Here is a 514,862-nt window from a genome sequence, read left to right as displayed (position 1 = left end):
TCCCTCAACAACTTCTTTGAAGAGGTAGAAGGTCCCCAGGAATGAAATATTGCATATATTTTCTAATTGTTTTCTGTGAATTGATCCATTTTTCTGATTTTCCCCTCTATTTTCTTTTCTTTTAAAATACATTCTTTTTTATATGGGATGGCTCTCCAGGAGTAGGGAAGGGAAGGGGTATAGGAAGAAAATTAGATGATTGAAAACAAAAGATATCAAAATTTTAAAAAGAAGATACAAGCTTCTTCATAAAACTGAAGAAGAGGGGCAGCTAGGTGGTGCAGTGGATAGAGCACCGGCCCTGGAGTCAGGAGTACCTGAGTTCAAATCTGGCCTCAGATACTTGACACTTACTAGCTGTGTGACCCTGGGCAAGTCACTTAACCCCAATTGCCTCACTAAAAAAAAAAAAAAACTGAAGAAGAAAAGAAATGGGTAGATTTCTGTATATGGGATTTAACCAAAGGTGTATTGGTAAATGTTTAACAACTGGTTTCCCCAGTTGTTAGGAAGCAGTCTTTTAAGTTTATTGTTTTTGTTTTTTTTCAGGGGCAATAAGGGTTATAAGTGACTTGTCCAGAGTCACACAGCCAGTAAGTGTCAAGTGTCTAGTGTCTGAGTCTGGATTTGAACTCAGGTCCTCCTGAATCCAGGGCCAGTGCTTTATTCACTGCACCACCTAGCTGCCCCAGTCTTTTACGTTTAATCAGCATTGGTAACATCTAAGAGATATACCCCCAAGGAAAATAGTGACCCCATAATAAGTCTAAGTTAAACCTCAGAGAAAAGAAAATGTCTTGACCTTTGGGACCACAAGAGTATCTGAGAGAAATAGTATAGAAATACAAAGTTGAAAATCTAGGGAGGAAAGAAAGACAAGAAAATTTATGCCTGGGGCAGCTAGGTGGTGCGGTGGATAAAGCACTGGCCCTGGATTCAGGAGGACCTGAGTTCAAATCCGACCTCAGACACTTGACCCTGACTAGCTGTGTGACCTTGTTGAGTCACTTAACCCTCATTGCCCCACCCCCCAAAAAATATGCCTTTTAATAGATGGTTAAAAACTTCATCTAAGCAAGGAATATCTTGTGTGTTAGAATGGGCCAAACAGAAATCAGTGTAAGACAACAGGTAGCTCAAAAGATTGAAAGAAAATTGAAAGAAAATTTGTATTTTTTAAAAAAAACATAGAAAACAAGTCAAGGAGAGATAAGAATTTTCTAAAAACCATGATTTTAAAAAATCTACTGTATACCATATTTCAAGAAATTATAAATGGAAATTGTCCGTAATTGTTAGAACCAGAGCGTAAAGTGAAAACAGAATCTACTGACCACCTCTGGAAAGAAACCCCCAAACTAAAACTCCCAGGAACATCCTAGTCAAAATCCTGAGTGACCAAGTTGAGGAAGAAATCCCACAAGCAGTCATTCCAAAAGAAAGTTCAAGTCCCAGGAATCACAGTAAGGATAAATAACATGAGATTTAGCAGTTGCCACCTTAAAGGAGAGGAGACTTCAGAACTGCAACACCATAAAAGCTTAAGACAAAAAATAACCTATACTGGAAAACTAAGTATAATGCTACAGGGGGAAAGATAGATCTTTAATGGAATAGAGAAAGGGTAAGTAAATGATGGCCCAAGGGCCAAATCCAGCCCACCATCTGTTTTTGTACAGCCTGTGCGCTGAGAAAGGTTTTTACATTTTTACATTTTACCTTTTTAAACATAATAAAGACATACTTTAAAATGTAAAAAAATAAAAAAACACTTGGCTTGGAGGCTATACAAAATTGCAGGCAGTGAGCCAGATTTGGCCCATTGGATTACTGTTTGCCAATCCCTGGAACAGAGAATTTCCAAGTATTTCTGATGAAAAGGTCAGAACTCAGTAGATTTCTGATATGGAAATGCAGGCACCAAGAGAACCATAGAAAGGCTCACTTATTTGTTTAAGTGAAAGGGAATATGTAGGGATGCATTGTTTTATGTTAACAGAGGGATAAAAAACAAATATCCTCTCAGAACCCTAATACTTTTTGAGAATCATAAAGGTAAAAAAAAAAAAACAATAGAGCATCTGCAGGTGGTTTTGTTCTAACAGTCTTAGAAGAAAATAAAAACATGAAATATAGGGGAAGTATATTGGGGAAAATAGGAGGAAGAAGGCAAGGGAAATCACTATTGCATAATAGAGGTACATAAAGTGAAGAATATATTGATAGGGGTTGGGAAACGGGCTTACCATCAAAGTCACTTTCATCCAAACCAAATAAAGGAAGAATGAACACAATTACAGAGGGGGGGGACCTCAATATACAAATATATTCACTGAAAAAGAAAAAAAAAGACAGGGACAAGAGAGGGATAGGGAAGGCACAATCAGTAAAGAAATTGTCCTAAGCAAAACAAACTCAAATGTTGGAAAGAGGATCATGAAGGGGGAATGAAAAGAAAAGGAAGAAAGCCTATGTACCTGGGATCAAGGGAACAGGATAAGACATAAAAAAGAAAAGCTGTGACAGAGAGGAAACCAGTTGTTTCACTTATAACATCACAGTTGTCAGGCAAATTTCCTCTCTTTTGCCACCTTCTTATTTGTAAAGGAGACATGGAAACAAGGAGAGAAAAAAGGGCCAGGGGACAAGATGAAGGGAAATGCACAGTTAGTAATCATAACTGTGAATGTGAATAGGATGAACTCACCTAAAAAATGGCAGAAGATAACAGAAAGGATTAGAAAATGGAATGACATTCTCAAGTGGGGGCAGCTAGGTGGCACAGTGGATAAAGCACCGGCCCTGGATTCAGGAGGACCTGAGTTCAAATGTGGACTCAGACACTTGACACTTACTAGCTGTGTGACCCTGGGTAAGTCACTTAACCCTCCTTGCCCCACCCCCCAAAAAATATATTTATAGCAGTTCTTTTCATGGTAATCAAAAACTGAAAACTAAGGATGTGGCTAAACAAATTGGGAAATGCCTTCTGGAGTAGATGGGATTTGAGAAATGTTGAAGGAAGCTAGGGAAGGTGAGGGGACAGAAGCATTCCTGCAGTGAGGCACAACTAATACAAAAGACACAGATGGAAGATGGGGGGTCATGTGTGTGGGACGGAAAGTAGGCCGGTGTTACTGAAAAACACTGTCCCTCAAGGAAAGGGCTAAGAAAACGGGAAAGGTAGGAAGGGCCAGAGTAGATGGAGAACTAGACCTGCAGCCAAGAAAGCCTGGGTTTACGATATGCTAGGCATGGTGCTAACAGCTTTATAAGTATTATCTTATTTGATCCTTAGAACCCTGGCAGGTAAGTGCTATTAACTCCTGGCTCTGTGATCACTTGATCTCTCGTTGTCCCAGGCAACTCTCTAACAGATGTCGGAGAAGGCTCAGACCTGCATTAGTGGAGTAATTTAATTATCTTTGAGTTCCCTCTGCCAACGAAATCACGGGTCTAGGCCCTATCCCTAATCATAATAATTGACATTTATATAGTTATAGCAGTGGTGACTGGGGGAACTCCCCATTTGATGGACTAGGGAAACTTTTTAGTTGCTAGGGTTGCTCTGTCATTGCAGGAAGGGGTGGCAGCTAGGTGGCTCAGTAGATAGAGCTCTGGGCCTGGAGTCAGAAAGACCTGAGTTCAAATTTGATCTCAGATACTTATTATTGGAATGACCCTGAACAAGTCACTTAACCTTTGTTTGCCTCATTTCCTCATCTGCAAAACTGAGTTAATAGCACTTACCTGCCAGGGTTGTAAGGATCAAATAAGATAATATTTATAAAGCTGTTAGCACCATGCCTAGCATATCGTAAGCCCTTACTAAATTCTTGTTGACTGACAACCAATTGCTGTTCCCGGAGGCACTGAATATTGAATGAATAAATCACACCAACAAGAGTATACAACACAAGTTGCTGCATACACGACATTTCAAGAAGACAGAATGAAGACTATGGCACAGATAAGAACAATTCTGACTAATACCAAAAAAGGACTTGCTGAGTTGTAACTAGGATGGAACGCCTAGGGCTCTGTCCTCAGGCACTAAAATTTAAGGGCACAGTATTTCTAAATGATGATTCATAAAGAGGATGAGGGTGTATTTTTTTATTTGTCACACTTACATCTACATTTTGATTTGTCATTCTTTCAGCAGCATAGAAACAACCGAGCTTAGCATCTAGTTATCGAGAGTAGTTAAAGCAGCAAGCGGCTAGCTGACAGTGCTGCCGTTTCCCCAGTGGCCCGTTCTCTGACAGAACTCCCACCTGATTCGATCCCATCCTGATAGGAAGCAGACTCCCCTAGCAGCAACCAAGTGTAGGCTTGCTTCCCTGAGCCTGTCTCTCCTCTACTCAAGGGACAGGGTCCTGCATGGTCTTGGCCACTCAGCTGAATTTGTCTTATCTATTTCCTTTATTCTTTTCAGATCATGAATTGTAAAGTTGATTTAAGAGGTGTGTGATGTGGACTCTCAGAGCCGGTTTCATTTGCCCTTTGGAGCATTTTTTCCCCATTTTAATGAATTTCCATCATACCTCACCTTACTTCCCAGAACTATATTAAAAGATCATAGTTAGTTGGGAAAGTCTGTCTGAGTACTAGCTTCTCCTGGTAGATAAGGGAGAAAATGTGGCACAGGGAAAAGAACCCGGACTATGGACTCAGAAGACCTTTGCCCCCAACACTTGTACAATGTACCTTTCCCCAGCCCCAACACCTCCCATGGGGTCCGTAGACTCAGCTGATGCCCTAAACTCCAAACTTTCAGGTGTCCCCCGGATATTCAGAATAATGGGCATAGGGTAGTGGTTGGGGCTGGAGGAACCAAGAACTCTCATGGTGTTTCCATAGAGGATAAAGTTTTACTATCCCTCCTAATTATCACTGCTACATCACAGAAACAAGTGGACCTATTTGCCTATCGAAGGTTATAAGGTTGGAGGGGTAGGTCAGTCATTTATTCATTCAACAAACAAAATAATCACACTTTATTAAGTACCTACTCAATATCAGTCACTGTGATGGACAGAAATTAAATCATCTCTACAGGCAAGGAGTTTATATTCTGGTGGGCAGGGTACACCATGTAGTTAGACAGTTAAATACAAAGTAAGCACAAATTAATTGGGAGCAAAACAAGAGGAAGCACTAAGAACTGAGACGATTAGGAATCACCTCCTGTAGGTGGTGTAGAAACTTGGAATTCTAAGATCCAGAGGTGAGGGGGGAGAACATTTTCTGCATGAAAGACCTTAGAGACAGGAAATTGAATTTCATTTAGGAGGAACAGCAAATAGACCAATTTGGTTAGAGCATGTAAAGGGGAATGACTGGGGCGGGATTGTTGATGGCTTTAAATGCTAAACAAAGGCACTTATATTTGTTCCTAGATTCAGTAGGGAATCAGTGAATTCTCTTGGCCAGGAGAGGGATGTGATCAAACCTGTGATTTAGGAAGATAATCTTATAAACTGTGTGAAGGATGGATGAGGGATCAGTTAGAAGGTTTCTTAGAACAGCCTAAGTGAGATGCAGTAGCCTTGTGAGCGAGTAGAGACAGTGGTGAAGGATGTCAAAGATATGATCAGAGAGCAGGAGAGAGAGCATCATAATCATGTTAGCCCTACCTTACTAGCCATCTCTAAGAGAACTTTGGACCTTTTCCTTCAGAAAAGACATAACCAATTCATGTCCTCTGTGAAAGGAAGTGAGGAAATGTGATACAATAAAGGATCCAAAGCTTACAAGAATGATACTCTGCTGGTGTTCAGCTTCAAACGAACCCTGCAACTCTCGGTATTGTAAGGTGTGTGTTGTCCCTGTACGTGTCCATACAGGCTGTCTAAATGTATAGACAGAAGACTCCAAGGAAGGCACTGAGGAATATTGTTGGAACTTTGCCCACTCATCTTTTTTTTTTTTTTTTTTGGTGAGGCAATTGGGGTTAAGTGACTTGCCCAGGGTCACACAGCTAGTAAGTGTTAAGTGTCTGAGGTCAAATTTGAACTCAGGTACTCCTGAATCCAGGGCTGGTGCTCTATCCACTGCACCACCTACCTGCCCCTTTGCCCACTCATCTTGAAGGGAAACTAAGTTGCCAAAAAGGCTGACCTCTCTATTCTCCTCTGAGAGAATAATACTGGACTAGAATTACAAATCTCTGCCTTGCTAAAATATTACTGGTTCAGCATCACAATTGGTTCAGAACTAAAAGCCATAAGCTTTTCTAATTGCTATCCCTTAAATGGGGGTGAGGGAGGAGGTAGCCTTTAGCTTACATTTGCCAGTTTGACTCCTTCACTCAAATGTAAGTTACACAAGAGATCATCATAAATAGTGGATAGCAAATGAACTCACTTATGCAAGCAAAGAGCAAACAGAAATGGAGAAGTCATACAGATTAGAATATAACAGAAAATATAGCAAAGTGAATGAGCTCTTTAGATGAGAGAAAATCCCCAATCTCACCCAAGGGGAAAGTCCCTCGAATCTCTAGGGAGACAATCTAGATATCAAGGACATGTTGAGGACCCAGCTTTTCCTGCATGTCGGCAAGGGAGTCTTTTTTTTTTCCTTTCCATCCTGCAGATAATCTGAAACCACAAGTGTCTCTCTCAAAGAAAGCATGAGGAATATCTTTCCTCTCCAAAGCCTTCACACTAACTCTGTCCCATTGCAGGCATGCGATATCACATCAGCATTCTTTCCACCAATTAGGAGAATCTCATGGAAAGTACTACAGTCTTGGCTGGAAACCTGAGTTACATTCCAAGTAGGAAAGACAGACCACTCCCTGCTCCCTCCCAACATGTCCCAGGAGGGAGTAGAGAAGACCATTTCCAAAAAAAGAGTGGCTTTTTCACCACTCCGGAGTAAGGGTCAGGATGGTGAAACAGAAATGTGTAACTAGAGCAAGAAGCTGGGCTGTGAAGGATGAGGCCCTAATGGCTAAACATTGGCTCAGGGAAGAAATTGAGCTTATAGGGGCAGGGTACAATTCTTGGAACTTGCTCTAGATGAAGGGAAATCCATCTCATAACAATTTTCCTCACAGACATATCCTTCAAAACTATATTTATTGAGACAGTTTATAATATCAGGGTGATTTGAAAGCTTGGTTATATCAGAGCTGTGATGGACTTGGAAGCGAGATTGTAGCAGCTGGGTTCAAACAAAATCAGAATCCAGATTTGATACAGAACTGCTTACACAATGAATTTTTTCTGAATGACAGCGTTTATTTGCAAGTGCCACCCAGGAGCCCCCAGGAATGTTGCCCAGCAAAGGACATTCCAGGTGGTTAGCTTAGAAATGAGGCGGTGTGCTAGAGTGGTAAGTGTACTTACCATTGAGTCTAGGCTAAAATCTTGCTTCTGACACTTTGGGTCCATGTTGTCTCAGGAAAGACCCCTCTCAGAATCTGGCTTCTTCAAGTGTAAAATGAGAGGAGTGTACAATATGGCCTCTGAGGTATCTTTCAACTCCAAATTTATGAACCTGTAAAGCTTCATAAAATGAACTGGATACAAGGGGCAATGGTTGGCTACATGGTTGCCAATACTTGGCGTCATAGGAGGTGAGTTTGAATCTCGCCTCTGTGACTTCCTTCCTGTGTAACCTTGAGCAAATCTCTTAGCCTCTTTGAGCCTCAGTTTCCCCACCTATAAAATGTGGGGACTGGACTAGACAATCTCTAAAACCCCTTCCAACTCTAGATCTCAGATTCTATGATCCTAATCATTGTACCAGGAGGCACCTATGAGCCAGAGCAGGTACTAGAATATATTGACCTCCATTGCCAACTCAATAAGGACCCTAGAATCCCAGACGTGGAGAGCTGGAAGTGACCACTGTGCCGTTCAGTCCATCCTGGCTCTGCTCAAAGACTTCTAGGGAAGGGGAGCCAGTGGCCTCCCAAGGAAGCCCATTGTCTCTTGCGATCGCTCCAATTGTTAGGAATTTCTTCCTAACATCTGTCTCTTTGCAACTTTGACCCAGGGTTCCTAACTCAGTCCTCTGGTGCTCGGCAGGACAGGTTGAATCCCTCTTCTGTGTGATCAGGCTCTTCAAATCCTTGAAGGCAACTCTCATGTCCCCCTCTGAGCCTTCTCTTTTTCAGGATTAATTTTCCCATTTCCTTCAGCGGATCTTCACGTGGAACGCTCTCAAGACCTTTTGCTATGCAGATCACCCACATCCCTCCTAAACAGTGGTGTCCAGAACAGAACACGGGACTCCAGGTGTGGTGGTCAGACCAGGGTGGGAGATGGTAGACTGCCCGCTCCATCTCTTCGCACAGGCCAAGATCACATTTGCCTTTCAGGCTGCCGCAGCATATTATAACCTCAAAACCACCTATTTGAACAGAAATGAATCATAGCTTGGATGGAGACAGACCAGCCGACACAAAGTGGCCTCAAGCATGCTCAGCATTAGCACAATGCCAATTAATGGTGAGTTGGCCTTAAAGATGAGGGTGGGGGCAGCTAGGTGGCGCAGTGGATAGAGCACCGGCCCTAGAGTCAGGAGTACCGGAGTTCAAATCCGGCCTCAGACACTTAACACTTACTAGCTGTGTGACCCTGGGCAAGTCACTTAACCCAATTGCCTCACTAAAAAAAAAAAAGAAAAAAAGAAAAAGATGAGGGTGAACATTTCCTTTGAGGGCACCTGACAAATGAAGGGCTCTGCAGGTCTGGACAATCAGAACTCCTTGGGCTATGCAAAGAGGGTGCTCACCCAGCAAGTCCTATGGAAAAGAGATAGACTCAATGTCTTACGGATGGAGTCCCACAAGGCCACGAGGCCACTCAGTAGAATAAGACAGCAGTTAATTTGTCATAGGTGAGGTCATACCTCACACAAGAGCATCTATAAGCCAAACCCAGGTTCAAGGGGCCCATGTTCCCTCTAGCTCACAAGCCCCCACCAATGTGCTTCTTTTACCAGGAGGACACATTATTTCAAAGCAAAATATATTTAGCTAAACAGAAGTTTAATCTATGATTTCATTGGTAGAGGGAACTCTTGAGCTTCAAAACATCATCTACCAATGCAGATTAACAACTTCCATTCAGAGAATTACCGAGAATATTAAGAGCTGCAGTGCTTTGCTCTGGTTCTCAGAGCTAGTTTGTGTCAGAGGTGGGGCTCAAACCCGAGTCTTTGTGGCTTCATTGCCAGCTCTCCATCCACTGCAGGGTGGTGGCTAAGGGACTACACCATGACGCTCCTTGTTTAATTAAAGAACATAGCAAAAGAGATGACACGGAAACATGGCTCCCCCCTCCCACACATTCTCACAGTAAAGCATCTCTCCACTCTTCGATAATGTGAGGTCAAGACCCCTCTCTTGTTATCTTCTCAGCAGGGGAAGGGCTCCCAGTCAGTTTGCCCCACCAGGGGGTGTTTCTGACAGGCATCAGCATTGATATGTTGCAGAGGCATCTCCTGTCCCATCTCATTATGCGAATGGCACGTAGTCACACAGTCAGGAGAACCAGTTCCCAAATACTGTTTCTTCTTCCTCAGAACAGAGAAAAGAGGTATAACTCAATCATTTAGAGGAAGTAGCTGAAAGGAGTGCTGGACTTGGAATCACGAAGGCCTAAATTCAAATCCTGCCTCAGACACTTAATAGCTGTGTGACCATGGGCTTTTAGATCATTTAATTCTCTTGGTCTCAGTTTCCTCATCTGTGAAATGACGATAATAATAGCACTTCACAGAGTTTTTGTGATGATCAAATAATCTAACTTAAGTTGTGCAACTCTTAAAGCAATATATGAATGCTAGCTATGATTATCATTATTATTGTCATTAATCACTTTTGAGGGCTGATAGGAAACTGCTGTAGTTCTTGGAGTGCGCAGGAAACTTTAGCACCAGAATTGCAAAAGACTGAGGCTATCAGTATAGCTTCTTTTTATTTATTTATTTATTTATTTTGTGAGGCAATTGGGTTAAGTGACTTGCCCAGGGTCACACAGTTAGTAAATGCCAAGTGTCTGAGTTCAAATTTGAACTCAGGTCCTCCTGAACACAGGGCCAGTGCTTTATTCACTGCACCACCTAGCTGCCCCCAACGTAGCTTCTTAGGATAAGAGCCCAGTTGAAGATAGCCTCCCAGAGGGGGAATCTAACACTTCTCGCTGCCCTGATTCTTAGACTGGCTTGCTATCTATTGTGTTCTACTGCCTCTCCAAATTACACAAAATAAATCACTGAGTGAAAATTAGATCTCATTTTTTTAAAAAATTCAGAAAATGTACTGAAATCTGGATGATATTTTGTCTGACATTTTCTAGGGAGAGCTATTTATAGCCCTTTAATCAAACAGGTAATGAATGAGCTACTAAATTGCAAAGAAAAACAAAAAAGCTCAAGGGATCTTCTTGTCAGTGGAATATGAGTTAGGAAGTTAAGACATTTCTCCATCTTCCACATGAGAGATAAGATCTGCTAAAGGAAAAGTGCCCTTTTCCTACAAACTCATAGCAATGTTTGTTTTCTAATGGGCTTTGAGAGAGAGGAAAGGGGTTCGATTGGTCCATGTTACCTCAGACTTTCATCGCAACCACCAGTGAGGGAGGCAAAGTCCATATGAGTGTGAATATGAGTTTTCTACTAAAAGCAATGGAAAAAGATTAAAGCTTGGAAAACACTGGGAGTTTGTTTTGTCCATTTGCCTGAGACTCTTATCTGTAAAACTTGTGGCCTGGTTCAGGATGGTTGGATGGGACAGAAGAAAACTGAGAAGGGGTTCTCTTGGTAAAAAAGATGCAGATAAATGTCATAGTTCATAGTCCATGACAGCTCAGCGGGTTCTTTTCAGGGGCAGAAGAGGTGGTACCACTCTAGGTGAGTTTGTTCATTTGGGGTGGGGAAAAGGGAACAAACATTTATTAAGCACCCACTATGTATCATGCACTATGCTAAGTACTTTACAAGTATTCCTCATCTGATCCTCACCACAATTTGGGGGGGGTGGGTGCTATTATTATCCCCATTTTACAGATGAGGAAACTGAAGCTCACAGAAATTAAGTGACTTGAGCTAAGAAGTTTGTGAGGCTAGATTTGAACTCAGGTCTTCTTGACTCCCTGCTTAGCCCTTTATCCACTGAGCCACCTACTTAACACATCTGCTAATCAGGCCTTTTTCTTTGGAGAAAGAAGCACTGGCTTTAGCAACAGAGGACATCCTCACTCTATCACTTACTAATTGTGTGACCTTGGGCTAGTCACCTAAACTTTCCGGACTTTAGTTTCCTTCTCTGTGAAATGATTGTTAGGTGAAATGACCTCTGAGATCCCTTCCAGCTATGATGCTACCAAAATTATTTGGTATATTAGAAAACTTTAAAAATAGAAAAGTAGATCGGTAGAAGAAACTAGACAAGTATGACCCAAGAGCAAACGTACATAGCAGCCTAGTGTTTGATAGACTCAGCACAAAGTAATGGGGAAATATTCTGGATTTAATAAGAACTACTATGGAATCCAGAAAGCAGTTTAGGAGACATACTCAGCTCCAAATGGATAAGTGGCCTAACTGTAAATGGTTACAATCACAAAAAAGTTAAGAGAACATGGAAAAAGGTATTTTTATTGCTGAAGAGGAAGTTAGGCACACCCATACATTGTTGGTGGACCTGTGAATTGGTTGTAACTATTCTAGAAAACTATTTAGAATTATGCTGGAAAAGTTACTATACTACTCATATTCTCTAACACTAGTAGAGTCACTACCATTGAGCACATACTCCAAAGTGTCAAAGACAGAAGGATCCCATTTACACCAAAATGTGCATTCTTATAAATGTACAAAAAAATGGAAATAAATCAGGTGTCATTGATTGAGAAATGACTGGACAAATTGTGACATATGAATGTAACACAATATCAATTAAGCCTTAAGAAAACAAAGGATTCAGAGAAATATGGAAGACATATAAACTGATGCAGAGAGAAGAAAGCAGAAACAAGGTAACAATATACACAGTAAATATATTATAAACGAAAACAACCCTAGAAGGCTATCTATCATATATTTAGTGAAATGACCAATCTTATGCTTCTGGAAGCTGGTGGTATAGGAGACAGAGTGTTGGGCCTGGATTCAGGAAAACCACAGTTTAAATACAGCCTCGGATAATTACTAGCTGTGTGATCCTGGACATGTCACTTACCCTCGTCTGCTTCAGTTTCTTCCTCCATAACATAGGGGCAATGACATCTATTTCATAGGGTTGGTGTGAGGGTCAAGTGAGATAATATTTGTAAAGTACTTAGCAGAGAGCCTGGCACATAGTAGATGCTATGTAAATGCTAATTATTATTATTGGAAGGAGGGGTAATTCTAGAGAACATAAGAAGCATAAATATACCTTCTCTGATTAAAGTGATGGGGACTAGGGATAGAAAATGTTGCATATACTGTCAGATGAGGTTTTGGGATTGGATAATTTTGCTTAGCTGTTTTTCTTTATTATAAAGGAGATATCTATGGGGTATCTATTGGTATATTGGGAAATTCTCTGTAGTATAAAAATCAAAGACAACAATAAAAAAAAATTCTATGGTTTGATTGAGAATAGAAAACCAAAACTTTAAAATAAGCTGGGTAGGGAGGAAGGACAAGCAAATTTAGATGAGATATCAGGAAACTGATAACATGATGATGAATGTTTTTAAAGGAAAGTTATTCTGCAGGTCTTTATAGGGTCTTTCCACTGATTATAGATTCTTGTTATATTTACTCAATGAGATTTTAATACATTTTGGTGCCCTTTTTCACCAGATTAATGAAGGGAAAAGAAATCATCTTAATTTGCTCACCATTTTTTCTTCCAAAGCTTCATTGGATTTATCTCCAAAACCACAAATTCTAAGTCATTCATACCATCTTCTCATCCTGTCCATGCCCTCCCATAAATCCTCCAAAAAGGAAGGTTGAGACCTTCTTCTGTGTCTCTTAACATTTTCTGGCTATGAGGGCTGTGCTCAGAGTGTCCAACTGTTATCTCTTCTCAGCAATACAATGATCCAAGATAATTCCAAAGGACTCATGATGGAAAATGCTCTCCACATCCCCAAAAAAGAACTATTTATTGAGTCTTAATGAAGATCAAAGCATACTATTTTCACTTTTTTATTGTTTATTTGTTTGTTTCTTATGTCTTGTGACTTTTCCCTTTTGTTCCAATTCTTCTTTTAAAGCATGACTAATGTGGAAATATGTTTAACATGATTGTACTGTATAACCTAGATCAGATTGTATGCTATTTGCAGGAGCAGGGAGGGAAGGGAGAGGAGAAAAAATTGCAACTCAAAATCTTACAAAAATGAATGTTGAAAACTATCTTTACATAGAATTGGAAAAAATAAAATACTATTTTAAATTTTTTTTAATTGAGACCTGTCTTTAAAAATAGTTTCCTTTATAATCTATGTATTTTATTTAATGCATTTAAAAATACTCTTCTGAAAAACCTGGAAAGACTTACATGAATTGATGCTGAGTGAAATGAGCAGAACCAGGAGAACATTGTGTGATGATCAACTGTGATAGGCTTGGCTCTTCTCAGCAATACAATGATCCAAGATAATTCCAAAGGACTCATGATGGAAAATACTCTCCACATCCGTAAAAAAAGAACTGTGGAGTCAGGATGCAGATTGAACCACACTGTTTCTACTTTTTTTTACTTTTTTTCCCTTTTGTTTTGATTCTTTCACAACAGGACTAATGCAGAAATATGTTTGATGTGATTGTACATATATAACCTATATCAGATTGCCTTCTGTCTTGGGGAGGGGAGAGGGAAGAGAGAAAGGGAGAAAAAATGGAACTAGAAATCTTATAAAAAATAAATGTTGAGGGGCAGCTAGGTGGCGCAGTGGATAGAGCACTGGCCCTGGAGTCAGGAGTACCTGAGTTCAAAACCGGCCTCAGACACTTAACACTTAACTAGCTGTGTGAACCTGGGCAGGTCACTTAGCCCCAATTGCCTCACTAAAAAAATAATAATAAATAAATAAATAAATAAATAGATAAATAAATAAATGAATGAATGAATGAATGAACGAATGAACGAATGAACGAATGAACAAACAAACAAACAAATAAATAAATAAATGAATGAATGAATGAATAAATGAATGTTATGGGGCAGCTAGGTGGCGCAGTAGATAAAGCACCTGCCCTCGATTCAGGAGTACCTGAGTTCAAATCCGACCTCAGACACTTGACACTTACTAGCTATGTGACCCTGGGCAAGTCACTTAATCCTCATTGCCCTGCAAAAAAAAAAAAAAAATTTTAATGTTGAAAGCTATCTTTACATGTAACTTTTTTATCATAAAAAATACTCTTCTTAAAAGGGGTCATCAGAATGCCAATGGAGTCTATGACACATAAAAAAAGAGAATCCCCACTGTAACATATTCAAGTAAGTCATCTAGCCTCTGCTCATAGACCTCCATGGAGGGGGTATGCACCATGCCGCCTTTCCATAACCTAAAAGTTCTATCATTTGTACTGAACAGTAACCCATCTTCACGTAGTTTATTTTATAATGAGAGAGTCAATAAACATTTATTAAGCACCTACAAATGAAGGGAGATCCACTAAATTCATCATGGCTAATAGAACTGTCCTCTTCCAAAGCCTTGTGGTGGCCCGGAGTTGAGTCAATTTGATTTTCCAAAGATGTTGCCAGTAGAGCATGAGATCCTACTCAGCTGGAAAGTCTTCAGGAGCAGGTCCAGAGATAAACTGAGGTCACCTACCTTAGTGCTCAGGAAGAAGAAAACGGGTTTGAACCAAAGTGTGGGCTTTTGTGAGGGTTCTGACTCAGTTTCCACAATAGTTTGTTGAGCCTATTTTAAACATTGATGAAGTGTCAGGCACCGCATCAGGTGTTTGAGGTTCAAAGATGAAAAATTGATGTGGTCTCTATTTTCCAGAGGTTTACATTCTACCTGCTGAATTTTTAATAAAAACCCACCCCATCCCGTCCCTTGGAATTATGGAGATTTGGGTTTTATATAATGTATGTCTAAAAAAAAAATTAAAGAATAACTGCATAGCACAGTTCTCTCTTTCTCTCTCTCTGTTTCTATCTCTATCTCTCTCTGTCTCTCTGTCTCTCTGTCTCTCTGTCTCTCTCTCTCTGAAGTTTTCAGGTTGTGCCTCCCCAACCTTCCACATCGCTGTCCCCTCAAGTAGAGGTTAATGGATCCTCACCTTGTCAGGAAACTCAATCCCCTTTACATATACAGATGCCAGTGTTTCAAGAGGAGCAATAGATAGGAGGGGATATAGTGACCATATATGGCTACTAGTAGGGAAAGCAAACCAGGCACAAGGATGCTTGATAACATCAAAAAGAATGAGAGAAGGGGCAGCTAGGTGGCACAGTGGATAAAGCACTGGCCATGGATTCAGGAGTACCTGAGTTCAAATCCGGCCTCAGACGCTTGACACTTACTAGCTGTGTGTTCCTGGGCAAGTCACTTAACCCCCATTGCCCCGCAAGAAAGAAAGGAAGGAAGGAAGGAAGGAAGGAAGGAAGGAAGGAAGGAAGGAAGGAAGGAAGGAAGGAAGGAAGGAAGGGAGGGAGGGAGGGAGGGAGGGAGGGAGGGAGGGAGGGAGAGAGAGAGAGAGAGAGAGAGAGAGAGAGAGAGAGAGAGAGAGAGAGAGAGAAAGAAAGAAAGAAAGAAAGAAAGAAAGAAAGAAAGAAAGAAAGGAAGGAAGGAAGGAAGGAAGGAAGGAAGGAAGGAAGGAAGGAAGGAAGGAAGGAAGGAAGGAAGGAAGGAAGGAAGAAAGAAAGAAAGAAAGAAAGAAGAAGAAAGAAAGAAAGAAAGAAGAAAGAAAGAAAGAAAGAAAGAAAGAAAGAAAGAAAGAAAGAAAGAAAGAAAGAAAGAAAGAAAAAGAATGAGAGAACTTTGTAGGAAGAGAGAAGGGGCAGGGGAGTTGGTTGCTGAGGCAGGTGAAGGGTCATCCAATGAAGTTCTTCTTCATGCTCAGGATGGTATCCTGAGGCTGAGTGTGGCAGTACAAGCATTTTTTGTTGTTGTTTGTCCTTTATTTTCTAATAGGACCAGTGACATCAGAGGGATTTAAGTGAGGCAGAATTGCACGAGATTGTCAGCCTCACTCTTTTCCAGAATCATCAAAGTTGAGTGGCAAGACAAAAGTCAGGATGACTGGCAATGACACGGAATGCGGTGGGGAATCCTGACATCTTCAATGCCTGACCGAGTTCTAAGCACTCCACAACACCTGCTTCAGCCACTTTCATGGCTGTTGGAACAAATCGTTCTAATCTGTCCATTCTGCTGGAAGAAGTCTTTGCATGGTTGGAGTAGACATCCCCCTCACTCACTGATGGGTTTGAGGCCTGTCAGTTACCCTCAACCTGGTTTGGTCCATTTGTTGAGATGGTTTTATGGGGGTGTGACCACTGGGCATCCCCAGCTTCTTGGAGCCACAGGTGAGAGTTGGGTGAAAAATGGACACCAGCACAGACAGGCTGTAATCCCAGCTATCAAGGAGGCTGAGGCTGGTAGATTACTTGAGCTCAGGAATTCTAAGACACAGTAGGATTAATAGGACAATACATCCTTCAATATAGCAAGCCTCTGAGAGCCAGGGACCATCCTGCCTAAAAAGGCATAAACCAAGCCAGGCTGCAAACAGAGCAGGTCAAAGCTTCTGAGGAGCTGATGGACTTCCATCCTCGATGAGAGCAGGAGACCAGGTCTTTATTAATAAAGAACTCGGCAGCTAAGTGGAGGACATAAATACTAACTGCTATTATTAAAATCAGCTTTGGGGGGCAGCTAGATGGCACAGTGGATAGAGCACCGGCCTTGGATTCAGGAGGACCTGAGTTCAAATCCAGCCTCAGACACTTAACACTTACTAGCTGTGTGACCCTGGGCAAGTCACTTAACCCCCATTGTCTTACTAAAAAAAAAAAAATCAACTTTGGGTGCATCAGGAATCAAGGCAGGACTTCAGTGACTGCCTCAATGGACCACAAGGAAGATGAATTCCTCTTCCTTATCTGGAGGCCACTGCAACAACCATTTGGTCCTTACACCTGTTGGTCAACACAGTCCAACAGCTAGGCACTAGCCATCTACGAAGATAAAGGGGGAGGGGTTTCCCCTGTTTAATGAACTGAATACAGGAAGGTATGCAATCCTAGGAGCAACAGAATGAATGTGACAGGCCTTGAGTATCACAAACCCATTTCATTTATCTGCCCAGTATGCCAGGAGAGTGGAAAGGATTGGGGATTTACAGGGGCTAAGGCTAGGTTTTCTCAGAGGATTAAGTTGTTAGGACTGGCTCTTGGAGGAGGCATGTCTCTTGGAGGTGTTAAAAGACTGGCTTGTCCCAAAATAGCTCTGCCATTAGCCTGTCACTGTACTAGTAACTCCCAAGGTTATAATCAATCCTTTGGATTAACAGACAGACCTGGACCCTGTCAAAGTATAAACTTGCCACTAGAAGAGTGGCTTATGATGGCTTCTTTGATCAGCTTAGTTACCAGGAAGGGAGGGAATGTTACAAGAAAAAACAGGGATGTTTTGGTGTAGGGAACACATGTGGCAAAGGGGAGACTCACAATTCCTTGATGCTAGAAACCCTTTTCTCCTATTTTGGGGGGTGCTCAAAAAGCTCCCCTTAGGCATGGTTTAATTTCTTTGCAGGGCTCCTTCTTGAAGTTGTCGATCTAAAACTATCTGTAGCAGCCAAGGCTGGTATCAACTGATCCAAGGATGCCACCAGGACATCAGTGGGAGGGTGGGAAGTCCATTCTGGACCCCACTCAATCAAAGGTCCTCCTCTGACCAAAGGAGAGGTGTTGGTGGAGAATAGGAAGGAGACCTAGGCCAAGGCTGACATTAATACTTTTCCTTCTGGGGGCAGCTAGGTGGCACAGTGGATAGAGCACCAGTCCTGGATTCAGGAGGACCTGAGTTCAAATCCAGCCTCAGAAATTTGACACTTACTAGCTTTGTGACCCTGGTCAATTCATTTAACCCCAACTGCCACACTAGAAAAAAATACTTCTCCTCCCTCCCTCTCCCTTACTCTCCCCTACCCATTTCTTCTCGGGGGCTTATTGGACCTTTCTTTCTTCTGGCTTGACACTCACCTTATTTCCCAGATTCCAGTTAACTTGATGCTTTTACACAGGATACAGAGGAAAAGACAAAATCTCTCAAACAATTGGAACAGACTTTCTGTCTGGCATAATTTCATTTCTTCCAATAGCTTTTAAAAACTTTTGACATTTTACCCAAAGCCTGAGATTGGGATTAAATGATTGAATAAGCAGAGTATAGCTTATTTTAAATGGGGTGGGGTGACTAAAACGGTTTACTCAAACATCCCACCCTTACATATATAGATAATAAATAATATATTCTATTAAATATTATATATTACACATCATATACTAATATATTATATAATATAAATTTATAATATACACATGTGTTTATAACATACATATATAATATGGTATCCATATATTTGTATAGCATGCATACATGTGTTCGTACATGCATGCACACATATGTGCACACGTGTGTTATCTCCTTTAATAGATATAAGCTCTATTAGGACACTAACTGATCCTTTTTCATCAGCATCCCCAGTACTGAATTCAGTCACTGGCACACAGTCAGTACTTAATAAATATTTGTTGTTTGTTTACTTGATTGGGTTATTTCTATAAATGTGGAGCTATGAAAAGGAACAAATGAATTTCACAAAACAAACAGAAATGAATGACTTCAGATATTTCTCATAATAATCTTTCAAGGATAGGAGAGTTTGTCAGTGTGTGGATTCTCTCTCCAATAACACAGAACATAACCCCTCCATAACTTGGAAAACAGCAGTTAAAAAAGTAATCAGGGGCAGTTAGGTGGCACAGTGGATAGAGCACCAGCCCTGGAGTCAGTAGTACCTGAGTTCAAATCCAGCCTCAGACACTTAACACTTACTAGCTGTGTGACCCTGGGCAAGTCACTTACCCCAATTGCCTCACTAAAAAAATAAAGAAAGAAAAAAAAAAGAAAAAGAAAAAGTAATCACCCTGCAGCCAAGCCTATGATGAGCTTGTCTAGACTTAGCAAAGTCCACTCCCAAAGAGCTGCAGGATTTCTAATCCATTGAGAAGCAATCAATGAAGAGGCAATGTGTCATAGTGGATAAAGAACTGGACCTGGAGTCAGGAAGACCTGGTTTCAACATTTATCTCACACACATACTGTGCGACCTTGAACAAGTCACTTGCTCTTGGTGCCTCGGTTTACTCATCTGTACAATGAGGAGGTTGGGTCCACTGGCCTCTGAGAACCCTTCTATCTCTAAATCTATGATTCTATGAATCAGCACACATTTGTTAAATACCTTTTGTGGGTCAGGTACTGAACACGTAAGGACAAAAATTAAGTAGACCCTGACCTCAAGTTGTTCTATGAGATGTGGGGGTGTATTTGTTCCCTTGTTTGGCTCAGGAGGGGAATGAAAGGCTGAGAGGACTAAGAATGGGGTGATGGTATTGTCAAAAGAAGGACAGGAATGAGTTGTTAAAAATGAGGCTCACTGCTGCTCCAGCCCCCTGAGCTAACTTGTAAGGATTCCTCATTTCCATGAGAAACCCAGGATGGTACATTTCATGACTCCTTGAGCTTTCTGGTGTAGGTCATTGCTTAACATCTCTGCTCCACATCTCTGCTCTGTCCCACCCTAAAAAGAGATTATAGCCCTCCCTTTCTTCTCCTAGGTGGCATACTGGATAGAGCACTGGGGCAGCTAGGTGGCACAGTGAATAAAGCACTGGCCCTGAAGTTGGGAGGACCTGAATTCAAATCTCACCTCAGACACTTACTAGCTGTGTGACCTTGGGCAAGTCACTTAACCCCAATTGCCTTAAACATCTGGCGCCATCTCCAGCCGTTCTGATATCTATCTTGCCACTGAATCCAGATGGCTCTGGAGGAGAGAGTGAGGTTGGAGACCTTGTACAGCCCTCTCACTTAAATCCAATTCACTGCAAGTCATGACATCACCCTGATGTCACAGTCCTCTTCAAGAATGGAAGGACAAAAAATAACAACAGTGGATAGAACACTGAGCCTGGAGTCAGGAAGACCAGAGTCCAAATCCTGCCTCAGACACTTAATAGCTTCGTGACCCTGCCTGCCTCAGTTTCCTCAACTGTAGTAAAATAGGGATAATAATAGTACTCACCTTGCAGGGTTATTGTCAGGATCAAATGAAATAATAATTGTAAAGTGTTTGGCACAGTTCCTGGTCCGTATCAGGCATTTCATAACTGCTTATTTTCTTCCCTTACCCTCTTTAAGATGTTTTAAGGGCCATTAAACAAAATATACTGATCTATGAATACTCTCAATGACAAATCCAAACTTGTGTTATTGTGGGATCTGCATTGAAGATATCCCCATAAATTTTAATTTGGAGAGTGAAATTTCAAAGATGGGGGAGTTAATTATTAGAGGGAGATCTTATTAGAGGAAGATCTTTGTGAAATCCTGGGGACAACGGGGGAAAAAGTGCTAGATTTGGAAATCGAGTCCTTGTCCCATGTGACAAGTCACTTCATCTCTCCTTATCTGCAAAATGAGCAGATGAACCCTCCAGCTCAGAAAGGGTAAATAATTTGCTAAAAGACACAACTAGTAAATAGTAGAGTCAGAATCTAAATCCAGCTCTTCTGCCTCCATGTTGAGAGTTCTCTCCATGCTATCCATCTACTCTGGGCCAAAGGAACATGAGTTTTTCTTAAATCCAGATTATTTCTGTCTAGACAAAGATATGGGGCATTAGAATTAGAGAATACTCCTGGACAGCACCATCGGATACACTAATGACTAAATAAGTTGTGGTACATTAATGTAATACAGAATATATACTCTGCTGTAAGAAATGATGAATATGATGAATGCAGAGAAGAATGGAAAGAGTGATATAAATAAACAGAACCAGAAAAACAATAAACACAAAAACTACTACTATAGAAATGGAAAGAGCAGCCACAAAATGCTTTAAACTGATTTCTGTGAAATTATTTTCAAGCTCGACCCAAAAAACTGTGTATGAGAAGATACTTCCTTATATCCCTATACTGAAGGGGTGTGGACCAGGAGTGCGGGATATTGCGTATAATGTCAGACTTTTAAAAAATGTTTGGTATGATATGTTATGATTTTTTAGTTCTGCAGAATTTCAGGTTTTTTTCTTGCTTTGTTCAAATGTTATTATGTGGGATGGTTCTTTGGGAGAAGTTGGGGAGAGGGATATGATGGGGAATGTAGGTGATGTATTGTTTTGGGTTTTTTTTTTTCTTTTGGGGGTGGGCAATGAGGGTTAAGTGACTTGCCCAGTGTCACACAGCTAGTAAGTGTCAAGTGTCTGAGGCCAGATTTGAACTCAGATCCTCCTGAATCCAGGGCTGCTGCTTTATCCACTGCACCACCTAGCTGCCCCGATGTATTATGTTTTAAAAATAAATTTTATCAGTACATTTTATTTTTATGCTGAAATATGTTAACAATTTACTTTTAAAAACATGAGACTGGCTTACATTTATATAACACATTATCGTTTACAAAGGACCTGATGTCCAATAAACTGGGATCACTGGATCAAAGATTTTTGAGCCAGAGAGGAATTTAATAGTTCACAGAGTCCAATCCTATCATTATACAGATGATGAATGAAGGCCCAGAGATCTTAAGCAATTTGATGGAGGTTGTTGTGTCATGTCCAACTCTTCATGACACCATTTGGGTTTTTCTTGGCAAAGATACTGGAGTGGTTTGACATTTCCTTCTTCAGCTCATTTTACAGATGAGGAAACTGTGGCAACCAGGGTTAAGTGATTTGCTCAGGGTCACACAGCCAGTGTCTGAGGCTGGATTTGAACTCATGTCTTCCTGACTCCAGGCCCAACATTCCATCCACTGTGCCACTGTAAGTGGCTAAAATTCTAGCTAATCTGTCTAAAATATCTAATGAGAGGTCGCCAATAAATTATAAGCTTTAGCAAGAGTTTAGACTTTTAAGCATTTATTAAGGAGAGTAAGAATCTGGTGAAGAGAGAAAGAGGCCTAGATTCAGCTATCTATCTCAGGGAGCTACAGTTCTGCTCCGCTCTCCATGAGAGTCCTGGCAAAAGAGCATGAGAGTACCAGCCTCATCCCCTCTTCCTCCCACAAGCAAAACCACTTCCTGACACCAAAGAAAAGCCACATGTCTTGCCCTCAGGTACCTTATCCTCATGGCAGAGCTTTCCTACAGTAAGTCTCCAGCAGGTGGCGTCATTCCAATCGTTACACCACCTAGCTGCCAAGGTTACATAAGTATTAAGAATCAGGGCCAGGGGGCAGCTAGATGGCGCAGTGGATAGAGCACCGGCCCTGGAGTCAGGAGTACCTGAGTTCAAATCCAGCCTCAGACACTTAATACTTACTGGCTGTGTGACCCTGGGCAAGTCACTTAACCCCAATTGCCTCACAAAAAAAAAAAAAAGAATCAGGGCCAGAGGGCAGCTAGGTGGTGCAGTGGATAAAGCACCAGTCCTGGATTCAAGAGAACCTGAGTTCAAATCCGGCCTCAGACACTTGACATTTATTAGTTGTGTGACCCTGGGCAAGTCACTTAACCCTCATAGCCCCGCAAAAATAAATAAATAAATAAATAAGAATCAGGGCCAGGTACTGGATTTCCTCTTTATAGAAGTCTTCCAACAGGCCAGACAACTTGTTGGATAGGAATTGTAGGGTCATAGATTAGACCTGGGAGTACCTAACAGACCTTCCAGTCCAACCCTCTCATTTTATTTTTTAATTAAATGTTTTATTAAAAATCAAATTGAGCACCAATAGATTGAACTAAACTTGCTTAGTAACCATTCACATTTAAATGATTTCTTTTAGCACATTAAGTATCCTAGCAACTTCTCAGTCCCTCTAAGCCCCCATCAATGGGGACTTAGTTATCAAGTAACTAATATATCAGCTAAGGTTGGAGGAAACAGGTGATCAAATTTCATTTGTTTTTTTCTGCCAGGGCAAACAATCTTTGGACTGGAGAGGGCAGGGGGAAAAGTGGTTAATAGGGAACTAATGCCCAACTCAATGTCCGGAGAATTGTGAAATATTCTCTCTCTTTGCTTGAAGAGAATGAGAGATCACAATCGCCTTTCAGAAAAGCCATACTTTGACTTGAACAACAGTATGTGCTAAGCTCCTCACCTTTCACCTGCCTTCCTTTCTAACAAAAATTACAAGTTGGTTGCCATTTTCTTTTTTCTGTTTGTGCAAACACACACAACTCAGAATCTCAGATTCAGAACCAGAAGAGAAAGGTGGAAGGTGCTGATCCTCATTTTCCATCAACAGCTTCTAAAGTATTTTATTACCAACATCCCTCAATAACCTTTTCTCCTTTAAAGTCCATTTAACCGGGGGCAGCTAGGTGATGCAGTGGATAAAGCATCAGCCCAGGACCAGCAGAACCTGAGTTCAAATCCGGCCTCAGACACTTGACACTTACTAGCTATGTGACCCTGGGCAAGTCACTTAACCCTGATTGCCCCACAAAAAATAAAGTCCATTTAAGCCAATGCTCTGACCCTTTCCCCATCTGCAGAGGGAAGACCTAGAAGAGACCTCAGAAGTCTAGTGAATCTGGACAAATCATGTAACTTCCCTGGGCCTACATGTCCTCCTTTGTAAAATAAGGGAATTGGCTCTCTGAGGTGCCTGGTTCTACTGCTCCCCCCCCCCCCATTTCATAGATGAGAAAACAGGCCTAGAGAAGAAAAGGTCACAGGTAACAGGAGGCAGAACCCTATCATCAGAAGTACTGGTTTATTGCACACCTGATCTAGTAGGACAAATGGCCAGGTATCAACCTAGACCCCCAGATTTTTGATTACTGGATACATGGCCCTGTTAACTAAACAGCCAAGGACATGTGGAGCGCTGTCAGAGATCATTGCCCCAAGTGCTGAGTGACATGGGTCCCCACTAAGGGTGGGGTTTTGTACCCCTTAGGGGGTAGAAAGAAAAGCACTGACATAGCTAGTCACATCTTTTCTACAGGTTGGAAGAATTCCACCAAGTCTATGACCTTCAACTTAGGGTTTTCTCCCTGTTTCAAAATTAAAACCCTCACGGGGGACCTTTGCAGAGGGCACCTGCGTAAAAGGAAAGGGGGAGAGGGGAAGAAAACTGTCCACACTTTTCTTGTCTCTGGTGGGAAATAGAAAAGGCAAGACAAACTCATTTCTGCAAACCCAAGCCATGAATACCTATCATAAGGCAGTGAAGAGAGTTAGTATAGGATCTGGGCCTTTCAAACTGATCCACAGACCAATCATATATCTTTTCTCCACTGTGCCTGGAACCTTGCAAAACAAATCCATGGGATTTAAACTGAAAAGGAAACAGGAAAGAAGAAAACTGCCACTTTTGATCCAGCCATCACAATAGCATGGAGAATAGCTTAGAAGAACTACAGCAATAAAGACACCAGAAGTAAAACGGAGACAAGATGTATGAAAAGGACAAGAAAGCCCTGGGTTTCATATGTCTGCATAAGCACGCACAAAGTATGGGTATTGACCAAGATAGACCAGGGAGATTAATGGCAAGTGGCAATTTCAACCTTTTAGGCATCAGCAAGACTTGATAAAATGAGACCAATGGCTGGAATATGGCTCTAGGAAGCCATGCTTGTTCAAAAGAAAGAGGATAGATAGGTAAGCGGGGAGGCAAGAGTAGTATCGTATATGAATAAGAAAGGCTCGTGTGAGGAAATCTGTGAACCAGAGTGGAGAACCAGGGTAGGGAGAATTGGGGGTAAGATCAATGGGAGAAGAAGAAAAAGCAATATTGTAATAGATTATACTAGAGTCCACCTGGACATGAAGAAGAAAGTGATGAATTCAAGAAACATCATAAACTTGGTGCAGTCACAAAGCAGTAGTGATAGGGGCAGGAGGAGACTTCTATTATCTAGACATTAGGTAGGGCTCCCTCCCTACTGTGTAATTTAAAATTCTAAATGTGGGTTCTAATCTGTTCCCCCAGTTTTGGGGGAAACTGACTAAAATCACTGATAAAATGAGTTTAGATTTTTAAGGGTTTATTGAAAGATTGAGAACAGAGTTCCTACAGCCATTTTACATCCCATCATTGCTCCATATATATATATGTTCTTTGGTCATAAATTCTTCTTTTTCCATAGATCAGACAGATAAAATAGTCCATAATCCCCTAATTTGCTTATGATATGACCTTTTATATCTAAAGATTATACCCCTTGTGGCCTTATCTTGGTACATGGTATGAGATTTTGGTCTATACCTAGTTTCTGCCAAATTGCTTTCTAAGTTTTCCTAGCAAATTTTGTCAAATAGTGGTTTCTTGTCCCAAAATCTGGAGTCTTTGGGTTTGCCAAACATTAAATTATTGCTGTCATTTATACTGTGTATTGTGTCTCTGATCCATTCCACGGTTTCACCACTCTATTTTTCTTTCCTCCTTTCTTTCTTTCTTTCTTTCTTTCTTTCTTTCTTTCTTTCTTTCTTTCTTTCTTTCTTTCTTTCTTTCTTTCTTTCTTTCTTCCTTTCTTTCTTTCTTTCTTTCTTTCTTTCTTTCTTTCTTTCTTTCTTTCTTTCTTTCTTTCTTTCTTTTTTTTTTTGGTGATGCAATTGGAGTTAAGTGACTTGCCCAGGGCCACACAGCTAGTGTTAAGTGTCTGAGGTCAGATTTGAACTCAGGTCCTCCTGAATCCTGGGCCAGTGTTCTATACACTGCGCCACCTAGTTGCCCCCACTACTCTATTTCTTAGCCACTACTAAATTGTTTTGATGAGTACCACTTTGTAATACATTTTGCTAGGCCACCATCCTTTACTTTTTTTCTTTTATCAATTCCCTTGACATTCTTGACCTTTTGTTCTTCCAGATGAAGTTTTACTTTTTCTAGCTCTATAAAAATTTTTTTTCTGGCAATTTGATTGACATGACACTGAATAAGTTAATTTAGGTAGAATTGGTATTTTTATTATATTGCCCATGAGCGATTAACATTTTTCCAACTGGTTAGATCTGATTCTAATTGTGTAAAAAGTGTTTTGTAATTGTGTTCATATAGTTCCTAGGTTTGTATTAGCAGATAAGACTCCCAAGTACTTTATATTGCCTGCAGCTATTTTAAATGGAATTTCTCTATCTCTTCCTGCTGGGCTTTGTTGGTAACATATAGAAACGCTAATGATTTCTGTGTATTTACTTTACATCTTGCAACTTTGCTAAAGTTGTTAATTATTTCAACTAAATATTTAGTTGATTCTCTAGAATCAATCCTTCAAAATTCAGCTTAAGTCCCACCTCCTACAAGATTACGTCCATTTATACTGTGTTTATCTTGGATGTACATAGTTTTCTGCAGGTTATCTCCTCCAGCAGAATTTGAGATCTTTGAGGCCAGGGACAATTGTTTTTCTTTGTATCTCCAGTGCTGGGGGGAGGGAGGGGGTGATAAGCACACCTGCATACCTTAGAGATATTAGATATTGTTCTTCCCTTCTAGACCATTGTAATAAAGCAAATCACCTGAATTTTTTAGTTCCCCTGTGTGTGTATGTTACATTTACACTATGCTGTAGTCTATTGAGCGTGCAATAGTATTGTCTATTAAATGTATATACTTTAAGAATACTTTATTGCTAAAACATGCTGTCATCTAGGTAAGTCTTCAGCAAGTTTTAATTTTTTGCTAGTGGCGAGTTTTGCCTCAATGTTACTGGCTGATGAATGAGTGGGGTGGTGGAGATTGCTGAAGGCTGGGGTGGCTGTGGCAATTTTTTTTTTTTTTTGCAATTTCTTAAAATATGACAACAATGAAGTTTGCCCCTATCAATTGACTCTTCCTTTCACTTGAACACTTAGAGGCCATTATAGTGTTATCAATTGGACTGATTTAAATCTTGTTGTATCTCAGGGAATAGGGAGACTTGAGGAGAGGGAAAGAGCTGGAAACAGCTGGTGGCAGAGCAGTCAGAACACACCCCACATTTATTAAGTTCGCCATCTTATATGGGCAATATGACATGTTACAATAGTAACATCAAAGATCACTGATCACAGATCACCATAACAGACATAATGATAATGAAAAAGTTTAAAATATTTTGAGAATTACCAAAATGTGACACAGAGACATGATATGAGCATATGCTGTTGGAAAAATGGCACTGAAAGATTTGCTCAAGGCAGGGTTGCCACAAACCTACATTTTATAAAAAATAGTATCTACAAAGCTCAATAAAGCAAAGTGCAATAAACAAGGTACAGTTGTATAGAGTGTCTACCACAAGCCAGGCACTGTACTAAGGGCTTTGCAAATATTTTCTCATTTAATCCACATAACCTGGTGAAGTAGATGCTATTACTGTTGAGGAAACTGAGCTTAGCACAGTACCAGGCACATTATCAGCATTTCATAAATCCTTATTGATTCACTGACCCACCTTAATGATACTGTCATCCTTCAAAGGTAAGAGAAATGAATTAGCAAGATGAGATTCCATTTTTACCAATAAAGAGGAACAGGCTGCTGAGATGGAAATGATGAAAACCTTGAGGAAGAATTGATCACTCCCTCTTTGAATTTGTGACGAGACATAAACTGGACATAGATCTGTCCTATGTCCTAGATTATGGGAGGGCAGATTTCGTGGAATTCAGAGAAATAAATAGGTCATTATGGCAAAAACTACATCGAAGAAGGCAGGCAGGAAGGATAGGAACTTCCCCAAGGATGAAAATGTATAGGAAGACATAAAGAGAAAACAGTTGTGATGAGGAAGAGGAAATTTTCTTAAGCGACCCATGTGGATGGGCAGAGAGCTCCCTAACCAACAAGACACGTACAACCACAAGGTGTTGCAGTGGCTAGAGCACTGAGCTTGGAATCAAGAAGACCAAAGTTCAAATCCAGCCTCAGAAACTTCCTAGCTGTGTGACCTTGGGTAGTCACTTAAGCTCTGCTTGCCACTGGAGCAGGAAATGGCAAACCACCCCAGTACCTTTGCCGAGAAAGTGCCATGGACGGAGATCCACGGGGTCACAAACAGTTGGACACAACTGCATTTTCCCTTCATGTATGCTGTGCATGCATGCTTCCCATTTACTTGTGTTCTCTGCATTGTACCACATATAGCATTGTGTTTTATGTGGGAGAGTCTTTGGTTGTCACTCTCAGTTGCTATGCTATTTGAATAAATACCTTTTGTTGGGGGAGAAAAAAAAGACATGTACAGAAAATGGAAACAGGGGCAGATGATGGAGAACAAATGATACAAGTATGGCATAGTCATATACGGTCATAGGTCCTAAAGCTCTCTAAGACCTAAAAATGGAGAAAAAAGACAAGGCCATTGTGAGCACAACAAAGATAGAAACAAAAGCCCAAAGTAGACCAAAATGTTCACAGAAGCATTCTTTGTGGTAGTGGAGAAGGGGAAACAGAAGGCACTTAACCATTGGGGAAAGGCAAAAGAAATTATGATAATGAATGCCATAAATATAATTATACAATAATAAATTATGGAGAATCATGGAAAAATCTGTATAAACTGATGGAAGGAAATAAACAAGGAAGTTGAACTTGGTGTAATTGGAAAAACCAGCACTGACTCCAGAGATCAGATCATGAAAAATACCTTCCTCCTCTTGGCAGAGGGGTAGGTAGGGAACTACTCGGGCAGAATGCCACCTAGGTATATGCATTGTCAGATAGAATTACTGTTAATTTGATTCTGCAGAAAAGGTAATGGGGCTGGTCTATCCAGAAATGATTGTGATAACTACAAAAATTATGTGTTTTGCCATACTGATAGAAGACCAGTGTGATTGTCAAATGGCAATATATTAGCAATGTATAATAAACTTAACAGATAATCAATTAGTTTTTATTACACACTCACTATATGTCAGGCATTGTGCTAAGCCCTGGAGATACGAAGCCAAAGGTGAAATATTCCCTGCCCTCCAATGTGGTAGACATCATGTATGTATATTGTAAATAGAGATTATATTTAAAGTAACTCCTTTATCAATTAATGAGAGAGGAAGCCAATGAAACTTTGTTTTCTCTGCCTAGGAGGATGATCTTTGGACTGGAAAGAATAAAAATGGATAAGGGGGAGCCCCTGCCCAAGTTCACGCCCCACAACAGGCAGGAGATGTCCCTTCCAACTCACAACCTGTATTTCTGGCACTCTATCCCCAGACAGGCCTGTGCATTCCTGGGCTATCCCATTGTTTGAAATTCCTTTCTTATACTGAAGAAAAATCAGCTGACAATCTTGATTGCTGCTTTGGGTAACGTTTCAAACAGCTCACATTTTTAAATAATTAAATGTTAGCCTTGAAAAGTTAAGAGAAAGACAAAACATTTCCAAAGCCACTTGCTTTGGGCTTATAATAACAATAACAACGTATCAACATAATTTTTTTTCCTAATACACACATTGTAGGAAACAGAAGTTTGAAAACACCATTCTACAATGGATCGCATCTTTACCACTGCACAATTAACTGAAAGATGTGGGGAATACAAGACTCCGCTGTTTGATATTTGTTGATCATGAAAAAGCCTTTGATTCTATAAAATCCTGCCTTAGAAGTTCTCTTTCAACAAGGTGTCTCCCAATCCATACATAAAAATAATAGCATTTACATGCCACTTTACATACACTATCATGACCTTGAGAGGTAGGTGCTATTATTATCCTTTTTACAGATGAGGAAACTGAGGCAGACAGCAAGGTTAAGTGATTTGCCCAAGGTCACATCGCTGGTAAATCTGATGCTGCTTTTGAACTCGGGTCTTCCTGACTCCAGATCTAGCACTCGATCCACTGTGCCACCTAGTGGCCATCCAAGGGGACATGAAAGCCGTAACATAACTGTTCGCTAACATCAGTTGAGACATAAAATCAATCCACAAGCATTTATGATGCAGACTATGTGCCAGGGACTGTGCTAACAAAGCAATAATAAGCCCTTCCCTCGAGGAGCTTACATTCTGAGAGGAAAGACAACGTGTACAGACATGAGTACACAGAGTAGATGAAAAGTAACCCCAGAGAAGGCACTAGCTGGGGTGGACTGACACATGTATGGAGTTCCCACAGAGCCAAGGTCAAGGAGAGGCCCCCAGATGTTTGTGGATGGCGCTGTGCTGGTTGTACGAAGCCCCGGGGCATTGCAGAACCTCCTAGAAGAGATCTGTGACCACTTGAGTTTGGCCTGACCGTTCAGGGCGTGGGTCAGGATGTCTACTGCAGGGATTATGACGTCCAGTTGGAGGAACAAGTTTGTCCATAAGTATGTAGGCCTGGGGCCAATAGTACAAATGAACCATGAGCCAGGCCCAGAGATACAAGTGGAATGGACTGCCTTTGGAAAACTGCCAAGTCCCTTTACTGACCCCCACACCTCTTGGAAAAGAGGCCCATCTTTTTAATACTAACATCCAATTAGGGTCGGAAGAACTGAAAATGAGCATCGCAGAAGCAAGGAAGAGATGCATGGTGGGAGAAGGCAGGCCTTCACACAAACGCAGGACCTCTGAAGAGCGGGAGTCAAAGCCGTCTTTAGGGAAACGTTTCAGAGGAAAAGATGGGCTGACCGAGTGTCAGTGCTGACCGATGATGACAGGGGAGCAGTTGGAGTATTCCACTTGTACTCTCTAAAGGTCAGGAGGAATCAAGAACTTCCAGCATGGTGAGAGCCAAAGACACATGCCACCAAATGGACGAGAGGTCCCAGACAAGAGAGGCACAGGACAGGCAGGGCTGTAAGCTATACGCACTGCCAGAGAAAATCCAAATCGATGAGATCACAAGACCCATTTCAATTTCAGGGAAAGCACATGCATGCTGGGGCAGTCGTCAAAGGGTCAACGGTGCAGGAGGAACTTCCTTGAGGGCAGAGACTCCATTTTGCCTCCATTTTGCCTGTAGAATCCCAGCACCTAGCAAAATGCCTAGCACACGACGGCTTTAAAAAATCTTGTTGAATGACTGAAATTAACAAGGCTGTTTTTATTTTGGATAATTGGCAAACATTACTCCCCCACACACACACTCCTGCCATATTACCTTAGTGTTAACTAGAACATATATGTAATATACACATGATTCATACATAGGCATGTATATGTATGTGTATATATGATTCCATGCATAGTACATGTAACTCCCCTCCCTACACTTTCAGTTTTGTTAATAAAAAGGAAAGATGTGCTATACTTTGGTAATTTGGAACCAACACTGTCTGTGTCATCTTTTGTGTTTGTTCAATGTATCTGAGTTATATTGTTCTTTTATTTTTATTTACATTAGTTACTGTCCATGCTGTACTGCAACAGTTCCCATGAGTCTTCTTGTGCTACAGACTACTTTTGATTTTTATGTTTATAAGGAAAACAAGGTGATTAAATTTGGTTTTTCTCTTCATACAATATGGCACTTAGACTAACTGAGTCAGAGTCTAACAAATGAGTAAGATATTTTATGGCCTTGGTCAATACAAAAATTACTTCTTTTAAGAAATGTTTAGTGAAAACATTCAAATCTTGACTTTTTAAAAATAATTTTGTCCTCTACAAAGAGTGTAACAAATTATATTTAAATTATTTTTAAGAGAATTTTTGAGATGTTCAAAAATTTTTTTAAATGTTATGTCTGTGCTTGGCATTTCAATTTAACAAGTATTTCCTTGTGTTTTATATTTTATAGTTTGTGTAATTTTAATTTTTTTACCTTAAGGCACTCTTAACACCAATTTTTCCAATATTTACCAGTAAGGATTTGTATTAGATGTCAACACTTAAGATCCTTGAAAAACTCACACTCTTTAAAGAGATGCAAAAGGTTTCTTGGCTATAAAAAGTAAGAAAACACAAAAACTTTGTCAACTTCCAGAAGACTTGCTTACTGAAGTTTTTCATTTTTCTGACTTTTTTAAGGTGTTAATCTTTTACATAATTCAGGCTAAGAACTGCAACACCAATTGAAATAGATGAGCTATTGATGATGAACCAAGAAGCCTGCATTCTACATGCTTAGGTACACAAATCATTTTTGATAATTATACTTCCTGTCCACAACTTTCATTTATTGGGCATATTGTAGAATTTACTTCCAAACTTTCACAAACTTTGATCTCATCTGATTTTAACTGCCATATTCATGACCTTCTTAAAAAAGAAAACCATCCCTTAACAAGAAAAGCAATTCTCTCAAACTACATTGAAACTATAAGACCAAAAGGGAAATGGCTATTTTATTCAGAGAACAACAATACAGTATGCGTTTCTTCATTTAACCCCCACTAAAGAGAGTATACATTAGATGTAGAGAATGAGTATCTTAATAGTCAGGTACTGCTTTAGGATCTTGATCAACAAGTTCCTTATCAACAGTTGGGTAATGAAACCAGGGTCCATCCCCTCTTCCTCGCATAAGTCTTTCTGTTTCCCGAAACTTTAACCTGTAAGAAAGAGAATGCTTAAATTAAACTTCAAGCACCAAGAGACCTCCCAATTATAAATGTCAACAATCCCTTTCATCACAAAGTACAATCACTAGGCAACATCCTAGCATAGGTTTCCCCCGCCTCATGTCATCCGCCTATTAATCCCCATGCAGCTGCCAGAAATATTTTTAAAGCATGGGTCTGACGAGGTCATTACTGACCTTTGCTCAATAAACTTCAGTGGCTTAAAACGCCTTTCACAAATTGGTACTAATTTACTTACTCAACTATCCATTACTCCCCTTCACACTCTTGATGGTCCAACCATGCCTACCGACCTTCTTACTGTTATTCCCTCTCCAGCCTTGGCACTGGGTGTCCCTCATACTTGGAAAGCTCTCCCTCCTTACCACTGCCTCTTTTTTAAAAGTTCTAGGGACAGCTAGGTGGTGCAGTGGATAAAGCACCGGCCCTGGATTCAGGAGGACCTGAGTTCAAATCCAGCCTCAGACACTTGACACTTACTAGCTGTGTGACCTTGGGCAAGTCACTTAACCCCAATTACCTCACCAAAAAACAACAACCCTACTTATTTTATTCTCAAGAAATAAAACAAGCATTTCCATAACATAATAGAATAGGGAAAAAAAGGTGATTGCACATGAAACTACAAATCTATTATATACAACTTGCTATTCCTTTTAAATACATAATAAAATGCCTTTTCCTTTTTTTCTCCTCTCCCCGCTCTCAAGATGGCTACCATTAGACACAAATATGTACATATGCATATACACATATGTAAAATCATTGTATATACACTTCTATTTATTAGTTCTTCATCTGGATGGAGAAAGCCTCTTCCTTCATAGATCTTTTGTAGTTAATTTGGGTATTTAGAATGGTCAAAATGACTTAGTCACTCACAGTTGTTCTTAAAACAACCCTGTAGTTATTATACACAACATTCTCTTGGTTCTGCTTATTTTGCTCTTCACTGTTTCATGCAACTCTATCCATGTTTTTCTAAGATCATCAAGCTCATCATTTCCTATAGTATTCCATCATGATTATATACAACTTAGCCATTTCCCCATTGATGGACAGCGCTGCAATGCCCAATTCTTTGCTACCACAGAGCTGCTATACATGTTTTAGAACCCATAGATTCTTTTCCTTTTCCCCCAATCATCTTTGGAAACAGAGCCAGAGGTGGTCTTGTGGAGCCGAAGTGTCGCTGTGCATGTACTCCAAGTGCAGAGGTCTTTCCACTCCCCTGACTGTGCACAGAATCCCAGAGCTGGAGGCCACCAGGACTAAACTGACATCAAGTACAAATATAAATCCCAGTCCAAAACTTCCAGCAGCGCTCACCCAGTCTCTGCGCTGGGACGGTGCCTCACAAGGAGCCTGTGCTGTTTTCAGAGAGTTGCACTTGCAATCAGGACGACCTGGGTCACCCCCTCAGATACGTGCGTGTAGCCCTTAGCCATCCTGAGTCTCAGTTTCCTCACTGGTTAAAGGGAGATCGATGGCCTCTCTGATGAGCCGTGAGGATTGGGGGCAATAACACCACACGTTGTGCGAGCCTTAAAGACTGAGAAATCTTAGGTGTGATTAGCCTTAGGGAGTTCTTTGTATCCCCTCCTCCTACATGCACTTGTTCTGCCCTCTGAACCTGCTTCTCTCCTGGCTAATGGCTTTTCAAATATATATATATATATATATATATATATATATTTTAAGTGAGGCAATTGGGGTTAAGTGACTTGCCCAGGGTCACACCAAATATTTTAAAAACAAGCAGCATGGCAGCAGCTAGGTGGTACAGTGGATAAAGCACCGGTCCTGGATTCAGGAGGACCTGAGTTCAAATCCAATCTCAGACACTTGACACTTACTAGCTGTGTGACCCTGGCAAGTCACTTAACTCCCATTGCCCCGAAAACAAACAAACAAACCAAGCAGCATGTTCCTCCCAAGTCTTTCTTCCAGTCTATGGACTATGAACACTCAGCAGACCACCACAGCCTCCTGGCTACGTGGTTTCACCCTCCCATGTCACACACGCAGCCCCACAGAAGTGCTCCAGACCGGCATCTCGGAAAGCATGTTCCATACCGTACCAGCATTCTAGACTGGCTTGCACTGGCACAGGACAACAGGGTTATTCTTTTCCTTGTTCCAGACACTATTCAAATTCAAGAATCATTCACTGGGGAGACAAATGATCCCTTCCCTCAAGGAGCTTACACGCTGTTACCGAGGCTCAAAATGGTACGGACCTTCTCCGCAATCACACCACCCTCCTGACTAATACTGAACTTACAGTGTGCCCAAATGCACATCAGCCGGCGTCCAGCCAGGTTTTCTGCCTTCTCTACTTGCACAGCTGATTTCACCTTCTACTATCCCCTACAAAAACTTCTCCTCTAGCCAGAGTAGGCTTTGGCGTCCCTGTGCAGGCTCTCAGACACCTCTCCAAGAGCCAATCTTTGGGAGAACAATAAACGTTACAGCCTATCCATCATAAAATGAACTGGTCCTATTCAGCAGCGCAGCTCACCCATGCCCACTCATCCTGTGATTCTCAAGCACCCTTGCCCACATCTAGATAGGAACCTGTCTTGGGTGTGTCTGCCACTTGTTTTTCCTCCCTTCCTGTTCCCCTACCCACCATCTGGGGTTGGAGAACCTCCGCTTCTCTTGGCCTTGCTCAGGCCTAAGTCTGGAAAACTCAAGAGTCCCCCCATCACCCCTTTTCCCTGAAGTCACATGCAGAGATAAGCAGTAGGAATTTCAAAGGGCTATGTTTTGGCCCTATGGGAGTGTCACACACTCACTTCCTTGATGATGGTGATAGATGGAATTGCAGCTAAAGTTCTTCATTATTTTCAGTGATTAACACTGATCAGTTGTATATAAACCAACAATGTCAGAATATAATGAAGACTAGCCTTTGAAACAAGAGTCCCCCCCCAACCCCACTGCATGAAGGCATGATGGTCCAGTCACCAAACAGCCTCCACCCAGCCCTTTATCAGCATGTCTGTTCCTTTTGTAAGTGAGCAGCATGCTGGGGCAAACACAGGGCTGGCGTCCCCTTCAACCCCCAGCCCAAGGGCCTCGACTGTTTACCTCAGATCAGCCTTTTCAGCTTCCATCTGAAGAATCGCCATGGTTCTTTCATAATTCTTTTCAGGAGGTTCATAAACATTACGAGCAATCCATCTGGTTATAGGGTGCTATGAGAGACAATGGTTCACATTAACTTTACTTCATATTCAGAATAACCAATTATTCCTGATAAGTAAAGAATTAAAGACAAGAAACCTTAGCTAGGATTAACATGAAATTTTACTTCTTTTCTCCAATATAATTCATTTCGACTAAAAAGAATCATTTTATTCTTTTAGGTATAAGGTCCTTTAGCAAGCAAAAACAATTAAAACTAGAATCTTTCATTTTTGTAAATCAAATGCCAAGGCTCTTCTCCATTTCTCCTCTATCTTTTTTTTCCTAGCTGTTATTTCCTACAGCACAGTAAGTAGTATTCTATTCCCTTCAAGCACCACAGTCCGTTTAGCCACCTCCACCCCTCAACCCCCATCAACGGACATCAGCTTTGTTCCCAGTTCTTTGCTACCAGAAGTGCCGAATATTCTGATGTAAACACAAAAGTACCTTGATTTTCTACCTTAAGATCTCGTCATTTAAAGATAATGAGGTTCTTATATCATATTTAATTCCTGTGGTTTCTGAGATGGGAGCCATACATTCTGAATTTCATAGCAATTTTTTCTTTGGAGTTTTTTTTTGGGTGGTGCGGTGGGGGTTAAGTGACTTGCCCAGGGTCACACAGCTAGTAAGTGTGAAGTTGTCTAAGGCCGGATTTGAACTTGGGTCCTCCTGAATCCAGGACCGGTGCTTTATCCACTGCGCCACCTAGCTGCCCCCAAAAGCAATTTTTAAGTGACATTTCAAATAACAAAAAAATACATATGTGAATAAATACCAGTAGATTAACTATCAAAAGTGGAAACATACTCACTTAAATATCTCAAAGTCTAAAAACAAGAATAAAACCCTAACCGTGCTACTTACATCTTATTCATTTCATCAATATCTAAATAAAAATTCAGTTCAAAAAACATTTATGAAGTATCTTAGCAAAGTTTCTGGCACATAATAAAAACTTAATAAATGTGCCTACCATCAACTTACCTACCTAGCATGTTCAAGTCATGATGCTAGATGCTAGAGATGAATGTGTGTGTACATGTATGTTGTGTGTGGGTGGTTTTTTTTAATTTTTGTTTTGTTTTCTTAATGACAAGATGCCTATCCTGAGGCAAGGGTTCTTAACCTGGGGTCAATGAACTTGGATAACCAAGAAAAAAAATCTGTTCTCACCAATGCCTAGCTGAAATTTGGCCCTTCCTTCAATTATGAATATAGGCATCAAAACAGTATTCCAAGAAGGGTTCCACACATTTTCACCAGGTGCCAAACGGTCCTGCTCTAGAGGCCCTCCACCTTTATAGTCTACTCAAATAAGACATAGTATATGCATTAATAAGTGTAATATAGGCCATTTGAAGAGGAAGGGAACCCTTGGAGGGTAAAGATGGGGGAAGAGGAAGGGAAGGTTTCATGGAGGAAGTGCTACCTAACCTTTGGAAGAAGAAAAGGATCCTGAAAGGTAGAAAAAAATAACAGCAATCAGCATGTCTATACTGCTTTAAGGTTTGCAAAGCACTCTACAAATACCATCTCCTTTGATCCCCACAAGAACCCTGGGAGGTATTATTACTGAAATGAGGATTCTCCCCATAAGGGACGACTAGAACACTAAGGACATGAAGGGATCTGAATTAAAGCCAGGAGGGCGGGTTTGGCTGGAGCCTGCTTCTGCTGGTTCCTGAAAGGCCTCAAAGCCAGGCTAAGGAGCTGCTATTTTACTGGACAACCCAGAGGAAGTTACTGAAGGTTTCCGAGGACTATGCCAACAGACAGACAGACTGGGAAGCCTCTTTTGGCAGCTAGAATGTGGGATGGATGCAATGTCCCTCTAACACCCCAGTTCACAGAATAAAGAGCAGCTGAATTAACTGCACCTGACGATGTTTGGTGTTCTATACCAACCTTGAAGTACTCCCAGTGTTCTGGAACGTAGCCTTCTGGGATTTCTGCTAGCTCAGCTTCACCTGATAGGAGACAGTGGAGACTTTTAACACGACCACCAGAAAAGCCAGAATTATTCCCTCAGCATTATAAGTAAGAATCAGCTCGCTGTAGCTTCAAGAGCCAGACTTTCCCTTTGCTGGCAACTAATGAATAGGTCTGAAATCTGACTCATTTCAATCTGAAAAGAAATCACTAATAGGAGACCTTTTTATTATTTCCTTCTGAGCTTTCATGAGATGAGACCCTTTGGGGTTCAAAGGTGACAAAGCACCTTGAGCAAAGTTTCCCACAAATGTTTAGTGTTTACTGACATATCAGCTGGGGGCTGGGGACCAGCAGGGTACAACAAATCATATTGTTCCTTTCCACAGGTGACAACCATACGACCTCAACATTGTGAGGTCTCCCTTTGCAAGCTGTGCCACGTTGTTCTATTTCCTTCCCCAAACCTTCCAGAGAGGCTCTCCCCTGGGTGCAGCAGGCCACCCCCTGCAAACACCAGGGGCAGCATCTGCTCTGACCGCAGCACTAGCCCACTTCTACTTGTAGACGTGCCCTTGTGGCTGCCTTCTACAACATTTCTGCTTCACAAATCATGGGTGGGAACACTGTAAGAGCACAGATCATCAGATCCTGGATTCTGAGCTAGAAGGGACCTTAGAGATCAGTCCAGACCTCCATCTCCTGCCCTCCCTCCCATTTTAGAGATGAGAAAACTGAGGCTCAGCAAGATGAAATGACTTGTCAATGGTCACCTGGCAAGTAATCGTCTCCAGCAGGATTCAAACCGAGGCCTTCCTGATTCCAAGGTCAGCTTTCTCCCCACACCACCATGCTTCCTCAACCCAGGGACATTTTCCTACCTCATAGCCTACATGCAACCACTCACCGTGTGTCCTTTCACAACCCTAGGGATGCCCTGTAGTCTTGCTCTTCTTAGACCTTCTCCGACATCAATGGGAAGAGGTCTTCAATTCTGATGTATAGCTCAGCACACCTCTTCTCTCCTGCTCCCTTCCATCTCTCAGGTTTGAAATGCTAAAGTTTTCTCCTCTTACCTTCCACACTACTAGAGCACTGACAAGTCAGTGGGTTCCACCTTAGAAATTCTTTTGTGCCCATCTCATCCCCTTCTGTTCCCCCTGGACTAACAGAAGGTAGGGTTTCATTCCCATCCACTTGTACTTTGACAATGTAGCCTTCGGACAGGTTTTCCTGCCTGCACACTCCCCCATCAACCAATCCATGCCAACGAAAGTACATTTCTCCTGGTGCAGAGAGCTGTTCGCATGACTGCTCTGTTCAAAACTTTTCGATCGCGCCTCCTGGCTGACTGCACAAAGCCTTGTGTTTCTGATGTCTGGGGCTACAGTACCATTCCAAGCACAGCTCTTCGACACAAACACTGAGCTTCAGCCACACCGAACGAAAGACTTCACGCACATCTTAAGACTTTCACCTCCCTTTCCTGCTCTTTCACTGTTCCAAATGCCTGCAATGTGCGGGGCTCTTCCCCACCTGTGGAATTACAACACATTTCAAATGCCACCTGCTCCTTAATGCCTTCCCTGCTAACTCCCTTTGGCAAATAATGTACTTGAAGTATTCTGTATTATTAGTGGAGCGTGTGTGTCCTCTCCCCTTATAGAATGGGAATTAAGTAAGGTCAAGAAATGTTGCCTTATTAAACTTCATCCCCCCCAGGATTTAGAACTGGTCTGCACATATCAGGCATGGAATAAATGCCTGCAATTCCACTGTGGGTGTGTGGGGTTTGTTTTCCAAGCCTACAAAAGCTCCATCCATGAATCGGTCCATAATTGCGGGATCACCTGTCCCAAAGCAGCAGACAGCTGTGCTGGCACTGAAGAGTTAACAGCACTTAACCTCTATGGGCATGTTCTTGAAATGTAAAATTAGAATCTTTTCAGTGCAACAAGGCATAGAGTCAAAATCAAGAAGACCTAGGCTCAAGTCCCAACTCAGACACGTACAGGGTGTGGGATCTCGCACACATGCCTTGGGGGTTCCAGGGAACTAAGTATATATTTGCAGAAAAATTGCAGATCTACATTGGCAGAAGCAGCACATTCCCTCTACCAAAGACATCACAGACAAAAGAGGTGGGAAAGGCTCCTATTTTAAAAGAATGCTGCAAGGAGAGACTCTCAGAGTCTACATGTAAAGGAGACCGCTACCCTGGAGGAGTTTTCTATTTTCTATTGACCAACACTTGCATCCCCAAAGTGCTTTTAATTTCCTAAAGAATTTTCTTCAGAACATGCTTGTGAGGCAGGAAATACAAAAGGGAAACTAAGGCTCATAAAAGTGAAATGACCGGCAGGGTCACCAGCTAGTAAGCACCAGAGGCAGGATTTGAACCCTGGTCTCTTAACCCTAATTCTGACACTTACACCACAAATCTTCCACAAATGTTGGGAACGGTATTATATGATAAGGTCTTAGGATAATCAATAAAAATAATAATCATTTTCAACATTGATATGAGTGTTTTAAGGTTTGCAAAGTGTTTGACAAACATTATCTCATTTTATCCTCAACAACCCTGGGGGCCAAATGCCATTATTATCCTCATTTTACATATTAGGAACCTGAGGTAAACAGAGCTGAAGTAACTGCCTGGCCCAGGTTGCACTGCTAGTAAATCTGAAACAAGATTCAAACTTAGGTCTTCCTGACTCTAGGCCCAGCAGTCTGTCTCCTGCTCCACCGGCTGCCTGAGAAGCCAGAAGTGGAAGGGCCTTCGAGGTCCCTGGTCCATCTTAGCTGTTCCAGCCCCGTGTGGTTGTCAGCTGGTCCAGCTCACAGATTTCAGAAACCCCAACAAGTGAAGTACCACACCAAAGGCCTGCATGACTGTGGCCAGTACCTACAGCAGGTCATAGTCTAGATACTAGCTCAGGAGAATTAGGAGTTAGGCCAGAAATATAGACCAAGAACACACTTAATAACATCTCTGTTCTTTGTTTTGCCATGAAGCTACTTACAAGCTCACAGCTGTCTGGGAGCAGTAGTGAGCTCCTGGGCCCCAGAAAAGAACCAATCAATTTCCAGCATGAGCACTGGAGACAATGCTTCTGTCCCACCTCCCACTCTCCACAGTGCCCCCTCCCCCTTTTCTTCCTCCTACCTCCCCTCACCAATTACAATGCTCAAAGATCCCAAAGCAAACATCTGTGAGCACCTTACAGACACTACCGTATCCCTACACACCAAGCATGGCCCCTGCAAAATGAGGAAAACTGACCAAACAACATTGACACCTTCCAGAATCAGGAACTTGCATCTTGGATATTTCAACCCCACAATGCCCCTGGGAGGACCGCCTCGCCAGGGAGCAGGAGGACACTGGACTAAAGATGGAGACCTGAAGACCCACTGCAGCCTCCCTATCTCCATGCCCTCAGCGGGCCAGAAGCAATATCCTTCAATAGGTCTCATCAAGTTTGCTAGAGAAATCTTGTGATTAAGTTGTCTTTTTCTCTCTAGTATGGCTGCTAAATGAGCCCAAAACTTAAGAAAACTTTGCTGCTAAACAATAGGGGAAAATGGACAGTAGATAGGATTAATCTCCTTTTCATTTACCCCCACTCCCGGCAACAAATTTCACAGTCCAACTTGCCTAATTTTACAAATGAGGAAAGGAGACCGAAAGAGGGGGTTTTTTGGTTTTTTGGTAAGGCAATCGGGGTTAAGTGACTTGCCCAGGGTCACACAGCTGGTAAGTGTCAAGTGTCTGAGGCCGGATTTGAACTCAGGTCCTCCTGACTCCAGGGCCGGTGCTCTATCCACTGCGCCATCTAGCTGCCCCCCAAAGAGATTTAATCATTTACTTGCCCAAGGTCACAGATAATGAATGACAGAGCTGGGATTTGAACCCAGGTCCTGACTCCAAATTCAGATTTCTTCCATTACACCACAGCTGCCTTTACATTAATAGAGGTAGCTGTGAGCTGGTTGTTTACATTTAGTTCTCAAGTGTAAACACAAACTATTATACTGAAGACCTTTTTTACTGTAACAATTACGTAAATATTTTTAAAGCTTACCAATGAATATATTCACCAATGTTATGCCAATGGCTACTGGAATCCCAGTCAACAATAAATAAAATCTCTGTAAGATAAAGAAAAGAAAATGAATCACATGATGGACTTCTGGACCACAAGTACAAGTATATTTATTATCTGATATCTTTCCATAGAGCTTCAACAGCCCCTCTTCTACCCCGACACCCTCCTTCTCCTCCCGCCCCCACCCCCCGGGGAAAATCCAACTAATTACTGAGCTTTCCATTCACCGCTTTAAGGTGAATGGCACCCACAGCAGAAAAAGGGAAGGATCAAGGGAAGCAGGGACAAGGCAAGGTATGCTGTGAGGCTCAGCAAACCTAAAACCTGGATAAATAATTATTGTCTCCTTTCCTCCTCTGTTTTCAAAGCATTTATGTTTGACCACTGAAAATGCTACTATTCTTGGGATGTAAATTATTTTTACTCCTATTAAATCTTTTGTATAAGCACATTTAAGCATGTTAAGCCTTATATTTGGCACAAAACCTGTGTGAGAGGAATATGCAATCTTTTTGTTTGATCCCAAACCCCCAATGCTTCAGAAGACGGTTTCAGAGGCTGCCGGGCTCAAAGTATTCAGACTGTGGCAGTCTCAGTGGAGGGACCTTTATCTACTGAGCAAAGCTGGTCCTCAGACACCCAGTCAATAATTGGGCCTGGACTCAAAGTCTGTCCAGAAACTTTACTATGACTATGGTTATATTTGTTAATAAGATAATCACAACAAGAACTGGATCCTGATAAAAGAGATGATGAGGGCAATCAGGCCTCTGGGGGGGTCCAAAGACTGGAGAAGGAGATAAGGGAGAAGAGAGTCAATTATTAGGTTCCTAACAATGGCAGACCCACAATGTCTCCTGAAAATGGCCCTGTCCTGGGGGCAGCAAGGTGGTGCAGTGGATAAAGTACCAGCCCTGGATTCAGGAGGACCTGAGTTCAAATCCAGCCTCAGACACCTGACACTTACTAGCTGTGTGACCCTGGACAAGTCACTTAACCCTCATTGCCCTGAAGAGAAAAAAAAAGTAATGCGGTTATAATACAAATAATCACTGCTTGATTTATCAGCTTTCAAATTCACTTCTTGGTACAGAGTTTTTCTTAAAGCAGGAAGCATACATGCTATATTTAAAAACTCCAGTGTTGGAAAGCAAAAGAGCATTTGAAAGCTGAACTGAAACTGAAATGTGAGCTTTCATTTCGATTAGCCAAAGCTCACAATTAGATAATGTTCTATAGTATACAAAACTTTCCTCACAATCATATTGTGCTTATCCTACAGATGAGAATACTGAAGCCATCACAGATTGGTTCAGCAATCTGCTCAAGATTACCCTGTGAGTTAGTGGAGAAGCTGCGGCTCAAATCTAGTTCTCTTACTTCCAATCCATTCTTCTTTACACTACACCATGCTCAAATGGAATGCCTGTTCTACTTGTTATTATTGTTGTTGGCACAGTTTCACTTCTTGTAATAGATGAGTTTTTGAAAAGTGAATAAAATCTTTGTAATCAGCATCCTGCCTTAGATGCAACAGAGGAGCTGAATAAGAAAAGGAATCATACATTGAGTTATTCTGGTAGGTATCAACATGAAAGTTCATTTTATATTATTTCATACTGAGGGGTCCACAAGAGTCCTTTTTAAAGGGGGGGGGGTGTTAACAATTTTTCAATCATCAGGGTCTCTATACAGTGCTTCTGGATCTTCTAAGAGAAGAAAAAATAAAAAACACTTCACATTCAAAGAGAAACAAAGCACATATCTTTTTAAACCAGGCACTGAGTTTTAAAATTTATGTGTAAAAAAACCAAAGTTACTGAAATAAACTTACCAACAACTTCAAAAATCTCTTGTCATAAAATTCAGAAGGTTTGATGACAAACATTTTCTTCCCATGATCTCCACTATATCGGACTGGGGCTGGAAACAAGAAAGTATGCAATCAGCACAAATTAAGCGTGTCAGATTGGAGAGACGGCCTGCTAGAAGGCAGCAAGATCAAGTCCAGTCTTATATGCCCAGGCTGTGACCTGGGTCTTCAGGGATTAAGCTAGTAAACCAATCCCTTAATAGATAATGAACATATGGGGCAGCTAGGTGTCACAGTGGATACAGCACCGGCCCTGGAGTCAGGAGTACCTGAGTTCAAATCTGGCTGTGTGGCCCTGGGCAAGTCACTTAACCCCAATTGCCTCACTAAAAACTTAAATAAATAAAAAAATAATAATAATAAAATAAATACATAAATAATTTAAATAAATTTAAATAAATAGATAATGAATGTATTACTACACCCATTAGGCACTTCAGGTCTTTCTTCTCAGGAATGGTCTCAAAGGGATATTTTCTCTTTTGGGGGGAAGGGGTCCCCTACTCTGTTCCCCTTTGGAGCTAAGCCTGCTGTATTGAGCCTACTGCCAGAAGCAGCAAGCCCCTGCCCTGTTTTAATAAGTCTGCCAGATAAAGCACTGGCCCTGGATTCAGGAGGACCTGAGTTCAAACCTGGCCTCAGACACTTGACACTTACTAGCTGTGTGACCCTGGGCAAGTCACTTAACCCCCCCCCCCCAAAAAATAGAAAAGAAGTCTGCCAGATTCCTGCTCCTCTATCTAAACCCCCTCCACTTGCCTGGTAGCACTCTTCTCTCCTCCCTCTGCTCTAAAACATATAGAAACAAAGACTATTTTCACTGGATCTACCCCACTGCCAAGTTCTACTGTCCAAGTGTTAGCAATCTGGTTCTCCTTCCCAAACCCCAAATAGGATGATGATATGAACACTATCTGGGCCAGCACTATTAGCCAACAATGCTCAGGATGGGGAAAAGGGACAAAAAGGGAATTGTGGGAAGCACTCTGTGCATCTGTGGTGTGAGACATTATGAATGCTGGCTTTCCCTGCCATGGTGCAGATCACAGCTCATCTATACCCTTTCATTCTGTGTCCCTCCTTCATCTCACCTAAAACCTTTGAGGATCGGTGCACCCAACAAGGTGAGAACCCTTCTCTAGATTTCTGCGTGGGCATCTTTGGACCAACTAGGCTGTACCCTGATAATCTCTCCCATGTTCTTACTACATGACCAGCCCACATGCCCCCCATTTCTGGTCATACACCCCTCTCCTCAATAACATCTTTTGTATCAGAAGAACTCATGTGCACGTGTGCATGCATGTAAGCCCTGGGACCGTGGGTAGTCCTGTGACAATGCAAGCAAAGGAACTGGGGTGGAGGGCAGATGCAAAGGGTTTGAAAAAGGGCCAGTCCTGGGGGAAGAAGGCCATGTGTAAACAAAATGGCAGCAGTCACCAGGAGCCAAGGTGATCATACAGATATTTCAGGCCAGAGCAAGACACATTTGTGCAAAGTCTAGAATGGGAAGACCAATAACCAAGTGTCAAATAAATGCAGCAGAAGAAAAATGTGGGTGGTCGGGTGGGCAGGCATAAGCCAAAAAATCCTAAAGAAACCAAAGAAGGCAGAACAGATGAAGAACCCCAACACCAATGTGATTCTGAGGTGGCCAGGACCTTGTTATATACTTCTCACGCTGGCAAGGACCCATCCCCATAAGTGGATAACTCAGTGCTTGCTGAGAAGTGAATGTGCCTGGCTGTAAGGTGTCTAAGCAGACTCCAACAGTGTATGGGAGGAAGACTTAAACATAAATGCACACACCTCAAGCTTAACCCGCCTTCATCTTGATCAAAACCCTGCTCATCATACTTTTGGCCTTGTCTACTCGGTTCTCAGCTCACCACTCTTAAAATGGTCCTTACATATACTTAGTGACTCTGCCAATTCCATGCTGAGTAAAGGACACATCATATGAACTCAAGAAAAAATCTGGGTGAAACATTTCAAGTTGCAAACTGTAGCTAATGATGTAGCAAGCATGAAAACTGGAAATGGAAGTGAAGGATCTGGGTTCAAATCCAAACGCCTTGGGAAGGCCCCTTATCCTCTACTGGTTCATGTGAAGCAGTGGACAGAGTGCCCAACCTGGGGTCAGGAGGACCTGACTCCAAAGACGGCCTCAGCCACTTAGTATCTATGTGACCCCGGGCCGGTCACTTAACTGTTTCCTGCCTCCGTTTCCTCCCTGGTAAAACAAGCATTAACAATGGCATCCGCCTCCCAGGACAGATGTGAAGAATAAAGCGCTTTGCAAAGCTTATGGAGCTATAAAATGCTAGCTATTGGGGGTTATTATTGGTTACCGCCCGGGGTCCACTGAGACCCGGACAGGCTGACCCTCGGAGCCTCCTCGGACTCTTCTCGCTCCTCCCTCCCTCCCGAGTTCGCCCCGGCCCGACCAAGGTCACCGCGGGGCCGCGCGGCCCTCCCTGCGCCGCCCGGCACCTACCCACAGCACCCGTGCCCGGGACGCTCCGGGTCAGCAAGCCGCCAAGGCGCAGCTGCGGCCCGAGCCCACGGCGGGCCAAGGCCGGGCCGGCTCTCGTAGCCGCCGAGGCCGAAGCCCGCAGCAACAGGCTCATCGCCGCCATGGCTGATCCCGGCTTTCGGTCAGGACGCTGAGGCCAGGAGAGCTACGGAGGCCGAGATGGGTCATCCAACCAATGACACGCCCACACACCCCGTCCGACCAATGAGAGGCTCCGACTGGAGGCGGCCATAGCGGGGCCGGGCAAATGGCCTCAGCCGGGTGAGGGCGCCCGTTACGGAAGCCGAGAGAGAGTTCCCGACCAATAAGAGACCGTCTCAACAATCCCAGCCCCCCGACGCGTCTTTGGAGGGGGCGGGGCGCCCGGAAGAGATCCGTGCGATCGGCGGAAGCGCAGTGTGAGGGCAGCGGGCTACGATGGCCGCGGGACGGCTGGTTGCTGTCTGTCGGGGCTTTGCGGCAGCCCTGAGGGCCCCAGGAACGCTGAAGGCCTCGCTGACCCCCGCCGCCAGCCCGGGGTAGGTGGTCTGGTTGGGGAGGCCGGAGGAGCCGGGCATTCTCATCTGTAGAATGGGAATCTTGGCCGGAGCGCGGGACGCAGTCCCCGCGTGTGAGCAGCCTCGGCCGCCCCTGAGGAAGACGGGGCCCGGCTCCTTCCCCAGCCCGACTCCGAGGAGAGGCTCTGGAAGCAGCCAGCCAGCATTTACTTAGCGCCTCTTGTGTGCCAGGCCTCGTGCCAAGGGGAAGGACGGGCCCTGCCTTAAGGGGCTTCTCACCCGTGCCCCCCGGGGCGAGGCATGGGGGGGGAGCGCGCTTGTGACTCAGTTTCCCCATCTGTGAAATGAGGGGGTTGGACTTGAGCAATTCCCAGGTGCCCTCCAGTGACCCTCCTGAAACTCACCTCCAGGAAGGTCACCCTCCTCCGTCCCTTCCTCCCTCCCCCGTTTAAAGATAGAGGATCTCACAAGTCACCCCGAGGATCCCAATCTGCCCCCCCCCAAGCAGGGGGAAATAGCCAAAAAGCCTTGGCTTTTGTGGGGAGGGGGAGTGGAGGGGAAGAAGAAATTGCCCCCTTCCCCTCAGGCCCTCGGTGGAGTCGGGGAGCTGAGGGGAAAAACTGACCGTTAGTATAGTGCTCTGTGATCATAAAACGTATCCCATTCGGTGTTTGCTGGTCCTTCTGGAATTTGGAGGACCTGAGTTCAGATCCAGCCTCAGACACGAGGACAGGTCACGTTACTTCTGCCTGCCTCGGTTTGCTCCCCTGTAAAATGAGGACAATAACACAGCACCTGCCTCCCAGGGCTTTTGTGAGGTTAAAACGGGAGGACATTTGTAAAGTTCATTTGTACACCTTAAAGTGCTGTATGGGTACTTGGCATTGTCCATAATGAAAATGTATTTGTTCTCCCAACAACCCAGTGAAATAGGTGTGGAAGTTACTACCCAGAAAGATAGAGTCACTCCTATTAATCCCCGCTAATAAATGTTAAAATCAAGGCAGATGGGGGGAAGATAGACTGGCCTCTCTGTCATTATTAGTTTCTCATTGATCTTCAATTACTCCATTTCCTGGTTTCTTCCCTGCTATATATACACCTGCCCATGTCACCCTCATCCTCAGAAAATCCTCCCTTAATCCCTCCATCCCCCCCATGCCATTGCTGTATCCTCTTTTGTGGCTTAATTCATTGAGAAAATTGTCTGCAATAGGTGCCTCTGTCTTCCCTCTCTGTTTTCTCTTTGTAATGTGGCTGCTCTCTCCAGAATTACTCATGATCTCTTAATTGCCAAGTCTGATGGCTTTTCCTTGGGCCTTACAGCCTTCTTGATTTGTCCTCCGTCCTTAACAGTTAGTTACCTTCTCCTTGATCCTCTCCTCCCTAGTTTTTCATGACACTGTTCTCTCCTTGTTCTCTCCCTGCCCATATGACCACACCTCCGTATCTTTACATTCTACCACTAGCAGTGGGGGTCCCCTGGTGCTCTTATACCCTGTTTTCTGTATATACTATTTCACTTGGTGATCTCATCAGCTTCCATGGTTTCAATTCTTACCTTGTCCAACTCACACCTTCTGTGGCAGCTAGGTGGCGCAGTGGATAAAGCACTGGCCCTGGAGTCAGGAGGAACTGAGTTCAAATGATCCTAACCTCTAGTCTTGCATCTCCCACTACCCACTAGACATCTCAGAATGGATGTCCTATAGACATCTAACTCAACATGTCCAGAAGTTACCTCCTCTCCTCCCTCCCGTCCCTTCCCCTCTCCCTAACTTCTCTATTACTGTCAAGGGTGTCACCATGTTCCCAGTCACCAGGGCTTACCTAAAACCTAGAAGTCATCCTTGACTCCTTTCCCTCTTAACCCTCTCCTTCATAGCCAATTAGTTGCCAAGCCCTGTTGTTTCTGTCTTTGTAACATCTCTCCTATATGGCCCCTTCTCTGACACTGCCACCACGTTGGTGAAGGCTATGTTTAATCATGCCTGGACTGTTGCGATAATCTGCCCATTGATATCCCTACCCCAATTCTCTCCCTATTCCATTCCATCCTTCACTCAGCTATCAAACTGATCTAAAGTGCAGGGCGGACCATGCCATCTCCTTACTCAATAAATTCGAATGTCCAATAAAATCCAGCACCAGGATCAAATAGAAAATTCTGTTTAGCTTTTAAAGCCCTGGGTCCTTCCTACCTTCCCTGTTTTCTTACACTTTAGTACTGTTTTTGACCTTCCATGTACTCTGCAATTTAATCTACTACTCTGGCCTCCCTGCTGTTCCTCACAAACAAAACTCACATCTCCTGACAATGCTGTCTTCCATACCTAGAAATTTCCTCCTCTCTTCTGCCTCCTGGATTTCCTGGCTTTCTTCAAATTTTAGCTTAAAATCACACCTTCTGTGGCAGCTAGGTGGCGCAGTGGATAAAGCACTGGCCCTGGAGTCAGGAGGAACTGAGTTCAAATGTGACATCAGACACTTAACACTTACTAGCTGTGTGACCCTGGGCAAGTCACTTAACCCCAATTGCCTCACCCCCCCCCCAAAAAAAAGAAAAAAAAATTACACCTTCTACAAGAAAACTCTTCCTTAATTCTAATCCTAGTGCATTCCCTCTTTGGTTATCTATAATTTACCCCATATGTAGGTATCTCTTTGTTTATGTATATGTGTTTGTTTATACATATATACATGTATGTATACACACATGTATGTATGTGAGTATCTTGTTTATATATAGGTTTTTGCATGTTGTCACGCCCTTGAGAGCACAGTCTTTTGCCTCTTTGTACTTGCAGGTTTACTTTCAGTTTGTTAAACAAGACTATGGCCAACACCACGCCCCTCCACCAATACAGATTAATTCACACTACTTTGTCAAGGAAAGGACTAGAAGAATTTTTTGATGACCCAAAAAACTGGGGAGAAGAGACAGTCAAATCAGGTAAGATATTTGCATTTTAAGTTCTTACCTTTTCCTCAGATGACATTGCACTTGTACGTGTTGTGTTCCCCTAGCAGCGTATAAACTGCTCGATAACAGGGAAGATTTTGTTTTTGTCTTTGTATCCCTAGGACAGAGCCTTGCTCATCGTAGGTGTTAAATAAACATGTAGAAGCTGAGGGTTTTGATACTTGGATATAGACTTTACATGCTGATGATTACATCAAGCCCTGGTCCCTCCTAGATGAGTTGCATGGTCATTTAAAAGGATGGGGCTAGTAATCCACACAGAAAAACAAGTGACTATGTCTAGTTTGTGGCATGCAATTGAATAGTCTGTTGAGTTACTCCCTCAGTACCTGTTTCCAGCTATACAGTAAGTGGGGCTTGGAATTGAATTAGAGCAGGAAAATGGGCTGAATATCACTGCAGAAAATTGCTCTGTGCTTTTTGATAATCCCAAAGTGCTGCCTGTCACCAGAGCCCATCTTTTAAACGCTAATATTGCCCCTTGGTTGCTAAGAGATTGCAAATCATAGGGCACTATGTCTTCAAAGAAGCAGAAGGGCAGGTGACCTAGATCTTACCATAAAGGCATTGGCGGGTATAAGGGAACTGTAGCATGTTGCCAGAGATGACTGTCATGGGAGAAGCAGATGTGTAGATGACCAGAAAAGTAGACAGATTGCCCAAGGAAATCAAGAGTATAACAGATGGACAGCCTGAAAGAGGCCCTGGGATTCATGAAATACTGAGTCAGACAAAAGCCGGAGACAACAGAGAGTACTTCTGGGAGGACAGAGACAAGAATCCTACGGGGTGAAAAGGCTGATATAGATTGTGATCTGTGCCAGTGGAGGGAGCACAAACACCAGGGACATTATAGAGCCATCAGAGAGTAAAGGTTTCAGTACTTCTTAGTCAAAAATAAATACAAACGGTTGACTTTTCATTGTTCAAGGGCTCTTGACCCAGATTGTGTCTGGTTTTGCTTCCCTTTCCTGTTCTAGTGCCACTTGAAGCTTTTACCAGAATAAGCTAAGAGACATGTCCCTGTCGGTTTTGCTATTTGTTAGTAGCTCTGGCAGAAGGTTAAGATCTGCGGTGTCAAACCCAAAGAGGAAGGGGGAGCAGCAGCTAAATGGCACATAAAGATAAAGAGCCTTGCAAGCTGCATATTAACCTAGTTTTAAAATGCAGCGTTACCTCTGTTTTCTTGTATGTTTTATTTATTTTGTTAGATACGTCCCAATTAACCTTTTAATTTGCTTTAGGTTGCACTTAAGACACAGTATGTTCGATACCTGATTTATGAGACTCCTCACTCCCCCTCACCCCACATTTCCAAGCAGTTGCCAAATCTTGCTATTTCATCCTTCACAACATCTCCCGTGTCTGGTTCCTTTTCTCTGCTCAGCCACCAGCTTAGGCCATGCCTTCATCACCTCTCACCTACATCGCTGAAGTAAGCCTCCGAATTGGTCCCTTACCTCAAGTCTCTCTCTTCTCCAGTCTCTCTTAATATTCAGCTGTAGAAATTATTTTCCTTAACTGAGAGTTTGCCCATCCCTCCCCTACCCAGTAAACCCCAGTGGCAGTCTCCTGCCTCTAGGATCACAGGCAAACTTTGAATTGAAAGCCCTGACCTATCCTTCTAGCCATACTTGGTCTATGATCCTCACTCAAGGTACTTCATTTCCTGTCTCCATTCCTTTGCCCTGGCCGTCCCCCATGTTAAGAACGCATTTCTCACCCCCACCTCAGAGATTCCCTTGTTTCCTTCAAGACACAAGTCAAGAACCACCTTCTTCTACACTGTGCCTTTCCTGATCCCTTCCCCTCCCCCTCTCCCCTAGCCTATAATGTCCTCCCTCCCTATTTAATTTAACTGCCTTCTATTTCTTTTGTGTATCCTTACAAATGTACATGTCTGCTGACAGGATAAGCTCCCTGAGGGCATGGACTGTTTCACTTTTTTTCTTTATATCCCCAGCACCCAGCAGAGGTAGGCAAATGGCAATAAAATCATAAATGAAGATTGGTCAATAAGCTCATTGTTGCAAAGATAACGAAAAGCTGAAAACAAGATAAAGGCTTTAAATATTTTGGCTTCTAAAAATATACACTTCACCTCTAATTTTAACAGGTGCTGCGTGGACATGTGAACAGTTAAGGTACAAGAGTAACGAAGATTTACATAAACTTTGGTAGGTATATTTAGTCTACTGAAGTATTCAAAAGCACTGTGATTGCATCCTTGTGAGTCACTCCTTCCACTAAGGTGGGTCACAGCCTTGCCACCTCATTCCTTAGTAGATTGAGTTGTTCCTGAGAGAATTCATCCTGCAGTGACCAAGCTTCTAATGATGAGCCTCTCTGGAAGACACGTGGTCTCTTGTTCAGAATTCAAACCTTCCTGGCTCAGTAGAACCAGCCATATAATCAAAATCCATATGTCCAAGTAAATGTGATTTGCTCGTCTAGATCCTTCCAGTAATACAGTGGGTCCTATACTGGAAGCATGCCTTGATTTCATGCGAATACGAATGGAGAACACAGGTCATCCAGGGGTTAGGCCGAGCTCTTGTCACATGACCATTCCCTGGATTTCATTCATGAATGTCTTTGGTAACATCTTGTTGTTTGGTGGTTCTGTTGCATAGATACACCTGATTACTTGGAGCAAATGGGACCTTAGAGACCATCTCATCCAGTACAAGATTATATGTGTCATTTAATAAAAGGGGGTCTTTTTTTCCAGCTGGAGTCTGATAAAGGCAATCTGGTCAATTTCCCTGTTATTACATACTTGGGGTGGAAGTTCCTGGATTTATAAGACTTTCCCCATTCACTGGGGATGGGGAAAGAACCGTGGTATTTTACTGTGGATTAGAGGGTGGAACAGCAAACTTTGGAGCATCCTAAGTTTTAGTACAATTTTGTTATGGTGATTAATAAGTGGAAAGAAGTGGGAATAGAATTGGTTTCATGAACACAGCTTCTTTCCCACCCTTTTACTATGTCAGGTTTTAAGTCCTTTTAGATACTCTATTTTTCTAAGTGATTTGAGAATTCAAGTAGAGTTTAATTCATAATATTCTCCAAAAATTTTAATTTGAAGTAGAGAAAAGTAAAAGGTGTTAGACGATAACTAGTTTAATTGGTAGATTAAATAACTAAGAAGAGCCCAGAAAAACCATTCTTAATGTTGACTTATTCTTTGTAAAAAGTCATCATATCAATAAAGCAATGTCACTGTTTCCTTTTTCTGTCAATTTGGGCTCAAAACCCAACAGACCTAGAACTAAAGTCATTTGCTTTCCCTCCCCACTATAGCCTGGTATTTGAGGCCTTCTACAATTCAACCCCCATTAGACTTTCTAGCCCTTTCTCCAGACACTGTTTCCTTATATGAACTCTCTCCAAGCAGATTGGTCTGCTCAGATTTCCCTGAAAAAAAGTCTGCATCTTTGCTCCTGCTGTTGTTTCCTCTACTTGGCTTGCTCTGCCTTCCCTACCCAGAGAAATCCCTCCCCATCCTTCAGATCCAAAATTAAATCCTCTCTTCTCCAAGAAATCTGTAGTATTTACTTCAGTCAGAAATGAGCTCTTCAGTCTCTTATATCATTTAGTATCTGTACTGCCACTGGGTCGTTTATTGACCCAGCATGTGCCTTGTGTTACACAAATGTTATTGCAGCTCTCTCCCCAGCCAGGTAGATGTGTTGTCCTCCATCTCTATGGTCCCCACCGCTTTCCACATAGTAGAAGCTAAATAAATGCTTGTTAAATGAACAGACAAATGGAAACATAATTTTGTTGTACAGAGCACAATACTCTGCACATGATAATAAATGCTTTTTTAATTCCATTGGATTTACTTCCCTGTAGTGGTAGCTCGCAGAAGAGGGCGCCTGTGGTTTTCAAAGAAATATTTGCGGGCAGAACAGTAATTCTCCTGTTAAAAATCACTGGTTTTCTACAAACACCTTCTGCTGAGTGACAAGCTTTATTATGTGCTTTGCTTTAGGTATGTCCTGCTAAAAGAAAGAAATATGCTTCTCACGTTAGAGCAGGAGGCCAAAAGACAGAGATTGCCGATGCCCAGTCCAGAGCGTTTAGACAAGGTAGGACTTGGGGGAAATAAAAGAACATGGCCTTTGGCGTGTAAACTGAAGAAGTAGGTGGTGATTCTCTTGTTTGGCTCATTGGGTTACTGACTTACTGATAACCATGGCAGTGGGCACAGGCCATATTTAGTCTTCCTACATGAGGTCGGATACTGCTGCTTTCTTCTGGCAACTTTTTTTTCTCTCCTCATTTCTCTTTATGAGAAGACCTGGTGTCTGTAGAAGGAATTGAAAAAAGGTAGAATAAAATCCAGATTATTGAAGAGAAGGTAGAGTAAAATCCAGATGATTGGCCTTACTTTTAGGGAGGGCCAAGTTCAGTTGGTGAAACTTCGGAGTTACAGAGAACTTTTTCAAGAAATGTAATTTTATAATTTTCAGTACAGGGTGTTTCAAAAGTCTGAGTGCAGTTTTAAACTGTTGAAACTTTAAAATTCTAAGCTTAAAAAGCCTAAAACTGCACTGAGACTTTTGGGACATCCTGTAAATGTATAACCCTGCTGACAGGGAGAAATATAGGTCCCCAAAACCCTTTCAGAAAGTCTACCAGGTAAAAGCTTTTCCTGCTAATTACTGATACATTTTAATGTCTAATGTGCTAAGTATCAATAGATATAACCCACATAAAAAGAACTCTTTGTAAATACCACCTTATTTAAATTGTTTAAATGGAAAACTTCCGCTAAAGTGGGCGCTTCGAAGGAGATTGTTGGTCTTCATGCATTTCCTTCCTTCCTATAATTCTTATCCCCTTCTAGTCTACCTTCTTATCTTGAAGTGTTGTTGGTCCTTCATTCTCAAAGAGGACCATGACAGAAGTAATGACTTGCTGTGAATTGGATTTAAGTGAGAGAGGGTTGTGCAAGGTCTCCAACCTCACTCTCTCTTCCAAAGCTCTCTGGGTCCAGTGGCAAGATAGATATCAGGATGACTAGAGATGGCCCCAGATGTTTAAGGCAATTGGAGTTAAGTGACTTGCCCAGGGACACACAGCTAGTAAGTGTCTGAGGTGAGATTTTAATTCAGTTCTTCTTGATTCCAGGGCCAGTGTTTTATCCACTGGGCCACCTTTGTATCTTAGCATTTAACTGAAGCTGCTTTCCCCAGAGTTCCTAGTAATCTATTAAATACCTGAATGGATGATCTATTCTTTTGTGCCCAGAAACCCTTTTCCCTATGGGAGTGCTTTTTCCTGGGTCTCCTCCAGCCTGTCTAGTAGTTCCTTATCAATTTTCTTTACAGAATCATTATCCTAGGGACGGCTAGGTGGCGCAGTGGATAGAGCACCAGCCCTGGATTCAGGAGGATCTGAGTTCAAATCTGACCTCAAACACTTAACACTTACTAGCTGTGTGACCCTGGGCAAGTCACTTATCCTCAATTGCCTCACAAGAACAAACCAAAAAAAAAAGAACCAGAATCATTATTCTTAACCCATATCCCTAGCCGTACAGACAGGTGTGTCCCCATTCCATATTTTTGGTCCTTTTCCTTTCACTATCTATTGTCTGTCCTAGTGACCTCATGAGCTTCCATGATTTTAAATATCACCTTTATGCAGATGATCCCAGATCTGTATTCAGCATCTACAGATGCTCATAGGGGCAAGCTGGTTTAATTTGGTCTCTGGCTAAACTTTCCACAGCTGCTTTTCACTTTTTTGTGAAGTGACACTGCTTGTAATCTTTGATCATCCTTCTCTAAAATGGTTTATAAAAGTGGGTTTTTCGGGGCAGCTAGGTGGAGCAGTGAATAAAGCACCGGCCCTGGATTCAGGAGTACCTGAGTTCAAATCCGGCCTCAGACACTTGATATTTACTAGCTGGGTGACCTTGGGCAAGTCACTTAACCCCCATTGCCCCACCAAAACAAAACAAAAAGTGGGTTTTTTGATAGGTTTTGTTTTTCCTGGATGATTACCTAAATGAAGCTTATATATGCATTTCACTGAGGGAGGGTCCATCATGTCCTGGGGCTTTAATAGAATAAGTACAGCCCCACCTGTCAATCAGAGCATTGGGAAAACTTGGCCCTCATCAGCAAATCTTTTGTTTGGAAACCATCAGAAATAGAGCTCTGCTTTGTGTCAGACAACTCAATGGGATCATTGAAGAAATAGGCATTGGTCTGGATATATAGTGTGCCTTTTTTCCTCCCAAATCTAGCTTGTATAAAACCTGAATGGTGCCTACCATCTCTTTATTTTTCGATATATTTCTTTATAGTTTTCCTTTGAAAGACTGAGTGAGGGCTGGGAAGTGAACTGTATTTGGACACACAGTCATTTCTGTGGGCTCTTTCATGGGTGGTCTTTGATGATGTTAATGAGTTTACAAGAGCTAGCTTGTCTGAGAAGAGCATTCAAAAATGCCTTTTTCTTCACCAAGTTAAAAAAAATTTTTAAACTGTGAATACATTAAGCCTCTCGTGTTCACTATACCTCTCAGGGTAGTTGTGTAAGTGTAAAGATACAGTGACTTTCTTGGAGGAAATTTCCTGTTAAAAAATCTTTCTAATCCTTTCTCAGGTTTTCCTCTATGTGCATAAAGACTAATCATGTAAAAAAATTTTAGAAATTAGAAAGCAGGGGCAGCTAGGTGGTGCAGTGGATAGAGCACCGGCCCTGGAGTCGGGAGGACCTGAGTTCAAATTCAGCCTCAGACACTTAACACTTACTAGCTGTGTGACCCTGGGCAAGTCACTTAACCCCAATTGCCTCAGTTAAAAAAAAAATTAAAAAATAAAAGAAATTAGAAAGCAGGCAGAGTTAGTAATTGTTCTTACCATTTTAGTCACTTTATTTTGTGCAAGGAGGGTAAAAGCAATGCTTATGATCTTTCCCCTTCTTTTGGTTGTTTTTCCTTTTTGAGATTTCTGGAGAATTGATCCATTGATCTGTTGACTTGTCCATTGAAACTCCTAATAAATTGATTCATTGATCCATTGATCCATGACTGTTTTTTGGTTTGTTTTTTTTTTTTTAATTCATTGCTTCCACTCCAGATTTCTTATTCCATACTTGTCTAACTTGGTTATCCAATATTCGTGTTTTTGTTTGGTTTTCTGGCACATTACATACTAGTTTATTTATAGGAGCCATTTGAGTGTTTATTTGGAGGAGTTTCTGTAATCCTGGCATTATGAGTAGGGTTAAGAGTGTGAATTGGCTTCTTGTGTGTAATTGCTCCTTTAGGAAATAGAGACTTATCTGGAGTGTCTTCCTTTCTCCAAATTGCTCATCTCCCTGTTGTAGCAACAAAATAGTATTTATTGACACTTCCAGGTTATATGATTTTAGATTTGGGTGCAGAAAGCACAGATGCTACTTAACAATATTTCAAGTTTATAGCCTCATTTCTTCCTGTTTTCAAGTTGCCATGGTCCTAGTATGTAACCTGAGTTCCTGATTATCAATAGAAATGTATTGTTGCCTAGAGATTAGACATGTGCATAGTTTCAAGAGCTGGAAAGGACCTAAAGGGTCATCTAGTCGAGCTTCTTCTGATAATAGGTAAATAGGCTGAGGCTGAGAGGTGGGTGACTTACCCGATATCCCAGAGTAAGCAGCAGAGCCAGCAACTGTATTCTTTCTACCAGTATCTTTATTCCTAAGAAAGTAAACAGACTAGAAAGGAAGGTGTTTTTTTTTCCCTTGTAAATTGTGTTCTTTCTGTAGGTCCCCACTTGACTCCTCTCCTGTTAATATGGATAACTGAGTGTTAGTTTCATGGATATGGGACCAGAGAACAGTAGGATTGAGCTAGAAGTCTTGAATCAAGATCTTATTCCTCCAGAGCGTCAGGTTGCATTGTGATGGTCAAAGTTGGTCTGCAAGCATGCATTAAGTGCCCACTAGATGCACAAGTCTGCATATGCACTTGCTGGCCACTTTACTAGCTTAAGTTTATCTCTACTAAATAGAGGGGCTGTCATACTTTTTCTATTTTTTGCTTCCCCAAAACATTGTAGGAACAAATAACTTATATTTATAAAAAGCAGAATATATCATTGGAGCTGAAAGCTTATCCAACCCTTTAATTTTGCAAATAAAATAACTAAGGTTCAGAGATTAAAAATATATTAAATGCTACTAAATTTATTAGGAGTTTCAATGGACAAGGTTAATGCCAAATCTGGATTGATAATGTTGGTAGAGTAGGCTTAGTTATAATACATAATGCTACCTCATGATGGTGAGTTAAATGAAGTTTCCCCCAAATGTAAACACATGAAATTATAATATTGCTTTAAATGAACCCAATAATGAAGATCTAGATATATTTAACAGATTAATTAAGAGTATTTATTCATACAAAGTATCACCATAGGATTAGCTTGACATTCTCTGGAATTCTGTAGCAGAAGATTTCATGTAAGTTACCTGTTACTCTTCTCTTCTTAGGTGGTAGAGTCCATGGATGCTTTAGATAAAGTTATTCAGGAAAGAGATGATGCTTTGAGACTTCTTCAGACAGGTCAAGAAAGACCAAGACCAGGTGCTTGGAGAAAAGACATTTTTGGACGTGTCATATGGTATGTACATATGTTATATTCTCATGTCCTCCTAAAGTGAGGGTAAGTGTATGCCTCATCTTCCTGTATGCACTGGGCACTACCATGTCACTATTGTCCTCACCCAGAGCCCCCTAAACACCACGCACAGAATCAGGATGAGAAATCTCATGTCCATCATACTTCTAGGAAATACGCAAATAAGGAGAAGTACCCCAATCCTAAAACCTTTTGGTACTCCAGGGGCTAAAAGAATCAAATAATTTTGATTTAACTCTGACAAAAGTAATAGAATGTATAACTTACATTGAATTGTTTGAGTTCTTAAGCGGGGGAGGGAGAAAGAGAATTTGGGACACAAAGTTTTTTAAATCTATGTTAAAAATTTGTTTTTACATGTAACTTGGGGAAAATTCTAAATAAACAATCTGTTCAAAAGTAATAGAAACCGGGGCAGCTAGGTAATGCAGTGGATAGACCACCAGCCCTGGAGTCAGGAGGACCTGAGTTCAAATCCAGCCACGGACACTTAACACTTAATAGCTGTGTGACCCTAGGCAAGTCACTTAACCCCAACTGCCTCACCAAAAAAAAAAGTAATAGAAACCCTTCTTCAGTTTGTAATCTAATTCTCTGCTGTGTCTCTGCAGTTGTTCTCTAGAGGAAACGAGCATATATAATTATCTCACCTTAGAGCTCACATGTCCAGTTCCAAGTGACTCCTAATGACTTGAGATTACAGGCAACTGTTTGATGGTGCTTCTGTACCCAAGGCCATGTACTCTTTTGTGCTCTTTCGCCAGCATCTGTCTATAATTTGCTACCATTGCTCTCAAAAGCTTGTGCCAAGTTAGAAAATCAATCAAATTTATATTCATGGGCTCATCTTCCCTTTCTGAACCATAATCCCCTCCATTATACTGTTCATCAGATGATTAATAGAAGAAAAATTGGAATGGAATCATTCTTTTAATGTTGTGTTTTCTTCCCCTAAAGCTCTGATCTTTCAGGTCAGTGCTGTTGAGGTGACCCTAGATTCTCAAAGGTCATACCTTTTGGATACAAACTCTGGGAAGTCTTCCTAAGCTAAAAGGGCTTTGAGGTTGTCTGAAAATCAACCTGAATTCAGAATGGTCTCACACTTGAGGCCACAACAGCTTATCAGATGCCAGAGAGGTAGTGACCCACTTTAGTGGAAGGAGGGCTCACACAGAAGAAATCGCAGATGATGTGAAATCTTCAGTCCCTCTGGATTTTAGAGCAACACCTTGTAACCAGTTACCCCTCACCCATATCTAAAAGCTAAGAGTGTCCTAACATTTTCAGTCAAGAATCAAATATATTTAAGTGAAATTTAACATTTAGCACAAAGAAGGGTAAACAAATGGAAATGCTCTATCTAAAAAGTGATGTCATTTATGTTTTATCCATAGGCACAAGTACAAGCAGTGGCCAATACCGTGGTACCTAAATAAGAGATACAACAGGAAGAAGTATTATGTGATGCCTTTCGTGGAACAGTTTGTCAGGTAGGCACAATGATTTTGGGAATGAAACATCTTCTGTAAACCACCAGAAAAAATTGTAAAGACCTAATAAGTATATGAATCATGCTGTGAGGGAGGAGACAGCACTCACACCAAGGGGGTTTGGATGGGAGCTGAGCCTACAGTGAACCGGGAGAGTCTAATTCAATTCAGAGGACTTCCTATGTGCCAGGCATTATGCTTAAGTGAAAACAATTCCTGCTGACACAGAGAGTTTACATTCTGTTGGAGAGAAATAACATGTACACAGATGAGTAATTATAGAATGCATTTGTTAATGGGGTAGTACTAATACATGAGAAAGACATCATATAAGAAGTACTTGAGTTGAACCTCAGTGGAGCTACAGATTCTAAGAGGGAGAGAAAAGGAAGAAGCACATTTCAGGCAAGGGGCACAGCTTGGGCAAAGGCCTGGAGGCAGAAGATGGAATGTCAAGTGAAGGACTCTTGAATGGAAATAGTGTAAAATAAACTGGAAGACTTGCAAAGGGTGGTTTTAGTTTTTAAATAAATTGTTGAAAGAAGCTCAGACTGGAGTCACTCAGGTCATCCTGAATTCTTCCCTCTTCTATATCCAGTCCATCAACCATTGAAGATTGTCAGTTCTACATTCATATCTTCTCTTGAATCTTTACCTTCACTTGACCACTACCCAGCCTCCTCATTGGTCATCCTTCCTCATCTACTTCCTCTCCTCCTTTCTCCAGTCAAGCTGACATTCTCATTCTCTGGCTATGGCATACTCCCCCTTCTCGCTTCATGTGTGAGATACAAACCATCTGGATCCAGCCTACTTTTCTAAGATGATTATACTTTACTCTTTTTCGTGGACTCCAAGTTCAAACCAAGCTGATCAGCTTACAGTTGCCTGGACAGCAGCTTTGCCTTTCTATGCAGGCTGCCCCTCCCTGACATGTAATACTTTGGCTTCCTAGAAGGTGGGACCTTCTGAGCTTCCTTCAGAAAAGCACAAGTTCTATGCCTGTATGAGGCCTAAACTAAAGCTTCTTCCACTGTGGGTTGTGACCGCATATGGGGTAACTGAATGTGGGAGTTGTGAAAAATGTGGCAACAGTCAAAGTTTAGGTGTGCCTGTTTTATATCCCTCTTTACCTGGGATGGTGTAAAAATTTCTCAGGTTGGGGGCAGCTAGGTGGTGCAGTGGATAAAGCACTGGCCCTGGATTCAGGAGGACCTGAGTTCAAATTTGGCCTCAGACACTTGACACTTAACTAGCTGAGTGACCCTGGGCAAGTCACTTAACCCTCATTGCCCCGCCCCCCCAAAAATTCTCAGGTGAAAAGGGGTTGAGAGTGAAAAAAGTTTAAAAAGCCCTGGTCTAAACTGATCATTCCAGTTACTAGTAATTCTAGTTGAGTTCATCTCTTCTCTGAATCACACCCTATTGACTTGTATATTGTTCTCCCTGTACAGTATAAACTTTGTTGGCTTTGTATGCCCAGCACCTAGGACAGTTGCTGGCACAGCCACTTACTCAATGCCATTGAATGGGTGAATAAGTTAAGCAGCTGCTTAGCATCAGCAGCAGATGTTGCTGTTCAGTTGTTTGTCCTGTCCAACTCTGTGACCCCATTTGGGGTTTTCTTGGCAGAGATTCTGGTGTGGTTTGCCATTTTCTTCTCCAGCACATTTTACAGATGAAGAAACTGAGGCAAACAGGGTGAAGTGAGTTGCCCAGAGCCACACAGCTAATAAGTGTCTGAGGCCAGATTTGAACTCAGGAAGATGAGTCTTCCTGACTCTATCTACTGAACCACCGCGCTGCCGTCATGTCAGCAGATACTTTGGGGAATGAGATGTAGCTGAAAGTCAGGGTGCTTGACCTGGCCTGTCAAGAGTCTGAGTCAGCATTTATGAAAAACATCAGACAATCTCCTGTCCCAGGAGCAGCTTTTTCATTCTGCAGCTCTCGTGGGAAATAGGATTTAATGACCCATTTCTAGCTTTCTTCCCACAATTACCACCAGCCTCTGCTTTTCAGAATATTTCCCATCTAGATCTTAGAAGTGACCCCATTATCTCTATCATTCAACCCCTATTTTCTTAAACTTGAGCTGCAGTCTCACATTGAATCTTCACCTCAGAAAACCCCAAATGTTACTTTGAAACATTACTTCTTGGGGGCAGCTAGATGGCGCAGTGGATAGAGCACCGGCCCTGGAGTCAGGACGACCTGAGTTCAAATCCGGCATCAGACACTTAACACTTACTAGCTATGGGTCCCTGGGCAAGTCACTTAACCCCAATTGCCTCACTAAAAAAAAAGAAAAAAGAAACATCTTTACGCTTTTGTAAACATGGATTGCTTGGCTCTTATGAGGTGTCCTCCTCACCCCCAAATGTTAAAATAGGCCCTTATTTGCTTGCTTATTAACTCCTGCTTTGAAAATATCGACCTTCAAATTTTACTTTTAGGAAATTAGAAACTTATAAACTCCTTTCAGAATTTGATCTCCCAATTTACTAGAGATCTCACCTATACATGCTCACACGATCTATTTGCGTGAATGGAATATAAATTACTATGTATGTAGCCTGCCTATTGCATTTGTTTTAATGTCCCCTTCCAGCTTTTGCTTTTACTGGTGTTTATCTCAGGCAAAAAAAAAAAAGTGTCTTTTCACTCATTTAAGACTCTACTTGCTAAAAGGGCTTGGTTTAATTTTGTATTTTCCATAACCAACTAGAAAGGTTCCCTGTTCACTCACCAAAGACAAGAAGATTAAAATCACAAAGGATGTTTCTGTCCTTCAAAATGGAACTTTTTTTCCCTAACCAAAAGTGCAGTTTTCTTCAAGTCACAATGAGATATTGGCCAGACCAGGTCCAGATTGGGTTTGTGGTTTAGAGTCAGTACTTAACACATTTCTACTTTTTATGAATTCTCCAAGGAAAGAGGCGCCTGGCACAGTAGTAGGTACTAAAATATTTGTGGAATTGAGCCTATATGAAAAAAATCAGTTGCATCTCAGTTTACCAACCCACATTGTATGTGAAACTTGTCCATTTACACTAAACATTCCTGATGTTGGGCAACAGAAAATCAATACACATGGGCCATATGAGGAGAGAGAAGAGAGTGAATCCCTAAGCAGATCTAGATCTAATGATATGAGGAAAGAAGTATTAATTTTAATTATCCAATTGCTGCTTTCCTTTTTATTTTAGACTGAGGCTTGAGAAGTACTTACGTGGCGAAGCCAAGAAGAGAAGTTTGCAGAGAAAGAAAGAGAAGATGCTTCAAAGAAAATTTCCACACATGTCTGCTGAAGCCCAAAATTGAAATCTAACCACAGATACAATGAACTTTTTCTTTTCCTAGAACTATGTCACCTCAGTAAAACTGAACTTAAGTTGTAATTTAAGACTGGCTGTTAAATATGGTAAACTCATGGTAAGTGGTTTATTATTAAAAAAAAAATCAATCTTATGAAGTTTGACTATTCCTTTCTAATTCTACCAAATGCTTTTCATGTTCATAATTAAATCTTACATTTTATCCTAATTTATAAGCAGGTTTTAATTTCGTCCTGCTAGCAATATAATGTTGATATAATGGAGCCAGGAATTGTAGGATTAAAGGAGTTTTGATGGTCCAAAGCAGCAAGTTTTGTTTTGTTGATTATAACAACCAAAAATTTCTTTATGGTGGATAGAAATCTTTATTATTTTGTTCTTGCAAGTATGAGGTAAAGGTATAGGCAGTAAGTTTTACTAGTCAGTAAAAATCAATTCTACCAATCATTTGAAAATCAGTATGCTTATCAGACGGTTGAAGGGTACTAAAAGGAAATTATTTAGAGAAAATAGATATTTATACAAAAATTATAAAATGCTTATAGGAGTTATTGCTTTACAAGGAAGGCAAAAACTCATTTTAAGTTATATGGCCAGTTAAAGGCTTTAAAATTTGTTAAATGGAAATTGAAATATGCAAAAATGTATATAAACATTCTACAAAAGACGTTCATTTTTGTTCCTGAGTATACTAAAGCTATGAAACATAAGGGATCATAGGGAAGGCCACAGTTTTTTTCAGAACTAGCTTCAAGGGCATTTCCTTTCTACACATTGTTTTCCTCCTTCTTCATACTCTTGTTTGGAAATCCACATCTGTTGAAAGGTGCCCTATGAAATGGAGAGAAAGAAACATGTTACTAACCAATCTCTTAGCTACTAAGTTATTTTGACCAGATCTCATTTTTAACTTTTAAAACTTCATCTAGTATACACTGTCTTTAAAACTAACTTGGAAATAACCAATCACTAGCAAAGAAAATATGCGACAAAGCAAAAGTATGTCTGCATCTACCTTCTCCCATACTTTTACTGTGCGCTTGTCAGGCAGGGGTAATCACCAACATAGCCTAGCCCTGCTTAAGGTTAGAGAGGACTGTTAACCCTTTCCATAGGCCCACGGTTCTGTCATACTAATCAGGGATAAATACACTTAATTGAGGATGACCAGTGGCTTGATTTCAACCTAGAAAAACAATAAATTTGTAGGATTCTGGGACTAAATGTTTATGTTCCTATTTTATTAGTAACCTAGATCCTAACTTCTTAAACTATGGGTGTGGGGGTTGCATAAAATTTGGCAACAATACAAGGTCACATATACAATACACCTGGGGGTAGCAGAAAACTTTCTCTGGTGAAGCAATGAGTGGCAGAGACCTGGAGAATAGTGGTAATGCAAAAACTTGAAAATAGGGTACCAGGGGTGTGTTATCAGGAATATGACGTGCAAAGATTAACCAGATGGATACAAGGGAGTTGATAAACACAGGAAAAGAACTGTTTACCTGATATAACTAATATGAACAAGAAGAGCTTAAAGAATAATTCATATCTCTTCCAGAAGATAATGAGAAGAGTTGGGTTTTTTGGTTTTTTTAAAGATAAGGTTTCAACCTTGAAGGAAGTAGAACTTCAGTAAGCAAAACATTTAAGGGTAAGGAAGATTTAAGTGTTTGTATATAATTCTTCTAACAGAATCAGCATGAATTGTGAGAACTCTATCTTTTAAAGAGTTGTCGATAAAATCACCCTCTTACTAATTTTATGCATTTTGTGTATTAAGAGGACACCTTAAAATTCCCTATGCCAACTTTGAATCTAAAAATGGTCTACTTATAAAATCCTTTCTGGCTATTTCTTTTACTTGGCCAGAATTAATGCTAAACCAAAAGAAAAGAAAGCTACAACAAGCCACTGGCCTGAGGTCTACAGGTAACATGGTCAGCATTATACGTTCACAGGTTTCCTAGGGGAAATCACTCAAATCTGACACCTATCAGGCTCCACATGTTACCAAACCTGGAGTTATCAAAGACATCTGACTTATTGCAGAAAGGGAGCCAATCTAAGGAATCACCAGCAATATGGTGGTTATATCTTTCTCCATGAGACTAGAGTTCTTACTCTGGGGCCTCAGACTATAAGCGGCTTTGGCATTCAATGAATTATAAACTCTAGTTTTAAAAATAATTTTAATCATTAAGAATTAATTCTTTTGGGGCAGCTAGGTGGCACAGTGGATAAAGCACTGGTTCTGGATTCAGGAGTACCTGAATTCAAATCTGGCCTCAGACACTTGACACTAGCTGTGTGACCCTGGGCAAGTCACTTAACCCACATTGCCCCACCAAAAATAAAAGAATTAATTCTTTGACACTTACTGGCTGTGTGACCCTGGGCAAGTCACTTAACCCCAATTGCTCCCCCCCCCCACCAAATAATTAATTCTGCTTTTAAATATACAAAGTGTCATATACCAACCAGAGAGGCTAGAATTGAACCACCAATCCATGAACTAAATCGTCGTTCCACTGTTGTGTTATTTGCAATCAACTTCAATCTCATACTCTAAAAAGAAAGAAAAAAAAAGTTATTTGGGGGGGGAGGGAGAAGGTTGGAGAGAAGCATCAATAAGCTTAGACCAAACAGATGGCACAACTCAGGAAACTTAAACCCCTAATAAGAAAAGAGCTCTAGATAGCTCTGTCAAGACATTTTCAACAATGTATTCAAACATTGCCTACATGCTAACTTTTCAAAAGCAAAGGTTTAGGGAATTAATAGGATTAATCACCAGTCAACATTGGCTTCTAAATAGCACATAAGTGCAATGAGTGATGCACATGTAGCAAAATTTTTTTCTTCCATTTAATATGTAGATTTTGGCAGAATCAACAAAGCAAAACAGAGAAGTGAGGCAAAATACTTGTAATACTTCATTATAAGAATTAATCATGGGGCAGCTAGGTGGCTCAGTGGATAGAGCACCGGCCCTGGAGTCAGGAGGAACTGAGTTCAAATCCTGCCTCAGAAACCTAACACTTACTAGCTGTGTGACCCTGGGCAAGTCACTTAACCCCAATTGCCTCACCCCCCCCCCCCAAAAAAGAATTATCAGAGGCAGCTAGGTGGCACAGTGGATAAAGCACCAGTCCTGGATTCAGGAAGACCTGAGTTCAAATGCTGCCTCAGACACTTGACACTTACTAGCTGAGTGACTCTGGGCAAGTCACTTAACCCTCACTGCCCCACCCAAAAAAAAAGAATTATCACCCCAACACGTTCCCTACATCCCCAAAAATAGAAGTTTAATTATTCAAGAACCTGAAATTACAACTTCTTTCAACTATTCTAGTTTGGGCTCTACTACTTAACTAAAGCTAACCCAAGCAAGTCCCTGGGCTTGATAGTTTTCTTCATCTTTTGATGCAATGGGGTTTAGCTGCTGTTTTTCAATAAAGGGGGTTTTTATCTTTGAGGATTCTTTTTATTTCAGTTGAATCTAATGATTCAAGTATGCTGCAGATCAATCCGTCCTTCCTTCCCCTGGTGCCATTTGAATAAAACTGACAAAATATGACTAGCCTCCGTGGCAGATAGCAGGCCTGTCTCCTCCCTCCACTGTACTCTGTACTCATTTTAATTATGCTTGCAATGTGACTATATGAAGGATCTGTACTGTGTATGCAGTGTGAGTCCCAGCCCATACAGGACTTAGCAGATAGTGCCTACCGAAGGAGATGTTTGAGGCACATAAGGAAGGGTATTTGGGGTCACATAGCTAGTATGTGTCAGGGGCGGTCATGCCCAGCCCTTAATTATACATGCTGCCTCTTTTATTTTTAAAAAAAGATTGCTTCACACTTTTTCTCAAAAAACAGATTCCTTTTGAGTTCTTGCATATCCTACCTTGGGGGCCCACAGGTAAAAGTGAGACATGACAGATAAAAGAATGACAACAGCTGTACACAATGGTTACTACTACATGTGGTGCATCTAAACAAAATTCCTACAGAAAGCCAAGAGTCCATCAAACACCAAGTGCTTTTCAAAGGCTACAGAATCATTTATTCACATTCAGTACTCCCCTGTTACTCCTGTTTCCATTTATTTAATCCTGGTGTAACAAATGAAGGACTCAAATAGTTTGAGAGCTAACGATGGAAAAATTTGAGAACATACTTTGCAACAACATTAAGCAACCAAGAAACAACTTTTGTCTCAGAGTCCACCAAGGATGAGTATACTTGGAGGTGTGGTTCAGAGCAGAGAGCACTTACTGGAGGTGTCTTCTGAGAGAGCTCCCGATTCAGTCTATCAGTAAAACTCTGTATAAGAGTGTTTCCTCCTGCCACTATGACACTGCCATAAAGTCCCTGGAAAAAAGGCAAGCAAAATCCATTGTTCCAAGTGTTTCCAAATATTTAGTACATAAACAAAGAATACAAGAGTTATCTCCACTATTTGTTTTTTACTTTAATTTTTTGCTATTGCTTTCTTATGGGCTAGAGTTTAAGTACAAATAATCATTAGCAAAATTGGTAACAAAAATCTATCCTCAATGCCTGAAGCACCTGAACCTTGGGAAAGGAGAGGAAACAATAAAGTAGAAATGCAGTCTACCATTAGCATATTATATTATAAAGCCATAACTAACAGGTCTGTTATTATTTTTTTTAAATCCAACAACAGATTAGTGAAATCAACTGAATAAAGCAAGACCCTGAAGTAACTGAATACATAGCACAAGTAAACCAAGAACACAAAACCAGGAGAGGAAATGTTTCCAATTCAACTAGAACTGTTAAGAAAACTAGAAAATTAGGCATAATTAGGTTAAAATCAATTATTTTACAGTAGAGCTCTCAAACTCAAGACCTGCAAAATTCTATAGTGCTCTAAGTATAGCTTGAACCAGATTAAACTGTAATTGGGAAATGTTTAATAAAATAAAGATATAACACAGATAATGTTAATTTATGTCAAGTCAGTATGGGGCCTGCAGGGACCTGTTTCTATTTGTTTAAAACCACTTGTCTTACACCAGACATCAATCCCTAATGTAGCTATAGGAACTACCTTTCAAATCTATAAGGCTATAAAATTCATAACCAAACAAGGGACAGATGTTTGTAATGATTCAAAAGGGCACACAAAAAACAATATACATGTTTTTGACATAACATTTTTATATAAATATAAAATTAAAGGAGGGCATTAAAAACAAGTGAGGAAAAATCTTTGAATCAAATAACCCCAAGAAGTGTAGAACAAATTGATAAAAATATCTAAAAACAAGGTCCATTCTCCAATAGTTAAGTGGTCAATAGATATAAACTAGCAGTTTACAGAAGAACTGCAAATGATCAAAATCCATAAGAAAGAGTTCCATGTCACTAGTATGAGACATGAAAATTAAAACAATTTTTCATTTCACACCCAACAACCTGGAAGAGAGAATACGAGATGGGGATGGCCAATGCTGGAGGGACAGTAGGAAGATAACATTAAAGTCCTGAGGGCAGAGCTGTGGGGACTGGTCCAAAATTCTGGAAACCATTTTGGAACTGTCTGGAAAAGGAACTAAAAATTGCATACACTCTGACACAGACATCGTTATTTGAGACAAAGGGAAAGTTTGCTGCAGTACAAAAAGTGGAAACTAAGTTGGGGCTCATCGACTGAGAAATGGTTAAATGAACTGGAATAAATATGTAATAGAACAGCTATCAAGAATTCAAAGATGGGGGCAGCTAGGTGGTGCAGTGGATAAAGCACCAGCCCTGGATTAAGGAGGACCTGAGTTCAAATCCGGCCTCAGACACTTGACACTTACTAGCTGTGTGACCCTGGGCAAGTCACTTAACCCTCATTGTCCTGCCAAAAAAAAAAAAAAATTCAAAGACGCTTGGTTAGACTTATCTGAACTGATGAAGAGTAAATTAAGTGGAGCCAAAAAAAAAACCATATGCACATTGACAATAAGGTGAAGAGACCAGAATTCAGGAGACAAAAAGCAATCTGGATTCCAGAGATCAGATTATCAAATAAACTTCCCTCCTCTCAGCAGAGATGTGGGAGAAGGCAGGACTGGGGTACAAGGGAAAGTCGTCCAGGAGGACTGTCATTTCCTTTTGCCTCCAGCTTTCACTTCTATCTCCATGATCTCATCAGCTCCCATGGCTTCAGTGCAGGTGACTCTCTGGAAGCTTTTGTTACTCTCCTAAGTTGCAGAAATGCATCACCCATTTGCCATGTTAGCGATATCCACTTGGATGGCTCAAAGGGATCTCAAACTCATTATGTCCAACATAACATATGTACAGTGAGAAATAATTATTAATAACCAATATATTGGGGGACCCAGAGATCTTTCTTAGTTCTCCCTCCCCCTCCATGGAAAGATTCTATCATCTTCTCTAAGCCAAACCCACCCAATCCTAAACTCACAGAAGGGGCCTTAGGTGGAGACAGAGTCTTTTGTCTAGATAACCTAAGGACTTTACCGATGAGATTAAACCACACTTAGATGAATGGATTTTGCCTAGACCAGCTTGAAGGGGAGGTGGGGGATGGGCTCTTGCACTCCTTTCTCTGATATCATCCTTGGACTTCATTTTAATATAGCCCACCTTTCAAGTCATATCAAAAATTAGATGTGAATAATGTTAACCAATTAGATGTTTGATGTATAATGACCCAATTAGATCTGATTGATGTATAAAGACCTGCCTCTTGTCAAAAAGAGATTAAAAAACCTGGACAGGTAGCCATGGGGGGGTTCTGTCTCTCTGGGGACCACATGCTGGCTCTGGGGGACCATGTGCACTGTCTGGGGACCACAAGAAGTTGAGACACTTAGTCAATTCCTTACTGGTAGAAACTGATAAATTGATAATATGCCTACCCAAAACTTGTGTCTATCGTAATTATTTTCCCCATCACAATATATAGGAGTGGGGCTTTTGCATCATGTAATACAAGCCTCTGGCCTAATTGATTTCTTTTTTTAGTGAGGCAATTGGGGTTAAGTGACTTGCCCAGGATCACACAGCTAGTAAGTGTTAAGTGTCTGAGGCTGGATTTGAACTCAGGTACTCCTGACTCCAGGGCCGGTGCTCTATCTACTGCACCACCTAGCTGCCCCTGCCTAATTGATTTCTAACATACTTTCCCATCTCTCCACTCACAAGGCTCTGATTCAGCTTCTCATCAGGTCTTACTTGCATTATTACAGCAGTCTCCTAACTGGTCTTTGCTTTTCATCTCTCTCCTCTCAAATTCATCTTCCACACAACTACCAAAAATGATCTGTCTGCAGTTTAGGTTGGACCACAAGAGATCAAAAAACGCCAACAACTCCTCTCTCCTCTAGGAAAAAATACAAATTTCTCCTTGGCATTTAAATCCCTTCCCAGGATGGCTCCAGCTGCCCTTTCTAGGACTATTATAGTTACATTACTCACTTTTGTACAATCCTACTCCCGTCAAGTCCTGTTTGCTCTCCTAATACACAACATTCCATCTTTTGTCTCCTTAATCTCCATGCAGGCTGCCTCCTACACTGGCAATGCCCTCCCTCCTCACTTCCACCATTTAGAATCCCTGCTTCTTTCCTGACTCAGATCCAGGGCCACCTCCTGTCTTTCCTAATCCCACATCTAACAGTGGACACCCTCCCTCCACTGAAATTATTTTGTATATATTGTACTTATTTAGTTGTATTGATGTTGTTTTCCCCAGCAGAACATAAGCTCATTGTGGACAAGTAACTTAGTTTTCCCTTTGTGTCCTCAATGCTGACCACAAAGAAGGTACTTAATAAATGCTCACTGATTCACTAATCACAAGAATGGTCACATTTCTGTGGTTCCCTTCTTCCAAAAGGATGTCAGTTTATTGATCACTGAATAGATGCCTCACATTTAGCAGGCCAACAGTTAAGTAAATACCTCAAGTCACTTCACTCTGCTTGCTTCAGTTCCTCAACTGTCCAATGAGCTGGAGAAGGAAATGGCAAACCGCTCCAGTTATCTTACAACGAAAACCCCAAATGGGGTCACAGAGTCAGACACAACTGGAACAACTGAACAACCAGCACACAGATGGTCTAAAGGCAGTAATGTTCTTAGCATTCTCTGTGCCACTGTCACTTTAACACTGTCACTTGAAAAAAGGAAGGATGCCTCCTAGGACTGATACACACTTTTTATTTCTTATTCAAAGATTACCATGGTCAAGAAATCATCTCTTAGTAGCCATTCTACTGTCACTGTCTCTCCACACTCAGCTGGGTTGGGCAACAAGCAACAGACCTCATCTGTTGCCAGGACCATAATCAAAGCTTTTCTAGCATGGTAAAACCCACCAGTGCTCCCAACTATAGTGGGCCAGCCTTTGGGAACCCAGGATCACACCTGCATAATATGAGTAAGACTTTGTAGAGACTAAGAAAGGACATAAGCTTACACAGTGCCTGACACATTGCAGGAATTTAATAAATGTTGGTTAAACTGAATTGATTTGAACATAGTACTATAGTACTATACTGATGTGAGAGGAACAACATAAAAGCTAAGACATGAAAATCAAAATCTAAACCGAATCTGCAGAACTTTTACTTGTCTTATAGTAGGCAGTACTGTCAAAGACAGAAATCATCAAGTAAAGTGTGAACATGTCAGTTTTATACTTTAAAGTACCTCGTGAAGAGGCAGATGATAACACTTACTGGTCTGATGTCAATGTCACACATCCCAACACTTGTGGTAACAACATGACTCACACCCAACATTGTGTTGCCTGATAAACCCTGCAATGAAATGAGAAGTCATTGGTCAACATCTCATACTCTGATAAAGTACATCAAAAGCCATTCTAAAAATCAGCCTCATTTCAGGCTTGACCACTCTGTAAAGGAAAACTAAACTGCCATCACTATCCCAAAGTTGCCATGCTACTTCCCTCGTTACCTTCACATTAGACGGGTCAAATAACCCTTCAGGAATCTTAAGTCGCTCAGCACCAAAATCACAGTTGTAGCCATTGGGAAATTCATAGTGAACTGTTGGCATCTGTGCAGCCACTCTGAGGAAAGAAATTCAGGAAAATTTTAAGAGAGAAGAGCAGTAGATAAAGTACTGAAAATGCTTAAGGACAAGAAGAAAACTAGTAGTGCAATAAATTCATTGGTGCTTAAAGAAAATAAAATAATCAGCAGTATTAAATAACAATGTGTTCACTGGTCTTAAACTGGTACATTTTAATTCATACTTATACTCAAATATAAATTACAATTTACTTTAAAAACAAAATCAATCCTTCCCTATAGACTTCTAAAATCACAAAATATCTTTATAGCTAAGAGAGGAAAAAAAATAGTCAAGTGAACCACCAGACAAATATGGCCCAAAAACTGAGTGTGAAAGTTCAAGTTAATTGACAAGATTTATAGACAGAGTAAGGGAACATACTGTTCATCATAAGTTGAATCTGACACTTGGAGCACAGAAGCTTGAAAATCTTGGATCACACACTAGGGGAAAAAAATTTTTTTTAAAGTTAGGATTTTTTAAAAACAAATTTTTGCTTTTATTTAATCTTATGTTATTTGATGGACATTGTCATTGTGTGACACAAGACCTAATGCATACATACAATGGGTAGATTTCAAGACATAAAATTACCTTTAAGCACTCGAAATGCCATAAATATAAAATCTTTAACACACAGCACATAGAGTAGGTGTTAGATAAATACTACATTTCAACAAACATGAAGTGCCTATCATGCACAAGACACCATGCTGGGTACTGAAAAATGTTTCTAAACTTAAAAGGTATTTAGCTATGACTTGAATACAACTTTTATGGAACACTGGGACTCTAAGATAATCTCAGTGTTGATATAACCTCAGAGGTCAGCTTGTCCAACTCTACCTACCCAGTAATCTCTTCTGCTCATTTCGGATAGGCAGGCAGTCATCCAACTTCCCACCCCCCAGAAACGAAACCCACCAATCGAATCACCCTATATAGGTTTGACAACTCCCATTAGGACGTGTTTCTTAATGAAGAGTTACAATCAGTTTCACTGGCACGCCCACCACTAAAAGGCTCATGGGTCTGCATTCTAGGACAAAGCAAAACAACACATCTAGTCCCCTTCTCCGTGGTGGAAGACAGCCATCCCACCTCCTTTAAGTCTCCTTTTCTCCAGGCTAACATCCTCAATTCCTTCAACAGACCCTCTTATAGCACAGTCTCCAGGCCCCTGGCTGCCACCCTCTGATCTCTCTAATATATCAAGGTCCTTCCTAACAAATCCATCCCAGAATTGAAGGCAATAACTTGGACACGATGTGAGTAGGGCAGGGTACAGACAACTATGCCCCCCATCATTCTGGCTGCGATGCCTCTCAAAGCAGCATTATCTTTTTTAGTTGCTAAGCCACACTGCTGGTGTGCACTGAGCATGCCATCCACTAAAACCCTCTAGCCTTGTGGGGAAGTAGCAGAAAGCAGAGAAACAGCAAAGCCCCCAGAAGAACAATGAAAAGAGAAGACCTGCTACAATATTTATTTTTGGTTCTTCTTCCCGCCCCCCCCCCCGCCCCCGGTTTACTATTTAAAACAAGTTGTCTCTTCTGGGTTGGACTATTGGGGCATTCAAATATACCAACATAGGATCTTCCTTCCTAGGAAGCCCTTCATATGTGCCAGTCCATTACCCACACATCAGGGGAATAAAGAGCTGAACTGAGTGGGTGGGGCTGCCAGCACTAGAATAGATCAAATCACTGCTATGAATGAGAGTGGTACAAAATCAAAATAAGAAGCCTACTTTTTTTTCTCCCTTGGAAGTAAACATTTATAATAAAAAAGGGTAGGGCAGCTAGGTGGTCCAGTGGATAGAGCACCGGCTCTGGATTCAGAAGGACCTGAGTTCAAATCAGACTTCAGACACTTAACACTTACTAGCTGTGTGACCCTGGGCAAGTCACTTAACCCTCACTGCCCTGCAAAAACAAACAAGCCAACAATAAAAAAGGGTAACCCTAGAATTGGACTTAGTTATTTGAATACCCACATCACATGCACATTTCACAAATATGTGTAATATGACATTTTATTACATTTTTCACATCAGCACGAAAAGTAAAACCCTTTATGGTTGTCAAACAAATATGTCTCCTTTGAGCTGCCAAAGCAGAAGCCTTGGTGATGTCATTATCTCTCATGTCTTGCTCTGAGTTAATCCCCCAGGAAATCTTTATAATGTCTTTATCTCTAATTTGAAGACTTGAAAAATCAAAGAGGGCATAACCTCTGGTATGACCAATTCTAGTCCTCAAAACTTTTAGTGGTTACATACTTATAATTCATACTAGCTTATTCAAGTCCTTTGTATATGACCCAGTCAGTCAGACACATGTGAGGAGAAGGAACCTGCCTAAGAGCTTCTGTTCTTTCTGGATTTCCTCATCTGTGAAATACTGGGGTTGTGTTAGATATCTCTGAGAGCAGTGAGGATCTGCTCCTGTGTCACACTCCCTTGATACCTGCTCACCTGGCCTCCCAGGTTACACTGACAAGACAAGAAGGCAGGGTTGGAGATGCTGCCAGTAACCACTGAACAGAACAGAGCTAACCAGTCCACAGGGGACTATGACTCTGCTCCTTAAATATGCTAGAAATACAATCATTTTCAGCATTTGCTCTTGTCTTCCAAAAGAAAAATGTTGTTCTAACTCATGAGATCCAGAACATTTTTGTAAGCTAACTACTTGGCAAGAGTCAAATCCACCCAAATAAGCTATTACACTTTATTTATAAAAAGATACTAAACAATGGTAAGGTCCCTAAGGAAGGTAAGATGATAGGAAAACATTCATCTCACAATCAATCAACAAACATTTTATGCAGCATCTACTATATGCCAGGCACCCTAGATACAAAGACAATTGCTGCTTTCTAGAATCTTACAGTCTAGTATGACAGAAGTACCTATACGGTATATGTGAAACATACTAAAAATAACAAGGACCTTTTTTTGAGGGGGTGGGAAGTTAGGAGTACCCACCCAATCTCAGAGAAGTTATAGTTATAACAAGAAGCATTTGAACGTTTCCCACATCCCACTAAAGAAACCACTACAGACATTGATCATATGAGGAGAAGAGCAGCTACTTACATTACACATGTAATTGTGCCAAGACCTAGTGACCTGTGGCAACTTTTCTTTTCTCTTCCAATTGGCTGGGGATCCTTCACGAACAGCCTCCTGAGGTAACAAAAGGAGTGGAATCAATTCAAAGACTTAAGCTGGGATGACTGGTAATGGACAGCGGCAGGAGAAAAGACAAAAAACAGTTCCTGGCCAATCCGACTGCCACTTACCTTTGATGCGATCATGTATGGAGGGATCAATTCTACATTCATTTCTTGGAACAGTTCTCTGCACTGCATGGTAATAAAGTCACCAGCAAGAGGTGACTTCACAATGCCTGTAGGAAAAGAGGTGCACCCACCGGCCATTAATTCCTAATCAAGTTCCCTGGGACAGAGGAGGGAGATGATACCTGCACCACAGGTCACCCAAGCCCAAAGTAAAACCATCAAGCTCTCAATCTCTGAGTACATCAACCTTAACTATACCACATTCCAAAGAGCAGCCTTTTATAAAACCATCAAACCAAAAGGCATTTTTTTCCTTGAAAAAGCCTAAGACAAAACTATCTCTACATGTAACTGGAAAATAATAAAATACTTTTATGGGGCAAAAAGAAAAAAAAAGAAAATGCCTAAGACAGGGAGCAGCCAGGTGGCAAAGTGGATAAAGCACCAGTCCTGGATTCAGGAGGACCTGAGTTCAAATCCAGCCTCAGACATTTGACACTTACTAGCTGTGTGACCCTGGGCAAGTCACTTAACCCTCACTGCCCCGCAAAAAAAAAAAGAAAATGCCTAAGACAGTTCCTAACAATTTTTGTTTCTGAATAAATCACGTGTGTGCAGGTGCATGTGTGTGTTATTGCAGGACATTTACCTTGTTGAAGAACATATCCATCATGGACTGGAATGGCAGTAGTATGAGTGGCTCCACTATCCAAAATCAGGCCTGTGGAACGACCATTTGCAAATCTAATTTAAAGAGTTAAGGAGATGACTTCAAGATACCCGAAATCCTGTGACAATAGCTGCTTAAATAACAAAGTTTATGAAGTTTTTTTAAAAAATGAAACTGAGGCGAGTTTCCTGTTGACAAAAGATGTGCATTAATTTTAAAAGTATACCTTCTATCTACTCCCTTGCCATCTGGTATTTACATGTGCTTACCATAAGAATGTGACCTCCTTGAAAGCAGTGGACAGCGCTTAGCCCAATGCTGTCCCAAGAGACCACTGTAAAGCAATGAAGATAATATACATAAAATCTTTTCTAAACCATGAAGTGCTGCTATATGAGTGTAAGCTGTTCTCCTCTGCCATCATCTGCACTACTTTCACTCATGATAGTCCAAGGTCAGGAATGCCCACCCCTCTGCCTGGCCAAGTCCAACCTAGCCATCCTTCAAGATACAGCTAAAATACCACCTTCTCCTCTATAAAGCCTGAAGTTATCTCTTACTGATCTTAACTCTAAAGCAGAGTCCATGCAATTCAAAATTAATCATAAACTTCTATTACTGGCTTGTACTGTTGCTGAAATTCTTTATTACCTAACTTTTCATTTGTCTGTCTTCCTACTTAGAGCAGTGAGAATATGGATACATTTCATTTATCTCTTTATTCTCCACAAAGCTAAGCAGAATGCTTTGAACGCAATTAGTATTCATTAAGTGTTTCACTGAATTCCTTAAATGCATTTATAACCATCTCCCAATTTTCTGTGGTAAAACAAAGAAAGTATGGCTAGCAAAATATAGATAATTTAAGAAAAATTGTACTTCATTATTACAGTCCCCCATCAATAAGCATTTTGGCAGCAGGGCTGCTAAGAAGCAGTCAAAATAACTGATTTCAATGTAAGGTTTCTTTTTCTCTTCTCACCTTCTAGGATAACAATGCTAAGGAAAAGTAAAATACCAAAAAGGAAGAAAAAAAAAGAGAGCATTACAATTTACAAATTGTATGATTAAACTGCGAATAAGAGCTAATTAATGCCTCTATTCTAGTAATGCTACTTTTATGAGCACACTTATAAAGCTTCAGAAAATAACACAAGTTTCAATACTTTAAGGATACGCTGTAAGAACTGCAGTTTTACAAAGGAAGAATGCAGGGATGTTGTAGTGTTCAAACATCAACTCCGTCAGTTTCTCTCTTTTTGCTCTGGTATTCCACTTGGAGTTAGGTGAAAAAAAGGTGGAGGGAGGGAGAAAAACAATATTTAAGTATGAGTCTTTCGTTCACAATTTAAACATCATAATCTCATACCTCACTACCATAAAAGCAAAGTAAGCAAGAGCCAAGATTTATATAATCAAAGATTACTGCTGGTTTGGCTACAAAAGCTCATCATAAAACTAGGATTCATTTTCACCTATCTCTTGTTATGAGTTCTTAAAAATAAATCTTTTGGGCAGCTAGGTGGTGCAGTGAATAGAGCACCAGCCCTGAAATCAGGAGGACCTGAGACACTTGACATTTACTAGCTGTGTGACCCTGGGCAAGTCACTTAACCCCAATTGCCTCCCAAAAAAAGAGAGAGAGAGAGACAGAGAGAGAGAGAAAGAGAGAGAAATCAGAAATATAAGATCTGCTTCAGCTCACCGGTGCTTCTGACATTAGAACAGGATGCAAGCTGGCTTCTGATTTGACATGCATCTTGTAGGTGTGATCCAAAATAGCTTGGAAGCTGTCCCAATCTTCAACTATAATAATAAAGTTCACAGTTTAAAAACAAATATGCCACATATTTTAAAATGCACTCCAATGACTAATCTCCCAAACCACAAACCCAGAAGACCTCAATAGCAATTCACAGATACTCTCACTTCATAGTAACACACTTAAAAAGAAGACTTCATTTCCAGACAGTCTTTCCTTTGGTCCCTCCAACCCTTATAATAACACATCCCCAGGATGGAAAAGTGCAACAGAGCTCACTAAATGCCTGGCAGGGTCTGTGGGTAGTTTCTCACAATTAAGGATCTTTAATCTTTGGATACCCTGTACCAAGCAGCTCTGAAGACAAGTCTAGCTTAGAGGCACCCACAGTGAAGTGGGGAGAGTACCAGACTTGGAATCAGCAGAACCCCAGGTTTACACTGTCCCTTCAATGATCATTCTGGGTGAAAGTAGGAAAAAATACACCAAGAGTCCTAACTTCACAGGGTAACTGTGATCATGAATCCCATGTTAGCAAAGTGCTTTTATTATGATCTAAAGCAAAGGTGTCAAATCCCAAGTGCCACCTGAAGCAAATTAAAACATCATAGGAAATGTTTAACAAAATAAACAAAAATAAGGGGCGGCTAGGTGGTGCAGTGGTAAAGCACCGGCCCTGGATTCAGGAGTACCTGAGTTCAAATCCGGCCTCAGACACTTGACACTTACTAGCTGTGTGACCCTGGGCAAGTCACTTAACCCCCATTGCCCCGCAAAAAAAAAAATATATATAACCCAATATAGATAATGGTCATTTGTGGCTTTCTAAGTCAATATGTGGCCCTTGGTATCCCTTTTTGAGTTTTACACCACTAAGCTAAAGCATTAAATTAATTGTTACTAACTAGAGCCAATTGCCAAATATGTATCAAGTACCTAATCTGTAGCAAATACTATTCAAATATAGAAAAGAATAAGGCATAATCCCTCAAGAACCTTACAAATCAAGCCATGAAGACAAAATGAACCAACAGGAAAGAAGAAGTTTACAGCTAGAAGGGATGATAGAGCAAAGCTTCTTAAACTGTGGGTCACAAATTCATATGGGATCTTGTAACTGAATGGGGGGAGGGAGGGAAGGCATTAAAAATTTGGCAACAGTAAAATTTTATATATACCTTTTTATATACCTATATACTCGGGGTTGTATAGAAATCTATCTGCCAAAAAGGGGTCCAGAGTGAAAAAGCTTGAAGAAGCCTAGTCCCTTATTTTGCAAACAAGGAAGCTGAACCCAAGGGGGCAAAGTGACTCATTCTCAGGCACAAGGTGAAGAGGTGGCAGTTGCCCTGATCCCCATCAAGCCTTCACCACTGTACAATGCTGGTATGGTCATGAGAATCTTTTGGAAAGATGAAGAACAAAAAAAATCCCAGGAGAATACCACCTCAAAGGTTACAATACACCGGCAAAAGCCTGATTGATTGAAAGGATCAATGTCCTGGAGAACATATACAACCCTGCTCTCAGCAGAATGCTGCATGTGATCTAAGATGGGGCTGCTCTGTCCACCCCTTTTGCTGAATGATTCCTCTTGGTCCGATAGGAGGAAAAAAGAAGAGTGTATGTATACAGGGAAATTATTATAGTGGGGAAAAGCTATAAAGCAAACTTTTTAAAAAAGGAAACCTGTAGGAAAGCTGAAAGTGCTGTGCAGACAAGATTTCTGGAGTCCTGTTGCCTATTACTAGCAGAGAAATGGCAAGAGAACTTTCAAAGGGGGTATGAAGTAAGAGAATAGCTGGAGCTTGGAAATTACATGTACAGGCAAGAATAAGCTCACTAGGTAAAATCAGGCAGTTGGTTTTGCCCTAGGGGAGATGACAACTATTGCAGACAGCATTTCTGACATTTAACTTCATCTGTCAAGGGACCAAGAGATATGACATTCTCAGCATCTCAGTGGGGAATGAGAGTTCAGGGCCTAGTTTTAGTTTCTTTACACCCATTATAATTTTATCTCCACTCCTCAGTTTCCCCATCAATAAAATGTAAGCAGAAATATTAAGCCAAACCCCTAACAAAATTTGGAGAGACATCCTGGATATTCTGTGTGAACTCCATTATAATTCCTTCTCCTCACATATTTAACAACACATTATGTTTCGTTTTGAATATAGGGAAGTGAGTGTGATTTGAAGATTTTTAAGCATAAGTAAAAAAGAAACCAGACCTACTAGGAAAAATTTGCCAGCTTTTTTCTTCACAAATCTAAGGCAACCAATAAACTACTACATAATAAACATATTTTTTTAACTAAGAAGAAAAACTTTTACATGCAAGAGATATGCCATATAGTATATTGGTTATTATTTCCAAGAAAAAAGTAGCATACTCATTCCATTCTTTAAAGGTGATATTGCCTCCATATTCTCCCTTGGAACACGCAATGCATTAGTATCTATGTAGTATGTGGGACCTCCTTGTTTGCCTTTATCCCCATCTATCTCCATCAATGTGCTACCATCATCCCTTTCAAGTACCACACCAATAGCAGTGGGAAAATCAACCTGCAATAGAGAAACAGGAAAAGGAGACGGAGACAAGTTATAACAATATCTTTCTCTCATACCCCATACCATAACCATGGGTGTCCCTCCCTCCATCCCACCTCCCCCGCCCCCCCCCCCAAGTTCTGTCCTGCTTCTTTCTCTATGATACTCACTTTTAGATCCCACGGTTTCAAGTACCAACTCTAAGCAGATGACTCCCAACGCTACACAACCAGCCCCAGTGGCTCCCTGAGCTCTAGTCCCTCCTTCCCCCCATCACCAACTGCATGGTACCAAAGGCATCTCGAAATCCCACAAGTTCAAAACTCTACCCTCTTACTAACATCCCTATTTCTGTTAAGGGCATCACTATTCTCCATAGGTTCACAAACTTGAAGGCATCATCGACTCTTTCCCTCATTTCTCCATATGCAATCAGGCAAAAAAGTCAAGTGAATTCCATCTCCTCATCTTCATCCCCCCTCGCCCCCACCTTTCACACAACCACCACCTTAGTTCAGAAATTCATCACCCTTCTCCCGTCCTATTGCAGGTCTCCCTGACTCAAAGCCCTCTTTTCTCTAATCCGTACTTCACACAGCTGCCAAACGGATGTATTCTAACCTTGTCACTGCACGGCTCAAGAAGCTCTAACAATTCTCTCTATTGCCTCTAGGACCAAATACAAACTCCTCTACTTGGCATATGAAGCCAATCACAGTGACTCCAGCCTTTTCATCCAGGCTTATTTATAGTACCTTCCTTCACAGGAAGACCACTAGACAGGAATGGGTTAGGGGAGGGAGGGAGGAAAGGAAGGATAAAATTTGGAATTCAAAACTTTAAATAAAAATGTTAATTATTAAAAAAAAAAAGACTATGTGAAACAGAGGTGTCAAACTCCAAATGCTACCAGAAACAAATTAAAATGTCAATGGGAAATATTTAATTTTTAAAAACTGTGGTTTTCTAAGTTGATATGCAGCCCTGGAGCCCCTCTCTATTTGAATTTTACATGACTGAGCTAAAGCAACTGCTATCATTAAATTGTAGCCAATTGCCAAGTGCCTAATATGAAGCAAAACACAGTTAATGTATAAGGCTTCATCAATCTCTCATGAGCTCTGGTTGGGCCAAACTGACCTACTTGAGGTTTCTTGTACATAATCTTCCTCATCCTATCTCCACACCTTTCTAGAGTCTATCCTCCATGCTTGGAATGTCCCCTCACTTGTCCCTTGGTTTCCTGGAATCCCAATTCAAGGGTCAATCCAATTGCTGCCTCCTACACAAGGCCTGTTCTGATCCCCACTGATTCAACTGCTCTCCCCAAAAAGTTCCTTTTACAATATTTATTTGTGTACATGCTATTTTTTCCCCAGTAGAATGTAAGCTTCTTAAGGACAAGGACTGTTTCATCTTTGTCTTTTGATCCTATGTCTATATTGCTCCACGTAAAAACTTCCTGAATTTATTGAAAGCTACGTAGTGCTATTTTTATGCACATTCTACCAATAGTTGTACTTACCTTTGGACAGTCCTCACCAGCATAGCCAGCTCTCACTGTATAGGAGCCAATGTCAAAAACGAGAGCCCCAACTTCATCTAAAAGGATGAAAAAAGATCATAAGCAGGTGGTCAATGAACATTATAATTTAAAGAATTGAAATGCATCCTGTGTTTAAAAGGAAATTATATATTTTAAGTAAAAGCTGGAATTAAATACAAAGCATTATATCATGAGTAGCATGAATATGGTACTGTAAACAACAACAAAAAAATGAATGTAATTTAGCACTTGAAATCAAATAAAGAATTAAGCTCTCCTGGGTCCTACTTTGTCAAGTCAAGGGAAAAAATGGCAGTCCTGCAAAGACATTGACAAAAAGGGTAAAAAGTATCCAGAGTAAAAGTATTCCATATAAAGCAGAATAAAGTATTCCATACAGAATTATATATAGGGCACTGTGAAAAATAATGAAAATGAAATTATTTTAAAGTGAATCTATTATATGGACTAATACAGATGACTTTTGTTTTGGAAATGTTATATATAAACCCACGAGCTTCCAATTATATTTTAAAAACATATCCTAATTATAACTAATATAGTAACTGATAACTAGTTATCCAATAAATGCTAATAATAACAACTAACATTTATATAGCACTTAATGTGCCAGATAGGGTGTTAAATGTTTTACAAATATTATCCCACTTGATCCTCACAACAACCCTTCTGGGTAGGTACTAGTATTATCACCATTTTACAGATAAGGAAACTGAAGCAAGATTAAGTGACTTGCCCATGGTCTCACAGCTAGTAAGTCTGAGACTGGTTATGAACTCAGATCTTCCTGACTCCAGGCCAGGCTCTATAACTACTGTGCCACCTAACTGCCCAAAACAATCAGTCTTGATACTGGCTATCTTCTCAAGAGAGAATTCATTCCACAGGTTAAGAAACACAATTTCTCGACTGGTACCCTGGGCTTAATTTACTTATTTTACAATCCTGACAAATTCCTTGAAATGTGTCCTTTGGGTTCCTTGTTTTAGTTTTCCTCTTGCCTCTTTTCTATCTCCTTCACTATCTAATGTTTCAATTCTCTAACTCTGGAAGTCCCCAGGACTCAGTCTTTTGCATTCTATTTCCAGTTAACCTTCAGTTAGTCTGGGGTTTACCAGAAAACTCAGTGAGTCAAAATTCCTCATTTCCATTGAAAGCAATATGGTTCTTCCCACCAGAGACCTTAGGAGATTCACATTCATTAGCACAATTTATTTGGTAGAAGAGACTTCACAGTCAAATGAAAAAAGCATGAGATTAGGAATTAGAAAAGCTGAGGTAAAATGTCTCATTTCTAACATTGAGCTGTGTGGGTCTCAAACAAGTCAATTAATTTCTGTGCCTAATTCCTCATTTTAAAAAATGAGAACAATCTTACTCACAATAGACATACTATAACACTGAGGTCACTTCTGGCTCTAAACGTACAAAACCATTAAACCTAAAGTGTCTGATTTCCTCAGGAGAGTCTTCTTCCATTACTGAAGACCACAATCTCTTACCACTTAGATGCTCTTCAGGAGGGTCTATGACTGAAATATTCATCATCATCAACTGATCTTTGTGAGGAAAAAAGGCCATTAGTCCATTACTGGACCCACAGACAACGCCTGGCCACCTAGCCAACACTACCATTAGAAGATATCAACACAGGAACAAGAGTGGAAGATTGAGGTGTCTTGTGCCATAAATAGAAGCTATCACATACAATCCAAATGTCGAGGCCTGACCTCAGCCAATTCAATTTCACATTTCCAGCATTTGGTACCTTCCTTAATATTACCAACCTTAGTCCAATTCATCTCCTAACATTAGCACAGCCTCAGAGTGACCGCAAGCTCTGGTGCTCTCCCTACCCTCCCCGTCCATAAATCCTGCACATTGCTACCAGATCAACTTTCTTACAAAGCATCTTCATCATTTTCCTCCTTGATTTGGAAACCAGCAATGAAACCAGCCCATGTAGTGAAGTTCACCTTCCTGAGCCTCTTCATTCTGGCCCATTTTAGCTCTTTAGCCTTCTCTCCTATCACTCCTTCACAAGTCACATCTACTCTACCAAGGCTAGTTTTTAACCTATCCCCTCTCACATGATTTTCATTCCGGCCCCATGTGCTAATGTTCTACACACGTTGTACACAGAATACCACACTGGTCCCAGCCTGGATCCACCTCCCTCTTTTTGATACTTCCTTAGGTCCAACGAGGATATTCATCTGGCTTCTCAGACACACTTGACTCTTACACACAGATACCACTTTAGTTCACGCCCTCATCACCTCTCTCTCCTCCTAATTGGTCTCCCTGCTTCAAATCTCTCGCTAATCTGGTCTATTCTACAAGAGATTTTCCTTACATACAGATCTGACCCTAACATTCTTCTATTCCATTAACTCCAGTGACACTCATTGCTTCTAAGATAAACTCGTCTGTTTAGTGTTTATATGACACTTACCCTGCCCACCTCAGCAGGTTGTTAGGAGAATCAATGCAATAACATAGTTATTATTAGTAGCACAGTAAAGAGTGGTGCAACTGGAGTCAGGAAGACCTAATTTCAAGGTCAGTCTAAGATACTAGATGTATGGCCCCAGGCAACTCATTTAACCTTTGTCTGCCTCTGTTCATCTCTAAAATGGAGATAGCACCTACTTCACAGCATTGTTGCGAGGATAAAATGAGATCATATTTGTAAAGGTAAGTGCTACATAAATGGTTATTATAATTATGATTATATATGTTCAAGTGTTTTGTGACCATAGAATGATATACAAATACCAGCTAATACCAATAATACTTGTCATTAGGATCTTATAATTACTCTAAGTCATCTTAAATAGCTATCATAATTTTTCAGGCTCTAGATTGAAATCAGAGCTTCTTAAACTTTTTCTACTCTCGACCCCTTTTCACCAGAGAAATTTTTATGCGACCCTAGGTATATAGGTATATATAATAGGTATACATAACCTTTTACTGTTGCCAAATTTTTTGTGAACCCGACATTCAGTTACTAGACCCCATATGGGGTCACAGACCATAGTTTAAGAAGCTAGGATCTAGATGGTAAAGAGGATTAACCTGAATGTGTACTAATTCTTGCTAAGCCATTTAAATCCTGGATACCAGCTACTTTCTTTGCAATTCATCTGTCTCTTGAAAATCAATGAAAGTTATGACTTTGGTTTCATTAGGGTCTATAGTTATACCCAATTTTTGCAGGTTCAGCAATAAAATTAATATTGTGAAAATGAATACAATTTAACACAGGTTAATACAAATTAACTCTCCAATTTGGTGATCAAGAACAGGCCATGGACATTAATCTACACTTCTAAAAGTGATATAGGAATTCTGATTGGTGATACATAAACTGAAACTACTATGTACAAATTTATTTGTGAATAAAATTTTAGAATAGAAAAAATATTATCTAGAATACATCAGAAAAGTCAATTTGCTTTAAAGGTCCAAATCTTGTACAAAAATATTTACAGAAGCTTTTTGTGGTGGCTAAGAAGTAAAAATCAAAGAATGCCCATCAATTGGGGAATGGGTAAACAAGCTGTGGTATAGGATGGTGATGGAATATTATTGTGTTATGAGAAATGACAAGCAGGATGATTTCAGAAAGGCCTGGAAAGACTTCTATGAACTGATGTATAGTGAGGTGAGCAGAACCAAGAGAACATTGTGCACAGAGACAGCAATATTGTTTGATGAAGAACTGTGAATGACTTAACTATTCTCAGCAAGACAATCCCAAAGGACTAATAATGAAGCATACTATCCGCCTCCAAAGAAAGAACTGATATCGATTGAACACAGACTATTTTTCACTTTCATTTTTTCCTTTTATTCAAGTTTTCTTATACAAAATGACTAATATGGTTACGTTTTACATGACTGCACAAGTATAACCTATATCTGATAGCATACTGCCTCAGGGAGGGGAGGGAGGGAAGAAGGGAATAAAAACTGGAACCCAAAACTGTAAATAAAAATGTTTATTACTTTAAAAAAATAAAGGTCCAAACATTAAGGCTGATCCAAAATAGAGGGCTACATCCCTAAAATGAAATCTTGTTGTAAAAAAAAAAATAAGCATACATTTAATGCTGACTGTAAGTCAAATTCAGATTTTATGCAAGCCAGTTTTGTATAAAATAGCCTAACAATGAAATTGACCAATTTTTTAAAGCACCAAATGAGAGGCAGTGTGGCACAGGGGCTAGGTCAATCTTGGCATAAGGAAGCCACAAGCCTGACCTCTGATATGTGCCAGTGTATGACTGTAAAAGGGACTTAGTTAACCTCTCAGAACCTCAAGCAACTCACTAAGAGGAGCTATTAGGCAGAAGCTGCTGATCTACCTAGGTAGAAGGGATATCCTCATAAGGAGTTTACTACACTAAAATAAAATTGTAAAACATTGCCCTTGTTCTGGGGTTAAAAAGACAAACAAAACAGTCTCTACTCTGAAGGATCTTATATTATATTGGAGGAGACGATGTGTATCTACCTAAGTTTATACAGAAAAAAAAGTAATTTGGAGGGGAGGAAGGGCAACTACTAGCAGTTGCAAGTGAATCACGACTCTTTATGCAGAAGGTGATACAAAAGGGCCTACATTCCAGGCATAGAGATGGGAGATGAAGTATTGTGTGTTAGGAACAAGAATTACTACTCAGGCTGAAATGTATATGTATGCAGGAAGGGGAAGGATGCATAAGGCTTAAAAGGTAAGTTGGGGCCAGTTTGTGAAGGACTTTAAAGCCAAAAAGAGTATCATATTTGATCCTGAAAGCTTTAGGGAACCACCAAGGTTTGCCAGAGTGGTGTTCAGGTGAGCAAAAAGGAGAGGCATGCAAAAGATGTTAGAGAAACAGAAATGATGAAGTGGAACCTGACTGGCTATTTGGGGTATTAACTATCAGACTATATTCAGAATATAGTTTGTTGTTCTCAGTCATACCCAAGTCTTCATGACCCCTTTTAGGGTTTTCTTGGCAAAGATACTGGAGAGATTTGCCATTTTCTTCTCCAGTTCATTTTACTGATGAAGAAACTGAGGCAAACAAGGTTAACTTACTTGCCCTGATTCACACAAAGTGTCTGAGGCTGGATTCAGGTCTTCCTGATTGCAGGTCTGGTATTCTATCCATTACTTTCAAATTTTTTTTAATAGATCATCTAGAAATACACAAAAGGGTTGTGTATGTTTTTTGTTTTGTTTTTTTGCTGTTGACACAGTGGCTACAGGTACTTTAGGAAAATGTTTTCTACTGAGTCTACTAGACCTATACAAACTGCTCAAAGACTTGAAAAATGGCTAGATGCATGTAATTATGTTTCCTTAATTAAAATAATGACTTGCATACTCATCTCATAAAACTTTATGTAGAAAATGATCCTGAAGAACAAAGTCCTCTAACCTGCCTCTATCATCATGGGGCTGCTTCGATTATCCAGATTTTTAAAAATAAATAAGCTAGAGATGAAGCCTTATTACTTAAACATTAAAGTTTCATTCATATTTTTGTTATTGCTATTGAAAAAGTGAAAGCCAGGTACTTCATGAAAATGTGTTCTCCACTGGATAGTTTTCTCTACTTCAAAGTAGTAGTGATTTTGAAATAATCATATAGAAAAATTTACCTTTTAATCCTAAAAAGTTTTCATTAGCAAATACCTTACACATTATTTTAAAAGAAAGGCTTCCTTTGCCATTCCTTCTAGGAAGGGATACCTCATTTCCTTAAAGAAACATGTTAAATACCACTTTCTATACGCTCCTCGATGATGCGCCCAACCACTATCGTTCTATTTCCCTAAATGCCTTCATATTCAGTATATGCTCATAAATGGACGTGTTGTCTTCCCCAACGCACTCTAAGCAACTAGAGAGCAGAGATTACTTCATTTTTCTTGTCTTTGTATGCTCCTGAGTCTGGCTCCTGGCAGGCCCTTAGCAAGTTCCTGCTGGATAGTGGAGGACACTGAAGCACTCCTAGTGGAGCTGTGAATGGTCTGTCTGGTCGTTTTAGAAAGCAATTTGGAATGATGGCCCCAAAATTATTACACTGGGCATATCCTTTGACTCTGCAATACAACACCACTCACAGGTCTACCCTATAGCCCAAAGAGATCAAAAGAAGAGGAGAGACTATCTTGTGTACAAAAGTATTTCTAAGAGCTCTTTTTTCTAGTAGCAAAGAAAGGGAAACTAAAGGGGCATTCAACAATCAATCAATCCAAAATGGATGAACAAATTATATTATATGAATAACATACTGAGCTGAAAGACAAAGAGATTCAAAGAAACCTGTGAAGACTCATGAACTGAAGCAAGAGAACTAGAACAATTTATACTGAAACAACAAATGCTTGCTGTCAACTGATTGCTTTGACATTAAATCAATGTGTGATCTTCAGGCTGATCATTTCACCTCACTGGGCCTGTTTTTTCATAAGTAAAAAGAAGGAGGGGGGCTCATTTCCTAAAATTTTGGTATGCAGTACTTTCATAGAGGAAAAAAATTGAGACCAGGAGAGATTCTAAGTAACTTGCCTATGATCATATGATAAATGGTGAAAGTGGACCTTTGGTTCAGTATTATTCCGATCTTTTCCAGAATTAGTGACATTAAAACACTTAATACATGCATCTTAACAATATGGTCAATTAGAGGCAAAGTTATAAACTGGAAATGTACTGATTTTCAAAACTATTTACATGCCCACAACACTTGAGCTGTTTTCCATTGGAACTGGGTAGGACAAAGACTATGGGGAAGTAAAGTACTCTTTCAAAGCTTCAGTGTTTCATCAAGTCGAAGACAAAGCACAACCATGGGAGTTAGAAGAGTCTGATGTGTCTGTTATTCAATACTAAATAAATCTAATGTATTATTACTGTCTAGGTCCCTTAGCTATCTTGGAGGAATGCTAGGAGGAAGAGTTAATAAAGATAAAGCCGAGAAGAATGCAATTGGTGTGAACTTCTTATGAACACAGGATTTTAGAAGCCTTAGAAATCATCAAGCTGACCCTCTCATCAGAGATGAGAAAAAGGAGGTTCAAAAAAAGGTTGAAGTAACATCCTCCAAGCACATAAAATAAAATGGGCCTTACAGCTTGAATGGCATCTTCTCAGTCCCCGGCCCACTGTTTCATGATGACTTCATTTCACAAGATGCACAGCAAAGTTTAGCAAAGACTTCTAAGGGTAGAATACAACCTTGAGATCCCATTTTACATCTCCTGAACTGAATCTCCCAAGAGCTCATCTAACAGTATCCCAAGCACAAAACAACTTCTGACAGTCAACTGTCCACAACTCTCTACCAAGAGTCTATTACTGACCAGTCGTGGAAGAACCATGAATCCTCAGGAGCTGTGCAGAAGTGATGGTCGAGGGTCCCTGCCCATCTCTGAAAGAACCAGGGAGCCCCCATGGCCCTTAAAAGAATCTACACCCAGGATTCTGGACCTTTTTGTGTCATGAACCCCTTTGGCAATCTGGTCAAACCTATGGACCTATTTTCAGAATGTCTGTGAAATGCTACATTGCAGGGAGAGGTTAGTTAAAATAAAGACGTTGTTGTGTTCAGGAGCAGCTAGGTAGTGCACTGGCCCTGGATTCAGGAGGACCTGAGTTCAAATCCAGCCTCAGACATCAGATACTTATTAGCTGTGTGACTCTGGACAAGTCACTTAACCCTCATTGCCTCACAAAGAATAAATAAATAAAGATGTTGTGTTGTGTTGTTTTTGTTTATCCTGTTCAAGGTCATAGACCCTCCTGAACTCTATCCAGGTTAAGAACCCCAGGTGGCCTAGATGATGTCTAAGTTCCCAGACACTTTCTAAATACCATGATTCTTTAAATGCTACTCAGACAAGCTGAGAGACGATAAAGAGCTGAGAGAGTATCCCCATTGTAGTCTGCATAAGCCCCTACACTCATTCTGTCTGGAAAAACAGACCATTACCATCCGTTCAGATTCAGTCTTGTAGTTATGGACCAAGGGCAAGCCCAACAAGGTATAAACTCCATTCTCACAGTAGCCCCAGGTATCTCCCACCAAGACAGATATAACTCTTGAGTAATGAATTAAGATCACCCTAAAGAAGTCCCTCCATTCCTTCATCTCTAGGAGTAGGGATGACCCTTGGGCCCGGTGCTAGATGACCACCAGGCAGGGTATTAGATAACCCTTGAACAGGGTGCTAGATGACCCTTGGGCAGGTGCTAGATGACCACCAGGAAGGGCCTTAGATAACCCTTGGGCAGGGTGCTGGATGAACCTTAAAGGTGCTAGATGATCACTGAGCAGGGTACTAGATGGCCTTTAGGCAGGGTGCTAAATGACCACCAGGAAGGGCATTAGATGACCCTTGGGCAGGGTTCTAGATGGCTCTAGGGCAGGATGCTAGATAAGCCATAGGCAGTTGCTAGAGGATCAGAGCAGGGTTCTAGATGACCCTTGGGCAGGGTTCTAGATGACTCTTTGGGCAAGGCGCTAGATGACCCTTGACAGGGTCCTACTCTTGGCTCTGCCACCACTACCAGCTCGGCCTTAGACGGGCCCTGGGCCGAGGAGCCCCCAGCACTGAAAGCAGGGGGTGGATCCAAAGTTCTTTCCGGCTTAGGAGGAGGCGGCTGTGGGTGGCCGAGGGTGAATGGGCCCCTCAGAGCCCCTTCTGCCCCGGTTCCTCGGCCCCGGGGTCCCCTCTCTATGCACTACCCCCCCGGGGGGGGGGGGTTCTGCGCCCGGCCCTAGGCCGCGGAGCGCCCAGCGCGGCGGGGAGCCCGGGGCTGCGCAGACTCCTGCCCCGCACGGGGGACTCTGCCGGGGTGGTCGCCGCTCCCCGCCCCCCCCCAGGACATTGTTAAGTAACCCGGGGCCGCCGCCTGGGGCCGCCCGGCTCTCCCCTCCCAAGCCCGGCACCCCGGGGGCCGGTGCTGGGCGCCGGGGCACAGATGGCCGCCCTCTCTGGGCCGCGGACTCCCAGGAGCTTTCGCGCCCACGGGCCTGCGCTCTCCCCACTGCTGTGTGACGGTGCGCAGCCGCTACCCTCTCTGGGCCTCGGCGCCCCCTCTCCCCAAGGGAGGCCTTCCGGCCGGGGCTTCAGGGCTTCCCTCTCCCCGCCTCCCAGTGCGGCGCGGAGCGCGGGGAAGCCCGCTCTGGGCTCCCGCCAGCGGCCCCCACGCGGAGCTCTCGGGCCCGGCTCTGTCCCGGGCCCGCGCGGCCCGCGCCCGCGCTCACCTCCTCCATAGACGCCGCCGCTCATGGCTGCTGCTGCTGCTGTAGCCGCCGCCGCTGTGAAGCGGCCCCCGGCCCCGGCCCGCCCGGCCCCGGCGCCTCCTGGGCTCCAGCAACCGCCGCCTGCCCCTCGGCTCCCCCCTGAGGCAACAAAGCGCCGTCCGGCCTGGAGCACATCCACACGTGCTGCCGCCGCGCCCCGGACCAATGACGAGCGGCCGGGCCTCCGCACCAGCCAATCCGAGAGAGACGCTGCCCCCGCCTGCAGCCACCCGGCCAATAGAGCGTCCCCGGGGGCGGGGAGGCGGGGAGAAAGCCAAGCGGCGGAAGGGGGCGGAGGAGACACCGAGTTGGGTTGCAGCGTGGATGGGGCGAGGTTTATGGGGCTGGGGCGGGGCCTGCGAGGGGGCGGGGCGAGGCTTATCGGAGCCAGAGCTTCAGAGACTTCACAAAGTACATGGTCCCACCCCTTCTTTCCCCCAAAGCCCAGAGAAGGGACTCTCCTGATGTCACACAGCCGGTTGGAGCAGAGTCCCAGTGGGGAGGCCATGTAGGTTACAGCTGCCGGCCCCATCCTCCCCTTGGGGATCCTGCACCCGTGTGGGGGACGCAGGCGGCCAGGCTCATGGACTGGGCGCCACCAGTTTAGGAAGACCTGAGTTCAGATCCCACCCATTTCGAATATGTGCTACCCGGGTGACCCTTCGCCGCCCAGGGCCTCAGTTTCCTCTTCTGTAAAATGAGAGATTTGCACTCGATGACCCACTAAGGTCCCTCCCAGCTCTAGATCCATGATCTTAGAGGACACGCTTGCTTGATCCTGGTGCTCCTGTCCGGTGCATCTTCAGCAGCTCCCTCTATATTGGCTCCCATCCTCATCTACAAATAGGCTCAGGTGGACGAACGAATACCTGCCGCCCACGAAGAGTAGAGGGAAGGTAGCCTCGGGCTACTAAACAGTCTTTCACCATTTCATGGTCGTACCCTATATATATATCACGCTGCATGGCACTTATTAGGCACTTACTGAATACTCCTAGAATTGAATTGAAGCTACGCCGCCAGCGCATTCCATTGTGTGCCTCTGGGGAAGGCAGTTTGGCTTTTGGAACTGACACGTAGAAGGTGACAGGGCTGGGACTAGAAAATTGCTGAAGTCCCTTTGATTTGGACAAGTGGCCAAATATAAGAATATACACGACTCAGGGCAGCTAGGTGGCGCAGTGGGTAGAGCGCCGGCCCTGGATTCAGGAGGACCTGAGTTCAAATACGACCTCAGACACTTAACACTTACTATCTGTGTGACCCTGAGCAAGTCATTTAACCCCAATTGCCTCACCAAAAAAAAAAAATATATATATATATATATATATACGACTTTGAGAAACACGGCAAAAGCAGGCCTATAATACAAAGCTGAGAGACATAATAAATAAAGGATTCTTATTCTAACAACAAATATTTATCAAGCACCTAATGCATGTCGGGCACTGTTCTCTGAGCCAGAGAGCCCAAAGACAAGAAGGAAACAGCCCCTGACATCATTATGGAGAGTTAATACTAATGGAACAGAAAAGACATGTGTGTTATATGTGACATATGAGACGTTAGAAGGGCTGTATCTATGGACAAATATATGAGACAAGTGTGGGAAAACGCAGGACACAAGATACCGGCCTTGAGCAGTTTTCCAGAGATGGTCAAGTGTCTCTCCCAGGCACCAGTGTTGGCACCTGGAGAACCAAACCAGCCTTTTATATTACACACACACACACACACACACACACACACACACTATAACAACAATATATAAAGATATATACAATATATCATAATATATAATATTTATATTATACATATATTATATTATACCCTAGAAAGCCTGGAAACAGTTTCTATCAGGAGAGCAATGGAATTCTGAAACTCAGTGCATTGCCAATAGAGGGCTTACTAGTAATGAGACTTGTTCTCTGTAATAATTGGAGTTCTTGGCTTTGAAACAGGCTGCCCCGACAAGTTTTTGTGACTGAGTATGGATCTCATATTCAAATACGGGCAGTTAACAACCTATTGACGTAATCCAACTGGCCCTAAATTATATGCTGCCTGCAGAGATGGCAATCACAAGTATACACTACCACCCCAGGAAGACTCAGTTCAGTCAACAAGCATTTAATTAAGCACCTACTATAAACCAAGCACTGTGTTAAGCTCTGGGGATACAAAGAAAGGCAAGAGACATCCCTACTCTCAGGGAGCTCACAGTCTAATGGGAGAGAGAACGTACAAACCACTATGAATAAACAAGCTATAGACAGCATACTTTGAAAACGGTCAACAGAGGGGAAGATTAAAGAGGCCTCTTGCAGAAGGTGAGACTTTAGCTGAGACTTGATGGAAGCCAGTGGAAGAGATAAGGAGGGAAAGAGCTCCAGGTATGAAATACAGCCCACAAAAATGCTCAGAGTTGGGAGAGGAGTGCTATGAACAAAGAACTGTAAGGAGGCCAGTATCTCTGGATGGTAGATTATGTGTAAGGTCTAAGAGGACTTCAAAAGGTAGGAAGGGACAAGGTTCATGGAAGGCTTTGAAAGCCAATGACAGGATTCTATATTTGATTCTGAAGATGATAGGGAGCCATAGGAGTTTGTTAAGGGGAGAAGAGTGTGATATAGTTAGACCTTGCTGTAGGAAAATTACTGACAACTGAACTGAGGATGGATTATAGCAGGGAGAGATTTGAGGCAGAGACACCCACCAGCAGACTATTTTTTTTTTTGGTGTGGCAATGAGGGTTAAGTGACTTGCCCAGGGTCACACAGCTAGTAAGTATCAAGTGTCTGAAGCCAAATTTGAACTCAGGTCCTCCTGAATCCAGGGCCAGTGCTTTATCCACTGCACCACCTAGCTGCCCCCTCACCAGCAGACTATTGCAATAACCTAGACTACATCGGTCAGCAGTCATGGTAATACCCCACAGGAAGGGTAAAGCCACTAACATGGACTTGTAGCTAAAAGTTTAGGACTTCCACTAGTCACTGGGCCCTCAGTGGACAAGAATTTTGTTATGCTGAATCAATTTCTCTTTCCTTGATTGTCCTGAGATGATTTGGTAAGAGCAAATGCATGATAAAATAATGATTTAGCCAAAGACATGAGGTTGTGGCCCTCAAGGACACAAGTTACATTCCCCAGAGAGCAATTTGTAGAAGTTAGATCTAAAAAATGAAGTACTGTGTTAGACCACTATTGATCCAACCCCAGGTCCAAGAAAGCTGATTGCACTACCCAAGGCATACTAATCTATGGCTATGGAATCTCTACCTGATGATTTTGTATATGTGGGTCAATGGACATCTCTGCAGCTAGTACAAAACAGACTCTGTTGGCCAAGATGGCAGTAGACATTTCTAAGTATGAGACCTTCACTTTGTGAATCACCATCCACTCAAAACCATAGCTTATGAGCCCCTACTGATATGTTTACTTTTACTAGACCAACAAGAGGACCAACCAGTCCAAAGTGAGACATATAATCAAACAACATAACAAAATAAGTGACAATGGTGGAAAACAGACACAAGACACTCATCACCTCTCCTACCTCTGAGAACTACCACTTTAGACCCAGAATATATGTACAAAAATTCCATCACCTGACAAAACCTACCTTGTGATTTTAATTATTCAATTTAACAAACATTTGTTAAGGACTTATTCTTGTTCTCTGCACTGCGCTAAGTGCTGGTGATACAAAGAAAAAAATGAAATGGTCCTTGACCTCAACTTATATTTCATGTGGATAAAACAACATGTACATAGATATATGAATATAAAATATATAAATAGAAGTGGAGGATGGAGAGACTAGAAACTAAGAGAATTAGCAAAGGTCCCTCTAGGAAGTAGCATTTAAGTTGAGGCTTGAAGGGAGGGATCCTAAGAGAGCAAATGTTAAAGAGGAAGAGCATTCCAGTCATGGGTGATGTTATAATATTCATTATAATAATGGCAAAGGAGGGCAGCTAGGTGACACAGTGGATAAAGCACCGGCCCTGGAGTCAGGAGGACCTGAGTTACACTTCAGCCTCAGACACTTGACACCTACTAAACTGTGTGACCCTCATTGCCCCGAAAATAGATAGATAGATAAATATATGAATCAATAAATGAATGCATAAATAAATACATAAATGAATGAATGAATAAACACATAAATAAATGGATTAATTAATAAGTAAATGAATGAATGAATAAATAAATAAGTGAATAGATAGATAATGGCAGAGGACAGAGATTGTATGACTGTTGATATCTATCATATTTCCTGATCTTTTGTCCCACTTCTGCATTTTTTGGTCAAAATATACAGGAAAGAATATAACTCAGGAACAAACCACATAATGAATGAATGAATGGATGGATGAATGAATGAATGAATGAATGAATGATGCTAACTAGCATTTGTATAGTTTCCTTGTAAGTGCCAAGCACTACGCTAAACCCTTTGTGAATATTCTCTCATTTTATCCTTACAAGACTCTGGAAGGTGAGTGCTATCTTTATCCCCATTTTACAGTTGAGGAAACTGAGGCAAAAAGCTATTACGATGAGAACATCTGTCTTGTAGGACTCTGAAGAGGAAAAGATTGTCCTAAACATTCAACTCATTTCAGGTTCCACTGGCAGCTTTTTATCTGGAAGGAAAAGTTGGTTTAGAGGGCGTGTTTCGGACTTCATCTTCCAGCCAGCTGCACCACTGCAGACAAGCAAGTGTAAGGAAAAGCTTCAGCTGAGCCTTCTCCCTTCACAGCAAGGCTGATACGCCCAGAGAAAACTCCAATCTGACAAACCCTCCCCCCAAAAAAAGGACAGCTGTAAATTGCAACTATAGGAGATCCATCTTGGGAGAGATTTGTTCTTAAGGTAAGTGTTTTCTCCCATTTGATTGTATATATGTATATGTATATAGTCTTCTGACTGACATGCTACTCTTATTTGGAAAATTCCTCTATAATTTCTGGTCAGCTTGCTTTTTGACGCATAATGGAGCTCAAAAGCTCTGACTGAGTGGGGGGTGGGTTATGCCATTAAAAGAGAAAGCAAAAGAAATTAAGTTACAACCAAGACATTCAGCCTGCTGTGATTTGTGACGTGTCAGCCTGTATAAAAGTGCACTCTTAGGGCTTTCCTACATTTTACCATATAAAATGCATGACTCTAATGAGATTATTTGCTGGGGAGTAGTGAATTGCTAGAGAGGGTTTGGTAAGAAGGAATTGATTCAGTAGTAATGGGGAATAATAACTAAAGACCCTGCAGATCTTCATTAATGGTGACCTATGAAATACTCATTTATTTTAACTTCTTATTGATCTGATATTTCATTTTCTTTCACTTCCATGTAAAGTAACATGATAAATTCAATTCAACTAAACAAACACTTGTTAAGCATCTGCTATACAGTAGGCACTGTGCTGGGTATTGGGGGCACAAAGAAAAAAAACCCAAGACATTCCCTGCCCTCAAGGAACTTATATATACTATTGGAGGGGGGTGAGGTGGGGAGGAGAGATACAGTATGTCCAAAAATTAGTAAATGCAAAGTATATACATAGTAAATTCACAAAGGAGATAGCACTAACAACTGGGGGACAAAGGGGAACCATGGATGTTCTTTTGTAGGAGGGAATACCTGAAATTGAAAGGAAGTAAGGCATTCTAAGAGTTTTAGGTAAAGAGGAAGGGCATTCCAGGCTTGTGTTAAGGCAGGAGCTGGAAGATTGTGCATGGGGAGGACTGAGTAAAGTAAAGTAATACAAATACAACAAAGTATTTTACCAAAAGAAAATAGCTGGTATTCATGGTGATTTCCTAAGCATCTCATTCTCAAATATCTTAATATGTCAAAGGCTCATAAATTTAGAACTGGAGGGAACCTTCAACATCATGAAACCCAGCCCCTAGATTTGACAGATGTGGGAATTGAAGCACCTAGGGGTTGACTTGCCCAGAATCACACATCTAAGTGTCTGAGGTGGGATTTGCACCCTGACCTTCCTGATTAGTCCAGTATCCCATCAGCCATACCACACAGCCTCCCTGTCACAAATAAGAACTCCAAGAAAACTCAGGGACTTGGATTTTATTTCAGTTTATAGCCACAAATTGTGTTCTGATCACTAACTTTCAGGTTGTTGGGGGGAGGGAGAGGTTCTGGGTTGCTATCAAATATTTCAATCTAAATATAAAAGTCAGAAATACCTAAATTTATAAAAATGAATAATTATAATAATATTTTTCCTTTCCAAAAATCCCCTGCAAACCCAAGCAATGAAAGTTGCTCTCTTCCTTCCTCTCTCCTCTCTCTCTCTCTCTCTCTTAGACACACACACACATCTTGATACAGCAAGTCTTTTTTTTTAAATTGCCCCATTGGGTTGCTGGCCTCCAGCTCTTGGGATCTGCCTGGATACCAGTACCATCCCTATGCTTCTTAGCAAACTATGTCAGCATTTCAGCTATGAGACCAGATCAGTCCCAATAATGGGCTACTGACTTCACTGTCTGGCTGCCTCTGCCAGTTCCACCAAGTTCATAGTTGAAATAAGGAAAGCTTTTCTGTGATTCAATTTGGAAACTGCCATTAATGTAAACAAGGTTCAGATGCCAAGGGTAATCAATCATCACATTGAGCTGGCAGCCAGCTGGAGCCAAGAGAAAAGACACAGAGCTCATCCGGGTACACTTAGAGAGATTGGATTTCTTGCTGGGAAGCATATAGCAGTAACCATTATCGAGCAAGATCATGTAAATGGCCTTGAGCACTATCAAACAAATCCATTTGAATAGAACCATGGGGTGGGGGGGGGGGGTGCTCAACTCAAACTTCAGAAAACCTTTACTTAGGGCTTATTGTGTGCTAGGCACTATCCTTGGTGCTGGAGTTACAAAGGCATAAACAAAGCAGTCCCTGTACTCAGGCAGCATTTATTCTACTGGGAGAAAACGGCATGTACCTAGGTAGGTAAATACAAAATTATACAAAGTAAATTCAAAGTAATTTGAGGTCAGAAGGCCGCTAACAACATAAAGGAGCAAGAAAGGCTCCTTGTAGGGGGTGGTACTTGAGCTGAGCCTTGAAAGGAGGTGGGAAGGGAGAGCACACCAGGTGTGGGGAACAGCCTATGCAAAAGGATAGAGGTGGGCAGCTAGGTGGCGTAGTGGATAAAGCACTGACCCTGGATTCAGGAGTACCTGAGTTCAAATCCGGCCTCAGACACTTGACACTAGCTGTGTGACCCTGAGCAAGTCACTTAACCCCCATTGCCCCGCCAAAAAAAAAATAAAGTATAGAGGTAGGAGATGGGTGGAATTTCATATATGGGGAATAGCAAGTAGATTGGTTTGATTGGAACATGGAATAAATGAGGGAGGGAGAGGAAAGAAAGGAAAGAGAGAGCAAACAGGGGAGAGAGGGGGAGGGAGGTAGAAAAAGAGAGGGAGAAGAAAGGGAGGGAAAGAGGTAAAAGGAAAGAGAGAGGAGGGAGGGAGAGAGGAAGGGAGGAAGAAAGGGACATAGAGGGAGGAAGAGAGAAGGAGGGATGGAAAGGAGAGAGAGAGAGAGAGAGAGAGAGAAAGCGAGCGCTAGATTGCTAAGTGCCAGGCACTGTATAAGCAATGGGGATAGAAACATGAGGAAACAAAATGGTCCCTACTATTAAGGTTGCATTCTATTAGGGGAAGACCAAAGATAAAGGAAAGCTAGAAAGTGATTGGGGGGAGGGGAGGTGTTGAAAGGGCACAGATACCAGGCTGCCAGTGAGAGGAAGGAAGGTGGAGCAGTTAGTAGAATGAGTCAAACTGGGAGTAAAGTGAGCATGACCTTAGCTCCTCATAAAATGGCAACCAGGAATTCAGCAATCAGGAGCACAGACCTCAGAGAGGAGATGTGTCAAGGTAGGCAAAGCTGCTGGTGAGAAAGTGGCAAGTGAGTTGAGCCAGGAGTGGTAATGCAATCTAATCAGTTCACGAAGATTAGTTAGGGTGAAATAGTGGAGGGCTTTGATTGTCTGAAGGAGGAATCTGGACCTTAACGAAGAGCCCATAGGGAGTCACAGAAGCAGCTGCCTGAGCAGAGAGGAGTGATGTGGTGAATCCTAGGCTTTAGGTAAATCACTTTGGCTGTGTGGAGACAGGATTGGAGTGTGGAGAGACTTGAGATTGGGAGACCAATTAGGAGGCAGTTGAAGCAGTCCAGATGATGAGGGCCTGAAAGAGGGTGGAGGTGCAGTGAGTGCAGAGAAGGGGAAGGATGTAAGAGCCACACTCTGAGAGGTCAGGGGTTAATATGCATGGGCCTCACTTTCCCGAGGGATTGAACCCTTTAAAAGTACCACAGAGGGGGGCAGCTAGGTTATGCAGTGGATAAAGCACTGACCCTGGATTCAGGAGTACCTGAGTTCAAATCCAACCTCAGCTTACTAGCTGTGTGACCCTGGGCAAGTCACTTAACCCTCATTGCCCTGCAAAAAACCAAAAAAACCCACAGAGCTATCATCAAAAACAAGCAAAATAATCCGAGAGACACAAGACAAGCACTAAATTTTTTATTCCTATATGAAATCTAAGGTTTCCCATTGATTTTTCTGCCAGTTATAATTTGAGGTAGAGTCCCACATAATATTTCATTATAATGGGACAGAGGTGAAGCATTCATATATCAGGCAAATTTTTTTCTGTCCCAGTCATGTGACTGAGATGTGCCAAGGAGTAAAATAAAGTAAAAAAAAAATGTATCTTCTCTGGTGTGGAGAACTCCAGGTATGGAAATTCTTACCACTGATACAGAACAGCAACTCCTGTAACTTCATAGTCTTTGTGAATTGCTTGGAGCATAGTTGTTGTTCTCCGTCCTTCATTCTTTTATTTTTTAGGGGGGTTTTTTGTTTGTTTTTGCTGGGGCAATGAGGGTTAAGTGACTTGCTCAGGGTCACACAGCTAGTAAGTGTCAAGTGTCTGAGGCCAGATTTGAACTCAGGTCCTCCTGAATCCAGGGCTGGTGTTTTATCCACTGGGCCACCTAGCTGCCCCTAAAATACATGAGATTTTTTTTTTGGTGAGGCAATTGGGGTTAAGTGACTTGCCTAGGGTCACACAGCTAGCAAGTGTTAAGTGTCTGAGGCCGTACTTGAACTCAGGTCCTCCTGACTTCAGGGTCGGTGCTCTATCCACTGTGCCACCTAGCTGCCCCATTCTGTCCTTCATTCTTAAAGAGGACCAATGACATCAGGTAGGTGATGTCTTGACTTGCAGTGAATTGGATTTAAGTGAGGCAGGGCTGTGCAAAGTCACCAGCCTCATTCTCTCCTCCAGAGCCATCTGGGTCCAGTGGGAAGACATAGATCAGGACCACTGGAGATGGTCCCAGATGCATTGGGAGACCTTGGCCTTTTTAAGCTAAGGTCTTTCCCAGGTCTGTTTGTCTGGTGCAACAGCCATTCAGTGATTAAGGCTAGGTAAGAAATAAAGCCCCAAAATGGCCTCTTTTACCTACTCAAATAAAAGTAAGCCTGAGAGGGGAAGACCTTCTGGATTTCTCTTGGAGCATGGAGCGATTAAGTGATATGCCCATCATCACAGAGCTAGTATGTGTCAGAAACAGGCCTTGAATTTGGGTCCTCATGACTCCAAGGCCAGCTAGCCTTCTCATCATTATTATTTTAAGTTATTTTTACTATACATTATTTCAATTATGTAAATTCCTGTTTCAAAAAAATTTTTAATAAAATTATTATTTGTTCGACCTTGAAAATATGTCCCCATCCCAAAGAGATCAAGGAAAAAGGAAAATGAACTATATTTACAAAAATATTTATAGCAGCTCTTATTGGGATGGCAAAGAATTGGACATTGGGATGACCATCAATTGGAGAATGGCTGAACAAGTTATGATTTATGAAAGTGATAGAATACTATGAAATTATCAGCAGAATGGTTTCAGGAAAAACCTGGGAAGACTTTTATGAACTGATGCAAATTGAGGTGAACAGAACTCGGAGAACATTGTACACAGTAACAACAATATTATAGCAAGGATCAACTGTGAAAGACCTAGCTACTCTCATTACACAATGGTCCAAGAAAATTTTAAAAGACCCATGATGAAAAATGCTATCTACCTCCAGAGAAAGAACTGGTGAACTCTGAGTGCAGACTGAAGCATATCTTTTTTACTTTCTGTTTCTTGCTTTGTATTGATTTTTCCCTTTTAATAACATGACTAATATGCAAACACATGTTTGTATGATTTCACATGTAGAATTTATATGATATTTATGGCTTTCTCAAGGGATAGGAGAGGGGCTAGAGGGATGGAAAGGATTTTTAAGTCAAAGCTTTTTTAGAAAAAAGAATGTTAAAAATAAATAAATAATTTTTAAAAAATAATTCAGCCTCCTAAGATGGGATGTAGTGAGCTGCATGCATTTGGCCAGTCTGCAGTGTGACCTTAGCTACACTAAAATAATGTGCCTTTTAAGGGAACATTGCTTTAATATTTTCTAGTCTATGTGATGCCACACCTATGAGGTAATAAAGAATCTCCAATATGCAAGCAAGCATCTGTGTCAAGTGGCATTGTACCAAATACAGGGACAATGACTGGGCAAGTCATAGGCCCAGGTTCAGGTAAGGTCTCATTAGTAGATGAACTGTTGGCATTTGTCCCGGCAATTACAGCCACAGCTTGAAACATAAACAGCAATCTAGATCACTGCAGCAACTCAAGAAAGGAACACTTACATGGTGGTACAGGGAGCCAGAAGTCAGACGCGCTTCTATGCTGGCTACACAGAACATTTGTAATAATTCTGAAATAACATCAATTTCATTTTCCAATACATAGTCACGATTTTTATGCATTGTGAACTAGCGTGCTCTTTCAAAAGGTCAAGATGTTTCTCTCACATCAGTCCTTAAGCTATGATCATTCCGACGCAATGTGGGAATGGCTACCTAGGGGTTCTGGTTGTTCCTTGGAGTATAGCCAGGGTTGAACTGGAGCCAGCCAAGAGCCAATTATTCAGTTTTCAATGTGAGCATTTATTGATACCTCTGAAATCAGCAAACACTACAAACTAGGGATTGATTTATTATTTGATTGATTGTCTAGAATTAAGAGAGTGATGCAGAAAAGTGAATGATACATCTTAAACTTAAAAGTGTGTGGTGCCTATGCCTCCCCCCCCTGCCCCAGCTCCCAAAACCAGTTGTTAAATATTTACCAGTATACTATACTCTTGGTACAACCCAAAATTTCCACTAATTCAGCTGCTAAAAAAAAAAAGGCTTCAAAGAGGTGGGTCATGGTAATCACCCAGTATCCATAATATCTACAATTGTGCTTTTCTTCCTTCTTTCTTTCTCTCAGTCTCTTTCATTGTCCATTGCCTTATAAGGTAGTACTTCAAATGTAAAGCCTCTATTCCATGCTTAAAAACTCAAAGCCCCCAGACATGTAACGGTTGCCTTCGCTCATTAGGAAGGGCACTATAGAATTAGAGTATTCACTCTTTGCTCTTCCTCTCATGTGATACTCCATCTGTAGATTTCAAGCATTTTTTCAGGCTATCTCCCATTCTTGGAACTCTTTCTCTTTTCATCTCTGCTTCCTGGTATCTCTGCTTCCTTCAGAACTCAGCTAAAGTCCACCTTCTGCAAAAAGCCTTTCCCAGTCATCCTTAATCTTCTTGCCTGCCTTCCAACATCATCTCCAATCTATCTTATCCATATCTTGATTGTAGGTAGTCATTTGCATGCTGTCTCCCCCATTAGACTGTGAGGAACTTGAGAGCAGAGACTGTTTTTTGGCCTTTCTTGGTATTCCCAGACTTTGGCACAGTGCCCAACACATAGTAAATGCCTAATAAATGCTTGTTGACTTGAGAATGGGAACCTCATGTTACATTTTACCATGTTAAATTTGAAAAGTATTTTTAAAACCCAAGTTATACATGGAGTGGAGGCTTATGGTTTCATATGTGGTTCCCTTTTTTGTTCTTTGTATAGGGTAATGTTCATGTTTGTTGGTGTTGTCAAGTTCAAAATAACAAAAAGGAAAATATTTTTAAGGGCCTCATGTAGATTTATTATTTTTTTTTGGTGGGGCAATTGGGGTTAAGTGACTTGCCCAGGGTCACACAGCTAGTAAGTGTTAAGTGTCTGAGGCTGGATTTGAACTCAGGTCCTCCTGAATCCAGGGCCGGTGTTCTATCCACTGTGCCACCTAGCTGCCCTCGTGAATTCATTTTTAAAAATCCACATGAGGGGGGCAGCTAGATGGCGCAGTGGTTAAAGCACCGGCCCTGGATTCAGGAGTACCTGAGTTCAAATCCAGCCTCAGACACTTGACACTTACTAGCTGTGTGACCATGGGCAAGTCACTTAACCCCTATTGCCTAAAAAAAAAAAAAAAAAAAAAAAAAAAATCCACATGAGGGGCAGCTAGATGACGCAGTGGATAGAGCACCGGCCCTGGAGTCAGGAGGACCTGAGTTCAAATCCAGCCTCAGACATTTAACACTTACTAGCTGTGTGATCCTGGGCAAGTCACTTAACCCCAATTGCCTCACTAAAAAACAAAACAAAACAAAACAAAAATGAATTCACAGGGGCAGCTAGGTGGTGCAGTGGATAGAGCACTGGCCCTGGATTCAGGAGGACCTGACTTCAAATCTGACCTCAGACACTTGACACTTACTAGCTGAGTGACTCTGGGTAAGTCACTTAATTCTCATTGCCCCACCAAAAGAAAGAAGAAAGAAAGAAAGAAAGAAAGAAAGAAAGAAGGAAGGAAGGAAGGAAGGAAGGAAGGAAGGAAGGAAGGAAGGAAGGAAGGAAGGAAGGAAGGAAGGAAGGAAGGAAGGAAGGAAGGAAGGAAGGAAGGAAGGAAGGAAAAAAGAAAAAATGAATTCACTCATCATGTAGCAAGGTATATTATATTACCTATATCAGTATCTTATCTTTCTACTATACAATAAGCTCCAAGAAGGCAGGAAACCTAAGTTATCTAAGCTTTGCATCCCTACCAAAACCCAACACAACCCCTTGTGCAATATAGCTACTTAAAAAGAGTTTGCTGAATAAATGAATGAGTGACCCAGATTCATTATAAGCATGGCAGTCATATTCTAATCACAACATGTAGAATATCTCTGCATATTTTTCTTTAAAAACAGAGATATGTTTAAAATCTCCATGTATATTTAATGGGGAGTATTTATTGGGGAGAAGAGAGCAAAGGGTCAGGAAAGAATATATTTGTTTGAGGGCACCAGAGCTTTAAAAGAAAGAATCACTCATCAGTATGAGTGGTCAGCCAGAATGAAAAACTAGCCTGGTCATTATCTTGTGCCCACTGACCTTCACAACCCTTGTTGGAGTCAAACTTGTCTATAAGCTATTCCCTATATACAATCCTGCTTCTGACACTACCTGGCCAAGTCACTTAACTTCCCTGTGCCTCAGTTTCTTCATCTATAAAATAAGGGAGTCAGACGTGTTGGCTTATAAGGTCCCTTCTAGCTCTAAATCCAGAATCCTGTGGATACCCCATCTCCCCCTCCACCACCCTCCATAAGGCCTTTCTTCAATAAGTCTAAGGACTAGTTTTCTACTAGTAGTCTCTTCCTCTGTACACCAAGGAGAACAAGAGTTTAATTACCAGCCTAGATTTTTTTTTTTTTTTGCAGGGCAATGAGGGTTAAGTGACTTGCCCAGGGTCACACAGCTAGTAAGTGTTAAGTGTCTGGGGCTGGATTTGAACTCAGGTCCTCCTGAATCCAAGGCCAGTGCTTTATCCACTGCGCCACCTAGCTGCCCCAGACTAGATCTTTTATTAGGTCAATGACCTACAGACATAGGTCATTCATTGGCATTATAAAAGAACTTTCTATCCTCAGAACCTAGTACAAGAACAGTAATAATAACTAGTATTTATATAGTGCTTTAAGGTTTATGATGGATTTTTTAAAAATATCTCATTTTATGGGAAATAGGTCTGTTATTTTCTCTATTTTGCAGTTGAGGAAACTGAGGCAGACAAAAGTTTAGTGAATTGCCCAGAGTCACACAGCTAATAGATATCTGAGGTTGGATTTGACTCCAGGTCTTCTTGACTCCAAGTTTGGGGCTCTATCCACTGGACCGCCCAGCTGCCTTGTATACCTAGTAGGTGCTTAATAAATGTTTGTTAAATCTAATTGAGATTCTTGCCAGCTTCAGCTTCCAGCTAAATGAAGCATAAAGAAGCTCATATCTGTGGCCACCACTCTGTCTGGTGATTTCTCATTAAAGCATTTCTAATAAGGTCCATTATTCCACATTACCTAAGTGGAGAAAATCAGAGGCATCTGTGGATCTGAAGAATGTGAGTCATCATTAGCTGCAATTCCTAGGCTTTGGAGCCAGGAGAGGATCAAGAGGTCATCTCTTCCAAACATCTCATTTTACCGAGGTGAAGTGACTTGCTCAAACTCACACAGCTGAGATTTGAATTCAGATCTTCTGACTCCCCCTCAAGAGTTCTTTCTACTCTAACTTATATTGTTATGTCCCTGCTCAACCCCCTCCAATACAGGTCTATGCCATCAGTTATAGCAATGATTATTTTATTCTGTTCCAAAATAAATCATGTTTTCTGGTACTGTTCTTTGCTTTCAGGATTGAGGGCTGCTCTTTATACCTATAGTGACACACCAAATCCAAATAAGTGTATTTCACAGCTATGAGAGTGGTATTGGGGAAAAAAAACCCAGCAAGGTCATTTATACATCTCTCCTTTGATACATCCCTTCATCTTCCTTCACAAATCAAAATGAGCCCTACACTGCTAAGTGCACTGCAGAAGGACTCTGGGTTAGGCATCAATGCTGATTTCCCTTAGGTGGTTGTGGATTTGAATTAAATGTAGTAGCCTTGCCCAAGAAAGGACTACATTCCCTAGAATGCCTGGGTCACAGTATGATCACTCCCAGGCCATGTTCCCAGGACTTCAGTTCCTATGAGACTGTAACACATCATGAGGATGATGTCTGAGGATGAGGAAGAATGGTAGCCACTCCCAAATTTCAAGACCACAAAGGGCAGAGACATAAGCAAGAGATCACTAAGATAAACTCAGCAAGGCTGACAATTAGGGTAAAGAACAAAAACAAGTGGGGAGATAGCAACAGGTGTCAGTTTTTAAGAAACAATGACACTGAGTGGGATGAAGGCTCACACTGTGCCCCCCATTCAGCCAGGAATCTTAGAGAATATTGTTTTCCCATTTCTCTGGGGGGGAAAGAGAAATAAGGGTATGCTCCCTCAGGAATGTGCATGAAATGAGCTCTCTATTCATTCTGTCCCAATTAAATGCTTTAGTCAGTCAATCAGTTAACAGCTAATAATTTAGAATGTTCCAGGCATCGCACCTTGCTAACCATTGGGAGTAAAAAGAAAAAGAAAAACAGTCCCTACCCTCAAGGAACTTACATTCTAATGGAAGAGACAACCTATAAATAACTAGGTACAGACAAGATATATACAGATTAGATAGAAGGTAATTCGAGAAGGGAAGCCACTACTAACTGCAGAAACAAAGAAAGGTCTCCTCCAGAAGGCCAACTTTAAGCTGAGTCTTGAGGGAAACTAGAAAAAAAAAAAACAGAAGTAGAGGTGAGGAAGCCAGACATTCCAGGCAGAGGGGATGGTCAATGCAAAGGCACAGAGTCTGGAGATGGAAAACCACATGTGAGGAATAGTCAAAAGTCCATTTGAGGGGGGCGGGGGGGGGCAGCTAGTAGCACAGTGGATAGAGCACCAGCCCTGGACTCAGGAGGCCCTGAGTTCAAATCCGGCCTCAGACACTCAACACTTGCTAGCTGTGTGACCCTAGGCAAGTCACTTAACCCCAATTACCTCACCCAAAAAAAAAAAAGTCCATTTGGCTAGACCACAGCGTTTAAAACTCCTAGCAGTGCAGCTGGTCCTAAAGACTTGAGCATCTACAAGTTGCTGGATTACTGAGGAATGAAATGACTTGTTAAGAGTCATAAAACCACTAAGGGTTAGAGGTAGAATTTTAACTGAGATCTACTTGACTGCTAGGCTAGCTCTGCCCACTGCACCATGACTCTATTTTAAAATATGATGAATAACAAATGGGATCCATTCATTATTCCCTGAGTAAGAAAAATACCGATTGCCATCAGTGTTGGCCTTATGAATAGGTGGTGGTATACAATATACAACACAAGGGTCTCCAAGAAGACTCCCTATTTCCTGGCCCAGCTTCCTGTCCATTCCTGGAATTCTATTAGTGCTTCTGGGCATTGGATTAAAGCATTGTTAAAGTACAAATATGCACATGAAGGGATACACATGTTAAACTACTATCAGTCATTTGCATGACCATGTGAATTGGTTTTTTTAGATATTTCCAAATCAATCAATAATCAATAAGTGCCTATTATGTGCCAGGCACTGTGCTAAGGTTAGGGAAAACAGATTGTTCTATATGAAAGGGAAGAGAACTGAAAGTAATCATTAGAGCTGGCATGCCTCAACACTTAAAAGTTTTCAAAGGGCTTTACATATCTTTTATCTCCCTTGAATGTGAACAGAGGAAGAGATTAAGGCTTAGAGAGTTTTAGTTACCTGCCCATGGTCTTGGAGGTGGGATCCAAAGGTCAATATTTCTGACTGTAAGTCCAGCACCGTGTTCATTATGCCAGACCACCCTTGAGAGTTCTGGGTTTGAGCAGAATGACTTTCTGTAACGGTTTTCTGTCCTATATCCTTCTAGTCTCCCCAGCTGGGGTCCCTTAATTCTCATACATAATCCTAGCCCAGCCTAAGGTTGTCATAGAGAGACCCCTTGGATATATATCTGGGATTGCCAAGTACTACAAGGGTACTGTCTTCTTTCTCAAGTGTTGGTCCTTGGAAGTAGACTCAGAGGGGGCTTGAGAACCACATTCTCAACCCAGAGCCTAATCAGCCCATCTTTGGGCCAGATTTCATTAGGAGTTGTCATTCCTGGCAGTCTGACCAGTTCAGGCTAGTTCCCTGATTATTTCCTAATATTCAGAGGAAGACACAAATGAATGAGTCTCTATCTGGGAACCCTTACTCTACCAGGAACATAGATAGACCGTTCTCACCTACCCCTTCTTTTTTAACCACTCCTGAATGTCTGATCTAGAGGGAGTTATAAAGATTCATGTAAAAGGGTCAGTTCAGTTAGGAATTCCAGACACTGTAGAAATTCCTTAGAACATACACTCTAATATGCCCATTCCAGGCGTGAAAGTGAATAGAGCCCCTTAGGTAGTCTGGACCTCCATTAGCTAAAATGAGAAAACCAGCCAGACCAGAGGATCAACATTAGAGAAGTTACGGACATTGGGTACTAGCTAACTGTCTCCAACGGGAACATCATTCTGCTCCAACATGGATGAGGTTGCTCTTCTGCAATGTACCTGGGATATCTGTTGTCAACCCAAGAATCAATGTTGCCAACAAACATCAAGATAGCCTTGCTTTTATAGATCATTGATTATTTTACTTCATTATTATTATTATTATTTTATAGATTATTGGTTTAAGAGACCTTAGAGTCCGGTCTCCTCCTGGCTATTCCACATGCAAGGCACTCCATTTCGTGCCTGGGGCTGTCCTCCATACCTGGAATGTTCTCCCTTCCTCTGCTCTGACTACTGATTTCCCCAGCTCCCTTGAAGTCCCAACTAAAATCCCACCTTCTACAGGAAGCCTCCCCCAAACCCTCTTAATTCAGTGCCTTCCCTCCGTTAATTATTTCATATTTATACTGTATCTAGTTTCCTTTGTACATATTTGTGTGTTGTCTCCCCCATTAGATTGTAAGCCCCTTGAGGCCAAGAACTGCCTTTTGCCTCTTTTTATATCCCCAGCATTTAGCACAGTGCCTGGCACTTAGTAGGTGCTTAATAAATGTTTATTGATTGATTTTACAGGTGAGAAAAATAAGCCCAAAAGAACTTAAATGACTTATTCAAAGTCACATAGTAAGTATCTTAGGTAGGATTCAAACTCAGGTCCAGTACTCCATCCACTGCACCACTTAACTGTCTCTCTGTATTGACTTTATAAAAGAATTGTACTGGTTGCTCATGTCCTTTTCTTTGGTATACAGAAGAAAAGGCTAATAGTGGCAAGGCAAGGCTTTATTTTAAATACCTACCTCCTCTTGTGAAAGAAGTATGTCTCAAGTACACCAGAGAAACAGAGGCTGAAACTTGATGGTGCTATTAGAGGCAGCCAGTGTCTTCCTAACCCATTTATTACCCCACCTCCATCAGTTCCCAGAAATAGACCAAGCTCCTCATCCATCAGGGCATCCTTTGTGACCCGCCCCTCTTAATAGAAACATACCTCAGGTTTACCAGAGGAGAGGCTGGTGGTGACAAGGCTTGGTCCTGTTGGATGGACTAAGAGTGAAGATTGAAGCAAAGTTTTCTGTTATTTTTCTTCCTTTTGGGGGGGAGGAACATATAAAAATTTGCTTTGCATGACTACACACACACACACACACACATTTGTAATTGGGGGAAAAAAGAAAATCTCTACTGGTCCTCAAGATAAATACATTACAGGTATGCTGATGATCTAAACAACTGATGGCTCACACCCAAGAGAATTGCAGCTTCTCCATTAGAATGAATCTCTTTCAGGGCAGGGAGCGGTTTGGGTTTTGTGGAATGGCTAGATTACAGTAAGCACTTAACTAATGCTTCTTGAGTTGTCCACCCATTGCCTAGTGTTCTTATTTCCATAACCAGATCCCTGCCTGATTCTCCTGTGCCTGAGTCCATGCCTTAGTCATAGCATTAGAGATATGAAACTGGAAGCCATATAGTCCAACTCCATTAGCATACAGGAGAGGAAGCTAAGACGCACAGAAAGTAAGTGACTTGTCCAAAATTATATAACAGAGCCAGGATTTAATCTCAGGTCCTGTGACTCAATTCAGTTCTTTTTACTCCACATTGTTCTGACATCCTGGCTCCTCTAGGAATGGGTCCTTACCCTTACTAATCTTTCCGAAGACCAGATCCCAGTCCTTGATCTGCACTGCTAGCACAGGCAGAGGGGTTGTCAACAGAATTATAGGAGCAGAAAGGTATTAGCAGATGTCAAATATTCCTATTGGGGTGATTGAGTTCTCTTACGTTGTATAAGTGGCACATAAAAGTGGGGAGATGGTAAGCCTCTGGGTTGGCACTCCTAAACTTGCCCTTATGCTGTTACTGTAGCACTAATTGCTTTGGGAAAAAGGGAAGGTAAAAGATCCAAATCAGATCTGGTTATCTGAAGTGTCTCTTCTGCCTCCAGTGCCTTTGTTTCCCCCCATATTGTTAGTTGGGGGGGAGGGGATCTTGTGCACTGGGCTATGTTGTAATAAACTGCCTGAGGTCTCAAGTGCTGGATATACCAAACATCTGGATAACTATAATTGGGAGTAACAAGGTCAGCGATGGCTGCATCTTTGAGGAGAAATTCTGAAGTTGAATATATCTTACAGGATGGCAAAGCAGGGCCTGGAGAAGGGATGAGAAAGGTACCCTCCTTCCTCCTTTGCAGAGGTGAGGGGGGGTCTGTGGATGTGGAACACGGAATATTTCTGGCAGACTTGGTTTGCGTATTGATTTTTTTTTCCTTGAACTCCTTTCTTATCTGTTTCTTTTTTAGTCTCTGTGGGATGGCTCTCTGGGTAGGGGAGAGGATAGAGAAATATTTGAAAATAAATTTAATGTTTAAACACATATTGGAGCAGCTAGGTGGCGCAGTGGATAAAGCACCGACACTGGATTCAGGAGGACCTGAGTTCAAATCCGACCTCAGACACTTACTAGCTGTGTGACTCTGGGCAAGTCACTTAAACCCCATTGCCCTGCAAAAAAACAAAACAAAACAAAAAACCCCCACACATATCAATATTAATTTAAAAACTTATAATAAAATGATGAAATTGTGGGGAAAAAACCCTTCTAAATTTTTCCTTTCAGGGGCAGCATGTTGTAGTGGAAAAAACTACATATGGTCTTAGGGCTTGGGTTCGAATCCTGGATCTGCCACTTATTATTACCTGAGTGACTTTGATCTTCAATTACCTGGGCCTCTGAGCCTACCTCTAGGGCCTGCTAAGGAGAATTTAGCATGGGGGGAGGGGGGGAAGGGAAGGGAAGTTGGAAGCAGTGTTAGAACAGTAGCAACCTGGCCTCTGAGGGGGGCACCCACAGGAAGGGAAATAGTCATCAAAAAAACCCAAAACTTTTGACAGCTTCACAATCCTACTTTGAGCCAGTCCTATCTCCTGCATCTCAGCTTGAAGCAGGCCTGCTTCCTGAAGAAAATTCCTCAGCTGTTAGCCAACAGCCTTTGAAGCCACTGCTTAATGGAGTTTCCTAAGTTCCTCCTAAGAATGCTTAGGAGACTGTCACCATAGGAGGTGCTTCAGTAGCATCCGCTGCCTGCCTGGAGAAACTGGGATGGGCTTCCTGCTGACTTCCCCCTCACCCAAGCCAAAAGCCAAAAGCTAAAACAGAGCCCAGAGCTAAAGTGTGTGTTGTTCCCTGCCTGAGCCCTGCCCCAAAGCTAACACAGGAGCATTGGCTAGGAAGTGGAGTGTGTTCCTACCTTGAAACCTGCACAGATGAAATCTCCAAACTTAGACCAGTGCCAGGCATTGTGCCATGTAGTGGGAATCCAAAGGAAGATAGTCCCTACCCTCAAGAAGCTTATGTTCTAGTGGGGAAAACAGCATGTAAATAATTTGGTACATACATGATCAAAGTGGACATATTGCAGAAGGTTGGCTTTCAGCTTAGTCTTGAGGGAAGCTGGTAAAGGCTAGAGATGAAGGTGAGGAGGGAGAATTTAGCAGTGAGTAGGAAAATGAAAAATGGAGACCATGAGTGTAGACAATCTTTTCAAGGAATTTGGCTATAAAAAGAAGAAATATATGATGATGATTTAAAGGAATAGAAAGGGAAGAGTTTTTTTAATCTTTATTGATGCTTTTCTCTGGTTCAGAGCAGCCCAAGGAGGCTACAGTGGTGTCCTATGACCAATCCAAAAGTTTGAATGCACTTAGAAATCTAGAACCCGGGATCTATTCTAGGCTAATTCAGGGAGTGATAAGAACACAGGGTCTCTCTATTATGCCAACCAGATATGGAAGGATGTCAAAGATACTTGGACTTAGTAGCCTATTTTTCTCTGTAGAAGTATGGATTTTATGCTGAAAGTGGTACTCAGTCATATCAGAGGTCATTGGCATTATGCCTAAAGATTTGGGATGATGCTATTAGATAGCTCTTACACATGATGAGTAGTTTTCATCTTATGTTAATTTTATAGAAACAACAAAGCTTAGATAGTGCATCTCTCTTCCCATTTGTTAGGCATCAACCTCTTTTAGATACAAAGAAGTATATTCATTCTCAAAAAGACAGAGAACTGAATGATGAGCAAGAACTTCTCATATTTTAAAAGTTTTATTGATGGTTTTTGTTTTTACATTGAAGTAATTTCTGGCTTTATCCTTACACCCACCAAGTGAACTTTAACTTCAATGTATCTGTCAATATTGATTTTGCATGGGAACACTCCCCACAATGTACAGATATCACCCGTCTACACCTCATCTTTTGAGAATCTGGTCTGTTTCTTCTCCTATATCTTCTGTTAAGAATATACCTAGTGAGCTGAAGGCCACCCTCTAAGTCATTTTTTCTTTTAATTTTTACAGTCTTTTAACATTCAATGGATATCAGGACAACAGATTGAAATGTCCATCTGTTACTTCTCACTCTGGTTACAGAACCATAGCACCTCCCCACCCCCACTTTCCATTTCCTGGATGATATCTTTTACTCCACTTTTTGTACTTGTCATTATTGCAATGTGCTGTAATTTGTTTATACCCACTATAGGTCTCTCTGTTGTTGTTGGAGTCATCCATAGTTTTGATGCATTGGAGATTTGGATGTTACATTATATCACCAGAAAAAATATAGGTGTTAAAAAGATGCATTTTGTATATTATTTAAGTGAAAAATGTAGAATAAACTGCATAAAGTATGTTTGTTTCCCTGATCCTGGAGGAGGGGGATGGAGACATCAGTTAATCACACTAGAACCCTGCTCATATAACAGAGATCAGCCTCTGCAGAAACCTGCCAACAAACAGATCATGCTTTCAGGGAATGGCACCAAGACATTAGTGAAGGGCAGTTCTTCATTTTCAAACAAAGGAGATTGTTATTGGAAATACAGGACTAACATCCAATGGCACCAAAGCCCGAATGACCCAAGTCTATGCATTTGCTTCAATAGAGTAAATGTCATCATCACTTCTCAAAACAATTCTGTTTTTTTTTCTTCAAAGATGGAGTATTGAATGTTGCGCATTAGGCAGGGCACAAAAAGTGTCATTTGGGATTATTGATAATGAAGCAGTTCAGGAAATCAAAAGACAAGTCTCCCCAAACTACTTTTACGTAGATAAATCATGGGATTATTATACTCAAAACAGACAAATCTAAAGCAGCATCCCAGGTTCTACTCCTTCTCCTACCATATTTGGTTTGATTTCCAACATTGCCATGAAAAGGATGAAAGGCACTTAGTTTTGCCTTGCTCTGTGAGCAGTGAAGAAGCAGATTATGCAGTCCCTAGGAATGTTAGATCAGCCTTCAGTAGCCAGTTAACAGGCAATCTTTCTCTCCTAAGGGAGGGATCACCAAACCTCTGACATTTCATGACATAAACAAGGCCTTTGTTCCCTGGAAAACCCCTGAGGTATCATAGACAAAAACTATTGAACTCTTTCTTGCTATAAGGCATTCCCATGAAGATAAAGAAAGCCAGGAAAATGTTTAAATTACTAGCAGATATGTGTAACTGTGATAAGCAGTCAGGACCATGGACAAGAGTGAATGTCAATCAATTCTGGACCTCACCCCTAGGACTTTCTGATGTGGATTACTCAGTAGTAACCTCATCCAAATAACCATTACCCTTTCATTCCTTCCAGCATGCTAAGTCAATCAAAATCCCTTTTCAAGGCTCATAACTATATTAATTGGTTTAAATGGATTCAATTAGTACATAATAAAGGTCAATAAGAAATCTTAGAAGCAACAACCATATCAATTTCCTCCCATTCACAGGGTTGGATTCCCCTATAGGGTGAAAGAAAGTTCAGGTTCTTAAAGCAAGCCTCCTGATTCACACTTAGTGCACTAGGGGTTGTGTCAATTGGTCATGAAAATCAGCATTAGATAATGAATAGACTTTTCCTCTTAGATGGAATGGTGCTAGAAACCTCAATGACCACACTCACAGGTTCTCAATGATTCTCATTCATCAATTCCACAGAAGAGGTACTAGATCATTCCACTGTGACCACTGTTGCTTGCGCCAGGGTCTAATTCATGCCTTCTTGGCACTGAGGGTATGGAAGGAGCTGGCTGCTTTCCTTCCTCTGACCAGGGAAAAGATCCTATTGACCATCTCTCTCTGACTTTCACCTTTAAAGTCCTTATACCCATTCCCCCATCTCCATGACATGAACCCCTTGAACTTCCCTTTCAGAATTTAGTACTCTCTGCTCTAGAGTATCCTGGGACATTTAGCCAAGGAGGAAGTAAGCAAGTTGCCAAACATGTCTGCTACAAAGGAAAATCAGAAATTCACTTCTGCCCAACTCAGAATGTTAGAGATGAAAGGAACCTAAGGGATCATCTAGCCCAACCCTGTCTTATGTTACAGAAAAGGGAAACATCCTGAGATGGAGTGACTGGCCCCAGATGATATAACTAACAAATAACAAAGAAATTTGAACCTAGCTCTCCTAAGTCTCAACACTCTTCCCACTAAATGACACTGCCTCTAACTTCTTTTGCCTCCTGGGGATAAAATGCCTACTCAAGAAGAAATGACAGAGTTTGAGAATTGAAAGGGATCTCAGCATCCATTTAGTCCAACTCATCCACGAATGGAATCTGCGCTGTAACATTCTTGGCAAGCCTCAGCTCGAAGGCTCCCCAAGAGGAGGAACCTATCATCTCCAGAGGACACCCATGCCACTTTCGGACAGCTCAGACTGTTGATACTTGTTTGGTTTGGTTTGGTTTTTCTTTCCTGATGTCAAGACTAAATTTCCCTCTTTGCAACTTCCATCCAATGCTCTTCATTGTGCCCTCTGGGACCAGATAGAAGAAGTCTAATTTCTCCCTGTGACAACCCTTCAAATAAAGACAGCTCTCCTATTCCCTCAGAGACTTCTCTTCTTCAGGCTGAACATCCCCAGTTCCTGTAACTGATGAAGAGGAAACAGTATGAAAGACTGCAGAGAAAACCAAGAAGGGAAAAACCCTCTAAAGGGAAGATAGGGGTAAGATGAGAAGATGCAGCCGTCTCCATTCTAGTATTAACAGGAATCTTATTATAGGTGCAACCATGAGGGAAGACTGGGACCCTAGGCAAAAAGATGATAATCAAACTAACACAAAATGGGATTTCTTTTTGAAAAATCGGCTGCATATTCTAAAGGGGAGAAAAACTAGCTTGAAAGTAAAATACTTGATAAGTTCATTGTTTCATTTAAACTAATATAATCACCCCAACCACTGAACTGATTGACTGTTCTGGCATCTTATAGATGCGCCTTCAAATGACTGGTTTTGTCCTTTACTGGCTATGTGACAACAGACAAGTTCTCTGTGACTGTTTCCTAACCTGTAAAATGGAGATGGACCATACTTAGGGTTCTAAAGAAATTGGAGGAGGCAGATATCTTCCACAAACCAAGAAGGAAAATGGATTTTTTGGCAATCAGGGTTAAGTGACTTGCCCAGGGTCACACAGCTTTATTAAGCATCTGGGGTCATATTTGAGCTCAGGCCCTCTTGACTCCAGGGCTGGTGCTCTACCCACTGTACCAACTAACTGCCCCCGAGAAGAAAAATATGACAGAGTAGAAATCCCAACATGTACCAAAAAAGGAGTATTTCCTCTAATTTTTTCCCAAAGAAAAGATTTTGCTAGCTAAAAATACAAATGTAAATTTGTTAGCTGTAAATACAAATGCCAGCTTTTATATTAATACCTCTTGCCAATGCCTTCAAGTGACTGATGGGATAATTGCTTGTAGTGTCCTGCTGCTTCATTCCCATTAAAAATATTCCATTTCTTGGGGCAGCTAGGTGGCACAATGGATGGAGCACTGGCCCTAGATTCAGGGGGACCTGAGTTCAAATCCGGCCTCAGACACTTAACACTTACTAGCTGTGTGACCCTGGGCAAGTCACTTAACCCCGATTGCCTCACTAAAAAAAAATATTCCATCTCCCACCTCTGGGTCTTTACATTAGTGGCCCCCCACATTTGGAATGTCCTTTCTTTTCACCTCTGCCTCTTAAAGTTCCTAGCTTCCTTCAAAGCACAGCTCAGATATCACCTCCTCCATGAGGCCAGTTGTTAGTGCAAGAAGGGACCCTTGCAGTCATTGAACCCAATTCCTTTCATTTTATGGGTAAGAAAACCATAGCCCAAAAAGAGTTAAGTAACTCAGACAAAATTATCTTGGTAGAAGTGGCTAGACCAAGACTTGAACCCAGGGGGCAGCTAGGTGGCACAGTGGATAAAGCACCAGCCCTGGATTCAGGAAGACCTGAGTTCAAAACTAGCCTCGGACACTTGACACTTACTAGCTGTGTGGCCCTGGGCAAGTCACTTAACCCTGATTGCCCCACCAAAAATAAAAGATTTGAACCCAGATCTTATGGCTTCCAAGTCAGCACTTCTTCCACTGTACCAAGCAGAGAAGACAATTTCTGCCCTTTGGGAATGTAAAATTTAGTCTGGATAAGGGAGGGTTAAAAATGAATTCCATTAAATACTGAGCAAAATGGTAAGTGACCTACCTGCTAAATTGGAGAGCAGACCAACATCTCCTTTATTTAGTCAAAAAAGGCATCTTAGAAACAAGAAGCCTTGAGCTAGGTCTTAAAGATATTTTTTTAAAGCAAATGCAGCTTTCCCCTGCCAGCAGAGATTTACCAGTGTCGACTGTTTTAATGAGTTTAGCTGTGGCAGTGAGAAGAGACCATGTAAGATGTAAGCTGAATTATTCATCAAGATTGCAAGAGCCCCCATTTCTATTTCAATTAAAAACTCAAGCTCTTTTCCTTCCCATGCAAAAAGTTTCTCACTCATATTTCCCAGCATTTTTGTGAAATACAAGGTCCCTATTGCTCATTTTCAGCCGGTTAGTGCACAAAGGAGCTGAAATTCCCAGAATTATCTCTAATGCACAGCAACTTCTGCTCTCAGTGGTATTTCCCCCTCTTTCTTGACGTCATTTGCAATTTGTAAGGGTTGCCAAGGTAATGGCTACTTGCGCCTAGCAATAAGCTTGTAAGAAAAGACAGCATAGATTTCCCCCTCCTCATTTTTTGGTTCCTTTTAGCATCACATATGTTTAAATTCATCACACCATCAGAATTAAAACATTCCAGTTAATAGGAAATCTACTGCTATGAAAAATACTCCAAGTGTGGTACAGATATTTCTATTATCTTTCTTGGTTTGTGGAAGATAGCCCCCAAATTAGCCAAATATATATCAAAAATTCATTATAGTAGGTTAGTTTATGCTAAGACCATGGACAAATCATTTAACCTTCATGAACCTCAGTTTCCTCACCTATAAAAATGAACCATATAAGCCTCTGAGATCTATCCAAGTTCAAGTTGTAGAATCCTATGGACTCAAAGACCACAAGGTCTTTGTTCAGAATAGAATGAAATATTGCACATTTTAGTTTAAGAGGAAGCTGTAAAGCCCAGATTAGAAATAAAATCTGGTGACTGTGTTGTAACCAGTTTCTTTCTTGGGTCTTTTTTTTTGTTGTTTGGAACAGTCTATCTCTGCCCTAGACACATCCTCCTCCTACCTAGCACCCCCTCCCCTTTACTGGATCCCTTATTCTGTGTACCTGCCCTGATAGACGCTTCCTTGCCTCATGTAAGTTTGCTCATTGGAAACTCCCACCCATGACATCAGAGGTAGAAAACCAATCAGATGTGCCTGATTAAGATGCTGCCTCTTCCTATGAAATCTCTAAGGCTTGGTCAGTTTCAGTGCTTCTCCAAGTAGACTTCTCCAGGTGTAGCAAGGTGGATTGGTTTTCTACCCTGGTGAAGAATACATGACCCTTGATCACACATTGACTAAGAGTGAAGTAAGAATGGCCAGAGAGCTAAGGCTAGAAGTATGGAGGCTGAGGAGGGATTTCTCCATAGGACCATCCCCACCATGGTCATTCCAAACCTTTTCTTCTCTCCTCAAGCCTCCCACACAACCTTCTTCCCTGTCCTTCTTAGCACATGATTTCACTGAGGCCATTCTTTGAGAATTCCCTCAACTGTTATTCTATATCTCAGAACCCTTTGATATCTTGCCTCCCCTCCTTTGCTTCAGTCTCTGATGAGCACTTCACCAAGGCCAACTCCTTTTCTTATGTCTTTTATTTCATCCCCTTCTATCTGCTCTGGCAGTTTGCCCCCACAATTATCCAATCTCTCTCTCTCTCTCTCTCTCTCTCTCTCTCTCTCTCTCTCTCTCTCTCTCTCTCTCTTTCTCTTTCTCTCATTTTCCTTTTTTTAAAAAATGATGTCTTTGCTTTTTTTTTTTTTAAGTCTTTTGAATTTCAGTATTCCTTTCCCTCCCAGAGAGTCATCTAATATAACAAACAGTATTGGGGCAGCTAGGTGGCGCAGTGGATTGAGCACCAGCCCTGGATTTAGGAGGACCTGAGTTCAAATCCAGCCTCAGACATTTAACACTTACTAGCTGTGTGACCCTGGGCAAGTCACTTAACCCCAATTGCCTCACCAAAAAACCAAAAACAACAACAACAACAACAACAACAAAAATGAACAGTATTTTTAAAAGCCAAAAAAGAAAAAGAAAAGTACCATAAGTGATCAATACATCAACAAAACAAAACAAAATTTAAGATACGCAAAATGTACAACACTGTTGGATATTCCACCTCCGAAATGGGGCAGGGTGGAGATGTCTTCTCATATCTTTTCTTTTTTTTTATTTTTTTCATATCTTTTCTTTAGAGCCCTGCTTGTTCTTTATCATTTTTCAACATTAACTTCTGTTTTTTTCATGGTTGTCTTTTCTGTTCACATTGTCGTAGTCATCATGTATATTGTTTACTTTTCTCTCCTTAATTCATTCTACAACAGTTCATATATATCTTTCCATGATTCTCTGTGTTCAACATATTCATAATTTCTTATGACACAGCAATATTCCATTATATTCATTTACCACAATTTATTTAGCCATTCACAGTTGATGGACATCTACTTTGCTTACAATTCTTTGCTATCACAAGGCTCCTACAAATATTTTGCTGTATATAAGGACTTTTTTCTTATCATTGGCCTCCTTGGATTATAAGCCAAGTAATGGAATCTCTGGCTCAAAGGATATGGACATTTTAGTCATTTTATTTGCAAAATTCTAAATTGTTTTTCAAAATACCTGTACTGACTCACAGCTCCACCAATACTGGAGTAGTGTACCTATTTTCCCACAGCCCCTCAGTATTGACTAGTCCCATATTTTGTCATTTTTGCCAATTTATGAGGTATGAGGCAAAATCTCAGGATTGTTTTGATGTGAATTTCTCTCATTATTAGTGGTTTGGAGCATTCATTTATATGATTGTCTCTCTCTAATTTTCAATCTGATTGCATCTACTGACTGTTTTCTTGCAGCCTGAAATATGCCCTTGTCTTTCCTAAACATTAAAAAAATAACCTTTCACTTGACTCTATAATCCCTCAAGTCATCACCTTATAACTCTTCTCCCTTTACTGGATATCTACATTTCCAGTCCTCTCCTCTCTCTTGAGTTCCATTCTGCCTGTTAGATATTTTAAACTGGGTGTCCCATAATCATCTTAAATTCAGTATGTCCAAAACAGAACACATTATCTTTCACATTAAGCTTCTCCTTTCTCTAACTTCCCCATTTAAAAAAAAATCCATTTTTATTCTAAACTAAACACCAAATAAAAATTTCCTATTTCAATTGAGGGCACTGCCAAACTCCCAGTCACTAAAGTTCATAGTCTCAAAGTTCATCTTCATTTCTTCTCTCCTTCCCCCACCCCAGAGCTGATCACTTGCCAAGGCTTGTCAATTCTACTTCCATAGCATCTCTCATATCCATCATTTCTCTAGATTCACATGGGCACCACCATTAGGTCAACTTGCCTACTTCCTGACTGATAATGTTGTTGGGTGGTATAGCTTGTATTTGCCACTAAGTACGAATATTCTTTTAGGTCCCCATGCTTTTCAAACACTAAAACTAGTTTCTTCTCTCTTTCTACATCAAAGATGAGAAATAATGTCTTAGGGAAAATCTGCCCTGAAAGAGCATATTGAAAACTCATTTTACATGAGAAATGCATCAAGGGACATCTTGTGCTGGGGCACAGTTACCCTTGATGACATCAGGAACCAAAGGCCAGGGATATGATCCTAAAACATCCCTAGGTTCCTTTTATAACCCATCATAGGTCAGTCATGCCTGGATTTTGCTAACCCTTTGGGGAAACTATTTCTATTTTCAGATGTGCCATCTCTTGGGTGAAAGGAAAAGTTTCCATGAGCTTGCTACCAATTATGTGCTATAGTCTTATTTGTCCTAAGACTGTCCCCCATTCAGTCTTCAAGTTCATGGAGATAAGGTAGTGACCCTTGTTCCACTGGTTTGGAATTGGATTAAAAAGCCCATGCTCACCTTATCTATGCCTTTCATGATTTCACCAGCTTTGATTATAGACCTTCCCAGTGTCCTTTCTACTCTTAAGAATTAAAATCTTTTTAGTCCAGTGAATGGTGACTCCAATGAAAATAGGAAGAAATTACTGTGGTTATAATTCCCCACAATCCCTGGGCTTCGCTTCTTCCTCTTCCTGGGCACTTTACTCATGCATAAAATAATAGTGTTGGACAAATGATCTTTATTCCAGTGTAGGATCATATGATTCTATCTGCTTCTCTTTGTATTCCCAGCATTTAACACAATGCCTGTCACATAGTAAGCACTGAATAAATGTTTATTGATTGATGGATGTGATTGTAGACCTATAGCTAGAAGGGACCTTAGAGATTATTTTGTCCAACACCATTATTTTATGCATGAGGAAAGAACCAAAGAGGCCCAGACCCCTTGCACACCGTCCCTTACTGTTCCTCCTAAGCCTCTGCCTAAACAGGATGCCTGGGAAGTGGAAGAAGCTTGGTCCAGGGATTGTGGGGTATTGTAGCCCGGGGTACACATTAGAGATGAGGAAGACAGGGAAAGGGTAGAGGAGAGATTTGGACAGAAACAGGTTAAGGGAAGTCCTTTAAACCCCAAGTCTGAATGGCCACAGTAAATTTCTTCCTATTTTCTTTGGAGCCTTGCTGTACATGTGCTATGCATATGCAGTAGTATGCTTTTACATGTTTAACAACTGGCTCTGGGTGGGGATTAAACTTTTAAGTTTATCTCTATTATTAACATTTTCTTAAGACAAGACAATCAACAAAACAGTAAATCAAGGACCAATTTGTAGCTTTCTGAGGTGTATATAAATGGTCACACTGAAAATTTAACAATCAACTCATGAGCTAAGTCCAAACTGGCTCTAGCATACACTGCTATGTCATAGGTAGTTAACTGACATAGTGGATGGAGTACTGGACTTGGGGTTAGGAAGATCTGAGTTCATATTCTGCCTCAGACACCAGCTCTGTCACCCTGGGCAAGTCACATAATCCTTCAGCCTAAATTCTTTCATCTGTAAAAGAAGAGGATAGGACTTAAAAACTTCTGAGATCATAACCAGCTGTAGACCTATGATTTCTTTCATATATAGCAATTATGGTTAAATATTAATTCAATGTGTAGCCACATCTGGTTGACAACGAGCCTGTTTAACTGCTCTCAATGAGCAGTGAGAATAAAATATAAATGACTAGTCCTCAAAGGCAGTCAGTGAGTTGTTCAATAGCCATTTAAAAAGAGACTACTATGAGCCAGGCATAAGACATTGTCTACATGGTACAGCTCTGGGACCTAACCCTGCCAAGGATCAAAACCTCTTCCAAGGTATCAGCCTAAGCAAAATGAGACAAGGTGAGTAAGTGCTTCACAGGCCTTGATCTGGCAGAGGGACTGCAGGAGTCAGCCTCACCCCTCGCCTTGCAGGTTTCCAGAGACTATTGAGAGTCTCTGCAATTTATCAAATAGTCAGTTGCGAGAGAATCGTGAATAAGGAACTTTATAACTGATTAGAGAAATGGGAATATTTGCAAGGCCAGACAGCTGGGCAAGAGCAGAAAAATGCTAAAACAAAGAACAATTAGCATCCCTGCCATGGGTAAGTGTAGACAACAGTGCTATCCATGTGCTATGTGGCAGAGAAGGAAGCACTGAGCAGAGGTGGGGCAGGGAGGCTTGGGAAAAGCTAGGGTAGGGGTGGGGGCCATTTGATTTCCTTCCCACAAGACTGGATTGAGATTGGCCTCTAAGGAAGTTTCTTCTCTATGGTGGATGGCTTGGGGAACCCTCAGTCTCTCCTGTCTCTGTCTTGTCTATCCCTCTCCTTCCCCTCTTCTCTCTCTCTCTCTCTCTCTCTCTCTCTCTCTCTCTCTCTCTCTCTCTCTCTCTCTCTCTCTCTCTCTCCCCCCCCTCCCACACACCCCCCCCCTCTCTCTCTCTCCCCCTCTCTCTCTCTCTCCCTCTCTCTCTCTCTCTCTCCCCCCCCTCTCTCTCTCCCCCTCTCTCTCTCTCCCCCCTCTGTCTCATCCATCTCAAACTGTTTTTTAATTATCTTTGTTTTTTACATCACCTGCATTTCCAATATATCCCTCTTCCCTCTGCATACCACTTAGCCATCCCTTATTGAAAAAGAAAAAGAAGAAAAGAAAAAATATTCATCAAAAATAACTGACACAGCAACCAGGTTTGACGTTATAGGTATTACTGTCCTCCACATCTACAAAGAAGAAAGGGTGGTATGTTTTCATAGCTCTTCCTTGGAGTCTGGTTTGGTTATTCTAATTTCATCATCTTCAGTTTTGATTCTTTTCCAGCCCTTGAGTTTTATGAAAACCTCTAGTTTTACACTTGAAGCAAATGAAAATTGGAGATTACTGAATTGTTTAATGTCATATAGATAACATAGCAGCGCTGGAATTTGAACTCAGGGCCTTTGACTCTTGTAGTCAGTGTACTTCCCACTACCTCCCACTCAGTATTGTCAAACAATTAACATTTATTAATTGACTAGTATGTGCCAGAGATTATGCTATGGGTACAAAGATGAAAAACAATAGTCCTTATCTTCAAGGAGATAATATTCTATCAGGGGAGATAACATGGACATAAATGTGTGTATAAATACACACACACACACACACATATATATGGATACACACATTTTTGCATCACTTGTATTTCTCAATATGTCCTTTTTCTTTCTGCCTACCACTCAGACATCCCTTATAACAAAAAAGAAAATATATGTATGCACATGTATGCATATATGTACATATAGGTGTATGTATATATATTAATGGGCAGCTAGGTGGCTGAGTAGATAGAGCAGTGGGCCTGGAGTCAAAAAGACTTCAGTTCAAATCCAGTATTAGACACTTACTAGTTGTGTGACCCTGGACAAGTTACTTAACCCTGTTTGCCTCAGTTTCCTCATCTGTCAAATGAGCTGGAGAAGGAAATGGCCAACCACTCCAGTATCTTTACCAAGAAAACCCCAAATGGGGTCACAAAGAGTTGGGCATGACTGAAACGACTCAACAACAACAAAACATATATACAAATGCATGTTCGTGTACATATGTGAATATTTGTGTATGTGTATACATGTGTTTAACATATTCCCAAGTAGACCTACAATGTCTGGTGATGCTATTCACCTGTCTTTCCTTGTTCTGAGGGAGGATTCATAGGCCCGGGGCCCACTATATCCAGAAATGACTGTGATTTAAAACAAGAGACATCAATAAAACATGTTTTTACAAGAAGGAAAAGCCATGGAAATTCCCCTTGGGCCAAGAAAAAATGCATAGATATTAAAGCTAAAAGCATGGTTGGATTTCTTTCATTCTGCCTTGACCCTATGGGAGGAGAAACGAGCTCAGAGGAAAAGTCCAGGGAGTTCTCCCCTAGCTCAATCCTGCTGCAATATAGCAAATACTACACTATCTGTCTGGGGAGAAACAGGCCATTGAAATTCAGGCTGCATAGCTTCTCAAGATGAGAAAGCTATTTTTAGCTCAAGCTGTAGCTTAATTTAGAAATGGAGCAGTTCAGGTCCTGTTTTCTCTTGGATTGGAATTTTTTTAATGACAGTGACACACATACATGAGAAAAGGGAGGATTAGAACAGCAGCCTTCTCCATTTTCAGATGGGTAGGGATCTACAATTGGAATCTAGTTGGACAGAGAATAAGATGGGGGGGGAGCAGTAGGGGGAAATATCAGTATAGCTCCCGATCTCAGAGCGTAATTATTTTTGTTTATTGTTTATGGCTCCTTGCAAAGAAAGATGACATTTGTGACAACATTTCTCCCTGGAGTGCAGACTAATAAAACCATCATTGACCACCACACGCTTCAAGACTGATGGTCAAGTTCACAATGCCTAGGGATCAGGGCTGGGGCTGGGGCTCTACATGGGTGTGTGGGTGGGAGTAGGTATGAGGTGGGGGAGGATTATACACCAGGAGATGTTTCACTATTTATTTGAAGCTTTTTGTCCTCAAAAAGAAGCATATTGACTCTCAGACACACACACACACACATACACACACACACACACACACACACACACACACACACACTCCATCCCTCCAGGAGTAGAATGCATCATTCCTCTCTCCATTATGATTACTCTGTTTTGGCCATACTTTAGCAAAGCTATGGATTGAGCTTCAAGCTAATCTATACATTTATTTATACACATATGCTTGCTCCCCACCCCCACCGCCAAGGGGGGGTGGCATATATTTGTCTACACTCTAATCAAAACATTGAAAATAAGAAAGAAATGAGAAATCAGCGGACTGCTTTGAAAATTTTGAAATCGTTTATTCCCCACTGTCTTAGCAGCCAAGTAAGACAATAGAGAAATGCTATTTTACATCTCAGATGGTTGCCCCGGGCAACTTTCTGAGACTATAAATTACAGATGAGTGGCTGATCTATCTTGGCAGTGATAGTTTTGACACTGGGATTTCCCCACGCGATAAAATGATAGGTTTGGACTCCTTCCCCACCCCCAGCAATACATCAATCCATCAACAAGCATTTATGAAGTGCTTTACTATATTTCAAATTCTGTGCTAGGTGCTGGGGATATAGAGAAAAAGCAAAAACAGTCATTGCCCTCACGGAGCTTACATTCCTATGGGGGTGGGGGGGAGAGAACAATAACAACAAGTACATAAATAGGTATGAACAAGATATAGGATATCCTGAAAGGGAGAGGCCCTACCAGCTGGAAGGACTGAGAAAGGCCTCCTGCAGAAAGATGGTGGCGTTTGAGGGGAACCTTGAAGAAAGCCAGAGATTCTGGGAGTTAGAGGTAAAGAACGGGAGCATTCTTGGCGTAGGGATGACTGGCGCAAGGGTCTGGAGGTTGGCGATGGGGGCGTGTGAGGAGACAAAAGAGGGCCGGTATGGCTGGACCATGGGGTAGATGGGAGAGAGAAACGTGCGAGGATGAGGGCTACCCTGATCAGAGATGTGAATCAGAGATGTGAATATTAAAGGCATTAGACTAGATGTGAACAGTCGGGTTAAGCAATTTGGAAGGAATGAGAGTTTTTAGATGAAATAGGGTAAGGTTGGTCCAGGGGCGGCGAGGCTGGGCGGAGGTGGGCGAGCTCCTCGCGCCTATCTGTCCGGCCCCAGACATCTTTGTGTCGGCAGGTGAGGCGCCATGCGCCCCTTGCTCCCGATGCATCGGGAGCCGTATAGGATCGACGTCCCCGAGACGCCGGCCTGCCACCCGCGGAGCCTCCTCGTCGTCTTCGGCTGGGTGCTCTTCGCCTTCGTCTTGGAGCTTGGTAAGCACCTCGGTATCCATGCCTTGCTGGTTGGTGGAAGACTTTGTGGTGACGGAGGAATGTGCCCCTTGTACCACCTTCCAGGCTAAAACCACCCCTGAGTGTGGTACCACTGGCTTTGTGGAGAAAATCAGTTGTTCGGGGTCTAAGAGAGATGAGTTCAAAAGCTGCCGCTCAGCAATGATGGAGCGACACCTGTTTTGGAAGTTTGAGGGGGCTGTGGTGGGAGTGGCTGCAGTCTTTGCCTGCCTTGTGATCCTTCGTCAGAGATCACTGGACCGAAAGGCCCTGGAAAAGGTCCGAAAACAGATTGAGTCCATATAAGCCCCTCATCCTGCTATCCCGGCATTGGAGCCTTTTACCCCAAGGGGGCCTGGTGGAGAAGAGTAACAGCTGGCCTGACAGGGGAGAAGGTTGTATGGGGTGACCCTGGCCCTTGGAACCCTATTCCTTCATCTTCTTCCCTTTGCCCTTCACCTTTTGTCTCCTTGATAATCAAAGAATAAAATAAAAACAACCCTATTTAAAAAAAAAAGAAAGAAAAAGAAATAGGGTAAGATTGCACAGTAGAGTTATTGGCTTGGCTGGGGAAATTGGGACACACCTTATAGGTTTTGCACAAAATAGCAAGCCAGTTCAGCATCTGAGCATCTGGAAGCTGAGAAGAGAGTAGTTCCAGTCCCTCTTCAGAGGGATTTGGTTGAGGACTTGGGCAAAGAAAAGCCTCTGTCCCCCAGTCTTGACCGTTTGATGATGATCTTGTGAAATTAGGGGATGTAAGGATATGGACTCCTCAACCGTGTCCTAACAGTGTAGCAGAAAAGCTATAATGGGCAGCATGAGCTGAGAACCAAGTAGATCCACTGAGGAAAAGCAGATTTAGGAGCCCGGCAGAAAGCTATTCCCTATTTAAGTAGAAAACCTTGAGCATTCTAGCAAAAGGACTTCCTAGAGCTACACATGTGCTTGCTTGCTTTCCTTCTTTTCTTTCTTTCTTTCTTTCTTTCTTTCTTTCTTTCTTTCTTTCTTTCTTTCTTTCTTTCTTTCTTTCTTTCTTTCTTTCTTTCTTTCTCTCTCTCTCTCTCTCTCTCTCTCTCTCTCTCTCTCTCTCTCTCTCTCTCTCTCTCTCTCTCTTTCTTTCTTTCCTTCCCTCCTCCCTTCTTTCCTGTCTGTTTTTCTGTCTTTTTGTCTTCCTTCCTTCCTTTCCTGAGGCAACTGGGGCTAAGTGACTTGTTCAGGGTCACACAGCTAACAAGTGTCTAAGTGTCTAAAGTCCTCCTGACTCCAGAGCCAGGTGTCCTATCCACTGCGCCATCTACTTGCCCCACATGTGCTTTCTTTATTTTTTTTTTAAAGTGAGGCATTTGGGGGGCAGCTAGGTGGCGCAGTGGATAGAGCACCGGCCCTGGAGTCAGGAGTACCTGAGTTCAAATCCGGCCTCAGACACTTAACACTTACTAGCTGTGTGACCCTGGGCAAGTCACTTAACCCCAAATGCCTCACTAAAAAACAAACAAAAAAAATAAAAAATAAAGTGAGGCATTTGGGGTTAAGTGACTTGCCCAGGGTCACACAGCTAGTAAGTGTTAAGTGTCTGAGGCCGGATTTGAACTCAGGTACTCCTGACTCCAGGGCCGGTGCTCTATCCACTGCGCCACCTAGCTGCCCCCCACATGTGCTTTCTAAGCCTGAGCCCATGTTCTCCTGAACTCTATATGCACTTGAGAGAAAATGCATTGCAGACTTTGGGGGGAAGTTTTATACCAACTGTTCTTACTATGCCCACTTAAAAATACCCATTTCCAAAAACTAATTAAATCTTACTGAGTACTTTGCATCAACTGATAATGGGTGGAGGAGGTACAATGGTGGAGGCTAATGAGCTTTAGAAATTAGAAGGAAAAAAAAGGTTCCTAACCCCTCAAGGCTACCCCTAGAACCTTGAAGGAAAAAGTTGTTTATGCCCTCTGGGGACCCTGATTCAAGTGTGAGTGGAAGTTAGAGAATGGGCCCAGAACAGGCATTACAATAGAAAGGGGCCAGGTTGTAAAGAGCTGTAAATATCAGACAGCGCTTTCTATTTGATCTTTCAAGGACATAAGGAGCCACTAGAGTTTACTGAGTAGTCAAGTGCTTGGAGGTTAGAACTCTGCTTTAGGAAAAATCACTTAGGCAGCAGTGTGGAGGATGGATTGGAGGGAGGCAGAGAGGCAGATCGACCCAGGAGGAAGGAGGCTCTTGTAACAGTCAAGGTGAGAGGTAAGGTGGTGGCTGTTTCAATAGATTAGGAGCTACATATGAGAAGCACTGTAGAAATGGAAATGACAAGATTTGGACTGATTGAAGATATTGGGTGAGACTGCAGAGTCAAGGATGAAATGAATTTTTGCTTCAAGGGACCAGGTTTATAATCATAAAGTGAGGATGAAAAATGATGGATTTGGGTGTTCTTTCCTATTAAAAATCCTTTGCTCAATAAATTCAATTTATTTTTAGACAATGTTTTATTTTTTGTTATTCTATTCTTAACAAACACCAATTAATATGAGCATTTTCACATACAAAGAACAAGGGAAGAAAGGAATTGCATGTGAAGCCAAAAAGCTCTACTACAAACAGCTTCTCTTTTTATTTTTAAAGCATATAATAAATACAGCATGTTGGTTTCAACACTGCTCTGCTTGTGTTCCCCTTTGAGCCTTCCTCTGTTCTCTTCTGTGTATGTTTTTAATGATTCATCACTATTACGCCGCTCCCTGCTTTTCCACCAAATTTCTTCCCAGGATTTAAAAAACAAAGGGTAGGGATTGAGATTGGACCTGTGGCTTCTAGCATAGGTAATTCCCAAGTGAGGAGAATCCCTTCACCAGTACTGGTTGGCACCTCCTTTGTAATTAATAATCAACTGCCCTGAGAGCTGGAGGCAGCTATGTGGTTTGGTAAATAGAACACTGGACTTGGAGTCAGAAAAATCTGAGTTCGAATCCCATCTCAGACACTTACTACTGTGTGATCTTGGGAAAGTCACTTAACCTCTGCCTGCCTCAGTTTCCTCAACTGTAAAATAAGGATAATAATAGCATCCACTTTCCAGGGTTGTTGTGAAGATCAAATGAGTTAACATATATAAAGCATTTAGCACAGTGCCTGGCACATAGTAAGTGCTATACTGTAAAAATGCTAACTGCTGCTGCGGCTACTACTAATACATCTCTACCTGCCTCAGTTTCCTCATCCATAAAATGGGGATAATAATAGCCCTACCTCACACGGTGGTTGTAAAGATCATATGTAAAGTGCCTTGCAAACCTTAAAGTTTTATATAAATGCTAGTTATTTATTATAGTATTGAGAGGATGTGTCTCTTGCCAAGAGTCATATAGCCAGTTTGAATCAAAGGAAGGACTTGAATCCAGGGCTTCCTGGCTTTAAGGACAATTCTCAATCCATGCCGTCTTGCTTAAAAGCAAAGCAAAACAAACAAAAAGTGCTCCTATCTGTCAAATATGTCATGAAAAAACAAATTCACACATTAGCCATGTCATCTTGCATCTCGTATTCATCTCCTCTCCTGCCAAGAGGTGGGTAGCCTATTTCATTGTAGGTCTTCTGGGATCATGTTTTGATATTGCATCCATAAATTCAATTTTAAACAATTTTTATTGAGAAAAGCAGCTAGGTGGGGCAGTCGGTAGAGTGCCGGGCCTGGAGTAAGGAAGACCTGAGTTCAAATCCAGCCTTAGATATTTACTAACTGTGACCCTGGGCAAGTCACTTAACCCTGTTTGCCTCAGTTTCTTCATCTATGAAATGAGCTGGAGAAGGAAATGGCAAACCCCTCCAGTATCTCTGCCAAGAAAACTCCAAATGAAGTCACAACTGAAACAACTGAACAAAAGCCTACTATGTGTCAGGTTCTTATAGGCACAGGAGAAGCAAAAATTAAAATATTATTCAGTCCCTGCCCTCAGGGGCAGAGGCAGAAGGATGGGGGAATATACCATATGCTCAGCTGTATACTGTGGCTAAATGTACACAGCCAAAATTTTCTCCTATTTGGCTCCCACTCTGAGGATCATAAGTTCTCTTCAGAAACTTAGCCTTCTGGCTGGTGACAAGGCAGCACCTGTCTACTATTCCTTACCCAATCACAGCCAAGCAGGATGTTTAGGACCAGGACAGCCAGGCAGGTGACCTATATAAGCCCAGAATCCATGACTAAACTCCACTTGTACTTTTTTGTTTGTTTTTGTTTTTTGCGGGGTAATGGGGGTTAAGTGACTTGCCCAGGGTCACACAGCTAGTAAGTGTCAAGTGTCTGAGGCTGAATTTGAACTCAGGTACTCCTGAATCCAGGGCTGGTGCTTTATCCACTGCGCCACCTAGCTGCCCCCTCCACTTGTACTTTTGTATGTACTCAACGGCCAGTCTTGAGCCCTGATACTCTAGTGATCATTTCCCTGTCCAGATTCCATTCTCCTAGCCCACCAGGGCCAGTTTGAACTCTGCACCTTAACTCTTGCTCAGACTAAGTTTCTGCATGTTCTCTTTTGCCCAGTGCAGATTTTTGGATGCTGATTTCTGTCTACATGTATGTACTTATTATTATTATTATTATTATTATTATTATTATTATTATTATTTTGGTGAGGCAATTGGGGGTTAGTGAGTTGCCCAGGGTCACACAGCTAGTAAGTGTTAAGTGTCTGAGGCCGGATTTGAACTCAGGTCTTCCTGACTCCAGGTCTGGTGCTCTATCCAGAGCCACCTAGCTGCCCCTGTATCATGTACTTATGACTTTTTACTTGTACAACACATTAACTTCTATACTTCCTACAGTAGCATTGTCCAGCTAGGGTTCTTATACTGGGCTTGGTGAATTTGTTTTCTTCATATATTTTTTAAAATAATACTTATCTCAGACAAAGCAAAAGTAAAAATAAATCTAATTAAAGGAGATAAGAAAGGAAACTACATCTTGCTAAAAGGTACCATAGAAAATGAAGTAATATCAATAATATATATATATGCACCAAGTGGCATAGCATCCATATTCTTAGAGAAGAAATTAAGTAGCTACAGGAAGAAACAGCTAGTAAAACTATACTGAGGATGGGAGAACCTCAACCTCCCTCTCTCAGAGCTAGATAAATCTAACTACAAAATAAATATGAAAGAAATTAAAGAGGTAAAAAGATTTTTTACAAAAGTAAATATGGGGCAGCTAGGTGGCTGGATAGAGCACCGGCCCTGGAGTCAGGAGAACCTGAGTTCAAATCCGGCCTCAGACACTTGACACTAACTGTGTGACTCTGGGCAAGTCACTTAACCCTAATTGCCTCACCGAAAGAAAGAAAGAAAGAAAGAAAGAAAGAAAGAAAGAAAGAAAGAAAGAAAGAAAGAAAGAAAGAAAGAAAGAAAGAAAGAAAGAAAGGAAGAAAGGAAGGAAGGAAGGAAGGAAGGAAGGAAGGAAGGAAGAAAGAAAGAAAGAAAGAAAGAAAGAAAGAAAGAAAGAAAGAAAGAAAGAAAGAAAGAAAGAAAGAAAGAAAGAAAGAAATGAAGGAAGGAAGGAAGAAAACTAAATATGATAGAACTTTGGAGAAAACTGAATGGGGATAGAAAGGGATACATTTTTTTTCTTAGCAGTACATGGTACCTACACAAAATCTGACCATGTATTAGGGCATAAAAACCTCACAGTCAAATGCAGAAAGGCAGAAATAGTAAATGCATCCTTTTCAGATCATGATGCAATAAAAATTATTATGTGGGAAAGATAGAACAAAAATTAATTGAAAACTAAATAATCTCATCCTAAAAATGAAGTGCAAAGGAAGGTTTTTTCATTTTGTAATTCTTTTGCAAAGTATAAAGAAATCCTTTGATAAAAAATTGGCTGACCAAGGACCTGCTATACCCTGGTAACCTTTAAGAAGCTAACTTGCCAGCTCTGGAAGTGAGGAAATACAGCTCTGAGAAATGTAACCCCTGGAGGCAGAAAGTAAAGTCACAAAAAGAGGAAGAACCTAGTTTGTGAGAGAAGATTCTCTCTTTGCTTTTGCCCTTTCTACCAGAGGGAAATTGCAAGCTGTGAGGAGAGATTTGTCTTCTCACCCACCCTAAACCACTATGGCATTACTCTTGCAGTAGGAGAAGCATCTAGGATGTCAGAGAGACAGTCAGTGGAGGCAGTTCTGGGGAGAATGTCTCCTGGAAGCTGAGAAGAGATGCAACCACCAATTAAAGAATTAGTCTTAGCTATTGGGAGTTCAGCTGCAAAAAGGACCAGGATCAGGGAGTTCAGCTAAGAGCCCTGCATGGTAGAGATAGTGGACTCAAAGGGAAGTTACATGAATCTACCAAGAGAAGAGAAAATATTGAAGGGCATACAGATTGGGAGGTGTGTTGCCTTGAGTGCATGTGTACCTTTTATGTGTGCCTCATACTAATGTGTGCTGTGCATGTGCCTTCTTTTCCTACCAACACTGAGTGTATTTATGGAAGACCCAATCCTCAGATTTGGGAGTGGAGAGGGAGGAATGTTTTATAGCTTTTGTTCTTACTCTTCCACATAAATGTCTTTGCTTTGAGATAATTTATGTCTACTGTCTGTCTATTAAAGGTAAGCAAACTGGTGGGGGCTCATGACACCCCATGTGAGTTTTAGGACTCACAAAATTCCCTGAACCTAAAGTAGTCACACCCAAGGATGCAACCTGCAACCTATAATGTTGAGTTAGGGACATTGCCTAAAAGAGTGGCTACATTTTTTTCTGATGTGTCTGGTTCAAAAAGCATATATTGAGTACATACTACATGCCAGACAATGTGCTAGATGTTGGGTCTTTTTCCCAGAAATAATTGTGATGTAAAAATAAAGGACATCAATTTTATTTTTGAACACCACACTCTTTGTTGTTAGCTTATCTTTAGGGAGTAATTGTTATTTTATTTGATATAACTTTTCCTAAAATAGCTTCTCAAATAGCTTTTTAAAAATAGGGTTTAAAAGAAATCCCCCCAAAAAGATGGGGTGGAGAAGCCCAGACCCAACCAGAATTTATGATAATCATATTTATAGTTGAATGAAGTCTTTTTATCTGAAAATTGACTGGGATAGCAGGCCCACTTCCAGCCCTGAAATACCAAGATAATTCTCAACACTTTTGTGCTCTGGTCCAGGAGGATGCACTTTATGAATAAAGGGGGTGGGCAAAAAGAGACAAATTGTCTACAAATTTCATATAATCTATGTTTTCCCCTATGTAATATGAGCTCCATGAGAACAGACACTGTTTAGTTTGCTTTTTTAATTGAACTGAATTGAATCTAAATTGTCATCCAGTATGGGAACAATTCAATTACATATTTTACTGTCAGCTACAATAATCATTTATATACCTACACTTAGTGATAGTACTGTCCATAAATCAGAGCTTTCCTGTCATTCAAAGTCATTAAATTAAAATCCACTATTCCCCATGGTGCCTGGCACATTCATACCTACATCCTCCTTGATGAAAAGGTGAGGGGCTAATAATAGCATGTGATAGCAAATGATAGTATTTAAAAGTTAAGAAGATGCCAGCAGGAGTGGGAATTCCAAAGCTACATCTACAATAGGCAATGCTTGAGTCAGAATCTTTGGTCCACAACTAATCTCCCTATCCTGCTTGAGGTATTATAGGGACAAGACTATCATATCCTTTTCCCAGATAGATAGATAGATAGATAGATAGATAGATAGATAGATAGATAGATAGATAGATAGATAGATAGACTCTCCAGGCTTCAGTTTCCCCACTATAAAGCAGAAATCATAATCTAGGTGAGTGAAATATTGGTAGAAGTTGATTGATGATCTTTTGTTTTTATTACCTATATTTTTCAGTATATCCATCCCCCCAAATTCCCAGAAACCTATTTTTCATATCAAAGAATAAAAAACAATTCAGCAAAACTACCCAACATAGAAAAAGACTATCAGTATATGCAGTGTTCTACACCCACTTGTTGTTATTATTAAGCTCCTACTATGTGCCAGTGGATAAGACATTTGAGTCATCATTAGAGTCCTGTGGGAATGCCATTCACAAAATGAATTAATGAGTAAGAAGTATTTATTAGGCTCTCTTTATGTGCCAAGCACTGTGCTAAGTGCCAAGGATACAAATGTAAAAACAAGGCAGCTCATGACCCCACGGAGCTTATATTCATACAAGGCAATATACACATAGGGGAATAGTGTCCAGGAAAGGGTGTTTTGGTCTGGAAAGTCACAGGGATTATTGAGCAGAGCCACAAAGATGTCAGTTGAAATGCCCTAAAATAAAAAATTTAAACAAAATTTGTGCCCATCAATTGGTAATGACTGTACAAAATGTGATATGCTAATATAACAGACTATTATTATTATTATATAAGAAAAGAAGAATATGGAGAATTCTTAGAAATTTGGGGAAACTTGTACAAACTGTTACAGAGTGAAGTAAGCAGAACCAAGAAAACAATTTACAAAATGATCCTAGTAACATAAAGGAAAACAACATTGAAAAACTTAAAAATTCTGTTCAGTGTAATGACCAATCTTGACTCAGGGACTAACAATGAATGATATTGTTTCCACTTGGCAGATAGTGTCCTGTAGGTGTGGAAGGTGACACATATTACCAAATATGGCTAATGTATTTGATTGATTTGCTTCTTGTTTTTGTTTTGTTCTGTTTTGTTTTTTTCAAGAAACATTCCAGTAGTATGGAAGGACTGGGTTGCGGGAAGAGAGAATTTGATGGGAAGTGACTACAATTTAAAGAAAAAAATCACTAAAACATTTTGAAAGAAAGGTGATAGGAACTTAGAACTTAGTGCCATTTTTCATTTTGGCTATACTTCATTTGTACAGCAGTAAAGAGAAATTCAGAGACTCAACAATAATCTTTTAGATCTTGGCTGCCATGAATAACAGATTGAACAAGTTTGGTTTGTGACCGACTTAGTCATTTAAAGCCACTACCCTTTAATTTAATCTTTTGAACTCAACCATAGTAGAAAAGTACCCTCACATTTCTGATAATGAGCCACCCCATGATGAAGACAGCTGCCCATGTCTAATTCAGTATGCCAGAGCTACATAATACGAGGTACAATGGCGTCATGCTCCCTTCAGTGTTAATTATGAGTGACTAAAAATAGTAATAGCAAACCCAGAAAAGTAAAGCAAATGTCTTCATAATGCTCTACCAGCCTGCAAAAGGGCTGGCCAAGGACTGAGTTCAATGGAATGTCTCTGTTTAATGGGAAAGCCAACAGTTTTAGCATATTGGCTCAGTTACTGAAGACAGAGCTATTTTAAGGGGTTGTCCAGTTGGTAACAAGACAATGAGTTTTCATGTGGGTTTTTTTTTTAATCTGTGTTTGTCTGGGTTTATACAACTCTACCTCAACAGAATAGTATCTAGTGGTTTAGTGGTCCACAGATATCTACAGCATAGATCACTATAAGGGGTAAGATATCACCTACTCTAAGTACTAAGTTGTAACCTGAATGAAAGTTCTGTGTTTATGTGAGTGGGCTTCAATCTTATGGGCTTCATATATGAATCTCTCTTTGGCTCATTTTCCCAGCCCAAGTTTCCACAAGAGCATCAGAATTTGACTTTTGTCTAAGTCTCTACAAAAAAAGGGAATGGACCCTGAATTTTTATGCAAGCATTTAGGCTAACAATACACTGAATATGAGTGAAACTTTATCAGTCTAACAACTTGCCTTCCCCATCTGATGGGCTTCCATTTCCCCAAAGGACCTGTACAATCCTCAAGATTTATAGTACTAATATTGATATAGCCTCCTTGAGGAGAGAAAAATACTCCAAAATAAAAGAGTCAAGCAATCCCCTTCTTCTAGTATAGATATTCTTTTTTTTTTTTTTTTTTTTGGTGAGGCAATTGGGGTTAAGTGACTTGCCCAGGGTCACACAGCTAGTAAGTGTTAAGTGTCTGAGGCCGGATTTGAACTCAGGTATTCCTGACTCCAGGGCCGGTGCTCTATCCACTGTGCCACCTAGCTGCCCCTTAGTATAGATATTCTTAACATTGAGTCCATAGACCCTGCTCAGGGGTCATGGATAGATTTCAGAGGGTCTGTGAATGGAGAAAGAAATTAAAGCTTAATTTTCACTCACCCACCACTAATTTCCTTTCTTTTAGCATTTCCTTGAATTCCGAATGTATGCCAGAAACATTATGTTGAGAAAAGGTCTATGGGCATCACCAGACTTTAAAAAGAGGTCCATCACACACATACACACACACACACACACACACACACACACACACACACACACACGCACACACACGCACACACACGCACACGTGCATGTGCACACATAGCACTACCAGTTAGAAGCACTCAGAGACAAATAAAGTCCGGTAGATTTATAACATATCTTGGGGCTGAGAAGTAGTATTCAGATGAGGCAATGTACATACATAAAGCACCTTGCAGAAATAACTGCATTCATATCATCATTTTCACCATTATTTGATCCTTTTGATAAGAGACCAATGGAGTAATGACTGATTTTTATTATATGCCTAAGGAAAAGATTTTGTTTCTGGCATGAACCAAATAAAGAACAGTTTTAAATATGTGTAAGTAATATTATAAATATTGATGCCATGAAACACCATTCTGGGACCAGCTGGAGGACAACCACAGACCAACAGTGGTCTTAGATAATGATTTGAGAACTGTTGCTCTAGTTAAATCTTAAAGGGAAGAATAATTTTAGTAGCAATTAAATCCACTATTCTTTACCAAACAAATAATGATAGTTTCTATATGATTACAAAACATTGGTACATATATTGTCTGAACCCTCACAACAATCCTATGAGGTAGGTAGGATATTAATCTAACCATATCTTTAATAATACATTCTAGACTTTTCTAAGGAATTGAAATCAAGCCCACTGAACTATCATTTGCAGGCTCTATTCTCATCCTTTTTTTTTTTTCAAAACTGGTACAACAGTTCTTCTTCAGTACCAATGCATCCTTCTCATTCTCTGATCTTTCAAAGAAAATTGACAGTGGCTCAATAATCATAGCTACCTACAGTTTTGCAGTACCCAAAGATGTAGTTCATCTGGATTTTATGACTTGAACTCATGACAAGCATCTAGGTGCTCTCTCACTATTGTCACAATTATCTTGGGTACTAACAATACCATATTAATCATTTTGATTGTGTCCTTTCCAGTACAAAGATTATTTTTCTTGGCAAAAAAAAAAAGGTAGAAGAAAATTAAGAATGGTGTAGTTCTTCCTGTTCTCTGTTATCCATCATCACTGTTCCATATACCTTGAAGAAGAATAAAAGTCACTTTTAATGACCATCAGAAAGTCACTCTTTTTTTAAAAAAAATTTTTTTAAGTGAGGCAATTGGGGTTAAGTGACTTGCCCAGGGTCACACAGCTACTAAGTGTTAAGTGTCTGAGGTCAGATTTGAACTCAGGTACTCCTGACTCCAGGGCCAGTGCTTTATCCACTGTGCCACCTAGCCACCCCAGAAAGTCACTCTTGCATTGAGATGAGTTCAGAAATCAAATAACCTTTGGGCAGACAGGTACATGATGACACCTAGATTTCTCTGGACCCACATTCTAAATTGTTCCAGGCCAAGATTTTCAATTATAATCAATGGAAATGCCTTGATTAGATTTATTCTATAGACTATGAATGAGAAATAGACACTTTTTGATTATGAGATTCTTAACTTATAAACGCAGCCTTAGAAGAAGCCCTGCCAACATCTGAAACTATGAAAGTTGAGAAATTGCAAAATAACTTTGAAATTCAAAAAGAATCCAAATTTACTCTTTCCCCACACATAAGATATATATTTCTGTCTTGGCATAAAGATGTTCTCAGAGAGAGATCAAGAAGATGTTGAGAAGGCTATATTTGAGTTCAGCCATTCTTTTTCATCTTAGCAGAGTAGGCGAGACTGTCAGAATCCAAGAGATAGCCTGGAGTCCCCCAAAAGCTTTTCCCTTTAAATGTTCTGAACTTTAAGGAATCTAGTTCTTTACTCCAAAAAACTATAGCTCAGTACTTAGGGCAAACTTATGCTTGTGGTCTTGGGAACAAGCAAGAAATATGATCTAAAAATCACTTCTAGTAGTGTGATAAAATAATAATAGCTAGCACTTATATGGTGCTTTGAAGTTTGCAAAGCACCTGACAAATATTATCTCATTTCATCTTTATAACAACCCTGGGAGGAAGAGGCTATTATTAGTCCCATTTTAGAGATGAAGAAACTGAGGCAGGCAGTGGTTAAATGATTTGGTGGGGTAATTCAGTTAGTATCTGAGACAATATTTGAGCTTCAGTCCAATGTTCTATCCACTGTGCCACCTAGCTGCCTTAAAAAAGAAAAGTACTGGGGGCAGCTAGGTGGTGTAGTGGATAAAGCACCAGCCCTGGATTCAGGAGAACCTGAGTTCAAATCTGGCCTCAGACATTTGACACTTACTAGCTATGTGACCCTGCGCAAGTCACTTAACCCTCATTGCTCTGCGAAAAACCAAAAAACAACAACAACAACAACAAAGTACCTCCACCACCGCGATCAAAACTACCACCACCAATAACAAAATCAGTATAGTATAATGGATAGACTGAAGTCTGAACTTGGAGTCAGAAATGACTGTCTTCAAATATCACCTCAGACATTTACTAGCTGTATGACCCCCAGGAAGGTTACTTAACCTTTCCGTGCCTCAGTTTCCTCATCTACAAAATGGAGGAGTGGTATCTGCTGCCTCTAAGGTCCCTTCAAGATCTATTCAAGATCGAAAACTATGAATCTATACAAAGGAAAAACTGTATGACTTGAATGTGGGGAGAGAGTACAGTCTGTATACATAGATATAGCTAAAATAGGGTGATTGTAGACTTTGTCCCAGGCCTCAGAAACTTAGGAAATGCAAAAGTTTAAATGAACTCTTGCAGCAAAAACAACTGAATCTAGGAGCTGGTTGGCAAGAAATATTAGTGAAAGTAAGAAGCTATCAACAAGCACCTGTTGTTGATTGCACTCATCTATGAGCTGCCCATCCTTTTCTTTCCTCCATTTTTATTGATGTCTTTTTTACATCACTGTCATTTCCTGATATGCTCCCCAACCCAAATGAACACTAACTTGTAATGAAAGTGAAAGCTAAGTCAGTAACACCAACAAATCTAAAATACCACTCAGCTCATGCTACAATCTGAGCCCATTCATGAACCCCCAACCTCTCTACCAAGGAGAAGGATGTGTCTTACATCTTTTTTTCTCCTGAATTGAGTACTAGCTTGATTTTTCTATCGTGGATTACAAAGTTTAGTTGAGAGTCCCTTTCATTCTACTTGCTGCAGGTGAGAATCTTCACAATAATTGGGTGTTGCTCTATTCATGTCCCATTTGGTCAGTTGGCTGTCCATCCCTCTCTCTATTTGTCATCCTCCTTGCCTTGGGGGACTATTTGTAATATGCTGATTGGTCCACAAAAATGCTTGAGGAGTTTGTGCACTAAAGGACAAAATACTAACCTGGGTCCATGGGCTTATTTGGTTTTTTTTTTGGTTTTTTGGGGGGGTTGTTTTTTTTAGTGAGGCAATTGGGGTTAAGTGACTTGCCCAGGGTCACACAGCTAGTAAGTGTCAAGTGTCTGAGGCCAGATTTGAACTCAGGTACTCCTGACTCCAGGGCCGGTGCTCTATCCACTACGCCACCTAGCCTCCCCAGTCCATTTGCAATCATTGAAAATTGCCATAGATTTTCCCCCTAGAGCTTGAAAAGCAACTGGATTGTTGGGGCTTGCAGCTGTGTCAACATCTGGATGAATTCAGAATTTTATTCTTGACTCTCCTTTCTTTGCACTACTATAGAGAGCTCATTCATTCTTCTGGTTTCAGCTCTTGCTTCTACATCTGTGCCTTATATTAGAGCTGAAGTTCTTAACCTTTTTTCCATTGTGGACTCCTTTGGCAATCTGGTGAAAGCTATGGACCCCTGCTTAGAATATTTTTACACATATAAAATAAAATGCACGGGACTACAAAGGATACTAATTATATGTAATACAACTATTAAAATATTTTTTAAAAACATGTTTATGGACCCCAGGTTAAGAACTCTTATAGAGTGGGGCAGCTAGGTGGAGCAGTGGATAAAGCACCGGCCCTGGATTCAGGAGTACCTGAGTTCAAATCTGGCCTTAGACACTTGACACTTACTAGCTGTGTGACCTTGGGCAAGTCACTTAACCCCCATTGCCCCACCAAAAAAAACCCCAAAACCCTCCTATAGAGCAACCTCTATTATTTGTTTCTTAAGGGATAAGGGCTAGATTTCATCACCATAAGGAAATCCCAGATGAGAAAACTCTCTGTGCCAAAGCAGGTCAGTAACTCTCTGAACTAAATTTTAAATTTGCCTTAGAGAGTTGTCAAGATCACCGAGAAGCAATGAGACAGCCAGCATGTGTCAGGGCAGGGACTTGAACTGAGGTCTTCCTCACTTTGAAGTCAGCTCTCAATCTACAATAACATATTGCCTCTCTGCATTTCCATCTTGATATCTCATCAAGCTTGTCTAAAACCACACCTATCACTTCCCTCGCTCTACTGAAAACAAAATCTCCTTGGCTTGTGTGTCGATGGAAGTAGGGAAGCAGTGTTACCTTTTACCAAAGCTTAAAAGCCTTGGAATCATCTTTCATTCATTCCTCTTCATCATCCCTTATTTTCACCAGATTATGGCTTTCCATAAAAACGTATCTGCTTGGTCCCCTTCTTATTCATCCTGACTGCCACTATTCTGTTCTTTTTTTTTTTTTTAGTGAGGCAATTGGGGTTAAGTGACTTGCCCAGGGTCACACAGCTAGTAAGTGTTAAGTGTCTGAGGCTGGATTTGAACTCAGGTACTCCTGGCTCCAGGGCCAGTGCTCTATCCACTGCACCACCTAGCTGCCCCAACTATTCTATTCTAAGGTCTACTCACCTCCCACCTGGGAGATGCACTAGTCTTCTAACTGGTTTGCTAAGCTCCCATAATCACCTTCAGATTATTGTGAATCAGACCATCTGTGTGCCATGTTTTCTCCCTGTGAAGCCACGTGGATGTAAAAGCAATAGAAGTGGGCTAGTAAGGGGACATAGATTCAAGTTCGGGCTCCACCACTTTGAAGCTTCTTAAGTGACCTTCAGCCTTGCCCCAAGCCTCAATTTCCTCTTCTGTAAAATAGAAATATTACTCACTTTTTAGGTAATATTATCTACCTCTCAGGATTGTTGGGAAGGAAGTGCTTTGAAACTGCAAAGCAGTATATTACGAGGATCTACAATTGCCACATAAAGGGTGGCTTTTACCTTTTAAATGAGAACAAAAGATAAACAGAAACTGAATGATTAAATGCAGAAATGAATAAACTAATAAAGTTGGAGTATGTGTGTGGTGGGGGTATACTAATTAACTATTATTTTTCTACCATTACTGCATAGAATCAAGGATCCAGAGGACAGATGGTGAAACATACTTAAAAATGAAGAGAGAGAGAGAGAGAGAGAGAGAGAAAGATGGGTGTATGATAATATAGAGATGGATAGGGATAGAGAGACAGAGGGAGGGAGAGAGAGAGGGAGGCAGACAGGTAGGTAGGATTGATAATTGTTCAGTCATTTCAGTCATGTCTGATTCTTTGTGACCCCATTTGGAGTTTTCTTGGCAAATATGCTGGAGTGGTTTGCCTTTTCTTCTCCAGCTCATTTTAAATATGAGGAAACAAGGCAAATGGGTTTACTTGACTTGCCCAGGGTCACAAAGTGAGTAAGTGTCCGAGGCCAGATTTGAACTCAGGCTTTCCTGATTCCAAGCCTAGCACTCTATCCACTGCACCACCTTAGGATAGCTAGATGATCAGAGAGAGAGAGAGAGAGAGAGAGAGAGAGAGAGAGAGAGAGAGAGAGAGAGAGAGAGAGAGCCCGAATTTTCTAAGTGCTTCCTATGTGCTAACCACTTGTGATGCAAATATAAGCAAACAAGACAATCTCTGCCCTCAAGGTGCTTACATTCTAATAAAAACAAAAGGCAATAAGAAAAACTCAAACAAAACTTAGTGATTAGAAAAATGAATGATCCTGTGTTCAGGGATATATCAGAATATGTACATGGAAGCAGCAAGAATATCCTCTGTATGCCCAGCAGTTAGAATCCTAATCAGGGCCCAGGCAGGAAAAGAGGTTTTCTATTGTTAACTGAGGGATATTTGCCTTCCTTCCTCTCTGCTTCCTTTCTCTAAAGATGCAATGTAGGAACCAAGTCCTCTTTTTGCCTACAATAACTAAAGCACTAGTTACAAAAATTTACATTCAAAGTGATGGCAAAAGGTGTCAGGCCTTTGCATCTTTCTTGAAATTTTATTTCTGGTTGCTGGCTTAGTATTCCAAAGACATGTCAGGAGGTATGAGCCACTGGTGATAGATAACTCCCATTCAGAGGAAAACAAAAGAGGTGAATTACACCATCCTCCAGCCCATCAGGGCGATGAAGGGTGGGGGCTGGGGGAAACTAGGCAGGCATGCCTTATTGCCTGCTGTATATGCCTTCTGATGTGGTTACTGTGTACAAGTTGGTCCAGTGCACCATTTATTTCACCCTCTTTTCACTGTCCATCCAACTTGGATTTGCTTTGTTCTTGGTTTTGATTACTTACTGCTCTGACCCTTAACTCTAATTCTGTCTCCACTCTCAGATGCTGTTGCTGCCTTGTCCATATAACCAATGAACTCCCTATACATGCATGTCCTTTTTCTCTGGCCCTGTCAGGAGATATTGGCTGACTTATTGCCTCTTTGGTTTAAAAAGCCAATAATTTGTCTGTACAAAGAAAGACAATTCAGAAATTATTCAGCTAGGTGGTACAGTGGATAGGGTACTAGGTCTTGAATCAAGAAGAACCTGAGTTCAAGTCCAGCTTCAGACACTTGCTAGCTGTGTGACCCTGGGTAAGTCTACTTGCCTCACTTTCCTCATCTGTAAAATGGGGATAATAAGGGCACCTACCTCCCAAGAGTGTTGTGAAATAATAATTGTAAAACATTTAGCACAGTGACTAGAACACAGTAGGCATTATATAAATATTAGGTATTATTATGAATGACTCACACATTAGTAACCAATAGTTTTCTGATCGATAAAATGTTATCAGTTTGATTCTTTGTGATGTCATTTGTTGATTTTTCATATCCAATATCAACTCTTTTAAAGCAGTGGCTAAGAATTGGAAATCAAAGGAATGCCCATCAATTGGGGAATGGCTAAACAAACTGTGGTATATGATGGTGATAGAATATTATTGTGCTATAAGAAATGACAAGTAGGATGATTTCAGAAAGGCCTGGAAGAACTTATAGAAACTAATGTATAGTGAAGTGAGCAGAACCAAGAGAATGTTGTGCGGAGACAGCAATATTGTTAGTTGAAGAACTGTGAATGACTTAACTCTTCTCAACAATACAATGATTCAAGACAATCTCAAAGAACAATTGCTGAAACATACTATCCACCTCCAAAGAAAGAACTGATATTGATAGAACACAGACTGAAGCATGCTACTTTTCACTTTCTTTCATTTTTTCTTTTATTCAAGTTTTCTTGTATAAAATGACTAATATGGTAATATTTTACATAATTGCACATGTATAACCCATACCTGATTGCTTACCACCTCAGGGGAGGGAAGGAAAGAGGGATAACAATTGGAACTCAAAACTATAAATACAAATGTTTATTACTTTAAAAAAAAAAGAAATTTTGTGATTTTTGTGACTCTGAGTCAGGTGGAACTGGATGTCAGATCCCATCACTGATGCTTCCTAATTGTGTGACCTTAAGCATGTCACCCTGAGTAGCTCTGTGGGCTTCAGTTTTCTCATTGGTAAACAGGCAATAATAACAATACCTGTAGCAACTGACTCTTAAGGTAGATGTGAGGCTGAAATGAGATCATTTATACATATCAGATATTATTATTATTAGAAGAGGTCATTCAGGTATGGAATTGCACCATATACTTATTAGCAGTGTGACCCTGGGCACGTCACTTAACCCCAATTGCCTTAAATATCTAGGGCCGTCTCAAGTCATCCTGATGTATATCTTGCCACTGGACCCAGATGACTCTGGAGGAGAGAGTGAAGCTGGTGAATTTGCACAGCCCTGACTCACTTAAATTCAATTCAGTGCAAGTCATGACATCATCCCGATGTAATGGTCCTCTTCAACAATGAAGGACAAACAACAACAGCAGTAGTAGCAGCACCTGATAATTACTAAGGTCCCTTCTGACTCTAAGATTTTGTGCTCCTGTAACTAGGAGTATTGGGCAGAAGTTGCAGAGAATGTTTTTGGCTCAACATAAGGAAAAACTCTCAAACAATCAGGGCTGTCCCGAGGAAGAATGGGCTGTGTCAGAAAACAGCCACTATTTTCTGAGTGCTCAAAGACCTTCCTTCACCGAGCAGAATCTAGGTGACAGCTGTTGTAGTGAGGATTTGGGTGGGGAGTTGGTTTTGAGTAGATCAGGGGTCTTTAACCTCTGTTATGACATAGACCAGCCTTGTGATAGGCAGGAGAGGCTAATGGACCTTTTCTCAAAATAATACTTTTAAATTAATTGAAGAAAATGCTAAATTTCAGCTAGAGATCTTAAAAAGTAAAGATGTTATTTTTTTCTATCCAAGTATACAGTGCCCCTAAAATCTATCCATAGATCCCTTAGGGGCCCATGGGCTGGGGTTAAGAACCCCTACACTACTTGGACTTTAAGGTCCCTTCCAGCTCTGAGATTTGCCAGTTCTATGAAGAAGCCTTTCTTTGTCTCAGTTTCTTCATCTGTGAAATGAGGTTGATGGCAAAGTAGGTGGTATATATGTTTCTCTAAAGGATATCTTCGCAGCCTATGTTCAGGTTGAGGCAGTGGTCCAGTGTCCAGGGACAGCCAATGCTATTTGAGAAGAGTCAGCTGCAGTGCTGTACATCAGATTCTGCCAATGATGCATGTGATTAGTCTGCATCTGAGAAACTGCCCAACATCAGAACTTGGTGGGTAGGGACCTGGAATGTGACTCTGCCCTTAATTGGACACAACCATGAAATCAACTTTCTTTTTTCATTTAGATTGTCATTTTTTGGCAAGCACCACAATGGATATGTCCGTGACTGAGCTAGCCAGCCTGGCACGGGTACAATTTAGTCATCAAGATGCCAACCTCCCACATACTGATCCACTATATTTCATTCTGACATGTTTTGTTATCTACATACATCCTGTAGCATTAGGATAAATGGTCATTCTAAGTGTTTTCCAGCCCTTGTTGGAGGGTTGGTAATCACTTCCTGGCACAGAATGCAATTTCAAGAAGGACAGTGCTTTCAGGAACTCTGAAGCCTTAGTTTCTTAACAGTATCAAGGCTACAAAGTTCTTACAGTTAGGGCCAGTATTTTCCATTCTTAAACTGAAGTTACCATAGCATATCCTCTTTAAAAGCTGTTCTTTTTTTTAATTGTTCCTTTTAGTTATATCTGTTACCTTTTCTATTACATTTGTTTCCAGATGTGTCCCCTTCCCAGCAAGCCATCCCTTTAACAAAGATTGAAACTGAAAAGGAAGGGGGGAAGTTCAGCAAAACTAGCCCACATATCAACCAAGTTTGACCACATGGAATATTCCACATCCATAGTCCCCTACCTATACAAAAAGAGGAGAGACCCCAATTGCCTTAAATATCTAGGGCCGTCTCAAGTCATCCTGATGTATATCTTGCCACTGGACCCAGATGACTCTGGAGCAGAGAGTGAAGCTGGTGAATTTGCACAGCCCTGACTCACTTAAATTCAATTCAGTAGCTTATCTCTTCTCTGGAGCCAAGCTGGGTCATGGTAATTACTATTATAATTACCCTCAAAATTTTCTTCTTCTTCTTCTTCTTCTTCTTCTTCTTCTTCTTCTTCTTCTTCTTCTTTCCATGAACACTATTGTGAACATAATGATAATAAAAACATTTATGGAACATTTTTAAGTTTGCAAAGAGCTTTATCTATATAATCTCATTTGACCTTCACACAAACTCTGTATAATAGGTGTGCTATTGTTATCCTGATTTTGCACATGAGGAAACTGAGACATCAAGGGATCTGTGCAAAGTCACATAGCTAGTAAACATCAGAGGCAGGATTAGAACTCAAGATTTCCTAACTCCACATCCACACTCTAGCCATTATGGCACCAAGATGCCTCAAATGTTGTAATCATTGTGTCTATTGTTCTCCTGATTCTGCTTACTTCCTTCTGCATCAGTTCATAGAAGTCTTGCCATACTTCTCTGATTTTTTTATATTCATTTCTAATGGTGCAGTAATATTCCCTTGTATTCACATACTTCAATTTATTTGGCCATTCCCTAATCAATGGTGTGCTCTCCTTTAAAAGAAATTCCATTTAATACAAGGTAATTATCATGCAACACCCAAGGGGTTGTAACAATAGAAATGATGCCACCTACTGGAGAGTTACTGTAGGAGAGCTCCGCCTTGAGGAGAAGGCATTTGAGGGCAAGCCATGCAGCTTTCCTTGGTGTCAGGAAGTGACGTTTGCTTGAGGGTACTGTCTATCAAAGCTACCAGCCAATTAGCTTGGAGCTGTGGAGTGGGGGGTGGGGTGGGGGTATGTTCCCAGTTTCACAGAAGGCTTCTGGGAGGAAGGGGGAAGCACTGGGTCCTTTTTGTTCCTGACCTCGCCATGGCAGGGCGGATGATGGGGTCTCTTAGAAATAGTTAGATTTTTACCTTTCTCTCTGATCCTAATGCTCTTTAATAAATACTTAAACACTTAAATCTCTTGCTAAAGCTTATAATTTATTGGCGACCACTCATTAGATTTTTAGATAGTATACCTAGAATTTTAGCCCCTTACAGGGTACAGCTATAGAAATGGGATACTCCGCTAGAGTTGTCCTTCAGAGTTGACTTAGAACTGTTAACCTGGAAATTAAGGAAACAATCAATATAGAAGAAATAAGGTCTTTAATCGGGGCAGAGGAACTATAGCTCGAGGAATACCCAAAGATGGGAACAGAGGACAGGGTTTTTAATGGGGTAACAGAACAAAAAGGGAACCAAAAGATCGCTGCAGAGTGACATATAGCTAATTAATGTAAATGAACCTTTGACAAAAGAAATAATAGAACAGCTCCTAATTTCAGTATAGGTGTTACTGACTCTGAATTGAAACTACTTAATGTAGGTGGACCCTTTTTACATAATAACATAAAGTCCAGGGAGTAATGGGAGGGGATAAGTTGCTTGGGGGAAGGTCCATAAATCCATCAAGAGTCTGGAAATGACAAAGACAGTCAGCCCCAGGTAATTCACCTGCCTGGGAAAGAGGGGACTGGGGAGGGGGGGGTGGGAATCAGTTCTCAGTAAATTTTGCAGTTCTCAGAACTATTAATCATCATGTAGTAGGTCCTACTATTCAAGCAGAATCCAACTAATTATACTATTGCTTAGGCCATATCTCTGCATCTTGTCTACAAGAATAACATGAAAAATGTTATCATATGCTTTACTAAAAATTTGAATAAAGCACAGCTATAACATTTCTCTGATGTCCAAGAGCCCTATTTTTAAAAAAATCTCATATGATCTATTCTTGATGAAGCCATATAAGATTTTTTTAAATCAGAACTTCTTTTTCTTGTTGTTAACAAATATTCTTTCCCAAATCATCCTTTTGATCATATATTATAAAATCTTCCCAGGAATTAAATTCAGGCTTACAGAATATGCCCTTGTCTCTTTTTTGAAAACTAAGTCAACATTTGCCCTTCTTTAGTCCTGAGAGAACTCTCCCATCTTCTATGAACTTCAAAGACAATTATAGACCAGTAGCCCTACCCGCCATTTCTTTCAGGCATCTGGATCAGTCACTTGAATTCACTCAGGACAGCTGTGTGTTCTCTTATTAATTACTTGATTTTCTTGAGTGTCAACTCTTTATTTCTATTCTGTCCTTCCTGATACAAAGATCACTTTTCTTGGCAGAAGAAGTGGCAATACTGAAATTTGAACCCAAGATATCTGGCTCCAAAGTCTAGTACTCTTTTCACTGTATTGGGCTTTTTGCTTCAAGTTGCCCGCCTGTGGTATAGGGTTTCTCCATCCTGTTGTCCCTACTGGTATAGATGTACCAGGGAGCGCAGTGAGTCAAGGGCTTGTATGGTATGTTTGTGTTACCCTGAGAGGCTTGTGTGGTCCATGAGGTCAGAGTCACTACTTATTTTGAGCCAAGGCAGAAACTCCATCCAAAAGAGCATCTGAGAGTGGTATGGTGATAGAGCATTGGACTTATTCAAGAAGATTTGGGTTCAAATCCTGTTTCTGATCATTTATACCTGTTTGATCATAGGAAAGTCATTGGGTGCAGAGCACCCCATAAGTTCTCCGGGGCACATCAAGGAACCTTCTCCTAGAGAAACTAAACCAGAGGACAGATAATGCCTAGAGAGATAAGCAGAACCAAATCGGACTGAGCTAACTTCGGATTCCCACCCTTCATTCTGGTCTCCCTTACCCAGGGGAGATAAAATTGGGTGTGGCTGCGGCCTTTGTGTTCTGAAGAAGGATCCGTATCCACCCCTCACCCAATTCCTCTAGTCACTACCAGTGGGGTATGGTCCTCCACTCCTCACCCAATTCCCCCAGCTACGGCCAGTGGGGGATGGTCCTCCCTCACTAAAGGAACTTTCCACAGGCAGATGGTCCACCCCATCAGTCCTCTATAAAAGTACCTTACAGTCTCCTGCTCTAGGAGATTGGTGCCTCTGAGCAATGTGCTTTGTGCCTATCTCCCCATGAGAAGTCCAAGGATTTCTTTCATGGTTTTCCTTCCCTCCCCCCTTCCCTTCCTTTGCCCCTAAATAAACTACCCCCTTATTCTAAGTGCTTTTGTGTGCAAGAGGGTGTAATTCGTTTTTGTTTTTTTTTGGGGGGGGGGGTTGTGAGGCAATTGGGGTTAAGTGATTTGCCTAGAGTCACACAGCTAGTTAAGTGTTAAATGTCTGAGGTCGGATTTGAATTCAGGTCCTCCTGACTTCAGGGCCGGTGCTCTATCCACTACGCCACCTAGCTGCCCCAAGGGTGTAATTCTTTAAAGAGGAATTCCTAAGAGCCTCTACCCCTACCCCAACCCCTAACAAACCTGTACTCCATTTCCCCCATTACAGTAAGTCACTTCATCATATGTAAAATGAGGAGGTTAGTCTAGAAGACATCTCAGATCCTTTTGAGCTCAAGATCTATGATCCCACCTATCATCTGTAATCCTTTCCTATGTCCTACAGATTCAATCTTAGTAATACAGATCTGATCCTTGCACCTAAAGTGCTTAGTAAATACTCTCTCTGTCTCTCTGTCTGCCTGCCTGTCCGTCCGTCCATCTATCTATCTATCTATCTATCTATCTATCTATCTATCTATCTATCTATCTATCTATCTATCCATCTATCCATCTATCTATCTATCTGTGTCTATCTGTTTGTAGGGAAGAGAAAATGCTCTAGGAGTTAGTAGAATCAGGATAGACTTCATGCAGAGGATAGCCCTTGAGATGACAATAGAAGGAAACTAGGGATTCTAAGGAGGCAGGTAGAGAAGAGAAGTGCACCCCAAGCTCTAGATATAGCCACTGCAACTCTTTCCATTTTATAGACAAGGAAAGTGTGCCTTAAATAAGTTAGGCAATTTGTTCATGATCAAAATGCTATTGGATGTTAGAGCTGGCCCTGGAACTCAAGTCTCCTATTTCTGGGTACAGTATTCTTTCCCATCTATGATGTTGGCTTGTAACCTCCAAATAGTATGATTTTATGACCAAAGGATGTGCAAAAATCCCAGATAAATTCCGATATTGTAGAAAAGTTCAAGGGTTCTAGAAACTGAGGTTTGTCACTCAAGGAAAGATTAGCATCATCCACCCATGTTCTTTCTCTGATGCAAGGACCTGAATATTTTTACACTTCTGCTGGGTGTGATAGTGCATACCAAAAATCCTTGCTACTGAAGAGGACGAGGTGGGTGGATCTCTTGAGCTCAGGAGTTCTGAGCTGCAATGTACTAAGCCATAATGTTCTTATTAAGTCTGGCACTAATACAGTGAGGTCCCTAGAGTGTGGGGTCACTGCACTGCCTAAGGAGGTATGAACCAACCCAGGTTGGAAATGGAGTAGGGTCAAAGCTCCCATGCAGATCAGCAGTGGGGTCAGACAGGTGAGTGGCTGTTCTACTTTTGAACTGGACAAGATGGGTAGATCCTGTTTTGAAGATAGATAAATACATGTATGTTTGTGTGTTTACATGTATATGTATGTATTACACTTCCTTAGTCTTTTCTTCACCATTTCTTTTCACTATTACTGCATTGTTTCTCAGTTTGATTTTGTTTTTTACACAATGCAATCACACAATCCTTGCAGAGCCTTTTTCCCCAAGTGTAAGAGATAAGAAAGTTGATGAGTTGGTTTCCTAGGGAGAAGAATTGAGAGGAGAACCAAGCATTTGGAACCAAATAACTCCCAAGAATTCTATAGATTCACTCTTCATATTGTCAGCCAGCAAGCATCTGTATATGTCAAGTACTGTGCTAGATGAAATAGTTATGAAGTCAAAGTGGTTGTTATCTTGAGAATAACCTTAGCATATAATTGGTTTTGCGGATGTCTCTGACTAGTACAAATCTTGTTTTGATGCTAACAGAGAAAGATGGGAAAAAATGTTTTCTTTTGAAGCATTGTTTTACATTGGAACCAACATAAGAAAAAAAGTAGCCAGGTGATTTTGTTTGTTTTAACCCAGCCATCAAGCTAATTTAAGAGTGCCTTTATCCTTAATCTTTTCAATAGATGTAGATCCATAACCTACATCAGATTGGTTGATGTCTTGTGGAGAGGGCAGGAAAGGGAGGGAGGGAGAAAAATTTGGAACTCTAAATCCTATGAAAATGAATGTTGAAAACTGCCCTTACATGTAACTGGAAAAAATAAAATAAATGTTTGTTGTCGATAGGTGCAGATCCAATACTCAAAGGAAAATGTTCTAAGATTTATCTTAGTACTGCTCTGGCTCCTCACTCCATATGTCACCTGAGCCCAAGGCAGTAATTGCCTGTACTTGATTGTTTATCACTGTAATATGATGCATATCCCAAGCTAGACATTTTCCCCCCAAACCAAAACACCAATCATATCCTAAGCCAGTACCAACAAGTTACATCTTAGGCAAGTTCAGGAAAGAAAAAAGTTATTTCCTTGTTTTTGAAATGGGGAAACAGTGCGAGTACCCTTGACTCGCATTAAGGCCCAGGAAGGAATCAGATCAAAACTGAAACTGACTCCTGAGCCTGACCTCAGACTGTATGAACAAAGACATTCACAGAACTTAGAACCAGAAAGGACATTAGAAACAATCTACTCTAACCTCTTCATTTTACAGCTGAAGAAACCGACGCTGATAGTAAAGCAGCAGAAGAAGCATTTGAACCCGATTCCTCTGATTCATAGGATCATAGCCAAAGCTGAAAGTGTCCTTAAAGGTCATTTAGTCTAATCCCCTCATTTGACAGATGAGGAAACTGAGACCTGGAGAGGAAGAGTGATTTATCTAGACTGTGCCTTGCCTAAAATGTATTTTCTCTTCTACTTGGCCTCTTAGAATCTCATGTTTCCTTCACGGCTTAGTTTGTATCATCTTTTACATGAAGCTTTTCCTTATTCCCCCAGCTCGTAGCTCTTAGTACCCTCTGCCAATTATCTTGCTTCATGTATTTTTCTTAATATATACTTACACACATATACATTATGTGTCCTTCTCCCCCAACCCCCACCCCCACTAGAATGTAAGGGCATGATCTGGATTGGATTTCCCCCCCTATATTTCTATCCCCAGCTCTTAGCACAATGCTGGGTACACAGTAGGCATTTAATAAATGCCTATTGATCAAGTGTGTCAGACATGTATAATCTATACAAATTGCTTGCCTTTTCCATGAGCAGGGTGGGGAGGGGTGAAGGAAGAGAATTTGGAACTCAGTTTTTCTGGTAGCCTCATTTTACAAAAGAGAGCTGAAGCTCAGAGTAGCTAAGCATCTTTTTTTTTTTTTTTTAATGTATGAGGTATTTTATTTTTTCCGTTCCATGTAAAGATAGTTCTCAACTTTTGTTTATACATGCTTTACAATTTCAGATTTTTCTCCCTCCCTCCCCTCCCTCCCCCCCTCCCCTAGACAGCAGGTAATCTGATATAGGTTATATCTATATATCTCTATACATATACATATAGATATATATATACACACATATATATACACATAATAACATTAATCCTATTTCTGCATTAATCCTGTTACAAGAGAAAGAATCAGAGCAGTGATGCAAAACCTCAAAATAGAAAAAAAAAAAACAGCACCCAAAACAAAAGAAATAATATGGTTCAATCAGCATCTATACTCCACAGTTCTTTCTTTCTTTTTTTTTCTTGGATTTGGAGATCCTCTTCTATCATGAGTTCCCTGGAACTCTTCTGTACCATTGCATTGGTGAGAAGAATATAGTCCATCACAGTAGGTCAACACTCAATGTTGATGATACTGTGTACAATGTTCTTCTGGTTCTGCTCATCTCACTCATCATCAGCTCACGCAAGACCCTCCAGGTTTCTCTGAACTCTTCCTGCTCATCATTTCTTACAGCACAATAGTATTCCATTGTATTCATATACCACAACTTGTCCAGCCATTCCCCAATTGATGGGCACCCCCTCAACTTCCAATTCCTTGCTACCACGTAAAGAGCAGCTATAAATATTTTTGTACATGTGGGTCCCTTTCCCCCTTCCATGATTTCTTTGGGCAAAAGACCTAAAAGTGGGATTGCTGGGTCAAAGGGTATGCACAGCTTTATCGCCCTTTGGGCATAATTCCAAATTGCTCTCCAGAATGGTTGGATCAGCTCATAGTTCCACCAACAATGCATTAGTGTTCCAATTTTCCCACAGCCTCTCCAACATTTATTATCTTCCTTTTTTGTCATTTTAGCCAATCTGATAGGTGTCAGGTGGTACCTCAGAGTTGTTTTAATTTGCATCTCTCTAATCATTAGAGATTTAGAGCATTTTTTCATATGGGAATAGATAGCTTTGGTTTCTGGAACTCAGTTTTTAAAAAATGTTTTAAAATGTTGGGAATATAATTGGGAAAATAATATATTAATATAAAAAACTGATTGATTATTCAATAGCTCAAGGTCAAACAGATGGCAGAGCTGGAAATCGAACCCATCTTCTGACTCTACATCCAGTACTTTTTCCATTATCCTATTTCTGTGCTGTTTTTTTCCCATCATGCCACACTAGACTGAAATATCATGAGCTTCTGGTGACATTTCTTCCCCTATTTGAAAGCCAGTCCCCCAGATCGCAGTCTGTGAAAAGCATACATTCTGTTGCTGTTAGGTTTTTCTTGGAGCATCAGCCTTTTCCCAAGTGAACACCCTTCTTTGGAAGTAACAACTCAAATGTCATGAAGGCACTACAGCATACTTTTGGTAAAATGGTGTTTTCAAAGAATGGGAGATGGGCTGTGCTCTGATCTCAGCTTTAGAAAGAGTCAGGACCTGTGTTTCAGCATTTTCTTAAATAAATAGAGCAGCAAAAAAAAAAACTTTCCCCTGTTCAAGAAGCCTCTTTAGCAACCGCAAAGTGCCACTTACCTCCAATTCTGGAAATAAGAGTAAATGGCAGTTAACTGAGAACCTCACCATCAAGGTACCACCTTCACCCCACCATAGTCAGATATACCTCAAGAATGAAAAAAAGTTTGTTTGTTTGTTTGGTTTTTTGTTTGTTTGTTTGTTTGTCTGTTTGTTTGGTTTATAAAGCATTGATTACTTCCTTTTGCCTCCTTAATGTGTCTCCTTGGCTCCATTTGCTTATAGCACTATATATGAGGCTCCAAATAAATAAGGACCATGACCATTTCCAACAGGGAAGAAGAGGAAGAGTGTAGAGAGAAAAGAGAGCACTTCAGCATTGCATGCTCCTCCTAATGCTTATAAATTGACTGCACTTTGATTCAGAATTTCTAAGCACTCTTCCAATCCAATCTATTATTTCTGAGGACTAATAGAATCTTTCCAATCTGATTCCCAAATGACTGGAGCTAGGGAGAGGAAAAAAATGGGACTACCCCCGGGGCAGAAAACTTAGAAATAGCATTTTTGAGCTGGGATGGACCTGAAAGATCAGCTATTTCAATCACCTCATTTTATAGATGGGAACACCAAGGGTCTAAGAAGTAGATCCCAAGGTCGCACTACCAACAAGATGGAAATTTTATGACTTCTGAAAATATTAGGTTTGTTATTGCACAGAGGTCGGGAAAACTGTTATGACAGCACAACTTTTTTTTTTTTAAGTGAGGCAGTTGGGGTTAAGTGACTTTCCCAGGGTCACACAGCTAGTAAGTGTTAAGTACCTGAGGTCGGATTTGAACTCAGGTCCTCCTGAATCCAGTTGTGCTCTATCCATGACAGCACAACTTTTTGGTAGGGACTACAGCAGCTGTGGGAAGTTGCAAGGATGAAAGGCACTAAAAGGGGATTTTTCAGAAGACAGAATTAAAGTGGAGGAAGGTGGCTTTGGTGGAAAACAGAGATTGTACCTAGTGTCTATGTCATCTAGGGGAAATTGTTTAACCTTTATGAGCTCCTCATCTGTAAAATGGGAATGATGATAGCACCTACCTCACAAGCTTGTTGTAAGGATCAGATGAGATCACATGGGCAAAGTGCTTTGCAAACATCAACACACTATGTAAATGCTAGTCTATCATAATTACTAGCCAGGCACTGCTAGGCTGAGGCCACAGGAGCTAGTGACCTTTGCCAGTTGCTGTCCCTAATTGCCCTGGTGGTTTGCTCTAGGTTCATTGATCTGAGGTACCTGTTTTCTCAGGGAATTAGGCTCCCTAGAGCTTCAATTCCAATCCCACCTCAGATTTTCCAGAGAGGAACAATTCTACTTTTGTCTCTGTTGTATAGGTTCTCCCTAGAAAAGGCAAGAAAAAAAAGGAATCCTGAATATAAACAGGTAGCTTGATTCCCCTACTAAAAAATGGGAGTGCTAAGCCATGAAGAATCATAGAATGATTAGACGAGAATGCAGTAATTTATCACTACTAGTACAGTCAGCTGAAAGTCTAATGGTCAAGTTTGGGGGGGGATATATGCAGTTTCTTTCTAAGGGCTGCTAATTAGCTGGTTCACATTTCACCTCCAATGAATGTGGCCTCATCAATACTAGGTGGGCTCTTTCTGGTCATCTTTCAAACTATGAACAGCTCTCCCTTTTGATGTATCTTCCTCTACATTTGTTGCCACCTCATCTACTCCAATAGGTTCCACCCTCCTCCTGTCATATCTGGAAAGGGGAAGATAGCTGCTGGTGAGATTTTACCAGGCCCTATCCTAAAGGAAAGAAGACACAAACAAGAGTTAGCCCAATCACAGGCATAGGCTTGACTAAGAAGCTGTGAATTCATAGCTTGTGACTGGTTGGGGTTAGCCCAATCCCCACTCCAGAAAGTCTTTCTTGTACTTTCAAGCTGGGTGTGGATTGCTCCATTAACATCCATAGAGTGTTGGCTGAGGAGCCCATTCATGAAAAGACTTTTCATCACCTAGTATGAATCCAAGTCCTCCCCATGCATAGAAAGCAGTCAGGGCACTTTTGTTCCTATTCTAAAGCAGGACTTCTTAAACATTTTCTACTCACGACTCTTTTAGGTTCAAGAATTTTTTACGTGACCCTGGGTATATAAAACAGGCATACATAATCTTTTATTGTTGCCAAATTTTTCACAACCTTACATTCAGTTACATGTCCCTATATGGTGTTGCAACCCACAGTTTAAGAAGCTTTGCTCTAAAGGGCTGTGGAAGAGGGGAAGGAGGTAGGAATGGCCTTTCCATCATCTTTGCCCCAAAGCAGGCCCATCCCAAGCTTCTATGTACTTGACTGAAATATCAATCAATCATATCAATCAATAAACATTTATTAAGTGCCTACCATGTGCAAAGTACCGAACTATTGACTAGGGAGTGAGAGGTGGGCATGGAAGCATTAAAACAGCTATTATTATTAGGGAGGAATAGGGATAGGGATGGGGCCTATGATTTCATTGGTATAGAAAACTCCCAGATGAGGAAATTCTCTCTACCAACGCTGGCCAGCACCTTACAGACAATATAGCATCACAGAGAGTTTTCTAGAACACTGAGGTTAAGTGATCCTGGAAATAACACAGCCAGCACCTGTCCAAGGTAGGCCTTAAACTCAGATCTTTCTAGCCTCAAGGCTGGCTCTTTAGCCATTACAATACATTAACCTCTATATCATCATAATCATCTTTCATTTGTCCAGTGGCATAGCAGATCATGGGTTGGATGGAAGAAGGAAATTGAGTTTCATAGACTTCAGCATATTGCTAAGCTCTTTTAATGGCTCCAGACATCTCCAAGAAATGAAGGCCTATCTTTTTAACGAAAGCTCTCTACCAGGGTTATATGCCTTTTGAGACAAAGTACATGACAGTCTTTGAAGAACTGAAAATGAAATTACCCAGAGAGCAATGCAGAGGCCACAATGGGTATGAACAGGCTGAAACATTTGACAAATGAGGAACTTTGAAGAATTGATGTCTTCAGCAAAATGTATGATAGTAAGTAGCAGACTCCTTGAAAATTAAAATGGACCAAACAAAAGTTAATGGCTCCACAAAGTAACAACAAATATTAACATAAAATCAAAAGATCGAAAGAAAATAGTTGAAAAAGTATGGCATTTCATAACAAAAACAACTAATCTAGAGAACAGATCAAGGACATATAATTTAAGAATCACTGGACAACCTAAAACCTGTGGCCAGCCACTGTAATACCTGAAAGAACTAAGACATCATATTTTTAAAAATCATAAAGGATAACTGCTCAGTTTTTTTTTAACTAGTCATTTACTGAAAGAAAACTCAAACTGAAGATTCCTAGGAATGACAGAGCCAAAGTCCAGAACTTTCCAGGTCAAAGAAAAAACACTTCATGGAAATGTATGATAGAAAAAGGATATGAGCTGGTCACATGACAATATAGCTAACAAGTGGTATCCTCAGTTCTCCAGTGGCATTCTCAAAATGTAAGGGGAAGGGGGGGCAGCTAGGTGGTGCAGTGGATAAAGCATCGGCCATGGATTCAGGAGGACCTGAGTTCAAATCAGACCTCAGACACTTGACACTTACTAGCTGTGTGACCTTGGGCAAGTCACTTAACCCTCATTGCCCCGCAAAAAAAAAAGAAAAGAAAAGAAAAGAAAAGAAAAAAGATATGAAATGTAAGGGGAAAGTGAGGAAACCATTGGGTGGAACCCTTGTGGTACATCAATAGGACGATGTGAACAAGAGTCACACAGGATGGGTAGGTATGGATGGATACATTTTGCATCACTAGAAAGAACATTAAAATTGATGAGATCACAGATCTATTGGCTAATTTGAGTAAGTGATGATATATTGATTTTGTCATTGTCCTTGATAAGAATCCATTCTTCCATATAGTAATCTTGTTCTCATTCATTTGTATGTTCCTTGAGGGCAAGAATTATCTTTATTTTTGTTCATAGTATTGCTGGCACTTCACACATTATCTTTTTTTTTTAATTTTTTTTTTTTTGCGGGGCAATGGGGGTTAAGTGACTTGCCCAGGGTCACACAGCTAGTAAGTGTCAAGTGTCTGAGGCCGAATTTGAACTCAGGTACTCCTGAATCCAGGGCCGGTGCTTTATCCACTGCACCACCTAGCCGCCCCTACACATTATCTTTTAAAAAAAACACATGGCAAGTACTTAATAAATACTTATTTATTTGATTTGACTCCAGGGTATATAACAAAGACAATTTAATTTCTTTGAACATCCCAGATTAATGTGTTAATGGATTATTTTCAATTCAGCCCCAAACTATATACAATTGATCTCTTTTCACTGCTCACTAGTTGAGCAGTCAATGAATTAATGAATATCGTTCGTCACATGCATACCCTAAAACAACTACCAAATTTTAAAAAAATTATCACAGGGCATAGGATCTAGAACAGCAAGAACCTTAGGTATCATCTAACTCAACTCCTTTGCTCTCTCTATAAGCAAAACAAGACCCACTATATGAATTGGCTTGCCCACACATAACCAGTAAGCGGCAGAGCTAAGATTTGGCCTGTTTTGTCTTCTGAATCCATATCCAGTGCTTTCATTCCCATGGCACCATTATACCACACTGGAGCCATGCAAAGGTATAGGGAATATAAATGCTTGGCAAGAGCACATGTGGAGAATTATATATTGTAAGGGGAGGAAATTAAACATAGGTCATGTAACAATCTCCACAAGGAAGATGCTGCTTGAGATTTGGACTGGCCGCTGCAATTATGTTGAAACTGAACATGGGATGTTTCAGCATGCAAATCCTAATTTCCCTAACTCTTTATGAGAAAAAGAAGCACAATAATGGAATGAACCAAAGAAACAGGTTTGATTTTGCAATTTAGAATGAAAAAACCCTCCTAGGTAATTTTATTTTTAGAGCTGCTGTATCTACCAAACAAGGAGGAAAGAAAAGCACTCCCTGGATGTCAAGGGTCCCCCCACCCCCGCCCATCTCAGTTCTGAGTCAATATAAATTTGACTCACTTTCGCCAAAGAAGAGGAAGAGCCCTCCTTGCAAAGATTGGAGCAATTGTTTTAGTGATCCATCTCTAAAGAAAATATACTTCTCTTGGTTTCAGTGAGCACAAATATAATCTATTCTATCTTTGATTGTAAAGAAAGCAACATTTCAGACAAAAAGAATCAGAAACTATCGTATACATTTTTGGTTTTTGGTGAGGCCATCGGGGTTAAGTGACTTGCCCAGGGTCACACAGCTAGTAAGTGTTAAGTGTCTGAGGTCAAATTTGAACTCAGGTCCTCCTGACTCCAGGGCCAGTGCTCTATCCACTGTACCACCTCGCTGCCCCTATCATATACATTTTTAAAGCAAAATTTGTTTTGTTTTTTTTTTTAACAAAGCACTAAAAAAAATCACTACAGTCTTGCCACTGGGAGAATGATTAATATGAAATGGTGGAAGTTGTAAAGAGGCAGATGTAGGCTTAATTTCAAGGAAAAACTTCTTAACAATAAGAGCAGAATGAGATGCATTCAGGAATGGGGACTTCTTCCTCACTGGAGGATTTCACACAAAGGCTGGATAGCCCTTTGTTGGGGATATTAAAGAGGAAAGTCTTTTTCATGAATGGGGTGAGACATGTCCACTGAGGTCTCTTACAACTCTGAAATTCTCTGGTTTTGTGAAAATCTAGAGTAGTGGCACCATTTCAATAATTAACTCACTGAAACTCTCAAAAAATCAGCAGTGGTGTGACACCCAGAAAATGTGAAATTAGTGTGATTTTAATTTAAAACCCTTAAATTAGGAAACCATAAAAAGTTCATCAGATTAATAGTGACAACAGCAGATACTAATTGATACTAAAGCAAAACTGGGAAAAGACAGCATCTAGCTATTTTAGACTTAGAGGGAAGGGTGTGAAAAATATTTATATGTAAAAAGAATAGCAAGTTGTACATAATAGATTTGCAGTTTCATGTGCAACTTTTTTTTATTATACTATGTTATAGGGGGCAGCTTGGTGGCACAGTGGATAGAGCACCGGCCCTGGATTCAGGAAGACCTGAGTTCAAATTCAGCCTCAAACACTTGACACTTACTAGCTGTATGACCCTGGGCAGGCCACTTAACCATCATTGCCCCACCAAAAAAAACAAAACAAGCAAACAAAAAACTATGTTGTAGAAGTGCTTGTTTTATTCCATAAATTAAAAACAAAATGAAATTTTAAAATAAAGGAAGAGAAAGAAAGCTAGAAAGGAAAAGAGGAAGCAGGGAAGGAAGGAAGGAAAGAAGGAAGGAGGGAGAGAGAAAGAAAAAGAGAAAGAGAGGAAGGGAGAACAAAAGAAACAAAGAAAGGGTATTCCCAAAATGAAAATCATGAGAGGCAAAAGGAATCTGATAGGATTCCTAAAGAGGTCTTAGTGTTTATGGATTAGAACCAGTAATTCACCGATGCCAAAGAAGACTGTCTTGAGTGATTAACTGAGGTTAGGGTTCTGATCTGTGAGAATCTCCCTCTACCAACTTTACTTTGACTTAGTAAAAACATGCTAAGGAGTTGCCAAAGGAGTGGGGCTGAATACATAGCAAGTGTAAATATCACAGTTGCTCTTACTCTGAGCGAAGATGTAGATATTCCAAGTGCTTATTACTAAGTGTTTCAGGTTGATACATTCTTGTGGCTCCTGGGGGAGCTGAAAAGTAGTTACTGTTTAAACAGCTATTGTACTAATCCATTGGTTTCCCTTGAGACGGAGTTCAAAAGCTTAGGCTGAATTGGAGAGCACTTAAACACAGGTGAAGAGGGAGCAGAGGTGAGTGCTGCCAGTGATGGTTTTGAGAACAAAAGGCAGTTCGTGATGTTAACCAACTCTCACTTCTACTCCATAAGCAGTGTGATTTTTTTTTTAAAGTTTTATTGGTGTGTGTTTGTTTGTTTTGCATCACTGTTCTGTTCCATTAAATACAGTTAAGCAGAATAAACAGGCATATTGACCATGTTAGATATCACATGCCTATTTTTTTTTTGAGGGACAATGAGGGTTAAGTGGCTTGCCCAGGGCCACACAGCTAGTGTCAAGTGTCTGAGGCCGGATTTGAACTCAGGTCCTTGTGGATCCAGGGCCAGTGCTTTACCCACTGTGCCACCTAGCTGTCCCACATGCCTACTTTTGCTTCTGTAGTTCACCAATCTCCTACTGAAAGAAGGAAAGGAGATCGGTTTCATCATCTGTACCAACCATTGTGTGGATGTGATTTCTGATATTTCGGGGGTGATTTTCCTTTGCATTTTTGCAGTTATGTGTATCACTTCTCTTTGTTCTATTAAAGTGAGAATTTCTCAAGATAGCTAGTTAATTGCAATCACTGAGATCCATCAATCAAAAGTATTTATTAAGCAGCTGTTATGGGCTAGCCACTGTACTAGACACTGAGGATAAAAATACAAAAATGAAACATGTACCTGTTCTCAGGTAGCTTGCATTCTAACAGGAGATAATTCATGTAAACAATCACATGTAGTTATACAGGTAGAGCTACAGATATGTAACTATCTAGGCAGGTAGGTGGCACAATGGATAGAGTGTTGGAGTCAGGAAGTCCTGAGTTCAAATTTAGTCTCAGACTTACTGAGCTTATATTTGCTTATTGGCTTATTTATTTATGTACTTCTCTACTGATATGTTTTTACTTACTGGCTTTCTGTGCCTCAGTTTCCTCATCTATAAAATGAATATAATAATAGCACCTTCCCTCCTAGGGTTGTTGTGAGAAAAAAGTGAAATAATATTTGTAAAATGAGAGAGAGAGAGACATATAAATATATAGATATATACAATAAATACAAAGTTGTTAAATTGGAAGGATTGGGAATAATTTCATATAGAAGGTATGCCAGAGGTGAATCTTGAAGGAAGAGAAAGATTCTCAAGGTAGTGGTAAGAAGGGAATGTATTGCCTTGTATTGCCAATGCAAAGGCACTGCAGTGGGTGATAGAGTATTGCATGTGAGGAACACTGGTAAGACCAGTTTGATTAGATTACAGAGTGTGCAGAAGGGAGAGTAGCCAATAGGGAGGCTGGAAAGGTAGATCTTGGCCACATTGTACAGGGTTTCAAAAGCTAAATAGATGAATTTGTATTTGCTCTTAGAGTCAATAGGGAGCCATTGGAGCTTATAGCGTAAAGAGAGTGACACAGTCAGATCTATACTTTAAATCACTGGCAGTAGCATAGAGGATAAACTGGAGTGGGGAAGAGACTTGAGGAGGAGAGGCTAAATTTGGAGTCCACTGCAATGATATAGACAAGAGGTTATGAGGGCCTGAATTAAGGTGGTCTCTGTGTAAGTCAATATGACAAAGTTTGGGTGCTTATATCATATCCAATTTCTCTCATTTTTTTCCAATTTAAAGACTAAAGTGATTTTATCAGACACTGTCAAACCTGTAAAATCAGCTCTGGCTTGACGTCTGGAGGACCTCGATTTGAATCCTGCCTCTGATTGTGAGCTCCATGTCTTCATCTGTACAGTAAGGATAACATACCCGAAAGGCCACATTGGGGCAGTGAAGAGAGTGCAGGTTTGGGAGTCAAGAAGACCTCAGTCAAGATCCAGCCTCAGATACATTCAATGCAAGACCCTGGAAGAGTCACTTAACTTTGATCTGCCTCAGTTTACTCATCTGTAAAATTGAGATAACAATAGCATCTACCTCTCAGGGTTATGAGATGATATTCATAAAGTGATCTGAAAACTTTAAAATGCTGTATAAATGCTAGTTATTATTATTACTAACAATCAGCCTTGAGGTCAGAAAGAAAGGAATTCAAGTATGATCTCTCATGCATAATGGCTGTGTGACCCTGGTTTTGTCACTTAACATATTAGTGTCCCAAGACAACTTTCTAATGCTCTAAGTGGCAGAGTAGGTTTGTATCTGCATTCATAATAGGAATTTGTTCACCTGGAGTTCCCCATATCAAGAAATGACAGATCTGGCTAAGAAAAAAAGGTCCCATAAATAGAAAAAAATGAGTCCACAAAATCAAAAGTGAATTACAAAGAATAAGCATCTCATCTCAAAAGATGAGATTTGAGAAGACCCTTCCCTACTTAACGGCAGAGACAGGAGGTCCATGAATGTGAAACATTGCAAATATTTCAGACTTTTTCCATATATTAATCTGTTCTGTTGATTTTTTTCTGTTCTTTATCTTTTTTGTCCTAAAAAAAAATTACTTGTTTTATGGAATGGCTCTTTGGGAAAGGGCAAAGGAGAGACTCTAGAGGGGGATTTTGGTGATGGAAAAAATACATTAAGAAACATTTATTTTTAAAAATAGTGCTTGCCAAACCCCCCCCCAAAAAATTAAAAATAATAAAAAAAAATTTTTTTTAAAAAGTAAAAAATAGCGCTTGCTCCTAAAAGCCATTTTGAGGGTCAAATGAGATAATGTCACTAAAGTCCTTTGAAAACCTAAAAACACTAGATCAACATAAGCTATTATTACTTCCTAAAATATCAAAGGTTCTAGTCAGAAAAGGCAAATGAATCTTATGGCCTTTAAAACTTGTTCTTCCCCTACCACTTCCCATCTTTTCCCAACAATGGTGCAGAATAGATGCACAAATGGGAATTAGACATATGCACCTGGATGTATTATGGGTATCTCAAATTCAAAAGCTCCCTAATGTAGTTCATTATCTTCCACACTAAGTCCGTATGTCTCAAAACTTCCTTATTTCTTTAGTGAGGCATTTGGGTTTAAGTGACTTGCCCAGGGTCACACAGCTAGTAAGTGTTAAGTGTCGGAGGCCAGATTTGAACTCAGGTACTTCTGAATCCAGGGCCTGTGCTCTATCCACTGTGCCACCTCGCTGCCCCAAAACTTCTTTATTTCTATTAAGGATCCTACCAACCTTCCAGTCACCCACATACCCAACTTTGGTTATTTTTGACTCCACTCCCTCTGACCTCTAAATCTCATCAGCTGACAGGTGTTGTCAATTCTATCTCCAAAACATTATTGAATCCATCCCCTCCTCTAATCACCCTAGTCCATACCCTAATCCCATTTCAATTTACCAAGACCATTGCAATAGCCTCCTAATTGGTCTCCGTGCTCCCGGTTTTTCTCCTCACCAATCGATCCTTTACAGGGCTGCCTAAACTAAATGTAATTAATTTAATAAGATGGGAACTAAAAATTAGGGAGTTTGACTCAGTAGCCTCCAAGATCCCCTCTAGCTGAAAGTTTATATTCCTAGGACCCTGAAACACACTCCCTCCTTGCCTCTACCTCTCACAATCCTTAACTTTCTTTAAGGTTGCACTCAGGTGCCATTTCCTAGAAGAAGGAGGCCCTTCCTCATCTCCACATGTGGCATAATACTTTCTCCTTCCAGCAGTAACATCCAGTTATCTGTGTAAATGTTTTGTGTAGAATGGTTAAAAAAAAAAAGTAAGTTGTTTGTCTGTTTTTTTTTTTTAACCTGAAGGGCTGTTTTTCATTTTGTCTTTGTATCCTCAATGCCTGGCTGAGTGCCTTACCTCTAGTAGGTACTTAATGAAGGTTTGTAGAATTGAATCACATCTACTCTGGCAAAGATGTTTTGCATACATTCATGTTCCAAACTCAACTGCTTGAAGCAGATTCTATTCCTAGGAGAAACATGTAGAACAAGCATTTTGCTATCCCCATATCTGCTCCTAAATGGAGTAATTATGCTAATATCTTTGTGGACCAGGGAACCTTTATCCTGTGCTATGATTCAGCACATATGTGTTCGTTCTTGCCTTGAGCTCTTGTTACAGCATCTTCTTAAATAGATGAAGGAACGAGCTATCAAAGCTCCAGCATGAAACCTGTCACTGGAACAAGGGAGCTGAGTCTTTATTAGCATCCCAATTCATCCAAGTGCTGAGAAGGAAGAAATGATGCTCTGAAAGACCAAAATCTGTGTTACTGTCACTGCTGCTGCTCTCATACTTAAGAGGACTGGTGAACTTGCCACTGTGGGTACTCCCTTACCCAGGCTGCACCTCTTTTTTTTTTTTTAGTGAGGCAATTGGAGTTAAGTGACTTGCCCAGGGTCACACAGCTAGTAAGTGTTAAGTGTCTGAGGCCAGATTTGAACTCAGGTACTCCTGACTCCAGGGCCAGTGCTCTATCCACTGCACCACCTAGCTGCCCCCAGGCTGCACCTCTTCAACTGACTAAGGTTCAAATTCTGCCTCTGATGCTGACCACCTTGTGACCTTGGGCAAAGCAATTCATCTCTCTAGGTCTTGATTTTTCTCATCTGTAAAATAAAGGGTTCAGACAAGACACTCTCTGAGCTCCCTTTCCTGCTCCAGCCCCAGGATCCTTCAGCTAGATGGCTTCTCGGGTCCCTTCTAGCTCTAGATCCAATGAATGATGATGTTGGTGGGTAACCTTCGATAGTTGCGACAGTTGAAACAGCCATCCCCTTGCTGCCAACCTGAAGCGGAGGTTCTCCAAAACCAGTTGGTCTGGTTCGGAAAGTCACTGGACCTGAACTTGAGGTCTTTCCACCTTGGTAAAAATTGTTAGAGCTTGGTCTTTATTGGCCTCATCTTTGAGCAACCAGGAAGAAGGAGGAGGACAAGGTGGAGGGGGAGGAGGAGGAGGGGGAGGAGAAGGAGGAGAAGGAGGAGAAGGAGGAGAAGAAGGAGAAGAAGGAGAAGAAGAAAGAGGAGGAGGAGAATTCACATTTATATAGTCAGTGATTTAAGGTTCATTGGACTGCAGAATTGTAGAACTGGAAGGGACCAGAGAGGTCATCAAGTCTAATCCCCTGGTTTTATAAATGACAGCACTGAGGCCCAATGTGGTAGGAGCAACATCTACCAAAGTCCCTGCCTTGTGGGTGGGACTAATTTTTCCTTACAAAGTAATGAAACCGTCCTTGGGACCTAAATAGTTCAGAAGCTTGAGGCTTGACCCTTTGATGGAACTTCCTAGTTCCTCTCTCTCTCTCTCTCTCTCTCTCTCTCTCTCTCACACACACACACACACACACACACACACACACAACTGAATCAATGTTGTATCCTTGCTGGAGATCCTTTTAACACCACTGACAAGTAAATGTTCTTTTATTAAATATTAGATGCTCTATGAGTATCTCATTTTTGTCTCCATACTGAACCTAAACCAACAGACCAGTTTGAGTTAGGCCTGGCCCAGAACACCTATTAAGGCAAAGTGGCTTGCTTAAGGGCATATGGCTAGTAAGTATGAGAAGCAGAATTTGAACCCAGGTCCTCTGACACCAAAGGCATCTAGGTGGCTCAGTGGATAGAATGTCAGGACTGAAGTCAAGAAGACTTATCACCCTGAGTTCAAATCTGGTCTCAGACATGCACTAACTACATGATCCTGGGCAAGCTACTTAACCCTGTTTGCCTTAGTTTCCTCATCTGTAAAATGACCTGGAGAAGGAGATGGCAAATGATTATAACATCTCTGCCAAGAAACCCCGAGTGGCATCACAAAGAGTGGGACAAGACTGAAAACAACCCAACAACATCAACCTTTGACCCTAAAGCCAATGCTCTTTCCACTGTATAGTGCTACCTTCTTAACAAAGTGGTTCCTCACAATAACTCAGTGATGCAGATAGCACTTCAAATTCAAATTCAATTAAATTAAACAAGCATTTATTAAGCACTTACTAGATGCAAGACTTTGGGATAAAAAGATGAAAACCAGAATGGAGTTTGTCCCCAATGGGCTTTCACATTCTTTGTTGGCTCAACCAAGTAGGCAAACATCTATAAATTGCTAATATGTGCCAAGTACTGTGTTAGGTTCTAAAAAGACAAAAGCAAAACTGCCTTCAAAGAGCTTATATTCTAATAGTAGAGAAAATGCATATATATAGGTAGGTACAAAACATATATAAAGCAAATAATAAAGTGGAAAGGAATCTTGAAGGGGAAGGCACTAGCAATGAGGAAGAAGATACCATATACTAGTTGCTGTACTGAATCCTGGGACTATAAAGACAAAAGCAGACCCTGCCCTCAAGAAGCTTACATTCGAAATAAGGGAAACAATACATATGTGTATACATAAGTTATAGTTCTCTCTGTGTAGAAATACACAAAACACATATAAAGCAGATGTAAGGCAACCTTGGAGAGGAAGGCATTAGCAGTTATTAAGCACCTACTATATGCTTGATCTGCATTTTGAAAGAAGAGAGGAATTCAGTGAAGTATAGGTGAGAAAGGATGCATTCTAATCATGGGGTGCAGAGAAAGGAGATTGAGTGATGTGTGTGAAAAATAGAAAGAAGGCTATTTTGGCTAGATTACGGAATGGGGAAAGGGTGGTGAGTTTAAGGAGGCTAGAAAGATGGGAAAGCTTAGAGGTGAAGGCACTAGTGTTATTAAACACCTACTATGTGGCAGGCATTGTACTAAGCACAGAGGATAGAAAGAAAAAAAATGAAAACAGTTGCTGCCTTCAGGAAGCTTACATTCTTACAGATAAGAGAACATTCTAAGGAAGATCTGAAAAGTATATGAGGTGGCAACTCAGTTGTGCTTTGAAGGAAGAGGGAAGAATTCCTCTAAATATATAGCCTCCTAAACTTTAACATTTCTTGCTGAGTCTCTCACATCTATAGGACAACTTCTTAGTTTTTACCTGAACCCTGCCATGTGATAGAAAATACAAGATTTCTCAACATAATAAGCAATGAAGTTGAGAATAGAATATGTGTATTCCACTGCCTATAAAGATTTAAAACTTTGGGGTGATGTCATGACTTGCGCTTTATTTGTTTAAGTGAGGGAAGGCTGTGCAAGGTCACCAACTTCCCAAAGGACAATGGAGGTGCAAATAGATGAAAACATATTGTCATTTTATTTATTTGTTTATTTATTTATTTATTTTTAGTGAGGCAATTGGGGTTAAGTGACTTGCCCAGGGTCACACAGCTAGTAAGTGTTAAGTGTCTGAGGCCAGATTTGAACTCAGGTACTCCTGACTCCAGGGCCGGTGCTCTATCCACTGTGCCACCTAGCTGCCCCCATATTGTCATTTTAGAATTGGACAAAAGTGGCATAAAGGATGTCATTGTAGAGATGTGCAACTGGGAAAATAGGTGGGTTAGTTATGTAGTGAGATCAGAAAACCTTCATGTGCCACTACAATCCATGAAAGACAATAGTCCTAGAGTCTGGCTACCATCATATTCAGTAGGCTGTCTCTGGAGAACTGACAACAATCAGCTGAACAGGATGAAAATGTGTGTGTTATTATCTGTTCCAGTTAAGGTGATACCCACTTCAAAGTATAGAGTTTTAAGAAGATGAAGAGGGAGTTTAATTTTGTTGATCGTATCCCTTTTTGAAGGAAATAATGATAATAAGTTCAGTTTTTGACATGTTGAATTTAAAGTTTCTTTAGGACATCTGATTTGAAATGTCCAATAGGCAATTATTAATGTAGGACTGAAGCATGGGGGAGGTAAGCTAGATCTTTTATCTGTTCCTTAAACATTACATTCCCTCTCCTAACCCATACCTCCTCATTGGCTGTCCTTGGACCTTGAATGTTCTTCTTCCTCACCTGAGTCCCCTGTCTTCCTTCAGCTTAAGCTTACCTTCTCTAGGAGGCTTTTCTGGTCTGCAGCTTCTAGAACCTTAACTCTGATTACACCTCCCATTTATCCTATCTATATCTTGTTTGTACATAATTTTTTGTATTTGTCTACCTCCTTGAGGGTGAGTACTATCTTTTGCCTTTCTTTGTATCCCTAGTGGTTAACCCAGTAGGCACTTAATAAATGCTTATTCACATTTATGATCTGGGAATCAAATGCCTAGAGATGACAGTTAAACTCTTAGGAGCTGATGATATGGTCAAAGCAGTGTGCAGAGTATGAAGACATGAGAGCCTAGCACAGAATTTTGGGGAACATTCCCAATTAGAGGGCTGAGAAGTAGATGATGAGTCACCAAAGGAGCCTGTGAAATAGGGGTCAGACAGACTGGAGAACCAGGAGAGTGGTAGAATCATTAAAGTGCAAAGAGAGGGGCAGCTAGGTGGTGCAGTGGATAGAGCACCGGCCCTGGATTCAGGAGGACCTGAGTTCAAATCTGGCCTCAGACACTTGACACTTACTAGCTGTGTGACCCTGGGCAAGTCACTTAACCCCATTGCCCCCCCCAAAAAAATATAGTGGTACTTAAAGATACTAGCCTATCTAAACAATACTTTAAAATGAGGTCATTCAATACACATATAAGATACATAGAATGTAAATGGAAGGAAATCACATATTAATATCTATCTAATGATATCTAATATCTAATGATATTTAATGCTTCAAGGTTTTCAAAGCACTTTATAAAGTTTTTTTTTTTCATTTTATCCTCACAACCACTCTGAGAGGTAGGTGTTATTATTATCTCCATTTTGTTTTTGGTTTTGTGTGTGTGTGTGTGTGTGTGTGTGTATGTGTGTGTGTGTATATGTGTGAGGCAATTGGGGTTAAGTGACTTGCCCAGGGTCACACAGCTAGTAAGTGTCAAGTGTCTGAGGCCAGATTTGAACTCAGGTCCTCCTGAATCCAGGGCCCATGCTCTATCCACTGTGCCACCTAGCTGCCCCTCCATTTTGCAGATGAGGAAATTGAGGCAGGCAGAAGCTAAATGACTAGCCCAGGGTCACATAGCTCAATTTGAATTCAGTTCCTCTTGATTCCAGGTCCAACACTCTGCCTAGCTATGATTAATCTCAAAGGGCAAGCATCAGCAATACAAAAGACCCAGAAAGGCCTCTTTGCCAATGTGGGATTTGAGATGAGTCTTGAAGGACTCCAATAAGTCTAGGAGGTAGAGGACTGCAGGTCTGGGGGGACAGCCAATGAAAAGGTAACATTCCATTATTTACCTAAGGAGATACAACTGGTCAAGGGTTGAACCCAGACTTAGTAAAGTCTTCAATAATAAAATAAATAAATAATATTAAGGTCGTTTCATGAGAAGATAGAAAAAAGTACTCCTTAACAAAGCTCCTTTTGAAAAGATGTTTACCGGCCATGGCTCACACACACAATCCCATCTCCCCTCTCCATGCTTTTGTAAAGTCAATCTCCCATCCTCCCCTCATCACCTTTGCCCCCCAAGAATCCCTAGTTTCCTTCAGGACTCGAGTGCTGCCTGACATACCAGGCCTTTCCTCATTCTGCCTCCCTACACCTACATCTACACTCAACCCTTTGTACCTATTTTCTGTTTGTTTCTGTTGTTCTTTTCCCCCTTTCCTCCCCTGCTGAAGAGTGTGAGCGCTGAAGGAATCGTTTTTGTTTTTGTTTCCAGCACGACTCTAGTGGATGCTGAATTCATTCTTTTTCAATGAATACACTTTTTTTTTTTTTAAGTAGTGAGCTCATTGACAAGGAAATATACCTCACAGTCAACAGACGATGGGATCAGAGATCTGGAGCCAGAAGGAACCTCAAAGGTCATCCAGCCCAACTCTTTCATTTCACAGACAGGAAACTCAAGCCCAGGGAAGTGAAGGGTGTGGTGCAGAGGTACTAAGTATCTGTGATGGTATCTGGGCCCCAGACTCCAGAGCTGTCTCTGTCCACAGTAATAACAGTGTGTAAAGCAATTGGCTCTAGGCAAGTGTCCCGAAAGAAAGAAAGAAAGAAAGAAAGAAAGAAAGAAAGAAAGAAAGAAAGAAAGAAAGAAAGAAAGAAAGAAGGAAAGAAAGAAAGAAGGAAAGAAAGAAAGAAAGAAAGAAAGAAAGAAAGAAAGAAAGAAAGAAAGAAAGAAAGAAAGAAAGAAAGAAAGAAAGAAAGAAAGATAATTACCAGCAGAAATTAATTTTCTATCAAAATATTTAGGCCTGGGGGCAGCTAGGTGGCGCAGTGGATAGAGCACTGGCCCTGGAGTCAGGAGTACCTGAGTTCAAATCCGGCCTCAGACACTTACTAGCTGTGTGACCCTGGGCAAGTCACTTAACCCCCATTGCCCTGCAAAAATAAAAAAAATTAAAAATAAAAATATTTAGGCCTCTTCTCTGCTGGTCACTACCACCCCTACATTCTCTTAGTCAGGCTAATATCTCTGCCACTGTTTCTGACTGATCTTACATCTTCAGATGTCAGGATAAGTGGAGCTGAAAGTCAAGTTAATGAGCACTAGTTAAGCACTTATTATGTGCCAGTTGGGGCAGTTAGGTGGCAAAGTGCATAGAGTACCCAGCCTGGAGTCAGGAAGACTCCTCTTCCTAAGTTAAAACTGGGCCTCAGATGCTTACTGGCTGTGTACCCCTGGGCAAGTCACTTCACCCTGTTTGCCTCATTTTCCTCATCTGTAAAATGAGCTGGAATAGGAAATGGCAAACCACTCCAGTATCTTTGCCCAAAAAACCCAAACACCATTCCCAAACCAAAAAGGGTCCTGAAGATTTGGAGAGGATGGAAAAAAAGACTCAAATGTGTGGGGAATACAGAGAAAGGCAAAAGCATTCCTACACTCAAAGAGCTCACAATGTAATAGAAGAGATAATATGCAAATAACTATGTACAAACAGCTATTGGAGTGACTTCAGAGGGAGGGCACTGGCCTTAAGGGGAACTGGAAAAGGCTTCTTGCAGCAAGTAGAATTTTAGTTGAGACTTGAAGGAAGCCAAGGAGTAAGAGCACTCCAGGCATGGGAGACAGCCAATGAAAGCACCCAGCTATGAGCTGGGATGCTTTGACAAGTGTCTGTTCATTTGACTTGGCTTGTTGACTAGGTACATGAGACCAAAGGCCAGAAGCTATGCTCCCCTGGAATAGCCTTTGAGGAACTTTGGGTCACCTCTATGGCAGGAGCATGGACGCAAGTAGGACTTTGGTATGGCTGAGATCATTTGAAACCTACCTACATGCACAAGATAGAACACCACCAGAGAGTCCATGGGAAAATGTTTAGACTATTATTTTACTAAATAAATACTTGCAATTTTATCATTTGAACCATCTGATGGTGAAAATATAAAGCTGATACATATGATGGACCCTAGGCCAAACTGTGAATTTATAGGACTTCCCCGTTATCCTGACATGCATTCAGACCAAAGCTATATGAGAAAGGGAGTACAAGGGAAAGAGCAGGCCAGTCTGCAACATAACATTAACAATACTGTGGCTTATGAAAGCCATGACTAGGATCATAGGGTTTTAGATCTGGAGAAGAAATAGAAGGAAATTTCCTGAACTTCAGCAGTAGAAAGATATGGCAAAAATAGTTCATTGTGTACACGGGGGGCAAGGGGATGGCTTCCACGTCACTGTTGTGTGCTGAGGATGTCTGTCTTCTGAGAATTAAACAAAGACCAATACACACTTCTTAAGGGGCAGATTAAGTGGCTGCTTCCTCTGGATTCCTAAAAATACCTGAGCCCGGTAGCTATAAAACCACGACACTTTCATTTTTAATTTTTATAGTTGGTTGGTAATGAAGATGATGATATGCATAGGGGGCACACCTTGGGGAAGAAAAAAGGGGCTAGTTTTAGTGATTTTATCTCAAAAGGTCTGTTCCTGATGCTCTAAGGCTCAGAAAGGGAGTGGAGGTTTTGTTGATCATGGTTCCTGCCATCTCCAGCATCAGTCATACAGTCGTATTACACATTGATTTATTTGTGGGTTGTGCAGAATTGTTGAATATTAGTATTAGCACATTATATTTAGAAAGAAAAATATTTAGTGTGCAGGAAAGAAGCAGTCAGACGAAAAGCATTTATTAAGTGCCTACTATGTGCCAGACCCTACCCTAAGTGCTGGAAATACAAAGAAAATATAAACAGTGTAATAAAAATACCTTACTACAATTACCAGCTCCAAAATATAGCAGGTTTACATTTTTGAAATTATGCTTTGTGTTTTTACTCTCTTTTATAATTTCTATTGTCTTTTAGCACATTCCATAATTGCTAGATTGCTTAGTGGCAACCTTGGGTGCTTAGCAAATGGTTTCTGGTAATGAAATTCTGTTCATCAATTCCACTTTCAGATTTGCAGTATTGCTTTCTGCTTTAACCAGCACTGGCTGGAGAATGATATGGCAGCAGATGTAGCAAAACACCAGTATAATGAATGATGTTCTTGGAAGGGGAATCGTGGTGATAATTAAAATTCACCCCTTTGGTACTTGGACTTTATCCATTCAGCAGTTTCTCTGCCCAGATCATTTATTAGTCTAAGAGATATAGAAGCGTTTGCTTTGCATTATTTATTCTCAAGGTTTGAAGCAGTAGCAGCAAAATACTTTTTATGCTTTTAGGTTGGTGATGCCTTTAAATGCAATCTGTTTTAAGGGGATAGGATCTAATGAGAAAAGCTAGGTGATAATCTTTAGCAAACTCTACCCCACTTCCCCAGTTCCATCTCAATGCCAGGAATTGCTCATCTCTGATGAAAGTGGAATATCTTAGTTTGAATTCCCTGAAAGATCTCTCAAACACATGATATCCCTATCCTAACCAAACCTATAGCATTTTCTGAGGATTGCTTTCATGTAAATGAGACTGAGGGGAAATTTGTGTGTACATACACACACACACACACACACACACACATATATATACATACACACATAAAGGTATATGTGTATATATGCATATACATGTGTGGATACACACACACACACACACACACACACACATATATATATATTTGCTGTGTGTCCAGGCACATTGGGACACAAAGACAAATATTAAACATTCCTGGTGCTCAAGGAGCTTACATTCTATCCAAGGATCTCATGGTCAACAAGCATTTATTAAGAGCTTACTTTCTATATGTCAGTGGTGGGAAGCATAGAGGATAAAAAGAAAGGACAAAAAAATAAAACCAAACCCCACTTTCTGCCTTCCAGGAGCTTGTAATCTAATTGGGGGGGGGGTCCAATTTGTACAGGACCATTAAATTTCCCTAACCTAGCCTCCCTAGCCTGATCCCCTACCTGTCTCTCGTCTTCTACTCTCTTCCTCTTCTTCCTCTTTTCCTTTTTCCCTTTCCTTCTCTTTTTTTACATCCTAGGAAAGTATAAGAACTAACATCTTTTTCAAAGTCTTTCTTAATTTCTTGCAGGTGAAAGTGTCTATCTAAGAATGACAGCCTGGAAAGCTGTGGGAGTATTCCAGCCTTGAAATGATATTATTCAAATCTCTCTTTTTTTTCCCCCAACAAAGAGGCTTCAGTGCACTAACTCCTCAGTAGCTTTCACAATTCAGTGTTGTTTCTTTAAAACTGTTTAACGTCAGAGATCTAATGCTATAGCAACCGTCCATCATATCAGATTAGCCCCCAAGAAAGGGAGGCAGAAGGGGGAAAGGGGGGGGACTGCTCTTTTCTGGGGTATAGATTTCAAAGTGAACGAATGCAATGGGTATATTTATTTGAGGTTTTAGTTGGATACACAAATCTAAAATACTGGCTTCAGCTAGCAGAGGTGGTGGCAAGTTTTTGCAGCCCTCCTTGAGCAATATGCATATTTTTTTTCTATGACGTCCATGGAGCAATGCTTTCTAGACTGTAGGGCACAATTAACTGGTAGGCATTGGGGAAGCTTGAGGAAACAACATATTGGATCAGAAATTGAGAAGTGGAAGCAAACTGGGTTCTAGCTTACTCTGTGTCTGGGTTGAAGAATCTAGAAGTGGTCTCTGCTACCCAGCCCCATTTTATAGGTGGTGAAATCAAAGCCTAGAAAGTGAAACAATATTTGACATTTATTAAGTACCTACTATTTGCCACTAAGCATAGTGCTAAATAGTGGCATGGCAGTTTGGGGAGCTGTACCTTACACATAGTAGACAGTTATTATGCATTTGCTATGAATATATATATATATATATATATATACATACATATGCACACAAACACACACACACATATTTTACCGGACCTGTGATTTCAACAGTGTGTAAGCTCCATGAGGAGCTGCCCTAACAAATGGAGATCCAGCCTTCTCTGCAGTTTATAGTCTAGAAAGATTTTTGTATATATTTATCTGCATACAAGAAAGACAGGGTAACAATGAAAAGAGAGCCACAGGGTGCTGGGTTCAAGTTCTGCATATTAATCTCTCCCTATTCTAGGCATCTCTCCTTAATATAAAGTATAGAGAAGAAGCCAACTTGAATTATATAGGAAGTTCCTTACCAAGAAGTTCCTTATACCAGTGCAACTGCAAGTCTGATCCCTGATCCTACAGGTATACAGCAGTCTCCCTCAATAGCTTGTAAGCTCTGGGGCACAGTGAATAGAGCACCCGTCCTGGAGTCAGAGGACCTAAGTTCAAATTCGACCTGAGAGACTTGCTAGCTATGTGGCCCTGGACAAAAGTTACCTACCCCCCCTCCTTTTCCTCTTTTTAAAAAGGTTGTAAGCCCCTTGGGGGCTGCGATTTTCATTTTTTTGGTCTTTGTATCACCTCCTTAATGCTGAAGCCTTCTCTAGACTATCTCCAATTTATCCAGAATATATTTTGTCTTTACAGATATTGTACATAAAGTGTTTTTTTGCCTTTTCTTTCCCTGAGCTTAACAGTGCCTGGCACATAGTAGGTGCTTAATAAATGCCTGTTAACAGACTTACTGATCAGAGGTTAGTACAGGGTCTGGCCCAAGGGATCTCAGAAGTCATCTAGTCCCTCATTTATTGATCAATCAAAAAACATTAAGCACCTACTGTGTACGAGACACAGCGCGGAACGCTTGGGATACAAAAAGAGACAAAAGACAGTTCCTGCCCTGAAGGAGCTTACAATCTAACACAGGACACTCTAACACGTAAACAAATATATGCAAGGCAAGCTAAAGAAATAGGAAATAAGGGACAGAGGGAAAGCATTGGGATTAAGAGGATTTAGGGAGGGGGCGGCTAGGTGGCGCAGTGGATAAAGCACCAGCCCTGGATTCAGGAGTTCCTGAGTTCAAAATCCAGCCTCAGACACTTGACACTTACTGGCTGTGTGACCCTGGGCAAGTCACTTAACCCCCATTGCCCCGCAAAAAAAAAAAAAAAAAAAAAGAGGATTTAGGGAAGGCTTCCTGTATCAGGTGAGATTTCGGTCGGGACTTCAATCCAGGGAAGTCAGTGGTCAGAGGGGAGAAGGGAGAGAGCATTCTAGGGATGGGGGACGGCCAGAATGAATGGCTGGGGAGTCTCATTTGTGGAGCAGCCACGAGGCGGGTGTCACCGGATCGGATCTTTCGTGTTGGGGAGTCAGCTGTAAGAAGACTGGACAAGCAGGAAGGAGTCAAACAGAGCATTTTGCAATTGCTCCTGGAGGAAAACCACTTGAGTGCCTACATGGAGGATGAAGTGGGGAGAGACTAGAGGCAGGCAGACCCCCTGCGGATAGGATTGACTAGGGCCCGCCCCGGGTGGGGCCGGTGTCGGTGGAGAGACGGGTCAGGGTCTTGGAGAGCCTGCACAGTGGGAGGCATAGAAGATTCAGTCAAAAGTGAAACAGAGCATGCCCGCAAGGAGCTTGCCCTCTCCCTTTCATCAGTGGCCTCGGAATAGAGCTGAACCCCACGTATCCCGAGGCTTTAGAGCTCTCTGCACCAGGTTCCCGGAGTCCGGCTCTGCCGCAGCTGCAGAGAAAACCAAAGGGGCCGGGAACGACCCTCCCCCTCCCCGCCCTTCTGGTCCCCAGTGGGAAAATAGGAAGCCGGTCGGGCCGCAGCCATGTCCGACGCATGCGCCGTGCTCCCTCCCCGTCCTCCCCTTTTTGTGGTCGGAGTGGGTCGGTCCGCCGGGGGCCCAGCTGGCGGGACCGTACCATAGCGGCGCGGGAACGGGGGGAGAGGGCGGTGCCTGCGCGGCCCCCAGCGGCGGCATCGGGGCACTCCCTCCTCAGCTCGCTGCTGGCTGGTGGCTCGGCTGCGGGAGCCGGACGGGAGCGGTTTGGGGCTCGGCGGCGGCAGCAGCTGAGAAAGAGGCGGCGCACAGGGAAGAGGACGCAGCTCCGGGGCGGCGGCGAAGCCACAGCAGCCTCGGCCCAGGCGGGACGCGGGCTCCCGGCAGCCGAGGCGGCGGAGGCGGCTGCGCCGCTCTGGGTGTGGCCGGGCTGTCCGGGCCTCCGGCCCCGGGGCTATGAGCCGCGAGCGCGCGAGCCCGAGCCCGCGCCGCAGCTAGAGGCCGCCGGGCGGGCGGGCAGGCAGGCGGGCGGCCGAGGAGGGAGCCGCGCGCGGCCCAGGCAGGTGAGCCCGCGGCCGGCGGGAGCGGCCCGGCCCCCTGCCCGGCCCGGCCCGGCTTCCCTTCCCCTCCCTCCTCGTCCTCCTCCCTGTTCCCTCGCCTCCCCATCCTCCTCCTCCGTGCGTCCTCTTCTCTTCTTCCTCCTCCTTTCCCCTTCCTCTTCTTCCCTCTCTTCCCTTCTTCTCTTCCTCCTCGCCTCCTCTCTTCTCCCCCCTCCCTTTCCCCCTTCCTCTCCTTCCTCCTCTTCTTCCCCTCCACTTCCCTTCTCCTTCTCCCCTTCCTCCTCCCCTCTCTTCTCTTTTCCTCTTCCTCCCCTTCCTCCTCCCTTTTCTTCTTCCTTCTCTTCTTCCTTCACCCTGTTTCTCTTTCTTTTTCCCACCCTCTCTTCTCCTCCTTTTCCTCCTCCCCTTTCTTTTCTCCTTTTTTTACTTCTTTTACCCTTCTCTCCTTTTTCCTCCTCCACTTTCTTCCCTCTTCCTCTCTTCCCTCCCCTTCCTTTTTCTCTCCTTCCCTTTCCTCCCCCTTTTCCCCCTCCTCCTCCTCTTCCACCTGCAGTTTTCTCAATTCTGTGATTCTGAGGAAGAAGAAGGGCCCTCAGAGGCCTTGGAACCAAGCCAACCCTTAGAACCCTGGGATAGATCGTTGCTTTAGAACTAGGAGGAACCTCGGGCAGCCGGGGCTGCGGGAGTGGGGAGAGGGCCGGGCCTGGGGTCAGCCCCGAGTTCAGATCCAGCCTCAGAGGCTTATTAGCTGTGTGACCAAGTCCCCTAACCTCCACCTGCCTCTATTTCTTCCACTATAAAATGGGAATAATAATAGCACCTGCTTCCCAGGGCTGTTGTGAAGATCAAATGAGGGGTAGCAAGGTGGCGCAGTGGATAAAGCACCAGCTCTGGATTCAAGAGGACCTGAGTTCAAATTTGACCTCACACATTTGACACTTAATATCTGTGTGACCCTGGGCAAGTCACTTAACCCTCATTGCCCCGCCCCCCCCCCCAAAAGATCAAATGAGATCATATTTGTAAAGTACTTAGCATAGTGCCTGAGCATGATAGGAGCTTAAGAAATGGGTGCTTACTAAATATTTATTCCCTTCCCTTTGGGGGCCATCAGGGGAATCGTGGTAAGGGTGCTGGTCCTGGAAATAGAGGTCCTTGGTTCTGATCCCACCTTCACACTTGACAAATCACTAGGCTTCAGTTTTCCCATCTGTAAAACGAGGGGATGGGGGGGGGGGAGAGGGTGGACTTCTGGTCCTTCCACTGTGGATCTGTGATCCTGTGAACCTCAGAGGTCCTTTAGACCAACTAGGTCAACTAGGTCCTAGGAGGTTAAAAGTCCTTTCTTGAGGCCTTGCCACACTGCTAAGATGCCTTGGCTTTAATGAGATTCCTCTCCTCTTCCCTCCCTCTTCCTCCCCTCCCCCTTCGGTTTTTGCTTGATGACCTCTGGGGAGGGTTAGTCACTTAACTGCAACCCAGTCCACTTGGGGATCTGTTGAGGAACCGAGTTTCTTTTTCCTTCTAGCAAGTCTAAACCTCCTTCTGTGTCTGTTGTCTCAGCCACTGAAATGTAAGGGCCCTGAAAGAGGGGATACACACACATACAATTTTTTTGCTTTTCTTTTTAACCCCATCACTTAGTGCTCGGCACATAAGATAATAGACCATAGGTGGCTTCTTGATTTGCTTCCCTGCTGTTTCTACCTATTATACCTAATCATAACCCCCATCATCACTCTTTCCCATTGTAACCTTACTTAAGAGTCTTTAAGTACCATGCCCCTTCCAGAGTTCTCTCCTCTAAGCTAAACATCTTCAGTTCATACAGCAGATCCAGAGCTGACCCGATCTCCAGGCCATAGTTGTCTGCCCCTGGACATTTTACACTTTATCAAAATGAGGTGCCCAGAACAGACTGTGGGGTCTGTTTCACCTTCAGTAGGAGTATCCTCGCCTCTCTAATCATAGATACTATTCTCTCAAGAAAACCTAAAATTGCATGAGGATTTGAGTTTGCTTTATACTAAAACCTCCTTTTCTGTCGCCCTTCCTTCCCCCTGAGTGCTGGGCTTCCTCCTCTTCCAGGGGATACCCTCATCCTGTTTCTTCCTAACCTCTGATGGAGCTGGAGGGAAGAAAGCCATTCCTGTCCTCCTGCAAGGAGGCTTGCACCTCTCTACTCTTCATCTTCTTCATGTATAAAGTGACAGTTGGAGAAGATAATGATTCTATGAGTGCATTTGAACCTGTTGGTCCATGGATCCAACTCATCTCCATTGTGTCATAGAAAGAACAATAGACTGAATTCTCTTCCTGGCTTTGTCTCCAATTAGTTGTGAGACCTTGGACGAGTTATTTTTGCTCACTGAGTCTCAGTTACCTCATCTGTAAAGTAGAAGGTTGGATTACATATGGTCTCTAGCTTCCTTTCTACCTCTAAATACTGTGGTTCTCTGACTTTGCTTCTTTTCCATGTTGACCTTCTTTTTGTATGTGTTTAAGGGGTGTTGTATTCAACTTGTACCTTGAGATTAAGACTTGGGTTTCTGCTTTATTTCTTGTCTTCAGCTATCCTAATATGAGAAAAGTAGCATCGCAGATTCAGTTTAGAAATAATCTAGCCCATGTCAATTCTCTTACAGATAAGGAAACAGGATCAGAGAGGTCCAAGTCACATAGTAGCAGAGCTAGTATTTAAACCCAGATTTTCTGACAGGAAAGTGGTGTTTTTTCCATTATGCCTTGCTATCCAGTCATATCTTTGGTGTGTTGCTTTGGGGATATTATCTGGAGGTTTGGGCTTTGGTTTTACAAATAGTCCTATTCTCCAGGAGAATTAGAAAGAGAGCTTTTTGTGTGTGTGTGTGTGTGTCTGTCTGTCTGTCTGTCTGTCTGTCTGTCTGTCTGTCTGCCTTGTCTGTCTGTCTTGGTATATGTAGTAAAGCAATCCTGAGATTTGAGTCTTTACTTTACTTTACTTTGTGTCCTGCCAAGACCACTCATCTTTCCTTAGAGACCAATCTAGCACCAATATCCTTTAAGTACCATTAGATTGTATTTGAATCTTTTAAAGTAATGATTATTTGTTTTTGTTTAAAGGGCAGCTAGGTAGTATGGTGGCTAGAACACTGGGCTTGGAATCAAAAACACTGATCTTCATGAGTTCAAATCCAGCCTCTGACACTAACTAGCTGTGTGACCCTGGGCAAGTCACTTAACCCCAGTTGCCTCACCAAAAAAAAAAAGAGCTGGAGAAGGAAATTGCAAACCACTCTGGTATCTTTCCCAAGAAAACCCCAAAATGGAATCATGAAATGACTGAACAACAAAAATTTGTTTTAAAAAACCCAACAAAACAAAACTTAGAAGGAGGTGAGAGAAGGGAAGTAACTTTAGTAAGCCACATAAAAGACCCCATGTACAATTCAACAAGCATTAAATTCTAGAAGGATAATTAATAATGATGTCAGTGATATCAAATAAAAATATTTCTTAGATGGTAATTCCTATATATTACATTATGTCCATAGCTTGGATTCTTAGCCTGGCTTCCATGGACTTAAGGGTTTTTTTTTTTTTTTTAGTAGGCAATTGGGCTTAAGTGACTTGCCCAGGGTTGAACAGCTAGTAAGTGTTAAGTGTCTGAGGCCAGATTTGAACTCAGGTACTCCTGAATCCAGGGTCGGTGTTCTATCCACTGCGCCATCTAGCTGCCCCTGGACTTAGTTTTTAAAAAAAATATTTTGATGACCATTTCAGCATAATCAGTTTCCTTTGTAATTTTGTGCACTTTATTTTATGCATTTAAACAATTATTCTGAGAAGGGGTCCCTAGTCTTCACCAGACAGCCAAAGGAGTCACAAATTTAAGAACCCCTGGTCTAGAACAACAGAAATGCAGTTCTGTGGAAATGTTAGTGGACTTTAAAAGGTTGTTTGTAACTTACTAGCTGTGTGACCCTGGGCAAGTCACTTAACCCCAATTGCCTCACCAAAAAAAAAAGGTTGTTTGTAAATGGAGAAACTGTTTATAAGGGAGAGGAGTTATTTTCCTTCCTTTTTTTCTTTTTGTGATTGAACATTCTTCCACCTCCCTAACAAATACATCACTGCCTTAAACTTTGCCATTCACTGATTCAGAGACATGGATTTATGATGAAAAGCAAACAGGTTTTACTTGTGCTAATGCTTTTGCCAACATGGATCATTTATTTTATTTAATTTTTTTAGTACATGAAGAAAGGGTTATGTTTTCCCCTCCCTGTTAAATATGCATTCTGCTGAGATGATTTTGGATTTGGAAATACTTTAGCCTCCAATTGATAATCAGTACGATTCCCTTTATTAATTAGGTTCCCAATCCTATCTTCCCAGTCTTGTGAACTAAGATTGAGACAGGTATGTAACTCTTTTCTGATATGTTGGAAGTTCTATTAGTAGAGAAACATACTTTGGGGGCTGTTTTCCTGCTACTTAAAATTATGTACAACTCTAAAATGTAATCCCTGTACTTTTAGGCCCTTTGACAAGACATATTTTCAAATTTTGTTTTAAAAATAACTCTTCTGTGTAGGAGTTCAGCTTTCTTCATTCCAACTAGAGTGGAGAAATTCTGCCTTGCATAATTGAGTTGTGGTTTTTAGGTGACACTTTTCCTTCTCACTACTCCTAGATTCTTGAAATTACATTTTTCATCAATTAACTGAGCCCTTTTTGCAGATATAGGCCAAAAATCATGGTTTTCCATAAATATTTGTTTTCTCCTAGTGCAGTTCATTTGGAGATCAGTTTTAAAAAAGAATAAGAAACTTCCACTGGTACCTAATGTTCAGAATAATCATAAGCTTATCCATCATGATAAAGTAGTATTGATGCTTTAATGTCTTACATTGGTTACCTTTTTTTTTCTTTCCGGGGCAGTGAGGGCTAAGTGACTTGCCCAGGGTCACACAGCTAGTAAGTGTCAAGTGTCTGAGGCCGAATTTGAACTTAGGTCCTCCTGAATTCAGAGCCAGTGCTCTATCTGCTGCACCACCTAACTGCCCCACATTGGTTACCTTTTTTTAAAATTATGTAAACAATTGTAAAGTTTGCTACGATGACCATAGGTTCTTAGACACAAAAATAGATAATGCTTATTCGTGGGACCACTAATAGACACATTGGATAACTCTTTTTCCTTTTAAATCTGTGGAATTGATTTTCTTTCCATGACTGGGCTATTGTGTAAGTTTAAGGTACGTCTGAGTTTTCTTTTTTTTTAAGTAGACATTTGAATCATTTGAAAAATTAGAATTAGGAATGAACTAAGTGGCTGCATTGTTTTTGCATGGTTGCAAATTGCGTTTAGATAATGAAGTGATTTTGTAAGAATCTTTTGCTGTTGAGCCTAGAATGAATTTACTTATTGTATTACTTCAGCATAGCTGTGTTCATCAGATATGTGATACTGGAGAGTTGTAGTAAATCAGTGTTATTTCTTTGTGTGTGCATTGTGACACTGTATAGAATGGAAGTTCCTTGAGGGCATCCCCAGTAGCTAGCACAGTGCACACTCCTCCGACACCCCGCCTTTGGGTGGGACTTGTGATTTCATCAGTGTAAGAAATACCTTGGTCCGGGAACTTATCTGCAGATAGGGTGGGCACCTGATGTGCAATTAATGGTCTTGGCTACTGGAGGCATTAAGAGCTTAAGTGACCTGTCATACAGCCAGCGTGTATCAGAGGCCAGAGTTAGACCCGTACCGTCCTGCCTCAGTCCTGACTGTTAGGAGGGCTACTGTACCACTCGGCCTCACCATACTTATTGATTGATTGATTACTAGGCTCCCTCCCCTTTCCTTAATGTGTCCCGTCATATTCATCCTCTGGTCAAGTGGGCAAAAGAGACTGAGGAAACACAGCACAGTAAAGCTATTTTTGTGGTATTCTGGTTTGGGGAACACTGTATGACAGTGGAGAGTCTTTTATGCTTAAACTGTGGCTAACCTTTAGGGAAGACTCATTCTGGAATTTTCTGTGGGCTGTGGAGATTAATTTTCTCCTAAAAGTTATTCAGCATTATGAAACAATGGTTAATATTTTACCTGTTCCACAAATGTGTAGTGCTATTATATAGTTAAATGTTTAGAGCCAAAATACCTGTCTCTTATGGTGGTTGTATATTGAATTTTGATTCGTGGATATGTTAACTTTGAAGATTTTATTTGCACTGGGTGGAAGGTGAAAAACTCTTCCCAGAATTTTTTTCCCCTGCCAATGTGAATACTCGATGAAATCTTTTAAGGGGAGATCAGAATGCTTTTGTGTGCCTACTCTCATATTGGGAGAGAACAATTTACTGAAATTGGTTCGATGATATTGGCCTTGAATTTTTATGGAAAATATCCACAGAACAGTGCCTGCCCTTTTTTTGGTAGTGTTTAAGCTGAAAATCGTTCCAAAGTCACGTTTCCCAACCTGTATTCTATAGAGCCCTGGTATTCCAAAAGATGTGAATAGGAGTTCCCTGAGACTTTCGATACTAGTAATATTTTTCCTCTAAAAATTAAATATTCATCAACATATTATAAAAAAATACTTACGGCAATTTTTGTTGTTGTTAGGCAACTAAGCTTAGTTTACCCTTTTTTGCCCCAGAATTTCCCAATTCTCATCCATTATCCTGGAGAATATTACATATTCCTAAACCCTGTTCCCTCCTCCCCTCGGTCAGTTTATATAGACTTCGTTCAAGCCCCAAAGTGTTCCATGGCCAAATTCGTTTGAAAGAATATACTACAGTAACATTATTGTACTGTACATAGCAAACAGTCTTGGCTCATAGAGCCTACTGATGAACTTATCAGTTAGAATTGCCTAATTCAAAGGAAGGCTATTGCTTGGACCAAAAGGCAGAATTGTATGTAGAATTTAGCTCTCTGGTCAGGAGCAGTACATGGTAACTAAGCTAACAACAGCCATCGTATACAAACGTTCGTTCAGGTTCATGAACTGCCTGATTTCTTGGTTTTTTTTTTGTTTTTTTTTTTTGCAGGGCAATGAGGGTTAAGTGACTTGCCCAGGGTCACACAGCTAGTAAGTGTCAAGTGTCTGAGGCCGGATTTGAACTCAGGTCCTCCTGAATCCAGGTCCGGTGCTTTACCACTGTGCCATCTAGCTGCCCCCTGCCTGATTTCTTAATGGTATCAAACAGTCATCAGAGTCTAGAGCCAAAAGGAAACTTAGAGGATATCTCATCTAGTCCTTTTGTTTGTAGATGAAATGAGGTCCAGTGAAGTTAAGGGACTTGTCTAAGATTAACACAGCTAGTTAATGGCAGAGTTGGCACCAGAACCCAGTCGTTGGACCTGGAGCTTCCCACTTTGTATGTAAAACCATATTTATTGCTTTTACTTTTTTGAAAGGAAAAGAAAGCATGTGTCTCTGCTAGAAATAGCACGGATAATGCAAAACTCTCACTCCGCCATTAGACGTCCAGAAATTGTCATCAGTGATACTGCTTCTGGCTTAATATTCTCTGGGCTAGTTACTGAAAAGGCCAACAGTCTTTCCTGTAGCGTTTGTGTAATGAAGACTCTCCTTAGTTGGTGGCTACGTTCCTTGTGGTTTGATGCTTCACTACTTTGTCTTGCTGCTTGACAAATTTAAACACTTAATCTCATTTTTATCACCTTCTTGTTGTCTGCTGATGCTTACTAGTATTCATAGAATTCTCTGAAGTTGTTTCTCTTTTTTCTGACCCTGTTTTACTATTCATACAGTAGCTATTTGTCTACTTCTGAGCATCTCTATTCAGAATTAAGCCTAAGCAAAATGCTGAAATTTATTTTTAACAAGAGTTCCATTTCTCTGTATAGTATATTTTGCAAAGACACAAATAGTCACTTGTTAAATCTTCATATCTCAGAGCTCCTATCAAGATGTGTATTCTGACATTTCTTTTTTTCTCCCAATCATCAAAATATACCTCTCCTGTGTTTCTGTCTGTCACTTTAAGACCTTGCTTGGTGATAGCCTAGATAATGAGAGAAACTTTTCGTTAAAAGATACTAATATTTTAAATATATATATTAATAGGGCAGAATGCATTAATAGTCCTCCATTAACAATAGGGCTTTAAAGTGTCTTAGTGACAAAATACCCTAAAGCATGGGTTATTCATTGTGGAAGTCTGGCATGATGAAAGGCACATGAGAAAATATGTTGGGAGAATATTTTGGTCCCCTCCATTTATGCTGCCTAGGTAGTTGGCTTTCTGTTCTGCCCACTCATAAAACTGGTGTGGCTGTATTTGCTTCAATTCTAGCAGATTGGTTCAAGAGTGTCCTGTCTGGCCCACCATTTAATACTGAATATGGGGAGTGGGGATGGGGGGGGTGTTAAAACTTCTCAGGAAGTTAAAAAGTAACATTGTTGAGTTTCCTCATCCTCTTATTTCATTTGTCTGCCCTCTGGTGGAGGTAACAATAATAAACAACAAAGTTAGGGAAAGGAGAAAAATGGAATAAAAACGAGAAGCAAGATAGGTGACTGAACACAATGATAATCAAGAATTGACTAATTCACTTTGTTTTAGACAACACTTCCTAATTAATCATAGTGTGTATGAAAGAAGAAAAAGGGAAGTCAGATTTGGAATATAGGTCTCTTTTTTTTTTTTAAGTCAATTTAGCCTCATAAAATATTCAAACAACATGAGTAATGCAGAAATGTGTTTAATGTGATTGTACACGTATAACCTATATCAGATTGCTTGCTGTCTTGGGGAGGGGGGAAGAGTGGGAGGGACGGAGAAATATTTGAAACTAGAAATCTTATAAAAACCAATGTTGAAAGCTATCTCTACATGTAACTGGAAAATAATAAAATACTTTTCTGGTAAAAAAAAATCTAACTATATGCAGTAGTTGCTGCTTAAATCTAACTTTAATATGGAGTACTTTATCATTCATCCAAATTCCCCTTCTAGAACAAATAATATTCCTAATAATACTATAGAATACAGTAGAACCCTATTATTAACATGGTTAGTTTTTTACATGACAGAACCTGACCTTTGGAACACAGTTACATATAATAAGAGTGTAACATCACATAGATTAACCAGTAAAATAGATTTTCCCCACTACAAGTACTTCCTGTTTACTTCTGTAAGGATTATTTTCTCTGAAGATAGCTAAAATAGATGGTTACATCTCTTTTTAAGTAGGAAACATAGGTCATTTTAAAATAGAATTTGTATTCTTGTATCTCTCCCTTCCTCCCCTTTATATTTTATTTGGACATACTCATTACAAATCTTAGAAACTTATTTCTCATTTACTCTTTGGGTTCTCTCTGGCTCTATAATTCTGTGGTTTGAGCCATAGCATGTTAAAATAGTCTGTTGTCAGAACTCTTCAAAGTACTTGTTCTCAATCCTGGTTTTCTTTGACCTCTCTGCAGCCTTTAATACTGTTTGTTACCCTTTCCTCCTCTCTAGGTTTTTGGGATATCACTTTCTTGGTTCTTCTACGTCTACGTCTCCTTTGCTGGATCCTCATCCAGATCATGTCCTGTGATCATAGGTGTCCCTCAGGGGTTCCGTCCTGAGCCATCTTCCCATCACCCTCTGCACTACTTCACTCGGTGATCTCATCAGCTTCCATGGATTTAATTACCATCTCTTGCTGTATGATGATTCTCAAATCTCCCTGTCTTGTTCCATCCTCTCTGCTCACCTCCAGTCTTGCTTCTTCATCTGCCTTTCAGTTATCTCGAGCTGGATGCCCAATAGACACCTTAAACTAAGCATGTCCCAAACAACTCTCTTTCTTCCCTCTAAAGTTCCTGCCCACCCCCTTCTCTATTACCAAAGAGAACAACACTATCCTACCAGTCTCTGGTACACCATGAGTCACCCTGGATTTCTCACTGTCTCTCACCTCACATAGCCAGTCTTTGGCCATGGCCAGCTGATCTCACCTTTGCAATGTCTCTAATAAGCTCCCTCCCCTTCTCTGACCACTCTGGGGCAGACCCTTATATGCCTGGACTGTTGCCGTAGTCTGCTAGTGAATCAGCCTGCCTCAAGTCTCCCCATGCCAATTCATCCTTCATTCAGACATTAAAGCGATTTTCTTAGTGTAGGTCCAACCCCTACTTGATAAACTCCAGTGACTCCCTGTTGCTTCCGGGATCAAATACAAAGTCCCGTGTTTGGCATCCAAAGCCCTTTCTAACCTAGCCTTCTCCTCCCTTTCCATTCTTCCTTTTTTATACTTTTCAATTCAAAGACACCGACCTCCTGGCTGTTCGTGTACAAGACACTCCATCTCTCGGTTTGGGGCCTTTTCTCTGGCTGTCCCTCATGCCTAGGATGCTCTTCCTCCTTAATTCCACAGTGATTTTTCTGGCTTCCTTTAAACCCCAACTAAAATTCCATCTTCTCCTGGAATCCTTTCCCAGCCTCTCTTAATTCTAGTGCCTTCCTTCTCTTAATTATTTCCTACTTATCCTGTATGTAGTTTGTACATATAGGTTTGCATGTTGGCTCTCCCTCATTAGATTGCGAGCTCCTTGAGGGACCAGACTGTCTTTTGCCTCCTTTTGTATCCCCAGTGCTTAGCACATTAAGCACATGGCCCGGCACAAGAGCAGATATTTAGAAATGTTTATTGATTGATTTGATTTATTAATAGAAAGCCTAGTACAGACTTCTCCAGGTGCTTCAGACAATTTGCTTCGCTCTGGGATAGTAGCAGAGCAAGCAATATTTTGACCATTTTAGTGATTGGTTTTCAAAACCTGCAACTTTTAATAAATCTATCAGAGTCAAGTGCTTTGACCGTTTGGTTTCAAAGAGTGTGCTTCCCTACTACTATTCTCTTTAGTGGTTTTTTCTGATTTTTAGCTGCAGCTACCCATGTGGCTAGTATATCACCACTGAGCTTTCCTTTGCTAATTTAACTCAAGATTTTAGTGAGGATATTTTTGTTTGAGAAAGTATCAAGTAGATTGAGAGAGTCAAGCATAAGGGCTTTGTGAAGGACTTAATTTACAATGAGAAAGCTGAACTGAGATCTGTGTGGGTGAGGGGACTTGCCCAAGACCACATAACTAACCAGTGGCAGGACAAGCCTCCTCGATACAAGTTCAGTACTCAAAATTCTTCCAACTCTCTAATTCTTTGATTCCTTGAAAATTCATATGTGTTCATGTGTTTGTGGTATGTTGGCTTGTGGTAGATGAAAAGACATTTTAGAGAATCTTGTTAGATGTTCTAGAATTCTTACAGGAACACGGGTTTCTGGGTAGCAGGATACTAATCAATTCAGTAAGTGTTGAGTAAAAGCCTGCTCTGTGCCAGGCACTGTGCTGAGCCCAGAGGATATCAGAAAAAGGAACCTGAAATCACATGGGGGAAGACAAGACCCAAAAGGAAGCTACCCAGTGGGAGTGGGATCAAGGGGCACCTTGTTTGGTGGGATTCAAGCCAAGCCAAGCTGTCGGTAGAAAATGGAGACCCTCCACCATCACAGATCTGGAGACTCTTTGTGCTTGCCCATCCTGTGTGAATAACCATAGGTAACATTTATGTGCCTCTTTACATAAAGTATCTCATTTTTTCCTCACAACAACCTTGAGGTGGCAGGTGCTGTTTTTTATCCCCATTTTAGAGATGAAGGAACTGAGGCACAGCTACTAATGGTCTAAACAAGATTGGAGCGTAGGCTCTCCTGACTCCCAGTCTAACACTCCACCCACCACACATCTTGCTGAATCTCCTTGTCTGCCTGTAAGCTGGCCAGAGTGGCCTTACTCATTTTCTGTTGATGTCACATCAAAACCAGTGGAAGACAGACCGTCATTGGTTATTATCCCTTGCTCACCAATTAAATAGCCAGCCTTTTCATTCATATATTTCTTTGATGACTTACTTTTTTCAGCTTCTTCTTAATTCCTTGTTTGTAATATGTTGTTATCCTGCTTATGCTCATGTGCACCTCACCACTGCCCCTTAGGTAACTCTCCATCTTAGAATGCTGGGCCTGACCTCAGATATTTACTGACTGTGACTCTGGCAAGTCACTTCACTTCTGTTTGCCTCAGTTTGCTTATCTGTAAAATAGAGATAATAATAGTGCCTTCCTTCCAGGTTGTTGTGAGAATCACATGAGATCATCTTAGCACAGTGCCTGACACATAGTAGGTACTCTATAAATAAATGATAACTAAGATGATGATGATAGATTAGCTTTCTGTGTTGTCCATCCAAATGTCTAGGTAGGTTCCTGGCACATAGTAGGTACTTAATAAATACTTGTTGATGAATCCACATCCACTTGATTCCCCCTCCCCTCCCCATGCATTTGGTTAGGCTTTTTGAGCAGCTGTTGCTAATAGTTATGAGGATGTATAATGTTCCTGAGCTTGATATATGCTCGGCTCAGTGTCGTGCATAAACAGAACAGCATGTGGAAGATTTCACCATCACACATTCCTGGTGACCAGAGGATTATCAAACAAAGTCATCTCTGTTCTGTTTTTCAAAGAATCTTGTATCATTTTGACATTAGCATGAGATACACCTTGTTGTTGGAGATTGTTTAAGACAGTGTTTTGCATGACTGGATTAAATACTTTTTTACATTTAGCAAAGAATAAGCACAGTGGAAACTTAAATTCTCTGCATCTTTGAGGGAGTTGCATGATGATAAAGATGTCACCTGCTGTAGAATATTACTTGGAAAAAACCTTGCCTGTTCCCTTCAAACACTCTCATCAAGGATGCCTTGTGTGCATACATTATTCTGTGAAAACACTTTTATAGCTGGGAAAATAGGCATATGGGCTTCTGGTTCTTGACAGTCTCTCAGTTGCCTTTTGAGTAATAATGATATCTGGCTTTTCCCCCTGAATTTAGTCCCTTCCCTTTCACATACTTTGAGAAATGATCACTTAATATCCTTGCCACCCCCACATGGACGGCTCTCCTGTGTGTGCAGTTGATCTAATTGATCTGCTTATTGGTGTGATCCTCGACTTTATGCTCTTTTCAGTGCCATTTCCACTTCAGTTTAATTCAGCAAACATTTACTATATGGCAGGCACAGTACTAGGTACCAAGGACACAAAGGCACAGCTGCAGTCCCAGAGCTTGAGGAGCCTGTACTCTCTTCTGTAAGCACGCCCCGTGCAATGCCTCCATGGGCCTTAAAGCTGTTTCTCTTCTCTTTGCATATTTTCTGTCTTTGGTCTGTTGGCTTCCTTATGGCTCCATCTTTAATAACCCTTTGAGTGATGTTGTTTAGTTCAGTTTCTCCCCTATTTTTTCTTTAAACTTTCTTTTTTCTTTATACATTTTTACTGTTTTAGGAGGCTATACGGCTTAGACTTTTCTGGTATTTTACTGTGAAGGATTGTACAAATGAAGATATCCCAGACTTGTGTGGCCCTTGACTTCCATGTCTCTTCTCTTGGCAAGGAGATCCAAGTGTTGGCCAACAGTTGTTGTTGTTTTGTTCTTTTTGTTTCATTTCATTGTATTTCATTGGCTAAAGTTCTATATGAAATTGCTATAATTGATATCTTTGTCTTACCACCATTTATTCCCCCTCCCTCTTTTTTTTTTTTTTTAAGTGAGACAGTTGGGGTTAAGTGACTTGCCCAGGGTCACACAACTAGTAAGTGTCTGAGGCCAGATTTGAACTCAGGTCCTCCTGACTCCAGGGCTGGTGCTCTATCCACTGCACCACCTAGCTGCCCCCCCCTTTCATCAATAACTGTTTAAATATGTCAAGTTGGAGTGTGCCCCCCCCCACATTTTGTTCTTTAACTTTGTACAAATTTTTATCTTTATTTAACAAGTTGATGATCTGTACACAGGCTTATCAGTAATGTGTGATTTCCTAGCTGGTAAAATATCAGTTTCATTTTTGTGCTTGTTGCCTCCCATGTCCAATGCAAACCAATCCTTTTCTTGAAGAATGTATCCATGACTTGGTGTCATGATGCTTCAGGAGCCTTGACCTTTCTCGTTGTTTACTATAACCACATCATATTTTTCAATATCTTTTGGCTCTCTTTACCTAACTCTGCCTTTTCATTGAAGTCTCCAAGTATCAAAGTATATGTTGATTTAATTTGGAGAAAATTAATTGAATTTTTCATAGAATGTATTTACCTCTTCATTCTTTACAACAGAGGAATTAGATGTTAGGTCGTATAGTGGATAGCATACTGGACTTGGTCAGGAAGAATTCTGGCTCTGACACTAATTCTATGATCCTGTACCTCAGTTTCCTCATCTTTAAAATCAAGGGATTTGGACTTAGCAACCTCCAAGATCCCTTCCATCTCCAAATATGATTCCTCCTAACTGTTTAACAAAGGGGAAATTATTAGTAGTTTACAGAAGAGTTTAAAGAGAATAGAGATAAATAAATGGATGGACAAATTTTAGCCGTAGAGTTCCTGACTGTTCTTAGTGAAATAACATAATGGGGAAAGAGAGAGAGAGTGAAACTAGATTTACAGTTGTTTTTAAATTTTCCCAGGCTATAAAATGCCACACTGACTCTTATTCCATATTAGTACCATCAAAATGACAGGCAAGTGTCAAGTTAGGAAAATAATCGAAGCTGTATTCAAGTACTAATTATAGGGTACTGAAAAGCAGCCTACGAATCTCTTTTATTTCTTTTTTTTTTTTTTTTTAGTGAGGCAATTGGGGTTAAGCGACTTGCCCAGGGTCACACAGCTAATAAGTGTTAAGTGTCTGAGGCCGGATTTGAACTCAGGTACTCCTGACTCCAGGGCCGGTGCTCTATCCACTGTGCCACCTAGCTGCCCCCAGCCTACAAATCTCATAGATTTCTCTGAAAGTATGGCCTCATTGTGTTTGAGCCAGAGACCAAAATGATGTTCTGCGTCATCAAGAAGGGTGCTTTGGTGGAACAAAACTATCCCAACACTATCAAACTGGGTGTCCTTTGTAGTTTTCCATTAAACTTTCATAGATTATTTATCTGATCCAGAGATGTTATGTTCTTGTAATTTTAATATCTTGGCAGTACCACTGTAGTACTTAGACAGGTTATCAGTTAGTTCACATCATAACATCATCAACCAAACTCCTTTTGAAATTTTTTTGCTTTTTTGGGGTTGTTTTTACATTATCTACATTTCCAAGTATACCCATCCTCTCCCCATTCTTTTACCAAGGAAGCCATCCATTCTAATAAAGAATTAAAAAAGAGAAAAACAATTCAGCAAAACTAACCGACGTGTGGGGCAGCTAGGTGGCGCAGTGGATAGAGCACCAGCCCTGGAGTCAGGAGTACCTGAGTTCAAATCTGACCTCAGACACTTAACACTTACTAGCTGTGTGATCCTGGGCAAGTCACTTAACCCCAATTGCCTCACCAAAAAAAAAAAAGTCTTATAAAAAAAACTAACTAATGTGTTTCTGAGTCTGACAGTCTAGGCAGTGTTCTACACTCATACTCTCTCTGTCCTCCCCTCTGCAAAGAAAGGAAGATGTGTTTTATCATTTCTTTTCCAGGGCCAAGATTCTTCATCACTGTAATTTACACAGTTCAGTTTCTTTCTTTTTCTTTTGCTTTATATTGTGGTTGTCACTGAATATATAGTTTTCCTGGTTCTCTTTATTTCATTCTGCCTTAGTACATATGTTTCTCATACTTCCTAATTCTTTATATTCATCATTTCTTACATATAGTAACATTCCACTATGTTCATGAACAAACCATGATTTGTTTAGCTATTCCTTAATAATAGATGTATTTTTTTCCAGTTCTTTCTTACTACCATATATGCTACTATGATATTTTGGTATATGTGAGGGCTTTCTTTTTGTCTTTGACCTGACTTCACCAATCACCTGTTGGATATTTTATGTCTAGCAGATATCCTGGAGACATTTAAAAACTCAACATATCTAAAACTGAATTTGTTATCTTTTCCCCTAAATTCTCTCCTCTTCCAAACTTTACTTTTTCTGTCATGTGCACCACCATTTGTCCAGTGTCTTGGGTTTGTAATTTAATCACTATCCTGGACTTGTTATTCTCTCTCCCTCATTTCAATATCAAGGTAATAAACCTTAGCATATTTAGCTCCTCAACATCTCACAATAGACCCCTTTTCTCCAGTGACATAGCTGCCACCGTAGATCAGGCCTTAAATTACTTCAATTATTGTAGCCACCTTCCAGTTGTTCTTCCTGCCTCGGTTCTCTCCACTTCAAGTGTCCTCCTTATTCTTACCAAATCATTTAAATACAAATCATGTGACTCCCCAACTCAACCAAATCCAGGGACTTCCTATTGCCTTTAGGATAGGAAGGCCTGAGTACAAGTGCCAGCTCTGACTCATACTGCCTATGTGACCCCAGGCAACCACTAACCCTTCAGGACTCGAGGCAACTCTGAGTATTCAAAGTTACAAAGAAGGTGTCTGTCTGCCTTGGTAGAGGGAGTTTTCTCACCAGCAGTTCTCCGTATCAGTGCAAGCATTGGTCTGTACTAAAATAAAAATCGAATGGACTAGTAGTATATATGTGAGCTTTACATTTTTCTAGTAATCAAAAATTTGAAATAATTCTCCTTTCAGTAAACCTTTTACTACTGTCTTGTAGATTTCAACTCTTCAGAAGCAAAAAGAGACGTATATGTTTCGGATGTTGAAAACAACTTAAAATTGGGATTTGGGGAATTTCTCTCTTTAGCTTTGGTAACGATTAGCATGAAAATGAGAAGTAAGAAGAGCTTGTTTGATTATGGATTGAGAGAGCTGTGTGCTGACATAGTTGCATAATTGTACATGCCATAAAATGTTTCCTTTTAGTACTAATTCTGTGAGAATTTTAAGAGGGAAAGAGCAAAGGAAAACCATCTGAATTACACATCTGTGTGTGTGTGTGTGTGTGTGTGTGTGTGTGTGTGTGTTTTTAAAATTCATTTAACAAATTGGCTTGGATACAATGGTTCATTGGTATCATTCAAATTATCGTAACTGGTACAGCTCAGCTGTTTTTATAAAATGTCTGGATTTACTGCTTTCTTCTGAACTTCATAATGGTCTAATAACTACATGATGTTATTTAAATATATGAAATACAATATTTGTTGGAAATTTTTTCCATGCACAAGATAAACTTTATTAGACAAAAGGAAATTAATATCTTAAGATGTCTTTAAGAATTTGTATTTAAATTTTTGAATTTTAACAGTTGATCAGTCCACTGAACTCCTTTTATTTGCTCTTGTGTAGAAAACATATACCATAATTTTCACATCTCTTTATCTTCATCTCTCTTTTAGGAACCATGTTATTTTGATGCTCTCTCAATTTTTTTTTTTGATGGCTGTGAACTTCCTCTTCCAACTTTAAAATCCCATATATTTGCTTCTTAGTGTATTAAAGCCACAGAGAATTATTTGTTAGTGGATTCTATAATTTTAATGTAATTAAATAATATTCTAATTTATATCAGTTATTAATAGTATCTTATTTAAAGTCTGTATTTTTAGGAACTAATTCGCTGGGATATGGAAATTTTTTTCTATATTTTTTTGTGCTAATAACAAAAAGGAGAGACCATCTCTGCAACAGTACTCCTTTATCTGCTCAGTTTAAGAATGATATGGACAAGCTAGAGAGGTTCCCAGGGAGGGCACCTAGAATAAAGAGCCCTAAGCCCATGTCTTTAGAGGGATGATTGAAGAAAATGGAGAAGAGAAGACTTGATGGGAATATGATAGCTGTTTTTCAGGTATATAAAGGGCTGTCAAATGGAAGAGGGATTAGGTTATGTGGAAGTGACAGAACAGTAAATTTAGGCTTAATATCAAGAAAACTTCCTGACTGTTAAAATTATCCAAAAGTAGAACAGAAAGGCGCCCATTACCTCTTTTTGTGGTTTGGGTTTTTTTTGGTGAGGCAGTTGGGGTTCAGTGAGTTACCCAAGGTTACACAGCTAGTAAGTGTCAAGTGTCTGAGGCTGGATTTGAACTCAGGTCCTCCTGAATCCAGGGTCGGTGCTTTATCCACTGTACCACCTAGCTGCCCCACCCATCACCTCTTGAGGCAACTCCGTGATTCTCTGTGGCAGTGGCTGGCTGAACACTTGTTTGGTGTGCTATAGACTCTCAGATTCTGTACTTCTCCACTCAAAGCTATCATGTCACCTTTCATGTGGTCTGTTGTGTAATAGCCTCCCAATGGGTCTCTCTGCTTGAATAATCCCCTTTTCCGATTCATCTTCCACATAACTACCAAAGGCTTATTATCAATCATAGATCTAACCATGTCACTCTTCCTTGGTAAACTCCAGTGGCTTCCTAGCGCTTTTAGAGTTAAGTACACGTTTCTCTGACATTTAAAATCTTTACTCTCCTGCTTTATTCTCTCCCACTCTGGCCCCAGGCCCCCCCGAAATGTCGTCCCAGTGGATTTTGGAAGCTTCTCTTCTCTCCCTCCCTCCCCCTTACTCCCATCTACTACACAGACTGCCCAGACTTCATCCAGGCCCTGCAAATGTGGAGAGTTACCCTTCCTTTCGAACTTTTCTGCTGGCGTCCCTCCCTTTCACCCATTTTAGCAGGTTCTTTTGGACCATAGGCCCTCTCTGCTTCCAAGTAGACAAGGTTGCTCAAACTGCTTGGATGAGCATGGAGTCATGGTGAGATGGAGCACCCCCCAGACCGCATTATCTTCCTCCAGACGTGCTCACGTTTAGAGAATCCACTCCAAATGTTCACATGGCCTATTTGTGCCTGACCTGTGCTAGAGCATTCGAAGCTTGGATTGTTCTGCCACAGTCACACACAGTGTAACTCGACTCTAACAGTGATGTCCTTTTGGTCCTCTTAGAGAACAAGGACAACAGCCCACCCACACACCTTCCAGACCTCTGCACATCGCCCTCTGATGTACTGATGTAGCCCAGGCCTTGCCAGAGTCCCCACTGTTGCACCAATAGGATTTTTAGGTCCTTTCCATCCATTCTACAGCTGAACCTTCCTAATTGTGTTGTCTCCTCCTGTTAGAATGGTGAGCTTCAGGAAGGTTCGCATTTCTAAATAATAATAGAAATAATAATAATAATAATAATAATAGCTAGCATTTATAAAGTACCTTAAAGATGCAAAGTGTTTTATATTTATTATCTTATTTGTTCCTCACAATAACCCTGTGAAATATTATCCCCATTTTACATATGGGGAAATTGAGGAAGAGGTTAAGTGACTTGCCCAAGGTCACATAGCTAGTTAAGTGTCTGAAGTGGGATTTGAACTTGGGTCTTCTTGATGACAAGTTCAATACTGTTCTTTGCCACCCAGCTGCCTCTTTCTATTCCTAATACTTAACATGGTGCATGTCACATTGTAAGCATAAATAAATGCTTTTTCATCCATTCATTTGCACAATCCGCAATTTAGCTAAACTGGCCTGTTTCTCACATGAGACAGCTTGTCCCCCTGTGCCCCGAATGCCCTCCTATCACTCCCTACTTTTAAAAATTCCTAATTTCTTTAGAAGCTGAGCTCACACACCAACTCCTCCATGGGACCTTCCCTGACCCTACCCCTAACTGCTAGGTTATGTCTCCCTGTCCCAAACTTCCCCCCCCCCCAACTCCTCAGCCATTACCTTTTGTGTGTGTGTGTGTGTGTGTGTGTGTGTGTGTGTGGTCTCTTTGTGAGCCCCTTCAGGTCAGAGACTTCTGTTTTGTTTTTATGTCCCCAGCACCTGGCCCAGGGCCTAGCACATAGTGTGTGCTTTGAAAATGCTCCTTGATCAATATTAAGTACATTTCTTCTTATTTCTTTCATCTCTGGAGTGAATACAAGGTTTGGATGAGAAAATACTGGTTGAACTGGACAGGCTTGACTGGTGTGAACCTAGGAGAAATTGAGGTTCATAACCTTTGCCAATGGGTTTTGAAGTCCTCGCTCGGCTCTCAGGGGCCCCCCAGCTGCTCTGACAGGAATGTGTCTTTGTTACTCTACAGCTTGCTGCCTTTTCTCTCTCCCTCATACATACAGAGTCTGGGGGGAAAAAAGAGGCAGTAAGGGCAGCTAGGTGGTGCAGTAGATCAAGCACTGGCCCTGGATTCAGGAGGACCTGAATTCAAATGTGGCCTCAGACACTTGACACTTACTAGCTGTGTGACCCTGAGCAAGTCACTTAACCCTCATGGCCTGCCAAAACAAAACAAAAAAAAGAACAGTCTGCCTGTATAGGAAGTTTTTCAGCTTCCCCACCCCAACTTTTGAAAGATTTTTAACTGCAAAATTTCCCTTTTCTCCTCTCACAATCAGCTTGGTTTCAAAAAAGTGTTTTTTGGTTGGGGGGGGGGCAATGAGTGTTAAGTGACTTGCCCAGGGTCACACAGTTAGTAAGGGTCAAGTGTCTGAGGCTGGATTTGAACTTAGGTCCTCCAGAATCCAAGGCCTGTGCTTTATCCCCTGTACCACCTAACTGCCCCCCAAAGAGATTTCTTCATTAGGCTGCTGTACTAGTGTTGAAGATACAAAGATAAAAAAACTCACTGCCTACCCTTGAGCTTTTGTGGTATTGATGACTCTTATTAATCAAAACGAATTCACATAAAGATATGAATTAGGCTTAACTCTCCCAGGATTCACTAATATTTTGAGGAGGAACTTAATTAACCCAAATGAATCCACAAGTGGCAGGATGTGTAGGGAGAATTATTTCTAAAAATGGGTTGGCACTATTCTACCTCTAATCCTGTTCCCCTTTAATTTAGTCTGTCAAAAAGATGTGCATGATTCACTCCCCACCCCCCAAAGGATTCAGTTTAAAAAAAAAAAAGCATTGCTTTGAGATGTGTGAATAGAACAAATAAAGAAAGGCAATCTTGGAACTCTAGAATCTGACTTGAAAGGGACTTCTGGAGCCATTTATTCCAACCTGTGCCTTAACAGGAATTCTTCCTGCCAGAGCAGTAATTGGAAAGAATCAACTTTATCGTGACACGCTCTGTGAGAAGTCATCTCACCTCTCTTTTGGAGATGAGTTAGGAGAAACACATGACTTTGCTAGATAGCCTAGGCTAGTTTGGAACACTTCTAATTGTTTCCTTACTGTCAGACCTAAATCTACCTCCACGACCTATTTCTTTGCCTTCTGGGGCCAACCCTCTTACATGAACCCCTCATATCATTAAGACAGTTATATTACACCTGAATCTTTTTCCTTATTTTCCTTATATTCCTCCCTTTCCCAACAACAACAAAACACACATAAACAACCGACTGACAACGGCAGCCACCTGGGACAACTTACGTACACGTTGTCATCATCTCTCTACTTAGAAGAGGGGGTGCGTTTCAAAGACTATCGAGTTAGGACCAAGATTGGTCATTACAATAAGTCAATCGGGCTTATTTTTACTGTTGTTTTTGTTGTGGCTGATATTATCTGGAGATTTGATAAGCATGCTTTCTATTCCTTTATCCTGATCGTTCATTAAAAAGATCAGTAGCACAGGGGCAATATCTATTCCTGGGTACTTCACTAGAGGCCTCCTTCCAAGTTGATACTGAATGATTTCATGACTACCCATTGGGCCTGAGTATTCAGCCATTTCTGAATCCACCAGTGTCTGCTGTCATGAAGCCCAGATTTCTGACTGATCCCCAAGAGGAGCATGAGGGACTTCATCAGATTCTTGCTAAAAATTGATGTAAACTGTTTCTGCAGCACCTTCACTGATCTACAATCCAGTAACGGTATTATAAAGAAAGGGAAATACGGTTTGTTTTTGATGATTTGTCCTGGGATGCTCCTAATGAAGCTATACTGGGTCTTTGTGAGCATTACTTTCTTTTTAGATGTTCACCAAATTATTCCTTTAGTAATGTATTCTAGAATTTTGCCAAGAAGTAAATTAATTTGGACTCACTTTGTAGACTGCCTTCTTCCCTTCCTTGCTTTTTTTTTTGGGGGGGGGTGGATTTGGAATAACATTTACTTTTCTCCAGTACCTTCTCTTTTCCTTACTACAACAGAGCAAGGAATGACTTCAGAAAAGGCCCATCTGGGAAATGAACTTTGTTTTTCTTACCAGTAACTCTTGTGGCCAATTCTGCTGATTTTCAGAGGTTCTTTATACAAGAGAAGTGTTGAGTAGTTTGCTTTGTTAGGGTGGAAAAAGAAATCTCAGGCTTTTGACTCTCAGTTCTGTTCATGTATTTAGTATTTACTGTATGCTTAACACTTCATGATATTAATAAAGGAATTTTAATGTGTTGGTCACATCTTTGAAATTGAGCTGCTTTCTTTTTAAAAAGACCAGTTGGTTGTACGTTCAGATTTTAGGACATATACTTTCGGACACTACTTTTTCTTTTAAGAATAAAACTAACAGTGTAGGCTCTCTTCCCTCCCCTTTGATCTTCAAAGGGTATGAGTATGTGATCAGATGTTTAAAAAGCAATATACTAAATTCACATGTTATGCTGTAAGTTAATGATTACCTTTTTGGACCTAGGAAAAGAGCATGTTGTTTCTCTTGAAGTAAACAACAACAAAGTATTATGATTCCAGAGACAAGTAAAAAGGATTAATAGTATATTTTATGGGATTAATGTTATTATGTGTATATATATATGTGTGTGTGTGTATATATCTATATATATCTATATGTATATGTATAGAGATATATAGATATAACCTATATCAGATTACCTGCTGTCTAGGGGAGGGGGGAGGGAGGGGTGGGAGGGAGAAAAATCTGAAATTGTAAAGCATGTACAAACAAAAGTTGAGAACTATCTTTACATGTAATGGAAAAAATAAAATACCTCATACATTAAAAAAAATAGTATATTTTAATATTAAAGTGATAAAAGGATAGCGACACTGAAGAAAATAGGTAAGAAAAAGAATACTCGATACAAATTAGATGGCTGTAAAATGAATATGCACACCACAAGGAGCTGTTCTATGCCAAATAAAATTAACCCTTCCTGCATTTAAATGTCTGCCCCAAATAATTTTTCTCCCTCTCCCTGTATCCCCTAAACCCCCAACCAACCCATTATATTCACATTCCTTCAGGAGGCAAGAATTATTGATATAGTAATTATGTGTAATAAATGCTAGAGCCAATGCTGTCCTTTTTCATAGAAAAATAACCTGAATTCAGTTCCAAGAATGGCTTGTTTTTTAAAAAATGTTTTGGTTTTCTGTTTGAATAAATAGTATTCAATAAATAGTAATGTATTATTATATATAGTTAATTTGATAATTAGTAATATAAAATTTAGATATCCATGTTGCTATGATGCTCTAAATCCTCAAGTACTGTTTTTTTCATATGCTGAAAATTTTTCTGAGCAAGGAATAATTATATCTGTTGTTCTCTTCCCATGACAAATATGTATGCTTATAATTACTGTTATTATCAGCAATGAACAATAGTGGTAATAGTGTTGTTACCTAACATTTACATGGTACTTTTTGTGTTAAATCCCATAAGCAGAAAATGACTTGTTTTGAAAATTAATCAACCCTTTGGGCAGCTAGGTGGTGAAGTGGATAAAACACCTGCCCTGGATTCAGGAGGACCTGAGTTCAAATTGGCCTCAGACACTTGACACTTACTAGCTGTGTGACCCTGGGCAAGTCACTTAACCCTTATTGCCCTGCCAAAAAAAAAAAAAAAAAAGGAAAGAAAATTAATCAACCCCTCTACATATTGTCAACTGTACATAGAAAATTGGTTTTATTGTGATTTTATTTTTAAAAGAAAGAAATTCTTTTTAAGAAGCACTTTTATTGGATTAGAAAAAGATTATTTATTTATTTATTTATTTATTTTTTTAGGCAGTGGGGGTTAAGTGACTTGCCCACTGTCACACAGCTAGTAAGTGTCAAGTGTCTGAGGCCGGATTTGAACTCAGGTACTCCTGAATCCAGGGCCGGTGCTTTAACCACTGCGCCATCTAGCTGCCCCTAGAAAAAGATAATTTTTTAAAAACTTTTCCATTTTCCATTTGATCCCATTAAATGTTTTAATAATTATGTTTCTAATTAATGGTAGAGCTGTCTGTCAGAAATATTGTTTGACAAGTGGCAAAGCCTATCATTTCAAAGCAAAGCAAATAATTTCAGAAATTTTATAATCAACTCTGAGACATTTATTATGATGTCACTGCCATGGTCATCCTGACAGGTTAAAGCCCAAGAACTTGTCAAGAGGATAAGTTACATTAAATGTATATTAATTCTAGAGGTAAATTCTTCACTCAGAAAAATTAAAAATTTTTAGAAAGGCAAAGAGTTAGAAAATGACCTAGTTCTTGAAAGTTGTGATAGTTTGATTTGCATTTATGTTACTTATGTGCCTCACATATAGTAGAAACTTAATAAACTTTAATGATTAATGAGAGTGATTATGATCTCTATCAAGCAACAAGCATTTATTGAGTATTGACTATGTATAGTAAAGACAAAAGTGAAACTATCCCTGCCCTCATGGAGCTTGTGTTCTAACAGATGGGACGCGTGTCCCATTTTTGTGTTTATGTGCAAAACTCATACAAAGACCTCGTTATTGACTCCCTCTCATCTTAAGAGTCAGTCAAAAACTCCTCCTTAGCATTTAAAACTCTTCAATCTAATTTCAGCCTACCTTTCCAGGCTTCTTGTACATTACTTGCTTCCATACACTCTGACCTGCCAAACTAGTCTTTTAAAAATATGCGTGGGGCAGCTAGGTGGCGCAGTGGATAGAGCACTGGCCCTGGAGTCAGGAGGACCTGAGTTCAAATCTGGCCTCAGACTTACTAGCTGTGTGACCCTGGGCAAGTCACTTAACCCCAATTGCCTCACTTAAATATATATATATATATATATATATATATGCGTGAAATAGATTTAGATAGATTTGTGTGTTTATGTATTGTCTTCCTTGATGAAATCTAAGTTTCTTAAGGACAGGAGTGTTTCAAATGTTTTACTTTGAGCATGATATTACCATTACAAAGTGAAACTTTCAATTATGGATCTATGCTACCATTTATCAGGAACAAGAATAATTTCTCTTTCTTCCCCCTTCCTGTTACTTTTTTGCTTTTAAATGTGTTTTTACCGAATCTTAGTTCTGCAAGGGATGGTAGCATAGTAGATAGGAGTCAGGGAGACCTGACTTTGAATTTAGAGTCATTAGACCCTGATTTCATCTTGTTTCTAGAAGCTGTTTGCGTGTTGGGAGTTTCTTGAAAGCAGGGAATTTTTTTTGCCTTTCTCTAGACCCCCAGTGCTTACTTAGCACAGTACCTGACACATTGTCAAGTCATTCAGTTGTTTCCTATTCTTTGTGATCCCATGGACGTAACACATCGATACTGAAGTGGTTTACCAATTCCTTCTCTAATGGATTTAGGCAAACGGGAGTTAAGTGACTTGGCCAGGGTCACACAGCTAGTAAGTGTCAGGCCGGATTCGAACATACGTCTTCCTGACTCCAAGCCCAGCACTGTATCCACTGATCCATCTAGTTGCCCCACCTGACACATATAGTAGGCACTTAATAAATGCTTGTTGATTGAGTGACTGTGTGACTATAAATCATTTAACCTATCAGACCTCAAAAAACAAAATTAAAACAAAATTAAAAACCAAACCTATCAGGCCTAGTTTGCTCATCACTAAAATGAGAACAATAGTATTTGTACTACCTGCCATATAGATTTGTTGTAAAGGAAGTGTTTGTGAACTAATTTCAAGCGTTATACAGATTTAAATTATGCAACACACAAATACCCTATTCCAGAGCAGCTCAATCTGAGAGGTGGTTAGTGGTGAGTGGAATGTATAGGGGGCGAATGGAGAGAGACAGGGATTAATGCAGATACTGCTTTCCTACCTTTATTTCCATAGCAGTATTGGTGGTTACTGTTCCTCCAGAATGTTAGTTATTAACCTGGAAAAATTATATATAATTGGATTTATGAAAAATTATGATTATATGAAAAATGATAAATTTAGAAAAATTATAATTGGGCCGTAAGTCCCTTCGTGGTCGCCATTCAAATGTTAGAATATTTTTTAATTGACTAGCCTAATTTGGGGGGCTAATCTGACTGGAGGACTAAACTGGGGACTGTTGACTATTTGGCTATCTGACTTCATTAATTTAATGTGGGCCGTTTGTAAAGTTCCACCACACTGCTTCACTCTCAAATTGATAAACTAAAGATTAAGAAGCCTCTTAACCAAATAGTCAAAGCAGAGTTTATTTATGAGATACTATTTCAAATTAGGAATACAGGGAAATAAAGTACAACCTGACTGCTTTCCTGCGGTCTCTTTCCCACCTGTTGCGCCTGGAAGAACTTCTTGAATACAATAAGGGCCTTACTCTGCTCTCCAAGTGCTGTTCTCAGTATACATATGATACTCCCTCAAACATCTTCACCTCCTAGTTTCTCAATTTACTTACTTCCAGCGACCTGCTTGTCTGCCCCACTAAGATGGCCATGCCCTTTTTCTTGTAATCACCTACAAGGGTTCCATCTCCATGAACTTTGAAATTCTTTTAGCTCTTCATGATCTGTTATTCTACTTCTCCCTCTGCCTTGAGCTCCCCAACCTGTTCTTTATCTTCACTGCTGCCTCTGATCCTTAACCCCTCAGTTGTTTCCCAGACCATCAACCCTGTCCTGTCTACACTTGCCAGTCTTGACCCCTTGATGAACCAGTTCAATTCCACAGTGTCTTCTTGTGATTTCCCTGCCCCTTTATCTGATAAATTTTCCCCTTCCAAACCTCAGCCTTAAATTATTCCCACCACTTCCTGCCTTTAAGTACTGCTGAATGATGGAGAAAATTGAAATTGCTGTTGGATCCACTATTCAGTTTGTCCCAGAATTTCAACTTGGCCCTCACTGCAGCAAGACAGTCTTTTCTGCTTCCCTAATTTACTCAGTATCTCAGTAACTACATCAGCTTTTCTAAACCTTTTCATCCCTCCTCAAACTTCTCATGCGACCCCACCCCTACCCCCTTAGCTGATGAGTTTAAGGCTTCTTCTATTCCCCTCTTCATTTCATGTCACTCCAGAGGCTTTTCACCACTTTTACTTTCATCCCTATCTCTATAATGAAGTGTCCCTTCTCCTTGCCAAGGCAAACTCCTCTACATGTACAAGTCATCCCATCCCATCCCATCTTCACCAGGAGATTGCCCCCGTCACTGATGTTTAAATCTCTCCATCTTTTCCTAACTACCCTATTACTGTAGAGGGTGCCACTGTCCTCTCAGTTACCTTGGCTCCCAGCCTGGGCTTCATCCTCAACTCCTCCTCTCTCAATGCCCATATCCAATCAATTGTCAAGGCCTGTAGTTTGCACAACTCTTGTATCCACTCATTTCTCTCTTCTCACACTGCAACCATCCTGGCGCATACTATCATTGCCTCAGACCTAGACTATTGCAATTTCGTTTGTTGGTTGGTCTTCGAGCTTCACCTCCTCTACTTGAGTCCATATTTCATTCAGCTGTCAAATTGATCTTCCCAAAGCACAAAACTGACTGTCATCCTCTGTTTAGTTTTTAAAGCCCTCCATAATAGGGGCAGCTAGGTGGCACAGTGGATAAAGCACCAGCCCTGGATTCAGGAGGTCCTGAGTTCAAATTTTACCCCAGACACTTGACACTTACTAGCTGTGTGACCTTGGGCAAGTCACTTAACCCTCATTGTCCAGCAAAAACAAAACAAAAAAAACTTTCTTCAGTCATTCATTCTTTGAGGCAGCTAGGTGACGCAGTGGATAAAGCACCAGCCCTGGATTCAGGAGGACCTGAATTCAAATCTGGCATCAGACACTTAACACTTACTAGCTGTGTGACCCTAGGCAAGTCACTTGACCCTCATTGACCCACCAAAAAAAAAAAAAGCCCTCCATAACCTAGCCCCTTCCTTACTTAAATCTTCTTGGACCTTACATCAGCCCCCATGAACTCTGGGATCGAGTGACTCTGGCTATTCTCGAGCCTGGAGCTCTCCCTCCTCATCTTGGCCTCCTGGTTTACTACAAGTCTACAGTCCCACCTTCTACAATAAGTTTATTCTTATCCCTCTTAGTGGGAATGACTTCTCTCTTTTGATTATTTCCAGTTTGTCCTATATAGAATTGCTTGTTCATAGTTCATCTGTATGTTGACTCCCCACTGGACCATAAGTTCTTTGAGAGGAGATACTATCTTTTGCCTTTCTTTTTATTCCCAGCAGAGTGTCTAGCATGTAAGAGGCATTTAATAAAAGCTTCATGGACTGTGATGTATTCTGTGGGGCCAGGGGACATTTTTTTTTTTTTGCGGGGCAACGGGGGTTAAGTGACTTGCCCAGGGTCACACAGCTAGTAAGTGTCAAGTGTCTGAGGCCAGATTTGAACTCAGGTCCTCCTGAATCCAGGGCTGGTGCTTTATCCACTGTGCCACCTAGCTACCCCTGGGACATTTCTTTAATAGAAGCATCCAAATGGCCATGACTTTGCCAATTCTTGGTTCCCGGTGCTTTGCATCTAGGAGAACACATAATAATTGCTTGTTGATGGGCTTGTCACTTATAGCTCATTACTATTTAAGATGTATCAGTCAGGTAAACTTTAGAAAGTAGTCTGGCTTTTCCATGATGATTTTCCTATATACTTTGCTGTTAAAGATTGCTGTTTCTTTATCTGTCTGTCTATCTGTCTATCCATCTACCTATCTATTTTATTATTTTCCAGTTACATGTAGATATAGTTTCCAACATTTGTTTTCATGAGATTTCTAGTTTCAAAATTTTCTCCCTCCTTCCTCTCCCTTCCCCCTACCCAAGACAGCAAGCAATTTAATATAGGTTATATATGTATAATCACATTAAACATATTTCTTCATTAGTTATGTTGTGAAAGGAGAATCAGAGCAAAAAGGAAAAACCTCAAAAAAGAAAAAAAAACAACAACAATAGAACTAGTATGGTTCGATCTGCATCTAGATTCCACAGTTCTTTTTTTTTTCTGGATTTGGGGAGCATTTTCCATCATGAATCCCTTGGAACTATCTTGGACCATTGTATGGCTGAGAAGAATCAAGTCTATCACAGTTGATCAACACATAATGTTGTTGATACTGTGTACAATGTTCTCCTGGTTCTGCTCATCTCACTCATCATCAATTCATGCAAGTCCTTCCAGGTTTCTCTGAAATCTGCCTGCTTATCGTTTCTTGCAGCACAATAGAATTCCATTACATTCATATACCACAACTTGTTCAGCCATTCCCCAGTTGATGGGCATCCCCTCAATTTCCAATTCCTTGCCACCACAAAAAGAGCAGCTATAAATATTTTTGTACATGTGGATCCTTTTCCCTTGTTTCTTTTAAAATTATTCATACTAACCCCTTTTTGCTACTAAAACCAAATCACTAATCCCCTTCTTGCCCGCAAGATGGTTTAAATTTATTTTACTAGCTCCTTTCTAGCAGTTCTGTGCCCTGTCATCAGTGCTGAATGCTTTAGCTAAGTTTTTTCCCCCCACTTACCACTTTGATGACATTCCTTTTTTTAAAAATGAGGGTATTAAATGGGTTTGTGTGCAGCATATAACTGTGTTCCAATAATAGCTTAGTTAAATGTCATAATGAATGCAAAGAGTTGCCTATGCATATTGAAAGAGATTACTGCTTACATGGGAAAATAAATGTCTTTTTTGACAGTCGTCTTCAGCAGTATTGTCTGTCACTAAGCTAGAAGCAAACACAGGCGTGGAGGATGAGTGAGCTGGAGCAGTTACGGCAGGAAGCGGAACAGCTGCGGGGTCAGATCAAGGTAAGACCTGACGCTTCCCTTGTCTTGATCCTTTAGTTCTGCTTGATACTTTTTCAATCAAAAAGAGCGTAGTGCAAATAATTGTACAGCAGTGTAACCAGCTGAGTGCCCTGAGAACATGTCCCGGCACAGAATGTGCATCTTATTAGGCAGCTAGCTGGGTCATGCCGCAGGATGGAGGTTAGAGCAGGTACAGTTGCACCAGGCCCGGTGTCACGGCTCACCTCTGACACCTGGCTGTGTGACCCCTAGCAGGTTACCTGATCTCTTTCTCCCTTGGCTTCCTCGTTTATAAAGTAGGTCTAGTAGCAGTACCTACTCACCTACCTTCCATTTACTCTCTACAGGAATCGTGTATTTGCCTTATTTCCATCTTGTCTCCCTCAGTGGGGTGTTAGCTGCTTGAAGGCAGGAATTTTTTTTGCCTCTATTTGAATCCCTGACATGTAGTACAGTTCTTGGCACACATTAGAAGCTTAAATGTTTATTGACTGACTTGACTCTTCTAAATTTGAGGCCCAAAAAAACCCTTAAACAAACCTCTTAATGTATAATTTAGATTCTGTTAGAAACTTTTTCACATTCATTAACTTAACATAATCCTCATCAAATGTCTGAGATGTCCAGAAATTGCTTTCTGTCAGTGGACATGTTCAGGTAGAGTATGCAAGTGATTGTTAAGAGTTGAGGAATGAGAGGGCAGCTAGGTGCCACAGTGGATAAAGCACCGACCCTGGATTCAGGAGGAACTGAGTTCAATTCCAGCCTCAGACATTGACACTTACTGGCTGTGTGACCCTGGGCAAGTCATTTAACCCTCATTACCTGGCCTCCCCCCCCCCAAAAAAAAGAGTTGAGGAATGATCTTGGAGAAATCTGGTTGTGAGCTGAAGTCATGAATCAGCTTTCACCGGAGAAAGAAATACACTAGCTTTAACTGAGATTACTGTGGCTCCTTTGGGAGCCTTCAATGTGTATTCACGATGCTGAATGCCATTCTTCTATCCAGTAGAATGCTACACACCTTCCCATTTCGGAAGAATAGAGAGCCTTCTTCTCCCCTCCGCTGGCAGCTTGGCCTGCGATTCCCTCACTGTGTTAGGAGGAGAGGTCCATTACATTAACTCAGAATCAACACAGGGAAACCCTGGCCAGGGAGCTCACCAGCAGCTGGCAGAATGCCCTTGGCTGTCAGCAACACTTCTGACATACTGTTCTGTTCCTCTTTGAAATGGTGTGCCTGATATTGTTCATTTATTGGTGGGGAAGGAGGTGCCAGGAGGACAGTCATTTACAGTGCCTTCTATAAAAAGTTTGGAGAGCGCTTCTTAGTACAAAGCAGGTACCCTCACCAGAGTTCCAAAAGCTCTTGACCAGCTTCTTTGCTTCTTCAGCACTGACTAGAGTAGTGAAAGAGACTTTGGGGTTTTCTAATAGACTCTAAATTCTCATTGGGCAGCCTTTTGCTTTGACTTCCAGAAAGCTCCGTGTCATCTCCCACTTCCTAACATAAGCGGGATGTTGTGAATACTGAGCAGACTACATTCGGAATGTTGTCTTCAGTTCTGAGCCTTGGGTGTGACTTGGAGTGCCCATCACCGCTTGGCTGCAGCCTGTCTTTCCCACTTTATTAGACCTTATTTTCCTTCATTCTCTCTGTTCCAGGCAGTCTGGCCTTCCTGTGCTCCACGCAGGGCTTTCCGTCGCCTGTTTCCAGGTCTTTAGCCATTGGCCAGCCCCCCCCCCCCCCCCCCGTGCCCTCTTCATCTGTCTCTTAGAATCCCTAACTTCCTTCCACGTTTAGTGACAAAAGGCCCTTCTGAATTCCCTCAGCTATTAGGATTTCACCCTCAAAATAGCTTTGTATTTATTTTGTAAATACTTGTGTTATTTCCCTGATTGCATTTAGCTCCATGAGGACAGGAACTGTTGTCATTTCTCTTTGTATCACCAGTGCCTAACATTTTAATAGGGATTTCATTGACTTCGGGAACTCCGGCTGAGGAAGCTCCCTCTGCCAGTTCAGCCGCTCTGTCCCTCTTAGTCTTGGAGAGCCACCGGGAAACATTAAGTGACTACCAGGGTCACAAGGGCAGAGAGTGGGTTTGAACTTGGGTCCTCCTGGCTCTGAGGCCACATTTCCGTCCACTGGGCCATGCTGCTCTTCACCTCGACATAGTAGATGGTTCATAATTATTTGATACCCTGTGTCCTGCATTTGAAAAGGAATATCAGCAAACTCGTGTGTCCACTGATAGGGAGCTAAGATGATAAAAGGACCCAAAATGGCATCATAAAGATCATATGCTATCTTTTTTTTGGGGGGGGGGCAGTGAGGGTTAAGTGAGTTGCCCAGGGTCACACAGCTAGTAAATGTCAAGTGTCTGAGGTCAGATTTGAACTCAGGCCCTCCTGACTCCAGGGCCAGTACTCTATCCACTGTGCCACCTAGCTGCCCCTTAACATATGCTATCTTGTCAGCTAGTATATTCTTCTTTCTACCTTTCCTTTTTAAAGCCCTCAAGAACAGTACCAGTTCACCCCCAGGAACTCTCTCTTTCTTATTTAACACCCCCAATACTCTTTGAAGACCTTATGATTATGAAGACACGTATTTCATTTCCCTCCATTAAAATGTTAGTGCTACATCATTATACAGTTCCTTCTAGGCGCCCAAATAAATTTGCCTGTCTAGATTTCTGTGGACTTCTCTGTATTTCAGAGATCCTCCTATTCAGCTGTGGTCTTTTTATGAGAAATACTTGAAAGTCCTCTGTTCTATTAAAGATCCGTTCTTTCCCCTTGTGGGATTAGATTCATCTTTACAAATAAGTTATTCTTCATTGGAATCTTATCTCTTTTGCCTTTTGTAATATTCTGTTCTAAGAACTCCTCTCATTTATAGTAGAAGCTGTTAGGTCTTGTGTTTTCCTGACTATTTATGCTTCCTTGGCCATTGAACTGCGTCTTTATGAATGTTTGCAGTATTTTTTTCTTTGATGTGAGAGTTCTGGATTTGAAATTCCTGAACTTTTCCTTTTGGAGTACCGTTAAGGGAGCGATAGGTGAATTTAATCTCTTTTGGCATTTTCTTTGATTGATTCATCTCTTCAGCTTTCAGGGCTGAATTGAGGATCTGTGCTAGGACAAGCTTTGTACCCTGCTTCACTTCAGGGTAGAGTTGTTGGTTCTCCGTGGTCCCGCCCAGCATTCCTGTGTGGATTTCTGTTTAACAGGCTTATTCTCCCCTGGATCTTTGAGGTTTAGAGAACAAGATCTTTAGGGCTCTCTCTGGATCCAGGAGTCTGTGTGTAAGTGCTGTGGTCTCTGCCTCTGGTGCTTCCAAGACCCCCATACTGGAGGTTTCTGACTACCTTGAGGCTTTGTCACATAACTGTAAAGAACCAAGTGGCTTTACAAAGTGTGAAAACATAAAATTATTTTCTTGACTTTTAAACTTATCTTGATATTTATAAAGGATATTTATGAGAACTTTTTTCTTTGATGTTTGAATTGCTCAACAACCTTTACATCTTCTAGAAAGAAGCAAATAGAAGAGACTTCAAGACAGTAAATTTACAATAAGAATAACCCTGAATACCATGTATTTATTTGGTTCCATTACCTTAAGTTTCAGGAAAAACAAATTAAGAACAATCTCTTAAAGTTCATTGTCAACCAAAAGTGTTACAGTAAGTGTTGTAAATCTTAATGCTTTTCAGTAAAATTGACCTTTTTCAAAATGGTCAAAAACATTGTCTAAATTCATTTTAAGTATGTTTTCCTCTTTTCCTTAGGATGCTAGGAAAGCATGTGGTGACACAACACTCAGTCAGGTAAATTATTATTTCTTAATATTCCATCAGTTATGTGTGACAACTTGGCATTGAAAGAAAAAGAGTCTTCCTCACTTTAAGCAGTACACAAAAGTCAAATTGCATGTTTGCTAAAGGACTAACTTTTTATAAGTCATAGAAAATGTAAGTGCGATAGAGGTATGCTCTGTCTGACTAGCATACTTAATTGTTTCTGAGGAATAGGATGTTAAATGCAATGATATAAGGGGCTCAGAGAGCTGTTGCTGTGGGGCATGAAATAGTGGCTCTGAAGGGATTTCCACAAGACAGTGTGGAAAGAGCCATAGACATGAAGTCAGAAGGCCTAGGCGTACATCTTGACTCTTCTAACATAGCAACTAATGAGTAATTTCATCTCTCTAGGCCTTGTTTTATTTATATGGTAGACCAGGGAGGATTGCCCTGTTAATCAGACACCTAAGGGACCTGTGGGTAGATGTCAAGAAGTTCATGAATTGGGGGGGCAGGTAGAATTCCATCTTTTCACTAACCTCCAACTGAAATGAATGAAGATAACAAAAGATGATTTCATGGAGGGGTACAAAAGGAGTTGAATCAATCACAGTTTTTCATGTTTTTTAGTTAGAAACAGTATAGTGTAATGTACTGAGCATTGTATTGATCGTTATTAACTCTGCCACTAGTTAGCTCTGTGACCTTGGTGAAGTGACTTAACTCCTTCTGTGCTTTATTTGTAAAATGAATGGTCTGAAAAAAAAATTCTGTGATCTTTCTTCAGATATTGTCTCTGTCATCTTTCTTTGAGGAAGAATTTCAAGTGTAGTCTATACAGTGGTAGAATTATTTAAGTATTCCTTATTAAGCTTAAGCCATCCTTTTAAAATCTTTGTTATAAAAAACAGTTTGCTAGGTAGTAGGGGAAAAAGAGGGGTATATTTGGAAAAGTTTGTTGTTAGCACTTAGAATTACCTTTAAGAAATAATAATTTTCTTTTCTTTATTTCTAAAGATGACAACAAGTCTGGATTCTGTAGGAAGAATCCAGATGCGAACAAGACGTACCCTGCGAGGTCACTTAGCTAAGATTTATGCCATGCACTGGGGATATGATTCAAGGTTTGTACATCTGCAATTACCGGAAGAATGAAGTTGAGAATCACTGTTCTGATTTCTTTTTTTTTTTTTTTTAACTTTTTTTTTTTTAGGTCAGGCAATTGGGGTTAAGTGACTTGCCCAGGGTCACAGAGCCAGTAAGTGTCAAGTGTCTGAGGCCGAATTTGAACTCAGGTCCTCCTGACTCCAGGGCTGGTGCTTTATCCTCTGTGCCACCTAGCTGCCCCCTGATTTCTTTTTAATGATAAAAATTTGAATATACTAAAGTGGTGTTTAGAACAATTGGAAGATAACACATGTACTGTGCAAATTAATTTCCCATTCCCTGAAAATATTTCTTCATTGATATTTTGAAAAGCTTTAGCTAATCTAGTAAACTTCATTCTCAACAAATTATATTATTTTAATTATATCTGTGCACTGGCTGGGTTTTATTTTTTTTTAGTTTTCAGACATTCATAACTTCCATTACCATGAAGTTAAATAAGAATAAAACAAGTACTAGCTGTGTGACCCTGGGCAAGTCACTTAACCCCAGTTGCCTCACTAAAAAAAAAAAAAAGAATAAAACAAGGAATTAATTAGATGTTATTCTTATTTTGTGGTGGGTACATAAGATTTTCTGATTTGCCATTTCACCTATTTAGAGTACCATTTATTTGTCACTAGAAAAAAGAATAGCCTATTTTCTGAGTAGCTCTTTATATTAATGTATGCTATGTGACTAATGTGAAGCTTTTCCCTAAATATTTGAATTCTATGTATTGATTTCCTTTAGGCTCCTAGTCAGTGCTTCCCAAGATGGAAAACTAATCATTTGGGATAGCTATACAACAAATAAGGTAAGGTTGCTTATCCAGGTCCTTTTGTTTTGTTCTTGGGTTTGATTTGCTATCTGCTAATTGTTTCTTCCATTTTATTTTGCTGTTTTAAACATGGTTTTAATTTGCTATTTACTTCTAAAAGTAATTTGGAATATTAATTAATATACTCCTTAAACTTGGCTTAAATTTGTGAATGTTTTGCCTCTTCTTCTGCAATCACCGAAATCTATTTCAATATGAGTACTTTCGCAAATGTTGCTCAAATTTCAAATTTAAACTTAGGAATAGACCATTTCATACAAAATCTGGCTTTTTAAATGCTCTTCCAATAGTCTGACAACCCTGGTTTTCTTGATTTTGCTTTATCTGGATTTTTTTTTACAAATAAATTTATATGTATATTTTGACATCTCTATCTAAATTTGAGGTATTAAGCATCAATATGGAAAACACTGAGTTCTTAAATTTCAAGTCCAGCTATATAAACTTGTGTTCCTTCTTTGAGGATGGCTTTCAAGATAACCATGTTATTGCAGAACTTTTTTGTAGGAGTTGAGATTGCCTTTGGAACATGCCCAGGTCTGAAATCCTAGAAAATGAACTTAATTCTGGACATCCCCTGGAGAGGCCAATGACCCCTTCATGGTTTCACTCTGGCCTCACAAAAGAGTGACTTGCAAACTAATGCAGTCTTCACAGGATCAAGATAGAGATATTATGGTGATTACATATAGTAAATAGTTGTGGTTGGTATAAGAGCCTATTACTAATGACACCAAGATTCATGGATTTGAACCCCTTGTGGCTCAGGTTCACGTTGTTTCAACACCAGTCAACTGTCTTGCAAGTTACTTCATGTTTGGGCACAAGGAGACCAGGTGGTCGTGTGGATGGACTAACAGAAATCTAGTGAGGAGTAGAATCATTTTTTTAATATAAAGATTATTATTAAAATTATCTAAAACTAATCTCTATAAAATATTTCCTTTTCCTGTTGCATAATGTTTTGGCTGAGGGAATAGAAATGATCTAGTTTTGTTTTGATTTTTAGTTCTTAAAGAACAAATCAAATTTTAACACTTGCTATTTCTAAAATACTAGCACTAGAGTAGTGCAAAAAACCCAACAAACCCCATGATTTTCCATGGGAAAGAGCTTTATTTATTTCATTTTTAAGTGTTTATGTTAGCACTCAGTGTTCTAGCAGACTTTGCAGGCTTTAAAAGGGTGTAGAGAGTAATTTGAATAGAGTAAAAAATAATTTGGGGGAGTCTCGTTTGAGAAAAGTTTTGATCATGAGAAAATAACACTTATAGTGGCTGCTTTTCTCCCCTTTTTGTTCATTTTTACCCAAAATATTTTTACTTTAGCCATTTGTTTTAGTCTTATGAGTTATATTTAATCTTTGATGTTACTAATATTTGCTTCAGACTCAAGCAAATATGGAAACAATAATTTTTCTTAATGTTTTATCAATGCTTTGATATATTTGTTCTCAAGATGCATGCCATTCCTTTGAGATCCTCCTGGGTGATGACCTGTGCTTATGCTCCTTCTGGTAATTATGTTGCTTGTGGTGGTTTGGACAACATCTGTTCCATTTACAACCTGAAAACTAGGGAAGGCAATGTGAGAGTGAGCCGGGAGTTACCAGGCCATACAGGTGAGCTCCATTCATTATATCAATGCTTATCTAATCTGACCCTTTTCTCTGCCCTGGGCCTGCCTATTCTCTAATTGTTTATGGTGAACTAACCTAGAGTCAGCAGTTAATTGTCACAGAGTCAAGCCTGAAATTAGGAAGACTCATCTTCTTGAGTTTAAATCTGGCCTCAGACACTTACTAGCTGTGTGATCCTAGACAAGTCACTTAACCCTATTTGCCACAGTTCCTCATTTTAAAACAGCCAGAGAAGGAAATGGAAAACCATTCTATCTTTGCCAAGAAAACCTCAAATGAGGTCACAAAGAGTGGGACACAACTGAAAATGATCAAACAGCAATAAGGACCTTTAGTGAGTTGTGCTATAGTGAGTACAGGTAGAAGCAAAATTTGGGCTAATGGCTGCAGCATTAGTACTAACTGGATGAGAGAGCAAAAACTATTTTAAATTATGGGAACCTTTAGCTTTCTGATAAGTGCAAAAATAGGACCTTTTGTGTTGAAATTTGATTTCTGAATGTTCTGCTGTCATATAACACTTTCAGGACATTAGCAACTATATACAGTTATTAAATCAGAAATTCATAGTGGTTATCCAAATGAGAGATTCTTTGTAATGACATAGATCCTTGTTAACTTGGTTCTTTATTTTCAATGAGTACTGTAATATAATAGTTATAAGGTTAACTATATATTTACTAGGTATAGTTATCCATGTTTATTCATTTACAAACAGTATAGATTTGCCAGATACTTAGATATTAAAAGAATTAGTGGGGGCAGGTAGGTGGCACAGTGCGGGACAGCTAGGTGGCACAGTGGATAAAGCACTGGCCCTGGATTCAGGAAGACCTGAGTTCAAATTTGAACTCAGACACTTGACATTTACTAGCTGTGTGACCCTGGGCAAGTCACTTAACCCCCATTGTCAGGGATAAAAAAGAAAAGAAAAAGAATTAGTTTACCATTGAGCACCACTGTAACAGGCTATAACTCTTTTTGTATTTGTTACCATTGTATATGCACTCAACTTCCTGAATGAATGATAACATTTTATACTTTTTATGTTGCAGGCTACTTGTCCTGCTGCCGTTTCTTAGATGACAACCAAATTGTTACAAGTTCAGGAGATACAACCTGGTAGGTCTGTGTAAAAAGAAAACTGATTGAAGAAGAAAAATTATATATTTAAAATGTAAAAATGTGACGAGGTATTTCCATTTGTTTTTCTACAGTGCTTTATGGGACATTGAAACTGGCCAGCAGACCACCACATTTACTGGACATACTGGAGATGTGATGAGTCTCTCTCTAAGTCCTGACATGAAAACTTTGGTTTCTGGTGCTTGTGATGCCTCTTCTAAACTCTGGGATATCCGAGATGGAATGTGTAGGCAGTCTTTCATTGGGCATGTGTCAGATATTAATGCTGTCTGTGTAAGTGAATGGTATCACTACAGAGAATTTACCATACTGTGTATAAATCGTCTTGCATTCTAATTTTCAAAGTCATCTGCTTCAAATTATACTTATGAAATGTTATAGTACTGTGTTCTTAAGACCAAAGTCTTCATGGTTGAACTATGGTTCATTACCACAGACATTGTTCTAGCTGCATTTTCCCCTTCTATCATTGTAACCAATCTGATGAGTGTGAGATGATTTCTCAAACTTGCATTTCTCTAATCAATAATGATTTAGAGCATTTTTTAATATAATTATAGGTGACTTTGATTTCTTTATCTGAAAACTGCCTGTTCATATCTTTTGGTCATTTATCAATTGGGGAATGACTCATATTCTTATAAATTTGACAAAGTTCTCTATATATTTGAGATATAAGACCTTTATCCAAGAAACTGTCTATAACCCCCCCTTTTTAAATTTAATGTAATCAGAATGATCTCTTTTACTTCTCACGATGTTTTCTATCTCTTGTTTATTCATAAATTCTTCTATTCATAAGTCTGATAGGGTAATGTGTTAGTTTTCTGATGATATCTCCTTTTGACTCAGCAGGATGTAGTTTTAGAGATTCTAACAGCAATAAAACAGAAATTAAAAGACATGAACATGAGCAAAGAGGAGATAGAATTATCCGTTTTTATTAGAGGACATGATGCTTCACTTTGAAAACTTCAGAGTAACTAAAGAAAACTCATAGAGGTGATTGGTGGTTTTAGTAAAGTAGCAGGATACAAAATAAATTCACAGAAATTGAGAGCATTTCTGTAGAATCATAACAATAGAAAGAAACAGAGAAATCTCATTTATACTTACAAAATGTATAAAGTATCTGAGAGTTAATCTGCCGAGACCCTCAATATATATAAATACAGTTCTAAAACTTTTATTACAGATATAAAAGATCTGAATAATTGGAGAGATATCATTGCTCATGATTAGACCACTTCAGTATAATAAAAATTATAACTAAATTAATTAACAGATTTGATTCTGTGCCAGTCAGACCACCAAGGGGTAATTTTATAAAACAGGATAAAAGAGTAACACAATTCTATAGAGGAATGAAAGGTCTAGAATCTCAAGGGAAATAATGGTTAGATGTGGGAATGAAGGAAGGCCTGGCACTTTCAGACCTCATACTATATTATAAAACAGTAATCATCAAAACACTTTGGTTTTAGATCAGTTGAACATCCTAGAAAAACAGAACTAAAAAATGTATGGAGTAAGCATTGTGTCAGTAAGCTTGATAGTGTGAACTGTAGAGAGAAGGATTCTCTGTTCAACAAGCACTCCTGGGAAAACTGTCCTTAGCTTCTCTCCCAGCACTAGCTCATTATAAGCTTAGCTCTGCTGCTATTCCACGTTCTTGCTTCCATCCTCTTTATATTTCACATCTAAGTTGATGGGTGAGGTTAATATGCATCCACAGTCAATTTCTTCAGATAACTCATGTTTTTTCTCATCAGTTATTTCTCTTATATCTTCAGGATTTACTTCATGTTGAGATTTCCCCATTCCTCATGAGTAGACTTCCCCTATAGTATTTATTGGAAGCCTGTTTTTCTAACCTCTGAATCATTTGAAATATGTTTTCATCATCAAATTTAGGATTTATGTCAGTCTGTGTCTAGCTTTCCTTCTCTTCTCTATCACAAACTCTAGTCAGTACAATTTGTGGTATGTGATTGTGATGGAATGCCACTGTGCTATAAGAAATGACGAGCAGAATGGTTTTAGAAAAACCTGGACTATCACACGTAACTGGAAAATAATAAAATACTTTTATTTAAAAAATTTTTTTAAAAAGAAAAACCTGGGGGGTGGCTAGGTGGCACAGTGGATAAAGCACTGGCCCTGGATTCAGGAGTACCTGAGTTCAAATCTGGCTACAGACACTTGACATTTACTAGCTGTGTGACCCTGAGCAAGTCACTTAACCCCCATTGCCCCACAAAAACAAAAAAGAAAAACCTGGAGGGGCAGCTAGGTGGCAGTGAATAAAACACTAGCTCTGGATTCAGGAAGACCTGAGTTCAAGTCTAGCCTCAGACGCTTGACACTTACTAGCTATGTGACTCTGGGCAAGTCACTTAACCCTCATTGCCCCACAAAAAAAAAAAAAACAACAACAAAAACCAACAAACAAAAAAACAAAAATAATCTGGGTTCTAGAGAAACATCCTATAGAAGAAAAACCTGAGAAGACATATGAATCGATGCAGAGTGAAGTGATCAAAACCAGGAGAACATTGTCCACAGTAACAGCAATATTGTTCTCGTGATCAGCTGTGGAAGACTTAGCTGCTCTGATCGAGACACTCTGATCCAGTACAGTTTCCAAGGATCCATGATGAAAAGGGCTGTTCCACAACAGAGAATTGATGAACTCTGATTGCAGATTGAAGCCTATTTTTTTTAACTTTATGTTTCTTGCTTCTTATGGCTGTTGGGTCGGGTTTTATTGGTTTTCGGTTTTTGGTAACATGGTTAATAAGAGATATGTTTGCCGGGAAAACAAATTACAAGAAGGCAGCAAACATTTATTAGGCATTTGTTGTTTGCTAGGCACTGTGCTAAGCATCAGGGATACAAAAAAACCTTAGCAAAAACAGTCTCTGCTTTGAAGGAGTTCACGTTTCTATGGGTGAGATGAGATGCAAATAACTATGTCCATTCAGACTCTAGGAGGGAGTGCCTTTTAGGTTCCCATCAGTTCTAGGATAGACTTTACACTTACTAGAAAAAAATTTATCATTGATGAAAATCAGGAAGTTAGTTTTCTGCTCTGCTTTTGGCAAAGAGAGAATCCCAACAGATGTCTGAATAATTGGAGCCCCCGTCAACACTAGATGATTCTTCAGTGCAAGAATTATCATATCTTTCCTAAATAGCTCATCTCTTTGCTCTTTGTCTTGACTTGTAGCTTACTACAATAGAAGTCATCACTTCTCTTTCAGTCTCCATTGATAAAACCAACCAGATGTTTTCTACCTTGTTTCTCTCTTCTAGTTCTTGGATTTTCTAACATGACTGTATTTTCTTAATAAACATTGCTACCCCAGTATTACCTTATCTCTTTACCTGATTGGTTTTTTTTTCAATAACATGTACCTATCCAGAATCATATTCCAGGAATGTATCTCATTCATCCAAGTCTCAGTGATGCCTAGGAGGTTAACTTTGCCTCCTTGCTTTAGAATTTCTGGTTCATCTTTTTTTAAACTGAGCATTCGTGCAGATCTTAGTTTCCTCATCCTTAAATTGATCTCAAAATTGTAGGGCCATGAATTTTATTATTAATGATTTCTTTCTTGGATTTTTGTCTCTTGTAAACTCCCAAGAATCTCCACTGCTATTCTCCACTGTCATCCATTTTTGTTGTACTTTACTGTTTATGATATCTAGCCTGGTGATACATGGGCAGTGCCCCCTCCCCCTTCCTTTTCCTTTCCCTTTAGGCATAAAGCCCTTTTGATTAGATTTTTAAAAGAGTATCTTACCCTTTACTCATTGCGTTTCTTAATGACATTCTTGTGAAGCAGGGAGGGCAGGTATCATCATTCCTATTTTACAAAGTGGAAACTGAGCCAGAGAGGGGTACAGTGACTAGGCAAATACATTCTTTTTTTTTTTTTGGTGAGACAATGAGGGGTTAAGTGAATTGTCCAGGGTCACACAGCTAATAAGAGTCAAGTGTCTGAAGTCAGATTTGAACTCAGGTCCTCCTGAATCCAGGGACAGTGCTCTATCCACATTCTTTTTTTTTTTTTAAACCCCATCACATTTATTTTGTTTGTTTGGTTTGGTTTTTTGCGGGGCAATGGGGGTTAAGTGACTTGCCCAGGGTCACACAGCTAGTGTGTCAAGGGTCTAAGGCCAGATTTGAACTCAGGTCCTCCTGAATCCAGACTGGTGCTCTATCCACTGTGCCACCTAGCCTCCCCCTGCAAATGCATTCTTAACCAGACTTTGTTAGATATACTTCATCTCTGGCCAAGTGCCTGTCATTCCTGTATTTTTAGCCTGTAGTGCAGAAATCCAGATCTTATTCTCATATACTATCTTCTTATATACTACTTTATATACTCATATGCTATCTTACTATCTTATATGTTCACAAATTGTTTTTTCTTTTCTGAATTCTTTAGTGGCAGCACTGATTAAAATTAACACTTGTGCTTCTGAGAGTTCCACTTTCTTGCTCAAGCTTTTGTAATCTTTTGTCAGTGCTTTCTAGGGGCCTTATCTGTGTCATAGAAAATATAGGAGGGGGCAGCTAGATGGTGCAGTGGATAGAGCACCGGTCCTGAATTCAGGAGGACCTGAGTTCAAATCTGGTTGCAGAAACTTGATACTCACTAGCTGTGTGACCCTGGGCAAGTCATTTAACCCCCATTGCCTCTCAAAAAAAGAAAGAAAGAAAGAAAATATAGAGGCTCTTTGGTTTGAACTTCACTTTATCTCAAAACCCCTTGACATTATCCCCCACTCTTTCCTCCTCTATCTAAGGTGAGGTGGCCCCTTTTCTCCAATCTTCCTATGTGTGCACTGCATCCTTTCCTCGGTCCCATTTCCTCCACCAGATTTCCTCAGTCACAACCACTTTCTCTCATCTTCAGGCTCTTCTGTCTTTATGTTCTCTCTCATTCTCCATGGACATAGCAGTTTCCTCATCCTTAAAAAACCTTCACTAGACCCTACCATCTCCTTAAGCTGCTATCCTATATTTCCTTTCTCATCCAAATTCCAAGAAAATGCTTTCTTTTTCTTCACCCCCATTTCCTTTGCTCTCCCCAAAGTTACTGATGAGCTCTAAATTGCTAAATCCAATGGTCTGTCCTTAGTTCTCATTCTTCTTGAGCTCTTGATGTCTCTGCAGCCTTCAGCACTATTGACCTCGAATTGCTTCTGATTGCTTCTTTGATGCTGTGTTACAGTGTTCTCCTGGTTCTGCTCATCTCACTCAGCATCAGTTCATGCAAGTCCTTCCAGGTTTCTCTGAAATCTGCCTGCTCATCGTTTCTTACAGCACAGTAGTATTCCATTACATTCATATACCACAACTTGTTCAGCCATTCCCCAATGGATGGGCATCCCCTCAGTTTCCAATTCCTTGCCACCACAAAAAGAGCAGCTATAAATATTTTTGTACATGTGGGTCCTTTTCCTTTTTTTATGATCTCTTTGGGAAAAAGACCTGAGAGTGGTATTGCTGGGCCAAAGGGTATCTGCCTATTATTTTTCAAGGGTTACCCCCTTTTACTTTTCCCCCTACAAGAGTAGGGGATGGAAAGAGAGAGAATATGTTCTTATTAATTGAAAAAAATTTTTCAATTAAAAAAAGATTATCTAGAAATGCTAGTTTGCCTGCCTTCTTGGTACTTAAAAAGCAGATAAAGTATTGTGCTTTAAATCAGACTAAACATTTCATTTCTGTTTCATAAGATTAAATCTTGACCTTGCTTTTAGTGCTATCCCTAGCAAGTAGATAATTTTCATTAGACTATGTAGTATTTTTAATATGAAACAGCAAATTCTCAAAGATGTTCTCCAACTAGAGGTCTTCTCCCATGTCCAAACCCACCTGTAGCACTCAAGCAGCCTAGTGCACTGACCAATATGGGCTCATAAAAATGGGCTCCTGAGGAAAGAGTGCAAGGTGCCTTCCTTTCCAGTTCAGTTAGAAAGCCCTACCCTTTATTTTATGCCTTCTCTTTGCTGTGACCTCATTCATATGTGAATAAATTAGGTCTGCTGCTTATAAATATCTATTCCTCTTAATCTCTTTATGGTATGTTAAGGGCTAAAATTCTAGCTGGTCTGTCTAAAATATCCAACTAAGTATAAAACACAATCTCAAAAGCATGAAAATCTCTATGAAAATAAACCATTAATTTCAAAATGTAGATGTAATAGCATAGAAATCCTATGTAACCTCTGAACTGACATTAATACTCTGAGTGAATTCAGAACACTTCTGATTTCGGTATCTAAAATCCCCAATACTCATATCAATACCTTGCTGCTTACTTCTACATTTCTGTACAATATATACCCTTCCATGGCAAAAGAAGCAGAGTCTTGAACTATGGTGATGATTGTCATTCTTATTCAGCTTAAGTTTTTCTTCTTTAACCCCTCTATATTGTCTGTCAGTCTTTTCACCATACAAATGCTTTATAAGATTACTAATTAAAGACAAAAGCAGGTTAGCAAAATTATGAACAAAACAGGCATATGTGGAATTTAAAGGGCTTTCTAAGGTTGTCTCAGAAGCACATCCAGGCTGGGGAAGGGCTGAGCCTGAAGCTGCAAATGTAGTTACAGAAAGTTGAGCATGCGCATCAGATCTCTGGACTTCCCAGGCAGGGGAAGTAATGGGCTTGGCCATGGGAGGAGTAGAGGGTGGGGTTTGGAGAGGAGGGGAGGGACCAGGGCAATTTGAATCAGACTTGATTTTGAACTCAGGTCTGGATTCCTCTTCCCCCACTTTGCCTCCAGGCGCTAGGGGATTAAAAGCTTCTAGAGGGTGGGTCGTTGCCTCCAGGCATGCAAAATTAAAACAACAATTAGTGTTAGAACTGGGAAAAGCTGCGGGAATCTCTTCAGGTTTCTCTGAAAAAGCATGGTTGGGAGAGGGAGAGATATTTCCTTGTGTGAGTAAGTTGCTGGCTCTTTTAACAAAAATAAAAAGAAAAATAGAAAATCCACAAAAACAAAGCATTAACATGATCTTATCTCCCATTTGTCTGGTTAAACAGACTAAAATCAAAAATAGGGTAATTAGGGAGTTTAAAAGGTCCATTCGAAAAATTTTAAAGGGAAAACACAGCCAGTACTTAGCAGTTAAAGGGAGAGGGAGGGGAAATTTCTTACCCAACCAGAAGATCAGAAGACTGAGGGTTAGCTTTCCTCTTCGTGGTCAGCCATCTGTTAAGGGCTAAAATTCTAACTAAACTGTCTAAAATATCTAATGAGTGGTCGCCAATAAATTATAAGCTTTAGCAAGAGTTAGACTTTTAAGCATTTATGAAGGAGAATAAGAATTTGGTAAAGAGAGAGAGAAAGGCCTAGATTCCTATCTATTAAAGGGAGAGCACATTTCTAGCTCCGCTCTCCACCAGAGTCCAAAGGAAAGAGCCTGAGACCAAGCGCCAGTCTCTTCCTTCCTCCTCCCACTAGTCCGCATCACTTCCTGACGCCAAAGAAAAGACTCCTGGTCTTGCCCTCAAAGACCTTCGCTTCATGGGCGGAACTCTTCTACAGTAAGTCTCCAGCAGGTGGCGTCATTCCAATCGTTACAGGTAGATAGGCAGGAACCAATTGAGAAGAAGAGATTTGTTTTGTTAATGTCTAAGTTCTTATCTAAATCTTAAATCTGACAAACTTCGTTATTAATAATGAGAACCTATATAGTACACATGAGGTATAGATACTGGCCACTTTCACCTGGAAGCAAAAGAAATACTGTTGAATTATTCTTGAATCCAGGACCAATAGTCTCCTTTAGTTTTCATCTCTGTACATCATTAATTAACTTTCAATAAATCCAAGCATTTGGCTTACCTTTCTAAAAAGCAGAGTTACATTGAAGCAGTGTGACAGCTGTTAATACCTGGGAATTAATAGTGAAGCCTAATCACATACACAAATGGATTTGCCTTCTTTGTCATCTGTCCTCAGGGAAGTGCTTTGCATTTGTTTTTGTTAGATCTTTATGATTTATATGATAACTCTTTGAAGCTTTTCTTTTAAATGTTGATCTTGAATTTCTTGGACTGAAGTGTTTAATAAAAACTGCAAGATTTTCTCCCTATCTCTAATAGTTATTTCTGGACTCTCTTTTCAGTTCTTTCCTAACGGGCACGCCTTTGCCACTGGCTCTGATGATGCCACTTGCCGGCTCTTTGACCTTCGTGCAGACCAAGAGTTGATGATGTATTCTCATGATAATATCATCTGTGGAATCACTTCTGTCGCCTTCTCTAAAAGTGGCCGCCTCTTGCTAGCTGGTTATGATGACTTTAACTGTAATGTATGGGACACACTGAAAGGAGAACGTGCAGGTCAGTAAATATTTTTTCAGAGTAAGATTTTCCTTCTCTGTAAACAAGTGGGTTGGACAAGGTACATTGACCTCTAAAATTCTTTCCAACTCTAAATGTACATTCTGTGATTTTTTTTTTTCGGGGCAATGAAGGTTAAGTAACTTACCCAGGGTCACACAGCTAGTAAGTGTCAAGTGTCTGAATTCAGATTTTAACTCAGGTCCTCCTAAATCCAGGGTCGGTGCTTTATCCACTGCACCCCCTAGCTGCCCCCATTCTTTTTATCCCCAGCACTTTGTACAGTACTGATGACAGGCACATGGTAGGTATCTAATATGTTTTGAATTGAATGATGAGGTCCTAAGCATGACCCTGAAGAGGTGGTCTTTCTTGCCAAAACAGGTCCCTTTACAGGCTCTCTTGGTCTGAACTCTTCCTGTCTCCTCCACTGTATTGTCCCTGCTTTCATCCCCACCCTCTCCTGTCTTCAGTCTTTCCCTGTCTACTCACTCCTTCCATGCATCCTGTAAGATACCTCTCTTCCATCCTTGAAAAACCCTCACTTCATCTGACCATCCCTGTTCTTTTTTTGTTTATTTGTTTGTTTGGTTTTTTAGTGAGGCAATTGGGGTTAAGTGACTTGCCCAGGGTCACACAGTTAGTAAGTGGTAAGTGTCTGAGGCCGGATTTGAACTCAGGTACTCCTGACTCCAGGGCCGGTGCTCTATCCACTGCACCACCTAGCTGCCCCTTGACCATCCCTGTTACCCATAGTCTAATTAATCTTTCCATCTTATCCATTGTGCCTGCACTTCCTTTCCTCACATTAACTTCGAAATCCTTTACACTGTAAAAATATTTTTACCGACTAGCCTAATTTTGGGGCTAATCTGACTGGAGGACTAATCTGGGGACCTTTGACTATTTGGCTGACTGCATTTAATTTAATATGGGCCATTTATAAAGTTCCACCACACTGCTCCACTCCCAAATTGATAAGCAAAATATTAAGAAGCCTCTTAACTAAATAATCAAAGCAGAGTTTATTTATGAGATACTATCTAAAATTAAGAATACAGGGAAATAAAATGTACAACCTGACTGCATTGCAGTAAGTCTCTTTCCACTGCGGCTCTTTCCCACCTGCTGTGCCTCGTACTTTTTTAATACAATAAGGGCCTTAGCCGCCTCATCTCAGGGCACTCAGGTACTTTATTCTAACTCTAAACCCCTTTCACTTTGTAAATCCCCCTGCTTCTAACTTTCCTATCCTTACTGCCACCGCTGAACCCCTGTGTTTCTCTCTCACCGACCTTCTGTCTGTCTGCTCTGTCAGTCTGCCCTTCAGCCTCTCTTTTCCCTGTTCCTAGTCCTTCTTGTCTTCTCCTGCGTCCTTGTAGCCCCGTCTCCAGTCTGCCACGTTCCAACCTTTCTAATCTCGTCAGCCGCCGCTTGACCTCTTCTCCGCCTCATCTCGTCCGTCCTAACCCCTCGCCTGTCTGCAGGCCTCCAGTCCTCCTGTCAGCCCTCATACCTTGTCTGCCTTCCTCTTCTCAGCCTCTCTCATCTGCCCCCTCTTGCTGTCTCACTCCCAGGTCTATATATCCCTTTTCTTCTCTCCACTCAAATCTCGGGGCTTCCTGCGCCCACACACCAAGCTAATCTGCCAGTCAGGGCTGCGGCTGGGGCTGAGGGGGTGCGCTTGAGCCTCACATCCCTCCGCACAGGCTATGCCAGAGCCCAGCATCTCACAGATAGCTCTGCTCAGGGCGGAGGGAGCTGGGGGCTTTTTCCCCCCAGCTGTCTGACCTGGCATCTTGTACAGCTTCCCGGGCTTTTTGGCTCAGCTGAAGCTGAGGAGGAGGGGAAGAGACCCTGAGGGCCTAAGGCTTTCTAATCTCAGCCTAAAGGAAATAAATTTCCACCACACTCTGGTTCCTGACTTGATCATTCAGCTGACACTGCTTTCTCCTAATTTTTCAGTGACCTATTAACTACCAGACCTAAGTTTGAATGTGGCCTCAGACACTCACTGTGTGACCCTGGGCAGGTCTCTACTTCTGTAAAATGAAGTTAATAAGGGGCAGCTAGGTGGCGCAGTGGATAGAGCACTGGCCCTGGAGTCAGGAAGACCTGAGTTCAAATGCGGCCTCAGACACTTAACACTTACTAGCTGTGTGACCCTGAGCAAGTCACTTCTTCTTCTGTAAAATGAAGTTAATAGCCCCTACTTCACAGGGTTGTTCTGAGGAATAGGCTGGTTGAGTAGGTGCTTAATAAATCCTTTTTCCAGTCCATTCTGTATCTTTCTGATCTCTCCTCAGCCTCCTTTGCTGGATTGTTATCTAGCTTATGCCCATGGGCTCCATCCCCAGACTCTGTCTTGGGCCTTCTTTACCATGTGCCTTAGTGATGTCATCAGTTCTCATGGGGGTCAGTTATCTCTGTGCAGGTGATCCCACGATCTGTATACCCAGCCCTAATCACTCCTGAACTCTCTAATCCCACGTCACCCGTTTCCTGTCAGTCGTCTTCAACCCCTTGTCCTGTAGGTATCTCAAGTCCAGCGTGTCCAGAACAGAATGCGTTCCTTTACCCCCAAACCTCCCCCTCAGCAGGCTGCAGACTTCAGTGCCGTCCTCCTGTTAGCCATGGTCATGAGCTCCACACATCCGCTGTTCTCTCTGACGCTGTTCTGATGCAGGCTCTCAGCCCCTCTCGCCTGAGCCAGTGCAATCACCTAACCAGGCTCCCTGCCTCAGGTCCCCCCTCCACCCCATCTCGTCATCTGCCAGGCATCCCCTAAAGCACAGGCCTTCTCTTTGGCCCCCAGAGAACTCCCCTGCCTGGCTCCCTCCACACTTGCCTTCCCTTCCCACAGACCACAGTCCAGCTCTATGATTGGCTGCATGTTTCAGCCAGTGATGCTCCATCTCCTGACTCCGCGGCAGAAATGCTTTCCTCCCTCCCCTTCGCTTCCTGCCTTCTGCAGGGCTTCCCTGTTCCCAGGGGTCTAGATGGGTGACAGGACATTGGCATGGATTGCTGAGGGGAGGGGGCTGCAGGAAGCCCAGAGCTGCCTCACAGGACCCCTCCTTCAGGCCACAGGTGTAGAAAGAAAAGACTGTCAGAGGACACAGGACAAGGTGGGAGAGCCCCCAGGGGAGGGGTGACAAAATGGGCAAAAGTAGCAGGGGACAGGAGCTTGTTCAGGGGGATGTTCTCGATTTAGGAATTAGAGAAACGGTATAGGAATCCGTTTGGGGGTGGGAGAGGGACGGAGTTTACTTGAGTGTTTACTGTGGATTAGGTGCTGTGCTAATTACTGGGAACAGACCCTTCCATTCTAATGGGGGAAGACAACCCATAAAACGGGAGCTGAAACAGAACGAGCCGGGAGCTCTAATGAGTATCCTGGTATGAAGGTTTTATGGTGTTTGCCAGGATTCAGGAGGAGAGTCAATGGGAGCAGCATCCAAGAAATACATGAGGGAGTGAAGGAAGCACTGAGCGTCTCTTGTTTCTGTAGGTTGATCATTCATACCAAAAGTGAAGGATGTTTTCTACTTAGTTTTGTTTTTACTCACGAGGTGGTAAAATACTACAGTGAATTCATAGGGCTCTTACATTAGTTGTATGGAAATGACATGTAATTCCATGTAATGATGATGGAGATGTTGAAATTCCCCATATTTTGAAGCTTGTTTCATTGTTAAGCTTTATTAGATACAACTTCTCATTCTTTTTCCCTTCTTTGTTCTTTTAGGTGTTCTTGCTGGCCATGACAACCGTGTCAGCTGTTTAGGTGTTACTGATGATGGCATGGCTGTAGCAACAGGATCTTGGGACAGTTTTCTTAGAATCTGGAATTAACTGGGTTGTAATAGGTTTTACATTCTCCTTTGAGATCTGGAGAGATCAATGCTGCAGCCTGTAGCTGTGAAATAACATTTCTACCTTGTATTTGCAGGTGAAGTTTGTTTTTTTTTCCTATTCGCTATTACACACACACACACACACACACACACACACACACACACACACACACACACACACACACAAAGGCTTTCTGTAAACTAGAAAATAAATGAAGAAAGTGGAGGGGACCAGTGTATAAAATCATGGTGACATCAAAGTAAATACAGACCCAGTTTTTTTTTGGGAAATTTGGTTAGCTTGATCTGAGGAGTTTCTGCTTGTGCTCAAAGTCTGCTAATTCTATATTTTCCTGGTATGGAACAGAATGCACACACTATTGCCGCCTCTCCTGTAACATTTGTCTGTCTGTAAAATGTTTGCGTTTTTTTAAAAGAACTACATATATATATATATATATATATATATATAGCTTTGCATCTTTCTGAAATGTCATATTTCTGAGTCTTTTGGAGGATGAATCAAACGATAGCTTTGAAGAAGCTCAGCTCTTTTGTGAAATTGCTCTGTGTGGGAAGTGAGGCCATGTCTTTTGATGTATGGGCACCATGGAAGGCTGACCTTTTATCTTGTCAGATGGGCCCCCGTGATTCCATTCTAGTACCTAGAGCCTTACTTCTTTATCCCCTTCCTCTTCAACATCGAGGATACCATTTTTCCCCTTGTGGTTTCTGGTGCATCCTTTAACACCAGTGGACATTCTTCCCCAGAATTAAGTGCCCACATTCATTTGGGACAGATGAATTCTGTAGAATCCTAGAAGTGTTCTCTACGCTTGCCAGATAGCCATTTTCTTTTCTAGGACTATACAGAAAATTTTAGAATTGACTCTGTTCAAAACAGTAGGTAGTAGACAAATGGCCAACATTCTTTGTACATTCTTCAAAGCTAATTATAATACAATGACACTATGAGTGACATGTCCCACTGTGAAGTTAGCCAATTGAATTTTATTATACTGTGTTTTGAGGATATTTAGATAATTTCAGGTTGGATTTTTTTCTTATTGGTTCTTTGCCTCAGAAATTAAGAATGGTTTTTCCTGCAAATCTGAGGATATTTCCCAGTATTTCACCTGAGTATATATGCCTGTTTTATGTATAGTTAGTGTACTAAGATGGGTAGCACTGTTTTGAATGAAGAATATTATCCCTATGGGTCAGTAACCTTATTTAAATCCTTAAGTAAACCATGTTTCTACAAATTTTATGACCTCTTAATTTAAAATTTAGCTTTGTGAAAATGGCCTGTGCCTTCACATTTTAGTAGATACCCGTGGTCTGTTAAATTGAATCAATCACTTATTTTGTTTGAATATTCCCTCTAGTGCCAAGTGTACATTTCTTAAACTATTTTGCTAATAAAAGACTGCATCTAAGCCAAGAGATCTAACCAATCTCAGCAGTCTTAAGTATACTCATGCTAAATTTCCTTACCAGAGTGATTTTATATTAGTAGCATTGGATGTGCCACAAAAACTGGGCTGTAAGGACCAGTAGTCTTTGACAAAAATGTGCTATCTTGTATTCCCCTGAAAGTCATTTAATTGGTCACGTTGCATTATATGTAGGGAAATACCCTGTTGTTTTTGAGAACATAAGGGCCTGAGATTCTATAAATATGCTTAGACCACAGATTATTGCTGAGACCAACATGAAATTGTGATCACTTGTCACTCCTAATGTCAGCACTTCCAAATTGTGCCTGTGAGTCTGTCTTGTTTACAAATAATAAAGTGTGCCAACCACGATGAATTCAGTATCAGTTCTATATCATGTGCTAGAAAGAGAATACACTTAAGGCCAATTAAAGAGATATAGGACCAAAATTAGTATATACTGTATAGATTACAGGAACTCCTACATTTTTATTTTTCTGTGATGACTTTTATGAATGGTGTGCTGTACTAATTATGTAATGTCTGTGTATCTTCATAAAGAGCAGCTCTTTGAGATCAGGCAGAATATGTATTTTAAAGGTACATACGGTAAATACTCTGGAAAAAAGTAATTTGGCTCCAGATCATTATGAAATAAATGAGAGAAGTGCTCACCAACAATTCTGCATGCCAATAGCCAGTCTTTGGCACTTGGACAAGCCACAAGTGTTATAAAGTCACCAACAGATTTTTTTTCTTAAAATGCTTACTTTAGGGGCAGCTAGGTGGCGCAGTGGATAGAGCACCGGCCCTGGAGTCAGGAGTTCCTGAGTTCAAATCCGGCCTCAGACACTTAACACTTAACTAGCTGTGTGACCCTGGGCAAGTCACTTAACCCTAATTGCCTCACTAAAAAAAAAAAATAAATAAAAATAAAATGCTTACTTTAATATTTAAGTAGAATAAACCTGATGATTTGTGTGATTAACAAATATTTGAAAAGTTTATGCATATAATTGATGTAAAAAAATCATCTTTGTGCTGTGTTGAGTGACTACCAGTTAGTTGTGTCTGAGGCTGTTTCAGACAGTTGCCCACCACTTATTTCTGTTGTTAGTATTCCTAAAAGCAGGAAGGTACACACATGGGTTTTGAACTCTACTTGTTGTAGATTTAAATGTCAAAATCAAAAACCAATGCCAAATTCCACAAATCAAAAATATTGATGCCTCTTAGAAATAAAATTTTCCCCTAATCCTAAAATGTATTCAGCCGCTTTTTACTGTACCTTATCAATGATTGACATTTGAGCATAGTGCACTTTATAATACTTTTGGCATAATAAGATTCCTAAAACTCTTTTTAAAGAAGTTGCCTTTGTTTCTCTTCATCTCCAAGAGATTTCAGTGGAGCTGTTTAGCAAAGGGCTCAGGTGCCCTGGCCTGGTAGTTTGTGTCATATGAAGATAAATTTGTCTACAGAAATTCTCAGAACTGTTGGGTTATGATGAGCAGCCTGCAACATCTGCTGCCTCCACAAGAGGTCTGCTCCATCCATGGTGACAGGAGGAACTAAAGATGATGTCATTTACATTATTGGTAGTCATGGAATATTGTGCCACAAAATAAACTTGATATCTTTGTGATGTTTGAAGGGAACCCTTTCTGCTTTTTGATGAGTGGTTTCAAACATTCTGTATCCCCAAAATTCATTTTACATGAATTGGAAGGAAATGGATTGAGTCATCCCCCAAGTGGGATAATGAACTTGTAAGCCTGATTCTTTTAACTATGAAGGGCTTCTTTCTAGAATTTTCCTGACATGTTTTAGAAGACTGAGTGGTATGAATGGTACAAGAGTAACATCTGAAGCGTATTTCTAACATCCTGTTAAGATAAATAAAATCATGGATTTAGCAAAGCCTTCTGTCAGTTTGGATTAGCAATGCTGTATGAACTTAGCGGATCCTACAATACATTATAACCTTTAGAATCAATGTACCACTTGTCCCATTGTGACATCATGTTTTATGTTTATGAGGAGCATGAAAAACATTCCATAATTATTTTTCTCCCTTTGTTCAAAGGACAGTCGATGCCACTAGATTTTAGTGCTATACTTTAAAATAGAATAGGTATGAATTAGTGAAAACAAATGCATTACCTGCTGTGTTCCATAGCAGAATGACTGATTTTAAGATCGCATTTCATGTATAAATTAAGCAAGCATGGGCTGGTGGTGCACCTTGTATTCCGTAATCTGGCATGCATGCTGGTAAAATTTCTTCCTACATTTTGGAGGCACCACAGGCCTTTTTATCCAGTTGCTGGTTATGTAAAATACATGCAGAATGTTAATGCAGTGTTGTAATGGTAAAAATGTGTAAAGTGTTACTAATCGATATAACTGATAACAGATTAAATGTGCCTGACAAAATCTTGTACCACACACAGTATGTTAGGTTTTTGACTAATATGGACTTCAGTGGAATAGTCTTTAGATATTTCAAGCCTTTGTTTTACTTACACAATGGTGCTCTATTCCGTGTTTTTCTCCTTTCAAAGAGGCATTTGAACACTTGTACTACATATTACATCCAAAGGAGTCCAAATGTAATTGGTTTTTAAAAACTTTTGTTTTGAAGTCACTGTATAATAGTCAAATTTCCAATATATTTCTTCTCATCTTACTTAGAATATGTTTTACACACTCTGTGCTGACTTGGACTAGTCAGTAATTATTACAAAAGTTGAATTGATTCCACACTGCCTTTGGAGTGTGTCTGTATCCAGAAAAAGTCTTAACAGCTTTAACTTAAGCTAATAAAAACCAGAGACTTGTGCCGTGCATTCTCCAATAGTGCTTTTGCATCAATGACTTCCCTGTGAAAATGGTCACTTGCTATGAACTTCAGTTTATAGCTTTTTCCAATGGATTTGATCTTTGTATTTGTACAGTGGCTCAGTGAAACATGTTGCCATGAGTTGATATCGTAACCAATAAACAAGTGCTTTTAACCAGAGTTTGTAGCAGGGTTTTTTTTTTTTTCCTTCCACAGCTTCCTAAATAGTCAGCCACTTCTGAAGTGTACATTTCAGCATCTGAAGCAGAAAGGTTGGGCAGTCTTAGGAGCTAATGGTGAATTAAGCTGAATTTGTCTTGGAGCTTATTTTACACCACCAGAATTCTGGGCTAGTTATTTGTAATTATTCTTTTTTCTTTCTTTCTTTCTTTTTTTTTGGCAAGGCAATTGGGGTTAAGTGACTTGTCCAGGGTGACACAGCTAGTAAGTGTCAAGTGTCTGAGGCTAGATTTGAACTCAGGTACTCCTGAATCCAGGGCCAGTGCTCTATCCACTGTGCCACCTAGCTGCCCCATTTGTAATTTTTTAGAAAATATGTGAGGATTAGTGAATACCAGAGTCATCTAACTTCCCAAAAGATGGGACACCTGTATTCCTTCCAAGTAAAGAAAGGCAGTGAAACATAATTAGTCCAATTATTTAGACTTGTTTTAAGCATGCCCCAACCGCACCCCCCCCCCCGCCCAGTTTAGTAATTACTACAATCAAAATACGGGGCAGCTCTATTTCTCTGAAGACTCAAATGTCAATTACTACTCTGAGTAGTTAGCCCTGCCATATGCCAGAGTCCTTCTATCCAAGAGTACTCTTCAAAACTAAGCAGCACTAAGTGGCAGGAAGCCAGAGACCTTTTCAAGATCTTTCAAGCCTGCACATCTAGTCATTCACCATGGATTCAAAACTTCACAAGGGAATAAGGTGAATGCAGTCTTTTTAAGATGTAGGGGCAGCTAGGTGGCGAAGTGGATAGAGCCAGGAGTACCTGAGTTCAAATCTGGCCTCAGACACTTAACACTTACTAGCTGTGTCACCCTGGGCAAGTCACTTAACCCCAATTGCCTCACTTAAAAAAAAAATTAAGATGTAAAGTCTTCCCAAGAAGTCTCTTGTACTACTCCTAAATTTGGCACCAATATAAATGTTCACTTTTTCCACTCACAGCCTCTTTTCACCAGAGAAATTTTTACATGACCCCAGGTATATAAGTATATGAAATAGGTAATTTTTTGTTGCCAAATTTTTCATGACCCCCAACACTGCATTATGTGGCCCAATATAGGGTTGTGACTCATAATTTAAGAAGCTTTGCTCTATATCACCAGGCAAACAATGGGTATAGCTTTATTTTTCCCTTGGAAGTTTGAACAGCTATAAAATAACTATGTTTGTAAAAAGTTTAGGATTATACAAAGTTTATAAATGATCTTGCAAACATACATAGAAAATAAACATCAAGTATCTTGCAAAAGTCCGAACCACATTAGTACTAAAATCACATAATTTCTGTGCAAGTCATTGGAGGGGGGAGGTGGGGGGAGGTGGGGGGGACTGTTTTGGTTTCTTAAGCCATCTTTGCTATATCCAACATGCGTACAACAAATGTCCAAACAATCAGGTGGCAATGCTTTATTTCAAAATACTGAAGGAAACTGATGACTGCTATACTAATCAGATTGATGCAACCAAGCCACTGCACCGTCCACATGCATACAGAGAGCTGGCTCATACTGGGGGCCAACTTGTGGCTTAAGAGGAGTATTAATTTTAATCCAAGACCACCCAATGTTCCCACTTTTCCCATTCTTCAGTTGGGCCTTGTCAGAGTTATTACCAGTCTGTATAACAGTTTAACTTTTCATTCGGTTCTGGACCTGAATATTTTATCCTGTTAAACACTTAAATTGCATAAAAATATATAAATAATTTGAAAGGCTTTCAATGGCCCAAAACAATGCTATTTATTCTTTAAAAATAGAGGCACACCTGCCTGGAGAAGGTTGAATAATAAATAGCATTCAGAAGCCTTAAAGGCACAAAAAGGGAAGCAGTGAATGAATAACCCCCCCAAAATCTGTATTTACAGTAAATCTGTGCATACAGTAAAATGTTCAACAAAAAACTGCTCAGGCAGCCCAGGGAAAGAGCTCAGCTCTGGTACCTAAAATAAGGGAGTCTGAAATTCTGTTCTTTCCCCAGTAAAAAGTCATACCTGGCCAATACATTCCCCACCCCCACACACACCATGAGAGCAACAGAATTTTTCTTCATTCCTATATTAACCATCAACCCCATTTTGGATTTAAAGGAAACCAGATGATTGACCATATACTCAAATACATGAAAACCTTGGTAAGAAGAAACACAAACCACTCCAGTTTCTGTCCAAGCTGGAAAACTTAACATGAAAAGGACATTAGTGGGGGCAAACCTTACTTAGGCAACGGTCCACATGAAACCCAAGTACACAAAGGCAACCACTCCCTTCTTGGTTTTGTACATGAAAGTATCCCTGTATATACCCCTGACATGCTAAGCTCTTACTGCTCTCTATAGCTAAGCTCTTTTTATCAATCTGACGCTTCACTTCAGTTTTGTAGATGTTATTCCTTCCCCAAGCAGAGGCAGGTGAGATCCCTATTACCCACAAATCCTGTTTGAAGTGAATGACAATTCAATGAAAGGCCTGTGATGTGACTAGGTAGTTGTAATGGGCAATAGTGAAAAGCGCATTAATGTTATATGCTTACCTGCCCAGTGACAAAAATAATTTCTATTTGCATAAATAAAGAGTATTTTTTTTAAAGATAAAAGATTGGTTATTCTCACTCGATAAAAGAAAAAAATTATTCTGGAAAAAATGGGGCTGAAATGGCCTTTCTAATTCCTGGATGCCAGGAAGCAGGGTTTTCAGAAACCCTATTTAGGAGCTCAAGAGCCCATTCCTCAGACATTTCTCACAATCAGTTGTACTTCCCTTCACAATTTCATTATTTTAAATCAGCAAAAGATCTGGTGCTTTACCCCTCCTCCCCCCATTACAACTAAGAACACAAACATACCATGTAACCATTGTTAAGAAACGCAAACACCTTGAGATAGTTCAGTGCCAGAATCTAAACCCAGATTTGCAATTTTCAACAAGGAAAAGTCAATATAATTCATATTTAGAATCACTTTTCACGGAAATCAACAAAGTCCTGCCTTTCCTCTGGTACAACCAGAGCCATCTGCTGAGATTCTTCTACTTGCTTGGATGGAGAAACTGCTTCGTAAAATTCTCCAGGTCGTTTTCTAGTCGAATTGCTTTATTTCTGTTTTCAAAAGTACACAAAGTTATCAAAAATTAGCACATGGATTCGTGAAAGTGCATTCCATTCAATAATTTAGAAAAACAATTCTGCTATTGCTTGAGTTCCTGCCACTTCGATTCACCAGTTAGCAAATACTTTCAGAGTATTTCATTATATGTAGCTGCTCTGCGGGTAGTTAAAACAAGGTCTTAAATTGGAAAACAATTTGGCAAAATACATCCCTAACTCCTTAACACTGCCATCAGAATGAAATGTGGCGAGTTTTCAAGGTCTTCCATACAAGGCTGTTCATGACAGCCTAATTCAATGTGCAACCAATAACAATTCTAATTGTGCGATTTCTCCATTGGTTTCAAAGAGATAATTTATCTGACATGCAATTAATGGAATCACAGCTTTATACTTCACTATCATACAAAATCCAATCTGGAAAATAATTTGTGTAAATATACACATCAAAGTGTCAGTGTCCATACAACCCTAATCAGAAAACAATGTGCACAACCATAACATAATTGATTCCTTATTAAAAATGTCATCAAGTGTACTCAAAATGTACATGCGGGTGTATCAGGCACACATAGAGAACAGCTGGGCTATAAAGCGGAGTGAAGGCTTCCCTTAGAATTAGACTACATGGTGACAATTCAATCCTGATGCAACCCTAAAAAACAGCTCACTTTTAATAGTGTTTAAAATGCTTCCTACTTCTGCTAGTTTTATCATCCCGGTCAAAGGCCTAGAAGCTAAAGGAGGCCACAGAAGTGAAAAAAACCATTTAAACTGCTTTTAAGTGCCTGGCCAAAATACTGAGTTAAGCAATCAGCATAAACATCTTTGCAGCATTTTGTTATAAAACACTTCTACAACTCATACCTTAAAAGTTTGGAATTGTTTTGTATTTTCTCCAAATGGTCTATTTCTTTGGACAGCCTAGAAATTTCTTCTTCCAGCTGTTTCTGGGTAACATCGACTTGCTGACACAGACGAGCAAAAGTTGTAGCCATTTCCCTTTTTCAAGAAAGATTAGGGAGAAAACTACTTTAGGTCAGCCTGCTTTACTTAGGGGATAGTGCTGACATGAGATTTCAAGGTATTTATATTGAAGACAGCCAGTCATGGGAAAATTAGGAGATAAACCAGCCTTGCTTCAGAAAAGCTGAGTCAAGGCTCAAGCCCACCAGCCAAAGATAACCCCCCTCAGCTTATATTTATGTTGCCTGCAGGTACCAAGGCCATCTATAGTTATGATTGTAGCAACATTGTATTAAAAATCAGTATTGTTAAATGCCGCAAGATGGAGCAGCACTCTTCTATCAAAGGAGACAAAGTTTAAAACTAAGTGCAGGAAAACACACACACACACACACACACACAACGGGGGCAGCTAGAAGCACTGGCCTTGGATTCAGGAAGACCTGAGTTCAAATCCAGCCTCAGACACTTGACCCTTACTAGCTGTGTGACCCTGGGCAAGTCACTTAACCCTCATTGCCCTGCAAAACAAAACAAAAAACCCCCCACAAAACTAAGTGCAGGGCAGCTAGGTGGTACAATGGATAGAGCACTGGCCTTGGATTCAGGAGGACCTGAGTTCAAATCCAGCCTCAAATGCTTGACACTTACTAGCTATGTGACCCTGGGCAAGTCACTTATTCCCAATTGCCTCACTAAAACAAAAACAACAACAACAACAAAAACTAAGTGTAACTTTGCAGTCAAAACAACTTGGATTGTTTGCCACAAACATGAAGAACAGAATCCTAAACCCATCCAGGTTAACAGAAAAGACAGGTATGTGGTCCACAGGAAAGAGCACTTCATTGACCCTGGGTTTGATGAAACACATACATGACTTCTCTCTCAAAGGGCTTTGGGGACCGTAAGGTATTGCCATCATGAGTTACTTCTCTCCCAATCCCACTCAGAAGCCATTATTGTTGTCAGATCTTTGACTTGGCAGGCTTTGGCCTATAGGCAACATGGTGCCCACTAGCCCTGGTCATATGTACTGCATGGTCTGATCCCCAGATGTTAAGCAGCCCACTCTTGGCTTGTAGGTCTGAAACTGACTCCTGCTCCCCCCTCCCCCTGCCTAGCCCAAAACTGTCTGCTGATGATTTTCCTACCTTCTATAAAGAAAAGAGCCACTCTAAACCCTCTAGTTTAGCTTAATGGAATTTATTCATTGATTTGTCAAGTCAGAAGTGACTCTGGTGCACCGACCCAAAAAGCTGTGACCCACCTTTCTTTTCAATGCAACTATCAAGTATGACCAGTCAGTGCTCTGCCTCAGTAGTTCTGGCCACCTGAAAACAAGTGCCTAATGATCCTCCACACCCCCACATCACAACCCCACACCTAGGGGCCCTGTGGTAGGAGAGGTGGTTCCTGAATGCACGCCTACATGCCTCCCACCAACCAACATTAGGATGTGCCTACTATGTGCCAGGTACTATGCCCACTATGGGAATATGAAGAGAGATAAAAGATGGTCCCTGTCCTCAAGGATCTTACAATCTAATGCAGAGACTGTTTGCCTAAACCCAATTTTAAGATACTATGGATGAGGGGCAGTGAGGTGGCGCAGTGGATAAAGCACCGGCCCTGGAGTCAGGAGTACCTGAGTTCAAATCCAGTCTCAGACACTTGACACTTACTAGCTGTGTGACCCTGGGCAAGTCACTTAACCCCCATTGCCCCGCCAAAAAAAAGATACTATGGATAACAAGTAATACTCATCCATCGACAATAAAATGTGAAGGCAGGAGATGTGACCCAAGGTTAACATATTTCTTCTCTACCAATAAACAATGCACACCAGAAAACTGGGGACACGTTCAACCTTCATTGGTTTCAATTGATCAGATGCTTTCTAAATCTCTTGCTCATAGATGCTACAAAAGAGACAAAGATGAGATCGAGGTGACACGGTTTTAAGAAAATCTGAAAAGAGAAAAGACTATTTTCACCTAGGAGTTGTTAAGAATCAGCATCAGACCTGAGCCGTGCTAAGAACAGAAAGCACTTGTTTCCAAGTTCTGGCCCAGTATTCAAATTCTGGTCTGCTCTCAGTGATCTTGGATGTGTCATCCCAAGACTTTTACTAACACAAACACATTTCATGACTTACTGCTGTACTTGATGGCTGCAATTAGCACTCGTGAAGCTAACAATCATCTGGAGTTTTTCACTTGCATAGTTGACAAACTGCTGCTTGAAGGCTTTCTCTTTTGCTCGAGTGGTCCAACTCAGTCGTTCATAAAGATACAAAGCTCCATACATACTGAGGGAAATCGTTATCAGTTTCCAGCCCACTGTTCTCCAAATCTGCAAGGGAAACGATTACCCATTACTGTCCACCATTTGTAGCAAACAGCCCAAAGGGAGGCACTACATGGGCCATTTTAATTGCAGGGCGGCTGTTAAAAATTCCACCACACTTTTGTTTTGTTTTGTTTTTTCAATCAATTTTTAAAAAACAACTAGGATCTATAGGTGAAATCCAGATCCCTTTCCCTCTGTGCATAAAGGACTACACTAGGGGGAAGAGGCACAGCTGTAAATTCAGAGGACTACCCTTTCTCTTCCCTCCTTAGGTCACCTATACCCAGTTCCAGAATCAGTGGGCACATGTGTATCAGCAGAGAGAAATAGGTTTTTTCCTTGAATTTGACAACATATGATTTCAAAATTAAAGAACTATACATGATGTCATTTCTAGAGGTCAGTGTTCCAACAAAGCTCCCCGGCCTTCCTGGAAGGTTAAGTCACCTACTGCTGTTTTTTGAGCCTGGGTTTGTTAGTAAAATGTACTAGATGAGTCCTTTCCAGTACCAAATCCAACTTTGTTATTTAGTTGTTTCCTCAGAGGACTCAGAGTTAGAAGTAATAGATCACAGGGATGGGTGTTCCAGGGCATGGAGCCCCAGGAGGCACAAGAGATACCAAAGAATGAAATTTTAGGGGCAGCTAGGTGGCACAGTGGATAAAGCACTGGTCTTGGATTCAGGAGGACCTGAGTTCAAATCCAGCCTCAGATGCTTGACAGTTACTAGCTGTGTGACCCTGGGCAAGTCACTTAACCCTCATTGCCCCTCCAAAAAAAAAAAAAAAGAAATTTTGAAGACATGAAGAAAAGCAATTCCAACAAATAGGAAAAATGTGGATGCACAGGGAACTCACCAAACAATATGTAAAGAAGATGGGAGGGAGGCCAGGCATCAGAGTTAAGAATACTAAATCATGGAATGAGCTGAGGCTAGAGAGGGAAGCTAATGAAGAGAGCCTTAACTTGGGTGAGATAATGATAAACATCAACAGAGAAAAGGTTGTATGGTGCCACTCTGGTTTTGTTTTTGCTATTAAGCAAAAGTGACCTTTGTTAATAGCTAACATTTATATAGTGCTTACTATGGGAAGTAGGTGCCATTATGATTCTTTTGCTTTCAAGAAAATAGGAACATTAAGGCACTATTGGTGGAGTTGTGAATTGAACAATTTGGAACCATGTTTCCAAACTGATGCATCTCCTTTGGCCCAGCAATACCACTAGGAGGTCTATACACCAAAGAGGTGAAGAGAGAGAACTCATGGATACAAAATGTTTATAGCAGCTCTTTTTGTAGTAGCAAAGAACTGGAAACAAAGGAGGCGCCCATCAATTGGGGAATGGTTGAGCAGATGGTGGTATATGTACATAATGAAATACTACTGACATAGGAAATGATGAATGGGACAGATTCAGAGAAGCATGAGGAGACATGTATGAAGTGATGATGTACAAAATACAAAAACAACACATTAAAGAACAAACACCTTAAGAGCTGTAAGAACTCTCAACAGAGCAATGACCAATTAGGATGAAAGTTAGCTATCCCCTCACTAACAGAGAGGGGATGGACCCAGGGTGATTGAGAGTAAGACTTTTTTATATGGTTAATGTGCAAATTTGTTTTGCATGACTGCATTTTACAAGGAGAGGTGGTGACACGGAGAGAAAACTGATTTTAACTGCAAAAAAACACAACTTTAAGTCACCTGGCCCATATGAACCACATCCTTGGTTTCTGGAAGAATTTACAGATGTGACTGCTAAGCATTATCAGTGCTACCCTTAAGACCGTTTTAGAGAAGTGACCCAACACTGGAGAACGCTTCAATTTAAAAAGGGTTACAGCTTCAGAGGCTACTGAATACAGTCTCCTCCATTTACAGAGGAGGAAACAGATTAAGTGACTTGGCCACGGGCAGCTTCTAGGAGTCGGAGCCAAGTCTTCCCAACCTCCAAGCTTCCTGATGAGTAACAATGGCTTCGATTTCTGGGAATCGTTCATGAGATGATGAGCAAAACCGGTCATGCCGGACTGACCTCATTCCCTTTTTGGACAAGAATATTACTGAATAGATGAAAATGTGATGGATATGATATGGCTTACAGAATGTTATCGCAATCGCATATTTTCGACCTACAAACTTCCAAATGCTGGGCCTGGAATTCATGATACCCTTTTCCTGGTCCTACAATGCACTGCTGTCAAAATGCTATCGGTAGTTAAAAATCAGAATATTGTTACTTGCCACTCCTCCAACAACAATGATGCCCATTGAAGTCCTTGAAGTTAAAGATGCTAAGCCTGCTACTATGTTAACCATCAGTTCTTCCTGAGACACAAGATCTGGTGTTGCAGGATTAGGAGGAGCAGAGGGAGTAGAAGCGATAGATCGAGGCACCTGGCAATGTGGAAAAACAGAACAAAATAGTTATTGCAAGGGGCAGCTAGGTGGCGCAGTGGATGGAGCACCAGCCCTGGATTCAGGAGGACCTGAGTTCAAATCCGGCCTCGGACACTTAGTTCTTACTAGCTGTGTGACCCTGGGCAAGTCACTTAACCCCAATTGCCTCACCAAAAAAAAAAAAAAAAGTTACTGCATTTACAAAATTCTAAATCACACTCCTAGTCCTCTCAAGGCAGCTTGGTTGGGTAGATAACCCATCCTTAGTCTTGCAGTTGTCTAGAAATTGTTTAATTTTAGAGGAGAAAAAATTGTCCCCTTCATGAGTAGATCATGAAGTTCTTCAGAGGAAAATGACAAAGGAAGCACTAACAATAGTACAGAAAGAAAGGGCTACCCATCCCCCCCTGGCCCACCCAACTTTCAAATAACCAACTGTGAAGAACTTGAGAAATGAGTCCTACTTCACATGCTAACAGTCAGCAGACTATAGTCTGAACTTTCAAGTGTCAGCAAGTACAATTTGGAAAAGAGAACAAAAAGAGAAGCAAAGACAACAGAAGTCTTGGGAATAGGAACCACCCTATAAATGAGCTGATTAGTTACATCTTCCCTTGCAGATATGGAAAGACTGCCTTGTTGCATGAAAAGACAGACAGCACAGGAGCCACTGTTGTCATGGTGGGCCAAGATGTCAATGGGCTGCTTTTTATACTGTGGCCTTGCTAAGTCCTATCTCTACAAGAGAAAGTGTCCAGCTAGGAGCATGCTTTCTGCATCTTTCCTCAGCATCGTATAAGCCTGTGGCCACAAAGACACATGGTCTTCGAGAATTCAGAGGAACACCAAGGGCCAATCCAATGATGACATCACTGCCCACTCACAACTGATCCGATTCTGCAAATCAAGGACCACTCCCCCCCCCAATCTCCCCCTTAATGTGCACCAGAGATTAAAATCTTTGGAGAAACAGAGTACCATGAAAGTTTAAGCAGAACTGAGTTCACAGATTTATAACCATTCTAGGGCCTATTTTCTCTTAAAGACAGTTGATGACCAGACTTTTGGTAATCAAAGTGAAGAGTAGCCAGATTGAAAATAACTAATCCATGTGCTAAAGGTATGACAAATAAATCAGTGTGGTAGCTAATATTTTAAACTCATGTGCAGTAAAACAGAATAGTTTCTAGCACAATTTTTATCTTACCTGTAAGATGGGCTCTGATAATCCTAAGAGCACCCTCTGGGCATTTGTAGGGCCCAAGAACCGGCTAACCAGGGATGACCACCCCAAGGAAAAACGAAATACAATATCTTCTTGAAAGTCAGAACACAACTTATGACAATTCAGGTCATAGCTGAGATCAAATTTCTTACAAGGGATTAATACATGGAGCTTATTCTGTATACCGGCAGGAAGCAATGGCTTCAAATTTTCTAGAAAGCAGAAAAAAAAAATCCTTTCAAGGATGAGCAGGTTTTGTGTGTATTTGTTTAACTCTACAATAAGTAGACAGGTAAGATGATGTTTATTTTAGCAGATGACAAAATAAATCCTGAAAGTTAAAAACAAAACCAAAAACAACCCTCCATCTCAGGACAACAAAAGTATTACCGATCATTTCCTGCTGTGATTGGTGCATTGATGCATTGACTTCACTGGAACAGCGATCGGCCAAATTTCTTCCCATACCATCTTCTATGTGCTTGTTTAGTTCCTGTTTTTAAATTCATACGTTATTATTTTTCATAACCAATTAAATCCTAGGTCTGATATAAAACATTTTAATAGCATAAATCTCAAGACTGTAAAATAAAAACTAACAAAATTTCTGCTTAAGAATTGTTCCATGTTTTGCCAGTTTTGTAAGCCAATCTTTGAGAGCGCGCGCGCGCGCACACACACACACACACACTCTCTCTCTCTCTCTCCTTCTAAAATGCTTTCTCCTGCTTTTTATCACCTGCCAACATGCTGCCAAGATGTAAGACCACTACCATCTTCAGGGGGGAAAAGCCTCTCTCCTTGCTTTAACTTCAATGAAATTAAGAAATATTTATTATGCACCAATGTGTAGGACATTGTGTAGGACAATGTGTAAGTTCTGCTGAATGTGCTGTCAGCCCTAACACTGCAAATGTTAAAAGGAACAAAAGCCCTGATAATACAGGCCATTAGATATCATATGGAAAAAAGGAATAGGTGTAATGAACTCCATTAATTTGTCAGGGCAATAACAATTATGGTTGTAAGCCTAGTGGATGGACTCTTATCTCCTAACTACTCACTTGGCAAGTAGCTTATACACTTGACACATAGAAATAAAGACTAAAAGCAAATAAAGGGTAGGTAGAGGCTAAGAAAGGTGCCTGTCTGAAAAGAGAAGATGTCTAACTGGCCTTTCCTACAACCCTAAGAGGTGCCACGCCATATAGCAAAGATTATATCCCAATCACAAGAAAATTGTGTGGCCTATTAAACTTACAGTTTTATACACTTTGAGCACACTTGGAGAAGGATGGAAGTCGGAACAAAACTCATCAACCAAAACGGACAGGCGACAAATTTCATCTGTCATAGCACATGAAACCTGAAAGCATTAGAATGAGCCATTCAACTCAGAAACTCTTCTAACCATCACAGAAAACCCCCATTCCAAAGACAAGACCCTCAAGACTCTTCTCCAACATACCTTGTTCTCTACCTCTGCAGTAACCTCTTTGATTTTTTTCTTGACATCTTGTGTTAAAAGGTTCATCTGGTTTCTAATAAAGTCCAATCTGTCAGTCTGGTCCTCCCTCTCTTCCAAGGAATAAATCCTAAGGTAGCAGCAAGGGACAACAATACACATTTAAGGAGTATACATTTATGGAGTATACAAAGGAACAAAAGCAGCTAAAGTGACTCACAAAAATGTACCCAAAGGTTTAGGGCATTAAAAGCCCTAACAGCTGCCAATTGGTGTTAGGTATGTTAAATACTTAACTCTGTCATTGCTACTACTTAAGTGCTAATTGCCACAAATACTAGGGCTACTCTCCTTGATCTTCTCCAGTGCCAGGAACCAAGGGGGCACCCACTGTTGGATGAAATCAGCCGATTTCTGGCACAAACCATATTCTGTTATCAAAGAAGCATGTGGGAAATTAATCCACAGTGGGTAAAAAGCAACCTCATTTATTGATGGAAGCCAAATAATTCTCATTCTTCCCAAGTTGTCAAAATAGAGCAGAAATTTCCTTGGTTTAATAATTCTATGGCACTATGAAACTGGCAGAGAAAAAACAGTTTATAAGCTATGAAGAATGATCCCTCTCCCTGAAATGGGCCTCCAATCCTAAGAAATGCTGACCCTCACATTAGCAGGCCTGATTCCCTTCTTACTGTCTTTCTCTTAATAGCTAAACTGGTTTGTATTCTGGCTAGTGAAAATGTTGATTTTATGTACCCAAAACTTATGGTTGAGTCATGAATCCTTTGTAATATACATAAACATTATCACCCATAAAATGGCACAAGGAGATATTTAGTAAATCAAAGATAGTTTTGGAATATGATATACTGGAACATAATGTTAGATTCCCATGGTCAAAAAATCTAAGTAGTTATCAAAAACTAAGATTCATTCATTGAAATGAAGTGAATTCATACCTTTTTTCTGCGGCTGCCACGTTTATTGCATCCATTATGTTTTTCACAGTATCTATTATCTGTTTAGCTCTGATAGTGTGCTGTTCAAACTTTGTTTTCACTGCTGACTGCGAGATACACTCCTGCGAGGGGCCCAAGCCACAACACATTACTGTAATTCCATCCAAACATGTTCAGGAATTTAAAACACAAAAACTTGCTGTTATCAAATTAAAACCTCCTCCCTGCCCAAAAGAAAAAAAAAAGAAAGAAAAAAAAGAAAACCAAACAAATAAAAGTACCAAGCATCTGTAAAATCAAAACTTAAAAAGATGTTAAACAGCAAGCCTGTATCTTTGTGTATCTTTTCACAGTAATGTGCACTGTCAACTGCATAATATAAAGATCATAAAAACAAAATGGGTAAATATGGACACATAACAGGCTAAAAATTCCAACATAAAGAAGCATAATTTCTGCCACTTCAATTTGTTACTATGAATCTATTTAATCTCTAACCTGCTTAAAAACCTTCCTAACGAGGGAAAGAGGTTTCATTTTTATTTTGTTCACAATGCTATACTTTTAAAATTTGTGAAAGCTGAAATATGCTGTGTATCTGTGTGAAAATGGCTAGAATCAGAGATTCAAACCAAACTCAAATTGTGAAGAATTTCACAAAATCCCTGTCATTTTCACAACTATGAATATAGATTATCTAGTTTTAGACAGCTAGAGGGGCATCCTATGTCTCCAATATCATTTACTCTGCAAAATCCACGGCCAAAATCAGTTGGTTTCATTTTTGCCTTTAACTCAATGTAGGGATTAAATGTAATAATGTGTAACGATTGGAATGACGCCACCTGCTGGAGACTTACTGTAGAAGAGTTCCACCCATGAAGTGAAGGTCTTTGAGGGCAAGACCAGGAGTCTTTTCTTTGGCATCAGGAAGTGATGCGGGCTAGTGGGAGGAGGAAGGAAGAGACTGGTGCTCGGTCTCACTCTCTTTACTTTGGACTCTGGTGGAGAGCGGAGCTAGAAATGTGCTCTCCCTTTAATAGATAGGAATCTAGGCCTTTCTCTTTACCAAATTCTTATTCTCCTTAATAAATGCTTAAGAGTCTAACTCTTGCTGAAGCTTATAATTTATTGGCGACCACTCATTAGATATTTTAGACAGACTAGCTAGAATTTTCGCCTTAACAAATGTCAGTACTCAAACAGCTAAAATTGTATTAAGTTTTCAATACAATGCAAGAAACACTACATTGGGCCAAACAGTCTGACATTTGGGTATGTTTTGTAGAAGAACAGTGTTGCCCTCCTTGACACTGGGGAGATACCAAAGAGCCTTAGTTCTCATTAACATAAATTCTACGTTCAGCTCTCTGAGCTGACTTCTGGGGAGATGAGGACTGAAAAGGACGGGGGCTTAAAGACACTACCTACCAGTGAAGGTTGATACCTTTGTCCAACTTTAAAAAGCCAAGTCTTCACTCTCATCTCAGAGGCCGGCCTAAGACAGAGAGCTTATAACTTGCCCAAGGTCACTCACACACAAAGCTGGGATGTCAGAGGCAGGTTCTGAAATGAGGCCTTTCTGGGTTTTGAGGCCAAGTCTTGAACTGCCAAGAGACACTGTGTCTCAGATGGGGTAAAAATGGTGCTCTTTTCCCTTTTTGCCTTAAAGCCCTCTCAGCAGTGCTTGCTGAATTGGTTTCACACTTCAAGAGGTACCCACTAGATCTGGTGTCACAACTTGGTAACTCCAGGGCTGCCCTAGTTACTCTTCATTATTTTGAATATTACTTTGACCATATTCCCATAACTTTTATCTTTTCTTAGACTGAATACTCATTTTTTTTTTCTTTTTGTTTGTTTTTGTTTTTTGGGGGTGGGGCAATGAGGGTTAAGTGACTTGCCCAGGGGTCACACAGCTAGAACTTGTCAAGTGTCTGAGGCCAGATTTGAACTCAGGTCCTCCTAAATCCAGGGTCAGTGCTTTCTCCACTGCACCACCTAGCTGCCCCTCTGAATACTCTTAAATCTCTTTAGTTTGCTCTCTCTCCTTCATTTGTCTTGTTTGAGATGGACAGCAATTGGATGGCATGAAGGCTTGGTATGAAGGGTCCTTAGAATTAAAAGCTTCAAATGAGGATGACCACTCGATAGATCAGATCCTCTCCCTGCATCTTGGCTGATTAGCTGATGAGCTTGAATAGTTATTTCCCCCACAATCCCACTCTAAACCAAGTGGAAACCGTTCCTACTTTGCAAATCAATGACTCAGCTCGCACAGCATTCTGGGAAGTTTGATGTGGGAGAGAGTCTCATTCTTATTTTTAACATAAGCAGGTCTCCTGCATCAGGGGTGTTACCAAACTTAAAAATAGGGCCACTAAACATAGCTAAGGATCCCTGAGGGCCACAGAGTGACTTAGAAAACCATTATGTTAACATTATCTACATTTTATTAAATACTTTTCAATAAATTTGAATCCGGACCAACCTTTAATGGGAAGTTTTGTGGGCCACTACGTCTGTGTGTTTGACACCTGTCCTAAATAACTGCATGTTTTGACTTCTTTAAAACTGACAGCAGCTGGTGTTTTAGTTTATGTAAATATTAAAAATGAGAACAACTATTTTTAATGGGTTGTAAACTATTCTCCTAGGGACAATTATGGAAGCACCTCTCAAGTTAAATTACCTTAAAATTATATAATGAAAGCAGAAAAGACAAATTTTAGAAAGGGAAAAAAAAACAAAACAAAGCAAACAATATGATTAAAAGGCAGGCAGTGCTCCTCGATGAAGTAGATCTAGGTTTCAGCCATGAAGATTCAGTTTTATAAAGAACAGCACAATCTAAGAGCTAGACTGGGTAGGAAAGAAGAGCTCCAAAAGTTAGTGATACAAATAGACATAAACATTAGTAAAAACAAAAGAACAAGACAGATAACAGGAAAAAACAAATTTCTCTAATAAAGCTGTCGGGGTTTTTTTAAGTAACCTAAAAACAAATGAAGTCATCCTGTCCTACACTTCAAACATGAAACCCTTAACTAAACTTGTCAGAAAAAAGGATTTGAGATCCATTCAGTAGTGACTTTGCAGTCTGATTCATGTGCTTTTCTATACAGTCCTGCAAAAGAGAACTTTCCACTCACCCCTTATATCTTCATTAAAACACAACAACACAACACAACACACTTCTGTTGAGGCTGATGTCCAGCAAATTAGCAAATGATCCACGGAATCTGATACATTTGTGTTCTTGGCCTAAAAAACTACAGTATTTAGGAACTCTTAGCCTCTCAAAGAGTCTCAGAAAGAACAAGTAGACCTCTTGCCATTGGAGTTAAAGCTCCCTACTTAGTTACCTGAAGCCACCCAGATGACTCAACGTAGGCAGCAGTCACTGAGCAGGCCATAGAAATTGGCCCCATACAGTGACATGTCAATATTTGAACCATCCAAAGCTACCTGTTTTTTTCTAATTGTAGGAATTCCATATTTCACAGGGCATATTGGCAAAGGTCAAATAGTACATTATTTCTATGTGAGACAGAGATATAAGAAGAAAAGCCTAAATTTAAGTCCCACCTGACTACAAAGAAGCCAACACCTTTTTGTTTTGGGGGGAGTTTTTTTACGGGGCAATGAGGGTTAAGTGACTTGCCCAAGGTCACACAGCTAGTAAGTTTCAAGTGTCTGAGGCTGGATTTGAATTCAGTTCTCCTGAATTCAGTGGCCGGTGCTTTATCCACTGCGCCACCTTAGCTGCCCCAAGGCCAACACCTTTTAAAGCAGGTGATCACTAAAAGCAACCTGGATGGTAAACCCAGAGTCACTACAAAAGTGTCAATGAAGTTGGTTTTAAGCAACAGAAGGTGTATTGTTTGCTTTTAATTAAATGGCCTTACTTGATTCTTTTTAATGTATTTAAATCTGTCTCCCCTCTATTTGAGGTAGAAGCAGTCTGGTTCCAATTTGTTATGCAATTGGCAGGCACAGCTTAATAAAGTGATCTGCTGGGAAGACTGAACCTTTGTTTCCTCAGTCATTTCATTTCTCACCTGCCACAGTATAACCATGTACACCTGAAGAAATGTTCTGCCTTTTCTCCTTTTCAGATACCTAGTTGATGCAGTTTGTGTACCCAGTGCTAACAGAGTAGACATTTCCTTTGATTTTATTGGTTTTCTGTGTAAAGGGAAGTCTTATAATAAAATTTAATTGAGCTGATTAAACTATACAGATGCACTCTTGTCCATCTCCCTTGCTTTAAGGGGTCTGAATGCAGATTGAAGACTACTATTTTCCCTTTTTTTGTTGTTTCTTTCCTGTGGTTTTCCCCTTTTGTTCTGATTCTTCTGTCAAATCATGGTTACTGTGAATATATGTTTACCATGTCATGTATAACCCATATCAGAATGCTTGCTGTCTTGGGGAGGAGGGAGGGAGAGAGAAAAATTTACAACTCAAAATCTTACTCTTTCCTTTTGATTTCCACAACCCAGCGTGTTACCCTCTTCTCTGCACCCCATAAACCTGGGAGAGCGGCCTTCAAGAAGCCAGGAGAGCTTAAATGTCTTGCCAAGGCCTCAAACACTATCAGAAACAATACTGGAACACCGACTTTTTCTGACTCTGAGGCCAGCTCTCTTTCCACTATACCAAACTACCTATCTCTAACTGTAGTGATATATGGGGAGAAAAGTCCTTACATTCACCAACAGCTCAGGGTTTGGCAAAAGAACACAAACAGCTCACAACCCTACCTATGCATGGTCAGCATAAGATGGAGGTCAAATTCCACAGCTTTTGATGGCTGGAAGGAGAAATGAAGCAATGACTAACTCTCTAACCAAGAGGTCAGAGGAAAAGTTTGCTCAACCATCTCAGGTATGCCTTGAGAGAGAAGCTAACTCTTAACTTATCTGGGATCCATCTGAGTCCCCTCAGAGCACATATTTTAACACTATGCTGGGCAACAGGCCCTGGATGGGACCCGTGTTATCACCCCAACATGGCTGGAGAGGGCCTTTAATTCTGGAGTTTTCAAATCTCATGTCCATAGCACTTGCAGGAAGCATATGCAAAACATCATTTTCAGCTTCTCCACAAATGGCAATAAATATTTCTTTTATCTAAAAGACCCTTCCAGACTTTTCAAAGTGTGTAAAAAAAAAAAAGAAAGAAAAGGTGCCCTTCTTACATTCTTGCAAGTTAACTGGGTCCCAGCTTCTTCCTCTCTTCTATCTGGCCTATCTGGCCTATGAAAGACAAGTACTGACTGACTGGGTTGTTGGAAAGAATTAATGGAAACAACAGAAAGGGTTTTATATTATTTTACCACCTACCTAGGAAGATGGAAATCCAAACAAATCCTACCTCAAAAATTTGTTCAAAGTTCTGAAACTCCTGGAACCTTGTCTGAAATCCTTCAGCAAGTGCTCCACCTGTAATAGTTAGATAAAGATGAGATTTTTTTAAAAAAAATCAAGATCTGCAATATGCTCATGCTAATAGCCAACAGCCATGGGGGACTACATCAAACTCTTTTTGATCAGTGCCACCTACCTCCCTCAGGCATCCCTTGTGCCTTTTGCTTCCGGGCGCTGAGAACTTCCTTTGCTGAAACAAAAAAGATGCGATTCTGTGCTTCAGAGGGATCCACAACTTTGAGCTCTTCCACCAAGAAATTCAGGCAACGCTCCATGTGCTGCCGACGCACCTGTAGCGAGTTTTTAAAAACCCATGAACTTGAAGAGCAATGGTAAATCAAGTTTGGCCCTATGCAAAACAAGGGTGTTGGCATCGGATTTGTCATCTTTAACATTCCCCTGAGGTTCTGTGATCATTCCTCTAAAGAGGTTAATAATGTGTACTTAAAACATCCAACATCCATTGTGGTCTTTCTCCGGAGCTACCAAATCAGGTGAATTCACATTTTGGAAGTTCCGTCACATTAGAGTCCCACGTGGAACAATCTTATACTAAGTTCGGTGGGACAATGGGTAGTGGTTTCCTTCAACATAACTCATCAAGGCCAAGAAACACTTCCCTTCCATGGCAGCTGAGGTTTGCAAATAGGAAATATGTTCAAACTACAATTAAAATACAAAAGATCTTTAAGATATTGATGATGCATGAGGTGAAATTAAAACTACTTATAAAATAAATGCAACATAATCCATTATTTTAATCATCTTCTTTAAAACCCCCAGAAGCAAAACTACTTAGAAATAAAAGTAAAGTATCTCCCAATCTTCTCATTCTGTATTTTTCTTTAAAGGGCTCGTATTCAGATCGATCATATACACTTCATTTTACTCTAAACCAGTGTTCATGGGCCAAAAAGCTTTTCTAACATTCGGCCCGACAATGCAGGTAGATTTCCTGAGCTGACAATCACTTCAGAAATTAAACATAACTCACGTCTTCCATATATTCTGGTTCTGAGGCAGAGGCATCCCAACGGTTATTCAAGATAAAGATATTAGGCTTGGAAAGTCGCTCATTCACCTTGTGAAAAAAGTGTTTTTCCTAAAAGAGGCCAAAAAAACAGAGAACCTTCACTTTTTCAAATAGAGAGAGCGAGAGATGAAGAGATAGATAGAAAGATAGTCAATATACATTTAAAAGCTAAACTCTGTTGGAAATATTTTGGATGACTCAGAAAAATCTAAACACCTACTATAAAAAGATCTACAATGATTTCACATGCATGTTCTAATAAAATCAACTCATAAATGGGGAAATTAAGATAAAGAACTTCCACAAGTGTTACACCTGTCTGAGTGACAGTCCTGAGCAATACCCTAAAGGTCCCTAAGACTATTATTATGGCTGTCTGTACCTATTCAGAAGGAGTTGAAGAGCAAGCTAGGTCAAGTGGGGAAGCCTGACACTGACTTTTGTCCAGGAATGGTTTACTAACCTCTAATTAGACTTGTGTGATAAATTCCCCTCAAAAACCAAAATGATTTTCCAAGGCTACCTACACTCCTCTTTCCACTTAACCCAACACTACATCTGTGTCTCAATGGAGGGGGATGAGTGTTTGCCTCAAACACTGCAGAACATCTTGGCAAAGGAATGGAAATCTTATGGCAAAGCAGCTGTGCTCCAAAACATACAAAACCGCCAGTGTGGTCAGAGAGCCTTCTCTGAAGACAAAGGCAATGCTTTTGTTCTGGTGCCTTCACCTTCTCTGACTTCCAGAGACCAAACTCTGACCCCTCTGTCAATCTCGGGTCACCATGGTCTATGAGGTCAAGATGAACAAAACTCCTGAAGCCTTGGAAATTTTCCCAGAGACAAGTAAGTCCTCTTGGTACAAGAGGTGCTAACCTCCCTAAAGTAAGTTGTTTGTGTTTCTCCCCCTAATTCTACCACTTTTCAAAATAAGTACTGGCAGAACAGGTCCCCACATTAAAAGACAGTAATCTGCTTAAGTCCTACCGTGTTCATTAATGTTGATTCTGAATTTGCTACCAAAACGAAGACATCAGCATCTAAACAAAATTTATCAATCCAGCTATCCAGCTCTGTGGTGACATCTGTGCCTGGGCTATTGGGGTAAAATAAGAACATGGTCATACAACAAAATACACTTCTGAGTGAAAATTCAAAGAATTATTAAAAACAACAACACCACCACCACCACACTAATCTGAGTGCATAAATACTAACAGTTCATCTGTAGTCTTAATACAGTAAGCCATCCAAAATTATTTTCCATAAAGACCTGGTTTCTAAGCAATCAGTTTAAACCCTAGGATTTAAATTACTTTCCTACCTATAAAAGTGACATTTTCTAGGTTACAATAAGCTGTAAACTTGCAATTTGCACAATGTTTGTTCTGCTTACAATCAGGCTCCACTGCTGAAAACTCAATATGGTTTCCAATGTATTACAATCATTTGAAATTGAAGGAACAGTTTAATAGGAGTTTAAAAGCATTTCGATTACTATGGACATGAAAAAAGCTGTGACTGATCTGGGCCTCTTAGGTGCAATGATCTAACCAAGTTAGTTCTGTAAACTACTTCTTGAAAAACTCTATCACAGGGCAGCTAGGTGGAGCAGTAGATAGAGCACTGGCCCTGGATTCAGGAGGACCTGAGTTCAAATCCGGCCTCAGACACTTACTAGCTGTGTGACCCGGGGCAAGTTACTTAACCCCAATTGCCTCACCAAAAAAAAAAAAAAAAAAAAAAAGATTGGACCAAGGTTGAGAGCTCATTCCTAAAATAAATGGAAAACAAAAAACCCCAATACTTTATCCTATCCACTTTCTAGTCATGTCAACTTTTTCTAGGTACTCAATTAAATGATACTCTGATAAAGTCAAGAAAACAAGTTTTAACCCACATTCTTACCTGTCTACTAAAACCAAGTCATCCCTCAATAGTGCACACTTTGCCTTCGGCCAAAATACATGTACAAGACAGCCAGCTTGCAGGTCTTTGTCCATATGAAGAGCATGGGCCAGTTGATTCACAGTCTGAAAAGAAAAGAAGCTGGATTCTAGATCTTTATGGACAACAGAAATCAAGGTAAGCTATTCCTTCTTATACATCTCAAAAAGTAAATGGCAATGCTACTGAGTGGGATACACATTTTCTACTAAGGTAAAGAAGTTTGAGTTTTTTGTTTGTTTTTCATAAGAAGTTTGAATTTTTAAAAAATGTTCCTTGTCTTCCTATTTCTCTTTTTTTGCAGGGCAATGGGGGTTAAGTGATTTGCCCAGGGTCACACAGCTAGTGCATGTCAAATGTCTGAATCCAGATTTGAACTCAGGTCCTCCTGAATCCAGGGCCAGTGCTTTATCCACTGCACCACCTAGCTGCCCCTTCCTATTTATTTCTTAGCTGTTTTCCAGGGTAATTTCTTTGTCTAGAATGCAAAGTGTGTGTGTACTTGAACTTTATGATTCTGAGAAGTGAGAAATACTGAGATCTGGCTAAAGAACAATATAGATAACATGGGTAAAAACCACCTTCACTGACTCCGTGTAAGCTATTTCAGGGTCCAGTTAACTGAAGCTTTCCTGACTCCAGCATTTATCCTGAGAATTAAGCAGAATTTTCAGTAACTTAGAAAAACATTCTATGAGTAGGACTGGCTGTGAGTTTCCTCTTTGTGACTAAGTGTTAAGTATTTTAACTTTAGGCTGTATATGCAAGTATAGCTTAGAGGGCCAGCCTAGGCATCAGGAAGAGAGGGGTTCAATTCCACCCTCCCATACCTGATAGCTGTGAAAGCCTGTCTCAGGGCCCCGTGCCCTTAGACTAAGTACCAGAGGAGCTGCTAGTCTGCTGTGTGGGAGAAGTGTGTACCCTGTCATTATGAAAAGTCAGGACCAAAAGAAAAGAGTCAACAAAAAGGAGATTATTATATATTTATTATATAAATAGGTGCTTATCCAAAATTGTGCTGTTGCATTTATGCATAGGTTTCCAAGCACAGAATTGAAAACCCTTATTTTATGCCCATCAATTGGGGAATGGTTGAACAAGTTGTGGTATATGAATGTAATGGAATACTACTGTGCTGTTAGAAATGATGAGCAGACAGATTTCAAAAAAACCTGGAAAGACCTTAGTGGATTGATGCTGAATGAAGTGAGCAGAACCAGGAGAACACTGTACATAGTAACAGCAACATTGTGTGATGATCAACTGTGATAGACTTGGCTCTTCTCAACAATACCTTGATCCAAGACAATTCCAAAGGACTCATGATGGAAAATACTCTCCACATTCAAAAAAACAAAAAAGAACTGTGGAATCTGAATTCAAATTGAACCATGCTGTTTCTATTTTTTTTTTGAAGTTTTTCCCTTTTGCTCTGATTCTTTCACAACATGACTAATGCAGAAATATGCTTAATGTGATTGCACACATATAACCTCTATCGGATTGCTTTTTGTCTTGGGGAGGGGGAAGGAAAGGAGAAAAATTTGGAACTAAAAATCTCATGAAAACAAATGTTATGTGCTGTTAAGGAATGATGAGCAGGATTTCAGAGAAACCTGGAAGGACTTACATGAACTGATGCAGACTGAGAGGAACAGAACAAAAATATTTATAGCAGCTCTTTGTGGTGGTAAAAAATTGGAAATCAAGGGAATGCCCATCGATTGTGGAATGGCTGAACAAGTTGTGGTATAAGAATGTAATGGAATACTACTGTGCTGTAAGAAACGAGGAGCAGGCAGATTTCAGAAAAACCTGGAAAGACTTCAGTGGACTGATGCTGAGTGAAGTGAGCAGAACCAGGAGAACATTGTGTGATGAACAACTGCCATGATCCAAAACATTTTCAAAGAACTCACCATAGAAAATGTCCTGAACATCCAGAAAAAAGCACTATGGATTATGAATGCAGATTGACCCATACTGTTTCTACTTTTTGATGGTTTTTTTTTTCTGAGGTTTTTCCTTTTTGCTCTGATTCTTCTTTCACAATATGACTAATGCAGAAATATGTTTCATGTGATTGTACATATAACCTATATCAGATTGCTTTCTGTCTTGGGGAGGAGGGAGGGAAGGTAGGGTAGAAGAAAAATTTCAAACTAAAAATCCTACAAAAACAAATGTTGAAAACTATCTTTACATGTTACTGGAAAATAATAAAATACTTTAATTTAAAAAAATAATAAATTAAGATTTACGATTTTAAGAAGAAAACAAATGTTGTAACTAGAAAATAATCAAATACTATTATGATTAAAAAAAAGAAAGAAAAACCCTTAATTTGTGAAAAATTCAAAGAATCTGCCACTATAGAAAAAGTTTTAGTTCTTGTCAACAATGCAGAAAAGTAGAGAGAACAGAGTTGAAAAGGCTAATACTTCCCAAAGATACCCACCTTGACACTTTTCTTCTCATCTGATCCTTCGGTCATCAGATAGGCTTTATCCCCGTCTGTCCCTTCTACACTCAGGAAGCAGTTTGTCGTGTGGCCAATGCCACTGGGAAGAACTTTGTCCCATAACATCGCATTGATGACAGAACTCTTGCCACTGCTCGTCCTGAAACGAGAGCACAAGAAAATGAGAAGCAGAAAAATACTTTGAGATTAAAAGCTATTTCTCTTCCAAGGTGTTTGGTGCCTGTGACACATTAGGACTCAAAATGTCAAACTGTACGAAGGGTTTTAGAGGCAAGATTTCCCTCCCCCTTTTTTCACTCTTGTCCCTCTATCATTCATAACATAGATATTATAAACATCGTTTTTGAAGGTTCTGTCTATCTGGCTTACACACCTATATACCCTGGGAGTAAAAAGGGGTCACTAGTAGAAAGTTTAAGAAGCCCAAGTCTAGACAAAAGGATCTGTCTCCACCCAAGCTGGAGTAGAAAGAACACAAGGAGCTTCCCGCCCTAGATCCTCAATGAAATTCCTTGCTTGGTTGGGTGGGTCTGACCTAGTCTGATTGACTAGGCCTTCACCTGATACTCTCTTCTCTCCTGATACTGGTGCCACCTCACACCTGGACCTTTCTGGATCTCCCTGCCTTACAGCTCTCCCCACCTCAGTCCATCTTCCCTTCTGCTGTCAAGGCTCTGCTCCAACCATGTCACCGCCTGCTCAATACACCCAGATACAAAGCCTCCTATTTGACTTTTAAAGCTCTTCCTAACCTATCCTCCCTCCCTGTGCCTTCTGACGTCCCTCCGGTCTCGGCTCAAAGTCCACCTCAGATGGATCCTGATTATGGCCTATCTGCCCGTAACCGTGTGCGTGTTGTCTGTCCCGTTAGACCGTGAGCTCCTAGAAAGCAGGGCTGCCTTTAGCCCTTAGCCCAGTGCCCGGGACTGAAGTGCTTGCTGCCTAAACTAGACTGCTCCTCACCCTAACGGCAGCAGCAACCTTGGCTCTCAGGTGCCTCACACCTGATCTGTGGACAAGCCTCATCAATTCAATCCCCACAACAGATCTCACCTGGGCTCCTTCTCCTCACTCACAAGGCCGCCGCCTTTGGTCAAGCCCTCCTCCCCTCTCACCTGGAACACCAGCGCGGCTGCCCACCTTTCCTGGATTATAACCCGCCTTCCTTGCCCACCACAGAACACAAAAATAAAGGACCATTTTGTCTTTGTACTGAAAGCATGCGGCACAAGGGCCAGCACTTAGCTGGATGTCTTTAGTCCCACAGCCTCCTGGCTAGGTAAGAACATTCCTAAGTGTAGCCCAAACCAGATTAAAACATAATTGGGAAACATTTAACAAAATAAAAATACAGTAACATGTAGTCACTATGCAGCCTGAAGAGATTCTTATACACAGTTCAGTGGCCCCCATTCATAGGAGTTGGACACCCCTGATGCCAGACAGCCCAAGCAGCTTTTCAATCCCCAAAGACCCACGTGTACATGAGCTCTAACACAGCTGTGTGACCTTGCCCCCCCAACCCCCACTTCAGTCTCCTGTCTGAAAAGTGACAAAGTGGAAGCTGGTGATTGCTAAGGCAGCTTCACCTCTGGACAGCTGGATCCTATTCATATCTGGGACAAAGGGGAGGGGCCCTCACAAGCACTCCTGTGAGCTGCACTCTTGGTCTCCTGCCTCAGGCAGCATGGAGGAGCTAGACTGAAGAGACAGGATGAGTGAAGGGCACTCCATCCCCTCCTTGTGTTGGCCAAAGGGCACCATGCCCCCAGAGACCACCTTCCTCTCTAGTACATCCAAAGTATGTGAGGAGAGACAGGAGGAGGAGATTAAACAATAAGAATCAATGTTTGCTGAACTGTACTGAATAGCTAGAATGGCATTGTCAGAGAGAGACCAGGCTGAGGGCAAAGGTCAGGTGAGTTTTAAACACACACAAGAACTGGTGGGACACCCAAAGATGGAGGTGTCAGTCTAGGGTTTGGGAAGAGCATAAGACTAATTTGCCTATGAAGAGCATAAGCCTAAATTTGGGAATGAAGTACTTGGAGCTTCTAACTGAAGCTATTAAGAGAAGAAGAGATTATCAAAGAGAAGTGTGCACAGAGAAAACGAGAGAAGCATCAGGACATCTCAGCAGCCCCAGGAAGAGCCGCTAGAAGGAAAGGTACAGGCAGTACCAAGATATCAGGAAGGAATAAAAAAAACGGACTTCTAAAAGGGCAATTACATTTGGTGATTAGTGACCCCGGAGAAAGCTGCTTCACTGGAGCTGTGGGGAGAGAAACCATGAGACAATGGACTGAGGGGAGTGGGTAGTGACTGGCTGCAAACAAGTTTTCTAGGGAGTGTGGGGGTGAAGGGTAAGAGAAAGAGGATGGAAGTTGGGATAAGGTTGGGATAGAGTCATGGGAAGGATCTTTCAGGACTGAGGAAGACCTGAGGACATATGTAAGCAGGAGCTGATAAGGAGATCCTGGAGGAGTTAAGAGATGACAGGATCAAGAGCACTGGGATTAGCTCCAGCAAGGAATAGTATTACCACTTCCTCATTAAAAAAAAAAAAAAAGAGGGAGCAGCTAAGTGGCACAGTGGATAAAGCACTGGCCCTGGATTCAGGAGGACCTGAGTTCAAATCTGACCTCAGACACCTGACACTAGCTGTGTGACCTTGGGCAAGTCACTTAACCTTCATTGCCCCGAAAAAAAAAAAAGAGAGAGAGAAAGGGCAGTAATAATAAGCTCTGAAAAGTAGGGGGAAGGAGATTAAAGCCTGAAGTAACTTGGAGAGGATGTGACTGAAGGCTTGAGAAGGGAAAAGATCTGGTTGAGTACAATCCACTAAGTCTCCACCATAACAGATGGGGGTACTCAGCATCACATTATGAAGTACAGTGTGGTACAGTGGAATGACCAATGACTTGAAGTAAAAATATGCAGGCTCTGGGGCAGCTAGGTGGCACAGTGGATAGAGCACTGGCCCTGGATTCAGGAGGACCTGAGTTCAAATCCAGCCTCAGACACTTGACACTTACTAGTTGTGTGACCCTGGGCAAGTCACTTAACCCCAACTGCCTCACCCAAAAAAAAAAAAAAAGCAGGCTCTGATTTCCACTCTATCATTTCCTAGCTACATGACTCAAAGTAAGCCACCATCTCCCTGAGCCACACTGTTCTCATCAGTAAAACAGGTCTAACCTGCTCTGCCTAACTTGGTTTTAAGAGTCAAATGACAAAACAGATATAGGATATCCCTTTATGAATGAGAAATATTAACATTCTGTACATGGCAGTCTACTAGGTGTAGCTCAGTGAATAATGTCCTCCTTGCTAGGGCATACCTTTGAATAAATTAACATCCTTCTCTGGGTAATGATGCCTTTGGGGGGAGGGGGGGGGCCATGAGGGTTAAGTGACTTTCCCAGGGTCACACAGCTAATAAGTGTCAAGTGTCTGAGGCCATATTTGAACTCAGGTGCTCCTGAATCCAAGGCCTGTGCTCTACCCACTGTGCTACCTAGCTGCCCCACCCTATGATGCCTTTTGAGTATCCTCACACCCATACTTTCCATCCCAAAAATATAATACCTTAAAATACTAGCATCATACTGTGCGAGATATTTCTAATAAACACTGAAGAAAAAATAATTAAACTCATACATTAGATTCTTTCTAATTAAATTAGATTCATTTCAAAGATAAGCATAATTTCTGCCTTAATATCTTTAATAGATTAAAAAAAATAGGGGGCAGCTAGATGGCGCAGTGGATAGAGCACTGGCCCTGGAGTCAGGAGTACCTGAGTTCAAATCCAGCCTCAGACACTTAACACTTACTAGCTGTGTGACCCTGGGCAAGTCACTTAACCCCAATTGCCTCACTAAAAAACAAAACAAAACAAAAAAATAATCTTACTTCACATGTATTTATTTGTGAGTTACCTGTTTTATATTTCATGCAGAGGAATTAAGTCCAGATATACTTACTGGCTCTAACCAAGCAAATTTTACTTATACAAAATTTGGCTATGAAACATAAATTATTTATATTTTTATAGAAAGACATCCCAATATTGTAATATAAATTACCTACTATATGCTTAAGTCCTCTGAAAAGAATTTATTTTTTTCTTGGAGAAAAATGAACAGAGTTTGACTTACCAAAGTTGGAAATTTCATATAATAAGGAAAATGGATTCTTGTTTACTTTAACTATGACACTTAATAGGAAAAATATAATTACCTGCCAAAAAATGCCACTTTCATGTGTCTTCGGGACAGCACCTCACCAATGACTGATAACTTATTTTTATAGGCCTGTATTTCCGCCAGATCATCCTCAGTGGCTATGTGTTCAAGTTCTGGATTCTTATATGTGTCTATAAAATTAAAGGATTAGTATGAAGAATAAAACATACTACTAGATTAATGATACAATAAATATGGTCTTACATAGAATTACAGCCCTGATATCTCATCACACACCCTGTAAATTGGCAAAGATGACAAAAGATGGAAATAGTCAGTGGTGGAGGGATTGTGTGAAGACAGGCACACTAGTGTATTTTTGGTGGAGTCATGAATCAATATGACCATTATGAAAAGTAATTTGGAATCAGGCAAATAAAATGATTAAAATATCCATTCTTTGATACGGAGATTCCATTGCAAGGTTTTATACCCCAAGGAGGTCTTTGATAAAAACAACGGCTCCATATACATCAAATGTTTATAGCTGAGCTTTTTGTAACAGGAAAGAATTAGAAACAGAGGCGATGCCTATCAGTTGGCAAATGGCTAAAAAAAAATCATGATACATGAATGTAATGAAATATTACTGTGCTGTACAAAATAGCGAATGTAATGAATACTGAGAAGCTTGGAAAGATCAACATAAATGGTGCAGAATGAAATAAACCAAGCCTAGAAAAGGATATACACGATGACTAGAATTTGGGAAGAACAATGTAAACAGAAACACACACATACAATCTAAAAATGAATGTGGCAGCAACATTGTGTGATGATCAACTGTGATAGGCTTAACTCTTCTCAGCAATACAATGACCCAAGATAATTCCAAAGGACTCATGATGGAAAATGCTCTCCACATCCCAAAAAAAGAAGTGTGGCATCTAGATGCAGACTGAACCATACTGTTTCTACTTTTTTTGTTTTTGTTTTTTTGAGGTTTTTCCCTTTTGTTCTGATTCTTCTTTCATAACATAAGCAATGCAGAAATATGTTTAATGTCATTGTACATTGTACATATATAACCTAAATGAGATTGCTTGCTGTCTTGGGGAGTTGGGGGAGGGAAGGAAAAGAGGAAGAAAAATTTGTAACTAGAAATCTTATAAAAACAAATGTTGGGGGGCAGCTAGGTGGCGCAGTGGATAGAGCACCGGCCCTGGAGTCAGGAGTACCTGAGTTCAAATCCGGCCTCAGACACTTAACACTTTACTAGCTGTGTGACCCTGGGCAAGTCACTTAACCCCAATTGCCTCACTAAAAAAAAACAAAACAAAACAAAACAACAACAACAAAAAAAACAAATGTTGGAGGCAGCTAGGTGGTGCAGTGGATAAAGCACCAGCCCTGGATTCAGGAAGACCTGAGTTAAAATCCAGCCTCAGACACTTGACACTAGCTGTCTGACACTGGGCAAGTCATTTAACTCTCATTGCCCCGCAAAAAAAAACCAAAACAAAACAAAAAACCACATACAAACACAAATGATGAAAACTATCTCTACATGTAACTAGAAAATAATAATACTTTTATGATATAAAAAATGAATGTGGCAAATTTATAAAGAAAGGAGACCCAGCCCCATCCCTCCCTTCTGCAGAGGGAGACGGCACACAAGAGTTGTACCCTGCACATCTTGTCACACTATTGATCAGATATGCTGACATTTCCTCTTGTTCTTTTACTGTCTAAAAAATACTATTTCTTATATGGGATAGCTCTCTGGGAAGGGGAGGGATATTAGAAGAAACTATAATGTAAATAATTACATCAATAAAAATTTGTTTTAAAAAAATATGCTTCGGGGCAGCTAGGTGGTACAGTGGATAGAGCACCGGCCCTGGATTCAGGAGGATCTGAGTTTAAATCCAGCCTCAGACCCTTAACACTTACTAGCTGTGTGGCCCTGGGCAAGTCACTTAACCCCAATTGCCTCACACCAAAAACAAAAAAACAAAAAAATTAAAAAAATGCTTCTATAAATGTGATTGTACTGACATTTGTTGTTTAGTTTTTAGTCATGTGACTCTTCATGAGCCCATCTGGTATTTTCTTAGCAATACTTTCGTGGTTTTCCAGTTCATTTTACAGATGAGGAAACTAAGGCAAAGAGGGGTTAAGTGACTTGCCATGGCTAGCAAGTGTCTGAGACCACATTTGAAGTCACAGATGAGTCTTCCTGACTCTGTGCCCAGCATGCTATCCACTGCACCACCTAGCTGCCCTGCACTTACATTTGCTTTAACTTATATAATTAATAAGATCAAATAATGAGACTTCAGATTTATATAGAGTATGCTATACTCATATATGGAAATCTGACCATCCAGGGAATGGGATATATTTGTCAATGGCCAGATGGTTCATGTTCAAATGTATTTCAAAGTCTTCCAAGCAAATTTCTTTTTTTGTAGGGCAGTGAGGGTTAAGTGATTTGCCCAGGGTCACAGAGCTAGTGTCAAGTGTCTGAGGCCAGATTTGAATTCAGGTCCTCCTGAATCTAGGGCCAGTGCATTATCCACTGTGACACCTGGCTGCCACCCTCCCCTCCCCCCCCAACAAATTTCTGAAGGCCCCACAAGAACCTTTAGAGTTTAGTTTGTAATTTGCTACCTAGCATAATGGATGCATTACTATGAGCCCTTTCATACAAATGGGTTGAATGACCTAAGACAGGGTGTCACTGTTCTGTGCTTTTCTCCATATACATGGAGATTTGGCATTTAGCTGGGGGTATTCAGGCAAGTTTCAATTGTGGGAGACTTGATCATGTCCCATTTAGTTCCATAAATAATGAATACAATGGTAGAAACTGGCTGGGTTTTGATTTAGGGTGGATGATTGTTTCTACCTATGTTCTTGTTTTGTTTTTTCCTGCCTTCCTTTTTCTGGTTTCACTGTCTCATTATCTTCACAAGACCTCTTTAAAAAGATGTCATTAGATAACTAGCAGCCAAAGTTCTTTCCAAACTGGAAATAATCGATTTTTAAAGCCAACACCATGAGGATTCTTCTATCACAGCAGAGGTTCCTGATATCATGGAATTAAGGAGTCCCTCTCTATCCAAAAAATCTATCTGACGTCCTTGAGGAATCCCAGCACTGTCAAAGACTAAGAGATAGCTGGAATGGGAAGGTTCTCCATTCTCTCTTTTTTTTTTTTTTTAAGTGAGGCGATTGGGGTTAAGTGACTTGCCCAGGGTCACACAGCTAGTAAGTGTTAAGTGTCTGAGGCCTGATTTGAACTCAGGTACTCCTGACTCCAGGGCCGGTGCTCTATCCACTACGCCACCTAGCTGCCCCGGTTCTCCATTCTTTAGAGATCACAGATGCACAACTGGATGTTATGTCATGTTATGCACCATTTTGTGTCATACCCATGACTTCCTTAATTTCTAACAGAACAATTAAAACTAAAAACAAAATCAAAAAACCCAATTTTGACCCCTGCTGCATCCCCCAAGTTTCATTTGCAAAGTAACAAGTGACCTACCTGGGAAATATCCAAATAGGAACCAAAATTATTTTGCCTTTTTTACCCAAAATTCAGGACATTAAGCAAAATATACAAAGTAATTCATTGGAGAAAAGTGTTGCTTCTGATTTCTTTTCATTATATTATCTAAAATGGCATAATAAAATAAGAACATAATACTAATCTTGAGGTGAACGAGAAGACCATCTATAATGAACTGGTTAAACATTTCACCTTCTTGTCAATTTCATAATCAAACCTTGACAGAATGGGGACCTATTGCAGTTTCCTCTGCTATCATCTGAGGATTCAGAAACTTATAAAAACAAAAAAAAGTTGTGTGACCCTGGAAGTTATTGGCTTTTTAGAGCCTCAATTTAGTCATCTGCAAAACAGGATTATAAAGAGTCACCACCTTTGTAAGCTCTAAATGAAAAGATTAAAGTGAGAAGGGCCCTTTAACGGCCACATTATCCTCCATTTCACAGATAAGGAAATTGAAGTCCAGATCGGTTCAATGACATGTCTCTATAAATCCAAGTTTCTTCTGCTTCAAAATGTCATCCTCAAACTCCTTCAGCAAAACAATTGGCTCCTCTGAATATAGCTGGAAACAATACAAACTTAGAAAACAAGAGTATGTTTAATATATGGAAGCTTGGAAATAGAATTCACATAAAGAAGTATCATCAAAATGCTTCTGATGATGCTACATAACTGACCTTCAACAAAATTTGTGGCTTCGGTGACGTACTCCAGTAGCTGGTCAAAGATGGCTGTAATTGTCTTTTTAGCCAACACAAAGTGCTTCAGTGGAGAACTGGTTGTTTCTGCCATTTTTTAACTGTGACAAAGAGAGATACTTCCAAGTTGGCTAAGTAATGGAAAGGCAGGCACAAAGACATCATATCACTTAATGAAGCAAAACACCTACTGGTGTAGAAATCAGCACTGATTATATACCAACCACACTGTGAGGCACAGGGGATACAAAGTCGAAAACGGGTCCTTGCCCTCAAGAAACTTCCGCTCAAATGGAAGAGATATCTAGAGTTACATGCCTGTTATGGGCCCAGCATACCTCAGAAGTTTTCTGGGGTAAATCAAAGAACCTTCTCCTTAAGAAACTAAACCAAAGGACAGACACATGTAAGGAGATAAGTAGCACCAGATTGGGACTGAGTTAGCTCCAGGACCACCACACTTCATTCCAGTCTCCCCCACCCCTTGGGGAGATAAGATTAGGTGTAGCTGCTGTCTTTGTGGCATGAGGGGGAAAGAGAAGACTTGAGAGATCTGGAGCCGCCCCTCACCCAACTTCCCCCAGCCACCACCAGTGGGGATGGTCTTCCCCCAATAAGGGAACTTTCCACAATGAGATGATCACCTCATCGGACCACCATTGGTCCTCTGTAAAACTATTTGCCTGTCTCCTGCTCTAGGAGATGGGTATCTCAGAGAGCTAGGCCTGTGCCATGCCTTCTACCCACAAGAAGAAGTCCAAAGACTTCTCTCTTGGTTTCCTTTCCATAGCACCTAAATAAAATATTTTATTCTAATTGGATTTGTGAGCAAGCGGGTGAAATTCTTTAAAGAGGAATTCTTAAGGACCACTACCCCAAACCCCCATCAATTTTCCCTGTAACAATGCCAAACAGATACAAAGATAATCTTGAGGCATCAATGGGGGCAGGGCAAGGCTGGCTTCTTCTACCAGAGGGTACCTGAATTTCTGATTCCAAAGCAAGGCCAGCCAACCAAAGTGTCAGACCCTATGCTAAGTGCTGAGGATACAAAGAAAGGCAATAATCTCTGCTCTCAAGGAACTCACATCCCAGTGGGGAAAACCAACATGCTAACAACTGTGTGCAAACAAGTTAGAGACAGAGCAAACTGGATGTAATCTCAGAAGGTGGTACTAACATTAAGGGGAAATCAGAAAAGACTTCTTAGAGATTTTAGCTTTGAACTTGTAAGAAAATAATGGGCTTTTCTGTCTCCTCTAAAAGTGAATTTTCTTTTGCAGCTAGCATAGTTTTCTTCTGCGGTTGGCATAGAGGAAATAGAGGGAGAGGGGATAGAAATTGGGTCATTCAGCGTTTTAGCCTGAGAAACAGGTTCACATTCGAACTCGGGCTCAGATCCCCCTTCTCTTTTATCCCCTTGGGTCAGCTCCTTGCTCACTTTACTCCAGAGTTCCCAATAAAGTAAATGTGGATATTTTGGGGGTGCATAGCACAGGACTATTCGCAAACTCAATGTTTGGGGATCAAATGACCCATATTTTGGCCATTCTTCCTCTAATAGGCCATGCCACATAAAACACAGTCTGGTAAGCTTTCCCTTCCCTTATCCCAATCCATGAGTAGTTTTCCTAGTGGAGAGTCCTGGGGAATACTGCAGGGTATGCTATTTCTAATCCCTTTCTTGGAATTGAAAATTTTCCTTACTATAACCCAAAGAAAAGTAAAAATAAAAATAGGAATAAAATATTCAAATTCAAAGGTTTTGGTTTTTTTGCGGGGCAATGAGGGTTAACACGATTTTATACTAAAGTTAGAAAAAGGGCACTTAGGATGTTGAAGAAATCCATTTGAAAATTTAAAGGGACAGGCACATGAAAATAGGATAGTTTCTTACCCAACGTCTGGGTTCAGCGTCCCTTCGTGGTCGCCAACTGTGACATTTTAAAATTAAATGTGTGGTCACCTTATTCCTGTCCCAAGTGTAGGGAAAGCTAGGTAGGGTTTACTTAGAAATTAGAAGCTTTAGCACCAGTTTTTGAGCATTAAGCATTTATTAGAAAAAGGAGAACACCTAGGTCAGAAAGTGAAGAAAAGGCCTCTCTAGCCTGGGGTTCCAGCCTCGCCTGATTCTTCCTCAATTTCTCCAGCACCAACCTGTTTGAGAGACGAACTGCATCCCAAGGAGAGGCGGTCCTTCCACACTACTTCAAGCTAATTGGCCAGCATCAGCCAAATCCATTGGTTCCCTATGCTGAGGTCAGAGCCCATTCTCTGAGAACCCCCCCCCCCCCCTGCCAGGGCCAGGCAGGTGTGGCTGCAATTGAATTCACTTTAAGTGAGTCAATCCACTAAGTCCAGATCAATCCCCTGGAGCTGGGGCCTTTGGGCATTGGCAAAGCCCATTGTTTTCTTACAACCTGAAGAAAGTCAGGGAAACTGGGAGGCAGAAATAAGGGGGAGAGAAAACAGAAATGGAGCGAGAGCAGTGAGAAGGAATAGAGAACCTTTCTCCCTGGACCATCTCCCTTGATGGTGATCTCACCAACTTCCATGGATTCAATTATCTCTATACAGATGATTCTCAGGTCCATCTGTCCACCCCTCAACTCTCCTGACCTCCAGTCTCCCATCTCCAACTGCCTACTAAACACTTAACTAGATATCTCACAGACATCTTAAACTCAACACGTCCAAAAACTCTTCCATCCTTCCCTCTAAACTTCCAAACTTCCCTATTACTGTTAAAGTCAGATATAAAGGCTCAGAATTGATGTATCATCCTCAATCCCTCCTCTCTCCTCCTTCCTCCTATCCAATCTGTTGACAAGGCCCATCAATTTACCTTCTCCCTCTGACACTGCTACTGCCCTGTTGTAAGCCCTCATCATGCCAAGCCTACAACAGCTGCCACAAGTCTCTCCCCACTGCAGTCCATCCTGCACTCAGCTGTCAGATAATTTCTCACCCCCATCCCCAAGTCAATAAACTCCACTGACTCCCTGTCACCTCCAGGATCAAATATGAAGTGGTTTGACATTCAAAGCTCTTCACAATCTGGCCTTTTAGTACTTTTACAATCCTCTTACACCTTACACTCCAGATACTGTAAAACCCACTGTCTCCTCCTTGCTGTTTCCTTTTCCAGATCATTTTACAAAAGAAACTGAGGCAAATAGGGTTAAGTGACTTGCCCAGGGATCACACACCATCTCCAGACTGGGGGTAGGAGGTGGGAAAGGGCATTGTCTTTCTGTCTTTCATTGGCTGTCCTTGCTTGGAATTCCCTCCTTCCCTATCTCTATCTCCTCTATTCCCTGGCCACCTAAGTCCTAGTTAAAATTCCACCTACAAAAAGCCTTTACCAACCTCTTTTACCTGTAGTGCTTTCCCCCTGTTGATTATTTCCAATATATCCTGAATACGGCTTGTTTGTACATAATTATTTGCATGTTGTCTCCCCATTAGAGTGTAAGTTGAGAGGAGGTTCTGTTTCTTACCTTTCTGTATATCCCCAGGGGGCCCATAGCAGATGCTAAATAAATGATTGTTTGTTTTGTCCTTTGTTCTTAAAGTCCAGGACCATGACATCCGGAGGTGATATCATGACTTACAAGTGAATTGGATTTAGGTGAGGCAAGGCTGTGCAAAGTCACCAACCTCACTTTCTCCTCTGGAGTCATCTGGGTCCAGCAGCAAGCTATATCAATGTTTACTGACCGAGTGGATGAGGTCAAAAGCCAGAGTGCAGCGAGTTAAGGAAATGGTGAGAAAAAAGGAAGAGGTGGCTTTCTACAGGAAGGAAAGCATTCCAGGCATGGGGTACAGGCAGGACAAAGGTCTAAGATGGGAGCTAGAGTGTCTTGGGTAAGGAACAGAGAAAAGGCCAGTTTGGCAAAATCATAAGAATACTGTGTTTAAAAAAAAAAGCTTAGAAAAGTAAGATGGAGGAGTCATGCTATGAAAAGCTTTAAAACCAATGGGAGGGGGGCAGCTAGATGGCGCAGTGGATAGAGCACTGGCCCTGGATTCAGGAGGACCTGAGTTCAAATCCAGCCTCAGACACTTGACATGTACTAGCTGTGTGACCCTGGGCAAGTCACTTAACCCCAATTGCCTCACCCAAAAAAACCCAAACAAAAACAAAACAAAACAAAACAAAACCAATGGGAGGAATGATCTTTGATTTCCTCTTCTTTGGGGCTTCTAACTCCAGTCTTTACCACCACAACCAAGCAGCCTTCTTACCCTGGAAGATCCCTTCCCTAGACCAGCCCCCTTCTCCCACTGGCAAGCTCCTTCTCTCACCTCCATTTAGGGGCTGAAGCCAGGCCAGACATGCTTCCATTCCCTCCAGGCTGTGCTTACAATTCTCTGCATCTAGAAACCAAGCTCCAGACACTATACATTCTTCCTTTCCAGCTCCCTTTTAGGTGTTGGTTTCCCCATTAGACTGCAATATCCTTGAGGGTAGGGTTGGTCCTTCTTTTTGCTTGGATTTGCATCCCAAGGACTAAACAGTTTCTGGCACATAGTAAGTGCTTAATAAACTTTCTGATAGCTTGCCTGATCCTGGGGAATAGGGAACCACTGGAGTTTACTGAGGTTGCAATAGGAAATTTTAGTGCAAAAGTGAATTGCAAAACAAGAGCCTATGAGGCTCAAGGTTTTATTTCAGGGATGCAACTTACAACAAACACAAAGGAACATATCTATACACCCCATCTTGAGCTGGTCACCAAACAAGATCTTGTGCCCTCTGCTTCTCCACAGTGCTTTGTTGCTCTTGGACTTCAATGCAACCCAAGGCCTGGGTTTCATCAAGGCGAGTGGGTGGCCCCTCCCTCCACCCTCCCTTTGAGGACTAGGTTACAAGGCCTTCCAGTGACAAGCTTCTGCCAATTTGCCTTAACTTGCTCTAGGACCCACCCACAATCCATCTGTAACCTTTCTACCTTTGACAGTAGGAACAGTAGAAGCCTCCAATCTGCTGGGCTAGCCTGCCTCTCAGCACTCAGGATCACTGCCACACCATGATTAGGTAGGACCCAATATCCATAGCTAGATTAAAACCTTGGAGGCTGACCACTAGTCCAATCCTCTCATTTTAAAAACGAAAAAATGGAGTCCCAGGGAAGTTCAATGACTTGTTTATGGTCACACAGATGGGAATTGTTAAGAGACTGGATTTGAACCCAAGTCTTCTGGCTACCAAGTGCCAGTGCGCTTTGCAAGGTCCTGGAGTACAACTGGAATGAATATGCAGTTTGATTTCAATTAAGACACCATAGTATAGTGTGTAGGAGGAAGCAGAGCAGGTCTCCCATCCTGGCTCTGCTCATGCAAGTCACCACATCCTCCCTAGATCTCATTCTCTTCAGCTCCAACAGGAGTCGAGCCCTGACCTGATCACTAGGAACTAGTAAAGCAAAAAAAAAAAATTTCACACTCAAGATTCTCAAGCAACTGGAGGATGAGAAGAGAAAGACAAGATGGAAGCTAGCCAAAAGACAAGGAAAAAGGAGTGCTTTTTAGTTTGTAGGTTTAACAAGTCCTTCTGGTCATAGAAATTTCAGTTAAGTGACAACTATACTGGATAATACTTAAGGTCCCTTTCTGGCTCTATGATTCTATTCTCTCCTTAAGCAACATAGACTTCGAGAGAACATTTTCCTAATTTTTTTCAGAGTGCAGGAAATGTGTGTCAAAATTTACAAGAATTTAAATTAAATTAGGCGTAAACAAAGGTTTTTGTTTGTTTATTTTTTTAGTGAGGCAATCGGGGTTAAGTGACTTGCCCAGGGTCACACAGCTAGTAAAGTGTTAAGTGTCCGAGGTTGGATTTGAACTCAGGTACTCCTGAATCCAGGGCCGGTGCTCTATCCACTGAACCACCTAGCTCCAAGTCCTCTATTTTTTATAAAGGATTTTGCTTTCCAATGCTACTGATTTCTCTCCTAATGGAACTGAGAGAGGGAAAGTTGTTAAAACCTTTTCTTTTTAAAGACATTTGTTTTTAAATCAGAAGTTTTGGAGAAATCTGAGGAGTTATTTCTTTCAAGTGGCACTAATTCTCACATAAATTTTCTACTATACCCCTTTAATAGTGATAAGAATCTATTTTAATTATGTTGTCACTATATGGGGAAAACAAGTTGGTAAACAATAACTTATTCACAAAGTTTTTGAAAGGGGACAGGGCCTGCCTAGAGAGAAGTCTTACAAAATGATTCCTGAGCCCTAGAAGTAACACAGGAAGACAAATGGCATTCATTTTTGTTACAAAAAACCAAGGACGGGTAGGGCAAAAAGAAGTACTGAGGTTTAGAGCCAGGCCATTAACTGCTTCAAGGAATGTAAAAAGACTCTCTTGGCTTCTTTCCATTGAAAAGTCACCAAGGGCAAATCACTGCCACTCAGTCTAATTCTGGGCAGCAGAGCATGAGCAGAGAGGAATTAAAAAAAACAAAACAAAACCACAGAGACAGATAAAGTTAGAAAAGACAGTCCTTCACCATCCCTTCAACAAAGAGATGAAGTTCTGAAGGAGAGAGAACTGCTCTAAGTGGTTATAGACTCAATTGGTATTAGAGAAATCTTCCCAACACGCATTCTTATTAGGATGCATAGATAAGCAAAGAATTGGTCATTCAAAGAGAAAGGTAGTCCCTGTCCTCAAGAAACTTACATTTTTCTGGGGGAAGGGAGAAAGAGGAGAATACGTAAACACTTTCTCCTTAAATAAATACGGATTCACTTACTAACCCCAGGGGATAAGGAAAAGGCTTTCCATAGAAGGTAACAACACAAGAGCAGAACCAAGTCGGGGCAGCAGAGTTATAAGAGCTGGAGAAAACCGTGTGAACATAGGAAAGAGATGGAGCAAATCCTCAGAGTTGGAAAAGCATCCCAGATTTAGATCCGGAACCTAAGAGATCAAGTAGTCCAAACCCCTTTACGGATAAGAAACAACCAAAGAGGTTAAGGGTCTTGCCTAGAGTCTTTCAGGTGGTTAAGCGTTAGAGCTAAGGAACTTTTTAAATCAAATCAAAAACATTTGTTAAGTGCATAGCTAAGTCAGGAAGATCTAAATTAAATTCCTGCCTCCCACACGTACTAGCAGTGGGACCCCGGGTGGGTTAACTTAATCAGTCTCTGATTCCTCATCTCTAAAAGGAGGAGGATAACAGCACCAGCCGCCCTAGGGTTTTTCGAGGGTAGAATGAGACAACAAGTAAAGCGATTTACAAAAGAGCATTGTAAATGCTGGCTGTACTGGTCATTATTGAGTGCCTGCTAACCCTCCCGGCAGGAGACAGCTAGGTGGCCCAGAGGATAGCGTAGGAAGCCCTGGCCCTCAGGCGCGGCCCGGCTGTGTGACCCTGGACCAGTCACTTCACTAGGTCTAACCCACCAGAGGAGGGCCTGACCGGCCCCGCGTACGTCTTTTCGGATAACACAGCAGGCAGGGTCCGGAACAAGCCCGCAGCGCTTAACCCCCCACCCCCGGGGACCGGAGCTCCAGATACTCGCCGCGACTTTAGGCTGGAATGAGCATTTATAGAGCGCCTACTGTGTGCCCGTGGGAGCTGGATTCAAGTCCCAGCTCTGCCTCCCGGGCCTCCCCGGACCCGGGCCTCCCCGGACCCGGGCCGCCGTCCCAGGACCTCGAAGCCTCTCGCAGCTCCCGGCCCAGGATCCCACGACTCTTCCGCGACGCCGCCGGCGGGGGAGCTCATCGAGCAAGCCAAGCCCCGGCCACGGCGGGGCGGCCCGGCCCGGGAGGGGATCCGGGCCGGCTCAGGCCCCAACGGCCGACCCGAAGCGCACCCCCGCCCGGGTGACCCGGCCCTTTTCCTACCCCATTCCCACCCGGGACGGCGGCGGGAGCCGCCGGCAGAGGGGCAGCCAGGGGCCTGTCACGGGGCAGCTGCGGCCGCTACGGGGAATCGGGGACGGGGCACGGCGACGGTGCCTCACCTGCGGAGGCTCGCACGGTCCTACTCGCAACCCGGTAACCGCAGCGGCGCTGCCTCAGGGGTCCCGTTTAGCCTCATCGTCCCGCGCGGGGAGAAGGCGAGGCCGGACCAGGGGGCGGGGCAGGGGAGGAGACCTCGGGCGGGGCGACGGCCGGAAGGGGCGGGGCGGCTTCCGGGGCCCACCACCCCGGCCTGGGCTCTAGGTGGCCATACCGCCGGAAGTGCGTGTGTCTCTGGTCGCCATGTTTGTTGAGGGCGGAAAAAAGGGCAGCGTCTCCTCGAGCAGGTGACCCGGGTGGGACTCTGCCAGGTGACCCTGACCGAGGACGACCCTGACGTCATGCGAGCGAACGCCGAGACCAAATCACAGGGCGATTCCGGGGCGGAGTTAGAGGGAACCTCGGCGATCGCCCGAAAGAGACTCCTTTTTACCCAAACCCCCCTCGCCTTGGATCCTTCCAGAGTCCGCGAACTCACCACCTACGGAAGCACTCGCTCTTCTAATTATTAGAAAGTTTCTCGTGCCTTCCGTACCCCCGGGACTTCCCCTAGAACGAGCCTGATGCCTCGGGCACGTGACGGCCCCTACCTTGAAGCCGGGGCCCAGGAGGGGGGCCGACCTTGGAGCCCCCGGGCCGGGAGGCTGACCTTGAGCCGCTCGCCTGACCTCTGAGTTTCCTCGTCGGCTACAGGAAGGGGTTGGCCCGCTTGGGTCCCTGCCAGCCTTCAGTCTGTGATCCTGGGAACCATCCCGGCCTTCAGAAGGGGGAGGGAGGGGAGGAGACACAGAGCAGCCCGGTCTCTGCTGGACTTATGGCCGGGAGTGAGGGGGTGGGGTGAGGGGGAGACCCGAAGACTCTTGGAGGAGGGGGTGCTAAACTGAGCCTCGAAGGCAGGTCAGCTTGGCCCCAGCCTCTGTAAGCTCCAGACACTCGGACATCTTCCCCACAGATGTTAAGCTGATCGATTGCCGGCGTAACAAATGTGCTACACACCGCCCCACTTTCCAGGAAAATAATTTGGATTTTTTGTTTAATCCAAAAATGTTATGTTGAGGAAAATTCAATTTACTAGCTCATGAAGGGAATGTTCCATCCCTTTTAACTTTATGCAGTTAGTCTTCCAGAAAAGCCAGCCTCTAAAAAATGCACCTTCAGAAGTTGAATGTCATCGGAAAGGCTTGTTCAACCAAATTCAATACAATTCCCTAATTTGAAAATACTGTAGGAATGGCTCCGAACTCAATAATCGGTTCTGGTGAGCCGGGTAAATAGAAGAAAACAGGAAATAAGTAACTAGCTTTTTCTATTAACTATGAATTACTCCCCATAAGAAAAGAATTTGAACTTTTCGGTCTAGATGTTATATTTTAAAAGCTCGTTTCTCTCCGGCCTTAACCTTAAAAAAAAAAAACAACCCTGCTTAATTACTTAAGAAATGCAAATTTAAAAAATACGTACCCTGAGGTCCGGGAAGAAAAGGGTGGACCTGCTCCTTTTCCCCAACGAGAATTCAAAGCACTTTTATTTAACTTTCTCTTTCACACACCCGGAGTTCTAGAGTTCGCGATTGAGTTACATCTTCATTCCCAGCATGCTAGGAATGTGATAGCTTGAAAGGTTTTATTACATAAGAATAATCTTTTTTATTCAAGCAAACAAATTAGCCATCCCAGAGTTCATTGTAAAGGAAATTTTAATCACATTAATAAACCCCAAATGGTTAAGGAGGGACTCATTGCTATCAGGGATAAAAATAATACATATCCCTGTGTGACCCTGGGCAAGTCACTTAACCCCAATTGCCTCACAAAAAAAAATAATCATAATACATATCCTTGCTCCAAGGAGCTTACAATCTAATAGGGGGAAGAATAAAAAGAGTTCTAGATTGTGTGATAGAAATGTGTACTTTTAGAAATCCTAAGATTTTTAAATATCACTATGGGTGGGGGTGGCTGAAAAAGACTTTATGGAGTAAAGATTTGAACTGAACTTGTAAGGAAGTGTGGAATTCGGGTTGGTGAATTTCAGCAGGGCAGAAACAGTATTATTAAACTATCTAGGGAAGAACTAACATAGAGGGCTTTGTGAGACTGCGACGGACTTTTTTTTTTTTTTGGCGGGGCAGTGAGGGTTAAGTGACTGGCCCAGGGTCACACAGCTAATAAGTGTCAAGTGTCTGAGGTCGAATTTGAACTCAGGTCCTCCCGAATCCTGGGCGGGTGCTTTATCTACAGCACCACCTAGGTACCCCTTCCAATCTACTCTTTTTTTTTTTAATCATCAAATTATTTTATTATTTTCCAGTTACATGTAGAGATAGTTTTCAACATTTGTTTTTATAAGATTTCTAGTTTCAAATTGTCCTCCCTCCCTCCCCCCTCCCCAAGACAGCAAACAATCTGATATAGGTTATATATGTGATGGAGGAGGCTAAAAGGATTAACAGATAACCTATCAATAGTAGCTATCAATTGTACCTAAAAGAGGTTAACAGAAAAACCCAAGACCGGAGTTATAATTTAGATCTGAGCTCCAAGAGGGGCTACAGGCCCCAGTTCTGAAAGGGATTAATGAATAATTTAAGATTTGGGCCTTCGTTAATACAAGTCCAGGCCTAGGCTCTTGTTACCCACATAAATCACCACTCATAACAAGAACATAAAGAGGCAGGTCATGGAGATCTAAACTATAACAAAGACATAGAGACAGACTATAGAAATTAGGCCTGGGAATGAAAAATATAGGGACATTCTGACCTTGGCAAGTTGAGGTAACATGTGCTAAAAAGGCCAAATTTGTCTCCAGATTCACCTTATGACATGTAAACTCCAAAAACACACCTCCACAGAAAAAGGTGCCCACCTCAGGGGTTGGCTTAAGCCCCCAGGAGCTCCAAATTAGGATAAGCCCTCCCCTGCACCTCCCTAAAGTGGAGATTATTATAACTAGACTGATAATCAGTTTATCCATACTATAAATATAACTGTCTTTCCTTTCCCTATTTGAGAGACACCTCCATGATGCCCTCCTTGTGGTCACTCACAGTATTGCAATAAAACTTGGGAAACTGAGTCACTGAGTCTTATAATTCTTTTGGGATGGCTTAATGATCCATCTGATCAATTAATTTGCCATCCCACATCATATGTACAATCACATTAAACATATTTCTGCAGCAATCATGCTGTGAAAGAATAATCAGAGCAAAAGGGAAAAACCTCAAAAAACAAAAACAAAAACAGTAGAAATTGTATTGTTCAATCTGCATCTAGATTCCACAGTTCTTTTTTTTCTGGATTTGGAGAGCATTTTCCATCGTGAGTCCTTTGGAACTCTCTTGGACCATTGTATTGCTGAGAAGAGTCAAATCTATCACAGTTGATCAATACACAATGTTGCTGATACTGTGTACAATGTTCTCCTGGTTCTGCTCATCTCACTTAGCATCAGCTCATGTAAGTCCTTCCAGTTTTCTTTGAAATTCACCTGCTCATCATTTCTTGCAATCCACTCTTTTTTTTTTTTTAAGTGAGGCAACTGGGATTAAGTGACTTGCCCAGGGTCACACAGCTAGTAAATGTTAAGTATCTGAAGCCGGATTTGAACTCAGGTCCTCTTGACTCCAGGGCCGATTGCTCTATCCACTGTGCCACCTAGCTGCCCCTGCAATCCACTCTTTTTTTTTTTTTTTTTACAGGGCAATGGGGTTTAAGTGACTTGCCCAGGGTCACACAGCTAGCAAGTGTCAAGTGTCTGAGACCAGATTTGAACTCAGGTACTCCTGAATCTAGGGCCGGTGCTTTATCCACTGCACCATCTAGCTGCCCCCTGCAATCCACTCTTTTTTTTTTTTTTAGTGAGGCAATTGGGGTTAAGTGACTTGCCCAGAGTCACACAGCTAGTAAGTGTTAAGTGTCTGAGGCTGGCTTTGAACTCAGTCCTCCTGACTCCAGGGCTGGTGCTCTATCCACTGCGCCACCTAGCTGCCCTGCAATTCACTCTTAATGCTGATCAGCCCTGAGTTAGGTTTGGATGTTGAGACCCATCAAGATAATCATGACCTTGAGAATCTGAAGGGTTGGAAAGGAGCTCAGAGACCATGAAATCCAAGGGATACTGAAGGAGACCTCCCTCTATAGCCACCCAACAAATGGTCTTCCAGTTTTTCCTTGAAGATCTCACATAATGAAGAACCCTCTGCCTCCTAAACTAGACTGGCCCACTTTGGAGCAGTTCTAATCTTTAGCAAGGTTTCCCTGACAAGAAGCCAACATTTGTCTTTTTGCAGCTTCCACCCTTGGCTCCTAGTTCTACCCTCTAGGGCCAAGTAGAACAAGTCGTCCACCTACAAGCCCTTCAGTGAAGTAAAAACTGCTAATTATTGTTATTTTGTCCTTCCTAGTTCTTGTCTTCCTCAGGCTAAGCACTCCCGGGTCCCTATATGGCATAAGGCCGAGGCCCTTCACTATTCTGGTGGCCCTCCTGTGGACATTCATATCTTTCCCCTTCTCTACAGTTGCCCTGTGGAGATGGAAAGACAGAACTCTGGAGACAGTAGCAGCTTCAGGAACTTAAGACCCCTTATGTCTGAGAGAAGTGGTGACTATGAACTCTATCTAGAAAGACACCAATTCTCAGAGCCCATCAGAAAGCTATGATGAAGGAGAACCTCATAAGGACTCCGTAGTTGAAGGATAAAGACTTTCAGGGCATATACTGACAATTTACCCCTTGCCTACATATGTTTTCTACTAATGTGCCTCAAGTCTGAGTCAATTCACTCCAGGGACCTGTATTCAAGTGGAGATTCTTTTTCTTTTTCTTTTTTTTTGGTGGGGCAATCAGGGTTAAGTGGTTTTTTGTTTGTTTGTTTGTTTTTTGTCTTGGTGAGGCAATTGGGGTTAAGTGACTTGTCCAAGGTCAGGCAGCTAGTAAGTATCAAGTGTCTGAGGCTGGATTTAAATTTAAATCCTCCTGAATCCAGGGCAGTTGCTCAATCCACTGTGCCATCTAGCTGCCCTGGAGATTATTTTCTAACTCCTGTTGTTGCTATAACTTTTCAGTAAATTTTTTTCCCTAAAAACTGATGGATGCAACCAAGATTAGAAGGAAAACAGAAAGCTGGGAAACAATTTTTACAGCCTAATTTCTGAAACATAGAGAACTGAATCATATTTATAAGAATACAAGTCATTGCCCAATTGAGAAATTGTCAAAGGATATGAATAGGCAGTTATCACCACTGACTAGAGAAATGTAAATTAAAATTACTCTGAGGTACTACCTCATACCTATCAGGTTGACTAATATGGCAAAAAAAGGAAAATCATAAATGTTGGAGAAGATATGGGAAAATTGGAACTCTAATGTATTGTTGGTAGAGTTGTGAACTGATCCGACCATTCTGGAAAGGAGTTTGGAACTATGCCCAAAGAACAATAAAACTTCAATTACCCTTTTACCTAGCAATAGCAATACTAGGTCTATATCCCAAAGAGATCATAAAAAAGGGAAAAGGGGGGCAGCTAGATGGTGCAGTGGATAGAGCACTTGCCCTGGATTCAGGAGGACCTGAGTTCAAATCTGGACTCAGACACTTAACAATTACTAGTTGTGTGACCCTAGGCAAGTCACTTAATCCCAATTGCCTCACATACACACACACACACACACACACACACACACGCAAAGGGAAAAGGACCCACATGTACAAAAATATTTATAACTGCTCTTTTTGTGGTGGCAAAGAATTGAAAATTGAGGGAATGCCGATCAATTAGGGAATATCTGTACAGGTTGTGATATATGAATGTAATGGACTATTGTGCTATATGAAATGATAAGCAGGCATATTTCAGAAAAACCTGAAAAGACTTAAGTGGACTGATGCTGAGTGAAGTGAACAGAACCAGAAAAATCTTGTAAGCAGAAACAACATTGGGGAATGATCAACTATAATAGACTTGGCTCTTCTCAGCAATACAATGATCCAAGATAGTTCCAAAAGACTCATGCTGGAAAATGCTCTCCACATCCAGAAAAAGAACTATGGAATCTGAATGCAAATCATAGCATACTATTTTCATTTTGTTGTTGTTTGGTTGTTTGGTTTTTTTTTTTTTGTGGTTTTCCCTTTTGTTCTGATTCTTTTTTCACAACATGACTAACATGGAAATATATTTAATAAGATTGGGCTGTATTACCTATATCAGATTGCTTGCTGACTGGGAAGGGGGGGGATTTGGAATGCAAAATCTTAAAAAAATGAATGTTGAAGACTTTATATGTAATTGGAAAAAATAAAATAGTATTTAAAAATAGCTGATGGAATTCAACCAATTGATAATTTTTCATTGTTTTAATTTTATTTTATTGCTTCTTCATGTCTCATGGAGTCAGCTTCCACTTGCCCAATTCTAATTTTTAAAGAATTATTTTCTTCATTGAACTTTTGTGCCTCCTTCTGAATTTGGTCAATTCTACTTTTTTAAGGAGTTCTCTTTAGTGAATTTGTGTATATCTTTTTCCATTTAGCCAATTCTGCTTTTTAAAGGCATTCTTTTCTTCATTGGATTTTTGTGCCCCTTTTTACCATTTGGTCTATTCTGTTCTTTGAGGTGTTATTTTCTTCAGTATTTTTTGTGCTTCCTTTACCAAGCTGTTAACTCTTTTTTCATGATTTTGTTGCATCACTCATTTCTTTTCTCATTTTGTCATATAGCTCTCTTATCTGATTTTAAAAATCCTTTTTGAGCTCTTTCATTGCCTGAAACCAATTAATATTTTTCTTTGAGACTTTGGATGTAGCAGTTTTGACTTTGTTGCCTTCTTCTGAGTTTGTGTTTTGATCTTTCCGGTCAGCATAGTCATTTTCTATGGTCAGAATTGTTTGTTGCTGTTGTTGTTTGCTCATTTTTCCAGCCTATTTCTTGACTTTTAACTTTATTAAAGTTGAGCTCTGCTTCTAGGGTGGAGAGGGCACTGTCCCAAGCTTCAGGTTTTTTGTGCAGCTATTTTCAGACCTGGTTCTGGGGGTCTGTCAGCTTTCAGTTCTTCCAAGATGGTATAATCTAAGGAGAGGTGTTTACTACTCTCCTGACCTGTACACTTGTCTGTGAATCACCATAAGCCCGCCCTCTTTTCTGTTCTGGAACTGTGACCAGGATCTTCACTCCCCTGTGGCCACAAGCTTTGGTGTGCTAGTGCTCCTCTTTGACCTCAGACTGTGACACAGATGTAACAGAGTCCTGCGCCCAGTGCCAGCAAAGTGGCTCCTATAATCTCCTTCTGACCAATTGTCTGACCCCCTTATTGACTGTGAGCTGAGGGCTCTAGACACAGCACTGCTGATTCAGTTGTCCTGGAGGCCTGCTCCTGGTTTGCTGGGGCATCACCCTTACTGGCATAGATTGTGCTCCACTATCACCCAGCATGATAAACCTTTCCTTCCAACCTTCTATATTGTCTTAAGCTGGTTCGGCTACTCCAGAATTTGTTTTGAGGCAGTATTTAAAGTTATTTAGATGGAAATTTGGGAGAGCTCAGGGGAGTCCCTTTCTTTTCTCTGCTATCTTGACTCTGCCCCCCCTCCAACTGATTGATAATAGGAAATATAGTGAGGGGGGGTGATTACTAAAAGCCCCAACTCATTGTGGTTACCCCTAGAACATTTAGGAGAGTCATCGTCCGCATCTCTGGAGGACCCAATTGCCCATGTGAGTATGTCAGGAGAATGAGCCCAGGGCTGTATTCCCTATTCCAAGGTCTCATTCCACCAAGTCTCAAAGATAATTAAGGGGAAAAGATTGCCTCCTTGCATTAGAACCTCAAGTTCATCTTGCTAATTGACTAATTTGAGGGGTTCCCTATTTCCTCTAAGATAAAATTCAAAGTGTGCTTAACATTTTAAACTATTCATAATTTGTCTGCAGTTACCATTGGAGACCAGTTGTATATTATCCTGTCACAAACTCTACCTTCTAGCTAAGCTGGTCTACTGGAAAGCTCTAAACAGGACATGTTATCTCCTGACTCAACTCTAGCATAAACTGTCTCCTGTGCCTGAAATGCTCTCCCTCCTCCCTTCTGAAAGCCCTTGTTGTTGTTGGTAGGTTGTTGTTTCATCCTTGTTGGACTCTTCATGACCCCATTTGGAGTTTTCTTGGCAAAGATACTGGAGTGGTTTGCCATTTCCTTTTCTAGCTCATTTTACAGATGAGGAAACTGAGGCAAATACGGTCAAGTGACTTGCCCAGGGGCACACAGCTAATAAGTATCAAGTGTCTGTGACCAGATTTGAACTCATGTCCTCCTGAATCCAGGGCCAGTGCTTTATCCACTGCGCCACCTAGCTGCCCCTGGCTGGTTAATTTTTTTTTTTTTAGCAACAAACATTTATTTTATTTTTTCCAGTTACATGTAAGGGTAGTTTTCAACATTCATTTTCATAAGATTTAGAGTTCCAAATTTTTCTCCCTCCCTTCCTCCCTTTCCTCCCCCCTTCACAAGATCTCAACCGGGTTATATATGTACAGTCCACAAGTGTTCTTATTATCAGTTCTTTCTATGGGAGTGGATAGTAAGCTTCCTCATTAGTTCTTTGGGATTGTTTTGGATCATTGCATTGCTGAGAGTAGTTAAATCATTCACAATTGCTCATTAAACAATACTGCTGTCACTATGCACAATGTCCTCCCAGCTCTACTCACTTCAATATCCATGGATGTTCATTAGTCTTTCCAGGTTTTTCTGGGATCATCCTGTTTGTCATTTCCTATAGCACAAGAGCATTCCACCACAATTATATAGCACAGCTTCTTCCATCATTCCTCAATTGATGAACATTCCCTTGATTCTCAATTCTTAGCCTCCACAAAGAGTTGCTATATTTTTTTTGTACAATTTCCCCCTTTACTCTTTTTTTATGATTACTATTGTCAAATGTTTCCCTTCCATCCTATTCCCTTCCCCATGATATTTATTCTATTATCCATCTTCTTTCATCCTATCACTCTTCAAAAGGGATTTGCTTCTGTCTGTCCCCTCCCCCACTCTGCCCTTCCTTCTTTTGCCCCTCTCTCTTTATCCCTTTCCCCTCCTATTTTCCTGCAGGGTTAGAGAGATTACTCCACCCAATTGAGTGTGTACAATATGAAATATCTCCTTGGAAAAACAGCTGACCTGGAAAATAGATCCAGGAGAGATAATTTAAAAATCATTGGACTACCTGAAAACCATGACTTTAACAAGAGCTTAGACACCATTCTCCAAGAGATTGTGAGGGAAAATTGCCCTGATATTCTAGAAGCAGAAACTAAAATAGAAATTAAAAGAATCCACCGATCACCTCCTGAAAGAGATCCCAAAAGGAAAACCTCCAGGAATATTATAGCCAAATTCCAGAGCTCCCAGGTCAAGGAGAAAATATTGCAAGCAGCTAGAAAAAAGGAACTCAAATACTGTGGAGCTGCAATAAGGATAAAACAAGATCTAGCAGCACCTACATTAAAGGACCAGATGGCATGGAAGATAATATTCCAGAGGGCAAAGGAACTGGGACTACAGCCAAGAATCATGTATCCAGCAAAACTGATCATAATCTTTCCGAGGAAAAAAATGGGACTTCAATGAAAAAAGAGGACTTTCAGGCATTTGGGATGAAAATACCTGAACTGAATAGAAAATTTGACTTTCAAGTACAAGACCCATAAAGAGGTAAACAGGAAAAATAATTCATGAAGGATATTAAAAGATTAAACTGTTTACATTCCTACATGGGAAGATAATACTTTGAACTCATAAGAACTTTCTCAGTATTAGGGTAGCTGAAAGGAATAATATACTTAAGACAGAAGACACAGGTCTGAACTGAATATGAAGGGATGATATCTGTAAAGCATTTATTTTTTGTTTATCCTTGTTCTTTTTGTTTGTTTGTTTTTTGGTGAGGCAATTGGGGTTAAGTGACTTGCCCAGGGTCACATAGCTAGTAAGTGTCAAGTGTCTGAGGCTGGATTTGAACTCAGGTCCTCCTGAATCCAGGGCCAGTGCTCTATCCACTGTGCCACCTAGCTGCTCCTCTATCCTTGTTCTTTGTGGGGCAGGCAGAGTGGGGTGTCTAATGTCTGGGGCTGGATTTGGGCTTGGGACCTCCTGGGTCCAGGGCTGGTGCTTTGTCCACTGTGCCACCTAGCTAACCCATGATGACATCTTTAAAATAGGGTTGAGGGGTAGGAGGAATGCACTGGGGGAGGGGGAAGGGTGGACTAGGGAGAGGTAGCTTACATGAAGGAAACAAGAAAAAAGCTTATGGAGGAGAGGGGAAGAAGGGGAAGGAGTGGGGGAGTGAGTGAACCTTATTATCATCAGAATTGGCTCATAGAGGGAATAACATACATACTCAAGTGGGTATAGTAATATATTTTTGCCCTGAGGAAAAGTGGGAGGGGAAGGAGATGGGGGGGGGTGGGATAGAGAAGAGGGGAACGAGGGAAAGGAAGTTTGGGGAAGGGAGCAGTAAAAGCAAAGCACTTTCAAGGAAGGGGAAGATGTTCTGCATAACTGCACTTGTATGACATATATTGATTTGCTTGATTTCATAGGGAGGGTTGAGATTTTAATGGCAAAACATATGGTACCTACTCTGCTGGGCTATTGTGAAGAAAATTCTTTGTCAAGTTTAAGGTACTATATAAAAGTTATGATGAACAGGATGCTATCAGAAAAACCTGGAAAGACCCACATGAACTGAAGCAGAGAGAAATGTACTGTATACAAAACAAGAACAATAGCATAAGATGATCTGCTGAGAAGGACATGGTTATTTTCAGCAAGGCAATGATCCAATGTAACTCTGAGGGGATTATGAAAATTGCAGTCTATCTATAGAGAAAGAACTGATGGTATTTGAAAACAAATTGAAACACATTTTTTTGACAATTCCTTAATCTGAAGTTTTGTTTTTATCTGTTTTCTCTCACAACCTGGCTAATGTAGAGATGTTTTCCATGACTACTCATGTATAACTTATATTGAATTGCTTGAGTGCTTGGGGTGGAGGGTGGGAAGGGAGTGAGAAAGAGAAGTTGGAACACAAAGTTTTAAAAATTTGATGTCAAAATTTGTTTTTACATGTAATTTGAAAAATAAAGTTCTAAACAAAATAAATAAATAAACAAGTAAACAAACAAACAAATAAATAATAAAATGTAAGTTCCCGAAGGACCAGAACTGGCCCTGTATCTGCCACATACTGTAAGGAATTAATTGGGATTTGCAATTTTTATAACTTCATCTTTGCTTCATCAGGGTCAGACAGAAAAGATGCAAGCTTTAATAGCCTAAGAGAAGATGGGTGTGCACTTTAAGAGATTATGGAACAAATAACACAAAGAACATTTAGTGAGTCAAAGTTTCAAACTAAAGTACTTAACCCCCACACCCACATGGGCCTGGTCAAATTATAATGGGGACAGCCCAGGGGGTATGTTAAACCAATTGGAGATTCAGCATTGCTATAGAACCATCCTGCTTGTGAGAGAGGCAGGAAGGAGGGAGAGTACAGAGGGACAGAGAAGGAAGGTTGAGAGAGAGAGAGGAGGTGGTGGTATTTGATCTTCGGACCTAACCAGGAAAGACTGCAAAGTTGATTCTCTTTAGAACTGCAGACTTTCAAAGTATATATATTGAATTGCTTGATTTCATAAGGAGGGCTGAACACAGAATTAGCTCAAAGACCATAACCTCATCAGAGTGGGCTCAAGGAGGGAATAACATACACACCCAATTGGGAGGAGTAATCTATTTAACCCTACGGGAAAGTAGGAGGGGAAGAGGATAAGGAGGGAAGGGTGAATGAAGGGAGGGGGCAGTCAGAAGCAAAACACTTTTGAGGAGAAATAGTTTAAAAGAAGATAGAAAATAGAGTAAGTATCATGGATAGGGAATATGATGGAGGGAAATAGTTATGATGATTGATTATAATGGCAAAATGTATGGTACCTACTTTCCTGGGCTATTGTGAAGAAAATTATTTGTCAAGTTTAAGGTACTATATACCTAGATGTAGTAGGGAGCCTTTCGGGCAGGTAGGGCTCATCAGCTTTGGCAGGCAACTCGCCCAGGGGAAGGAAAACCCTGATTTCGAACCTCCACTGCCTTGCGGCTATACCCATATATGGGAAAAGCTTCAGGAGTTAACCCCGAGGAAAAATCAGGAGTCGGAGTCCCTTAGGCAGTTGGATGTTGGGCATCACATCCCTCTGGCAACTCCTGCGGCAGCACTGGTGCCAAACTGTATTGGCTCTGCCTCTCCTTTGGATCCACCAATGTCTCAGAGAGGGAAAACCTGCTGCATGGGCAACAGCTTGGTTTCCATATTGATCTGCCCAGGCCAGCGCCCTGGAGAGGACACTCCAGCTACTCCTCATGGGGTAGATACAACAGAAAACACAGCCACACTGTGTCCTGTGGCTCTTCAGGGCGCTGATCCATGGACTGGTGGAGGCCTACTACTAGTAGAGAGCCAACAGAGTTTCTTGAGAGTTGGGCGTGGAAGGTGATGTAGGATATGGTGAGACCTGAGTCTTAATAAAATAAGGAGAGAGACTGGAAGGAGGAAGGCCAACCACAAAATTATTGCAATAGTCCAAAATGAGGTAACGAGACGCCACACAGGTATAGTAGCTGTGTGAATGTAGAGAATGGTACCTATAGGAAAGGTATTGGGAAGGAAGAAACAACAAAATCTGGCAACACACTGGCTCTGGGAGGTGTGTGAAAGTGAGGAGTCAAGGTTGACACTAAGGTTGCAAGGGTGGTGACAGGGAGGATGAAGAGGAAATTGAGAAATAGGAGCTACCGCCCATACCATTGGAAAAGAAAACCAAATTCTTTGTAACAATCCTATGCCTGTGTAAACAAACCAACCCCCAAATCCTTTATTGGCATTATTCCAACAACAACCCCCCTCTCTGGACCCTGAATCTATTAGCTCTTTGTCTGAAGGTAGATATGATGCGTCCTCATTGAGCATCTGGGAATAGGAATAGTCCTAGCATTCATCAATTATATCTTTCAAAGTTTACAATGATGCTGTTTTTGTATAAATTGTTCTGGTTATGCTCACTCCATTCAGAATCAGTTCACAAATGTTTTCATGTCTCTTTGAAATCATCTATGTTCTCATTTCTTAGAGCACAACAGTATTCCATCACATTTATATAGAATTCATATAGAATTCTAATTTATGGGCACTCTCTTAGCTTGCAGGTTGGTTGGTTGGTTGGTTTTGCCACCACAAAAAGCTGTTATAAATATTTTTATACACATAGGACCTTTTTTTTTTCTCTTTGATCTCTTTTGGGTATAAGCCTATGGGCTGAAGGACAGACCCTGTTTAATAACTGTTTTTGTATCATTTCTTTCCCAATCCCTCTGAATATTTCCTATTTATCTTGTATATAGCTTGTTTGTACATATTTCTTGCATGTCGTCTCCCCCATTAAATTGTAAACTCTTCAAGGGTAGGCACTGTCCTTCACCTTTCTTTCTATCTCTAGTGTTTCACATAGTGCCTAACATATAGTAGGTGCACAATAAATGCTTATTGGCTAATTCTGAATTGCTCACCAGAATGGATGTATCTATTTACAGGTCTGCCACCAATGCATCAATGCATCTGTTTTTCCACAGTCCCTCCAACATTTGTCATTTTCCTCTTTTGTCATCTTTGCCAATCTAAGGGGTGTAAGGTAGAACCCCAGAATTGCTTTAATTTGCATTTCACAATTAGTGTTTTGGAGAATTTTTTCTTGCATGGCTAAAGATATACCTGGGTTTCTTTTCTTTTTTTTTGTGGGGCAATGAGGGTTAAATGACTTGCCCAGGGTCACACAGCTAGTAAATATCAAGTGTCTGGGGCCGGATTTGAACTCAGGTCCTTCTGAATCCAGGGCCAATGCTTTATCCACTGTGCAACTTAGCTGCTTCCCTGGGATTTTTTTTTTTTTGAGGAAATTCTGTTCATATGCTCAGACTATGTATCAATAAGGGAATGGCTCTTATTCTTACAAATTTATATCACCAAAAGGAAATTGGTGTTGCTAAAAGTCTGGAGAGACTAATTTGGGGTACACAGAACTGAAAATCATCTGCATAAAAAAGATAATTGAAGCCTTGGGTGCTAATGAGATTACCAAGTAAAATAGTAGAGAGGGAGAAGTGAAGAGGGCCCAGAAGAGAGCCTTGCAGGGGGACATCTTAGTTAACAGGTGTAATCTAGATGAAGATCCAGTAAAGGATTGAATGACAGAAAAGTTGGACAGGTGGAAGAACAAAGAAATATAAAGATCTGGGAATCCTATGTATGAAGATAACTGTATGTCAAAAGATCTTTGAATTTTGATCAGAAGTAATTTAATCACCACATTTCATCTTTTAAAAGTATTTATTGAGACTCGCATAGTATTCTTTTGTATATTTAACAAATTAGCCCACTAGGCATAAGCTAAAATGAAACACCTTTGACATCCAAAGAAGACAGGGCGAAAATGTACAGACATCATATATTTATATATACACAAGTGGAATACTGTATGTATTTGCACGGTAATACAAGTCAATTGTCTTTGGCAAGGTATAGGATACAAAGTGAATTAGGTTCCGAAAATGGAGAGAGGAAAGAATGTTTTTTGAAAAAAATTCAAATGAAAAAACAACTACTAGTGATTAGGAAATGCTTTTGGCTTTCTGGAGAATTTCTGACATTCTTAAAAGATGGCTGGGAGAGAGCTTGAGTTGAAAGGAGGAAGTCCTAAGGTGTAAATGGTAGCCCAGTAAAATGAGCGGGGAGGATAAAAAGGTAGTGAATACATGAAATTGAACAAAGCCCATGGGGGCAGCCATGGGAAGAGTGCTGGACAAGTGGGCTGAGCAGGCCCAGGCAAGGGCATTGGGAAGTACCTGGCGGAAATAACCAGTCACAAAATCAAGTTTGGTCAAGGTGATTCCAAATACTCTACTCATCGGCATTCCAAGTCTAAGAACAGGAACAAATGAATCAAATATTTTACAGGAATTGTTTTGACTGGTTGATGTCAACTGGTTGGTATGTTATTAGGAGTCACTGGATTCTGACTGACCCTCATGAAAACAGAAAATTATTGGTCTCTGATACCATACCTCATCATGATATGGGGTTACAGGGGCTGCTGGGTGGCGCAGTGGATAGAGCACTGGCCCTGGAGTCAGGAGTACCTGAGTTCAAATCCGGCCTCAGACACTGAACACTTACTGTGTGACCCTGGGCAAGTCACTTAACCCCAATTGCTGCACTAAAAAAACAAAAACAAAAAACCAAACCAAAACAAAAAAGATATGGAGTTACAGTCTTTTTCATCTGATTCTTTGAGTCTTACAAATATCATCAGGTCATAGGAAGAGGGAAGCTGTAGGGGCCTTAGAGATCATCTAATCCCTTTCATTTTACAAAAATTAAAACAAACCAACAAAATCCTGAGGCTCAGAGAGGTTGAATTGCTCAGAATCACAAAGGGAGCAAATAACAGAGCTAGGATCTTTGGCTCCAAATTCACTGCTGTACCCTTGCTATGATAGCTTGAGATCATTTGCCTCTTTTTATTATTTTGCAATGGCTTATGGTGGAAAATTCCCTTTAGAAATCATTGATGCTTATTTTTCACATGATAGAAATGAGATGATTATATTGTGATACACTTACATATCTTTTTTTTTTTTTTGCCGGGCAATGAGGGCTAAGTGACTTGCCCAGGGTCAGTAAGTGTCAAGTGGCTGAGGCCACATTTGAACTCAGGTCCTCCTGAATCCAGGGCCAGTGCTTTATCCACTGTGGCACCTAGCTGCCCACTTATCGTTGTTCAAAAGATTTATTTTCTCAATCCACACTGGTTTCTTTGGGTTCTATGATTTATTTGGGGGCACGGGCATTTTATTTCAAAACTATACAACCTTGGTATGCAAAGACACTTAGTTTTAACACAATTCCTAATAAGCAATTAAAACTGTAATTTAAAAATTATATTTAATATTTGTGTTTTGTAATTCCTATTTTTACACTGCAGAGGAAATAAAAAACAAGTACTGTTTCCCTTCTACTCAAGCTTCCAGTAGTTTTATATGAATAGTACTTGTAAGAACACCATTAAGATGATGTCATATTCAAAAATAGTTCATGGTACTTTCATTTTGGAATTCACTATTCAGGAAATTATTTTTCTATGCAAAATGGAGTATCATTGATATAGAGAAAATCATACCCCCAAATTCAATGAAAAATATTAAAATTGACTTTTTTCAAATTGTGTTACGAGCATATGTTCATTTTGAAACTTTATATTAACAAGACAATATCACAGCATAAATACTTTAAATATGGATTTATATAAAAATTTCTTGTTTAATAAATACATTCAACACAAAGTAGAAAATTTACAAGCTTTTTGGCTGCCATTTCCCCTCTATAATTACCATGATGAACTTTTTCTATTAGCTTACTCTTGGATTGAATTGTTCAAAGAGAAAACTATGGCAATGTAAAAAATTTACATGAAATGTACATAAAGATGAGGCAGAATTTTAAAATATAAAAATGTTCTGAAAATGTATTTAATTTTCACTTCTGTAATTCACACTCTTATAATTCTCAAGAGATTCATTCACTGGAACTAAAATTAAGAGCTAAAGGTAAGAAAATTTAAAACTATTAAGTCTAGTTTTATTTCTATATTTCAGAAAATGATTGGAGGTGGACACAGGCATGGGGAGAGGGAATATATAAGCAGGAAGTAAACACTGAAACAGCAAATACTCTTAGATCATTTAAACTTGGCAACAATCAGAAAATAAGACCATGATTAATCTTTTTTTTGTCTAGAATCTCATTTTGATTTCTAAAGATCTTTGATTGCTATTACTTAAAAAAAAAGCTATACATAATTTACATATCACCAATGCCGTGGAGATATTTGAGTTAGACTTCTTTTATTAATAGCAGTTCAGGGTGAACAGTAGTTGGAAGCTCCTTTTGCACCCAAATATGAAACAGAACTCCCAAACTCTTCAGGAATCAAAAGAGAACGTCATCAAAAAGGCTGACGTGAAATAGACAGATCCACATATGGTTGATGATAGAACGCTGAAAGAAATGTGAGGTTTTATAGAGCATTTTTTTTTTTTGGTGCTTTATTTTCGTGTGGTGCTTAGAAAAGAAGTATGTTATCTATCTGCCTATAAGCTCCTATTCAGGCATCATCTGAATAAAGCTAAGGAGAATGAACTCAGAAGGATTTAGTGGTTCAGCCATCAACAATAATCAAAAGTGAGACTTAACAACTTAACTGTCAAACACACACAGAGTGCAGGAGAAGCCCCTTGTAATTTTTAAAATGTCTTTTTAAAAAAGCCCAAACCTACACTATTTTATTGTGGGGGGAAAAAGAGAGAGAAAGCTAAGCCAGGTTCTGTTTAGGTAGGCACATTACACTGTTCTCCTCTACTGCCAAGATTCTACTTAGAATTCTTTTGTATTGACTTTTGTAAAGCATGATCAACCATGTGTCCCTGGAATATAAATGTGGCCAAGGAACAAGTGAGCACAGTCAAAATTAGGTCTGCATTTAGAAGAAAAATGAAAGGAAGCATGGTTCCCCAAATAATTTTACTCAGTAAAAACCACAGACCTGAAAGCAACTTATGCATCTTAGGCTATTTCTGCAGTTTGCTGTCAAAGACTGAAATCTGAAAATTGGGCCGATGCCAAGAGAACCTCAATTCTAGGCTCATCAGAAAGTGTATAACACAAGTTTACTCATACTTCTTAGGACTTTTCCACTGGGCTCACCTACCTAAACCTCACTTATTCAGTGTCGAGTACCTGATCATCAAAAAAGTCATAGTTTGTGCCCCAAATGCACTATGCAAAAATTATAAAGCATTATCACGTCCATTTTAAATTAAAGTTCTGCTCCCTCCAACTCAATTTCATTGGGCTGGACATACATGGTGGATGAATGAAACCATGGTACCAAAACTGATGAAAAGTTAGTTGGGATGAGCAAAGAACATGAGGAAGTATAGCAAGAAATGCAGATTGCAGGCCAGATTTTGCCATTTAGTTGATATGACTTTGGGTAAATCACTTTACTTTTCCTGGGCTAAGAAATACAGTATGAAGGGGCTCAGTTCATTGCTTTCTAGGGTAGGGATTTATCACTAACATTCTGAAATACTAAGCCCCTGATTCTAAGAAGCCACTGGGATATTGGAATGAGAGGTGGGTAAGTAGGTGTACCATATATGGTAAAACCAGAAGACACATTACCAAGGTAGAAATAGATGAGAAATGGAGTTAGATTGTGAAAGGTTGTGACTACCAAGAGCTAACTATGGTGTGGAAAAACTACGGGTTGTGTGAACTGCAACAATGTTGAACTTGAAGACCACAAAATCCATTTGTTTGGTTGTGCTGGGCTGTTGGTCAGGTTTACCACCATTCAGCCAAAGATTTATGAGCTCCAATTAAGTACCTTTGCAATGTCTTTTGTGAAATTTTCTTCATTTCACCATCAGGTATTGTTTTTTTTTTTTTTTAGTGAGGCAACTGGGGTTAAGTGACTTGCCCAGGGTCACATTGCTAATAAGTGTTAAGTGTCTGAGGCCGGATTTGAATTCAGGTACTCCTGAATCCAGGGCCGGTGCTCTAGCCACTGTGCCACTTAGCTGCCCCACTATCAGGTATTGTTACACTTACACTCTGTTAGGGTTTCAGTGTATCTCTTGGTACTGCCTAAAAAGTCACAAATAAGTTGCTAATTTGTATCTGTGAGGAGCTGTCCAAAGCTTTCTACCCTTTTGAAATTACAGGTCCAGTGAAAAAGAAACAAACCAACAAAAACCCAACCCAACCCAACCCAAACAAAACTTGCCCTTTATCTTATACCAACTTTTAAAAATTAATTTAGCCAGGGGAATTGGGCAGAAAGATGTGATTTTTTCCTTTTCTTTCTTTTTTTTTTTAAAGAAACTACTAAGTAAAGAGAATAATTTCTTACCACCACAGCTAAGAGCATTTCTATACTTTTAGATTGATATGGAAGGGAGGTCTGAATGCCTTGGGAATGATGGCTATGGGGGAGAATAAGGAGGTTTGGGTCCTCAACCTAGAAATAGCTTAATTATACACATATAAGGTATACATAATTATATGTACAAGGTATATGCATGCGCGTGCATGTGCACACACGCGCGCACACACACACACACACACACACACACACACACACACACACACACACTGCACCTCCATCCTGCCTATCCCTCTGGTACTTAAGTACCTGAATGACTTTTTACAATAGAAATGCCTGATAACTGAAGAACTATGCTTACTTTTTGCATTTTCAAAAAGTCTGAGGCAGTTAAAGTTATTAAAGGACAATAATAGCCTCTTTCTCTTCCCACCCCAAAGCCTCCTATTTCCCGCTTCTCTCCTTGATACATAAGAGCACAGGCCACTGGCAGGCAACCCAGAATCTCCGAGGACAAAACCGACAGCAGCACATTTAAGATGCCCTCATATGCTGAAAAAATCTATACACTGAAGCCAGAAAAAAAACCCCAAAAAACAACCCTCAATGCCAAAATAAATAAATAAATATGGCTGCCTATACCCTTCATCGATATCATTATTAAAAACCATCCATTGTAGAACTCTAATAATATCAATTTATTATTTTACACCAACACTCTGTAAATGATGCTAAAAAACAATCAAGCTGTCTCATGGATTGTGAGGTGACTCAAGAGTTCCCTCTCATTCCCAAACCTCATTAAGCAGTCATTACATTTATGAGGTAAGTCGGCTGCATGCCTGAAATCTAGATGAGTTTTAAGATCTTCAATCTGTCCCGTTGAATATTCACAGTACTGACATAAATAAATCCCCTCGGACAAATGTGAATTTAAATGTTTGCAGTATTCTAACATGCTTGAGAAGCCCTTCCCACAGTCATCACAAACATGGGGGAATATTTTTGTATGCTCGATGGCCACGTGCCTGTTAACATTTGTATGCAGTCTACTTCGAAAACCACACACCTGACAGACAAAGAAGTTCTTGCACTTGTCGAAGGAGATCCTGCCCAGGAGGCTGTAGTGGCCGTGCTCGCCGGCGCCACCCTCTTTGTCACTTAGTTCCATCAGCCGGCAGGCGTGCTCGTTCACCACGTGGCTGTGCAGGTCCTCGGGGTCGCTGGTCTCGTGCTCACAAAACTGGCACAGGTACTGCTCGTCGCAGCTGTGCTCCTGGAAGTGCAGGTAGAGCTCGCTGCTGGAGGAGAACTGCAGGTCACACTGCTCGCACCAGTACAGGTGGTGGCTGAAGTGGGCGTCGGCAATGTGCTGGCTCAGGCTCTCCAGGAGCATGGTCCTGTAGTCGCAGTACTTACACAGGTAGGGATCCTCCTCGTGCACTTTGGTGTGCTCGAGCAGCAGAGTGTTGGTAGAGAAAGACTCCTTGCAGACTCTGCAGATGTTGGCGGCCGTGCGCTTGTGCTTGAGGACTACGTGCTGCTTCAAGTCGGAGAAGTACTTGCTGTTGAACTCACACAGCTCACACTTGTAGAGGCCACTGCTGTTGGCTCTCAGCAGAGGCCACTTCTGCTGAGCAGTGACGTTCAAAGCCTGGCTCTTGTCCAGAATCTTACACAGCTTAGCTGGGGGCTCTTCGTCCACTTGGTCCTGAAGGCTCTCGGAGGACAGGTTTTCCGTCTCAACATCATAATCCTCAGAGACGGCATGTACCTCGGCAGCGATGGGCACGTCTTCTGCTGTGCGCACTTCGATGGGGCTCTCCTCTCGAGTCTGCTGGCGAACTGACTCTGGAGAATCACATTCCTCACAGATTTCAATATCAGTAGATTTCTCTAAAAGAGCAAGAAAACAGTGAGAAAAATACAACAGGCAACCTGGGAAATGTGAAAATGCTGCCTTTTCCTAACCTGCAGAAAAGGCAGCATGGTCTAGGACCCTGAGCACAGGACTGGGCACCAGGTGATTCTGGTTTCTGCTCCTTGCTTTAATCCCTTCTGTGAATTTAGGCAAGTCATTTGATGCCTCTGTATCAGAATCTTCATCTGGAAAAAGGAAATGGGAGAAATAACTCTAATTGACATCAGAACCATGTTCAAGGATTAATTTTCTTACCAAGGATTTAAAGCATTAAAGGAGATACATCGTGAGGATTCATCAATAGACACGAAAAGAGAGTCCTGTTTGCTCTTCTACTTTGTTCCATGGACACAGGGACGCTATACTCAATTGCTGAGCTTGGGGTACAGCCAAACTCTGCTGAGATGCAGGACCTAATGAATAGGAAACAGGCCTGGGGAAGAAGGCCTGCCTCGACACCCTCCATCTGGGTGACCTTGAAAGTCACTGAACCTTTGAGAGCTCCCAGCAAATTTCCCACGAGCCCACAGTGCAGAAAAGTGGCAGACTTGCAGGCGGGGAGTGAATTTCCTCACTGGTGAAGATTGGGAATCAGATGAAGCTGAGTTCTAGTCCCTGCTGTGAAGCTACCTTTTTATGTTGGTATTGTTGTCGGTCAGTCATTTCAGTCATATCTGATTCTTTGTGAAGTCACTGGGGAGTTTCTTGGCAAAGACACTGGCGTGGTTTGCCATTTCCTTCTCCAGCTCATTTGACAAATGAGGAAACTGAGGCAAACAGGGTTAAGTGACAGGGGCACACAGCTAGTAAGTATCGAAGGCCAGATTTGAACTAAAGAAGATGTCTTCCTGACTTCAGGCTCAGCATTCTATCTACTGCAACACCACCTAGCTGCTCATACCATTTCTGTTTTTGGTTTTGGTTTTTTTTTGCAGGGCAATGAGGGTTAAGTGACTGGCCCAGGGTCACAGAGCTAGTAAGTGTTAAGTGTCTGAGGTCGAATTTGAACTCAGGTCCTCCTGAATCCAGGGCCGGTGCTCTATCTACTGCACCCCTAGCTGCCCCTGCTCATACCTTTTTAATTCGACCAGAGCCAAATCCCTCAATCTCAGTGACCCTCAGTTTCCTCAACTGGAGATGGCTGTTGGGTGACCTTGCTGATCTAAAAGTCAAGGGGTCAGGTGAAATTTTTGTATACATATTTTACATCAATTTAAAACATTTCAACCCACTGGAAGGATTTCAATCAATAGTCTCATTCACATTTTCAAATCAAGTGAGAAAGGGAAATATTTACATGGGCTTTAAATATATTTCTGTTAAAATGAACTTCAAACATTTACCTTTGTTCTCAAAATATTTTAAATCTGGTTGTCTCATAGAACAGACGCTGTAACAATGGTCAGAGAAAATGCCATTGAATCCATCTGCAATTTTGGTTATTCCAGTAGAATCTAAGTGCAAACAAAAATACATCTCATTGTATCCATGTTATAGCCATGCCAAGTAACCTGTAAACTTCAAAAAAGCATCACTATTTCCTTAGATATTCGTTTGGCTCATCAACTCTAGTATTTCAAACTCATGTTCACATAGGGGGTTAGAATCACACACACACACAAATGAATGGTAAAACACCAATAAAATCAGTTTACATGTTAGTTGGATTTGCAGCCTATTAATGCACCAGAGAAGGCTTTGCTATTACATAATGAACTGAATTCACTACAAAGACGACCCCAATTCCAGCAGAGCTTCCTGAAGCTTTTTGCTTCTGTGGGTGGGTGGGGGTCACCCTGAAGATCAGTTTGAGACAGGGGAGGCTTTTTGAGGCCTCTCACTTCTGGTCTTAGTACTTAAGTGATGTGCAAACAGGAGGAGAGGCTCTGCTCCAGTGATCAGGAACCCTGGGGTTATTCGAGTCCATCCAACAGGCCTGAGCCTATCACAAACAGCAACACGTGAAGAAAAGAATGAGGTATGCCCCCATCTACATACCAAAGTGACCCAATCATCCTGTCCATTGTGTCACTCCTTGTTTATCCAGCACAGGACCAAATTAAACAATCCTCAAAAGAATTTAGCTTTTTAAAGTAACTGACACAGGATTGTGTTATCTCTTAAGGTACAATAAAAGCATTTGGCTCATGAAAGATCTTCTGTTGATGGGAAAAAGAAACACTGATATACAAAAGAACACACACACACACACACACACACACGAAATAGGTGAACAAGATATTGTTTGAATTGGACTATAAACATTCAGATAAATAACACAAATCATCGTCTTTGCATTTCAACCTTTATCTGATGGTTTATCAACAAAAGAGACCACCATAACATTTTATAGGAACATTGCACTAATTCATAAATAAATTTTAAAATAAACAAATTACATATTGACCTGAATAACGAGAAGGATGTAGCGTCTTCCTTTTCCTTTTTTTAGGATGTTCATTCATATCTTTTTAATCTAAAATTAAATGAAAATAATTTAACTGAAACAGGGAATTGATGAAAACCACCTACTGTTGAAACAAAGACTTTTTGCTACCATGCAATTTTTAAGGAAACAAGAAACTTAGAAACTGTGGGTAAATTGATAACCTATTTCATAAAAGATGAACATTAAATTAATTTCTACTTTTATTTTGGATTTATTTCGCAAGTACTAAATTAGGACATTGGTTGCAGTTTTATTTCTTAGTTTGGGTGGGAAATACCCTCATTCTATATACATACATAAATACATACATATATATGTTGAAACTTCTTCTGACATCTACATGTTATTATATCAAGCTTTCTGTTATAAGCAAAGTGTTTTTAATTCATTGAAAACCCTCAAAATCAATAAAAAATAGAACATAAACAACTACGTAACTGCCTATGTTGCTGCATTAATTATTACACAGAGAATTCCAAAGATACAGTTGCTACAATCTGAAATTTTTACTAGAGACTCCAGACTCATACAACATTTCCCTCCAAACAAGTAGAGCCAATCTGCAATGATTCCTAGTTCCCAGAACTAGAGGAGATACAACGATGTTCTAGAGAAAATTCCTTTGCTCAACTATGAAGTCATATTCAGCATTCTACTGGTGATATGAGCAGCCAATGTGGAAACCATTCAATGTTGGCACTATCAACATGAAAACATTACATTTACCATAATTGCTGTAAAAATGATGAATTCCTCTCCAACCAACTTACTTGGTATAATTCTTAACAATGGAATCTGGAAGAACAAAGGAATGCTATGTTATACTTCCACAAGTAGGGAAAATACCTGTAAATAAAACACAACAACAACAAAAAGTCAAGAAACCACAAGACCACTGAAGACTACCAGAATATATTAATCTATAGTAAAAACAAGGAGAAATTTCCACTATATAAGAATGCCACCAGAAGCCTAACACACCAAATTGACCTGAAGGAAACTCAAACAAGTGTAATTTTTATTTGAGGATTTAGTAGGGGTGGTCTAGACTTCTTAGCAGCATGGTGTATATTGGACAGAGAAATGGACTAGGAGTCAGGAGGACCTGGGTTTGAATCCTGCCTCAGATCTTTACTAGCAGTGTGACCCTGGGCAAGTCACCTGACCTATCTGGGTCTCATGTTCCTCATCTGTAAAATGAGAGAGTTGTTCCACTCAATGACCTCCAAAGTCCCTTCCAGTGTTAAATCTAGGAAGCTGTGATCAAAATCAGACACCTATATGCTCTCCTACAACATTTCTTGTTGCTTTCCAATGGACTCCTCACCTAGAAATATATTTGCATCTCATTCCCCTCACCATCAAAACTCAATTAACCTCTTGAGACCCTATGAAGGTATATAACTTAGGTCACACATATGTAGGAAGCATCAGAAGAAAAAAAACATGATGTGGAGGTGATCATAATCATTCTGAAATTATGGCTCATTCCATGACAGGTGGTTTATCTAACTATCACTGGGGTGACTTCTGAAGCAGATAGAACCTGACCACCAGTAGGAAATAATCTTGCATTCTGAGGAAATGGATTATCAGGAACAACCTCTTGGAGCAGGAAACAGGGCTTCTCATTTTTGGATTGAACTAAATCCACATTGTATCACTGCTGTGTCACAAAGACATGTGGGCATTTTTTTTTATAGTTTAAAGAGGTCAGTCACATTACTCTATAACTTAAGCTGTGCATTTCCATACACGATAACTTTGAGGTTAGGGATGGTTTTTCACACTATCTTTGTGTCCCCAGCACCAAGCCTCACCCAGAAGTCCTTAATTAGGTGCCCATCAGCAGGTAATATTAATAAATGCTTATTCAATTGAGTGAAAGAGATAAGCAATGGGATCATTCTGATAATACTCCTTTATTTAATTCAACTCAAAAAACATGTTAAACCCCTACTATATGTGAGGTATTGGGGATATAAAAACAAAGATGAAATATAGTCCTTGATCGCAAGTTCTACCGAGTAAGGAGAATAACATTTAAATTAAAAAAACCAAACACACAAACAAGTGATTTGAGGAGGGCAATCGGGGAAGGTTTCCCTTGGTAGATGACATCTGAATTGAACTGTGGAACCATGAAGGAAGCTAAGGATTCTAATGAATGACTGTATTCTAAAAGGAAGAAGTGAGGCAAGATTACATTCCAAGTATTCAGAAGAGCCTGTGCAAAGGCAGAGCAGGGGAGGGAATGCTGAGTTTGGGCAATGAACAAATGGGCCTGTTTGGGCAGAAGAGCAGAGAGGACATTACAGGAATGAATTTGAAATAATTAGTCTGGAAAGGCACTAAAGAGTCAGGCTGTAGATGGCAATAGAGAGCCACTGATGATTCTTAGGGGACCGACATAGGAAGATTGTGTGGGAATGACAGATTTGAGAAGGGAAGGAATGGGAGCAGGGGAGCAATGAATTCACAAGTGCCTTTGGAAGTCCAGGTGAACAGTGATGACCATCAGAATGAAAGTGGAGGCTTCGAGGATTGAGAAAAGAGGATGGATTTAAGAGATGTTGGAGGTAGAACTGATGAGGAAGAGAGGTGGGGAGAGGAGAGAAGGGAGGAGGGAGGAGGGAGAGAGAATGAAGGGGAAAGGGAAGAGAGAGAAAATAGGGGGAAGAGAGCAAAAGAGAGACAGAGACAGCCTCTTGTAGTGTGCCCATTCCAGGTGACCAAAAACTTATAGTTTAACCCTGATCCAGGATTCCACTTATTCTTTATTGTTGTTGTCATTTTTCAGTTGTCTGATGCTTCATGACCCTATCTGGGGTTTTCTTGGCAGAGATACTGGAGTAATTTGCCAATTCCTTCTCCAGCTCATTTGACAAATGAGGAAACTGAGGCAAACAGGGTTAAGTGACTTGCCCAGAGGCACACTGTCTGAGTCTAGATTTGAACTCAGGTCTTCCTGACTTCCAGGCTGGGCACTCAATCCACTGCACTACCTAGCAGCCCCTTTAATTCAGTTCAATCCTATCATCTATGTTTGGGGCTTTTCCGACCACACCCATCCATTTTATGTGATCTCTGACTCAACTCCTTAATTCTAAAACAGTCATGTTGACTTCAGTTAAGTTCAACAAACATTTACTAAGTATATATTTTAAGTGCAAATCCTTGTGCTACTGTTGTCAAACAATTTGGCTATGTTATTGTTATTTCACTTGCCTTTATTTCCTCCAACTAAATTGTGGGCACTTGCTACAAAGACACAACTCTGACTTCTTTGTATCTCAGTTGTAGGCACAAGGTTGGGTACAGGGGCATGCACCTGTCACATACATGAAGAAGCCAAAGTGTCACTCCCCAGCTCAGTAAGCTCCAGTAATTCCCTCTTGCTTCCAAGACCAAATACAAACTCTGGCATTTTAAGCTTTTCACAACCTGGCTTTACCCTTTCCAGCTTGATTACCTATTATCCACCGTAGAATATTCTTTGGTTCAGTCAAATTAACCATCTTCTTATTCTACTCAAGACATTTTGTCAGGTCCCATCTCCAAGCTTCTGCACAGGCCTCTCTCCATGCCTGGAACGCACTCCTTAATCCCCACAATCCCTAGTTTCTCTCAAAGCTCAGCTCAAACTTCACCTCATGCTTTACCCCTGCCCCCAAATTACCTCACATTTTCTGCCTGCAACTCATATGTGCATAATTGTTGGCTCCTTCAATAGAATGAACTGAAGTTTCTAGTGGTCAGACTTTTGTTGTCTTGGTATAACAATAACAAAGGATATTTACAGTTATCCTTCCACGTGGAGGGGATTAGGGGCACAGCACTCCCCTGATCTAGAAAATCTGGATAAAATGTTTTGGCCTTCCCTCAGTACCAGAGAAGAAGTCTGAATTATTAGTGTATTAAAAGATAAAATACATTGGTATTATTCAATACTATGCACTTATTTCATGCATTTGAGTTTCTAACTTTTTTTATGTCATCTGCTGGCCTTTGCTTGTCGTCTTCAGCTTCCACAAAACTTTCCCCAAATTCCCATTTAATTTCTTATGCCAACCAAGACCTATTGAAACAGTGATGGAGAAAGTCTTGATGTGGATGGGACAACTACATAGTACTTGAAGGTTTGCAGAGCACTGTTATTTCACCCATCTCCTATCACTTAGTACAGTGCTTAGCACAAAGGTATTTAATGAATGTTTTAAACTACATTTGGAGTCCAAAGATCTGAGTTAGAATCCTAGCCACAGTCATTTACCATCAATGTGGACTTAGGCAAATCACAGCCTCGTGGGACACAATTTCCTTAAGCTCAAAGTAGGGGGAGGTCCTTCCCAGCTCCATTTGGGCTGGCAAAATGACAAAGCTACAGAAAAGATTTGGATTCAGGGAAGCTGGGATCCAATCTCAGCTCTAACATCAGAAAATCTTGGGCAAGTCACAATCTGTGAGCACTACAACTTCCTCTTTAAAATTTGGATAGTGACATTTGTACTAATTGCCGCACAAAGCATTGTAAACCTTAAAGTATTACAGAAACATGTGTTTAAAAAAAAATTGTATACTAACTCTTCTGTCCTCAAGGTTATTAAAAACAAAGTGAAAGCAGTGTTATGTGCCAAGAGTCCCTAGGGGCAGGTGATCCAACTATCAATAATGAGGATCTCTTAATCTGATGGTTGAAAGGCATCTCTCCACTCCAGCCAAGCTAGATTCCTTGCCAAGGAGACCACTAGGTCTTACCTTCTGAACCCAGCTTGGCTAGTTTCCTTCTCCTGGAAGGTGAGGTAACTGAGAGCAGGGCTGTCTTTTCTACTTGTATCCACAATGTTCAGTGCATAGTAAGTGCTTAATACTTTGTCACTCAATGATTCATTCTCATCAGTCAGTTGGTAGATGTTCCCAACAATATAGTCTATGTTCCTCCATACTGACCCTACTTGCATCACTGTGATAAGGAGCAGCCACCACGAAAGGTCAGCCTCTCACCCTAGGAAACATCCTGCTCCAGCCCAGTGACTGGGGAGGATGTCTGCTCCCCTTCACCTCAGAAAAGAAGGATCTTGAGTGGCAGAGATGGGAGGTACCACTTTCATGCTGACAGGCATTTCTAGTTCATCGGGCTGAGGGACTGCAGACAGGCTGTCAGAATGGGCAGTAAAGGTACTGTCCACATAAGCCATCGTGACAACATCCAAGGAGGAGGGAGAAGGGAATGGATCAGAATGCAAAACAATCGCTGAGAATTAGGGTCAGAGGCAAGTTTCCTTTTCAGATCGGTCTCTGTGTACTAGAGGACAGATCAATGAAGCAGCCAGAAGCCAAGACAAACAGGAAAGGGGCAGCTAGGTGGCGCAGTGGATAGAGCACGGCCTTGGAGTCAGGAGTACCTGAGTTCAAATCCGACCTCAGACACTTAACATACTTACTAGCTGTGTGACCCTGGGCAAGTCACTTAACCCCAATTGCCTCACTAAAAAAAAAAAAAAAAAAAAAAAAAAGACAAACAGGAAGAAGTAGGGCAGAGAAACTCCAACCAACCAAGATCCTCAATCTTAGAGGCACACTGGTCCTTAGAGATCATCTAGGGCAGGGCTTCTCAAATTTCTTCCACATGAGACCCTTTTCACTGGAGAAATTTTTATGCGACCCCCAGGTATATGGGTATATAAAAATAGGTATACAAGCCAAACGTTTACTGCCGAATTGTTTGTGACCCCCATATTCAGTTACCCGACCCCATCCCCCACAGTTTAGGGCAAACAGCTCATTTTACAAATGAGGAAACAGGCTAAGAAAGGGTAGGGAGCTTGCCCTTTCTGATTACTTAACCCCCAAATTGGCATCACTAACTGCATGCTGGGCATTTACCTCCCAATATCCCATAGATTTCTCAAGGTGAAAACCTTCCAGACAGAATTTACTCTCTTCCTCAAGAAAATTAGTTTTCGTACTATTTTCACTTTTGTTGCTTATTCTTTCTTGTGTTTTCCTTTTGTTCCGATTCTTCTCTTACAACACGACTAATATGGGAAAAAAATAACCTTAGCTTTCTTCCAACCTTCCCTACTTCTCTTGAAGGCATTAATATCCTTACACAGCACCCAGGTCCACAATATTGACTCTTCCAACTCCCACTCCATGTCCCACCAGATGCCAAGTCTCAGCAATTTCACTTTCACAGCATCACTCAAATTGTTCCTTCCTCTCCTGTCACATGGCCACCACCCCAGCTCAGGCCCTTCTCTGCCCTGAACTATTTCCACAGCCTCCTATTGGTTTTCTGCTTCTAGTCTCTCTCCTTCTCCTTCTGCAGTTCATCCTCTATATGGCTGCAGGGTTACTTTTTGATTGTTTTCTTTTTAGGAACACTATTAAAGCCCAGGCCTGGCCAAGCAACTCCCCCGCTCAGGAATCCCCAAGGCCTCTAGACAAAATACAAACTCCATCATTTGCATTTAAGGACCCAGAAAATCTGGCTTCTGTCTACCTTTGGAGAATTTTCTTTTCTTTTTTTTTTAGTGAGGCAGTTAGGGTTAAGTGACTTGCCCAGGGTCACACAGCTAGTAAGTGTTAAGTGTCTGAGGCTGGATTTGAACTCAGGTACTCCTGACTCCAGGGCCAGTGCTCTATCCACTGCACCACCTAGCCGCCCCTGGAGACTTTTCTTAAATCACTCCACACTTCAAACACTCTCCACAGCAGTCAGAGTGGCTGGCATGGTATTTGCAGAAATTCAGCATTCCCTTTCCTGCCTGCATGCCTTTGGGACGGCCTGGCCCAGACCCCTGGGCTGCTCTCTTCCTCCTCACCTCTGTTCTTAAAATCCCTAGCTTTCATCAAGGTTCTCCTTGCTGTAAGAAACAGTTCCTGATCCCCCTAACAGGGGGATCACACTCGCAGTAGCCATCATCATTAGTCACTGGAGATCATCTCAACCAACTCTGGCATCTACAAATGAGGAAACTGTGACCTAGGGATGCTTAGGGCCTGCCTCAAAGTTCTGTGGTAATTAAGCAGAGGGTAGCATGAAGATTGTGGGTGCCTCTCTCAGAGCTGACACTAAGGGTCCTGAGGTGTTGAAGTGGTAGGGCCAGACCTCAAGAAAGGCCCAAGATGCGGCCTGCACCCAGCTCACTGCCAATGCTGTCCAAATGCAGCAAGGGCAGGAGCTCACACTGACATCAGGTTTGGACACTCACAAAGTGCACACATATGATGAGATTCAGGCCGGGAAGGACCTGTAAGATCACAGAGTCCAGCTTTCCTTGGATTTTTAAGCCCATCACCTACTCTATATTCTCCCAAACAGGGAAGAGAAGATGATTTTGTGATGCGGCCAAGACAAAGGTTGCTGCTCACGTCAGACCTGCACTGTTTGAATGTCCACAGGGTCCAGAATGCCCAGCAGGTCAGGACTTGGTGTGGGAGGCTTCCTTAGTCCCCTTCACCTGCAGTATCCTTGTGACAAAGTGGCTGCTTTTCCTCTGACAAGCAGCAGGCTCCCAATTCAGAAACTCCTTAACTCTCATACTCATTAGGTTGCCTCCAGGGGCCAAAATATCCATTTCCCAGGCTCTCTAACAACCTTTTCCTTTCGATATGTCCACAGAAGAGAAGGGGGAAGGAAACAAGCATTTATTAAGCACCTACTGTTAGCCCTGTGCTAAACACCTTCCAAACATATCATCTGACCCTCACAACTCTGGCTGGTAGGTGCTATTACTGTTACCCTCATTTTACAGTTGAGGAAAACAAGGCACACAGAAGTTAAATGACTTGCCTAGAGTCACACAGCTAGGAAGTGTTGGAAGGGAAGGGACTCTGCCCAAAGTTCCACATGGCAGTAAGTGGCATTGTTTTTGTCCCTTGGTCTACTGGAAGCCTAGAAAGGGGAACTACTTACAACCATCCCCTGATGGGTTTCCCAGACTCATCTCTCTCCACTCTAACCCATCCTCCCAACTATCAAAGTAATCTTCCTAGGGGACATTTGGTAAAATAAAAGTGTTTATTCCAGGATCAAATAGCAATTCCTCCATTTAGCATTTAAACTCTAAGTGACCTGGACACTTCCCACCCTTCCTGTAGCTTACTCCTGTCCACACAATCTATATTCCAGCAACCTCGGGGGCTACTGTCCCTTCTCCATGGAACACCTCCTGACTCCATGCCTTTGCATCAGCTGTTCCTCATGCCAGGAATGCTCTCCCTTCCTGACCTCGGCCTCCTAGCTTCTCCGTTGTTGTTCCGTAGAGACAGCTCACAAGCCACCTTATTATGCCAGGAAAGCCTTTGCTAGCCCCTCTCTCTAGTACCTTGCCTTTTAGATTACTTTGCATTGACATTGTATCCATCTCCTGTACACATAATTATTTCCCTGCCACCTCCCCGTGGAAGGCAGGGACAGGTTTTTTTCATCTTTTATCCTTCTTTGCATTCCCAGCCCTCTGCGCCCAGGTGGCCACACACCGAGCACTTGGGAACCACTTCTGGACTAATCGCTGGTCTAAAGCCTCCCACGAAGCAGGGTACAGCCAGGCCTCGGGGCTCAGTCTTTGCATTTCCCAGCGAGAGGGGACAACAGGGAAGATGGTGGTCAGGGTGGCAAAGACGAGGATCACACTAACGGCGTCAGTTCGCATTTACATGACGCTTCAAGGTTTGGAAGCACTCTGCCTATACAGGAGGCAGCCCCGAAAGGAGTCCGAGGACCTGGGTTCCAATCTCGATTCTGCTACTCGTGATCTCTGCTCCCTGGGGCAAGTCAACCTATTATAATTATTGATTAATAACACCAATAGATGCCAACCTGCAGGGCTTTAAGGTTGCAAGGGATCGTAACTGTAGTATCACAAGTACCGAGGGGGGGGGTAGGGTTATTATCATGGCCATGCTACATTCGGGGAAACTGAGGCCGGGGCGGGTGACCGACTTACCCAGGGCCAAGTATTGGCGTGTCCCCCATTTTACAGACGAGGAAACCGAGGCACAGGGCGGTTCGGAGGCGGGCCCGGGGTCACCGAGGTAGTAAGAGGCTGGGGTTAGACTCGAATCCAGGTCTTTCTGACCCCAGGCCCGGCGCTCCCGGCGTCCTCCCGTTGACTCGGTTTGCCCATCCGCGCAATGGGCGCGGGAGCCTCCTGTGCGCCCACTCCGCGGATGAGGCCACTGAGGCCCGCAGGAGAGGGCCGCGCGCCGTGGCTCGGCCCGCCCCGCCCGCCTAGCGGGCCCCGGCCGCCTCGGACACGCCGGGAAGAGGCCACGCGCTGAGCCCGCCCGCCGGCCGCGGGGAGGGCGTCACGTCACGCCATGCCACGCCGCCCGCCCGCGCAGGCCCCGGCCCGCCCTAGCCCTCGCCCGGGGCGCCGCCCGCACAGGCCCCGGCCCGCCCCGGCCCAGGCCCGGCCCCGGGCCCGCGTCCGCCCTCAACCTCCCCCGGCCCGGCCCCGCCGCGGCCCGCACTCACCGCCTGGCTCTGCGCCTGCGCCGTGCGCCTCCGGAGACGGGGCGGGGGAGGGGCGGTGGGGCGGGAGGGGGGCGCGCGGAGGCCGCACGCACACCCGGCCAGGGAGCGACCACCAGCCTCCAGCCCCGGCGCAGGCGGCGGCCGCCGCGCGCCCCCTGCTGGACCCGCCGCGCCGCCGCGCCGCCTGCGCCCCGCCCCCGGCAGGGGAGGGGCCGAGCAGCCCGCTCGCGCGCCGGCCCCCAGCCACGTGGGACCGCGCTCGGCCAGACACCTCCCCCCACCATCCGCCCTGCGGGCGTGGGGGCCCGGAGGCGGTGCACCGCCCACTCGGGGGCTGAGCCCAAGACAGGGGATGGGGGGCGGCGGGGGAGGAGGGGGGTGGCCAAAGGGTTGAGTCTAAGAACCTCGGAGTTGGAATGGATGGATGGATGGGTGGGTGGGTGGGTGGGTGGATGGATGGATGGATGGATGGGTGGGTGGATGGATGGATGGATGGATGGGTGGGTGGGTGGGTGGATGGGTGGGGGGGGGTGGATGGATGGATGGGTGGGTGGATGGATGGGTGGGTGGGTGGGTGGATGATAGATGATGAATGATGGATGATGGATGATTAATGAACGGATGATTAATGGATGGATGGATGATGGATGCATTGATGATTAATGGATGGATGGATAAATGGATGATGAATGATGGATGAATGGATGTATGTATGAATGATGAATCAACAAACCAACCTCAGAAGTAAATAGTACTGATATCATTTATTAAAAGGATAGCTCACCTTTCTTAATGTTTTAAGATGGAAAAAAACAGTTAACCTATTTATAAAGGAGAAAGTCTGAATTATGAGTCAGAAGGATTTGTTTCTACTCCTACAATTACTAATAGCTAGCATTTATGTAGTGACTACTATGTGCCAAGCACTTTACAGATATCTTATTTGATCCTTATCACAAACTTTAGCTGTAGATGCTATTATAATCCCCATATTATAGTTGGGGAAACTCAGGCAGACAGAGGTTAAGTGACTTACTCAGAGTCACACAATAGTGTCTCTGGCTGGATTTGTTTTGTTTTGTTTTTATCAGGACAATGGGGGTTAAGTGATTTGCCCAGGGTCACACAGCTAGTAAGTGTCTGAGGCTGGATTTGAACTCAGGTCCTCCCGAATCCAGGGCCGGTGCTCTATCCACTTCACCACCCAGCTGCCCAATATGTTAATTTCTAAACTCATTACATTTGGGAAAGGGTGGGAAAGTTTCTACGGAATAGGACCTACAACTCCTGCAATAGTTCTACATGAACGATTTTGTGCATTGATTTCCTGACTTTTCCAGTTGTTTCTTCTCCAGGCTTAACACCCAGTTCCTTCCTTCTTTGATCCTCCTCCTCTTATGTTATGGATTCTAAATCCCTCACCATTCTCATTTGTCCTCTGGACAAATGCAAGCTGTCAACTTTTTTTTTGTTGTTGTTGTTTTAATTGGAGGACCTATAATTTCATTGGCATAGGGACATTATTCTGTGGGATAGGAACACTCCCTCAACCAAAGGAGATCATCTTCTCTGTAATTTATAGTTTTAGAATTTATCCTAGGACACCGAAAAGTTAAGTGACTTACCCAGGATCACACAGCCAGCATTCATTAGAGGAAGGACTTGAACCTAGGTTTTCCTGACCTGGAAATCAGTTCTCTGGCCACTATCCTGCTGCCTGGAAAGTCATCAATGTCCTTATTAAATATGACCCCCAAAAGACAACATTTGGGTATGGTCTGCCAGACAGTAGTACTAGGATTACTGCCTTCCTTTTCAGAACACTGTCAAGTCTAAGATTTCATTAACTTTTCCTTCTACCATAGGGTCATGAGATTAAAAGTTGGAAGGAATTTCAGAATTCATCTAGTCCCTCATTTTATGCAAGTGAGGCTTAGAGGGAGAAATTATTACTTAAAGATGGGCAATGAGTCACAATTCGGGATCCAAATCCTGGGAATTCTGATCAAATTCAGTGCCCTTTCCACTACAAAACTCCCCCTCATTTCCTGTCGCTCTATTCCGTCTTAGAAATCAAGGGGGAGAAAAGGAATTGTTTATTCAGACACATGTTGAAGAAAGCACCTTGGAGAGGACCAGCTCATAGCAAAGTAGAGCAAGAATACTCTTGCCCAGATTTGGCCCAGCCTCTTTACACTGAGCTTGTGAAATCTCCAAGGGCCTGAGCAGGCAATGGCAGATGAGACAGGTGACTTGAGTGTAACATGTTTCATTACTGCTAGGCCTGCCTCACTAGGCTGGCCCCAGAGGAGCCAAAAGCACTCCTAGCGTTCAGTATATCAATGAAATAAACTATAAACCATATAAAGTAGGATATAAGAGGCTCACCCCATAAACATACCTGATTTTTTTGTTTATTTGTTTTGGAGGGACAATGAGGGTTAAGTGACTTGCCCAGGGTCACACAACTAGTAAGTGTTAAGTGTCTGAGGCTGGATTTGAACTCAGGTCCTCCTAAAATCCAGGGCCAGTGCTTTATCCACTGCACCACCTAGCTGCCCCCAACAGACCTGATTTTTAAACAAGAAGCTTAAAAAAGGATCCCCTTTGGATTTGAAAGAAACATGGACAAACCACTACAATTCTCTAGACTTCAGGTGCTTATTGTAAAATGACTGGCTAGACTAAATGTTCACTGAGGGCCTTTCCAGCTGGATCTCAGATCAAGTCATCTTTGTAGCTCACAAAAGTCATGTTTGTTCCGGATATGACTACTGGAAACAGCTGGGTACTGGGAAGGTACTGATCTCAGGCAAATCAATTTCTGTGTTATCTTTGGTTTTGCTTCCTCACCCGAAAAATGAGAAATTTGGACCTGATGACATCAAATCTTAACTGTCCTGTGGTTTTATTTTTACATTTAGGATCAATTCAAACAGCAATGAGGTCACTGGGTATTGATCAATTTAGGTATGGTTGACTCCTTCTAAAAGGGACCACAAAGGATTTAAGGTTGTCAAAACTCAAGGCATCCATCACCTTGTTTAAGCCCCCAATAGCTCTCTGCAGTTTTTATCCCCATTGACGTCGTCGAGGAGAAAACATACAGAGAGATAAACTGATTCAGACAGAGTTACATGACCAGTTGATGTCAGAAGATGATTTGACCTTGGAACTTTTGGACTCAAGACTACCTGTGGATTCAAATTCCACAGCACCCAAAGCACTAAAGCAAATATAAGATCTCCTTGGGGAAAAAAAGAAAATGTGTTCACTTCCAGTCTAATAACCACAAGGGGGTGGAATGGGATCATTACATCGTGTTTTTGCTTCCCAGCAAATCTTTAAATGAAACTTTCTGTATATAACCTCGGTGGACAGGATTCCATTCTAAACCACTTTGTAATGTGTGGAAATCCACTTTTTCTCCTTCCTTCCTTCCTTCCTTCCTTCCTTCCTTCCTTCCTTCCTTCCTTCCTTCCTTCCTTCCTTCCTTCCTTCCTTCCTTCCTTCCTTCCTTCCTTCCTTCCTTCCTTCCTTCCTTTCTCTCTTTCTTTCTCTCTTTCTTTCTCTCTCTCTTTCTTTCTCTCTCTCTTTCTTTCTTTCTTTCTTTCTTTCTTTCTTTCTTTCTTTCTTTCTTTCTTTCTTTCTTTCTTTCTTTCTTTCTTCCTTCCTTCCTTCCTTCCTTCCTTCCTTCCTTCCTTCCTTCCTTCCTTCCTTCCTTCCTTCCTTCCTTTCTCTCTCTCTCTCTCTTTCTCTTTCTTCCTTCCTTCCTTCCTTCCTTTCTCTCTCTCTCTTTCTTTCTTTCTTCCTTCCTTCCTTTCTCTCTCTCTCTCTCTCTCTTCCTTCCTTCCTTCCTTCCTTCCTCCCTCCCTCCCTCCCTCTCTCTCTCTCTCTCTCTCTCTCTCTCTCTCTCTTTCTTTCTTTTTCTTTCTTTCTTCTTTCTTTTCTTTCTTCCTTCCTTCCTTCCTTTCTAAAACCAACATTCAGCTAAATGAAAGACCTCTTTTAATTAAAAAGAGAAAATCACAAAAGTTTAAATGCCCCACATAATATCCCTAAATTAGAAACCATGCATTGTCATGTCAGCTGGGGCTTGTTTTTTAATTCCAATAGTGTAACCCAGGAAAAGCAGACCCCAAACCCCAGCTCTAGGTTCATATGGTTGGGGGTGTGGTGGGGTCAATCTTGAAAACTTTTTAATAAGATGGACTAATTACTTTTTTTTTTTTGCAGTGGGGGTTAAGTGACTTGCCCAGGGTCACACAGCTAGTAAGTGTCAAGTGTCTGAGGCTGGATTTGAACTCAGGTACTCCTGAATCCAAGGCCGATGCTTTATCCACTGCGCCACCTAGCTGCCCCGACTAATTATTTTTTGTTGTTGTTTTTTTAGTGAGGCAATTGGGGTTAAGTGACTTGCCCAGGGTCACACAGCTAGTAAGTGTCAAGTGTCTGAGGCTGGATTTGAACTTAGGTCCTCCTGAACCCAGGGCCGGTGCTTTATCCACTGTGCCACCTAGCTGCCCCCTGGAGCCCTGTTTTTCTATGCCAACCATGCACTCATCTACACACAGAGCAGGTTCACTTGTGAAGGAACTGGACTTCCAAAGAAAAGGGTTAAGTTATGCCCAAAGGGCTATAGAACCACGCATACCCTTTGACCTAGCAATGCTGTTGCTTGGTCTGTATCCAAAAAGAGATAAAAAAAAAAAAGAAAAGGATCCACATGTACAAAAATATTTATTATAGTGCTTCTCTTCTGGTGGCAAAGAACTGGAAATTGAGAGCATGTCCATCAATTGTGGAATGGCTAAACACATTGTGGTATGTGATTGTGATGGAATATTATTGTGCTATAAAATGATGAACAGGATGCTCTTAGAAAAACACAGAAAGACTTACACGAGCTGATGCAAAGTGAAATGTACTGTGTACAAAGTAACTGTGGTGTATCATCAACATTGTGTGTTGATAAACTGTGATAGACTAGATTCTTCTCACCAATCCAATGGTACAAGAAAGTTCCAAAGGACTCATGATGAAAAAGGCTCTCCAAACCCAGAAAAAAAAAAAAAGAAACTGTGAAATATGGACGCTGATTGGACCATATTATCTCTCTCTCTTTTTTTTTTGGTGCTGCTGTTTTTCTTTTTTGAGGTTTTTCCTTCTTGCTCTGATTCTTCTTGTATAACATGACTAATGCAGAAATATGTTTAATGTTATATATCAGATTACCTGCTGTCTAGGGTGGGGGCAGGGAGGGGAGGTAGGGAGAAAAAATTTGAAATTGGAAATCTTATCTAAACAAAGGTTGAAAACTTAAATAAATTAATAAATTAAAAAACAAGAACAAAAACAAAGTAACTGTGGCACTGTAAGATGGATCAGCTGTGAATAATGTAGCAATTCTCTGCAATACGATCATCCAAGACAACCCTGAAGAACTTATGATGAAAAATGCTTTCCATCCCCAGACAAGTATATTTTTTTAAAACTTTATTTTTTCTTGAGGTTTTTTTAATCTATGTTTTCTTTCACAACATTACTAATATGGAAATATGTTTTGCATGGTTACACATGTATAACTGATATGGAATTGCTTGCCTTTTCAATGAGGGGAATGGGGAGGGAGTAAGGGAGAGAATTTAGAACACAAAGCTTTACAAACGAATGTTAAAAATTATTTTTACATGTGATTGGGGAAAAATAAAATACTAAGTAATTTTTAAAAAAAGGTTCCATTCTTTTGTCTCCTTGGCTCTTTGGCTCTTCCCATCACCTCCCCAGAGCCGTGGAGTTAAAATGACTCAGGTTTAGGTTAATGTCTAAGGTCTTCCCAAATGGAGGAGTGGAACAGAGATAGGACAGGTGTTTGTACAGAAAAGAAATGCATTAGATTCAAGAGCATACACTGACAGAAAAACTTCCGCAAGCAGCAGTAGCAGAATAAGGATCATACTCTCCCAGGAGGTTAATACTTAAAATGTCAAGACTTGAAGCAGTTTGTAAGTTTGACTGCTGGAGAGACATTTTATATTTAACCTCAGCTTTGTATTGTCATATAATCCCCTCTGGGGAAATTGTTTTTTAGGGGCAGCTGGGTGGCAAAGTCCATAGAGTGTCTGACCTGGAGTCTGAAAAACATCTTCCTGAGTTCAAATCACTTACTAGCTGTACGACCCTGGACAAGTCACTTTAACCTTGTTTGCCTTCGTTTCTTATCTGTAAAATGAGATGGAGAAAGAAATAGCAAACTACTCCAGTATCTCTGCCAAGAAAACCCTAGATGGGGTCACAAAGAGTCAGAAATTACTGAACAACAACAGCAACAACCAAGTTTTCTGGAAAGCTTAGCCAGGGGATGAGCTCTTCTGCATGCTGGTGGTTATCTTCTCTGACACAGCAACTAACTCCTCTCTACTTGACATCAACTCTGACCAAGGGGCCCAGGATCTCTGGACCTCTTCAACACATAAGGTTGCCTCCAAGGCTGTACATACCCATCTCAGTATTGTTTGTCCGTTTGTGATTAAGGAAGGAAACAATAAGTAGAGGAGTTAGCCTGGAGCTAATACTTAGTAAGCCTAACTCAATGCCCTTGTAACAAACAGGCATAGTCAAGGAAAAGCAGTTCCCATTTCAGCCAAGTCCAGAAATATATGTCTCAGTCTGAACTGTGAGTCCATTCATCTCTTCACTGGTGAGGAGTATGCTTTATTACCACTGGTCCTTTGGAACTGAGGTTGGACATTACATTGATCAGAGTTCTTAAGTCTTTCAAAGTTGTTTGGCTGGGCAATGTTGTTAATGTATAAATTGTTCTCCCCATTTTGGTTATTTCACTCTATATCAGTTCAGATAAATCTTTCTTGATTTCTCTGAAATGATTACTTTTATGATTTCAAATTCATGAGCACTCTCTTATTTTACAATTTCTTGATACTACAAAAAGACTTCTTATACATATTTTTGCACATAGGCCCTTTTCTTCTAAATCTTTTTGGTGCATAGACCTAATCTTTTTTTTTTTTTTTGCAGAGCAATGGGGGTTAAGTGACTTGCCCAGGGTCACACAGCTAGTAAGTGTCAAGTGTCTGAGGCCAGATTTGAATTCAGGAAGATGAGTTTTTCTGATGCTGGGCCTGGCACTCTATCCACTGCACCATCTAGCTGCCTGTCCTTGAAAACATTCTAATAGGAAAGTTTGGCATATGGGTAGATTTCAGGCGACAGATAATGTCCCAACAGCTAACCCAACCCATGAGATTATATTTGTAAAGTACACAATTAAGTGTTTAATAAATGTTTGTTCCTTTCTGTTTCCTTGTTTATGCCTGCTCCTTCTGTTCTACTCACTTTGTTTAACCCCAAACAAAAAGGGGTAGGGGTGAGACTAAGGCTCTTACTGATCATTGCCCTTCAATGCAGCTGAAATCTTTCTGCAAATTCCATCCACTGATAAGTTGCTTCTAGAATAAATGGCAAGAGTGGCGGCTAGGTGCTGCAGTGGATAAAGCACCGGGCCTGGATTCAGGAGGATCCTAGTTCAAATCTGACTTCAGACACTTGACACTTATTAGCTGTGTGACCCTGGGCAAGTCATTGCCCTGCAAAATAATAATAATAATAATAAAGTAGAATAAATGGCAAGAAAACAAGACAAGACAAAACAAAACCCCCAACAAAACAAAAACGATCAACAAGTAAAGTTGGTGCTGAAGCCTTTTACTTTCTCTTAGGAAAACAGCAACACCTCTTTCCCTAATCCCCAATCCTTCAGTTTCTTACTCTAGGCAAAAATCCATGCTGATCTTGTATTTTTGAGTCAGTTATAGTGGAAAGAGTTTAGGATGCTTAGTCAGTAGTGATTTACTAAGTACTTAATTCCAGGTACTGTGCTAAGCACTAGGAATCCAAATACAAATAAAAAGAAAGATAGTCCCTGTCCTCAAGGAGTTTACAATCTAATGGGGAAAGACAACATATAAAAGGAAGCTTATAAGTGAGAGGGGAAGGAAGATGGAGGAAGAAAGTGCCCATTGAAGGGGCATGATGGGGACAAAGATGTACAAAAGCAGTGCAGCTGGTGATAAATGGGGAGAAGATTGCACTGGGACCCCTCCTTAAGTGGAGGTTTGAGGGCTCATGGCTCTGCCCTCCAGTCAGAGGCTCCAAACAGAGGGACAGGAGGTACTGATGAGATGTGAATACTAAGGATAATTTAATCTTTTTTTAAAATTTTTAGGGCAATGAGGGTTAAGTGACTTGCCAGGGTCACAAAGCTAGTAAATGTCAAGTGTCTGAGGTCGGATTTGAACTCAGGTCCCCTTGAATCCAGGGCCAGTGCTTTATCCACTGAGCCACCTAGTTGTCTCCAGGATGATACAATCCTGCAGAAAATGAGACAGTGCATTTCCTGGGGCATGAAGGCAAGATGAAAAAGTCTGAAGAAGTCCAAAAGCAGAGTAGTTAATGGCATATGGGAAAGAGACTATGTTGTGTCCCCTCCTTAAATGTAGTCTGTCTCAAGTCTCTCCCCAGTCCAATCCATCTTCCACTCAGCTGGTAAAATGTTTTTCCTAAAGTACAGGTCTGACCACATCACCATCTCTACTCAGAAAATTCCTTCTCTAGTTCATTTTACAGATGAGGAAACTGAGGCAAAAAGGGTTAAGTGACTTGCTCAGGGTCACACAGCTAATAAGTGTCTGAGGTCTACCTAACTCCAGGCCAGGTACCCTATCTACTATACCACCTAACTGCCACACTCCTTATTACCTCTAGGATGAACTATAAATTCCATTTACCTTTCTAGCTTTATTATATACTACTCCCCTTCACAAATTCTGTGGATCAATTTTTATTGACTTTCTTGCTGTTTCTTAGACATAACATTCCATCTCTCATCTCCATGTCTTTGTACTAGCTGTCTTGCATGCTTGGAATGTATTGGTTGCTCACCTCCATTTCTTGGAATTGCTCATTTTCTTTCTTCTTTCTTTCTTTCTTTCTTTCTTTCTTTCTTTCTTTCTTTCTTTCTTTCTTTCTTTCTTTCTTTCTTTCTTTCTTTCTTTCTTTCTTTCTTTCTTTCTTTCTTTTATTTTTTAGTGAGGCAATTGTGGTTAAGTGACTTGCCCAGGGCCACACAGCTAGTAAGTGTCAAGTATCTGAGGCCGGATTTGAACTCAGGTCCTCCTGAATCCAGGGAGGATGCTTTATCCATTGTGCCACCTAGCTGCCCCCTGACACTTTAGTCTTAAAAGGAGTGGGGCAGTTAGATGGCGCAGTGGATAGAGCACCGGCCCTGGATTCAGGAGGACCTGAGTTCAAATCCGGCCTCAGACACTTGACACTTACTAGCTGTGTGGCCCTGGGCAAGTCACTTAACCCTCATTGCCCCACCTCCCCCCCAAAAGACTAAAGAGTCAGCTTCTGCTTGAGGCCTTTCCTTATCCTTCCTTCCCCAAATATCAATCCATTTCTCCTTAAAAATTACCTTGTAGGGGGCAGATAGGTGGCTGAGTGGATAAAGCACTGGCCCTGGATTCAGGAGGACTGGAGTTCAAATCCAGTCTCAGACACTTGACATTTATTAGCTGTGTGACCCTGGGCAAGGCACTTAACACTCATTGCCCCCCCCCTGCCCCCCAAATTACCTTGTAGCTCTTTTTCATATATTTTTATACTCCTATGTAGCTCCCTAACTATAAATACATACATACCTGTATGATGTATGTAAGTGTGTATTTCTGTATGTATTTCTCTCCCCAATAGAATGTAAGCTCCTCAAAAGCAGGAACCATTTCATTTTGGAGGGGGGGGGTTGTTTTTGTATCCTCTGAGCCTAGTGTAGTGCCTAGTACCTAGTAAGTGATTAATGAATGCTTATTATTATTATTTTTTTTTTTAGTGAGGCAATTTGGGTTAAGTGACTTGCCCAGGGTCACACAGCTAGTAAGTGTTAAGTGTCTGAGGCCGGATTTGAACTCAGGTACTTCTGACTCCAGGGCTGGTGCTCTATCCACTGTGCCACCTAGCTGCCCCTTAATGGATGCTTATTGATTTATTAATTAATCAACTGGAAAGACAGTGATTCTCTTAATATATATGGGGAGCTTCTGAAGGGGGAAGGGTGGGTTTTGAGAGAAAGATATTGAGTTCATTTGGGGATATATGAATTTGAGATCCAGTTTGAAATATCCATTTGGAATATGGGGATGAATGAGGCAGAGACTGGGGCTAGATCTATAGACATGGGAGGCATCTTCAGAAAAATGATAATTAAATCTATGGAGGGAATATATAGAAAGAATAGATGAAGACCCGGGACACAACCTGCCTCTAACAGAGTCTGAGCTTTGTTACTTATAAGTTGTTTATCATGGGTAAGTCTTGGACTCTAGGTTTGGAAGTGATATGTGTCTGGGGTAACTCTCTTTGAGAAGCTAAAGTGAAGGATGGACATACCTAAGAAGTAAGGGAGATAAGCCTATTAGGCATGGCTGCTGCCTGATTGGCACCAGGGGACAGAGATAACTCCAGAAGTCAGGACCACCACCCCTCATTCAAGCCCTTCCCATCCCACCCCTCATTCAAGCTTTCCCCACCCCCAAAAGGAACTTTGCATTGTCAGGTGGTCACCCCATCTATCCTCTATAAAAGCTTTGGCCTTTCTTCCATTCAAGGAGAAAGATATCTCCAAGCCATCTCCTCCCCAAGAGGGAATTCTTCCCTCTTGCTCACTTTCTCCAGAACCCAAATAAAAGGCCATTTTATTCTAATTGGATTGTGTGCAAGAGTTGTAATTCTTTTTCTTTTTGTGAGGCAATGAGGGTTAAGTGACTTGCCCAGGGTCACACAGCTAATAAATGTCAAGTGTCTGAGGCTGGATTTGAACTCCAGTCCTCCTAAATCCAGGGCCAGTGCTAGTAAGTGTCAAGTGTCTGAGTTCGGATTTGAACTCAGGTCCTCCTGAATCCAGGGCCGGTGCTCAATCCACTGTGCCACCTAGCTGCCTCTAGAGTTGTAATTCTTTAAAGGGGAATACCTAAGGACCTCCACCACCTATTTCCCCATGACAGAAGGGATCTATGAGGTAGAAAAGTTGGGATTTGAGATGTGATCTTTTTAGTATGACCTTATTGCCTCTCATATCTCTTCACTAACATTTTATTCATAGATCTTTTATTCTGAATGTGTAGGGTTACAACACATAAACATACAGGTGTGTATACACATACATGCATACATACACACACAACATAGTTTTCCACAACAATTACAGCACCTTAGATTTAGAACCTTGGAGAAGAGGAAGTTGAGGCCCTAGAAGACTTGCCTAAAGTCATGCAAGTACTAAGTGGCAGAGTTGGATTTCAAAACCAGGTTCCTTTAATTCCAAATCTAGTTCCCTTTCCCCTGTATCATGCTCACTGGAAAGCTTCTGATTACAGCATTTTTTTGCAAATTAGTTTGGGAGTGGAGATGAGGCATCAAGGATGGGGAGCAATATATAAATGGCCTTATCTGACTTTGTTATTCATTATTTCAAAAATAATCCAAACTATTTGGCATTTAAAAAATCATTACAAAATTTTCTACTCATTCCCCACCTTTCCCCTCCTCCAATGTATATTCATAACAGGAGGCAACTTGGTGTAGTGGAAAGAAGATTAGATTTGGAGTTTAAGGTCCTGAATTCAAATTCTGGTTCTTCTATCTTCATGACATGACTCCTTTTCCAGAGGACCTCCCTGGGCCTCATTTTCCTCATCTGTAAAATGGAGGGATTGGACTGAGGTCTTTTCCAGTTTTAGCTGTGAGCTCCCATGATATGCAGTTCTATTCCACTAAAGATTGAAAGCAGGGACAGGTGGAGGGGCTGTGGGCAGAGAATTCTCATCATCAAAGCAGGGGCATACAGTATAAGCTAGCAGAACAGAGAAAGACTGATGGTGGGAGTGATTAAGTACTGTGTTAGCAAAAATGGAGAAGCAAGATTTCACCAGTGGCCAGCTTTATCAGGGAGCTGATGACTCAGTCCAGGCACCTTCTTTGATGTTATTTAGGGGGAGTTTGAGTCAAAGGAAGCAAGCAGCTGGCATGCTGGGAGCAGGAGGAGTTTCCAAAGTGGCCCGTGACATTTGAAAAGAATGAAAATTGACTCTTCAGGGAGGGCACTGAGAACCCTTTACCGGTTAATTGTACACTTACTCCATTTGAATTATCTTCTCTAGAATATGAGAGCCTGAAAAAGAGAGGCCTAGCCCAGCTGAGTTTTTAATCACATCCTGGCCACATGGGAGGAAGTATTCACAATTCTGATGCTGAAAATGACCTAGCAGGAAAGAAAGGCAGAGCAAGCATGGTGAGAGGGAAGAAATAATGGAAGAAGTTGTGCCATATGGAACATGGATTAGCCATGTTCTCCTTGGCATCAGAGATCTTAACGAGGAGTAATAGTTGGGAGATGCCATGACTCAAATTTAGGTGGCTGGTGGGTGAAGTAGAAAGTATAGCGCTTGAAATCATTGAGAGTTATTACAAGCATGGTTTGGAAAGGGGTGAAACTAGAGGCAGGGAGAACAATGAGGAGCCTGTTCCAATAGTAGAGGCCAGGTATAAAAGGAGCCGAATTTATAGTATGGTGATGTGGATGGAGAGGGAGGATGGATCCATGACATACCATGGAGGTAAAAGCACCAACATTTGGCAACTGTTTGGATATATAGGGTGAGTGAGAGTGAGGAGATGAGGGTGACAGCAAAGGAAGCTGAGAAAGAACAGTCCAATGGACTGGAAGAGAGATGGAAACCATAAAAACCCAAAGAAGAGAGCACGTCTGGGGGGAGGAGGGTGGCCAAGAAGGTCAGTCAGCAGCAGAGGGGTCAAGAAGAATGAGGGCTGGGGGGCAGCTAGATGGCGCAATGGATATGGCACTAGCCTTGGATTCAGGAGGACCTGAGTTCAAACCCAGCCTCAGACACTTACTAGCTGTGTGACCCTGGGCAAGTCACTTAAACCCCATTGCCCTGCAAAAACAAAACAAAACAACAACAAAAACCAAACCAAAACAAAACAAAAAAAGAAGAATGAGGGCTGAGAAGAAGTCATCAGGTTTGGCAATTAAGAGACCAATGGTAGCCTTGGAGAGGAAAGCTTCAGTTGAATGATGAGTTTGGAAGCAGATTTTTAGGGCTTCAGAGACTGAAAATGAGACCCTCTGGTTGACACAATGGTCTTTTGTTTTATGTGACCTGTCTTCAAGGATAATGAAAAGTAGTGATGGACAGCCTGGGGACTGAGTTCTGGGGCTTTTCCTTCTTCCCAAAGGGGAAATGAATGTAATGCATATTAGGAAATATGAATTTACAAGGATTTTAACCAGCTAAAATTAAATCTTTAAAATACACACACACACACACACACACACACACATATGTAATATAACCTATATCAGATTACCTGCTGTCTAGGGGAGGGAGGGGAGGGAGGGAGAAAAATCTGAAATTGTAAAGCTTGTATAAACAAAAGTTGAGAACTATCTTTACATGTAACGGGAAAAAAATAAAATACTTTATTAATTAAAAAAACACACACCACATGGGCTATTAACAAATAAAATCAGCATTTACAGATGATTAATGTCCTCCCTGGGTTTTCATGACACAGTTCTCTCCTGCATCTCTTCCTATTTGTCTGACCACTCCTCCTGTCTCCTTTGCTGGATCATCATTCATGTCCCAAACCCTATGCGTGGGTGTACCCCAAAGCTCTGCTATAAATCTGAGGCAAGTAACTAGTTTTTTTTCTCCTTCAAAAAACAATTTGCTGATGTCTTTTGTTTTTTACCCCACAGTTATTTGAGAGGCCACTGCATCACTTACAAATTGAACTCTACCTTGTAACAAAGAAAAACAGTTAAACCCAACAGACACAGTGACCATATCTGATAAGGCCAGCATGGTGCCTCACATATTCGCTGATATGGGTATGCAACATTCCATACCCACAATCTATCACTTCTCTATTTCTTCCTGTTTTCTGGGTCTAGGATGGGATCATTGAAATTAATCAATGTTTGGCAGACTTTTAGGGTTATTTTTAAAATTTATATTAGGAACTTGGGATCACAGATTCAGAGTGTAGCTGCCTAATTTTATGGTTAAGGAAACAAGTCCTCCTCTATAAAATGGTTATAAAAAAGGTTGTTACTTTCCCAAGATCACACAGATTGTCGTTAGTAGGGCTGAGATTCATATCCAAGTTCACTGACTCCAAATTGCACACTCCACTACTCCACAGTGTTGGGCTATTGTCATTGTTGATATTGTTATGGTTCTGCTTTTTCCTTTTGCATCAGTTCATACAAATCTCCCCCTGATTCTGTAAGTGGCTCTGTGTAAGCCTTGTTTAACAACTGTGAGATTTAAAATTGGATACTAGAGCATTAATCTCCCCTCTTTAACCTTTCCCTTAATTTATCTCCCAGATCAGTAAGGTAAAGAAGCCTCTGGTCTCTAGTTAGAGCTTTTATTGTTTGGTAGTTACAAGGTGATGTTGATTAGAGGGATAGGAAAGTAGAAATACAAAACAAATAGTCTTAAATCTAAGCTTAGTCTATATTCCGTATAAAACTCACCAAAAACCAAGGCCACCTTTGTGGGGAGAGTCATGTCAGGCACGTGCTGCTAATGGCGAGCCGGGCCGAGTCGAACTCCAGTCCGCGTCTGTCTGTGCAACCCAGTCATAGGACCAGGAGAGCAGGCAAAAGACCTCCCACTTCCGTTCTCTCCTTGCCTTTTAAGCTTGCACCCCGGAAGTGGAGTGCTTAGCAGCTGGGCTGGCATGCATAGCCCATGCACATCTCCTCCCCGAAAGGGTGGTCCTTCAAAAACTGGCGTACTTTTTACCACATTCACTAACTGATTAATAGGAAACTTTTTACCACACAACCAAACAGATAGATGACAGGAAGCTAAAAAAAGATTTGAAAGCATTTGGTCATTTTCTGGAGACTCTCAAGAAATGCCAAAGTTCTAGATTCTCCTTGCCAGGTACAGTTTCCTACTGGTTAATTCAAAACAGAAAGCTTAGTGTGACATTATCAGTTCCATAGGCTGGCCAATATCCTTTAAATCAGTGTTTTAATGAACTCAAATTCCCATTACACCCATTAGCTTGTTTGAAAACCATCACTTACCTAGAAGAAGACAAATGGGGAAAGAATTTTTTGAAACAATTCGGGGGGGTTGAGAGGAGTATATGTTTCTATCCAATAAAATAAAGATAAGAAGGAGAGACTAAGTACAAAATATTAATTGTAACTATAACAAAACAATGTAACAATGGAAATAGCATTTCTGCTTGTCTCAAAAGTTTCTTTAAAAGTATAGGTGGGGGGGTGGACAGCTAGGTGTTACAGTGGATAAAGCACTGGCCCTGGATTTAGAAGGACCTGAGTTTAAATCCAGCCTCAGACACTTGACATTTACTAGCTGTGTGACCCTGGGCAAGTCACTTAACCCTCATTGCCCCTCAAAAAAAAAAAGGATAGGCGGGGGCAGCCAGGTGGCACAGTGGATAGAGCACTACCCCTAGAGTCAGGAGGACCTGAGTTCAAATCCGGCCTCAGACACTTAACACTTACTAGTTGTGTGACCCTGGGCAAGTAACTTAACCCAATTGTCTCCCCCCCCCCCAAAAAAAAAGTGTAGGCGGCTCTGCCTGGTAACAGTTGCTGATAATTCAAACTCTATGCCCCTTTTCTCTCTCCATAGGATTCTACTCTGTACATAGGGCTAATTGCCCTATTTGTTGGTATATGTGCTTATTGGTGGTTTCACTGGGTCAGAAAATATTCAGTGACTTTTTGGTTAAAGTTCCAAATTGCTTTTTTTTTTTTTTTTTTTTTTTTGCGGGGCAATGGGGGTTAAGTGACTTGCCCAGGGTCACACAGCTAGTAAGGGTCAAAGTGTCTGAGGCCGGATTTGAACTCAGGTACTCCTGAATCCAGGGCCGGTGCTTTATCCACTGCGCCACCTAGCTACCCCCCCAAATTGCTTTTAAGAATAGCTATACTATGGTAGCTAGATGGCACAGTGGATAGAGCACTGGCCCCAGAGGCAGGAGGACCTGCATTCTAATCCAGGTTCAGACACTTACTAGTTGTTTAACCCTGGGTAAGTCACTTAACCCTGATTGCCTACAAAGTTGGGGAGGGGGGGAAGAATGGCTATACCAATCCATAGCTCTACTAATAATGAATCAATGTACTTATTTTCTCATAGCCTCCCTGACATTAGTAATTTTCTATTTTTGTCAACTTTGCTGACCTCATAGGTATGAGGTCAAACCTCAGAATTTCTTTGGTTTGCATTTCTCTAATTATTAGTGATATGGAACAAATTTTCATATAGTTATAAATAGTTTGGGTTTTTACCCTTGAGGATTGCTTGTTCATATTTTATTGATTGGGGGATGACTTTTATTCTTGGACCTAAAGTTTTTATCAGATGAATTTGCTGCAAAATTCCCCTTACCCACTTCCAGTTAACTGTTTCCTTTCTTTTCTTTCTTGGGGGGGGGGTGAGGCAATTGGGGTTAAGTGACTTGCCCAGGTTCACACAGCTAGTAAGTGTTAAGTGACTGAGGTTGGATTTGAACTCAGGTCCTCCAGATTCCAGGGCCAGTGCTCTATCCACTGCACCACCTAGCTGCCCCCAACTGTTTCCATTCTAATCTTAGTGCATTAGATTTATTTATACAATTTTGGGGGGGCATATAACCAAATTTGTCCTTTTTATCTTCTGAGATCCTCTCTATCCCTTGTTTGGTCATAAACTCTTCCCCTATCCAAAAATCTAAAAGATAATTTCTTTCTTACTCTTCTATTTTGTTTTCAGTGTGACCTCTTGTGTAATTCCTGTGCCAAAGCCCATTGGTATGGGACTCTCTTCTTGGTGGAGATGAATGCCCTGCCCTACAGGAGGGGTAAGGCAGAGCTGGTGAGAGATGAGAAAGCTCCAGCCTGTCCATCTCTCTTTGGGACTTTTTAGGGCCAGTCCCCTTTGGGAACTTATCAAACTCCGAGTTTCTTTCCTGACTCCTCAAGTGTTGAGTTGCTTCAGATCCTTCTGCCTTTCAGCTTTAAGAGAAAAGATGGAGAGGTCAACCCTACTTCAGGGTGCTGAAGGAAAAAACTCTGGGAAAATATGAGATGAGCCAGCAGTTAACATCATGTCCTTATCCCCAGTTTGCTATACTAGAGACTTGAGGGAGTTTCCCCCAAGTGGGATTCAGGAAACTCTCTCTTGTTTGAACTGAGTTACCTTGCTCCCTATGGGAGAGTTCCTTCACTGTGTTTTGTCTGCTATATATTCTCCTAAGTGTACCTTCACTGATTTCTGTTTCTTTGCTCTTCTCTAAGTGTGTTCTTTGTGGAACTGGTATTTGGTGGGAAAGGTGTCAAGTCTGGGATATAGAACTTGAAGTGCTCCTTCCCCCTAAAAATTATAGTGATCAGAAGTTAGCCTGAACCCATTCATATCCCTATGGCAAACAATATTTAAGGGAGCAGGTTGATATAATGTTAGCCCAGCACTCCCTCTCTCTGAGATGAGCAGAGTAGCCTCTGGTCCCAACCTTCTGCTTCCCTTCCTGACTGGAATGAATATTTTCTATACAAAAAGGTGTGTGTGTGTGTGTGTGTGTGTGTGAAGAAATGTCTATTCTTCCTCCCTCCAAACCACAGAATAACAGCCCTTGTTATGCATGGGCCTCTCTCTTTACATATGGGCAACTTATATCTATCTATACCTTCTCTCTCTCTCTCTCTCTCTCTCTCTCTCTCTCTCTCTCTATATATATATATATATATATATATATATATATATATACTCTCTTTTCTTCTGTGAGATTTAAAATTGGATACTAGAGCATTAACCTCCCCTTTTTAACCTTTCCCTTATTTATCTCCCAGACTAGTAAATGGAAGAAGCCTCTGATCTCTAGTTAGAGCTTTTATTGTTTGGAAATTACAAGGTGATGTTGATTAGAGAGACAGGAAAGTAGAAATACAAAACAAATAGTCTTAAGTCTAAGTTTAGTCTATATTCCGTATAAAACTCACCAAAAACCCAAGGCCACCTTTGAGGGGGAGAGCCGCGTCAAGCACGTGCTGTTACGGCGAGCTGGGCCGAGTCCAACCTCTGTCAGCGTCTCTGTGTGCAGCGCCAGTCATCGGACAAGGAGAGCCAACCAAAGACCTCACTTCCGTTCTCTCCTTGCCTTTTAAGCTCGAACCCCGGAAGTGGAGTGCTTAGCAGGTGAAGGTGGAGTGCACGGCTGTTCGTCATGGTCTCCTCCCTGAAAGGATGGTCCTTCAAAAACTGGCGTCTTTCTATCGCTAACCGACGGTTAAAAACTTTTTTTTACCACACTTACACTTATATTTAGGTCACGTATTCATCTGGAGCTTATCTTAGTGTATGGTGTGAGGCATTGATCTAAATATAATTTCTGCCAGACTGATGTCCAGCTTTCTCAGCACTTTTTTTTCTAATATCAAATAGTGAGTTTTAACCCCAGTATTTGTAGTTTTTAGGTTTATAGAATACTAGGTTCATTTGCTTAAATAAGTTATATATTGAATCTGTTCTATTGATAAACTTCTAAAAAAAAAAGATAAACTTTATTTTTTTTTCTTGGTAGTATTTTATTGTTCAATTACATGTAAAGATTGTTTTCAACATTTTTTTTGTTTTTTTAAAATTTTATTTAGAATTTTATTTCCCCCCAAATTGCATGTAAAAAACATTTTTACAACTTTGTGTTCCAAGTTCTCTCCTTCCCTCCCCCACCCCCCATGCCCTGCCCCTTAAGAACACAAGCAATTCAATATAAGTCTTACATGTGTAGTCATGCAAAACATTTCCACATTAGTCAGGTTGTGAAAGAAAACAGGAAAAAAACTTTAAGAAACTAAAAAAAAGATGCTTCAATTTGTATTCAGACACCAACAATTCGTTCTCTGGAGATGGATCACATTTTTCATAAGTCCTTCAGAGTTGTCTTGGATCATTACTTTTCTGAGAATAGCTAAGTCACTCACAGCTGATCATCTTACAATATTGCTGTTACTTTGTATACAGTACATCTCACTTTGCATCAGCTCATGTAAGTCTCTCCAGGTTTTTCTGAAAGCATTCTGCTCATCATTTCTTATAGCACAATAGTGTTCCATCACAATCTCATCCAACAATTTGTTCAGCCATTCCCCAAATGATGGGCATCTTCCCACTTTCAAATTCTTTGCACCATAAAAGGAGTGCCATAAATATTTTTTGGATGTATAAGTCCTTTAGCTTTTTTTTAAATCTCTTTTTGGATACTGACCTAGTAGTGGTATTATTAGGTTAAAGAGTATGCATGTTCTCCGCCCCCCCCCCCAAAAAAAGAGTATGCATGTTTTCTAGCCCTTAGGCCATAGTTCCAAATTGTTCTACAGAATGTTGGAATCAGTTTACAACTCCTCCAAAAGTGCATCAATGTCTCATTTCCCCCAGATTGCCTACAGCTTTTGTCATTTTCCTATGCTCTTCTATTATCCAATCCAGTAGGTATAAGGTAGTACCCTGGAATTGTTCTGACTTGCATCTTTCTAATCAGTTGTGAGTTAGAGCATTTTTCTTCATATGGCTATAGATAGCTTTGATTATTTCATCTGAAAACTCTTCATATCTTTTTATTTTTTTGGAGGCAATTGGGGTTAAGTGACTTGCCCAGGGTCACACAGCTAATAAGTGTTAAGTGTCTGAGACTGAATTTGAACTCAGGTTCTCCTGAATCCAGGGCCGGTGCTCTATTCACTGCACCATCTAGCTGCCTCCATATCTTTTGATTATATATTAACTTGGGAATCAACATTTGTTTTTATAAGATTTTGAGTTCCAAATTTTTCTCCCTCTCTCTTTTTCTTTCCCCCTTCCCAAGATGGCAAGCAATCAGATATAGGTTATATATATATATATATATATACAATCATGTTATACATATTTCCATATTAGTCATATTGCAAAAGGAGAGTCAGAACAAAAGGGAAAAACTGCAAGAAAGAAAAAAATGGCAACAACAAATAAAGTGAAAATGGTATCCTTTGATCTATATTCAGACTCCATAGTTCTTTTACTGGTTTACATCTTAAGTCTTTTGTAATTGCCTTGGATCATTGTATTGCTGAGAAGAGCTGTCTTTCACAGTTGATCATCATACAATGTTGCTATTACTGTGTATAATATTCTTCTGGTTCTGCTTACTTCACTCAACATAAGTTGATGTAAGTCTTTCCAGGTTTTTCTGAAATCTGCCTGCTCATCATTTCTTATAGCACAATAGTATTCCATCACAATCATATACCACAACTTGTTCAGTCTTTCCCCAATTGATGGGCTTCCCCTCAATTTCTAATTCTTTGATACCACAAAAAGAGCTGCCATAAATATTTTTGTATATGTGGAGTCTTTTCTTCTTTTTTATTATCTCTTTGGGATATAGTCCTAGTAGTGGTATTGCTAGGTCAAAGAGTATGCAAAGTTTTATAACACTTTGGGTATAATTCCAAATTCCTCTCCAGAATGGTTGGATCAGTTCACAACTCCACCAACAATGTATTAGTGTTCCAATTTTCCCACATCTTCTCCAACAATTATCATTTTCCTTTTTTGTCATATTAGACAATATGATAGGTATGAGGTGGTACCTCAGAGTTGTTTTTTCTAATTAATAGTGATTTAGAACATTTTTTTTCATATGACTATAGATAGCTTTAATTTCTTCATCTAAAAACTGTCTGTTCATATCCTTTGGCCATATCTCATCTGGGGGATTAAACTTCTTTATTTCTTAACCAGTCACAAATTGTTTCACTATTACTGCTTTTTAATATAGTTTAAAATTGGGTACTGCCAGGCTTCCTTCCTTCCCACTACCCCCTTCCCTCATTATTTTCCCTGAGATGCTTGACTTTTTGTTCCTTCGGATGTAATTTTTTTTTCTGATTTTATAAAGTATTCATTTGGCAGTTTTACTGGTATGACACTGAATAAGTTAGTTAATTTAGGTAATATTAAGGTGGTTATTATATTGACATCTTACTCAGGAACAATTAATATTTCTCCAATTATTTTGAGCCTCTTTTTATGTAAATAGTATTTTTTTTGCAGGGCAATTAGGGTTAAGTTACTTGCCCAGGGTCACACAGCTAGTAAGTGCCAAGTGTCTGAGGCCAAATTTGAACCCAGGTCCTTCTGAATCCAGGGCCAGTGCTTTATCCACTGCACCACCTAGCCGCCCCCTATGTAAATAGTATTTTGTAGTGTATTCACGTAGTTTCTTTATGTATCTTGGCAGGTCAACTCATAAATATGTTATATGTTTTGTAGCTATTTTAAATGGAATTTCTCTCTTGATTTCCTCCTGCTGAGTTTTATTGGTAATATTCAGAAAAGCTGATGATTTATGTGAATTGATTTTATGTCCTATAATGTTGCTGAAGTTATTGTTTCAATTAATTTTTTAGTTGGCTCTCTGGGGTTCTTTACATTATAATATCTGCAAAAGAAAAAAAAAGAGAAAGATGACTTCCTTTCTTCTTTGCCTATGCTTATTTTCAATGTCTTATTCTTGTTTTCTTTCTACAACTAGCCCTAGCATGTTCTCAAATAGAAGTGATGATAATGGACATCCTGGTTTCTTCACCCCTGATCTTATTGGAAAGGTCTCTAGTTTATCACCATTACTTATAATGCTAGCTCTGGGGCAGCTAGGTGGCACAGTGGATAAAGCACTGGCCCTGGATTCAGGAGGACCTGAGTTCAAATCTGGGCTCAGACACTTGACACTTACTAGCTGTGTGACCCTAGGCAAGTCACTTAACCCTCATTGCCCCTCAAAAAAAAATAATGCTAGTTCTTAGTTTAAGTATATATTTTTTTGTTTTGTTTTTTTTTGTGTTTTTTTTTTCTTAGTGAGGCAATTGGGGTTAAGTGACTTGCCCAGGGTCACACAGCTAGTAAGTGTTAAGTGTCTGAGGCTGGATTTGAACTCAGGTACTCCTGACTCCAAGGCCAGTGCTCTATCCACTGTGCCACCTAGCTGCCCCATATATTATTTACCATTGTTAACAATGACTATCCTGATCTTCATGGCTTGAGAGTTAGGTTTGTTACTTTTTGACCCTACCCAAGGGTTCTACAGTACTTTTAAGAGGGCTTGAGAGGGGCAGCTAGGTGGCTCAGTGGATAGAGCACCAGCCCTGAATTCAGGAGGACCTGAGTTCAAATCTAGCCTCAGACACTTGACACTTACTGGCTGTGTGACCCTGGGCAAGTCACTTAATGCTCATTGCCGTGCTCCTCCCCCCCCCAAAAGAGGGTTTGAGAGTATCTAATATCTGACATTGGTTCAAGACTCCACTAATGGTGTTCTTTCAATTTTAGGGGTCCCCTATATCCTGGTGCATTTAAATTTAACCATCTAATAATCAGGTCTTCTTTTACAAAGGAATTTTTGCTTCAAAGGTATAATAAAAATAAACATACAAATATGACTCCCAATACCTGAGGAGGAGGGGTCTCATTCCCCCTATACCATCTCAGTGTCTGAGAAGGGAAAGGAAATTGGGTTCACAGTTTGACTCAGTTCCTATATAGCACAGTCCCTGAGGTCCCAGATTCAAAGTCCCCCAGGCTTTCATCCTGGCAGCCTAATTTTTTTTTTTTTGGTGAGGCAATTGGGGTTAAGTGACTTTCCCAGGGTCACACAGCTAGTAAGTGTTAAGTGTCTGAGGCTGGATTTGAACTCAGGTCCTCCTGAATCCAGGGCCGGTGCTCTATCCACTGTGCCACCTAGCTGCCTTGGCAGCCTAATTCTTAAGGCTTCCCTGCTGGGCTAGTTGCAACATCTAGACTGGAATCAAGAAGCTATTCCTATCCATGTGGTAGGGGAATGAAAAATGTTCCCTCTGCCCCCTAGTAACAGGTCCCTTCCTGATGATGCCTCCATCTTAGGTAACCTGGTCATGTGCAAAGCCCAGTTAAAAAAAAAGTCCATTTGTTCTTGGTTTCTGGAATTTGAAAACCAGAAATAAGTATTTTATTTTGCCAAAGACTTTTTAAAAGCATCAATTGATATCATCATATATTTTTTGTTATTCTTCATATTGATATGCTCAATTATATTTATACTGGTCCTAATATTAAACCAATCTTGCATTCATGGTCATACTGTGAGATTCAAAATTGGATATACAGAACATTAATCTCCCTCTTTCACTTTCCTTAAGAAAAAGGAGCCACTGAGCTTTAATCTATGATGGATCAGTTTTTTTATTTATTGCTTGGGAATTAATTAGACAACAAGAGTTGAAACCAATTAGGGAAATACGGAAGGAGAAATACAAATGAATAATCTTAGATCTAAGCTTAGTCTATTCCTTTATAAAACTCACCGAATCCCAAACTGCCCACCAGACTTCGAATCTCTGAAAAGACCGAACACCAAACCACGTGAACTCCTTTCATTCAATCCCAGCTGTTCACCGCCAGAGAGAGAGAACTTCCATTCTTGCCCTCACTTTTAAGTCCACGTACCAGAAGTTCCTCATGCTCTCCTCCCCAAAAAAGGAGGTCCTTCAAAAGCCACTTCAGTAGCATGCACAATCTCTCAAATGATTCAGCTAAAACTTCCGATATATATCTTTACCACAAATAATTTTTACCACATTCCCCTCTTTGTTTCATTTGACAAACGAATGAGTTGGCTCAATGAAACAGCCAAAAATAATATCCTATGCTAACTAATAATATGTTAATATCAATATAGAAAAGGGAGAGAGAAAAGTTTTGTCCAGAGGGGCAGTCCCTCATGAATGCGACGCAGTACGTGTTACAGATGGTATATAATAACAGAAAGAGATAACAAAAACTGTTTATATAAAGTCTCTGAGTTCTCTTGTCTTCTTGAAGTGGTAAGATGTCATCAGGAGGAAGCTGGATTCTGGTCTGGAAAACTGGGCTCTGGACTCTGGACTCTGATCTGGAAAACTGGATTCTGGACTCTGGTCTGGAAAACTGGATTCTGGACTCTGGTCGGAAAGCTGGATTCTCTTCTTTAACTGTTTGAATTGCTGGATTTTTACTAAACCTTAGCATAGCGTTGTCAGTGATCAAATTAATACATTCAATTACAATACCATATACTCTTTGTGGCCTGTTGCTACAGCCTCTTTGCTAATATTTAAAGATTTTGCACCAATGTTTATTAGGGATGTTGATCTTTCATTGTTTTATTTTTCTTTTGTTTGGACACTCCCTGTTTATGTAACAAGACTGACATGGGGACTGGGACTATTAAAATTTAAACTAACCTACTAGTTAAAGCACACAACTTGAGAAGTAAGGGAGGTAAACCCATTAGGCATCATGGCTGCTGCCTGATCTGTATCAAGGGACAGAGATAACTCCAGAAGTCAGGACCACCACCCCATTCAATCTTTCCCCACCCTCAAAGAGAAGTTTCCATAGTCAGGCAGGCACCCTCTCCCATTGTTCCACCATCCATCCTCTATAAAAGCTTTTGCTTTTCTTCTATTTGAGGAGCTGGGTATCTCAGAGAATCATGTCTCTGAACCATCTCCCCTTGAGGCAAGTCTTTGACTTCCCTCCTGGTCCCTTTCTCTAGCACCTAAATAAAAGACTACTTTATTCTAATTGATTGTGTGTGAGAGCATATAATCCTTTTTTTAATAGCTCATCTTTTATCATTTAACTAATTTTATTTTTTTAGCTAAATAATTTTAATTCATTAATTATTCTGGAAAGCACAGGTTAAGTAGTAATACATTCCATTACAGTTTCCTCCTCCTCCTTGTCCTCTCCTCCTCTTCCTCCTCTCCTCTTCCTCCTCCTGTTCCTCCCCCTACTCTCCTTCTCCTCCTTCTATGCCTGTGATCGTGCCTGTGCCTGAGTCTGGGTGTGGGCCTGGACCTGCTTCACTGGGGCTATTTGATCTCCATTGGCATGGGACCAAACAAGCATGAGGGTATGATTCTTTAAAGAGGAATGCCTAAGGACCCCCACCAACTATTTCCCCTGTGACAAGACCATATTTGTATCACAGAAGAAAGTTGGTAGGATCCCTTCTTTTGATATTTTTTGTTTTGTTTTTAGTGAGGCAATTGGGGTTAAGTGACTTGCCCAGGGTCACACAGCTAGTAAGTGTTAAGTGTCTGAGGCCGGATTTGAACTCAGGTCCTCCTGAATCCAGGGCCAGTGCTCTATCCACTGCGCCACCTAGCTGCTCCAATTCTTTTGATATTTTTGCAAATAATTTGTGCAATATTGGATTTTGGGGGAAGGTTTGATAGAAGTAACTTGAGAATTAACTTGTGGTCCTGAGATTTTGTTTTTTTGGGAGGGGGTGGGGAGGGTGGGAGTTTATGGTTTGTTTAATTTCTTTTTCTGACATTGTATTATTTAAAATTTTAATTTATTTTTCTGTTACTTTGGGCTTGGGCCTCCAAAATCAGTGCTCTTTTCTTTTTTTTCTTTTGTGACTTGCCCAGGGTCACCCAGCTAGTTAGTGTCAAGTGTCTGAAGTCAAATCTGAATTCAGGTCCTCCTGAATCCAGGACTGGTGCTTTATCCACTGTGCCACCTAGTTGCCCCCTCCCCCTACTTCTTAGGTGTGTCTGTCCTTTAGTATAGCTTTTCAAGGAGAAAACCTCTGAGTTACCCTAGACCCATATCACCATCCTCCATGGACTTACCTTCTAATGGAGACATAAGACCTGATATTCATATAACACTTTATAGAAGTAGTAAGTGGGGAGGGGGGAGTCATCAGAATGGCTCCCACTACACAAAAGTAGCATGAGTCTCACAGTAATCCCATGAGGTAGTGGCAATTATTATCCTCATTTTGTAGATGAGGAAATTGAAGCTAAGAGGTTGCCAGGGGTAGGTGTCTGAGGAGGGGCAGTTTCTAGGTATTTGAGATTTCCCATATTTAACCTATTCTCTTAGATTCATCCCATTGGTTCTCTGAGGAACAGCAGATGTCTGGGCTCATTGTGAGCCATATTTTATTTGTTTTTATTTTTTTTGGTGGGACAATGAGGGTTAAGTGACTTGCCCAGGGTCACACAGCTAGTAAGTGTCAAGTGTCTGAGGCTGGATTTGAACGCAGGTCCTCCTGAATCCAGGGCTGGTGTTTTATCCACTGTGCTACCTAGTTGCCCCCGTGAGCCATATTTTAAATGTGTTCGAGAGTCAATGACCAGAATCAGGTGAGCGTAATGCATAACTCTGCCTTTTTGCCTATATAGGTGAGATCAAATTGTTTTTGGTGCTGTCCAGTATTCCACTGTCCTGTTCCTGATGTGTGTCATGTTGTTGACTTCTCTCCAGGAATCGAGTTGAAAAACTTTCTTTCTTTCTTTTTTTTTTTTTTAGGATTTTTTTTTTAAAGTTATTTTAAAAAAATTTATTTATTTTTAAGTAAGGCAATTGGGGTTAAGTGACTTGCCCAAGGTCACACAGCTAGTAAGTGTTAAGTGTCTGAGGCTGGATTTGAACTCAGGTACTCCTGAATTCAGGGCCAGTGCTCTATCCACTGTGCCACCTAGCTGCCTTGAAAAACTTTCTTTTGCAGAAGCTGCATGGTTGGCTGGGTCACCTTGGGGTTGTTTGTGGGTCACTTTGGTCTTAACGGGAGCAGTGCCTTGGCTTGGAAAACATTCATTTTCCTTTGGCATTCAATTGAATAAAATGCTAGGTTTAATTCTAGTTGAGTGGAGCCTATCAGTCTGTTAACATTGGTACTCTAGTTGAAATTCAAACCTCATCTCTTGCTTGGAAAATGTAGGTTAATCAAGGGAGGCACTGTGACTCAGAGACCCAGGCAACTGACAAAGATCTCCAGCCTTCTCCAGCCAAAGTTTGTTTTGGATTGGGGATATGACCTTGAACCAGGGTCCTAACCTTTTAGCTGCTCAATTTCCTACCCATAAAAGTGGGTTAACAATAGTGTCTTGGTGAGGATGGGAGGACACAATGAGGATAGACAGTGTATTTGCCAAGTTCCTGGCAAAAAGAAACAGATATTTCTGTTACGTTGTTCATGGAGAGAAATTTCAAAATAAATGAAGCTTATAGACTCTGTAAAAGCTATACCCATATTCACTCCCCCTCCCCACTCCTTTCTGCTGGTCATAGAATCTCTGAGCTAGAAGGATTCTCAGAGTTTGTCTCATCAAACCCATATATGAGTCAGAATTACAGAATGTCGGGGCGGCTAGGTGGCGCAGTGGATAAAGCACCGACCCTGGATTCAGGAGTTCCTGAGTTCAAATTCGGCCTCAGACACTTGACACTTACTAGCTGTGTGACCTTGGGCAAGTCACTTAACCCCCACTGCCCCGCAAAAAACAAACAAACAAAAAAACAAAAACAAAAACAGAATTACAGAATGTCAATTAGGTAGGGATGTCAGTGGCCATGTAGCCTAATCCACACTTGAAAATGAGCTCCCACTACAATGCACTTGACAAATAGTCCCCCTAGTTATGTAACCCTGGACACGTCACTTAGCTTGTTTGCCTCAGTTTCCTCAACTGTAAAATGGGGATAATAATAGCTCTTATCTCCCAGAGTGGTTTTAAGGATGAAATGAGGTACTATTTGTAAAGCTCTTAGCTCAGTGCCGGGACTGATGTAGGTGATATGTAAATACCAGCTATTATTGATATTTTTGTTGTTGTTACCTCCTGTGGCCGCCCATTCTACTCTTGAATAGATCGAAGTGTTTGACTCTGGTGCCACAGAAAAGACGGGCTGTCTAGCATCTTTTCCTGAAAATTAATCCTCTTAGTTCCTTCCTTCCTTCCTTCCTTCCTTCCTTCCTTCCTTCCTTCCTTCCTTCCTTCCTTCCTTCCTTCCTTCCTTCTTTCCTTTCTTTCTTTCTTTCCTTTTTTTTTTTGACTGGACAATGAGGGTTAAGTGACTTGCTAGTAAGTGTCAAGTGTCTGAGGCCAGATTTGAAAGTGACTATTGCTGTTGCTGTTTCCAACTCCATTCCTCCCAAGGACTCCTTGTCACATCTGGTAGTCTGTACCTATTCTGATGTTAAAGTCATCCAGAATGACAAGTTTGTCCTCTTTTGGCACACACATGATGACAGTCTTCAGGTCTTCATATGATTTTTCTTTGACCACATCAGGGTTGGTCATGGTGGGAACATACCTAGTAATGATGGTAGTGTGGCACTCTCCTGCAAGTGGCAACCACATTGTCATGAGCCTGTCAGAGAGTAGAGACTGCAGGAGGATTAATAGTGTCCAGTGCTGCAGACTCATGGAGAAGGATGAAGACTATTTGCATTTAAGAGATCCCTGATAACTCTGAGTAGAGAAGTTCAGTTGAACAGTGAAGTGCTTCCTTTATCATCCCCACTTTCTTGAGAGTTCTTCAAATTCTTCCTGCCTACTAGTTTCTTCCTCGCTCTCTACACACGTGCCTGGGTATTCTGCCATCCTTAAAAACCAAACCAAACCAAACCCAACCCAAGGACCCTCTCTGATGCTACCAACCCAGCTAGCTATCATCTGAGATCTCTCCCTTCTTAGCTAAACTCTGAAAAGACCTTGGTGCCTCCACTTTTCCCCTCTCATTCTCTTTTGAAATCTTCTGCTATGTGGCTTCTCACCTCACTTCTCACCTGACTCCAGAGCACCACCAAGCTGCCTCTTAGAATATGAACCTTTTGAGGGCAGGGACAGCCTTAGTTTTGTATTTGTGTCTCCGGCACTTAGTACTGCACCTAGAACTGAGCACTTAATAAATGTCTACCAATTTATTCATTCATCAATTAATCTATCAATCAATTAATTAATTCATATACTTCACTGTTTCTCTAGAATACAGGGCTGTCCCAAGGAATTTATATGTTCAGGGCAAGTATCACAGATTATACTTGGAGGGGGGGGGGCAGGTAGGTGGCACAGTAGATAAAGCACTGGACCTGGATTCAGGAGGTCCTGAGTTCAAATCTGACCTCTGACACTTGACACTAGCTGTGTGACCTTGGGCAAGTCACTTAACCCTCATTGCCCGGCAAAAAACAAAACAAAACAAAACAAAAAAACAAATTCTACTTAGGGTCAGAACCATGGAATGCATCCTCAGTTAAGTGGTAGTGGAGGGTGTGTAGTGGAAGGTAGTGGAGGAGTAGGGTGGGGGTGGAACCATCAGTACAAAGGCAAGATAAAGATCCTGGGTCATTGACGCAAGGCTATTGAACATGAGTTGAGGAACAGGTTTGGAAGGTGCTCATCTCAGCCTACTATCTAGAAGCTTCCTAATTCCCAATTTAAGCAATTATTCATGCTAGCTAGGTGGTAAGCTTGGTTGTTTCTATGCTGCTGAAAAACAAGTGAAAAACAACATCATGCCCTGTGGAAAAAGATCCTGTCACCACACCCTAGTTATACCTCTGCCAGAATGTTAGATTTCCCCTTTTATGTCTTTCAGTGCTCAAGCTCCATGTTTGTTTCCACTGTTGGGCTAAATCATAATAAAACAAATCAGAAAGGAAAAATCTCTGAAGAACCTCTAATTCCTGTTGTGTTCTCAGCTCAGGGGTGCTGGGGTTTATTCCATAGCCCCTGAAGGCTGGCGTAAAGAAAGCAAGAGTGCTTTGTGTATCCCACCAGGTCCTTGCTAGGGTTCCTTTGCAGTACTCTGGGACTTTGCCTCCGCCACTAGAACAACAGGGTTAAGCCCCAAATCCCTTTTTGCAGTCGACATTTTAATAACTCAATAGGAATGCTTTTCAGCTTCCTAGACCAAAAAATTGATATTGTGGAATAATGGACTCTTCTGACTTCACAAATGATTCAGCATCAGGAAGAGGGAGTCGGTGTGGTACATGGGAAGGCTGCTGATCTGGGATCAGAAGACCTGGATTTCCATTTTGGCTCCCTTAACTGGATTCCATCCCCTGTCCTGGGCCTTCCTCCCTTCACAGATAAATCCCCTCCCTGGAACCCTTGGAAGGGCCCCAGACATGTTTCACCTTCCAGATTCCAATTCCCTATTCTCTCTGTACCCCTCTATTTTCTGAATACTTACATACATTGTCTTCCCCATTAGAATGTAAGTTCCTTGAGTCTAGGTACTATCTTGCTTGCTTACTTATCACAGTGCCTGGTTATTAAATGCTTTCAAAAATGTCTCTGTTGTGTTCTTTGTCTCTATTTCCTCTCTCTGCCTGTGTCTCTCTATATAGCTGTATGACCTTGGGTGAGTTGTTTAATTTTTCTGGGCCATCTGTAAAATAAGAGTGCTAGACTAGATGGCATCTGAGGTCCTCAGAAGCTGTACATCTATCATCCCTTCATCTTATGAACTCTCTTTGCCTCTAGGGACTCCAAGATCAGCAGTGGTACCTGTGGAGCAACTGCCTTCTTAGGGAGCACTTCAGAGAGCACTGGGCACCCCAGTACCAACTTTCTTTTAAAGGTCCTTTTTTTTTTTGGTGGGGCAATGGGGGTTAAATGACTTGCCCAGGGTCACACAGCTAGTAAGTGTCAAAGTGTCTGAGGCCTGATTTGAACTCAGGTACTTCTGAATCCAGGGCCAGTGCTCTATCCACTGCACCACCTAACTGCCCCCTAAAGGTCCTTCTTGAGATAAAGGAATGAGGTCCATAAAACCCAGATATGTGGAGGACTCTGAACTTGTGACAAATAGTAGGTTTAAAGAAAGGAAACAGGTTTCATAATTTCTTTGTTTATTTTATTTTATTTGTATTTATTTATTTTTGGGGGGTGAAGCAATGAGGATTAAGTGACTTGCCCAGGGTCACACAGTTAGTCAGTGTCAAGTATCTGAAGCTGGATTTGAACTCAGTTCCTCCTGAATCCAGGGCCGGTGCTTTATCCACTGCGTCATCAAGCTGCCCCCTCATCATTTCTTTTGGGCATGTCAATGGGGACCACTATCCCCAAGACTTGGGACGCTTCTCTTTGACAGTTATCCCTAGTCCCATGAACTTTCTTCTCCTTCCAGAAGGAAAGGGGATGAGTGTTTATTAAATGCCTACTACCTGCTGTACTGAGAAACACTCTATAAATATAATCTCATTCGATTTTCACAAAGGCTCTGTGAGGTAGTTGCTACTATGACCCCCACTTTACAGTTGAAGAAACTGAGGCAGACAGAGGTTAAGTGATTTGCCTGGGATCACACAGGTAGTAAGCGTCTGAAGCTAGATTTGAGCACAGGTCTTCCTGACGCCAGGCTCCTCTGGCTGAGAAGGATGCTTCCATTGGAATAGATTTCTGATTTTCCTCAGAGAAACCAACTCTTGTCCAGAAAGTCAAGCTTTCATGAGCAACAAGCTCAGACAAGCCTGACCCATAGAGGCATATGGGGAGCTTCACAGAGGCTGAAATCAGGCAGCTGCCTGCTGCTAGAACCAGCCAGGAACAGAGAGTGCTGACTCTTCAGTTCTGGCCCATTTAATTGAAGCCTTAGAGGCTGGAGGGCCCTTCAGTGCACCTGCTGGCTTTATTTTCAACCTTGGAGATGTGGCTACAAATGGGGCCCATGTTGCTAAGGAAATAGGGTTTCTTGGTTTAAAATAACCCTCAGCCTGCTGGTACCACAGCTGCTAGGAAGGGCCTTTTTGACAGACCTACAATGGCATTGGAAATCCACACATCTCTATGCTATCTTTTCCACCCTCCTCATTTGACAGATGAGGGAACCAAGAAGCAGAGAATTAAGAAACTGAGAATCTTGTCCAAGGTTACGATCTTGTAATCTTGTTCATCTGAACCCCGGTCCTCTCGATCTAGAACCAGTGCTCATTCCACTGTAACAGGGTAGATGCTTGCTCTCAGGATATATTGGGAATCCTGGGGTCACAATCTTTTACAGTAGATTTAGAGTTTTAAGAGACCTTAAAGGCCATCAAGTCTAACGTCTTCATTTTAAGGATAAGGGAACTGAGGCCCACAGATGTAGAGTGACTCATTCAGGGTCATATGATCATAGATCTAGAGCAAGGAGGGACTTTAGAGATCATTGAGCCGACCCCTCCCCCTCCTTTTAGAAATGAGGAAAAGGAGAATCAGAGGAATTAAGTGACCTGCCCTTGGTCACACAGCTGGTCTGGGGCAGATGATAGTGGGGTATATGATTGGGGAAAAACCATAGGTTCTAGGTTTTCCTTGGGTCTCTATTTCAGTGACATGAGGTCTTGGTCCTGTGGAAATCTAGTACATGATTGGGGGCAGCTAGGTGGCGCAGTGGATAAAGCACTGGCCCTGGATTCAGGATGACCTGAGTTTAAATCCGTCCTCAGACACTTGACACTTACTAGCTGTGTGACCCTGGGCAAGTCACTTAACCCTCATTGCCCCGCAAAAAAAAAAATAAATAAAAATAAAAATAAGAGAAGAAATCTAGTACATGATGCTAAAAGTATAAGGCTGCAGCCCCTGGCACTGCCTTAGTATCCAGTCCACAGTTTCTATTTTTTTCAATTAGGAATTGATGCAGTTCTTTCGATGACCCCAAGCTTCTCTCTGAAACAAAGACTCATTTTTTTTCATCCTCATATTTTTCCAATGATGCAATGTCGTTCTGAGTCATGGAACACTATTGTCTCCAACACCATGAAACAGAGGGTTGGCTAAAGGGCAACACAGAGGGGCATGGTGGGTGTAAGCAGGTGGCAGACACATTACAAATGAGGAATTGGAGAAAGCAATCAGTGCAAATACAGGATGTCATCAGAAAAATGTCTGACTGGAAAAAAAAGACGGACAGTCCTGGGGTGAGGGTAAAGCATGAACAACAGATAGTTTGCATGCTATCAAGAGACAGCAAGAAGGCTCCCAGAGTATTGGGTGGACTCCTTCCAGGAGATTTATGGGAGATTATAGAACATGGACTGCAATCAGTATTGTTGGAGGGAGTCCTTCCATCAGTGACACACTCCCACTGATGAGCAAAGCTGCATCTTTCCCTTCAGAGTTTTAGGGGTACCTCTGAGGGGGTTGGGAGTGATTCTCTAAAGCTGTTATGTCAAGCCCCCATTTCAGTATGCTTTCTCCAAAATCAATTGCCAGTGATACTATCTCCCTTAACTCATCAAAAACCTCCAGTTCTTAGTGCTCCAACATCACTGAACCAATGAATATCAATTAGCTTATAGAAAATGAGATTTACTGAGAAGATAGGGTGAGCACACAAGTACAAACAATACCCTCCCCTATACCATCTCAGGCAATAATAGGGAGAATAGTCTCAAACTTAAAGCTATTTCTGCAAAGCATTTGTCTGATGAAGTTCACTTCCAAATGCAGCTTAGCTGCTGGATGTTTCTGTCTCAGTTACCAGTTGGCAGAAGAAGGTCCAAAAGGATCCCTTTTCAAGGCCTCTGCTGCTTCCTCACCCGTGCTATGCCTCTGGTAAATTTTGGTAAGACTCTGACTACCAGATTTCGAGCATTTGCTCTTCCTGGACTTTCCAAGTTCACCAAGGTTGTAGTCATCTCCAATCTCCTTCACCTAGAAGTAAGACAAATGGACACAATGGACAGAGAAGTTAACAGCAAGACTGCACACTTATGGGCCATGTGGTAGTGGCCACTCTCCGCACTGGAAGACTTACTCTTGGAAAGGAGGCAGTCAGGAAAGAGAAGACGTCATGGCTTGTTAGCACCTTTTGGATGAGCCCACAATCTAAAAACAGCTCTTCTTCATGTGGTAAGGGGACTGGAAACAATCAGGTTACTTGTACACACTCTAAATATGGGAGGAGGGATTTTTTTGGTCAATGAAAGATGAAATGACTGAGGAAACAAAGGTTTGATCTTCCAAGCCTATTGATTTACTAAGCAATGCATGCCAATTGGTTCCAAAGGTTGTCATGCCGGGGTGGGAGTGGGGATAAGCTCCCACTCTCTATAAAATGCTCCAGTGGCATGCGTCTCAAATAGCCTCTGACAACGGAAGCCCGAATCCTGGCCTTCTCGTGGTGGAACTGTTTCCACTAACAGGAGAAGGGGCGAAGGCGAGTCACTGGTGCCTTAAAAACCAGTCATTTCAGGCAGGTGGGGCTCGTTAGCCTTGGTAGGCAACTGGCCTAGGGGAATGAAAACCCTGATTTTAAACCTCTGCTCCCTTGCAGCTATACCCATATATGGGAAAAGCTTTGGGAGTTAACCTTGAGGAAAAATCAGGAGTTGGAGTCCCTTAGGCAGTTGGATGTTGGACATCACATCCCTCTGGCAACTCCTGCGGTGTCACTGGTGCCAAACTGTATTGGCTCTGCCTCTCCTTTGGATCCACCAATGTTGTGGAGAGGGAAAACCTGCTGCATGGGCAACAGCTTGTTTTCCATATTGATCTGCCCAGGCCAGCGCCCAGGAGAGGACACTCCAGCTACTCCTCATGGGGTAGATACAACACACAGCCACACTGTGGTCTGTGGCTCTTCAAGGCTCTGATCCATGGTCGTCAGCGACTGGTGGAGGCCTACTACTACTACTGCATGCCAATTGCCTAGCAAATCAGAACCAGGTCCCTTCCTCAGCTCAGGGCTGGTCCCCCAATACAGGGGGAGACAGACTTTTCCACATTAGAAACAATCAATCAAATGAGGATAATGAATTAAAAGAAAACAACACAACATTAGGCAATCTGATTTCTAATTGGAGGAGAGATTAGGGACTTTCCAAGTTGGGAGGGGGAGAGCAAACAGGTACAATTCCCTGAATTCAGAAAAGGTGGTGTCCCTCTTCTCCTAGCCAAGTGTCTGTAAACAATCAAAGGAACACGGAAGCAATAAGTGATCAGTATGGGGCCAGTTTTCAGACAAGACATATGAGGTGTATGTCTAATTGTGAGAGAACTCCTTGCAGCAATTTTGTTTTTTTTTGGTCTGGTCAGCATAACCTGGGTCCTTCGTTAAGGGTCTCTAAGCAGTAGGGAGAGGTGGTTCAGCTTCCCAGTCACATAGGGCTAGATTCAAACAACACTAAAAAGTTTTCTCCCAGTTCCCACAGTTAAATAAAGTTTTCTCCCAGGACAGAATTTGGACTAGACCCATCATTGAATAGAAATGAAGCTAGCTTCAGAACTGAGTCACAAGATGGAATCAGCGTGGTTCACTCAATTCCCACAAGTGAGCACTTGCTGTCCTAATCCCCTTAATTCCCTCGCTTTCTATCCCAAACCACCTCGTCTTTCTGGAAGCAAGCTCTTCAGCCTCCTTCCCATGGGCTGGCAGCAGGCAGAACATAGTAAGGCTCTGAGGATGCCCCTCCCATTGGCTAGGCCCCATCACTTAGAAAAGAGGGGTGGAAAGCCATACTCCAACTTCTAACCCAGTTCATTAAAAAAGTTTTTTTTTGTACTTGGAGTCTGTTGTCAGTTAAGCCATAGTTCCCAGACATCAGAAAAATATTGAAGGGAAAAATTAAAATTCTTCTTGAGGGAGAGGTGGTGCCCCAGCCCCAATCACCCCAAAGACCATTAAAAACACTTAGCAAGAGTCCTGAACTCTGATTTTGAAGAGGGTTGGTAGGGCTAGGAAACCCAGGTTTTTGGCCAGGACCGAGTAATGGATCTACGCCTCAGCACCTGGAGACCAGGCCCTCTGGAGGCTGTGGGGAGCTTGTTTTGGAATCCCCTTCTTTAACCTGGGAAGGAAATATGTCCTAGCTGGCCCCTTTGACTCTGATGACTCAAATGGGTTAGTCAATGAGGCTGACAGCATTTTGAGGCCTGATGACTATCTGTGGATCCTTTGGGGACCAATGGTGTACACTGTGTAAATAAACATGACATACGATTGGCTCAAAGGGAGGACCGTTTCCCTGTGTTCAGGAAGTAGCTGTTAATGGAGGGTGGATGATTAAACATCCCATGAATTGGAAGGGGGCCTGAAATGATGACTGATAACTGACTGAGAAGCAAATTTGATTTTGTATTCTTTCCTGAACCATTAGGGGGCTATGGTGATGGGAGCTGATGAGCTACTGTTTCTTTTCGCTGTGACACATTTTTTAGGGTGGAGTCTTCACTGCCTAGAAGAAGAGCATCTGTGATATGATAGGAAAGGCGCAAGAACCAGAGACATTCCTTCAAATCCTGACTACCTGTGTGACCTTGGGCAAGTCACTTCCCCTCCTCTGGGCCTGTTTCCTTATCTATAAAATGAGGGAGTTTGGCTAGACGGCATCAAAGGTCACTTCCAGTCCCAATTTCTATGATCAGTGATGAAGATGGAAGTACCTTCAAGAACACTCCCTTTCTTTGTGCCCATGTGACTTAGGAACTAGTGACTGAAGCAAAATCCTGAGTTATCCTCTTCTCTGCTCACCCTATTCTTTATTAATCTTACTCCTTAATGAAATCTTAGAACCTTGTTGTTAAATCCAATTAAACATGACTTTAGAAACTGTTTACAAATGCTCACAGGATATGAACAGGCAGTTTTCAAAACTATCCATAGTCCTAGGGAAAAAATGCTCTAAATCCTTATTGATTGGAGAAATGAGAATTAAAACAACTCTGAGATACCACCTCATACCTATCAGATGGACTAATATGACAGATGGAAACTAACACATGTTGGAGGAGATGTGGAAAAATTGGGACATGAATGCATTGTTGGTAGAGCTGTGAATCAATCCAACCATTCTGGAGAGCAAGTTGGAATTATGCCCAAAGGGCATACCTTTTGACCCAGCAATACCACCACTAGATCTAGAAAGATTTAAGACTTATGTGAACTGACTGAAATAAGCAGAACCAGGAGAACACTGTATACAGTAAGAGCAATATTGTAACAATGATCTTAACTATTTTCTGCTATACAATGATCCAAGACAATTCCAAAGGACATACAATGAAAAAATGCTACCCATAGCCAAAGGAAGAACTGATGTAGTCTGAATGCAGATCAAAGCATACTTATCTTTTGGTGGGGCAATGAGGGTTAAGTGACTTGCCGAGGGTCACATAGCTAGTAAGTGCCAAGGTCAGATTTTAACTCAGGTCTTCCTGAATCCAGGACCAGTGCTCTATCCACTGTGCCACCTAGTTGCTCCCTTGAAGCATACTTTTTTTTTTTTGGTGGGGCAATTGGGGTTAAGTGACTTGCCCAGGGTCACACAGCTATTAAGTGTTAAGTGTCTGAGTCTAGATTTGAACTCAGGTCCTCCTGAATCCAGGGCCGGCGCTTTATCCACTGCGCCACCTAGCTGTCCCCTGAAGCATACTTTTTAAACTTTTCTTTTTTTCTGTTTTCTTTCACAACATGGTTAACATGGACATATGTTTTACATGACTATACATGTATAGTCTTTGCAAATTGCTTGCCTTCTCAGGCAAGAGAGAGGATGGAGGGAAGAAGAAAATTCGGAACTCAAAATTAAAAAAAAAGACTAAAAATTGTTTTTACATATAATTGGAAAACTGAAATACTAAAAAATAAATTGTTTACTATGTGCCAGGCACCATGCCAGAGTAAAAAACTGTGTTTTTCAAGATAATGACTATTTCTATTTCTATAGATATCCATTTTGGGTAAGCACATATTATTATTTTTTTTTTTTTAGTGAGGCAATAGGGGTTAAGTGACTTGCTCAGGGTCACACAGCTAGTAAGTGTTAAGTGTCTGAGGCTGGATTTGAACTCAGGTACTACTGACTCCAGGGCTGGTGCTCTATCCACTGCACCATCTAGCTACCCTCCACATATTAATTTATTAATATAATACTAGTAAGGAATTGATCATGTGTCTCCCTGATGTCTCATGGTATCAGACCACAGGGTAGAGAAAGTAGGGAGAGTTTCAGGGAGAGCAGGAGAAATGTCCTAAAAGTTCCATGCTATTTCCCAGAGAAACAGCACATAGTCTCAAGGAGACACAAGAGACCTCACAAGACCTCCAAGACCTGCACTGTCTTAAAAGAGAGAGCCAAGAGAGTTCACGGTGTCTTCCAAGGGTTTTTATCTTCTTTTCACAGAGGCAAAGTCATTGTTCATTGATCAAAGCTAATTGGTTAGCATTATTCAATTCCATTGGTTGACATGATTTGAAGGTGGTCTAAATTAAAATGAACTCTGCAAATGTATGTTGGGGGGTAAGAGAAAGGACTGAGAAACTGATCTCTGGGTCTCCCCAAGAAATCCATTATTCTCACAAGACAAAACCCAGTCTTTTGGGGGGCCATTTTTTGCCTAAACAGCCCTTGTAATGGCTATTAGCCATTACACTCAAAGAACTCACAATCTAATGGGGACCAGAGTTAGGAACATAGCTGGATAAATACAAGATATAGTCAAAGTAAATACAAAATAATTTGGGAGACATGACAACTGGGGAGATAAGAATGGGCTTCATTTAGTAGGAGGTAACACTTGAACTGAGTCTTGAAGAGAGCTGGGGACTCCAGGAGGTAGAGGTTAGGAGGAGAAGGCTTTAAAAGTTTGTCAGTTTGCCTGTGCAAAGGTGTGGAGATGGGAGAGATGGAGTATTGTGTATGAGAATGGCAAATAGATGAGCTTGGTGGCAATGCATAATGTATGAGGGGAAATAGTGGAAATCTGGAAGGATAAGTTTGGAGCCAGATGGTTGAGGGCACTCAATACTACGCAGAGGAGTTCATATTTTATCCTATAGGCAACAGCTACAGGAGCTTTTTGGCCAGGAAAGCAATGTGTTTAGACCTGTACTTTTTTGTACTTCAATCTGGTAGCTGTGTGGAGGCTAGATTGGAGGGGGAAGGAGTTTGAAACAGGAAGACCAATTGGGAGGCTACTGAATGCATGCATGCATGCATGAAAAGGTATTTATTAAGCATTTACCATATGGCAATCACTACGTTAAGGTTGAGGGTACAAATATAAAAAGAAGATAGTCTCTGCTTTCAAGGAGCTCACACTCTACCTAGATGGGAGGAGAAGGAAGGTGGATCCTGCTGGGTCCTGGTTCCATCTGGGCCCCTGAAGGCACCCATAATGGAGCTGCCTAACGGCACCTGGCATCCTGACCCCTTGGATTTTTTTGCTCCAATGAACCTCAGATTCCTAACTTGACCCTACCTTTTCTTTCTTTCTTTCTTCCTTTCTTTTTTTTGGGTGAGGCAATTGGGGTTGAGTGACTTACCCAGGGTCACACAGCTAAGTGTTAAGTGTCTGAATCCGGATTTGAACTCAGGTCCTCCTGACTCCAGGGCTGGTGCTCTATCTACTGCGCCACCTAGCAGCCCCCTCCTACCCTTTTTTTATGCTCACAGGATCCATAGTCCTATCCCAACCTCTTGTCCCCACCCGTATCCTCACCCTCTGAGAGCCTAATCACTGACATAACTTAACCATGGCCAAATTACACTTCCATTGGCCAACTGCCCCAGAGCTGCTTGCTGTGCTGCGAGATCCCCAGAAGAGGGCTCCAGAGACCCCAGAGCAATATTTGCTAGAAAGTTGGCTCACAGCTCTGAGGAACTGGCCTTGTCTAGAGTTGGCAGAAGTAAATTTGAACCTCAGGAAGCAGTTGGTGTTGCTTTCCCAGATTGCTGATGGGATATGAGCTGCCTAAAACTCTTTCCCACCTCCCTGGATTCCTGAATTAGTGCCAGTTGTTTCTAGACTTCTATGGATGGAGCTAAAGTGGCTTTTGTCATGTCTCACCTATGGAAGCGTACCGCCCATTGGGCGTTGGGTGTTGGGCACTGTGAGAGGCTTCTTTTGGGAGCTCATGGAGATTTAGTAGCTCTCTAATAACTGAGATGAGCTTCATCAGGGTAAGGCATATGATGAAAAGAGCCCTAGATTTGAAGTCAGGGGACCTGCATTTGAGTCCCAACTCTTATTGAGTTGCCTTGGTCAAGGTGTGTGATCTCTCAGTTTCCACATTTGTGAAATGAAGGGTGCTTTAAATTTTTGTACTGTGATCAAAATTCCTTAGATTGGATAACCCTGAAGGCCCCTTCCAATTCCAAAGCCAGGATCCTATTCATCTGACTTAGATTTTGCCAGCTCTGTCCAGATCTCTTAGGAAGGATTTGGCACCATTCACAAGATGTTCTAGGTCAATGTTGACCTGGCAATTTGAGTCCTGCCTTGGGTTGTGGCTCAGATTGGGGTTGACCTTTCAGGGCTCTTCTATCCTACCCTCCAGGGTCCTGTTGCCTCACTGGAAGAGTCTATGCAACTTAGAATATACTAATTTTAGTCCATCTCCATCAGTTAGAGAGGAAATTCTATCCAAGTAGGGCCCAAGAGATCCCTCCATGTAAAGTTGTGCAAACAAACCTTAAAATGCTATATACAAATATGATCTCATTTTATCCTCAAAACAACTCCTGGAGGTAGTAGGGACTATTATTATTCCCATTTCACAGATAAGAAAACCGAGGCAGGCAAAGGTTATGTTAAAGGTTACTATTGTTGCCTTAGCCAATGAGTATGTTAACATCATAGAGCTAGAGTTGGAAGGGTCTTCAGAAGTCATCTAGTATTTAGTTGAAGTCCTCTCTCTCTCTCTCTCTCTCTCTCTCTCTCTCTCTCACACACACACACACACACACACACACAGATGTAATACTACAATATCTTTGCCAAGAAAACCCCAAATGGGGTCACAAAGAATCAGACATGTCTGAGACAACTGCATAACAACCACAAAATACAGGCAAATCTAATGAATGAAAAAGCCCTTATTACATATTACTTGCTTACTGTGTGGAAAATGCCATGCTAAACACAGAACGCAAACAAAAAGATGGTCCCTGCTTTTAAGAAGTTCACGTTCTAATAGGGTGAGAGAATATCTAGAGGGTTGATTGTAACTGACTGGTCTCAAACCCATTGGTGAATTAGGGTAGGTGTCCACCCCAAGCATGTGAAGACTTCTCCTGGTGAAACGAGCAGATGAGAAAAATGTATTCCAATGACCATGAAGGCTACTGAAGCAGGCACTATGGAGCACTTAGAACTTGGTCAGACACTGAACATGCCAAGGTCATCCACTGAATCTTGGGCCATTACTAGTTGTCCTGATTTGTCTTGCCACTGGACTTTGATGACTCTGGAAGAAAGAGTGAAGCTGACAACTTCGTACAACTCTGACTCACTTAAATCTAAATCATGCACAAGTCAAGACATCACCCTGTGATGTCATTGGTCCTCTTGGAAAACAAAGGACAAACAACAATGTTAATTATAGTCATATATATTTCCCACTTAGCTACCTCTGGGCTAATTAGCTGCTATCTATATCTGGCACAACCACACCTGTGGACAAAGCTGCCCATCACTATGGGTAATAAAGTTTTCAGACCATGTTTTCCACCCATCTCTGACCAACCACTCCTACATCTCCTTTCTGACCACTGAGAAGGAAGGAGGGGGGCAACATGGTACAATGAAAAGAGCACCAATTAGGGCTCAGAGAATCTACATTTAAATCCTGGCCCTGCAGCTTACTTGATGTGAGGCCTTAGACAAGTCATTTCATCTCTGAGCCTCAGTTTCCTTATCTGTAAGGTGACTTCTGAGGTCTTTTTATGCTCTAACTCTATGATCCTAAGATACTTCATTGGTCAAGGCAGTGACAGTAATCCTTCAACTGCTTTTGGAAAAACAAAAGGAAGATTTATTTACCTCTTCACTTCCCCAATGGTGCTATTTAATAAAGAAAGTTGGGGAAATTATGACTGTCAGTACATTCCTACAGTCATGACTGTCAGTACAGATCCCAGAATATCATTGTTGTTTGGAACTGGTATCTCTTAGCCTTATTACTGGACATGAACTTCCCTATGTTATTTACGAATCTCTGTCACCTTTTTGGAATGGTGAAGGCATAATAATTCAACCACTCAAATCCTACCTTAAGAAAGTATTTATTAAACATCTACTATGTGGCAGACATTTTTCTAGGCACTGGAGATAGAAATACTGAAGTGAAAATAGTCTAACTCCTCAAAGAGTTTATAGTTAGCTGGGGCTTGGGGGGAAAGGAGGGAGAGAATGTGTTGGGAGAATTGGAATGACACCCCCTGCTGGGAGAGACATTGTGAGCTCTGGCCTGAAAAGAAACCATGTGATTTTGGCATCCGGAAGTGATGTCTGCCTCCTGTGGGTCCTATCAATCAGTGTTACCACCCAATTAGCTTGAAACTGTGTGTGTGTGGACGGCCCTGTTTCCTGTTTCAAAGGAGGCTTCTGGGAGAAGCTGCTTAGGAGTGGGACTTTTTGGGTCTGGACGGTGGCTTGGTGGCAGAGGCTGCAGGGACAGGCAGAATAGGGATACTTTATCCACTTATTTCTCTTTACTAACCCCTAATATGCTTTATTTGTTTTTGTTTGGTTTTGCTGGGAAATGGGGGTTAAGTGACTTGCCCAGGGTCACACAACTAGGAAGTGTCAAGTGTCTGAGGCTGGATTTGAACTCAAGTACTCCTGAATCCAGGGCTGGTGCTTTATTCACTGCACCACCTAGCTGCCCCCAATATACTTTAATAAATACTTAATGCCCAAAGATTGGCGCTATACGTTTTCTAATTTAAGGTGACCACTCATTAGATTTTATACATCACAGCTAGAATTTTAGGCTCTTACCGTGTGTGTATGTATACATCCTTAATGGAGTCAGGTCTCTAAGTCCTATTGTTCTATGCTAAAAAAAAATCCCCAATATTGACTTTTAATAGATTTAATGGAGAAAAAGTAGGCAGTCATAACATTTCAGGTGGACAATATGCATCAACCTGCAGTTTTGTTTTGTCTTGTTTTGTCTATTTGTTTTTTTAGCCTGGAGGTGATAAGATGCTGCTGAAGTTTATTGAGTAAGGGGATGACATGACATGGTCAGACCTGTGTTTTAGGAAAATCTCTTTAGTGGCTAAATAGAACACGAGGCAGGAAGATTGGCCAGCAAGTACAGAAGAGGGAGTGGTGGCATACTTCAGTACCAATGAATCAAGCATTGGATCCTCAAGGCTAGATTTACATTCTTATTGTCATTGTTCTCTTGGCTATACTTTCTTCACTATGCATCTGTTCATATAAGCCTTCTGATGTTTCTCTGAATTCTTCATCTTTGTTGCTCCTTATAAGGCAATACTATTCTAGTACATTGATGCACCACAATCTGTTCAGCTCTCCCACAGTCCTTAGCACAGTGTTCTGGATACCATAAGAACTTGATATATGTTCACCAAATTGAAATGAAAAAAGCTGAATGAAGGTCAGCAACAGAAGTCCTGGAGAACACTTCATAGATCTTTCTTTCCCCATATTGTCGAGAGTAGGGAGGGGTGGGGGGCGGTTCATTGGTGTCAGTTACTGAAGGACTCTGAGTTCTTATGTCAGAAATCTTGTAGATTGAATGAGAAAGCTTACCAATGAGGAGAATTAACTATAGTAGCACCACAGGGGAAATTCAGTTATAAAATATAAGAAAAATTATTATAAGGCTTCTAAAAGGTAAGTCCTAAAATGGAAAGGTTTGCCAGATTAAATTACTTGATTTTATACTTGAGATGGGATGAAATTTGCCCACTGACCATCACATCTATAATACTTGGAGTTCATCTAGTTCAATCTCTATCTGAAGCAGGAATCACTTGAAAGCATTTAAAGTCTATTTCAGTATATACACACATATGTATGTACATGTAGATACATACATGAACATGTAGATATAAATATAAAAGCATTCATACAAATATATACACACATGCATAATGCATAAACACGCATATATGAATACATACTTTATACATACCTATGTGCATATATGTATACACACACTTTAAAAACTTTGTCACTTCCCAATATCATCTGTCTCCTATAAGATCCTTCACTGTAAAAAAAAAAAAAGAAAAAGCCAAGCAAAATAAAGCCACACGTGGACCATATCTGACAGTGTATATAGCAGTCTATACCCATGGTCTGCCATCTCTCTACTGAGAGCAGGAAAATGGAATCAATCAATTTTTCTAAAAGTCACTGAGCTATATAAAGAAGCCTTTTAAACACTGAGATAGTTTCAAAACCATTATCAATTCCCCAATTGAGAAATGGTCAAAGGATATGAACAGGCACTTTTCTGATGAAGAAATCAAAGCTATCTATTGCCATATGAAAAGACACTCTAAATCACTATTGATTAGAGAGATGCAAATGAAAACAACTCTGAGGTGGCCCATTTAACGCTCCTTCTTGGTGTAAGTAGACCCCTCGGCTTCTGTTCTCTGAACCTTGTGGACGAGACCCCATCCAGAAACTCAACATGTCTGTTCTCAAGATCCAAGCAAGAGAGATCTTCGCCTCTCGTGGAAACCCCACTGTTGAGGTTGATCTCCACACTGCAAAAGGTCTCTTCCGAGCTGCTGTGCCCAGTGGTGCTTCTACTGGCATCCATGCAGCCCTGGAGCTCCGAGACAATGATAAGACCCGCTACATGGGGCAAGGTGTCTCAAAAGCGGTTGAGCACATCAATAAAACTATTGCCCCGACCCTGGTTAGCAAGAAACTGAATGTTGTGGAACAGGAGAAGATTGACAATTTGATGATTGAGATGGACGGCACCGAGAACAAATCTAAATTTGGTGCAAATGCCATCTTGGGAGTGTCTCCAGCTGTTTGTAAGGCCGGCGCTGCTGAGAAAGGTGTCTCCCTCTTCCGGCATATTGCTGACCTTGCTGGCAATGATGAAGTTGTCCTGCCAGTTCCAGCCTTCAACGTGATCAATGGGGGCTCCCATGCTGGTAACAAGCTGGCCATGCAGGAGTTCATGATCCTCCCGGTTGGTGCAGCAAATTTCAAGGAGGCCGTGCGCATTGGAGCTGAGGTCTACCACAACCTGAAGAGTGTGATTAAGCAGAAATATGGACAGGACGCCACCAACGTAGGGGATGAGGGTGGCTTTGCTCCTAACATCCTGGAGAATAAGGAAGCTCTGGAGCTGCTAAAGAATGCCATTGGTAAGGCCGGCTATACTGATAAGGTCGTAATTGGCATGGATGTGGCTGCCTCAGAATTCTTCCGATCTGGGAAATATGACTTGGACTTCAAGTCACCTGATGATGCCAGCAGATACATCTCCCCTTCTGAGCTTGGCGATCTCTATAAGAGCTTCATCAAGAACTATCCAGTGGTGTCTATTGAAGATCCCTTTGATCAGGATGATTGGGAAGCTTGGAAGAATTTCACTGCTACTGCTGGTATCCAGGTGGTGGGGGATGATCTCACTGTGACCAATCCCAAGCGCATTGAAAAGGCTGTGAGTGAGAAGGCCTGCAACTGCCTCCTACTCAAAGTGAACCAGATCGGCTCCGTGACTGAATCTCTCAAGGCGTGCAAGCTGGCCCAGTCCAATGGGTGGGGAGTAATGGTTTCTCATCGTTCTGGGGAGACTGAAGATACCTTCACTGCAGACCTGGTGGTGGGTCTCTGCACCGGGCAGATCAAGACTGGTGCCCCCTGCCGATCTGAGCGTCTGGCCAAGTATAACCAGCTTCTCAGAATTGAGGAAGAGCTGGGCAGCAAGGCTAAATTTGCTGGAAGGAACTTCAGAAACCCCCGGGCCAAGTAAACTGGCCAGAAAGCCTCAGAGCCAGCAGGCACGAGTCTCCTCCATAGAAGTCTGCTCCTGTCCTAAGAATGGGCAGCTCCGAGTCCTAGACCAGTTTTGTTTGGGAGCAGGGGCCTTTGCTGTTTAACTCTCCCTCTCCCTCCACTTTTCTGTGATGTTCTCACTGCTTCATTAGAACTGTCTTATCAGAGACTGTACCTGATCATCTGGCGCTCTGTTGGAGATAGCCTGTCATCTTGTGACTGGCTCCAGTGACTGTCTCATCCCCACCCCCTGTGTTAATGTGTGGAGCCTTATACTTGTGATGCAGCCCCGATGAGCCCACAGGCCTGATACTTAGTGGCTTTTTTGTGCAGAATAAAAGTATTCAGTAACTCACTGGGAAAAAAAAAAAAAACCTCTGAGGTACCAACTGACACCTATCAGATTGGCTAATATGACAAAAAAGGAAAATAATAAATGTTGGAGAAGCTGTGGAAAAATTGGAACACTAATGCATTGTTGGTGGAGCTGTGAACCAACCATTCTGGAGAGCAATTTGGAATTGTGCCCAAAGGACTATAAAGCTGTGCATACCCTTTGACCCAGAAATACCACTTTTGGGTCTTTTCCCCAAAGAGATCACGGAAAAGGGAAAAGGACCCACATGTACAAAAAATATTTATAGTTGCTCTTTTTGTGGTGGCAAGGAATTGGAAATTGAGGGGATGTCCATCAATTGGGGAATGGCCGAACAAGTTGTGGTATATGAATGTAATGGAATTCTATTGTGCTGTAAGAAACAATGAGCAGGAGGAGTTCAGGGAAACCTGGAAAGACTTGCATGAACTGATGATGTGTGAGATGAGCAGAACCAGAAGAACGTTATACACAGTATCATCAACATTATGTGTTGATCAACTGTGATAGACTATATTCTTCTCACCAATCCAATGGTACAAGAAAGTTCCAAAGGACTCATGATGGAAAAGGCTCTCCAAATCCAGAAGAAAAAAAAAAAAGAACTATGGAATATGGATGCTGATTGGACCATACTATTTCTTTTGTTTTTGGTGCTGTTGATTTTCTGTTTTGAGGTTTTTCCTTTTTGCTCAGATTCTTCTCTTATAACATGACTAATGCAGAAATATGTTTAATGTTATTATGTATATATAACCTATATCAGATTGCCTGCTGTCTAGGGGAGGGGGGGAAGGAGGGGAGGGAAGGAGAAAAATTTGAAATTGTAAATCTTATATAAACAAATGTTGAAAACTATTTCTACATGTAACTGGAAAATAATAAAATGCTTTTATTAAAAAAAAACCATTACCAAAAGATGCTTTTTAAAGGCTATTGTTGAAGTTCAGTCTAGGGCCTGCTCAGGCACAATAAAGATGATGTGTGGGAGTGTGGACATTATTGGTAATAACTAGAGTTTTGGAAAATTCATATTTGCTCTAGTTATTTATTTGCCCTAATGGGAGGTGTGTATCCAAACTCACTTTTTATCCCATTCTTCTTAGTCATCCTTTCATTCATGAATTCACATTTTCCAACAGAAACCTTTCATTCTCTTTTAGCAGATTATATATAGATGTGGGTGTAGATACACATCTATATATAATAAATCAGATTTCACTGTTGTCAGCTCCTCAGTTGCTTAGCAACTCTTGGTTTTCCTCTAACCACAGCTGAGGTCACTACTTGACTCTTATGAAAGCTGAATCACTAATAATAAGTTTCTAACTAGAGAAATGCTTCTGACTCATTCTGAGAAAGTGCAACTATAAGAGGCAGTATGATATAATGGAGAAAGTTGGACTTCGGGTCTTGGGGATTGGGTACAAATCCCAACTCTGACAGTTACCAGCAATGTGACACTGGTCAAGTTAGTTGGCTTCTCTGGGAAATGAAAATAGAGTTCATGTGATCATCAAGATGGCAGAGCTGTTGTGTTCTGCAAATCACTTTAGATAAGAACCTGAAAAAAGAGAAAAATTGTACCATCTATAAAAAGAAGCTGAATACAAAACCCAGTAACATTACAAAAGGTAAAAGCTTTACTAAGTATCAAATTGATATTCTGAGTTTCTATCCATGGTCCCAATCCCTAACCCATACTAGGCTTTGGGTACAGCCAGTGAAAATGACCCCTTTTGCTTGAACTTCCAAGTGCATCTATGGGGGGGGGGTCTCTGTCTCCTATGCAGGCAGCATAGTCATGGCAACTCAGTCTGAATGTTCCCTTCAGCCTCTAAGAGATGGAAGATATTGGTTTATCTAGTCCTGGAAAGGAAAGGTAATTCAAACTGGAGGGGGGGGCGGTAATGGTGGAAGTTGAAGTGGTATAGAGTCCTAGAGTGGAAGGTCTAGGGACTTTCATGACTTAGGGAAAATAAACCCAGATGGGATCAATCCTTTCCTCTGGGGAGAGTGGGTTCAGACTTAGCATAGTCTCTACCTAGCATTGTTTATTACTATTTTCTTTTTTAAGCCAGGTTCACATACAAATGCAGTATCAATGCTGAATCAGTCCCATTCTCAGCTATTACTGGGCTGGGTCTTTTCACTTGCTTCTCATTCCTCAAAGTATCAGTGATGAGCTGGCTTCAAAACCCATCCTGGAAGTGATTGTTGGATTTCCAGTCTTCTGTAGGCTCCCTTTCTTGACTTTTTGAAAACTATAGGATAGAAGCCTCCAGATTAATCTTCACTAAAACAAAAGAATAAACACTGAAACCAACCAAGAACTGAGGCTAATATTTATGGAGTCACATGCTGGTCTCAGAGAAATCAAATCTCTCCTTTGTAGCATTGGGTTTTTTTTTTTTAACATATAAGGTATTTTATTTTTTCCATTACATGCAAAGATAGTTCCCAACTTTTGTCTATACAAGCTTTCCAATTTCAGATTTTTCTCCCTCCCTCCCCTCCGTCCCCCCTCCCCTAGACAGCAGGTAATCTGATATAGGTTATATCTATCTATCTATATACATATACATATATTTATCTATACACACACATATATATCCATAATAACATTAATCCTATTTCTGCATTAATCCTGTTATAAGAGAAAAAATCAGGGCAGTAATGCAAAACCTCAAAATAGAGGAAAAAAAAACAACAGCACCCAAAACAAAAGAAATAGTATGGTTCAATCAGCATCTATACTCCACAGTTCTTTTTTTTTTTCTTGGATTTGGAGATCCTCTTCTATTATGAGTTCCCTGGAACTCTTCTGTACCATTGCATTGGTGAGAAGAATCTAGTCCATCACAGTAGGTCAACACTCAATGTTGATGATACTGTGTACAATGTTCTTCTGGTTCTGCTCATCTCACTCATCATCAGCTCATGCAAGACCCTCCAGGTTTCTCTGAACTCCTCCTGCTCATCATTTCTTACAGCACAATAGTATTCCATTGTATTCATATACCACAACTTGTCCAGCCATTCCCCAATTGATGGGCACCCCCTCAACTTCCAATTCCTTGCTACCACGTAAAGAGCAGCTATAAATATTTTTGTACATGTGGGTCCCTTTCCCCTTTCCATGATTTCTTTGGGAAAAAGACCTAAAAGTGGAATTGCTGGGTCAAAGGGTATGCACAGCTTTATCGCCCTTTGGGCATAATTCCAAATTGTAGCATTGTTTTTCAGGGAAGGAGTCAAACCAGAAGCAGTGGCCCAACCAAGAACAGGCTGAGGCTGACTAAGGTCTTTCGAAGGCATCTCTTGAGGTGACTGTCCATCACATGGTTAACAGATCAGAAGATTCAGTCACAGAATATCTATGCATGCTCCATGCTCTCTCCATGGCATTCTGATTATATGCCATTATGATTCTCCTGGAAATAGACTCCCAACTCTTTCATATGGGGAATTATATCAGTTCAGTACACTGAGGCACTTTTCAGGCTCCTAAAGATGGCTTATTGGCCAATCCCTCATTACGCAAGAAAAGAACTGAAAAGCAAAGAACCAGCTTAAGAGAGGAAGGCTGGATATTAACCTAGCTCCCACATACATAAAGCAATTGAGAGACTCATGAAGACAGAAGGAAAAAATGGGTAAAAATTCAAAGAAAAGTCATAACATACTGAATGACCATTATATGAAGAAGGCAAATGAACCAAAATGCATTGATGAAAAAGAGAATTCTATGGACTTCTCAGAGATCATGGAACATCAGCAAGAGACTCCAAAATGATTCAAATGAGAAATAAAACTTGCATAAGAAGATATTAGGATGGAAATTCGGTTAAAAACCAGAGAATTAAAGAAGATCAATAACAAGGTATGATACTTAGAATTCATGATGAAGAATCTCTACAAAGTAGAAATTCTTAAAAGAGTGACATATCTGAAACTTAAAAATATAGAAATGGAAAAAAATTGGCAGGAAAGAAAAAATACAATAATTTTGAAAGGATATGAATTTTATACTAGCCAAAGAGACTGACCTTGAAGATGAAATGTATAAAGGTAGCTCAAGATGAGAATAATATTTGTTGTGTCTACCTCACATGGTTGTTCTGATCAAAATGCTTTACAGACCCCAAAGAATATAGCAACATGAGTCATTACTATGAAGATAACTTGGTACAGTAGAAAAAGCACTGGCCTTAGACTCAGAGGATCTGGATTCAAATGTTGGTTTTGCTACCATGTGACATTGGGTAAGTCCCATAATTTCTCTGGGCTTTGACTTCCTCACCTAGAAAACGAGAGTGGGAGGTTGGACATGAACTCTAAGGACCTTTCCCACTCTAAATCCCATGATCCTCTAGGCAAAAAGTTATCAAAAAATGAAATGGGTTATTGTGGCAGATGAATTCCTGATTTGCAAAGGCCTTGAATTGGAAACTGGGATGGTCATTATTAGGTCAGTGGTTTCATATGCAAACAGAAATGAAGGACACTAAACGATACATAAGGGTAGTTAGGGGGCACAGTGGACAGAGCCAGGCCTGGAGTCAAGAGGACCTGAGTTCAAATCTGACCTCAGACACTTACTAGTTGTGTGAAGCTGGGAAAGTCACTTAACCGAGTGTGCCTCCATTTCCTCATCTTGTACAATGAGTTGGAGAAGGAAATGGCAAACCAGTAACTTTGCCAAGAAAACACCAAATGGGGTTGTAGAGAGTCAGACACAACTGAAATGACTGAACAATGACCACAACAAAACCATACATAAGGACCCTTGTAGACTACGAATTGACTTAGAAAACTAAGCTTATCTGTGTTCTATTGTATTTTTATTTATTTTGCCAAATATTTTCCATTTACATTTCAATCTAGCTCAGCGGCACTGGGGAGTTGCCTCCATGTAGCCCACTGACTGAGTGTTTGACGTCTTGGCTTGGACAGTATTCTTATTCAAGTATAGATTGGACCAAATGACCTCTTAGGCCCCTTCAAGCTCAGATTCTATGGTTTTATGAAATGGGTCATCACTGATTTTTCTTGCTTAGTTAATCAGCCCTGGTCAGATCACATTCCGGGTATTGTGTTCACTTCTGGGCATCACTTTCTAGTCAGGATGTTGGGGAATGTCTAGAAGAAGACAACCAAGATGGGGAAGGGATTTGACCCTTGATGTTTGACCGTATCACAATTATTTGATGGTATTAAGTTTGCTTATAATGTGGAGGACAGACGGATGAAGATAGGAAAGCTGTCTTTGGGTGTCCAGAAGGCCTTCATTCCGAAAGAGAATCGGACTAGTTTGTTTGTCCCAGAGAACAGAACCAGTAGAAGGGGGCAAAAGTAAGGGCAAATTGAAGCTTGCTGTCAGAAGAAAAGCTTCCTAATAACTAAAGTTAGTCCAAAGGAGCAGGGGTTGCTTCAGGAACTGAAGTTCTGCCTCCCCAGAGGTCTTTAAGCAAAGACTAGGCAACCACCTGTCAGGGATATGATGATTATGGGGGGGTGGCGGTGGTGGCGGTGATATCAGTGGTGGTTGTGGTGCTGCTGCTGCTGCTGCTGCTGCTGCTGGTGATATTGGTGACAATTATGATATCCATCCAGCATTTATGTGGAGCTGCAAAGCTATTTACACATGGTAAGTTATTTCTTAGGGGATTGTCATTCTAGTACAGGTTGAATTGAGCTCTATGTCATGGTAGAAGTTCAGTGATCCTATTGAACCTTTCTTGAATCTTCCATTGGTTTAGACCAGGGCTTCTTAAACTTTTTCCACTCAAAACTGCTTTTTGCCTGAGAAATTTTTAGGCAACCCCAAGTCTATAAGTATATAAAACAGGTATACAAATCACACATTTACTGCCAAATTTTTCACCCCCACCCCCCACATTCAGTTACATGACCCCATATGGAGTCTTGACTCACAGTTTAAGAAACTTTGGTTTTGAGTGAGCTCCTGGGGGCTCAGAGTGTCTCCGTTGGGTGACAAACAAAAAAAAAAGGGAGATCCAAAGCACAAATCAGAATTATTCAATTTTCTTGATAATTTTATGCACAATGCTTCCCTTTTAGGAGCTTCCAGAGATTAAATTGCTCGTGCCAAATAACATTTACTCTCTAGAGTCTCTCAGGAACATAGGAGAAGCATTGGGGGAAAGAAAGAAAATATTTAATTCAAAAGAAACCGAGAAAACAACCCTATATAAATAGAAATACATTTGGGGGATTATTAATGGCAACAGTGCCCCTTATCTATTTGATGTTTCATGTCGACAATGTGACTTCCCACACATTATCTTGTCTGGTCCTCATAACAACCTTTAGTTAGTAATATGATGAGTTAAACAACAATAAACATCTCTAATACCTAATGGTTAAGGGGAGAGGGATTTCATTGGCATAGAGAATTCTCTGATGAGAAAAGTTTCTTAGGAAAGCCAGTGGATGGCATAGTATAAGAGGAGCACTGAGAAGTGAAGGGACCCGTCCAGAGTCACACAGTCAATATGTATTCAGAAGTCTAATCCGTAGTAGGTGCGATTTCTCTGTTTTAGGTAACTCCTGGGAAGAAAAGTCCATCTATCAATGCAGATTGGCATCCCCTCTGAGGAACTGAGTGGTTAAATTACTTGCCCAAAGTCACATGGCCATTATATATCAGAGGTTATACTTGAACCCCAATCATCTTGACTCAAAGGCCAGCTCTCAATCCAATACACCTCTCCCAATTAATCCTTTAATCCCATTTTTACCCTGGTTTTCACATATGCAAAATTGGGTAAATACAATTTACATGGTAGGAATGTGGGCAAGGTTAATTAGTGCCTATACAGTACTCTGAAATCTCTAGATGAAAAGTACTTTGCTTGCAAAGCCTTGTGGTCAGAAATTCTATTCTTCCAGTTTTTCAGGAGTCAGCAGGCATGACCATCTGAGTTTGACAGATGGTTTTTCCCAGAGGAAGTGGAGGACCCCTCCTTCCCTTTCTCTGGGACTGAAGACTACACATGCTCTTTCATTTTCATTCAATCCCAATTGCTTCTGACCTATACCTGGGAAGAATGGGCTGGTTGTGAAATCCCTTAGTGTTCCCAAGTGCCAGTTCTCCTCAGGGTGGCTTTTCAGACTGACAGCTGAGTAATTTGGAGCTACTTACTTTAAAAGGCTAAAAATTCCTGGAGAGAAGGAGGGTGTGTGTGTGTGTGTGTGTGTGTGTGTGTGTGTGCAGATGGGTAAGAGAAGCACTAACTGCTCAATCATCCTGGCACATTCTCTAATTTAGGCCCATCTGCTTTTGCTTCAGCAAACAACAATTGAAACTGTCATAGACACTTCCTGATCTAGAGTGTACATTCTCTTTACAGGTAAAAGATGAACAAGCAACAAAGGAAGATATTCTACGAGCCACAAATTTACAGATTCCTAAAAGTGCTGTTATCATCCCCATTTAATAGCTGAGGACACTGAGGCAGACAGAGGTTAAGTGGCTTGCCCAGGGTCACACAGATTATAAATCTCTGAGGCTACATTTGAACTCAGGTCTTCCTGACTCCTAGTCCAGCTCTCTATTCACTACATCTTGAGGATGAGCCTGAAAAGGGAGCTAGCTGCTCATTGCTCCACCTCCAAATATCATGAGTGCTGTGAGGGCGAGGACTCTCTTTTACCTTTCTTTGTACCCCAGCTCTTAGCATAGTACATAGTAGGTGCTTAATAATGTTTAGTGATTGACAAATATCCGTGTAACAGGAGTTCCTTCCTACCCAGATCCTTTGAGGAATTTCTCTTCCCTCATGCTTAGAAGGAGACCTAAGAGATATATTTTTAAAAATCATGTTTTTTATTTTATTTTTCTCAATTATATGTAAGAACAATTTTTGTTTTTTAGTGAGGCAATTGGGGTTAAGTGACTTGCCCAGGGTCACACAGCTAGTAAGTGTTAAGTGTCTGAGGCCAGATTTGAACTCAGGTACTCCTGACTCCAGGGCCTGTGCTCTATCCACTGCGCCACCTAGCTGCCCCAGAACAATTTTTTAACATTCATCTTTTAATAAGTTTTTGAGTTCCAAATTCCCTTTCTCCCTTTCTCTCCTCTCCACTCCTTGAAAAGGCAAGCACTCATAGGGGCAGCTAGGTGGCACTGTGGATAAAGCACCAGCCCTGGAGTCAGGAGTACCTGAGTTCAAATCTGGCCTCAGACACTTGACGCTTACTAGCTGTGTAACCCTTGGCAAGTCACTTAACCCACATTGTCCCACAAAAAAGTAAAAAAAAGAAAAGATGAGCACTCTGATAGAGATTACACATGTGCAATTTGCAAAACACATTTCCATATTAGTCATGCTGCAAAAGAGAACACAGACAAGAAAAAAAAACACAAGAAAAATCATGTAAAAATAGTATGTTTTGATCTGCACTCAGATATCACCCATTCTTCCTCTGGAGGTGGATGGCATTTTTCAACATGAATCCTTTGGGATTGTCTTGGATCACTGGATTGCTGGGAATAGGTAGGTCATTCACAGCCAGAATCCCCTCACTGGCATGAGGCACTGGCGCACCACCAGAGTTAGAGGAGCTGGGTTTAGATCAGCTTGAATGCTCATTCCTTGTGTGACCTTGAACAAGTTACTTAAGAACACTCTCATTTAACAACTTCCAAATCTTTTAACCTCTGCCTCAGTTTCTTCATCTATAAAATGAAGGGGTTGGACTAGACAACCTAGCTCCTGGATCTATGATCCTAGGATCTTACAGAGGGAGAAATTAAATCCTAGAGAGGCAATGTGACTAGACCAAGGTCATATAGGTAGTAAGTGTCAGAGCCAAGATTCAAACATAGTTCTAGTTCCAAGTCAGTCAGCTGGTCAACTAGCATTTATATAGCACCTACCATGTGCCAGGCCCTGTGTTAGACACTTTTCAAGTATTAACTCATTTTGATCCTCCCAACAATTCTGGGTGGTAGGTGCTATTATTATCTTTTTTTGGGGGGGGCAGGGCAATGAGGGTTAAGTGACTTGCCGAGGGTCACACAGCTAGTAAGTGTTAAATGTCTGAGGTCAGATTTGAATTCAGGTCCTCCTGAATCCAAGGCCAGTGCTTTATCTACTGTGCCACCTAGCGGTCCCTAGGTGCTATTATTATCACTCCATTTTGCAATTGAGGAAACTGAGGCAGAGTTTGAATGACTTGCTTAGGGACACACCGCCAGCAAGTAACTGACATTTGATTTGAACTCACATCCTTCTGACTCTAGCTCCAGCACTCTATCCACTGAGCTACCTATCTCCAGGGACTGTTGTGTTTTTGTCTTTATATCTTTAGTGCCTAGCACAGTGCTTGACATAAAATAAGAGATTAGAGTGACTTTTGGCGGGGGGCGGGGGGGGGGCAATGAGGGTTAAGTGATTTACCCAGGGTCACACAGCTAGTAAGTGTCATGTGTCTGAGGCCACATTCGAACTCAGGTCCTCCTGATTCCAGGGCCAGTGCTTTATCCACTGCGCCACTTAGCTGCCCCCAAAATAAGTGATTAGAAATGATTATGGAGGGGCAACTAGGTGGCACAGTGGATAAAGCACTGGCCCTGGATTCAGGAGGACCTGAGTTCAAATTCTGCCTTAGACACTTGACACTAGTTGTGTGACCCTGGGCAAGTCACTTAACCCCAATTGCCTCTTCAAAAAAACCCCAACAAACCCAACAACAAAAAAGAAATGATTGTGGAAATGAATTGAGGCAGTGTGGGGTTTTATGTGGCAGTCCAAGAGTTTGACTCTTCTCCTTTGACTTTTGAGTCTGAAAATACTGAGGGGCTACCCACTCTCCTAATATGATCTGGGGAGACACTTAGAGGCTATTCCCACTCTCTCCTCAGGCTATGGAGCCCTGTAAAAAGGCCTTGGTCCTTGACTCTTGCATTCCATTCTAGGTGGAGGTTATGGAACTCCCAATCTTCTAAGTTTTGAAAGGTCAGGAGAGCAAACCAGAAGAAGCTGGGAGCAGGAGTCTTAGACAGGTTTTGAAGCCAACCCATCATTGGATGCCCCCAAAAGTAGAAGACCCCGGCCTGTGGAAGCTGAGAAAGGTTGAAATCAAGAGTCAGGCTGAATCAATGTGAACTTTGTGAGACCAATGTTATGTAGGAAGTGAGCTAAGAGTGGTCTTGATGAATGGGGGAAATGTTTTTATGTTTCATCTTACTATACCTTATAAATAAATGTTCTTTTGTAAAATCTTATTAAGTGGGTTTTGTTTGTTTTTTTGGTGAGGCAATTGGGGTTAAGTGACTTTCCCAGGGTCACACAGCTAGTAAGTGTTAAGTGTCTGAGGCCGGATTTGAACTCAGGTCCTCCTGACTCCAGGGCTGGTGCTCTATCCACTGTGCCACCTAGCTGCCCCTCCATTTGGATTCTAATCTCTTTCCCAGTTTTATATGCTGAAAATACATACTGTGGATTACAAATTAGATTATTTGTAATGAAATTGAAAATAAAACATACAGTGTTGAGACTTCAGGAAGGAGGGCAAGCCACTGCTCCTAGTGATGTATAAAATCACAATTCATTCACCAACTTTTCTATGTCTAGTGACTCTGAGCTAATGTCAGACCCAGAAGTGCCTTCTAAACTATTTACTTCAACTGACTAATCTGGTGAGGGTGGCATGTCCCTTTCCATTTAACCTTGAGCTGAAAATATTCCTCACCAACTACAAAGTGGTCCCTTGTGGTCTCCTAACTTTCCACAAGAGTTTAGGTTTCCATGGTGATGCATCAGGTTGCTGGAGCAGAAACACAGGTGACAGAGGAGCAGCTTTTAATTAGACAATAATTGGCTAGAAGCTTTATGTCTAGAATATTGACCATTCTCATTTGGAATCTCTTTAAAAATGTCCAGTTGGAATGAAAGGGGAACTGTGGCGTCCCAAGGGCCAGGAAGGAAATTCATAATTCTTAAGGAGACCAAGAAAACCCAAAGAGTAGGAGGTGGAAAGAACTGGGAGAGGCAGAGGGTTTTTCCTGATGGCTGCTTCGGAGATGTCGGCTGATGGCTTCCTCAGGGACCGCACTTCCGTTTGGTCTTAAACTTTATCCTCCCCTGCTGCCTTTTGGACCATGACTCAAGTGAAAGGAGTCCATTTTGCCCAGCCCCCTGGCCTCATGCAGCCGTTCAACGTCCCCATTCAGATCACACTGCAGGGTAGCCGGAGGCGCCAGGTAAGGTAAGTGACACTGGATTCTCTCCAGATGCAAAAGGGCATTTAACTGAACAAGAGCCGAGAAGGAGAGCAAGAACTTACTGTATTAACTTCAGTTCTTCTCATTGAACGCTGTTAATAGGCTTTCCTACGTCGGGGAGAAAGGGATAGGAAAGAGGAAAAGCATCATGCTGGTGGCATTCCGCTTGTGGGGTGGGACTTCGGAACCCAGGATCTCAGAAATTATTTCGAACTGACTTTGGATACTTTCTGCAATTCCTTCTCTATAGAAGTTGTTTTTTCCCCCAGTAAAGATCCGTGAGGGTAGAGACTATTTTCTTTTGTCTTTTATCTGGAGTGCTTAGCATGATGTCTTGAACATAGTAGGTTTTTACTAAATATTTATTGATCAACTTATACACATAATATGCATTTGGATTGATTTATCTAGGTATATGTTATCCCCCCCCCCTCCCAGTAGAAAGTAAGATTCCAGAGGACAGGGACTAGTCTATCATTGTCTCCGTGTCTGGCCAACAGTAGGTTCTTAAAATGTTTGTTTAATTCAACTAAACCAATGTTTATTTCACCTTATGTTAAGAACACTAAGGCATATTCTGTCCCAGCACTTTGTACTTTGTGTGTGTGTGTGTGTGTGTGTGTGTGTGAGGCAATTGGGGTTAAGTGACTTGCCCAGGGTCACACAGCTAGTAAGTGTCAAGTGTCTGAGGCTGGATTTGAACTTGGATCCTCCTGAATCCAGGACCGGAGCTTTATCCACTGTGCCACCTAGCTGCCCCGCCCCCCCCCCCCCCATTTGTACTTTCTTGGCTTGATAATGGGGTTTACTGGTAAGGAGAAGAATGGGATGACAATGAAGGCAGATGTTGGGTAGGGCCATTAAATGGATACAAGCTTAGATCCTGGGATGGAACGTTCTAATTCTCAGATCACTCAAAAGAGAACATAAAACCTACCCATTGTCTCAGTGGATCAAGACCAAAGATGGAACTAGGAGTCTGATCACTTATTGGAAGAACACGGGATGTGAAGACAGAATATCTAGGTTCAAATCCCACCTCTACCATTTACCAACTATTTGACCGTGGGCAAGTTATAACCTTTCACAGCCTCAGAATCTGTAGGTATGAAATGAGAGGACAAGAACAGGGGATGTCTCATGAATAGTACTACTTAGATAGATGCACTGAGGCTGACAAAACACTTTCCATACACTGATTTATTTGATCCTCACAACACCCCTGTGAGGTCTGTAATATAGGTATTATTGTCCTCATTTTACAGATGAGGAAACTGAGGCTCAGAAAGTTTCAGATCAGACCAGGATTATACAGCTTGGAAGTGTTGGAGGCAAAAGGACCCTTCCATTCTTGTGAGCAACAGAGAGCAAGTAATGATTAAGATTCTAAAGCTCTTAGTTACCTTCCCATTATCACTTAATTTTATCCTTGAAGTATATACATAGATATATAGGAGACTGGGAAAGAAAAAGAGGGATCAGTCAAAGGGGAGGAGGATAAAAGGCAGAGAGAAATTGAGGGAAATGGTAAATAGGGGAAGCAGGAGTCAGAGGCAGGATAGGGGAAGGAGTAAAAACAAATCCTGGAAAACAACATTTCTGGAAAAGAAGTGACCCTTATTGGTACCTGTCAGGGAAACAGAGAACCTGTGAATACTATTGCACTTTTTAAAAAAACTTTAAAAAATATAAGTATTTTATTATTTTCTAGTTACATGTAGAGATAGTTTTCAACATTTGTTTTTATAAGATTTCCAATTTCAAATATTTCTCCCTCCTTCCCCTCTCTCCCCCCTCCCCAAGACAGCAGGTAATCTGATATATGTTATATATGTACAATAACATTAAACATATTTCTGCATTAGTCATGTTATAAGAGAAGAATCAGAGCAAAAAGGAAAAACCTAAAAAAAGAAAAACAACAGCACCAAAAACAAAAGAAATAGTATGTTTCAATCAGCATCCATATTCCACAGTTTGTTTTTTTTTTTTTTTTCTGGATTTGGAGAGCCTTTTCCATCATGAGTCCTTTGGAACTTTCTTGTACCATTGGATTGGTGAGAAGAATCTAGTCTATCATAGTTGATCAACACATAATGTTGATGATACTGTGTATAACATTCTTCTGGTTCTGCTCATCTCACACATCATCAGTTCATGCAAGTCTTTCCAGGTTTCCCTGAACTCCTCCTGCTCATCATTTCTTTTTTCTTTCTTTCTTTTTTTTTGGATAAAAGTATTTAATTTTTTTCCAGTTACATGTAAAGATAGTTTTCAACATTTGTTTATATAAGATTTCCAATTTCAAATTTTTCTCCCTCTCTCCCCTCCCTCTTCCCCTCCCCTAGACAGCAGGCAATCTGATATAGGTTATATATACATACATACATATATATTATAACATTAAACATATTTTTTCTGCATTAGTCATGTTGTAAGAGAAGAATCAGAGCAATAAGGAGAAACCTCGAAATAGAAAAACAACAGCACCAAAACCAAAAGAAATAGTATTGTTCAATCAGCATCTCTACTCCACAGTTCTTTTTGTTTTTCTGGATTTGGAGATCCCCTTCCATCATGAATCCCCTGGAACTCTCCTGTACCATTGCATTGGTGAGAAGAATCTAGTCCATCACAGTTGATCAACACACAATGTTGATGACACTGTGTACAATGTTCTTCTGGTTCTGCTCATCTCACTCATCATCAATTCATGCAAGTCCTTCCAGGTTTCTCTGAAGTCCTCCTGCTCATCATTTCTTACAGCACAATAGAATTCCATTACATTCATAAACCACAACTTGTTCAGCCATTCCCCAATTGATGGGCAACCCCTCAATTTCCAATTCCTTGCCACCACAAAAAGAGCAGCTATAAATATTTTTGTACATGTAGGTCCTTTTCCCTTTTCCATGATCTCTTTGGGGAAAAGACCCAAAAGTGGTATTGCTGGGTCAAAGGGTATGCACAGCTTTATAGCCTTTTGGGCATAATTTCAAATTGCTCTCCAGAATGGTTGGATCAGTTCACAGTTCCACCAACAATGCATTAATACTATTGCACTTTAACATTAGAAGTTTGCCCTGCTATTCTGCCCCCACCTCTGATGAATACTCACGATATAATTAGTTGTAAGCTTGCCCCCAAAGCAAATGCTCTCCCGATCTCACTCCCAAAATGACTAATTAACCCACAACGGTTTTCCCATTCAATTTGATGAATTGTACTACTTACTCTTTCTGAAGTTTGTTGAATAATTTCTTTTTAAACTAAGAAACTAGATGTGCAGAAATGATGATTAGGGAAAGTCTCTGATGCCTATAAACAATTTAAAAAGGAAATATTAATTCAGTAGACCCACTGTTCAGAAGTCCCTCACTCTCACAGGGGGCCCTGTGAAGAAATGGTCACATTTTAGGGATGTTCTGAACCATTGTAAGACAAGTCAATAAAGCAAGTTAAGTCAACAAATGTTTTCTAAGCACTTACTTTGTGCCAGGCACTGTACTAAGCTCTGTGAATATGAGTACAAAAAGAAAGACAGTTCCTGCTCTCTAAAGCTTATATTCTTTTTTTTTTTTTTTTTTTTTTAGTGAGGCGATTGGGGTTAAGCGACTTGTCCAGGGTCACACAGCTAGCTATTAAGTGTCTGAGGCCAGATTTGAACTCAGGTACTCCTGAATCCAGGGCCACTGCTCTATCCACTGCGCCATCTAGCTGCCCCTAAAAGCTTATCTTCTAATGGAGGAAGACAACACAAAAAGAAGCTGAAAGGGGGGGAAGGGGAGACAGTATGGGAAATTTCTAGAAAGTCTAGCATGAAGTAAAGACATGAGTGACCTGGGCACTTTCTTTAAAATCTAAGTTCTGGGAAAAACTTTTCAGAGGAACTTCAGCCAATCAAAAGAGAGGGCCTGGGGGATGAAGGGAACTTTCAGGGTGAGAAGGTTGCTGTGGCATTGTTGGGAAAGTCCAAAGGGTCAGGACCAGGGCTCTGAGGAGGATAAAGACAGAAACGACGACCGTTCTTGTTCTTATTCTACTTCATAATAACAAGCTTCAGGGTCCTAGGTGAGGCCATCTGCCTTTTGAAGGACCCAGTTAAGATAAAGAAGTTAGATCACACTATAAAAGTTCTCAGGCACTCACCTACTTGTATTAAATCCTTCACTTGTCAGGTGTGTTATAAGGGAGATTCCTTTGGGGTGTGGGCTGGATTACATGACCACTGAGGTCACTTCCCACTCTCAGATTTTGGGATTTTGTGAAATCAGAAGACAGCTGGTTAGGAATGTCCCAATAACAGTCCAAGAATCAGGTCTGGGTTGGAAAATACAATCCAATTTGCCTCTTTGTCATGGAATCCCTTATCTGCCTGCTTCCTTATATTCCTAATAATTGTCCTTGAGAGGCAGTGTGGTGCGGTAGAAAGAATGTTGAAATAGAATCACAGGACCTGAGTTCAAATCCCAATTTCTGCCACTGTGACCTTTGGCAAGCGATTTAACCTTAGTTTTCTTTTTCTTTTTTTTTTTTTAGTGAGGCAATTGGGGTTACGTGACTTGCCCAGGGTCACACAGCTAGTAAGTGTTAAGTGTCTGAGGCCAGATTTGAATTCAGGTCCTCCTGACTCCAGGGTCAGTGCTCTATCCACTAACCTTAGTTTTCTTATCTGTAAAATGAGGTGGTTTGTATTGATGACTTCTAAGGTTTCTTCTAGCTCCAGATTTCTGATCCAATGATGATAGAGGTGGTGAGTTCCAATTCTTCAGGTAAGCAGAGATGGAACCTCCTGGGGCCATCCGAGCTTTGATCCAGGATGGTGACCTGGTGGTGGTGGTGAAGACGATGCTTTTCCTTCTCCTCATAGTCATCTTGGATGTTGTGGGACCAGTGCAGAACCACAAAGCATGGAAGATTGCCATGGGAAGGAACCATTTTGTACCTCCTCCCATGTCAGAACCCAGGATAGGAAGTACACCCTTCCCTCTCATCTGGCCTGAGTGGCACTTCCTCCCCAGGTGTCCTGTCACCACCACTAGTGTCTCCATGAACTTGCCTTTCCTAAGTAGGGTTAGATAATGGTGACAGTGACATAAACTGTGCTTGAGGTGTGTTCCAACTTCCCCCTCTCTTATTTGCCCTGGTTGTTCCCAGAATGCCCAGTTATGTCTCCATTAGTAAGAGTGGGGAAGCTAGGAGAGAACTGAAGACAACATATTCTTTAGAAGTTTCATCAAAAGGAATTTATTAAGTACCTATAATATATTAGACATTGGGGATGGAGAGATGAAAGAAAAATAGTTTCTGTCCTCCTGGAGTTTCTGGTCTATTCAGGGCAGGCAACATGTCCATATATGGGCATATCCAAATTAGATACAGCACAGTAGCAGAGGGAAGGGATCTGGCAAAAGAACATAACAATATTCCTCCCCTATCTCACCCCAGTGCTGCCAGAGAGCAAGGGATCAGCTTTATGTAATGAGCCCTCAGGGGTTCCCGTATGACATTTACATTTTGCCTTGCAGTTCTCCAACAAGAGGAGGCTATAAAACATCAAATGTTATTAACCCTCTCCCTGAAGAGTTGAGGGGTTAGACCTTTTCCTCATCTGACCATTCCTCAAAAGACCTTTAGGTGAACATTTTAGACAGGGGAACATGGTATAATAACTTCCCAAATGATGTTATTAAGTCATACTCGTGCCAGGATATGCCATGAAAAAATACTAAGAATCCCAGCTGGACATTATTAGGAGAGAATTCCTCCCATGACGCACACTGGATCCTCAAGAACACTCCCTGGAAGGCCTTGACATAATTCCGGAGCTGTCCACAGTACCAGAAGTCACCTTTTGAGCCTTTGAGAACTAAGGACTTGCCTGTGGTCACCTAGTTAGTCAGTTTCACATCTGGATTTGAATTCAGGGCTTCAGGCACTCTTCATTAGACCATTCGGCCTCTCCTCAGTTCGTCTCTTCTCAGATCTGTTCATACAGTATAAATGTTTGAATTTTATTTTCTCCGACTCTCTCTGCCCATTTCTGCCCAGGTGGGTTGAAGACAGAGGAACAAGGGACCTTTAAGATCTCAAAACTAGCTCAAATCTCCGTGATAAATAGTTTGCCATGGATCCTGCCAACTTCTGAATCAGGGTTTCCTTAGGTGGACTCTTGGGGCTTCTGTGGGGTTGCCTGTGTTCTCTGAGGTAGTCTCCAGAGCCAGAACTCCTGCCAAGGGAAGAGGAGGGAGAATACTGGAGGGAATATACTAGAGGAAAAAGTGAAAGTGAAGTTGTTGTGGGGCATGGTAGGGAGAAACCTGAAGTTTATTCTTCATAAATATTCTATCCTAAGAGTTTTTGTTGAGTTCCAGGGGCAGTGGTAGCCTAAAGCATAGGAAGGGTATATTTATACAGCATGTGATGTTGTGAAAGGGCACTCATGAGTAAGCACTGGAGAGGGAGTGGATCTGGGTTCAAATTCTGCTCCTGATACTTCCCACCTGTGTGACCTTGAGCAAGTGATATCACTTCCTTGGGCCTCTGTATCTTCACTATAAAAAAGAGGGGTTGGGGCAGCTAGGTGGTACAGTGGATAGAGCACCAGCCCTGGAGTCAGGAGTACCTGAGTTCAAATCCGGCCTCAGACACTTAACACTTACTAGCTGTGTGACCCTGGGCAAGTCACTTAACCCCAATTGCCTCACTAAAAAACAAAAAACAAAAAAACAAACAAAAAAAGAGGGGTTGGACGAGGTGGCATCTGAAGTCCTTTTTAACTACAAATCTATGATTTCCAGAGGTAGCACGTCACAGTAAGAAGATCATTGATGGGGCAGGTAGGTGGCACAGTGGATAAAGCACCAGCCCTGGATTCAGGAGGACCTGAGTTCAAATCCGGCCTCAGACACTTGACACTTACTAGCTGTGTGACCTTGGGCAAGTCACTTAACCCTCATTGCCCTGCCAAAAACAAAACAAAAGAAAACAAAAAGCAAAAAAACAAAAACAAAAGAAGATCATTGACCTGAGTCAAAGGATCTGGGTTTAAATCTTACTGTTAATACCTGCTACCTGGACAATCTTAGACAACACAGCCCTGGTTAAAATGAGGGAGTTGGCTGAGATAGCCTCTAAGATCTGGACATTCCAACTCTAAAGCTATGATCCTATGAACTTCAGAGACAGGGGAAAGACAGCCTCTTCCTCTCCACCTCCTTTGGTCTGTGGACACTTGAATATCACTGCCATGTCCTCATAGCTCTCATAAACCCTAGGTTTTCTCCCAAATCTGGATTTCAAGAAAAGAAAATACTTTAAAAAATGGGTTCGTAAAAAGCATATCCTTTGTTAGTCATGCACACTGATTTGGAATTAGATTTTAAAAAAAAATTGGCGACTGTAGTTGTTATGGGAGATTTTTGATTCTTGATTTCCTTTTATCAATTTTTATTATTTATGCCTCAGGGACATTCCTTCTGCTACTTTTGGCTAACTAAAAGCCTGTCTTCTGTAATATTAATCTCACCTGGCCAAAACCTGACCTCTGGAATAATAGTGTTAAGAAAAGATGTTTGACGTTTCTTTGATAAAAACCAAAGGGGAATTTGAGTTCCCCTAAGTGATTTAGTTATTTGTTAGCTTCCCTAGCTAATTGTTTAAGGAAGGACTTCCCTGACACCAGTTTTCTTGTTTGTCTTGGTGACATGTAAATCTTCCTCCTCAATCAGCCTATTGTGTGTGAATCCTCTAAATGTAGTTTTAATCTCTAATTTGATTTAATTTACCAAAGGAGTCTGTTTAACTCGGATTGTTTCTCTAGGGATGTATGAGATTATGACTTTGCTTAACTAAGATTGTTTAATTTTTATAACATTGAAGAAAGCATGAGGTTATTAATCTGTCTTTTCTTTAATTTTTATGTTCTAGAGGAATGTACAAGATTGCAATATGTAAAATAATTATTTCTTTGTCATTTTGATGTAATTTTATCTATAGGAGGCCTTTTCAGAATCCTAATGTTTGTTCAAGTTTATTTTTTATCTGAGATCTGAACTTATGCCTAACTATAATAAAATCTAAGTTTTTATAGTTTTACTTTTTGTTGTGGTCGACCACTTTCAGCAGTAGTTACCTACTTATGTACCTGGAAAAGAGAGATTTCTCCCATAAAACGCAAAGAATGCCTAAGAAGTGTGCCATAATGGATAGACTATTAGACTTGGAGTCAGAAAGACCTTCATTACAATCTGGCTTCAGATACTAGTTTTGTGACCCTAGGTAAGTCATTAACCTCTCCAAACCTAAATTCTCTCACCTTAAAAAACGGAGGAAAAGGGGGCAGCTAGGTGGCACAGTGGACAGAGCACCGGCCCTGGATTCAAGAGGACCTGAGTTCAAATCCAGCCTCAGGCACTTGACACTTACTAGCTGTGTGACCCTGGGCAAGCCACTTAACACTCATTGCCCCACCCCCACCCCCAAATGTAGGAAAAGAGTAACACCTACCTTACATGGTGATCATGAGACACAAATGAGATAATCAATGTAAAAGTGATTTGTAAGCTTTAAAGTGCTACATAAATTCAAGCTGTTATTTTTATTAGACTACACTTGCCAATTTAGTCTTAGGATCAACCAAACAATGAGCATTCATTAAGAACTGACCATATGTGAGATGCTGTGCCAAGCATAGGAGATTCAAAGACAAAAATGAAATTAGTTCTTGCCCTCAAGAAGCTTATAGTCTAGTTGGAAGGGAATGGGTTATACATGTACATATATTGGTATGTACAAAAGCAATTAATTGACATGTATTTATGAAGTGTCTACTGTATACTGCTAGACCAGATATTTACATATGTAGGTATTTTCAAAACAAATGCAAAAATAGATACAAGGTGATGGGGGGGAGGGGTGTAGGGAAGAACATATTGGTAGCTGGGAAAACAATGAAAAGCTTGCTGGAAAAACATTTTTTTCCTGATACTTTGCTCTATATTTGGAGGGAATAGCAAGTTGTACATGGTGGATTTGCAGTTTCATGGGCAATCATTTTTTTTTTTTATTGTACCATGTTATGGGAGTGCTTGTTTGTTCTTTGAACTGAAAATAAAATAAATTAAAAAAAAGAAAGGTAGGAATTTTGAGAGATGGAGATTTAGAGATGAAAGTGACCTTATAGGCCATCAAATTAAACTACTTCATTTTACTTTTTTGGGGGTGGGGGTGGGGCAATGAGGGTTAAGTGACTTGCTCAGGGTCACACAGCTAGTAAGTATCAAGTGTCTGAAGCTGGATTTGAACTCAGGTCCTCCTGAGTCCAGGGCCAGTGCTTTATCTACTGCACCACCTCGCTGCCTCTTCATTTTGAATTTTGAGACTTAGTTGTTAAGCAGCTTGTTCAAGGTCACACAGGTAGTGAGTGGAAGAGCTGGGATTTGAACTAGGATCTTGACTCTATATCTAATCCTCTTTCTCTATATTGCATTGAGCAGTTAGATGAGTTTCTTCCTTGAAAGGAACAAAATCTCATTCATTAAAAAAAAATCTGTGATTAAAACTTTTCATTAATTTAGACCAGTCTTCTCTCCCTCTTCACTGTTACTATGAATTAATGTGGATTTTCTTGATTTTCATTTATAGTCTTAGCTGGAGAATGTCCAAAAAATGGGCATATTTAATTTCTTTTGTGGAGTTGGTAAATTTTTACATGTATACAATATTATGATAATTTAAAAATAAAAACTTTTTTATCAATCTTGTCAAAGGTCAGCCTCATCCACTTCTGACAGGAGGAAGAAGAGAGAGCGTGGTGATGGACAGCCAGCCCCCGATGTACAGAAAAAGCCCCCCTCCAGCGCAGGAGAAGATCGAGCTATTCTCCTGGGGTTTTCGATGATGGCTTTCTCTGTCCTTATGTTTTTTTTGCTCGGAGTCACCATCCTAAAACCTTTCATGCTCAGGTAAGAAACAGAGAGCCAAAGGAAATGCTAATTTTGTGCCCCACTGCTCATGGGCTGGGCAAACTCAATAGGAGCCAACTGTGAGTTATGGCAGCCAAGAGCATTCATGCTATCCTGGCTATAGGAAGGAAAGTCTAGTGTTCAATGAAAGCTCCACTCTACTCTGCCCTGGGCAGACCACATCTACCAAACCATGCTTAGGAATCACATTTTAGGTAAGACATAGACAAGCTAGAGTAAGTACGGAAGAGAACAGTCAGGATAGAGAGAGGGATGGTGCTCTTAAAATAATTGCTAATATTGGGATAGAGCATTGGCCCTGGAGTCAGGAGGACCTGAGTTCAAATCCGGCCTCAGACACTTAAAACTTACTATCTGTGTGACCTTGGGCAAGTCACTTAACCCCACTTGCCTCACTAAAATAAATAAAAAAATGTTGCTAGTATTTCTGCATCCAGAGCCATCTCCTTTCACCCTGACCTTTATCTTGCCACTGGACCAAGATGGCTCTGGAGGAGCAAGTGAGGCTGGTGGCCTTGCACAGCCTCCCTCACTTCAATCCAGTTTACTGTAAGTGGTGACATCACCTGCTGTCACGGTCCTCTTTGAGAACAAAGGACAAACAACAACAGCTAGTAGAGTGCTTTAAGTTTGATGAGTATGTTACAGGTGGAACCTCATTGGAACCTTGCAACAACTCTGTGAGCAAGGTTCTTTTCTTACACCAGTTTTACATATGAGGAAACTGAAACTTAGAGAAGTTATGTGACTTGCCCAGGGTCAGTCAGTAAGTATCTGAAGTAGGATTTGAACTCAGATCTTCCCGACCCTAAGTCCAACACTGTGGTATCTCCTGCTATGGAGAGCTATTCTGTCACTCTTTCCCCCAATCCCTTCTCCAGGGTGTTACGTTAGTTTCCTTATTTGTAGAATGAAGGAGATGGATTAGAAGGCTTCTGAGGGCTCTCCCACCTTAGATCTGTGATCCTGTGATCTTCCTGGCTAAAATTTGTCAATTAGCCTTTCAAACCAGGCACATTTTTCAGTAGCCTCGAATCACAGAATGCTAGTGTCACAAAGGGCTTCTGACCTTATCCAGTACAACCCCCACATTTTATAGTTAAGGAAACTGAGACCTAGTGAGGGAAAGTCACCCACCAAATGTCACACAGTGAATTAGGCCTTCTGGAAACAACACTGTCACTTGTTTGTACATAACCTATTGAATGTTTGTTTGTTTGTTTGTTTTGTAAGGCAATGAGGGTTAAGTGACTTGCCCAGGGTCACACAGCTAGTAAGTTTTAAGTGTCTGAGGCCGGATTTGAATTCAGGGACTCCTGACTCCAGGGCTGGTGCTCTTTCCACTGTGCCACCTAGTTGCCCATCCCTGTTAACATTCAATTATGGGCCAGCTAGGTGGTACAGTGGATAAAGCACAGGCCCTGGATTCAGGAGGACCTGAGTTCAAATCCGGCCTCAGACACTTAAAACTTACTATCTGTGTGACCTTGGGCAAGTCACTTAACCCCACTCGCCTCACTAAAATAAATAAATAAATAAATAAACAAACAAACAAATAAATAAATAAATAAGGAATGTTAACAGGGACAATTTCAAGTCACTGAAGTAGCTTCTTTAAAGAAGTCTTTACAGCTTAATGCTCTAAGAAGTTTAGTTATGGGTCAAGGAGGCATTTCCCATCGAACAAGGAGGTAAATATATCCCAGATCCCAGATCTATAATATCATAGGGTAGCCCAATTGTTTTCAGTGATGGTGAAATGGCATTGTACCCCATTTCTCCTGACTTAATGTTTTCCTAGATGCAGTGTTTCAGTAACTCTGTCCCCTGGAATTTCTCAGAATGAAATGATGCATTATTCAACAAGAAACCAGTAGTCACTTTGACATTTCTTGAGATGTGGTGGAGATAATGGATGCTAATGATGTTCACATTGGCACTCAAGGCCTGTGGGAATGAATTTGGTGATCATCCCTTCTATCCACACTTACTGAATTATTATACCAATTACTGCTATTTTGCCCATGAATGCTATGTGATTACTTGAAAATAGAACCCCATTTATAGGCATCATAAGTTCACCCGTAATTAAATGTGAAATTCAGATGATTAAAGTTGTAAGTAATTGAGTATTTTAAAACCATTATAAAATTACAAAAACAAAACTAGACAAATGGGGACAGAATAAATATTCCCGATAAGACTATAGTAAGTAATGAGGTGACAAAAGAGAACAGGATCATAGATTTAGAGCAGAAAGGCATGTTAGAGATCTTGTAGTTTAACCAACATTTTTTAGGCCCAGAGAGTTAAAGTGAACTTGTTCCAGTTGACCTAGGTAAGTAGCAGAACCCAGTAGTCAAACCCAGGTTTTTTCACTATAAAATGTCTTCTTTCCACTGTACTGTCATTCTTTGTTCATTTAAATGTTTCTGGGGTTTAGAATTAATCATGTGGCCATACTTGATACAGTGAGTTATATCACTCTGAGAATTTTTGGGTACCATTTTGGACTATCTTCCTGGTGTATTAATGCTACAGTTTCAGGCCAACTCAGTAAGGATTGGATCAAGAGTATAATAGAGTAGCCTGTAGCCCAGGAATATTTCTAAAGATTTGGGTGGGAAGTCTCTTCTGGGATCAGACCTTGGCCCAGAAGCCTTTTGAGGGTTTTCTTTCTTTTTTTTAAACTCATAAAAGCATTTTATTATTTTCCAGTTGCATGTAAAAATAGTTTTCAACATTTGTTTTCATAAGAATTTTAGCCAAATTTTTCTCCCACCCTCCTTTCTCTCTGTCCTCCCCAAGACATAAAGCAATCTGATATAGTCTATATATGTACAATCACATTAAACACATTTCTACATTAGTCATGTTGTGAAAGAAGAATCAGAACAAAAGGGAAAAACCTCAATGGAAAGAAAAAACAACAACAAAAAAGTAGAAACAGTATGGTTCAATCTGCATTCACAATCCACAGTTCTTTTTTCTGGATGTGGAGAACATTTTCCATCATGAGTCCTTTGGAATTGTCTTGGGTCATTGCACTGTTGAGAAGAGCCAAGTTTGAGGGTTCTCTATATGCCATAGGGTCTTGTGTGGCAACATATAATTTTGATAACATTATATGTAACATAATAATATACTATCATATTATGGTACGCTTGGACTTTGGCCTAACCATTAATCTTAAAAAGACGAAAGTCATGTACCAGAGTGCTATGTCGCCTCCATTGATACACGTCGGTAGCTACCAGTGGGATATCATAAGCCAATTCTTGTATCTTGGCTCTATTGTCAGTGACAGTTTGTCACTTGATTCTGAGAACAATCAGAGGATTGGGAAAGCTACTTCAAACATGTCTAAGCTTGCCAAGCGTGTCTGATAAGATGAACCAAATTTGCCGTCTATAGACCATGCATCCTGAGTACTTTACTGTATGGCAGCGAAACATGGACTACATACACTAGACAAGAGAAGAAGCTTAACAGCTTTCACATGCACCACCTTTGGCACATCCTTGGCATATCTTGCTCAGATGGGATCACCAACACAGAAGTGCTCCAACATGCGCAACTTCCGAACATCTACACACTACTGAAACAAAGACGGCTGCGCTGGCTCAGTCATGTGCACCGCATGCAAGATGGGCGCATTCCTAAAGACCTACTCTATGGTGAGTTAGCCTCAAGCCAAAGACCTGCTGGACGCCCCCAGCTTTGCTACAGAGATGTATGCAAGGGAGACTTGAGGGCTCTGGGAATAGACACCGGCAGCTGGGAGGAGATGGCCAAGGACTGTGCCAGATGGAGTTCAGTACTCAGGAGCAGCTTGTGCACAGCTGAGATGGGCCTCCAAGCTCTGGAGGAAGAAAAACGAATTAGAGGCAGGAACCGATGGGCAACAGAGAGAGCAGTTTTCTGATGTCCTCGTTGCTGCGGCTCCCATATTGGACTGCACAGCCACACTGTGGCCTGTGGTTCTTCAAGGCGCTGATCCATAGTCCTCCATAACTGACAATAATAATACTATTATTGTATGCTATTATATAATGCTATTATAATTATTGATCATATTTAAATAAAAACTCATATGTAAGACTCACAAATCTCTTTCCTTACAACAAACCTGTTAGGTAGGTAATGAATGGACAATTCATTGTCTCCATTAACATAGGATTAGACAGCTAACATCAAACTTGGACTTGAACCCACCACTTCTGACCCCAAGTCCAATGTTTTTTCCATTGCACCCATGGAGAGTTCTTATTGCATTGTCCCTTTTATGTTCCTGTACTTGTACGTTTCAGTGATTCTCAATATTTAGAACAAAATAATTCTGTGGCAATAAAGGGCTCCCTCATCTTTCCTTTACTACCAATAGCCAACATAACACATTTTGGGGTGAAAAGGGTGGGAGAAGTGACATAGCATGATGTAAGGAACATTAGACATGAATGGGAATGCTTGGGTTCATATCCTAGCACAATAACACACAGCTACTAAGTGGTAAAGTCCCATGTGAACCCTGATCTTCTGAAGCTCTTTGCACTCTAATTTGCTCACCTGTGAGGAGACAGTGAGGCTTTCAAGTTACCTCATACGGTTGTTTTGAGGAATAAAAGAGAAAATGTGTGTAAGGCTTACTCATCACCATGAAACACTAAATAAATGGCAACTCTTATTTCCTGTTAAGGCTGGACAATCACAGGAATACAGTCCCTGCTCTCAAGTCAGTCCTATTCTAATGGGAGGAGACAGTACATAGAGTTCAGTTACAGGGCAGATGGAAAGGTGCTATGTTCCTTAGGGTGTAACAACAAGGTAATGAATCTTTTTTAGTGTCATATCCATTGATTGAAAAAAAACCAAAACACAATAGATCCATTGCTGACTTTGAACCATTTGACAGCTCTAAGGATTTTTTTTTTTTTTTGCGGGGCAATGGGGGTTAAGTGACTTGCCCAGGGTCACACAGCTAGTAAGTGTCAAGTGCCTAAAGCTGGATTTGAACTCAGGTCCTCCTGAATCCAGGGCCGGTGCTCTATCCACTGCACCACCTAGCCGCCCCTCAAGCTCTAAGGATTTTGATGGCAAAAATTGCCTGGGTCCTTCGAGGTCCAGGCTGGCAGTAGGGCTGGTGGTTTGGAGGACACTTCTTATTCCTAGCACTCTTGGCTACAGGGCTCTGGGTTGTCTCCACCAGTGTTTGAAAGGAGGTGGTAGTTGACAGTTGATGTGGTTTAGTTTTCCTGGTACATCCTGTCCTCTAACTTCCTCTCAGAGCATATTGCTACTTCAGCAAGATTGGCTTGCATTCTGCTGGTGGCAATTGGTCAGTGGTTAATGCTGGTGTGGTTGGTAGAACTAGTCTCCATAGAGATTGCTTTCTGTATTGTGGCTGCCTCATTAGAATCCTTCTCCATTAATCATTCCCTTTCTTTTGTATCTTTAATCATTTTCCTTTTTATGTGTGTGAGGCAATTGGGGTTAAGTGACTTGTCCAGCTAGGACTTACACAGCTAGTAAGTGTCAAGTGCCTAAAGCTGGATTTGAACTCAGGTCCTCCTGTATCCAGGGCCGGTGCTCTATCCACTGTGCCACCTAGCTGCCCCACAAGTTTATATCTTGGCTTGATTTGATACCTACTTGGAGAAGGTGCCTAAAGAAGTTTGTCTTATACACATCCCTACCACCTAATCCTACCTCAAATTGGGTTTGTCCGTGCCTGCACTGGCAGAAATGTTAGGGATTCAGGCACTCAGAACCCCAAGAGGCAATCAATTGATAAGCAGGATGATGCCAGGGACAAACTGTTGCTGCCACCCCAATATTTTCATATGAGACCAATTGCCCTCCCCTTAGGGTGTGCCCATGGCAGAGATCAAGGATTCTTCTGTGTGGTGACTCAGAACTGATTTTATTTTTAAAACGCAATAAAGAAATGCAACACGTCCTATGCTGCTAACCGTAATTTCTCCAAAGCCCCTGTTTAACTGAAGATGATACCATGCTTATTGAAGAATTCAGATGAATTCTGTAGGACCCCTTCAGGGGAAATACTTCTCGAACATGATAGAACCACTCTGAGAGGGAGCTTGTGCATTTCTGGTTCCGGTTCAAACTTTTGTTGCACTGATCCAAGTTCCATGCCAGCACTGGAGTGCCCGTCACTCTGGTCTCTGATGATGAGTGGGAATGGAACTCAGTTGAGTTTAAGAAATTGGTGGCCAGGAATCTTATCAAGAACATCAGCATCATGTTTCCTCGCCCCCAAATAAGTTGTCAGGTTGAAAGCCTGAAAGAGATGACTAAGGATGGCCTAAAGCAGATGATGGAAGAGGTGGGTCAGTGATACTTACCAGGTGGTATCATGGAAAAAGCCCTAGAGTCGAGATCAAATACCCATTCTGATATTGACTCGGTAACTGACCATGCGGAAATTAATTAAAACTGTTCACTTTGGTCTTTCCACCTGTAAAGTGGGCATAGTGATTTTGTCTACTTCATGGGGTTGTACAGAAAAAAACCCTTTTCCTAATGACTTTTCAGCTATACTTCCTGTGGACTCATCAGCTAAATAAATGCTTTTCAAATATCATTTCTGACACTGACCAGGTATGTGATCACAGGCAAGTCACTCTGAGCCTCAGTTTCCTCAACTCTAAAATAGGGTTAATACTTCTGTTACACAGTGGAAGGTACTATTGGCCTTGGCCATTTCCACCTTCCTTCCTTTTTTGGGGGGGAGATTTAATTAACCACATCTTATTACAAGAGCTTGTTCACTTGTAGCCTAGGGACAACATAATGGTCCTTAGTTCTACACAAATCTGCTGTTTTATGGAATTTATATGAGATGAAAAATCATTAATGTAATAATAATAGCTCAGAGCCCCTAATTTGGAAAATTCCTAACATTTAGACAGTTTAGCTTTCTGTCCTAATTTAAAGTTTTATATACAGCTTTATTAGTGCAAATAATGAATCCCCTGAAGTGGCCATATTATTCAAATTTGTACTGCATAGTTCCATTAGATTGGAACCAATGCAATACATAATTATAACTTTATATAGTGCAAATTCAAATACATGTAACTGCTTTGGGGGAGTCACATTCATCAGGCCCTAGATGTATTTCTAGCTAACTCATGTCCTCTGAATATTTGAGGCAAAGTCAGAAGAGAGGAAATGTTTAGGTAAAAGAAGTGAACAGAGTACAGTGTTTGTTACCTGACTGGCATAGAAAGAGCAGACCTTTAAAAATTTTTTTTAGGGGGAAAAGAATTTCCTTCATTTTGGGGGGGTGGGGCAATGAGGGATAAATGACTTACCCAGGGTCACACAGCTAGTAAGTGTCAAATGTCTGAGGCTGGATTTGAACTCAGGTCCTGAATTCAGGGCCGGTGCTCTATCCACTGAGCCCCCCAGCTGCACCCCCCTCCTTCATTTCTTTTTTTTTGTCTCCTTCATTTCTTGAGGTGATGTCACCTGATAGTTTTAGTCAGCATCATTTGTTTCAAGATGCTTATAGGCCCCAATGCCCCACTTCTCAGATCTCTCCCTTCTCTACCGCATCTCATGATTAAGTTTTTCTTTCAGTTGTTGTCTCTGCCCTGGCAATTCTTTCCACAAGTGAACTAGCTCAGCTTTCAAAGTCCTAGTTGTTGAAGACCATGCTCACTCCTTGCTTGCTTGTTGATTCCCAGCCTATAGCATGGCCTTGTAAATGAAGATTATGTATTAGATGAGGGAGCAACCTTTTGACTCCTCATTGCATAGTCAAAGATATAGAGTCTATCACCCCAGTTGGCCAGTAGAAAGGAAGACAGAGAACTTGAGGGCAGGGATGCTTTGTCTTTATATTACCAAATCCCCAACAGTGGTGTGGTTTGGTGGATATGGGCCCTGGAGTCAGGAAGATGTAGCAGGTGTTTCTGACACTTACTGAATGTGTGAACCTGGACAAGTCACTTAACTTCCCAGTGTTCTAGGCAACTAGAATTGAAAGTTACAAAATAGTTGCTAACCTGCATCAATGGAGGAAGTTTCTCAATAGGAAGTTACCCATAAATAGGAAACCACAGCTCTGGACCCATCCTAAGCCCTCCACATAATGCCTTGAACATAGTAAGCATTTAATAAATTCCTGTTGTTGTTTTTGGTTGTTTTTTTTTTTTTGTGAAGCAATGAGGGTTAAGTGACTTGTCCAGGATCACACAGCTAGTAAGCATCAAGTGTCTGAGGCTGGCTTTGAACTCAGGTCCAACTGAATCCAGGATCTGTGCTTTATCTACTCTGCCACCTAGCTGCCCCATGTTTAATAAATTCTTGTTGAATCAAACTGGCCCATGATCTCAGAATTATTGGAAAATAAATCTCTCACCAATTTGCTCAGGGTAGTCAAGTCTTAGGGGGCAAGGGAGTAATCGTGGTCCACAGGACCTGAACTGGGCAATGTAACCCTTTGCCAGGAATGTTGGTGAAACTTTATTTGATTGTGTATGTCAAATGCTGACCTGCCAGAACTTTGATTAGAGGAGAGATAAATCATGAACATTTCTGAATTCTAGCACACAGCGAGAAGAGGCAAACTGCACCATTATGGACACGCACGTGAAGGATGACTGGCTGGATTGTTCGTTCACCTGTGGGGTTGACTGCCGGGGCCAGGGAAAGTACCCTTGCCTCCAGGTGTCTGTAAACCTCTCCCATTCTGGCCAGAAAGCTTTCCTGCACTACAATGAAGAAGCTGTTCAGATAAACCCAGAGGTAATGTATACACTGATGGTATATTTAAAGGACCAAGGTTGTCAGCAGCCTTTTGTGGATCAGGGGCATTGCCTTCCCTCCAGGGGCACGGGGTCCAGAGCTTACTCTTCGGGGGGACTTTGGGAAATCATACCGCATCCTTCCCCAATGAATAGAGATGAAAGCAGGTTAAAATGATCAGAGCCTTAAGAGGAAAAAAGTAAAGATCTGAAAGTGAGGAGGAGTAGGATTGCAGAACCATAGATTTATATCTGGAAGGGATCTCCAATAATGTAGTCTAGGAGTTGTTAACCATTTTTGGTGTCATGTCCCCCTTTAGCAATCTGGCGAAACCTATGGACATCATCTCAGAATAATTTTTTAAGCAGATAGAACATATAGGATCACAAATAAAACAAATTATATTAAAATATAGTAATCAATATATGTATATTTTAAAAGTTCACAGGTTACAGTGTAACAACCTCTGATGTAGTCCAATCCCTTCATTTTACAAGTGAGGAAACTGAGGTCCTGCACTATACAGGATGAGAGTTAGGATTTGAGGGATCAAAGGACTCCAGTGTTGTTTCTCCAAATTATTGATGTGAACTTCAGATGCTTAAAAACACCCACCAGCTAACAGAGCCATGCCCCTCTAACCTAAGACTGTCTTCCCTGAGTTGCTGCTCAGTCCCAGATACTTGACTATGCCCCTCACTCGTCTCCCCTCACCCCTCAGCCGACTCATCGTCCAAGGAGTCAGGGCAATAATGCAATTTGGCATGCTTGGGCGGTGTTTCTGACTAGTATTTTAGTTGCTGGACACAAGGAAACAAGACACATAACTTGAGAGGCTGACAATTTCAAATAGAAATGTGAGGCAACAGAAAGGGGAGAGGATCCCACAGTCCCAGTGGGAGTCCTGTTGAGAACAGAAGGCAGAGAGAAACCACCACCTTCGAGGTAACAGGCGGTCTCTATCCTCCAAAGCTCCTAACTAGGAGTTTTCTTTTGCTTTCTGAGCAGGACAAACTGATGCTTCACCCTCTGGGCCTTTGCCCTAATACCCTGCTCCCCACACCACCACCACATCCAGGTCATGAGACTATGGCCACATCTAGGTTAAAGGTGTTTCAGCATTTTTGGAACTGTCATCTCATGCCATGGCATTGCTCATTCCTTTTTTCTTCCTTCTTCCCCCTTCCTAGTGCTTTTACACACCAAAGTGCCATCGAGATCGGAATGATCTACTCAACAGTGCTCTGGACATCAAAGACTTCTTTGATCACAAAAATGGGACCCCCTTCTCCTGTTTCTACAGCCCAGACAGCAAACCAGAGGATGTTGTTCTGATAAAAAAGTATGATCAAACGGTTATCTTCCACTGCTTGTTTTGGCCATCACTGACTCTGTTGGGCGGCGCATTGATTGTGGGCATGGTGAAATTAACACAACACTTGTCAGTGCTGTGTGAGGAGTACACCAATATGGTGAGGGAGGAAGCTGGCCATATACCTTCCCAGAAAGAATTGCAACAATACCAAATGTGGAAGAAGGGGAGAGAGCGAGGAAGAAGTCAAGGGCTTTTAAGAGGGTGGCCCAGTTAAAAAATGGTGTCTCCTATTCTCTGTACATGATTTGTTTAGTTACTGCTTAAGTCGGCTTGCAAATTACCCCTGTAGATGGCAACTCTAGAATTGTTACATAGTATTTCTCATGCAAAGGACCATGCATTCCTTTTAGCAATTAAAAATATTCCAATTTTTTCTCCTATGATCCCTTTCAATCTATCTAAAAGAATAGTCTTTGATACATAACAAACAAAAAAAAACCACCACAAGATCTAGATGTTTTGGGATTCAGATTTATGGTCTTCTTGGAATCTGTTGATGATGTGGGAACTGCATCACTTGGTACCCAGAATGGTGCCATCAGCTGAGATGTAGGCACACTACGGTCCCCCCTATAATTGGTTTAGGCAGAAGTCCAAATGTCAACTCATTCGTGATAGAAAGTTGAAAAGAAAATTTTCCAAATCCTACTGCCAAGGAAGAAAAATATATAACCTACACTTAAATATCTATGTCATTTCAATTACAGGTGGCCCTTGATGACTTGTGCTGAGGCAGGTGAACATGGAAAATTTGGTGGCTAATCTGAAAGTCATTTCTTCTTCTTCTTTTTTTTTTTTTGCATGGGGCAATGAGGGTTAAGTGACTTGCTGAAGGTCACACAGCTAGTAAGTGTCAAGTGTCTGAGGCCACCTTTGAACTCAGGTCCTCCTGAATCCAGGGCCGGTGCTTTATTCACTGCCCCATGAAAGCCATTTCTATTTAGAATTAATGGGCATGTCTTTTTCTGTGTAAGTTTCTTTTCTTAATTATGTTTCATAAGCTTATGTTAAATGAATCAAGTCTCCACACATACGTTCACACAAACACATATTGGTTGAGTAGTTGTTGAGGGAAGGTCCTGGAATGGGAAGAAAATGGTTTGGAGTTTAGTCTTCTCTGGGGCAATGCACAATGCACCCAATTCCTACAAAATAAGCAACAGATGATTGTATTTTTTAAAAGATCCTGCCTTGGAAACTGAATCATGAAAGTCCAGAGACTTTAATAATGTTTTTCAGCCTAATTCTGAGCAACCTGGAGGTGAATATATAAAGCCTGGTTTTGGCTCCTACAGTGTCTCAATAATTTTTTGTAATGGATTCGCAGAACATCAAGAACTGGGTGACTTTGGGCCGGCTGGCTAGGCCTGTTTGCTCATCTGTAAAATGACTGGAGGGTCTATAGGACCCCTTCCAGCCCTAAATGCGTTTCCACACGGTTACTGGCGTCCATTCCAGGTCTTAATCTACAATCCTATGAATTTACTATTATCATAGGCTTATGAATCTAGCACTGGAAGGAATGTTAGAAGCTCTGAAGGTGAATCCCCTCATTTTGTCAATCAGAAAACTTGGGCCCAAAGAGGATAAGTAACTTGTTCAGGGTCACATAGCTTGTAAAGGTCTGAGGGGGGCACTGAAGCCAAATCTTCTCAACTCCAAATCGAGTGCTCTTTACACTATACCACATTGCTCCCTAGAAAAGAAAATGGGGGGAGCAGCTAGGTGGCGCAGTGGATAGAGCACTGACCCTGGAGTCAGGAGTACCTGAGTTCAAATCTGGCCTCAGACACTTAACACTTACTACTGTGTGACCCTGGGCATGTCACTTAACCCCAATTGCCTCACTAAAAAAGAAAAAAAAAAAGAAAATGGGGACCTTCAGAAGTAACTTCTAGATATCACCAAGTCACATTTTCTTGTTGTGACTGTACCAGCCAAAAGCTGCCCTGTAAAACTGAAGCTTGCAGAATTTGAATGCTAATGTAATAGACCCAGAAGTAGATCTGGAGATTCTAATTCAGCACAGTAATAGACATTCATTTCAAGGTCAAAGGGTCACAGTAACTAAGTAGAAGACAGTAATAATGGCGCTTGGGGTAGGACACTTCTTCCACAAAGTTTTCTTGCTAAGACTTGAACAATTTGCCTGACCTTTTCTCCCTTTAGGCAGCCTTATCTCTGTCCTGTCCTTCCCACGGGAAGAGAGAGGTTTGAGATGGGAAAAAGGTCTTGTAATACTAGTCACATTTAATCTCAGATCTTTGGATTCTAGGAGTACTGGCCTCCACCATTTTAAAGAATCAGTTGTATATTGATTGGTTGTGCTGATTTCCCCCTTTTGTATTTTAAAAAATATTTATGATATGAGATGATTCTCTGGGAGGATGAGGCAGAGGGATACTGGGGAGAACTAGGATGAGAGAAAACCAAAAAAAAATCAATAAAAACTTATTTTTATAAAGTCAAATTAAAAAAAAAGAATCTGTTGAAGAAACTGAGCCTATTTAGCTTGGGAAAAAAAGATTTAGAAGGGACATCATAGCTGTATTCATATATTTAAAGGGGGATCAAGTGGAAGGAGGATTTGTTTTGCTGGTCCTAAAGCACCAATGGACAGAAGTTCTAAAGAAGCAAACTTAAACTTGATATCTGGAAAAACTTCTTAACAAGTGCTGTCCAACAATGGGATGGACTGCCATGGAGATGATGGTGCCTCCTAGGAAGTCTTTGTTTTCCTCAGATGGCCACTTGTTGGGTATTATGGTGGGAATTTTTTTGTGCGCATGAGTTAGGCTGGATGGTCAACGAGTTCTCGTCCAGTTCTCTGATTTGATGATTCTATGAACCTTCTGGCAAATTTTTTATAAGAAAAGAATCCCTTTGAAATGTAACATAGTCAAAAGCTGGTTATCCATTGAGATAAAATAATTTTTCCTAGTTTGGAGAGCACCTACCATGAGACTTATTTTTCTAGGAAAATTATTCCAATCTACACTGTAGGCAATACTAGTATTTGTGTGTGTGTGTGTGTGTGTGTGTGTGTATGTGTGTGGCAATACTAGTATTTTATACTGGGTTGATTATGGAGAGTATTCAAAATGATCTACAGTACCAACTGGGCTATTTCAAGGAAGTGAAACTAGACAAGAAGAACAAAGTTAATTCAGGAGAATTTGATCATATGGGAAAATTGTATAATAAGTAAATGAGATTTCAATGACTCTCTGCTAAAGAAGAAGTAAGAAAACATGGTATTTTCCAGTCCTAAGCATGGAACTTAGTGACAAGAGTCTGCAATACAATCTGTTTTCTGACCTCTACTAAACACTGAACTTACCAGTGTCCTACCACTTCACTTCCTTCCCTAGACCTTACTGAATAAAGCTCAGCCTGTCACTACACACGGCTGATATCCAAATTCTGTAACTAAACATTGAGTGATGGGCCCAAATTCAATTTTCCTGCTTAGAAGGATTAAGTTGTCAACCAAAGAACTGTTCAGAAACAATTAATTCTTTAGACTACCACAATTTCGCTTATAAGTACACAGGAGAACATGAGACATCCATACTTTACTGTGTCTTTAAGCACAAAGAACACTAAGCAATGTTCGGACACATAAGTACAAATTATTATTTTTTGTTTTGTCTTTTTTTTTTTTAATAAATAGCATGATGTTACAGACTGCAAAGTGAAAAGAAAAGGCAGAACAGTTTCTGCTGATCACAACTACACTGAGTGCAGTCATAGGCCAAAGTCTTCTTGCCAGGACTAACAAGACTATGAAAGATGACACCTTAAATTGAATTAATGCTGCAATACTCTACATTTTCAATACAACAAACACATGCAGCTTGCTGTGTCTTAAATACTTCTTAGCCTATAATAAAAAAAAGATTTAAAAACCTTAAAAAAAATCAGTATAATGCATTATGCCACAAGATTTCCTTCTTTCCAAAGGTTCCAAAGTATGTCAGGTCATAACTATTCTGTTTCTGGTATGACTTTCCTGGCTATTAATGAGATTTGTGGACGTTTTGAAATGAGAAAACATGCTTTTGGGTCCTTTGGTGCATTAGGAAGAACATTGAAATGGGAGCTGCAAAGCCTTGGTCCTAGTCTTGGTCCCTGCTGGTGTACCCCTCCTCAGGAAACCCCATGGCTAATTGTGGGGCCGGACTTAGTGCTGACATCATATAGGCAGCCCTACTGCCATTCAAAACTCCCCAGAAGCAGGGCTTCCAGGTGGGTTCCACCATCCTCAATTCCTAAAAATTTAGTAATTTTTTTTTAATCAGCAGATATAGATCTTATTGTATAAAAAAATCAAAATGGAATTGGGAAGCTGGCTTTAAGTGACTAAATTACTTTGAGAAATTATTAAAAAGGAATCCCTTCTAGTTTCCTTGCTAACCCAAGACAGATACAAAAGGGTCTGGACAAGCTAACACCACACAGGATAGTTTTATCTTCGTAACAGTTTAAATCAAGATTGCACACAGGTTAAAAAACAAACAAACCCAACAACAGTTCTCAGGCTTTACTAGGTCCTCACACATTTACTAGGTGTAAATGTATGATTCCAGTGATGGTAAGTTGTGAGCATTAGCAGCCCAAGGCAGTGTAGCATCAGTATAATGGGCCAGATTTGTTATTTTTGACTAAACATAAAAAATTAAAACTTTTGCCCACAGCTGGGCTTTAAAGGTGAAATTTTTGTTTTAAGCTCTAAACTAGTGGCCTAGTTAACAGTTTCTTGGCTAGCTGGAATATAGTACTATTCCTAAGATCAAGTTGGAGGTACAGCATGGTGGCTATTAAGAGTAAAAAATGAGGGTCCTTAAAGGAGTGGCATATGTGAAATGAAATACAAACCTATTTAAAAGTTGACTCCTTGACTTGGAAACTTCACTGTATTCCAAATGCTCCCGAAAGTACCTTTGCTAATCTTAAGTACTCTGAAAGCAATAAAATTAAGGCCTAAAAAAATAAAATAAAGGCCTAGCAGTGTACACTTAAGTATACATGCATACAAACAACACACATATGTACATGTATCTATGTACATGCATACATATGTGTGTGTATCTACAGATACCAAAAGGCTGCTATTAATGAAGAACAGAAAACTAAGAATTTAACCCCCCATTCACAGTACTATCAAATCTGTTGGCTATTTTTTAACCCCCCCCAAATGGAGCTGGCCCACTGATGAGAAAAACAGAAGTTTTCCAGTGGCTTTCAGAGAAGATCTGCTGTAAGTGTCACGAAAATAGTCTGAGTTAAAAATCCACAGTGCTTTGCTGACTTGAAAGCCAAGTGTATTTACTTCTGTGGGTTGACTCCCAATAGCATGGGCCTTAAGAAGGAGAGCCTTTAATCAAATTGAGTTAGATCTATGTCATCTCTTGTATAGTTTCCCAAATCGATATGCTCAGGAACCAGAGACTGAGCTGTTTTGAAGAGTTTCTCAAGGCCACAGCACCTCCAGTCAGTCCCAGACGTGAAGCAGTCTGTTTTAAAAAGGTTGTGGAAAAGTAAACAGTATTTGTGGATGCCCTTTAAAAACAAAAAAACAACCTGGTGGTATTAGTCTTTTCCCAGTTCAGGCTTCCTACCAGATGGTTATCTCAAGCACCGCTCAGGGTTCTGGGACAAAGGCCAGAACCCAGGATTGAGTATCAGAAAGTTATAAATCTGAATGGAAACTACTGCTGTAATCATCTAATTCAGGACGGATTGGCAGGCTACTTGGGTAAATGGAATCATATGAAACCAGACTCAACTGAAGGGGCTGACATTCACTCTAGGAACAATGTATTCTAATAGCTTTTGGCCCTCTGTGTAGCACAGGGTGTGCCACATCTGACAGGAGTGGTAAGAAAAGTGATGGCTTATCCAAGTAAAAAACAAAACAAAACAAAACCAGAAACAAGAAAGTTGTGTTTAGAGAGTGGAAGGAGCAGATAACACTTCACTAACCCCATGGAAGTACTTTGGGGATGTCTGAGGCATCCAAATTATGACTTCTTAAGGGGGACTTTTCAGATGCTTCATGGGTCCAACCCAGGTCTGCAGGACAGGAAAGGAGAAGGAACATTCCAGTTGTTCAGAGCTGAGGTTAACATGCTGGTTACAGAATGAAGCAAAGGAAATGTCTTTAAAGAGTTAGCAAGCATGAGTTACTGATCACAACAGGACTGAAATGGATTTACAAAATTACTGAGATGAAAACTAACCAAAACAGTCGGGAGTAATCAAGTACCAACTTATCTATGGGCTGTGAAATTGCTGGGATGCCTTTGAAATATGCAGGCTCCTTAAATCTTTCCTACAAGATCCCAAACCATTCAATTTTCAGTTAAAAACCACCACATTATACAGTCAGTCTGGTTTACCTTTAAGAAAACCTAGCAAGACACTTTAAAAAAGGAAAAGGGGAAAAAAACCCAAGTGTCCACACACTCTAATCAATACAGCGTATTCTCATTTAGGAAAGACTACACTTTACAGAAAAATACTTTATCAGCAGCCTGTTTTCATCAAAAAACCAATAGTCAGTTTCACAGTTGAAAAAATTACATTAAAATATTTTACAAATCATTACATATTCACCAGTTCCCCATTTTCTTAATGGGCTTATAAACACAAATCGATTATGGGACAAATCTCGGAATTGATTATTTTTGACACAATTTTACAGGTGACACTTAAGAACCAAGAGAAACAAGCTCTACGGTAAAACGTCAAATAAAATCTACTCTCTGATTTAGAGACGCATTTTCAGTCTTCAAAATGGGCGTGTCCCTTTAAGGAGAGACTATGCTGAAAGGTCAAAAAAGCTTTTAAAAATTTCTTTCTAGGTTGTATTAAACATTAGGGCTTCTGCTCTTCAAAAATGTGCTCCATTTCTCCTTCTCCAAATGATTTAGGCAAGAAAATATTTCTTGGGAGAGCCAATGATACCGAAAGTTGATGGTTACAGTTGAAGTTCTGAGAGGTGGTTTTGGGAATTGAAGTAATCCCTATAGTTAAGTAATTTTAGAGCCTGTTACATGTCCTCTGACCTGAAATCAATTTGAATCATCCACAGTCTCCTTAATTCAAGCTGCAATGGTTTGGCCTTCTGGAACCTTTCTTTTCTCCTTTCTCTTTTTCAGCTTTTCTTTTCCTAAGCCCGGTTCTGCTTAGATCTGTTTACGATTCAGCTTGTTTTCAGGTCACTTTAGTTTGGCTCCTATTTTAAAACTTTTTTTTCCTGAATTTTTCTACACAGCTCAGATAAACTGAAACTAAATGAATTTGGCTTCAGTAATTTATGCACAAATTTTCACCAGGGCTCTAGAAAGTGATCTCTATCAATGTGAGCAATGCAAATATCTTGTTATTTCTGTGCAAGGAGACTCATAATATTATTGCTTTAGGGACATCTGGATAAAAACAAAATTATCTGTTATGACTTTAAGAAACCTGATCAGGGTTTCAGAGGTGTACTTCACTGAGTTTTCCCATAATCAATCCCTGATATTGAAAAAGGTAAAATGCCAGTATGTGTCATGGGCCAATTAAAAATGAATGACACATCATGGTTATGCGTCAAATAAGAAGAAAGAATCTATAAGCTATGAAAGCTTTTGTAACTGCAAAGGAGAACAACTATCAAATACTTAACAGCAAAGGGTTGAAAATCTGCTCAACTGTTCTGAGACAGTAAATTATAAATAAGAAAAATGAATATTCCAATACTCCAAATTTATTTTTCTCAGTGGCTTTCACTAAGACAGTATTATTTACATGCTTTAATAAAGTACCTAAATCTTCAACAACTAACTCTAGGGAGCCTATATCCATATGCGTCCTAAAATAGCCAAATATGTTTTATGAATCTTGGCATTACAGTCCCTGGCTTACTTGATCCAAGGCTCTAGGATAAGTAACTAATTTAATTTAAGAACTTTTTCTAAATGAAGTAAACCATTCGATAGCTTATTACCAATACAGAGAACACAATGTACAGTTTTTATAAAGTTAATATTCCAATATCACGCCTAACCTAGACACTTGCCAGCCCCTCTCCATTATTGCACTTTTTTTTTTCTGGTGGCACAAAGACATCTGCAGACGCTGTTTCCTAGGCCCGCAGGCATTTATTCCAAATATCATGTAGAATTCTGGTCTATAGCAAAGAAAAGTGTCCTCACAACCTAACCCCTTCCCTTGCAACTCCCAATTAAAAAAAAAAAAAGAGGGTGAATCACTTCTTCCAAATGTTTATGAATTTATCCTGGGCTTAAGTTCAACTTAAGAAACTTGAAAAATGGACCCTGGCCACTTTAAAGTGGGAACCAATCTTAATCACTTTGGGTTCCATTTTTATTACAGATATCAGCAAAGAGCCCGCAAACAGATACCGTTCCTGGTTTCTTTTTCCCTGCTGCTTTGAAGGATCCTTTCTTTATAAGTGCTTCCACTTTAGGAGAAGGTTAATGCAAACAGGACAAGAATCTGTATGTTACTGAGCTGATGTAAACTGATTAAATTTTTTTTGATAGGAGAGAGAGAGAGAGAGAGAAAGAGAGAGAGAGGAGATAAAAGTGAAAAGGAGGAAAGAGGTGGTCCTAAGCAGGATATTTAGCCAACTTTAACAGTGTATCCCTGGGCAATGGTGTACATTATGGAAGAGTGCCTGGGCTTCTCTCAAAGACCAAGAGAATGACTAATTATGTCACTATGGATGGCAGAGTCTTATACCAAAATATCTGAGGCTGTAAAATAAATGCATGACTATGGGACAGATAATCTAAATAAAGAGTATATATTAATGATAGTTTTTATAATATAAATAGCCTTTTATAAAAAATAATCTTTTAATAACATTAATACTTTCTTCTAGGTTCTGGAAAACATGCATGAAAAATGTATTCAGTTCAATCGCAAAAAGAGGGAAAAATGTCAAAGCTAAGATGAACACTGCACGATTCTGGTACATGACAGCTAGTCCTTCTCATTCCTTTTCTATGGCAGTTTATTTTCCATAGGAGCTCAGAATTTCCCTGGGAAATGAACAATCGGATCCTTGTAAATGTTTGTCCGGGAAAAGCACCTTCTAAAAGGTCTCATTTCTACTTTCTCCCCAAACTATGCAGATAAGGCCCAAAGTCATCAAAAGGTTTGATTTTTTAAAAAGGAAAAAGTCCCTAGTGAAATTTAAAGATTCTGTTCCACCCCAAGTGTTTTTCTTCATGAGAACTGGGAGTCAAAAAACTCACTTCAAACTCTAAATTCAATACAATGGAAAAGTGATGGATTTTCATTCTTAGCAATTCTCATGCAGCTCAACACCACTCTGGTTTCCTTGGACTTGAAGTAATGACAAACTTTGTCGCTTTCACGTTTCAAAACATACAACATTTGCAACACAAAAAGAACATTATTCTCTCTCCTTAACCATCAGTTTCTATATATTTTGTTTTGTTTTTTAAAAAATGATACAAACAATCTTCAAAGTTTACCTTTTTGGACTTAAGGCATAACATGAAATTGCGCATTAGACTAAAGCTTAATTCTGAAATGTACTAGTTTAGTGCTATCAAACCCTGTTTGCGTTTATGTTGTTTCAATGGTAGAAGAAAGAGTGGATCAAGGTTCCTGCTGTCGATTCTAATGCTGTTCATGGTTTGTGCGATTCCTGGGCAAGCAGCCTTGGCCTGCTGACAGTGAGAGCAGTGCGGAGTGGCCCCGAGGCTACTGCTTCAGTTCAAAGCGTGCTGCTTTATTGTATGGAAAATCCAATCCATTTTGGTTGTCCAGCCCCCATGATGAGCATCATTCATCTGCTTCATGAAATACTCCAACGCCTCTTGCTCAGTCTTATCCAAGGCCAGGGTCTTTCGAATGTATGCGATATCATCAAAGGACTGTAGCTCAGGCATCCCAGAGCCAAGCATCATAGAGAAAAGATTGATGAAGAGATTGGCGTGTTGCCGAATAGCTAAGTAAGCCTTATAGCACATTTCCTGAAATCTGTAAGTAGAAAATTGGAGTTAGATCGCCGTGGTATTAACGTCTCATTTTAGCTGTATTTCTAGTTTCCTGTTTTTTTTGTTTTTTTTTTGTGGGGCAATGGGGGTTAAGTGACTTGCCCAGGGTCACACAGCTAGTAAGTGTCAAGTGTCTGAGGCCAGATTTGAACTCAGGTACTCCTGAATCCAGGGCCAGTGCTTTATCCACTGCGCCACCTGGACGCCCCCCTAGTTTCCTTTTAATAAACCAGAATTAGTCTACCCCATGGAGAGCAGGGAAAAGTGAATCTGCAGTCAGAGGACCTTGTTTCAACTGTCAGCAGGTTGGCACCAGAGTTGATACAGTGCCAGGCCTGGAGTCAGGAAGACCTGAGTTCAAACTCAACCTCTGATGCTTACTAGCCATGTGGCCCTGTGCAAGTTACTTAACCGCTGCCTGCCTCAGTTTCCTCAACTGTAAAATGAGGATAATAAATGCACAGACCTCCTAGTGTTGTTGTGAGGACGAAAACGGATTCTATTTGTAAGGCAACGAGCACAGTGCCTGGCATACTGTTGGAGCTTCATAAATGCTCATTTCCCTTCCTTCTCTTTTCAGTTCTTCCCTATCGAGGGGATGCCTCTGTTCCCTCTTCTGCAAAATGAGGAGGCCGAGCTAGTTGGAAGGCACCTAAGATTGCTCCCGGGGAAGCTGATGAGCTGGGGCCAAAACAAGTGGTGCCTCCAAGGAGTCTGAGTCAGTGTCTACCAGGACCAGGCCGGCTGAGCACTTTCCGCATCGGCCTCCAGAACAAACTGTGACCTACATACAGCTGTCTATATCTGAATCTCACCTTTCAAATTCTCTTGTCTTGGTGCATTCCTGGGCTCCTTTACTAATCACAATCAAGAAGTCTTGAGTCAAGACGAAGGGCACGCGCTCTCGCTTATAGCCAAATTTCTTTTTCTTATGATCCAAAAAGTGTCCAAAGTCTATATGAAATAGCTTTTAAAAAAAAGGGAGAAATTATGTTATGTTATGTTTTTGGCCCATGCAAGCATATAATACATCAAATTTGTGAAAGGTTCAAAGGTCAAAAGGTTTTTTAAAAAAGGAAGTTCATTACTTGTCCATCATCTTTCACCATGATATTGCTATTGTGACGATCACCAATTCCCAAAATGAAGGTAGCCACACAGTATCCAGCACATGAACGTGTAAACAAATCAATGGCTGCGTCATATCTGCAAGAACAGATCACATGGTTCTTTAGTAGCCAATACAATGGGGCTCACTTTGATGTTCAATTAAGACACAACAGCATGTTCTATTTTAAGCAGGTACAGAGCTACTGATACTAGATGTGGAAAACATATGACCTCTTTAAGTCAACTCCTCTTTGGCTTACTTTTTCAAGTAAGGTTCTAGGAAGTTTCTAGAAGTCATGTAGTAAGCCTATATAGAGAAAGCTTATGATAAAGTTGTTGATACATTGTTTTTTAAAAAGTCAATCTATTAGCAAACAAATTTAGACCAAACATAAGAAATATGTTCATCATATCTCCACAACAATTTTTCAAACTTACACAAAAACTTTGATTCTTTTAACCTTTATAGAACGCAAGGACTTAACCGAACACACATTCAAGAGTCACTTCATATTTTCTTTTACAACCAAGGTATCAAATGACCTTTGCCTAACCCCCCAAGGAAACAACATGAAGACCTGTCAAAAGTCAAATATCGAGGAACTAGAGAACCCCAGACAGGATGAGATGAATCAACTCACATTTCCCCTTTATTCTTGTCTTTGAGCCACTGGTGTAATGTATGGCTGTTGAACTGCAAGGCCCCTTTCAGACCACCTTTACACTGAATCTGCATGATGGTATGAGAATTCCGGACCACTTCAATGAGGCCAACACAGTCCCCAATTGATAGACAACCATAAGGGAGCATCCTGTAAAAAAGCATTACCTAATTTATAGCCATTTGAAGGAACGAGAACATCCAAACCACTTAGCAATACAATACATAAGCAGTGTACTTCTATAGCATTTGAAGGCTTTTAAAAATACATTTCTCTCTCCCAGCCTCCAAGGTCAGGCAAGGGCTTTCCAGTTAATGAAGGTGAAGCTCTGGTGTGTGGTGTCTGGACCAGGGCCACAAGGCAGGTAAGCCAGGCTCCAGCTCCAGGCCTTTATCACTCACTCCCGCCTGAATTCTCCAGGCACTGCTAAAAACTGTCTTAATTGTCCTTTGAAGATAGCAAAATTAGCAATGTCCCCAAGAACATACCTCTCACAGTTCACAAGACACCTCTTCACTCCCTCATCAGAAGAAAAGCCATTAGGAGCCACAACGTGTTATGGACATGGGAGCAGTCATTTTAGGTCCGTGCCATGCATGGACTTCTGGAACAGCTCATTCCTCATCTGACTGACTCACCACAGCAGTGAGGAAGCAGCCCTACATGTAGGATGCTAGGCTGGCGGAGGGCATGCCCGGGAGCTCTCGCCACACTGGGCCCAGATCACCCAGACGGCTATCACGAGCAGCCTGGGGAAGCTCAGAGGGGCTCCTCAGCACAAGGCTGGTTCCCAAGTATAAGGTATGGAAGGGCTGCACCCACCACCAGCAGGAAACTTATGGATCTTGTGCCATAAGAGAACAAAGATGAAGAAAACGATTGTAGCCAGAGGCACTTTTGAACACTTTCAATAAAAAATGTAAAACCATGAAACTGTGAGGTGTTTAAAGAGATCGCTTGGCAATGTAAATATAAACTTCACCAATGAAATCAAGCCTCCCAGGAAGTTGTAAGATTCTTCAGGTGTCTGTGGTGAGTCCCATTCAGTGTTGATTAGGCACTATTCTATGTTGGGGACACCAAGATGAAAGATGAACATCCTAATCTCTAAGGAGTTCACAGTGTAATAGAGTAGGAGGAGACAGGAAACATGTACGAATGAGCACGATAAAAGGAGCAGAAGAGAAGAGATCAACACAGGACGTGCCAGGAAAACTGGAGGGAGAGATTGCTCTGGCCCTGGACCCCAAAGAAAGATGTTTTAGGCAGGTGGAAAAGAGAAGGGAGGCAGTCTGGGGGTAGGAAAGAGCCTGAACAAATGAAGGGGGGTAGTGCAAGCTGAAGTCTGAGAATGATTGTAGGACTGTGTGCACAGCACACTGCATCAAATGTAGTAGTGTGCAGTACATCTGAAAAGGTATTAACAAATCAGAATTTTAGAACAGGGGGAGCTCAGTGTTCATTTAGAAAAGTGTCCCCCCACCCCCAGGACCCACCCACCAGTTGTGCCCCCTGCCCCTTTTGCTTGAAGTTTCACACTGAGGGAGGATCTGCTGTGCACTGGGACAGCTCTGGTGGTAATGCATTTTCTCCTGACTTGAAACCACAACAGGCCTCTTTGCCACTTCCCCCCCCCTTCTCCTCATCCTGCCCTCACGTGCCAAACAGAACAAATCAGATCCCTTCTCCACAGGAGAGCCCTTCAAGTATCTTAAAGTAGGGTAAAGCTAGATCCTAATGTTCAGTAAAGTTTATTATTATTATTTATTTTTGTGGGGCAATGAGGGTTAAGTGACTTGCCCAGGGTCACACAGCTACTAAGTGTCAAGTGTCTGAGGCCAGATTTGAAGCCAGGTCCTCCTGAATCCAGGGCCAGGGCTTTATCCACTGTGCCACTTAGCTGCCCCTAAGCAAAGTCTTTTTGTTAATAATGACCTTCCTTTGTTGCCTGAAGATTTGCAAAGTATTTTACAGACATTGCAGGTATTCCTCACAACATTCCTGCAAGGTTAAGTGTTATCCCCATTTTATAGATCTGGAAACTCAAGCCAGAAGGTCAAATGAGTTGCTGGGATCACACAGCTAATAAGTATCTGTAAGCAAGAGGAAGGCACTATAGGAGTATGAGAGGAATGATATCATTAGACCCACCTTCTTATACAAATGCAAGCTAATTCCAGTTTTGTTCTTCAAATGTGTAAAATTCTAAGTTGAAATGAAGCCTGATTCACTTTTTGGGAGGTTTTTTGGAGTGATTGTGTTGTGAATTCCAAGAGCTTACTGCCTTTCCTCTGCCATCTTGGCTCCGCCCCAGAAAAAAAAAAATCCTGATTCACTTTTGACATCATTATTCAGCTAAGGCACGGAAGCAGAGTCAGGAACAATTCTTAAATATCAGCATTCCTAATGACTCAACCTTTTAAAAGGGCTTTCACATAAACTACATCAGCTTCTGGGAATCATCCCCAAATAATTTTTACTTCATTTTGGAATATACAACAACACGATAGTTAACTTGGTTGATCAAAGGATGGTATGGATACCTAGCCTATTTTTGTTTTAAACTTCCAATGCCATTTTTAAAAAAAATATCATCGGGGCGGCTAGGTGACGCAGTGGATAGAACACCAGCCCTGGATTCAGGAGGACCTGAGTTCAAATCCGGCCTCAGACACTTGACACTTACTAGCTGTGTGACCCTGGGCAAGTCAGTTAACCCTCATTGCCCCGCAAAAAAAAAAAAATATCATCACATCAGAATCAACTTATACCCCCACCTTCTGTCTGTGTGTACTCCTCCTATCTGCCTTAATAAAGGTATAGATCTCAAGAGTTATAAGTATCTTCTTCCTGTGTAGGGATGTAAACATTTTAACCTTATTGAATAACAGGTTTCCCCTCCTCCCTCTTTTACCTTTTCATGCATCTCTTGAGTCTTGTATTTGTAAACTGAATTTTCTGTTCAGTTCTGGCCTTTTCATTAGGAAAGTTTTAAAGTCCCTTATTTCATTGAATGCATATCCTTTTCCCTGAAAGATTATGCTTAATTTTGCTGGATAGTAAATTCTTGGTTGTAATCCCACATCCTTTGCCCATGGGAATTTCATATTCCAAATACTCTGATCTTTTAATGTTGAAGCTGCCAGGTTCTGTGTAATTCTGATTGTTGTTCCTTGATACTTAAATTGTTTCTTTACAGCTGCTTGCAGTATTTTCTTCTTTACTTGATAATTTTGGAATTTAGCTACAATATTCCTTGGGGTTTTCCTTTTGGGGTCTCTTTCAGGAGGTGACTGGTGAATTCTTTCAATGAATACTTTTTCTTCTGGTTGTAAGACATTGGGGCAGTTCTCCTTGATAATGACATGAAATATGCTGTCTAGGCTCTTTTTTTTTTGATCATGGTTCTCAGGTAGTCCAATTATATGTAGGTTGCCCCTCCTGGATCTATTTTTCAGGTCTGTTGTTTTTCTGAGGAGGTATTTAATGTTTTCTTCTACTTTTATATTCTTTTGATTCTGCTTTACTTCTTCCTCTTGTCTCATTGAGTCACTAGTTTCCATCTGCCCAATTCTGATTCTTAAGGAATTATTTTCCCCAGTCAACTTTTGTACCTCCTTTTCCATTTGGCCAACTGCATTTTTTAACGAATTGTTTTTCTTCAGTCAATTTTTGTCCTTTTTCCAAGCTACTGACTCTCTCTTGCATAGCTTTTATTTCTTTTCCCAATTTTTCTTCTACCTCTCTTATTTAGTTTATACAATCCTTTTTGAGCTCTTCTAAGGGGGCTTTTTGGTCTCAAGACCAATTCTTCTTCCCCTTTAAGGCTTCACATTTAGGCATTTTATCATTGTTGTCCTCCTCTGAGTTTGTTTTGATCCTCCCTGTCACCATGGTAAGTGCTAATGCTGAAGGTTCTTTTTTGCTTCTTATTCATATTTTAGCCTCTTTTGTGCCTTTTTAAGGTTGAGTTCTCCTGGGGTACAGTGTGCACTGTCCCAAGCTTCTTTTGCTGGGGGCCGGGGCCAGGTCACCAGCCTTCTGCTCTGAGGTGCCAGCAGCTTGCAGCTTGCTCACTGCACTGGAATGGTCCCACTTAGTTGGGTGTGTTGGGTAGCCGATGCCTCAGCTGGCAGGACTGCCTTCTGCATTGGGGCTGGAGGCCTCACAACTGGCCTGCTGTGCCACTAGTTTGCTAAGCTAGGACCATAGCTCCTCAGCTGCTGATCTGAGCCTCTGGATGGCTTGCCCAGACACCTTCTGTGCTGAGCTGTGCTCCCCTTTTACTCAGATGGAACAGACCTTTCCTGAAGATCTTCTAGGTTATCTTAAGTTGGAAAATTGTTTCATTACTTTTTTTTTGTTTTTGTTTTTTTTGTTTTTTGCAGGTTTTGCAGCCCCAGAATCTGTTGAGAGGCTTAATTTAACATTGTTTCTGAGGGAAATCTTCCCACTGCTTTTAGAATCAACTCTACGGTCCCCTGACTAGCTCTTAAAGATCTAAGCTACCATTTCTTTTTCCCATCCCCCCTCCTGCAGTCCAACCAGAACCTTTCTTGCTATTCCTCACACACACTATGCTCCACCTCCTTTTTCCATGCCTCTGCACTGGCTCTTAGAATCCCTACTTTGCTTCTCCATGAAGCTTTTCCTGATCCTCTCAGGTGTGGGCGTTCTTCTATTTGTATGTATGTACTTACACAGACTGTAAGCCCCTGAAGGGCAGGCACTGTTTCATTTTTGCCTTTGTATCCTAAGAGCCCAAATAGTGCTTGGTGTACAGTAGGTGATTAATAAATGCTTGCTCTTTTATATGACAGCTACAAATGACTAGTGGAGAGAGAGATGCTGGAAATGGCTGCACGGATTGGAGGGCACACTCAGAAGGAAAGCACTGTCAGAAGGTTAAAGGGGTCAGGGAAACAGAGGTCAGCATCTAACAACAACACTTTGCTGCAAGAACAGTCTATCGTTCCACTTTACAGTTGTTTTAAAAGTACACTGAAGAAAATTATGATCTCCAACTTTAAACTCCTAGTTACTACATGGAAAGACAACTCTTTCAAGAAGGAAAGCTAGCATTAAAACAGTTGTCTTTTGTCTCCCTCTGCATACCCTGTACCCATACTGGAGCTCCAGAAGCAATTAAAAAAATTCTGACAGTCTGCCTGCTCTTCTTACCGGAATAGAGCTTGTGGCACATTTCATCTCCTTGTTCTATGCAAAGGAAGGATAGATGGATGGACAGATGGATGGAAGGAAGGAAGGAAGGGACTGACCAACTCTTATAAACTATTATTTCAGATATTGCTTAAAAAATTCATATGCTGCAATCTTTAGTATTGGAAAGCAACTCATATAATCGTGACTAAGTGGCTTTCTCAGGCTAAGTCAACTTTCTATACATAAATCCATTATTCATTATATTAGCTCTACTACTCACCGAAGATCAAGACCCTGATTTTGCCAGATATTTTCCATAATTCGAATGATCTGAAGGGTTAGCATATCCTGCCGTAAGTCTGAAATAGTGAAATACAACATATTATTCCATAATACCACAGTGGAAATCTGGGTGTTATGTGATTTCAACAAATTCAAAATAGGCAATATCCTAGATACATATGACTGCGTTGGCTCAAAAAGATTTCTCATAACAATAAGCAATTGTGGTGTTATTTTTAAAGTTCAACAAATACAAGAGGCAGTCTTGTATCACCAACTGCCTATCAGACATCTCAAACAGGCTACAAAATAGACACCTTGAATTTAATATGTTAACTTTCCCTCTAAGCCCTTCCTCCATCCAAACTTTCCTATTGCTGTCAAGGGCAACACTGACACCACTCTGGTGCAAGCCCTCATCATCTCACGCCTAACTATTACCAGAGCCTGCTGGTTGGTCTCCCTGACAAAAATCTCTTGCCACTTGAGTCTATCTTTCACTTGGCTGTCAAAGTGATCATCCTAGGTTGCAAGTCTGACTCCTAGTCAATAAACTCCAGGAGCTTCCTATCACCTGCAGGATCAAATATAAAATCTTCTGTTTAAGATTAGCCCCTGCCCAGTCTTATATCTTATATCTGCTGCCCCTGCCCCCTGACTCTGTGATCCCTGAGGTTCCTAAAATAAGAAACTCCATATTCTTACTCTGGACACTGTCTCTGGCCATCTCCCCATCTCCCAGGGCCTGGAATGTGCTCACTCACGCGCTCTCTCTCTGTATATATATATATATATATATATATATATATATATATATATATATATATATATATATATATATATATATATGTGTGTGTGTGTGTGTGTGTGTGAATATCTATATCTATATCTATATCTATATCTATATCTATATCTCCATATCTCGATCTGCTGCCTTCTCTGATTTCCTTCAAGTACCAGTTAAATCCCACCTTCTACAGGAAGCCTTTCTGGATCCCTTTCCTGTTGATTACTTCCAGTTTATCCTGCAAACAGCTTGTTCGTGTGTGGTTATCTGCACATTGTCTCCCCTATCTGCCTATGACTTCCTCAGAGTAGGCTCTTTCTCTGTATTCTCAGTTCTTAGCCAGTGCCCGGCACACAGTAGGTACTTAACAAATGTTTACTGACTGATTAAAGCACCGGCCTCGCACAAGAAGCTTCAGGAACTCCCCATTTCTTCTAGGATTTGGCATTGAAAATCCTTGGAAATCTGATTTGAGCCTCTCTTCCCACACTGAGTTCATCCGACCTCTCCTTCCTCTGCTCTACATTCAGGCCAAACTGACCCTTTTGATGTTGATAGTCTCATTTAACATAACCGTCTCCCATCTCTGTCTGTTTTCACAAGTTTTCTCCACACTTAGAATGTTCTCCCATCCCCCCACTGTGTTTCAGAATTCCCAGCTTCCTTCCAAGTCTCAATTTAAGCGTTGCTTCCTACAAGGTATTTTTCTGGACTCCCCCACATGTTAGTGCTCTTCCCCCCCCCCCAATTAATTTGTATTTACTTTGTATACATTTTTTTTGGTATACATTTTATGTGTAATTATTCACATTCAGGTTGTTTGTCCCCAGCCAAGTGTTCCCTTCTTGAGGGCACATCCCTTAATCTCCAAAGGAGCACATCATAGGTAGGCTCTTACCTCAGTGCTTGCTGGTTTAGATTTCCTAGGACTCCTTGGAGATTTTAGGTGGGGCCTTCTCTAGCTTCCGTGCCCCTGAGCTGGTGGCCTCTCCTACCTGGAATGGATCTCCTATTCTCCCCATCCCTCCAGTCTCTATCTGTTGCTGTCCCTTCCCCTGATTCAGGGACCACTTTCTCCATGGCTCTGTCCCTGGCTCTTCCAAGTGAACACAATTTTTCTTTGCTCAAATTTTTCATAATCCTTATACTTTCTCTTGTACCAGTTATTTGTGTGTATTTTCTTCCCTGAATCAGACTATATATTCACTGAGAGTAGAGTCATGTGAGGAATCACATCTATCTTTATATACTTATCACCTCAAATAGTTGAGGTTAATGTTTGGTTGAATTTTCATGTTTACATGCATATGTGCTCATCTCAGAACTTCATTAATGATCGGAAAAAACTGTGATCAACAGTTGTTGCTCCTATAAAGTTAATCCAATATCATGCTTTTCTTTGCATCTTTTATCAAGAAGGGCAAGATACTAGACCAGCATGGTGTACTTCTTCATGGGTGTATTTTATTTATTTTTTGCGGGGCAATGAGGGTTAAAGTGACTTGCTCAGGGTCACACAGCTAGTAAGTGTGGGTGTATCTTAAAAACAATTTGCAATAAAGGTCTATTTGTAGTACCTAAAATCCCTATACATAAAGACAGTGGCATATATCAACTTTAAGTTCATTAATATTTTCCTTACCATCCCCATTTTTAAAGATGATCTCATTGTTCTGAAATAGTAATTCTGACATGATGTCTGGGTTCTCCCAATTCAACCACAATGGTCTTTTTGCAGAGGACATAATACGACACTCCTCGAGCCTTTAAAATAATTAAAAACTTAATAAGATGTGGTACTTTCATGTCAGACTAATCTACAAAGTGTGACTTTTTGAAACAATACCTTTAAATTAAAAAAAATTTATTTTATGTTTTGTGGATAAGAAACATTTCTAAGTACTCCAGGGAAATGAAAATAACTAAATATTAGCCTGTTTGCAATTTTCAACCAGCAGTTTAAATTTTAACTGAGCATTGTGATATAGCAATCACATAATACACCACAGATTGTTACCAAAGAAAATATAGCATATGTTAGGCTTGTATTTATCCAAAGTCAGATTCTTTTTTCTGCCAGCCAATTCAGCACTCCTTGAGCAACCTTGGCTCCCCCCTTGTATCTCATCAGGCTGATGTCCAAACTGAGAGCAGATGTACAATTGACATCACCCACTGCAGCTCTGGACTCTCTAGAGTGTTCAACCTTTCTGGTAGCTAGGAATATAGGGGTGTGCCACATTAGCTCTGAATGGATCCTTAAATTTCTTCATGAAGGTTTGCTACAGCACCATACCTGAGATTTCCTAATTGATGAGCAGGGTTAAGGGGAGAGATAAAGCCTTGTAAAGCATCCATGTAATCAGGCCGTCTCATTTGTTCCACCAAGAACTTCATCTGTACCTGATATAATAATGATAATCAATGTCTGAGAATTACATTGGCATGGATTTCATGAAAAGTAAAGCAATCCTTACTCTTTCATATTTGAGGGTCTGAATCAGACCCTGACACCCGGACTGTGGTGCTCCTGGATGAGCACTAGAAGAAAGCAGCTGTAACAAAGAGAGAGAAGCTAGGATAGACAGCCCTGCACTCCTCCTTGGAGGACCTGGAGTATGGAGAAGGCTAAGGATACTGCCCTGTGCCTCCTGACACCATGGGAGAAGAATCAGGACAGGCCATGGTGCACTAGCCCACAACTGTTTGATTTGTCAGACAATTGGCCCTTTTCCCTGTAGCAGGGAGAGATGATCCTGAGAATTTCAACAACCAGAGGACTGGCAATATGGATTCAGCAAGGATTGATGACTAGCTGGGTTCTGTGTTTTAGGAAGGGTCCAGTGTACAAACTACAAATCACTTATGACTACTTCAAACCAGACTTGGTGAATATACAAATTTATTTTAAATACTTTTAATGACTGATACAGATTTTTTTTTTGGTTTAAGTTCAGTTGCTTTAAGGAAAAAATGCTACCTAAATATACATTTTTTATTTCTAAGGAGTGTGATTTCTCCTGCTGTCCAATTACTACCTTCACATAACAGTATCACTTCCCAAGGAATGAACCACACACTCTGGTTGTCCCTTAGGTTAACACAGTGACTTTCTTTTATAGATTTATTTATCTTGGGGTAAGAAGCAGCACCAACAGAATTTCTGGGATCATTGTTAGGGGATTTTAAAAAGCCTGAAAAATTTTAACTTGTATTCTACGCTGGTCTAAAAATCTACCACAGAAAACACCATGCAGGGTACAAAGATAAATAGAGCCCAAGTAGTTATCTGTGTGTCCATCACTGACCAGGAAAATAAGGCCTCTGCTTTAAGTCTCCATAAAGAAAATCCATGCCCCGGGGTAAGAAGCAATTACTGTAAGAGGTCTAGTGCTCTCCACACATCACAACCTACACAGTCATACTACTTAATTCCAAAACTAATGACAATTACTTTCTATAGTTTATGCAATAAAAATGCTGCCTCTTTTAGGGAATGTGGTGGATAGAATTAAAAGAGAAAGGTGTGAAGGCAGGAAAGATGGAAGCCATTGGAGTTCCATCTCTTCATCCTCATTACAAGAACTGGGTTGGTAGACTATGTCACCCAACTAGGAACCCAGGGGCTGAGATTATAAATAGCCATCTTTGCCACAAGTTCATAGTATGAATATGGACAAAGTGACCATGTCAGTAATGTCACTGGCTCCTCAGCAAACCTTATGGAAATAACATTACTCTAGTGTTTTCAGGAATACTGCTAGAAAGGATTTAACAACAATAGGCTGATCTAAGGAAAGAAGCCTTAGATGCCTCCTGGCTGGGTGAGAGCCTACAAAGACGCACCTTTTGTGTCTCATCCTTCTTTTCCTGTTTGAGAATGTCGGTGAGGTTAATCAGTTTCTCCATGGCCTCTACTTGCCGATTCAAATGCTTTAGATACATCCCGCATGCTCGGCAGTATGACTCCAAAAGCAAGCCAAATCTCTGGCTCACAGTTTTATTATGCATCTCAGACCTAAAATGACATTTTGAAACTTAAAAATAGTTCCAAACACCCAATTGTAGGTATCATTTGTACATACTATATATATAAAAAAACTCCATTTCTATGGATACTCAAATACTTATTAAAGCAACAGGTGGGGTAGGACCTGGGAGCTGAGGATCCTCATTCCCCAGAGCAGGCTGGCACCTGCCTGGAGGTATCAGGGATGGGACTTGAACTTGGGTCTCCCGAGCTCTAAGCCCAGCTCCCCATCCAGCACCCCAGGCTGCAACAACGGAATCTTACACTCCACATCTGGAGGCAAGGGCAAACCTAATAAGGGCAGATCAATTAGAATTGAGGTCTTTAGCTATCACTTGCAAATGAAGACTGTTAAACAACCAGGCAATATTACTATTAGGTTTTTTTTCAATTTTAAAATTAATTAATTATTCATTCATTTGTTATATGAATGGCCAATAATGATCAAAGTTAGCTGAACTCATAATGAAGTAGAAAAGGAGGAAGCAAAGAGCTAATTTTTATATCTGGCCATTCACAAAACCCCTGTGATGTGTAGAGCCCTGGGCTAAGGAGAGGGGAGACATGGCCTCTGCCCTCCTGGAGTTTACAGATAAGGAAGGGAGGGTCAGCACATGCCCAAGTACAATGGTTGTGATGCAGAACATCATGAGAGCACGTGAACAGTAATAAAGGCTATTCAAGGACTAAGGAAGCTCTCACAGGACAATTACAGTCCTCGGGCATAAGAACATGCCCCACTGCTCTAAACTTACTCAGAATGCAGTTCATTCTTATTTCACTCAAATACAACAATGCTAAAACCTCTTAGGTTGGGCAGGCGTGGATAAGAAGTGATGTGTCTCACTGGAGAGAGAGATACACTCACACTTGATAAGCCAGATTTCTCAGGGTGCTGAAATCTTATTAGGCAAAATGTCTTTAGATTAAAAAAAAAAGTGAAAGCTCAACTCTGCGTATTTTCCTGCCATCTCCAGTAAAATATCTATTAATTGAGGAAGCTAGGTGGCACAATAGATAGAGTGCCTGACTTGGAGCTCAAAGAAACTCAGGAAGGCCTGAGTTCAAATGCAGCTTCAGATATTTCCTAGTAATGTGCTCTGGGCAAGTCACTTAACCCTTTCTACCTCAGTTTCCTCAACTGTAAAATGGGGATAATAATAGCATCTGCCTCCCAGGGTTGTTGTGAGGATCAAATGAGACACTTGTAAAAGCACTTAGCACAGTGCCTGGCACATAGTTGGCACTTAACAAACACTTGTTCCCTTCTACCTCTTCCCTAATAAATTTCATTTTTTCACCAACAAACTTTTTCAGATGAATAATAACAAGTGAACACGACAGGAAGAAAAACCTTTGAATAGTTTAATCCTACTAGCTCTGTGACACCGGTTCCAATATTAGCCTGGATATTTTACTTAAAGTTAAATTTAAAAGTACCTTAGGGGGCAGCTAGGTCATTCAGTGGATAAAGCACTGGCCCAGGATTCAGGAGGACCTGAGTTCAAATCCAGCCTCATATATTTGACACTTACTAGTTGAATTACCCTGAGCAAGTCACTTAACCCTCACTGCCCCGCTTACAAAAAAAGGTTCCTCAGAATATTTTAAATATCGGCAATGTGCACAATGTAATTTGGACTATAGTAAATACTTACCAGGAAGCACCGTTCTGTGGAAAGAATTTCAAGGTAAAGTGAGAGACCAACTGATTACTGATATAATTTAACTTTTGTATGTAAAACAGGTGAGGGCCAATGTTGTCACCAGAAGGAACCAAGGGAACATTGCTAAAAATTATGAAATTTTAGACTAGGGGTTCTTCACTTGAAGTCTATGGACCCTGATGATGGTTCACAGATAGATTTCAGAGAATCTCTGAAGTTAGATGAGAAAGAATTCTCATCTTTTATTTACTAATATCTAACTGCAATTTAGCATTTTCTGCAATTTTTTGGAAATCTTCTAGGTCTCACCAGTTTGCCAGAGGAGTCCATGATACAAAAAAAATAAAGAACCCCTGGACTAGACAGAGACCTTAGAGGGTAGAGGTGGTATTTTGAATGTAGGAGATTAAGAAGAGAACGTGAGAACAGCTGGCTAAAAAGATAGTGTCTGAAAATGGGATTTGGATGCATGTGGCCGAATTGATAAAGATGGCTCTTGGCTAGGGAAGGAGAAAAGGAAGGAGATGGTAGAAAACCATTCCTGTAGATCTGTCGATCCTGGTATCATAAGAGAGTAGGAGATATAACATAAGAAGAAGAGCAGAAGAATGAATCACTTATGCATGGGAGATGAAATCCAGGAAAAGAGTTGGCCCTAAATGCGACGTCCTCTGAACTCTATATCCAAATGCTTGTGCAAATAGAATGAATTAGAGATCCAAATGCAAAGAAGCAATCTGACCTTAGATATCACTGAGAGAATAAAGGTTTAGAGGGGGTATTCTTCAATCAATGCAGTGGAAAAAGAATTGAATAAGAAAATCTGCTTGTGAAGAAAATCTAGAACCTGAAGAGCAAATACTAAGGAGAAAGCTTGGGAAGGCATCAACAGGGGAGAAAGCCACATGGCCAAGGGGATCCACCACTGGCTATCTGGATAGAAAGGGGAATCAGATGAGTTTGGGAAACAAGATCCCTGCTGTGGCCTGATGGAAACAGAGGCAAAGAGGACTTTTATCCATACCCTGTCGATCTGTTGGCATTATCTCTCTGCCAAAAGAAGAGTAGGCTGGTAACATTTGTGATTTTCCTTAATGGCAATTAATCCTTCAAGAGATAAAAGGAGTTGCAAAAGGAGCTGATATTCCAGACAGGATTCTGATCAATAAGGAGGAATTGGCTCCTGAAAGAGAAACACTGGGAACCTTATTAATGAAGGAAAACTCTTGTGTAAGAGTTCATGATGGAAAAGAGGAGGAATGCCAGGCAGAGTCTGATGATCCCAGTAGGTTTGGAGAGAAAAGGTTCTATGGCATAAGAAGATCCCATGGCCTAATCTACACATCTGTCTTCCAATATATACCCATCTCCAATCTGTCCTCCCCATAATGGCCAAAGTAATCTCCCTAGGTCGCAAGTCTAACCATGCAGCTCCACTGCTCAAGAATATGCCCCTAGAATGCTCGCTATTTAAATCCCTTTCTGACCTGGCTCTGGCCTACCTTTCTAGACCCAAGTGATCTCCATGAACTCCCTGAACTCCTTCACTTTCCTTTGTGGCAGCTGTCCTCCCTGCTGAGAATACCTTCCCTCCTCACCTCCTCAGAACCCCTTGCTTCCTTCCAGGCTCCGTTCAGGTGTCACCACCTGCTTGGCTGGAAGCCTCTTCTGACTGCCCTGGTGGTTAGTGCTTTCATCTAGTATTTCCTCATCCATGTGCTTCAGTACCATGTGCAAGTTCCTTGAAGGCAGGGACTGTTTTCTGGCTCTGTGTCCCCAGCACCTATCACAGTGCCTCACACACAGCAGTCAAAGCTCCAGGGATCTGCGTGGGACTCAAGAGTTTTCTCTATGATTTGCATCAAGTCACAGAAGATGTGTGTGCCATATCTGCAGAGGGCACACAGCTGGGGAGCTCACCAGGCTAGCAGGATGGCCATATCTAGTGAGATGAGATTGATAAGGGATCACTGTAAAGCTCTACTCACTGGGGTTCAAAAACCAGATCTCCAAAAGTAGATCCAGAAGTCACAGCTAGATGAGGGTTCCTATGAAAAAGACCTGGGGTTCTAGTGGACTATCGAGTCAACCTAAGTCAACAGTGACCTGGCTTTCTCAAACCCAAGTGATTACCTGGGTTTCCTGATGAGATTCTGCACAGGGTACAGAATGAGGACAGCCAATAGCTGATTCTACGCTGCTCTGTTCACAGTACATCTACAGTTCTGTGTTCATTGATGGAAGGACTTAGGAAGGACTCTGACAGATTGGAGGGAATTCAGAAGAGGGTGTCCAGAGTGGCAGGAGAAACGGGGCCCATGTTTTGGGAGGATGACATGACGGGAGCGGAGACGTTTGGGATGTAGAAGAGAGTCTAAGGACCCCTGACAATTGCCTGAGCCTCTTGGAAGCCTTAGCTTCTTTCCAGGTTTAGCTCAGGGGTGCTCTCCTTTGGGGAGCCATTCCTGACCCCTGGTGTGTTTTTAATGCTCTCCTCCTCTTTAAATGACATATCCTACCCTCCTACAAGACTCTAAGCTCTGTGAAGGCAGGGGTTGTTTTTGAATTATTAATGTAGTCGTAGCATCTTATATAGTGACTTCCACACTTGTGTGTGTTGGGGGGTGGGTCTCTATGTTTTTACCAATGGATACTGGTGACTCATCTACAACTTATCTTAAGAGATCTGCCTGGGGCAGGAAGGATGTAAATTACTTGCCCATGGTCACTGAGCTATGATGTGCCAGAGGCAAGAATTAAAGCCAGATCTTCCTCACCAGCAGGCTGGTGGTACTTCTACTCAGTAGACTATGCTGCACATATCACAAGAGCTAGATAAATGTTTATTGAACAAATGGCTGAAAATTACAGACATTTTTCTTGTATTTGAAGAGATTTTGAAAAGAGGGATTAAACTTGATCTGGCAGGCTCCAGAAGGCAAAACTAAGACCCACAGGTCAAAGAAGCAAAGGAGAAGATTTTGGTTCCCTGTCCATCACCCAATAGAGCTGCTTCACCCCCATAGAACACACTCCATTCTTGGATGTTCCCAGGATTTGTCAGAAGTACACATTCAGGCAGGTGGGTTGGAAATCCCTTTGGTGCTTTCTGACTTAAACCCTTAACTGCCCCATAAACCCTTATCTGCCTCAGCCCAGCAAACCTGTAAGAGCTACCCAGATGAGGGTTTCATTAATTCAAAGCTCTAGATGAGGCATAAATCATAACTGATCAACACCTAATGCTCACCACATGACATATAACTGCAGAATTGGATGGGGGACATAGGGGAATGTAACTTACTTTAAATGCCAAAAGAAAAAGTGTCCTATCCTTTGATTTGTTAGTGCTTTCTTGAGTAAAAATCTCACAAGCAGGTTATCCAAATATTGTTCATACTTCAGAACCTAATGAACAAAAAACCATTATATAAATTGGAGAAAATTTTGCAGATGATTAAAATGTTGAAGAAAAATGTTCAAAATGAAAGTTGCTATTGTGTTTTTAGTACAATGGATTGGAATTTTCACATTTGAGAAAGAATAAGAAGGTTAATCACATCAGGTGGATTTTGATTTTATACATAAAATAAATATCTTAGACTTAGGAAAAAATATTTACTGCAAACATACAAGATCGAGATCATGTTTTGTGGGTGAAATCTTGATAAAATACATGAGCATACCTGAACGAGTTGAATTAAGTACTGAGAAAGTTTGTCATCTGTTAAATATTTCTCCAAACATCGGACAGCAAAAGCTCGAACCATAGGGTCTGGATAATTACAGTCCAAAAGTTCCATGGCCTGTTCTGGTTTGATTGGTGGCCAATCTTTTACCAAGCAATACATCTGTGTGTGAAAAGATATCACTATATGTACACATCTTACATATACACAGTTAAGGACAAAGCTTAGGCAAATGTGTTGGTTTCCAGGTTTTGAAAGTAAAGGCAAAAAATACTATGAAATATAGAATTTCAACTTTTCTATTTATTTTGTTAGCTGAAATAGCATCATTTTATATACTCAGTTCATCCTACCAGGAGGTCTTTTACCACTGATTACATTCTTTATATGTATGTTGCTTAGAGAAAAATAAAATCCATCAATTGATACATGCTAATTTCATACCATTTCTCCACTAATAGTATGTATGTGTGTGTATGTGCATTTACCTGGGCTACTTCATCTCTGGAATTCCACTTAACAGACAGAAGAAGTTTAGGTAGAATTTCTGGTATATTGACACAATAATGCCTGTGCAAAAATAAACAAATCAGCAAATTAAACACATACATTTATCTTGTTTGCACATTATTCAAAAGTTTTTATTGTCTAATTTTCAATAATTTGTAAACATGATTATAATTTTTAAATAAGTAGATGGAGGGCACTGAGGATAGAGTGCTGGACTCAGAGTCAGGAAGGCTCAAGTGCAAATCCTGCCTCACACACTTATTAGCTGTGTGACCCTGTGCAAGTCACTTAACTTGTTTGCCTCAGTTTTCTTAAGTGTAAAATGGTGATAATAATAGACCCTACCTCCCAGGGTTGTTGTGAGCAAATAAGAATGTATGTTTATAGTCATTTACAGTAAATTTTGTAGAAGCAAAGAACTGGAAACAAAGTAGATGTCCACTGACTGGGGTGTGGCTAGACAAATTGTGGTCTATGGATGGAATTTTATTTTACTGTAATAAAAGGTGAAAATGCTGAAGACAGAATATAGAAATGTGGAAAAACAAAATGCACAATGACAATGACAATGATGTAAACACAAAGAACAGAAATGACACCAAATGTTGTGAAGTTATCATGACCAATATTGGCCACCTCCTTTAATAGGTGTGTGATGGCACTTACCCCCTCCCTCATGGTTCTTTGCAAAGGTGGGGGTCCATGGATGTGGAACGCTGCATGTATGTCAGACTTTTCAACATGTACAAGTGTTGCTGAACTGCGCCCCACCCCCCCTTTTTGTTTCTTTTTTACTCTCTGGAAGGGATAGAAGGAAATACTGGAAAATGTAGGTGATATGAAAAAGAAGATATCAATCACATTTTTTTGGGGGGGTGGCAATGAGAGTTAAGTGACTTGCCCAGGGTCACACAGCTGGTAAGTGTCAAGTATCTGAGATTGGATTTGAACTCAGGTCCTCCTGAATCCAGGGCCAGTGCTTTATCCACTGCCTCAGCTGCCTCACATTCATTTTGGGGGGGGGTGAGGCAATTGGGGTTAAGTGACTTGCCTAGGGTCACACAGCCAGTAAGTGTTAAGTGTTTGAGGCTGGATTTGAACCCAGGTCCTCCTGACTCCAAGGCCAGTGCTCTATCCATTGTGCCACCTAGCTGCCCCCTCACATTCATTTTTAAGAAAAGATAAATAGAAAACCTACAATGGCACTAACTGATAGGGAAATGAAACAGAAGCATAGGCCTGAAGAGAGTTCAGAGAGTGGGCTGAAAGAGAGAAGAGGGACTGCACCTGTGATCTCCTTCTGTAAACATAAGTCAGTACTTTGAGGTTAAATGATGAGCCATTCTGTGTCAGTGGCAGGACTCACACCAGCTTTCCTGGCCCTGAGGCTGGCTCTCTACCCATTATACAGGGTGGGGCCCAAAGTCACAAAAGGGTTTCAATATTTAGTAAGTCCTTTATTTTTGTTTTTAATTTACAATGCCATAGCATCATATACAGTATTTATAGGAAATAAATATGTATGCATGTGTGTAGAAAATAAAGAAAAAAATTTTTTCAAAGTTATTAAAATATCACACCCTCTTGTGACTTCTGGCCTCCCCAATACCATGCTGCCTCTTTGGATAGAAAAGAATGATTCAAAAAGCTTTTTGAAGGCATCAGTCTTAAATTCATGCATCTACGTATGCAACAAACAACAGATTTAAGACAGAGCAATATTTTCATTTAAGTCACTGGACCATAAGTCAAAAATCTTTAGAGTCCTGCAGAAATATCAGGTAATACCATTTATTCAAGTGTATAAATTTGTACCATTCAAACTATATTAGCTCATTTTTTTCATCACTGAAAACTAGACCTAAGTATAACTCCTAAGAGAGTAAAAGAGATTTAAAATGAGAAACAAAAACAAGTTGTTTTTTTTTTTAATTTTAAAAAAGTAAAAGCAAGGATCAGTTTTCTATCATTTACTTAATGGAATGAAGCCCAAGGAGAGAATACTGGAAACCACAGCTGGGCTCTAATCCCATTTAGTCACTAATTTCAGCTTCTTCACCCAATAAACCTTTTATTAGAGCTGCTAACAATTAGTGAAATTAACAAATTTAAAATTTCACTCAGAATGAAATAAAGATCCCAGGACAGGTAGTGAAAGAAGGACAAAAAGCAAGGATAATCCTTGACTATTCTATGTGGAGTTGGAACTATTAATAACCTGGAATGGGGAAGGGAGGAAGTGAAAGGTCAAAGAAGACATGATCTCACTACTCCCTCCTCCTCGACTGATTTGCAAGGTTGAAGTCCACTTACTGTGTGTGTCCTGCCTCAGTTCTCTCCCCTGAGAAAGAGACAGTATCTGCACTACTTACCTCACAGGGAGACTGTGAGGATCAAGTTAAAATAAAACTGATGTAAATGACATCAATTATCAAGTGTTATTATATAAATGCTACCTATAGGATGAACCTTGACATTCAGAAGGACAAGCCTATGTAGGGGAGAGGAGACATACTTTACAAAGGATTTTAACAGGGTGGAAACAAAAAGGTTTTCAGAGCTAACCAGAAAATTAAATGAAATACAACACTTACTGATCTAACTTAACTATAATTCTGAGCTGTATGAATTGTGAAATCCATTTCTCCTTACAATAGATTAGATTTATGAAAAGGTCTTTAGTAAAATAATAGTGAATTAAAATCAAGGGGCAGCTAGGTGGCGCAGTGGATAGAGTACCGGCCCTGGAGTCGGGAGGACCTGAGTTCAAATCCAGCCTTAGACGCTTAACACTTACTAGCTGTGTGACCCTGGGCAAGTCAACCCCAATTGCCTCACACACAAAAAAAAAGAAGAGAAAGAATTAAAATCAATACTATGCTTTACAAAAACAAACCCTATTTTGAAAGTGTCTCTTAACCCTGACCTGTGACTCCATAGGAAGTCCTTTTCTTGCTCAGTGATCTCAGACAGGGGGTCTCGTGTACAAATGGCCCGGAGTTGTTCTTTGTCATTTTCTCTTAATTCATTATCTCGAGCTATTCTATTACTCTGTAAAACAAAGAAATATCTTAGTTACAGTATTCCACTGTAGTATTTCTGGATTCATTGGAGTTATAGACATAATGGTCAATAAAGAGATTTTCAATGTTTTTACAGTATTAATGTGGACTATCTGAATGGCAAGACTATGTGGAGATATGGACAAACTTCCACTTAGTGTTGTCCAACACATCCTTGTGTAAGCTTTGGCTAAATTACCTGAAATTCTGTATTAACCACACTACCTAACAAGGTAAATGGAGGATAGGGCCTAAACAAGATTAAAATAAATGAGCAATTCATTTCTGTAGCGCCTAGTGTGGCCCCTTCCCATTAGATAGAACTGAGTTTATTTTCCTAGCTAGGAGACTGGCAGAGAAATGAATGGAGACATCAAAGGTCTTTGGGAGACCCATTCTTGGTGGAGGCCCACTCTAAGTCATTCTTGTGGCTTTTCCTACATTCCTTTTGTATACAGGTGAAACTACATGGCCACTGAGATCCTCTGAAACTACCAAATTCTGCCGTTTTGAAGCAGTGTTACTATGTACACTATGTGTACTACGTACACTAATAAAATTCTACAAGCCGTATGTGAAAGTCAAGCAAAAAAGTGAGTTGCATTTTCTTGTAACTAGGAACTGTGCATTTACTTTTCGAGTTTTGAATGTGTGAATGAAGCACTGAGTGAGCATTGACTATGTGCTAAGCCCTGGGCCACATCTAGAAAAAGTCCCCACTCTCTGATGGGATGGAAAGGTCCGAAGGTCTTTAGGGTACAGCAGCAAAGCAAAGGGTCAGGTCCTTCTTTAATGTCATTTCTTTTTTTTTTTTTAAATTAATAAAATATTTTATTTTTTTCTGTTACATGTAAAGATAGTTCTCAACTTTTGTTTATACATGCTTTACAATTTCAGATTTTTCTCCCTCCCTCCCCTCCCTCCCCTCTCCCCTAGACAGCAGGTAATCTGATATAGGTTATATATATATATATATATATAACAACATTAATCCTATTTCTGCATTAGTCATGTTATAAGAGAAAAAATCAGAGCAATGAGGAAAAACCTCAAAATAGAAAAAAAAAACCAGCATCAAAAATAAAAGAAATAGTATGGTTCACTCAGCATCTATACTCCGCAGTTCTTTTTTTTTTTTCCTTGGATTTGGAGATCCTCTTCTATCATGAGTTCCCTGGAACTCTTCTGTACCACTGCTTTGGTGAAAAGAATATAGTCCATCACAGTAGATCAACACTCAATGTTGATGATACTGTGTACAATGTTTTTCTGGTTCTGCTCATCTCACTCATCATCAGCTCACGCAAGACCCTCCAGGTTTCTCTGAACTCCTCCTGCTCATCATTTCTTACAGCACAATAGTATTCCATTGTATTCATATACCATAACTTGTCCAGCCATTCCCCAATTGATCGGCACCCCCTCAACTTCCAATTCCTTGCCACCACATAAAGAGCAGCTATAAATATTTTTGTACATGTGGGTCCCTTTCCCCTTTCCATGATTTCTTTGGGAAAAAGACCCAAAAGTGGTATTGCTGAGTCAAAGGGTATGCACAGCTTTATAGCCCTTTGGGCATAATTCCAAATTGCTCTCCAGAATGGTTGGATCAGTTCACAGCTCCACCAACAATGCATTAGTGTTCCAATTTTCCCACAGCTTCTCCAACATTTATTATTTTCCTTTTTTGTCATTTTAGCCAATCTGATAGGTGTCAGGTGGTACCTCAGAGTTGTTTTTATTTGCATCTCTCTAATCATTAGAGATTTAGAGCATTTTTTCATATGGGAATAGATAGCTTTGGTTTCTTCATCAGAAAACTGCCTGTTCATATCCTTTGACCATTTCTCAATTGGGGAATGACTTGGGTTCTTATAAATTTGATTTAGTTCCCTATATATTTTAGAGATGAGGCCTTTATCAGAAGTACTGGTCTCAAAAAATTATTTCCCAGCTTTCTGCCTCCCTTCTAATTTTGGATGCATTGCTTCTGTTTGTACAAAAAATTTTTAATTTAATGTAATCAAAATCATCCATTTTGCATTTTATAATATACTCTATCTCTTGTTTGGTCATAAACTGTTTTCCTTTCCAAAGATCTGATAGGTAGACTATTCCTTTCTCTCCTAATTTACCTATGGTATCACCTCTTATGTCTAAATCGTGTATCCATTTTGACCTTATTTTAGTATAAGGTGTAAGATGTTGGTCTATGCCTAATTTCTGCCATACTATCTTCCAGTTTTCCCAGCAGTTTTTGTCAAATACTGAGTTCCTATCCCAGAAGCTGGAGTCTTTGGGTTTATCAAACACTACATTACTAGTGTCATTTACTACTGCATTTCCTGAGCCTAGCCTATTCCACTGATCTACCACTCTATTTTTTAGCCTGTACCAGATAGTTTTGATGACTGCTGCTTTATAGTAAAGCTCCAGGTTTGGTACCGCTAACCCACCTTCCTGTGAATTTTTTTTTCATTATTTCCCTGGATGTTCTTGATTTTTTGTTTTTCCAGATGAATTTTGTTATTTTTTTTCTAGCTCTATAAAATAATTTTTAGGTGGTCTGATTGGTATGGCACTGAATAAGTAAAGTAATTTAGGCAGTATTGTCATTTTTACTATATTAGCTCTGCCTATCCATGAGCAATTGATATCTTTTCAATTATTTAGATCTGATTTGATTTGTGTGAAGAGTGTTTGGTAGTTGTGTTCATAGAGTTCCTGGGTTTGTCTTGGCAAGTAGACTCCCAAGTATTTTATATTATCTACTGTTACTTTAAATGGAATTTCTCTTTCTATCTCTTGCTGCTGAACTTTGTTGGTCATGTATAGAAATGCTGATGATTTATGTGGATTTATTTTATATCCTGCTATTTTGCTAAAGTTGTTAATTGTTTCAAGTAATTTTTGAGTTGATTCTCTAGGATTCCTTAAGTATACCATCATATCATCTGCAAAGAGTGATAGTTTTGTTTCCTCCTTGCCTGTTCTAATTCCTTTAATTCCTTTCTCTTCTCTGATTGCTAAAGCTAACATTTCTAGGACAATATTAAATAATAGGGGTGATAATGGACATCCCTGTTTCACCCCTGGTCTTATTGGGAAGACCTCTAATTTATCTCCATTGCATATAATACTTGCTGATGGCTTTAGGTAGATACTGTTTATTATTTTAAGAAAAGCTCCCCCTATTCCTAAACTCTCCAGTGTTTTTATTAGGAATGGGTGTTGTATTTTGTCAAAAGCTTTCTCTGCATCTATTGAGATAATCATATGATTTTGGCTTGTTTTCTTATTGATGTGGTTGATTATGTTAATAGTTTTCCTAATGTTGAACCAGCCCTGCATTCCTGGTATAAATCCCACCTGGTCATAGTGTATTATCCTGGTGATCACTTGCTGTAATCTCCTTGCTAATATCTTATTTAAGATTTTAGCATCAATATTCATTAGGGAAATTGGTCTATAATTTTCTTTCTCTGTTTTTGCTTTGCCTGGTTTTGGTATCACCACCATATTTGTGTCATAAAACGAATTTGGTAGAACTCCTTCTTCACCTATTTTTCCAAATAATTTGTATAATATTGGAATTAATTGTTCTTTAAATGTTTGGTGAAATTCACCCGTAAACCCATCTGGCCCTGGGGATTTTTTCTTAGGGAGTTCATTAATGGCTTGTTCAATTTATTTTTCTAATGTGGGTTTATTTAAGGATTTTATTTCCTCTTCAGTTAACCTGGGCAGTTTGTATTTTTGTAAATATTCATCCATTTCATTTAGATTGTCAAATTTATTGGCATACAGTTGGGCAAAATAATTCCTAATTACTGATTTAATTTCCACTTCATTGGTGGTAACATCCCCTTTTTCATTTTTGATACTGGTAATTTGGTTTTCTTCTTTCTTTTTTTTAATCAAATTAACCAATATTTTATCTATTTTATTGGTTTTTTCATAAAACCAGCTCTTAGTTTTATTGATTAATTCTATAGTTTTTTTGCTTTCAATCTTATTAATTTCTCCTTTGATTTTCAGGATCTCTAATTTAGTATCTAATTGGGGATTTCTAATTTGTTCTTTTTCTAGCTTTTTAAGTTGCATGCCCAATTCATTAATCTCCTCTTTCTCTTTTTTATTCATGTAAGCATTTAGAGCCATAAATTTTCCCTAAGCACTGCTTTGGCTGCATCCCATAGATTTTGGTATGTTGTCTCATTATTGTCATTCTCTTGGATATAGTTATTGATTGTTTCTATGATTTGTTGTTTGGCCCATTCATTCTTTAGAATGAAATTATTTAGTTTCCAATTGATTTTCATTCTACTTTTCCCTGGCTCTTTCTTACATGTAATTTTTATTGCATCATGATCTGAAAAGGATGCATTTACTATTTCTGCCTTTCTAAATTTAACTATGATGTTTTTGTGCCCTAATACATGGTCAATTTTTGAAAATGTGCCATGTACTGCTGAGAAAAAAGGTATATTCCTTTCTATCCCCATTCAATTTTTTCCAGACATCTATCATGTCTAACTTTTCTAGTAATCTATTCACCTCTTTCACTTCTTTCTTATTTATTTTTTGGCTAGATTTATCTAATTCTGAGAGGGGGAGATTCAGATCCCCCACTAGTATAGTATTACTGTCTAATTCCTCTTGTAACTCATTTAACTTCTCCTCTAAGAACTTGGATGCTATACCACTTGGCGCATACATATTCAATATTGATGTTACTTCATTATCTATAGTACCTTTAAGCAAGATGTAATTTCCTTCCTTATCTCTTTTAATGAGATCTGTTTTTGCCTGCACTTTGTCTGAGATAAGGATTGCTACCCCTGCTTTTTTTACTTTAGCTGAAGCATAATATATTCTGCTCCAGCCTTTTACCTTTACTCTGTGTATATCTCTCTGCTTCAAATGTGTTTCTTGTAAACAGCATATTGTAGGATTCTGGTTTTTAATCCACTCTGCAATTTGCTTCCGTTTTATAGCAGAGTTCATTCCATTCACATTCACAGTTATTATTACTGACTGTCTATTCCCCTCCATTCTATTTACCCCCTTTGTACTTTTCCCCCCTTCTTTCACCCTATTCCTCCTCACCGACGTTTTACTTCTTACCCCTGCCTCCCCCAATCTGCCCTCCCTTTTTATCAACCCCCTCTCTTTTCTTTAGCCTTTTCTCCCTTGCTTTTGTCCTCCCTTCTATCAGTCCCCCCCTTTCCCTTCCCCTTTTGCTTCCCTAAAGAATGAGTTGTTTCTTTATCCCAATGAACGTCTATGTTATTCCCTCTTTGAATCAAATCTAATGAGAATAGGGTTGAAACAATGTTCACCCCTCCTTTCTTTCCTTCTATTGTAATAGTTTTTTTTTTCACCTCTTCATATGATATAATTCATCCCCTTCCACCTCCCCTTTCCTCTCCTCCCCACAGACTCTCTTTTTAACGCTTTAATTTTTTTTTTTGGTATCATCACATCAAAGACAATTTATATTTATACCCTCTGTGTAAAGTCCTTCTCTCTGCCCAAATACATTTACAGTTCTTAAGAGTTATGAGTATTATCTTCCCATGTAGGGATATAAACAGTTTAACCTAATATGGTAATCCCCCCCCACCCCCCATTTACCTTTTAAAACTTCTCTTGAGTCTTGTATGTTGAGAGCGAATTTTCTATTCAGTTCTGGTCTTTTCACCAGGAAAGATTGAAAGTCCCCAATGTCATTAAATGTCCATCTTTTCCCCTGAAAGAAAATGCACATTTTTGCTGGGTAATAGATTCTTGGCTGCAATCCAAGCTCCTTTGCCTTCCAGAATATCATATTCCAAGCCTTGCGGTCCTTTAATGTTGAAGCTGCCAGGTCCTGAGCAATCCTGATTGTGGCTCCATGATATTTAAATTGCTTCTTTCTGACTGCTTGGAGTATTTTCTCCTTCACCTGATAATTCTGGAATTTGGCTACAATATTCCTTGGAATTTTCCTTTTGGGGTCTCTTTCAGGAGGTGATCAGTGGATTCTTTCAATGATGATTTTATCCTCTGATTCTATGATATCAGGGCAGTGCTCCTTAATAATTTCCTGGAATATGGTGTCTAGATTCTTTTCCTGGTCATGGCTTTCAGGCAGTCCAATGATTCTCAGATTGTCTCTCCTCGATCTATTTTCCAGATCAGTTGTCTTTCCAATAAGGTATTTCACATTTTCTTCTGTTTTTTCATTCTTTTGATTCTGCTTGACTGATTCCTTGTGTCTCATGGATTCCTTATCTTCCAACTGTCCTATTTTAATTTTTAAGGCATTGTTTTCTTTAATGAGATTATGCACCTTTTTTTCCATTTGGCCAACTGAATTTTTTAGGGCACTGTTTTCTTCAGTGAAATTATGCACTTTTTTTTCCATTTGGCCAGATGAAATTTTTAAGGAATTGTTTTCTGCAGTCAATCTTTGTGCTTCTTTTCCAAGCTGCTGATTCTTTTTTCATAGTTTTCTTGTTTTGCTTTCATTTCTCTCCCCATTTTTTCTTCTACCTCTTTCAATTGATTTTTAAAATCCTTTTTGAGCTCTTCCAGGAAGGCTTTTTGTTCTTGAGACCAATTCACCTTCCCTCACAAGGCTTCACATGTAGGCAATTTGAGGGTATTGTCCTCATCTGAGTTTGCGTTGGCTTCTTCCCTATTGATACAGAAGCTCTCAATGGAGAGGGCTCTTTTTTGCTTCTTACTCATTATTGCAGCTTATTTATTTATTTATTTATTTTTTAAGTTGAGTTGAGGTCTGCTCTGGGGGCACCAGGGTCCCTGTTTTGGGGTTCTTGTGCAGGGGTATAGGTGCTGTGTGACGGGCTTTTTACTCTGAGGCCTTTATGGTGTGTGGAGATCCCCCGCCCTGCACTTCCTGTCTGCGTGCTCTCAGCCAGGCGCCCGATCCCAGCGCACGATCCCACCTGACTCGTTCGTGGCCCTCCCAGCCGGTGCAGGTTGGTTTTTCCACTGTCCCTCTTGGCCACCAGATTTTTGAGCCAGGTTCCGGGGGCCTCAGTTGTTCGGCTGTGGCCCGCAGCTCCTGCTGACTTGCCCCGACCCCCTTGGTGCTGGGCTGCTGCCCTGCGTTGGGCCTCCCTTTTGCCTGAGTCAGACCGACCTTTTCCTGAAGTCTTCTAAATGATCTCTGGTTGGAGGACTGTGTCTCTCTGTCTCTTTGCAGGTTCTGTAGTTTCAGAATCTGTCCAGAGGCTTGATTTAATGTTCTTTTTGAGGGAACAAGGAGAGCTTAGGCAGCTTGCTGCTTCCTCTCCGCCATCTTGACTCTGCCCCCTCAATGTCATTTCTTCTGATAAAACCATACCAGTTTCTAATGCTGAACCACCTGACAGTGTCAAGGACTTGGACAACAAGAACTTTCTTTTCTGTGTTTTCAATAGCACCTGCAGGAGCAGGTCCAGGCTGCCTCTCCTCAGGGGCTGCTTCCCAGGAGGATGGCTGAGGGCACTGGGCTGGAAACAATGCTACTCTCTAGGAGATTGGACCCAGGGTTCTGATCTGTCTCTATCGAAGTCTGAGAGGAGATGGTGGTGGTTTGGCTTGCCTCTCTCTCCTGTGGGGTGCCTTGCTGCTTCAGTTACGCTGGAGTGCCTGCCCTATGGGAGACAGTTGGTTGGCAGCTGGTGGGGATAGCTGGCCCCCTCTCCACAGGAGCCACTTCCCTGGATGAGGGCTATTAATGCTGGGCTGGAAGCAGGACCAGTGGTCTTGAGGCTTCCATGATTCCCAAGATCTTCCTCATTGTGGCACTGGGTCAATAGTGGTTGCCTATGGTGATGAGGAAGGTGGGCCTCTTCTCCACAATGATTTATCCCCTAAATGATGGCACAGGGGCTGGGCTGGGTTGGAAGTAGGCCCAGTGGTCTGGATGGCACTGCCATTCCCAAGGCTCTTGGGTCCTGGGCTGTAACCATCAGGGTCTGAGGTTCAATGATGGTCAAGATGGTGGTGGTGATGATGGCCTGATTTGCTAGGAATATGCTGCCTGCTATCTCTACCTTAGGGTGCCTTGCCTAGGTGTGGCATGTCATTTCTGACAGCCAAAACCAAAATCTGATCAACTCTACTGGCTTTTGGGTCTGAGTACTACTTCTGTATCCAATATTAAGAAACTTCAGTGAATGCATATTGAGTTTTATATTCTCTGGTTATATGAACCCAAATTAAATTAATAAGACTAATGCAGTAAAATATATTATCCATAACAAATAAAACTTATACTAGATAAGTATATATTTAAGAGTTACTAAGAGCCTTTGTTATCACTACTTTATCATCTATACATATGGTTGCATTTTCTGTGTTAAATACAGAATAATACAGTTCATAATTGCAATATCCCAAGATGCCTAGAGACATTGCTCTCCTGATATCACTATTGTTTGGGGAATATTTAAGGAGGTCTCTCATGCAGGATGACTAACTTTCCTTCCCATGAACTGGGACCAAATATCAGTAGAGGTACAAGGGAACAAAGATAATTTCCTCCTGGGACAACTTGGCCTAGTTGGTATTGGAAAACAGGATTGAGCAAATGTCTTTCCCTTTGTGTTCAGTTGGGCTATGATTCCAAATTTATATCCAAGAAAAGACACACAACCATCTGATCTACTGTAATTTTTTCTTAGCACACATCAGTTCTTCTTGTCTCATAATTAAAATGAATTTGTGACAAATTAGTGACAGAGTTTTGACTAAGTGTCATTTGTTCATCTTCCTTACCATCATCAAGGTATAAAAATACTTATTTGTTTTAGGAAAGAGGTCGTTGTGATAAAATATAATGCTCACTTCCTGTGCTAATAACTAAAGGTGGTCACTTGTTATAATCATGACCATAATAGTAAATAATGGTACCAGAAGAGAGCAAGATGGGAAACTTCAAAATGCTATGTCACTGCTAACCATAAGTAAGCTGGCACCATAGGTCGGAGGGTCACAGATTTAGAGAGCTGGAGGGGACTTTGATGACTGTCTAGTCTAACTTTGTCATTTTACAGATGAGGAACCTCAGGGCCCAGCAAAAGGAACTGATTTGCCCACAGTCACACAAATAATAAGGGGCAGAGCAGGGATTTAAACTCAGATGACATCAAATCTAGAACTTCCTCCACAACCCCCTGGACCCAGATATGCCTGAGTTCTCAAAGGCCACGGAAGAAGAACATGATCTCTGATAACAGCTACCATAGCAGAGCATCATAGACTGAGGGAGCTCATAACACACTAAGCTGGGTACAGAGAGGCCAATAACCAGCAAGGAGACTGCTAAGTGATAAATTCTTTGAAGCCAAGAAACAAAGGAGAATAAAAACTAGCCCTGAGTCCTGTATAATCCCCTTCTTTTTCTGCAGTGATGGGGATAGAATGGTGGGGAAAAAGGTAGAAATTACTAACAATAAAATTGTTTTCAGACCATTTAAAACATTAACTTAATATCAATATAGATTACACAAATATCTACAGTTTTATGTATTATATGTTATCTCACATGTCAGAATGAATGTACTAGCAAACTTCAGATAAAAGGAAACATCTACCTGTAATCAGTATGGTAAGTCAAATGTAAGAGGAAATAAGATCTAAATAGCTACATCATAAAAATAACTACAAAGAAGAGGCTATGTCGTGAAAGGCTAGACTATTAAGAAGTGTCATACATGCATCATTAATGAATTTCAGAGTTGTCACTGACTAAGGGAATTGCAATATTTCTTCTGAAAGATCAAAAGCTTTCTATACACAAAGTAATGGTAGTGTGGCATATGAGAGAGGACATTGCTCTTGAGGCTAGAAGACTAGGATTTGTGATCTGGTTCTTTTCACCTCTGAGTGTCTGTCGGCTCATCTGTAAAATAGAAACCATAGCACCTGTACTACCTGCCTCATGGGGTTATTGTGAGGAAAATACTTCTACAGCTTACTTGCTATATAATCATGAATTCTTATTGTTGATACAGGGAAAGTATTTTACTTCCATAATTTCTTCCTATTAAACCATATTAATACACAAAAAGGACACTTGCTATACAAAAAATACTGCCTTGCTTCAGTGTCATCTGATAAGGGTAGCCAAGTAAAACTTGGAACCCTTACTATGCAAAATTCATGTATAGACAGAAAGTCCACTGGTTAATGGTTATGTTTTTTTGTAAAAAGACCCAATGGTCCATTATTCTCAAAATTCAATTTGCCTTACCAGCCCAGCATGGGAATAGTTAAATCCTAGTTCTCGAGATACAGTCCAATTAGCATGTTCTTCAATCACTGACATATCTGGGTATTTTACAGGATTGCTAAACCAGTCAAATTCCAGCTCTAAACATGGAGTTTCCTAGGAGAGGAAAGAGGAACTATCATTTATAGTCCACTTAACTACCATAAGTTAGCAAATATTTTTATTTTTATTTCTTTTTTCAAATAAGATAAACAATTTTTAAACAAACACGAAAGCAACTTCTGACCTTATTGGGATTTGACCCAGTAACTCCAATAGGATTCAGCAAATCTTCTAATCCATGAGGTACTGGCCACAGATTCAAAGCCATTTTTCCTGATACCAAAGTGTCTGTATAATCAAAGAGGTTAATATTTCCCCAAGCCAAAGGGCAATGTTCCTTGAGAGAAGAGATACAATGAATATTTTTTAATTATTTCTTTATGGACACATTTCATTGCAAAAATATTTTTTTCAGACAATGGCTCTCAATGACATTGTTTTATTGTAAAATGTATCTTCAAGAAGCAACGTTTATTTTTCAAAGCTTAAGCATTGGTGCATCCTTGCTTTCTCCCATTTAAATCTTTAATTTTCCTTTGATTTTATTCATCTAGAATGCAATTATGAAAGAAGTAAGAAAGCAACTTGGTCATTTGGTAAATAGATTATGTGGTTCATATAATTTTTAATAAATGAATTTCAATAAGTATTTCCTATCTTAAACAGAATCCTGAAATATACATAGATTTTCTTCTTCCCAAGACTGTGTAAAGAACCCCAGTATTTTGCTTGAGGGGTGTGCATTGGGGAGTGAGTTCGCTTTTTCTTGTGCTTTAAAAATATATATTTGTGATGAGATTTGAACCTAGGTCTACCATGACTCAAACCCAGGGCTCCAAATATAGCTTTTTATTCACTGGGCCACTGTGATGTAACCATTTCTATTAAGAAAATGCAATTGGGGCATGTTAAAGATTTTAAAGCTAAACATGTTTATTCCTCAGGTCCTTACCTCTTTTGCCCCTTTCCTGCCTTTAACAGAACAAATGGAAAGGCAAAGTCGAGCAGCACGTGGAAGATCAGGAATGTATATATCATACATTAGCCATTCATTCCATCTAGGAAATTTTAAAAAGGTTAAACAGAATTCAATAGTAAGGTCAAAAGAGCTAACAAACTTTTGCACCATGACAAAAATTAGATTTTTATCAGGAAGTGAATTTGTGAATGAAGTGAAAGACAATCTGGAAAATATATCTTAATTTCAGCATAACTGCTTTTTAAGAAGGAACACAAAACATTTAGGTAAAAGAATTAAGGAAAAGATGCCACAAAACATCACAGAAAGATGGATATATCAGGTTTTTAACCAATAAATGCCTTTTACACTGACAGCATATTAATTATGAAATGATAGCTATTGTGTTTAATTAACCCATATGTGAATGTGTGGTCTGGACGTGGTATTCCTCCTTTGTTCCAATATTTTATCATTTCCATTATCATTTTTATTGTTTACAACTAGTGATTTAAAATTATTTATTTTTTTAACTAGACATGATTATAAACACAAATATGACCTCAGAAATATAAATTGTCAAACTTCCTCTTTACCTGGGATTGGAACAAGGTACTCTTTGAGTATTCACATTGTCACATAATGGCTCTCCCCCATGGCAGATACCTGTTCGAACATAGATCTTTAAAAAAAAAAAAAAGAATATAACATCAACATCAAGTAGGATAAAAGAAACATAACCAACATAGCTTTACTATTTCTGTTAGTGGCACCACCATTCATTTAGTTTCTAGTACTCAAACTGTTCATATCATCTTGGCCTCTTCCCTCACCTTCACTTCTTACATTTAACCACAGCTGATAGGTTTTGCCTTTAAAATATCTCTGGTTTCCATTGTCTTTTTTTAAAAAAAACAAAACACCTGCCATTGCCATTCTTCTGATGGGAACTTTCAGCACCACCTTCCTGGCTGACTGCAATGGTCTTCTAGGACTTCCCACCTCCACTCTCTTCCTTCTCCAGCCCATTCTTTGCATTCCTCTTCGTCATGTTGATTGTAAAAGCTGGTTGTAGAATTCAAAATGCTTGTTCAGAAACACTTCCACGGCTCTCCACTCCTATTGAATCCACTTCTCCTTAGTCTGGTCAGCCACAATCTGGCATTAGCCTCTCTCGCTGCATCTCCTTCGACTTTGCCTCCATATTGCTCCATGATCTAGCCAGGCTGCACTACTTGCTTCAACCCCGTGGAACCTAAGCTTCCTCTTTCTGGTGTTCCTTATGCTTGGTATTTCTCTCTCCATTCTACTTTTCTAAACATGCCTGCTGATGATTGCATGCCCATCCTTTCGGGTCTAGCTCAGATGCTGCTAAATCCTCCATAGAAATTTCCCACATTACTCTAGTCTGTAAAGATCTCTCTGTTCCTTTTGGACATTACATCAAGTGCATGAGGGAGATGCAACTATGTATTATAGTTCTCTCTGATATTCTCCTTTGAGACTCCAGGAGGATGGGAACCATGTCTTAGCTAATCTCTATCTCTCTCAGCATTTATTATAGTGCTCCGTGCACGCCAAGCCCTCAATGGCTTCTGAACTCAATTGAATAAACTCTTGATGAGGATGATGATGATTATTGCAGGGCAAGGGTTAAGTGACTTGCCCAGGCTCACACAGCTAGTAATTGTCAACTGTCTGAGGCCAGATTTGAACTCAGGTCCTCCTGAATCCAGGGCCAGTGCTTTATCCACTGTGCCATCTAGCTGCCCCATTATTATTATTATTATTACAGGAAGCAAATTTTTTTTTGGGGGGCCGCAGGGCAATGACGGTTAAGTGACTTGCCCAGGGTCACACAGCTAGTAATTGTTAAGTGTCTGAGGCCAGATTTGAACTCAGGTCCTCCTGAATCCAGGGCCAGTGCTTTATTCACTGAGCCACCAAATAAACTCATTTTTAAAACAAAGATCAGATGTTTTTGCACTTTCTTTAGTCTGCTACAAAATAAGTTAATATGGAACTATATTCACAGGGGTTGTGCTGCCCCCCCAATCAAAATGAGGAAGGCAAGCAGAATTATTGAAACAATGGATTTCCAATGATGACAATAAAATTAGAAGAAACCAAAAAAACAAATAAAATCTTTCTGGTCCTCAGACAGGGTTGGGTTATTTTCTAGATAACAGGATAGTACACTGTAGCAGAAACAATGATATTTGGAGACTGAGCCTGAGCCAGGCCACTTCCCAGCTGCTTGATCCTTAGAGAATCATTTCCCAACTCTGAATTTCAATTTCCTTATCTAAAAGTTGGTGTAAATCCACCAGTCCATCCTACTTCACAAGGTTGTTTCAAGGATTAAATGAAAGACAGCACATAACACAGGCACAGTGTAAATAGAAGGTATTATTACTATTCTAGGTCCTTGAATACATTCCATTGCAGGCAAATGCAATTTTACAGTGTCAATACACAAAATTCATAGAAACACAGACTTCACAAAAGCATTTATTTGTACACTTAGAATCAGCATTTGAATTTACCTTATCAATGTCTCGAATATTTACATTGACATAAGTTGCACAAAGAATTCTTATTCGGAGTGCACTATTTACGCCCCAAAGGGATTTGGTGGAAGCTTCTCCATTCATGTATGGTGTGGCTGTGGAGATTCGCCTGGAGTAAGATGGCATTGTAAAAGTATCCAGTGGTAGCTGGGTGTAAAGACTTTCTTTAGCCATCAGCATCAGATTGGGCATCCGGCCAAGCATCATACAGCTTCTTATGTACTGTAACAAATTAGAGGAGGGAGGGGAAGAAGATTGGTGCCTGTGTTTTTTTTTATCTTTAAAGACAATGCCTACAAATATCAAAAGGAAAATACTCATATAATACACAGAGCAAAATAACCAGCATTTATAGAGACATTTATAACCACTGCTGTGTTTATATCATTTAAGATTGCATTTAGTTGCACTAAAATATTAACATTCTGGAAGAGCTTGGACCAACCGTGCAATACAGAATACAAAATAGGGGGAAAAAAACCCCAAACCATGTCCCTCTTTAGGTACAGGAGTAGCACTGTTCTGCTACAAACATAAGCAAAACATGGGGTTTACATGAAGAGACCACTCATGAAGAACAAGACACAAACTATAAAAGGATTGGGGCGTGATTTAAGCAATAAATGAGGGAGTCATTCACCTCTTCTGTCCAGGGTTTCCTGACAAAGTTAATAGTCAGTAGTTAAGACAAGACATACAAACTAAGAAAAAGGAATGATATAAGAAGATAAAACCACGGTTGTCTTAAAAAAAATTATAACGAATGTTTTGGCTTTTATTTTTTGAAGTGGTGGATCTTTTATCCTTAACAGAAAACTCAGAAACATCACTGGGAAATACTGGCAGGCACTTGACTGAACACTGAATTAGGGAGTTAGTGTAAATCTAAATGTTTAGAACCTTTTTCCATTGTAGTTTAACTGTGAACATTTTTTGTTTCTTTAGTTGTGGTACTTCAATCTTGTTAATTAACTGTTGCATCAAAGGCAAAACATAAATTAAGGCCCATAAATGGACTAATACAAATCAAAATATTACCTTAAAGTTTTTTTTAGTCTATTCTAAGAAAGATGCTATTCATACAGGATACTAATACAGCTACACTCTAATATCATTAATTGGTTCCTTAAAAATAAATTATTTCCAAAGGAAATATATTATGAATGGAAGAGACTTCCTGGATAAATGCAATTGAAGATGGTCCTCAGTGGACACAATTTGCTACTGAAGATTAAAACAAGAAGAGCAGGAAAGGAGTTGAAGGGGACAAGGGAGGGGGAAAGGCCAGCACAAAAAGCTTACAGCAAGCAGGCTAGAACCCCTCCCTTCCATGAACTCTTTCTCCCTCTTCACTAACAGAAGGAAAGGAAGACACCTTTCCTGTGTTGGCTCAGCAAACATTTTCCGACTGGCTAGACTCACTTAGGCTGCCCACAACAGGTGGGATTCTACCTCCTTGGAGGTTTTCAAGCAGAAGCTGGAGGTCCCTTGTTGACCATGTTATAGTGGGAATTCCTTTAGGGTGTGTTGGACTCTCAAATTCTGTGATTCTGTGACTCATTCTATACCCATCTGAGGGCACATTGGTCCCTGGGAGACAGGAAGGAGACAGAGCCACCTTCCAGGATAGTGTCAAAACAGACTTCACATAAAGACATCAAAGAACTTTTGTTATTATTAGGTGGAAACTGAGTATGATTGGGATGATGCTTTGTAGGGTGTGCCTTTATGCTGTATTTTCTATTAATAAAAACTTAAAAACTCAAAATCACTCACCTTATATTGGCTAAGAGGATATTTTTCTAGCAAATACTCGTCACATCCACAAACTTTTAAAATATATTTGCCCTGATACTCTAAAACACAGAGCTTTAGCTGCTCAGATGACAGCAACATACTCCGTGTTTTTTTCCGGATTGCTTCAGCGATCACATGTTCTGGTACACAGTCATGACTGATTTTTAAAGTGTACTTCTGCTTGTCATTGTTTGGGGAAACTATCACCCAAATCACCACTATTATTTGCCCTAGAACAAAATGAAATATCGTTATATGCCATCAACATGAATAATAACATTTTCAAAAAAAAATTTCATTTTTCATTTAAGAGATTTATGTCTAAAGACTTAATTAACTATGAAGTAAAACAGAAGTGTACAAATAATGTAGCATTATTTCTGCTTAACAAGTTCAATCAATACTTTGATGATTCCATAGTAACAGTTATGTTTCCCGATGTCATTGCATACATTTGCACATTTTCCATTCATTTATGACTAAAATATTGGCTGGTTGGCAGGTTCTTAGACTGGTTAGTTAATAGGCTGATTCCTTGTCTCCAAAAGCATGGCTAAGGCAATGGTACCACACCATGGATATATACTGGACTGATCATGAGAGAATGATTCAGAAATGCAACAGAAAAATAGCCTATTCAAGTGGATGAATGGTAGAAGCAATTCCAACAATGCTATAACTGGGAGGTGCATTTTAAAAGTATGCAATTGTAGCTAAAATAAATTAAAATGATGGATGAAAAAAGGTGTATTTTCTTAAGGCAAAGAAGACTGGGAAGATGAAGAGGCATATAAAAGGGAGAATATATAGACAGAATTTTACTTATGTTGCATAAATTAGGCCCAAAGGAGATTAGGAAAACACTATTAATAAGTTAATTTATTAACTCTGTAATCAAATATTTTATTTATAAAAATTAGGAATTGATATGTTCCATAAAACAAAAATTAAAAATTAATCTGTGTCTTATGCAAACACTATCATTTAAGTTTTGAAAAGCCTTAAGTTAAAAGATATTATTTTTTAAAGCATGCAGCCTATGACAAAGAGAAGTTTATTTTCATTAAACAAGGCAATTTCTATTTTAATGATTAATTGTAGGAATTGCCTCATGTTACCTTAAAGCATAAAAAGCAAATACAAGATGGAGGCTTTCATGTAGTTATCCTATAACTTAGAAGGATAACCATGGTACTAACTTATATAGAAATGATTACTGATATGATGATGAAAGACAAAAATCAACATTTTTCTAATATAAGTAATGACAATACCAACATCTTTCCAATGAGTTCCAAAAATGCTGAATGAATACCCATTTCCATTTTAAAACTGGTAATTTAATTTAATTTTACTTTTGATGGTTACATAAGAACAGGGAACTGTGAATCTCAACCTAAGAGTTAATGCATAATCCATGTCCATAGACACCAGCTGGAGCCTCATGGGAACAATTTTCCCTAACTGATTAGTACCTTGAGTCAGAGGAGATCTGGCTCTTAGCACTTAAAGATGTTTCCTGAGCACTGATTATATGTCACAGAGGCAGAATAGTCCAGCAGATGGTGTACTGGACTTGGAAGAAACAACACCGAGGTTCAAATCTTTCTCAGGCTATGATTGGCTGTGGGTCCCCAGGCAAAGCACTCAGCACCTAGCAACAACCTGGTCCTTAAAGGAGGCTGTGAAGCAGGAGCAGGATGGTAAATGTTTAACAACTGACTCTCTGGGAAAAAAAAATGTATCCACTAACCATTTTTTCCAATACATCCCTAAGTTCAGACAGTCAACAAAACAATACGTTAAGCCATGATTTGTAGGTTTTTGCCAATTTTTGAGGTCAAATAGACGCACTGAAAATTTAATGATCGCTTCTTATGAAGGTCTGAGCTGGCTCCAGCACATTCCTACCCTGAAGTTGAGTGAAGAGTGAGCCAGCTCTGAAGGCAGAGGAGCTGCCTCTGCCCATTACCATTTGTATGATGTAGGGCAAATCACTGCCCCTCTCTGCCTCAGTTTCCTTATCTGCAGGAGGATGGATGACGTTTGATTTTCCTTCTAGCTCTAAATCAATGCTCCTATGATAAATCTAGCAACTTATCTACCAAGTCAGAGGATATAATCTGTGTCTGAGGGAAGGCCCACAAATATAGTTTTCCACACTGATAAAATAACAGACCCTTTACACATGTGCATATTTACCTATTGCTTTGGCCTATCAAGAAGTGGTCATGTATGAGGTGCAATCCTGACCCACAAAATGTCTGCAGTCTGGGTGGAATTTACTATACTGATGACTGTAATGATAGCACATCTTTTAATGTGCTAAGAGAAGGTAACTGTTTAATACTTCTTACCTTTATCTAATTTATTGTATATGTGCTTTGGCAATTCTGGCGAAGATTCTACATTTGGAGGATAGACATATAACGCTCTACTGTGGGGTGCATCGACATCCCTCAGGTCCACAGCTTCTTTACAAACATTAAGAATGTTTCTTCGGAAGTCTTGTACTTCTGGATCTTTAACCATATCAAATTCACAAACAGGCATACCAATAGCAAAACCTAAAAAATACAGGATAATATTCTCAATAACCAAAGTAATGAAAAGACTTTACATATCTTGGTGATGAGGGTTATGTGGCACAGAAGATTCTCCTTTCCCCCTCATTGAAAGAATTAGAAATATTTGACCAATTAAAAAGAGGACCTGGAAGGGCTAAGGACCATCTTTAAAACTGCTTGAAGTCACATTTGGTAAAATGCAGCTAATAATATTAATAACCACTGCAAATAATAAAATAATTTTATTTTATTAACTTCACCCTTCCCAAACTTTCTAAGTATAAAATTGACATTTTCCCCCAACCCCCAAATAATTTGTATAAAGGAAAACATTACCGAAGATAGCAAAAGAGTTAAAAAATGTCAGTTCAGTGGGCTAGGGGTCAAACATATTTAAAATTTTCCATGACTTTGTTTGGAGAGCAACCTTTAAGCTTAAAAGGGACTGAATTGGAAAATTAAAAGTTTAGTATCTTAATATTACTAATGTTAATAGGCCATATAAAAAAATCAGCCTCATTGGTTAATAATTAATCCTCATAATATTTACTTATAAGAAAAGAAAAAATTAAAAGGTCATTTAATAGATGACCAAATTATCTTACCAATTTCTCGATTGAGAATTTTTTCTTCTCGGTTGCCTACAGGTTCAATGACTTTTAGAAAAGGCTGAAAAAGCCGTAGGTCACAAAGTCGCCGTGTTTCATCAAAAAATTCTTCTCTTTCTGCTTCTTGAGTAACACTTACGAAAATGTAAGAAGTTTCATCCTGAAGGAGCTGGTGAAGAGGGTATTTCCTTGCTTCTTTAAATAGCTCATGTTTAATAGTTACTAATGTAGCCTCACGGAGGCATTCTAAAGTCACTATCATTCCGTTAGGTAGTAGACATTCTACTAAGATTCTTGGGGGCATCAAATGGATGCCCCACAATTCACCGGATGATGGTCTTGGAGGCATGGTTCTAATATTGCGGCAGTCTTACATACAAAACTATGTCAAGCATCTAAATATGTTGCTCATCCAGAGGTGAGACCTAAACAAACAAAAAGCATTTATTAGGAGAGTAGCAGCTATAGAAAGATAATATCGATGATAATCCTGGGGAATAGAGTTCTCTACGGTCTGAAATTACTGAAGTCATTTTAGAAAATATAATTACAAAGTAGAAGTCCTAAGGTAAATTTATCATATAGCTATTGAGAATAACGAACAACACAATGAATAAACCATGAGGCTTTAATGAAGTCTACAGATATTTTAAAATCTCTTTAGATCTACAAAAATAATCAAACAGCTCAAGATCTGTGCATTAGCTTTGCATTCTTCCTGTCCCTCATATGCATATCTATCTCCTCTTATAATTGCTTAATAGGGGATTCTCAGTCTTTTTCATGGATGCCAGTCCTGTAACTACTTTACATGATGTCTAAGTAAGCAAAAGAAAAATATTAAAACAAATAAAAGATTCACCTAAAAACCCCCGAAACCTGGGCTGCATATTTTAAAGGGAAGAAAATTTTTTACTAAAACATTTTCATGGCTGACTAAAGTTCAATTGAATCTTTCCTTCGCTAACAATGGCCTAAGATGGATGTGTGGCTTAACAATGTAGAAAATCCCTACACTTGGGACATGGCACTACCCAGTCTACTACATGTCTTCTCATCCTGCACAATTCTTTCTTTTTTTGGGGGGGGAAGGGCAATGAAGGTTAAGTGACTTGCCCAGGGTCACACAGTTAGTACAGGTCAAGTGTCTGAGGTCACACTTGAACTCAGGTCCTCTTGAATCCAGGGCTGGTGCTTTATCCACTGCGCCACCTAGCTGCCCCAGCCTGCACAATTCTTGACCATTTTCTTCCACATATTCTTCTGTATAGTACAAAGGATCTACTTAATGTACTAGTTCCCTCTTTCATGGATACTGGTGAAACCTTCGGGCTGACCAGCTACTCTTTTTCCATGACTGACCTATTTCCTTTTGCAGTTAGACACAACTTTGGGGCTATGTTTTATGGCACCTTACGTGTGCCCATCTTTAGTAACATATGCTAGAGCCTAATTCTATCTGCCATGTGCCTTTCTACTGCCCTTTTGCCATTTATAATTTGAGTCTTTTGAGACTGTGCTGTTCAAAGATGGAATAGACCTCAGGTTCAGTCAACAAACATTTGACCTCCAAAATCCCCTGGGCCACGCCCTATATTATACAGATGAAGAAAAGCTCAGGGAGCTTAAACATTTTGCCCTGGTTACTTGTGTGGGTACTTAGAAGCAGAACTGATTGGGGGCTGTTCCTCTTAGTCCAAATTACATGCCATCTACGTCACTGTGCTGCCTCATGGCAGCACCACCAAGAAAATCTTCGGGCTAACAAGATGGAAGTTGTGTTGGTTTTGAAAAGTATCCCAAATGGGATAGAGCCCATCCTTTTCTTCTAATCCTAGGTCCAGCTCACTGTCCATCCAAAATGATTAATGCTTATGTATTGCTAGATTGTATTCTGGACCCATTTGGTTTTGCCCGTGTAGATTGCTGGGTCATCATCTAATTGAGGAGGCTGGGGGTATAATATTTTGGGACTTGATGCAATCAGCAGAATTCTAGTTGCAAACAGTAAATCTTGATGATTTTTTACAAAAACCAAATAAAAAATACATAAAACACATGAGTGTGTGCACACACATGTGCACATACACGTACACGTGTGCGTGCACACACACACACACACTTCCATTTGGACTCTGTATGTAGAGAGCATATTCCATGGAACTGGTGAACACCTTTAGCGAATCACTTGACAAGAAGACTATTTGACAAAGCTATTTCGTTGATTTTTTCTCAGATAAGTTTTTAATGATCCTGATATATTCACAGATGATACCTTGTTGGAAGAGTATAAAACACTGTGTTATACTGGGAATCGAATGATATTTAAGTCTTATATCACCTGTCTTTTAGTCTATTGTATAACTAAGAAAATGGGATCTGCAGTACAAAGTCAGTTGTGAAAACCTGCTTATTTCCTTCTCATGTTTTCATCAAGGATTCCCTCCAGATACTCATTAAGTTTTTGTAGAAATGAGAAGTATAAGTTTTGCTAGTTGCAGATTTTCTTGAATGTCTTTTGGGGGATAGATACAACTGTGGTGATTTCTCTTTTGGCATCTTCTCTAGCTATCTTTGAAATCAATTCCTGAATTGCTTTAAAACTGTGTCACTTCCAAAACAATTGTTTCTGAATGAATGTCTAGCCACTGAATTCAAGCCTAGTCACTCTCTTGCTAGTTTTGCCTCCCAAATACTATTATTACTACTTATGTAAGAGGTAACAAGGTGGTAAAACACAAACATGGTGGTTCCGTTATCTTCAATGATGATACAGATCTCTACAGAAAGGCTGCCAAATGTGTTTCATTTCAAATTTATTTGTTGTCCTTCTCATCTTTAATGGCTCTTAGGGAATTCAATTTGGTTTCATACCAAGGTTTCTGACAGGTTAATTTCCATCTCCACTCATTTATGTTGTTTTGTGAGTTGATACTGCTCACAATCCTTTGTCAATGTCTTCCAAAATGTTCTGCAAATTGGCAAGTACTCTAAAATGGTATTGGCCCTGGCTGCTGTAACTAGCTGTTTGTGAGTTAAGGTTGTTTCTGTATTCTTTAGCCTCCTCATTATGGGGACCAAAATCCTTTAAGAAATTACAATAATAGAATCAATGTCTTGCTTTTATTCACTTCCTATTTTTCAGAGTTAATAGCTTGTTCAAAAAATGTCCACTTGGATCTATTACATTTGCCATGTTCCTATCATCCCTGTTCCTTTAATTTGTTGTTAATTTTTACCTTTAAGCTAACAAGTTAATGATCTGACTGTACATACTTTTTCAGAAATGAGCTCCATATTGTCAGTAAGAATTCACTTCTTATCTCTTAAGATAGTAATTTTTTTTTCTTTTGGTGAGGCAGTTGGGGTTAAGTGACTTGCCCAGGGTCACACAGCTAGTAAGGGTCAAGGGTCTGAGGCCACATTTGAACTCAGGTCCTCCTGAATCCAGGGCTGGTGCTCTTATCCACTGCGCCACCTAGCTGCCCCAGTAATATTTTTTTTTTGATGCTCACTGCTTATCACGTCCATGCCTACCAATTCTCCTCTTAAAAAAAAATGACAGACTCGAGAGCAAAGGACCATAACCACAGGATCCAGGAGGATATGGGCTCTAGCCAACTGTCAGTTTTTGTTTCTAGTCTAACTCTCCTGTTACCTCTTCCTGAACTCTCATTTCTACCCAACTCAGACATAATCCTTTCCTAGTGCCCATTTCTTCCACTGCCTTCATTTACCATGTTCCTGGTCTATAATTAACTTCATCCTAAATGTCTTTTCACTCTCTCTTTCTTTTTATATTCACCCAAACCTGTCTCTTTTGGGAAGATATCCCTAGTCATCTTGCTCTCCCTCTCGAAGACTCCCCCAACACAGGTGCTTGCGTGCATGCATGCACGTGGCTACGTACACACACATATGAAAAAGAGGAATTTGTATACACCTTGCTCCCCAATGCCATTTCCAAACGTTCCCTCTGCGGAAATTCTGCAAGCTCTACTCCTGTGAGAAATGAACCGTTTATTTCTGCTGACAGGTTAAGATACTTGTTGCTGAAATCTACCAGGCTCCAAGTCACTCCTTTTTCAAATTCAGGAATTCTGGTTCACTGTCATTCCCTTTGCCTTGATGCCTGCCCTCATATACATACTGATGTTCTTTTGAATACCCTCTCTCCTCCCACCTCTGCCTGGTTTATCAATAACATCTCAGCTCTTTACTCCATCTCTACCACCTGGGATCACACCATCAATCCAAACTGCTTCTTCCATATAACTAAACTCTGAAATTCTCTTTTCCATTCACATTCTCCTGTATTTCTGCTCCTCCAGGTGCTGATATGCTCTAAGAAACCATAAATATGAATAATTCTGGGAGATGTAAGAAGATCTAAAAGAACTGATGCGGAGTCCAGTAAGCAGAACCAGGCTCTCATCACCTATTCCAATGGCCTTCTAGTTGGTCTTTCTGCTACAAGTCTCTCCCACTCCAGTCCATCTTCCCACTAAGCTGCTAATGTGATCTTCTTAATGTGCAGGTCTAATCAAGTCCAACCCTTACTTCAAACAAACCCAGCCATGATTCCCTATTACACTCAGGATCAAATATCCAACCCTCTTTTTAGCTTTTAAAGCCCTTTACAACCTGTCTCCTTCCTACCATTTCTGGGTTCTTATCGTTTATTCTCTTCTGTGTGTCCTTTATTCCAATAACATCGGCCTCTTTGACGTTCCTTGCACAGGACACTCCCTTTCTTATTTCTGACTTTTCACTATCTGCTCTCCATGCCTGAAATTGTTTTCCTCTTCATCTCTGCCTTCCAGTATCCTTCAAGACTCATCTTACATCCTGCCTTCTGAAAGAGGCTGTGCTTTTCTCTCTGCAACCCTTTGGGATGTGAGAGTTAGAATAACGCCCCCTGCTGGGAGGAACATTTTGTGAGCTCTGGCCCGAGAACAGGTCATGTGGCCTTGGGGTCAGGAAGTGACATTTGCTCGTGGGTACTGTCAATCAAAACTACCAGTCAATTAGCTTGGAGCTGTGTGTGTGTGGATGGCCCTATTTCTATTTTCACAGGAGGCTTCTGGGACGAAGGTTTTGAGCACAGCTGAGATGCTGGCTCCCTGAGGTAGATAGATGAAGGAATCTTGGCCTCTTTCTCTCTCCTCACCAAATTCTTATGCTCCTTAATAAATACTTAAAAGTCTAAACTCCTGCTAAAACTTATAATTTATGGTGACCACTCATTAGATTTTTAGACAGTCTACCTAGAATTTTAGCCCATTACAGATAGAAACTTTACAGGGATTACTGCCTACTTACACAGTATATACTTGTATGCACATAGTGCTAAATAAATGCTTGTAGGTTATTGATAAAATATACACAATGACTACAACAATGTAAGTGGAAAGAATAAAATGAAATGAAAAGAAATAAAATGAAAGTGAACATAGTATAATTATAAGGATCACGTCTGGTCCTGGAGAAAAGATGAAGACCTAAATTTCTCTGTCCTTAATGCAGAGATAGGGGACTATGGATGTGGAATATTGAATATATTGTCAGAGTTGGTCAATTTGTTGCTTGGTCTTGCTGAATTATTTCTTTGTTGCAAGAGAAGGCTTCCTGAGTGGGTGGGAGGGACATACAGTCAGTTCTGCTATAATGTGAAATATGCATTCCAAAAAACCACTGTCTATGCAAAATAAAAACCACAGGGCTAATGGTAAAAGTGAGGCTAGGAGAACAAAATCTTCATCAGTGACACATAAAAAAAAGATAGGAACCTAATAAAAATGGTAGCACAAATTTTATATATGTTAAATGGTTAAAAAATGTATCAATCCTACAATCAATAGTGGTGGTGGTAGCAGCTCTAGGCTGTTACTCGGCCTGCACCCAGTTCCTATAGGGCATGGATTGGCAAAGTTGAGTTGATGAAGATGAGAGGGTGGAGCCTTGGTGGCCAACAACTCTGAGTCTGGGGGCCTTAGCCAAGGTTGAAGGTGGGAAAGGGGGAAGGGTGGACCAGCCTTCCATGGTCCAGAGCTCCAACTACACCAGAAAATTTACAACAAATATGTCCCTTTACCTTGAAAAAGAACTCGTTTGCTTGTAAAAGTGGGAGCTGATGGGGTTGCAGCTTGAGAGCTACTGTAAAGTGGTGTTACCCAACCTAGCAAGGCAGCACAGACAGTGACCTGAGGAAGAGGCTGGAAGGTTTTTGAGGGGCTCAGTTCAGCTGGGCACAATTTTCTGTTTCTTGCTGATGAAACTGTGAATAAGTAAATGTGACGTCATACTAAAATTGGTCCCTAATAAATCAAATTGCTTTGGATTGAATTCCATGTGAAGTTAAAACAGAGGTAACTATAAAAAAGAAAAGAAGAATGTAAGTTTCTTTAGGGCAGAAAGTGTTTTGTTTTTGCTTTTATCCCCAGGACTTAGCACAATATCTGGAATGCAGCAGGTACTTCATAAATGATTACCTGCTTGAGTCCTAAAATAGCGGTCTGACCACATCAATCCCTGCCTAAAACCCCTAAGAGTCTCTGTACTGTCTCTAGTGTACAATGCAAATTCCTCTGCCTCCCATTAAGAGCCTTCCACCATCTGGTTCCACCCCAGCTTTCCAAATCAATTTCGTATTACTCTTCATATACTCTATGTTCTAGATAAAGTGGACATGAATTTCTTCCTTCTCACTGACTCTTCGCATCCTTATTCTCCTTCAAGGCTCAGTTCAGGTGTTGCCTCTTCCATGAAGCTCTCCTGGACAGCCCAGTTGGCATTGATCTCTTCCTCCTAAAATCACCTTGTATTTACTTATTTGCATACATGTAGTGGCAATCAACTGCTCTTTACAATGAAAAAGTCTTTATGAACCATCTATTTTGTGTCAGGCACTGTGATAAATGTCTGGGACAAAAAGACAAACATGAACAGTGGCTGCCCTCAAGGAGTTTACCTTCTCACAGAAGACAAAATGTATACACAGAACTATAGAAAAAATGGACACAATGAATACCAGGTAGTTTGGGGAAGGAGGGCACTACTAACTGGGAGAATCAGGATTCTTGAAGGAAGCCAGGGAGCCTGAGAAAGGCATGGAAATGGGACATGAGTGTCAAATGGGCAGAACAGCAAATAGACCAATACTGCTAATCTGTAGTATGGGTGGAAAGGTGGAAAGAGGGTAATGTTTAAGACTAATGGAAAGGAAGAAGAGAGTTAAGATATAGGAACTCTGGATGCCAAACAGAGGAATTTATAATTGTTCTCAGAACTAATAGGGAATCACCATTTCTCTCCCTCAACTTAATAGAAGATTTTTTTTTTTTTTAGTGAGGCAATTGGGGTTAAGTGACTTGCCCAGGGTCACACAACTAGTAAGTGTTAAGTGTCTGAGACTGGATTTGAACTCAGGTCCTCCTGAATCCAGGGCCGGTGCTCTATCCACTGCGCCACCTAGCTGCCCCTAAGATTTTTTTTTAAGGGGCAATGAGGGTTAAGTGACTTGCCTAGGGCCACACAGCTAGTTAGTGTCAAGTGTCTGAGGATGGATTTGAACTCAGGTCCTCCTGAATCCAAGGCCAGTGCTTTATCCACTGCACCACCTAGTTGCCCCAATAGAAGAATTTTGAGGGTAGAGATGGGTTACATTTGACCTTGGCACACAGTAGCTAATAAGAATTTGTTCAATCTGGCCCATTTTTTTCCTCTTATAAGTATGCATGCTCCTTGTGCGCACAGTTAGTGCCCAGCATCTAGTGGGTGAATGTATTAAATAGGTGTTTTTTGAGTTTAATCACATTGGAGATCAATATAGGGCAGATTACCAGCAAATGTTAAAGTTTCTGCTAAGGGTAAATTATGTAATAGGAATTCACCAAAGGGAAGTGAATAACTCTATCAAAGACATAGCATGAAATAAAATACCTGCTACTGAACTTTAATATCTAGACCCTAGGTAAAGAAATATATGCAAGATGACATTTCTATTCTTCAATAAGGCCTTAGAGAGCACCACCTGCTAGGGTCACAAAACTTCTTCATGGACGGTGTTGTGGAAAAAGTGGATTTGGAGTCAGAGGGGCTTGGTTCAAATCCCAGCGCTGCCCCTCCCTTCCACCTTGTGTGAGTTTGGACAAATCCTTTCCACTCCCTGGTCTTAGTCGCCTCCTATGTAAAATGAGAAGGTCGGCCAATGCCAGGTCTAGATCTCTGAGGCTATCCTAGGACAATCTGCTAAGTTCGCTAGTACTATATGGAAATTTTGAGTTGCTAAAAACTTCAAGTAGCACTTCTATACTCTGAATTTCCAACCTGCACTTGGATTTCTGGTGGCCTGCTTCAAGGTTACAGTGCTGGGGAGGAGAAGCCCAGAGGACAATGAAGAAATGTAAGACCATTTCAAATATAAACGTATACAAAGAAGTATTTAAGCTTAAATGATATAGGCTTTTCTTCATGTTTATGGAAGGAGTTACCAAAGTCATGGGACTTGAAAAATGAAGCCATTTTTATTCCTATCTCTCTACAAACAAAATTCAAATTGGTGGGGGGAAAAAGAGTGAGTACCTTAAAGTTAGCACAGAAAGATGTGATCACAGCTGACTTTAAGGAAAGACATAAAACTGGACAGGAAAAGAGCTAAATGACTAATTTTAAGCTCGACAAATTACCTATATTTTTAAAAAGTCCAAATAAAACCAAAGCCACAAGCCACACCAAAACAACAGCTGTGTTTATGTTTTAGCTTATTGAATTTGAACACCCCTTGTAATGCAATGGTTGGGGTAACCATTGTATATGATAAATAAGGAGAAGGGCATGCAAGTATTTGCTGCAAAGTGTGTTCTGGGGAAAAAGTAGTTTAGTAGAAAATGCTCTGATTTAGTAGAGGAAGCTCTGGTAGCAGTGACAAAAGGCATTTAGCAGCAAGAACCCTGGTTTCACCGGGATCTCTGGTTTAGCAAAAGCCCAGGTTAATGCTACAGAAATGGCAGTAATGATCAGGAGTCAATACCAGTAATCAACCATACCCATCCCTTCTGCCTTTAAGGTCAAGAGAGACACACTGGCATAGCGGCAATGGCACTGGCTTTGAGTTTCTGCTCAGATATTTCCTTATTAATTATGAGCCCAAGGGCAAGTTCATTTTATCTAGTACTTATCTACAAGATGGAGATAATGCTACCTATACCATAAAGAGGTTATGAAAATGAAGTGTATAAAAATGAAATAATAATACCTTTAAAGTTCATTCTATTTAAAAAGTGGCTTTACCAATTTGTTATTTTTCATATAGCACCTTGAAAATTTTAGAAGAAAGATACTATTTAATGCCATAATTTGGATATTCCACAGCTGTGGTTGAAAAAAACAGTTCTGGGTGCATTTCTTATCTCAGTGTGGGCACCCTTCTGAATTACCTCCACCAGTTCTTTGGCATCAACTGTGGCACACTCACATTCAAGACTAGGTTGGAATCTTTAGAACAGACTGGACACTAACCCTGCTCGGGTCCCTCCTCCATGGTTGGCCCAGCATAGGGCTTGGTTACAAATGGAAATAGGTCAGCAAGGGGCTCCATGTGGTATGCCTTTCCAGGGAATCAGTCCTGAAAGTGGGAGCGCTATTCCTCCTGGGCAGACCCTGGGACAGCAATGAAGGAGACCCAACTGTGGATGGTCCCATAGTTCCCAAAGTTCTTTGACTTCCAGGATAATGATATGGTGCAGGCTGACTCTTTGCCACTTGGGTAGGTGGGATCCCTTGCTGATCCTCTCCTTCTTGCTGATGGCATGAAACTGCCAATCCTGAATTTTGCATGTGGTTATTTTCTTATTCTTCCCTTTAGATTTCTAGAGAGATGAAAATCTAGCAGAAGGAAAAACATACCAATTTGCCTTTTAAAAATGTACAATAGACATTAATATACTCAGCTATCATAACTTTTTAATGTCATTCTTCCCAACTCCAAAATTAGAAGGTTTCTGAAATTGAACTTTAAAACCTGAAAATATAATGGGCAACATATGATTTCAAATGTAAAAGAACCCCAAATCTCTATGTAGAGAAGTAGATTTAAAAAAAAAAAGATAATCAAGAAACAAGAATAAACAGTGAGGGAATCATAATTTTAAAAAATCTTCAATCCATCTAAGAATATTCCCCTCTCTACAAATTGGAATGTATTACCTTATTATATAAAACAAAATAAAACCAAGAAACCAGCACCAAAGCCAAGGAGTTATATACTGGTGGCTTGGGCTCAGTGTTTACATGGTTACAAGTACAGTAAAACCTCAGTTACTTGGAGCTCTTGAAGAACGGATGATTTTTGTGCATATTGCCAGACTTTCTGGATAAGTGAATGTTGTGCCCTTTTACTAGGAAAAACCTTTAAGTTAGTAACTAATTGGAATGTAAATACACATAAAACACATTACATGCTAACCTACCTTCTTAAAACAGAACATATGCAATTTAGACTTTTCTTGCCTCAGAATCACCATAAATCATGTTCTAGCTGGACTCGAGACTGTGACAGTGATTGCTCTCTCCAGAGTTACTGAAGTCCACAGGGCTGTTTGCCACAAGCAGGCCTACACAGTTCTGTGTGAAAGTTTGAGTCTTCTTTGTGGCTTCCTGCTTCCTCCCTCACTGTCAGCCGTTACTTTTATTCTGCTGTCCCTGCATCTAATGGTCCTTTGTCCCCATTCTAATTTCTACATGTTTAGAAATCAAACACCCAAGATAGTTAGAAAAGTGTGTAAAATACAGGTTCTGAATGAAAAGGCCCTCTATTTTGGACACTCAGAGGCCTTTTGTATTTCCTGGTTCTCAACCATGTGTTTGACAGGCAAAGTTGCTGGGTAGCTGGGTTCTAAACTGATGAATGAAAGTATGAAGAAAAATTTATTAAGCAGGTAGTATATATACTCAGCCTTATGCCAAGCAGGTCAATACAATGACAAACAAGTTATTTGTTGTCCTCAAGGAGCCTACATTCTAATAAAAGATAACATCTGGTTTGGAAAGGGAAGCCAGAGGGAAGATTAACTGGTGTAATAGGACAGTTCAGTGACATGTCCTTCCAGGAATGGTACTGCTGATTTGATTGATAAAGGAGATACAGAGAATGGCATAGACATAGCTGGAAAGTACCATGGTAGCCTGAGAATGAGCAAGATGAGGTGAAATGTTTACTCATCAGAGCCTGGGTTACAGTTGTAGAGATGTCACAGAGCCACAGCATTTTGTATTTGAAAAGGGACTCAAAGTTCCAAACAGACTATAACCCACACTCAAACAGGAATCCCTTCTGTGGCATACTCACAAGTTGGTCCTCCAGCCTTTGAAGGCCCCTATCAATAAGGAAGCTACTGCTTCCTCAGGGAAACCAATCTGTTTTTTAATAGCTCTAATTATTAGGTAGTTTTTCCAGACAAGAAGTCTAACTCTGCATTGTTCCCCCACTACTCCAAGTTAAACCATTCTTTGGGGACTTTCGTTTGCAGGACAGCTCCTCAAATTTTTGAATAAGATTAACCTTCTCCAACCCAAGTTTTCTCTTCTCTAGCCTACAGACCTCCACTTCCTTTATGTGACCCTTACATAGCATGAACAAAAAGACCTTTACTATCCTAGTGGCATTCCTCTAGGCTATGCTCTTCAACTTAGGTGTTCAGAACTGAAGTAGTGTAACCAGAGATGGTAGGGCTAGAAGGGACCTTAATAATGATCTACTCCAAACTTCCTATATGATGGATGAGAAAACCGGGGTACAAAGAAAGGAACTTGCCCGGGTTACACAACTAGGTAGTGGCTCATCTGAGCCAGCTCCCAGATTTCTTCACTTGCCACATTCCTATCTTCTCATGCTTCTAACCCTTCTTATTGAAAAGGATGAAGGTATAAAAAACAGTACTCTTTAAGAAGTATATTTTGAAAGGAAGCATGTGAATGTATGTGCACACATACTTACATAGTGAGGAAAATGATTTAGAGACAGCAAGATAAACTTTTTGCATTAAGGGAACACAATAATCATTCATCCAATTAGGATTTCAGTACCTGATTTGTATAAGATATTATGCTGTATCACTTGGGATAAAATGATTAATTTGTGAGAAATGATGAATTGGGGGGGGGACTCAGGAATCAGTTTCAATCCTCTCTCTCCCTTACTCTAGAAAGTTCAGCTCCTGTCTGGGACAAGCCCAAGGGAGCAGGGGAAATGGAGATTGATTCTTTTGTTTAGCTAGGTGAAGAACCACACCCAGACACTGGAATCTGCCCTTTTCCATACTCTCTAGACCACCATCAAGTCAGGTCAATCAATGGAACTGAATGATGCTAAACCCGACTGGCTTAGATCTCTATCTAAGGAGGATAAAACCCTTGGCCACACCAAGGTCAGCCTCTTTTTTTTGCCCTCTCTTGCCACTCTCTGGCCTCGCTCTAGGTGCTTGCTCTTCCTCTTAGGTATGAAGGCCTGGGACTATGAGAAGTTTAGGGAGACACACAGTCAGTTCTTCAATGGTGTGTGTGTACACATACACACACACGCTAAATGCTTACTGTTCAAATGGGTATGATAGGGTCAGCTAGGTGGCACAGTGGATAGAGTACCAGCCCTGGAGTCAGGAGGACCTGAGTTCAAATATGGCCTCAGACACTTGACACTTGCTAGCTGTGTGACCCTGGGCAAATCACTTAACCCCAATTGCCTCACACACGCAAAAAAATGGGTACAATAGCTATTAATATATAAATAGCAATTAATGTATAAAGTACAGTAGCCACAATAATTTTTTAAAAACACAATAATTTAAAAAAAATTATACATGGTCCCTTGTCCTTAAGGTGCTTATAATGTGCTTGTGATATGTGTCAGAAGAGAAGCACGGATATTCTGAAGTGATCAAGGAATATGCCACAATGAAATGTGACCAGCTTCTTGAAGTGTGCATTAGGATCTCAAAAGCCTGAGGATGAGGTGACTCCAGAAAAAAGAAATATTAGTATACTTTAATAAAAACAACCAATACTTTGTCCAGGTCTAACAATGTAACAGTGCCTAGCCTCTATCTGGAGAGAAGGGAAAAATGTTTCATTGTATGTATGAGAGAAAAAAAACTAGAGGAGCATATTGGTGGTCCTAGACACCAGGCTAAGGAGACTAGACTTTATTTAAAAATGTCAAGCCATTTAAAGGTTTAGGGAAACGAAGTAAAACTGAAAGCTCTGCTCAGAACAGTAATCTGTGTCCAGATAACATATTAAATAAGTGGTTCTACCAATAATAACTCAGGGATTAGGTGATATATTAGACATACATTAGGGTATGGTGGTGATGGTGATTTAAAGAAAGGGACCTCGGGGTGCTAGATGGTGCAGTGGATAGAGCACTGGCCCTGAGTTCAAATACGACCTCAGACACTTGACATTTACTAGCTGTGTGACCCTGGGCAAGTCACTTAACCCTCATTCACACACACACACACACACACACACACACAAATACTGTATTTTTAATAGCAAATTCACATACTCTTTTTTTGGGGGGGGCGGGGCAGGGCAATTGGGGTTAAGTGACTTGCCCAGGGTCACACAGCACATACTCTGTTTAACTGGTTCACCTTGGAATTCAGTGAAAAGACCATTGTGAAGGGTATCAGCTTAGAGGGATGTCTCTTATGAAATATCACAAGGCAGGGTAGCCCAGTTTAACATTTGTTAAAACTTATGTTGAAGCTGCAGATGGCAAACTTATTAAATTTGCCGTTTACACAAAATTGGTAGGTTTGGTTAATATACTGGACAAAGATAGTGAGGTCAAACATTTATTAAATGCTTCTGAAGCATTGGAGACATAAATAAAGGCAATGTGGACAGTTCCTGACCTTGATGAGCTTACATTTTAATGGGGAAAGACAACAGAAAAAGGGAGATGGAAAAAAGGGGGATGTGGTACTATGGTGGCATGGACTGTTGGAGGGCACTGGTAGGGGAATCTGGATTCCTAGTTAGTTAAGCAAAAGCTCATCCATCATCTATCAGAGAGGAGGAACCCAGAGGCAGGGTCCAAGTTATCTATGAGGAGGAGGGGACTGTCCAAATAGAGAAGACATGGCATAGAATAGGTAGGCCAGGGAGTGATTTGGAGACCTGGGTCCCAATCAAAAAAATAACACACATTTATTAAATACTTATTGTGTCCAACCATTCTGGAGAGCAATTTGGAATTATGCCCAAAGGGCTATAAAGCTGTGCATACCCTTTGACCCAGCAATACCACTCTTGGGTCTTTTTCCCAAAGAGATCATAAAAAAGGGAAAAGGACCCACAGGTACAAAAATATTTATAGCTGCTCTTTTTGTGGTGGCAAGGAATTGGAAATTGAGGGGATGCCCATCCATTGGGGAATGGCTGAACAAGTTGTGGTATATGAATGTAATGGAATACTATTGTGCTGTAAGAAATGATGAGCAGGAGGAGTTCAGAGAAACCTGGAAGGACTTGCATGAACTGATGAATGAGATGAGCAGAACCAGGAGAACATTGTGCACAGTATCAACAACATTATGTGTTGATCAACTATGATAGACTTGATTCTTCTCACCAATCCAATGGTACAAGAAAGTTCCAAAGGACTCATGATGGAAAAAGCTCTCCAAATCCAGGGAAAAAAAAGGAACTGTGGAATATGGATGCTGATTGGACCATACTATTTCTTTTGTTTTTGGTGCTGTTGTTTTTCTTTTTTGAGGTTTTTCCTTATTGCTCTGATTCTTCTCTTATAACATGACTAATGCAGAAATATGTTTAATGTTTTTTATATATATAAAAAACCTATATCAGATTGCCTGCTGTCTTGGGGGGGGGAGGGAGAAAAATCAGAAATTGGAAATCTTATCTAAACAAATGTTGAAAACTAAAATAATTTTAAAAAAATACTTATTATGGACAAGGCATACAAATACATGACTGAAATACTCCCTGTTCTTAAGGACTTTGCTTTCCATTCAGAAGATACAACAGTGATACAAATAAGGGCAGTGAATGGAAAACCGAAGGAGAGAAGACACTTGCCTCAGGGCAGCCTGAAAATTTGGTCAGAGAGGAATGGCTGACAGCAACAAGACGAAATTTCATAAGGAAAATTGTAAAGTCCAGTACTGAGTTAAAAACCAAACAAACGTGACTAAACACGTACCCAAAGTGGGAACACTGGACAAGTCCTCAAAGGCCACCATGTCCAACCTGGGCGAGAGAATCCCCTTTACAACAATTCTATGGATGACGTGGTCATCCGGTCTTTACTTGAAGACTTGTAGTAATGAGAATCTTCCTAGCACCCAAATGCAGCTCATTTCACAGCTCTAATTGTTTGAAAGTTTTTCCTTTTATCAACTCAACTTCTGCCTCTGCGCTTTATCTACTGTCCACAGTTTTGCCAGGGCTAAGTAGGCTTTGTTAGCCCTTCCAATACTCAAAGACACTATGATTCCTGTTTCCCTCCCCTTCCCCCTCCCCCAGGAGTTCTCTTTGCAGGTGAAGCATTCTGCAGTGGACAGCACACCGGCCCTGGAGTCAGGAAGATGTGAGCTTAAATCAGGCTCTGATACTTCCTAGATGTTGATCGTGCACAAGCCACTTAACCTCTGTCTGCCTGTTTTCTCATCTGTGAAGTGAGCGCAGTAATAGCCCTACTTGCCAGGGTTGTTGTGAGGATCAAATGAGATAACATTTATAACACTCTTTTCAAACTGCAAAGCATGATATAAACGCGAGCTTTCTTTTCTTTCAGCCCACTGCCATATGGCATGAGCTCAAAGCTCCCCATTATCTTGATTACCCTCTCTAGAAGGGTTGCAGCTTATCAATGTCCTTCATAAAATGTAGCACCAAAATCTGTGTTCTGTACAACATGCTTCTTTCAATGCAGCCTAAGATCCCATCTTGCTTTGTAATAATAAAAGCTAACATTTACCATGCACTTCATTTGTAAAATGCTTTATATGTTATCTCATTTGATCCACATAGCAACCCTGTGAGCACTATAATCACCATTTTACAGATGAAGAAACTGAGGCTGAAATAGATTAAGACTAGCTCAGGGGTCATATAGCTAATAAGTATATGAGACAGGATTTGAACTAAGGTCTTCTTGCACTCTACTAGGCCACCTAATTACTATATATAACAGTATAATCTCATTCTGACTTTACACTCTAATGTAAACCTCTAAACCCCACATTTTCTTCAGATCAACTGCTTTTTTGGGGGGGAGGGTGAGGCAATTGGGGTTAAGTGACTTGCCCAGGGTCATATAGCTAGTAAGTGTCAAGTGTCTGAGGCAGGATTTGAACTCAGGTCCTCCTGAATCCAGGGCCAGTGCTCTATCCACTGCACCACCTAGCTGCCCCTCCAACTGCTCTTTTGACATGTCTCCCCAACTTCATACTTGTGGAGTTGGTCTTTTTAGTCCAAGTGCATTTTATATTCCTTCAAATTCATTTTATTAGATTTAATCTGGCCAAAAGACCTGTAAAGATCTTTTGGGATCCTGACTTTCATCCAATGTGATAGCTAACCCACCTCATTTTGTGTCATCTGCAATGATTAATCTGAAGACATGAACCTTCTCTTTGCCAAGGCAACATCCCCTTATGAGCACAAGTGATATCACTCCATCATACCTTCTCTAACAGATTGACCTATTATCTCTGCTGTTTTACTAATCTTCAATCTTTTACTCTTTCCTGGCTGCTTCCCTACTGCCTAACAATATGCCTATGTCTTCCCCATCCTCAAATAAATCTCAACTGATCCATCCACCCCTTTTCTCTTTCATAGCTAAAACTTCTTGAAGAGACTTTCCTATCTATAATCAATGCTTCTATTTCTTTCCTCTCACTCACTTTATATAGTCTGGCTTCTGACCTCATCATTCAAACCCAAACTTCTCTCTCCCCAAAGTTACAATGACCTCTTAATTGCTAAATCTACTGTCCTTTTCTCGGCCTTCATCCTCCTTAATCTCTCTGAAGCTTCTGACACTGTTACTCTCCTGCTGTTCTTTGATACTCTCTAATCTCTAGGTTTTCAGGAAACCCCTCTATCCTAATTGTTCTAACTGTTTGACTGCCCCTTCTTTCTCCCTCATTGGATGTTCCTCCAGGTCATGCCTGCTAACCAAAAGCTCTGTCCTGGGCCCACTTTTCTTTTCTCTCTCTGATGATCTCATCATTTCCTACAGTTTCAATTATCATCTGCAGATGATTTTCAGATCTACTTATCCAACCCTAACTGGGTCTAGAGACCTAACAGGTCTCTCCTGACTTCTCATTGTGCCAATTGCTTATTGGACATCTTAAAGCAGACGTCCTGTAGACAACTTTAATTCAACATTTCCAAAACTGAGCTCATTATCTGTCCAACTCAAATGCTCCCCTCTTCCTAACTTCCCTTTTATTGTTGAGGGTACTGACCATTCTTGCAATTACCCAAGCTCATAACATGAAATGTCATCATAACTCTCCCTCATTCTCTACATCCAATCTCTTGCTAAGTTCTGTCAATTATACCTTCTCAACATCTCTTTTATATGCTCCCTGTTTTCCTTTGGACACTGCCACCATACTAGGCCCTCATCACCTCCTGCCTGGACTACTTCAATAGCCTTCTGGTTGGTCTCCCTGCTTCAAGTCTCTACTCACTCTAAGACATCTTCCACTCAGCTATTAGGCATCTTGCTAAAAGTGCAGGTCTAACAACGTTAGCCCACTGCTCCCAGTCAAGAAACTACAATAACCCCTTACTGCCTTCAGAAACAAATACAAAATCCTCTCTTTGGCATTTAAAACCCTTTATAACTAGACTCTTCTCACCACCACCACCCCCAACACACACACACACACACACACACAATCCTCTCCTAATTGCACATTTTTACTGGCTGTTCCCCATACATGGAATGCTCTTGGCTTCCCTGGCTTCCTTCAATTCTCAGATAGAGATTTGGCTTCTCTGGCTCTCTAAATGTGATCCCTCTTCCGGGATGACCTTGCATCTCCCCAGCATGTATCTCCAATGGACGCTGTCTGCATGTTGTCTCCTCCATCACAATGTGAGCTCCTCCAGGACAGCGTCTGCTGCCTTTCTTTGTATTCCCAGCACTTAATAAATGATTGTTGACTTGGCACGTGAGATGCTGGCATGCTTACAAGGAGACGTAAAACACAGCATCTATCAAACCGAAGCTTTATTTCATTTTAGCTCATTCTTATAACCATACTTATATGGTGTGCCAGATTTACTTTGCAGTACAAAAGATAGATGGGTTTTCCTCAGATTTTCTTAACCTAATTAGGCACAAACTATCAAGAGTTAGCTCTAAAAATGCCCCCCATTGTCCTTACCCTAGAATATTATGAATATGATCAGTTATTTTATTATTTCTTCATTTAATGCTCCCAAATTCAATCTGCAGATAAAAGGTTTATTTCAAAAAGAGGTTCTGTGTCATTTGATAAAAGCATTATATTCAATGGAAACCTGAAAACACTTGCTTTAACTATCTAAGCCCTAGCAACAACCTTTTATCATGATGTTACTCTGCTATCTGCATCATATGATGGAAATAACAGAGTACCCCACTATTTTATTAGCAAAGGCGCAAGGAAATACTGCACTGTACACAACTTCAACTTAAATGGTGGTTTCCAGGTACATAATTTGTTCACCTTCACTATTTACTCTTTGGCCAAAAGGGATATTTAATTAAAATTGAAAGCAATGTAAAACAATGCTTCATGGCCAATGATAACTGGCAAGTAAAGGCCTTATGAGTGTGCAACTGGAAAGAGTGGCTCAATCTTAGCCCAAGCATTTTTTGTGGACAAAGAATGAGGCTTTAGGACAACAGCAGTACATGCAGAGTAGCAACTGACATTCATTGAGAGTTACATGAACACATACAAACAATGAAGGAGAGACATTAATCTTTTCCAACACATAGAACTCCCAAGGCAATTTAAAATATATGTATGTGTGTGTGTACACATAAAAGCAACTAAATTATTGTTTAAAAAATTTCTCCATCCTTAAAATGCACAGAATATTATACTTGATACAGAACAAAGTATTTAATACATGAGTTCAAAGCATGCCAAATGGAAACGTTTAAGATATTTTTAACGAACAAGCTAATGAATCTGATATAGGAAACTCATTTTGTTGATTTCAACCAATTCTAATAAATTAGCAATTAAAATAAGTGATATATTTATATTTTAATAATATATCTAGCCTACTAGTCAGCCAAAAATTACAATGAAATAACAATTAAATGTATGAGTTGTCATGGACAAAGCCATGCCTAGTGGCCATCCTGCTAGATGTACTGTTCCAAATTTCATTAGTTTGGTTCTTGGGGAAGCAGGTGCATTCTGCACTTAGGACTATATTCAATGCCTTCGCAGATCAAAAGAATCTGCTAGAGCTTTATACTCTATTGATCTGTAAAGAACCCAGGGTCACCTCTTTGCTAGAGGAATAGTAAAGAATCAGCCAATAATGGAATATAGTTAAAAGTATTTCCTCAATATTTGTCTACTGAATCAGAAAACAGATTTTTAACATTATGCTTATTACTTTTTTCAACTCATCAATTTTTGTAATAGTGGCATCTGTTAATTTCACAAGTTATGATTCATTAACTATATTTTATTGATATTAAATGGGAGGAGCAGAAGGAGATAAAGGAAGTTCTCAAAGGAGAATCCAAAGAATTCTATACAATTCCAAGCTAATATCTGTCCTGGTTAAAGGGAGGGAATATGCTTGTGAGAAGGGTATTTCAAGATAAAATGTGACTCAAGATGGAATTTGGGGCTTTGAGTTATGGGATATCCTGGGTTGGAGAGAGGCATGGTAGCAGGAAGGCATGAGAAGTCTAAAGCAGAAGACTGCAAAATGTGCTATATACCCATTAAGATAATTGGAGAGACAGTTAAATGAGGCAGTGTCCATGATATTTTTAAAAAGTACTGTTTGTGCTAGGCATGGTGGTGCATACCTCTGTTATAGTCTCTATTGCTAGGGAAGCTGAGACTGGTGTCTCCCTCCAGTTTGGAAGTTCTGAGCTGGAGTCAGACTAAAACCAAGTGGGTATTTACAATGTCTGGTACTAACAAAATGAATCCCTGTGAGTGGAAGGCCACCAGGTTCCCTAAGAAGAAGCAAACTGACACATGTTGGATAAAAGGAGTGGGTTAAAACTTCCATGATAATCAATATTGGTATATGGGCTGATGGCATTTCTAGACTGAGCAAGATAGAGAGACCCAATCTCTCCCCCTGACCCCTAAAGAACTATTTGTGAAGACTAAGGCTGAGAATATGTGCAGGGCCTTGTCTGAACCGTTATTTCCCTCACCTATATGGTTCAAGAGGACTGAAACAGAAATTTTTCAGGTTTCTAGTTCAAGCCAGACAAAGTCTAATTAGTGCCTGCTTCTATTATTATGTGACAGCTATTTTATGGTCCATAAGAACAGTCTGATAACAAGAGATTATTTCAAAGGATATGAAAACAACTGTACACAGAAAAACACTCCCAGAGGCAATCTTAGTAGGACAGAGCTGAAGAGTCACAGTAACAAATCCACTTTTCCGTATTAATGTCACAAAGATGAAGTTTAAATCTCTAGGTAGAACTACAAGGGAACGCAGTGAAAAGTCAACAGCCTCTTTTCTCTTTTATGATAAAAGAACTATAATATATAGGGTTATTAGACTTTAAAAAAAGAAATCACATTCACTTTTCTCCAAGAACCAACTACTTCATAATTAGATGTTTTTGGTTCCTTTGTTACAGTGGGGTTCAATATACCACTGTTTTTATCCATCACTAGAATACTCAACAACGTCATCAGCATGGAGTTCCAAATAATCCAGCCGTATCTATGACTGCACTGGATTCCACAAAAGCAAAATTCTAAGAAGAGTATGAGTCATTATCCCTAGGGCAAAAAATAATATTTCTTTGGTCAGAATGTTAAGCTTATTACCGATGCCAGTAATTGAGCTTAGAAATTCTTCTTGAATAAAAGAACAGAATGTTTCTTTTCTCTATTCTAACATCTTCGTTATTCCTAAACCAGCCGAATTGTCCATCTGTCTGCTCTTGCTATAATATAATCCAAATCTGGTGTGGTGACAGGAAAACAGCCTTCACTCTCGATATTTTCAGGGCTGCTCTTTTGTTCCTCTGTCCTGCCAGGCTGGCATTTTTCCAGGGCACACAGACAAACAGAGAGCAAGTGTCTACTACAAAGGCACTCCAAAACTGGTCTATAGAGAAATAATGCCAGGGAAACAACTCCAATAGAATGGTAGGTAAAAAGCTCTCACGAATATTCACATGGTGTTGTGAAACAAAGCAAAAAGGCTTATGTATCACAATGGGAAAATTGACAAAAGATGGGGAATTGTTATTATTGAGGTTACAAAAACAACTTCACAATTTTTTCCCCAAATGCTCTCAATTCTGAAAACAATCTCACTTTTTTTTCTTGCCCTCTTTTTATATAAAAGCAGCACAGAATATAGTATAAAGAGGACCTGGATTCAGATTTCAAGTCTATCACTCTGTAATTGGGGGTGTCTTTGAGCTTGCTCCTCGAAGCTCAAGGAAGGAGATTGTTACATTTTCAGTGGGAGCACTAACATCACAGAAAGCAGGGAAAGCTACAAAGTAGGCTCTAAGTTTATTGTTTTGGGGACTGTCTAGAGTCTAGATTTGTAGAAAGTGATGGAGATAATGTTAATGCAGATTAAACTTAAATTCCGGGAAAGCTGGTTGTTTACCATTTACCAGCACTCCCCTGCTTCTAACCTTGGGAAAGTCATTAAGCTTCTCTGGGTCTCAGTTTCCTTTTCTGCAAAATAAGGATGTTGAACTAAATGATTTCCAAAGTCTCTCTGAACTTTAAATCTATGATTCTATTACCATTATCCATTTTTAAAAAAACAATCCTACAAGCTACAGTTTATACATTTCACATTACTGAAGTAATTTTAATATATTGTGTATGTTTTAATATGTAATAGGAATTTTCAATTCAGTTCAGTATTTATTCAATGCTTACTAATTATGTACAAAGCACTGTGTCAGTGTCCCAGTAATGGAAATCTCTATCTCTTGACAATGATTCTATTCAAAGCACTATGACAGAATCATCCAATTGAAGAGCTGGAAAGGACATCAACCTATCCCCTATTCCCATGGAATACCTTCCATACCATATTCATACTGGTACATGCAATACTCCAGTGAGGGAGGGCCTCATCACCAACCAAGGCAGTCTGCTCCACTTTCAACTAGCTCAACTGGCTCACTCCTTGTCAGGAAGCTTTCATTTGGCCAGAGCTGGCCTCTTTGTAGCACTGCTCTCAGTTCTGCCCTTTGAGGGCCAAACAAGCAGTCTCTACATGAGAGTTCTTCGGATACCTGATAGCTATCATGTCCTCCCTCTGTCTTTGTTTCTCAAGTTCTTTCAACCAACTGTCATATGGCATTGACTCAAGGTCCTTCCCTATACTTACTGTGCTCCTCAGGATACTTTCCAGCTTATCCATGTCCTTACTGTACTGTGCCAGACAGAAATATGCCCAACACTCCAGATGTGGGCTGGAAAGCAGAGGACTCCTCAGCCTCTCTTAATTCAGCCCCAGACTGCCTTAATTTTCTTGGCTGCCATGTCATCCTGCCTATTCACTATAAATAAACCTGTAGTTTACTAAAACCCCAAGATCTTTCTCAGGCAGACTGCTGTCTAAACTCCTCCTTCCCATCCTGTCCTTCTGAACACAAGTATGAGACTTTGCATTTATCCCTTTTCACTCAGCTCAACTCTTATCTTTGCACAGGAGGCTTTTCCCAATACCGTACCCCACAGGTGCCATCCCCTCTCAGATCATCTGCCTTTTACTATTTACTTGGCATATATCTCTTATGTACCCAGTTATTTTCATAATTTCCCTTATCAGGATCGTGAGCTCCTTGAGGGTAGGGACTGATTTTGCCTTTTCTGTATCTGCACAAACTAAATGTTTGGTGACCGAGTCTCTTCTCTTTCAACCAGTTCTGAATCCCTCCAAGTATATTATCACTTAGTCTACATCTCTCTACAATAACATAGATCTATCTTTGCTAAAAAATGTAGGTAATCCACATATTCTCCTGATCTATCCATTTAGGAACCCTATCAAAATGGGGAATAAGGTTAGTTGAACATCATTTGTCCTGGATGAAGCTATGCTGGCTCTTTGTAATCATTGTTTCCTTTCCCAGATGTTTACTAACCATCTCTTTAATCGTCTCTTCTAGAATATTCTCAGAAATGAAATTCAAGCTTACTGGCCTAGAGTTTATAGTCTGTTCTCTTTCTTTTTTGGAAAATGCAAACAACATTCTCTAGTATTGTGGTGCTCCCCATTTCCACACCCTTTCAGTGGCTTAGTAATTATATCTGTTAATTCTTTTAGTTCCCAAGGAAGGATACAGTTCATCTTGAACTCAATAAAGGTTAACAGGTGCTCTCTGTCTCCTTACCTACCTTGAGCACCAAATCCCTATGAGCCATTTTTCCTGTCATTGCTGGTGTGAAGATCATTCTCATTTGCAAAGAAACCAGAAGCAAAACCAAAACTGCACAGCTTTGGTTTCTTTCATTTGTCAGTTAGCACAGCCCCATCTACCTCCAAACAACAAGCCCAGACTTATTCCCTGACTCCTCTCCCTCCATAAAACTTTTTTAAAATGGCTGACTACAGTTTTCCTTTCCAGCATCAGCTCTTTTGGAATTTTACACGCCTGACAATATTTCTAAAGGAAGGAGCCTCCTCTCACATTTACCTCTGGGGATCTGCCTTTTTTTTTTTTTTTTTGCCATCATCTGTCTATATCTTTGGGTTGATGAATGAATGCATTCCTTGTGCACTCACACTAGTCTCAATTTCCATTTCTGCCTTCCTTGGAATTTTATTCTTGGAATTTTCCTATCCCTCCTTAGCTAACTTCCCCTGAAGAATTGTAGTCCATGGGAATCTACCCCCCTTTCCTCTGAATCCTTTGACATCTGTCCAGTTTTCCTCTATCACAGCTTTAGGAAAAAGTGGTGCCTCAAGAGTCCCATCATTTCCACCTGAGCAATATCCCTGTTAGGGAGAATAAAATCCAGTATAGAATTTCCTCTTGTTGACTTTTTTTTTCACCTTTTGAAAGATTAAATAGTCACTAAGGCAAGTCAAGAAATTATTAGTTGCTCTGTTTGGGGCAGAGAGAGAGTCCCAGGAAATCTCTGGATGAATTATTTATCAAGTGTCCAGTGTGTGCCAGGCACTGAAGATTCAAACACAAAATCAAGACAGTCACTGCCCTCAAAGAGCTAAAATTCTCAAAGGTGAAGATAACACTTGTAGGATTGTAGGGGTTAGGGAAAGGAGTTTTGATTTGAGGAGTTATAGGGATAGTGAGTGGAACCACAGAGCATGGTAATGATCTGCTTATTGTTCACAAAGCAAGAATAAGAACAAGAAATGGAAAGAGGGTGGTAACTAGTGACAAGAGAGCAAGGTATTCTTGTTGCATTCCCTGGTTTCTGAGTGGATATGAAGCATGGTCTGGAGTTATCTTCATAGCAGTGAGTAAAGGTGAATTTTTATTCATTCACTAGTCAGAATACCTCAGCACCAGGACAGAGAGCCAAAGATAAGTGGATTAACTAACTACACCAAAAAGCAGGGGGAAGAGGTTGGCCTCATGTTCCTGAGAGAGAACAGAGAGAAAACAGGACAGATGGTAAGATATCCTGGACTCTCCTTCACTGCTATCAATAATATATCATGCCTTAGAGAAATGCAAATTAAATCAACTTTGAGGTACCAATCAGATTGGCTAATATGACAAAAAAGGAAAATAATAAATGGGAGAAGTTGTGGAAAAACTGGAACACTAATGCATTGTTGGTGGAGCTGTGAACTGATCCAAGCACTCTGGAGAGCCATAGGGAATTATGCCCAAAGGGCTGTGCATACCCTTTGACCCAGCAATACCACTTTTGGGTCTTTTCCCCAAAGAGATCATAAAAAAGGGAAAAGGACCCACAGGTACAAAAATATTTATAGCTGCTCTTTTTGTGGTGGCAAGGAATTGGAAATTGAGGGGATGCCCATTAGCTGGGGAATGGCTGAACAAGTTGTGGTATATGAATGTAATGGAATACATGCTGTAAGAAACGATGAGCAGGCAGATTTCAGAGAAACCTGGAAAGACTTGCATGAACTGATGATGAGTGAGATGAGCAGAACCAGAAGAACATTATACACAGTATCATCAACATTATGTGTTGATCAACTGTGATAGACTTGATTCTTCTCAGAAATACAACAGTACAAGATAGTTCCAAAGGACTCATAATGGAAAAGGCTCTCCAAATCCAGAAAAGGGGAAAAAAAAAGACTGTGGAATATGGATGCAGACTGAACCATACTATTTCTTTTGTTTTTGGTGCTGTTTGTTTTCTTTTTTGAGGTTTTTCCTTTTTGCTCTGATTCTTCTCTTATAACATGACCAATGCAGAAATATGTTTAATGTTACTGTACATATATAACATATATCAGATTAATTGCTGTCTTGGGGAAGGGGGGAGGGAGGGAAAAATTTTGAAACTAGAAATCTTATAAAAACAAATGTTGAAAATTATCTCTACATATAACTGGAAAATAATAAAATACTTTCATAATTAAAAACAAATAGGGGCAGCTAGGTGGCACAGTGGATAAAGCACAGGCTCTGGATTCAGGAGTACCTGAGTTCTAATCCGGCCTCAGACACTTAACAGTTACTAGCTGTGTGACCCTGGGCAAGTCACATAACCCCCATTGCCCTGCAAAAAAATATATCTACCTATATATCTATATCTCATGCCTCTGGCTTATGATGGTTGCCAAAAGCCTGATTCATTACCTTCTTCTGCCCAGGTGGTCTGTAGTGGACACCAATGGCAAAACCATTTTTTTCTCTCTCTCCACTGATCTCAGACTATATACCCTACATCAGGCTTTTGCACTACAATTTCTGGTTTTTCCCATATGAGTATACTAACCTTTTAATACGCTAAGAATACTATGTTGACAAGTGCACATGAATAACCTATACCTGATTACTTGCTGCCTCAGGGAGGGGGGAGGAGAAGGAGGGATAAAATATGGAACTCAAAACTTTAAATAAAAATATCCATTAAAAAAAAAAAGAATACTATGCTGAAGTGGTCTCCACATATTAGTTGTGAAATTTTTCCTTAAAAAGTTAAAATACTTTTCTCATGAATTTTTATAAATTGACAATTTTATAAACCACTAGTTATGTTATTTGCTTTAACTTCTAATAATTGCATTTCTGATTAACTAAAATAGATCCATTTAATTTAAACGTAGTATACAGAAAAAGTAGGGATTTTTAATAAAGTCTCCTTGTAAAACCTAGACTCCTTAAACTATTTCATATTTCTGTCATTGGCAAAATTCACAAATTTTTTACTATGCACTTTTCCACTGCTATTACTTTTGGTTAGACCATACTTGCAACACTAGAATCTTTACTTCTAGAAATTGTGTCTTTAATACTGGAATTTATAGGTTACCTTTTATACTGAAAGTAACTTAGTATTAGCCTATCTTTAATATAGCTACATAGTAAACTTTGATTAAAGGCAAAAAAACAGTGGAAAGGACTGTCAAAAAAAAGGGCCTAGAATTTTCAGATTTACTTCAAGAATCTCTAATAGGTGGGACCATTTATTGAAACTGAAAATTCTTTAAATTCTCTATTTCAACACTATTATATATAAACATATACTATAAGTACACATGTGCACATGTATGTATGTATACATATACATATACACACTTGTTGCTGCAGTGTGGTATAATGGATTGGGAGGGACCTGGCCTTGGGGGACCTGAATGAAGTTTCACCTCTCATACATACTGGCTGTGTGACCCTGAACAAATCACTTAGCCTCCTAGTGTTTTAGTAACTCTCTAAAACTAGAAAACTTGCAGAGAAGGTTCTAACCTACATTGGTATTAGAATATGTTTCCTTATCAGGGAGTTCCTCATACCAATGAAATCATGGATCTATTTCCTCTCTCTCCCTCCCTCCCCCCCCCCCACCTCTCTCTCATACAGTTTAGCTTAACCGAAATTGGGGTTATATTGTTATAAATATTTGGATTTTAAAATATTTTGAGATTCATTGAAGGCCTTTATTTGAAAAATTTTAAAGGCCATAAAAAGCAATATTCTCAAATTTTTAGCTTATGTCTAACTGCAGTACCTTAATTTCCATTTCTCTGGTTTCCAATCTTAAAATGTTGGCTGAAGAAGTATAAAGTTGACAGCTGGATATGAGGATATTACAAATAACTGTAATTTTCTAAAATGTGTCTTTTAAAAGAACAGTTGCTACTAAATATTTCATTGGCAACATTTGGTTTAAACCACAGATCCATGTATTCTATGGCACACTGGGGTCTAAATTGTGCAGCTGGCCTCTGAGTTCCATTAACACACCACCCCATGCATACTATACTAATAAGATGTATGTGAAACTTCAGAAATTGAGTTTTTACGGAATTAAAATACAAATGGGTTAATTTTTCAATGAACACTTAGTAAAAACATACTATGTACAAGACACCACACTAAATGTTAGCGATACAAAGACAAAAATGAATCTGCTCAAGTCCTCAGGGAGCTTTGACTGAAGGAAAAAGAATACTAACAGTTGGGGGGGGAGGGGCTCTAGGGGAGAGGTGGAATACAGAAAGTATTCCCATAGAAGGTAGCACCTGAGTTGAGCCTTGAAGGAAGAGATGAATATTTAAAGTACACTTATAACTTGTCATACTTTATGTAATGATTGCTACTACCTGATATATCTCTGCTACACAAGGGAACCTTGGGTTAGACCACTCATGTCAAACCATTTCACAAAAGTAGAGGTATTTTGGGAAAGCATGGATTAGACACTGACTTAACATGATGAAAGAACAAATACAGATCCCAGATCAAATCTAAGGTCAGTGCTAAGATAAAAAAAAATACTAAAATTACATTTATTTATTTTATAAGTCTCTTTATAGATACTTTTCTAGCAAATATATTTTCCACAAATTCTGCAGCCATATTATTTTTCTCCTAAAAAATTTCCCCTTTTAAGAGTGCTTCCGGGGCAGCTAGGTGGTGCAGTGGATAGAGCACTGGCCCTGGAGTCAGGAGTACCTGAGTTCAAATCCGGCCTCAGACACTTAACACTTTACTAGCTGTGTGACCCTGGGCAAGTCACTTAACCCCAATTGCCTCACTAAAAAAAAAACAAAAACAAAAACAAAAACAAAGAGTGCTTCCATTCATATCCTTTCCTTAATACAGGAACTCTTCAACTTACAACTATGCTGCATTTCATAAGTTCGTTTCTAGGTCACTGTTTTTGGAATATAGAATGCCAAAAATAACTCCTTTTGGCCACACTAGCCAATGACTGTCCAACTAGAAGGGAACACAGTACAGCACAAAACAAGTCTTGCCACCCCTACTAAGGAAAATAGGTGCTCAGGGAACAACAATGTGTCTAGCTTTAGGACTTCAAAGAGAACAGGGCCTACCAACCCTCAGGATGTTTGTTGGTAGGGTAAGTAGAGTAACAAATCAGAGGTTTTTAATTTAGATTCTGTGTATATTTAAAAAGGAATGAAGGGGTCAGCTAGGTGGCACAATGGATAAAGCACCAGCCCTGGATTCGGGAGGACCCAAGTTCAAATCTGGCCTCAGACACTTGACACTTCCTAGCTGTGTGACCCTGGGCAAGTCACTTAACCCTCACTGCCCTGGGGGAAAAAAAAGGAATGGAGATGGTCTGTAGCTTTGTGACCTTTCAGTGTACCCATTTTCTAATTAGTTCTTCACTATAGCAACTTAAAATCCTTAGAAACCTTCTCCTTCACATAGAGCTTCTTAGAAGAAAATCTGCCCACTGTGACATTTCCTTTATCAAGTGCACAGATACTCAATAGAGAGAAAGGAAAGGAGGGAAAAGTAAGGCACTACCTCACTATTTCACAAAAACTACTGAGAAAAATGGAAAGCAGTCTGGAAGAAACTAGATTTAGACCAACATCTCACACTCTATACTAAGACAGGCTCCAAGTGAGTGCATGATTTAGACATAAAGGGTGACATTATAAATAAATTAGAAATGCAAGGAAGAAATTGCCTATCAGATCTATAGACAGGGAAAGAGTTCACAACCAAACCAGAGATAGAGACATTCACAGAAATCCCTCCAAATCTCTTCAAATAATGGCATAGGACAATACCTGGAGAAGCAGAACCCACAAAAGGACAGGGCGAGATTATTTTCCAGACAAAGATGGCTTAGAAAGTTGGCAAGAGGGGTCAGCTGTGCTGGGATGGGAGTGGAACCCAACCCCAAGGTTGCGCCAACACAGATCTAGCCCCTGGCAGGCTATGTCAGAGAGACTTCCAGAGCCTCTGAAGGGAGGGCAAATTGGGGGAGGGGGCAGTCAGAAGCAAAACGCTTGTGAGGAGGGATAGGGTTAAAGAAGATAGAAAATAGAGTAAGTATCATGGGGGAGGAAATAGGATGGAGGGAAACAGTTAACAATAGTAACTGTGAAAAAAATTTTGAAGCAGAGGCAAGAGTAATGTAAGATGATGATGACTGATGGTGATGAGGATTGATGAGGACTAAATGATGATGCAGATTGATTTATGATGAGGATTTATTGATGACAAAAATTGATTGGTGGTTATGAGAATTGACTGATGATGATGATAAAACATATTTTGCTGGGCTATTGTGAAGAAAATTCTTTGTCAGATATAAGGTACTATATAAATGTTATCAATTACTGTTGTTGTAAGAATCAACCTCATGGGTGTATTGTAAGTAAATCTCTCTTTAAACTACTATATAAATGTAGTTTACTATAAAAAAAAAAAAGATGAGCAGGATGGTATCAGAAAAACCTGGAAAGACCTACATGAGCTGATGCAACATGAAATGTATTGTATACAAAATAACAGCAATACTGTAAGATGGTCTGCTGTGAACGACTTGGTTATTTTCAGCAATGTAATGATCTGTGAGAAGATAATAGGGTTTTGGGAACCCCCAAACACCCCAGAGGGGATTGGTTAGATTAAGATTGATTAGATTGGGGGCAGCTAGGTGGCACAGTGGGTAAAGTACTGGCCCTGGATTCAAGAGGACCCGAGTTCAAATCTGGCCTCAGACACTTGACACTTACTAGCTGTGTGACCCAGGGCAAGTCACTTAACCCTCATTGCCCCCACCCCCCCCCCAAAAAAAAGATTGATTGGATTGACTGACTTCACTGATTAACTCACTTAAAGTTAATTCAATTAAAACCACACCTGACTGGCCCTCAAGAAGGTGTGTTCTCAGAGGGTGTGAACAACACGGGACTACCCTCAAGTCCTGTGAACCAATAGATTTGGTTGATGCTAGCCAATTAGCTTGAAGCAGTGTGTAAGGAATGCCTCTCCTCCGGACCCATAAGAAGCTTCCACAGGAGTTAGGCTCTCTGAGGTGCTTGTGGTGGCAGAGGACTTGGAGGAAGAAGCAGGCCAAGCTGAGCTCCTCTAGGCTAGATAGGCCTTTTCTTAACTTTCTGACACAGGTGTTCTCTCTTTACTAATATCTAATATACTTTAATAAATGCTTAATGCCCAAAACTGGTGCTAAAGCTTCTAATTTATAAGTAATTATATTAGAAACCCCAGCTAATTTTCCCAAACTTGGGACAGAAATAAGGAGACCACATATAGTTTTACACATCACAGATCCAGGAGAACTCTGAAGGTCTTATGAAAAATGCAGTCCATCTACAAAGAGAACGGATGGTATCTGAATACAGATTGAAGCATATTTTTTTGTTGTTAGTTCCTTTATCTGAAGTTTTGTTTTTGCCTGTTTTCTTTCACAATCTGGCTAATGTGGAAATGTTTTGCATGACTCATCACATATAGCATATATTGAATTGCCTGAGTTCTTGGGGGCAAACAGGAGGAAGAAAATTTGGAACATAAATTATAGAAAAAAAAATTGATAGGGGGGCAGCTAGGTGGTGCAGTGGATAAAGCACCAGCCCTGAATTCAAGAGGACCTGAGTTCAAATCCAACCTCAGACATTTGACACTTACTTGCTCTGTGACCCTGGGCACACAATTGATATCAAAATTTGTATTTACATATAATTTGGGGAAAATAAAATTCTAAATAGAGACATTCATGGGAGGTAAAATAGGTCATTTTGATCATATAGATTAAAAAGTTCTTGTACAAATAAAACCAATACAGCTAAACTTAGAAGAGAAGCAGGAAAACATGGGAGGACAGAATTTTGAAATAAGTTTCTGTGATAAAGATTTCATTTCTAAGATATATGGACTCAGACACTTGACACTTACTAGCTGTGTGACCCTGGGCAAGTCACTTAACCCTCATTGCCCCACAAAAAAAGAAAAAAGATATAAAGGGAACTGATTCAAATTTATAAAAATGAGAGTCTTTCCTAATTGTATATGGTCAAAGGATATGAATATGCAGTTTTCAGAGGAAGAAATCCAAGTTACTAATAGCCATATGAAAAATACTCTAAATGACTAAGAAGTTGAAAAATGCCTATTAAACGAACTCAGATTGTACCTCACACCGATAAGATTGGAAAAGTGACCAAAAAGAGTAAATCACAAAGGCTGAAGGAGCTGCAGGAAAATAGGTACATTAATGCATTTTTGGTGGAACTGTGAACTGGCTCAGCCATTCTGGAAAGCAATTTGCAATATGCCCCCAAAGTTACTTAACTGGATATACTCTTGCCTGAGCAATATTACCAAAGAGATCAAAGAAAGAGGAAAAATACCCTTATTTACAAAAATATTTGTAGCAGCTTTTTTTTTTTTTTTTGTGGAGGCAAAGAAATGAAAATTGATGGAGTGTGAACCAACTGGGAAATGGCCAAACAAGTCATGGTATATGAATGTGATGGACTATTACTGTCCTATAAAAAATAATGCAGGAGATGGTTTTAGAGAAATCTAGAAAGACTTGTATGAACTGATGCAAAGTCAAATAAGCAGAATAAAAAAAATTTATGTCATAATAATATAAAGACAAACAATTTTCAAAGACTTAGGAACTCTGATCAACACAATGACCAACCATAATTCCAAAGGACTAATGGTTAAACATGCTACTCACTTCCTGATAGAGAAGTGAAAGACAGAGTATATATATATATATATATATATATATATATATATATATATATATATATATATATATATATATATATATATATATATATATAAAAACATGGCCAATGTGGGAATTAGTATTCCTTGACTATAAATGTTTGTAATAGCTTCTTGCTTTTTTAAATACTGTGGGAGGGTGAGGGGAAGAAAATGGGAAAAAAGAGAATGTGAAACTGAAAATAAAAATGGCACTATAAAAAGAGATACTAACACACATAATGGTTTTTTCTTAGAACCCTAGTGTATCAGTTCCAGGCACCCATTGATATCTGTACGTGCTCTCCCCTTACATGTATCAGAAGACCTCAAGAAAACTTTCCACCACAGCTAGACAGCTATCATTCTTTATGATGCCACAAACAGAAAAGAATAAACAGTGAATTCACTAAGAACTACGTTAATCACAACCACAGAACTTAGCTCTAAGTTCCTGGTCAGCACATGTGGTACAATGTCATGCAAAGTGGCCTCAGAGATTATTTAGTCCAATCTCTTCATCAGTCATATTCTACATGATGGTACTTTTATGTGTCTGAATGTATCATCTGCAAAATGAGGGAATAGGCCTTAAATGAGCTGGCTTCCTCTAGTTCCAAAATTCTCCCAATTGTCAAGTAGAAGAGTAAGATCTTAATAATTAGCATGACTCATAAGAGTTACTGATAACAAATTGGTTATCAGGCCAATAAAAGTGATGCTGGTGGGCAGCTAGGTGGCACAGTGGATAAAACACTGGCCCTGGATTCAGGAGGACCTGAGTTCAAATCCGACCTCAGACACTTGACACTTACTAGTTGTCTAGTACACCTGGGCAGATCATTTAACCCTTATTGCTCCACCAAAACCCCCCCCCCCAAAAAAAAAAACCCAAAATAAAATATAAAAAGTGATGCTGGTAACTTAATTCAACAAAATATTTTTTCAGTGCCTACTTTGAACAGGTACTGGACCAAGCACTGAGGAAATAGAGACAAAAATAAAACAGTCCTTGCCCTCAAGAGCACAGGATCAAAGTATCACAGATTCAGAGCTGTAAGGACATCAAATTCAACCCTCTTGTTTTATAGATGAGGAAAATGAGGTGCAAAAAAGGTTAAGCAGGTAATACAGCTTCACTTAGAAGAGGTTTGATTGCAAGTCCAGCACTCTATCCATTTCTCCAACTATCTCTCAAATTTAGATCTCAATGAAAGCATATAATATACTAATATAATTCAAATGTAACAGGGTAGGGAGTGTGGAAGATTAAGCTGGAATCTCAGCACTATAAATTTTGAGGAGGGAAAGAATTTACTAATAGCTAGCAAAGGGGAAAATAGGGAGGCCTTCAAGAAGGAGTTGGCATAGAAGCTGAGCCATTAGAGAAGATAAAGAGCCTGAAAGGCAGAGATAGTGAGGCGAGGCATGTAAGACACAGGGAACAGGTTGTATGAACAGCAGTGACAAAGGACATGGGGACAAAGTGGTACTCCAATTTGGTTGAACCACCGAGTGTGGGATAATGTAAAAGACGGATGGAAAAGTGAGCCCCTGACTCCCAGCTCAAGAGTTTCTCCATTATTCTCCTATCATGGAAGGTTTTCAAATGGGTTCTGATGTGGTCAGACCAGAATGGTCATTTGGCAAATTATTTTGGCAAATGAATGGAGGATGTAAAAGTAAATAAAGAAACAAGTGTCAAGGAGACCATTTAAAAGTATATTTTGAGACAGCTAGATGGTGCAGTGGAAAAAGCACCAGCCCTAGATTCAGGAGGACCTGAGTTCAAATCTGACCTCAGAGACTTGATACTTTACTAGCTGTGTGACCCTGGTCAAGTCACTTAACCCTCATTGCCCTGCAAAAAAAAGAAAAAGAAGTGTATTTCAAAAGTACTGGCAGGGTCCGAATGAGGGTGGTGGGTATGTGAGTGGAAAGAAAGGGAGAGATACAAGAATTTGGGGGGGGGGACACAATGTAGAAGACTTGGGAACTGACTGGAAGTGGAAGGGGAGGAAGAGTGAAGAGTCAAGGATGAGCCTTTGAACTTGGGTGAACAGGAATATGGTGGAGCTTTTGTCAGAACTGGTGTTTGCTGAAGTAGAAAGTTTTAGAGGGAAAGAATGATTTCTGTTTTGGACATGCTTATTTGGAAATGCCTATGAGATGTCCAAGTAGAGGTATCCAGCAAGTAATTTATGATACACAAGACTGAAGTTTGTGGTGAGCTTAGGGTTAAGCATATAGGTTTTCTGAGATATGTATTTTATCCCACAAAAGTCAGGAGACATTAAGTATATTGAATGCTATGTAGCATCACAATAAATCAATTATATTTGAACAACAAGAAATGACATGGGGCAGCTAGCTGGCACAGTAGATAAAGCACCAGCCCTGGATTCAGGAGGACCTGAGTTCAAATGTGGCCTCAGACACTTGGCACTTACCAGCTTTGTGACCCTGGGCAAGTCATTTAACCCTCATTGCCCCACCAAAAAAAGAAAAAAGGAAAAAAAAATGACTGGTTGCCAATGTAGGGATCATTTATGAATCAGATCTGGTTATTAATGTTGACCAACCATTAAAAAAAGATTTATGCTCACCAAAAGTATATTGTCCCTGTGAGAAAATTATTACCAGGAATTATTACCCCCCCACACACACACACACATGGGGAGAGCCTAGCTGTGTCAGGAAGTGTCTTCACAAAGCTTTGTTTCCAACAGAGGAACTGAACTCTGACTTCAGCACATTCTATTTATGGACTGCCTTCAAGTCATGTCAGTCAATGGACTTGAATGCTACCAGCCAATTATCTTGGAGCAGTGTGTAGGGACTGCCTATCTTTCGACCAGCAGGGAGCTTCCACTTTCACAGGCACAGGGACTTCCTCTTGGTGGCCTGAGACTTGTAGGTGAAGGCGACTTTTTCTCCTCTCTCTCCTGTAGATCCTAGCTAGGCTTTCCTATCTTTCAGAGACACGTGTTCTCTCTTTACTAACATCTAATATACTTTAATAAATGCTTAATGCCCCCAAACTGGTGCTAAAGCTTCTAATTTATAAGTAAACCCTAGCTAGTTTTCCCTACACTTGGGACAGAAAATAGACCACCATACATTTAATTTTAAATGTCGCATCCCCATCATGGAAGATATCCAATACCATGACCAAATGGTAAAAAGATTTCCTATTGTTGATGAGGTCCTTCAAATGCTCCTGCTTGGAGATAATATCGTGCTGATCGCAGAATACTAATGGCCTCCTAAATGAGATTCACAATCACTAGAGAGTTTGGCCCAGTTCTCCATACAGGAAAAGCTAAGTGGATAAAGAACACCTATGGTCCAGATTTTGATATGCAGTTGGATGGACAAGTCATGGTCTATCTGTACATATGTCCTGGATAGCCCGTGCAAATAGGCAATACAGTAGTATAGTGGCATGTATGAGGACGAGGGAATATGGACAAGAATTATCAGGGATAAGAAGTTAGTTATTAATCTCTGAGGCAACAGAGTCACTGGAACTCACCGAGAAGGAGGGGAATATAACATATATACAAGTAAAAAGAAAGAGAGAGACAGAGACAGAGAGAAAGAGAGACAGGGAGAGACAGAGAGAACACACGGATATCTGGGGGTGGGAGGGAAGTTGTGTGGTAAGGAAAGTCCTGGTGCAGGAGGCATCATATAAGCCTTGCTTTTGGAAGGCTACATATAATTGAATTGGTCAACTATAGAGTAAAGAACAAGAAAAGAAAACACTAAGCAAGAGCAGGGCTGATCGACTGGGAGAACAAAGAGAAACAGAGGCTACTGAGGAAAAAACAACCCAAAAGTTTCAGTGAAACCATCTCCACTAGAGAGAGTAACCAGTAAACTATATTTTCTGGAAAGGACTAAGGTTCTTTGAGTTGAGTATCAGATGGAAAACTATGAAATGAAAATAGAATGAAGGAGAGTATGTTAATACTACATCAGGATTTCTGGAGAACAGAGGAGGATATGGACTGGGGAGGGGCAGATAGATAAGCATGAAAAGACATGGAGAAACAGCAGGGGAAAGGATTTTTGACTCAGCTAAACCGCCAGGGATGGAGCTGCTTAGAAAAATTTATCAACATGGAGACAACAGTTTTGTAAAGACAAGCAAAGGCTCACTCCTCTGATGCCATTGATTTGATGAAAATGATTGAAGTCCAGTTAATTTTAAGTGACGTGCAGTCAACACCTCATCTAGGTCAGTGATAAACAATATAACAATATAACAAGAAGCTGGAATATAAATGAACTAATCAGGATATTCAAGTGAGACCTCGAGTCTGGAAAGACCCCAGGATGAGTAAAACTAAGCTCTCGGAAGTTGCGAAATACAACATGAAAATTATACTAAAGCCTGAAAACAATTCATGAGTACACTCTCATACAGTGTGGTTATGTGAAGAACACAGCATGAAAAAAATTGTGATTAGTAAGGCAGAGTACAGAGCAGACACTACATGGATGGCAAAATTCCAGAAGACATCTGCTGATGGCTCTGTAGTTCCAAGATTAGACTGTTCTCACACTGAAAAAGCTTTCCGCAAGTCAGTCCCCATACCAAAAAGTCCTATCCATTTACTTCCTCCTTCACTGATGATCTAAATCTCTGCACTGCTATATTTCTACAGAATAGGGACCAAATGCCAGTTTGATAATACAGAAACAAAGCATGATTGGCAGTAAACTTGGCAAATCCAGTAGCTGTAGAAATGTGGCATACACAAAATTAAGTCATAGAGGAGATATGGTTCATGTCCCAGCTCTGACACTAGGTGAATGATTACGGACTAATCACATTTCTAAGTCTTCAATTTCTACATCTGACAAAAGCGGATGATAATGCTTTTATTGCCTCCCTTACAGAACTGTAACTGCAGAAAGTGTTTTGTAAACATTAAAAGGACACATAACTTTTCAGACTGCTATCTAGTTTTTCCCACTGTTGAGAGCTAATTTTTAATGTCTATGTGACAGGCTATATTTTTGTGCATGAAATAACTACAGCATGAACAGCTGAGCCATGCCAGTGGGCATTGGCTATGAGGGCAGCTATAATGAAAGGTCTGGCTGTGCTTAATTTCATACATGTAGATATAGAAAAAAGGATGTTCAAAGAAACCATTTTAAAGGAATTTGGAGTCTCACAGGAAAACTAAGCAGATTGGAATGCAGTCTTCCTCTTAAGCCAAGCATTAACTTCCAGTGGAGAAGACAAAGCCTCTTTAGCATTCTGATTATCTCAAAAGGACTGATGCCATTTGAAACTACTTTGAGTCTCCCGTTGATATTACAATTATCAAAGGGTTACAGAACCTGCTTGGAAAATGCTATGTTCAACACTGTAACTGCACCTACCGTGAAGGAAGGGCCAAAGCTTTTTGATGCTCTTAAAAGAATAGATAAGGAGTAGGTAACTAACACTGGGGTTTTTAGACCACTTACAAAGTACAAGTACTTTATAGGCTAGCTCATCGAATATGAATACCTTCAGAAGCAGATACCAATATGTCAGTCACACATCCTCTGGCTATCTGATTTGCAGGTAAGATTACAAGACAGAAAATAAAGGCCCGAGGACACAGCTGTTTGCTGTCCTCACTGTTGTGCATAGTTTGATTTCAATGCTACCTTTCCTGGCCATGCTGCATTATAGCTGACACCGCATTCTAGACTCTTATTACCTAGAATAGTAATAGCAGCTGTAAAAATGTCCAAGATGTTTGAAAGTACATTTAATCAATTAATTAACAAGCATTTACTAAGTATTCATTATGTGCCAAGGACTATATTATGTGCTGGAGATACCAAAACAACCCTTTCTCTCAAGAAGCCTATGCTCGAATTGGGAAGACAACATAATCCATAGCATACAAGTAAATACAGAATCGATGGGAGAGCAGACACCTTAGACCTTAGAGCAGGCAATACTGGCAGCTGGGGAGAAGAAATGTTCTAGAAGGTGGACTTTAGCCCTAAATAAAGGCAACAGTCTATTCTATTCCAGATGTAATGCTATGTTATCCAGCCCAGCAGAATGCACGCTCTGTGAGGGCAAGTCCCAAAATCTTTAGTGTTTAGCACAGTACCCTGCCATAATAAGCAGGCACTTAAATGTTAACTGAATTTACTGAGCTGGTAGATATCTCCCCAATCCCTGCAGAACACCACAAGTTAGACAATATGCATAAGCATTAAGAACAATTTGAAAATATTTATTTTCATAGGAAACAAGCTATAAAACTCATTTCTGCTTTTATTGAAAAATTACTACACATTCAAAATAGTACTGAACAATATCTCCTATTTGAGAAAGTTAGTGGTTTAGAGTTTCCAAAAGAGAAAGCTGAACAATTTGCATGTCAAAAATCGAACATAAACAGGAAAAATAAGCTAGGAACCAAAACGGTATACAAAATAATGGTTTTCACATTTTTTACCTTTTCTCAAGTCTGATTCTTATCTCTTGATAAATTAATCTAAGCTGAGCTTCTAACAAGGAAAGGCCATCATATGCCTGTCTTCTGGACAAAAAGCAAGTAATTTGCCAAGCCAAGTTTTGGCTCATACTTTCCTTAGGAGCTGGTAGAGTACCTGGTACCTTAGTATGCACTCAAATGATACTTCAAAAGGCCTACTGCTTCTGACAATATTAGCAATTGGCTAGTAATGAGTCCTTTACCTTGGTAAGGCAGATGAACTATTTTCAATTGTTATAAATGAGAAAGACCAGGAAGAGTGCAAGATAGTGACTGGCATTTCTGATAGAAAGCCTTTCCATTTCATGCTTTTGGGATGTTACCAACTTTTCTATCTACAAAATTTCATGCAAGGGCCCTCGAGCACATGAGAAAAGATTTCTGGAAAGCTTCTGATATCCGTCACTGGTGTTCTGGAAGTAACCTCTTTGCTGAAGTCAGAGAGATGCCCTTTAAAGAAGTCCCAGGGGAGGGGCAGCTAGGTGGCACAGTGGATAGAGCACCGGCCCTGGAGTCAGGAGTACCTGAGTTCAAATCTGGCCTCAGACACTTAACACTTACTAGCTGTGTGACTCTAGGCAAGTCACTTAACCCCAATTGCCTCACTAAAAAAAAAAAAAAAAAAAGAAGAAGTCCCGGGGGAAGCTAGGTGGCACAGTGGATAAAGCACCAGCCTTGGATTCAGGAGTACCTGGGTTCAAATCCGGCCTCAGACACTTGACACTTACTAGCTGTGTGACCCTGGGCATGTCATTTAACCCTCACTGCCCCACTAGAAGAAGAAGAAGAAGAAGAAGAAGAAGAAGAAGAAGAAGAAGAAGAAGAAGAAGAAGGAGAAGGAGAAGGAGAAGGAGAAGGAGAAGGAGAAGGAGAAGGAGAAGGAGAAGGAGAAGGAGAAGGAGAAGGAGAAGGAGAAGGAGAAGGAGAAGGAGAAGGAGAAGGAGAAGGAGAAGGAGAAGGAGAAGGAGAAGAAGGAGAAGGAGAAGGAGAAGGAGAAGGAGAAGGAGAAGGAGAAGGAGAAGAAGAAGAAGTCCCAGAGGCTCAGTCAGCTCTTCATCTCCCACCAGCTGTACTGCTTGGTGGTCTTTACCATCATCGTGCCTCATGCCTGGTCCCACCCTCTGCAGGTTCCTTTTGTGTGTTGTCTTCTCCGATTAGATTGTAAGACCCTTGAGGGCAGGGACTCTAGTTTTCTTTTTTTTTCTATTTGTATCCTCAGCACTTAGCACAGTAATGGTCATGGCTAATGGTACACACTTAATGTTTATCATATTGTTGTATTACAAATGTCTGAAGGAACCTTAGAAATTAACTGTCATTTTACAGCTGAGCAAAGTGAGGCCCAGAGTGGTTCAAGTTACCCAATGTCACCTTGCTAGTTAGTGGAAGGGCTGGTACTAGGTCTTCAGACCCATCGTTCTAGTGCTGGGTATATAACACAGTGCCTTTCTGTGTTCTATGTATATTTTTTAAAAATCTCCAAATATCAGTAAAGTGTGCCAATTAAACATAGAAGGTAAAACCAGCTACATTTTAAAGGTACAATCTATGGATGGCCTAACATTAGTAGGATGGCCAAAACATCAATTAAAGTGCACTTTCCGGTTTTTGAAAATACTTTTTTTTTTTTACAATGAACAAAGTTATAACTAAGCATAATCAGTACAATAATCTCTATCATGACAGCATTGCAAAGAAAAAGAACTTTGAAAGATTTAACTGATCAATGCAATGATCAACCACAACACCAGAAGAGTGATAAGGAAATGTGCTACACTTGTCACAAAAGAGAGATGATGGACTCAAGGTTAAGAATGAGGCACCCATCATTTTCTGATAAGCATGTGGTTGCTGGATTATGCTTATTTGTGACAAGGGAGGGATTTTTTTTTAAATGGGGAGGGGAGCTAGGTAGGTGGGAAGGGTCCCTTTCAGTGAGGATACTCCTTTCTAGCTTTAAGATATCCTTTTTTCCTTCTCCCAAATACTAAAGCAACATTTAGCTTTAGATCTCAAAAGTTACATATAAATTCTTCTTTTTGGAATTCTTGATTTTAACCCACTATTACTTCTAATTTTTTAAGTAATTGCCTTTGTGAACTCTAAATCAGATATGTCCTGAAAACACAGAATACATAACAATTTGTGCTTTTGTTAGGTTAGAAAATTCCCACCACTGGCAGAACACTCAGCAATAGGTGCTAAAAACTCCTCTGACTTAGGAGAGAAGTCCTAGGAAATTGAAGCATATAGGAGTGACTGCCTAGGGGCATACAGCTAAAAAAATTCAGAGGTGGGGCATGAAAAGAGGTCTTTTTTACTCTAAGTCTATTAACATCAGTCCTCTGTAGTAAAAAGTATATTAAGATTATTTAGAACTACAACTATTGGGGGCAGCTAGGTGGCGCAGTGGACAAAGCACCAGCCCTGGATTCAGGAGGACGTGAGTTCAAATTTGACCTCAGACACTTGTCACTTACTAGTTGTGTGATCCTGGGCAAGTCACTTAACTCTCATTGCCCTACCAAAAAAAATGAATTTTTAAAAAAGAACATCTATTTACAAGAAGCATGCAACAGTTTTTGATGGTCAACAAAAATAATTAAGTATTTTATAGTTAAGCCAAGCATCTAGCATGTTCTTTCTGCATTAGATATTTCTTTAGAATAATAGTGTTTGCACCTTTCTTGTGAGGAATTTTAAGCAAATGTGGAATATCTTAATTACATAATTTTATGTTGACAGTAATTCCTATTTCACTGATGCAGAGAAAGGCAGATGTATTTCAACTCAAAAGGGCTATGTCAGTAACTAGGCTAGAAAACAAAATCATTCTAACTTATACACTAGTTCTAGAAACCCTCAAAGCCCTCGGATCACCCTGTATTATTCTTGTCAGTGTTTCAATAAATTGAAGGCAAAGGCTGGGCTTGGAAGAAGCCCTGGATTCAAACTCCACCTTTATTATTGACTAGCTGTGTACCCATGGGCAAATTACTTAACGCCTCTGAGCCTCAGTTATTTTATCTGTAAAGTGGGGATAACAATCCATAGAGTACTTGCCTCACAGGATTGTTGGGGTGGGGGGGGAAGAGGGAGAGAAAGGATGTATGTATGTGTGTGTGTGTGTGTGTGTGTGTGTATTACCACACACATTTGTAAATGTATCTATACAAACGCACATACATATACATGTGTATATATATTTGGAAATTTTTATGTCAGTTATAATAGAAAAATATTAATTCTAGAAGCTTGACCAAATGCAAAGGAAGTCTCATAAAACAACAACAACTTTGTGAGGTCAAAATCAGAAAGAGCCTATTTATATATACCAAAATATTTATAGTAGCACTCTTTGTAGTAGCAAAAACTGACATTTATATAGAGGAATGGCTAAACAAATGGTGATAAACTTATATAATGGAATATTATTGTACTATAAGATGGGATGAATATGAAAAATTCAGAGAAGCATAGGGAGACATAGTATATGAACTGATGCAGCATAAAGTAAACAAACAGGAAAATAATAAACATTTCATATTGTGTACAACAATGCAAATAGAAAGAACAAAAAACTGAACAAAATGGAACACTATATATAACAACTAACCTAAAAATTCACTGCTCTCCCATTTTTGTGGAGGCAGAGGGCTATGGATGTAGAATATTATATAAACTGTCAGGGACAGCTGGTTGATTTTGCTGAAATGTCCCCCCCCCTCTATTTTTTTGTTAAAAGGGATGGCTTAGTAGTAGAGGAAGGGAGAGGAATCTAGAAATTAAAATGATTTTTTAAAAGCATTAATAAAAATAAGATTTTTAAAAAGTATCTGGGAGGTACCAAGTTAACACTATAGCTATTCAGTTGTTGTCTTTCATTCTTGCTTAAAAGCTAGAAAACTCCTTTTGTGATCATACATTGAACCAATAATCTTTCTTATCTTTTGGAAAGCTAGGTGGAATACTCAATAGTGTGAGACATGAAGTCAGGAAGACCTGAATTCAAGTTCTACTTCAAGCACTTTCTAGCTATGTGACCCTCAGAAAGTCACTTAACCTCTCTCTCTGCCTCAGTTTCCTCATCTGTAAAATGGAATAAAAGCACCCAATTCATAAAATTGTTGTTAGGATCATATATGTATAGTGTTTGAAAATATTAAAGTTCTATCTAAATGCTATTTTTATTCATATTATTTTATTACTTGTGGGTATGTTATTGTTTATAACATGCTAAAGCCTTACACTCATTTTAAAAGCATATCAGAACATAGTTAAAACTACTACATTAACTAATTTCATCAAAACATTCATAGGAAGACAGCTCTGAGCTAATATTTTCACCAATCCCAAAACAAAGGGCTTTAAGAGGTACAGTTTGACTTATATGCAGAGAAAGAAGAGATGCCATTAAGAGAAAAACAAAATGAAAATAAGAAATTTCATGAATCTATAGATTTGGGCTACACTTATTTATTGTATTTATGAAATAAACAATTTGGGGAAAGTTAAGTAGTTCAGGAAATGAAGCTGCCTTTAAAAAGGATATATAACAAAAAAAAAGTATATATAAAACTAAGGATTCAAATAATGAATTTCCTCAACTGGGACTAAGTACCTTAGTTTCAAAACAGAGGTCCAAAGTGAGAAAGAGATGTATCTATAACACCTCAACCATATAAGACACATCATTGAGAAAACAAAACCAAAGGAGCACAACAGTTAAATCTGAGGCTGCAGATAATGAAAGTGTCAGGCATTCAAACTAGGGATACTCTGAAACTTGTCAGCATTCCTTTTCACACTTCACTTTCTTCTGCCAGTCAACAAAAGTCAACAAGCATTTATTAAGCACTTACTATATGCCAGACACTTTGCCAAGAACTGAGAATAGAAAGGCAAATCCCATTTGATCACAAGAAGCTCACACCTAATTGGGGAGATAACATGCAAATAATTGTCTGTACAAAATGCATATATACATATCCAAGATGTATAAATACTGGGTACACTGGAGAGATAATCTCAGAGGGAAGGCACATACTTTCTGCTGAAACTTCCTGGTCATTATTATATTTGCAGAAATGTATGTGTGCTTTGAAATATAATTCTCAAAAATTCTTCAAAATAGAATTCTTCTTAAATCAAAGAACATGGATAACATTCAAGACATTTCAACACAGTAATACTTTTCTCACTAAAGTAAAATGATTACTAATAATATGATGAAAAATTAAATTTTCTTGAAATAGCTGTCATTGTCCCAAACCATGGCAAATTGTCCTAGAAGTAGAATAACACCAACATTTCCCCCCTGATAAAGTCGTGGTACAAGGCTGATCTAACACAGATAATTCATCCTTAGTCTATGCCTTTCTTGAGTTATGGCCATTCTTCAGGTCTGCCCCCTAAATCAGTCTTCTAGTCTAGCCTGTGGATAATTAGTGATCTTCAATTTTTTTTTTTGGTGACTATGCAGAAGGTCTTCAAATTAAGAAAAGGGGTAGGAATTAAAACTTGTTATTTCACTGATATATAGAATTTCCATGTGAGAAAACTCCTTCTACCAATGCACATTTGCCCTTTCTCTGCATTTGCCCTTTCACAGCTTAGAGCTGTGGTGTCAAATTCAAATAGAAACAGGGCCATGAAGCTATACATTGAGGATCCCTCTGGGCTACATCTTGAATTAGAAAACTAAATATTGACATCACCTATGTTTTATTGCATTTTAATTTGTTTTTTTTTTATTTAATATTTCTCAATTACATTTTAATCTGGTTTCTCTGCATGTGGGCCATGTTTGACTCTTCTGACTTAGAGTACAGAGAGGTTAAGGGACTTGCCCAGGGTCACACAGTAGAAGCCAGGTTTTTCTGGCACCAAGGCCAGCTCCCCAGCCACTACTCTGAGTCTGTCTCTTGTAATAAAACATCCTGAATTCTGAATTTTTCCCTTCTTCTGGTTGACAAGTCTGATTTCACTGATTCTGGGGGCCCAGTGAAAGATCCATCTATGTAATCCTCTCCCCATTTCTGAACCCATCAAGGAAGAAAAGCGGTAGTGCTGATGCTTTGAAACTTGCTCTGATAATATGATTTCTGTTCAGTCAGTTAGTCAATAAGCACAAAGCACTGGGGATAAAAGAAAGCCAAGAGATGCTTCCTGTTCTCAAGGAGCTCACAGTCTAATGGGAGAGACAGCATGTAAACAGCCACGTTCAAACAAGCTATAAACAGAATAAGCTGGAAATAGTCAATATAGGGAAGGCCCTGGGATTTAGGAGAACTGGGAAAGACTTCTCATAGAAGATGGGATTTAATGGAGATTGGAAGGAAGCAAGGGAAGCCAGGAGGTGGAGCTAGAGAAGAGTATTCTGGGCATAGGGATGAACCAGTGAAAATGCCCAGAGTTTGGAGATGGAGATGGAGTCTGAGGAACAGCAAGGAGGCCAGTGTCATTAGACTGTAGAGTATGTGTGTGTGTGTGTGGGGGGGGGAGTAAGGTATAAGACTGGGAAGACGGGAGGGATCCAGGCTATAAAGGCTTTTTAACGCCAAACAGAGGATGTTATATTTGATCCTAGAGGTGATAAGGAGGTAAAGGAACTTACTGAATGGGGGGGGCAGGAAGGAGAGGTTGGCATGGTTATGTCTGTGCTTTATAAAGATTACTTTGATAGCTGAGTGGAAGATAGTCTGCAGTGGGAAGAGACCAGTGAGCAAGCTATGGCATTAGTCCAATATGTCCAGATATGAAATAATGAAGGATTGTACCAATGTCAGAGGTGAGAAGGGGGCATATATAAGAGATGTTAGGATGGCAAAATTGACAAGACTTCCAACAGATTAGATAAGGGGGGGGAGTGAAGAGTCCAGGGGGCATCTAGGTGGCACAGTGGATAAAGCACCGGCCCTGGATTCAGGAGGACCTGAGTTCAAATTTGGCCTCAGACACTTGACACTTACTAGCTGTGTGACCCTGGGCAAGTCACTTAACCCTCACTGCCCCACAAAAAACACAAAACAAAACAAAACAAAAAAAGGGTGAGGAGTCCAGATTGACATCTGGGTTGTTAGCCTAGGTGACCAGATGGTGGTGACCTCAGTGATAGGGAAGTTCAGAAGATGAAAAAGGTGTTGGGGAGAAAGATGGTGAGTTCGGTTTTGGATATGCTGAGTTTGAGATATCTAATTGGCAATTGGAGATGGTAGTCCAGAGGTCAGAGAGGGTAGAAAAGTAGATCTAAGAACCATTAGCATAGGGATGATAACTGAAACCACGGGAGCTGATGAGATCACCAACTGAAATAGTAGAGAGAAAAGAGAAGAGAGTCCAGGACAGAGCCTGGGGGGAGAAGGGATCCAACTTTAGTGGTCCACCTGGATGATAGACCAGCAAAGGAGACTCTGAAGGAGTAATCGGACAGGAAGAGAAGTAGGATATAGTAGGCACAGAAACCTAAAGAGAAGAGAATCTCAAGGAAAAGAGAGTAGTTGACACTGTTAAAGACTGAATGAAGAGAGGTCAAGAAGGATGAAGTTGGAGAAAAAGCCATTGAATTTGGCAGATAAGAGATGTAACTTTGGAGAGAGCAGTTTCAGCTGAATGATGACATTGAAACCCAGACTATAGAGAGTTTAAAAGACAGTGAGAGGATGGGGGCAGCTAGGTGGCGCAGTGGATAAAGCACTGGCCCTGGATTCAGGAGTATCTGAGTTCAAATCCAGCCTCAGACACTTGACACTTACTAGCTGCAAGTCACTTAACCCCCACTGTCCCACAAAACAAAAACAAAAACACACAAAAAAATAAAATAAAATAAAAGTATCATTGCCATAAGCAAGACAAAGAAAATTGTAAAAAAAAAAAGACAGTGAGAGGAAAGAAGCTGGAGGCACTGATTATTACTAGCCTTCTCAAGTTTAGTCACAAAAAAGAGAAGAAACATGGGATGATAACTAGTAGGGATGAATCAAGTGAGGGTTTTTTGAGGATGGGAGATGCCCATATGTTCAGACTTGATTGTAGGCAGTAGGGAAAGAGACAGTAGACAAAGGGAAATTAAAGATAATAAAGAGTGGGGATGATAGAAGGAGCAATCCGCTAAGAACACAGGATGGAATGTGATCACTTGTGCATGTAGAAAAATTTGCCTTGGTAAGGAGAAAGGGCTATCTCACTATATGAGACAGGGTGAAGGAGGACTAAGTGGCAGAAGGCTTCTTGGTGATGAGAAATGAGGATAGGGAAGGGAGAGCGATGGGAGATTCGAAGAGGGATTAAAAGGTTTAGAAGGGTCAAAGAGAAAAAAAATTTTTTTTTTAAATGTGTTTCCAGGGGCAGCTAGGTGGCACAGTGGATAGAGCACCGGTCCTGGAACCAGGAGTACCCGAGCTCAAATCCAGCCTCAGACACTCAACACTCACTAGCTGTGTGACCCTGGGCAAGTCACTCAATCCCAACTGCTTCACCTCCCCCCCTCCCCCCACCAAAAGAAATTTTAAAAAATAGATCATCATAGGTCATCAGGAAGAATATCTTATTTACCTGCCTCCATTACCAAAGCACCTCCTCTGTCTGGACTCATTCCCAAACAGCTGGTCCCTTGTTACTCTCACTCTTGACAAACCTGTGATTTCAGAATTCCTTTCTAACCCCCTGCTGTGTACTCTCTTCCCCATGAATATCAATATTACTACTTCAGTGACCAAGTCCATATCTGCATGCCGTGCCACTGTGCCTTCTGGAACTCCCACTCTACAACTAAGAACTATTCCTTCATCTTGGACCTCCTTCTCTCAAGCTCTTTCCATTTTCTGGTCTTCACTGAGATCTGGCTCTTCCCTGATGATACTTCATCCCAGGTCCAGTAATTCTTTCTAACACTGGAAAATTGGTCACACCTTCTCTCATATTTCCAACTCCAAGCCACTGGTCTTGGTGGGGGTCAGAATTCTCCTTGTCCCCCACTACAACCATCACTAGAAACTTTTCCTACTTAAAGGTTCATATTAGCCAAATTTATCCTTCTATACAGATCCCGGTGGGTATTATCTAACACTCCTCAAGGTACTTTCACTCTTTTTTTCAACAAGGTCAGTACCTGACTCCCAGCACCCTCTCCATTCCAATACCTGTGCTCATGCCAAAGGACTTCAGCAAGCTTATGGCTTTTTCCTGCGATACCTGCACCTCCCTGTTCTTCAATCTGTTCTACTTTCATGGTCTCCCCATCCTTCCACCTCCCTATGTCAACCACACATAGAGATGGGAATGCTCTTGGTCTTGCCAACCACAAGCACATCACTGACAAGCCCAAGAAGAGTGAAATTTCTTTACCCTTTCTCCATCTTCAAGCATGCCATTTTGTCTTCCCAATGCTTTACTCTTCTGAACTCCATTCTTCATGTGCACTTGCAATCTCTCCATCACCCTGGCTCTAGTTATGCTCACCTCCATGCCCAACTTTCATTCACCCCTTAATAAGCCGGTTTGCATCTATACCTTCATCTCCTTGATTCCCCGCTCCCTAGTCCTATAGACACTCAGACATTACCAAACTCTCGCATCCTCTACTCCTGCCAATGTCACTACCTACATGTTGCTGTACAGAGCTGGAGGCAAGAATGAAATCCCGCTGACTCAGCATACTATGAATTTATATGATCCAACTGTGTCAGCAGCATTCCTTTTAACCCTTCCTAGCTGATTCTCTGTCCCACTCTCCAGATATCTGTCATCTGTTCAAGTCTCCAACTGCACCCTCTATCCCTACTCACTCAGCTGAGGCCTTTGCTTCATATTTTACTGAAAAAATTAAGGCTATCTAACAAGTGATCTCTCTTCTTCCCACTGTATCTCATTTCACAACCCCTTCACAATATCCCCTACCAGTTCCTCCTTTACTCCAGTCTTTGATAAGGAGGTGTCCCTTCTTTCCAGGGCCAATCACTCAACATGTACCCCTCATCTTAATCTCCTCTCTCTCTCTCTCTCTCTAAGAGATTAGCTCTATGGTTACCCCCTCCCTCTTTTATCTTCAGTCTCTATGTAGTTTCTTCCCAGCTGCCTATAAACACACCCTAAAGTCTTCCCCTTAAAAATTCTCACTTGATCTAACTATTCCCTGTCCCAAACTATCCTCCAAAATCTCCACTCTCTTATTCTGAAAAACTATTTGGAAAAATATTCAGTCTCCATTTCTTCTTTCACTTTTTTTTCTCAATCCCCTGAAATTTGATTGTTTCAAGCCCCTCTTTTGAGCAAAATTGTTTTCCCCAACATTTCCAATAACCCCCATTTTCATTCTCCCTGATCTCTCTGCAACACCTGACCCCACTGACTCTTGAACACTCTCTTCTGTCTGGGTTATTGGGACACTGCTCTTTCCTGCTTCTCCTCGTACCTGTCTGACTCTGTTGATTCTCATCCATCTCATCCTCACTAACTGTAAACATATCCCAGTTCTGTTCTGGATCCTCTTCTTTGTCTAGATTCTCTCTTGGTGAAAACATTAGCTTCACAATGCAGATGACTCCCAGATTTATATATCCAGGCCTAGTCTTTCTCTTAAATGCTAGTCTTGAATCACCAAATGCCCGCTGTGCATTTCTAACCAGAAGAGATATAGGCATGTCTAAACAGAACTCTATTTTCTCTCCCCCAAACATACCCTTCTTCTAAACTTCCCTTTTACTGTTGAGGGCACCACCATCCTTCTAGTCCCCCAGGTTCACAATTTTCATGTCATCCTCAGCTCTTCACTCATACTATATAGCCAGTCAAAGGCCAAAAGCCTTTTGTTTCTATCTCCATACCACTTAGATGATACAGAGCTAGAACCCTAACTCAGACCTTATCACCTTGTACCTGGATCAAATAATAGCTTATTTGAAAAGGCAGCATGCATGGGGGCAGTTAGGTGGCACAGTGGATAAAGCACCAGCCCTGGATTCAGGAGGACCTGAGTTCAAATTTGGTCTCAGACACTTGAAACTTACTGTGTGACCCTGGGCAAGTCACTTAACCCTTATTGCCATGAAAAAAAAAAAAGAAGAAGAAAGAAAAGAAAAGGCAGCACGCAATAGTAGATAGGGCATTGGACTTGGTGCCAGGAAGACACAGGTTCAAATCCTCCCTTGGCTACTTCTGAGCCATGTAACCTTCGGTAAGCCATTTTACTTCTCTACACCTCAGTGTAGAAAAAGAGGGGTTTAGGCTCAGTGCCTTCTGAGGGTCCTTCAGCATTTCCCTGCTAGGAGCTTCTCATCCAATCAGCCCCAACCAATCTTCCAAACCCACACTGTGCTGGCTTTCCTAGAAAGCAGGCCCAGCCACGTTAAGCCCCTGCTCTTCTTATTGCCTAGAGAAGTATGTACTCCATTAACGTTGAAATCTCTAGTCCACCTGACCTCTTCTCACATTTCCAGTCTCCTCACACTTTCCTCCAGTCCTTGAAGTCTGTGATCTAGTCATTCTGATCCACTTCCTATTGTGTACACATGCCACTCCATCTCCATCTCCTGTCTCCATGTCTTTGTACGTGAACTGTACTCCCTCTATACCTCTGCCTCTTGGAATCTCTCTTTTCCTTCAAGTCTAAGTGCCATTTTCTTCAGGAAGGCAGCCTTTCCTAGCTCCCCAGCTCCTACTGCACCCCATTGCCAAACTACATCAAATTCACTTTGTAGATAGTCTATAGGTACCTAGCTTCTTGACGGCACAGAATGTTTCACTTTTCTCTTTAGTAGTTAACCCAGCATTTGGTACCTAGTAAGCACCTAGTATATGTTTGCTGATGGATTATAGGGGGAAGAGGAGAAAACAGATCTTATTCCTCAAATTGTAACTTCTGACTGAAGTTCACCTGGGCAGCAATGGGCAGAGCAACTCTCTTGTGAGATGAAGAAATCACTTTACTAATTCTAATCTGCCATATAACCAACATTCATGAACAATTTCTCACTAGAAGTATAAAGAGAGATGGCCTATGACAAGCTTTTTTCTGGTCTCAGTGACCTCATCTCAGAAGTGAAGGGTTTGGATTAGCTGATGGGCTGCGTCCTTTCCCACTCTCCCATTCTAAGGCAAAGAAACCGGTCAGAGAGCTACTACAATGGGGTGGAATGAAGAGGCCCCTGCGGCTGGAGGGGGACTTGATAGGAGTGGGAAAGAGGGGGAACAGAGGCAGCTTCTAGGGCAAGAGAACTCCTCTGAGCATCCCTGGAGAGATCTTTGTTTTGTTCAGTTGTTTTCAGTTGCATTTGACTCTTGAGCCCCACCTGGGGTTTTCTTGGCAGAGACACTGGATTGGTTTGCCAACTTCCCTCTTCAGCTCATTTTACAGATGAAGAAACTGAGGCAGCAAATAGGCTTAAGTGACTTGCCCAGGATCACACAGCTAGTAAGTATCTGATGCCAGATTTGAACTCAGGAAGATGAGTCTTTCTGACTCCAGGCCCAGCACTCTCTACCCACTGTACCACATAGCCGCCTGCTGATATCTTTAATATCACTTAACAACCCAAGTTATCCTACCACACAGAAATTTATTTACAGAGACATTAGGGAAAAGATCCTTGAGATGTTACTCCAGACCCTAGCTTCTTAAAACCGTAGGTTGTAATCCCATATGGGGTAAATGAATGCGGGGGTGGCAAAAAATTTGGCAACAGTAAAAGGTTATGCATATCTTTTTTATATACCTACAAACCCGGGGTTGTGTAAAAATTTCTCTGGTGAAAAGGGGTAACGAATGGGAAAAGTTTAAGAAGCCCTGCTCTCCAGAGCATCAAAATAAGATCGGCATCGATATTTTCCTGCACTCAGTAGCTGAGTGAGCCCAAGTGGGTCAGTTTTCTCAGAGGTAAAATGAGGACTAGATGATTTCAAAATGAACAAGCCAATGAAACGGCCCCTTTACACAGATGAGAACATACACTCTTCAACCTTGGGTTTGAATCTGGCTGCAGACACTCAAACTATATGACCCTGGGCAAGTCACAACCTTTCTAAGCAGCAGATTAATCAGATTCTCCCTATCAGATAAGATAGGGAGAATAACACCTGTCTCAAAGGGTAGTTGAGAGAATCAAATGAGACAATGTACATAAAGTGCTTTATAAGAAACAAAACACCACATAAAGCAATAATAATTATTCAAATTGTTAGTTAAATAGTTAAAGTGATACTAATAGGAAAAAATCAGTCCTACAAAGGACAAACATCTTTAGGACAACTGGGTTTTACTATATTGTTGAAATATTCACTTATCAATTTGGAGTTGTAACTGAGGACATTTATTGGCAACAGGCAGAATTTTATCTTTTTTTTTTCTTTTCGAGGCAGTGAGGGTTAAGTGACTTGCCCAGGGTCACACAGCTAGTAAGTGTCAAGTGTCTGAGGTCACATTTGAACTCAGGTCCTCCTGAATCCAAGGCTGGTGCTTTATCCACAGCCACCTAGCTGCCCCTGAGGCAGAATCTTATCTTGAGGAAAGGAGGTAAAGTTGCTCGGTCCCCACTGTTTGTTCTACAAGCTTTACTTAAAAGGCCAAGCAAACCAAATGCCCTTGGCTTTCCCAGACTTCTTATATTTGATTTCCCTCCATGCTCTCTGAAGTCCAGTCAGACTGTTCAACTACTATTCTGTACACAAGATGCTGCATCTCCAATTCAATACCTTTGCACCCCATACCTGGAATGGAATGTACTTCTATTCTCACCTCTACTTGAAATACTTCATTACCTCAGTTCAAGTGCCATCTTCTACATGAAACCTTCTTGATCCCCCCAGCTGCTAGCGGCACCCCCTTCAAAACATTACGTCCATATTTATGCATTCTCTATTTACTTATATATGTATGCGTTGGCTCTTCCATTAGAATGTATACTTTCTTGACTGAAACATCTTCAAATCCCTGGTTTTCATCATGATCTAATTCAACTTTTACAAGTTTTCCCAACCCCTTCAGCAGTTAGTACTTCTTTACCTTCCATGCATACATTCCATTATGTACATGTTATCTCCCCATTTGAAAGTAAGTTCCTAAAGAGCAGGGATGGGTTCTGCTGTTGTTTTTTAAACTTTGTTTTCCCAATCTTTGCTGTTGTTCAGTCCTGCCCCTTTGGGGTTGTCTTGGCCAAGATACTGGACTGGTTTGCCTTTTCCTTCTCTAGCTCTTTTTACATATGAGGAAAAGGAGACAAACAGGGTTAAATGCCTTACCCAGGGGTCACACAGTAAGTGTCTGAGGCCAGATCTGAACTAAGGAAGATGAATCTTTCTGACTCTAAGGTCCAGCACTCTATGCACTGCGCCACCTAGCTGCCCCAAGACAGCCCGAGGTGCATAGTAAATGTTTAATGAATGTTTGTTGATTAACATATATTGCCTACACAAATACCCTGTATGTGTACACACACACGCACACATATATACTCGTGTGTGTGTGTGTGTAACTGCACATACACACACTCTTGGTACACCATCAATCTAAAATCTCCCATAAAATGCCCCACCTTATCAAAAACTTCCAAAATTTCAATATACAATGTGAATTTATAGTCTTAGTTTCAAGCAGCTTGACTTGCACATAGTAGGTTTTTAACAAATGCCTGTTGATTCGACTGAATTCCTGGTTGGATCGGTAGTCACTCTAACAAAGACACGCCAGCTTTTGGTTTCTCTTATTTAAGATACAATTATATGTATTTCTTTCAATCTTTACAGCTATGACATGGAAACTTCCAAATAAATAAAACGCCTTATGGCACTTACCAAGCGATAAAAAGTGGTCTACTATCATTCCTAGATGCTTCAAATGTAGCAACTGGCAGGAGTTACACTGAATCAACAACAACGTTTCTTTTTCATAGAACCTATAGGGTTCCAACCATCACCCCTCATACTGATTTCCCGCAAGTACAAAACATTGCTGAAACGAGGAAGCTTCAGCTGAAAGAATCACTGCAGTTTATTAAAAAAAAAAAAAGACCAGGGAACTTTAAAAAGCATCCTCTACCCCACCCCTTTTTACCGGAACTACACAAACAGTTCCAAATTCTTGACACCAATGAGAACAGAATTGGTTTCACGAGCCTGGAAGCCTCTATCATTAAGTCCCAGTGTCATCCTCAGACAATCCCTTGGCTAGGATCGAATCAAATTTACTAAATGCTTCCCTTTTCCACAGGCCAGTACAGGGCACCACTTAACCTTCCTATCCATGCCTCGGTCACTTTGTAGCTACACTGTGACACAGGCAGGATAATAAGTATCCAAACACACGCCGAACGAGACAATGTTTCTCTGAGTTTCTCCGAGCAGAAAGATGATTTACTGTTTTGGTTCAAGAAAAGAAAGCCCCGGGGAGGAGTGAAGACCAGATAGTTTTCCTCTGATCAGCTCGCTGGGCAATCTGACTGCTGACTGCCCCCTCCAAGCGCACCCCCCCCCCCGGTGAGAAAATGACACAGCACCGAGAGAGTAGGGAGGCTGAGGACCCTTGCAGCATCGCAGCCCCGGCCGGGGGAAGGGGCATTCCCCCGGTCACCCCCTAACCCCGCAGCCAGGCCCGGGGTGGGTGTGTGAGGGGCACACACAGCAGGGAGTGCTGGGAGGAAGAGGAGAGCACGGGAGAAGGGAGGGAAAAACAAGGAAAAGGGAAGAGAGGAGGGGGAAGAGGAGTGGGGAGACGAAAACAAGGAGCGAGGGGTCGGGAGGGGAGGGGGACAGCGAGGAGGAGCGGGAGGGGGTCAGGGAGAGAGGGGAGAAAAGGGGGAGGGGATGAGGGAAAGGGGAACAAGGAGAGTGGAGGACGCCGGGGGAGGAAGGGGCACAGCCATAGGCGAGGGGGAGGCCCCCCGCAGACACTCTCCCCTCACCCCGGGCCCTGTCACCCACTGCCCTCCCCTCCGGACTCGCGGGGCTCCGGCCCCAGCCCAGCCCGTCCCGTCCCGCAGTCCTCATTACTCACGCTCCGCTCGGGCTCGGGCTGCTCCAGGCTCGGCGGCTCCGCCCGCCCGCCCGCATCGGGCCCGGCTCCCGAGGCCCGCTGGCTGCCCCGCGCCCTGGCCCCGGCCCGGCTCGCTCGGCTCCCCGCTCCGCTCCGCTCCGGGCGCGCCTCTCCCTCGCGCCCGCGTCTCTCTCGCGGCGCCCCCGCCCCGGCTTCGCCCTCGGCCTCCGGCTCCCCCCCCCCACCCCGCTTTTTTTTCCCTTTTGTCTCCAGAATAAACTTTATTGGTCTCTTTTTCCGCTCACATCATGTAAACAAACAACGAGCTCCTCGCCCCCGCCCCCCGCGGGCTCCGGGAGGGGAAGAGCGAGCGAGCCAGCAGCCTCCCAGGGGCTGAGCCTGCCATGCCCCGGAAGCACAGGCCCAGCGGGGCGGAAGTGAAGCCGAGGCGCCGGGCGCGGGGGTGGGGGGGTGGGGGAGGGAGGAAGACAAGGGGTGCGAGGAGGGAGCCCGAGAAGAGAGGAGGGAGCTACAGGAGCTCACTGCGCCTGCGCGCGCGCTTCCACCTCCTCTCACATCTCTTCACCTCCCTGCTCTGTTTCTCTGTCTTGGTCTCTGTCTGTCTGTCTGTCTGTCTGTCTGTCTGTCTGTCTGTCTGTCTGTCTTTATGTCTCTGTCTCCCTTCTGACTTTCTCTCTCTCTTTCTGTCTCTGTCTCCCTCTTCCTCTCTGTCTTCCTTTCTGTTTCCCTTTCTGACTTTGCCTCTGTCTCTCTGTCCGTCTCTGTCTCCTTTTCTGTCTCTCCCCGCCCCCCCCACTGCCCCTCTATCTCCGTCTTGCGCTCTCTCTCTCTCTCTCTCTCTCTCTCTCTCTCTCTCTCTCTCTCTCTCTCTCTCTCTCTCTCTTCTTTCTTTCACATTCTCTTTGTGGGTCTTCCTCCCTCCCCATTCTCTCTATTTCTGTCTGTCTCTCAACCCTGTACTCCATCTCTCTGTCTTTCTCTTTTCTCTCTTTCTTCCCTTTCCCCTCACTGAACAGACTTTGACTGATCCCCAACTGCACAGCTCTGTGCTAAGGAAAACAAAAGTTTATAAACTTGGCCTCTAGCCTCCTTGAGTTCACTGTCTGGGAAAGGGTATGACCCCCAACAAAGACACTGTAGCACTCAATGACCCTAATGGGGGGGGTGGGGGTGGGATTAGAGTAGCTCAACAACCCACCAAGCAAAAGCCCAAATATCAGGGGAGGTTTGGGGAGTGTAAGATTTCTACAAAAGGATACATGCAGGGGTACAGGTGGTGATGTATGTGGTTGGGTTCTTTTACAGTTTTAGGGTTGTCTTTGTAAAGGATGGTGGAGCTTATTGCATCCAGGTGAATCTAAGTAGTACAGTGGAAAGATTACTGGACTTGGGAGTCAGGAAAAGTGGGTTCAAATCCTGATTCAGATACTTTTTTTTTTTAGTGAGGCAATTGGGGTTAAGTGACTTGCCCAGGGTCACACAGCTAGTAAGTGTTAAGTGTCTGAGGCCAGATTTGAACTCAGGTACTCCTGACTCCAGGGCCGGTACTCTATCCACTGCGCCACCTAGCTGCCCCGATTCAGATACTTATAACTGTGACCCTGGGAAAGTCACTTCATCTCTGTTTTAGTCAGTTTCCTCCATGGTAAAATGTGGATAAATAATAGCATCTATTTCTCAGGGTTGTTGTGAGGATAGAATGAGATATTTATAAAGGAGCTTTGCAAATAACAAAGCCCTATATAAATGACGTTATTGTTTGTATTCACAGAACGAACTTAGCACAGGACTTGGCAAAGTAGTAAGCACTCAGTAAATACCTGCTGATTGACTAAACTCTGGGTGAGCTCTATGACTCAGACTCACCATCTATACTAACCAGAACCTGCTGTGTGCCTTAGATTTTTAAAACCAGTTTGGTCTAAGATGCAATCCTGCCTAGAGTTAGGAGGATCGATAAATTAACCTTTACACATGTTTTTGTCCTTGTTGGGTAGAAGAATTTGCTCTTCCCTCCTCCAGCTTTCCTGACTAGTAATCTTGGAGGAATCACTTTACTGCAGCTTGATGTCATGGAAAGAACACTGAACCTAAAGCCCAAAGACACGGGCTCAAATCTACCCTTTGCTACATTGCTACATGTGCAGAAGTTTGGACAAGTCATCAACATTTTCTAAGTCATCTGTTTCCTGCTCTATAAAATGAGAAGGTTGAACTAAATGATGCCTTACAGCTCTGAATCTATGATGGGAAGCAGTGTAAGGTAGAAAAAATACTGATCTTAGAGTCAGAGATCCTGGGTTCAAATATTGCCTTTGACTGTACACGTGGGACTTTGGGCAAGATACTTAGCCATTCTGGCCCTCGGTTTCCTCATATGTAACAAGATTTTGTGTGTGTGTGTGTGTGTGTGTGTGTGTGTGTGTGTGTGTGTGTATCTAATGGCCTCTGAAGTACTTTCCAGCTCTCGACCTATGGTCTCCTTAATTTTTTTTTTCTAAGCTTCTGGGTTGTAGTGCTAAAGAATAGAAGAAACACCTGATTAAGAATCAGAAGACCTAGATTGCCATCCTGACTCCCTGGGCCTGTTTCTTTGTCTATGGAAAATGAAGAGGATAGAGGGGGCAGCTAGGTGGCGCAGTGGATAAAGCACTGACTGGCCCGGAGTCAGGAGGCCCTGAATTCAAATCCGGCCTCAGACACCTGACACTTACTAGCTGTGTGACCCTGGGCAAGTCACTTAACCCTCATTGCCCTGCAAAAAAAGAAAAGAAAATGAAGAAGATGGACTAAATGACATCTAAGTCCCCTTCTAGCTCTATATTTATGATGCCATGATGTATTTAGGTGCTTTGCAAACCTCAAAGCATTGTAGAAGCCTGGGCTTTATTACCTCTCCTGGCCTCAGTTTCCTTATCTGTAAAATGTGGGTCATCTCTACTGTTTCCTTTTAGCACTTCACTTGAAAGAGCCCATGAGCCTATTTGTTAGCTAATGATTAAAATGGGGACTTTGTGGTTAGAGAAGGTTTGCCTTTTAGTACCACAAAGGAATTTGGGATGGATCCTGTTTTCAGTGTTGCTAAATGGATGGAATGGATCTTACCAGCTTCCTTCGCTGGATTTTTTCTGAAGAAAAGCCTAGCCTCTAGGGTTTACTCCCCCTAGTGGCCTTTTTTTTTTAAACTTAGTGCTTGTAATCCTTTAATAGTGAGCAGAGGAACATCCCTAAGTATGCCCACTCCATAAATTTGTAGGCTCTTAGAATTGAAAAGGATTTCAGAAGTCATGTAGTCCAGCATCTTGATGGTAGTGGAGAATCTGAAAACCTGGGTCTGAATCCCAGATTTTGCTTATGACTAGGGTGTCCTTTGGCATATCACATTAATTCTCTGGATGTCAACTACTACTTCATTTGCAAGATAAATTGGATGTACTAGGATCTCCAAGTTGTACGATACAGTTCTAATTCCTGTGAATTAAATTTCCAACCCAGTGTATGTATCTCTTTTTTGCATCCCTGATAGCCTTTGCTTCAATATCTGTTTCACATGTAAAATGATAGATAATTCCATATATGTGTGTGTGTGATATGGTTGCAACTTTGCTGTTAATAGACTTGCCCCTTCTTGACTGACTTCTTTGTCCCCCCATGTTTTCATCTTTTTTTCTTTTTCTTCTGTCATCCTAATCCAAACCTTATTTCACTCTCTAACAAATAAGTATAATTTTACTTCTTGTTGGGGAAAATGTTTTTAGATCATTTCTAGTTGGAAATGGTCTCATGTAGTGGTCACCTAGTCCAATCCAAAGCAGAAATCTCTTCTACTTAAGAAACTGATAGCTACTTAGTGTTTTAAGGCTTTACATCCATTGGATTTCCCCTTTCCCCTATTACTGCCTTGTCATGGTGGAGGGGCTCAGTGAAATTATGAGCTATACTATGTAGGGTTACCCACCATGGGCAGGTTATAGTGGAGAGTTCTGACAAAAGGTTATCCATTGGAGAAGGAAATGGCAAACCATTCCAGTATCGTTGCCAAGAAAACCCAATGGACAGTACTAACATGGAACAATTGATTAGTTTAAGATTGGAAAATCTTAAAGGCTGAATATTGTCACCATATTTATTTAACATAAATGCAGAATATATCATGTTAATGCCAGGCTGGATTAATCTAAAGCTATAATGAAGGTAACGAGGAGAAATATCAGTAATATCAGTTATGTAGATGATACCACTCTGATGGCAAAAAGTGAAGAGGAATTAAGAAGCCTCTTGATGGGAATGAGAGTGTAAGCACTGGCTAGAAACTTAACATCAAGAAAAAAAGCCCAACTAAGATCTTGGCAACTGGTCCCACCACTCCCTGGCAAATAGAGGAAGAAGAAATGGAAACAATGTCCAATTTTATATTCTTGGGCTCAAAGATCACTGCAGACAGCAACTGCAGCCACGAAATGAAAAGATGATTGCTTCTTGGAAGGAAAGCTTTGGAAATCTGGACAGCATACTAAAAAGCAGAGATATCACCTTGCTGATAAAGGTCTGTATAGTCAAAGCTATAGTCTTTCTAGGAGTAATATATGGCTGTGAGAGTTGGACTGAAAGGAAAACTGAGCACCACAGAATCAATGCTTTTGAATTATGGTGCTGGAGATGACTTTTGATAGTTCCTTGTACAGCAAGGAGATCAAATCAGTCAATACTTAAAGAAATTAACTCAGGCTATTCACTGGAAGAGCAAATACTGAAGACAAAGGTTAAAAAATCTGGCCACATAATGAGAAGACAGGACTCATTGGAAAAGCCCCTGATGTTGGAAAAGATTGAAGGCAAAAGGAATAGGGGGTCAGCAGAGGATAAGGTGGATAGATTGTGTTATTGAAGCTAGGAATGTGAGCTTGGACAGACTTTGAGAGATAATGGAGGATAGAAGGGCCTGGTGTGCTAGGGTCCATGGGATCACAAAGAGTCGGACACCACTGAATGACTGAACAACTACATTGGATCCTCACAAGAAACCTGGAAGGTAGGTAGGATACATGAAGAAACTGAGGGGACAGCTAGGTGGCATAGTGAATAGAACACCAGCCCTGGATTCAGGAGGACCTGAGTTCAAATTCAGTCTCAGACACTGACACTTACTAGCTGTGTGACTCTGGGCAAGTCACTTAACCCCAATTGCCTCACCAAAAAAAAAAAAAAAGAAAGAAAGAAAAAGAAATTATTTCAGTTGAAAAAAAAAATGAGACCCAGAGTTCAATTCGGGCAGGTAGGTGGTAGCATACAGAGTGCTAGACTTGGATTCAGGAAGATCTTGAGTTCAAATGGGACCTCTGATACTTGCCAACTGTGTGACCCTAGGCAAGTCACTTAACTTCAGTTTGCTTCAGTTTCTTCATCAGTAAATTCGGGGCAATAGCACCTAATCTCCCCAGGATTGTTGTGCAGATCAAATGAGATAATATGCATAAAGCCCTATGCAAACCTTAAGACATGATATAAATAGAAGCTATTATTAAAAGACTTGCCCAGGATTGCACAGGTCATAAGTTTCGATCAGGATTTTTTTTTTTAAGTGAGGCAATTGGGGTTAAGTGACTTGCCCAGGTTCACACAGTTAGTAAGTGTTAAGTGTCTGAGGCTGGATTTGAACTCAGGTACTCCTGAATCCAGGGCCGGTGCTTTATCCACTGCACCACCTAGCCACCCCTCAATCAGGATTTGAAACAAGGATCTCTGGTCCCAGAGTCATTGCTCTTTCTACTATACCGCACTAGACTTTCTAGTCCCGCTTTCTCCAGTAGAACATTCTGCTTCTCTACAGTATTTCTGTTTCTTTTGACCAAATCCTTATATGTTGTGGTTTCTAATTCCCTCAGTGTCCTAGTCATCTTCTGAACTGGTTCTAGTTTATCAATATCCTTCTGAAAGCATGACAACCTGAAATTAACACAATGTACCAGGTGTGGTCTAACCAGGGCAAAGTACAGTGAGTTATAACCTCCTTGGTTAGGATACTATATTTCAATTCAGGAGCCTAAGATAATATTTTGTTGTTGTTGTTTTTACTTTTATATAACACTGTTGACTAATGTTGACCTTGTAATTTACTCAAACCAACCAACCAAACAACCAGTCATTTCCCCCCAAGAACTCTATTGTCTTGCTTCCAAGCTTCTATCCTGCACTTGTGAATTATTGGCATGGGGTTTGCCTTAAAGTACAGTGGCATAGGTCACAGAAGCCATCCTTGTACCTTTGGCCAGGATTCTACAAATAGGCAAATGAGTGTTTTTGTTTTATTTTTGAGATTACGTCTCCCTCTCTTGCCCAGACTGGAAGTGCAAACATAGGGCCAGGGATAAGTGCTGATCTCCAGAAACCTTGACTTCCTCCCTTTCCAACTTAGGCTGGTTCATTCCTTTTTTTTTTTTTTTTGGTGAGGCAATTGGAGTTAAGTGACTTGCCCAGGGTCACACAGCTAGTAAGTGTCAAGTGTCTGAGGCCAGGTTTGAACGCAGGTCCTCCTGAATCCAGGGCCAGTGCTCTATCCACTGTGCCACCTAGCTGCCCCTGGTTCATTCCTTTTGGGCAGCCTTATGACCTTTACTCATCATATTTAGTGAGGATTTAGTGAGGACACCCAATGGAATGTAGCTTTACTGTAGTTCAGAATTCCTGAGCTCAAGCAATCCACTAGTCTTAACATACCCAATACCCTACATATTCTAGGTGTGAACAACCTTGCCCAGAGTCAGTTTTTCAAAGACTTCCATGGGAGAATATTTCATAGATTCCCTTACAAACCCATACAAGATTTTTTTTTTAAACAGATCTCAATGTCAGGAAATTTCCTTGCATCCAAGTCCCTCATGCTGCAGTTTAAGGCATTTCCTCTCATTCTCTCTTTACTGGACATAGAAAACAGCTGGTCACCATCTTCTGAATACAAGTGCCCAAAGGATGTTGTAAAAATGTAGTGGGCTATGCAGATTTTTTTGTTCAAGGCAATGAAGAATTGTCCCTCTAGCTTTTGTGATCCCTTTTTCAAAACCAAGACAATTCTATCACCTAGAAAATGGCAGATATATCTAATAAAAGAACATTGGAAAGAAACATGCCTAACAACAGTGGGAGATAGATAAAGATGAAAGTGATTATCTTAATAGCATCATCCTTTACTTTCCAATGCTTAATCCTGGTGTGGCTATAACCCTAGGTTCTTCAAGGCAGTGCCAATGAATTACAAGGTCTAACTGCTCCTAGCAAGCTAGAAAACCTTCAAGCATGGGCCCAGGGATGGACCAGCCTAGCTAAATCTTAAGGCTTATCCTCAGGTTTGCTTCGGGGTTGGGGTGTGGGGGGAGGGTAACTCAATCCTCAGTCAATATGACCTTTGAGATTCACACTGATAAAATTATAGATCCTTGAAAGATTGGAAGAATGTTGATCAGACTAGCTTTTTTCTTTGGAGGAATACCTTAATGAACATCTGTCTTCATTTTCTACAACTAGTATACTGAAGAGTAGTGACTTTAGAGTAAGAAGGATTCTGGGTTCAATCAGCCAGTCAATAAGCATTTATTGGGGTAGCTAGGTGGGGGTAGGTTATAAAGGGCATTGGCTGCCAGAAAGAGGATTTTGTATTTGATCCATGAAGCAACAGGGAATCACTGGAGCTTATTATTAAAATCCTACTTCTGATGCTTACTGCTTGAGTGACCTTGGGCATGTCTTTTAACTTTCCTGGGCCTTGGTTTCTTCAACTTTAAAATGAGGGAGTTGGGTCTCTGAGGTGCTCTCTAGCTCAAATTATTTAATCCAATGACCCCATGAAAATCAGGATGATATCAGATTCTGTTTTAAGAATTGGATAGAGCACCATAAGTGGATAGACTTGTGCTAAACTCAGAGTCAGGAAGATCTGAATTTGAATTCTGTCTTATACTTAGTAGCTATGTGATCCTGGCCAAATCATTTAACCTCTGTCTGCCTCAGTTTCCTCATCTAATTAAATGGAGATGATAATAGCACCTACAACAGCAACCGCAGCTTCCTGAGAGTCACTTTCTAGCAGTAAGAAGCAGCCCTAATTTGGCCAACTGTCTACATACATTCCTCCATTAGGTATTTAATGCCTGATATAAGCTGGCTCCACCCTTTGCCCCTGGGCTTATTATACATTACTCCTGTTTTTTGAGTTTATGTTCCGGTCAAACTGGCTCTCTAAGTTTTTGCTGCTGACAACATTTCATCTCCTTCCTCCAGCCTTTTGCTTAGTCTGGCTCTCCTTGTAGGAATCCTTTCTTTTCCTTCCTCACCCCAGCCTCTTAGAGTTCCTACTTCCCTTCAAGAATCAGTTCAAGTACCACCTCCTCCAGGAAATCTTTCCAGATCTTTGAGGTGTTAGTGTCCCTATGCCCTTGAACAACTTTGTGTATAGGCTGTATTTACTAATTTAAGAATGTGTTTTCAACACCACCCCCCCTCCCAGTTGAATGTAAGACCCTTGAGGGCAGAGGCTGCTTAATTTTGGTCCTTGTAGTGGTTGCTAGGTGATAGAATGCTGAACTTGGAGTCAGGAAGACTTGAGTTTAAGGTATCCCTAATACTATGTGTCCTTAGATAAGCCACTTAAATCCCTCCTAGTCTCAATTTCCTAAGTTGTAAAATGGAAAAAAATAATAGCACCTATCTCATCAAGTGGTTAAAAAGAACAAATGAGATAATAATATATGACAAATGATTAGCAAACCTTAAAGTATATTGCCAGGTCCTAGCACAGTGCTTGGCCAAACAGTAGACATTTAATAAATGTTTGTTGAAGTCAATTGAATGTGCTATTGACTTATAGTATATTGATAGTGAAATGGAAATATATCACCATTCCTGGAAAGACTGAATCAATTATTTGAATGTGCTATATTCAATGAAACTGCACCCAAGACTTTGGTCACTTTGTTTCTGAAGAGGCAGCAACACTATTTGACAAGACCTTGGCTTCTGGAAAGTCCTATTTGGCAATGTAATAGAAAGGGGTCATCATAACTTTCTCCAAGCATTTTAAGGGCTCATGTGAAACATGGAATTATAGATTTACATCTGGAAAGAATCTTAAAGGCCATCTAGTTTAACACCCCCCCCTTTATTTTTTACAGATAAAGAAACTGAGATTCAGAGAGGTTAAGTCCAAGGTCACATAAATCATAAATATGAGGCAGAATTTGAACCCAGCATCTTAGATTTAAAATTTAATCTTATTTCCACTCTACCATCCTGTGTAAGCAACATAGACTTTTACTGCTTGAGCCCAGAAGACAGAACTAGGAAAAATGGGTGAAAAGTTACAGACAGATATATTTGGACTTGGTAGGAGGAAAACTTTCCTAACAATAAAAGCTGTGTCAAGGATAGAATGGATTATATCATGAATAATGAGTTCATTCCTCCTCATTGGAATTGTTCACTTTAAACTGGTTCCCAAAAGCTGATTGTTAAATTTTCAGTGTGAGCATTTACACCTCAGAAATTGGCAAAGCCTATAAATCAGAACTTGATTTCTTTTGTTGATTGTTTAGACTTAAAAAGTGATGAAGACAATGTTAATAATTCAGATTAAACCTGAAAGTATATCTTGTCTACTTTATTTTGAAAGCCGGTATTTACCATCAGCAAGCCCCTGGACTGGAGGACCAATTTTCAGAGTAAATTTATAGGAAGCCAGAGGTCAGGGTAAAATGGAAGTCAAGGATGAGACCAGATGGAAGCTTCCTTCTCCTCCACAACATTTGAGCTATAATGCTGGAAGATTTATGTGTTCTGTCAGGATAGGAAAACTCTGGAAGATTCTTTTTGTTGTATATGGACAAAGCCCATGACAGAGGAGTATTTTCTTTGGAAAAGAGTTAGCAGGCCATATGCTTCCTGCCAGGAGCCATGATAAACTGCAAAGGGAGCCATGTACTCAGAGTAAGGGTTGTTTGTTGCTTGTTGTCATTTTCCATGAGATCTTCAGTGAATTTTGTTTTCTTGAACTTGTCTGTAAGGGGATAAAATCCAGGGAACAGACCATCATATTTATATTGGTAATTATGTACTCCTTTTCACAAGTCAATAGCTTTAAATGTACCAATTAAAAAGGACAATGGAAATTTTGCTAGGGAGAGGGAAAGGAGGAAAGACTCATGAACCTGCCTAGAAGCAAATAACTTGTGTCCAGGATTGATGCTACCAGAAACTAGGCAAGGAGTGAATGATCATCCAATAGCAATGTAACTGGAAAAAGAAAAACAACAGAAATAGAAACTGGAGGTTAGAGTCAGAGATGGTCATGGAGCTAGCAAATAGCTAAGTTAGTGAGCATTCAGAGCTACAACAAGCCTATTGCACCAGCTATGAATGACTTATATGCTCTTACAGTGTTGGAGACAACAAGGTGTTAAGTGAAAGTGAAATTAGGACTCTTCTGAAGAATAGGTGTATGAAGATAGGACATTTGGCTATGACTGTCAGGAGGCTTTAAAATCTGATTAAATTCCAGTTGCTTTGAATTTGCAGGCATCTAGTTTGGTTTACTAAGAGGAGTATCAGTGGGGGCTCATGACCAGTAAGTTTATAGATGACTACCCCTAAACCAAGAACCTGTGGGAGTAGGTGACAAAGGGTCACAATTGAGATAGGGCTCCAGGGATACACATAAAAGTTTTCTGTTTTGAGTTTCATAAACAGTGCTTTCGATGGGTGTTTCAGTGACAACAAAACTAGGTAGTGTCACATAGGGTGTGCCGCAGATATTCTGGGTGGAGGCATGAATCCTGAGAAGTGTAAGATTCCCCAAACTATATCGAAGTCTTTGTTATGTGACAACCTCTGAAACAAGGGTTGAATTATTAAATTATAAGACTTCAGTAGTAATGTCCTCCTACTTAGTAAATGTGCTAAGTACAAGCTCATAATCACACACAAAAGCTTTGGCCATTTAAAAGAAAGGAAGACATTTAAAAAAAAAAACCAACAACAACCCCAAAAACCTAAGATGGTAATATGGGAATACCATTTATTTCACTGTTCAAAAATAGAATTTGATCCAATGCATATTTAATAATTTGTAAGATGTGTTAGTCACTTGCTAATCCACTGTTGGTGGAATTGTGAACAGATCCAACCATTCTAGAGAGAAATTTGGAACTATGCCCAAATGACTATCAAACTGCATACCCTTTGATCCAGCCATTTATATCCCAAAGACATCCCCCCAAAAGAGAAAAAGACCTATTTGTGTGTGTGTGTGTGTGTGTGTGTGTCTTTATTTATTGCAGTTCTTTTTGAGGTGGCTAAGAATTGGAAATCAAATGAATGCCCATCAATTGGGGAATGGCTAAACAAGCTGTGGTTAATATGATGGTGGTGGAATTTTGTTGTGCTATAAGAAATGACAAAAGCAGGATGATTTCTGGAAGGCCTGAAAAGACTTGTATGAACTGATGTGATGTATAGTGAAGTGAGCAGAATTAGTAAAAATGTTGTGCACAGTGACAACAATATTGTTTGATGAAGAACTGTTAATGACTTAACTGTTCTAGCAATGCAAGATCTAAGACAATCCCAAAGGACTAATGATGAAACATACTATCCACCTCCAAAGAAAGAACTGATATTGATTGAACACAGACTGAAGCATGCTATTTTTCACTTTTTTCATTTATTCAAGTTTTCTTATACAAAATGACTAATGGTAATGTTTTACATAGTTGTACATGTATAACCTAGATCTGATTGCTCACCACCTCAGAGAGAGGGGAAGAAAGGGAGGGGAGGAGGAATAGAATTTGGAACTCCTGGTTATATAGTTTGATGGGAAGTTCCTACAAAATAAAACCACCAGAAAGGAATTTTTGTGGTGAGACTTTGGGACAGGAGACCTTATCTTTAATTCCCAAAGTGAAATGTTAGATAACTGAAACTCTGAGGTTCCATTTTTAAAAATAATGTATGTGAAAGTATTCTGTAAACGCTAATATTTTGTTTAAAATTCGAGTATTACGATTAGGACAACTATGCAATAGCAGATTCTATTAGTCTTTGATTTCACTATTGTTTTTATGAAAATGACTAAGTTTCTAGAGCTGCTGTAGTAAATAGATAAAAAAGGAATATGCATATATACTAATAAATGTGCATATATGTGAATGAATATGACATGTCCATGAAGCTAAATGGCATTTATGATAGGTGGTATAATGCTAAGACCAAAGAAATTCAGGGTCTGTGGATCAAGTCAGTGATGTGAGAACTATGAAGCAAGAAGGTGTAAGTAATTAATTGTGATTTGGTTTTATAACCCCATCTTTGCTTCATCATGGTCAGACTGAAAAGATGAAAGCTTTAAAAGCCTAAGAGAAGACGGGTGTTTACTTTAAGAGATTATAGAACAAAGAACACAAAGAACATTTATTGAGTCAAAGTATCAAAACTAAAGTACCTAAGCCCCACTTAGGAGCTCCCCCACACCCACATGGGCCTGGCCAAATTATAATGGGGACAGCCCAGGGGGTATGTTAAACCAATTGGAGACTCAGCCTGGCTATAGAACCACCCTTCCTGTGAGAGAGGCAGGAAGGGGGAGAGAGAACTCAGAGAGGGACAGAGGAGGAAGGTGGTGTGAGAGAGGAGCTGGTGTGTTTGATCTTCAGACCTAAGCAGGAGACACTGCAAAGCTGATTCTCCTTAGAACTATAGATCCCAGGGGGTGGTGAGTTTGTGTTGCTTCGAGTGAGGGTAGCTGAGGAAGCAGAGCTTATTTGAGGTACCTGGGGGCCTTTTTTCCCTAGAGATTTAGATTCTAATTATCTCTATCCCCTTTCTCATGGTCCCTGGCTTTATTAACTTCATTTGGATTGTAAATTTTGTTCCCATTAATAAACCTGATTTGTTTGTGAAAAAGAGGCTGTTAATCTTCTTTCTTATTGGTCTGGGAGACATAACTGGAAAAGAGGCAGTTTGGAGAAGGGGAAACTCTGGACCTAGAGGTCCCCCATTATTTTCTGAACCCCATTATTATAACAAGCCGCCCAATTAACTCTCCCCATACTAAATTTGGCCCTTACAAAGGATATGAAAGTGTATGGTAGTGTACAAAAATATTTATAGCTGCTCTTTATGTGGTGGCAAGGAATTGGAAGTTGAGGGGATGTCCATCAATTGGGGAATGACTGGACAAGTTGTGGTACATGAATGTAATGGAATACTATTGCGCTGTAAGAAACAATGAGCTGGAGGAGTTCAGAGAAACCTGGAGGGTGTTGCATGGGCTGATGATGAGTGAGATGAGCAGAACCAGAAGAACTTTGTACACAGTATCATCAACATTGTATGTTGATCTACTGTGATGGACTAGATTCTTCTCACCAATGCAATGGTACAGAAGAGTTCCAGGGGACTCATGATGGAAGAGGATCTCCAAATCCAGGGGGGAAAAAAAGAACTGTTGAGTATAGATGCTGATTGAACCATACTATTTCTTTTGTTTTTGGTGCTGTTGTTTTTCTATTTTGAGGTTTTTCCTCATTGCTCTGATTTTTCTCTTATAACATGACTAATGCAGAAATATGTTTAATGTTATTATATATATGTGTGTGTGTATATATATGTGTGTGTATATATATATGTGTGTGTGTATATATGTGTATGTATGTATGTGTGTATATATATATATATATATATATATATATATATATATACATGAACTGATGCTGACTGAGAGGAGCAGAACTAGAACACTGTACACAGTAACAGCAACATTATGTGATGAACAATGGTGATAGACTTGGTTCTTCTCAGCAGTGCAATGATCCAAAACAGTTTCAAGAACTCATGAAAGAAAATGTGCTCAACATCCAGAAAAAAGAACTGTGGATTATGAATGCAGATTAAACCATACTGTTTCTACTTTTGAGCTTTTTTCCCTTCTTTTTTGAGGTTTTCCCCTTGTGCTCTGATTCTTCTTTCACAATATGACTAATGCAGAAATGTGTTTAATGTGATTATATATATATATATATATTAGATTGCTTTCTGCCATGGGGAGGAGGGAGGGAAGGAAGAGTGGGAGAAAAATTTGGAACTAAAAATCCTATGAAAACAAATGTTGAAAACTATCCTTATATGTAACTGGAAAACAATAAAATACTTTTACTTATTTTAAAAAAAGCAGTTATTCAGAGTTTACTGTTTGTTGGGCATTGTATTAAATATTGGGGGAGTTAAATAAAAAAGAACTACAAGTAGCATTAAAGTTGCTGTTGAGTCATTTCAGCCATGTCTGACTCTTCATATGACCCATTTGGGAGGCTGAGGTTCAGAAAGATCAAGTGACTATACACAATGAGAGACAGTATGGCCTAGTGTTATCATAGGCATAATTCTTAGTCAGAAAAACCTGAGTTCAAATCCTACCACTGGTATTTAATAGCTGTATGACTATAGACAAGTCACTGGATCTCTCTGAACCTCACCATCCTCATCTGTAAAATGGGATAATAATAATTGTGGAACCTGCTTCAAAGGGTTTTCTGGGGAAGGAATGAGACAATGTTTATAAAGTGCTTTGTCAACCTTCTGACCTTAAAGCTTTGAGTAAATCTCAGCAATTACCATTATTATGATAATTGCTTACATTTACATAGTTATTTAAGCTTTGCAAAATGCTTTACATACATTCTCTCCTAGATCTATTTTCCAGGTCAGTTGTTTTTCCAATGAGGTGTTTCACATTGTCTTCTTTTTTTTTTTTTTTTCCAGTATTTGATTCTGCTTGAGGGTTTCTTGGTATCTCTCGGAGTCATTAACTTCCATCTGCCCAATTTTAATTTTTTATTTTTTGTGGGGCAATGAGGGTTAAGTGACTTGCCCAGGGTCACACAGCTAGTAAGTATCAAGTGTTTGAGGCTGGCTTTGAACTCAGGTCCTCCTGAATCCAGGGCCAGTGCTTTATCCACTGCACCACCTAGCTGCACCCCCCCCCCTTAATTTTTTTTTTTTAGTGAGGCAATTGGGGTTAAGTGACTTGCCCAGGGTCACACGGCTAGTAAGTGTTAAGTGTCTGAGGCCAGATTTGAACTCAGGTACTCCTGAATCCAGGGCCAATGCTCTATCCACTGTGCCACCTAGCTGCCCCCCAATTTTAATTTTTAAGATATTATTTTCCTCCTTTTCCATTTGGCCAATTTTTTCTCCCATTTGACCAATTGTATTTTTTAAGGAATTGTTTTCTTCAGTTAATCTCGTTTCTCTCATTTCTTTTCCTATGTTTGCTTCTACCTCTCTAATTTGATTTTTAAAAGCCTTTGTGAGCTCTTCAAAGAAGGTTTTTTTTTGTTGTTCTTGAGACAAGATCATCTTCTCACTTGAGTCTTCACTTGTAGGCATTTTGACAAACTCATCTGAGTTTGTGTTTTGGTCTTCCCTTTCACCATAGAAGCTGTCAATGGTAAGGGTCCTTTTTTGTTTCTAATTCATATTGTAGCCTATTTTTTTTTTGCTTTATTTATTTAAGTTTTCAACCTTTGTTTAGATAAGATTTCCAGTTTCAATTTTTTCTCCCTCCCTCCCCTCCCCACCTCCCCTAGACAGCAGGTAATCTGATACATTAAACTTTTTTTTTTTTTTTTTTTTTTGCGGGGCAATGGGGATTGAGTGACTTGCCCAGGGTCACACAGCTAGTAAGTGTCAAGTGTCTGAGGCTGGATTTGAACTCAGGTACTCCTGACTCCAGGGCCAGTGCTCTATCCACTGCGCCACCTAGCTGCCCCCCCATTAAACATATTTCTGCATTACTCATGTTATACAAGAAGAATCAAAGCAAGAAGGAAAAACCCCCAAAGAAAAAAACAACAGCACCAAAAACAAAAGAGATAGTATGGTCCAATCAGTGTCCTTATTCCACAGTTTCTTTGTTTCTTTCTTTTTTTTCTGGATTTGGAGAGCCCTTTCCATTATGGGTCCTTTGGAACTTTCTTGTACCATTGGATTGGTGAGAAGAATCTAGTTTATCACAGTTGATCAACACACAATGTTGATGATACTGTATACAATGTTCTCCTGGTTCTGCTCATCTCACTCATCATCAGCCCATGCAAGAGCCTCCAGGTTTCTCTGAACTCTTCCTGTGTAGCCTATTTTTAAACTTATAAAGTTGAAGTCTGCTCCTGGGTCACTGTTGCAAGCTTCTTACCAGACTCAACTGTGCCACTCTCAGCTGTGCTGAACTGAGCTGAGCCATCCTCCCCTTTTGCACAAGTGAGACAGAACTTTCCTGAAGTCTTCTAAATTATTTCAAGTAAGATTGTGTCTCTCTGTCTTTTTGTAGGTTCTGTAGTTCCAGAATCTGTTTAGAGGCTTGATTTAGTGTTGTTTTTGAGGGAAACATGGAAGAACTCAGGCAACTTCCTGGCTTCTCTCTGTCATCTTGGCTCTGTGCGCATCCCCCACCCCCTAAACCCATACTATACATTGTTAATTAGGTATAAGACCCTCACCCTTTTGGGGAAATACATATGAGCTATGTGTGACATGAGCTATTACCTAAGGTTTAAATAAATTTTTTTCCCAGAGCATGGGGGTAGGAATTTGATGAGCAGAAAAGTATGAAAAGCCCTTTCATTAGAAGCCAGGATCCCTAGGACTGAAAGCAGTCCAAAACACAGGGGTATGGGGCAGCTAGATGGCGCAGTGGTTAAAGCACTGGCCCTGGATTCAGGAGTACCTGAGTTCAAATCCGGCCTCAGACACTTGACACTTACTAGCTGTGTGACCCTGGGCAAGTCACTTAACCCCCATTGCCTGCAAAACAAACAACAAAACACAGAGGTATGTACAGAATAGGGAGGGGGTCATTGGATTTTGCAGTCAGTTTCCTCACATCAGGGCTGTTTGCATCTTCAAGCTCATTGAATCAGATACTTCAAAAACAAAACTCATAAAATACTTGCTGTAAGATGTTAGTGATGTCTTTTACCATATCTTGCCTTTTGCTCTCTGTGTGAGCACATAACATTCTCAGATATAACCAAGAAACTCTCAGGGCCACAAGGATTTTCATTTATCATGCCCTTTTAATTACTTCCTGCCATCTAGTACAATTATACTAATTCTATGTGACATTCATTTTAATAAGTAGAGTTTTGGTGTTGTAACAGCCCTCCACCCCCTTCTTAACTAGACCTATGATTTTATTGGAGCAGAGAGCTCCCAATCAGGAATCTTTTCTACTGATGCTGACTGGCACCTATCCTGTAATTTATCATCTTAGGGAACTGCTTGGATACCAAGATGTTTAGAGACTTTCCCAAGGTTACATAGTCACTATATAGCAGATGAAGGTTTGAAACCAAGTTTTGAACCTATCTACTATACCATACCACCTCTGAAACCCTCATTAAGCAACTACATAATTAGAATAAATAGTAAAAATCCAAATCAAAATGAGGAAACTATTATGGGGATGATGATTACGTATTGATCAATAGAAGGTGGGGATTTCAATGGGGCATTCAATGATGACCCATGTGTTAATGGAATAAGCTCAAGTGATTTGGGGCACAGGATCTGGTAGGGAAACATGATTAACATCAAATGGAATAACATGACAACAGCCTCATGAAACAGCAGAAAGAATACTGGCTTTAGAACTGGAGCATCTGGATTTGAATTATAGCCATGCCACATATCACTCGTGTGACAGGGACAAGTTGCTTCTATCTATGATCCAGTAAACTTTCTCTGGGCCTTCATATTCTCATGTCTAAAATGAGGGGGCTAGATTAGATGACCTCTGTGGTGATATCTAGCTGTAAATCTAAGATCCCGTATCTTGCTTCTTCTGGAAATAGGTTGCCATGGGACTGCACTTCAGGGTACTTTTAGAATTCTTAGATTGGTACTGAAGGAAATGCTAACTGGGTAGGGCAGTTCTGACCTCATTCTGAGACTTTCAAGACAAATGTAAGAGTCAGTTGTTTTTAAAGCTAGAACTCACTGTGGCGGAAGAGACTCAGGAAGAAGGGCTTCCTGCCCATCCAAGGTTTGAGGCCCCTCAGAGCTTCCTCTGACAGAAGCCATGCTTCAGCTCCATTCCAAAGTTCATTCTTGTGATTTCCCCCTCCATACTAAGCCTCCAGTGCCCACAAACAGTTCTCCACCAAAGGATATAGGTGACTGCTTTGTCGAAGGTCATTTCTTCCTCCAGAGCAGAGTGAGGAAAGTCATTGCTTGAAACAGAAGAAAAATGGAAATGGGGATGGCTGTTAGATCATTTCATTTGGGGAAATAAAGGAGTAGCATAGTTTGTATGGGGTCATTGTTCTTTTAGGCAAGGTAAATAAAAATAACTGGAGAGTTTTTGACCTGCTATCTCATCCTTCTACCAGTCAATGATAAGTTAGAGCTAAACTTGAATGTGTATTTTTGTATTGAATAACAATAGTGGATTGTGATATAATGCTTTAAGGTCTGCAAAGTGCATGTCTTCATTTGAGACTCACAATATTCCTGTGAGGTAGATACTACTGGTATGGTCACTTCCATTTTTACAGATGAAGAAACTGAGGCTCAGAAGAGTTTAGCAACTTGCCTGTGGTCACAACAACCAGTAAATGTCAGAATCTGAACTTGGGTTTTTCTTTCTTCAGGTCTAGTACTTTAACCACTATGCCAGGTTGAATGGATGTGATACCTCCTACTAGGAAAAGGCAATAACCATCCCCAAAGTTCATAATACCTACTTCCTCCTAGGGGAATTTAAAGGTTAATCAATTTGGATTCATGGAAGTATGAACTATCCCTTTTCTGCTTGTCCCTCCCACCCCACCCCAAACTGCTGAGGCTGGGTGATAGAGTTCAAAGAGGTCCAGACTTCAAACCAGGAGAAACTTGACTTCATATTCTGTCTCTGATCTAACTGTGACCAGAGGCAAATTGCTTAACCACTCTAAACCTCAATGTCTTCATCTGCAAATATGCAAATTCTCAAATGAAAATTGATGTGGGTGTTTCTGCTAGAGGTGTAGCTAATAGCCTTTTCAGGCTCACCCACCTATCCTTTTCTTGACCATTTTTACCCACAAATCTCTATCCTTATGGCCTTCTTTGTTTTTCTTAATAATATCTGGATACCAGTGGAATTCTAGAGCTGTCTACCAGTTATCTGACATACTTGCCACATAACCAAATCATCTTCTTTTTCACTTATACATCTTCTTGATGACATCTTTTCTCATTTCATAATTCTTACAGCCTGCTAAAAGGCTACCAGACTTTTGTTTTCCATTGCCTTTTGAATGGATGAGCCTCAATTTAAATTCTTTGGGGGCTGTGGTGCTCCATGACTCATAGGTATCCAACACTATCAAAGGTATATTGGTGGGCAGCTAGCTAAGTGGCACAGTGAATAAAACACTGGCCCTGGATTCAGGAGGACCTGAGTTCAAATCTGGCCTCAGACACTTGACACTTACTAGCTGTGTGACCCTGGGCAAGTCACTTTTAAGCCTCATCGCCCTGCAAAAAAACAAACAAATGGGTATGTTGGTATTTTTTTAAAGTTTTTTTTTGCTTCAAGAAGACTGGGGTCATTAGGAACACTTTGCAATTTCCTGAAGTTAGTCCTGGCACTCCTGATCAAGTCTAGATTCATATTGTTGTTCATTTGCAGTGCCTCTGTGATATATGTGTATGTATATATACCTACACCTACATGTAGGTATATATAAATATATAAATATCTATAACAGGCATACACTGACTGATCTTTAATTTTAATTCAATTAAAGCTCTTTTAATTCTAGTACCTTCCCTCTGTTAATTATTTCCAATTTATACTGTCTGTGTAGCTCGTTTGTACATACTTGTTTGCATATTGACCTCCCCATTAGATTGTGATCTTCTTGAGTCCTGGGTCTGCCTTTTTACTTTTCTTTGTATCCCCAGCACTTAGCACAATGCCTGGCACATAGTAGGCACTTAATATAATTTTATTGACTGACTGACATAAATGTATGCATACACACATGAATGCATGCACACACATTGATAGGCAAGCTTTATAAAGTATCCATTCATTTTTTAAAAATCAAAGACCACAGGCAGCTAGGTGGCGCCGTGGATAAAGCACCAGCCCTGGATGCAGGAGGACCTGAGTTCAAATCTGGCCTCAGATACTTGACAATTACTGGCTGTGTGACCCTGGGCAAGTCACTTAACCCTCATTGCCTGCCCCCCCCCAAAAAAAATCAAAGACCAGAGAATAATCATTCTTTCTCCACTTCGTTTTATTTGGGTGGATAGTTAGGCCAATCTCTTTATGGCAAGGGTCATTTACGTTTTGTGAATGGTAGCCCTTTGGTAGCCAGTCTGGTGAAATCTATGCCCCTCTTTTCCAAATCGAGTTTTTAGATGCATAAAATTAAATACATGAGATTACAAATATTTTTCAAATTGGAACACTAATGCATTATTTGTGGAGCTGTGAACAGATCCAACCATTTTGGAGAGCAATTTGGAACTATTCCCAAAGGGCTATAAAGCTGTGCATATATTTTGACCCAGCAATATCACTAATAGGTCTTTTTCCTAACGAAATCATAAAAAAGGGAAAAGGACCCACATGTACAAAAATATTTATAGCTGCTCTTTTTGTGGTGGCAAGGAATTGGAAATTGAGGGGATGCCCCAAAATTGGAGAATATCTGAACAAGTTGTGATATGTGAATGTAATGGAATGCTATTGTGCTGTAAGAAATGATGAGCAGGCAGATTTCAGAGAAACCTGGAAGGACTTGCATGAACTGATGCTGAGTGAGATGAGAAGAACCAGGAGAACATTGTACACAGTATCAACAACATTGTGTGTTGATCAACTGTGATAGATTTGACTCTTCTCAGCAATATGATGGTCCAAGATTGTTCCAAAGGACTCGTGATGGAAAATGCTCTCCAAATACAGAAAAAAAAGAACTGTGGAATCTAGATGCAGATGGAACCATGTTATTTCTATTTTTTTGTTGTTTTTCTTTTTTGAGGTTTTTCCTTTTTGGTCTGATTCTTCTTGCACAGCATGACTAATGCAGAAATATGTTTAATGTGATTGTACATATATAACCTATATCAGATTGCTTGCTGTCTTGGGGAGGGGAGAGGGAGGGGTGGGAGGGAGAAAAAATTGAAACTAGAAGTCTTATAAAACAAATGTTGAAAACTATCTCTACATGTAACTGGAAAATGATAAAATACTTTTATGGAAAAAATGTTTTTTTTTCAAATCCCTAGTTCATGTATGCCAGGTTAAGAGCCCCTCCTTTCTAGTGATTATGATCTCATGTAGGAGGCTCTGCTATGTTCTAGAGCTTGATGCAATTAACATAATGCCCCATAATCAGTAGCATCTAAAGGTCTTTGCCATCTGTAGGGAATCCATCCCTCCTCCTCTGCACAATGGGGATAATGCTATTGGCATTATTAGGAAAGCATTTTGTAAAGTTCAAAGTGCCATAGAAATGTGAAATCATAATGGATAAAGAATGTTCTGCGTTGTTCCTGAGGAGTTGGACTGTGGACCAGCTGGAAGGGCTCACTTGCATTGGCTGGGAAAACCAGCACTAGTTATTAGTAGATGATGGCAGGTTTTTACGTGTGGCTTACTGAAACCAGCCCAGTTACTTTGTAGCCACATCTTGTAGACATGAGAGTAGACTGACTGACCAAATTCCTATGATAGTCAAGAAGAGAAAGAAATTTATTTTAGAAATCACATTCAAAAAAAAGGGAAGAGGAAAGCTGTCACTGTTTGTGGCCACCAGAAACCCTACAAGGTAAGACAAGGTTATCCAATCATGGTGTCTCACCAACAGAAAGGACGCTAAAGGTATCTAATCCAAGCCATGCCTGAAACAAGAAATACCCTATACAGTCTCCCCACAAGTGGTCATCCATCCTCTGCTTGAAGACCTCTAGTGGAGGGGAATCCTCTTTTTCCCCTTGAGGTAGTCCAATCTCTTTTTGGCTAGCTTTAGTCATTAAAGTAATTTCTCCTTCATTCAAAACCTAAATCTATTGGACTTCTGTGAAACAACATATTCCATCTCCATGTTCATGTGTTATGTGTATTGTAAGGGGCTAAACTTCTAGCTGGTCTGTCTAAAATATCTAATGAGTGGTCACCAATAAATTATAAGCTTTAGCAAGAGTTAGACTTTTAAGTATTTATTAAGGAGAATAAGAATTTGGTGAAGAGAGAGAGAAAGGCCTAGATTCAGCTGTCTATCTCAGGGAGCCAATGTCTCCAGTTCCTCTCCCTGCTGAGGTCCTCCAGAAAGAGACCAAGAGAGCAAACCTCGCCTCTTTTACAGACAGTACCCATGAACAAGCGTCACTTCCTGACGCCAAGGAAAACTGCATGACTTGCCCTCAGACGCCTTTTCCTCATGGCAGAGCTTTCCTCCAGTAGCTCTCCAGAAGGTGGCGTCATTCCAATCGTTACAGTATGTTTATACATAATATATACGAGGTAATTTTGGAGGGAGGGTAAGACATATATATGTATCATATATGTGTATATATAACTTTTTTTGGAGGGGGTAATAAGAGAAACCAGCTCTATAGAGGCACCAGTTGTCATTTCAGTTTTATGCAGCCTTATGTGTCTGTGGTCCCTATGTGATCAATGGTATTCATCAATAAGTTCTTGTTTTACCTTAGAGGATGATGATATCAGAATAATTATTTGGATAGCTGCTAGCCTATGAATGTAAAGATAGTAACAACAATAACATCACACATTTTCATAGTGCTTTAAATTCTGCAAGATGCTTAAATTTGTTATCTTTTTTTATTTATTTTTTTTAAAGTGAGGCAATTGGAGTTAAGTGACTTGCCCAGGGTCACACAGCTAACAAGTGTTAAGTGTCTGAGGCCGGATTTGAACTCAGGACCTCCTGACTCCAGGGCCGGTGCTCTATCCACTGCGCCACCTAGCTGCCCCTTAAATTTGTTATCTTAATTGAATGTAGTAATTGGTGGCTCTCCCATGGAAATCCAGGTACAAGTCTCATGGCTGGAAGAATGTTTGTGGGAGTGACAGAGAGAACTGGGGCAGACAGGATTTATGTATTTGTTTGTTCATTTATCTATCTATCTATCTATCTATCTATCTATCTATCTATCTATCTATCTATCTATTTGTTTATTTATCTATTTTCTAGTTACATGTAGAGAGTTTTCAACATTTGTTTTGAGCATGCATATTGCCAACTGTACTTTGGCCAGGTTCTACTTTTTTCCCCTCATTACCTTCTTCCCCTACTCCCTCTCCATTTCCCCACCCTTAGGTAGTGTAGTTGGGGTCTGATGATTGATGCTAATCTTGGTTAGCTGTTTGTTTTTTGGTGGGGCAAAGAGGGTTAAGTGACTTGCCCAGGGTCACACAGCTAGTAAATGTCAAGTGTCTGTAGCCAGATTTGAACTCAGGTCCTCCTGAATCCAAGACCAGTGCTTTATCCACTGTCCCACCTAGCTGCCCTGCCTGATATCCACCCCCCCCCCCCCGCCCCGGGCATATGGGAGTTCAGGATCTGGGGGCTCACCTTGTTGGATTTACTTCAGATACCTGATCAACCTAGCCCACTGCAGGTTTGAACTCCCCAACCCAAGAGATCCACTAGCTTTAATCTTCCTGGTAACTCCTATTACTGGGCAGGGCCATCAGTAAACCCTCCATAAACCCACCCAGTATCAAAGGGCTAGAGATTAGGTGAAATGATTCAATGTGATTGCCACAGAGAATGAGAGCTGGAGATTGGAGAGGGGAAGCACAAGTGCCTGAAAGTGAAACTACTGCTTGCTCAACATCTGCTACTGCCCTGGGAAGGCACCAACAAAGCCGTCCCTACATTGCATGGACAGAGTTGATTACTGTGTATGGGGTGTGGTTGTGAGTGAAAAGTTCTGAGTAAAGCCTGGCCCACACCTGGGTTTGAGTGATGGGAAAGAACTTCAAGACTTGCCCGTTTTTTGGCAGGTTGATACAGAAAATTAAAAGGCTTTCAGGCTAATAATGCATCTGGTGGCTGTATTGCTTTCAACACTGTTTAATTTATTTCTACTATTCTGATTAAAGCCCTTTTCCAGCACATCTTTGTAAATGATCTTCAGGGAAACTCAGCAGGTAAAAGACAAGTTCGAGGAATTAGTGGAATGGGGGCTCAAGTCACGCCGTTTGACTGGATGATGTTGCTACGATCCCTATACTAACATGAGATACCACCTGTCAGGTGAACCTGAGAGAGAAGCACCGGGAGTGTTGCTGATGTGTCAGGGCACCCTCTGCTGCTGGGAAGTGTGCACCGCATGCAGAACTTCGTTGAGGAAAATATTTTTGAAGGTTTTAAAATTTGTATTTTTAAGAGACTACTTGGGATATTTCCTTTGGCTGGGCTTTTACTTTAAGGAATTTCTTAGGGGGGTTATTTTGTCATTACTGCTTGGGACTCCCTTCTGATCAGACCCACTCTTTTTCATTGTACCATGACTTCTGTGCCAATATCACATTGTTTTGCATTACTCTTGTATAGTTTTATATCAAGTACTTATATCTGCTGCTTGCCTATGTCGGTTGTCATTTTAACTAAAACAACAACAACAACAAATAAAACACCTCTTCCCCCCCCTCCGTCCCCCCCCCCCCAAGTAGAATGGCTGTTAAGTCTTTGAAACATTGATGAAAAGCTTTAGAACTGAATCATCATATGGGATTTTTTTATTCTAAGAATGCCACATGGCACTGAGAACAAGGACCTCGAAAGTTAATTCATAATGTAGTGAATGATTTGGGGAGATGCAAAGTACTTAATGAACCCAATAAGGGGGGGGCAGAGCCATGTGTATAGTCTGTAACTTAGCTGAAACACCATCTGTGGAGAGGTAGAAGTTGGGGAAAATACCAAGAAACTAGTCATTAGATCTCTTACAAACAAGAGAGATTTAGAAATAAATCTCAGCACTCTCTTGCAGAGGAATGACTTGTCTGAAGGCAGCAGAAGATGCCTGTGTGCAGGCAGTGGGGGAGGTGACTTGATATCTGGGGAGAGAAGATTGGATACAAAGCAGAAGCCATGTTACAGAACTTCTCAGGAGAGCTGCCAGCCCCATTTAGAGAGGAAACATTCAAGACCTAGATATGGCATGCCCCTAACCAAATAATAGCAGTGGCATCCAAATGATGTGGAGAATTGAGACTAATGGAAAATCTTTAGAGGCGAACTTTTGATCTCATGTGCTGTCCAAAATCAGAGGATCCTGATGTCAAGGTAGCTGAATGCTTTGCTAGGCTAGGGAAGCAATTTGGCAGTATAGTTTGCAGTGAACTTATTTTATTCAGCTCTTCTGCAACTTCTGACACATTACTGCAGAGGCTAGGAGAAGAGGAAGCGATGGAATCAGAAGAAATGGATGCTGTAAGGCCATCTTGGTTAAGAACTAGCTAGCTGAGGGGGCAGCTAGGTGGTGCAGTGGATAAAGCACCAGCCCTGGATTCAGGAGGACCTGAGTTCAAATCTGACACTTACTAGCTGTGTGACCCTGGGCAAGTCACTTAACCCTCATTGCCCTGAAGAAAAAAAAGAAAAAAAAAAGAACTAGCTAGCTGGCACCTCCTAGATAGAGTGCTGGGTCTTGGAGTCCACAACCTGAGTTCACATCCTGCCTCAGATACTTACTACCTTTGTGACCCAGAGGAAGTCTTAGATCTTTTTTGTCTTCAGTTTCTTCATCTGTAAAGTAGGCATAATAACAGTAACTGCCTCCCAGGGCTTCTTGTAAGGAAGAAATGAAATTATATATGCAGAGTGCTTTGCAATGCTTAAAGCTATGTAAATGTTAGATTATTATTATTATGCTATTGTTATTCTGAGTTGCTAGGTGTCAGGGAAACTGCAAATATAACTGATCAGACTTGAAAGAAGGAAACTGAAGGTTAGATATAATTAGGAGAACTTCATTATGTACGGAGCAGTCTGAGACAAAGGAAAATGCCTTCCTAAACACCTTAAGAATGGGCTGGAGGGGGGGGGGGACCTAGGTGGTGCAGTGGATAAAGCATTGGCCCTGGACTCAGGAGGACTTGAGTTCAAATCTGACTTCAGACACTTGACACTTACTAGCTGTGTGACCTTGGGCAAGTCACTTAACCTTCATTGCCCTGCCCCCCCCCCAAATGGGCTAGGAAGCAAGCTGAGGACACCCTCCCCCTATCATGGGTTTTCATGTTCATAGGACCATCGGTTGAGAACTGAGAGGGAAATAAGTCATCTCGTCCAGTAAGTTCATTTTTACAGATGAGAAAGTTGAGGCCAAGAGATGTTAAACTACTTGTCTGAAGTCATACATGTAGTAATCAACAGAGACAAAATTTGAACCCAGGGCCTCTAAAGTGGGGCCTTTTCTCATTCCCATTGTACCATGGCCAGTGAAAAATAAGAGAATGGACAGAACTCCTTCTTCTTCTTCTTCTTCTTCTTCTTCTTCTTCTTCTGGCAATGAGGGTTAAGTGACTTGCCCAGGGTCACACAGCTAGTAAGTGTTAAGTGTCTGAGGTCCAATTTGAACTCAGGTCCTCTTGAATCCAGGGCCGGTGCTTTATCCACTGTGTAGCTGCACCCTCCCCCCCAAACTTCTTTTTCAAGGACTCTTGGGACTAGAATTTATAGCAATTTATAGTAAGAACAGCAATAGAACCAAGTCA

The 514,862-nt window shown here is 40.8% G+C and overlaps 9 protein-coding genes and 1 pseudogene across 14 annotated transcripts; 5 read left to right on the top strand and 5 right to left on the bottom strand.

Annotated features, from left to right (window-relative positions):
• Positions 1 to 32,403: 32,403 nt before the first annotated feature.
• NDUFB5 (NADH:ubiquinone oxidoreductase subunit B5) lies at positions 32,404 to 46,471 on the bottom strand. Its single transcript, XM_043996748.1, has 6 exons — positions 46,281 to 46,471; positions 43,745 to 43,833; positions 41,887 to 41,953; positions 37,775 to 37,836; positions 35,768 to 35,874; positions 32,404 to 32,644 (listed from the first exon to the last, which is right to left on the bottom strand). Exons 1-6 carry the CDS (start codon positions 46,420 to 46,422, stop codon positions 32,524 to 32,526), a joined length of 588 nt encoding a protein of 195 aa, XP_043852683.1. The 5' UTR covers positions 46,423 to 46,471; the 3' UTR covers positions 32,404 to 32,523.
• A 209-nt stretch (positions 46,472 to 46,680) lies between these two features.
• On the top strand, positions 46,681 to 63,411 carry MRPL47 (mitochondrial ribosomal protein L47). The gene is made up of 7 exons (XM_043997086.1): positions 46,681 to 46,837; positions 49,624 to 49,769; positions 51,916 to 51,976; positions 53,800 to 53,896; positions 58,302 to 58,432; positions 59,845 to 59,940; positions 63,150 to 63,411. The coding sequence occupies exons 1-7, from the start codon at positions 46,737 to 46,739 to the stop codon at positions 63,262 to 63,264; spliced, it is 747 nt and encodes a 248-aa protein (XP_043853021.1). The 5' UTR covers positions 46,681 to 46,736; the 3' UTR covers positions 63,265 to 63,411.
• Positions 63,412 to 63,559: 148 nt separating this feature from the next.
• Positions 63,560 to 91,640, bottom strand: ACTL6A (actin like 6A). Its single transcript, XM_043997085.1, has 14 exons — positions 91,506 to 91,640; positions 82,192 to 82,268; positions 80,507 to 80,681; positions 78,055 to 78,155; positions 77,527 to 77,624; positions 76,329 to 76,423; positions 75,680 to 75,786; positions 75,474 to 75,563; positions 72,755 to 72,816; positions 72,254 to 72,368; positions 72,013 to 72,093; positions 67,562 to 67,657; positions 65,763 to 65,849; positions 63,560 to 64,109 (listed from the first exon to the last, which is right to left on the bottom strand). The coding sequence occupies exons 1-14, from the start codon at positions 91,528 to 91,530 to the stop codon at positions 64,029 to 64,031; spliced, it is 1,290 nt and encodes a 429-aa protein (XP_043853020.1). The 5' UTR covers positions 91,531 to 91,640; the 3' UTR covers positions 63,560 to 64,028.
• A 4,700-nt stretch (positions 91,641 to 96,340) lies between these two features.
• On the top strand, positions 96,341 to 233,035 carry GNB4 (G protein subunit beta 4). Of its 2 annotated transcripts, none has more exons than XM_043992480.1 (10): positions 96,341 to 96,428; positions 207,653 to 207,764; positions 211,562 to 211,600; positions 212,591 to 212,697; positions 213,473 to 213,536; positions 215,019 to 215,181; positions 216,255 to 216,321; positions 216,417 to 216,618; positions 224,501 to 224,717; positions 228,466 to 233,035. In XM_043992480.1, exons 2-10 carry the CDS (start codon positions 207,708 to 207,710, stop codon positions 228,570 to 228,572), a joined length of 1,023 nt encoding a protein of 340 aa, XP_043848415.1. In that variant the 5' UTR covers positions 96,341 to 96,428; positions 207,653 to 207,707; the 3' UTR covers positions 228,573 to 233,035. The 2 variants fall into 2 exon arrangements, with proteins under 2 accessions (XP_043848415.1, XP_043848414.1); XM_043992479.1 differs by lacking the exon at positions 96,341 to 96,428 and adding an exon at positions 177,770 to 177,902.
• On the top strand, positions 126,576 to 127,196 carry LOC122746674 (annotated as a pseudogene).
• Positions 233,036 to 234,487: 1,452 nt separating the features above from the next.
• Positions 234,488 to 273,633, bottom strand: MFN1 (mitofusin 1). 2 transcript variants are annotated; one of them, XM_043993202.1, is made up of 18 exons: positions 273,506 to 273,633; positions 264,917 to 265,038; positions 260,712 to 260,847; positions 256,446 to 256,608; positions 253,949 to 254,073; positions 253,028 to 253,136; positions 252,002 to 252,109; positions 251,144 to 251,297; positions 250,955 to 251,022; positions 245,576 to 245,697; positions 244,617 to 244,743; positions 244,410 to 244,514; positions 243,539 to 243,641; positions 243,131 to 243,360; positions 241,768 to 241,920; positions 239,321 to 239,517; positions 237,064 to 237,198; positions 234,488 to 236,187 (listed from the first exon to the last, which is right to left on the bottom strand). In XM_043993202.1, the coding sequence occupies exons 2-18, from the start codon at positions 265,029 to 265,031 to the stop codon at positions 236,118 to 236,120; spliced, it is 2,220 nt and encodes a 739-aa protein (XP_043849137.1). In that variant the 5' UTR covers positions 265,032 to 265,038; positions 273,506 to 273,633; the 3' UTR covers positions 234,488 to 236,117. The 2 variants fall into 2 exon arrangements, with proteins under 2 accessions (XP_043849137.1, XP_043849136.1); XM_043993201.1 differs by lacking the exon at positions 273,506 to 273,633 and adding an exon at positions 272,918 to 273,048.
• A 16,446-nt stretch (positions 273,634 to 290,079) lies between these two features.
• ZNF639 (zinc finger protein 639) lies at positions 290,080 to 305,892 on the bottom strand. Of its 3 annotated transcripts, none has more exons than XM_043994300.1 (6): positions 305,837 to 305,892; positions 297,123 to 297,198; positions 296,311 to 296,379; positions 295,247 to 295,357; positions 293,954 to 294,088; positions 290,080 to 293,878 (listed from the first exon to the last, which is right to left on the bottom strand). In XM_043994300.1, the coding sequence occupies exons 3-6, from the start codon at positions 296,366 to 296,368 to the stop codon at positions 292,725 to 292,727; spliced, it is 1,458 nt and encodes a 485-aa protein (XP_043850235.1). In that variant the 5' UTR covers positions 296,369 to 296,379; positions 297,123 to 297,198; positions 305,837 to 305,892; the 3' UTR covers positions 290,080 to 292,724. The 3 variants fall into 3 exon arrangements, with proteins under 3 accessions (XP_043850235.1, XP_043850236.1, XP_043850234.1); XM_043994301.1 differs by lacking the exon at positions 305,837 to 305,892 and adding an exon at positions 305,307 to 305,616 and having other exon boundaries at positions 297,079 to 297,198; XM_043994299.1 differs by lacking the exon at positions 305,837 to 305,892 and adding an exon at positions 305,307 to 305,615.
• Positions 305,893 to 350,145: 44,253 nt separating this feature from the next.
• Positions 350,146 to 351,556, top strand: LOC122751621 (alpha-enolase-like). The gene has a single exon (XM_043998733.1). The coding sequence runs from the start codon at positions 350,215 to 350,217 to the stop codon at positions 351,517 to 351,519; it is 1,305 nt and encodes a 434-aa protein (XP_043854668.1). The 5' UTR covers positions 350,146 to 350,214; the 3' UTR covers positions 351,520 to 351,556.
• An 11,538-nt stretch (positions 351,557 to 363,094) lies between these two features.
• KCNMB3 (potassium calcium-activated channel subfamily M regulatory beta subunit 3) lies at positions 363,095 to 383,519 on the top strand. Its single transcript, XM_043994119.1, has 4 exons — positions 363,095 to 363,156; positions 372,943 to 373,137; positions 381,732 to 381,930; positions 383,121 to 383,519. The coding sequence occupies exons 1-4, from the start codon at positions 363,095 to 363,097 to the stop codon at positions 383,517 to 383,519; spliced, it is 855 nt and encodes a 284-aa protein (XP_043850054.1).
• Positions 383,520 to 386,914: 3,395 nt separating this feature from the next.
• On the bottom strand, positions 386,915 to 488,190 carry PIK3CA (phosphatidylinositol-4,5-bisphosphate 3-kinase catalytic subunit alpha). 2 transcript variants are annotated; one of them, XM_043994117.1, is made up of 22 exons: positions 488,069 to 488,166; positions 442,660 to 443,025; positions 433,138 to 433,565; positions 432,323 to 432,532; positions 429,945 to 430,195; positions 428,145 to 428,390; positions 426,195 to 426,280; positions 425,593 to 425,698; positions 424,825 to 424,977; positions 424,560 to 424,694; positions 414,175 to 414,299; positions 411,227 to 411,308; positions 410,736 to 410,900; positions 410,354 to 410,457; positions 405,199 to 405,370; positions 403,649 to 403,755; positions 402,995 to 403,116; positions 400,564 to 400,642; positions 395,100 to 395,270; positions 394,437 to 394,554; positions 394,164 to 394,315; positions 386,915 to 393,331 (listed from the first exon to the last, which is right to left on the bottom strand). In XM_043994117.1, the coding sequence occupies exons 3-22, from the start codon at positions 433,487 to 433,489 to the stop codon at positions 393,061 to 393,063; spliced, it is 3,207 nt and encodes a 1,068-aa protein (XP_043850052.1). In that variant the 5' UTR covers positions 433,490 to 433,565; positions 442,660 to 443,025; positions 488,069 to 488,166; the 3' UTR covers positions 386,915 to 393,060. The 2 variants fall into 2 exon arrangements, with proteins under 2 accessions (XP_043850052.1, XP_043850053.1); XM_043994118.1 differs by lacking the exon at positions 442,660 to 443,025 and having other exon boundaries at positions 488,069 to 488,190.
• Positions 488,191 to 514,862: the final 26,672 nt, after the last annotated feature.

Source organism: Dromiciops gliroides, chromosome 3, assembly GCF_019393635.1.
Source record: "Dromiciops gliroides isolate mDroGli1 chromosome 3, mDroGli1.pri, whole genome shotgun sequence".
NCBI classification, from domain to species: domain Eukaryota; kingdom Metazoa; phylum Chordata; class Mammalia; order Microbiotheria; family Microbiotheriidae; genus Dromiciops; species Dromiciops gliroides.
Note: the sequence above shows the minus strand (reverse complement) of the source record. Positions and strands in the feature narration are given on the sequence as shown.

What these genes read in the sequence shown, in the direction of transcription:
- NDUFB5 (XM_043996748.1), bottom strand. Translation starts at nt 46,422, where the DNA reads ATGGCGGCGATGAGCCTGTTGCTGCGGGCTTCGGCCTCGGCGGCTACG. An exon ending in CCCGGGCACGGGTGCTGTGG is followed by an intron (nt 43,834 to 46,280) that starts GTAGGTGCCGGG and finishes TCTTGTTTCCAG; the next exon opens with CCCCAGTCCGATATAGTGGA. An exon ending in GCTGAAAAGGCTGATCTGAG is followed by an intron (nt 32,645 to 35,767) that starts GTAAACAGTCGA and finishes TCTTTCTTACAG; the next exon opens with GTTAAAGTTTCGGGAAACAG.
- MRPL47 (XM_043997086.1), top strand. Translation starts at nt 46,737, where the DNA reads ATGGCCGCGGGACGGCTGGTTGCTGTCTGTCGGGGCTTTGCGGCAGCC. An exon ending in ATTTTTGGACGTGTCATATG is followed by an intron (nt 58,433 to 59,844) that starts GTATGTACATAT and finishes TTTTATCCATAG; the next exon opens with GCACAAGTACAAGCAGTGGC. An exon ending in TTCGTGGAACAGTTTGTCAG is followed by an intron (nt 59,941 to 63,149) that starts GTAGGCACAATG and finishes TTTTTATTTTAG; the next exon opens with ACTGAGGCTTGAGAAGTACT.
- ACTL6A (XM_043997085.1), bottom strand. Translation starts at nt 91,530, where the DNA reads ATGAGCGGCGGCGTCTATGGAGGAG. An exon ending in TGGATATGTTCTTCAACAAG is followed by an intron (nt 75,787 to 76,328) that starts GTAAATGTCCTG and finishes CTTTTCCTACAG; the next exon opens with GCATTGTGAAGTCACCTCTT. An exon ending in GGCACAATTACATGTGTAAT is followed by an intron (nt 72,817 to 75,473) that starts GTAAGTAGCTGC and finishes TTTTTCCCCTAG; the next exon opens with TGTGTGATCCAAGATTTTCA.
- GNB4 (XM_043992480.1), top strand. Translation starts at nt 207,708, where the DNA reads ATGAGTGAGCTGGAGCAGTTACGGCAGGAAGCGGAACAGCTGCGGGGT. An exon ending in GTGACACAACACTCAGTCAG is followed by an intron (nt 211,601 to 212,590) that starts GTAAATTATTAT and finishes TTATTTCTAAAG; the next exon opens with ATGACAACAAGTCTGGATTC. An exon ending in CACTGGGGATATGATTCAAG is followed by an intron (nt 212,698 to 213,472) that starts GTTTGTACATCT and finishes GATTTCCTTTAG; the next exon opens with GCTCCTAGTCAGTGCTTCCC.
- MFN1 (XM_043993202.1), bottom strand. Translation starts at nt 265,031, where the DNA reads ATGGCAGAAACAACCAGTTCTCCACTGAAGCACTTTGTGTTGGCTAAA. An exon ending in AAAGTGGCATTTTTTGGCAG is followed by an intron (nt 256,609 to 260,711) that starts GTAATTATATTT and finishes CTCTCGTTTCAG; the next exon opens with GACGAGCAGTGGCAAGAGTT. An exon ending in ATCACAGCAGGAAATGATCG is followed by an intron (nt 243,361 to 243,538) that starts GTAATACTTTTG and finishes TCTGCTTTCTAG; the next exon opens with AAAATTTGAAGCCATTGCTT.
- ZNF639 (XM_043994300.1), bottom strand. Translation starts at nt 296,368, where the DNA reads ATGAATGAACATCCTAAAAAAAGGAAAAGGAAGACGCTACATCCTTCT. An exon ending in ACATCCTTCTCGTTATTCAG is followed by an intron (nt 295,358 to 296,310) that starts GTCAATATGTAA and finishes GTTTGCACTTAG; the next exon opens with ATTCTACTGGAATAACCAAA. An exon ending in AAAATATTTTGAGAACAAAG is followed by an intron (nt 294,089 to 295,246) that starts GTAAATGTTTGA and finishes TCCTTTTTCCAG; the next exon opens with ATGAAGATTCTGATACAGAG.
- LOC122751621 (XM_043998733.1), top strand. Translation starts at nt 350,215, where the DNA reads ATGTCTGTTCTCAAGATCCAAGCAAGAGAGATCTTCGCCTCTCGTGGA.
- KCNMB3 (XM_043994119.1), top strand. Translation starts at nt 363,095, where the DNA reads ATGCAGCCGTTCAACGTCCCCATTCAGATCACACTGCAGGGTAGCCGG. An exon ending in CTAAAACCTTTCATGCTCAG is followed by an intron (nt 373,138 to 381,731) that starts GTAAGAAACAGA and finishes TCTGAATTCTAG; the next exon opens with CACACAGCGAGAAGAGGCAA. An exon ending in CTGTTCAGATAAACCCAGAG is followed by an intron (nt 381,931 to 383,120) that starts GTAATGTATACA and finishes CCCCCTTCCTAG; the next exon opens with TGCTTTTACACACCAAAGTG.
- PIK3CA (XM_043994118.1), bottom strand. Translation starts at nt 433,489, where the DNA reads ATGCCTCCAAGACCATCATCCGGTGAATTGTGGGGCATCCATTTGATG. An exon ending in CCAGAGATGAAGTAGCCCAG is followed by an intron (nt 410,901 to 411,226) that starts GTAAATGCACAT and finishes TTTCACACACAG; the next exon opens with ATGTATTGCTTGGTAAAAGA. An exon ending in AAGACAAGAGAATTTGAAAG is followed by an intron (nt 393,332 to 394,163) that starts GTGAGATTCAGA and finishes TTCTACTTACAG; the next exon opens with ATTTCAGGAAATGTGCTATA.